A 540,795-nucleotide genomic window follows, 5' to 3' on the forward strand; every position below is an offset into this window, starting at 1 on the left:
TTTGTCTCACTCCCCTTCTCTCTGGCTTTCTTTTTACCTGGCTTGTCAGTAGGATTCAAGAAATTTTGTGCTTTTCTGTGTTATGAGGCAGGCCTGAATCCCATGGGAAGACCTGAGTTTGTCCAGTTCTGCCTATGACAAGGTGATGTATTCAGTTGTGGGTCACAGTGAGGAGACCAATAGCAAACCCATTTGCCAAACCAAACCTCTTTCTCTAATTGACTTTATCCAAGCTAATTTTTAGAAATTGCACTTATTATGAAAATTTCAAACATGACCAAAAGGAGAGAGAATAATATAATGAGTGAGAATATATTCAACAATTAAACAAACATCCAATTAAACAAACGTCTGGATTTTTTTATTCAAGTCAATATTTTAATTTTCTTCTGTCTGACTGCTGAATCTTATTTCCCATTTGTTTCCATACTTGGAATGGGAATAAAATAGTAGTGCCATTTTAAAGATTAAAAAAAAATCAAGAAGCTTTACATAAAATTTGGATTTGTGACTGCCCCTAGGGACAAGAAAAAAAGAAAACCTGGCAACAGTGGACAACATAGCAACAACCAGCTGGCTCTGAGAAGCAGGTACCTCTTTTAGACTGAGTATGAGCTCCCCCATAAGTCATAATCTCTACCCCTCCCCACACAGAGGCCAACTGTCAGTTTGTCATTCACCATAAGGCCTAAATTCTTGCTTTTATTACACTGAGTTTCCCCCCTTCCCTCTACTTACCTATGTTATCTGTCTGGCTCCTGTAGGCATTTGAATTATTGGCCCTTGCTCTAAAGACAGGCTTTTTATAGTCTACCTAACGACCAACTTCAGTGAAACATAATCACAGTGTCTGAGCATCCAGCAGCTTTACTATAAGACAAACAAACAAACAAAAAAGTACAAAATATCCACCAGCAGGTAAATGGATAAATTGTAATATAATCATACAATACAATACCTACAGCAGCACTAAAAAGAAATGAATGATTGATGTATACATCAGCATGGTCGAATCTCAATTATGCTGAGTAAAGAAATAAGACCAAAAAAAGTACATATGGTATTATTCCATTTATATAAAAGTCTAGGAAATGCAATTAACCTATAGTGACCAGTAGTCAGAAAGCAGAGCTGTGGCTGCCTGGGGATGGGATGAATAAGTGAGGCAGGGGGAGATGAATTACAACTTTTGGAGTTGATGAGTATATTTATTATCCTGACTGTGGTGATGGTTCTATAGGTTTATATATATGTCACAGCTCATTACATCACATACTTTGAACATGCACAGTTTACTATATGTCAATCACACCTTAATAAAGCTCTAACCAAACAAAAAACTCGAAACAAAAACAAAAACCACACACACCAAGTATCTGCCATTTATACTCGTAGGTGCTTAATAAATTTCTACATAGATGTTACTGACAGAAGATATTTATACTCTTGTTGATTCAGAGACAAAAATCTGCATTTCTGATCTTGATTGCTTACTATTAAATTTTTATCCCTAGGAATGTTATAACACTCAGATTAAAGAGATAGTCTAAAACCTTCTGGAAATGGATAATAGTGGCTGCCTCTGGAAAGGAAAACTAAGATGTCAAGGGAAAAGGAAAGGCAAGTAACTTCCACTTTTTTAATTAGTTTGCATGCATATGATATTTATATTAAAAAGTTCTTTTTTAGAAATAACTTGATTACAAAAAACATGCACCAAAAGATTATAGGAAGTGATTTGAATAGGTTTTCATAAAATATTTTATTTTATTGAGAGAGAGAGCAGGGGAGCGGCAAAGGGAGGGAGGGAAAGGAAGGGAGAGAGAGAGAGAGAGAGAGAGAGAGAGAGAGAGAGAGAGAGAGAGAATCTCAAGCAGGCTCCACACCCAGCGTGGAGCCCAACACAGGGCTCAGTCCTATGACCCTGGGATCATGATCTGAGCCAAAATCATGAGTCGGACACTCAACTGACTGAGCCACCCAGGTGTCCTCATAAAATAATTTAACCCAGAGATGATTTATAGCAAATAAAGTAAATTAAAAATGTATAAGCTTCTGGTGGTGATGAGCAAATTAAGAAACTAGTCATTTATTAAGAATAAGACCACATTTCCATCCAATTTATCGGTATCACTGAATACTGGAAGACAGCAGATAATGCCTTTAGAGTTCTGAGGGAAAGTAAATCAGATCTACTGACCCAGCAGAATGAAAATGTTTGCAAATATTAAAAAACCGAAAGTTTCTTTCCCATTCTTTCATAAGTAGTTAGCAAGGATGTTCTCTAAAAAACCAAGAAGATAAACCAAAAAAGTAGACACGGATTCTAGAAAAGAGTGGCTCCAACCTTGGAGCAGATTAAAGGAGGTTCTCAGGTGGGTAGCAGGGTTAAAGAACAATTAGATTAAGTGGACAGAAAGCCAAAGTTTCGTTAGGTGATTAGGGGCAATTACCAGGGGGCCAAAGAAAGAGAATATCTCTGTAAAAGAGTAGGGAAAATGAAAAAAACTTGATATGACAAATTAGGTAAAATACACAGTGGGGGGAAAAAGGCAATTTGAAACTCTAGGAAAAACAAAGGCATATAAGAGTTTGTGGCCCAAATATGAAGCATAAATACTTATGCAATTGATAGTAAGGGAAGAGAATCCATTTGATGTTGATGTTCTGCACATTTTCCTTTGAGTGACTTTCTAGTGGTTCTGACAGAAGTCTTGTGGAGCAGAAAATGCAATCTTGGCATTCTCCTTAGCCTTGAAGTTGGCTGTTAACTTTGATGAGTCAACCTATGGACAGAATACAAAAGACTTATTGACTATATTCAAGGGAAGTGAGTGAAAGGTGAGAAGGAAGAATGGCAATATTAAAATTGGAGTGTGGAAATAGTATCTACCTCAGGTTGAAATATTATTTAGAGTTTTATAGTATATCATTAAAAGTTACAAAGATAACCAATAAAAAAAGGTAAAATTAATGTAACCGTTAAATGTTGGAGAAGTGGATGTTAGCATAATTCTTACCTTTTATGCCAGGAAGTCATTAGATATTCTATAGCTGATATGAGCATATTTAGAAATACTTAAGTAATCACAAACGAAAACATGTAAAAGAGGTTGGCCCCAGAGATTGATTCTAGAAGTAGAAAGTGTTATGATGTTTGTTGCTTTTCATCATAAATTCTTTTGTGTTATTTGATCCATTACAATTTAATTTGTTTCCTTCTATTTGTTGCCATGTGTGCATTTCCTTGACTAGAAAAAAAAATAGATGCTGGTTTTTTTGTTTGTTTGTTTATATGGAAACAATATATTTTTTAAAGTTTTATTTATTTAGGTAATCTCTATATCCAATGTGGGGCTCAAACTCACAAGATCAAAAGTCACACATTCTTCTGGTTAAGCCACCCAGGTGCCCATGGAAACAGTATTTTAGACATCTATCCTATCAAGGATGACTCCCTAAAGTGGGTCAAGCTTCATTCCAGATCTTTAAAAATAAGCAATAAGGTGGAAATTCCAAGGACACACAGAAACTTGGAGTAAGCAAGTGGTTGTTCTACTAATATTTTATTACCTACCCTAAGGAATATATAAGAACCCTTAGCTTCTATCCACACTAGTTTTAGCCATCTGCTTATGAGATTTCTTTCTGAGAAGTTCTGGTCCTCCATTTTTGGGGGATAGGGTTTTGCCTGCAACCAGGTTACTGATTCTGAAAAAGGAAGTATTTTCATCCTTCTTATTACCAACCTTGGTAATTGATTGTTCATGTTTAGAAGGAATAGTGTTTCTAGTATTAAAAAAGGAATGGAAAAACCATGGGTTATTCTGATAGTTAGGCATGACACATTATTACCAACAGTTGGCAGCACACCTTATTTGCAAGAGTAGGAAAGAAAGGGAAACTGTTTCTGATTTTTGCAAAGGTCTAGCAATACAAGCAGTAACAATTGTCCTATAACCAAGCAAAAATGCAAAGGAAGAATACTTTATTTTGGGAGAGTAAAATGAGACAGTGGTCATAATCCCTAAAATACTATGTTACAGATATTTGCAGGCTTTGTAGAAGTAATGAAAGTGAAGAGTGAGAAAGCATAATCAGGAGACCTCTCTTTGGTCTAAATATCTAGTAGCTGCACCTAGAACTCTGTAAAGGGGGCAGGGAAGGGAAAAATCATGAGTAAAATGTTACTTTGAAAAGTCTTTCTTATAAGATCTATATGAGGAAAACTACAAAACTCTGATGAATGCAATCAGAGAAGAACTACATAAATGGAGAGATAGTCCATGTTAATGGATAGGAAAAACCAATATCAAGATATCAGTTCTTCCCAACTTGACCTATAGATCGATGCAATTCAATTAAAATCTCAGAAAGTTATTTTATGGATATCAACAAACTATTCTAAATTTTATATGGAGAAGCAGGGTGGGGGAAGGGTGAAATAGGTAAAGGGCATCGAGTACACTTATCTTGATAAGCACTGAGTAATGTATAGAATTGTTGAGTCATTGTATTGTACACCTGAAAGTAATATAACACTGTATGTTTTATACTTCAATAAAAAAAAGAATAAAGTTTACATGGAGAAACAAAAGATGCAGAAGAGGCAGCACAATATTAAAGGAGGAGAACAAAGCTGAAGGACTGCAGCTATCTGACTTCAAGACTTACTATTAAGCTACAGTAGTCAAGACAGTGTGATATTGGCAAAAGAATAGATCAATGGAAATAGATCAATGGAACAGAATAGAAATTCCAGAAATAAACCCCCTAAATATAGTCAACTGGTCTTTGACAAGGGAACAGAGGTGGCAAAATAGAGAAAAGGTAGTTTTTTCAATAAATGATGCTGGAAGAAATGGACATCCACAGGCAATAAATAAATAAAAATCTAGGCATAGATCTTACATCCTTCACAAAAAATTAACTTAAAATGGATCACAGACCTAAATGTAAAATGAAAAATTATAAAACTCCTGGATGATAACATAGGAGAAAATCTAGATGAACTTGGGTATGGTGATGTCTTTTTAGATACAACACCAAAAATATAATCCATGAAAAAAATTATCAATAAGTTGGACTTCATTAAGATTACAAACTTCTGGGGCGCCTGGGTGGCACAGTCGGTTAAGCGTCCGACTTCAGCCAGGTCACGATCTCGCGGTCCGGGAGTTTGAGCCCCGCGTCGGGCTCTGGGCTGATGGCTCGGAGCCTGGAGCCTGTTTCCGATTCTGTGTCTCCCTCTCTCTGCCCCTCGCCCGTTCATGCTCTATCTCTCTCTGTCCCAAAAATAAAATAAACGTTGGAAAAAAAAATTAAAAAAAAAAAAGATTACAAACTTCTGCTCTGCAAAAGACAATGTAAAAAGATTTCGAAGACAAGCCACAGACTGTGAAAAAATATTTGCAAAAGACATATCCAATAAAGAACTGTTATCCAAAATATACAAAAAAATCTTTTAAAAAAAAATTTAAAGTTTATTTATTTTGAGAGAGAGAGAGAGAGAGAGAGAGAGAGCAAGTGGCATGGGGCAGAGGGAGAGACGGAGAGGGAATCCCAAGCAGACTCTACACTGTCAGTGTGGAGCCTGACATGGGGCTCAAACTCAGGAACCATTAGATCATGACCTGAGCTGAAATCAAGAGCCAAACTGACAGCCACTCAGGTGCTCCTACAAAGAATTCTTAAAATACAACAGTAAGAAAACAAACAACCCAAATTAAAAAATGGGCCAAAGATCTTCACAGATATCTCATCAAAGAAGATATACGGTGGCAAATAAGCATATGAAAAGAAGCTCTACTACATGTCATCAGGGAAAAGCAAATTGAAACAACAGAAAGATCCCACTACACACCCATTGGAATGGCCAACATCTGGAACACTGACAACACCAAATGCTGACAAGGATGTGGAGCAACAGGAACTCTTTTACAATGCTGTTGGGAATGTAAAATGGTTTAGCCACTTTGGAAGACAATTTGGCAGTTTCTTACAAAACAAAATATACTCTTACCATATGATCCAGCAATCACACTCCTTGGTACTTATCCAAATGAGTTGAAAACATGTTCACAAAAAACCTGCATAGGAATGCTTATAGCAGCTTTATTCATAATTTCCAAAATTTAGAGTCAACCAAGATGTCCCTCAGTACATGAATGAATGAACTGTAGTATATCAAGACAATGGATTATTATTCACCACTAAAAAACATGAACTATCAAGCCATGAAAAGGCATAGAAGAAGCTTAAATGCATATTACCAAGTGAAAGAAGCAAATCTGAAAGGCTGCATACTGTGATTACAATTACATGACATTCTGGGAGAACCGCAACTATGGGAACAATAAAAATATTAGTAGTTGTCAGGGGTAAGGGAGAAGGAGGGATGAATATAGAGAGAATTATACAGAATATTATACAGAATATTTCTGGATAATGAAAATACTAGTATGTTATTATAATGATGGATATATATCATTATACATTTGTCCAAACCCACAGAATATACAACATCAAGAGTGAACCCTAAAGTAAATTATGGACTTTGGGTGATTATGATGTGTCAATATAGGTTCATCTTTGGTAACAAATGTATCATTCTGGTGAGTAATGTTGATAATAGGGAAGGAGGCAATGCCTGTGTGGGCAGGGGTATATGGGAAATCTCCATATCTTCCTCTAGATTTTGTTGTGCCTAAAACTGATCTAAAAACACAAAGTGATTAAAATAAAAAAAGGTTTCTGTGAAAGGAATACCATCCTTATCGTTATGAAAACAAGTTGGCTGAACATCTCTCACTTTAAGCAGAACTCTAAGGTCAATGGAATAATTTCAAATCTTCCTCATGCTAAAATTATTCAGAGAGGGAAAAACAGATAATTTTAAAGTTACTCTGCCATCTAAATAGTCACAAACTGACTCTTTGTGTTATAAGGGAAAGTTCATGTTACTTGTTAATAAACGTTAACCATTTATTCTGCAATGCATTTATATTATATTTACATTACACTTATAATACATTGATGTATAACTCTATAAATGCAATTTTCAAATATATAATATTAGATATCTTTTTTTTAGGTGAAAAAAAATTTTTAAGTTTATTCATTTATTTTGAGAGAGACAGAGACAGCATGAGTGGGGGAGGGGCATAAAGCAAGGGAGACAGAGAATCCCAAGCAGGTTTCACACTATCAGCATGGAGCCCTACACAGGGCTTGAACCCATGAAACTGTGAGATCATGACCTGAGCTGAAACCAAGAGCTGGACACTTAACCAACTGAACCACCCAGGTGTCCCTTAAATGTCTATTTTTGTACCAGGAAGACCAAGAAATTGATTTGAAATAAAAGTGTAATGGGTGCAAAAGGGCACCTGGGTGGCTCAGTAGGTTGAACATTCACTCTTGATTTTGGTTCAGGTCATGATGTCACAGTTGGTGACAGATCAAGCCCCAAATTGGGCTCTGTGCTGACAGTGAGGAGCCTGCTTGGAATTCTTTCTCTCTCCCTCTCTCTCTTTCTCTCTTTCCCTCTCTCTCTGCCCCTCCCCGACATACCTGTGTGGGCTCTCTCTCTCTCAAAAGAAATAAACATGAAAAAAAAAGTGTAATGGGTATGTGTGTTCTTCTCTAGACATCTAACCTATAAAGGTGAATCTTCAAAGTGGTCAGGGCTCATCTCAGATCAGTGGAAATGAGCAATGAGGTAGATTTCCAAGAAATGTGGACTAAGCAAATGGTTGTTGTACTGATACTTTATTTCCTACTCTAAACAATATTTAAGAATCCTTAGCTTCTGGGAAACCTGGGTGGCTCAGTTGTTTAAGCATCTGACTCTGGATTTCGGCCCAGGTCATGATCCCAGGGTGGTGGGATGGAGCCCCATGTAAGGCTCAGCCTTGGGTGTGGAGCCTGCTTAAGATTCTCTCTCTTCCTCTCTCTCTACTCCTGGCTCTCTGTCTCTCTCACACACACATAAAGATATAGATAAGAATCCTTAGTTCCTCCTCACACTAGTGTCAGATATCCTTTTTTGATATTTTGTTCATACAAAATGGTTTGAAGCTGTTCATGAAAATTGTGGTATTTGAAAATCTTTGCCAAGAACTTTGGAATCTTGATTAAGAATTTCACAAAAGCAAAGGCTCATGGGAAATGTGTGATTCTGTAACAAAGTCAACTCATTATGATCCCTATTACTTTATTTTACCAAATAGCTAAACTTTAAATGTATCTACCCTTTGTTTACATTTATGATTTTTCAGAATAAATCAACTAATTTGAAGAATTTATAAGAAAATAGAATCTGGAAAAGGATCAAGGCATTTCTTGAATATCATTAAGTACTTTCAATTATATTTTATAAACCAGGAATCATAGAAAACTTTTGCCCATTTTTTTAAAGGGTGATGAATGAAAGACATCGACTGTTTAGAAGGCTATCATGATTCTTATGTGTAAGACAATGGGAGTTTGTGAGGAGGGCCAGCCTTGAATAAGGATAAAAGCAGTGGGAGAAAAAGCCAGGAATCTGAATAACAATATCATGGGAGTTTGGCTATTTTGAAGGAAAAGAGTCAAGACTAGCTCTACAATTCAGAACATAGGAAACTAGGTAATTATTTACAAACACCAGCTTAACTATTGAGTTAAGTGAGAGGGCAAAATAAAGAAAATTTTAGATTTCTCTAAACTCAGAAAGTTGATTACCCATGCTCTTGGATATTAAAAAAGAATTGCTAAAAAGTTCTTAGCAAGATAAAAACAACACTGCAACAATACCAATGGCATTTCTATAAATGTTAATTTGTTTAATACTCATAGCAAATCTGTAAGATAGGTACTACTGTTATTTCCAACAATCAGGGAAACTAAGCCACAAAGAGATTTGTCCAGGATCACACAGCTTTCCAGAGCAGTATGGTTCCCGAGTCCTGAGATTACAATGCTATTATTGAATAAGAAAAGGGCATTATTTAAAAAAATTTAAAAATGTTTATTTTTGAGACAGAATGAGAGAGAGAGAGAGAGAGAGAGAGAGAGAGAGAGAGAGAGAGAGAAAGAGAGAGAGAGAGCAGGGGAAGGGCAGAGAAATAGGAGAAATAGGGAGACACAGACTCTGGAGCAGGCTCCAGGCTCTGAGCTGTCAGCACAAAGCTTGATGTGGGCCTCAAACCCACAAACTGTGAGATTATGACCTGAGCCAAAGTTGGACGTCCAACCCACTGAGCCACCCAGGTGCCCCCCAAATGCTTTATTTTAAATGTTTAAATTTTGAGCTGGAGCTTCCTGGCAAGTAAGCTGAACACGAGGAATCTTAGTTAAGGAAAAATCAGAAACAGTAATTTTGGGAGACTTAAAATTTTTTTTTAAAGATTATTTATTTTGAGAGAGAGAGAACAGGGGAGGGGCAGAGAGAGGGAGAGAGAATCCCAAGCAGGCCCTGTGCCATCAGTGCAGAGCCTGCCCCTATGTGGGGCTCAAACCCACAAACCGTGAGATCATGACCTGAGCTGAAGTCAAGAGTGGGCCTCTTAACCTACAGAGCCATCTAGGCACCGCTATTTTGGGAGACTTCCTAAGTGAAAGAATATAGTGGAGAAGAACAGAGAGCTAGGAGTTGAATTATTGGATGGAAGAAAGAGGAGGAGCTAGCAAAGGAATAAGACCAGTAAACCAGGTGGGTTGTAGATAATAGGAATTGTCTTACAATAAAGGGAAATAGGGCTTTAAAGAGAGGATAGGGATTGGTATGCCAAGAAAATGAGGAATGAAAGAATGGCTGGAAATTAGAACTCTGTTGACCTTAAAGTGTAATTTCATTTTGCTGTTATAAAGTCTGATTAATACACGCTAAGGAATAAAGTGTAAATGGAGGTAGTGATTACACCCTGTCAGAAATGTGACAGTGAAAGGAAGGTTGATAGTATCGTTACTCAAGAGAATAGTAGCACTGAAATTTTAAAAAGACAATGGAAACTGTGTGTTGAAAAGCAGAAAAGAAACTGACAGATAAGGACATGAAGATACAAGACCTTAAGAAAGTAGTGGTGGAAGGAAGTGGGAAGGGATGACATTCATAGTCCAGGGAGGACTGGCTTTGGAGAGAAGGGGAGAACAGGCTAATTTGATGAGAATTTTTGAGATCATGAACAGAATGTGACTACAGATATTTTAAGATGGAGAGAATATCAAACCAGAATTGGGAATTCCAGAGCTTAGATTCCAGGAAACTAAATGAAGTTACCTATTAGTATGGATTGGGACTGGAACCTTTAATAAGGAAAGCTGTAAAGCCTTTGAGGAAAATATGAGAAGTCAACCAGAGATTAGTTAAAAAAAAAAAATTATAGATGGGAGGCCAGTCACGAATTCATACCCGACTAGGTCGACTGTGACTTCCTCCAGTGAAACAGCCACACACTTTGTGACCTTTGGGAAAGAAACAGGTAATAGCGGTAATTTATTGGAAATTGGGTCTGAAGACTAAAGGATTTAAGGGATTCTAAGGCAATATTAAAACAGAGCTGGCTCTAGCAATAAAGAATTTTCATGAATGGGACTGCTGACCAGGTAGATTAAGGATTCACTTTTGTATTGAAAAGTTGTGAGCAGGTGAAATGTAGGAGCCACTGCCACAGAAAGGCGGGTAGAAGAGGCGACGTTCAAGGACATATTTTGGTTACATTTCACGTTAGTCATTACGTTCATTTCAGAGCCACTGAGAGTTGTCCTACGCTGTGGGAAGAGAACTCTCAAAGCTGAGGCTGTATTTTCCCAGTGCAGCTACATTCCTTTTTCACTAACTAGCCAATGCTGCCGCCTTATGCAAAGCCGGCACTACGGAGAGGATCTGCTTTACAGAGGCAGGGACGACGCCAATCGGCCTGGGGCAGGCACTGTAGCGTCTAGGTCGGCAAGGGAGGGCCTAAACAGTTCTCGAAACCTTTTCACCCTCGCTCGCAAAACCGTCTTCCCAACAGTCAACAAAAGGTAGCTAATACAATGCTAAGCTCAGAGGCCCTCGTTAGACCCAGGAGAGTTGGATGAAGAGCTTGGCACCTTCACTCCCTCCTATTTCCGCAGAGCGCTTCCCGGACGTGGGGTGGAGGCAGCACAAGTCAGACGAGGCTGCAGGGAAGCGCCAGTCTCGCGACCTGGGGAGGGGCTTCAGTGAACCGGCCGGGGGCGGGCCTCCCTCCCAGGTCTCGGAAAAGCTCCGAAAATGGCGGGCGGCAACTCGGCTAGCAGGGCGCGCAGGCGCCACCGTGGCCGTCTTTCTGCCAGCCTCAGGCGGCCCAAGAACCGTCCACAGCGCCCTCACCAAGAGGTATCCGCCGGTTGCGATTGGCTGAGCTAGGCTACGGCTCCGTGTGGGGGCGGGGTCTCCACGCAGCGGCCACGTTTCCCGCCCCGCTGGTGCGCGTGCGCGCAATCCCCACAGGAAAGCGTTTGCGCGCGTCCCCGCTGCGGTCCCCAGCTCGCGCCTCAGCTCCCTCCCCTTTCCGGGCAGGCCCGTCCCGTCAGCTAGGCAGTAAGCGCCGCGGCCAGCAGAGGGCGGTCCGGACCCAAGTCTGCAGCGGCGCCATTGGCGTGTGGAAAATGCCACCAGATGGCGGGTTAGGATTGCAGCTCCGTTGAAGGCGCGGCCCCCGCTCCCGAACCCCCGGCGACCACCCCGTAACAACCCCCCCACATCGGGAATAACACACCGGAGACTTTTGGGGGGAAACTAGGTCGACGGCCGGCGGCGCCCGGATGGGCAGCTGAGGTGAGTGCGGGCGGCGGCGACGGCGGCGGGGGGCGGGAAAGGGGGAATGCGGCGGCAGCGGCGCGGGGGCTGGAAGCGCGGATCCAAGATGGAGGCCGGGCGAGAGCGAGAGAGCGAGAGAGCGCGAGCGAGGAGCGGGCGGGCGGGCCGGGCGCGGGCCCCGCGCGGGGGAGGGAGGCCGCGTGGGCCTGTGCGGGGCGCGGCGGTCGCTGGCCGTCCGGGCGCCCAGGGGGCGGCTGTGGGCGCGGCGGGCACCCCAGAGCCCTCGTCCCTCCCCACCCCTCCCGCGGGCCTGAAAATCGTGCCCCCGCCCGCTCGGGCACTACAGCGACGGGCGCGGGAGCCTTTGTGGCGCGCTCGGGCCCGCCGCCAAGCCCGCCCTCCGCCCTCCGCCCCCCCCCGCCCGGACTCTCGGGACTCGCCCGCGCCCGGCGGGGCCGGGCCGAGGCGGGCTGGTGCGAATGCCTTTCGCCGCCCGCCGCCCTGCGTTTCTGCGGTGTTTTAGCGGCGGCGTCGTCACATGACAACAAGCTCGCCTCAGCGGAGGGGCCTGGGGGTCGCTCGGCGTGGAGGCCGGCCGGGGCCTCTTCTTGGTGGGGTGGGGCAGGGGGCTTGCGATTGGGGGAGAGGGGGCTTCGAAGCCAGGCTTTCCCGCTATCTGCCCTCCCCGCCCCCGACGGAGGCCTCACTGTAAAACGTGTCCAGACCGGAGCACTGCCCCGCTAGTTTGCCAATTCCCCGGGAGAAGAGGCCAATAAAAGTTGTTTTCCCTCCTTTCTCGGGGTGGGGGCGGGGTGAAGAGCTGGGAAACTGGAGTGCCTGGAGTTGGACCTGGGCCTCGATTGGAGTGTCTGAACTGGATGCTTCTTGTGTGCCCTAGGGACTTAAAAAATTTTCAGGTCTTAGGATTGTCACCTCACCCTTTCTACCCACATTTGAAATGTTATCGATTCTCTTCACATTGCAGAGAATCGTGCCCGGGGCGTATAAATCATGGGATGGTTTTGGAAGCTTATAGACTCAAAACAATGCTGTTTGTATGTGACGGTAGCGAATTATTTGCTGTTAAAGTTCTTGTTAAGGTGATGAATATAGTTTATTCCTTCGCGTGGTCGTGACTAGAAAGGACTATATTTTTCATCTTCCTAGGAAATACAGTGTTTGTGAAAGTATTTGAATTAGTATAAAGAAAGTTGTGTGATTTGTAACTTGTGGGATTCGAATACGACTCTACCTTTTAGTTTTCCATGTGTGTTTTAAGAAAATTGCAAATTTTTATGGTGAAATATACGCAACAGTGAACATAAAAGGACTTATTTATTGTACGAAATATTGTGCCATGTTCTCATATTTTCAGTGATGATTTCAGATTAAAAAAATTGCACAAGGGGAGAAATACTGAAAGATATGGAAAGGGTGTCTACTTGCTTTTGATTTTTGTGAACACGTAACACTGATTGTTTGCTTTCTAAATAAAGTTCTGGGAAACCTACAGGTGTTTTGCTAATTTTTTTTCTTCACATTTATAATAAATGTATTTTAAATTTATTCAAGCAGTTTACCGATGGTCATTTTTACAGCCAGACTACTTTTGAGTGGAAATTTCTCAGTATCCACTTTAGTTTTGATGTTCTGACAAAGCTGAGTTACTGAAATAGATGTGAAAGGTGGGAAATTATGTTACTAGGATTGTTTCCTTTGAAGACAGTAATAAAATTAACTGTTGATTTCAATGGCGTTTTTAAAGCTTTAAGGGGGGTGTGGTGTAGGGGAAAGAGCTCTGGAAGTTACTTTAAACATTCCCCAGGTTTATTGTCTTTGGGATATCACTCTCTGAGCCTTACTTTTCTCATCACTGAAATGGAAGATTATAAAGTATAGGGTAGTTTAACAAAGCTTAAACATTTTATACAATTTTAGCTTTTCCCTTTGATTCTGGATCTGTGTATCTTCATAATCAGTGCAGTTGCATATAGTGTACTGGGGAAAAAGATACATCTTTTTTGCAGCATGGGTGCATGGGTACAAGAGCACCTGGCTCCAGGCATCAGTCACGATGGGTCTTACTGGCTCAGTGCAGTCTTTATTGCTTGTGGGTGTACTTTTGGTCCCATCAGGGGATGCTTTGCCTTTTGGGTGTTTTGCCTGATTTAAGAGAGGAGCTGGAAAGAGGAGTTTAATCAGTTAGAAAGTACAGACTGATGTAAAAATGGAGGTAGTTGGAAGTTCTCTTCTTCGATTTTTCCCCTTTTCTCTTTGCTGCTTAATCCTATAGTAAAGGAGTATGTTCATTTTCATCCTTTCTTTCTTTTCTTTTTTTTTTAGTTTTTAACATTTGTTCATTTTTGACAGCGCGAGCGGGGAGGTTCAGAGGGCAGAGAGAGAGGGAGACACAGAATCTGAAGCAGGCTCCAGGCTCTGAACTGTCAGCACAGATCCCGACACGGAGCTCAAACCCATGAACAGTGAGATCATGACCTGAGTGGAAGTTGGGCACTCAACCAACTGAGCCACCCAGGCGCCCCGGAGTATGTTCATTTTCTTTTGACCTTTAGACTCCCCTTTAATACCCCTTTTTAAAGCTCATCTCCTTAGGCCAGACCCACCCAAGATAATTTCCTTTTTGGCACACTCAACTGATTAGGGACCTTAAATACATATGCAAAATGTTTGCCATGTAACCACCAACTGGAATGATACCCCATTATGTTTACAGGTCCCCTACACTCAAAGGGAAGGTAATTTATAGGATGTGGGTCATTGAGGGTTCTTAGAATTTTGCCTGCCATTGGGAAAGGGGTATCTGTACGTTTGTGTCTTTAGAATCCAGACATATAAGGAGAGCACAGAGGGAGAGCAGTAACCCACTTGATAAATTTACTCATACTTACTTGTCTTTAAACCTTTTACTTTCCCATTATTTCCTCGTACCTCATTTTAAGTGCCTCCCTCTATAAAAATATTTTATTGCATTTAAAAGAAATTAAAAACTAGAATTAAAAAACTTCAGGTAATAAGGCAATAGGAAATTAATTATCATTATTCCTTCATACCTATTGTTTTACCCATTTTAGAGATAAGATTGAATCTAATAAGGTAAGAGATTTTTAATGCTTAAGCCATTAAGTGACAGGTAGATTCACATACTGATTGCAGCAGGCAATTGCTGTGGCTTGATTGGTCTGCAGATTGTAAAGAAGTTGTTCTTACGAAAATAGTTATTTGTAAGGGTCAGAGATATTGTTGGTGGAACAAAGAAGGTAGCAGAAGGTGGTATGTGGGATGGTTTGAGTCCAAGAAGCAAAATATTTTCAAGAGTCAATTAGGAGAGTTATAGTTAAGGATATCAAGCTTTAAAGAATATATAAAGAATTTAAAGAATATAGCTCTTCAATATAAAGAGTTAAAATTGTTAGGGGGATACAATTTGATTTCTTAATAGAGAGGTGATATAATAGGGGCTTGGTAAATCTTTGTTAGATGAATAAGCATATAAATTTTTAGAATTAAGGTATTTCTACCTAAAGCAGGAAGTAGAGACCTAAAAGAATATTCTTACTTAAGCCCCAGGATGAGATGAATCTTGAGATGGGAATTAGGGGAATGCCTGCAGAGAAGGAGGGGTTAGCTTTCTGTCATTTCAGTAGTTAAGAGGATAGGATCCTAGCTTCCTACCTTAGTGCTGAGAGAAACCCTGTTTTATTGAGAAATGTGATTCTTTTAAAGTGAGCTTTAAGTAGGTCATAGACCAGTTGGTTTTATAGAATCTTTTCTCCATATAATTCATCCCTTATTGCTTCCCTTAGGTTTTTCCTCCTCCTCTTTTAATTCTGTTTTTGCCAGTTTGTGCTTGAAGGACATCTTAAATCCTACTTTTTTTTTATAAAATACATTCCTTTGTGCTATGGGCAGAAAGGGTGCACTATTAAGTTGCCCAAATATCTCATAGAGTTTTGCTATAATTAAACAGCTACAGTAATAGCTTTTAACTTGCTAGAAGCTCACAGGTAACAAAAAAATTTTACGTTGTGACCCAATACAAACACACACACACACACACACACACACACACACACACACGAAATAAAAGTTTCATGAAATAGTATTTAGCCTTTATGTTGTGCTCTCAGATATTTTCAGATTTTGTTTTTTTTTTTTATTTTTATTTATTTATTTATTTATTTATTTTTAAAATTTTTTTTCAACGTTTATTTATTTTTGGGACAGAGAGAGACAGAGCGTGAACAGGGGAGGGGCAGAGAGAGAGGGAGACACAGAATTGGAAACAGGCTCCAGGCTCTGAGCCATCAGCCCAGAGCCCGACGCGGGGCTCGAACTCCCGGACCGCGAGATCGTGACCTGGCTGAAGTCGGACGCTTAATGGACTGCACCACCCAGGCGCCCCCAGATTTTGTTTTTTAAATAAAGAATGTTGGTTGCATCTCACCTAAGTGATACCGTGACTTCGAACTGGAGAGCAGTGAATTATACCTTGGTAATCAGGAGGGTGCCAAGTAAAACCATAAGAGGAAACCATTTTGCTTCTGTCAAATTGGCAAACATTAAACATTCTGATAATATCAAGTGTTGGTGAGAATGTGAAGAAATTATACTCCTGCTTTTGGCAGTGGTATAAATTGACACAGTTATTTTGCAGAAGAATTTGTTTTATCCTTGATTTCTAGGATAATTTTCACTTGGAGTATTTCATGTTTCATATTTAATGTTTTGTTTAGGGGTTTGGAGATATTCATAAGGGATATTGCTTTGTAGTTTTCTTTGGTGGTAATGTCTTTGTCAGGTTTCAGTATATGGTTATGATGGCCTCATAAAATAGGTCTGTTTACTGAAATAATTTGTCTAGCATTGATATTCATTCTGAATTGAGTGTTTACTAGAATTCACCAATGGTACCGCCTAGATATGGATTTTTTGTGTGTGGGGGGGAAGGTTTTTGATAACATTCAAATTTAGTTTTGTTAGTAGACATGGCTGTTTAGATTTTTTTTCATCATGTCAGTTTTGATAAATTGTATTTAAACGACATTTGTTCATCTCATTTGATTTATTGATATAAATTGTTTACAAGATTCCCTTGTTATCTTTCTAATGTCTGTAGGATCTGTAGTGGTATCTTCTCTTTAATTTCTGGTGGTGTATGTTCTTTCTTTTTTTCTTGACCAGTTTTCATTCTTGATTTACCAGTATTTCTGTCTTTTCAGGTAATAACATTGCTACTTTTCTCCATTCATCTTCTCTATCTCATTTTTTTCTTTTCCTTATAATTTTTTTCTTCTACATATTTTCTCTTTTTTCTCTAGTTTCTTTTTAAAATATTTATTTTGAGAGAGAGAGAGAGAGAGAGAGAGAGAGAGGGAAAAGATGGGTGAGGGGTTAAGAGAGGGAGAGAGAGAATCCCAAGCAGGCTCCATGTTCAGTGCAGAGCCTGATGAGAGGCTCAGTCCCACGAACTGTGAGATCATGACCTGAGCTGAAATCGAGAGTCAGCTGCTCAACAGACTGCTCCACCCAAGTGCCCCATCTCTTTTTTCTAGCTTCTTAAAGTGGAACCTTAGGTCATAAATTTTGGACATTTCTTGTTTTCTTTCCTTCCTCCCTTCCTCCCTTCCTTCCTTCCTTCCTTTTTCTTTTTAATGTTTATTTTGAGGAAGAAAGAGAGTGTGAGTGGGGGGAGGGAAGAGAGAGAGGCAGGCACAGAATCTGAAGCAGGCTGTAGGCTCTGAGCTGTCTGCACAGAGCTTTATGCTTGAACTCATGAACTGTGAGACCATGACCTGAGCTGAAGTCTGACACTTAACTGATTGAACCACCCAGGTGCTCCATAGACATTTCTTGTTTTCTAATATGAACATTGAAAACTATCGATTTTTCTATAAACACTGCTGTATTCTGCAGATTTTGATATGTTGTATTTTTGTTACTCAGCTTGAAATAGTTTATTTGCTTTGTAATTTCTTTGATATGTGGATTACTTAAAAATGTGTTCAATTTTCAAACATTTGGGATGATTTTAGAGATCTTGTTATTGATTTCTAACTTAATTTCATTTTGAGGTCAGAGAATATACTGTATGATTTTAATTCCTTTAAATTTATTGAACCTTGTTTCATGGTCTGTCTTGGTAAATGTATCTTTCACACTTGAAAACAATGCGTATTCTGCAGTTGTTGAGTGTAGTATTCTGTAAATATCAATTAGATTAAGGTGTAGCATTTTCAAGTCATTTGTGTATTTGCTGTTATTTTTGTTTGTTTTTTAATTTTAGAGAGAGGTCTAGTTCTTTTAGTTGCTGAGAGGGAGGTTAAAATATACAACTATGACTTTAGTCATAATTGCCTATTTCTTACAGTTATCTATTTCTCCTTTAATTTTGTCAATTTTTGTTTTATGTATTTTGAAACTCTGTTTTTAGGCACATTCAGTTTATAATATGTCTTCCTGATGAATTGATCTTTTTACCATTAAGAAATATTTTTATTTATTCGTGGTAATACTTTTCAGGTCTACTTTATGTGATATTAATATAGCCACTTTAGCTTTCTCGAGCTTACTCTTTTCATTATATATCTTTTTTACTGATTTACTTAAAAAACTTTTTTTCTTTGTATTTTACATATACCTCTTGAAGGCAGCATGTAGTTGTTTTGCTTTTTTCTTCTTTCTGATAATATGGAAGTGGAATCTTTCACTTACAATAGACATTGATTATGTGGTAATGTCATGAATGGTGAAAGGCCTGAGATTTTACCCTACTTGAGGGCTAACAAGTTAACCTGCCACAGTTTAATGGATGCTGGTAGGAGCCATGGGGCTCCTTGATCAGAGGTAAAGAACAATGCATTACAGCAATACCATTAGTGGTAAGTGGCAGTGTTTATAAAGCACAGTATCCTGGGTAGTGTTGTATACTAATTTTTCCAAGTCCATACTGCTAGTTAATGACAGAATCAGCATTTGCATCAGATCTCTGAGCCCCAGTTTTTATGCACTATGGTAGTGTTAAGATCTGTATATGCAGTGGGGAAACTTGAACTTATGATAAATGGTAAGCATGCTTCCCATTTTCTTTGAAGGAGATGCTGTTTGTCTTTCCAAGATTGTTCACTATACTAATATTCTTGAAAAGATTGGGACATGGGCATTCAGTGCCTCTGTTTTGAAGATATGCAGAAAAGTGAGAGACCCATGGAGGATTGTCTCCGAAAACTTCCCAGTGAATTTTCTTAGTTTTCCCTATGTTATTTGTGATTTAGTTTTCCTTATATTTCTCATATGGCTACAACCTAGCCTTTCAGCTCTATCTCTGTACTATGCTTCTCTTTGAGTTTTTGCTTTCCGCAAATTGGATTAACATACCTGTATCCTAGCCTGTCTTCCCATCTTTGTTCTGTTTTATATGTGTATTGAGCATTTACTATGTATCAATAAATGTTTTGCAGTAAGCTGATGAGGTAGTTATTGTTATATTATCCTTTTTATAGGTTAGATTAAATTTAGTATTAATTAGATTAAACTTCCCAAGTTTGTGATGGGAGAGGGGCACAATGTAAAGAAATCTTTGGAGTATTGTTTGTTGACCTTAGTAGGGGGTATATGGGGTGTTTGCTTATAAAGCAAACAGTTCTTTAAACTGTTATTGAGATTTTGTGTATTGTGCTGCATAATTGATACAGCTCACAAAGAAAAAAATAAAAAGTAAATACTGAGTTGTAGTATCTGTCTGTGTAAAATCTTTCCTGATAACTTCACCAGCACTTATCATCCTCTATATATTTTCATTTGTTCCAATTGTTTTATTGCATTTATTGTTGACATCACAAGGTCTGATAGTGGTAGTCTTCGTGAGGCACAGTATCCGGTGTAGTATTGTACATTGATTGTCCCAAGGCTGTACAGCTAATAAATGATACAGCCAGTATTTCAGCCAGCCCAGGCTTACTTTCTGAATCCAGACTCTAAATCTCTTAAAAGGTCATTTTTCTCTCAGCTTCATTTCTGCATGTTGAAATCCTTTGCATTTTGAAGTTTATTTTATAGAGATTTAGTTTTCTTCCCTGTTCCACCATATAATGGTTGTGTGCTCTTGGGTGGAACATTTAATTTCTGGAGGTCTTCGTTGTCTTATCTCTATGATGGGAATCCAATTAAGATTTTTTTCAATAAATATTTTTGAGGGTCGACTCCATGATGAGTAGTGAGTATATAAAATTCATAAATACATAGGTTTTGCTCTTAAGTTTCTGTTCTATTAGGAGAGATTAAAAACTAAAACAAAAACCCCAAAGCAGTAAAAGAAACTAACAGAAATAATACATGAAATGTTGTGGAGGGGGTTAGGTTCAAGATACTTTGGAAGCATAAAATGCAGAATTATGGGGAGCTGGCTCCCCCCCCCCCCGAAATAGTAAATGGAAGCCACAAACAAGAGTCAAAAGAGTTTTTCAGCAGAGTCCCTTTCTTTTCTATTCATGGTGACATTAATAATTAAATATTACTGGTACTGTTTTTAGGCTCTCTGACAAAATTTCTCTTCTGGTTGTTGAATTGGTTTAAAGGTCCAGGTAGAGATTTGAGAGATCATTGCCTATCTTCTCAATCTTAGAGAGGCAGACAAAATGGGCTTTATACATAGTCAAGCATGAACATGACCTGGTTGTCTCTTTTGAGGTACCTGATTCCCTCTTACTCTCAAAGCTCTGTTGACCCTGATTATATCAGGTTATTATTTTTTCTGTCTCACGTATAGCACTGAGAGGTAGGTGTCCTCTATTCTCTAGTAGAGATAGTATAAAGTAGCAAATGTGCAGAAATTTTTATGACATAATGCAGGATATAAAAGCTAAAAATATCTTAAGTTGTGTTTTACTTTATTATTAGAGCTTAAATTCCATTTTGGGAGGAAAATGCATTTCTGTGTGTCTTACATTGTTAGGGATAGTCAAAAAGTTTGTATGTTTACAGGTGAAGGAAGCAGTATCCCATGATAAATGGCCAAGAAAGCCATTGTCTAAGAGAATTGCTAGCACCTGAGTCACACTGCCTGTATTAAAATCTTTGTTTTTTTTTAATGCTTAATTATTTATTTTGAGAGAGAGAGAGCATGTGCACAAGCAGGGGACAGGCAGAGAGGGAGAGAGAGAATCCCAAGCAGGCTACACACTGTCCATGCAAAGCCCAGCAAGGGGCTTGATTTCACAAACTGCTAAGTCATGACCTGAGCTGAAATCAGGAGTCTGACAGAACCACCCAGGCACCCCACCTCTGTTAAATTGTAATGCAGCCCTTTCCTAGGTATGTAAACTTGGTGAGTTCTTTAACTTCTCTAACCCTCAGTTTTCTCATCTCTAAAACAGGAATAAAAGCATACCTCTGGAGGCACCTGGGTGGCTCAGTGGGTGAAGTTGTGCGACTTCACCTCAGTCATGAGCTCACAGCTAGTGACTTCCAGCCCTGTGTCAGGCTCTGTGCTGACAGCTCAGAGCCTGGAGCCTTCTATGAATTCTGTGTCTCTGTCTCTCTCTGTCCCTTTCCTGCTCGTGCTCTGTGTCTCTCTCAAAAATAAGTATTTTAAAAAAAACAAAAACCCAAACATACCTCTGTCATAGGTTGCTGTAGAAGTTAAAAAGTTAGCTTTTAACTGTTAGACTGTATTGCATTGCACATAAATTCAAAGGACATTAATTTTGCATTTAAAAGGTGAATAAAATTATAGATAAATGATGAGGTTACTTTCCAGAAGCAAAGAATTTTAATTAATTTTGTCTTATCAGCACATAGAACTAGTATTAGATTAAAACTATTAAGTATTAGATAAAACTATTAAGAGTGGTTAGAGGATGAGATTCTGGTTAACTAAGATGAGGTTTATAGCCAGAATTTTCTGCTTATTAAACATATTTCAAAAATTAGGCTCTTTTTTTTCTTTTTTTTTTCCAATATATGAAATTTATTGTCAAGTTGGTTTCCATACAACACCCAGTGCTCATCCCAAAAGGTGCCCTCCTTGATACCCATCACCCACCGTCCCCTATCTTTTTTCTTTCTTTCTTTTTTTTTTTTTTTTCAACGTTTATTTATTTTTGGGACAGAGAGAGACAGAGCATGAACAGGGGAGGGGCAGAGAGAGGGAGACACAGAATCGGAAACAGGCTCCAGGCTCTGAGCCATCAGCCCAGAGCCCGACGCAGGGCTCGAACTCACGGGCCGCGAGATCGTGACCTGGCTGAAGTCGGACGCTTAACCGACTGTGCCACCCAGGCGCCCCTCTTTTTTCTTTCTTAAGAATGTACTGCTTTCTGTAAAGGTATTGTAATCCTTTCTTGGTAATTGAGAAATTTTGATAGTTGTAGTACCAGGATTATTATTTACAAATAATAGTTTTGCATGTATAATTTTGCATACAAAAAGATTAGGAATGGATTTTACCGAGAGCAGAATTTATGTTCAAAGTTACATCTTTGAGAAAATTCTTAGACAAAATAAGATGGTGAGTGACTGCTTTGTCCTTTCATAAAAATGGGATACAAGGAACAAAACCCTCAAGTTTTTAAGTTATGAATATTTAGTATTTTATTTTATAAATGTAAAGACAGCATGGTATTAGAAAACTAGCGAAGGGGTAGAGACCTGAGTTTTAAATACAGCTCTACCACTAATTAGTATGTGTCTTTGAATCATTACTTTTCTGGGTCTCAGTTTCTTCATTGTGAAATTAGTGTCTTGGACCTAGTTTCCAAGATTCCTGTACATTTTTTAGTGTCTACTGAAAAATACTCAGGAAATCAACTCTGAATCAGGTAATGCATAGGTTTTGATTTGAAAGTCTTTAATTTTGAAATACCTAAGTGTATTTTCTGCAGGCTCCTTATGCCTTCTGATCTCCCATCTGGTTATTAGAAAAATTTGTGCTTTCTTCTAGCTGATAAGTGTACAGACCAAAACATTATTATTTAGATAGTTATTTATAGCTTTTGGTGCCAGCTATGGGTGTGTGTTTGCTTCTTTATTTGGTGAGAAAGAGCTATATTAGCAACTGTTTTCATACAATTTTATTCATTGTAAGTCATTCATGCATTTATTGAAATTTACAGTGAGCCATACACTGTGGGTATAAAGACATTAAAACAGTTCTTGTTGTTCTATGTACAGAGAAAATGACTCATGACTTAGTACTTAACTGATACCTTCTCCATCCTTTCCTGATAGCCTTATTGCTCCTTCTCTCCCTCCTTTCCTCATATCCGGGGTTGGTCTAGGTGTACTTCCTTTGTGTTTTAGTAGTAATGCTATGCCAGGGCTGTCATGACTGATTGTAGAATTGGTGCTCTGCATAAAGGTGTCTGGCCAAGGGAGTAGGTGGGGGCTGAAATCCAGATTTCATTCTGTTTGACAGACTGTCCATTTGCCTTTTTCACCTTTTTAAAATTTATCCAAAGGAGGCCTCTTTACCTAACTTTTGTAGTTGCATATGCTAGCATTAGTGTACCATTAAGAACATTCTATAGTGGTTTTTTTTCCTAGTCAAGTTTTATAGTATGTGATAAGTGTCTTGAGGTGATTTGATGAAATGAGCAATTGCTTCCTGAAAGTGAATTCTTAAGTAAGTTTTGAAAGAAAAGTGATAGCCAGTCAAGAGTGGGATGGTGGAGATAGGAATGCCATTTTAGGTGAATATAAAGGGACAGGGTTGTGATCTAGGGTTGCCTGGTGGTTCTCAAAGTGTGGTCCATGCAGCAGCAGTGTCAATATTATCTGGGAGCTTGTTAAGAAATACATCTTCTTGGGGCGCCTGGGTGGCGCAGTCGGTTAAGCGTCGACTTCAGCCAGGTCACGATCTCGCGGTCCGTGAGTTCAAGCCCCGCGTCAGGCTCTGGGCTGATGGCTCAGAGCCTGGAGCCTGTTTCCGATTCTGTGTCTCCCTCTCTCTCTGCCCCTCCCCCGTTCATGCTGTGTCTCTCTCTGTCCCAAAAATAAATAAACGTTGAAAAAAAAAATTAAAAAAAAAAAGAAATACATCTTCTTGGACTTTTCCCAAGTCCACCTAAGTTAGAAATTTTGCAGAGAGACATCAACAATTTTTAACAGGTCTTTCTGATGTCTCTGATACATGCTGAAGTTTGAGAGGTACTACTATAGTCCACTTGTTGAGGAAGTGTTAGTTCAGTGTGTGTTCAGAGTATTGGTTACCTGTGGAGGAGTGATTAAAATATAGAGCTGTAAGTAGTGATAAGAATTCTTAGTGTGCCAAACTAAAGAGTTTGAACTTTGTCTTTAGGCCAGTGGCTGCACATTAGAATCATGTAGGAGCTTTAAAAATATACCAGTGATTGGGATCTACCTCAGATCAACTTCCACAAATCTAGTTTCTGATGCACAGTGAGGGTTATGAACTATATAATTGTTAGACCTTGGTTACTGATTGTAATAGTATATATGTTTTTTGAAGGTGTGTTAAATACTGTATTTAGTAGCATAATAGTAATGAAATGCCACAGCAATCTTTTTTTTTTTTTTTTTTTTTTTTTTTAAAGAGAGCACAAGGTGGGGAAAGGACGAGGGAGAAAGAGAGAGACTTAAGATCCCTCAACTCTGGGAACATGACCTGAGCCAAAATCAAGAGTAGGATGCTCAACCAACTGAGACACCCCCAGGTGCCCCTAGATAGCACAGAAGTCTTATGTTGGTATTATTCCCATTTCACAGGTTAGGTAGAGAGGTTAAGTACCTTTTCCCAGTATTACCTAGCTAGGAAGTGGTGAGTTTGAATACAGGGTTTTGTGACTCTAATCTCTGAAAGCAACCCTTTTTTTTTTTTTGTAATGTTTGTTTATTTTTGAGAGAGACAGTACCAGTGGGGGAGTAGCAGAGAGACAGAGGGAGATGCAGAATCCGAAGCAGGCTCCAGGCCCTGAGCTGTCAGTTTAGAGCCTGATGTGGGCCTTGGATTCACGATCATGACCTGAGCCGAAGTCAGATGCCTAACCAACTGAGCCACCCAGGCGCCCCTTAAAGCAATCTTTTTAAACCAGGGCTCATGAACTTTGATTAGAACATAATCACGTGTTTATCTTCATTAACCTATAGGCAAGATTTGGCATTTTCTTTGATTTCGAATGTGGGCAGCAAATCACAGATGCACTAGCAATACTTGTGGTTTTGTTACCAATAGAAATCAAGTATTTTTAAGTTGCAGATACTGCAGTTGTCCTAAAAACCATTTATCATAATGTGTACTTTAAAAATCAGGCTGGGGCGCCTGGGTGGCGCAGTCGGTTAAGCGTCCGACTTCAGCCAGGTCACGATCTCGCGGTCCGTGAGTTCGAGCCCCGCGTCGGGCTCTGGGCTGATGGCTCAGAGCCTGGAGCCTGTTTCCGATTCTGTGTCTCCCTCTCTCTCTGCCCCTCCCCCGTTCATGCTGTGTCTCTCTCTGTCCCAAAAATAAATAAACGTTGAAAAAAAAAAATTAAAAAAAAAATCAGGCTAATTGTTAGATGCAACTTTAGATCTTTTATTTACTGTGTCAGAGAAGCTTATATTACTACATCACAGATTTGCTTTTTTAGTTTGTTAACAATTATATTTGAATATAATAGGTAATTCCTTAACTAAGCATGGTACCATTTGCTGAGTTTAGTGGATAGCTTGATGTATAGGGTGGACAGGGAATGAAAAAGTCCATTTATTTGGTTATCTCTCAGAAAAGAGATCCTTAGAGATAGTCTCTTTTCTTCCCCACTCTTCTTTGACTTGTTAAATAGGACTGAAACCCAAATTCTTTGTTACTTGTGAAAGTTAGTAGATTAAAAAAAATGCTTTGGGTTTAGAGTGCTTTTTTTTCTAAGCTCTTCCTAAAAAACTTAGAGAAGAAAAAGATACGCATTATCTCACCAGGCATTATAACTACCCTGTGGTCTGATACAGTGTTGTTCAATAGAACTTACTGCAATGATGCACATGTTTAAGAAACAAAATTATATCATAGTAGTTAACAGCAATATAATAATATCGTATAATATTGCTAATAGGATTTCTTGTACATCAAACACTGTTCTGAACATTTTAATATGTTATGTAATTCTTACAACTCTGTGAGGTGGGTACTATGGTTAAGTCTCAGTTTCTAGATGAGGAAACTGAGACCCAGTGAAGTTAAGTGATTTTCCAAAGGTCACATAACTAGTAATTAGCAGGACGAGGATTCAGACTGGCTATTTGGCTTCCTTTATGTTCCCTTTGTAATACCACTTTCCTCAAACCCCCAAATGCATTACAGAATGCTGTTAGAAATAGTATATTAAAGGTAATTTAAGAGAAATAATTTTGTTCTAATTAACTAAATATTATGTAGTACTTTATAGTATTTTGCCCTTTGTTGTTATTTGAGTCTAATCATGAACTCAGTTTACTATTTTATTTCCTATAAGTAGACTTGTATTAGATGTAGTAGGTATTTTTAGTAACCAACACTGGTATTATTAAACAGCAATTTTGATCCCCCCTCCCCACCCAAGGTTAATTTAAAGCTGGGTCCAAAAACTGAATATTTAATATGATTATTTTGTTTACTGACATTAATTGCAATGTACTTCTGAGCTCATTTTGTGATAAATTGGTTTTGGTTAATAGATATTTGGCTTTCCCTAGTCAGTGTATATGAATAAACTAATCTACGTTACACCCAGTATGTTCGTGGAGGTGCAGAAAGGGAAATATCTTTTGGGGACGGAGTTCTATTCTTAACCATATTCAGAGCAAGCTTGTGGTAGAGTGAGATTAAAAGGGGCAAGAGATGGGGGGCGCCTGGGTGGCTCAGTCGGTTGAGCGTCCGACTTCGGCTCAGGTCATGATCTCACGGTTTCTGGGTTTGAGCTCGCGTTGGGCTCTGTGCTGACAGCTTGGAGCCTGGAGCCTGCTTTGTATTCTGTGTCTCCCTCTCTCTCTGTTCCTCCCCCGCTCGTGCTCTCTTTATGTCTCTCAAAAATAAATAAAAATGTTAAAAAAAATTAAAAAATAAAAAGGGGCAAGAGAGGTGGCATTTTTCAGGGCGCCTGGCTGGTTCAGAGTATGTGACTCTTGATCTCAGGGTTGTGAGTTCAAGCCATACATTGGGCATGGAGCCTACTTTAAAACAAAAAAAAGAGAAAGTGGTGTTTTTCATTTATCTGCTATTGGTATTGTGCTTAGTGCTTTACATACATAGCCATCATTTATTGAATACAGGCTCTTTATCACACCTTTCCAGTGCTTTAGGTTCATTACATATGGCATTCTACACAGCCCTTCAGAGAATATGATGTTGGCAAAGGTATTTTACAAACGAGCATTGTTGGCTCTTCCTCTTTCTTGCATTTTCCTCCCCTCCACTTCAAGGGGGAATGATGGTAAATACAGGTGGGGAATGCAGTGGGGGTTGTGCTGAGGTTATCATTGATGCCAGTTCATCTAGTACTTAAGATTCTCCAGTTATAAGTTTGTTCATTTCATTTTGGCTACTTGCTAGAAATAAGACAGACGAGATATGTCCTCATGTGAGAGACAGTCAAGAATCAGGTAAACATAATAATTGTGTAGTGATTACGCTATATTGATGCATGTACTGATGAATGCTATAAAGGGAATAAATTAGTTACTGTAATGGGTAATAATGAGATATATACATATATACAGTCAGGAAAGGCATTTTCCAGGACATGAAATTTAAGCTGGGACATGCACAGAACCTGGGCGAGAATCAAGCACAAGGAAGAGCAAAAGCAAAATTTCTATACCAGAAATGGCTGTGGTATTTTAGGAAGTGAGAGAAGGTCATAGTGACTATAGAGGGAGCATAATGCAGGAAGAGTGTTAGTGGTATTACATGAGGTTAGAGAGGTAGGCCAGAGTTGGGATTATGTAGGGTATATGTAGGTTAGTAAGGGCTCTAATGAGTGTGCATTTTATTATTTAAAAACATCCCTCTAATTCAGTGGTTCTCAACAAGTTACTTTGCTTCTTCCCAGGGGGCATTTGGCAGTGTCTGCAGACAGTTTTGGTCGATACAACTGGGGCTGATGGTATATGCTACTGGCATCAGTGAGTAGAGGCCAGGGATGCTGCTAAACATTCACTGCACAGGATGGCCCCCTACAACAAGGAGTTATTACCCCAAAATGTTGATAGTGCCAAGGTGGAGAACTTACACTTCACCTGCTGTGTGAATATTTTCAGTGGGGGTGGAATGGAGGAGGGGAGGGTTAGGTTGTATTAGTGTGATAGTTCCTTGGGAATAAGGGTAATAATGGTACTAGTGTTCACAGTAGGAATGGTTTTGTGTTATGGAAGCTTACCTTTTAAGGAAATCAGTGGGAGGTGAAAATTTGCATTTGCAATGAGCTGTTTACCTAGTGTTAGAATTTGTTGAATGGGTAAAGAGGCAACAAGTTAAGAAATAGTTCTTAGGCAATATTATATAAGCTAAGTGATGAAATAAAAGTGATGAAATTGTGTACATGTGTGTTTTGAGGGTGTATGCCAGTACTAGCAGCACAGTTAGTACAGAGTAAAGTTGTAGGCAAATATATCTTAATTTTGGCCAGACAACCTAACTGCCATTTTTTTCACATTACACTGTAAGTTCTAGTTTAATTTACATAGCTTTGAAAAACCAGTTTGCTAATAGTTTTGCTGTGTTATGTTAAAAGGATGGTAACTGTCACCTAAAACAGATATACTGAAAATTTATTAACCAAAGCAGAGTTCCTGTATGTATAAATGGCGCATATATGCATGTGTATGTGAATATAATTTCTTCGATGTACAAAACCCAAATCTCTTACTACCACCACTTTTCAGCAGGAACACAGCTGTGACTGTTTAGTTCAAGCCATAGGCAGACATCACAGAAACATCAGATACTCCTCTCAGGTCTGATAGTGACACTTTTTCTAATTAATTTTGCCCAAATCATAGTCTTTTTTTTTTTTTTTTTTTTTTGAGATTACCTTTTCAGAGAAAAATAATTCATTGGTTAGGTTGCAAATACTCTACTATGACATTGTTTTACTTGTTTGGCACTTAAGTATGGTTTGTATTGTGAGAAACTGATAATTCATGTGTGGTTTTCCTTTCTGTACTATTACGTGTCTTTACGGAAGAGATGTGCTTTTGTGTGCTCCATAGCACACATACATAGCAGAGTGCTGGGTAAAGTAATAGGTATTCAATAAATAGTACTTATGTTCAACCAAATTGAGCAATTTGATTTCTACCATAGACTATGCTTGGTTGGTCTACTTTAGGCCTTTTAATTAGTGATTGTTACGTTATATATGCTGATAATATTCTTTCGTCAGATTCTGTTATTGTGCTATTTGTTTCTAAATCTTTTTAGCCACCTTTTCCTGCTTATTTTATTCATTCATTTATTACACGCTATTACTGGCCAGTTTCATTCTAAGGTCCAGCTAGACAGAACTTGGAAATAGGAAGTAATTCTTTTGACATTTGACCTCATTTTAAGCGGATACAAACACGCACAAATTCTTGTCTATTGAAAGGTATCGTATTGATGTGTTGGGTGACTAGCTTGATTACAATTAATATTGTTGGTAAAGGTTCACTGATGCACCAAGATATTTGGAAGGTTCCTTTGTTGATTGAAAGTATCACTGGATTTACATAGAAACGTTGAGGAACAAATAGATTTGCAATTAGAATACTTTAAACATTTGGATGTTTGCATTTGGAACCTTTCTAGTTCTCTTAAAAAAGGAAAGTAGAATTGCGAGGAGCGTTCCAGTTTCTAAAATAATAAATAGTACTTTGCTATAAAAGACCTATTCATTAATTTTTGTATGTTGTTGAACTTTTTTATTTTATTTTTTTATATAGCAATAGTTTGTTTTCAGTCTTAAAGAGTCTTTTAGTCCTTTGATAGCTTTTCTCTCCCTCTGCCTTAATTTTCTTAGCTAGCCTGGCACCTTATTTAACTTTTGAGATATGTTGAGCTGTGGTGTACTTTTGTCTCTTTATTGTATTTGTCCAACACTCAACCATAGATCAGTTAATCTTTTTATTTCTATATGCCTGGCTACTAAGTACATCTAGAGAAAATCACAACTTTGCAGACTGGAGCCGCTAAATATCCAGCTCTCCGATCTTAATTGGACCCTCATCATTACCCAGTAATCCTTTTTTTTCCTAGTTAGTTCTTTCTCATTTCTTATAGAAGTTATTTAAAAATTTCTACTCTTATATAGCACCCTTCATCTCTCTCAGTAGATGATCTCATCTATTCATTGAGAAACTTAGATTTAATTATTTTAGTTCTGGAAGATGCTGAAATGATTGAAACGAGGCTGGATAGAGATTACCCTGACATTTGCTGTGCCCATCCTGTGGAGGCATGCAATAAACTAAGATATTTTAATTTAATTTAATTTATTTTTTGGCAACCTTGATAGGACGCTAAGATACACATTTTAGAACAGAATTTGAAATATGTATCTTCGGGGTAATTTTGGTTAACTCTACTGTGAACTAATTTTAGTATAAAATCACTTTTTTCTCAATTACAGTTATATTCTCAGAGTAGTTTTGTGTTTTGAAATTGAAGATTAAAGGAAGTTCTTCTATATTATATAAAAGGTTCCAAATAAATGTCTTATGCCAATTTTTTAAAATTGCAGTATAACATATTAGTACATAAAGTACACTGTTTATAAGCTTGATGAATTTTTACCTATGCAATCTCCTACATCAGTTTATAAAACATTTCTGGCATTCCAGAAAGTTTTCTCTATCTTTTCTCAGTTCTCACTCTCCCATTCCCACGTGTGTTCCAACTTTTGTAGCCACCAGTTAAATTTGTACTTTGTCTGGCTTCTTTTACTTATTAACATGATTTTTGTGAGATTCATCCATATAATGGCATGTATCAGCAATTCTTTTTATTGCTATGGTAGTGTGAATTTTTGTGCATGAACATTTGGGCTGTTTTCATTTTTTGGGTATTGTGATAAAGCTGTTGTGAACATTCTTATACAAGTTTCGTGGTGAACATGAACTCTCGTTTCTTTTGGGTGATTATATCTACAGTGGAATGCTGGATCATAGTATACTTTTTTTTTTTTTTTTTTAAGTTTATTTTAAGAGACAGAGAGTAGGAGGGGCAGAGAGAGAGGGAGAGAGAGAATCCCAGGCAGACTCTGCGCTCTCAGCGCCGAGCCCCATGTGGGGCTCAAACTCATGAACTGTGAGATCATGATCTGAGCCAAAACCAAGAGTCTGATACTCCTGAGGCACCCAGGAGGCCTGGATCACAGTATACTTCTTAATACCACTTTTATAATGCAAACAAACATTAACTTCACCCTTACTTATCTATAAGCAGTGTCATTCCTTTTGATAAAGGATAAAAAAATACAAAGAGAGCATTAACTAGATTTTGTAGCAAGAGTCTAAAAGAAGGCACTTTTTTGTTTTCATTTACATGTGAAATTAGAATTCTTCATTTAATCCAAATTAAACTACTTGTTTCTGTTAGTACTTCCTTCAGTATTGTTTATAAATATTTTATTTTATTCCTTTATTCACATTTGAACATTTTCCTCTGTTGTAGTCTGTTCTGATCCCAGTAAGATTATCTTCTTTATTAGAGAATTTCTCTGATTGCTCATAAGACTGCAGAAAATAATCATTGGTTTTCCTGGCAGAAACATAGGCCGCCTTGGTTTTATTGGGTTGGCCTTTTAGAGACTGCAGTAAATAAAGTAGAAGTAGTACTGGATTCAGAGACTAAAGACCTGGATTTTAATCCAGGTCAGTGTGTTTATTAGCAGCATGCCCTTTTGTAAATTATTTTTACCTTACTCCCTCACTTGTATTGGAAATAAACATGTAATCCTGGTCATTTCAGAGGGTGTTGGCTAGTAAATGAGCTAACGTAACAGTGCTCTGTAAACTATGAAACATGAATATAAGCAGTTGCCTTTTTTGGGTGACCTTTTGTACGTTTGCAGATTTGTAAGCAGCCTTCATCCAGTTTGTAAAACAAAATACAAGTTGCAGTTTTCAGAATCATGCAGCAGGGCAGTAGCGTGTCTCTAGGGAAGGCTGACTGCCTGATGAGTCAGTTCTTAAGCGTGACAGGTACCAATGAACTATGTATCAGACTCTGGTCTCAGAATTGATATGTTTAGAAGTTCACTTTATTTACATCTTGGAGTGATACAGGTTTCAGGTGTTTTCAAGTCTGGAGTATCACATTATTGATATACATTGAGAAATGTAACTTCAAATGAAATAGACTGTGCTCACCAACAGTACCTTCTCTTGTAGGAAGACCTGTATCAGACACAGATTATAATCTGAAGATTGACCAGGAAACCTGGAATGAATCCAAAGCGAGTTGGATCATTTTAGTTGTCAGTGTTACTAAGCTGTGATAGCCTGACAAATCTGTCTGCACTGTAGCAGATCTGGGTCAGTACACTCTATCCAGGGACAGTGTTGGAGACAAACTGCCAAATTTAATTTGTTTGAACACTCCTCACTATTCAGTTTATTTGGTTTCAGCTTTCATCTAGTCTTGGGCAAGATTTGGCTTCTGCTTTCTGTGCCACCTTGTTTGGATTTTGTGTATTTACTTCATTCTACAGATGATTTATCTTATGTTTGATTCTTCCTAATTTGATTCTCAAAGTTTTGTTGGTTTATTTATTTTTCCCCAGTATTTTATTTTATTTTATTTTATTTTATTTTATTTTATTTTATTTTATTTTATTTTATTTTATTTTATTTTATTTTATTTTATTTTATTTTATTATTTTTTTGGTGAGAGACAGAGAGGGGTAGGGGCAGAGGGCGAGACAGAATCTTAAGCAGGATCCATGCTCAGTGCGGAGCCTGATGCGGGACTCGCTCCTACAACCCTGGGATCATGACGTGGGCTGAAATCAAGAGTTGGATGCTCAACCAACTGAACCACCCAGGTGCCCCTTATTTACTTATTTATTGAAAGAGAGAGAGAGAGAGAGAGAGAGAGAGAGAGAGAGAATCCACAGCAGGCTCCACACTGATGCAGGGCTTGAACTCATGAACTGTGAGATCATGACCTGAGCTGAAACCAGGAGTCAAACGCTTAACCAGTCGAGCCACCAAGTTAACTTCTTTAAGATCCATGTATCTACTTATCTTTTATCCCAGAGGCACTATAATCCTCCTCCTCCTCCTTTCCACTTCCCCTTCTCCATCACACTTATGTAATTTACAACATGAAATACTCTCATTTTTAAGTATATAATTCAGGGATTTTTAGTTAATTTGCAAAACTATGCAGTCATCAGCACAATCTAATTTTATAATATTTCCATCACCCCGAAGGGAAACTACACCATTTGCAGTCACTTTCCTACTAAACAATTTTTTGTATGTATAAGTTTGCCTTCTTGGGACATTTCATATAAATGGCATCACGCAACATGTGATATTTTGTTGTTGTGCTTCTTTCATTTAGCAATGTGGGTTTTTTTTTTTAATTTTTTAAAAGTTATTCTTCAGTTTTACTTTATTTTTCTTTAGTTTTAGAGAGAGAAAGGGGGAGAACAATTGAGCATGTGTGTGCATGTGAGCAGTGGAGGGGCAGAAAGGGAGGGGGGGGAGAGAGAGAGAGAGAGAGAGAGAGAGGGAGAGAGAAAGAGAGGAAGAGGAAGAGAGAGAGAGAATCCCAGACAGGCTCCTCACCATGGAGCCTGACGCGGGGTTCAGTCTCAAAACAGTGAGGTTGTGACCTGAGCTGAAATCAAGAGTCAGAGGCTTAACCGACTGAACCACCCAGGTGCCCCAAATTTCACAATGTTTTTGAGGATGATACATGTTATAGCATGTTTCAGTACTTTGCTTTTTATTGCTGAAGAGTATTCCATTTGTTTATCCATTTATCAATTGGCTGTTGTAAGTAATACTGCTATGACCATTTGTGTAAAAATCTTGGTGTGGACATACTTCATTTTTCTTCTGGTGATACCTAGGAGTGGAAGGAATTGATGGATCATCTAGTAAATTTATGTTTAGCCTTTAAGAAATTGCCAAACTCTTTTTAAAATCGTTGTACCACTTTATGTTTCTGCTTACCAGTGTATGAGAGTTTCAGCTTGCCTGCCTTTTTTTTATCAGAATATTTAGGATGTGTATTTGATTAGATTACAATATCACATGACATTAACTGCTGTCAGCAAACAAAAATCCTAGCAACTCATGATTTTACTACTCCAGCTGGGAAAAAAATACTAAAATTCCACTTAAATGCAAAAATATAATGCTGAATATTTAAAAACCCAGATTTTCTGCTAGGTGAATGTGATTATTTGAAAAATTTCAGTACAAAAAGAAAAATTTCAATACAGTAAGTCAAAGGACTCCATAGAACAGTGGTCAAAATTTATCACTGTTAAAAACAACTTTTTTTTTTTAACTCTTAATTTTAGATAACTTAAAATCTGCAGATGAAGATAGAAAAGTTTAGTGAATCCTTGCATACTCATCACCCAGCTTCAAATTTGTTGTCATGCCCAGTCTTGTTTCGTCTATACCCATATAGCAACCCTCTCCCCCATATTATTTTGAAGCAAATTCTAGACATCTTAAAGATAAACATTGCCATTGTCCTACCTACAGCTGATCATAGTAATTCTTTACTACTAATAATTTGTTACTTTTGAAGAATGAGATGCAGAAAGAAAAGTTGAAGTATGTCTATCTTTATTTAAAAATGTAAATACTGAAAACAGATCTCTAATCTGAGGAATTGGAATGCTTTAAAAAAAATTTTTTTTTTAACGTTTATTTATTTTTGAGACAGAGACAAAGCATGAACGGGGGAAGGTCAGAGAGAGGGAGACACAGAATCTGAAACAGGCTCCAGGCTCTGAGCTGGGGACTCGAACTCACGGACCGCGAGATCATGACCTGAGCCGAAGTTGGCCGCTTAACCGACTGAGCCACTGGAGCCCCTGGAATGCTTTTATATAAACATATGAGTTTGTTTTTGTTTGTTAAGAAATCTCTTCCTTTTTTAGAATTTTTAGATTGTATTTTCCTCTCCACCTCCAGGGGAAAAAAATCTTGAAGTTTTGAGGGAGGCTGGGTTGTATTACCATTTGGTCCATTTACATGAGAATAAGTATGTTTGGAACACGGAGTGAGGTTAGAAGGAGTTTGCCACTTTTTTTTTTTTTCTAACGTATGCTCCATGCGCAGCGCGGAGCTTGAACTCACTACCGACCCTGAGATCGAGTCACATGCTTTACCCACTGAGCCAGCCAGGTCCCCTGGAATCTGCCAATTCTAGTTGGAATTTATTACTGTTTTAGGAAAATGACTTTTATCATTTACATTCAGAATTCACTTGTTAAAAATTAAAGTTTTAAGTGTTACTTTCCATAATGTGATTCCTGATTTGGATTATAGAGTCCGTGGATACTCTGAGACCTCAGATCCATGGTCTGTTTTGTTTGTTTTCTGCAAATGATAGGTTTTCTTTTCCTGATATGTAGGACTATATTTAGTCTATTAGGACTAAAATACCTATAACATCAAAATCAATGGTACCTATTTATGGTAAATGTAGGGCTTTCATTTTAGTTCTACTGACCTATATGGGTACTCTGCTTTTTTTGAGCCTCAGTTGACTTGTGACGTGGAGATATTATAATATCTGTTCTTAGTTCACTCATGATTGCCCAGAGGACAAAATGAAGAAGTTAAATAAGTGCATGTGGATTATTTTTTGGGTATAGGTGTTGGGACAAGGTTACCAATACTGTGTGGCTTTATGCTCTATGCATTTATAAAGAAGAGCAAAGACCAGACGAGAGACAGAGTGCAACTATGTATTAAGTGCCTGTTAAGTACAATTGTGATGAGCCATTTAAATAAATTCCAACTTAATCCATAGGACAATGCTGGAAGGGATGTATTGTTATCTTCTTTCCAAACCAAGGTTCAGAAATGTGAAATAATTTGCAGAAGGGATATATTGTTTCCTCACTATAATATATGAGAAAACTAAGGCTTGGAGAAGTGTAATAATTTGGAGAAAGTCAGCTTACAACTAGTTACTGTCAGCATTGGAGCCCAGGACAGCTTTAATTTAAAAGTTTATGCTTCTTTCTACTATGGACCGTTGTATACGAGGGAGAGAATTAACAGATGTTTTTACTCCACCCCCCCCCCCCCCCCCCCCCAAGCACTGAAATGTTAAAAGCTGCTTTGGCCAGTTAGCTAATTAGAAGGTAGTTGTAATATAGCCATATTTTTGAGTTTAGTCAGTAATTTATTTTGTTTTTACAGAAGAGAACTTGTTTGAGTCATGTTTTCTTGTCTACATGGCTAAATTGGGTTTGTAGGATAAGCATCATAGAAGCACATGGTCAAAGTTATGGATCATAGTAGTATTTGCAGAACTTCAGTTATTCAGGTACAAATGTCATCAGTTTTGCAATAGGTATTTACTACCATTGCTGTTACTTACTTAGTTTGTTTTTAAAATTGTTTTTCTCTGAATTCATTTCAAAAGGAAACGAATATATATTTATTATAGTGAGTGGGAAATTAATGTCACTTGCCATAAATAAAAAATAACTTAAAATCAGTAAACAAGTATAACTTTAAAAACTTGGTTAGCATAGCACCCAAAACTACTTAGATACTAGTGGTTTGCATTACCGCTCATTGGAAAACTCTTATTTGGAAGATTTAACCCTAAGGATTTTATCTTTTTCCAAGATAAAACAAGCTGGTAAAGATTGATCGAAGGAAAGTGCAGGCATTTGTATTGGAGTAGGGTTGTGAAGCGCGATGGTCAAGAATTCTTGAGACGTTGTATGGTGCAATTTAGTAAGTTTATTTAAGAAGGATGGAGACAGGACTCATGGGCAGAAAGGACTGCCCTTTGTGCTGTATGAGGCTGGTGGTTATATGCTTAGTGCTCAAGGGAGAGGGGATGTGCAGGGAGTATTAGATCATAAATGTTTCTTTGATTTTCTACTCATAAAACTACTTTAGCATTATTTCTCTGGTGCTTATCATTCAGTTTGATATTAACTATTGGTGAGATATGCAGGCAGTCATGAGACCCTTTAAGGATGTAGTAACCAGCACGTATTTGATTCTTATCGAAACTTGCATGCCGTAGGTCAGCCTTACAGGCTAAAGGTAAACATTTTTCTGCTTCTATACTTCATCATTACTAAGCAAGAGCAAGGCCAGAGCAGAAACCATTTGTAATCAGACCAAAAGTGATGTCTTTATCTAAGTGATGGGAACCATTATAAGTTATTCATGTCAATATATTTATATATATACACACACACACACACCTTTGATATATATCTTTTTTAGCTACAGTAATTGTCTGAAATGTCTAGTAGACTTTTCACATTAATAAGCCTTTTGAGAACTGTTAATTGTGAAATAAAGCACATAAAGTGCATCAAACATAAATGTACTATTTAAATAATTATAAAGTAAACATTATGAAATTCTTACTTGGTCAAGGACTAGAACATTGTCAGCACTGAAGAAACTCCTCCATTGGCATGCCTATTTGCATTAAAGCTCTACCTCTTTCCCCTAAATGAACCATTAGCCTGACTTTTATGTTTATAATTTTCTTGTTTAAAAAAAACGCTTCTACCTAAGTCTGTATCTCTAAATGCTATATAGTTCGGCTTTGTCTGGTTTTGGATCTCATGTAGACATAATCACGCTGTATGTTTTGAGTATTGTTTCATTCACTCAGTAGCACATTTTTGAGATTTATCCATGTTGTGTGGATCTGTAGTTCATTTTTATTACTTTAGTATTCAATTGTGTGATTATACCACAGTTTATCCATTTTACTCTTTTTTTTTTTAATTTTTTTTTTCACGTTTATTTATTTTTGAGACAGAGAGAGACAGAGCATGAACGGGGGAGGGTCAGAGAGAGAGGGAGACACAGAATCAGAAGCAGGCTCCAGGCTCTGAGCCATCAGCCCAGAGCCCGACGCGGGGCTCGAACTCCCGGACAGCGAGATCGTGACCTGAGCTGAAGTTGGACGCTTAACCGACTGCGCCACCCAGGCGCCCCTATCCATTTTACTCTTGATGTGCATGAGATAATTTTCAGTTTGGGGCCATTACAAATAATGCTTCTTAAAACACTGCTTTGTATCTTTTTAATGCACATGTGTAGCCATTTCTTTTGGATCCATGTCTAGGAATAAAATCTCTTGGTCCTAAGGTAGACCAGGTTAGAAAATGACAGGTTGCTTCCAAGGTGGTTCTACCAGACTTTAAATTTGCCAGCAGTATATTAGAATTGCCTTTCCTTAATTTTCTCCTGAGCACTTGTTGCCAGCCTTTTAAAGTTTTAGCCATTTTTGAGCATTTTTATTTGTATTTTTACTGGCTATTATTGATGTTGAGCACCTCAACTTTGGCCTTTTTGATACGCTGTTTTGTAAAGTGATTATTGTCACTTGTCCATTTTTCTTTTGGATTGTCTGTATTTTGATTCATAGGGGCTCTTTATATAATCTGAATAGGAGCATTTTGTCAGTTTCAATAGATTACTGATATCTTCTATTCTGTAGTTGGGTGAGGTGCTTAAATGCTAACTTTTGGTGCAGAGAAGTTCTTATATATTTACATTTTTCAGTCTTTTCCTTTATGCTTAGTGCTTTTTTGCCCTGTGTAAAAATTGTTTTCCCTAATTGGAAATTATGAAGTTATTCTCCTATATCACCAAGAAATATTTACCTTTCCCATTTAGGGATGTACTTCATCTGGAAATGATTTTTGTGTATGTATAGTGTTAGGTCAGGTTTTAACTTTTTTTTTTTTTCTTCATATAGATGGATATCCAGTTGTTCCAGCACCATTTATAAATAATGAGACACAGTGTCACAAAGCTGTCCCATTGCTCTGCAGTGTCATCTTTTTGTAATACATATCCATATATGCGTGGTCTGTCTCTGATCCTCCATCCTGTTAAATTAGTCTGTTTATCCTTGCCTTATTAATTGAGCTTAATGATAAGCCACACATGGGTGGCTTAGTCAGTTAACCCTCAGAGTCTTAATTCTGGCTCAGGTCATGATCTCAGGGTCATGAGTAAGTAAGGGTAAAGTTAATGTTTGTTTCCATTATTAAAGTGGTATTAAGAAGTAAACTATGATCCAGGGCGCCTGGGTACCTCAGTCGATTAAGCATCAGACTCTTGGTTTTGGCTCAGGTCATAATCTCACGGTTTGTGAGTTCAAGCCCCGCATCAGGCTCTATGCTCAGGAGGCAGAACCTGCTTGGGATTCTCTCTCTGCCCCTCCCCTGCTCTTGCACATGTTTTCTCTTTCAAAAGTAAATAAACATTAAAAGTAAGTGATTATAAAAATGCAGCATATGTGTACCCTGCGACATTACTGAATTCATTTATTCTAACAGTTTTTAGGTAGTCTTTTTTTTTTTAAGTTTATTTATTTTAGAGAGAGAGAGAGAGCGTGCGCGCGTGAAAATTTGAGTGGGGGGAGGGGTTACGGAGAGAGAGAGAGAATCTGCTGACAGTGTGGAGCCAACACAGGGCTCGAACCCATAAACTGAGATCATGACCTGAGCCGAGATCAGGAGTCACACACTTAACCAGTTGAGCCACCCAGGTGCCCCTATTTGTGATTTTTCTAATTTTTTTTCTTGCAGTTGATTTCTAGTTTCTGATCATTGAGATAGGAAAAGATGCTTGATACATTTCAGTCTTCTTAAATTTATCGAGACTTGTTTTTGTGGTCTAATATATGACTTATCCTGGAGAATACTCCATGTGCACTTGAGAAAAACTGTATTCTGCTGTTGTATGGAATTTTCTGTATGTTTGTTAAGTTTTTATGGAACTGATGTGTTAAGGCTGTTGTTTCCTTTTTTTTTTTTTAACTAGATAATTACATTGACTCTTCAACTTTGACTACACAGATTTTTGACAGGATGGTTACATTGATGTGAGTGGTGGGGTATTAAATCCCCCTAGTATTATTGCATTGCTATCAATTACTCCATTCAGATATGCTAATATTTGCTCTATACATTAAGGTGTTCCTGTGTTGTGTTTATGAATATTTAGAACTGTTGTATCTTGTTACTGGGGATTGACCCTGTTGTCATTATGTAATGCCCATCTTTGTCTTATTACAGTCTGTTTTAAAGTTTATTTTGTCTGGCAAAAGCAATAAGTACCCCATCTTTCTTTTGGTTTCCATTTGCATGAAACCTCCATTTCTTTACTTTCAGCCTGTATCCTTTTCCATTTCTTCACTTTCTTTATATATATATAGTATGTATATATACTATATATGCATGTATACATGCATATATACATGTATACAGTATATATATATACTATATATATATACTATATATATATGTTTCCATTTCCATTTCTTATATGTATATAAGAGTGATAGCTTGAGCAGGGGAAGGGCAGAGGGGAAGGGAGAGAGACAGAATCTTAAGCAGGTTCCATGCCCGGTGTGGAGCCTAGATGCTTAACTAACTGAGCCACCCAGGAGCCCCTTTTTGTTGTTGTTTTTTATTTATTTTGAGATAGAGAGTAGAGAGTGCACATATGAGTAGGGGAGGGGCAGAGAGAGAGAGAGAGCGAGAATCCCGAGCAAGCTCTGCGCTACTAGTGCAGAGCTGGATGTGGGGCTTCATCTCATGAACTCTGAGATCATGACCTGAGCCAAGATCAAGAATTGGTTGCTTAGCTGACTGAGTCACCCAGGTGCCCCTTGTTTTAAATCTATTCAGGCATTTTGTGTCTTTTAAAATATTTACTTCCATTACATTTAAACTAATTAGTAGGTATGTACTCAGTGTCATTTTGTTCATTGTTTTCTGTTTTGTAGTTCATCTCTATACCTTTCTTCTTCTCTTGCTTTTTCCCTTTTGGTTTGATGACTTTCTGTTTAAGGATAGCAGGTTAACTTCCTACTTTCAATGATAGTTAAGTTTGAATGCATTCTGAAACTGTGTTTTTACTGCCTCCCCTTTTAATGTTTTTAATGTGACATTTTACTTTTTAAAATTTTGTACATATCTTAATGATTGTAATTGGTTATTTTTACCACTTCTACCTTTTAACCTACATATTAGCTTTATAAGTGATGAACCTACTAGTTTATCCTATATGTACCTTTACCAGTGAGATTTTTACTTTCGTGTGTGTGTGTTTTCCCTTATAATTAATGTCTTTTCAGCTTGAAGAACAACCTTTAACATTTCTTGTAGGGCTGATTTAGTTGCAATGGACTCAGCCTTTTTTTTGTTTTTGTCTGAACAGACTGTTCTCTCTCCTTCAGTTCTGAATGATAGCTTTGCTGGGAGAATATTCTTGTTGGAAGTTTTTTCCCTTCAGCACTTTCAGTATATTTTGTATCTTCCTTTTTGTATGCAAAGATTTTTCAGAGAAATGTGCTAATAGCTTTATACAGGTTCTCTTATATATAAGAAGTTGTTGTCTTTGCTGCTTTTAAGATTCTTTGTTTCACTTTTGGCATTTTAATTATAATGTGTCTTGATGTGGGTCTCTTTGGGTTTATCTTGTTTGGAACTCTTCTGGGCTTCCTGGATTTGGGTGTCTGTTTCTTTCCAGAGGTTAGGGAAGTTTTTAGCCATTTCTTAAAATTAAGTTTTCTGTCCCTTTCTTTTCTTTCTGGAACCCTTATAATGTGAATGTTACTCTGCTTAATGTTCTGTAGGTTCCTTAAGCTTGATTTGCTTTTTCAAAAAAATAATAATAATAATAATAATAATAATCACTATTATCACTAATAATAGTGATGATGATGATGATGATGATTTTTATATTTATTTTCTGTTTTGTTGAGTTCCACTGCCATGTCTTCCACATCGCTGATTGTTTCTTCTGCTTCATCTAGCGTATTGTTGAACCCCTCTACTATAGTTTTCAGTTTAGTTATTGTATTTTTCCGATTTGGGAATTCTCTTTGGTACTTCCTTATATTTTCTGTCTCTTGCTGAAGTTCTTGCTGTGTTCATTGATTTCTTTTCCTGAGTTCAGTGAGCATCTTTATGACCATTACTTTGGACTCTTAATCAGGTAAATTTACTTAACTCCATTTCATTAATGTTTTTCTCCAGGGTTTTATCTTGTTTTGGTTGGAGCGTTTTCCTGTGTCCCTTTTGTTGCCCGACTCTCCATGTTTTTGTCTGGGTATTAAGCAAAACAGCTATCTCTCCCAGTCCTAAAGGAGTGGCCTTGTGTAGGAGATAAACCTTATCCTTTAAACAAACTTACCCTAGCTCTTGGCTTTCTCTTTAGGCTTTGTAATTGTCTAAGCAGCCTAATTTATTCTTTATAAGTCCAATTGTTGAGGAAGTGCCAAGATCTGTGAGTATTCCAGAGGGAGGGATCTCAGTCCACCTCTGGTTTCAGGCTAATTAGAAGCTAGACCTGTGGGGAGAGGCTTTTAATTTCTCAGAGATATACACAGTCCAGTGGGATGGCAGTCATAAATCATGCTGGACTCCAGACCAGGCAATCTAGAGGTGTCCTCCTGGTGACAGTTGCAAAAATTGGGGCTCTTGGAGAGTATGATATCTTGTGTTAGATAACGGCAAGCTGTAGCAAGGCCAAGGGAGAACACAAAGATGGTGTCCACTGACCTACATTCCCCAAGAGCACATTTGTAGCCTCTTTGTGAGTGGCAATTCCGAATTATGCTCTTTAGGCTGAAGCTTCAGTACAAGTAAATAGACCTTTGCACAGAAAGACTGGGATGTGTTTCAGTCTGCTGTCTCTGCAGTGCCCTGGGAGTGGTAGACTGCCAAGAACTGTCTCTCTGGTTCGGATCCATGGACCCCAGAAGCACAATCTTCTCTGGACATCAGGGCTAGGCATTAAAGGGTGTACCCTGCCTACACACAGCCTCTGGCTTTGGCAGGATAGTGGAGGTCATATGGGAGCAGAGCACACTTGGAAGTGTTAGCAGGTTAGAGGGAGAGTACAGATACGGCTCCTGCCAGCACTGGTGCTGGCAAGGTAGGAAGAGTATGCAAATATGGTATCTGTCAATGCCTCTGTCCCTGGAGGGAGTTCTAATAGTCTCCTGTACCTCAGGCTAATGCTTTTTTTTTTTTTTTTTTTTTGGTAACAGATATGAAGTTAGTTTTATTATATTTATTTTTTTACTTTCTATATTCATTTTTTATAATTTACATCCAAGTTAGTACATGGTGCAAGAATGATTTCAGGAGTAGATTCCTTAAGCCCCTTACCCACTTAGCCCATCCCCCCTCCCACAACCCCTCCAGCAACCCTCTGCTCTCTATATTTAAGAGTCTCTTATGTTTTGTCCCCCTCCCTGTTTTTATGTTATTTTTGCTTCCCTTGCATTATGTTCATCTGTTTTGTATCTTAAAGTCCTCATATGAGTGAGGTCATATGATACTTGTCTTTCTCTGACTAATTTTGCTTAGCATAATATCCTCTTGTTCCATGCATGTAGTTGCAAATGGCCAGATATTATTCTTTTTGATTGCTGCATAATACTCCATTGTGTGTGTGTGTGTGTGTGTGTGTGTGCGCGCGCGCGCGCGCGTGTATATATATATATGTATATATATATGTGTGTGTGTGTGTGTGTGTGTGTATACACACACACCACATCTTCTTTATCCATTCATCCATCGATGGACATTTGGGGTCTTTCCATACTTTGGCTATTGTTTTTTTTTTTTTTTTATTTAAAAAAAAATTTTTTTTTTTAACGTTTTATTTATTTTTGAGACAGAGAGAGACAGAGCATGAACGGGGGAGGGGCAGAGAGAGAGGGAGACACAGAATCGGAAGCAGGCTCCAGGCTCTGAGCCATCAGCCCAGAGCCCGATGCGGGGCTCGAACTACCGGACCGCGAGATCGTGACCTGGCTGAAGTCGGACGCTTAACCGACTGCGCCACCCAGGCGCCCCATACTTTGGCTGTTGTTGATAAACATTGGGGTGCATGTGTCCCTTCAAAACAGCATACCTGTATCCCTTGGATAAATACCTAGTAGTGCAATTGCTGGGTCATAAGGTAGTTCTGTTTTTAATTTTTTGAGGAACCTCCATACTGTTTTCCAGAGTGGCTGCACCAGTTTGGATTCCCACCAGCAGTGCAAAAGAGATCCTCTTTCTCCATATCCTCACCAACATCTGTTGTTGCCTGAGTTGTTAATGTTAGCAATTCTGACAGGTGTGAGGTGGTATCTCAGTGTGGTTTTGATTTGTATTTCCCAGATGATGAGTGATGTTGAGCATTTTTTCATGTGTCAGTTGGCCATCTGGATGTTTTCTTTGGAGAAGTGTCTATTCATGTCTTTTGCCCATTTCTTCACTGGATTATTTGTTTTTTTGGGGTTGAGTTTGGTAAGTTCTCTGTAGATTTTGGATACTAACCCTTTATCTGATAATGTCATTTGCAAATGTCTTCTCCTGTTCTGTTGGTTGCCTTTTAGTTTTGCTGATTGTTTCCTTTGCTGTGCAGAAGCCTTTTGTTTTGATGAGGTCCCAGTAGTTCATTTTTTCTTTTGTTTCCTTTGCCTCTGGAGATGTGTTGAGTAAGAAGTTGCTGCTGCCGAGGTCAAAGAGGTTTTTGCTTGCTTTCTCCTCAAGTATTTTGATGGCTTCCTGTCTTAACATTTAGGTCTTTCATCCATTTTGAGTTTATTTTTGTGTATGGTATAAGAAAGTGGTCCAGGTTCATTCTTCTGCATGTTGCTCTCCAGTTTTCCCAGAACCACTTGCTGAAGAGACTGTCTTTATTCCATTGGATATTCTTTCCTGTTTTGTCAGAGATTAGTTGGCCATACGTTTGTGGGTTCATTTCTGGGTTCTTTATTCTGTTCCATTGATCTGAGTGTCTGTTTTTGTGCCAGTATGGTTGATGCTTTTAATATTAGCAAATGAATCTTCTTCAGTGATGGTCAAGGAGCTTTTCGAACTATCCCTTTTGTGCTGGCCCCCAGGGCAGTTGAGTTTTTATGTGAGCCCTTTAATAGTGAAATCTCTGTTCCCTATAATCCTCTAGTCCTATGGTCCTCTGCAACCATAAGCCTCATTGGTTTTCAAAGATTGACATTTTGGGGGCTTATCTCTCTGGCGAAGGTCCCAAGGGTTGAGGTGTCTGGTGTGGAGCACACCCCTTTGCTTCTCAGAGAGAAACTCTGTAGTTGTGAGATCCTTCCTGATTGTGGGTTGTAATGCTGGGGTGAAGGGGGGTGGGAGTTGGATTGTTGAGGGTGAAGGAGGGTGAGAGAGGATTGTTGAGGAGACTCTCCCTATCTTTTATGTCTTAATGTAGCACTTTTATCCTTTGTTTTGGAGGAGCTGTTCAGCTAGTTTTCATATCTTTTTCAGAGGTAATTTTATATGTAGCTGTAGGTTTTTTGTGTCTGTGGGAGGTGGTGAGTTCACGATCTTCCCACATTGCCATCTTGAACCACCTCCAATGTTCTTTTTAAAATGTTTGGTAGAGTTCACCAGTGAAGCCATCTAGACTTGTGCTTTTCTTGGGAGTTTTTGAGTATTCACTTTCCTGTTACAGGCATGTTGAGGTTTTTTTTTCTCTTTGAGATAGTTTTGGTAATTTCCATGTTTTTACAGATTTGTCCTTTTCATTTAGATTATCTAATTTATAAGTGTGTAATTGTTCATAGTGGTCTCTTAGAGTCCTTTTATATTCTGTGAAATTAAGTAGTCCTTTGTTCCTTCTTATCCAGGGGGATACATTCCCAGACCCCCAGTGACTGCATGAAATTACATGTAGTACCCCACCCTATATATAGTGTTTTTCCTTATACAAACACAGCTATGATATATTTAGTTTATAAATTAGGCAAGAGAGTAAGAGATTACTCTTACTCAAAAGCTCCTTGACCATCACTGAAGAAAGAAAGAGATTAATAATAACTAAAAGTACAATAGAATAAGAGCCAGTTTACTGTAATAAAAGGTATGAGAATGTTTTCTCAAAATATATTATTGTACTGTGCTTACCCTTTTGCTTGTGATGATGTGAGATGATAAAATGCCTACATGATGAGATGATAAAATGCTTCTGTGATGAGAGAAGTGAGGTGAATGACATAGGTATTGTGACGTAGCATTAGGCTACTATTTATCTTCTGATAAGTCAGAAGGAGGATCGCCTGCTTTTGGACCATGACTGACCACAGGTAATTGAAATAGCAGAAAGCAATAAGGGTGTAGGGGCTGCGGGGTACTATTACAATGTCCTTTCATTTCTGGTATTATTTATTTGTATTTTGTCTATTTTATTCATAGTCTAGTTAAGGATTTGTCAATTATGTTGATCTTTTAAAAAGCCTAATTTTTAGTTTCATTGATTCTCCATTGTTTTCCTGTTCTCTGTTAATCTTTGCTTTAGTTTTTATTGTTTCCTTCTTTACGCTGGCTTTGGGCTTAGTTTGCTATTTTTCTAGTTTCTTAAGGTATAAATTTAGGTTGATTTGAGATAGTTCTTCATTTTCAATGTAGACCTTTAAAGCTGTAAGTTACTTTCTGAATACTGCTTTTGTTGTATCCTAATGTTTGGGTAACATTTCTATTTTCATTTCTATTAACCTCAAGTTATTTTCTAATTTTCCTTGTGATTTATTCTTTGAAGTATTTAAGAGTGGATTCATATTGCTAATTTTCCAGTTTTTTTTTCTGTTATTGATTTCTAGTTTCATTCCATTGTGGTTGGAGAAAATACTTTGTAGGTTTCAGTGAATTTAAATTTATGAGGATTGTTTTGTTGCCTAACATAGAGTCCTGGAGAATGTTCCATGTAGACTTAAGAATATGTGTTCTGCTCCTGTTGGGCAGGGGGATGTTGAGTACATGTCTGTAGTATCTAGTTGATTTATAATATTGTTCAGGTCCTTGGTTTCTTTATTGATCTTCTGTCTAGATGTTTCAGCTGTTTCTGAGAGTGGGCCTTTTGAATCTCCCAAGTATTACTTATTCAACTACCTGTTTCTCCTTTCAGTTCTTATTGTTTTGGGGCTTTTCCCTTGCTTATAATTGTTATTTTCTTGTCAAATTAATCCTTTTATCAATATGTAATATTTTTCTTTGTCGTTGGTAACAATTTTTGGCTTACAATCTGTTTTGTTTGCTATTAATATTGATATACCAGTTCTCTTTTGGTTACTATTTGCATGAAAGATCTTTTTTCATTTTTTTTACTTTCAAACTATTTGTGTCTTTGGGTCTATAGTGAGTCTCTTATAAGGAGTATGTTGTGGGATCATAGCTTTAAATACGTTTTGCCAATCTATGTCTTTTTTTTTTTTTTTTTTGAGAGAGAGAGAGAGAGAGAGAGAGAGAGAGAGAGAGAGAGAACACAAGGGAGGGGGGAAGAGGCAGAGGGAAAGAGAGTGAGAGAATTTTAAGCAGACTCCATGCCTAGTCTGGAGCTGATGCAGGACCTGACCAATACCAAGAGTCAGATGCTTAACTTACTGAGCCACCCATGCACCCCACTGATCTCTGTCTTTTAATTGATGCGTTTAAGCCTTTTACATTTATAGTATTTACTGGTAAGAACTACCACCACTTTGCTATTTATATGTGGTCATTGAAGTCTCTGTTTTATTATCTTCATGGTCAGGCAGTGACCTGATAGTTCCTTGAGCTTTGATCTGGTAATGAAAAGGGGGGAAAAAAGTCTTACATTTCTTTGATAAATGCTGTCCAGGAAGCCACTTTAGCCCCATGGAATTGAAATAATGGCCAGCCTCTGTGCTAGTCTTACAGTTACCTGGCAGGCAGATCAAAACACATAACCCCATTTTTTGGAGAGAGTAAGTCCTTACTGCCCACCCTAGCACAGTAAGCTTCAGCAGGAACCTAAGCTGCCATACGTACAAGGTGTTTGCTTCCATGCTGGTAGATGAGGGGATGGTGGCTGCTACACAAAATGCAGAAATTAACCAAGGTTTACCAGTCTCTTTCTTCTTAAGAACTCTTGCTTTATTGCAATCATTTGACTAGAGTCCAGAGTTCCAAAATAATTCATTCTTTTAAGATTTTTTTTAAAGTTTATTTATTTTTGAGAGAGAGACAAAATGAACAGTGGAGGGGCAGAGAGAAAGGGGGGACAGAGGATCTGAAGCAGGCTCTTGCTGACAGCAGAGAGCCCTATGCAGGGTTCAAACTTCCTAACCATGAGATCGTGACCTGAGCCAAAGTTGGAAGCTTAACAGACTGAACCACCCAGACGCCTGTGTAATAGTTGATTCTCATAGTTCTTGCCAGCTCAATATTGTTTCAGTGCTGGTTCTGATTCTTGGAGATTCTTTCTCTACCATCTTCTGTGATGTCACCTTAGCCTTTACTTTTGTATGCAGTTGGCCCTTGAGCAGTATGAGTTTAAATTGTGTGGTGCACTTATACGTGGACTTTCTTGGATAAACACAGTACAGTACTATAAAGTATTTACTTTGATTTTTAAAATATGATTCTCTTAACATTTCCTTTTTTCTAGCTTTTATTGTAAGAATATGGTATGTAATACAAGATGCAAAATATGAATTAGTTGACTATTATATTATTGGTAAGGCTTCTGGTCAATAGTAGGCTGTTGTTAGTAGTTAAGGTTTGGGGAGTCAAAATTATATGTGGATTTTTCTGACTGCACAGGTCATTGCCCCAACCCCCTTGTTGTTCAAGGGTCAACCTTGTTGATATTTTATCTAAACAATTTGCTGGCCTAAAATCTGTGAATGAACCTGGATAATTGAAGTGAATTTTAAGTTTAATTATAAGCAAACATGTAACAGTTTATAAAGTCATATTCGCTGATTTAATTTAATCACTCAATTTAATATTGACCAATATTGATTGGTTGGTCATTTTAGCTATTAGTGATTTTCAAAAAAAATTTTTTTAATGTTTTATTTATTTTTGAGAGAGAGAGGCAGAGCATGAACAGGGAGAGGCAGAGAGAGAGAGAGAGAGAGAGAGAGAGAGAGAGAGACAGACAGAATCTGAAGGAGCTCCAGCTCTGAACTGTCAGCACAGAGCCTGACGCGGGTCTTGATCTCATGAACCGCAAGATCATGACCTGAGCTAAAGTCAGATGACGCTTAACCGACTGAGCCACCAAGGCGCCACCTGTTAGTCATTTTTATTTTAAAAAATAAATGTAAAACAATAGCCATATTAGGTTTGAATCAATCAAAATTTAACTTATATAGTAAAATTATGAGGGCAAAGAAATATTTCTTCATATCTTATATTAATTGGTGGACTTCATTTGAAGTTTCAATGGGTAAAAAGAATGGATTTGTAAAATGATTTTAGCTAGCTTTTATTGAGTGACTACTATATTCTCAGGACACCAAAAGATGTATTAGATCTGTTTTTATCCTCATATCATCCCTACAAGATAGTCATTTTATCTTTCCAGTTGATGCTCAGGCAGGTAAGTGTATTTATTTGGTTGCAGAGAGGGAGGGAGCAGCATACCAGGTGTTCAGTCACAGAGGTAGGAAACAAGTTCAAGTTTTGTAGCTGTTTGTACTTTTTTGAGCTGCTTTAGATAATGTCATGAAATGACTTAGAACTTATCTGAAAGGGTAGAATGAGAACTACTTATTCTGTAGGACAATTTTCCTATAATGAGATAATGGGTACTGATGTTTTCACTGAAGTAAAGATTCTTTTTTAAAAAGATTTTTCACTAGTTGACCTTTGAACAACATAGGTTGGAACTATGTAGGCTCACTTGTATATACTGACTTTTTTCCAATAAAGATAGTGGAAGATTTTTTAGAGATTTGTGACAGTTTAAAAAAACTTGCTCACAAACCACGTAGTTTATAATTATTTAAAAAAAAAATTTTTTTAACGGTTATTTATTTTTGAGACAGAGAGAGAGAGCATGAACAGGGGAGGGTCAGAGAAAGAGGGAGACACAGAATCTGAAACAGGCTCCAGGCTCTGAGCTGTCAGCACAGAGCCCGACGCGGGGCTTGAACTTGTGGACCGCGAGATCATGACCTGAGCTGAAGTTGGCTGCTTAACCTACTGAGCCACCCAGGCGCCCCTATAATTATTGAAAAAGTTAGGAAAATGTTAGGGATGTCACGAATGCGTAAAATATCCTTAAGTAGTTGTTTATTTTATCATTTGCTACCATAAGATGTGTAGAATTCTATTATAAAAAGTTAAAATTTGTCAAAACTTAGGCACACAAATACTTATAGATCATACATGGTACCATTTGGAGTCAAAAGAAATGTAGATAAATATAAAAATGCAGCATTAAGTCGTAACTGCATAAAATTAACTGTGGTACCTACGGTACTATTGTGATAATTTCATAATGACCTCATATTGCTGTTCTGGTGAACTCAAGTGTTGGAAGTATCTACTTAAAACACCAGGTGATGTTAATCATCTCTGCATGAACAGTTCATCTTTCCAGTAAATTGCATATCACAGTAAAAAGTGATCTCTTGTGGTTCTTGTGTTATTTTTCATCATGTTTAGCACAATGCCATAAACTTTGAATAACACCATGGGACCCATATGAAGTGCCACCAGTGATGTTGGAAGTGCTTCCAAGAAACAGAGAAGAGTCATTATTTTATAAAAAATATTTGAATTGCTTGATATGTACTGTAGATTGAGGTCTGTAGCTGGGTTGCCTACCGTTTCAATATAAATGATTCTAGTGTAAGGACCATTGTTAAGAAAAAGAAAATTCATGAAGTTGTTGCTGCAGTTACGCCAGTAGGCATGAAAACCTTGCACTTTTTGCACAAATACCTTATTTTTTATTGAAAATGCAGCTTTTATGAGGATGCGTGATTTCTGTAAGAAAGGTGTACCTATATAGACTCTAATATGACTTGAGAAAAAGGGAAGTCGTTATATGACATCCTTAAACAAAAGGAAGGTTAAGGACCTGAAATTAGAGAATTTAGTGCCAGCAAAGGTTGGTTTGACAATTTTAGAAAGTGGTTTGCCTTAAAAAATGTCAAAGAGAACAGGATAAGCTGCTTCTGTTGACCAAGGACAGAAGACAAGTTCCCAGTTGGAATTAAGAAAATCATTGAAGGGATATCTGCCTGAACAGGTTTTTAATACAGACAGAAAATCCTTATTCTAGAGGGAGGGGGTGAAACCACAAAGGACATTTATTAGTAAGGAAAGCAGCGAGCACCAGGATTTAAGGCTGGGATGGATAGGCTAACTTAACTGATCAGGACTATCCTTATCTGTAAAGCCACAAACACCCAAACCTTGAAGGAAAAGGACAGCCAACAGCTGCCAGTATTTTGGTTGTATAGCAAGAAGGCCTGGACGGTGAGAACCCTTTTTTGGATTGGTTTCATTGGTGCTTTGTCCCTGAAGTCAGGAAGTACCTTTGCCAGAAGGGATTGCCTTTTAAATAAAGTTCTTTTGATATCAGACAATGCTTGTGGCCACTCATAACACCATGAGTTGAACACCAGTGGCGTTGGAGTGGTCTGTTCGTCCCCAAACACATTTCTAATTCATCCTGTAAATCTGGGGGTCAAAAGGACCTTTAAAGCTTATTTTACATGGTACGTGATGGAAAGGATCATTAACATTGTGGAAGAAAACCCCGAAAGAGAGAACATGAAAGTCTGGAAAGATTACACCATTGAAAATGGATGGCAAGAGGGGTGCCTGAGTGGCTTAGTCGGTTAAGCATCCGACTTTGGGCTCAGGTCATGATCTTGTGGTTCGTGAGTTTGAGCCCCGCGTTGGGCTCTGTGCTGACAGCTCAGAGCCTGAGCCTACTTTGGATTTTGTGTTTCCCTCTGTCTCTGCCCCTCCCCTGCTTGCACTCTGTCTCTCTCTCAAGAATAAACAAACATTAAAAAAATTTAAAAAAATGGATGGCAGGAATTGTATGAGATGCTTTTGTGTCATCATCATTGTCGCCTAAGTATTCATTATGTAGGACATTGTGTGCAAGACTTGTATGGAAATGGATAGCCTGTCCTTACATAGGAATCAATAAGGTGAGTGATATTTAATATCATATTAATAATGTTTTAGTTTCCCCACTGTATTAAAATTTTGCTTTCAGAGAATTACATTACTGTACAATATGTCTCTCTCTCACAATTGGAGAAACTGTGTATCAGCCTGTCATCACAGGAAAGTATTTTTTTTTTTTTTAAGTAGCAATGTTTCTTTAAAAATAATTTTTTTAAGTGTTAATTATTTTTAAGAGAGATAGAGCACGAGTGGGAGAGGGGCAGAGAGAGAGAGAGAGGGAGGGAGAGGGAGAGGGAGAGGGAGAGGGAGACACAGAAACAGAAGCACACTCCAGGCTCTGAGCTGTCAGCACAGAGTCTGACCCTGGGCTCGAACCCAGAAACAGTGAGATCATGACCTGAGCTGAAGTTGGACGCTTAACCAACTGAGGCACGCAGGTGTCCCCACCCCCTGAAAGTAGCAATGTTTTTAATGCTGTGTTATGAACATGACTCCAATATTGTATGTCATAACAGATTTATAATGACTCGTTCTTTAGTGTCTAGGCTAGGCTACCATGAAGCAGTTGCACTGATTATGCTAGGCTACCATAAAGAAATCATATTATTTCTTTGCTATCAATGATGAATTGTTATATTTGTAAATAACTATGAATTTCTGTTTTGTATTATCTTTTCATTTTTGATATCTAGTGTTAATATATATAACATCTACAGTGTTTTGTATCATATAAGACAGTACGGATTTAGGTACTGACAGACGATTCATCTTAAAAATGGACGAGGTAAACTTACAGTATTGATGAATACAGCAAAGTATTTCTTAATAAAAGTTTTCTTAATAACATTTTCTTTTTTCTAGCTTTATTATAAGAATACAGTATGTAATATATACCTCATAGAAAATATGTGTTAATCAACCCTTCATGTCATCAGTAAAACTTGACTTCACCAGTTCAGTAGGGTATGTATGGATTTTTTACTGTGTGAGAGGGATTCAGGGTGTGCTTCCTTTAACTCCTGCATTGTTCAAGGGTCAACTGTGTGTGTATACACACATAGACAGTTGAGGATAGACTACTGGTGGTGTTATGTCAACTAGGGGTTAGGATTTAATCAGGAATCAAACAGTTAAAAGATAAAAATCCATTTTTATAAAAAGTTCAATATATTTTCCAGATAAATTGGGTATTTTAAAAATAGAATATACTTAAACATTTTTAAAGATGTAGCCACTCAAGATAAGGGTTATGTTTACTTAAAATATTTGAGATAGCACATTTATTATTTTTTTAAATGGTTCTTGAGGGACCTTGTTTCCAATTTCTTGCTAGTAATCCCATTATAAATAACAGAATAATTGGTTCATATATTCTAGAGCTGGAAGAGACTTTTGAGATAATGTAGGTCTATATACCCATTTAATGGAGGAGAAAACTGAGTTTGAGTTACTGAGGTTAGAAACCCACTCTCTAGTGATCCTTTTTCTTAAGTCTTCTAAATTGCCCAAGATTAGGAATGGAGGCTAGTGTGAGTATCCAGAAATTGTTTTCTTTAACAATTCTAGTCGAAGCTTTCTAGACAGAGGAAAAAAAAAAAAAACCAGTTTGGGAAGTATGCCAAAAACGAGAGGACCTAGAAGGACATTGTCATATTATAGACATATAGAAGAACATAGCATATCAGAGAAAGGGAAGAAGAAATTATTCCTTTTCAACAACAGTGCAGTTTTGAATATTATAAATTTATAGGCATTAGCAGGTAAGAAAGAGGAAGACTGGAAAAGGATGTAACATGGTAACAAGCATAGAATTTTGAAGGTGGTTATAGGTAGACATGCCATCGCTACTTATTTCTTAGGATTAATCAAACCTGTTTGCTGTTAACTTCTTGGTTCCTCTGAAAATATTTTTCATTTAGAAAAGCCTGGATGTAGAGACTTACAGATTATGAATCACAAGCTGTAGTTGTCATTTTGTATATTTTAATTCAGTGGCCATCAATCTAGTGATTGTAGTACATTAAAATGGTCTAGGGAGGGTTTTTGAAAGCCATATACCCATTTATGTCTTCTTCTGATAAATCAGAATATGTAAATGTGTAGAGTCAGAGTAGAGAGGAAGATGCTACTTGTATTTTGGAAAAAAACTACCCAGGGGACTTGCTCTGCATCAGTTCATTACCTGCTTACCAAAAAAGGAGTTAAAAAAGAAAATGAATAAATCAAACTAAAATCTTATGTTAAAAAAGCAAACAGACAAACAAAAAGCTGAAACAGGTCTATAAATACAGAGAACAAACTGATAGTTGCCAGATGGGAAGGAAGTGGGGAGATGGGCAAAATGGGTGAAGGGAAGTCGAAATACATGCTTCCAGTAATGGAATGAATAAGTCATGTTATATATAGCATGAATAAGTCAAAGATGTAGCTTAAGGAATATAGTCAATGGTATTATAATAGCATTGAATGGTGACAGATAGTGACTACACTTTTAGTGAGCATAGCATAATGTATAGAGTTGTCAAATCACTCTGTTGTATTCCTGAAATTAATGTAACATTGTGTGTCAAGTATAATTCATTCAAAAATTAAGTTACTTGATATACTCACTTCATTCATTAAAGTATTTAATATAAAAATATCTGTCAAATAGAGAAAAGTAATTTGGCTGGAGTCTGAGCAAGAGAGCTTTAAAATAACGATGAAGGATAGGAACTTTAAAATATGTTTACTTAAGACGGAAACAGATTGTTGTTTTGGAGAGGAGATGTGACACAGAATGATGTATTGGGGAGGAGGATTTGTCCAATTATGTTTAAGAAAAAAAAAATAGAAGTAGTGAATTTTACAGGTACACAGAAGTGAAATTTGAGTAGCAAATGAACTACAAATGATAGAATGAGAAATGGCCTTTATATTTAAAAAATTGTTTTAATTAAAAAATAATTCAAATATGTTTACTAGGTGACAGGCTCTATTGTAGGTAAATCTGTGAACAAAGAAGGCAAAGATACCTGTCCTAATGGAAGTTAAATTTCAGTTTGGGGAGGAGGGCACAGTATAAACAATAGGTAAGCGTAACTAAACTGAGAATTGATACTCTTGTAAAAGAAAAGGTAGAACAAGGTAAGGGAATTGAGAGTGTTGCTGGGTGGTAAAAAGTTGCAAATTTTATTACAGCGGTAAGAATAAACTTACTGAACCAAAGACCCAAAGGAGTAAATATCTGATGTAGATATATGTTGGTGGAGAAAGAGCTTTTCAGATTATCTGGTGGTGATGTTAGTGTAGGAGGTTGCATAATACAAATCAAGAGTTTTAAGAAAGATTTCTAGGTTAGAGATATAAAATTGAGATAATCCGTTTAGATGATATTGAAAACTATAAGACCAGATGGGGTTATCTGTAGGCAGTGAGTATAGATGGTTTTTATTTGGTGCTGGGATATGTACTCCAATCTTAAGTGTTTGGGGAGGAGAGAGGAAGATCCAGTAAAGTTGCTACCAGCAAAGGAGCACAGTTAGAAGACATGGAAGCCAACAGATATTTTCATTTTTGACTGTACTGCTGATAGGTCAAGTTAAAATGAGGACTGAATATTGACCATTGGGTTTAGCAACAAGAAGTTAATGGTGATCTCAGCTAGGTTTATAGTAGTGGGATTAGGTGGTAATGAGACAACAGATGTTGGAAATAGCAAGTATAAACAGTGGACTCCAGAGAAGGTTTTTAAAAGAAATTGAAAATGTGTTTCTATGCTGAGGTTAATTATTGAGTAGTGAGTGAAAAACTGATGTAAGAAAAAGGTTGAGAAATTGTGGGGACACATCTTTCCAAGGTAACTGGAAGTGGGGGCAAAGGATCTAAGTGTAGCTGCTTGTGTGTGGGTAGATACAGGGTTTTTAATTTGTGGAACTTTTATAATGCTTTCAGTTTTCTCTGTGAAGTAGGGAGCTAAGCAAAGATGGGAGAACATTTATTGTAGGATTGAAGGGAGATTTAATGTGGGTGAAATGGTTGTCCAGGACAATGGGAAAGTAGATGTTCATTATTTTTTCAGAGGTATATAAAATAGAATATGAGATCCACTTTATTCACTTTATTATCTACTTACCTTCTGAAGAGGTAACTACTATTGATGGTTTTGTCTGTGTCCTTACATCCTGTTTTTTGTACCTACTTATGAATATGTGCTTGTATATTCATACAATTAAAAATAAAATATAACTAGGCTCTGTAGGGTTGAATATGTTCAAGCCCTAACTACTGGAACCTGTGAATGTGCCTTTTGGAGGAGGAGTCTTTGCAAATATAATTTTAAGGCTCTCAGGATAAGGTTATCTTGGATTAGGGTGGCACCGAATCTTCCTTAGAAGAGAAGACACAGAGAAGCAGACCATGTGATGATAGTGAACATGGGAAGAAGGTGATATGAAGATGAAAGCAGAGATTGAAATCAAGCAAGCCACAAGTAAAAGGAACACTTGGAACCAACAGAAGCTGGAAGAGGCAAGGAAGAATTTTCTTCTAGAGCCTTTGGAGGTAGCAGGGCCCTGCCTACTCCTTGTTTTTGTACTTCTGGTCTCCAGAACTGTGAAGAGTGATTTTAAACCACCAAATTTGTGATTATTTGTTATAGCAGTCCTACAGAACTAATACAGGCTTGTACTATACACTTCTTTCTACAACTTTTAATTTTTTATCTTGAGTACTTTTCATGTTACTGTGTAGGATAAGTTTTGTTCTTTTATAATAATTACATTGTATATTGGTAGGATGGATCTATTATGTATGACATGCCCATGCATTGTGCAGCATGGACATTTGGTTTATTTCTAATTTCTGATCCTTCAATAAAGAATTTTGGTTTTAGATCTTTGTTGCTCAAGTATATTTGTCTAATTCCTAGATCTGCGAAATATGCCCTCATAAAAGACTTTTAATTTATATTCCCACCTTTAGTTTGAGTGTTGTCAACGCTGAATATTAGAATCTTTAATTTATCTGATGGATAAAAAATAGTATATTACTGTTTTCTTTAGCTTTTCTCTAATTGCTAATGAAATTAAATATTTTGTCACGCTTTTGACTGTAAAGGTTCCTAAAAATGAAGCTGATTGTTTAAAAGAAAGTGTCAATTATTTAATAGATTTTAAGTGTAGTTTTTAAATGTTTATTTATTTTGAGAGAGAGGGAGTGAGAGGATCCTAAGCAGCTCTGTGCTGTGGGTGCAGAGCCTGACACAGGGCTCAATCTCACAAATCGTGAGATCATGACCTGAGCTGAAATCAAGAATTGGATGCTTAACTGACTGAGTCACCCAGGTGCCCAGACTTTAAGTGTATTTTTAAGAGACATGCATAACCTTCTTTTCTTTGCAGTTAACAGTTAATCTTCCTTTATCAGTTTAATCAAATGACAGAATAAGCCTACCCTAATATAAAATGCTTTTTTTTTTTTTTTTAACGTTTATTTATTTTTGGGACAGAGAGAGACAGAGCATGAACGGGGGAGGGGCAGAGAGAAAGGGAGACACAGAATCGGAAACAGGCTCCAGGCTCTGAGCCTTCAGCCCAGAGCCTGACGCGGGGCTCGAACTCACGGACCGCGAGATCGTGACCTGGCTGAAGTCGGACGCTTAACCGACCGCGCCACCCAGGCGCCCCTAAAATGCTTTTTTAAAAAAAAAAGGGCTTTGTAATCTTTGAGGTCAAAAGTAGAACTTGTGAATGTGGTTTGACTTACCGAACTCAAAATATCAAGTAGTCTTGCAGTGATAAAACAGTTTAACTCACAGAAAACTGGTACTTTGTGACCATTAGAAAACCACTTTTGGTATGAAATGCAGCTCTTACCGCTTAAAACTTTGAGTTCTAGAAATGACTTGTCACACCACTCTTTGAACCCTCTGTCTAGATTTCTAATTTTCTTACTCCCCCCTCCTTTTTTTTTTTTAATTTAAAACTCCACTCTTTTATGTGTGTGTAGATTTAATGCCTGAAAGATACCTTTTATCTTTTTCTCACAATGTTGGGAAATCATCTTTTATGTTTTCTTTAGGAAAATTATGGCTTAGTTTATCAGTGAAAGTATGGATGTAAACCATGACAGCGACCTTTCATAATAAAAATCCTGTATTTTGTGAAAGTAAAAGAAATCATCATGATGGTCTGAGTTAACAATATATTCAAGGGCATCTTGGATGTTTTTAGATGAAGATAATTGAGGAAGAAAGGCTTATTGCTTTTGTCTATAGTAATAGATTTAACAGAAAATAGGCATATTGAATTGAATTGCCACTTGGTATCCACTTTGAAATTAAGTAATGAATTAGGTAAGAAACTCCTGTATAAGCTGTTCCTTCCAATACTGAGGATTTGATTCATTCCATGGCTTTTTAAAAATTTATTTATTTTTAAATTTTTATTTAATTTATTTTTTAATTTACATCCAAGTTAGCATATAGTGCAACAATGATTTCAGGAGTAGATTCCTTAGTGCCCCTTGCCCATTTAGCCCATTCTCCTTCTCACAGTCCCTTCAGTAACCCTCTGTTTGTTCTCCATATTTAAGACTCTTATGTTTTTGTCCCCCTCCCTGTTTTTATATTATTTCGGTTTACCTTCCATTATATTCATCTGTTTTGTATCTTAAAGTCCTCATATGAGTGAAGACATGATATTTGTCTTTCTCTAACTTCACTTAGCATAATACCCTTTAGTTCCATCCACATAGTTGCAAATGGCAAGATTTTATTCTTTTTGATTGCCGCATAATACTCCATTGTGTGTGTGTGCGTGTGTGTGTGTGTGTGTGTGTGTGTGTGTGTGTGTTGTATATTGTATACGCACACATGACATCTTCTTTATCCATTCATTCATTGATGGACATTTGGGCTCTTTCCATACTTTGGCTATTGTTGATAGTGCTGCTGTATACATTGGGGTGCATGTGCCCCTACAAAACAGCATACCCATATCCCTTGCATTAAACCCTGGTAGTGCAATTGCTGGGTCATAGGGTAATTTTATTTTTAACTTTTTGAGGAACGTGCATACTGTTTCCCGGAGTGTTAAATCTTTAAAGTTCATTTATAATGAAAAAATCCCAAATATTATAGATAGTAACTTAAAAAGATTCTCCATAGATGTTAAAGAAAACAGATGTTATCTCTCTTTCTCTGTCAGGGTTATTGAGGTAAATTACAGTAAAATTTACTCTTTCATGAGTTTTGACCAATGGATTAGTTGTGCAACCATCAGCAGAATCAAAATGTAGGAGTTCTAACAATCTGTCATGTCCCTGTGTGGTCAGCTGTTGCTCCAACCTCACTTTCTGGCAGTGTCTGGTTTCTTTTCTCACCTCACAGCTCTTCCTCTTCCAGAATGTCCTATAAACAGAATTATCTAGTGTATAACCTTTTCACTCTAGTTTCTTACATTTCACTAAGTGTAATTCATTTAAGATTCATTCATGTTGCTGTGTTTATCAGTCCATCCTCCCTCTTTCCCTTCATTTCTCTTTCCTTTTCCTTCCTCCCTTCCTTCCTTCCCCAGCAATTTAGGTTCACAGCAAAATTGAGGTGAAAGTGCAGACTTTACACAGAGCCCCTACCTTCATACATACACACCCTTCTCACTAGCAACAGTGGCTTATTGTTTCTAATCAGCCTGACATGTCATTTTCACCCAGAGTTAGTGGTTTACATTAGGATGAATCCTAGTTCATTCTTGCTATTGAACATTCTGTGAGGGTTTTTTTTTTTTTTAATGTTTATTTATTTTTGAAGGAGAGAGAGACAGAGTGTGAGTTAGGGGGTGGGGGCAGAGAGAGAGGGAGACACAGAATCTGAAGCAGGCTCTAGGCTCTGAACTGTCAGCACAGAGCCTGACGCGGGGCTTGAACCCACAAACCGTGAGATCATGACCTGAGCCGAAGTTGGATGCTCAACCGACGGAGCCACCCAGGTGCCCCTATGAGTTTTGATAAAAGTATAATGGCATGAATCCACCATTACAGTATCATTTATAATAATTTCACTATCCTAAAAATCTGTGCTTTTCCTGTGCATCCCTTCCACTCCTTCAATCTTTGGCAACCACTTATCTTTTAATGTCCTCCATAGATTTGCCTTTATCAGGATGTCATATAGTTGGAATCATACAGATTGGCTTTTTTTCTCTTAGTAATATTCATTTAAGCTTCTTATCTTTTCATGACTCGGTAACTCATTTTTTAAAATTGTTGAATAATACCTCAGTTTATTCACCTGCTGAAGGACATCTTGGTTACTTACAAATTTTAGCAGTTATGAATAAAGCTGCTATATACATCCATGTGAAGGGTTTTGTGTGAATATGAGTTTTCATTTCATTTTAATAACTTTCAGTTGTTGGATTGTATGGTGAGAGTATGTTTAGTTTTGTAAGAAACTGCCAAATTGTCTTCCAGGTGGCTGTCCTGCCAGCCAGTGTAAGAGAGTTCTTGTTGATCTGCATTCTTGTCAGCGTTTGATATTTTCAGTGTTACAGATTTTTTTTTTTCAGTTTTATATTTTTACTTGGCAATCAGTGATTAGTCCACATTTAACTATAGATTTTTTAACTTGGTGACAGGTACATAGGCTCCCTGTGTATAGAGCTTATTTGGTGAATCTTCATCCTTTATCCTGGACAACTGCACCCAGATATGGTGTCGAACCTTCCTTTTTCCTTTGGCCCAGACAGCTTTGTTGAGCCTGGTGTCAGTGTACACATCTGGAGTTCCCATCCTTTTCATGGCCAATTTCTGGATCTCTTTGAGTGCCCTGAGGTTGCATGCTTCTTCAAATCTACTCCACGGATGCACTTGTAAATGTTGATGGTGTATTCTCAGGTCACTACCTTGTTGATGGCAGAAAGACCCTTCTTCTCCTTGCCACTTTCCTTGTGGGAGCTATTCTGACAGGCCCTGGTTGGAAAGAAAGTGTGAAGTACTGTGGGAGAGTGAAAGCAGCCAGATTTTGGCTCTTCTAATAAATGTGTTAGTGGTATCTTGTTTTATTGATGTTTAGTGTCTTTTCATATGCTTATATGCCACCTGTGTATCTTTTACGAGGTATCTAATCAAATCTTCTCCACATTTTTTAATTGGATTGTTCATTTTTCTTACTGTTGATTTTTAGGAAGTCTTTGTATATTTTAGATACAGTCCTATGTCAGATATATTGTTTGTAAATATTTTCTCCCAGTCTGTGGCTTTGCTTATTATTCCCTTGACAGTGTCTTATGCAAAGTGGAAGTGTTTAACTGAACAAAGTCCCACTTTATCATTGTTTCTTTCCTCAATTGTGCCTTTGGTGTTGTATTTAAAATGTTGTCTCCAAACCCAAAGTCACCTGCATTTTCTCCTGTGTTATCTTCTGAGAATTTTATTTAGGTTTGTGATCAATTTTGAGTTAATTTGCACAAAGGCTATAAGATGTGTGTCTAGATTCTTTGTATGCATGTGTGTGTGTTAATTTGTATCAGTACCATTTGTTGAAAAGATTCATGTTTTCTCCATTGTATCATCTGTACTCCTTTGTCAAAGATGGCTTGACTATATTTGTGGGTCTATTTCTGGGTTCTGTATAATGTTTTATTGATCTAGTTGACTGCTTTTTTGCCAGTGTCATACTGTCTTGGTTATTGTAGATTTATATTAAATTTTAGTGATAGTGTCATTCTTCTGAGTTCGTTCTTTTTTTAATATTAGCTATTCAGGGTATTTTGCTTCCCCATTCAAGATTTAGAACCAGTTTGTGGTATACTTGCTGAATTGCTTGCTGGGATATTGATTGGGATTGTGTTGAATCTACAGATCATTTGGGAAGTACTGACAACATGAAAATATTGAGATTTCCTTTCCATGTACATGGAATAGCTCTTCATTTATTTGGTTCTGGAATTTCTTTCTTCAGAGCTTTGTGGTTTTCCTCCTATAAATCTTGTCTGTAATTTTTAAGATTTATATCTAAGTATTTTTGTTGTTGTTTTGTTTTGGTAGTAGTATAAGTGGTATTGTGTTTTTGATTTCACATTCCACTTGTTCATTGCCGGCATATGGGAAAGTGATTGGCTTTTGAGTATTAACCTTGTATCCTGCAACCTTGCTATAATAGCTTATTAATGTGGGAGTTTTTCTATTTTTTCAGTTTTCTTTTTTTTTTTTTTAATTTTTTTTTTTTCAACGTTTATTTATTTTTGGGACAGAGAGAGACAGAGCATGAACGGGGAGGGGCAGAGAGAGAGGGAGACACAGAATCGGAAACAGGCTCCAGGCTCTGAGCCATCAGCCCAGAGCCTGACGCGGGGCTCGAACTCACGGAGTGTGAGATCGTGACCTGGCTGAAGTCGGACGCTTAACCGACTGTGCCACCCAGGCGCCCCATATTTTTTTCAGTTTTCTACATAGACAATCATGACATCTGCTGATAAAAGCATTTGTTTGTTTATTTTGCCATTCTGTAGATCTTTAATTTCCTTGTTTTTCTTACTGCATTAGCCAGGATTTCTACTACAGTGTTGAAAAAGAGGGATGAGAAGGGATATCCTTGCCTTGTCCTTATTTTAGCAGAATTTCTGGTTTATCACCATTAAGTATGAGTTTAGCTGTAGGTTTTTTTTTTAATTGTGTTAAAATATATATAACAAAAAATTTATCATCTGAATTTTTAAGTGTATGTTGCAGTAGTGTTTAGTATTTTTCACATTGTTGTACAACCAATCTTAGAATTCTTTTCAAGTTGAAAAATTGAAACCATACCCATTAAACAACTCCCTGTTTTCTCCTCCCCATAGACCTTGGCAGCCATCCTCCTATCTGCCTCTATGAATTTGACTAGTCCAGGAACTTTATATGAGGGGAATCATAGAATAGTTATCTTTTTGAGATTGATTTATTTCACCTAGTACAGCCCTTAAAGTTCGTCTATGATGTAGCAACTGTATTTCATTCCTTTTTAAGGTTGAATAATACCCCACCAAACATGTGTGTACACATACCACACACACACACACACACACACACCACCAACACCAACACCAACACCAACATTAACATTATTATCGATTCATCCATCTATTTGGTTTGCTTCCAAATTTTGCTGTTGTGAATAATGCCCCTCTGAATGTGGGGTTACAGATACCTCTTTCTTACCCTGCTTTCAGTTCTTTGAGTATATACTCAAAAGTGGAATTGCTGGATAATTTATGCCCTCTTTAATTTCTTTCAGCAGCATTTTGTAGTTTTTGGTGTATAAGGCTTTTGCCTCCATTACATTTATTCTTAAGTATTTTATTCTTTTGATATTATAAATGAAATTGTTTTCCTAGTTTAATTTCAAGTGACTCACATATGGTGTATGGAAACAGGTGATATTTCTGCATCGATTTTGTATCATACAGCTTTACTAATTCTTTTTATTAATGCTAAAAAGTTTTTTGTGTGGAATCTTTAGGATTCTCTACATATAATATGTTATCTACAAAGACCGTTTTAATTCTTTTCCAATTTGGATGCCATTTATTTCTTTTTCTTGCCTACTAGCTGTGGCTTCTACTTCTACCACTGTTTTGAATAGAAGTGGTGAAAGTAGGCATCCATAACCCCTTCTAGATTTTAGAGAAAAACTTGCAGCTTTTCGCTACTGAGTGTGATGTTACCTATGGGTTTTTCATACATGGTCTTTATTATGTTAATGTATTTCCTTCTATTCCTCATTTGTTGAATGTTTTAAATCTTGAAAGGGTGTTGATTTTTTAATAAAATGTTTATTTATTTTGAGAGAGAGAGTGTGAGCACCGGAGGGGGTGGGGGAGAGAGAGAGAGAGAGAGTGCAAGAAGGAGAGGGAGAGGGAGGGAGGGGGGGGATAGAGAATGAATCCCAAGCAGGGTCCACACTATGCAGAACCTGATGTAGGTCTCAAACTCCCAAACCGTGAGATCATGAGCTGCGCTGAAATCAAGAGTTGAACACTTAACTGACTGAGCTACCTAGGTGCCCCATGGTGTTGAATTTTTTATTTTTATTAAAAGACATTAATTTTTTATATTTATTTTTGAGAGAGAGTGAGAGACAGAGCACCAATGGGGGAGGGGCAGAGAGAGAGGGAGACACAGAATATGAAGTAAGCTCCAGGCTCTGAGCTGTCTGCATAGAGCCTAACGTGGGGCTTGAACTCATGACTCATGAAATCATGACATGAGTCCAAGTCAGACACTCAATAGACTGAGCCACCCAGGTACCCCTGGTGTTGAATTTTTTAAAATGCTTTAACTGCATCAGTTGATATGGTCATGTAATATTTTTCTTTCATTTTGTTATTGTAGAGTGGCACCTGGCTGGCTTAGTTGGTAGAGTATGTGAGTCTTGATCCCTGGATGGTGAGCTTGAGCCCCACATTGAGTGTAGAGATTATATTCAGTTAGTGTGGTGCCTTACATTGATTTTCATGTGTTGAACTATCTTTACTTTCCAAGAATAAATCTCATTTCGTTATGGTATACAGTCCTTCTAATATGCTCTTGAGTTTGTTAGTGTTCAGTTGAGTCTTGAAACATTAAAAAAAAGTTATTTTTGTTTATATACTCTAGTCTTAGTAAATGCCAAGGGCTGTGTTCATTTTTTTTTTTTAATTTTTTTTTTCAACGTTTATTTATTTTTGGGACAGAGAGAGACAGAGCATGAACGGGGGAGGGGCAGAGAGAGAGGGAGACACAGAATCGGAAGCAGGCTCCAGGCTCTGAGCCATCAGCCCAGAGCCTGACGCGGGGCTCGAACTCACGGACCGCGAGATTGTGACCTGGCTGAAGTCAGACGCTTAACCGACTGCGCCACCCAGGCGCCCCCTATGTTCATTTTTTTAAATGAGTTTGTATTGCCTGGTATTTCTTAATTTTGACCTCATGCCAATATACTGCCTTATTTGGATTATATGCCTTGTAGGCAGATCCATAATATAATTGAATAGCTTAATTTCACATGAACAGCAGGGATTAATTTCACATATGCTCACTTAAATCATAATGAAATGTTGCTGAGTTTGATACAGTTTTCAGTTCTAGTATGAAAGATGCATATTCTGCAAGTAGTACATAAGTAAGTTGTCATTTATAACATTCTGAATTATAATTCTTAGATTAATATAATTTTAGTCTAATATATTACAATTTTAAATGATTTATTTTCCTCAGTATAATTGGTTGATACTTCATTTTTCGTATTTATGTATTCTTAACACTAAAGTTTTTGTGTGTATGCTGCAACAACCAATGTTTAGTGTTTTTTTTTTTTTTAATTAGATGTAAGTGTATTTCTTTCACCTTTATATTTGGCAAAATTTATATCTTGACATATCTGCTTAAGACGAAAAAGTATTAGTTTATCATTTTACATAAAGACATAAATAAGAATTTATCCCCTGTGCCATTCTTTTGGCTTGGCTCTCAACTTTTGCTTCCTATTGTGTCAAATCTACACTCACCTCAGACTAAATCTGTATAAATAGCATAGTATTCTATATTGCCCCATGTATTTATCTCTGTGTTCATATAATCTTAGGCAGATTTTATATTCCCAATTGTTGTCATGATGAATTTAAAAAAATGGGATCAAGGAGCTCTTGAATTGCTCAGTTGGTGAGTGTCCAACTCTTGATTTTGGCTCAGATCATGATCCCAAGGTCGTGGGATTGAGACCTCTGTCAGGCTCTGCATTGACTGTGGTGCCTGCATGAAATTCTTTCCCTCTGCCCCTTTTACCGGCTTGCACTCTTAAATAAGTAAGTAAGTAAGTAAGTAAATAAATAAATAAGTGGATCATTATATATAGTTGTCTACACCTTTCTGTTTTCACTGATGTCTCAGAGAAATCCCACATCTAAGGTATAATTCTACTGTCCATCTAATGCATAACTCTGATTCATTATTTTTGACGCCATAATGAAGGCTTTATGGTGTGTTGTGTAAAATTTATTTAACCATTCCCACATTTATGAGAATATTCTGTTTCCTGCTTTTCGGTATATTAATCAAGGTTGCCTCTTTGAATATATGTCCTTACTTCCAGATGCTTATAATTCTGTGGGATAGATTTATAGAAGTACAATTGCTGGGTTGAAGGCAGGTTTTACCAAATAGCTTTCCACAAATTTTGCTAGTAGAAATGTGTGAGAATCCTTTTTTCTGTATGTCTCTGCCAGAAATTGGGCTATAGATTTTAGGTGTAATGTTATACTTATATAGGTCTAATAGGGTGATGTTACACTTTTAATATGAATTTTCTTGAGTGTTAATGACTTTGAGCATCTTGTGTTTGTGAACATTTGCTTACATTCTTTAGTGAATCATTCTTTTCATATCCTTTGCCCAAATTCTGTTGTCTGTTTTTTAAAAATTATAGTAGCTCACCGTATGTTAAAACATTTATACCCTGTTACCTGTGTTGCAAATGCTTTTATTTTCCCCATTTACAAAAACTTTTAATTTTTATATAAATCCCTTATACTTTTTAGTTTCGAGTTGTGAATATGATGTTGCCCAGACTCTTTTCCCACAGATTTTATTGTCTTTTCTTCACAATTCACGTTCATCTTGAGTTTATTTTTGTAAGTCTTACAACGTTAGGGCACTCCATTTTTTCCTGGAAGCTTACTAGCACTTTAAAAAAAAATTAGGTCATTCATTTTCTACTGACAAGTGATTGCCCTTATTGATAATAGTTGGTTTGTATATCAATACTGTATTGAGTTGTTTTCTTTGATGATCTGTTTTGATACTTAAATCAGGTTCAACTTCTTTTTCATCTTTGGCTGGTCTGCAGCATTAGTTCTTATATATAAATGTGATAATTTCTTCCTTATAAAAACAAAATAAAACGCTTTATTTGGATTCTAATTTGAGTTACATGGAATTTACAAATACAGGGGACAACTGACATTTCTTTGATAGTGCTTTCCAAATATAGTGTTGATGCATTTAAATAAGAGTGTATCATTTCTGTGTATTAGTGCCAAATTATTTTATTATTCACAAGTATTATACAGGTCTTGTTGCTGTTGTAGTGAGAATATTTTAATGTCACTTCAATTTCTATGATTGTTGTTTCTCCAGTATAAAAGCAATTGATTTTGTGTATTGCTCTTTTCTCCAGCCTTCAACTGGTGAATGGATAAACAGGATGTGGTATATTCATGTGATGAAATATAATTTACTCATAAAAAGGAATGAATTCTGTTTCTTGCTGTAACATGGATGAACCTTGAAACCTTTATGCCTAGTGAAAGAAGCCAAACCCAAGAGTTCATGTAGTATATAATTCCATTTATATAGATGTTGAGAGTAAGTAAATGCAGAGAGATGAAAAGTAGATTAGTGATTGAAAGATTAGTAGATTAGTGATTTGGTATGATGAAAATATTCTGGAATTGGTGATGATTATACAACCTTGTGAATAAACTAAAAACTGAATTGTATGCTTTAAAAGGACTTTATGGTATGTGAATTATATCTCAGTTTTTAGAAAGTAGCAGCGAATGTAATTGTATCTTAGGGTTTAATTTGGTATTAGATAACAGAAAACCAGACTTCATTGGCTTGATAAAATAGATTTTATCTTTCTTACATACTTGTTACTGTTGATTCATTATTACAATGATATTATAATAGATGTTTCCATGATTAATTCTTGGCCTCTCTTTCATGTTTGCATATAGCTGTTATGGCTTCAGGGACTGGATTATAGAGGAGAAGAAGCAACAATGACTGTACCAGGAACTCCAAAGGAGTCTTCATGTCTCCGTGTCTGGACCATGTTAAATGGCCACTTGTGGCTGGAAGTTGTTTGGGGAAAAGATAGTGGGGAATGAGATTTAGATCTGAAACTTCCTGACCCTGAGCTTTCCTGTCTAGATCCTTATTTTGACTGAAGTTATTTAATGTTTCACAGTTGAAAAGGACATTTGTTGTTGGTTTCATAGTCTCATTTATATTTAAGAAGTTTTCCTAGTTCACTCAGTTTTTTTCTTTTTTCAAAGTCCCTTTTAAAGGGAAAGAAGGAACTAATTACTCAAGACTCCATTTAGCTTTATGTTTTTAAAGAGCTTTTTTGAATTAGAATTGACATACAATAAAGTGTACATATTTACAGTGTACAATTTATTAGGTGTTGACATAAGTGTACACCTATGGAAATATCAGCCACCTCAATCAAGATGCTTTTTAAAATATTAGTGTCCTCTTTTTTTAAAACTAAAAAAATTTAAAAAAAAAATGTTTATTCGTTTTTGAGAGACAGAGACAGAACATGGGTGGTGGAGGGGCAGAGAGAGAGAGAGGAAGACACAGAATCCAAAGCAGGTTCCAGGCTCTGAGCTGTCAGCACAGAGCCCAACACAGGGCTCGAACTCACGGGTCGCGAGATTGTGACCTGAGTCAAAGTTGGACACTTAGCTGAGTGAGCCACCCAGGCATCCCTGGATTATTTTTTTGATAACTTCTTACAGTCAGCTTTACTGGGGAAATAGTGTTTATACAATGTGTGATTTTTTTAAGTGTATTTTTTTTTAAGTATATTTGACACACAATGTTACATTAGTTTCAGGTGTACAGGTAGTAGTTTCACTTTTGGCAGACGTATACATGTTTGTAACCACCACCGCTAGGTAAAATGAAAAATATTTCTAGCACTCTAGAAAGTTTTCTTATGCCCTTTCCCAGTCCTTTACCCCATTACTACTCTTCTCTTAAGCATCCACAGGTTTACATTCTTTCATTATGTGGGACAGATTTTTTTTTTTTTAATGTTTACTTATTTTTGAGAAAGAGAGAGTGGAGGAGGGGCAGAGAGAGAGAGAGGGAGACACAGAATCTGAAGTAGGCTCCAGGTTTAAATGGAATTCCATGTAGGTATATAGAATCATATTGTGTACATTACTGGTTTTCTTTTGGCTTCTTTTGGTGAGGCAGTGTCTTTTAAGAATTATGCATATTGCATTTTTCAGTAGTTCATTCTTTTTTTATTAGTACACAGCATTCCATTGTGTTTATTCATTTACCTGTTGGACATTTAGGTTGTTATAAGTTTGGGGAAATTATGAATAAATCTCTTCTTGAACAATTGTGTTCAAGTCTGTGTGGTTGTAAGTTGTCATTTCCCTAAATAACATCAGTCTACATTACTGATATGTCTGTATGACTATGTTACCATTATTACTCTAAGGAACATCACCGTAATGTTTTACTATAATAATTTACTCTGTATTCATATTTACTCAGTTGATTCTGGAAGTCTTTCATAGTGCCCTTCCCCCTTTGTGTGTGTGGTTAATGGACTGTGTCAAGGCCCTTGGTTGTTGTGTCTTTGTTTTCTTTTAATGTACAATAAATTACTCTCTCCTTCTAAGATACTGACGTTTTAAATAGACAAGGCTGCTTATTTTTTAAATGTCCTAACTTGTTTTTAATTTTTTTCTCTAAATGTTTTAGAGGTGTTCTTTAGCTTGTTACTTTATCTCTGTATTTCTTGTGAACTGAAAATTCAGCCTCTAAGCCCTTGATTAATTTATGGTCAAACTTTTTTTGTTGTTACTGTTGCAGAGGTAGTTTATGGATGATGTTGTGTAACTTATATTTCATCACTTCAGGGGAACATAATGTCAGTATTTTCCCACTGTGATAATGAATCTGCTCATTTATTTAATATGATGGTAATATTTGCCAGATCTTTCCCTTTGCAATTTGTAAAGTGATATCACTACTGACAATATCTTTCATGTAATGGTGTCAGATCTATGGATGATCTTTAGTTGAATCAGTTATTACATTAGGGAATGTAAAATGGTAATTTTCTAATTTTTCTGTTTCATCTACATTTATTTGCTGGCATTTTTTATTAAAAATAATTTCCCCTCTACAACCAGGGATGAATGATAGCTCTGTCTAAAAATGCAGGGAAAATGGTTATTTCTTTACCTTTAATTAATAGTTTATTCAGAATAAGGAGTTTTTCTTATGTACATTCTTATTGTAGCAATTCAGTTTCTCTGTCTTTTTTGAGTACCTTTGTGGATTTATGTTTTTTTTATATTTTCTGTAATCAAATTTTATAGTTACTACTTTCAGTGTTAACATTGTTCGAAATTTAGCCAGTGGGTTTCTTTTTTATGCACGGAGACAACAAAATTGGAGACCAAGAAGCAGTGTCATTCAATGAATAGGCTTTCAAATGAAAACTTTTTTCTCTTCTTAGATATTGGTTATGATAAAAGATTGAAATATTAAGGTAGTGACATTATAGCATATACATACAGCATACTATAGGTCTTTGGGTCCAATTATATTACTTTTTTTTTTAGAGAGAGAGCGAGAGCATGAGTGTGAGTGGGGGAGAGGGACAGAGGGAAAGAGCAGGCTCCATGCTCAGTGTGGAGCCTGATGTGGGGCTCGATCCCACGACCTTGGGATCATGACCTGAGCTGAAATCAAGAGTGGAACACTCAACTGACTGAGCCACCCAGGTACCCACACAGTTTTCTAAACTTATATCAAGCAGTCATTTCTGATGACCTAAAATTCATCTTGGTATAGCCTTCAATTTTTTTTTTAGATCTTAACCACTCATATGTCCTACTTGTATTAAAATTAGTACCCCTTTTTCCTCTTCAAAATAAACTAAGAAAGGAAATATGTATTCCTCCTGGGCTCAGTGCATACTCAGCTTTATCACACGGTAAAGAGATTTTAAGGTAAAAACTAGTTATAACTAAGAATCTCCAGTAAACACAGTCATTTAGTATGTTTGAAAGCTAGTACTAGCTTTGTTATATCTTACGTTTCTGCATTTATGTTTTTTTATGTTTTGTTTATTTACTTATTTTTATTTTTTTATTTTTTTGAGAGAGAGAGCATGCGTGCTTGAGCAGGGGAAGGGCAGAGAGAGGGACAGATGATTCGAAGTGGGTTCATCGCTGACAGCAGTGAGCCTGATAGCAGGGCTTGAACTCACAAACTGTGATTATGACCTGAGCTGAAGTCGGCAGCTCAACTGACAGAGCCACCCAGGTGCCCCTCGTTTTGCATTTATTGCAGTTAATTACAAAAACACATAGATACATACATAAATGCAGTGTATTTATTGGAATTGTTGCATTTATCTGTTTATTTCTAACCTTTTGATACTCTTGAGATTTTCCCCCCCATATCTGACAACCCAGTTATGCAGCTTTAATTGGTTTACATCTAATTTTGCTGTTCCTAGAAATTTAAGAGTAAACTGGTTCACCCTCTGTAGGGTTGCTCTGTATTTTGTTATCTTCCTTATTTCACTTTCCAATTTGGTGGAAAGTAGCTATCTCCATCGGATGTACAATCTATTAGGATCATGCTAAAAGTGTAATGACAGTGGTAAAGCCACTATAGGAGTAGCTAACATCACACTTTGGTTTTGGGAATCAGGTGTTCTTCCATCTTCCTTCTGGGCTAATGAGCTTGAATACTCCATGTTGGTATGCTCATGTTGAATTACCAGTTTAGGTCTCCTCTTTACTGTGGCCTTTGTCTAACAATACACTTGTATTTCAAAATCTGAAGTTTATTTGCTGTACTAATTTCTTTGTATCTTCCTGTGACTAACTTGTGGGTGCATGTATGCGCACATGGCCTGTGCGTTTGCGTGTGTGTATGTGTGTGTTGGGGTTGGAATGGAGGGGTTGGTACATTTGCTAAATGCTTACTTTGTTCCAGGTTCTCTAGTTTTTGATTTTTACATCATGAGGACAACATGTTAATTTCTGTGTTTCATTGTAAACTTTCAGTGGATATGTGTGGATGTCAAAAATACAAAATAGCAAGATTTTGTTATAGTCTTTTTCTCTGAATTGCATTGTTTAAAAAAACATTCAATATATACATATATACCTGTTTAGGCATATAGTAAGTCTGGAAAGATACAAATTGGTCACAGTGAGTCCAGTTACCTCTGGGGTCATGGATTGTAAAAGTCTTACTTTATATTGTGTATCCTTATTTACCTTCTCACCTCCATTCCCCCAATTTAAGATTTTTTTGTCATGTCAAAACACGCATATCTGTGTGTGCACACACACCCATTTAAAATGAGGTTTCTGGAGTGCCTGGGTGCTTCAATCTGTTGAGCCCCTGACTCTTTGGCTCAGGTCATCATCCCAGGATTATGGGATTGAGCCCTGCATAGGGCTCCATGCTGAGCATGGGTCCTGTTTAAGATTCATTCTCACTCTCACTCTCACTCTCATTCATATTCATTCTCTCTCTCTCTCTCTCTCTCTTTCTCTTCCTCTGCCCCTCTCCCCTGCTGGTGCACTCTCTAAAAAACAATAATAATGTATTTAAAAAATATATAAAATGCTGTTTCCACCTTAACTGATGCATTATAGCAGGAGCAGAAATTTTCATTTCGTAGGTTTTACTTTTGTGAGCTAGTCTGAATTCTCATGACATTTCTGTTATTCTAGTTGGGCACATATGTGTTGTTTACAAATGCCAGTTGCAGGTCAAGGAAATTCTTGCTTTGGTAAGGAGTTTAACAACAACAAAAAAGTAGAGAAGTGTTTCTGAATATTCATTTGAGTGAAACTCTAGAAAAGTGTTTTATTGGTGAGTGGGTTATGTGAGTCAGCTCATGTTTCAGCATCTCAACTTATTAGCACCTTGGAAGTCACTCAAGTGAGAACGTTAATTTATTCCTTTATTTCTTTGGTTCTTAAATCAGTGAGTTCATTTATATATGTTCATTTATATCTGCTCATCATTTCAGTATATTACTTTCTCATTAAAATCCTTCTTAAAAGCCCTTGGTTTTTTTTTTTTGAGACTTTCCATTTTATCTTTACATTTTTCTTAATCCTTTCAAAGGAGTTATCTAGAGATACATTGGGTCCAGATACTGACTTTGAGCCTTTATTTTATATCTCTCTGCATTTGTGAAGATAGTAGGTGGTATTGAGAAACAAATAGAGTACTAGTGCTTGTCATAGATTTATAAAGCATCTAGAAGAGAAAAGATAGGAAATATATGATATATATATATATATATATATATACACATTATTTTGCAGTTTATTTTAAAGATAAAATCTCATTTAAAAATTAAGAGCTTATTTTTGTGTGGTTCTGGCACAGTTTTTGTAGATGTAAAACAAAAACTTACAAAATCCACCAAGAAGAGGAAAATCCATCCATTATTAACCCCTCACTATGGGTCAATTAACATACATGGCAACATGTGTTAGGATACATGATTCTTATTGAAAATACAGGTTGATTGGGGCGCCTGGGTGGCGCAGTCGGTTAAGCGTCGGACTTCAGCCAGGTCACCATCTCGCGGCCCGTGAGTTCGAGCCCCGCGTCGGGCTCTGGGCTGATGGCTCAGAGCCTGGAGCCTGTTTCCGATTCTGTGTCTCCCTCTCTCTCTGCCCCTCTCCCGTTCATGCTCTGTGTCTCTCTGTCCCAAAAATAAATAAATGTTGAAAAAAAAAATTAAAAAAAAAAAGAAAATACAGGTTGATTAAAAAAACAGGTTTTTTTTTTTTAAGCTCTTCAAATTGAATATATTTTTGTTGTGGTGAATTAGGATCTTGGTAGAATGTGTGAATACTGGAGTGCAGTCTAAAAATCACTTAATTATGAATCAGTGTTTTTCCCTGGCTTTGCCACTTATTTGCTTGGTGACCTTGACCTCATACATCAAATTGTGCATTTATTAAATGGTAGTACTAGGGGTTTTCTTGGCTACAGGGTTCAGAAAACCAAGAGATAATGTGTAATTATGTGCTTTTAGCCACAGATGTTGCTGGTTATTTTGAATGATTCTATAAAATTGAAGTGATTACCGAATAACTTGACTGTAAATTATTGCTGACGTTTATATAGAGAGATCATTGAAAGTTTCCTGAAAATTATATATGTTTTAGTTACTTTTGTGCTAAGTGCCATAATTCCACTAGTCAAATGTAAAGATGTTATCTGGAATAATTAAAGGCATATATTATGTTTTTTTTTTTTTTTTTTTTTTTAAATTTTTTTTTTTCAACGTTTATTTATTTTTGGGACAGAGAGAGACAGAGCATGAACAGGGGAGGGGCAGAGAGAGAGGGAGACACAGAATCGGAAACAGGCTCCAGGCTCTGAGCCATCAGCCCAGAGCCCGACGCGGGGCTCGAACTCCCGGACCGTGAGATCGTGACCTGGCTGAAGTCGGACGCCTAACCGACTGCGCCACCCAGGCGCCCCGCATATATTATGTTTTAACAGAGAGAGTGTTATTTGTCGCGGATGTTAGAATTTAAATGATTTTTTTCTTGTTAATAAGAAACTAAATTTTATGTAGTAATATGGCTCTGAAGTTTTGAGAAGAATCAGTTTGTTAGTTCAGGACCTTTTTATTAATATAAAATTTTGAAAGAATTTATTTTTCCTACTTACCAAAATCTCATAATATGAATTGTAAACAGTCTAGAAAATATAAGTAGCAAAAAGAAAAAAAGTTATACTCTTACCAACCACTGTTAAAACATTTTGATGTTTATCCTTCCAATCTTTATATGTGTTGCAGGATCAGGCTTATACACAAACACAAAAGTTAATTCTAAATATGTTTATTACTTTTTTCATTTAAAAGTTACTTTTTGTGACAGATGATTTTTGGATTCCTTTTAGCATTGCCGTTCTTAGTTCAAACACATCTTAGGGAGAAATATGGTAAATAAAACAGATAAATGTGGAGTTGCTCTGGTTGAAGGTAGGATGGAAATTCAAAGCTTCAGTGTTTGGCTTTCGTTACTAGCCCAGACAGTCTGTCTTAGAGGTACCTTTGAAGAACTCTATGCCTTCGTATAGGATGCATAGTTGAAAATCTCTAATAAATATTTTTTTAAGTTTATTTATTTATTTAGAGAGAGTGCATGTACAATGCACACATGCACGCAAATGAGGGAGGGGCAGAGAGAGAGGGGGAGAGGGAAAGAATCCCAATCAGACTCCACGATGTCCACGCGAGTCCGACGGATTCAAACTCAGGAACTGTAAGATCATGACCTCAGCCGAAATCAAGTGTTGGTCGCTTAACCAACTGAGCCGAGCCACCCATGTGCGCCTTGCTAAATATTTTTAATGGCTGCAGAGTATTTCATTATATGGCATCTGTGATGGTCTTGTAGGTGTTCTGCTTAGCTGTGTTCTTGAAAGAAACCTGCCTGGAGTAATGTTGTTAGCTGACAGACTCCAGCTACAGAGACTTTTGGGATTTGTTGCGGCAGTGAGCCATGGCCACATTCTACCTGGGCAGCTCCTTGCCAGTAACTGAGCATAACAAACTGAGGGTGTAGCCATTTCATCTGAACTTGGGACTTTATGGTCAGTCTTTGCATCTTAGTTGCTTATTGGGCTGGCAGAGGAGCTGCAGGGATCTGAGACTGAACATAGTCATCAGACCTGCATCACGGCCAGAAGGCTTTCTCTGCTTGCTCAACTTTTCCTTCTCCCTTTCATTCTTCGTAGGCATTTCTACCAATGAATTTCTTAATTTCTAACTCCATCTTGGTTCTTCTCACCAGACAACTTAATATGACATGCATTCAGGTGTATGTGTGTTTTTTTTTTTTAATAAATATACATATATATGTACAGGTATACATATATTTGAGAGAGAGGGTGCAAGTGAGCAAAAGGCAGAAGGAGAGAGGGAGAGAGAGAGAGAATCCCATATGGGGCAGAGACAGAGAGAGAGAAGCAGGGTTCATGCTTACCCAATGTGGGACTCCCAGGTGCCCCTTAAATAAGTATTTTTAAGAGTTGTAGATAATAGTGTTCATGGTTTTAAAAAAGCAGAGAAGTATTCCAAATTAAAATTAAAATACCCTCCCTCCTCCCAACCCTCATTAAAAAAATTTTTTTTCTGTTTATTTATTTTTGGGAGGTGGCAGGAGGGGCAGAGAGAGAGGGAGACAGACTCCAAAACAGGCTCCAGGGTCTGAGCTGTCAGCACAGCTGGCTTGAACTCCAGAACCGTGAGATCATGACCTGAGCCAAAGTCTGATGCTTAACTGACTGAGCCACCCAGGCGCCTCCCCCTGCAATCCTTATTTTTATACCTATGTCATATTCTCACTAATATAATGATTTCCTGATTTATCAACTTTAGGTACTATCTATTATCTTACTCTTGTGAAATATAAGGGAATTAGTGTATTTAAAATTTCTTTCACTTTCCTCCCCATCTTTTAATTTTTAACTAGTGATGTTGTTATTTTTACCTTGTCAAGGCTTTGTTTTCACTTAACTGTATCTATAATTTGGACTTTGCTTTGACTATAAATTGATCTTAAAGATTGAAGATCAGTAATAGCATTTACCATATTATAATTAGTTAAATATAATTTAGTCCTGAACCAGCTGATTTGATTGAAATATAAGGGAGGAATGTAATTCCATTAGCTCTGCCAAGGAAAATCTTCAAATTTTATTCTAGATGATCAACTATGTCTGTTCCTTTTGTTCATGTTGTCCTCTTTAATGGTTAAGAACATAAGCCATACTACTTGGGGTTGAATCCCAGCTTCAGCAGTTATTGGTTATGTGATCTTGAGCAAGTTAAGCTCTCTGAATTGCAAAATTGGCATAACAGTTCTTATATTAGTTTTCTATTGCCATTGTAACAAATTACAACAATGTAACAACTTATAGTATTCATATTTGAGAAATTCAGTGGGTCAGGTTGAGTATCTGTAAAGTCTTACACAAGGGCCAAATCTGTTGGTAGGACTGGTTCCTTTTTGGAATCTTTTGGAGAGAAACTGTTTCTTGATCATTTAGATTGTTGGCAGAATTGATGTCTAAGAAGTTGTAGGGCTGAACTCCAGTTTCTTTTTTGACTGTTGACATGAGAATGACTGTTGTCATTCTCAGCTTCTAGAGTTCACTCACATTCCTTGGTTTATGGTCCCCTTCAGCTGAGAAACAACAATGCAGGGTTGAGTTCCTCTTGAGCTTCAAATTTCTCCTGCTGCTTCTGCTGATCTTTGATCTTCTGCCTTCCTCTTTTACTTTTAAAAAAGGACTCACGTTAGTACATTTAGGTTTACTTGTGTAATCTCTGATAATCTCCCTATTTTTAAGTTCCTAACTCTTTTGCTGTGTAGTGAGACATACACACGAGTAACAGCAGAGAGTAAAGATAACGGTGGGGCCAGAATGTTGCCTAACCGTGATGCTCCTTTAGGCCTCTGTGATCCATATCCATCTCATAAAAAACATATTCACCTCATCTCACGGTCTCCAAGGGTCTCATCCTATTACAGTATCAATTCAAAGTTTAAAATCTCAGCTAAATCTCATCAGCTCCTAAGTCCCAAGTCTTGCATCTAAATCAGATATGAAGGAAACTTTCTATCTGTGGACCTACCTGTGAAACTAAAGAAACAAATAATTTCATCCAAAAATACAATGGTGGTACAGCTTTAGGATGACAGTTATAGACAGTTTAGTTCAAAAAGGGAGAAAATAGAAAATAGGAGTCAAGTCTTTAGTAATTTCAAAAGCCAGCTAGGAAACACCACTAGATTTCAAGGCCTGGGAATAAATCTTTGTATTTTGCAGCTTTACCTTCTGGGCTTACCCTCTCTGGTTACTTTTGTAGGTTTTCCATCTTTTCTTCCTCAGATTTGCTAAATCTTGGTTGTCTGTGCATACTCATGAAAGAAAGGTTAAGTTGGTCGGTTTAGTGTAACTGGAGCAAGTTTCTCTGCTGCAGGTTTTTTCATTCATGTGTTTGTCTCTAGACTGTGGCATGTAGTAGGGTTCTTTATTTATTCTAAGACATGCATTCTCAAAGGGATATCATATCAATTGGGAGAGTAAATTTTTTATGGATAAGCCACAGATACACATACAATATACAAACATGCAGTACATCTGTGGTACTAAAATTTCTTGGAGGGTATGGTTGGGGGTAAATATCTAAAAAAAAAAAAAACTCCTTGAAGGTCAATAATGGAAAGAAATGTGGAAAAATAGTACTTACATGATTGAGGAGGAGGCAGACTGTTATGTACCTACAATTGTCAAACTAATCATAGCTTATTTGGGAGAATGGAGTGCTTTAGTGGCTCAAGTGCTGCTCTGCTTTTCTTTCAGGCCTCAACATCCACCCTAGGAGCCCTCCACTGAAGTGCACACTGTATTTAAAGAATTAGTTTTCTTTTTTTGTGATCCATAGTATAAAATGTTTTATACTGTAACTTAGTATACACATGTATTTACAAATCTATAAATACATAACTGAGCAAAAGTTTTATGAAACTGTACATACCTCACATTGTATTTTCTGTATTTTCTCACATTTAAAACACTTTTTTTTTTTTAATGTTTATCTTTTTGAGAGAGAGAGAGAGAAAGCGCGTGCGTGTGCAGGAGGGGCAGAGAAGGAGGGAGACACAGAATCCTAAGCAGGCTCCAGGCTCTGAACTGGAACCTCTAGATCATGACCTGAGCTGAGGCTGGCTGCCCAACCGACTAAGCCACCCCGGGCACGCCTGTATTTTCTGTTCTATTTTAGATCATTAAAAATTGCTACTTGTAACCCACCAAAATTATTTCGCACCTGTAGTTTGAAGAACTCTTTACTTGGACTTAATCCTGAGGCTGATAGCTGTTGCTCTCAGCTCTTTCTCTTTAAGCAGGGAGAGCAGAAGCCAAGTTGACTAAATCATTTGGAATGCAGTTCTTTAATTACTGATTTACTTAGTTATATCCTTGATGAAATCCCACCCCTACCTCTTGCTGGTTATATTTTAACCTCTCCTTTCCTCTCCCCGCCCCTCCCCACCGTCCCCTCCTTTTCTTCCACTCTTCCACTCTTTCTTTCTCTTTCTGAGAGAGAGTGCTAGCGGGGGAGGGGGGGGGGCAGAGAGAGAGTCCCAAGCAGGCTTGGCACTGTCAGCATAGAACCCTATGTGGGGCTCCAATTCGTAAACCCTGAGATCATGACCTGAGCCAAAATCAAGAGTGGGATGCTTGACTGACTGAGCCACCCAGGTGCCCTGCTCACTTTTTCTTAATCTGATCTCATTTGTTCTGTATTTTCAAGGTGTTACCCAGAATTTTTGACCTGTTGACAGAATGCTTTTTCTCCCATACATTTATAATTTGATTTATTTTCTTTGAGTTTGTTTAAAAATAGAACAAAACAGGGGCGCCTGGGTGGCGCAGTCGGTTAAGCGTCCGACTTCAGCCAGGTCACGATCTTGCGGTCCGTGAGTTCGAGCCCCGCGTCAGGCTCTGGGCTGATGGCTCAGAGCCTGGAGCCTGTTTCCGATTCTGTGTCTCCCTCTCTCTCTGCCCCTCCCCCATTCATGCTCTGTCTCTCTCTGTCCCAAAAATAAATAAACGTTGAAAAAAAAAAAAATAGAACAAAACAACTTCCTGTCTACCTGAAAACCAGGAGTGGGAGAAAAGACACATTTTTTGTGCTCAGCTCAGTCTGCCATCTTGAATTGGAAGTCCTGTAGTTTATTTAACAGTTTGCATGTGTTATATATTTTGGTGTTATCCAGTTTTTCTAAAAGATCATTATTGCTAAACTGCATGCATAGCCATGATTATTTTTAGGAATGATTTTAATATGTTGACTACCCATGTGACATATATACTTGTGTGACCTGTAAAATCTTTAATTCCCCTTTTCATTAGTACTAATTTGTTGGGTCATGGTTAAGTGAGGCTGTTTCTGGTGAAGTGTCAGAGGTTTTTGAATTCCAGTTTTGCCACTTATTAGCTCTTTGCCTTTAGGCAAATTACCTAATTTGCTGTACCTGTTTTCTTACTCTAAAGCAAGGATAACAGTATCTACTTCATAGGATTGTTGTGATAATTAAATGTTAAGGCATGTGAACAAAGCTCTTAGGACAGACAGTGCCTGTCATGTAGTAAGAATTTAATGTTATTTGTTTATATCATCATCATAACCATACTCATCCACACATATATATTTTCTTTCTTAAAAAGAAAATAACGTATATTTTATCTTCTTGAATGCCTTTTATCTAGGCTTCATAGTTGAGCCAGTTGTTCCTTTGTTTTCAGCCTACTTCATTTTCATTAAAAAAAGCCTAATTCATTTTTGTTTTGCTGGAATTTTTAGGTGGGATATTGGCATAACTAAGAATGAGCTGAATCAAGGAGAGAAAGGTGAAATGTGACTAGAGAAACATCAGTTTGTTAGGATGAAGGGTTGGAGATTCCCAACCATATTCACTTACATGGGCTACATGGATAATAAAGGTAAGGGATATAGAAACAGAGTGGGTTAGAATATTGATCCTGCAACATACTGGCTATATGTCCTTGGGTAAGTTACTTAAGTTTTCTGTGCCTCAGTTTGGCTATCTGTAAAGTGGAGATAATAAGGGATATTGTGAATATCCCATGAATTAACACATACAAAATTGCTTAGATGTACTTAGTTGTTAGTAGTGTTAATATTTTCCTAGGATTTTGAATTTAGGGTTTGGTCTCTTGTTCAGAGTTTGTGTAAGCATTAGGAATGCAGGGTTGAAATAAAGGGTGAGATTTTTACATTGAAAAGAGAAATGTACTGTTTCCATTCTTTAAAGATGGAATAGCATTTAGGACAAAGGAATTATCTAGGTTAGTAAATACTACATTAAAACAGCAGTACTTCAGTCATTGGGCCTAAGGTTGTTCCTGGAGGGTCTTAGGAGCCACACCTAGTCATTGCTAAGGTAACTTGTTGCTATTTCTTTCAACAGCTAGCCAGTTAGTACTGAGTTTTTAAAATCCTTCCTTTGAAATTGTACAAAATTTAAAGTTTAAAATATGTAAGAAACAGAACCTTATATCATTTTATGGTTTATAGTTTCTTTGTAGAGTTTATTACTCAGAATATTTCCTCTCCAGTTTTTGAGTATTAGAGTGAAGTTATTAGACATTCCGGTATGTTTTTATCTAATAATCCTATTCGTAGCAATTTTTTCCTAATTACATAACACTTTGAGTAATACTTTTTATTATTCTGTTTACTTACATAAATTAGATGTTTGAGTATAGTTTTGGAAATAGATTTCTCAATGAATCTAAGTTTTGTTTACTATTTTTCCCTTTAATTATGGACGTTCATATAGTATCAATTTTGAAGTTACTTTGCAGAGACAAGTTTTTTTGGAAGGTTTTTTTTATTACAGAATTGCACACTGTTTACATGACTTTGCTGGTTAACTCTGGCTAACTGTGCCATCTCTTTATGAGAGGGAATTTCCCCGGGATACTCTGAAGAAGATTGCTAAAAGAATGATTTTTCTGGAAAACGGTAGATATTTCTTTTGCATCTAATACATGCATGTGACATACATGCATGCACACACACGCCATATGGATGTTGAAAAACGTTTTGGTCTACCACATTTAAGGCCAACACTTTCATTAGTAAAATTGCATGAAAATTTGGCAGTTTATTAGAGCACATGTTCGTTCATTCGTTACTCTTGATGATCCATTGCTGAATGTAGTTCTGATCATTCTTTATCAGCTTTGTACATTACTAAGCATGGTATTCATTCGTTCTGTGTTATTAATTATAGGCTTGATTTTGAAATTTATAACTACAGTAGCATTTGGTTCAAGAATATCAAGTATCTCTTTTGCAGTGAAGTAGTTGCTCTGTTAAGGTAGTTGAGTTTTTTGTTTCATTTGGGTAATATGCTATGTTGAGCTTTAGTTGTTAATTGATAGATGTGGTATCCTCTCTGCGAGAGCTTTTAAAATGCATAACACGTATTTCGGAAAGCAGCTGTTGCTATGGCAACTCTCGGGTCACTTGCAGCTCAGCTTACATGATTGGCTGTTAATGGAGTCTAATATGCTTGAGAAGAGAATTGAGCAAATGAAAGAGGGTTTTGAAGGAATCCTCTTAAACCTCTTGAAGTTTAACTGAACAGCGCATGAAAATTTAACACTTGTATTACTGTTATATAATTGTACTGGAAGTAGTTTTATGAATAACGAAGGTGAGACAGGACGAATTTTTGGAAAAAAAACAATTTTCCAAACCCTTTGAAGAATGTTGAAAGCTTCTCCTGTCACCTTTTTTCATTTTACTATTGTTTAAAGAAACACTCTTCACAGCTATCAGTTACATTTTGTATTCTACCCTTTGTAGCACCTACCTCAGAGGTGTTAATTAGCTTGAGTCATGAGAAGGTTGTTAATTGTGCTGGGTCAGAAAGAATGGTAGTATCAGGAATCATGTCTAAATTTACTCTGGTCATATGAGTTAGAGTCTGATCTGACTTGAATTCTTAAGGTAGTCCTGTGAACCTGCCTCTCTTAGGGGTATGTGAATGGTGTGAAAAGGGAAGTGGTGGTATGTACTTTGGGGGTTTGAGGCCTATAAAGTAAGTAGAAAGAAGTCTAATTGAGAACTGCCATAGTAAAATTAATAGAGTCATGCAAATGACACAGTAATACCTGTCTTGTTAAATGATGGAGTTTTCATCAGCATCTACCTACCACCCACCTCCTTTGTAACTGTGGTGCTAGAATGAAGACAGTTTTACCAATTTTGGCAGTTACATAATATCAAGTGTAATTAAACTACATTGTGTAATTTAAAATTTAGATTAAATGCATTAAAATACTAAGTTAACATCATTTTAGAGTACTTTTACTTTGTAAAACCCATGTCAACTGGCTAGTTCAGCAAGTATAGGAAATAGGACTAGGACATGTAGCTTATTTTAAGTATCTGCTGTTTCTATTTTATATTAGGGTTTTTAAAAATTGATTATGGTGGTAGTGTTGACATTGATACATTAAATAAATTATAATTGTTGGTATGGATTAGATTTTCTAATTTTGCTTGCAAAAAAACCTGGTGATTAAAAAATTAATCAGCACTTATTCAGACCCTAAATTACGTTTAGTTTATTATTTCCTTTATTAAGGAAATACTTTGGGATATTAAAGAAACACTTTTCATAATAGACTACATATAAGTATAGAGTTTTGATAAAACACTTTAGAGGTTCAGTAAACACTTAGACTCCAAAATCTGTAAGTTCATCATCACTATGACCTCTGGAAATATTTTAAAAAATAATTAAAAAAAATTTTTTTAACATTTATTTATTTTTGAGAGAGAGAGACAGAGCATGAGTGGGGGAGGGGCAGAGAGAGAGGGAGATACAGAATCCGAAGCAGGTTCCAGGGTCTAAATTGTGAGCCCAGAGCCTGATGCGGCACTCGAACTCATGAACCCTGAGATTATAACCTGAGCCGAAGTCAGATGCTTAACCGACTGAGCCACCCAGGCACCCAGAAATCATTTTGTTTTTAAATGCCTGGTGACTATAGGTCCAGGTCTGCCTTGGCACTTCTGGTAGTAGTGGATTATGCTGTTACCTAATATAATTATTGATAGTGCTCCCATTTTATCAGGAAATATAAGGAAAAGTAAATGAAGTCACGTATAAATCTGTAACTCATAGGTAGCCACTGTCAACATTTTAGTGCATTTCCTTTTCAGTCTTTCGGTGCACAAATGTATATAAAACATATAGTGGAGACCATCCTTTGTGTATTTTCCTTCCGTAATATATCATAAACACTTCATGTTTAATTTTCTAGAAATATTTTTAATGATACATAAAAATATTTCACAAGTAAATGCTCTCCATTTGTAGCGCTTAGGTTCTTTCAGGTGTTTTGTTTTGTTTTGCTAGTTCAGAACAGATAAACAGCTTTTCTCCAAGTAAATATGTTTACTTTTCTTTTTATTTTAGCATAGAATGATAGAATAGGAATCACAGAATAAAAGATTATTGAATTACAAACGTTTCAATATGTATTAGTTGCTTTTTAGAAGAACTTATAATATTTTTGATTTGGAAATTGAAAAAATGTACTTGGTGGACCTCAATTGCAGAGGGTTGAATCAATTTTGTTCTCTGTTCATAACACATGGTAATTCTTGGCTAGTTCAAGGGGTTGATTTCATTTTATTTCCTTTTATCTGCATTATCCGCTCTTTTTCTTCTCCTCTCACAGGCATTCATTTAATATGCTTGAGGTGTGTGTGTGTGTATGTATGTATGTATATATATATATATATGTATATAATATACATATATATGTGTGTTCTGTATGCATATATACACACGTACATACATACATACATGCGTTTATTGGTATGCATTCTTAAAAAACATGTTGTGTGGGTTTTTTCAATTTCAAACATAGAGTAGAATTGGCATCCTTTTATTTACTCTCCCCCCACCCCACGCAGCATTATGTTTTAAAGTACTATTCATGTTGCACTTTGCCTGTCTTGTTTCATTGAATCTAATGGCTTCCATAGTGTGCATTAGTATTCCATAGTGTGCATCTGCCATGTTTCCATTACCCCAGTGTGGTGATGAACACTGTGATTCCTCCAGCTCTCTGCAATTGCAGACATTTCTGAAAAAGAGCATCTTTATACATAATCCCCTTATGGATATGTATTATTCAACTGGATTAGATGTATACATACCCAGTTTCACTAAATACTGCCAGATTTCTCCTCTGAGTAATTGTACCAGTCTTTACTTGCAGTAGGGGTATATGAGGATTCCTATATTTCTACTATAGATAAATCCCAATACCAGTGTGGTGAGTCCTATCAAAATTAGTAGGAAAGGTAGGCATAATTTTTTTAATCTAGCTACTTACCTTCAGGTTGCAGAAGTGTAATTGTTTTCTAGTAACTTCTCTTCAGTCTTTCCAGGTTGGTATCATTGCAGTGTTTTTGCCAAGTAGAATAGTGAAGTGGTTAAGAGCATATACTCTGGATCCAGTCAGTTTGGAGTTGAATCCTGGCTCTGTTGTTTAGTAATTGGGTGACCCTGCACTTTGTATAGGGTTGCTTCAGTTTTGTGATTTGTAAAATGAACTTAGGAGAAGTTTTCTGCCTTTGTGAATACATGTATAATGTTAGAATAGTGGCTGGGCACACAGTAAATGCTACCAAAGTTTAAAAAATCCAGCTGAGATTTAGAATGGAATTGCATTGAATTGATACATTTGAGGGAGAAATCACATCATAATTTGTCCTATCCAAGTGCATGGAATAGCTTTCCAGTGATCAAAACTTTCTATGTATTTTAATGAGATTAGATTGTCTTTTGTTTCTTCATGATACTTCTTCTTTTTTTTTTTTTTTTAAGTTTTAATTTATTTTGAGAGAGCTAGTATGCACGTGGCACATGGTAGGGACACAAAGGGAGGGAGACAGAGAATCCCAAGGAGGCTCTGTGCTGATGCCGGGCTTGATCCTATCAACCGTGAGATCATGAACTGAGCCAAAAATCAAGAATCAGATGCTTAACTGACTGAGCCATCCATATGCCCCCATGGTACTTATTGTTCTTGATCACTAGCTCTTAATTTTGTTTGTGGGGGCACAAAATTTGATATTTTAGATTTTGTATTATCTGGAGATATTTTTGGTTGTCACAGCTTGGGAGATGCTACTGCATCTATTGGGTAGAAGCCAGGGATACTGCTAAACATCCTATAGAGCACAGGCTAGACCCCAGTTATCAGCTCAGTATGTAATAATGCTGAGGTTAAGAACTCTGTTTAGATATGATGTTGTGAATGGTGTTTATTTTTATTCTCTAATTGGTTATTGCTTTTTGAGGGAAATGTTACAGATTTTTCTGTTACCTTGTATCTGGCAATCCAGCTGAATTTTTTCTCATCTGTAGATTCTGATAAGTTTTCTTTGTAGATGCTCTGCTCTCCTTCTAATTTCTCTTTTTTCTTTCCTTTCTCTCCTTCATCTTTTTGTTTTAATGTTTATTTTTCTTTTTCATTATGTATTATATTTCAATATTTTATTCCATATTATTACATTATATGTATTCACTATATTTAATATAATGTATTTAGTTTAATATAGTTAATATAACATTGTTAATATAATTTACTTAATATATGCAATAGAATATATATTTTAAAATACACTAATAAAAAGATGAAATTTAGTTTCTAACAAATGTTTCTGCTTTTCATTCTTTAGATTTTTTTTAATTTTTTTTTTTTTAATTTACATCCAAATTAGCATATAGTGCAGCAATGATTTCAGGAGTAGATTCCTTAATGCCCCTTACCTGTTTAGCCCATCCTCCCCCTCCTACAACCCCTCCAGTAACCCTCTGTTTGTTCTCCATATTTAAGAGTCTCTTATGTTTTGTCCCCCTCCCTGTTTTTATATTATTTTTGCTTCCCTTCCCTTGTGTTCCTGTGTTCTGTGTCTTAAAGTCCTCATATGAGTGAAGTCATATGATATTTATCTTTCTCCGACTGACTGATTTCACTTAGCATAATACCCTCTAGTTCCATCCATGTAGTTGGGAATGGTAAGATTTCATTCTTTTTGATTGCCGAGTAATACTCCATTATATATATATATATATATATATATATATATATATATATATATATATATACACACACACACACACACACACACACACACACACACACAAGTACCATATCTTCTTTATCCATTCATCCGTCGATGGACATTTGGGGTCTTTCCATACTTTGGCTATTGTCGATAGTGCTGCTATAAACATTGGGGTGCATGTGTCCCTTTGAAACAGCATACCTGTATCCCTTGCATAAATGCCTAGTAGTGCAGTTGCTGGGTTGTAAGGTAGTTCTATTTTTAGTTTTTTGAGGAACCTCCATACTGTTTTCCAGAGTGGCTGCACCAGCTTGCATTCCCACCAGCAGTGCAAAAGAGATCCCCTTTCTCCACATCCTTGCCAACATCTGTTGTTGCCTGAGTTGTTAATGTTAGCCATTCTGACAGGTGTGAGGTGGTATCTCATTGTGGTTTTGATTTGTATTTCCCTGATGATGAGTGATGTTGAGCATTTTTTCATGTGTTGGTTGGCCATCTGGATGTCTTCTTTGGAGAAGTGTCTATTCATGTCTTTTGCCCATTTCTTCACTGGATTATTTGTTTTTTGGGTTGTTGAGTTTGATAAGTTCTTTATAGATTTTGGATCTGATATGTCATTTGCAAATGTCTTCTCCCATTCTGTTGGTTGCCTTTTAGTTTTGCTGATTGTTTCCTTTGCTGTGCAGAAGGTTTTTATTTTGATGAGGTCCCAATAGTTAATTTTTGCTTTTGTTTCCCTTGCCTCTGGAGACGTGTTGAGTAAGAAGTTGCTGTGGCCAAGATCAAAGAGGTTTTTGCCTGCTTTCTCCTTGAGGATTTTGATGGCTTCCTGTCTTAACATTTAGGTCTTTCATCCATTTTGAGTTTATTTTTGTGTATGGTGTCAAAAAAATGGTCCAGGTTCATTCTTCTGCATGTCAGTGTCCAGTTTTCCCAGCATCATTTGCTGAAGAGACTGTCTTTATTCCATTGGATATTCTTTCCTGCTTTGTCAAAGATTAGTTGGCCATATGTTTGTGGGTCCATTTCTGGGTTCTCTCTTCTGTTCCATTGATCTGAGTGTCTGTTTTTGTGCCATAATGTTTATTTAATTTTGAGAGAGGGAGCGTGAACAGGGGAGGGGCAGAGAGAGAGGGAGACACAGAATCTGAAGCCAACTCTAGGCTCAGAATCTGAAGCCAACTCAAGCTGTCAGCACAGAACCGAGTGTGGGGCTCAAACTCACGAACCGTGAAACTATGACCTGAGCTGCAGTCAGACTCTTAACCAACTGAGCCACCCAGGTGCCCCATCGCCTTTTTTTTTTTTTAAATCTTTATTTTGAGAGAGTGAGCACACACGTGAGTGGAGGAGGGGCAGAGAGAGGGGGAGAGAGAGCAGTTTGGCACAGTCTGTGCAGAGTCCGTCTCGGGGCTTGATCCCATGAGCCTTGAGATCATGACTTCTGCCAAAGTCAAGAGTGGGACGCATAACTGACTGAGCTACCTAGGCGTCCCCTCCATCTCTCTTTCTCTTATAGTACTGTCAAAGACCTTTGCTATTAAATGGTAGCAGTGATAGTGGGTATACTTGTTGTGTTCCCAGCTTTGTGGAAAGAGTTTAAAATTTCTTAACATCAAGTAACACCAAAAATGTAAGGGTATCAATCTCATTTTACCTTGCCATTATTATTACCACTAAAGATGTGTTCTTGAGGAAAGAATGCTTAACTTCACTATTGAACAAAGATACAACAATAAAGCAATAATGAAATGATATTTTGTATTGCACTAGTGATATTAAGAATATTTCTACAAGTGCTTTGGTCATGTTTCCTCTGTATTTTTGTCTTTAACCAGTTTTTTAGTTTGTTTCTGTGTTTTTATAAATTAAGACTTACTGAAATGTTAACACATTGGCTGTTTTTTGTGGTTGGTTGTTTCCTTAACTTGCTTATTTGTTTTGATGTGCAGAAATATAATTTTTAATGAAGTCTAATCTTATCCTTGGTAAGATCTTTTATTGCTTTTAGGCACAAGAAGATTCTTAATTTCTTAAAACTTTCTTCTGTCAGTAACATTTTCCTGGTTAAACAAGGCTATGCTTACCAATTTTTTTCCCTTTGTTCTAAATCACCCACCTCACTTCAGGTTTTACTTTTTTTCCTGAAGTGGTAGATTGATAATATAACCTTGTTTATCCACTTTGTTCCCTTGCCCTCTGCCCATTGGTTTACAGAGAGCTCAGGATTTTATGGAGGTACCTTAGGGGCCATTGGTGATATGGCACTGAAGTTCAGGCTTGATAAGTGTACAGGGATCTAGACTTCCAACCCAGATTATTTTTGTTTTTACATTTCTGACTGAATGATCCACTATTAACTTTCACTTCTAAAACTGAGCCTATTACCTTTACTGTTTCTCCTGGGAGAGTGCTTCCTTCCTCAATTCTTTATTCAGCTTCCTTTTTTTGTCTTTTGTGTTCATCCACCATTCTCTAATGTGTAAAATTAGAAATGAATTGCTTTCAGTGGCACTTTTTGATCCATCTCATCCAGTTTACTGCTAAGAGTTACCAGTTTGGCCTTCATATGGTTTCTTGAACTTCTCTCTCTGTCTGCTGCTAGCACCATGGTTGAGTTTCTTCACATCTCCTGCCAGTACTATAATTACCTTATAATTGGTTTTCTTGTATCTAGGCTTTAATCCCTCTGGTCTTTCCAATATCCTGCGTGAAATTAGTATTTATAAAATATAGCTTCATTGGACAAAAGTCTTAAGTTTCCTGAACTGCCATTGAAGGCCTTTCACAATTTGGCTAGGCTCTGGGAGGTGTGTATATGTAAGCGTATGTATACGTAATATAGTAATGTATTCCTAACAAGTTACGTTCAGGTTTTGATAGAATTTTTTAAAAAATCTTACATTTTATTCTTATTACATGTAATATTTATTTACAGTAAGTACAGAGAAGCAAAAGCAAGGAATAAATGTCCAATTTTACTATTCAGAGATAATCATTAGTCACGTCTTTTTTTTTTTTTTAAGGTTATTTTTTTGAGAGAGAATGAGAGTGTGAGCAGGGAAGAGGTGGAGAGAGAGGGAGACACAGAATCCAAAGCAGGCTCCAGGCTCTGAGCTGTCAGCACAGAGCCCAATGTGGGGCTCGAGCCCACAAACTGTGAGATCATAACCCGAACTGAAGTCAGATGCTTAACCAGGTGCCCTATTAGTAAGGTCTTTTAAAAATGAACTACAGGGGCGCCTGGGTGGCGCAGTCGGTTAAGCGTCCGACTTCAGCCAGGTCACGATCTCTCGGTCCGTGAGTTCGAGCCCCGCGTCGGGCTCTGGGCTGATGGCTCAGAGCCTGGAGCCTGTTTCCGATTCTGTGTCTCCCTCTCTCTCTGCCCCTCCCCCGTTCATGCTCTGTCTCTCTCTGTCCCAAAAATAAATAAACGTTGAAAAAAAAAAAATTAAAAATGAACTACAAAAGAGCTGACTTTTTTTTTCATATTTATCCTATGTGTGTTTTGTTTAGTTTGTACATAACTTTTAAGTTTTGTGTTGTTATGAACTTTGGAATCTTTATTTTCTATTATTTTTATTTTCTTTCTATAGACATTTATGCATTTTTCTATATTTTATTAGCTCTCTTACTGAAGTCCTTATTAATTCTAACTGGAATCTTTCAATTTAACAAACAATGTTGAATAGAATGTTTCAGGTACAAAATAATATGAGCAAAGGCATGAAGGTGTGAAACAGGTGCTTACAGTGAACTACAAGTAGTTGGGTATTACCGGAGACATAAATTAAAATGTTAATTTGAAATGTTGGAATTAAGGCTAGGAAGAGCCAGATTCTTAAGATTTTTGCTTGCTGTGTTTAGGAACTTGAATTTTATTCTACAAATGATATATATTTGGAATATTTTTAAACAGGAATCTGGTATGATTAAATTAATATTTCAAATAATCCAGTCTGGGTATAGGATGGAGGATTGAATTGTGGGAAACAAGAAGAGTTAGGAGACTATTGAAATATTCATGGGGACACTGGGAGCCTTTATTAACGCAGTGTGAATAGGATTAGAGATGAAGGGATAGATTTAAGATACATTTTACTGGTAAAATGGGCAAGATTCAAGGGAGTTCACCCTGATCTCAGGGTTTCTGAATTTTTAGCTTGTGTGACAAGATGATGAGATGAATAATTATAAGGAAAAATACAATTTATTTTATTTTTTTAAAGTTTGTTTATTTTGAGAGGGTGCACATGTGTGCATGTGGCCAGGAAGGGCAGAGAGAGAATTCCATGCAGCCTCCATACTGTCAGCGTGGAGCCCCATGTGGGACTCAAATCCATGAACTGTGAGATCATGACCTGAGCCAAAATCAGGAGTCTGACGCTTAACCGAGTGAGCCACCCAGGCACCCAGGGAAAACATAATTTTAAATTTAATTTATTAAATTATTATTTTTTTGAAAGGGAGGTGGTGTATTCTTGAGAAGAAAAGCTCAATTTATGGCATGGCATGTTAAAAGTCTTAATTTTGCGGCTAACAAAATGTGTATATGAGGCAATGGTAAAATCAGATCTGAAATATTTTGTGGTCATTTAGATACTTTTAAAAATTAGCATTAACATCCCCCCCCCCTTTTTTTTAAAGTAATATCTACATCCAGTGTGGGGCTCAAACTCATTACCCCAAGAATAAGAGTGGTATGCTCCACCAACTGAGCCAGCCAGGCCCCCTGCATTTACAGCCTTTTTAACTGCCTAACATACTTAAAGGATTCATCATGTCCATATCCCATAGGTTAAACAGTTTAATGTTGGCAGGGCAAGAGTTGGGGAATGTTTTGGGAGGTTGGAAGAGGGGCATGCTCTCCCAACCTAGGTGACTTAGTGACTTTAGTGGTGGTTGAAAACCATGGTCTATGAACAAACAGACTCTTAAATATAGAGAACTTATGGTTGCTAGAAGGGAGGTGGGTGGGGAAATGAGTGAAATAGGTAAAGGGGATTAAGAGGCATAAAATTCCAGTTATAAAATATATGAGTTATGGAGATAAAAAGTCAATATTGTAATAACATTTTATGGTGACTGCACTTATTGTAGTGAGCATTGAATAATGTATAAAATTGGTGAGTCAATATGCTGCACACTTGAAACTAATATAACATTGTATATCAATCATAATTCAATAAAAATATCTTACAAGTTAAAAAAAAACAAACCATGGTCTAGTTGAAAGGGATACTATGATGTGGGTATTTTTTTTTTTATTATGAGCTTTTTATTAAGGGTAATTTCAAGCATTTGCAAAAGTAGATGAATTGTATAGTGAATCACTTTGTAGCTATTACCCAGCTTCAACATTAATAAACTCAGTATTGTTTCATGTGTAAACTTTTGATTCTTTATTCATTTGAGGCAAATCCTTGACATTGTATCATTTCATCTGTAAATAATTTAGTTGGTGTCTATTAAAGATAGTAACTTCAAGAAACATTAAAAGCATCAGTAATCATTTTATAACATCATCAAATATTTCCTAGTGATTTGAAAACAGTTTCAGCAGAGAATTAGAAGTAAAATAAAAATTTTAAACAAGGGGAGGGAATGAGAAAATCAAAGCTGCTTTTCTAGGAAGGAAAACAAGGAGTATGGTACTTAAGAAGGATAGGGAGTTATAGTCTTTGTTTTAAGTGATGGGGACACTTGAGTGGTTTGTAGGCTTGGGGGAAGAGTGGTGAATGCAATATTGACATGGGGGGATGGAACAGGAGCAGGAGGAAGGATATCTTATTTACTGTGATAACATTTCAAGGACAGAGAATAAGTGAGGAAGAGGCAAAAAGTTGAGCAGATAGTTCATACTAATTGACCTCTTTTTTTTTTTTTTTTTTTTTTTAAATGAACTTCAGGGAGGGTGGAGGTTGACTATAGGAAAGGATCTTAAGAGTGAGAATTTGGAATAGTTGTTGAAGAGAATGGGAGAGGGAATCCATCATAGACAAATAAAAAGATTGCTTTAGTGGGATTAAGATTCCACCTGAAATTAGAAACCAAAATTTAGAGTAGTACAAACTTTCATGTCTCTGTGATCCTTTTCCCAACACCACAGAATTGCTTGGTTGTTTAAGAGAAGATAGTGTGTGGGATTATTTTAGGTTTAGACTTTTATATTACAAGTCCTATGGAAGAACCCAGGGACAAAATGTGTTTGTGAGGAAGTGGTTTAGAGGAATATTCATGTATATGCTTACTCAGGAAAGGACATGACAAAGGGACAAGTAAACTGTAAGGAGTAAGTGCTAGGCTGTGTGTATGAAATTGAGCTGACACAAAGAAGCTGTAAATACTGAAAGATGGAGTCAGATTGGTAAAGTGTATGGCTGTGAAAGTTGATAAATGAAGTCCAAAGGCTGTGTGAAGGTCTTTGGAATTGATAAGGTTCAGGAATCTCAAGACTTGAGCTCTAGATAAATGTTGCCCATGGTGGTAGGACATACGGTAGGACAGAAATCTGACCAACATGCGAACATCTTCAACAAACGTGAAGAGTGGTGCTAGGTGGTCAGGAAGTGAGTAGATGATAGTGGTGAATAAGATTAGAAGGTGGTATCCCTGTGGAGGGTGGGAATGATAATGATTTAAGAGAGACAGTGGGTAACCAAGAGAATTCAGAGTGTGGGATAATATTTGTTCTAGTTTTCATCTGTGTTCCAGATAACTAAGATGTTTCTACATGAAAACGTCTGAGATCTTGTTTGTTCCCATAAAGCTGAACATAGTCATGTATAAGTATAAAACAGGGCAATTTTGTAAATAGGTCCCCTGAATGCCATGGTCTGTAAAATTCTAGGAATCTTGGCGATTTATCACTTGATTCTGCTAATGTAACATTTGAAATGTTCAAGAGATACAGAAATATGGAAGAAGAGGGAAATGTGGTGGTGGTATAGTTGATATGGAGGCGGGGAATGGCATGAGCACAGGCAATTGGGGCGGAAGACCACAAAACTTAACATTTTACATATTATTGAGCATGTGGGTAGGGGGTCGTTGGAGAAGAAAGGTAGTAAGTTTTAGCACCAAAAAAAATTACCTTATGTTTAGGCTTTTTGCTACATTTTCCTAAGTAAAACCTTGCTTTTCCCATAAAAGAATATCGCTTATAAACCCTTTTGGTGATGGGGAGATACAGCATTGTAGCTCTGAGAAGTGAAATCAAGGGAGAGTTTAGTATATAATTTGGTTTGCCATTCAATATGCGTAAGTGTTTTGGGACTTAATGTAAAACATCAGTTTTCCTAGACATTTACAACATGGAATCATTTACAATCTACAGACTCTGGTTAGTAGAGGTTTTGCTGTAGTCTCTGGAATACCTAATGGTTAATATAAGCACATGACTGAAATATTTCATGTGTGTAGGAACTGATACAGATGATTGTAGTAGACTGGTAATTAAATGTATCAGCCTGCATTAACTTGATCATCGTGTTAAACTATATTAAGCTACAACAATGACAGTATCCTAGAATTTTGTACTTAGTACAATAGTTTTTGTATCTTCACTAACTCCCTGAATCACTATCATTGATGGTAGTAAGCTTGGCAGTGGGGAATGCTAGAGAAATAAAGGAATCTGACCAGAGTCGTCCCTGGAGTATATTTAATCAAGATGATTGCCTGGGGCAGCTGGCAGGCACGGTGCTCCTGTGAGTAGTGATCAAAGCGTATGGTTATGATTGTTCTGAGATTTTGATACATACACTTCACCTAACTTTCTTCTGCACCCTCAATTTTATAGTCCCTGGGATTCTGAGAAGCTTTCTATTGGAATACCTCTTCTTAAAAGTTTTTTTTTTCTCCTCAAATTAATTTTCTCCTAGTTGTGAGCATACTATTTACTTATCAGTAAATATTACAATTTATAATCTACAGTCTAATATCATAACAATACATTATTTTGACTTAGCTTGCAGTGACTAAATTAGTGTCCTTTGGAACTCATGGTTTGTGATCAGCCAAATCTCATGGTGTGATCATGGGCTATAAAAATGTTAATTATCCATAATGAAATAGCATAATATAAAAATTAAGTGTCTAATATTTTGGTGTGCAAAATCTGAGAAGATTCTCTTAAAGTAAAAAAGAGTTAAGAATCACGTAGTTTAGGGGCGCCTGGGTGGCTCAGTCGGTAGAGCGTCCGACTTCAGCTCAGGTCATGATCTCACAGCTTGTGAGTTTGAGCCCCATGTCGGGCTCTGGCTGACAGCTCGGAGCCTGGAGCCTGCTTCGGATTCTGTGTCTCCCTCTCTCTCTCTCTGTCCCTCGTGTGCGTGCTCTCTCTCAAAAATAAATAAAACATAAAAAGTTTAAATAAAAAAAAAAGAATCACGTAGTTCAAAGTTAGGCCTATTAAATTGTCCGCTGTCTCTACCATTGCCACATGGCCATACTATTTAAGTAAACAAATACCTCCATTGTCAAGAAAAATGCCCCAGCCTTTTACCTTGGGCATTACACTTGTACATTCTTTAAGTTGTAGCTCCAGTATTACTCCCTTAGGAAGTCTTTTTTTCCAAGATTTTATTTATTTTTATTTTTTTTTAATGTTTGAGAGAGAGAGAGCGAGAGACAATGCACGGGAGGGAGAGAGGCAGAGGGAGACTGAGACAGAATCTGAAGCAGGCTGGAATGAGGGGCTTGAACTCAGAAGCCTTGAGATCTTTACTGAGCTAGAGGCGGATGCTTAACCTACTGAGCCACCCAGGTGCCCCCTTCCAAGATTTTGTTTAAATTCAAGTTAGTTTACATATAGTGTAATACTAGTTTCAGGTGTAGAATTTAGTGATTCATCACTTACATATAACACTCAGCGCCTGTTACAAGTGCCCTTCCTTTTAAAAAAAAAACATTTTTTTTTACATTTACTTATTTTTGAGAGAGAGAGAGAGCGCGCGTGAGTGAGAGGGGGAGGGGCAGAGAAAGAGGGAAACACAGAATCCAAAGCAGGCTCCAGGCTCTAACCCACAAACTATGAGATCATGACCTGAGCCAAAGTTGGACGCTCAACAAACTGAGCCACCCGGGTGCCCCACAAGTACCCTTTCTTTATGTCCATCACCCATTTAGCCCATCTCTACACCCACCTCCCTCCAGCAGCCCTCAGTTTGTTCTCTACAGTTAAGAGTCTCTTATGGTTTGCCTCCCCCTCTGTTTTTATTTTACTTTTGTTTTTCCTTCCCTTCCCCTATGTTCATCTGTTTTGTTTCATAAATTTTACATATGAGTGAAATCATACAGCATTTGTCTTTCCTGACCGACTTACTTCATTTAGCATAATACACTCTAGCTCCATCCACGTTGTTGCAAATGGAAGAATTCATTCTTTTTGATGGTGGAGTAATATTCCATTGTGTATATATACGACTTGTTTATCCATTCATCATTTGATGGACATTTGGGCTCTTTCCATACTTTGGCTATTGTTGATAGTGCTGCTATAAATATTGGGGTGCATGTGCCCCTTCTAATCAGCATTTTTGTATCCTTTGGATAAATACCTAGTAGGGCAGTTGCTGGGTTGGAGGGTAGTTCTATTTTTAATTTTTTGAGGAACCTCCATACTGTTTTCCAGAGTGGCTGCACCACTTTGCATTCCTAGTAACAGGGCAAAAGTGTTTCTCTTTCTCCACATCCTTGCCAACATTTGTTGTTTCCTGAGTTGTTAATTTTTAACCATTCTGACATGTTTGAGGTTGTATCTCACTGTGGTTTTCATTTGTATTTCATTGATTATAGGTTGAACAGTTATTCATGTATCTGTTAGCCATTTGTATGTTTTCTTTTAAGAAATGTGTGTTCATGTCTTCTGCCTGTTTTTTTGATTGGATTATTTATTTTTTGGGTGTTGAGTTTGATAAGTTCTTTATAGATTTTGGATACCAGTCCTTAATCAGATATGTCATTTGCAGATATCTTCTCCTGTTCTGTTGGTTGCCTTTTAGTTTTGTTGATTTCACTGTGCAGAAGCATTTTATCTTGATAAAATCCTAATAGTTCATTGTTACTTTTGTTTCCCTTGCCTTCAGTGACATGTCTAGTAAGAACTTGCTGCAGCCGAGGCTGAAGAGATTGCTGCCTATTTTCTCCTCTAGGATTTTGATGGTTTCTTATCTCATATTTAGGTCTTTAATCCATTTTGAATTTATTTTTGTGTATCGTGTAAGAAAGTGGTCCAGTTTCATCCTTCTGCATGTTGCTGTCCAGTTTTCCCTACACCATTTGTTGAAGAGACTTTTTTCCATTGGATATTCTTTCCTGCTTTGTCAACGATTAGTTGACTATATAGTTGTGGGTCCATTTCTGGGTTCTCTATTCTGTTCCCATTCATCTGTGTGTCTGTTTTTGTGCCAGTACCATACTGTCTTGATTACAACTTTGTAACATAGTTTGAAGTCCAGAATTGTGACGCCTCCCGCACTGTTTTTCTTTTCTTTTTTTTTTTTTTTTTAATTTTTTTTTCAACGTTTATTAATTTTTGGGACAGAGAGAGACAGAGCATGAACAGGGGAGGGGCAGAGAGAGAGGGAGACACAGAATCGGAAACAGGCTCCAGGCTCTGAGCCATCAGCCCAGAGCCTGACGCGGGGCTCGAACTCCCGGACCGCGAGATCGTGACCTGGCTGAAGTCGGACGCTTAACCGACTGCGCCACCCAGGCGCCCCTACTTTTCTTTTTTTTAACGTTTGTTTCTCTTTTTGAGAGAGTGTGCGTGTGAGCAGGGGAGGGGCAGAGAGAGAGAGAGAGAGAGAGAGAGAGAGAGAGAGAGAATGAGTCCTAAGCAGCTCTCCTCTGCTCTGTCTCATGAAATGTGACATCACGACCTGAGCTGAAATCAAGAGTTGGATGCTTAACTGACTGAGCCATCCAGGCACCCCTGCTTTTCTTTTTCAGCATTACTTTGGCTATTCGGGCCTTTTGTGGTTCCATACAAATTTTAGAATTGTTTGTTCTAGCTCTGTGAAAAAATGGGTGTTATTTTGTTAGGGATTGCTTTAGAAAGTCTAAGATTCTCCTTTTAAAGTACTTCTCACAATCTGAAATTGTCACGTTTATCCTTTTATTTATTGTCTGATTCTATGAACTAGAAATACCATCTTTTTTTTTTTTTAATGTTATTGTTGAGAAAAGTCATGTGAGCAGGGTATAGGGGCAGAGAGAAAGGGAGACAGAGGATCCAAAACAGGCTTTGTACTGAAAGCACAGAGCTTGATGCGGGGCTTGAACCCACAAGCCATGAGATCATGACCTGAGCTGAAGTTGGATGCTTAACTGACTGAGCCACCCAGGCGCCCCTGGGTTTGAACATTTTTGATATTTTGAGGCATGTAAAAGTATCATTGGTTTTAATAGATAGTTTTTTTTTTTAAACCTCTGCAAGGATTTATTGAAATTTCATTTGTTCCACGTTAACAGTCTCATAGAACTCTATGGGATAGGAAAACAGTTTTGTTTAAGTGCAATTTGATTATACTTAGTTAAAATAGTTATCATAGTCTCAATCTTCAGGAGATAGAGACCATATTGAGTAAGGGAGGGGAAGGGGAACGTACATAGCACAGATGCCCATTACTAAGAATACTTAGTAAAATTACTAAGTATAAACACATGTTTTGAACCTGGGAGAAAGTGGGAATATCAATTTGGTACAATATGTTACCTGGTTTTCTTTATGTTCTGGGATGTTTTCACGTGTTGTATTGTACGTTAGTGTACAGTTGGGCAGTTTGGATTCTCCTTCCCTCCAGAAATAATTTTAGTCTTTAAGTTGCAAAAAAAAGTTTCTGTACCCTTCACATGGCTTCTCCACCTGCCACTGTCTTCCATAACCACAACATAATCATCAAAACCAGAAAGTTAACTGATACCATACTGTTAACTAACATGCAGACCTTATTCATATTTTATCAGTTGTCCAATTGATGTACATTTTCTGATTCAGAATCCAAACTGGGGTCACAAATTGCATTTAGTTGTCATGTTTCTTCTCTAACATAGCACGGTTCTAAGTCTTTCATGACCTTGACACTTGAGGAGAGTACTGGCTCATTATTTTGTAGTATGTCCCTCAGTTTGGGTTATCCTGTGATTACATTCAAGTTTTTCCTTTTTGGCAAGAAGACCGTGGAACTGAAGGTTCCCTTCTTTGTTCATTGTATTGGTGGGAGGCCCCTGCTGATATATCTCAATGTTCGTGGTGTTAACTATGATCCCTTGGTTAAGGAGGGGGTTGCCAGGTTTCTCCACTGTAATATTACTATTTTCTTCTTTCTAATAATTAATCTCTTGTAGGGAGATACTTTGGGATAGTGTGTAAGTTTCTTACTACTTTTTGCCTACCAGTTTTAGTATCTAATGATTGTTGTCTGAAAGAAATTATGTTTATCAAATGGTGGTTTTTCTATTTCTATCATGCCTTCTACATTTACTTTTGCTACCGTAAAAAAAAAAAACTTTCTCTTTTTCCCCCCGTTTAATTTTTCATATAATTTTTTATTTACATCATTATGGAATCTTAGATAATGGTCCTATTCTGTGGTTCTATTCCATTATTGGTCAGGTTTTTCTAATACCCGTGTACAAAGATGTTTCAGAATTTAACATAAAATGTTACCTGATGGTGGATCAATAGATTTTTTTTTTAACATTTTATTTTTATTTTAGAGAGAGAGACAGAGTGCAAGTGGAGGAGGGTCAGAAAGAGAGGAGACACAGAATCCAAAGCAGGTTCCAGGCTCCAAGCTGTCAACACAGAGCCCGACAAGGGGCTCAAACTGAGGAACTGTGAGATCATGACCTGAGCCGAAGTCAGAAGTCCAACTGACTGAGCCACCCAGGCGCCCTGGATCAATAGATGTGAAGAGAACTTACACATAGCTCTCCCTAGATTTAAAGTAACAACACACAATTATATACTTTAATTCAATCACCAGCATTTGGTTATTGTATTTCCAATTGTAAAAGAGGTTTCCAAACCAAGCCACAAAGTAATGAACCACTAAAATGTTATATTTTTTATATGGTTTGGACCTCACTTTTTAAAGTTCGTTTAGTTTAATAATTAATTAAGAACCTATTTCTTCCTAATCATGTTCCCACAGAATTTGTTTTTCTGCTGCTTCATCAAACTTAATAAGCATATATTCTTTCTCCAAGAAATTTAGAATCTACCTGTCATGGTCTCTTTGTATTTTTTCTGTCTTTCTGAATTTTAAGTTCTTAAGAGCAGGTGCCATAATTTAGACATTTTTAAGTTTGTGGGTGTTTTTTCCCATTGAAACTAAGCATATAGAAAACTATTGGAGAATGTCTCCTGAAGACTACATGTTCATATTTAGCCCAGAAAACAGAAATGTGCTTGTTGCAGTGGGAAAGGTTTATTATGTTGTTTTTGTTTCAAAATTAGAATTAGTGACATAGAGCCAGTTTTGCAAATTAATGCTGTACAAACTGAGTTAATAAAAGATGGAGATAGTGATTATATGGAAACAGTGGATTATATAAGGTATTGACTTGATCTATAAATTATGGTTCAAATTTTAATTAAAAAATTTTTTAAATATTTGTTTTTGAGAAGAGACACAGAGTGCAAGTGGGGGAGGGGCAGAGAGAGAGGGAGACACAGAATCTGAAGCAGGCTCCTGGCTCTGAGCTGTCATAACAGAGCCCTACTCGGGGCTTGAATTTATGAACCATGAGATCATGAACTGAGCCGAAGTCGAATGCTTAATGGCCTGAGCCACCCAGGTGCCCCATTCAAATTTTAATTTTTAGCTTTTGTTTATGCAAAGTTTTATTTATGGATTAATATACTCACACATATTTTGAGGGTAACTGGAAAAAAAAAAGGTTTGCCTTTAGTGATGTTTTCTTCACCAGATTAAAAATAATTACCATTTGTGTTTATTTAAAAATTTTATACTTTTTTCCTTAGGATTGTAGTCAGGTGATGGTTGTTTCCACACTTGAAATAATTTTTATATGAAAATCATGGGGCTATACAGCTTATTTTGATGTTTTTTTTTTTTTTTACAAAGTCATTTTCCCATAAGTATTTTTATTTTTGCAGAAATTCTTTTAACAGTAGATATTTGTTTTAGAGAACATATTTGGAATATTTTTATTGTTCCCCATCTGTAGTCACTAAATTGGTGATATATACTGTTTTTCATAATGAAGTTGTTAGTTGTCAGACAACTCTTATTTGTATGAGTCAGTATTTCCATTAGGAAAATATTTATGAATGTAAATTTTAGGTGAGGAAAATTTAAATGGTGGTGGTATTTTAATTTTGGTCAAGCTGTAATTTTAAAGGATCATAATGCAGTTTTCATATAAAGCACAGGGAAATATAAACATGAGTTCCAATTTTGACAAACGTCTGTCAATTTTCTGTTTGCACGCATTTTTTTCTTACATATTGTAGTACAGTGTGATTTCATGTAAGGCAACTTTTTTTTCTTGGTGTTTCTTTTTCTTGCTAGCTGATGGATTTTTTTTTTTTTTAAGTTTTTGTTTTAATCACACGGTGCTTATCACTACAGGTGCACTTTTTAATCCCCATCGTCTATTTAACCCCCTCCCTGCCTACCTCCCCTCTGGTAACCATTAGTTTGTTCCCTGTAGTTAAGAGTCTGTTTCTTGGTTTGTCTCTCTCACTTTCTGTTTTTTGTATTTTGTTTTTTTGTGTTGTTGTTTTTTTTGGCTCATTGGTTTTGTTTCTTAAATTCCACATGAGTGAAATCATATGGTATTTATCTTAGTCTGACTGATTTATTTTACTTAGCATTATACTTTATAGCTCCATCTTGCACATGGCAAGATTTCATTCTTTTTTATGACTGAATAATATTTAGTCAATATTGTGTATATATAATGCATACTCTTTATTCATTTATTAATTCATGGATATTTGGGCTGCTTCCATATCTTGGCTGTTGTAAATAATGCTGCTATAAACTGTTATGTATCCCTTTGAATTAGTGTTCTTGTATTCTTTGGGTAAATACCCAGTAATACCATCAGTGGATTTTAGGGTTCTATTTTTATCTTTTTAAGGAACTTTTATACAGTTTTCCACAATGACTGTACCAGTTTGAATTCCCAATAGTGCATGAGGGTTCTTTGTCTCCATATCCTTGCCAACACCTGTTGTTTCTTGTGTTTTTGACTTTAGCTGTTCTGACCGGTATGAGATGATATCTCGTAGTTTTGATTGGCATTTCTCTGATGATGAGTGATGTTGAGCATTTTTTCTTGTGTCAGTTGGCCATCTGGATGTCATCTTTGGAGAAATGTCTGTTCAATGGGCTTCTGCCCATTTTTAATTGGATTATTCGTTTTTGGGTGTTGAGTTGTATAATTCTTTATAGATTTTGGATACTGATCCTTTGTCGGTTATGTTATTTGCAAATATCCTGTCCCATTTTGTAGGTTTTAGTTTTGTTGATTGTTCACTTCTCTGTGCAGAAGGTTTTTATTTTGATGTAGTCCCAATAGTTTATTTTTCCTTATGTTTCTCTTGCCTGAGCGGACCTCTAGAAAGAAGTTGCTACAGCTGATGTCAGAAAAATTACTGCTTGTGCTCTCTTCTAGGAGTTTTATGCTTTCAGGTCTCACATTTAAGCCTTTAATCCATTTTAGATTTTTTTTTTTTTTTGTATATGGTATAAGAAAGTGGTCCCGTTTCATTCTTCTACATGTTGCTGTACAGTTTTCCCAACACCATTTGTTGAAGAGACTCTTTTTCTTACTGGATATTCATTCCTGTTTTGTCAAAGATTAATTGACCATATAATTGTGGGTTTATTTCTAGATTTTCTGTTCTGTTCTATTGAAACATGTGTCTGTTTTTGTGCCAGTACCATCCTGTTTTGATCACTACAGCTTTGTAATATAATTTGATGTCTGGAATTGTGAAGCCTCCAGCTTTGATTTTCTTTTTCAAGATTGCTTTGGCTATTCAGCTTCTTTTGTGGTTCCATACAAATTTTAGGATTGTTCTAGTTCTGTGAGAAGTGCAGATGGTATTTTGATAGGGATTGCATTGAATATGTAGATTGCTTTGAGTAGTAAAGACATTTTAATAATATTTGTTCTTCCAATTCATGAGAATGGAATGTCTTTCAATTTCTTTGTGTCATCTTCAGTTATTTTCACTAGTGTTTTATAGTTTTCAGAGTACAGATCTTTCTTTGGTTAGGTTTATTCCTAGCTTTCTTACTATATTTGGTGCAGTAGTAAATGAAATTGTTTTCTTAGTTACTCTTTCTGCTGCTTCATTATTGTTGTATATAAATGAAACATTTCTATAGATTGATTTTATATCCTGTGGCTTTACTGAATTTGTTTATGAATTCTAGCAGTTTTTTGGTGGAGTCTTTCAGATTTTTTATTTTAGTATCATGTCATCTGCAAGTAGTGAAAGTTTTACTTACCTACTGATTTAGATGCCTTTTACTTTTTTTTATTTTTGTTGTCTGACTGCTGTGGCTGGGACTTTATGTTGAATGAAAATGGTGAGAGTGGACATCCTGGTCTTATACCTGACCTTAGGGGAAAGACTCTGTTTTTCCCTACTAATGTTAGCTGTGGATTTTTTTCTTTTTTCTTTTTTTCTTATTAAATATAATTTACTGTCAAATTGGTTTCCATACAACGCCCAGTGCTCATCCCAGCAGGTGCCTCCTCAATGCCATCACCCACTTTTTCCTCTCCCCTCCCCCAGCATCAACCCTCAGTTTTGTTCTCAGTATTTAAGAGTCTCTTATGGTTTGCTTCTTTCCCTTTCTGTAACTACCCTTCCCCCCCCCCCCCCCCCCCCCCCCCCCCCCGGTCTTCTGTTAAGTTTCTCAGGATCCACATAAGAGTGAAAACATATGGTATCAGTCTTTCTCTGCCTGGCTTATTTCACTTAGCATAATACCCTCCAGTTCCATCCACATTGCTACAAATGGCCAAATTTCATACTTTCTCATTGCCAAGTAGTATTCCATTGTATATATAAACCATATCTTTATCCATTCATCAGTTGATGGACATTTAGGCTCTTTCCATAATTTGGCTATTGTTGAAAGTGCTGCTATAAACATTGGGGTACAAGTGCCTCTATGCATCAGCATTCCTGTATCCCTTGGGTAAATTCCTAGCAGTGCTACTGCTGGATCATAGGGTAGATCTATTTTGAATTTTTTGAAGAACCTCCACACTGATTTCCAGAGTGGCTGTACCAGTTTGCATTCCCACCAACAGTGCAAGACGGTTCCCGTTTCTCCACATCCTTGCCAGCATCTATAGTCTCCTGATTTGTTCATTTTAGCCACTCTGACTGGTGTGAGGTGGTATCTCAGTGTGGTTTTGATTTGTATTTCCCTGATGAGGAGTGACATTGAGCATCTTTTCACATGCCTGTTGGCCATCTGGATATCTTCTTTAGAGAAGTGTCTATTCATGTCTTCTGCCCATTTCTTCACTGGATTATTTGTTTTTCAAGTGTGGAGTTCGGTGAGTTCTTTATAGATTTTGGATACTAGCCCTTTATTAGGTATGTCATTTACAAATATCTTTTTCCATTCTGTTGGTTGCCTTTTAGTTTTGTTGATTGTTTCCTTTGCAGTGCATAAGTTATTTATCTTGATGAGGTCCCAATAGTTCATTTTTGCTTTTGTTTCCCTTGCCTCTGGAGATACGTTGAGTAAGAAGTTGCTATGCCTAAAATCAAAGATGTTTTTGCCTGTTTTCTCCTCTAGGATTTTGATGGCTTCCTGTCTTATGTTTAGGTCTTTCATCCATGTTGAGTTTTGTTTGTTTTACAGAAATAATTAATTTTATTGCTTTTTTTGTTTCCTACCTCCATACTGTCATTTTTGGTCTTTCCTTTCCACTCAAAAGAGTCCCTTGTAATGTTTCTTTCAGGGCTGGTTTAATGTTCATGAACCCCCTTTAGTTATTACCTATCTGGGAAACTCTTTATTACTCCTTCTATTCTGAATCATAGCTTGTTGGATAGAGTATTCTTGTTGGTTTTTCCCATTCTGCACTTTGAATTTTTCATGGTACTGTTTTCCGACTTAGAAAGATCATGCTAAAAAATCTGCTGATTTCCTTCTGCTGGTTTCCTTCATAGGTAACTGTCTTTTTTTTTTTACTCTTTTTTTTAGTGCTTTTAATATTTTTTCTTTGTATATTTCCACCCACCCCCTTTTTTTCAGGTAGGCTTCATGTGCAGCGTAGAGCCTAATGTGGGGCTTGAACTCATGACTCTTGAGATCAAGAGTTGGATGTTTAACCAACTGAGCCACCCAGGCTCCCCAATATATTCTTCTTAGTAATTTGCAGTATGTCTTGGTGTAGATTTGCTTTTGTTGATTTTGTTGGCAGATCTCTGTGCCTACTTGGTCTGGATATCTTTTTCCTTCCCCAGATTAAGGATTTTTTCAGCTATTATTTGTTCAAATAAAATTTCTGTCCCCTTTCCTCTCTCTCTTCTGGGACTCCTGTAATACAAATGTTATTAGGTTTGATGGAGTCACTGAGTTCCCTAAGTTTATTCTCCTATTGCATAATTCTTTTTTTCTCTTTTTTGTTCAGCTTGATTACTTTCCATTACTCTGTCTTCTAGGTTATTAATTCATTCCTCTGCTTCTTCTAGCTTGTTGTTCATTATATCAAGTGTGTTTCTCATTTTGTTTTTGAGCCCTTTATCTCTGCTATGTTATTTCTTATCTCTGTGTTAATGGTTTCACTGATGTCATCTTCTCTATTCTCAAGCCCAGTGAGTATTATGGTTATTGCTTTAAATTCTCCATTAGGTATGTTACTTACATCTGTTTTGCTTAGATCTCTGGACATGGCCTTGTCTTGTTCTTTCATTTGGGAGAAGTTCCTCTGTCTTCTCATTTTGTCTAAGTCTCTGTTCCTGTTTCTGTGTGTTAGGAAAGTCTCCTGTGTCTGCTCTTCTTGAGCATAATGGCTTTATGAAAAAGCAGTCCTGTAGTGCCCTGCAGTATAGTGTCTGCTGTTCTCCAGGACCTGGCGCTTCCAGGAGTATCTCCATTGTGTGCTTTGTGCACTCTACTCTTGTGTTCTGGCCATTTTATCCTTGAGGCTAGTCGTCTCCAGAGGTTCTCTTTGCCTGTTGTTGGCAGTGTTTGGTTCTTGGCCTAAATGTGGTTTGTTTTAAGTAGGTGTACTCTGGTCTGTTTGTGAAATGAGACCTTTTGCTGCCACCAAAATGGTGGCTTGACAGAAATGGATGGGGAGACCTGGTGGTGGCAGGGGTTTAGACCAGTCTTCCTGTGGAGGGGACTTTGGGACTGAGGCAGGTGTGCCTGGGAATAGCAATTCTCCTGGAGTGCTGTGGGGTGGGGCTTGTTGTAAGCCAGTTAGGTATCACGTGTTCATGTTGCTTTGGTTCCTGCTCATGGCTCTGTATTTATGCTGAGGGGCAGGGGGAGGGAAATGGCCCTTGCCAGTTCTTTTTTTCCTGGAGGATTCTCCCTGTAAACGCTTCTCAGGGACACACTTTGAGATGAACAGCTAGCCTCCTCACTGTGTGCCTGAGGCACTCTTCATAATGCTGTTTCTATGCTGTAAGTCCACAGACTGTTTACCCCTGCCTTTTCTCCAGGTGTCGTGCACTGCCCTTGGAAGTCTTGGAGAGCCAAACCTAGTGACCTTTACTACTCCAGTCCTTAAGCCCCACTGGCTGTAGAAACTCACGATTTTTGGGCCCTCTCACCTTCCAAGCCAGTTGCTATGGGGATTCGTTTTCCCCCATGTGCTCCCCTGTGTGCTAGTTTGTCTCTCTTCCTTCTTCACAACCGTGGCTCCCTGCAGCAGCCATAGTCCATTTCTCTCCCAAGCTGTGTGTCTTCACTTCTACCTTTGGTGTAGCCTCTTCTCTACCTTTAGTTGTGGTGTTTCTTCTGCCATTCTTCAGATTGATTCCTGGGGTATTTAGGATGATTTGATAGTTATTTAATTGTATTCGTTGGACTAGTGACTGTAGAGTTCTCTTACTCTGCCATCATCCTCCCTTCTCTTTAAAGAAAAAGGCTGATGGCATTTTTAATGTTCTTTTAAATTTAGAGCAACCAATCAATAACATGTCTATTTGTGATGAATTATTTTTATCCTTTACATGACGTAGGTAACTTTGGAAACCTTAGTATTTACATACATTTATTTAAGTTAAAAATTTTCTTTTAAAGATGCTAATGATCATGTATTTACAGTGGTTTCTTAAATTTTGATTGAGTTGTATTAATACTAGAGATATGAGTGAATGTCTGCCACATACCTATCTTTTAAGCTCCTGTAGTCTTTGAACTTTGTTTCCAACGTGCTCTGGTGTTTGGTACAGTATTTTATATTTGATTCTTTTCTCTTGCTTCCTCTTTGTTTTTATAATTTGACTCCTGTTTGTTAGATTTGTTATTTTGTAACTTCTTATCCTTCATCAAAACTCGAGTTTGGATCTATCCAATTGGTGCTCTTAGGTTTTTCTGCCTTTTCACTTATTATACTTGCCTTAGTTGTATTCCTGAAACCCAACTCATTACTTTGGCCTGGATGCGTTATTCCATAGAGAGGAACCAGATATGGAGCTTGCCATGATCTGACTTCCTTTTGTGGCCCCAGTGTTCAATAGATGTCCAGAAATCAGAAATACAGTTAAATTAAAAGGTAAATTATATAATAGCTATGTAAGCAGTTAGAAATCATAATGAAAAAAGACCTGATGCATAATAGAATTAAGAACAAGCTTACTTAATTAGTTGTTTATTTACCACTTTATTATTACATCCTAATGGCATGGTACATCTTTATGTTTTGCAGTTGCTAATTAATAAGCCCCTTTTCTGGGTGCCAGGTACTATACAATTCTTTAGAAGCAGAAAGAGAGGACAGTTCTTTCTAAAAGATCATAAATCTCCTGAAGAGCTAGAAATGCCAATTAAATATGTGGCAAATTGCTGTGAACTTAAACTACTCCAAAAAATATAAAGTTTGTTAATTAAAAAAAGACTAACATGGAGTAATAAAAGTAAGGAACTGAATGAAATTTGTAACACTCCTAATTACAAAATAATACATTTACACACAGACAGAATGTGTGGCAAAAAGTGCCTCAGTCGTATGTACAATGTGGCGTGAAAGCTTTTAATTGTGAGACCTAACTCTGCCTAGGTTTCAAGATTAGAGCTTCCCAGTTTGCTTCAGGAAGAATAGGTTATGTAGCATGAGGTAGTATGTGCACATACGCAGAAGCAAAAGAAGTGGTATTGTAAGAGAAATAATAAGCACTTTGGAATTAAGACTAGAGTAATGGGAGAGGAGCACTGAAGTTGAGATTGTAGGAGAGTGTTAAGGTTCTTGGTGCAATTACATGGTGTTGGAATGTAAGAAGATAATGTTGGGGGAATATTCAAAGTAAAAGAAAAACATATGAGTAGATAAAGAGAAGATGTGGAGGCAGGATTTTGGGAATGAAATTTAATATGTTTATCATGGAATTTTCAGAGCTTAATGTGTAAAGCTTTTGGGAGCGACTAGTCAATACAGAAAAAATTAAAAGCTTGGCATTTTCCATTAGTTCATCTGAGTTGTGTATATTTGTATGTGTATAAGATTATTTGTGGGGACTTTATCACACTTAATTGTCTTCCATTCTGATGTACCCTACTCTTTGGTCTCATCCTCTAGCCCCTGCTTGGCTTCCATCTTCCCACTTCACCAGCTTTAGGTGTCACTGCTAAATGAGTTAACTGAGAATTCAAATCTTACCTCTTTTTGTTTTTTTTATTTAAAGAAAAAGCTCCTATCTTTGGTTAGTTTGTTAACTCTGGGGCTCTCCTCATGTTCAATTTTTCATTCTCTGCTTTAAAAAAAATATATGTATATGCATGCATGCAAATCTTGTTTATTTGACAAAAATTTACTAAGCTTTAGGGTTTAAGAATATGGCAGTGAATGAAAAAGAAAAAAAAAATAGTTGCCCTCCTAGAGCTGACATTCCTTTACATTTTTGTCTGCTCCTTCCTCCTTTAGCTAGGAGTTAATACTTATGGGCACTCTTAGAAATACTCTCAATAACCATTTGAAGTTTGCTTCTTTTATTATTCCTCTTTGAGAGATGAGAATACTGAGGCATAGTAAGTTCAGTGAGAAAGCATATCTGTTTTAAGAGCCTGGATAAACTCTGAAACCACTCTGCTGTATTTCTTTTGATATTTAAGGTTATGTTACTCAGAAATGCTAAGAAGGATACCTTTTTGTAATACGTAATTAGAAGAGAAAGCACTCTAACAAATCAACTTGGTATTACTGATGAACCTTTTATCTCTGTCCTGTTGAGCACATAATTCAGTTTTGTTGTAAATTATCCTTCTGTCTAATATTTGAGATTTTTTAGATTAATATTTTCAAAAGTTTACTACCCCCCGTTTCTTGTATCTTAATGTTGACTATTTCCTATTTGGGCCATCTTGTAATATGAATTGCTAAGTACCTTGGAGGATCCGTTCTATTTTGGCATTCTTTTTATTCAGTAAAAGAGCTAGAAAATTTTCGCATTTATAATTGACCTTTGAACAACATGGGAGTTAGGGAGTTAGCAATCCCTCTTGTAGTTGAAATTCTCCATATAAGTTTTGACTGCCCTGAAACATAACTACTAATAGCCTACTGTTTATCATAAGCCTTACCGGTAACATAGGCAGTCTGTTAACACATATTTTGTATGTTACATGTTTTCTGTACTGTGTTCTTACAGTAAAGTAAGCTAGAGAAAAGAAAATGTTATTAGGAAAATCATAAGGAAGAGAAGATACACTTATAGTACTGTGCTGTGTTTATTGAAAAAAAATCCATGTGTAAGTGGACCTGTGCAATTCATACCTGTGTTCAAGGGTCAACTGTATGGGCTAAATTTTACTGGGAAGAGAGATTCAGATTTTATTTTCTTGATTAAATTGTAGTTAAGTTCTTTATAATATGAAGTATATATTCAAGGGTGTTGTACTGGACAAAAATTTTTGTTAACATCTTTAATTTGATATCATAAACAGGTAACAGAATCCTAATTCTAGTAAAAGTAGTAAGTGAACAACATATTCCTTCTTTGTTGGCACAGTGTAGTACTTACTCAAATTGTTGAAAAGCAGTTTTAGAAATAATAATACCAGTTTAATCATTGCCTTATAAATCATGTGGTACCCCCCCACTACCTGGGTGTGTGTGTGTGTGTGTGTGTGTGTGTGTGTCTGTGTGTGCATCTATCTGTGTATGCATGTACATACAGATTTGCTGCTAAGACATTCTTTAAGACAACTTAGGTTAAAAAATTAGGAATGATAAAAGAGGGGTCTGAATTAGATTGTATTCTGTGTCTTTGCCTACAGAGTGAATTCCTCTGATTAATGAATAGGATCTTGTACAGGTGAAAATGCATCTAATTAGAAATAAACTATACTTCAGATATTGCTGATATTGCTCTTTAAACTTTGTTCTTAATTCAGGTAATAAGAATTTATAAAACAGTTTTATACTCGGAAATGAACAGACTAGGAATTATATTCTGCATCTTTCTTCTCTCCTCATTTGTGGCAGTGAGTTCATGACAAACGGAGATACTGAATGTTTAAGTAGAAAGGGCATTGTGCCTCTGTATCTGAATACACATGTACTCTTGCATACATGTGCTTTATTTATTTAAGAAAATTGTTTTAATGTTTATTCATTTTTTGAGAGAGTGAGAGACACACAGCATGAGTGGGGGAGGGGCAGGGAGAAAGACAGAATATGAAGCAGGCTCCAGGATCTGAGCTGTCCACACAGAGCTTGATGGAGGGCTTGAACCCATGAACCACGAGATCACACAACCTGAGCTGAAGTTGGATGCTTAACTGAGCCACTCAGGTGCCCTATGGATGTGTACTTTTTTAAGTCCACATAAAATATGAGCTTGTCCAGGGAAAAGTAATGTTAAGGTATAAAAACAAATTAGCATCTGTTGAAAACATTAAGCTACTAATAAGTTAATTAATTAATTCTTTTTAAAAGAGACTTTATTTTTAAGAGCATTTATAGGATCACAGCAAAATTGAGCAGAAGATTCAGGGGCTTCCTATATACCACTTGCCCCCACATAAATACAGCCTTCCCCACTCTCAATATCTTACAGCAGAATGGTACAACTGTTCAGTCAGTGTACCTATGTTGGCACATCATTATCCCCCTAAGTTCATAGTTTAAATTAGGGTTCACTGCTGGTGTTATATATTCTTTGGGTTTTGGTGAATGTATAACGACACTTCCATCTTTATAATACCATATAGTGAAATTTCATTGACCTAAAATTCCTCTGTGCCCTGCCTGTTAATTCCTCCTGCCCCCTAACTGCTGGCAAACACTAATCTTTTTACTGTTTTCTTAGTCTTGCCTTTTCCAGAATGCTGTGTAGTTGAAATCGTATAGTATGTAGCAGTTTCACATTGGGTTCTTTCAGTTACTGACATACATTGGCTATTCCTCCATGGCTTTTCACGACTTGATAGCCCATTTCTTTTTAGGACTGAGTAATATTCCATTGTGTACATCTACCACAGTTTATTTATTCACCTCCTGAAGGACAGCTTGGTTGCTTCCATGCTTTGGCAGTTATTAATAAAGCTGCTGAAAGCATCTGTGTGCAGGTTTTTGTATAGAGATGTTTTCACTTCCTTTGGATGAATAAACTACCTTAGGAGTCTGATTACTGGATCATATTTTAAGAGTATATTTAATTTTTATTTTTTTAATGTTTTTATTTTTGAGAGAGAGAGAAAGAAAGTGAGTAGGGGAGAGGCATAGAGAGAGGAGGACAGAGGATCTGAAGTGGGCCCCACACTGACAGCAGAGAGCCTGATGCGGGGCACAAACTCACAAACTGACCTGATCATGACCTGATCAAAAGTTGGACGCACAACTGACTGAGACATGCAGGTGCCCCAGTTTTGTTTTTTTTTTTAAGTTTATTTATTTTGAGAGAGAGAAAGGGAGAAAACAGGTGAGTGGGGAAGGAATAGAGAGTGAGGGAGAGAGAGAATCCTATGCAGGCTCCTATGCAGGGCTCAAACCCGGGACCCTGGGATCCTGGCCTGAGCTGAAATCAAGAGTTGGATGCATAATTGACTGAGCCACCCAGGTGCTCCAAGAGTGTAATTTGAAAGAAACTGCCAAGCTCTCTTCCAAAGTTGCTGTATCACTTTACATTTCTTTTGCTTCTCATCTTTGTCAGCCTTTGATTTTGTCATAATTCTGGATTTTTGTCATTCTAGTAGGTGTTTAGGGGTATCTCACTGTTTTTTGTGGTTTTTTTGTTTGTTTGTTTGTTTTTAATTTGCAGTTCCTTAGTGACATGTTTGAGTATCTTTTCATATGTTTAACTGCCATCTGTGTATCTTCTTCATTGAGGTCTTGGTTCATATATTATGCCCATATTTTAAATAGGTTGTTTTCTTGTGGAGGTTTAAGAACTCTTTGTATATTTTGAATGACACTTCAGAAATTTAAAGAACAAAAATGTTTTTGCAGTAGTATTTACCAGTTTGGGAGTTGTCTTCTCATGTTCATGACAGTGTCTTTTGCAGAGCAAAAATTTTAAATTCTGTTGAAGTCCACTTTATCAGAAAATTTTTTCATAGCTTTGCCTTTGGTGTTGTATCTAAAAAGTCATCATCATACTCAAGGGATCTAGATTTTCTCCTATGTTATCTTCTAAGGGTTTTATACTCTTGAATTTGCATTTAGGTCTTTGACCCATTTTGAGTTAACTTTGTGCAGAATGTATGATCTGTGTTTAAGGCTTTTGTTTTTGTTTGTATGTTGATATCTAGTTCCATATGTTGAAAAGACTGTCTTTTATCCATTTTATCACCTTTGCTCCTTTGTCAAAGATCAGCTTACTGTGTTTGTGTGAATCTATTTCTGGGTCCTTTCTTCTGTTGATCTGCTTGTTTGGTTTTTTTGGTAATGTCACACAGTTGTGTTTACTATAGTTTTATAGTAAGTTGGGTAGTGTTACTCTTCTAACTTTGTTCTTCTCCCTTTATATTGTGTTGACTATTCTGGGTCTTTTTGCCTGTATCAGTTTGTGGTATACACAAAATAATATGCTGGGATTTTGATTGGAATTGTGTTGAATCTATAGATCAAGTTGGGAAGGATTGATGTCTTGACAATATTGAGTCTTCCTATCTGGGATGAAATAGCTCTCAATTTACTTAGTACTTGGATTTTGTTCATCAGAGTTTTATAGTTTTCCTTATATAGGTCTTATCCATACTTTGTTGGATTTATACCTGTTTTCTCTTGTTTTTTGGTGCTAACGTAAATGGTATTGTGTTTTTAATTTCAAATTTCAATTATTCATTGTTTGCTTATATGAAAGTTATTGACTTTTATACATAAGCCTTATGTCCTGCAGCCCTACTGTAATTGCTATTAGTTCCAGGAGGGTTTTTTATTTATTTATTCTTTCAGATTTTCTACACAGACTCCCATAGAGAAGAAAGCTTGATTTCTTCCTTCCCACTCTGTATACCTTTTATTTCCTTTTCTTGTTTAGATGCATCTGGTTAGACCTTTGGTAAAAAGGAATGGTAAGAGGAGTTATCCTTGTTTTATTCCTATTCTCAGCGGGAAAGTTTCTAGTTTTTCACTATTATGTAGGTTGTCAGCTGTAGGATTTTTGTAGATGTTCTTTATAAAGTTGAGGAAGATTTCTGTTTTACTTGCTGAGAGGTTTTGTTTGTTTTTAAAATCACGGATAGCTATTGGATTTTGTCAGAATGCTTTTCATTCACCTATTGATATCACCATGTGATTTTTTTTTCTTTTATTATTGATGTGTGATAGGTTACGTTATTTGATTTTCAAAGTTAACTAGTCTTGTTTACCTGGGGTAAATCTCACTTAGTTGTAGTGAATAATTCTTTTAATACATTTAAAATTCTTAATTTGCTAATATTTTGTTGAGGATTTTTACATCTGTGTTCAGGAGAGATATTGCTCTATAGTTTTTTTGTAATGACTTTGTCTGGTTTTGGTATTAGGGTAATGTTCTCATAGAATGACTTAGAAAGTATTTCCTCTATATCTCTAAAAGACATTGTATAGAATTGGGGTAATTTCTTCCATAAATGTTTGGTAGAATTTACTGATGAACCTGGTGAACCTAGTGAATGTGGTATTTTTTGTGTTGCAAGGTTATTAATTATTGATTCAGTTTTTTTAATAGAATAGGCCTATTCATATTTTTTGCAGGTAGTGTCTTTCAAGGAATTGGTTTATTTCATCTAAGTTATCAAATTTGTGGGAATAGTTCACGGTTTTCCTTTATTATCCTTTTACTGTCATGGGATTTTGTACTGATAGTTCTTTCCTCTTTCATTTTGGCTTTTAGTAATTTGTGTCTCTATCTCTTTTTTTCTTAACTAGGCTGGTTAGAGGTTATTGATTTTATTGATCTCAGAAACAGCTTTGGTTTTAGTTATTTTCATTGTTCATTCACTGTTTTCAACTTCTTTGATTTTTCTGCCCTAATTTTTGTTATTTTTCCTCTGCTTGCTTTTGCTCTCCTTCTAGTTTCCTAAGATGAAAGCTTAAATAATTGAGTCTAGATGATTTTTTTGTAATGTATGTATTCAGTGCTATAAATTTCTCTTAAGCACTGTGTTTGGCTGCACCTATAAATTTTTCGAGTTGTATTTTCATACTCATTTAGGTCAAAATATTTTATTTTTTTTTAAGTTTTTAAATTTATTTTGAGAAAGAGTGTGTGTGTGCATGCATGCATGTGGGGGAGGGGCGCAGAGAGAGAGAGAGAGAGAGAGAGAGAGAGAATCCCAGAGCAAAAAGCAGGTCTAGATATCCCGAACCATGAGATATCATGACCTGAGCCCAAATCAAGAGTCAGACACTTAACTGACTGAGCCACCCAAATGCCCCTAGCTCAAAGTATTTTAAAATTTCCATTGAGGGGCGCCTGGGTGGCGCAGTCGGTTAAGCGTCTGACTTCAGCCAGGTCATGATCTCGCAGTCCGGGAGTTCGAGCCCTGCGTCAGGCTCTGGGCTGATGGCTCAGAGCCTGGAGCCTGTTTCCGATTCTGTGTCTCCCTCTCTCTCTGCCCCTCCCCCGTTCATGCTCTGTCTCTCTCTGTCCCAAAAATAAATAAACGTTGAAAAAAAAATTTTCCATTGAGATTTCTTTGACTAGTGTTAAGTGTGTTGTTTAATCTCCAAGTGTGTTGGGATTTTTCAGCTATCTTTCTGGTAGTGATTTCTAATTTAATTTCATTATAGTGTGAAGTGTACACTGTATGGTTTTTATTCTTTCAAGTTTCTTAATGTGTATTTAATGGCTTATAATGTGGTCCGTCTGATGACTGTTCTAAGTGAGGTTGAGAAGAATGTGAATTAATGGATGAAGTAGTCCATAGACGTTAGTTATATCCAGTTGATTGGTGAAGTTACTGAGTTTACCTGTGTCCTTAGTGATTTTCTACCTGCTGTTTCCTATTGTTGACATTTCTTAGAAATTTGACAGAATGAGGGAAACAACTCTTTTGCACTTTATTTTGAGGGTGAGAACTGACTGGAGAAACAGAAGGGTCATGATGAACCTTTTGAAGTGGTAATCAGGTCAGCCTAGAGGACAATATTCCTCTTTTTTTAAAAATTTATATCCAAGTTAGCATGTAGTGCCACAATGATTTCAGGAGTAGATTTCTTAATGCCTCTTACCTCTTTAGCACCCCCCCCCCCCACCCAGGAACCCTCTGTTTGTTCTCCATATTTAAGAGTCTCTTATGTTTTGTCCCCCTCCTGTTTTTATATTATTTTTGCTTCCCTTCCCTTGTGTTCATCTGTTCTGTGTCTTAAAGTCCTCATATGAGTGAAATCATATGATATTTGTCTTTCTCTTACTAATTTTGCTTAGCGTAATACTCTCTAGTTCCATCCATGTAGTTGGGAATGGCAAGATTCCATTCTTTTTGATTGCCAAGTAATACTCCATTGTGTGTATGTGTGTGTGTGTGTGTGTGTGTGAGATCCTCTTTCTCCACATCCTCACCAACATCAATTGTTGCCTGAGTTGTTAATGTTAGCCATTCTGACAGGTGTGAGATGGTTATCTCATTGTGTATTTGATTTGTATTTCCCAGATGATGAGTGACGTTGAGCATTTTTTCATGTGTCGGTTGGCCATCTGGATGGAGGACAACATTCCTGATGATGAGAAATGTACTTTAGATATTAGAAAAACTTCCAGAGAGAGATGGGAGTGAGGAGAGGGAGGAAGAGACTTTTTTTTTTTATGTAGAGTATCTTCAAAACCAAGCTAACTGTGAAAAAAAATGAGGAATTTTCTTTTTTTTTTTTTTTTTTTTTCAACGTTTATTTATTTTTGGGACAGAGAGAGATAGAGCACGAACGGGGGAGGGGCAGAGAGAGAGAGGGAAACACAGAATCGGAAACAGGCTCCAGGCTCTGAGCCATCAGCCCAGAGCCTGACGCGGGGCTCGAACTCACGGACCGCGAGATCGTGACCTGGCTGAAGTCGGCCGCTTAACCGACTGCGCCACCCAGGCGCCCCAAAAATGAGGAATTTTCATATTTGAAAATCAAAATTAACACAGTGCCTAGCATGTGGGCAGTACTCAGTAGATACTTATTTAATGAATATTGGGTGTTCGCAATATTAAGGAATAAAAGGAAATCCAAATGGTTACAGAGCAATACCAGTTTAAGGAAGACAACTAATAAAATGGAATGGATTTGTATGTGATTAAGGATGATTTATAAAATTGATAGAACTATAGCAGTAATGTTAGGATGACTTATGAAAAATATACTCAATACAAACAAGGCTTTTAAAGCTATGATTAGAACAAAATAATTAAGTAAGTGTTGGCATAATGAAAGTGAAAGACTGGAATTTATCATGTATTTACATCTTCTCCACTAAGGAAATATTTTTAAAGCCGTGCAGAGTACATGAGTCAAAATATATAGATTTCTAAGATAATGTTGGGTGTGCTCAATAAAATGAGACACTCAATGAAAAGAGTGAGTAGGGAATAAGAATGCACCAGATTATTTTTCTTAAGTAAAATATCCATTAATTGAGATTTTTGAAATCTTGCAAATGTCCTGAAATCATCATTAGACATCTTGGTGTATGATCTAAAAGCCTGGTTGATGTATGATCTAAAAGCCTGGTGTGCACTTTATTTTCAAAGCAAGGTGATTACAGGCTAGAGCAGGAAAGGTGAACTGATGTGTGCTACCTTCTAAAGGTATATTGGTGTAAAACTGAAACCATACTAGTTTAAGTAAGCTTAAATATATAGGGAGTATACTTTTATATTTAACTAATTCAACGTATACTGGTAAAATGAGTGTATATTGGTACGGTATTTTTAGAGAGAAATTTGGCAGTAAAAAATTGTATGAATTTTTATACATGTTCAACACAAGGAATATGTCCTATGAATATGTTTGTGCAATTGAGGAAGGATAGATGACAGCATTGTTTACAGTAGTAAAAAATTAGAGTCATGCTAAATTTTCACTAAGGAATGTTTTCAATTTTTTAAGAGACCATTTTAAAGTGTATAAGTATTAACAAAGAAAACAAATGAGGTAGAATGTCCACAATGCTTTTCTGAGTGTAAAATGCAAATTGCATAGAAATATGTAAAACATTCAATTTTATATAAAGTTGTATAAGCGTGTATGTTTATAGGAATCAGGTAATAGGAATCTTCTGACTTTGTTCTTTTTCCAGATTGTTTTGGTTCTTGTAGTTCCTTTTTCTTTTCCTATTTATTTGGGAATAATCTCAATAATTTCTACAAAAAATCCTAGTTGGATTGAAAAGAAAAGTTAATTTGCATGCAACATTTACCCTTTGTTTCTATTATGCGGTCTCTTTTTAGTCCGTCCTCTTGTCTCCCAGCCTCTAACAACCACTGATCTGTTCTTTGTTTCTGTAGTTTCCCACAATATCTTATAAATGGAAGTAAATAGTATGTATATAGTCTCTGCACTTGTGATTCATTAATATTGTGGCATGTATTAATCAGTAGTCTTTTCCTTTTAATTGTTGAATAATATTTCACCTTATGAATGTACCTTATATATCCAATCATTTGTTTCAGGACATCTTGGGGGATGTTTTCAGTTTTTGGCAATTGGGAATAAAGCTGCTATAAACATATGAATATATGTTTGTGTATGAATGTAGGCTTTTTTTTCACTTGGATAAATACCTAGCAGAGGCATTCTTTAGTCATATGGTTAATGTGTATATAGTTTTTTAAGGAGCTGCCAACCTTCTTTTCAAAGGGTTTATACTATTTTTTATTATCTTTAGCCATATGTGAAAGTTTCCATTGTTCTGTCTCCTTACGAATGTTTGAAATGCTCTTTTTAATTTTAGTCATTGTAATAAATGTTTGTAGTATTATTTCATCGTAGTTCGGATATCCATTTCCCTAATGGTAAATAAATAGCATCCATCTTAATATTTGTCATCCATATATCTTCTTTGGTGAAATGTCTGTTTAAATCTTATACTCATTTGGGGCGCCTTGGTGACGCAGTCGGTTAAGCGTCCGACTTCAGCCAGGTCACGATCTTGCGGTCCGTGAGTTCGAGCCCCGCGTCGGGCTCTGGGCTGATGGCTCAGAGCCTGGAGCCTGCTTCCGATTCTGTGTCTCCCTCTCTCTCTGCCCCTTCCCCGTTCATGCTCTGTCTCTCTCTGTCCCCAAAATAAATAAACGTTGAAAAAAAATTTTTTTTAAATCTTATACTCATTAAAATATGTTGGGAATTTTTTTTAAATTTTTGACTTTGAGAGGTCTTTATATATTTTTATAAGCTGTTTGTCAGATACATGATTTGCAGGTGTGTTCTCCCAGTCTATGACTTGTCTTTGCATTCTCTTAACAGTTAAAGTGTCTTTTGCAGAGAGAAAAGATGAAGTCCAAGTCATATGTATATGTTTTTTGATGGATGGTTTTCGGTGTCATATATAAGAACTCTTTACCTAACCAAAGATGACAAAGCTATTATCATACTTTTTTATCTTCCAGTTTTGTGATTATAGCCACCCCGATAGGTGCCAAATGGTATTACATTGTGGTTTTGATGTGTATTTCTCTAGGGACTAAGGATGTTGAGCCTCTTTTAATGTGCTTGTTGGCCAGTTATATATTTTCTTTGGAGAAGTGTCTACTTACATCCTTTGATCATTTTTTATTGGATTTTTTTCCTTGGTAGGTTGTAAGAATATGTATTTTGGATACTAGATTCTTATCAGATACATGATTTGCACATATTTTTCCCCCATTCCTTGGCTCTCCTTTTCAGTCTGTTGATAGTGTCCTTTGATACACAGAAATTTCTGATTTTGATGAAGTCCAGCTCGTCCACTTTTTGTCTTGCTGCCTGTGCTTTTGGTGTCATACGTAAGAAATTAATGCCAAATACAGTGTCATGAAACTTTTGCCCTATGTTTTCTGAAAAAAGAGTTTTATAGTTTTAGCTCTTACATTTAGATTTTGATCCATTTTGAGTTAATTTTTATATATGGTGTATGGTCAGGGTACACCTTCATTCTTTTGTATGGGAGTATCGAAGGTGCCATTTATTGAAAAGATTGTCCTTTGCGTATTGCATGGTCTTGACCCCCTTATAAAAATTCATTTGACGGTTTATGTGAGGGTTTATTTCTGGGCTCTCTATTCCATTGTTGTTTGTCTTTATCCCAGAAACACAGTCTTGAATATTGTCACTTTGTAGTAGGCTTTGAAATCACGAAGTGTGAGACCTCCAACTTTGGTCCTCTTTTTCAATATTGTTTTGGCTTTTAAGAGTCTCTCCTTTGAGATTCCACTCGAATTTTGGATGGAATTTCTATTTCTTCAGAAAAGTAATTGGTATATGGATATCAGTGCATCAAATCTGTAGATTGTTTGGGCACTGTTGACCTCTTAACAATATTAAGTTTTTCCATTCATGAACAGAGTATCTTTTCATTTATTGGTATATTCTTTCATTTCTTTCAGCAGTGTTTTGTAGTTTTCAGTGTACACGTCTTTCACCTTGGTTGTTTATTTTTAATTATTTTATTCTTTCTGATGCTGTAGTAAATGGAATTTTTTCCTATATTTCCTTCTTGACTTGTTCGTTGTTAGTGTACAAAAACAAAACCTATTTTTGCATATTAATATTTGTATCATGTAACAGTGATAAATTTGTTAGTTAATAAACAATTTTTGTGTTATTTGCACTCTGCAGTTTTAATTTACTAGTATTTTGTTTTTGGTTCTTTGGGATTTTCTGTGTATAAAATATTATGGCATCTTTGAATGGAGATAATTTAATTCTGTTTCTGTTTGGATTCAGTTATGTCTCTTTCTTGCCTAATTGTCTCTAGTCTCTTTTTTGCTAGGACATATAGTGGTACATTTTTAAAGCTTTGGTGAAAATGGACATTACTGTTTTCTTCCTGATTTTAGGGGGAAAGCTTTTATTTTAGTCTTTCACCTTTGAATATGAAGCCACCTATATATTTTTCTCTTTAAAAAAATTTTTTTAATGTTTTTATTTATTTTTGAAAGAGAGAGAGAGCATGAGTGGGGGAGGAGCAGAGAGAGAGGGAGACACGGAATCCAAAGCAGGCTCCAGGTTCTGAGCTGCCAGCACAGAGCTCGATGCGGGGCTCAGACTCACAAACTCTGAGATCATGACCTGAGCGGAAGTCAGACGCTCAACCGACTCAGCCACCCAGGCACCCCCCTATATATTTTTCATAAGTGCCCTTTATCATATTAAGAAAGTTCCCTTTTTAGTTTTTAAAATACTTTTATCATGGAAGAGTGTTTTGGCTTTTTGGTTTCCCTTGGGATTTTGCCAGATACTTTCTGTCATAATTTGAGATGATCATATAGTTCATTTTTCTTTCTTTCTATTGATGTGTTAAATCCACCGATTTTTCTAAGTTGAACCACTCTTGCATTCCTGGAATAAATCACACTTGCCCATGATATATTTTACATTTAATTTGTAGTTGTATTCTGTTTGCTTGTCTCCCCACCCCCACCCTGCCCCAGAATTTTTACATCAGTATAATCTGTTCAGATTTTCTATTTTTTGTTGATCCAGTTTTGGCAGTTTGTGTGTTTCTAGGAATTTGTCCATTTAATAATAGGTTGTGTAATTTGTTGGTATAAAACTGTCCATTCTAGTAATTTTTTTTATTTCTATAAGGTTGATAGCAATATTCCTACCTTCATTTGTGATTATAGTTATTTACATCTTGTCTTTGGTATTTAAAGTCTTTCAGATTTGTTGATCATTTCAAAGAACCAGTTTTATCTCATTAATTATCTCTTATTTTTCTAGTCTCAATTTTGTTTATTTGTTTTAAATTTTATTATTTCTTTTTCTAGCCTTTAGGTTTAGCTTGCTCTTCTTTTCCTCATTTCTTCAACTGAGTTAGGTTACTGAATTGAAATTTTTTTTAAAAATGCACATGGTTACACCTAATATTTCCCTCAGAGCACTGCTTTTGCATCTCCTATTTTGACATTGAGACTTTCTGTGGCCTGATTAGCTATCCTGGAGAATGTTTATTTGTACTTGAGAAAAGTATGTATTCTCTTTTGGGGTTGAGTGTTATATATATATTTTGTTAGGTCCGGTGGGTTAATGGTGCTGTTCAAGTTCTCTGTTTCCTCATTGATCTAATTCTGTGTTTTATTAAAAGTAGTGTATTGAAATCACCATTATTATAGTACTATTTCTCCCTCCAGTTCTGTGTTTCTTATATTTTGGAACTGTGCTGTTTGGTGTAAATGTATGTTCATGATTGTAATATCTTTCTGATGAATTCTGCCCATTTATGTTGTTCTTTGTCTCTCATAAAAAGTTTGGACTTAAAATTTATTTTGTCTCATATTGGCACAACCACTCCAGCTTTTCTTTTGTTTAGTCTTTGAATAGAACATTAAAAAAACTTTGTTTTAATATTTATTTTTAAGAGCCTGAGACAGAGCACCAGCTGGGAAGGGGCAGAGAGAGAGAGAGGGAGACACAGAATCTGAAGCAGGCTCCAGGCTCTTGAGCTGTCAGCACAGGGCCCGAGGCGGGGCTCTAACCCACAAACTATGAGATCATGACCTGAGCCCAAATCAGATGCTTAACCAACTGAGCCACCCAGGCGCCCCTAGAATATATATTTTTTGCATGTTCTTATTTTCAATTTCTTTGTGTATCCAAGTCTAAAATGAATCTGTTGTAGACAGCATGTAATTGGATCAATTTTTAAAAATCCATATTATGCTGTTCTGTCTCTTAATGCTGATGAGTTTGATATGTTAACCTTAAAAGTAAAACTGTCAGTTATTTTACCAGCAAAAGTTAGAGGTTTATTTGGGAATAACAGAGAATTGCAATCTGAGACAAGATGTTATGGCAAAACTATATGGAAGTTGAGAAAACAAAGGAAAGGAGTTGGAGATAGTGGGAGGGCTGTTAAAAACTCCACTGGTGTAAACTCAGAGTTCTAAGTATAATGGCTTCTTATTGGCTGAGTTGTGAATGTCTCTGATTGGCTAGTCTGTTGCAGGTGGAGGAAGAAACTTTCCATTCTGCTAAGATAGTAAAGTAGTAATGCGATGTCCATCTCTTCTTGCTGGATCTGCAATTAATGTTGGGTACTGGTTGTGAGAGTGTTCTTTTTTGCTGGGCTCCCAAAACCATTCTAAATGATATTTCCTTTTTAAAAACTTTTTAAATGTTTATTTTTGACAAAGAGCACAAGTTGGGGAGGGGCAGAGTGCTAGGGGGACAAAGGATCTGAAGCCAGCTCTATGCGGACAGCAGAGACCTCTATTTGGGACTTGAACTCAGGAACTGTGAGATAATCACCTGAGCGGAAGTCGGACCATTAACCGACTGAGCCACCCAGGTGCCCCTCCAGTGTTGTTTCCTTTTATTAATTTCACAAATATATTTAAAGTGATCACTGGTAAGAAAGGATTTTTGCTGTTTTACTGTTTGTATTCTATGTCTTACATCTTCTTTGTTGCTCAGTTTATACAAAACCTTTGTCTTTTGTGTTAGATCTTTTCCTAGTATACCATTTTCATTTTCTCTATATTTTAAAAGTATTTTTTTAGTAATTATCCTGGTAATCATAATTAACATTCCAAATTTATACACCAGTAGTTTGAATTGAAAGTAGCTTAGCTTTAATAGCTTGTAAATTTCTGATACTATCTCTATCCCTTTTCCTTATGTTATTTTTATAAATTATATCTTAAAATTTTTTTGAATTCACATATCATTAACATACTGTGTATATTAGTTTCAAGTGTACGATATAGTAATTCAGTATTCTCTACATTTTTAGTGCTCATCGTGATAAGGATACATTTAATCCCCTTCACCTATTTTATACACCCCAACTCACCTTCCCTTTGGTAACCATTACTTCTCTAGTTTAGAGTGTACATTTTTGGTTTGTTGCTTTTTTTTCTTTGCTTGTTTGTTTTGTTTCTTAAATTTCCACATATGAGTGGAATCATACAGTATTTGTCTTTCTCTGAGTGACTTATGTCACTTAGCATTATATTCTCTAGGTCTATTCATGTTGTAGCAAATGGCAAGATTTCATTCCTTTTTATGGCTCAGTACTTGATTATGCATATCACCTATACTTCATGCATTTATTTACTGGTGGATACTTGGGCTACTCCATAATTCAGCTATTGTAAATAATGCCACAATAAATGTAGAAGTGCACATATCCTTTTGAAATAGCGTTCCCATATTCTTTGGATACATATGCATTAGTGGAATTTCTGGATCATGTGGTAGTTTCATTTTTTATTTTTTATTTTTTATTTATTTATTTTTTTTTTCTGAGATTTATTGACAAATTGGTTTCCATACAACACCCAGTGCTCATCCCAAAAGGTGCCCTCCTCAATACCCATCACCCACCCTCTCCTCCCTCCCACCCCCCATCAACCCTCAGTTTGTTCTCAGTTTTTAACAGTCTCTTATGCTTTGGCTCTCTCCCATTCTAACCTCTTTTTTTTTTTTTTTTCCTTCCCCTCCCCCATGGGTTCCTGTTAAGTTTCTCAGGATCCACATAAGAGTGAAACCATATGGTATCTGTCTTTCTCTGTATGGCTTATTTCACTTAGCATCACACTCTCCAGTTCCATCCACGTTGCTACAAAAGGCCATATTTCATTTTTTCTCATTGCCACGTAATATTCCATTGTGTATATAAACCACAATTTCTTTATCCATTCATCAGTTGATGGACATTTAGGCTCTTTCCATAATTTGGCTATTGTTGAGAGTGCTGCTATGAACATTGGGGTACAAGTGGCCCTATGCATCAGTGCTCCTATATCCCTTGGATAAATTCCTAGCAGTGCTATTGCTGGGTCATAGGGTAGGTCTATTTTTAATTTTCTGAGGAGCCTCCACACTGCTTTCCAGAGCGGCTGCACCAATTTGCATTCCCACCAACAGTGCAAGAGGGTTCCCGTTTCTCCACATCCTCTCCAGCATCTATAGTCTCCTGATTTGTTCATTTTGGCCACTCTGACTGGCGTGAGGTGATACCTGAGTGTGGTTTTGATTTGTATTTCCCTGATAAGGAGTGACGCTGAACATCTTTTCATGTGCCTGTTGGCCATCCGGATGTCTTCTTTAGAGAAGTGTCTATTCATGTTTTCTGCCCATTTCTTCACTGGGTTATTTGTTTTTCGGGTGTGGAGTTTGGTGAGCTCTTTATAGATTTTGGATACTAGCCCTTTGTCCGATATGTCATTTGCGAATATCTTTTCCCATTCCGTTGGTTGCCTTTTAGTTTTGTTGGTTGTTTCCTTTGCTGTGCAGAAGCTTTTTATCTTCATAAGGTCCCAGTAATTCACTTTTGCTTTTAATTCCCTTGCCTTTGGGGATGTGTCGAGTAAGAGATTGCTACGGCTGAGGTCAGAGAGGTCTTTTCCTGCTTTCTCCTCTAGGGTTTTGATGGTTTCCTGTCTCACATTCAGGTCCTTTATCCATTTTGAGTTTATTTTTGTGAATGGTGTGAGAAAGTGGTCTAGTTTCAACCTTCTGCATGTTGCTGTCCAGTTCTCCCAGCACCATTTGTTAAAGAGGCTGTCTTTTTTCCATTGGATGTTCTTTCCTGCTTTGTCAAAGATGAGTTGGCCATACGTTTGTGGGTCTAGTTCTGGGGTTTCTATTCTATTCCATTGGTCTATGTGTCTGTTTTGGTGCCAATACCATGCTGTCTTGATGATGACAGCTTTGTAGTAGAGGCTAAAGTCTGGGATTGTGATGCCTCCTGCTTTGGTCTTCTTCTTCAAAATTCCTTTGGCTATTCGGGGCCTTTTGTGGTTCCATATGAATTTTAGGATTGCTTGTTCTAGTTTCGAGAAGAATGCTGGTGCAGTTTTGATTGGGATTGCATTGAATGTGTAGATAGCTTTGGGTAGTATTGACATTTTGACAATATTTATTTTTCCAATCCATGAGCAGGGAATGTCTTTCCATTTCTTTAAATCTTCTTCAATTTCCTTCATAAGCTTTCTATAGTTTTCAGCATACAGATCCTTTACATCTTTGGTTAGATTTATTCCTAGGTATTTTATGCTTCTTGGTGCAGTTGTGAATGGGATCAGTTTCTTTATTTGTCTTTCTGTTGCTTCATTGTTAGTGTATAAGAATGCAACTGATTTCTGTACATTGATTTTGTATCCTGCAACTTTGCTGAATTCCTGTATCAGTTCTAGCAGACTTTTGGTGGAGTCTATCGGATTTTCCATGTATAATATCATGTCATCTGCAAAAAGCGAAAGCTTGACTTCATCTTTGCCAATTTTGATGCCTTTGATTTCCTTTTGTTGTCTGATTGCTGATGCTAGAACTTCCAGCACTATGTTAAACAGCAGCGGTGAGAGTGGGCATCCTTGTCGTGTTCCTGATCTCAGGGAAAAAGCTTTCAGTTTTTCCCCGTTGAGGATGATGTTAGCTGTGGGCTTTTCATAAATGGCTTTTATGATCTTTAAGTATGTTCCTTCTATCCCGACTTTCTCAAGGGTTTTTATTAAGAAAGGGTGCTGGATTTTGTCGAAGGCCTTTTCTGCATCAATTGACAGGATCATATGGTTCTTCTCTCTTTTTTTGTTAATGTGATGTATCACGTTGATTGATTTGCGAATGTTGAACCAGCCCTGCATCCCAGGAATGAATCCCACTTGATCATGGTGAATAATTCTTTTTATATGCCGTTGAATTCGATTTGCTAGTATCTTATTGAGAATTTTTGCATCCATATTCATCAGGGATATTGGCCTGTAGTTCTCTTTTTTTACTGGGTCTCTGTCTGGTTTAGGAATCAAAGTAATACTGGCTTCATAGAATGAGTCTGGAAGTTTTCCTTCCCTTTCTATTTCTTGGAATAGCTTGAGAAGGATAGGTATGATCTCTGCTTTAAACGTCTGGTCGAACTCCCCTGGGAAGCCATCTGGTCCTGGACTCTTATTTGTTGGGAGATTTTTGATAACCGATTCAATTTCTTCGCTGGTTATGGGTCTGTTCAAGCTTTCTATTTCCTCCTGATTGAGTTTTGGAAGCGTGTGGGTGTTCAGGAATTTGTCCATTTCTTCCAGGTTGTCCAATTTGTTGGCATATAATTTTTCATAGTATTCCCTGATAATTGTTTGTATCTCTGAGGGATTGGTTGTAATAATTCCATTTTCATTCATGATTTTATCTATTTGGGTCATCTCCCTTTTCTTTTTGAGAAGCCTGGCTAGAGGTTTGTCAATTTTGTTTATTTTTTCAAAAAACCAACTCTTGGTTTCGTTGATCTGCTCTACAGTTTTTTTAGTTTCTATATTGTTTATTTCTGCTCTGATCTTTATTATTTCTCTTCTTCTGCTGGGCTTAGGCTGCCTTTGCTGTTCTGCTTCTAGTTCCTTTAGGTGTGCTGTTAGATTTTGTATTTGGGATTTTTCTTGTTTCTTGAGATAGGCCTGGATTGCAATGTATTTTCCTCTCAGGACTGCCTTTGCTGCGTCCCAAAGCGTTTGGATTGTTGTGTTTTCATTTTCGTTTGTTTCCATATATTTTTTAATTTCTTCTCTAATTGCCTGGTTGACCCACTCATTCGTTAGTAGGGTGTTCTTTAACCTCCATGCTTTTGGAGGTTTTCCAGACTTTTTTCTGTGGTTGATTTCAAGCTTCATAGCATTGTGGTCTGAAAGTAAGCATGGTATAATTTCAATTCTTGTAAACGTATGAAGGGCTGTTTTGTGACCCAGTATATGATCTATCTTGGAGAATGTTCCATGTGCACTCGAGAAGAAAGTATATTCTGTTGCTTTGGGATGCAGAGTTCTAAATATATCTGTCAAGTCCATCTGATCCAATGTCTCATTCAGGGCCCTTGTTTCTTTATTGACTGTGTGTCTAGATGATCTATCCATTTCTGTAAGTGGTGTATTAAAGTCCCCTGCAATTACCACATTCTTATCAATAAGGTTGCTTATGTTTATGAGTAATTGTTTTATATATTTGAGGACTCTGGTATTCGGTGCCTAGACATTTATAATTGTTAGCTCTTCCTGATGGATAGACCCTGTAACTATTATATAATGTCCTTCTTCATCTCTTGTTACAGCCTTTAATTTAAAGTCTAGTTTGTCTGATATAAGTATGGCTACTCCAGCTTTCTTTTGGCTTCCAGTCGCATGATAAATAGTTCTCCATCCCCTCACTCTCAATCTAAAGGTGTCCTCAGGTCTAAAATGAGTCTCTTGTAGACAGCAAATAGATGGGTCTTGTTTTTTTATCCATTCTGATACCCTATGTCTTTTGGTTGGCGCATTTAATCCATTTACATTCAGTGTTATTATAGAAAGATACGGGTTTAGAGTCATTGTGATGTCTGTATGTTTTATGCTTATAGTGATGTCTCTGGGACTTTGTCTCACAGGGTCCCCCTTAGGATCTCTTGTAGGGCTGGTTTAGTGGTGACAAATTCCTTCAGTTTTTGTTTGTTTGGGAAGACCTTTATCTCTCCTTCTATTCTAAATGACAGACTTGCTGGATAAAGGATTCTTGGCTGCATATTTTTTCTGTCTAGCACCCTGAAAATCTCGTGCCAATTCTTTCTGGCCTGCCAAGTTTCAAAAGAGAGATCAGTCACGAGTCTTATAGGTTTCCCTTTATATGTGAGGGCACGTTTCCCCCTTGCTGCTTTCAGAATTTTCTCTTTATCCTTGTATTTTGCCAGTTTCACTATGATATGTCGTGCAGAAGATCGATTCAAGTTAGGTCTGAAGGGAGTTCTCTGTGCCTCTTGGATTTCAATGCCTTTTTCCTTCCCCAGTTCAGGGAAGTTCTCAGCTATTATTTCTTCAAGTACCCCTTCAGCACCTTTCCCTCTCTCTTCCTCCTCTGGGATACCAATTATGCATATATTATTTCTTTTTAGTGTATCACTTAGTTCTCTAATTTTCCCCTCATACTCCTGGATTTTTTTATCTCTCTTTTTCTCAGCTTCCTCTTTTTCCATAACTTTATCTTCTAGTTCACCTATTCTCTCCTCTGCCTCTTCAAGCCGAGCTGTGGTGGTTTCCATTTTGTTATGCATTTCGTTTAAAGCGTTTTTCAGCTCCTCGTGACTGTTCCTTAGTCCCTTGATCTCTGTAGCAAGAGATTCTCTGCTGTCCTGTATACTGTTTTCAAGCCCAGCGATTAATTTTATGACTATTATTCTAAATTCACTTTCTGTTATATTATTTAAATCCTTTTTGATCAGCTCATTAGCTGTTGTTATTTCCTGGAGATTCTTCTGAGGGGAGTTCTTCCGCTTGGTCATTTTGGATAGTCCCTGCCGTGGTGAGGACCTGCAGGGCACTTCCCCTGTGCTGTGGTGTATACCTGGAGTTGGTGGGCGGGGCCGCAGTCAGACCTGATGTCTGCCCCCAGCCCACCGCTGGGGCCACAGTCAGACTGGTGTGTGCCTTCTCTTCCCCTCTCCTAGGGGTGGGATTCACTGTGGGGTGGTGTGGCTCGTCTGGGCTACTTGCACCCTGCCAGGCTTGTGATGCTGGGGATCTGGCGTATTAGCTGGGGTGGGTAGGCAAGGTGCTCGGGGGCAGGAGGGGCAGGCTTAGATCGCTTCTCCTTAGGTGATCCACTTCAGGAGGGGTCCTGTGGCAGCGGGAGGGAGTCAGATCCGCTGCCGGAGGTTTGGCTCCGCCGAAGCAGAGTTGGGTGTTTGCGCGGAGCGAGCAGGTTCCCTGGCAGGAACCGGTTCCCTTTGGGATTTCGGCTGGGGGATGGGCGGGGGAGATGGCGCTGGTGAGCGCCTTTGTTCCCCACCAAACTGAGCTCTGTTGTCAGGGGGCTCAGCAGCTCTCCCTCCCTTTGTCCTCCAGCCTTCCCGCTTTCCGAGCAGAGCTGTTAACTTATGACCTCCCAGAAGCTAAGTCGCGCTTGCTGTCGGAACACAGTCCGCCCGGCCCCTCCGCTTTTGCAAGCCAGACTCGGGGGCTCTGCTTGGCCGGCGAGCCGCCCCTCCGCCCCGGCTCCCTCCCGCCAGTCCGTGGAGCGCGCACCGCCTCGCCGCCCTTCCTACCCTCTTCCGTGGGCCTCTCGTCTGCGTTTGGCTCCGGCGACTCCGTTCTGCTAATCCTCTGGCGGTTTTCTGGGTTATTTAGGCAGGTGTAGATGGAATCTAAGTGATCAGCAGGACGTGCGGTGAGCCCAGCGTCCTCCTAAGCCGCCATCTTGCCGCAACCCAGCTGTAAAAAATTCATTTTTTATTTTTTGTGGAACCTCCATACTGTTTTCTATAGTAGCTGCACCAGTTTGCATTCCCACCAACAGTGTATGAGGGTTTCTTTTTCTTCACATCTTCATCAACACTTGTTTCTTTGTGTTTTTGAGTTTAACCATTTTAGGAGGTGTGAAGTGATATCTCATTGTGGTTTTGAAATGCATTTCTCTGACAGTGATGTTGAGCCATCATTTCATGTGTCTTTTGGCCCTCCTCATGTCTTCTTTGGAGAAATGTTTGTTCATCTATTCTGTCCATTTTTAATTGGATTATTTGGGACTTGGGGCGTTGAGTTGTCTAAGTTCTTTATATATCTTGGGTGCTAACCCTTTAACAGATATGTCACTTGAAAATATCCTCTCACATTCAATAAGAGGTCTTTTAGTCTGTCACTGTGCAGAAGCTTTTTATTTCAATATAGTCCCAATAAGTTTATTTTTGCTTTTATTTCCCTTGCCTCAGGTGACATATCTAGGAAAATGTTGTTACAGCTGGTATCAGAGAAATTACTGCCTATCTTTCTCTTCTAGGATATTTTTAAATTTCAGGCCTCACATTTGGGTCCTTAATCTTTGAGTTTATTTTTGTGTATGGTATAAGAAAGTGGTCAAGTTTCATTCTTTTGCATGTAGCTGTCCAGTTTTCCCAAAAGTATAAACGATATCTTTATACATGTGTGTCCAACAACATAGTAGTTATATAGTTATTGTCTTAAAAGTTTGTCTTTTAAATCCTACAGGAAACAAAAATATAAGTTACAGGCAAAAAATATTTTCTTCTGTAAATATTTTTTTCTGCATTTTCTTCTGTAGTTACTTTTGCCAGTATTCTTTTTAAAAAAAAAATTTTTTTTTTAACGTTTATTTATTTTTGGGACAGAGAGAGACAGAGCATGAACGGGGGAGGGGCAGAGAGAGAGGGAGACACAGAATCGGAAGCAGGATCCAGGCTCTGAGCCATCAGCCCAGAGCCCGACGCGAGGCTCGAACTCGCAAACTGCGAGATCATGACCTGAGCCGAAGTCGGACGCTCAACCGACTGAGCCACCCAGGCACCCCATTAGTATTCTTTAATCTTTGTATGGCTTCAAGTTATTGTGAGTTTATTGTCTGTTAAGGACTTCTTTACCATTTCTTGTATGGTAGGTGAGTTCTAGCAACAAGTCTCCTCCATTTTTGTTTTTCTAGGAATGTCTTAAGTTTTTCCATTTTTGTGTGATAGTTTGTTGGATATAGAATTTTTGTTTGTGGGGCATCTGGGTGGCGCAGTTGGTTGAGCATCTGACTTTGGCTCACGTCACAATCTCGTGGTTTGTAAGTTCGAGCTCCACATCGGGCTTGCTGCTGTCAGTGAAGAGCCTGCTTTGGATCCTCTGTCCCCCTCTCTGCCCCTCATCAGCTGCTACTCCCTCAAAAATAAATAAACATTAAAACAAATTTTTTTTTGTATGGCAGTTTTTTCCCGACAATTTAGATATGCCATCCTACTGCCTTCTACCTTGCATAGTTTTTGATGAGAAGTTGGCTGTTATTCTTAATGAGGATTAGTTAGTTGTATGTTATGGGTCATTTCTGTTTTACTTCTTTCAGTGTTTTCTCATTGTCTTTGGCTTTCATTATTTGATTGTAATTTGTATCTGTGAATCTCTTTTGAGTTTGTCGTATCTAGAGTTGTTTGACCTTCTTGAATTTGTAGATTTCTGTTTGTATAAAAATTGGAAAGTTTTTCATCAGCACGTTTTCAGATAGTCTATATTCTTCTGATAGTTTGTCCTCTGAAAGTCTAAGCCTAAGTTTTGTTTTACTCAAAGATGATTTCTGTCAACCTCTTTTCCTATTAATGGGCCGTATTTTTTTTTTCTTTGTATGCCTTTTGATTGTTGATGTTAAAAACTGGACATTTTCAGGGTCCCTGGGTGGCGCAGTTGGTTAAGTATCTGACTCTTGACCTCAGCTCAGGTCATGATTTCCTGTGTTCATGAGTTTGAGCCCCTTGTCAGGCTGTGCACTGATGGTGCGGAGCCTGCTTGGGATTCTGTGTCTCCTTCTCTTTGCCCCTTCCCTGCTTGTGCATGGTCTTTCTTTCTCTCAAAAAAAAAAATTTTTTTTTTCAGTATCGTAATATGATAACTCCAGACACTAGATTCTCTCCTTTCCCCTGAGGTTTATTGCCTCTTGAGGGCTACGGTCATGTGTGTAGTGACTTTTCTAAAGTATTGTTTTCAATTGCCGTACTCATTGTCATGTATGGTTAATGAAATTTTATAATACCCGTAGGCAGCAGTTAACTTACAGGTATTTTGAGCCAATGGGAATCAAAAGGAAGAAAAGCAATCTTTTGGTCTTGGCTATTTATCTGTAGCTGAGGTATTCCTTCAAAGGTTAGCCAGGTTGCTTACTGCTCTGCCTTAGTCTTCACTTTGTGCTTGCACAGAACCCAAAGATTAGCTAGAGTTGCAAGCCTGTGTCCTCTCATGTCTTCTGCAAATATGCTTCTGGCCCTGGGCATGTATGTAGCACTTTGGGTTTCTTGGTATATGTGATTAACTCTTTAAAGCCCTTGATCCCCAGAATGTCTTCTTCCTTAGTAGCCTCCTTATTCTGAAGCTTTTCAGATTGTCTGCTCTTTGTCACATCCACTGTCTCTTGCCTCACCTGTTTGTAGTGTATGATTTCAGCTTCCTTGGAAAGATGGTAGTCCAGAATCCCTTCAAAACACACAACCACAGTTTTTGAGAACAAGATCCATGTTCTTATTTTTGCTACCAGAAAGATGCACCAGGAAATTGGTCTGTCATCCCTATGGATACTGTTGATTGTGGGGGAGGGGAGTTGGTAGAAAAACAAAATTCTACAGTGCTTTCTTTAAAAAAAAACAAAAACGGTTTTGAGAGAGAAAGCACACATGCATGAATGCTCAAGCAGGGGAGGGGCATAGAAAGAGGGAGAGAGAGAGAATTCCAAGCAGGCTTTCTGCTGTTAGCACAGATCCCGATGCAGGGCTTGGTCTAACGAACCATGAGATATGATCTGAGCTGATATCAAGAGTCAGACGCTTAGCTGACTGAGCCACTCAGATGCCCGCACAGTGCTTTTCCTTACCACATTTTAGCAGGCTCTTTGTTAGGTCCTCTTTTCTCTGTTATAATTTGTTTTAAATTTCAGATGTCTGTAAAATTTGATTTTGTCAGTTTCACAAACCTAAGACTTGCTTTACTGGAAGGGCTGGTTCATGGAGCTTTCTACTCCTTCATTTTCCATGAGATGAGTCTGTCCTTTCGATTTGCAAAGACTATCACCGAGTATATAAATCAAATGTTTATTTTTTTCTCTCAGCACTTCAAAGATGTCCTTCCACTGACTTTCAGCTTATATAGTTTTCAACAAAAAGTCTGATAAAATTCTTATCTTTGTGTTTCAGTGTGTGAGAAAACCTATTTCTTTGCTTCCTTTTTTCCTAAAGTTTATGTTTATTAGAGAGAGAGATAGGGAGTATGCAGGGGAGGGGCAGAGAGAGAGGGAGAAAGAATCTCAAGCATGCTCTGCTCTGTAAGTGCAGAGCCTGACATGAGGCTTGAACTCACAAATCGTGAGATCATGACCTGAGCTGAAGTCGAGTCAGACGCTTAACTGAGTAAATCACCCAGGTGTCCCTTTAACTTCCTTTTTGTTTCCTTAACCTTTGGTTTTTAGCAGTATATATATTTTATAGTATTTATTCTAATTGGGAATTCCCTGATTCTGTATTTGTGTTTCAGTATCTTACATTATTTTGAGAAAGTTCTCTTCTATTATTTCTTTTACCCTGTACTTTCTTTCTCTTGGAGTTCCAATTTTATATACTTATGTGATTCCCTTGATACTGTGTCATGGTCTGTCTTGAATGCTCTGTTTTCTCCCACTTTCCCTGCCCTTTTTTTTTTCCCCCTTAATAGACTTTATTTTTTAGAGAAGTTTTATGTTAACAGCAGAATTGAACAGATGGTAGAGAGATTTCTCTTATACCCTAGTTCTCACATGGATCAAGCCTCTCTGACTTTCAGGTTTTCACACCAGACTGGTACATCTGTTACAATCAATGAACCTATATTGACGTGTCATTATCATCCAAAGTTCATAGCTTACATTAGGTGCACTTTGGGTGTTATATATTCTATGGGTTTTGATAAACGTATAAAAATTACATGCAGCCACCTTAATGGTGTCATACAAAATAGTTTCACTGCCCTAGAAGTCCTTTGTATCTGCCTATTTATTCCCTATGTACTTTTTACTTCTGGCAACCACTCATCATTTTATCATTTCCACAGTTTTGTCTTTTCCAGAATGCCATGTTGTTGGAATTATGCAGTATGTAAATCTTTCATATTGGCTTCTTTCACTTAGTAATAAGCATTTGAACGTTCTCCATGTCTTTTCAAGGCTTGCTAGCTCATTTCTTTTTAGTGCCAAATAATATTCCATTTTCTAACTGTACCACAGTTTGTTTATCCATTCACCTTCTGATGAACATCTTGGTTGCTTCCATGTTTGGACAACTTTAAATAAAGCTGCTATAAATATCTTTGTGTAAGCTTTTGTGTGGACATAAGTTTTTAATTTATTTGATAAATATCAATGACTGTGTTTGACAGTACTGATTGATATAGTCTAAATATTCTAGCATATTCATTTCACTTTAAAATAATTTTCTTTTTCAAAGGATTTAAATATATTTTTTCCCTAAGAGGAAATACGGATAACCAGTGGGTACATGAAAAGGTGCTGAATATCACTAATCATCAGAGTAATGCAAATCAAAACTGCAATGAAATATCACCTCACAGCTGTTAGGATATCTCTTATCAAAAAGACAGGAGGTTAATAGTGGTGAGGTGGAGGAAAGGGAACCTTTTATACTGCTAATGAGAATGTAAACTAACACAGTTTCTATGGGAAACAGTGTGGAGGTTCTGTGAATAATTAAAACTACCATATGATCTAACAGTCTTACTTCTGAGTGTATTTCTTTTTTTTTTTTTTTTTTTTTTGGGACAGAGAGAGACAGAGCATGAACGGGGGAGGGGCAGAGAGAGAGGGAGACACAGAATCGGAAACAGGCTCCAGGCTCTGAGCCATCAGCCCAGAGCCCGACGCGGGGCTCGAACTCACAGACGGCGAGATCGGGACCTGGCTGAAGTCGGACGCTCAACCGACTGCGCCACCCAGGCGCCCCGCTTCTGAGTGTATTTCTAAAGGAAATGGAATTATTATCCTGACGTATCTGTACTCAAATGTTCATAGCAACATTACAGTAGCCACTGTATGGAAAACCTGTTTGTTGATGAATGAATAAAGAAAACCTGGTACATTATTTGTGTATAGGAACAGTATTCAGTCTTAAAGGAAATCCTGTCATTTGTGACAACATGGATGGACTTAGAGGCATTATGCTAAGTGAAAGAAGTGAGAGAAAGACAAATGTCACATGGCGTCACATATACAAGTTGATTTCATAGAAACAGAGAGTAGAAATGTCATTGCCAGGGGTTAGGGGGTGGGGGAGGTAGTAAGAGGTTGGTGAAGGGGTACAGCTTTCAGTTATAGATGAATATGGTCTGAAGTCTAATGTGTAACATTACCTTGTGTAATATGGTAATATATAGTTGATAACACTGAAGTGTATAATCAAAATTTGCTAAGAGAGTAGAATTTAAATGTTTTTACACATAAAAGGTCAGTATGTGAGGTGATAGATACGTTGATTAACTTGATGGGGGGGGGGGAGAAGACCTTCACAGTGTGTACGTATATCAAATCATCACATGTGGGTTAAATATCATACAATTTTATTTGTCAATTATGCCTCAGTAAAATTGGAAATAAAATAATAGTCTTATTTTTTTTTTAATTAACAGGATTGACTTTGAAGTTATTTAAAAAGTTTGAGTTGTACAGCACTTGATTCTTTTGCTACATTGTGGAAAGACGTCTTCAGCAATGATTACTTCAGAGTTACCAGTATTACAGTAAGTATTATACTTTTCCTCTATTTAAAAAAAATACATGACACTTTGTACATGAAATACTTCTGTCATCACATCAAATAGGTTCTCTCATAGTTGAGCAATATGTCTGAAGTCAAACAGCAGTTAGACTGTACAATTACCATATCCATCCAGGGCTCTTACTATTGTTATAGGAGTATTTTTGTGGTATTGAGCAAAGAAGAGGTTACTCTTCTTCTCAGGGGTCAGCACACTATGATCCATGGACCAAATCTGGCATGCTGCCTATTTTTATAAATAAAGTGTTACTGGTACAGAACCATGCTCATTCCTTTACACATTGTTTGACAGCTTTAGTGCTACAAGTTGTGATAGAGAATGAATTGCCTACAAAGTGTAAATATTTTGTTGGACCATTTACAATAGTTTATAAACTCCTATCCTATATCCTACGGTTTCTCCAACACATACCCTCCCACCTCTCCCCACCTTATTTTCCCTGAGATTCAGATCATTGGACCATTCTGGCTGCCAGAAGTAATATTAAGGATATACCAAGTTGGCATTTCTGATGGCATCTCATTAGATTTGTTGGAGTTGTAGGACAGATCTAGAATTGGGTCTTATTTTGTTTTCTTTGGGAAATATGCTCAATGTTGTAGCAGATACTTTTCCTTTTAGAGGTTTCATCAAGATACAAATTAGGAGTCTGCATACTGTGATCCTGTATGAGAACAGTGGTTTAGATACAATGAAAGTGATCAACAGTTTGTTTATTTATAATTTTTAATGCCCCTGTTCATTTATATACCTCTTTCCCCAAGAGATTGTAGGCATCTTTTAATTGGTTTCCTGGCCTTGTGTTTTTCCTCCAGGTATCTAAGACAAAAAAGGCTATCTAGATTTCTTTACTGCTTGGAAAGCCATCAATACCTATCCTCCTTCTTTCTCCCAAATATAGGAGATTAAATTTAAGCCCTTTCTAATTACTTAACTCCTGTGTCTTTATTACTCCCTAACTTAAATGTATTACCAAGTTTGGAGGTCCTCACATAGTATTTTCTTTCTTCTTTAAAATCTTTGTCCTGCCTGCAGTGCGTACTCACCTGTGCTCTTACCTGGCCAACCCACTAATCCTGTAAGTCTTAGCTGATGTATTATGCCACCAGAAAAGCTTTTTTTCCCCCTCAGAGTTGGGGTAGGTTTCCTTTTGTGCTCCTGTAATGTTCTTTGCTTTTTCTTCCAGCACCATACTTAACCTAATGTTTTATAACTCTTGTTGTTTCTGCCTGAACTGCACCTTTTCATTTTGTTAATTTTTTTTTTTTTTTTTGAGAGAGAGAGAGAGAGAGAGAGAGAGAGAGAGAGAGAGAGTGCGTGGGTGGGGAAGGGGCAGAGCGAGAGGGAGAAAGAGAATCCTAGGCAGGTTTCATGCCTAGCACAGAGCCCAGTGTGGAGCTTAATCTCAAGACCATGAGATCATGACCTGAGCCAGAATCAAGAGTCAAAACACTTAAATGACTGAGCCACCCAGGTGCCCCCACTTTTTTATCTCATACTATTGTATATTAGGCAGGCCCTTAGTAAGTATCTCTGATTAAATATGGCACAGAGATTGTATTTCAATAACTGTTGTATTTAAAGAGAAATTGTATTGACACAGTGGTATTTAACATTGTTTTTTGTGTGTAACTGATTTTTTTTTCGTAGAAATGAAAACCTGTATTATGATTATGGGTAGTGGATAGTGGTGATCTGTGAGGTGGGTGAATGAACTTTGCTTTCAGTCCGTCAGTGGGAGATAGTACTCTTGGTCGAGTTGAGATCTGAGAAACATTTATTGAGGCCATAAAGTTTTCTGAGGATTTTGACATATTTTAGCAACATATATAATCTTGTTTAATCCATCCGACCAGCAGTGTCATGTTTGCTTTGTAAGTGAAAGGAAATATGTCTCTTAGTGTTTGTAAACTTGAGTTTCTATCATTTGTAAAGTGAAGACAGTTCATTAGAAACTGATCTCCTCAAAAACAAACAAAAATATTTTGATCTGGCAATTCTTAATGTTTATTTCAAGAATGATTTTTCTGGGGCATCTAGGTGGCTCAGTCAGTTAAGCGTCTGACTCTTGACTTCAGCTTGGGTCATGATCTCACAGTTTGTGAGATTGAGCCCCAAATTGGGCTCCATACTCACAGCATGGAGCCTACTTGACATCCTCTCTCTCCCTCTCTGTCTCTGCCCCTCCCCTGCTCATGCTCTCTTTCTCTCAGAATAAATAACATTTAGAATGATTTTTAATGTAGACATGAGAAAGGTAATTCCAGTGAATGACCTTGTTATTTCTTGTTTCACTTAGATATTATTATCACTGATAAATTTGTGACCTTAGTGCTATTTACTATTAAGCATTGTCAAATATTATCAGTTACCATATATTTTTATATTCTACTACATAATACAGTTCTTGGAAGTATGTTAAGTTCTGGAGGAGAAAGCATATAGTAGAGATTCAGTCCATACTGTCATGAAGCTTGTATAATAAATATATGTTAATGAAATAATCGCAGATATATAGAGCTGCTATTATGGGTGCTGGGAAGTTAAATTAGAGAATTTTGTGAGAATTTTACCACATGCCTTCATTTAGTGTTCTTTTCTCTGGAAAAGACAGTTGAGCTTAACTCTGAACTGAAGGAACACTGTGGGGGAAGAAGAAGGAATAATGGTGTTAATTCCAGACTGAAGGAATATGGTATGTACAGAGACCTTGAGTTAGGAGGAATCATGGTATATTTGATAAAGTGAAATAAAACTGTACTTTTTCTTTTTTCAGGGTTGGTGATAGAGAGTGGCATGAGATTAAGGCTTAGGAGCAGAGTGGGGCTGTATCGTACAGGGACTTGCTTAAATGATGGCAAGAATTTTGAGTTTTTCTTCTTAGGAGCAGTAGGAAGTCACTGTCGGATTTTAAGCATGCGAAGAGATGCATGGGAGAGATTCAGAAAATCACCCTTCATGCAGTATAGTGATTATTTGGGAGGGGCAAGAATAGAAGCAAGGACACCTATTAGGAGGATATTGTAGTATGCAGGCCAGATATGTTGATAACTTGAACTGAAGTGATTACAGTGCAAATAGAGATAGACAGAATTTAGAGAGTTTTAGGGGATAAAAATTCATTCTTAGAAGATTTCATCTGATTTTTTCTTTCTTTTAGTTTATGTCTATAAATGCGAACATTAGAGATTGGCAGGGTTTTTGTAGGCATAAAAGCCTACAAAAGTTAGTAGTTTTGTAGGCATAAAAGACTACAAAAGTTAGTCAAAGTTTGAGTTTGCCTACCCTTGATCAAGTATTCTTTGTCTATCCTAGAGAGAAATTTGTTGCTGTGTATTAAGAGGTAGTGTACAAAGACAGTTGTTTTAGTTCTGTAATACTGTAAAGCTAGAGACAATCTAAGTGCTCATTGACAGGGAAGTAATTAAATAAATTTCACATATATTATGGGATACTATTCAGAAATTCTATGTATTTGTATGAAGATTCCTGTTAATTAAAAAATTTAAGGGGCACCTGGGTGGCTCAGTCAGTTGAGTGTTGGATTGCTGATTACAGCTCAGGTCATGATCCTGGAGTCTTGGGATTGAGCCCCGTGTCAGACTCCACAAACATAGAGCCTGCTTAAGATTCCCTCTCTCTCTCTCTCTCTCTCTCTCTCTCTCGCTCGCTCTCTCGCTCTTACTGTCTCTCTCTTTCTCCCTGTGCCCTCTTCTCCACTGTGCATGCATGTTCTCTCTCAAATATAAAAAAAAAAAAAAATTAGGTCTCGATCTAAACCATCAGTAATGTTAGTCTGCACATTGAGATTCAGAGTTAGGGTGTGGTGATGTGAAACTCTTATATTCTCTCTATTGCTTGAAATTAAAAAATATGTATCATATATTCTAATAAACATGCATACACATGTGTATACTAATTGGAATGTAGTAGTTATCTGTTGGTAATAGTCATCACCTTTTAAACTCACTGCAGTTGTCAGAATTAGAAAATAAGTTGTACCTTACTCTTCTATGAGTAACGTGTAGTGCTCAAGGATAAATTATTTTCACTAATGAGTCACATATTCTATGGTGGAACAAACCTGTTCCGGTAGTTGCTTAGTGATTGCAAGCATCAAAAGCACTAGTAGATTCTATCCACACAAGATAAATAGAAAACATAATATTTGCATTCTAGTGTCCTGACATGGAGATAGAAAATTCAGGTTTACCTTGAGATCTAAGTGGACTGTGGTGATTACTAGGTGTATGACTATGGACAAGATTATCATGTTTTCAGATCTTTCATTTATTTTTGTAATCGATACAGTTGTGTTTTCTTACAAGGTTTTTGTGCATGTTTATTCTTGATCATGTATAGAAACAAGCACACAGTACATATATGTAAACATAAACTATTTGGTGCATATTGAGGAAAAAGCAATATGACTTATTGTTGTTTTTTTTTTTTAATTTATTTATTTTGAGAGAGAGAGAGAGAGAGAGCCAGAACCTGTGCACATGTGACTGGGGGAGGGACAGAGATAAAGGGACAGAGACAGAATCTCAAGCAGGATCTATGCTATCATCGCAGACCAATATGGGGCTCGATCCCATGAATCAGGACATTTTGACCTGAGCCTAAAGCAAGAGTTGGATGCTCAACTCATTGAACCACCCAAGTATCCCTGATTAATTACTCTTTAGTAGAGATGAGTAAGATCAGCTAGATCAGGAATCAACTACTGCTAATTGTGCAGACACCTGCCTTTATGAATACTAAAGATACTATTTTCAGAAAGAGAGAGAGCGTGAGCAGGGGAGAGGGGTGGTGGGGGTGGAGAGAGAGGGAGAGAGAGAGAGAGAGAGAGAGAGAGGAGAGAGAGAGAAAGAGAAAGAGAATGAGAAAGAGAATGTATCTTAAGTAGGTTCCATTCTCAGCACAGAGCCTGATGTGGGACTCAATCTCACAACCCTGGGGTCATGACCTGAGCTGAAATCAAGAGTCGGATGCTTAACTGACTGAGTCACCCAGGTGCCCCTATTTATAATTTTATGTTTATTTTTAAAAAGTTTTTCAAAAACTTCGAGTATAATTAACATACATTGTTATATTAGTTTCAGGTGTAAAATATAATATTCACTGCTTTTGTGAATCCTTTGACTGACTTTTATAGACCTTATTTTTACTGCTTCCTACATTTCTTACTCTTGCTTACTCTTGCTTTAGGGTATTTCCTTTCCATTCAGAGAGTTTCTGGAAAACTCTTTAGTTCTCCTTTTATTTTGAATGATGGCCTTCCTGGATAGAATAATTCTTGGTTGCAGGTTTTTTTTTTTCTTTAGGCGTTCTTAATATATTTTGCCACTCCCTTCGGTCTTGCAAAGTTTCTACTGAAAAATCAGCAGATAGCCTTATGGGGTTTTCCTTTTATGTAACTGTTTTCTTTTGCTGCTTTTATAATTTTCTCTTCATCACTAGTTTTTACCATTTTAATTACTAGGTGTCTTGGTATGCACCTCTTTGGGTTTGTTTTGTTGGAGGCTCTCTGTGCCTCTTGGATGTGGATTTCTGTTTCCTTCCCCAGATTCAGGAAATTTTCAGGTATTATTTCTTCAAATAAATGTTATGCCCCCTTTTTTCTCTCTTCTTTTTCTGAGATCCCTAATGCAAATGTTATTATGCTCAATGGTGTCACTAAGTTCAAGTCTCTTTTCATGTATTATTACTATTATTATTTTTTGTCCTGTTCAGCTTCATTCCTTTTCATTACTCTGTCCTCCAGGTCGCTGATCCGTTCTTCTCCTTCTTCTAGTCTATTTATTCCCTTAGTATAGTCTTAATTCCAGTTATTGAGTTCTTCGTTTCTGATTGGTTCTTTTTCATATTTTCTATCTCCTTGTTAAAGCTCTCTCTGAGGTCTGCTAGTCTTTTCTAAAGTCCAGTGAGTATCTTTATGACTAGTACTTTAAATTCTTTCTCAGGCATATTTTTTCTGTTTGTTTAGATCTCTTGCTGTGATTTTGTCTTTTTTTTTTTTTTTTTTTGAGACACATTCCTCTTTTCTCTCACCTTTTCTAATGGTTCATGTCTGTTTCTGTGTTTTAGGAAAGGCAGCTACATCTCCTGTTGAAAGTAGTGGCCTTATGAAGAAGAGGTCCTGTAGTGCCGTACAGTGCCGTGTTCCCTGTTCACCTGAACCTTTCATTTCAGTGGTGTCTCGTTTGTGTGTTGTATTGCCTTACTTTTGTGGCTGAGCTGTATTTGCCTGCAGTTTGGTCATCTGTAGTGGCTCTCCTTGTCTTTTTATGTGCAGGTTTTGGTTTCTCTGTCATTAGTGGGCCTGTCTGGGGTGGCCTTGGGATTGAGTTGGGTCAGACTGGGCATTTGCCAGAGCTGCAGTGACAACGAACTGCAGGGCACTCTACCTTTGCTGTTCCCTGAGAAGCTTTCATCAGTGGGCAAGGCCTGCAGTCAGACCAGCTGTCTACCCCCTGCTCACTGCCAGGGTCTGAGTCATACTGGTGTGGGTCATTTTCTTCCCCTTTGCCCAGGGCAGGAGTCACTTTGAGGTGTTTCTGTCCCTATTGGGGTTGCTTGCACACTGCTATGCTTGTGATACTGCTTTGGATAGACTCCTGTGGAGGCTGGGTTGGAGGGGGTGGGTCCACAAGAGATCTTAGACTTGAAGGTGCTGTTAGTAAGCTAGAAGGAGAGTGTGTTTGCACTGGTTATGCAAGTGTCTATGTATCTAGGCTGAGTGATGGTGAGGGAAATGGTGTCTGCCAGCAGTTTTGTTCTTGGAGAAATCTCCCAAAGATCCATACCTCTCCAACAAATGCTTTGAGATTAGTAAACAAATCTCCCTCTCATACACCCAAGTCATTTTTCAACCTACTGTTTCTGTGTTATATGTCCACACGGCTGTTTGATGCTTTTTTTTTTTTTTTAAAGGGTGGGGACCTAGTATCTTATTGCCCTCTAGCCTTCCCAGTGCCAGCCTGATGATTTTTAAAGTTCCTGGTATTAATCCCTGGTGATTGTAACAACTTACAAAGTTGAGCCTCTCGGATTTTCAAAGCCAAACGTTATGTTGATTAGTCTTGCTAATGCAGGTCCCCTGTTCTGGGTGCCTGGTGTGCCTAGTGTGGTGTCCAATATCCTCTCTGTGCCTATAGCATCCCTTCCTTCCATGGACATTCCTGTGGGTCCATTTGGCTCCCAGTTAGTTCTTTGCCCTTCTTACCTTTTTGGATAAGGCCTCGTCTCTACATTTACCTATAGAGAGTCTGTTTTGACAGTCTTCAGGTAGTTTTCTGGGTTATATATGCTGATGTGGGTATTATTTGCATGTATCTAGAGGTTGAGGTGAGCTCTTCCTACTCCTCCATCTTTCCCAGAAGTCTCAGTTCTTTTTTCTGTGCACAGTTTTAAATACCAGGTCATCTTTGAAGATTTGCAAGTAGGGAGGTATCACGATACAAGAATGTTACTGGCATTATGTGTAGAATGTCCTGGACGAGGGAGATAGAAATAGATAAGTTGAGATTAACTCAGGGAGTGGTGATTATGGTAATAATCATGGAAAGAATTTGGAGAATTATTATATGGAAGGTAACATGATTGCCCTTGTTAGCTGATGGCACAAGAGGAAGATTGATACGATTCTAAGAATATAAGACAGGATAGTAGTGACCATAATAAATTTGCATACAACTTAAAGTACACTCCTGCATTAATTAAATCAGTTTGTTAATTATATTGCCATGAGCAGAGAGCTAGAGATAAGTTAGTGTTGGACTTAATTTTGTATGTGGTATTTGGTGAATTTGATAGGCATTCAAAGAAGCTGTTAACATGTGAAGTTAAAAATTTTCAATTGTAGATGATCAGGCCCATTGATAATATATTGAAGTTATTTGCATAGAAGCTATACATCAAGTGGATGAGATCTTCCAGAGAACGTGGTATGAAGGGAGGAGTGGTAGACATTACAGACTTGAGCTTTAACGAATCAATACAAAAAGGAAATGGAACTGAGAGCATTTGTTGAAGCAGATGAAGAAATAATAGGTTGTGTGTTGGACTCACTATTTGCTGTGTTCCCTTCATTGTGTTTGCAGTTTTTATACTGTTTGCAGTTTTTATACTGTTAGTAGTATAAATTCTAGCAAAGAAGTTGTTAATACTATTGCATTGGTATGCTGGAGCCATCTTGTATTGTCCTGGAGAGCTGAAAAGTAAATTTCCAGGAATTTTGTGACCCTACTAAAATAACAATGTCTTTATAAAAAGTTAAATTATATAAACTTAAAACTAAATAAATCATATTAAAAATAAAAATAAAGTAATAAATCCTCAAAACTCATCACTTCCTGATTATTTTATGTTACTGTTTTCTACGCTCTGGAAGTTTTTATTTACACCTATTGTATGTATGTGTGTATTTGTATACACCTATTTTATTTAGTGTGTACTACTGCTGTTTATTCTCAACTCTGTTGATATCACTTTGGCAGTTTGAAATTGGCTGTGGTAATATTTACATTATGAAAATCAGCAAACACTACACATCAGGGCTCAATTTATTGTTCTTTCATTTGTCTATAAACTTTATTAAGTTATGGAGATACTGTTAATAATGCAGATTAAATGGAAAGGTGTATCAGTTTATATCCATTACAATATGATAGAAAAAATAATTGAGGAAGTATCCTTCCACTATTTGAGAACTGTTACCTGATTCAGTAAAGACATTGTCCACAACACTGACCAGTGAGTGAAGTTCTAACAAATGTCTTTGTCATATCACCTGTATCCTATTCATTAAGTGAACAAAGATATCCGTGATTGTTCATATCGGGATCCTGTTTGTTCATCAGTTACAATCAAAGGTTAGCTATAGATACATCTGTGACAAAATTATTGTTTTATGTGAATCAATTAGTTGTATGGGATTTATAATATTATGTGGGTGCTTGGGTGTCTCAGTTGGTTGGGCATCCGATTCTTGATCTTGCTCAGGTCATGATGTCACAGTTTGTGAGTTCGAGCCACATGTTGAGCTTTGTGCTGACAGTGCGGAGCTTGCTTAGAATTCTGTCTCCTCTCTCTGCCCCTACCCCATTGGAGCTCTCTCTCCCTCTCTCTCAAAATAAATAAATAAACTTAAAAAAAACAAAAGAATATTGTGTATTTATTGTCAGTAAATTCTTTTTATAGAACCATTATTTCAGTAAAATTTCTAATCGTTTACGTGCATAATTTTTTTGAGGAGCCATTTGTTAAACTTTTACTAGCACGCTACTAACTATTCATGATTTTATAAAATAAAATTCCTCCCAAGACTTCTTTTTTCTATTGAATAATTCATCTTTCATAACTGAATTTTCATTTATATTTTGTATAGCAGCTGCCATTTCCACAATGATTTCCTCCTCTTTGTTTCCCTATCGATATGGGGATTCATGTCACTCAATATTATGTGATATTGGCAGGAAGGGTAATATTTTCCTTTTCCTAAAGATTTTTTCTGCAAACGGAAGAAAAACCCTTCTTATCAGCTGTATACCAGGAAGTAAGGAAAGTAGTGGAATAGAACTGCATTGTATATATGAATTAATTTTGTTCACTAAAATAATATATCACATTTTCTAGGGATTCAACTAATGAAACTACTGCCCATTCTGATGCTGGCAGCGAACTTGAAGAAACTGAGATCAAAGGAAAAAGAAAAAGGGGTCGTCCTGGTCGGCCTCCAGTATGTATTATGCTTGCCTTTGTTCTTGTAACGGTTACTGAGTAAAGGAGCTTGATATAAGCTTTCTGTTAATTCTAGTTCTGTTAATACATCTTTTAAAATTTCAGCAGCATATTAGAGATTCTTGAAAACTTTGCTTCATGAATTGGATTGACAATGATCTGAAAAAGGAATTTGATTTTAGTATCATTTCTGCTCTCCATGCTTCCCTTGTAAATAAATTGTGATCCATGTGAAGACGTGGAGAAGATGATTAGATTAACATGAAATGAGATGTAGTTAGTTATGACTTTCCTGCTTTTTAGATGCAACTCTGATTTGTTGTGAGCTCCTAAGTGTGCATTTTGGTAGTATTAGTTTGGGATTTGGACCCAGTCTCAGAATATATTCTTACTGATAAATGACTGAGAAGTTTAGAAGAACTCTGGGTGTCCTTACTTTGTGGGGGTATCTTTATGTATTGTGAGTACACTGGTTATTATTTAATTTAAGGTAACATAAGGTCTCAGAGATCGTAGTATCATTCACTGTGTCAGGGGTTAAGGTTTGTACTATTTCGCACTCAATTTTACAATCTGATTTGGTCTTCACAATTTTTTTTCTATTCATGAAAGTTTTTGTTATGGAAAATTTCACTCTCCTTTTGTGAGAGGCATACTACAATGAACTCTCCATATAACTATTACCCAGCTACAACAGCTATCAAGTCATGGCTAATCATGTTTTATCTCTCCATCCCTTATTTCCTTCCCATGTTATTTTCAAGGTCATGCAGACCTCATTGCATCTGTGAATATTTCAGAATATATCTCTAAAAGATAGGAGCTTCCTTTTTCTTTAAAAATTTTTTTATTGAAGTATAGTTGACATAGAATGTTTTTGGGTTTCTGGTGTACCACATAGTGATTTGACAATTCTATACATGATTCAGTGCTTACTACAGTAAATGTAATTACTACCTATCACTATACAGTGTACCTACAGCATTATTGACTGTATTCCCTATGCTGTATTTTCTATTATTGTGATTAGTTTATAACTGGAAGTTTGTACCTCTTAATCCCCTTTACCTATTTTGCTCACACACACCCCTTCCCCACCCTGCCAATCTTTCCCCTCTGGCAACCATTACTTTTATTCTCTGTATTTATGAGTCTCTTTCTGTCTTCTTTGTTTTGTTTTTTAGATTCCACATGTATGTGAAATCATAGGGTATTTGTCTTTCTCCATCTGATTTATTTTAGTTAGCATACTACCTTGTAGATCAGTCCATGTGGGATGGATGTTTATTCATTTGCTATACAGATAGAAAGATTTCAGTTTTTGTTATGGCTGAGTAATATTCCTGTGTGTGTGTGTGTCTCACCTTTATTCATCTTTCCATGGGCAATTGAGTTTTTTTTTCTAAATCTTAGCTATTAAAAAAAAATTTTTTTAATGTTTATTTTTGAGACAGAGACAGACAGAGCATGAACGGGGGAGGGTCAGAGAGAGAGGGAGACACAGAATCTGAAACAGGCTCCAGGCTCTGAGCTGTCAGCACAGAGCCCGATGAGGGGCTTGAACTCACGGACCGCGAGATTATGACCTGAGCCGAAGTCGGACGCTTAACCGACTGAGCCACCCAGGCTCCCCTAAATCTTAGCTATTATAAATAATGCTGCAATAAACATTGGGATGCATATATCTTTTTGAATTAGTGTTTTCATTTTCTTAGGGTAACTACCCAGTAGTGGAATTACCAGTAGTGGAATGTCATTTCGCATTTCTATTTTTGTTTAATTTTTTTTATGTTTATTCATTTTTGAAAGACAGAGGGAGACAGAGCACAAGTGAGGGGTGGGGGGCGGAGAGAGAGGGGGGACACAACCTGAAGCAGGCTCCAGGCTTTGAGCTGTCAGCACAGAGCCCAACGCAGGGCTCGAACTCATAAACTGCGAGATCATGACCTGAGCCTAAGTCGGAAGCTCAACTGACTAAGCCACCCAGGCGCCCCGGCATTGCTATTCTTAATTTTTTTTTTTAATAAATTTGTTTTAATGTGTATTTATTTTTGAGAGAGAGAGAAAGAGTGCAAGCAGGGGAGGGGTAGAGAGAGAGGGAGACACAGAATCTAAAGCAGCCTCCAGGCTCTGAGCTGTCAGCACAGAGCCTGATGCAGGGCTCGAACTTAAACTGTGAGATCATGACCTGAGCTGAAGTCGGACACTTAACCAACTGAGCCACCCAAGTGCCCCTATTTTTAATTTTTTTGAGGAACTTCCATACTGGTTTTCATAGTGGCTGTACCAAAAACATTCCCACTAACAGTGCATGAAAATTCCCTTTTTCCACATCCTTACTAGCACTTATTATTTCTTGGTTTTTCTTTTTGTTTTGTTCTGTTTGTTTGTTTTTAATATTAGATATACTGACTGGTGTGATGTGATACCTTATTGTGGTTTTGATTTGCATTGTCTTAACAATTATTAATGTTCAGCATCTTTTTTTTTTTTAAGTGTTTATTTATATTTGAGAGAGAGACAGAATGCGAGTTGGGGAGGAGCAGAGAGAGAGGGAAACTCAGAAACCGAAACAGGCTCCAGGCTCTGAACTGTCAGTACAGAGCCTGACACGGGGCTCAAACCCATGGACCCAGGAGATCATGACCAGAGTGAAATTGGATGCTTAACCGACTGACCCACCCAGGCGCGCCTATGTTTAGCATCTTTTCGTGTGTCTGTTGGTCATCTGTATGTCTTCTTAGGAAAAATGTTTATTTAGGTCTCTGCCCGGGGCATGATTAATTTTTTTTTTATTAAATGATAAGTATCATTATCATATCTCAAGATAACAATATTATATTAGCAGTACCAAATAATCAGTTTAAAGTTTATAATCATTTCATAAATATTATCATTTTTACTTATTTTTTTCTTTTTTAATGTTTATTTATTTTTGAAAGAGAGAACAGGAGACAGGCAGAGAGAAGAAGAGAGAGAGTATCTCAAGCAGGCTTCACAGTCAGCACAGAGCCCCATGCAGGGCTCAAACTCACAGAATGCGAGGTCTTGACCTGAGCCAAAACCAAGAGTCAGATGCTTAGCTGACTGAGCCACCCCGGCACCCCAATTTTTAAAGTACAGTTTGTTGGTTTGAATCATGATGCAGATAAGATCCACTTGTTGCAATTGATGATTATGTCAACCAATTATTGTATATATGTCCTTGTGACTTAAGACTTTTTTTTTTATGTTATTGCTGTTCTGTCCGTGTTTGCCTTAGTTTTTAATTTGCTTCAGTGAAACTCCATAACCTTTAATTTTTGAGCAAAGTCTTAAAAGAAAGGATGAAGGGATAACTTCTACCATTTTTCTCTATACTTGCTTTTGTCCTCCACTTTTATTTAGAGGGAAAAAATTGTGGAGGAAAAGACATACATTAAAATCACTCTTTATAATACTTCTTAATTCTGTTAGAATATTTGGTAGAATATTCCTTACAAAAGCATTTTGGGAAAAATGAAAGTTTTACACTTAGAAGCTGGAGACTATTCTAGTTCCCCTTACTACCAGTATATGATTTTTCTGAGGCTGTGGCAAGTTACATTGTTTTCACTAGGATTTCTGGGTTATAGGTGCAAATGGGAAATAAGACTAAATGTGATTGAAGGTAGGAGAATAAACTGTCTATATGGTTGCTTACTTGAATTTGTTCTCCTCCAATTGAAATTCTTTACTTCATAAGATTGTGCTTTAGTGCTGCCTTCTTCAAGAAAACCTTTTTTTTTTCTAAAAGAATTTCTCACCCCTTCAGCAGGCTATTGTGTTATTCTTTAGAACCTCTCTAATTTTGATATGTCAGTAACTGCATTCCTGTAATATTTTTGCTTTCCTTGTTGAAAAGGAGTATGCATATCCTAATTTAGCTGTTTTATGGGTAGAAGTATGATTTTTTACTAAAATTACTACCCCATAATCTAATAGGTAAATAGTATACGTTCATCCCATATTTATAAAATTGAAAAGGATTTTACCAGGGTAGGATGGTACATTCTAGAGACTTGTGTTAGTTAGACTTTCGTCCATATTTTCACACTTATTAATTCACATGGGCATCTATACTCCCACCTACCTCAACCCCATTTCTTTTTTTTTTTTTTTTTTTCATTTTTTTTTTTTCAACGTTTATTTATTTTTGGGACAGAGAGAGACAGAGCATGAACGGGGGAGGGGCAGAGAGAGAGGGAGACACAGAATCGGAAACAGGCTCCAGGCTCTGAGCCATCAGCCCAGAGCCTGATGCGGGGCTCGAACTCACGGACCGCGAGATCGTGACCTGGCTGAAGTCGGACGCTTAACCGACTGCGCCACCCAGGCGCCCCTCAACCCCATTTCTTAATGTTTGAAACAACGCAGCTTGCTGGATTTCTACTCTGGCTTTGCACTAAGCTGATGCTGTTTGTGTCATTTAACTGTAACATCAGTACTATGAAACTGTGTTATAAGTGATCTACAATGTAGAAAACAAAAATAGGAAGTGGTAGTTTGCCCAGGGTCACACATAGCATATAAATGGCAAAGCTAAGTTTTGAACTCACATCTTAAACTTCTGAAAGTCCTTATCTCAAGAATGCCAGGGGCACCTGGGTGACTTAGTTGAGTGTTGAACTCTTGATTTCAGCTTAGGTCTTAATCACAGTTTGTGAGATCAAGCCCAGTGTTGGGCTCTATGCTGACAGCATGGAGCCTGCTTGGGATTACCCCCCCCCCCCCCCCCCCCCCCCCCCCCCCCCCGCCAGCTTGTTTGTGTGCGCGCTTTCCCTCCCTCTCCCTCTCTCTCCCTCCCTTTTTCCCTCTCCCCCTCCAATAAACATTTTTTAAAAAAGAATGCTGAACTACCAAGCTGTTAATTTATATTGAGAGATCTGATTGTCAGTATGATCAGATTTGACACATTTGCTCCAGTACCTGTTACGAAGATTGCTTAAACATTTTCAGTCAGCTGGCTCCACTTTTGACAATTCAGAGTTTCAGTTGATACATGCTTTGTTTAGCCGTTTTAATACTGTTTATATTTGAGAAGACTTCATGATCTCTGGTTTTGTTTACTCAGCCATATGAAAACAAATAGTATAAGGACTTTCTGTTATAGGTAGTATTGTTTTCATTTCCAAATTCTTAGGGGGCATCTCATTATTGGTATTTCTTTTTGGTATACTATTATTTCAGAGACTTTTGTTTATTATTAAACAACTACTCTTATTTTGTAGTTGTCCTGATTGATGTTTGTTATTGTAGCTCTCTACCCAAATGATTAACAATCTCTAGCAAACATTGTGTCATGTTTATACTAACCCTATGATTGTATTAACAAATGCTAGACATTATTTGGTCTACACACACTACTCCCTTGGTGATCACATCCAATCTCATGACTTTAAGTACCATGTCTAAGTTTATGTCTCTCAGATTTATGTCTCCAGGCTGGACTTAGACTCCAAAGTTATCCACATGTTTGTTGATCATCTTCATTTAGATATTTAATGGGGCTCATCTCTTCTGTGAAACTTCCTCTGGTTATTTATCTGTTACTAGAAATTATCTGTCTCTTAATAGAACCCTTCTATCACTTAAACCACATTTTTGTGAAAAATATTTTTTTACATACTATATTTTACTATATTATATTACAGTTATTTGTGTTTCTGGTTTTCTTTTAATTATATGTCATTATCTTCCCTCTTATTTTTATTAGGGGCAATCTTTCTGAACTTCTTTATATTATTATCTAGGTTTGTCATGGGAAAATCACTCTGGGGATAATGAGGATAAAATAGATAGACCTTGGATAAGATCAAATGGATTTTTTATGTTCTTACTCCCTACCTCCTTTATAACCAATGGTAAAGGTTTCCTGGTGTGAGAATTGTGGTTTATTTCCCGTATTTATGGAGCTTAGTTCATACTACTTATATACTATATATGTATAATAATGTACATGTGTGTAACTCACACAAACATTTCTACACATATACAAGCTTACTTGTAATAGAATGTTATTTGTAATTGTAAAAGATCCAGAAGAAAGAAATGTTGATTGTCAGTGGGTTAATGGCTAAAAAAAATTTATGTACATCTGTGCAATGGAACACTGCAGCTTTTGAAAAGGAATTAAGATATTCTCTAGGACAGGAGCACCTAGGTGGCTCAGTCGATTAAGTGTCTGACTCTTGATTTCAGCTCAGGTCATGATCTCATGGTTTGTGGGATTAAGCGCCACATGAGGCTCTGTACTGACAGCATGGAGCCTGCTTGGGATTCCTTCCCTCCCTCCTTCCCTCCTTCCCTCCCTCCCTCCCTCCCTCCCTCCCTCCCTCTCTCCCTCTCTCTCTGCCCTTCATCCCCTCCCCCAAAATGAAAAACTTATGAAAAAAATATTTTCTAGGACATACTGTAGATTAAAAATTGTGAAAATAGAATGATGCAGAGCTGTGCATAAATAACTTAAAATATAATAGGTCTTTGGAAATACATATATGCATTTGGGTTTTTTCCAATTTTTTTTTTCTGGTGAAATACACCAGAAATGCCAATTTAACCATTTTAACATGTACCCTCAGTTGTATTAAATACGTTCATAATATTATACAGTCATCACCACCACCTCCAGAACTTTCTTCATTTTTTAAAACTGTAACTCTAATAAAATAAATAAGACATAGGGATGCAATGTATAGCATAGGAAATAGTAGTATTGTAAGAACTTTGTATAGTGACAGGTGATAGCTAGATTTATTGTAATGATTACTTTAAAAAAAATTTTGTTAAATGTTTATTTTTGAGAGAGGGAGAGACAGCACGTGAGCAGGGGAGGGGCAGAGAGAGAGGGAGACACAGAATCTTAAGCAGGCTCCAGGCTCTGATCTGTCAGCACAGAGCCTGACATGGGGCTCGAACTCACAAACTGCTAGATCATGACCTGAGCCAAAGTCGGATGCTTAACTGACTGAGCCACCCAGATGCCCCTTACTTTTTTTTTTTTTTTAAAGGTTTATTTATTTTTGAGAAAGAGACAGAGTCAGCTGGGGAGGGGCAGAGAGGGAGGGAGACACAAAATCCAAAGCAGGTTCCAGGTTCTGAGCTGTCAGCACAGAGCCTGATGTCGGGCTTGAACCCAGGATTGATGAGCTCATGACCTCAGCTGAAGTTGGACATTCAACCAACTAAGCCACCCAGGCGCCCAGATCACTTTGTATTATATATAAATATTGACTCACTTTGTAGTACACCTGAAACTAATATAATATTGCTACACTTCGGTGAAAACAAAAATGTAAATCTCTTTACCCATTAAACAGTAACTCCCTATTCCTGCTTTCCTTAGCCCCCCAGCAGTCACCATTTTACTTTTTGTTTCTGTGATTTTTTTACTAAATACGTCATATAAGTAGAATCATACAAATATTTGGCTTTTATGACTCGCTTCTTTCGTTTAGCATAATGTCCTTCAGGTTTATCCATGTTATAGATTATGCCAGAATTCCCTTCTTTTTTAAGGCTGAAAAATATTTCATTGTGTGTATATACCACATTTGCTTATCCATTCATGGCATCAAATGGACACTTGGGTTGTTTCCAAGCTTGAACTACTGTGAATGATGTTGCTTTGACAATGAGTGTACTAATAACTTTTTGAGTCCCCGCCTTCAGTTCTTTTTGGTATATATTTATTTGAGTTATTGGTCGATTATATGGTGATTCTATTTTTAATTTTTTGAGGAATTGATGTACTGTTTCCCACAATGGCCATACCATTTTACATTCCCATTAACAGTGCAAGAGTTCTAATTTCTCCACATCCCCTCTAAGAAGTTTTTTCTCTTTTTATCACTAGGTGTGAGGTTCCATTTCATTGTAGTTTTGATTTGCATTTCTCTAATGATTAGTGATATTGAGCATTTTTTCTTGTGTTTAATGGGCTTTGGATATCCTCTTTGGAGAAATGTCTATTAAAATTCTTTGCCAATTTTCAAATCAGGTTCCTTGTCTTGTTGAGTTTTAGTAGTTCTTTATATATTCTGGATATTAATCCATTATCAGATATATGATTTGCAAATATTTTCTCCCATTCTGTGGGTTGCCTTCTGCTCTTTACCCACTGGATGGTTTTGGCACCCTTGTCGAAAATTATTAAAACATATATGTGAGGGTTTGTTTCACATATATAGGCTATTCTATTCCACTGGTTTGTATGTTTGCTTTTATGCCAGCACCACACTGTTTTGATAGTGTAGCTTTGTAGTAAATTTTGAAATCAGGAAGTATGTATCTTCCAGTGTTTGTTTCTTTTTCAGAATTGGTCATTTGAGATCCTTTGAGATACTCTTTGAATTATAGAATGGGTTTTTCTGTTTCTGCAAAAAAGGTCATTAGGATTTTGGTAGAGATTGCATTAAATCTGTATGTTGGTTGCTTTAGGGAATATTGACATCTTAATATTAACTCTATAGAATGGGTTTCCATTTATTTATTCTTTAGTTTCACATGCAGTTTGTTCAGATGATGTCTAAGAAATGAATAGTATTGTTTGCCTCTTAGGAAAGTAGATGGTGGCTTGAGGGCAGGAGTGGGCATGTTTTCATTGTAAAAGTTTAATCACCTTTTAAATTTTGGGCCATGTGAATGTATTATTTAATGAGGAAAAATAACATTTCCCCCTTGCTCTCATCACACACACACACATGTGCCTACACATACGTGCACACACACACTTGTGTGCATACACAATACTGGGAAAATCCTATCACTCTAAAGAGTGAGCACAGAAACAAGACTTATTAGGAGGAGCCAAAATCTAGAGTCCAGGTAAAAAGAATGAATGTGTGAAATAATGCTGGATTTAGGCAACTTAAAATTTATCATTCTGTAAAGAGGGAGCTGATATGGTAGATGACTGAACAAGTAGTAAATGATAACTTTATTTGCCATGCTGAGGAGTTTGGGTTTTTTATTGATTGCTGGTTATGAGGGTGACTAAAGAGCAGAGAAATAAACAGGGAAGTGATGGGATTAGGTTTGTATTACAAGAATTAATGTGTTTATAGTATTAGAATACTGTGGAATTATTCAGCAGAAATAGAATATGAGCTGCATCTGCAACTTAACATTTTCTAGTGAGTTAGAAAAAAATGGGTAATGCAATTAATTTAATCAGTATAATATGTTATTTCATCATGTAATCAATATAGCATTATAAATGAGATTTCATATGTGATTTTTCATAAATCTTTACAATCTTGAGGATATTTTATACTTACTGCACATTTCATTTTTGACTAGTTATATTTCAAGTGCTCAATTTGCTACATGAGAGTAGTGGTTACCATGTTAGAGAGTACAAGTATACAGAATCAGAGTGTAGTTAGAAGACAGTATCTGTTCCAGTAATTGGAACAGAAAAATTTAATGTCAAGAATGATTAATTATTAAAAAGTCCTTAATCATTTGTCATTCTGGAGTTGCAAATTAAGACAACAATGAGACAACAACTTTATACCTATTATAATGGCTGAAATCCAAAAACCTGACAAAGGTACAAAGCTGTCAAGGTTACAAAGCATCAAGAACTCTCATTCGTTGCTGGTGGCAATGCAGAATGTTACAGCTACTTTGGAAAACAGTTTGGCAGTTTTTTACAGAGCTAAACGTGGTTTTATCATATGATTCAATAATCATGCTTCTAGATGCTTACATAACTCATTTGAAAATTATGTCTGCACAAAATCCTGCATGTGAATACATATAGCAGCTTTATTCCTAATTGTCAAGAAATGGTGACCAGGATGTCCATCATTGAGTAAATGGGTGACAGAATGTGTACATTCAGACAATGGAATATTATTTAGGAATTAAAAATTTAGCTATTTAGCCACTAAAAAACATTCATAAATGTTAAATGCATATTGTTAAAGGGAAAGATACCAGTCTGAAGAGGCTACATAATATATGATTTAATTATATGACTTTCTATAAAAGCCAAACCTATAGTTAGGTAAAAGAATTCATTGTTTGCCAAAGAGAAGTGGGAGAATTGAATGGGAGAAGCACAGGGATTTTTTAAGGTGGTGAAACGCTTCCCTGCGATACCATATTGTACATACATGGCACTATGCATTTGTTAAAACTCATTGAACTTTACAGAAAAAGTGAATTTTATGAATACAGATTTTAAAAAGTCACTTAGGAGTTTAAGTGGCTACCAGGATGGAATGTAGAATATGATAAAGCATTTTAATGCTGTTTGAAGTATTTGAAACAATGTCACTGAGGGAAGTTGGGCAGGAAGTTGCTGACTTAAGTAACTTTTGAAATGAATCTGTAAGACTAAAATCAAAGAAACTATATTGTATATATAAGCAATGTAATCTAGTTAATAAAATTGTTTCTGTTGGGGTATGATTTAACAGCTCTAATACTATTACATTTGTATACCAGTGGGCACCAGGTTTCTCACTGTTGAGGCAGGACCATATTGATTAGTAATGCAGAAGATGCGTACATATGGTAATGGATTAGAGGTGGACATACCAATATGAATTTATATTTAGCTTAACATAGATAATATATCATTACATACAGAGATATTTATAGTTATGTGTATGTCTGTGGAACATGTATTTCTTTGTCTGCTTAAGAGCCTAGAAGAAGGACACAGTATCAAGGAGCAAAACCTAGCCCAGATCTTCATCTCTAATGTCATTCTCCAGTAAAAGGAACCAGAGCTCCTTGGAATATTGGTTGGTTCTAAAATTGAGGAAGGGGATATACAAGATGAGCCTGCAGAATATTGTGCTGCCGGAAGGTAAACAGTAAGACACACATAGATGAGAATATGTGAAATGAATGCAGGAGCCATGAAAGATTTCCCAGTGGTCAGAGCTGAAACAGGCTGAGCAACAGAATAAAAGTGTTGAAGTATAAAGTATAAAATAAATTTTGATGAGTCCATTACTTTAAATAATTGAATAAATGAGTGAGAACAAAAATCCCATACTAAAAATTCCTAAGTAATTTGTGTAAATACTACCCTCCCCCCCCCCCAGAAGGTGGAGTATAACTCCCTGCCCCTTAAATGTGGGATGCACATACTGTCTTTCTTCCAAAGGTACATTGGAAAGAGGAGGGAAAGTAACTTTACAGTGGGGAAATCTAACAAATATCGCCTCAGTCAAATGATTAAGGTCAACATTTACAGTAAGAAATCATTATGGTAGTATATACCTTTGATATGAGGTCATAAAAATAACACTTTATCTCTTACATCTTCCTCTTAAAACCCTTAAGCCCAGTGTAGTGATGAGAAAAACATCAGACAAAACCTAGTTGAGGAACGTTGTTTAAACACCTGACCAGTAATCCTCAAAACTGTCAAAGTCACCATAAAACCAGGGAAAGCCTGTCAAAGCCAACAGGAGCTTAGGGAGACATGACATAAATGTAATACGGTATCCTGGATGCAATTCTGGAACATAAAAAGGTCATAAGGCAAAAACCTAAGAAAATCTGAACTAAGGACTTTTGTTAATCTATCAGTATTTGTTCACTGTCTGTATCAGATGTACCATACAAGTGGTAAGGAGGTAATAATAAGGGTAAGTGGATATGATGTATTTGTAAATGTTCTGTACTGTCTTCAGTTTTTTTTGTAAATCTAAAACTGTTCTAAAGTGATATACTTAAAAATAAATAGTAAATTTATTGTGTATTAATCCACACACAAAAATGGCTGTAAGACTGTTAACTAAGAGAAGTTAAAAGAGTACTATGAAGAATACAAGAATAGAAAGTGAAGGGAGCACATACTTTAAGTAGGGAGGGAAGTCTCTACATGCCATACTTTGTAGTGTTCCTCCAATGCCCTCTAGTTACAAAGCCAAACACTGCAGCAGATAAGAAAAATGTTTACAGGGTCCAGCTCCAGGATCACAATGTGGGACAAATAAGGGTAGATTTGGAGATGAGGGATAAATTGATAATTTGATAACTGAAACAGGCTATTGTGAGAATGAATTAAATCCCTCAAAAATGAGTATAAAGATTGAGAAAAAAGGTGTTAAATAGAGACCCAAGGTAACCCTAACAGGTAAGACAGATAGGGGGGGAAAAGATATCTGAAAGGAGAGGATGAAATCATGTGGCTTGTTGAAAGAGTTTCAAGACATGTCTGTTACATTTAGCAACACTATTTTCATTGGTAAGTTTGGTGAAGCAGCAACTGTGATGAGTTTATATATGAATGAAATTTATGGGAATGATATTAGTGACTGTGGCCAGTTATCTCAAATTACCCTTGGCTGAAAGGTGAGACATAGATAAGGTGGGTATAGCTGATGTTGACTTTTTTTTGAGAAATTGGGGGATGGGAGCATGGGATGGGGTGTGATGTTAATTGAAGAGTAAATTCTGTCAGGCAGGAATATTTGTTTAATTTATTGTTGAATTTCTAGTACCTAGAATAGTTATAAGTATGTTCACTATATATTTGTTACATGACTAGATAAGAAATATTTGAGGACCTCTGTAGAGAGAGAAGTTGAATATACAGTATTTCCAAGCAATGTTTTATTGAATAAAGTTTCTGAAGAAATAGGAAAGAATTGAAAGTATAAAGAGGGAGATGTCAAAAGAGGGCATGATTAAAATCTTCAGCATTGGCATTATTGTTGTGTAAAACACTAAATCTTTATAAATTTTCCTGTCTTATATAGCTTAAACTACCATTTGCACTTTAATTTACAGAAAACAAATTGTAAAGCTTCCTTTGGTCAGGAATTAAGTTTCTTATGTGTAGTAGTTCTTAGTACCTTTCACCGGTACTTTGCATAAAAGCAAAGTGTACCTGTATTTAATTGAATTTTTTCCTCATCTTTTATTCAGTCTACAAACAAGAAACCTCGAAAATCTCCAGGAGAGAAGAGTAGAATTGAAGCTACTGTTAGAGGAACAGGCCGTGGAAGAGCTAATGGGCACCCTCAACAGAATGGTGAAGGGGAGCCTGTCACACTATTTGAAGTGGTGAAATTGGGGAAAAGTGCAATGCAGGTAAATTTTAAGTATTTTTGTTTTATTTACAAAGCAATACAGTCAGTAATCTTTGTGGAACCTGTTAAGTGATGTTTTATATATTCCTGCTGATGGTATAATTAAGAAGTTTAAGTTTCTCTTTGTTTTACTTGTTTTGTAAACACTGTCAGAAAGGCATTTTGTTTAATGGTAAGACGCACTTTCGATTACAGTGTACTGAGTAAAATGACTTGCATATGATAGCTGCCTAAGAGAAGATTTATTGCTGTAGTCTATTTTTAGAATTTCACTTAATATAAGTAACATATGTGTATTGAACAATATTTAAAAGAAAAAAGGCTATAAAATAGAATTCCTATGTAGTGAACTAGGAATAACCACAATTAATAGTTCATGATTATTTTATGTGTGTATGTGATTTTATAACCTTCTTACTCTCTCCTCTCTCATTAACAAATATTAAGTATTCTGCAAAAGCTCTTATTTATTGACTTCTAACTAATTCATTATAAGGATAAACCTTATTTTACTATTCTTTTAGTACATCCTTACATTTTTTTTTACTGTTACAGAATTTATTCATTGTTCGTGTTTATGTCTTCAGATCTTTTTTCATTTTATTTATTTACTTAAAAAAATATTTTTAAGGTTTATTTTTGAGAGAGAGAGAGAGAGAGAGAGAGAGAGAGAGAGAGAGACAGAGTGCAAGCCAGGGGAGGGGCAGAGAGAGAGGGAGACACAGAATCTGAAGCAGGCTCCAGGCTCTGAGCTGTGAGCACAAAGCCCAATGTGGGACTCGAACTCATAAACTGAGACATCATGACCTGAGCCGAAGTCAGACGTTTACCCAGCTGAGCCACCCAGGAGCCCCTCTTTTTTTCATTTTAAAACACTAGAGGTAAAGTAATTTGGTGAAAGGGTGTTTCTTAACTGTGTGATAAATATCATATTACTCCCCCCAAAATTTTACTGGTGTATCTTTCACCAGAAGTGTGCCTAGCAACACTTAAATTTAGGAATTATTTGATAACATACGTGAAAATTGTAATCCAGAATAATTTGCATTTCTTTGATCACCAGTGATTGATAAAAGTTATATATTTTTATTCACTATTTGCTCATTTTTGATACTTCATTTTTAATTTCTTTAAAATTAGGTAATTTATGGGGGTGCCCGAGTGACTCAGTCGGTTTAGTGTCTGACTTTGGCTCAGGTCATAATCTCACGGTTCATGAGTTCGAGCCCTGTGTTGGGCTCTGTGCTCACAGCTCAGAGCCTGGAGCCTGCTTCAGATTCTGTGTCTCCCTCTCTCTCTGTTCCTCCCTAGCTCACACTCTCTCTCAAAAATAAACATTAAAATTTCTTTTTAAATTAGGTAATTTATGAAACAGATTTACTCTTACAACTTTTTATTTAGTATACTTTTTATTTTCTCCCTGTATATCCTTTTGCGTTAAGGGAGTTTAGTCTTTACTGCTTTTTATGTATGTTACCAGATTGATATGATCAGGAGTCTTGGAATTTGTGTGGGAAGGGAGGGAGGTGGAATAGTGTGATGATGCTAATGGTAAAAGAAACACTGAACTTCCAGTTATCTGAAGGAATGAACAAACTATAAGTTACATAAATAAGATTTAAAAATAATAGATGTTTTATTTTTGAGATCTGCCTTATGGCTTTCCACCTTTAGGTGGAAACACAAGTAGAAAAATGAAGGAAGTTTATTTTTATGTGTAAATTTAAACATTGCATTTCTGTACTTTGCTTTCATTTTTTTCACATAAAACTTTATTTTGCAAGATATTTGTATATATAAAGATACTTTTAATGTATATAGTATTAAAGGTCAATACCAGCTTTTTAAAAATATGAAAACATCTTTAATATTTAAATGTTTGTTTATTTTTGAGAGACAACGAGCACAAGCAGGGGGAGGGGCAGACAGAGAGAAGGAGACACAAAATCTGAAGCAGGTTCCAGGCTCTGAGCTGTCAGCACAGAGTGCAGTGCAGTACTGGAACCCACAGACCGTGAGATTATGACCTGAGCCGAAGTTGGATGCTTAACCGACTGAGCCAACCATGCGCCCCAAAATCCTTGAAATTTAATGTCAATAAAATCTGGCCTAGTATTTGAAACAAAACAGGAACTAAAACAAATTTTACATTTTTGTCCAGAGTTCTATATTTTTTATTCTTATTACTCTTCCCTAATGCTACTTCATACTAACAATCTTTGCTTAAATTCTTTTGAACCCACATTTTGTGAAAGGTAAAGATAAGTAGTTCAGACACTAATGCTTTCCATAATTTGGTTTTAACCCACCTTTTCAACTTTTTGTCTCTATTCTTCCTTGACCTCTGCCTCAAACATTTTTTACTTTGGTATAATTTTTTATTATTCATATTATATTTTTGTTTCCTAGCTATGTTCAAATTAATCTACAAACTTCTGTGATTTTTTATTTTTCATTCAGCATTCTATTGTGGGATTTTTTTTCCTCTGTGAATTTACTTTGTAATTTTTAATGTTTGTATGCTGTTTCTTAACATGGCTTGGCCATGATTTATTTAAACAGTTTTTATTTGGGTTGCTTTATTCTTAAAAAAGAAGTAAGGTATAAACTACACTACTAAAACTAATTTACTATCCATATAAACTAGAATAGTTTTATTCTATTAAAAATAGTACTTCTTTGAATCCTCCTATATCCTCCTGAAATCTACATGTGGGAGTGTTTTTGTAACAAATTCCTGAAAGTAGTTGCTGAATAAAGGGAATACATGTTTAAAAAATTGATAAGATTCTTTTGTTGAAAGTAGCACACTAATCTTGCTGTTTATTACCTCATTTCAAACAGAAAGTAATGATAGATAAAATTTTAAAAAAAGAATGCAGACATTAATGAGTTTAGAAACTAAATGTTTCTGTGCTTAAAGTAGAAGATAACATATAATGATAAATAGTATTGGGTTTAGTGTAGAGAAGCAGGTACTTGTAGCCAAGAGTTTGGTTCTTGTGTGTTAAAAGGAATAAAAATGTTTCATGAAACATAGAGGAATAGAGTCAGGCTAATTACATGAAGCCAGGGCCTAACATGAGTCTCTACACTTGCAAAGGAGTCTGAAGAAAGCCACTGATAACTGCCACATAAGCTAAAGCTTCTGTTTAGGGTGATCATATATCTCAGGATACCTTTCAAACCCCTAGTTTATGCTTATTGTCTATGTAGTTATTAATAGTAGAGACCTTTTTAATACTCAGGAGGGTCTTCATTTGGATAATAACTTGCTCTAAAACCTCATTAATGGGAAATCAAGGGCTAAAGAAAGGGAGAAGGCAGACAGTTCTTAAAACCAGGACCTGGATTGAAATGTCTGCTTCACTTACGGTGACTGGGTCTTTAAAAATTCACAATATTACCCTAGAGCAGGAAGTTCTAAGCCCACATTATATGATCTAGTTCTGCAGTGGAATGACCACAATGAGCAGAGGTGATCACAAAAACTTTAGATGGAGAGGGATGAATAGTAAAAGAAATAAATAAGTATATTTAAGATACTGGAGAGATGAAAGAAGAAATTGTATGTAACACAAAAAGGGGGTAAATTTAGTAAATTAGTTTTGCTGAAGGAAATGGATGCCATCAAATGTAGAATTCAGGAATTGACCTTCATTAGGCATTCATTTATAATGTAGCCCAGAGAAGTAAATAGGAAACAGCAGCTGTGAAGGGTTCCAGAATATGCCAGAGGAGGAAGTCAAAGGGAATAGAAAAGACATTGTTTTTTGAAGAGATAATTTTGGAAAAATTTCTTTGACATATTTCCTCAGATCTAGAGTTTGTTCTCAGAAGTGAGCAAGGTAAGTGAAAATAATTACATAGCTCTTAATAGTATAGTAAAACCGCAGAACAGGGAGGATTAAAAGAAAATCTTGAAATACTTCATCAAGGAATACTTGATCCTATTGTCTGACTCCAGTACATGTAATATTGAAATACAAAAAATAAATTCCCCTTCTAAATTATACTTACAAATGTAAAAAGGTACTTTTAAGTAATTCATGTGATAAAGAGGAAATATACAGAGTTGAGTGAATGTTAGTGAAAGTACTGCTAGTAAAAATAGTGGGACCAGCTAAAGTACTACTTAAATAAATATACTGTCTTAAATGTATTAATAATTAGCAAAAGCAGTAGAAACTAGAAGAAACAGCAAATCTAAAAGTACTTAGGAAGAAAGATAATTAAAGTAGAAATGGAAATTAAATAGAAAAAGTAGTAGAAAATTAAATAAAAATATTAACAATTTGAGGTCAATACATTTTTTTTTTTTTTAATTTTTTTTTTCAACGTTTATTTATTTTTGGGACAGAGAGAGACAGAGCATGAACGGGGGAGGGGCAGAGAGAGAGGGAGACACAGAATCGGAAACAGGCTCCAGGCTCTGAGCCGTCAGCCCAGAGCCTGACGCGGGGCTCGAACTCACGGACCGCGAGATCGTGACCTGGCTGAAGTCGGACGCTTAACCGACTGCGCCACCCAGGCGCCCCGAGGTCAATACATTTTTAAGACCTAGAGGTTTTATCTTACAAATGCAAGGATAGTTTAGTATTAGCAAATCTTTTACTATAATATACCAAATGGAAGTGGGAACCAAGCCTTATCTGAACTGATGCGAAATGTTTAGAAAAAGCATTTGATAAAATTTAGGTGATGCTTGTGATGAACAATAACTCTTGGTGAATTGGGAACAAGAGAGAAGTTCCTTATGTAGGTAAGGGAGATACAATATTATTTATATTCACAGAATACATAATTGTCTTTGTAGAAATTTTGGGATAAATGGTCTTTGTAGACCATTAGAACTAATGAAAGTGTTCATTGGGCACAATTCCTAGAGAGAAAATAAACATTAAAAAAAAATCAGCCTTCTGTATAGCAGTAATAATCAATTAGAACATGTGATAGGAAATAAGAGCCCATTCAAATAAAGTACTGAGGATGAGAGAATAAAATTTTGGCTGTAACAGTGTAAAACACTGTGTCACACTCATCAGATTGAGTAACATTAAAAGGATGGAAGATGCTAAGAGTCAGTAAGGCACTAGAGTGCCAACTGTTCTGAGTATAAATATGAAATAACCCCTTTGGAGAAAAATTTGGCAGTATTAAGAAAAGTTGAATGACCTATTCATTTTGCATTCATTTGGTAAATATATAAGGAGTACCTACACTGTGGAAGCCACTTTTTTTTCTTTCTTTTTTTTTTGAAGAAAAAAAATTACTTTGAAGAAAACCAATTCAATTCCTAGATGTAACCTCTAGAGAAATTTTGGTATATATAAAGGAGGCAAATGCAGAATTTTTATTGCTGTTTTGTTTGTAACAGCAAAAAATTTTAAAAAACACTAAATGTTTATGAAAAGGACAATTGATAAATAAAATGTGGTATATTGGAACACTTAAATTCTCTATAGTGATTGAACTAGAGTTCTAGGCACCATATGGATATATTTCAGAAATGCATTTTCTTTTTTTTTCTTTTTATTTTTTTAATACGAAATTTATTATCAAATTGGTTTCCATACAACACTCAGTGCTCATCCCAACAGGTGCCTTCCTCAATGCCCATCACCCATTTTCTCCTCCCTCCCTCCCACCCCCCATCAACCCTCAGTTTATATTATGGTTTGCCTCCTTCCCTCTCTGTAACTTTTTTTCCCCCCATCTCCTCCCCCATGGTCTTCTGTTAAGTTTCTCAGGATGCACATAAGAGTGAAAACATATGGTATCTCTCTTTCTCTGTATGACTTAGCATAACACTCTCCAGTTGCATCCATGTTGCTACAAAAGGCCATATTCCATTCTTTCTCATTGCCAAGTAGTATTCCCTTGTATATATAAACCACAACTTCTTTATCCATTCATCAGTTGATGGACATTTAGGCTCTTTCCATAATTTGGCTATTGTTGAAAGTGCTGCTATAAACATTGGGGTACAAGTGCTTCTATGCATCAGCACTCCTGTATCCCTTAGGTAAATTCCTAGCAGTGTTATTGCTGGGTCATAGGGTAGATCTATTTTGAATTTTTTGAGGAACCTCCACACTGTTTTCCAGAGCGGCTGCACCAGTTTGCATTCCCACCAACAGTGCAAGAGGGTTCCCGTTTCTCCACATCCTCTCCAGCATCTATAGTCTCCTGATTTGTTCATTTTAGCCACTCTGACTGGATGAGGTGGTATCTCAGTGTGGTTTTGATTTGTATTTCCCTGATGAGGAGTGACGTTGAGCATCTTTTCATGTGCCTGTTGGCCATCCGGATGTCTTCTTTAGAGAAGTGTCTATTCATGTGTTCTGCCCATTTCTTCACTGGATTATTTGTTTTTCAAGTGTGGAGTTCGGTGAGTTCTTTATAGATTTTGGATACTAGCCCTTTATCCGGTATGTCATTTACAGATATCTTTTCCCATTCCGTCAGTTGCCTTTTAGTTTTGTTGATTGTTTCCTTTGCAGTGTAGAAGCTTTTTATCTTGATGAGGTCCCAATACTTCATTTTTGCTTTTAATTCTCTTACCTTTGGAGTGTGTTTTTAAAGGAGAAAGCAAGCTACAGAATGATACATAATACATTGTTCCACTTATGTAAAATGAGATTATTTAAAATCAAGTTGTTGATACTGGTTACTTACTGAGAAGATAAGATAAAGAGAATGGGGTTAGAGAGTTGTATGTGGGGTGCTACAACTGAGACTGAAAGAGAAACAAAAAGAAACAAGTGTGGTTGTAAAATGTTAAGTGTTTTTGAACCTGAGTGCTCTTTACCTTCCTTTCTTGTTTATTATCTGAACTAAAAATAGGTGTTTTTGAAATGCTTCCCCAAAGGAGGACTTCTGTATTCAGTGTGTTTGGAAAAGGACCATATCCCTTCCCCTTTGGAGAGGTACAAAATGTGAAGGCTTTGATAAAATTTGTATTAAAGGACCTGATTTCTTTTGTTTATTCAGCATCCTTGATTCCTACAACTATTTATGACTTTACTGTCGTCTTATCTTTTCTCCCGATCAGAATTGTAAAGAATCCATTTCACTAGCTAAATAGAAACTTGTGTACCTCCTGTAATCCAAGGCTTTATATTCAGAGCTAAAACCACAGTTTCATCCTCATGGAATATATTCTCATGGGAAAAAGATATAATAGAATGCTTTAGTGAAAGGGATATAGAGGGTGGGTTGAAAACACTAAAAGTTCACTTAGGCCTGTCTAGAAACAGGGTCATGGAAGGCCTTGCCTGAATAGATAAAACTTGAACTGAGACTTGACAGAGGAGTAGGAATTAGCTATGCAGTGGCAGAGAGTATTTCTTACAGTAGAAACAGGACAAGATGAGATCTATACCTCTTACCACAGATGGCATAAGATATTCTAGTAAAAATAGAGCTGAGAGAGGTTAGATTATGAACATTGAGTGTTTTGACTTTTTATGAAATTGATGGCATTTTACAACGAAAAAGACTTCATTGTATTAGCATTTTTAGAAATACTTTTCTGGATGCAGATTAGATAATGATTTGGAGGGTGTAGGGCTTGAATCAGACTTTTTTTCTTACTAATCTAGTTTTTTTTACTGATCCGATTGGAAAGAAATGCAAGTGCAAATTTATAGAGTATCAGTGAGGATGAAGAGGAACTGACAGATTCTATAAATATTAAGGCTTTGGAATGATTCCGAAAGATGAGAAAAAGGAAGGAATCTAAGATAATTTCTAGTTGTTTGACTTGGTGGTGTTCACTGAAAGAAAATTTGCATGAGGAGAGGTGTTGGAGGATAGGTATGGGAATAATTTGGTTTGGGCATTTTGACTTTGAAACACATGTTGAATTTTGGAGCATTCATGCTACTTAATGTAATGGATATTTGTCATTGTAGTAGTTATGAGCTTAGTCAGCATTTAAATGAGTGTCTATAATCCATTGGCATTTGAATTTTGTACCTTCAGATGTCAACTAAAAACGTTGGATTTACATTTTATTCATTCAACAAAAATTCACCAAAAGCCGATTATTTTCAGGCATTGGGTTAGGTGCTAGAGATATAAATGAACTAAACTTGCCCGATCCTTGCCTTCATAGATTTTCTAATCATACAAGGGAAAGGAAATCCATCCTACTAATCAAATGATCTGGTAATATGTCATGAGAAACTATAGATTAATAGTAATCATCTTAGTGTACTAATAATAACTTCTATAAATAAGAAATTGGAGTCAGACTGTAAATCAAATGTACATAATGACACAGTTTAGTCTTCTCTTTGCTTTTTTTAAAAATATAATTTATTGTCAAATTGGTTTCCATACAACACTCAGTGCTCATCCCAACAAGTGCCCTCCTTAATGCCCATCACCCACTCCCCCCCCCCAATCAACCCTCAGTTTGTTCTCATTATTCAAGAGTCTCTTATTGTTTACCTCTTTCTCTCTGTAACTTTTTCCCCCTTCCCCTCCCCCATGGTCTTCTGTTAAGACCATGGTCTTCTCAAGATCCACATATGAGTGAAAACGTATGGTATCTTTCTCTGACTCTGAAAGGAAAACTGGTTTTATCCATTTAAATATGATTGCCATGTGTCTGGGTGGCTCACTTGGTTGAATAGCCGACTCTTGATTTTGGCTTAGGTCATGATCTCATGGTTTGTGGGATTGAGCCCTGTGTGATGAGCACGGAGCCTGCTTGGGATTCTTTTGTCCCTCTACCACTCACTTCCTCTCTTAAAATAAATAAATAAATAAATAACTTAAAAAGAAATATAATTGGAAAGAGATATGGGTGTCTTAGAGAATAGTCTGTCAAAGAGGGAGCTTTGTTCTGATGTAAAGAAAACTTGGACTTTTAAAGGACATTGATTTTTTTCCTAGTCTCTAATTTACAAATGGAGTTGTTGCCAAATCTCAACATACAAAATGCAGAGGAATTCTTCCCCAAGATTTAGCTGAGTGCATTTTACTCTGTGACTACACCAAAGAATGCGAAAAAGCACCTTTGAGTTTATTTATTAAATCTTACCTGTTAACTTGTGTTCGAATTGCTAAGTTATGTAATGATTTCATGGAAATTGCATGCACCACTGAGTAATTACTAAAATGGATAAAAGTGTTAATATAATAACGTTTGAGTTTCTAAATGTTCATTGCAAAGCTTGAAAGTTTCAGTAAGTGTTAAGATCCTTGATGAGATGGACATTGCTAGCTCTGCCTATTTTGAGAAGAGGGTCAGGGATGAATTACTCTCCCAATAGAAAGCAGTCTCAATATATACTTCCATGGATGTCCCCTGCTCGTAATTTCTACAAGGATAAGAACTGGTCAGGATATTTCACAATTTAGAGCCTTAAAATTCTTAGGTTGTTTGAGAAGAAGAGTAAGGAAGTTCTAAACATAAACTTTGTCTCCAGTTTTTGTGTGTATTTTGTTACATAGTATTTTAATTAGTTTTTTCAATGCACTTTAGTCTTGATTTCCCCTACTTTCTTAGAATGAAAAGTAATATATACAGAATGTTTTAGGGCAGTAAATGTAAACTGCTTATTTTATTTCATAACCATTTGAAAATCCTCAAATGATAGGTTGATATTCACTTAAAAGTAGGGTTTTTACTTAAAAGTAGGGTTTTGGGTTTTTTTTTTTTTTTTTTACACATAATTAGAATGTCTCTCTGAAATTAACTTTGTGGTATTTTAACCTGTTCTTAACAATTTAGCAGCTATATAAGAGTAATTCTACATGCTATAAAAGTTAAAATTCAAATGCATGATACACATAATTTCTCATTCTCTAACCATTCTGTACCAGAATTAGTGGTAGACATCTGTCTTTCATATAGTGATTCAGGGATCATGCTCCTTCCATTTTTTGGTCCCTCTTTCCTCTAGAGCTGCAATGTTGTTTGCATTCAGTGGGTGGAAGGATAGAGAGAATGGAGTAGTACCTACTTCTTAGAAGCTTTTGGCTATGAAGGGGATGGTGATCTGGGTAATGTAATTCATGGCTAGGTACTTGCTTTCCCATTTTTGTACACACTCTGGAAAGGAGAACACAAATCTGCATGCCACAGTTACTTTTAGATAATTAGAGTGAAAGATACGCAGTAAATATTTTATTTTTTTCAGAAGACAGTACATTGTAAAAGCTGGTTAGTGCTAGGATAAGAGCATTAATTGTGTATGAGTTATTTAGAACTTAAGTCCTAAAAGCTAGGAACTCTAAGAATTTTCATAGCCTCTATTCAGTTACATCCAAAGGTACCTACCAGTTTTCACATGTTTAGCTTTGGTAAATACATTGCTGTATTGTTCCAGTACTTATGTCAAGCTGTGCCTTAAACCTGGGTGTTCCAGGTATTATTAATTCTCTTCATGATATCCCCTAATCTTCCAAAGGCATCATCCACATTTATGTCATCTTTTATGCAGATGTTCAAAGGCTGGACAAGTAAGTAAAGATATGACTGTTACTATCTGTATCTATATATATTTATATCAATATAATGGTTTTATTTTATGAAGTCATTTTTAGGAAAAACGCCTTTATGTACATTCTTACAAGTATTTGTATTATTATTAATATAAGAAATATGTTAATATAAGAAATAATACATGAAATGTGGTAATTTCTACTAGTTTTGTTATCAAAGAGGGGGACCTAACTTATTTTAATGCTTCTGGCTAAAATACCTTACTTATACTTTCAGTAATAATTGAGTGTGCTTGTACCATTTATTATGCTGTGTACTAACTTTAATCATATATAGTGCAGATCTCTTTCCCCTACCCACCAAAACACTTTACAAATTCTTTTTAAACTGAAGAAAATTATATATTATATATATGTTGAGGTAATTCCTTACTGTATATTTGCTAGGCTTTGCATTCCATCATATCCATCCGTATTTCTTAGATTTATCTGCTATATCACTTCCTCATCATTCAGAACTAGGCATTTCACACCTTCACCCCATACTATATACAACAGCAGGTTATTCTTCAGTTATTAAACACTGGCAGGATATCTTTTTTTAAGATGTTATTTTAAAAATCCTTTTAGATCTGTTTGTTTTTCTGGTGTTTAGTCTCTTCATAAATTCCAGAAGGATTCCAGAAGGAATCCCAGATTAAGATGGAAGAGAAAAAATATAGCTAGGTTAACTTAAACTCCAGGTTTTCGGCTACTGGAGCAGACGTTCCAGGATAACGTTGTATTGGTGGTTGAAGCTAGCCTGAACACAAAGCAGTTGGAAGTAATTTAAGAGATTGAAAAGACATATTGTAGGATTTAGGATAGGCTTTTTGTAGCATAATTATTAATAGCACCATCCTTCATCTTTTAGTAAGCGTCCTGTTTGTGTGACAGATTATATTATGAAATTTAGAGCTTGCTTTTCAGTGGCTTAATGTGGTTCTGATTCTGAAGGTATTTTATATTGAAGATATTTTATAAATAAAAATAGATATTTTATTGAGTTCTAGAATATGTTATGTTAAAATTTAGGTTAAGGCTGGGGAAGAGATACAAGGAGAAGGATTCTGAGAAGTCATGCTTTGATCCAGGAAAGGCCTTGCCAAGCATATGTAATGTCCCTTACCCCAAATTAATCACGTTCTTTTAATACATGTATTTGAAAACTTACCTAAGAAAGTGCTGCTTAGAATAAGATGCTTAGTTTAATAAAAATAACTCATTTGGACATTTTTAGTTGATTTCTTTTGATACCATTATCTTTTATATTAAAGAAGGGATGTGACTGTATAAAGAAGCATAGCAAATTGAGAATGGTTCCACAAATTCTTTGATACTAATTCAAACAAAAGAGAAAAATATAGGCATGTAATAATGAGTGTCTCTTCCTCCTTTTTCCCCTTTTTTCTTACTATTAAATTGTTAGCATCCCATTCTGATCTCTCAAATTATATTTTGAGATTTGCTCGTTCATGAAATATTAACATCTTGAATTATTAAATTATAGAATCCAAACTTAAAGTCTAATATCATACCATTAGCAAGTAGCAGAGAACATTTGCTTTTATTTTTCATTAACAGCTCCTGCTGATGGCATACTGAGAAATAGGGGGTAAAAGTTAACTATTATTTGAGAAGCCTCTTATTCAATATGAGGCAAACTCCCTTAGCTTTGCTCAAAGCGTGGGGGGCCTTCTCCAGTCTAGTTTAATGCGTGAACTTCTCTTATACCAGACACTAGGTACATACTTTGGATGCCTCCTTACTCCCCCTAGATTGTTTTTGATTATCAGGAAATATTGTAATCACTCTTTGCATTCATTATATCACCTTCCATAGTAAAATGTATATAGGCAGCACCTAGTAAATTGTTGACAGAGTTTTTTTGATGTGTAATTTTAAAATATTACTGCTTTTCTTATTTATCGTGCATTAAACTCTTATCAAAAAGCTAGGAAAAAATTTTAGAGGAATAAAAGTACTACACCCATAATCCTAATTTTTGATATTTTGGTATAGGTGCTTCTGACTGGTTCAGTCAGAAGAACACATGACTATTGATCTTAGGGTTGTGAGTTCGAGCTCCACATTGGATGTAGAGATTACTTAAAAATAAAATCTTTAGGGGCACCTGGGTGGCTCAGTCAGTAAGCCTCTGACTCCTGATTTCACATGGGTTATGATCCTGGTGTCGTGGGATTGAGCCCTGTGTCGGACTCTGTGCTGAGCATGGAACCTGCTTAAGATTCTCCTTGTCTCCCTTTGCCCCTTCCCCCTGCTCACGCTTGCTTTCTAAAAATAAATAAATAAAATCTTAAAAAATAATATTTTGGTGTATTTCTATGTGTTTGTTCTAGACTTATATTAAAATTATACTTGTTGTATCAAAGTTGAATGATTCTTTCCCTATTGGTATTTTAGTTTATTTTGGTATTTTTTGAATACAGGGCTTTTCACCACACAGTGTTTCATAATTTGTGTTTCTATTTTGATTGTTTTGTAACTCTCATTAAAAAAAAATTTTTTTTTTTTAGCGTTTATTTATTTTTGAGACAGAGAGAGACAAAGCATGAACGGGGGAGGGTCAGAGAGAGAGGGAGACACAGAATCTGAAACAGACTCCAGGCTCTGAACTGTCAGCACAGAGCCCGACGCGGGGCTCAAATTCATGGACCGCGAGATCATGACCTGGGCCGAAGTCGGCCGCCTAACCAACTGAGCCACCCAGGCGCCCCTGTAACTTTCATTTTAAATAAAATTAGACATTTAGAAATCTTGATGCCCATATCATTTTCTTTATGAGTGATTCATATAACTAGTACTACTGGATCAAAATACATCATTTTAAAGGTTTTGCAGAAATATTTCCAAATAGCCCCTTAATCCTATCAGCATTGAAAATATCTATCTTGGGGGCACCTGGGTGGCCAGTAGGTTAGGATCTGACCTTTGATTCTGGCTCAGGTCATTATCTCATGGTTTGTGGGACTGAGTCCTGCATTGGGCTCTGCTGCTGACAGTGTGGAGTCTGCTTGAGATTCTCTCTTCCCTCTCTCTCTCTCTGCCCCTCCCTTGCTCTCATGTACTCTCTCTCTCTCAAATAAACATTTAGAAAAAAAAATACATAATTTGCAATGCCAACAAATTGGACAACCTAGAAAAAAAGAAGAAATTCCTATAAACATAAAAACCTGAAAACTGACTCAGGAAGAAATAAAATGTGAACAGACTGATTACTAGCAATACAATTGAATCAGTAATTAAAAAAAAGAAAAACAACTCGCAACAACAAAAAAAAGTCCTGAACCAGATGGTTTCTCAGGTGAATTCTACCAAACATTTAAAGAGTTAATAACTATACTTCTCAAACTATTCCAAAAAATACGAGGAAGGAAAGCTTCCAAATTCATTCAATGAGGCTAGCTTTACCCTGATTCCCAAATCAGGTAAATATACTACTACAAAATAATTAACAAGCTGAATCCAACAATACATTATAAAAATCATTCACCATCAACAAGTGGGATTTATTCCAGGGATGCAAAGAGTGGGTCAGTATTCACAAATCAGTGAGTGATACATTACATTTATAATAAGAGGAGGATAAAAAACATATCTCAGCAGATGCAGAAAAAAGCATTTGAGAAAGTACAACATCCCTTCATGATAAAAACCCTCAGCAAAGTAGGTTTAGAGGGAACATACCTGAACATAATAAAGCCTATATATGAAAAACCCACAGCAAACATTATACTCAATGGTGAAAACTGAGCCCCTTGCTTTTAAGATCAGAGATAAGAATGTCCACTCTTACCATATTTATTCAACATAGTATTGGAAGTCCTACCCAAAGCAGCCAATGGAGAAAAAGAAATAAAAGTCATCCAAACTGGTAAAGAAGTAAAACTGAGTATTTGCAGGTGACCTGATACTATATATAGAGAGAACTTTATAAAGATTCCAACCAAAAACTACCAGAAGTGATAAGTGAATTCAGTAAAGTCATAGAATAAAAAATTTACATACAGGAATCTGTTGCATATCTATACACTAATAATGGAGTAGCAGAAATAGAAATTAAGAAAACAATCCCATTTACAATTGCAACAAAAAGAATAAAATACTTAAGAATAACTTTAACCAGGAGGTGAAAGACTTGTATCCTGATCTGAAATCTACTTAATATTGATGAAAGAAATTGAACGTGACACAAACCCATGGAAAGATACTCTATGCTGATGGATTGGAAGAACCAATATTGTTAAAATATCTGTACTACCCAAAGCAATCTACAGATGTAATGCAGTTCCTATCAAAATACCAACATTTATACTTGTCAGGATGACTAAAATTAAAAATACAAGAAATAACAAGTGTTGACAAGGATGTGGAGAAAAAGGAACCCCTATCCACTATTGGTGGGAATGTAAATTGGTGTAACCACTATGGAAAACAGTATTAAAAATAGAACTACCATATGATCTAGTAATTCCACTTGTGAGCATTTGCCCAAAGGAAATGAAAACACTAATTTGAAAAGGTACGTATGTCCCCTATGTTTATTGCAGCATTGTTTATAATAGCCAAGTTATGGAAACAACCCAAGTGTCCATAGATAGATGAATGGATGAAGAAGATGTGGTACACGCATACACATACACACAATTTTACACAGGCATTTAAAAAAAGTGAGATCTTTTTTCATCTCATCCAGGGGCGCCTGGGTGGCACAGTCGGTTAAGCGTCCGACTTCAGCCAGGTCACGATCTCGCGGTCCGTGAGTTCGAGCCCCACGTCAGGCTCTGGGCTGATGGCTCCGAGCCTGGAGCCTGTTTCAGATTCTGTGTCTCCCTCTCTCTCTGCCCCTCCCCCGTTCATGCTCTGTCTCTCTCTGTCCCAAAAATAAATAAACGTTGAAAAAAAAAATTAAAAAAAAATAAAAAAAGTGAGATCTTGCCATTTGCAACAACATGGATGGACCTAGGGTATAACGCTACATGAAATACAGGGAAAAACAAATACTGTATGATCTCATAAAGTATTTAAGAAACAAAACAAGTAAACAAAGAATGGCTAAAAAATAAAACAGACTCGTTTCCGATTCTGTGTCTCCCTCTCTCTCTGCCCCTCCCCCGTTCATGCTCTGTCTCTCTCTGTCCCAAAAATAAAAATAAACGTTGAAAAAAATAAAATAAAATAAAATAAAACAGACTCTTAAACACAGGGAAAAAATTGGTGGTTGCCAGAGGGGAGTCGGTTTGGGTCAAGGGTGTGAAATAGATAAAAGGGATTAAGTGTACACTTATTTTGATGAACATTGAAAAATGTATAGAATTGTTGAATCATTGTTGTACGCCTCAAGCAAATATGACACTGAATATTAATTGTACTTGAATTAAAAATTCATTTTCCAAAACCTTGGTAACACTAAGACTCATCATTTTAACATAGTATTTGTCATTTTGAGAGAAAAATGGTGGCAGTTCAGATTATCAGAAATTTGTTTCTTTGATTAAAAGAAATATTTTCTGAAATATATATTGTCCAGTTATGTTTCCTTTAAAAGTTTTAAAAAATTTATATAATGCAGAACCAATAAAAACTTTAGGGATTATTTTTGGATTGAGACTTATAAGTTAAAGTTAATTAGCCAAAAAATTCTGAAAATGACTAATGAGGAGTTCACTCTGCTAATTAGTAGACTGTATCATAAAACTACAAAAAATATTAGTGTTAAGTCATTGGTTCAACAACTGGCTGATGAATCAGTTGAACACAAGCAGACCTAAGTATATATAATAATTAAAAATTGTGTTCCATCTGTTCCTTTCTCTTTGTAGTTGACAACTGATTAACAACTTGAAAAAAATAGATTTGTTACATCATACCATACACCAAAGCCTAGATGTAGTAAAGAAATATAAAGAGTAATATAATGAGGCAATTTTAAATGCTCTCTCTGCGACGAATGCCTTGCTGGAGGATGTGTACATGCTGCATTGTGCCTGGGGGGGGTGCAATGGCTCCCTCCCCTACAACTCCGGGAGGCAGCAGCCTTGGCCTTCTGCTCTGTCTTTGCACTGCTTCCTGCATGTCCCTGGTCTTTGCAGGCTGGTCCACAGTGCCACGGTGTTGAGTGGATTGTGTGAGATGGAGTGGCAGATGGTGGCCCTGACAGAACATGGGGGTGATGATGAACTCAAGTGTTTCAAGATGTCCATCATGTTACCTCTGCATAAAGTATGGTTATTCTGAAGCCTAGGTGGGGCAGTACGTTTGCACAGGTTAGGCAGTAATCTGGTGACTGAAGGGCTGAAATTGGGGATTTACCCTCTTGGAGAAGTGCTGTTGAGATGTCTGGGATGCCTACATAATGGCTCCTGCCACTTTAATCTACAGGCTGTGATGAGAAGTGAAGAGCCACATCCTTTCTCTGTGGCTACTCTGCATTTTGCTAACACAGAGGATGTCTCCTATCTGGTGTTTGGCCAATTCTAGGAACTTCATCTAGCTTTACTGCATTAGCCTGTGAGCAGCTGTCACCTTACTGGAGGGGAAAAACTGCCTAGAAATTTTGAGACTGTTACATATCATTTAGACCACTTTGACTTCTTTATCATAAATGAATACTTGGTTTTGTCAAAAGGATTCCAATAACATACTTCAGAGCAAAAAATTTTTAAAAATTTAGAAAAAAATTTAGATGAAAAACTGGAATTAAGGCTTATAAGGCTACAAAAGCAAACGAAGTAAATATTTTACTTATTTAAATACCTTCAATACTTAGCTTCTTACCATTATATAATACTTATTTTTGTTTAGTGCTTCTAATCTTTAATGTCAGTTTGGTGTTAATTTTGCCATTTCAGCCTTTCTGTTTCTATTTATTTTTTATCTATATTTTTATTTTCTTTTTATAAACCGAACTTTATTATTAAGCAATACATGTACGTGATTTAAAAGAAAAGTCAAATGGCACAGTGACCCACATAGCAATCCTCTCTCTTTTCCTGCCCACCCCCAGTCATGCTCCTCAAAGTTTTCATTTCTTTTCATTTTTTTTCTGGTATTTATTCCACATAATTTTAATTTTGACAACCTTGTATTAAGTGAATAGGATGATCAGGAAGTAGCAAATACATTTAAGGCCTTAGTAAGACATATGTAAAATAGAGGTTGGGAGATAACCCCCTAAATAATGTAGAGGCCAGTGGCTATCTCAGTGAAGTATCTTGCCATTCCATGGTTGGGGATATGTCATAAAAGTAGTGAAGTAGCATGATAATTTTGTGTAATGTAAGGGTGATGAAGGTATCTGTAGACTGTTGTGGTGGACAGACTCAACTGTGACCCTCATGACTCCTTTCTCTTGGTATTATTCATGCTCTTTACCCCTTCCTTTGCGTTGAGACCTGTGGCTTGCTTCTAACCATCAATTCTAGCAAAGATAAGGGGAGGGCGATTCTGATTACGTTATGTTATATAAGATGCTGTCTTGCCAGCACACTTGCTCTAGGGATTTTCCTTCTTGGTTTGACAAACTGATTATGTTGGGGAAGCCCATGTACAAGGAACTATGGGTATCTTCTTGGCTTGGAGAGTTGTGTCCAGTCACCAGCAGAAGGTCAGGTACAAGGAAATAAATTTTTTCAACAATGTAAACAAGCTTAGAAATGGATTCTTCCCCATTTGAGCCTCCAAATAAGAATATAGAATAGTAAACACCTTGATTGCAGCAATGTGAGACCCTAACCAGAAGATTTGGGTGAGTTGGGTCTAGACTCTGAATCACAGATATTGTGAGACAATAGATGGCCAAGACAACTACACGGAGAGCAGGAAAATTAACATAGCACAGAAGCAACACTGGGAAGGTATCCTTTCATCTATTCTAGGCATTACGTAATGACTTACTTTGGTCCTTTTTAATTGGAGAAAAAGGCATTAGCTTGGTTATAGTAGCTGCATATCAAATGCTAGGGATTGCAGTTACAGTGAAAGTCACCACCTGATTAAGTTTATGATAATCCATAGTTGTTCTCTATGATCTGTCTGACTCTTATGTATGCCTAACTGGTGAGTTTAACAGGGATGTGATAGTTTTCACCACCTTTGTTTCTCTGAAGTCTTCGATGAAACCTTGCACTCACTCCAGGGATATAGTATTGCTTCTGTTTTATTGTTTTGGTAATAGAGGGAAGTTCTGTCAACTTCAGACATTCCTACCATTATACCCCTTACCTAATGGGTAAAGTCCATGTTGGGGTTCTTCCAATTGCCAAGTATGTCTGTTCCAAGTAAATATTTAGAAACCAAGGAAATAACCATAGGATGGGTCATTGGACAATTTATGCTATCACCCAGACTTGATTTACATCCCCATGTATCACCTGACCACCATAAGCCCCTAATTTAACTAGTAGACCACGGTTGCATTTTGAATCCCCAGGAATTTAAGGTCATTTGAGAGACTTTATTTATACATGAAATGTGTAGATGTTTCCTTTTAACAATGCTTAGTACCTTTAATTAATGGCTGCAAGTCTCTGGGGAAGGATTGGAGGATGTGTGGTGTGTGCGTGTAATAGTTATGCAAGATTTTTCTTCAAGGGACCTGGTCTCCATCTCATTTAGTGCATTCTGGATCTGTGAGCTAACCCATAATTGACAAGTGGTGAGAAAGTTATAATTCTCCACTGTGTTGGTTAATACAAATTGGACTTCTGGCTACTGGATCTAGAATTTTTTCTGTTGTATGTGTCAAATAGTATTATGGAGGCCTTTGGCCTGTTTTGTTCATAGTTTTGTTCCTAGGTGTACTCCAGTCATTATCTGTTGCCAAAGATCTCTGTAGATCAGGACATTCTGATTACCACTATGTTCCTGCTGCTCTTAACAGCATTGCATTCCTACCTTATCTTTAATGATTAAGTGTGGCCACTTGGGCTGTGTTACCTTGGATCCCATCATCTACACTGAAACCTGAGAGGTTTTCTTAATGGCTGCATCCCCTATACTTATACCTGGCTTACATAGGAGACTAACCACAGACCTTTAAAAGGGTATAGATCCACCTTTTACTAATGTGGTTCTCACTGCCATCTGGGCTCTCTTGTGGAGCACAGTTGAGGAAGAGTAGGGGTATGAAATCCTTACATAATTCCAGTCCCATATTCCTAAATCCCTAAATCATTGGATTGTTTACTCCTTCCATATCAGTGCCAGGGAAGCTCTGTCCCTCAACCTTTAAAGGCTACTTTTAGCTCACCAACCAGTCATTTCTAGCTACGTGAACTAACACATTAAATTTGGAGTCTCCAGTAAGTGCACCCATATCCATTAGTTTGGCCTGATGTAGCATTATATTCCATCCTCCTTGGTCAAATGCTTCTAGAATCCACTCCCACATGTGGCCCTTGAGTTTCTGTTGAGTATGTAAGCTGTTTCCTGCTATGTCATTGTGTGTACATGTATTCCTGGAGCATACTGAGATTTGACCCTAGTTATGTATATAGTGGTAATGGGGCTGGTTGTGGGTCTTAAAGAATGAGCATCCCCCTTCAAGGCATCTGCTTATGTGAAATAATCAGATTTTTCAAGCTAAGGAAAGCTAGTGTTCTCAGACACTGGGAAAGCAAACTACTTTTACTGGTATTGGAGGCTTCCAATTATAAGTGCAGTTTAGGGGAATTGGGAATGAGGACAGATTCAAAATTGTTAAGTTTCATCTAGGAAAACCAGATATCTCTGTTCTCAGTTTCAGAATCTCATTTATTCCTGATCCAGGTCCTAATTTTCAAATGAGAAACTTGATGAGACTGAAATTTAACTGTTGTTGTAACTCAGCAACCTACACAAATAAATTTTTGCCTTGATTTTCAGCATTATCAGTCCCATACCTACAAGAAAGAAGATAATTCTTTCAGGGGAATCTTAGAAGCTCTCTGGCTCTCTCATTGTCACTTAAGCGTGAGAGTTAGTGGACTTGAACCTGTCATTTTCTAAGTTCTCAGGTATACACAGAAGGATAGATTTGTTACATCATACCATACACCAAAGTCTAGATGTAGTAAAGAATTAAATATAAAGAGTAATGTAATGAAACAGTTTTAACTTGTAAAGTTGTTTAACAATTGTGAAACAGTTTTAACTTTAACAACTTGTACTCCTGTCCATAGTCATCATTACTGCCATAATGGCAAATATAGTGGCCACTTAAGCTTTCAAAGAATGTGCTTGAGTTGGTGCTTCATCACAGTGTACCATAGGTGATAGCTTGATTGGTTTTCTGAAACTACTGCATGCCATAGATTATGATCATCCCATTTCCTTGGCAAAGAGCTCAGCCCTATGCTTAATCCTAAACACATGACCAAACCAGTCCCCAAATCTAATCTTTACTGGCTTATATTCTAGAACCACTCCTGGTTCTTAACCTTTCTGGATTGAATCAGGAGTCAGAAACCACACAGTTTCTTGAATTGGTATAATTATATATAATTAGTAAACTATGATAAAGGAATAAGTATAAAGATGTAAGGATAACTCTAATTTTTTAAAAATGTTTTATTTTTGAGAGAGAGAGATTCACAGAGTGTGAGCAGGGCAGGGGCAGAGAGAGAGGGGGAGACACAGAATTCAAAGCAGGCCCCAGGCTTTGAGCTGTCAGCACAGAGCCCGACGCGGGGCTGGAACCCACAAACCGCGAGATCATGACCTGAGCTGAAGTTGGACGCTCAACCAGCTGAGCCACCCAGGCACCCCTAAAGATGTAAGGATAACTCTGAATGAGACCCTAGGGCTTAAAGAAATTTCTCAAGGAGAGAAAAACTTGGATTTGTGGGGGTCCCCTTCCTCAGGCTTGGGTTTGGACCTTGTTGGAGAAGGTGGGTTTGCAGCCTATTGACTGACAGAGTTCACTGGTTTGCCTTATGCCTTAGTCAGCGCTGGTTTACATTTGCTAGGCAGCAGGAAACAACATTCTGAGATACAGTTGTGTTGGTTGTGGTGGACAGTACTACAATGGAAGTTGAGGTACTGCTGTCAGATGAAACTTTGAGCAGGCCATTGTCAGTGTTAGGAGGGCTGCATCAAGAGGATAATCACCCAATCCTAATCTGGGGCACAAAAATTCCAAAGAACTGCACACTCTTAGCATGAAGAAGAGACAGACCACCACCGTTGGACTTTGCAGAAAGAATAAAAACACAAAACTCTTAACATTTTGAAACCAGGAAAAGAAGTCCCCCTTCCTCCTGGACTGTCCTTCCAGAGCTCTGTGCTACTAAAGCTTAACATAGTGCTTACTGTGAAGCAGAAGTGCTTGTAAAGTCTAGTCCATTATTACAGAGCAGATACTGCTGGGGTAATTTTGGTGCTGAGGCACAATAAATTGGTTTTCCTCAAGTGTCTGGTGGTAGCAGCTATTTGCATATCTTTTTTATTTTTTAACGTTTATTTATTTTTGAGACAGAGACAGAACATGAATGGGGGAGGGTCAGAGAGAGAGGGAAACACAGAATCCGAAACAGGCTCCAGGCTCTGAGCTGTCAGCACAGAGCCCGACGTGGGGCCTGAACCCACAAACCGCAAGATCATGACCTGAGCCGAAGTCGGAAGCCCAACCGACTGAGCCACCCAGGCGCCCCTATTTGCATATCTTAAAAGAGAGGCATTGAATGTAGATGGATGCTCTATGTGGAGGTAGAATTTGTATATGTTGTGTTTAATTATTGGTGCTGATATTTGTAAGATTTTATCTTTTTCCTTGGAATTCATAAATTTACCTATGCTTATACGTGTCATTTTCCCATTAATTCTGACAGAAACTAGATAAGCCATGTTAATGTTCAGATTTAAATCTTTTATTGATAAGGTAGATTTTCCTCTTAAAATGATCAGCTTAATTGTGTTTCTTCCTTGTCTTTCCTTCTTAAACACTTATATATGTTAGATCTCCTATATACGTTTGCCAAGTATTTTACTCCTTTCCTTGCGAATTCCTTTTGTATATTTTTCTTTTATGTTGAGACTTTTCCCCCCACTGAACTTCTAGGACACTAAATTCATTTTTCATTAAATTCATTTTTCCTTTTCTTCTTTTTTTTTTCTTTTTTAAGTAGGCTCCATGCCCAATGTGGGGCTTGAAACTCACAACCCTGAGACTAAGAGTCACATGCTCTACTGATTTGAGCCAGCCAGGTTCCTCCAGTTCTTTCATTCAGCTAATGAGTATTTAAATTTGATTTTTTTTTTAAACTTTTAGAACGTTCTTTCTGCTCTTTAACGTTTCCATCTGTTTCAAATATACCTAGTATAATGTTTTTTTCTCCTTCATGTTTGGTAAGTCTTTTAGGCATATTATTTTGCTTTGACTTCTATTTTTTTTTAAATATTTAGTTTGGGAGAGAGAGAGACAGAGACACAGAGAGCACCAGTAGAGAGAATATTTCACAGAGAGAATCCCAAGCAGGCTCCAAGCTCAGCATGAAGCCAGTCCCACAGGGGGCTCAACCCCATAACCTCAGCTGCTATCAAGAGTCTGGCAGTCAACTGACTGATCCACCCAGGTGCCCTTTGCTTTGACTTCTTAAGGCTTTTTCAGTTTGGGTGGTTACGTCAAATTATTAGGATCCCTCCTTTGGCACAAATTCACATATAAATACTGTCATAGTCTTCATTCCTATGAGTATCACATTAAACAACAGTTCTGCTAATTGGATAGTACTTTCCCAGCCTTAAGACTAGAAGGTAACTCATCTTATTATAGTGATCCCTTGCGGTTCTTCTGAGGCCAATAATTTATTTTTTTTAATGTTTATTTATTTATTTAAAGACAGAGAGTGAGCAGGGAGAGGGGCAGAGAGAGAGGAGAGAATCCCAAACAGGCTCTGCGCTGACAGTGCAGAGCCTGACACAGGCCTTGATCCCACAAACTGTGAGATCATGACCTGAGCCGAAGCCAAGAGTGGTTTCAGTGGACTCAGTGGACTGAGTCATCTAGGTGCCCCTGAGGCCAAGAGTTTATAGCAGGCCCTCCTAGGACCATATACCACAGGGTTTCTACTGTCCCAAGGAAGATTAAGTAATCTCTAAAGCCTCCAATTTTTGAAGGAACAAGAAGTTGCAATCTTTCTAGGTTTTTTTTTTCCTGAAACCCTTTGGGCCGGTATCTACTGATCTCATGTTTAGCTCAAAAAGTAACTTAATTTTGTGCTGTTACTTTTCTCTGACAACCCCTAAAAGAATCCATAGACTTGCTTGCACCCTGAAGGCTTTGCTACCTTGCTTGCCCTAGCAGTTCTGTCCTGAATGGAAGTGTGATAGGGAGAGTGCATCAACTTATATTCAGGCCCTTATTTGCCAAAATTTCTCAGATGAGAGCTTCTGCAAGATAAATATCACAAATGTAAAGACATGTTATGAACTGGAGAGATATTATAAAATCTTGACATTAAGAGCAATGATACTTAATGTGTTATTTTAATTTTTATGTACCATTCCTGTACCATTTTATTTAGATACACTATTACAGTACTCAGGCTTAAACCTAGGTAGGTTACCAAATTAAAGTGAAAAGTATACTTGTTGATAATGTCTTTCTGTTTCAAATCAGATAATATAAAACAAAAGACAAAAGTAGTATCAAGTGGAAGTATGAAATTTGCTCTGTATGGGACATTATGTTTATTTGTCTGAAAAATGGTATTGAAATGCTGTTGTAACCTATGATTCCCTTCCTAACTATGGAATAAAATCTGTCCTGCCACTTCAAGGATCACAGCATTTACCTGAGCTTAAAATCAAATTTTTCTTAATTTATGCAATAATAGAAAGACAGTGATGGGATCACATTGGCCAGAAACTGCAGTTAGTTAATATGGGAGGAAAGGAGTGGGAATGAAATAAATAGCGTTACATGTGGAGGATCAATCCGTTTTTCCCTTGAAGTGTTAACTTAAAAAACCAAAACAACAACAACAAAAAACCAAAACAAAAAAGAGTCAACAACAGGAAAAAAACAGTCCTTGGAGAGCTCTGAAAACCAGAACATTTTAGCTTATACCTGAGGGTAAAATAACAGTCTAGTCTCCTGGAGTATTAACTGTAGTCTGCCTGTGCAGTATTTACATTTACATTTATGGAAAGCATGTACTCCGTATTGCTAAAAGCTACATGGAAAAAAATCATTGAAATAGTAATTATTATACAGTTATTTATTTAAGATTTCTAGTTAGGGCCTTTAGTTTACAATGTAGCACGTTATCTGTGCCATCTGCTTTTGTTTCTCCAAAGCAAATGAATTTACTCTTAAGCAAGAGTATAGAATACTAATTCTTTGTGTCCTTGTCTGCTTAACCAAGGTCTTATCAAATAGCCTGTTGAAAGAACTACATTTATCTACTAGAGTTTGAAGAATATGCACTCACTGTACTGTGTAGAGATCCAGATTGAATTGATGGAGCTTTCCTTTAGGTTTAGCTTATTAAAACCTTAGAAGAAAATTTAAAACTCATTTTTAACTACAACATTGACTTATTCTGTGCCACATATTTGTATTTTCTCTTTGAAACCCTGATTTGTTTTTGTTGTTTTCTCTTTAGTTCTTTCCCAGTTTTTAGAATGTTATTTTTCTAACTGCCTAAAATTATTTATTATACTCTCCTCTAATAGAATATGAGAAAACTGTTACAGCAAATGTAATTATTTTTCTCATTTTACTGTAATCTGTGATTCAAATGCTGCTTATGGTTTTCTTGAGACTATGTGGCTAAGTTCTTAGAGATTTTCTTTATAGTAAAGTCTCAGACTTGAATGTTTTGGAATGAAGTGAGGGCAAGCCTATCAGTGTCACAGTTTGAATTTTTTCATACCTTTTTCCATGTTACTTTATATGTATGTGTATGTGATGTTATTTTAAATGTAGAATCATATATATTTCTTTTTTCACTTAGTATGTCATAAACAATCTTTTATGGAATTAGTGCTAACATAGGTATAGCTCATTTGTATTAATAGTTATATTTCATTTTACTGTATGTATATATCATAATTTAGTGAAACATTCCTTTGTAGATAGATTGCTAAGCTGTTTTGCTCCAGTAAATAGTACTACAGTATTCATGCAAGTATTTTTTCTGTGAAGGAAGAAGCCTGCATATGAATATTTGTAGCCAGAGGGGCAGCTTTTGGCAGACGTTACTGTCCACTTACCAAAGTTTTATTTTTCCCTTTTCATAGTGGAATAAGTTCAAGGAGGGTATTGGCAGATGGAGACTCAGTGTCTCCACTCCCCTTCCTTTGCAATGTGGCTAGTTAACAAGTTCTTGCCAATGAGGTATTACCCAATGTGATATGTATGACTTCTAAGCCTGAATTATAAACATTTGCCATGCTTTTCTGTGTTTTTGTTTTCCATCAGCTAGATACTGATTTCTCAGGGTCAACCTTGGAAGCCTCTTAATAGAGAATAACAGAGCATCTGTCAGCTTGGGTGCTGGAATGATTGTGTAGCTATAACTAGTAATACAGATATTCTGTCTAGATCTTCTCTTTGAGAGACTGTAGGTATATTATCATTGTGGGGTGTCTGGCTGACTCAGCTGGTAGAGCATGTGACTCCTTTTTAAAAAATTTTTTTTCAGAGGAGGGACATGGGGAATGGGGAGCATAGGACTCTTGATCTCAGGGTTGTAAGTTCAGCTCCATGTTGGGTCTACGTAGAGATTATTTAGAAAAAAAGAAAATGAAGTATTCTTCCTGAGAATCTTGAAATTATACTGCTTATCTTTCCCTACTCCCTAAATGAGGACAACTTATATAAGAAAATGTAATAGTTTCTTAAGGTGGAAGCTTAAATCATTGAATTAGACCTCTCTTTTGTAAGTATTTGATGCTGTATATTTCCCACTAAGCATTGTTTGAGCTGCATTCTACAAATTTTGATAATGTGTTTCATTATCATTCAGCTCAAAACATTTTTTAATTACCAAACATTTGAGGATATTTTAGATGTGTTCTTACTGTGACATCAGTAAGACTGATGTCTTACTTAAATCCATTATGGTCAAAGTATGTGCTCTGTATTTTTTTAGTCCTTAAAAACTCATAGAGACTTGCTCTTTGGTCTTTTGGTAAGTGTTCAAAAATGTATTTAAAGACAATATGTATTCTACAATTGTTCGTGTTGTGTTTTATAGATATATTATTAGTGCTATTCAAATCTTCTATGTATTTTCTATTTTTATGTTCATTCTAACAGTTACTGAGAGATACATTTAAAATATGAAACATGATTATGAATTTGCATATTTCTTTTAAGTTCAGTTTTTGTTTTATGTTTTTTAAGAATCTTTTTATTTGGTGTATAAAACTTCAGAGCTGTTATATCATCATGATGAATTTACCACTTTATTATTATAAAATCTGTCTTTTAATACTTCTGCTCCTTGTCTTGGTTTCTACTTTGATATAAAAATGGTTGTAACAGCTTTTTTATAGTTAAAGTTTGCAGGATATATATTTTTTCATTCTTTCAGTATAACCTGTCTGTGTTTCTATATTTAAAGTGTGTCTTGTAGATATATGTGATTAGGTCATTTTATACAGTCTGGGTGGTCTCTGTTTTTTAGAGGGAATGTTCAGTCCATTTGCTTGGTTTTTAGTTTTGTTAGTCTGAGAAGGTTTTATTTTGCTTTTATTTGAAAGATATTTTTTGCTAGGTAAAAAATTCTGCATTTTTTCCTTTTTTCCTTACTTTATTGAGATACAGTTGACGTACATTGTGACTTGATATATTTGTATATTACAAAAGATTACTACTATAGTTTAGCTAACACCCCCATTCCCTTGTATTATTTCCAGTTATTTTTTTGTGGTGAGAACATTTAAGATTATAGAATACAGTATTACTAGCTATAATCACCATTCTCTATGTTGCCTCCGAACTTGTTAATCTTCTAATTGGAAGTTTGTACCCTTTGACTGATTCCTTCCCATTTTCTCTATTTCCCAGTCCTTTGTAACCACCACTCTATGTCTGTTTTTCTGTTTGGCTTTTTTTTAGATTCCTATGGAATAAGTGGTATCAGACAGTGTATATTTTTCTCTCTGTGACTTATTTCACTTAGCATTATGACTTGAAGGTTCATCTGGGTTGTCACAAGTGACAGGATTTCCTTCTTTGTCTTGGCTGAAAAGTATTCCAGTGTATAGATAACCACATTTTCCATTTTTGTTTTTTGTTTGTTTTAGTTTATTGTTGTTTAGATACCACATTTTCCTTATTCATTCATCTGTTGATGGGCACTTAGGTTGTTTACATATTTTGGCCACTGTGAAAAATGGTGCGGTGTACATTAGAGTGCAGATATCTCTACAAGATCCCTCTGTTTTATGTTTGTTTTTGATGTCACATTTGCATTTTTATGTGTATTCATTAAATTTAAAACTATAGCTATTTTTAATATTTTTGTCCTTTAATCTTTATACTAAAATAGTCAACACTCTATCCTATTACAATATTGGGTTTGAATCTAACTATCTCCTTACCTTTATAGTGTGTTATATATTGCCACATGTTTTCATGTTACTAATTGGTGTCCTTTTGTTTCAGCTCGGAGATCTCTTGTCAGCATTTCTTGTAATATAGGTTTAGTGGTGATGAATTCTTTCAACTTTTGTTTAGGAAAGGGCTTTATTTCACCATCAGTTTTGAAGGACAGTTTTGTTAGGTAAAGTATTCTTGGTTGACAGTTTCTTGTTAGCACTTTGAATATATCATTATAGTTTCTCCTGGCCTGTAAGATATCTGCTGAGAAATCAGCTGATAGCCTTATTGGGGTTTTGTTTTATGAGAGAATTACTTTTTTCTCTTGCTATTTTAAACTTCTCTCTCTACAGTTTTAGACACTTTTATTATTATGTGACTTGGGGAAGACTTTTCAGTTGAAATTTTGAGATGAATTTTTAGCTTCATGAACTTGGATGTCCAGATCTCTACCATGTTTGAGAAGTTCTTTGCCATTATTTTTTTTTTTTTTTCAACGTTTATTTTATTTTTGGGACAGAGAGAGACAGAGCATGAACGGGGGAGGGGCAGAGAGAGAGGGAGACACAGAATCGGAAACAGGCTCCAGGCTATGAGCCATCAGCCCAGAGCCTGACGTGGGGCTCGAACTCACGGACCGCGAGATCGTGACCTGGCTGAAGTCGGACGCTTAACCGACTGCGCCACCCAGGCGCCCCAGCCATTATTTTTTTATACATATTTTATTTTTGATGTAATTATAAATGGGATTATTTTCTTAATTTCTTTTTCTGATTGTTCATTATTAGTGTATAAAACCAACAGATTTTTGCATATTGATTTTATATACTACAACCTTACTGAGTTTATTAGTTTTAACAATTTTCTGATGCAGTCTTTAAGGTTTTCTGTATATATTATCTGCAAATAGTGAAAGTTTTACTTCTTTCTTCCTTACTGATTTGTATGCCTTTTAATTCTTTTTCTTACCTAATTGGTCTGGCTGGGACCTCCCATACTGTATTGAATAAAAGTGATGATAGTGGGCATCCTTGTCTTGTTCATGATCTTAGAGGAAAAGCTTTCATCTTTTTACCAGTTAGTATGTTATTAGCTGTGGGCTTGTCATATATGGCTTTTATTATGTTGAGGTACATTTCCTTTGTCCTGCTTTGTTGATAGTTTTTATTATAAATGGATGTTGAATTTTTTCAAATGCTTTTTCTGCATCTGTTGAGAAAATCATAGGATTTCCATTCTTCATTTTGTTCATATGGTATACCACATTGACAATTTGTGAATATTCAACCATCTTTGCATCCCTGAAATAAACTCGACTTAATCATTGTGTATGATATTTTTGATATATTGTTAAATTCAGTTTGCTCATATTTTCTTAGTTTGCATCTATGTTCATGAGGGATTGAGGGATATTGGCCTGTAATTTTATTTTCTTTTGGCATTATTGTCATGTTTTGGTATCAGGGTAATGTTCACCTTATAAGTAAGTTTGGAAAAGTTCCCTCCTCTTCTATTAGAAATGATTTATATTAATTCTTCTTTGAATGTTTGCTAGAATTCACCAGTGAAGCTGACTGGTCCTGGACCAGTTTTTTAGGATGCTTTTGATTACTTATTCAGTCTCCTTTACTAGTAAGTGGTCTGTTCAGATTATCTGTTAGATCATGGTTCTATCTGGGAGGTTTCTTTCCTAAGAATTTATCCATTTCTTCCAGGTTGTTCAATTTGTTAGCATATAATTGTTCATAGTAATATCTTACAATCCTTTTATTTCTATGGTGTCAGTTATAACATCTCCTTTTATTTCTGATTTTGAGTCATCTTTCTTTTCTTCTAGATGAGTAACTAAAGGTTTGTCAATTTTGTTTATCTTTTCAGAGAAGCAGCTCTTAGTTTCATTGATCTTTTGTGTTATCTTTTTAGTCTTTATTTCAGCTCTAATCTTTGTTATTTCCTTTCTTCTAACTTTGGGCTTTATTTGTTCTTTTTTTTTTTTTTTTTTCTAGTTCCTTTAGGTATAAAGTTAGTTTGCTTATTTGAGGTTTTTCTTGTTTCTTGGTGTAAGTATTTATCACTGAGAACTTCCCTCTTAGAACTGCTTTTGTTGCATCGCATACATTTTGGTGTTACCTTTCCATTTTCCTGTGTCTCAAGGGAAGAAGAAAGGAATAGAGAAGAACTACAAAGATAGCTAGAAAACCACTAACAAAATGCAATTAACCCATACTTGTCAGTAATTACTTTAAATGTGAATGATAAATTTGCCAATCAAAAGACAAGGAGTGGCTGAATGGATTTAAAAAAAAAAAAAAAGACCCATCTACTTGTTGCTGTAAGAGACTTACTTACCTTAGATACAAGGACACACAGGGCCACAAATCAAAGGGATGGAAAAAGGTATCCCATGCTAGTGGAAACTAAAAGAAAGGTGGATTAGCTATAACTATCCCTGTCAAAATGGATTTTATAATAAAGATTATAATAAGAGACATTGAGTCATGTTACATAATGATGAAGGAGTTAATCCAGTAAGAAGATATAGCATTTGTAAATATTTGTGCCCCCAACATAGAAACACCTAAAGATGTAAAGAAAATATTAAGAAACCTAAAGGGAAAAATGTTCAGCAATACAGTATTAGTGGGGGCTTTAATACTCCACTTATATCAATTCACAAATCATTTATGCAGAAAATCAATAAGGAAACCTTAAATGACAGGTTAGACCAAATGGTCCTAACAGATTTGCAGGACATTATGTCTGAAAGAACAGAATACACATTCTTTTCAAGTCACATAGAACTATTTTCCAAGATCATATGTTAGTCCAGAAAACAAGTCTTAATAAGAATCAAAATTATACCAAGTTATATATTTTATGTCCACAGTAGTGTGAATTACTAGAAATTAGTTACACGAAGAAAACTGGAAAATTCATAAATATGTGGAGATTAAACAACATGCTATTGAACAATCAGATGTGTCAAAAAGAAATCAAAAGAGAACTTAAAAAATAATTTGACCCATTATTTTTTAAAACCAGCTTTCTACATTTTCCTTCTCTCATTTCTCTTTGGGACTCCAGTGATGCATATGTTATTTCTTTTGTCAGTATGCCATAATTCCCATAAGCTTCCTTCATTCTTTTCACTGTTCTCTTTGCTCCTGCATTTAGATAATTCTACTTGATCTGTGTTGTAGCTTACTGATTTTCCCTTTAGCTTCTTCAAGCTCACTGTTGAAACTGTCTATTGAATTCTTCATTATAGTCATTGTATTCTTCAGGTCTAGAATTTCTGTCCTGTGCTTTCTTAGGTTTTCTTTCTTTGTTGAACTTCTCATTTTGTTATTATATATTTTTTTCTGATATTATTAATTGCTTATCTGTGTTCTCTTGTAGCTTTCTGACTAGTTATAGAATTTTTTTTTAATGTGGAACGTGTTATGAGTTTTCATGTCATCCTTGCACAAGGGCCATGCTAATCTTTTCTGTATCTTTCCAGTTTTAGTGTATGTGCTGCAGCAGTGAGCATGAGAAACTGTTTTGAGTTCTTTATTCAGCATTTTCTGGATATGCATTTTTTTTGGGCCAGTTACTAGAGGTATACGGTATTCCTTTGGTGGAGACATATTTCCCTGATTCTTCATAATCATGAAGAATCATGTTTTCATGTCTATGTATTTGAAGAAGCAGTTACCTCTTCCAGACGAAAGAGGGATTTCCATATGGGGAACCTTTCACCTTTGTGTGAAGGCACACTTAATCATGCACTGACCCTGGGTCTAGTGTTGTAGGGTGAGAAATGTGGCGTATGGTGGCACTGGGTTCAGGAAGGCATGATGTCTTTCATGCTCAGGCCACCAGGTTCCTCTGCATTGAACCGATTGATCTTTGGTGAGCACTGTGAAAGATCTGCAGTGCCTGTGAGAGCTGTTGGGGTCCTAAGCAACACTTCCAGGTTTGGTAGCTAGGGACCAAAGCAAGCAGTGGTGGTAGCCAGAGCCAGTGGTGTGCACACACTGAGCTGTGGTGGGCAGCTTCAGGTATCTATATGGTGGAGGAGACCTGTCTCAGACACAGTTTTAGTGGTGAGTATCAGTGCAGGTAGCAAGGCCTAAAGCCAGTTATGGGCTCCCTGGCAACTGTGGAGGCCCTGGTTGACAGTGCCCCTCCTGTGGTTGCACACTCTCCCTCCAGGCATGCACTCTGCAGTGGAGACCATGGAAGGGAGCTTGAGTGAGGGATTATAGATATGCAGCCTGGAGGAGCTAGGTACAGGTGGGCAAGGTGGTACTGGACAGTGACAGAAGGCAGGACCTGATATGAGCTGCTTCATGGCTTTCTGTATATTCACCAGTGGCTGTATGTTTCCCCCACCTTGTGCGTGCATGCTGCAGTGCAGGTCAGTGATGGGTGTTAGGACAGTGGTGCACAGCTAGAGGGGCTAGCTCTGAGCATGGGCAACAGTGTTCAGAGATGGGGGGTGCACTAGGCTGGTGTCTTATACTCATCCAGCTGTAGAAGCTCAAGTTGGCTGCATGTGCAGCCCCTTGGCTCCTGTGTGGCTGAGGAAGGACTTAGGTGACTGGCTTCTTATACTTATGCAGCCATAGAAATCCTGCATGGCTGTGTTACAGATCTGGTGGTGGCAGGGGAAGGTTTTAGAAAAGGACTCATGCAGCTGGTTTCAGCTAACAAAACTACCCAAGAGTGGGAAGCTGGCAATATCTGTGGGAGTCCACAGTGGCTGTGCTAGCCTTTGGCTTTGTCACTTGTGAAATATACTGAGTTTGTCTGCAGAGCAGGTCTCTGTGAACCATGATGGCTCCTGGTGCTTGTCTGCTATTAATAGCTTCTGCTTTTATTCATTGTTCCTAGCTGGCTCAGTACATCTATGAGAGAGTGAGGCAAGAATCTGAAGCAGGCTCCAGGCTCTGAGCTGTCAGCACAGAATCTGATGTGAGGCTTGAACTCATGAGCCATGAGATCATGATCTAAGCTGAAGTTGGACGCTTAACCGATTGAGCCACTCAGGTGGCTGGGAAATTTCTTCTGAGCATTGTGAACTGTGTTAGGTTGGGGGATGGGATTGTGCAGGCAAGATGAAGTTGCCTTCCTTCTCTTCTGTGATTATTTTAACTTATTGTTAAAACATTCTGTGTGGACTCTAGTGGTCTCCTGGGACTGTTTGTGTATTGCTGTCCAGTTGTTGATCTTTGTGGGATCATAGGGAAGGAAGCTAGGTTTTTTTGCCAACTGATGGGCAGTTTTTTTTTTTCAGCACTTTAAATATGTCTTTCCTTAATCCCCTGGTTTTCATTCTTTTTGATGAGATGTGTACCATATTCTTATCCTTTGGTCCCCTTATCCTTACCCTATGGCTACTTAAAAATTTTTCTCTGTTGAAGATTCCCGTAATTTAATTTTGATGTGCCTTATATAAGTTTTCTGTTTTATCCTGTCTCACAGCCCAAGACCTTATATATTACGAAATACTGTATAATCCACTCACCTATGCCCATACTTGGCAGTGCCTCTAACAATCACCAGTGTCTGCCAATACAAGAAGGATTTATCTCTCTGGAGTTCAGTTCTTTAGATTCTTTTGCCTCCACCCCACTCTTTTAAAAGGCATAATTTTTGTCCTTTAAGATGAATAACCAATTACACAAGAATCATTTATTAAATTTACCACCTTTTCCCTCAAAAACTTAAGTATCCCCTTTGTCACAGCTTAAGTTCTATATATAATATACCTGGATTTATTTCTGCACTCTATTTTCTTACATTACTTTTCTAGTTCTGTGTTATTTTCAGTCTATATTGTTTTCAGTGTCTTTGTGTTAAATTTTGATATTTATGCAATTCCCTGTTCACTAGTTTTATTCAGAATGTTTCTGGGCTCCTCACATATAACTGGTGGGATTATAAATTAACACTTTCACTTTGGGAATTGAAGAAAATGTACTCACCATCTTCAGAGTGTTTTCACAATGCTGGGCCCCATGTAGAAGTGGAGAAATGGTTCCTCTTTAGCTTTGTGCCATACTTCCTTACTTTGTTCAGAAAGCATTTTTGCTTGGGTCATCAGTTTAAAAATCACTTGACCTGCTTTATCCATTCTTTGTCTTCACCACCATTCTTAGTCAATCATGTCCTTGACACATTATTCTGCCGAGCTTAACTTTCAACAGATACTATGATATCCTTTCTTTTTTGTTTGTTTTTTTTTTAACCCTCTTCTACAACCATGTATTCTTTCTAATTTTCTGTTTACTTTTAAAGTAAATCCTCCCAGACATCAATGTGAAGAAATAGAGATACATAGTGTTCATGAGCAGTTTTAAAAAGTTCTCTCTTTTCACATGGAAGAAGGGAATGTGGTTGCTCTTCACTAGAAGAGGTTGTTAAAGAAGGTATGTGCTCAATCAGAATGGTTAAATTAATAGGACTGATAATACATAGTATTGATGAGGATGTGGAACACCCAGTCTCATACATTGGTAGGTCTCATAGATTGTTGGTGGATGTATAATTTAATACACCTGTTTGAGAACATTGGCATTGTCTATTAACTATCTACATACATGTGTTCCATGTGTTAATAGTTTGGCTACTGGGTATATATACAACAGAAACAAGGGTTGATGTCCATCAAAATATGTGTACAGTCATATTTACAGCAATTTTATTCATGATAGCTTTAAAATGGAAAGAGCAGTCATGTCCTTTACCACCAGTTCAATGGGTAATAAATTGTGGTATGTTAAATAATCAGATGCTATCTGGAAATTCAAAAAAAGGAAGTAGTGGTACACATAACAGCTGATACAACTTTGATTGAAAGAAGTCAGACATAAAAGATAATACTATTTATATGAGTTTCAAAAACATGTCCACTGTTAAGGAATAGTGGTTAAACCCTCTGGGCTTGGAATGGTTACTGATTAGAAGAGAGCATTAGGGAGCCATTTCAGTTTTGGAAAGGTTTTATATTTTCATACTGGTTATGATTACACAGATGTGTATATATTTGTAAAATTTCATCAAGGTGTAACTTAAGTTTCCTATATCTTACTGTGTATAACTGTACTTACATACAAAAGTAAAAATTGATTTTAAAAGTATTTAAAAATTATTTTCATACGTTTTCTGTAATATCCTTCCTCCACCCAAACAAACCTCAAACAATGTAGCCTACAAGTAGGCTGCATGGAATCACATTAAATTGGCTAACAGTCTGGAAAGACTTTATTGATAGAACTCGAAGCGTTTTTTTAATTTTAACTCAATACATAAAACTTATTTAGGTGATTTTCTATATCCTCTAGTTTTTATAATTTTCCTCATCAACATACCTTTCTTGAATTTATAATTAGGTGTGAACAGATTGCTCATCCATTTATATTTCTTATATGTTTGCAATATCTAAAAGTTATTTTGCACATTTATCTTTTGTCATCTGTCTTAATCAATTTTTTTCTGGTATGAATCTTTTGAGTCCCTTTACTAGAGACTATTAGGTATTTTTTTCAACTTTTGGAAAGGGAGAATTCTCTTTATCATTTAACTAATTTTTGGTTTTACTAAAAACTTAAAACCTGTGTCAAATAATTAAGGATACATCCTTGCCTTCTTCCATTCTGAGTTGAAATGTCTTGAGCATTTCAACAATAAATATATTTTAGTCTTTGTATCTTGTTTGTATATATTTCATCTAACTTTACTTTTTCTGGAAGTTGTTTATTAAGCTTGGCTGTACTTATTTGTCAGATACCATTTTGAGATCTAGTAATTTCATTTAATTTTTTCTCCTTTATAATTGAATTATTTGATTTCCTAATATTAACTCATTTTTTCATTCCTGACAAAAATGCATTTTATATAAGGTGTGTATTCTTTTTATGCACTACTAATGAAATAGGTTTTTTGATATATGAACAGTTTCTATGTGTAAGTGTATTTAGTTTAGCTTTTGTATTTTCACAATGTGGTTTGAATATTGGTATCTATAGTTGCTTAATAATTATTGAACTAGTCAGTTTTGTATTGTGTTCCAGTTTAAACAAGTTTTTGAAACCTAGTAACTCATCTTTTAATTTTCTTGAAAAATAAAGGAATCTTTACTTTTATTTGGCTACAGAGAAATGATTTCGGGTAAGTATTTTAAATAGACCACACACAGATAAAATCACAAACTTTAAAAAATTTATTGGTTGTAATACAAATTTTTTTGAGTTTTCATTTTTATGTATTTTTTTCCTACAGTCTGTGGTGGATGACTGGATTGAATCATATAAACAAGACAGGGACATCGCACTTCTGGATTTGATCAACTTTTTTATCCAGTGTTCAGGATGTCGAGGTACATAATGATGGAGTAAATAATGTACATTGAGTCTGTCAGTCCAGCAGTGTCAAATTATTTCACCTTTCATTCATTATATATAATCCATCCTAGTACAATGTGCTGATCTTTTTCTCATAAAGAAAATTATGGTTATTTAAAGCTGTTTCATTTTTTTTGGTTCAGTTTTGCTACGAAAGAACAGATCTATAAAATTTTATGACATTTTCAAGGAAATCTAAAATTCATTTGAAGAATTTGAATTGACTTTTTATATCATAAATTTTTATAATTAATATTTACTGATTGATAGTATTTCTGTTTGTGCTTCATATTAGGAATTTTGGTAGTTCCTAGTATTCATTATTTTTTTTCTTGTCAGTATGTATATTGGTCCTCATTGCATAGATTAAATATGTGGACCTTAAATAATTTGCTTAAGGTAACATAAGCACCAGAATCTGGTTTCTTAAGTTTATCATCTGTTTGATATCTATAGATAGTTTTTTAAAATAAAATATAATTTTATTTTTATCGTATTAATAGATAACTGATATTTTTCTTCTCAAGAATAGATAAATCCTAACAGATTATGCTGTGTTACATGAGAGGGGGGATTGGGAATCAGCATTCTTTGCTTTCCAGTCCAGAAAGTACAGTGATCTTTTATTGAGATCACTGATTCAGTTGATTTCTTGAAGACTTTCTTATTTTTGTTTGTCACTCACAGTATTGACACAAGTTGTTTATCAAATATTTACAGAACACCTCTATCTTGTACTAAGCACTGTTCCAGAATATACCTAATGTTATGAAGATAGTCTCTTCCCCAGTCAGTATTAGAGTATGTGTAGTTTTCAAAGGAGGCTTTATTATAAGGAGCAAAGAGGGAAATTATTCCAGTAGTTAGTATAAAGTGCTCAGTGCCACCTAAAGAGTAATAACACTGGTTACTATTTAATGACAATTTAATGTGTCATGCTCTGTGCTTTACATACATTAACTCATTTAACATATTGGTTAACAGTTCTATCAGGCAGATATGATTTTATAGAAATTTTTGGACATCATACAGTTAGTTTAAGTGCCAAACTCAAGTTTCGGAGTCAGGCTTGTCTCAATCTGGAGTCTGTGTCCCTAAGGACAGGATACTGTGGGAATACCAAGGAAGGCTTCTGATCTAGCCTAGGCTTTGTATCTCTATGTATGTGTGAATGTGGGAGTATTTGTAAGAAAAGTGCATCTTAGAGGAAAATCTCTGCGGTGAGACTGAGACTGTGTAAAAGAAAGTTAAGAGGGCCAAGAAAGGCCAAAGTTAACAGATTGGGTATAAATGCCTCAAGACAAGAAAGCAGGGTACTCTCTTGGACATAGAGTTTGAACCTGAATCTTAGAGCACTGAAGTTGATGAAGAGTGGCAGGAGATTATGCTGTTGGGAGGGAAAAGACTGTTAATTTTGCAGTCTTAAAATTGGTAAGTCAAAGCACGAGTGACATACTTTAAGTGAACTATCTAATCTCTGTAAGTGTTCTGTTGGATTGTGTTTTGATTTAAAAATTTATTTATTTTGAGAGATCAAGAGAGCATGGGTGGGGGAGGGGCAGAGAGAGAGGAAGAGAGAGAATCCCAAGCAGGCTCCATGCTCAGCACAGAGCCAGATGTGGGGCTGAGTCCCACCATGCAAGATCATGACCTGAGCTGAAATGAAGAAGTGGTTGATTAACTGACTGAGCCACCCAGGCACGCTGGTTTCGGTTTTGGTTTTAAAACAGTTGGTAGTCTCTGAATTTTTTCCTTTTGTAATTCCCAGGAATCAAAAAAACCAAAAAGCTTTAAAAGATATGAAGCAAAAAGTCTTTACCATTTCCTGCCTTCCCATCTACTCCAGAGTTAACTGCTTTTAACTATTTTGTTGTATATCATCTGTCTGCCTGTCTGTCTGCATTATTTATCAAATTTCCATACATGTAAGTAGGAATATATATTCTTTCCTTCCCCACTACTCTTACACAAAGGATAGTGGTATATTGGGAGCTTTTTCAATCCAGGATCATAGCACTCCTTTTATGTATGATAATTTAGTTTAACTGGTCTTCTATTAACAGGCCCTTTCATTATTTGTAGTCTTCTTCTATTACAAACAGTACTGTAATGAGTTATGTTGTGTATACCTTATTTGCTCTTTGTGGAAGGATGTCTGTGGAAAAATATATTTGTAAATTTTGTTCAATATTGCCAAACCCCTGCTCTAGGATTGTACCCATTTTTATTCCCATTAGTAATACATGAGAATGTTTGTTTCTTTTCAGTTTTTTCAACAAAGGGTTCTTATCAAATTTTGGAGTTGGTCTTATAAATGATTGAAAAATGATGTACCAGTGTGATTTTTTTAATTAAGTTGAAATTCACTTAATATACAATCAACCATTTTGTTGATCTATCTAGTTTTATTTTTATTCTTATAATTAACCATTTAATGAAAAAAAAATTTTTAAGCTTATTTACTTATTTTGAGAGAGAGAGGCAGAGAAAGAAGGAGAGAGAGAGAGAATCCCAAGCAGGCTCTGCAATCAGCACAGAGCCTGATGCAGGGGTAGAACTCCTCAACTGTGGGATCATGACCTGAGCCAAAACCAAGAGTCAGACGCTTAACCAACTGAGACACCTGGGGGCACCACAATTAACCATTTTAAATTGTACAGTTCAGTAGCTTTTAGCATGTTTACAATGTTGAACTACTTCTCTCTAGTATTGCAACTTTTTCATCACTTCTCTCTAGTATTACAACTTTTTCATCACTCTCTAGTATTGCAGGAGGATACTTCATATTCATTAAGTAATCATTCCCCATTCGTCTGTCCTCCCTCCTTTAATGCTTGGCAAATACTAATCTGCTTTCTGTTCCTGTAGATTTGACTGTTTGGGTCATTTTATATTAAAGTAGTTGTCCAATATATGACCTTTTGTGTCTGATTTCTTTCACTTAGCCATAATGCCTTCGAGGTTTATCGAGGTAGTCGCATGTATCTATAATTCATTCCTTTTTATGGCTGAATAACTTGGTAGTGTAGATCACAGTTTTTTAATTTATCTGTTAGTGGACATTTGGGTTATTTCTACCATTTGGCTATTATGAATACTACTCCTATAAAGATTTATGAACAAATTCTGTTTGAGTACTTGGGGGTTGCCAGATCATATGGTGATTCTGCTTTTTCTTTTTAGGGAACCATCAAATTATTTTCTACAGCATCTACAACATTTTATATTCCTCAAAAAAATGTATGAAAACTCTTATTTCTTCACATCCTCTCCATACTGTTTTCCTTAGTGGCTGCGCTAGTTTACATTCCCACCAGGAGTGTACTAGGATTCCCTTTTCTCTACTTCTTCCCCAACTCTTGGTATTTTCTAATTTTTAAAAAAAAAATTTTTTTTTTAATGTTTATTTATTTTTGAGACAGAGAGAGACAGAGCATGAATGGGGGAGGGTCAGAGAGAGAGGGAGACACAGAATTGGAAGCAGGCTCCAGGCTCCGAGCCATCAGCCCAGAGCCTGACGCAGGGCTCGAACTCACGAACGTGAGATCGTGACCTGAGCTGAAGTCGGACGCTCAACCGACTGAGCCACCCAGGCGCCCTGGTATTTTCTAATTTTTTAAATTTTAACTGTCCTAGTGGGTGTGACGTGGTATCTCATTGGTATCTCATCAGTGATCTTGAACATATTTTCATGTGCTTTTTGGCCATTATATGTCTTCTTTAAAGAAATGTGTTTTCAAGCCCTGTGTTCATTTCTAACTTAGATGGTTTCTTTTTTGTTGTGCATTGTAAGAGTTCTGTATATATTCTGAATACTAAACCCTTATCGGATATATAACTTGAAACAATTTCCTTCCCATTCTGTAGCTTGTCTTTTCACTTTCTGAAGGCTGTCCTTTCATACTTAAAACATTTAAATTTTAATTTAGTTCATTTTATCTATTATTTATTTTTACTCATGCTTGTAATGTCAAATCTAAGAGTCCATTGCTAAATAAAAGGGCGTGAAGATTTATCCCTATATATTTTTCAACGTTTATTTATTTTTGGGACAGAGAGAGACAGAGCATGAACGGGGGAGGGGCAGAGAGAGAGGGAGACACAGAATCGGAAGCAGGCTCCAGGCTCTGAGCCATCAGCCCAGAGCCTGACGCGGGGCTCGAACTCACGGACCGCGAGATCGTGACCTGGCTGAAGTCGGACGCTTAACCGACTGCGCCACCCAGGCGCCCCTCCTATATATTTTTCAAATACAGACAGTCCCCAACTTATTATGGTTCAACTTACGATTTTTTAACTTTATGATGGTGTAAAATAATATGTATTTAATAGAAACTGTATTTTTAATTTTTAATTTTGACCTTTTTCTTGCCTTAGAGATACATGATAGGATACTCTCTCCTGATCCTGGGCAGAAACAGTGACGCACACCTCCCAGTTAGCCCCACAATAATGAGGGTAAACAACCAATACAGTTACAGCCATTCTTTACCTCTACAATCATTCTGCTTTTCACTTTCTGTACAGTATTCAATAAATTACATGGGAAATTCAACACTTTAAAATAAAACACTATAAAATAGGCTTTGTCTTAGGTGATTTTGCCCGTCTGTAGGCTAATGAAGTGTTCTGAGCACATTTAAGGTAGGCTGTGATATTTGGTGGTTTGGATATAGTAAGTACATTATTGACTTAACAGTAGTTTCAACTTACATATGATGAGTTTATCAGGATGTAACCCCATAATAAGTGAAGGAAGATCTGTGGTTTTATAATTTGAGCCTTTTAATTAGGTTGTTGATCTTGGCTAATTTTTTATATGGATGGTTTTAACTTGTATTTCTCATCTGAGTGAGGCTTGAGAGCTATTTCTGTTACTTTTTCTTTGAATTTTCTGTTTTGTCCTTTGCCAATTTTCTTTTCTGGTGTCCTCTTAGTTTCTGAAGAGGCATCTTAAAAAATGGATTTTAAAATATTTTGGTATGAGTCACAGAACAATCTTTTCTCATTTCTAAATGTTTATTTTTTAACCTTTTTTAGTTTATTTTGAGAGAGAGAGAGCTTGCACGCGTGTGAGCAGGAAATGGACAGAGAGAGAGAGGGAGAGAGAATCCCAAGCAGGCTCTGCAGTGTCAGCATGGAGCCTGACACAGGGCTTGAACTCACAAAATGTGAGATCTTGACCTGAGCCTAAACTAAGAGTCAGATGCTTAACCGACTAAGCCACCCAGGTGCTTCCTTAAATGTTTATTTTTGAGAAAGAGTGAGAGCATGTGTGTGTACACTTGCACGAGCAAGGGAGAGGCAGAGACAGGGGAAAGAGAATCTCAAGCAGGCTCTGCTCTGTCAGTGCAGAGCCTAGTGTGGGGCTCAATCCCTCAAACTGTGAGATATGACCTAAACCTAAATCGAGTCAGATATGTAACTGACTGGGCCACCCAGGTGCTCCTAGGAAGATCTTTTCTTGTTGTGATTAACAAAGAAAGCACACTGTTTTCGCATTAGTGGAATATAATAAAAATCCAGAAATATACCCAAGTACTAATGAAATTTTAGTAAGTATATCTGAAAACATATGAAAGAAGAGAATGGCAAATTACATCTACACTGAGATGTTATTTTTCACCACTCAGGTTGGTAACTTTAAAAATTACAATGACATTTTGGTTAGGCTGTTAGAAAACAGTCACCGTTATACTGCTTCCTGGAATAAAAATTGATACATCTCTGATAGAAAGAGATTTGGCAATATCTATCAAAACTACATTTGTTTTTTATCCAGCCACCCTACTAATGTAAATTTGCCATGAAGATATAACTCTAGAATTAAGAAAATAAATGCACAGGGTTACTCAATACATTATTATTTGTCCTTTCAAAATATTGGAAACAACCTAAATGCTCATATATAGGAGAGTGACTAAGTAAATTGTCAAAAAGAATGACGAAGATCTCTGGACTGATGCAGGGAGACTCTCAGGATACATTTTTAAGGATGAAATACAAAGTGCCAAAGAGTGTCTAAAGAATGCAACTTTCTTGGGAAGGGAAAAATGGAATATAAACGTGTATCTTTTCTTTTGAGCAAAAAGAAACAGAGGAAAGGCAAAAAAGAATATTGACTGGCTACCTGCAGGGTGTGTGTATATATATAGATGAAGTGGAAAGCCTAGAGGGAACTGGGGTGAAAGGATGATACTTAAATTTGAAATCCCTTCTTTTAAATTGAAGTGTAGTTGACATATAATATTGTACTAGTTTCAGGTATAACAACATAATGGCTTCACATTTACATACATTATGCACTGTTCACCTCAATAAGTATAGTTCCCATCTCTCACCTACACAAAGTTATTACAATATTATTGACTGTATTTTCTATGCTGTACTTTACATTCCTGTGGCTTATTTTATAACTGGAAATTTTTATCTGTTAATCCCCTTCACCTATTTCACCCATTCCCCCACTTCCTTCCTCCACCCCTCTGGCAACCATCAGTTCTCTGTATTTGTGAGGCTATTTCTATTTTCTTTGTTCATTTGATTAGTTTTTTAGGGTCCATGTATATGTGAAAATGTGGTATCTCTCCTTGTCTGACTTGTTTCATATAACATTATACCCTCTAGGTCTATCCCTGTCATAATGGATTTCCATCCATTTACCATACTGATGGCAAAATTTCATTCTTTTTTATGGCTGAGTAATATTCTATTGCACGTGTGTACATACACACATTTTTTTCTTTATCCATTCATCTATCGATGGACATTTAGGTTGCTTCTGTGTCTTGGCTATTGTAAACAATGCTGCAGTAAACATAGGCAGCACATACCTTTTCAAATTAGTATTTTCATTTTCTTCAGGTAAATACCCGGAAGTAGAATTATTGGATAATAAGATATTTCTATCATTAATCTTTTGAGGAACCTCCACATTGTTTTCCTTAGTGGCTCACCAATTTGTATTTTCAATAACAATGCAAAGGGGTTCCCTTTTCTCCACATTTTTGCCAGCAGTTTTTATTTCTGGTCTTTTTAATACTCGCCCTTCTGACTGGTGTGATGTAATATCTCATTGTGGTTCTGATTTGCATTTCCCTGGTGATTTGTGATGTTGATCCTCTTTTTATGTGTCTTTTGGTCATCTTTATGTATTATTAGGAAAAATTCTATTTAGGTTCTCTGCCCATTTTTAAAATATTGATTGACTGATTATTTTGAGAGAGAGAGAGTGCAAGCAGGGGAGAGGGGCAGAGGAGAAGAGAGAGAATCTCAGGCAGGCTCCCCATTCAGCATGGAGCTGATGTTTGGCTCATTCCCACGACCCTGGGATCACGACCTGAGCTGAAATCAAGAATTGGACACTCAACCAAGAGTTGGACACTCAACCAACTGAGCCACCTGGCCCCCCGTCTCCCCATTTTAAAATCTGATTATTTGTTCATTGGGGGTTGAATTTTATGAGTTCTTTATGTATTTTGGACATTAATCCAAAGGACCATGATTGCAAATATTTTCTCCTATTTGGTGGGTTACCTTTTTGTTTTATTGATGGTTTGCTTCACTGGGCAAATGAATTTTAGTTTGATATAGTCCCAGTTGTTTATTATGACCTTTGTTGCCCTTTCTTGAGGAGGTAGAACCCAAAAAATACTGATAAGACTGTTCAGAGGTTTACTGCCTATGTTTTCTTTTAGGAGTTTTATGTTTTCAGGTATTACATTTAGGTCCTTACTCCATTTTGAGTTTATTTTTGTATATGGTATAAGAAAATGGTCCAGTTCTATTCTTTTATGTGTAGCTGCCCAGTTTTCCCTGCATCATTTATTGAAGACTGTCTTTTCACTGTTGTATATTCTTCCTTCCTTTGTCAGAGATTAATTGACCATATATATATGAGTTTATAATGGACTCTATTATATTGGTCTATGTGTCTGTTTTTGTGCCATTACAATACTGTTTTGATTATTATAGCTTTGTAATATAGTTTGAAATCTGGAAGTGTGTTACCTCCAGCTTTGTTCCTCTTTCTTAAGTTTCTTTGACTATTTGGGGTCATTTGTGTTTCCATTTGAATTTGAGATTATTTCTTCTAGTTCTGTAAAAAAATGCTGTTTGTATTTTGGTAGGGATTGTGTAGGATCTGTGTATTGCTTTGGGTAGTATAGACATTTTAACAGTATTAACTTCTTTCAGTCATTGAGCATGGCATAACTTTTCATTTATTTGTGTTGTCTTCAGTTTCCTTTATTAATATCTTAATAGTTTCAGAGTATAGGTCTTTCACCTCTTTAGTTAAATTTATTCCTAGGTATTTTGTCCTTTTTGATGCAGTTACAAATTTTTCTTTTTGCTAGTTACTTATTAGTATATACAAACATAACAGATTTCTTCGTATTAATTTTTTATCCTGCTATTTTACTGAATTTGTTTATTAGGTCTAATAGTTTCTTGGTGGAGTCTTTAGGATCTTTTATATATAGTGTCATGTCATCTGCAGATACTGACAGTTTAACTCCATCCTTACCAATTTGGATGAATTTTCTTTCTTTTTCTTGCCTGATTGCTGTGACTTGGACTTCTAGTCTATAATGAATAAAGATGGTGAGCATGGATATCTTTGTTTATTTCCTGATCTTGAAGAAAAAGCTTTTAGCTGTTTGACCATTGTGATGTTAACCTGTTTGTTGTATATCGCCTTTAGTATGTTGAAATGTGTTTCTTCTATATCCTGTTCAGAGTTTTTATCATGAATGCATGTTGAATTTTGCCAGATGCTATTTCTGCATCTCTTGAGATGATCATAGGATTTTTATCCTTTATTTTTTATTTTTATTTATTTTTTTTAGAGAGGGCGAGCCAGGGAGAGGAGAAGAGGGAGAGAGAGAGAATCTTAATTAAGCAGGCTCTGTGCTTGATCCCATGACCCTGGGATCATGACCTGCGTTGAAATCAAGAGTTGGATGCTCAACCAACTAAGCCACCTAGGCACGCTGTTTTATGTTTATGTTTTATTTTGTTAATGTGGTCTATTACATGGGTTGATTGATTGCAGATTGCAGATATTGAGCCATGCTTGCATCCATGAAATAAATTCCACTTGATTATAGTTAATGGGCCTTTAATATATTGTTTTATTCAGTTTGCTAATGTTTTGTTTAGGATTTTTGCATATATTTCCATCAAGGATATTGGCCTGCCATTTTCTTTAGTGTCTTTGTCTGCTTTTGGTGTATTTGTAATCCTGGTCTTGGAGAATGAATTTAGAAACATTTTTTCCATTTGAATATTTTGGAATAGTTTCTGAAAGATAGGTATTAAGTGTTTAAAATTTTTTTAATGTTTATTTATTTGTGAGAGAGAAGGAGAGAGAGAAGGAGCAGGGGAGGGGGCAGAGAGAGAGGGAGACACAGAATCTGAAGCAAACTCCAGGCTCTGAGATGTCAGCCCAGAGCCCAATGTGGGAATCAACCCATCAACTGTGAGATATCATGACCTGAGCTGAAATCAGGGATACTTAACCAACTGAGCTACCCAGGTGCCTCAGATATTAACTCTTTTTAAGAGGTTTGGTGGAGTTCACCTCTGAAGCCATCTGATTCTGGATTTTGGTTTGTTAGGAGTTTTTGGCTACTCATTTGGTTTCATTACAGGTAATCTGTCCAGATTTTCTTTTTTCTTCCTGAGTCATTCTTGAAAGATTGTTTCTAGGAATTTATCCATTGCTTCTAGGTTGTCCAGTTTGTTGGTGTTTAATTTTTTGTGGGAGTCTCTTATCCTTTGTATTTCTAAGGTGTTGGTTGTAATTTGTCTTTCATCTCTGATTTTTTTTAAGTCCTTTCTCTTTCTTTTATTGTGTGACTTAAAATTTATCAATTTACTTGATTCTTTGAAAAGAATCAGATCTTAGTTTGATCTTTTCTTTACTCAGTAATTTTTTCCACTCTCTTGTCATTATTTCCTTCTTTTTACTGACTTTGTGCTTTGTTTTTCTTTTTGTGTTTCCTTTACGTGTGAAGTTACATTTGTTTATTTGAGCTTTTATTTTGTTTCTTGAGGTAGGTTTGTATCACTATAAACTTCCTTTTACAACTGACTTTGTTGTGTCCCAAATATTTTGAACTGCTGTGTTTCCATTTTCATTTGACTCGGGTATTTTCTGATGTATTGTTTGATCTTTATTGATGCATTGGTTGTTTAGTACAATGTTCTTTAGCCTCCATGTATTTGTGGGTTTTTTCAAGTTTTTGGTTTATAATTGATCATTAGTTTCATAGTGTTGTGGTTGGAAAAGATGCTTGATATGATCTCAGTCTTCTTATATTTACTGAGGGTTTTTTTGTGACCTAACAAGTGATCTATCCTGGACAGTGTTCTAAATACCCTTGAAAACTGTATTCTCATGAGTTTTGATGGAATGTTCTGTATATATCTGTTAAGCCTGTCTCATCTATTGTGTTGTTCAGAGCCATTGTTTCTACTAGCTGTTGAGTTTCTGGCTGAATGGTTCATCCAGTGGTGTAAGTGAGCTGGTAAAGACTTCTGCTGTAACTGTACTAATGTCAGTTTCTCCTTTTATGTCTCTAAATACTTAATATATGTAGGTGTTCCTATGTTTGCTACATAGATAATTAAAATAGTTACATTTTCTTGCTAGATACGTTGCTTTATCATTAGGTATTGCCTTTCTGTGTTGTTTCAGTCTTTGTTTTGAAGTCTATTTTGTTTGATCTAAATAATTGCTGCCACAGCTTTTTAAATTTTTTTTTTTCTATTTGCATAGAATATCTTTGTCTCTTTATTTACTTTCAGTCTGTAGGTGTTCTGAAATCTGAAGTGAATCTCTTGTAGTCAATATATAGATGGATCTTTTTTATTTTTTTATTTTTTTTAAGTTTATTTATTTTGGGGGGGTGGGGTAGAGAGAGAATCCCAAGCAGGCTCTATGCTATCAGCACAGAGCCTGACACAGGGCTCATTCCCACGAACTGTGAGATCATGACCTGAGCCATAATCAAGAGTCAGATGTTTAATGGACTGAGTCACCCCGGCATCCCCAGATGGGTCTTTTTTATATACACAGTTGCCCTGTCTCTTGATTACATCATTTTATTCCGTTTACATTTGAAGGGGTTAATTATAGGTATGTAGTTAATGCTGTTTTGTTAACTATTTTTTGGTAATTTTTGTAGTTCTACCCTGTTCCTATCTTTTACTCTCTTCCCTTTGATTTGATGACTTTTAGTATATGCTTTTTTCTTTCTCTTTAATTTTTTTATGTCTGTTGTAGGTTTGGTTTGTGGTTATCATGAAGTTCATATATAACATTTTATGTGTAACTATTTTAAGGTGATGGTTGCTTAAGTATAAACACATTCTAAAAGATTACCTTTTATTTCCCCTTCCATGTTTTATGTAAATGATATCATATTTTACATCTTTGTATTTTGTGTATTCCTTACTGAATTATTGTAGGTAAAATGGATTTTAGTGTTTTTGTCTTTTAACCTTTATACTAGCTTTATAAGTGATCTACTTCATTTACTGTATGTTTACTTTTACCAGTGAGATCTTTTATTTTCATAATTTTTGTGCTTTTAGTAATGATTCTTTCTTTTCATTTAATGAAGTCCCTTTAGAATTTTAAGTGATGATGAACTCCTTTAACTTTTGCCTGGGGAACTTTTTATCTTTCCTTTAATTCTGAATGATATCCTTGCCAGGTAGAGTATTCTTGGATGTAGGTTTTTTCCTTTCAGCGCTTTGAATGTATCATGCAACTTCTTTTGGCTTGAAAAGTTTTTCTTGAAAACTCAGTTTATGGTCTTATGCTGGTGTTCTTGTATGTAGCTAATTGGTTTTCTCTTATTCCTTTTAGGAGTTTTCTTTTTGTCTTTATATATTTTTTTAAAATATAATTTATTGTCAATTTAGCTAACATACAGTGTATACAATGTGCTCTTGGTTTTGGAGGTTGATTCCCATGATTCATCACTTACATACAACACCCAGGGCTCATCTCAACAAGTGCCCTCCTCAATGCCCATCCCTGTTTTCCCCTTTCCTCCACTCCTCCCCCATCATCCCTCAGTTTATCTCTGTATTTAAGAGTCTCTTATGGTTTGTCTCCCTCACTGGTTGAAACTTTTTTCCCCCCTTCTCTTCCAACATGGTCTTCTGTTAAGTTTCTCAGGTTCCACGTATAAGTGAAAACATGATATCTGTCTTTTCTCTGACAGACTTATTTCACTTAGCATAATACCCTCCAGTTCCATCCATGTTGTTGCACATGGCAAGATTTCATTCTTTCTCATTACCAAGTAGTATTCCATTGTATATATATATAAACCATATCTTTTTTATCCATTCATCAGTTGATGGACAGTTGCACTCTTTCTATAATTTGGCTATTGTTGAAAGTGCTGCTGTAAACATTGGGGTCCATGTGTCCCTATGAATCAGTACTCCTGTATCCTTTGAATAAATTTTTAGTAGCGCTGTTGCTGGGTCATAGGGTAGTTGTATTTTTAATTTTTTGAGGAACCTCCACATTGTTTTCCAGAGTGGCTGCACCAGTTTGCATTCCCACCAACAGTGCAAGAGGGTTCCTGTTTCTCTACATCCTCGCCTACATTTGTTGTTTCCTGAATTGTTCATTTTAACCACTCTGACCAGTGTGAGGTGGTATCTCAGTGGTTTTGATTTGTATTTCCCTGATGATGAGTGACATTGAGCATCTTCTCATGTGTCTGTTGGCCATCTGGATGTCTTTTTTAGAAAAGTGTCTATTCATGTCTTCTGCCTATTTCTTCACTGGATTATTTGTTTCTCGGATGTGGAGTTTGGTAAGTTCTTTATAGATTTTGGATACTAATCCTTTATCCAATATGTCATTTGTAAATATCTTGTCCCATTCTGTCAGTTACCTTTTAGTTTCGTTGATTGTTTCCTTTGCAGTGCAGAAGCTTTTTTATCTTGATGAGGTCCCAATTAGTCCTTTTGCTTTTATTTCCCTTGCCTTTGGAGAGGTGTCAAGCAAGAAATTGCAGCTGAAGTCAAAGAGGTTGATGCCTGTTTTCTCCTCTAGGGTTTTGATGGTTTCCTGTCTTACATTTAGGTCTTCCATCCATCTTGAGTTTATTTTTGTGTATGGTGTAAGAAAGTGGTCCATTCTTCTGCATGTTGCTGTCCAGTTTTCCCAGCACCATTTGCTAAAGAGATTGTCTTTTTTCCATTGAATAGTCTTTCCTGCTTTGTCAAAGATTAGTTGGCCATACATTTGTGGGTCCAATTCTGGGTTCTCTATTCTATTCCATAGGTCTGTGTGTCGGTTTTTGTGCCAATGCCATGCTGTCTTGATGATTACAGCTTTGTAGTAGAGGCTAAAGTCCGGGATTGTGATCCCTCTGCTTTGATTTTCTTTTGCACCATTACTTTGGCTATTCAGGGTCTTTTATGGTTCCATACAAATTTTAGGATTTTTTGTTCTAGCTTTGAGAAGAATGCCGGTGCAATTTTGATTGGGATTGCATTGAATGTGTAGATTGCTTTGGGTAGTGTCAACATTTTAACAGTATTTGTTCTTCTAATCCATGAGCATGGGATGTTTTTCCATTTTTTCATGTCTTCTTCAGTTTCCTTCATAAGCTTTCTATAGTTTTCAGCATACAGATCTTTAACATTTTTGGTTAGGTTTATTCCTAGGTATTTTATGGTTCTTGGTGTGATTGTAAATGGGAACGGTTTCTTGATTTCTCTTTCTGTTACTTCATTATTGGTGTATAGAAATGTAACTGATTTCTGTACATTGATTTTGTATCCTGCAACTTTGCTGAATTCATGTATTAGTTCTAGCAGCTTTTTGATGGTCTTTTGGGTTTTCCATGTAGAATATCATGTCATCTGCAAAAAGTGAAAGTTTGACTTCTTCTTTGCCAATTTGTCATTTATTTCGTTTTGTTGTCTCAATGCTGAGGCTAGAACTTCCAATACTATGTTAAACAACAGTGGTGAAAGTGGACACCCTTGTCTTGTTCCTGATCTCAGGGAGAAAGCACTCAGTTTTTCTCCATTGAGGATGATATTAGTTGTGGGATTTTCATATTTGGCTTTTATGATGTTAAGGTATGTTCCTTTTATCCTGTCTTTCTTGAGGGTTTTTATGAAGAAAGGATGCTGTATTTTGTTAAATGCTTTTTCTACATCCATTGACAGGATCATATAGTTCTTATCCCTTCTTCTATTAATGTGATGTGTCACATTGATTGATTTGTCAATATTGAACCAATCCTGCAGTCCAGGAATGAATTCCACTTGATCATGATGAATAATTCTTTTAATATACTATTGAATTTGATTTGCTGCTAGTATCTTGTTGAGAATTTTTCATCTGTGTTCATGAGGGATATGGGCCTATAATTCTCCTTTTTTGTGGGGCCTCTGTTTTGGGAGTCAAGGTAATACTTGATTCATAGAATGAGTCCGAAGCTTTCCTTCTGTTACTGTTTTCTTAGAATGGCTTGAGAAGGATAGGTATTAACTGTGCTTTAAATGTATGGTAGAATTCCCCTGGGAAGCGATCTGGCCAAGGACTCTTATTTGTTGGGAGATTTTTGATAACTGATTCAATTTCTTCAGTGGTTATAGGTCTGTTCAGATTTTGTATTTCTTCTTGTTTGAGTTTTGGTAATGTGTGGGAATCTAGGAGTTTTTCCATTTCTTCCAGGTTGTCCAGTTTGCTGACATATAATTTTTCATAGTATTCTCTGATAATTTTTTTTATTTCTCTGGTGTTGGTTATGATCTGTCCTTTTTAATTCATGATTTTATCTATTTGTGTCCTCTCTCTTTTCTTTTTGAGAAGTCTGGCTAGGGGCTTATCAATTTTATTTTTTTCCAATAACCAACTCTTAGATTCATTGATTTTTTTTCTACCGATTTCGTTTTGTTTTGTTGTTTTTGGATTCCATATTGTTTATTTCTGCTGTAATCTTTATTTTCTCTTCTTCTGATAGCCTTAGAGTTTCTTTGCTCTTTTCTGCTTCTAGTTCCTTTAAGTGTGCTGTTAGATTTTGTATTTGGGATTTTTCTTGTTTCTTGAGATAGGCCGGGATTGCAATGTATTTTCTTCTTAGGACTGCCTTTGCTGAATCCCAAAGGGTTTGGACTGTTGTGTTTTCATTTGCATTTGCTTCCATATATTTTTCAATTTCTTCTTTAATTGCCTGGTTGACCCATTCATTCTTTAGTAGGATGTTCTTTAACCTCCATGCATTTGGAGGCTTTCCAGATTTTTTCTTGTTGATTTCAAGATTCATAGCATTGTGATCTAAAAATATGCATGGCATGTTCTCAACTCTTTTGTATTTTTGAGGGCTATTTTGTGACCCAGTATGTGATCTATTTTGGAGACTGTTCCATGTGCACTGGAGAAGAATGTGTATTCTGCTGCTTCTGGATAGAAAGTTCTGAATATATCTGTCAAGTCCATCTGGTCCAGTGTATCATTGAGGGCTATTGTTTCTTTATTGATTTTCTGCCTAGATAATCTGTCCATTGTTGTAAGTGGGGTATAATGTCATCTGCAGTTACCGTATTCTTATTAATAAGATTGCTTATGTTTGTGATTAATTGATTTATATATTTGGGTGCTGTCAAGTTGGGAGCATAAACATGTATAATTGTTAGCTCTTTTTTTTTTTTTTAATTTTTTTTTCAACGTTTATTTATTTTTGGGACAGAGAGAGACAGAGCATGAACGGGGGAGGGGCAGAGAGAGAGGGAGACACAGAATCGGAAACAGGCTCCAGGCTCTGAGCCACCAGCCCAGAGCCCGACGCGGGGCTCGAACTCACGGACCGCGAGATCGTGACCTGGCTGAAGTCGGATGCTTAACCGACTGCGCCACCCAGGCGCCCCAATTGTTAGCTCTTCTTGATGGTTAGACCCTATACTTATGATATAATGCCCTTCTTCATCTCTTGTTACAGCCTTTAGTTTAAAATCTAGTTTGTCTGATAGAAGTATGGTTACTCGAGCTTTCTTTTTACTTCCAGTAGCATGATAGATAGTTCTCCATCCCCTCGCTTTGAATCTGAAGGTGTCCTCAGGTCTAAAATGGATCTCTTGTAGATAGCATATAGGTGGATCTTGTTTTTTTATCCATTCTGATATCCTATGTGTTTTGATTGGAGCATTAAGTCCCTATACATTCAGCATTATTATTGAAAGATACAGATTTAGTGTCATTGTGTTATTTGTAGGTTTCATGCTTGTGGTTATGTCTGATCCTTTGTAGTCCTTGCAGCATTCCACTCACAGAGTCCCCTTTAGGATCTCTTGCAGGGCTGGTTTCATGGTCGTGAATTCCTTCAGTTTTTGTCTGGGAAAGCCTTGATCTCTGCTTCTGTTCTTAATAACAGCCTTGCTGGATAAAGGATTCTTGGCTACATATTTTTCCTATTCAGCACATTGAATATTTCCTGTCACTCTCTTCTGGCCTGCCAAGTTTCAGTGGACAGGTCTGCTGCTACCCTTATGTGTCTTCCCTTGTAGGTTAAGTCCCATTTGTCCCTCGCTGCTTTCAGAATTCTCTCTTTATCTTTGTATTTTGCCAGTTTCATAATGATATGTTGTTGAGAAGACCTGTTCTTGGTAAATCTGAAGGGATTTCTCTGTGCCTCCTGGATTTGGATGTCTGCTTCCTTCCCCAGATTATAGCTCAATTTGTTCAAGTAAACAAATTGTCTCTCTCTTCTTCTGGAACTCTTATGATACGGATATTATTACATTTCATTGAATCACTTAGTTCTCTAATTCTCCCCTCATGGTCTAGTATTTTCTTTTTCTTTTTTTTTTTTTTAATTTTTTTTTTAATGTTTATTATTTTTGAGAGAGAGAGAGAGAGAGAGAGAGAGAGAGCAAGCAGGGAAGGGGCAGAGAGAGGGAGACACAGAATCAGAAGCAGCCTTCAGGCTCTGAGCACTCAGCACAGAGCCTGATGCGGGGCTCGAACTCAAAGACCACAAGATCATGACCTGAGCCGCAGTCGGCCGCCCAACCGACTGAGCCACCCAGGTGCCCCTAGTATTTTCTTATATACCTTTTCCTCTCTTTCATCATTTTCCATAATTTTATCTTCTTTTTCACTTATGTTCCTGTCTCCTTCTTCCATCCTTGCTGTCACTGCACCTAGTTTATTTTGCACCTCATTTACATTTCTTAATTTGTTGTGACTATTTTTTAGTTCCTTGATCTCTGCAACAATAGATTATCTTTTGTCTTCTATGCTTTTTCAAGCCCAGTGATTAATATTATGACTAGTATTCTAAATTCTTGATCATATACATTGTTTATATCTTTTTTTAGCAATTGTCTGTCATTTCTTCCTGGAATTTCTTTTGAGGAGAGTTCTTCCGTTTTGTTATTTTGGCTAGTTTTCTGTTCCTTAGGTGTTGTAATAGCTTGTTATGTGTCCTGCACCTGCGAGCACTAGTGTATTAAAAAGTGGTCATAAACTATCCCGGGACTGGCTGTTCAGGAGGTGTTTTTGGAATGTATTATGTGCTCTGTATTGTTGCAACTCTGGTTGCTTTATCTCCCTACTTATAGGCATGGTTTGGACCTTTCACCAGGTGTGCTTTGATATGTTCATTGAAGTAACCCTGGAAAAAAATTTTTTTACGAAGGGAGGGAATGGTGGAAGAAGTCTTGTTCCATACAAAAAGAGAAGTGACAGAGGCAGAGAAAAAGAAAAGATTAACAAGGCAGAGAAACTATATGGCTTAATCCAGAGAGAGAGAGAGAGGAAAATAAAAAGGAGATACAGTACAAGTATAAAAAGAATAGATTAAGTATGTCTGCTTAAACAAACCAACAACCAGAATAACCAGACTAGAGAAGGGAAGAAATAAGAGGAAGAAAAGGAAGGAGAAAAAAACAACAACATATATATATATATATATATACACACACACACATATATATATACACACACACACACATATATGTATATAAAATAAATATAAATATATAAAGTATATAATAATATAAAATAATATAAAATAATAAATACATAACAAAATATATATATAAAATAAGAATTCACCAAGAATTAAATCAGAAAATGCAGAACCACTGGTGCCTTCGAACCAGTGGTTGCGCTGGTCTGGAGGAGGGGCTGTCTGGTGTGGTCAGTGTCAATCTTGCTCCAGTAGATACACAGTTAACAGGCGCCGAGAGTCATGGTTTGGTGTAGGCTGGTGCACCTGCACTGTGGGTCCCTTGTGCATTGTCTGAAGCCCCACCTTGTCGGTGATGGGGAGAAGAATGGCGACACCCCAGTCTCTCTTCCCCAGACCAGGTGTCCCTAACTGCTCTGTTCAAGTTGTTTTCACAGTGCTGTGCCAGGCGCCAGCGGGCTGGTTTCTTCCGCTCCACCATCTTCAGTGCCTCCCAGACACTCGACTGGGTTTCAGACCCCCATATCTTAAAGGATACTGCCCCGCACAGTTCTGGGGTAGTGCCACTGTGCCCAGCCAGCCAACAAAGGACCTCTGGCTGACAGGCACAAGCAGGGTCTTTTGTCCTTGGAACAGCTCTTTGCCTTCTTCCCACAGCACTCACTGGAGGGGATTGCTTTCTCTGACTGCAGACTGCACTTTTGAGCTAGTTACCCAGCCTGTGGCTAGCTCCCCTCCTCCCCAGGCTCTCCAACAGGGCAGTCTGGAGAAAGCGCCACTTAGAAATTGGTTCTTTCTCCATTTTTCTGTTCCCCATCCGTGTTTTTTTCTCTTGTCCAAATACAATCCTCTACTTCCACAGACTGTCTTTCTCTTCCTTTTGCTTCTCTGCAGAAGGTGATCTCTCCCCTCCATTCTTATGCTGCCCGTTTTATCTCTCCCAGTTAACAATTATGCACCTATGGCCCGCCAAGTTGTCCTGTGGGCTCCTGGAGATGTCTCTGTCACTCTGCAGCCCAGACTTGGAATTCCAAGTCCTCTGGCCTCAACACTGCTGTGTTTGAGGACCGAAGGAACTCTGGGTCCCCCTACTTCTTCACCCTGTTTACCGCCTAAAACTCCTCTTTTTATCTTTAAATTTTGCATTTTAGTTATTTGTCTTCCTGTGGGTCTCCTTGGGGTGCATCTTGTTTGGGACTCTTCTGTCTGTACCTGGATGTTGGTTTCCTTGCCTAGCTTTGAGAAATTTTCAGCTATTTTTTTCAAATTAGTTTTTTATCCTTTTCTATCTTCTTTTTTGGGATCTTTACAATGTAAATACTGATACTCTTGATGTTTAAGCAGAGTTCCCTTAACTTCTTCTCATTTTTTAAATTCTTTTTTTCTTTTTTCGTTTCAGCCTGGATGTCTTCCAGATCACTGATCCATTCTGCATCTTCTAATCTGCTGCTGATTCCCTCTGTTGTCTGTTGCATATCAGTTACTCTTCAGCTTTGATTAGTTCTTTTTTATATTTTCTATCCTTTGTTCTCAGTTTATCCACTTTTGTCTCGTTTCTGGTGAGCATCTTCATGACCATTATTTTGAATTATTTATCAGGTAGATTGTTTATCACTATTTCATTTAGTTCTTTTTCTAAGATGTCTTGTTTTTTCATTTTTCTGTCTCTTCGTTATGTGTTAGTCTCTGTGTATATTTCTGTATATCAGGTAGTCAAGTACATCTCCTGGTCTTGAAAGTAGTGGCCTTATGTAGAAAGCATTCTGTGGGGCTTCTTAACTCAATCTCCCGAGGTCACCAAAACTAGGCACTTCAGGGGTTTCCCCTTTGTGGGCTGCATGTGCCTTCTCTTGTGACTGTGCTGTGTCTGCTGTGGTTGTGCTTTGTGGTGTGGCTGGCCTCTAGCCCAGCCAGCTGTAATTAGTTTATTATCTACTGTAAGCACACTAGTGGAGAGGAACATCTCCTGAACTGGCTCACTGTTCTGTCTGCAGCTTCTGCCGTTGTTCTTTTGGGTGTGATTAGCCCCCAGCCACAGCTGGCTGAGAGGCCTAGCTGCAGCTGTCTTAATGCTGGTGGTGAGGGTTTTTTCCCCCTTACCAGGGCAGGAGTTGGTTTGCAAGGATCCCAGTCCTGACCAGGGCTACTTGCCAGTGTGACAGGGCAATAGTCACTTTGTGGGGACACTGGTTTCAACTGAGGTTACCTTCTGGGTATGACTGAGCAAGAGCCGCTTTGGTGTGTGCCAGATGGTGCTTGTCCCCATGGAATCACCAGGGCATGACAAGGGGTGCCAACAAGATGGAGAGTGTTAGAACTGGCACTTGTCATCTCATTGGTACACGTACGCTGAAGGAGAGCAGGAAAAATGGTGCCTGCCAGCACTTTTGCTCCTGGAGGAAGTTCCTACAGATCCCTGCTGTTCTGGCACCTGCTCTAAAATTAGTCAATAAATCTTTGCAGTGCAGGTGCTTTGCACACTGCTATCTCAATGCTGGATCTCAGAATGAATGACAGTGTGTACTAGCCCATTAAGAATATTCTCAGTTTCCTATCGTCGTCTTGCTCTTCCAAAGTTAAGCTCTACTGATTTTCAAAGACAGACTTTATGGGGCTCATCTTCGTGATACAGATCGACAGGGTGTCGGTATTGACTGATGTGGGATTTGACCCTCTTATTTCTCTGTGTGTGTGTGATAACCCTTTTGCTTGTTGGGCTGTTGCACTGTTTTTTGCTTTTTGTGGATTTGTTTTGGTGGTTGCTATCATTTGTTTCTGATTGGGTCCTGCCCTTCCTACCCTTCTCCAGGTGGCTTTTTCTTTATATTGTTAGCTGTGAAAGAGCTGTTCAGGCTTCAGGTCATTTTCAGAGTGAGTTGTAGTATATATACAGTTGTAGCCTTGGTGTGTCTGTGGGAGGAAGTGAACTCAGGATCCTCATACTTTGGGATCCTCCCAAACTCCTCGAACATTCTGTTGGATACTCCTGACTTTTGGAGTTATCTTAATGTTTCACATATTCAAAACAAACAAACAAAAAACAAACCAACCAAAGATGTAAGGAAAGTCCTAAGTTGTATGCAAATGAAAAGAGAAACCATATACCTTGCCATACCATAAATAACAGCCACACTTTATAGTGTAAAAAGTACTAAGGTAAAGTAACTTTAGAATTCGGTTTTTAGGCTTTCAAACTCGTAGGATAATGTTTAAGGAAAACAGACTAGTTTGCCTAGTCTCAAAATGTCTTCTTGCAAGATACCTATTATTTACAATGGGTAAAATAATAATCTTATAGTGTATAAGCAATAGATACCACCATAACCAAATGATGAAAGTAGATATTTCCAGTTATTTAACTAGTCGATAGCATGTGCTTCCTAGAATGCATTAGGAGAACTCAACTTTGGGGCATCCAGGTGGCTTAGTCAGTTAAGCATCTGACTTCGGCTCAGGCCATCATCTCCTGGTTCATGAGTTTGAGCCCTGAGTCTGGGTCTGTGCTGACAGCTCAGAGCCTAGAGCCTACTTAGGAATCTCACTCCCTCTCACTCCGTCTCTCCCCCACTCACGCTCTGTCTCTCAAAAAATAAATGTCAAAAAAAAAAAATTTTTTTTTTTTAAAAGATGAACTCAACCTTGCTCCTGTAGTTTTCTTGCCCAAAGTGCAAAGCCTGAATCTACTCATGAGGAAACATCAGGCAAGCTCAAATTGAGGTATTGTTAAAAATAAATACTCTATACTCCTCAAAAATTCACGTTGTGAAATACAACTTAATTACTCAGAACTATTCCAGGTTAAAGACTAAAGAAACATGACAAATCAATGCAGTGTATAATAGTAGATTTTTTCTTTTGACATAAAGGACATTATTGAGACAAATACCTATACTGCAATTTGAATTAGTTCTGTGCATTAGAACATAATACATACTGTGTCATCAATTTCATGGTTCAGGTGATTATGCTGTGGTTGTAAAATAGATTGTTTTGGTTGGGGTAAATATACTACTGAAGTATTAAAGAATAAAGTGATATGTGAAGAGTGAAAGAGGGATAAAACAAATGTAAAGTATTTACTTCTGGGTATTTGGTGATGAGTATTGAGAAATTCTTTGGACCTTTCTTACAACTTTTTTGTAATGTCTGAAAGTCAAAGTTAAAAAGAAGAAAGGAAAAAAATTTTAAATCATAAAGCTAACATCATGCTCAAGGGAAACTAGTAGAGTCATTTTCACAGTCAGACAAGCAAGGACACCCACTCTCACAACTCTTTAGCATTACATTGGTGATACAAGTCAACACATTTCAATAAAATGAAGTAAGTATGATACCTAATTCAAAATACTGTTGAATATTTAGAAAGTTTAACAGAATTTGCAGTATTAATACAATGAGTAAAATAATTCAGTAAATTATTGGGCTTGTAGAGTCAATATAGATCAATTAAAATGTTTTGTTTATATAAGAATAGCCAGTTAGAAGAGATAATGGAATTAAATAGAAATCCCTCCCCCTCCCTTTTTAGGTTTTTATTAAAATTCCAGTTAGTTAGCATACAGTGTAATGTTAGTTTTTAGTGTACAGTATAGTGATTCAGCACTTTGATATAACACCTGGTGCTTATCACAAGTGCACTCCTTAATCCCCATAACGTATTTCACCCATCTCCACTACCCACCACCTCTCTGGTAACCATCACTTTGTTCTCTAAAGTGTCTGTTTCTTGGTTTGTCTGTCTCTCTCTTTCTTTCTCTCTGCTCACTTGTTTTGTTTCTTAAAGTGCACATATGAGTGAAATTATATGGTATTTGTCTTTGTCTGACTTATTTTGCTTATTACTCTCTAACTCCATCCATGTTGTTGCATATGGCAAGATTTCATTCTTTTTTATTGCTGAATAATATTCCATTATATATATGTACCACATCTTCTTTATTCATCATTTGATGGACACTTAGGCTGTTTCCATATTTTGGCCATTATAGATAATGGTGCTATAAACATAGGAGTGCATATATACCTTTGAATTCATATTTTTGTATTTTTTTTAACTTTAATGTTTATTTTTGAGAGAGAGATGGTGACAGAGTGCAAGTGGAGCAGGGACAGAGAGAGGGAGACAGAATTAGAAGCAGGTTCCAAGCTCAGAGCTATCAACTCAGAGCCCAACATGGGGCTCAAACCCAGGGACTGCGAGATCATGACCTGAGCCAAAGTCAGATGCCCAACCAACTGAGCCACACAGGTGCCCCTTATATTCTTTGAATAAATACCTAGTAATGCAATTACTGGATCATACAGTAGTTCTATTTTTAACTTTTTGAAGAACCTCCATACTGTTTTCCAGAGTAGCTGCACCAGTTTGTATTCCCATCAGCAGTGCAAGAGTGTTCTTTCTCCACATCCTCACCAACACCTATTGTTTCTTGTGTTGTTGATTTTAACCATTCTGATGGTGTGAAGTGATAATCTCATTGTAGTTTTGATGTGTATTTCTCTGATTTTGAGTGATGTTGTGCATATTTTTATGTGTCTCTTGGCCATCTGTATGTCTTATTTGGGAAAATGTCTATTCATGTGTTCTGCCCATTTTTAATTGGATTATTTGTTTGGGGGGGTGTTGAGTTTTATATGTTCTAGATAGATTTTGGATACTAACCCTTTATCAGATATGTCATTAGCAAATATTTTCTCCCATTCTGTAGGTTGCCAGATTAGCTTTATTAATTGTTCCCTTCACTGTGCACCTTGTTATTTTGATGAAGGTTATTTTTGCTTTTGTTTTCTTAACCTCAGGAAACTATCTAGAAAGAAGTTGCTCTAGCAGATGTCAAAGAGCTTATTGCCTGTGTTCTCCCCTAGGATTTGATGGTTTTCTGTCCCACATTTAGATCTTTCATCATTTTGAATTTGTTTTTATGCATGTTGTAAGAAAATGGTCAGTTTCATTCTTTTGCATGTGGCTGTCTGGTTTCCCCAACAGCATTTTTTTTAAGAGACTGTTTTTTTTTTCCATTGCATATTCTTTCCTGCTTTGTTGAAGATTAATTGACTGTACATTTGTGGGCTCATTTCTGGGTTTTCTCTTCTGTTGATCTGTGCGTCTGTTTTAGTGCCAGCACTCTACTGTCTTGATTAATCCAGGTTTGTGATATAGGTTAAAGTCTGGAATTGTGATGCCTCCAGCTTTGTTTTTCTGTTTCAAGATTGCTTTGGCTGGGGACGCCTGGGTGGCTCAGTCTGTTGAGCGTCCAACTTTTGATTTTGGCTCAGGTTATGAACTCTGGTTCATGAGTTGGAGCCCCACATTTGGCTTTGTGCTGATAGCGTGGAGCCTTCTTGGGATTCTCTCTCCCTCCCCCATCGCTCTCTCTCTTTCTCTCAAGGTAAATAAAAATAAACTTAAAAAAAAAATAGGTTCCTTTGGATATTTGTGGTCTTTTGTGGCTCCATACAGATTGTAGGTTTGTCTGTTTTAGTTCTGTGAAAAATGCTGATGATATTTTGATAGAGATTGCATTAAATGTGTAGATTGCTTTGGGTAGTATAGACATTTTTAAACATACTTTTTTAAATGTTTATTTATTTTTGAGAGAGACAGAATGCCATCAGGGGCAGGGCACAGAGGCAGGGAGACACAGAATCTGAAGCAGGTTCCAGGCTCTGAGCTGTCAGCACAGAACTCATGAACTCATGAACCGTGAGATCATGACCTGAGCCGAAGTCAGACGCTTAACCAACTGAGCCACCCAGGCACCCCTGGTAGTATAGACATTTTAAATAATATTTTTACTTTTATTCTATGGGCTTGGAATGTCTTTACATTTGTTTATGTCATCTTGAGTTTTGTTTCATCAGTGTTTAATTTTTTCAGCATATAGGTAAAAGACTCCCTTTTTAAGGGGCGCCTGGGTGGCGCAGTCGGTTAAGTGTCCGACATCAGCCAGGTCACGATCTCGCGGTCCGTGAGTTCGAGCCCCGCGTCAGGCTCTGGGCTGATGGCTCGGAGCCTGGAGCCTGTTTCCGATTCTGTGTCTCCCTCTCTCTCTGCCCCTCCCCCGTTCATGCTCTGTCTCTCTCTGTCCCAAAAATAAATAAACGTTGAAAAAAAAATTAAAAAAAAAAAAAGACTCCCTTTTTAAGATAAAAATAAGGAAGGGGCACCTGAGTGGCTCAGTTAGTTAAGCATCTGACTCTTGATTTTTGGCTCAGGTCATGATCTCACAGTTTGTGAGATGGAGCCCTATGCCTGGCTCCATGGCGACAGCGCAGAGCCTGCATGGGATTCTCTCTCTCCATTTCTCTCCACTCTGGGCAGCCCTTCTTCTTTGTGGCTCTAGTTTCACCACTTTCTCATCTTTACCCTGGAGTCTAGTGGATATTATTGGTTTCCTACTTTAGCTATCTTAAGTTGCATCATCACCCCTGTTTGTTTCCTTAAGTCTGCCCACACATCTGTAGTGTCCTCATTAAAACCTCTTCATTTGAATCATTTGGAGTGAATTGCATTTATTGCTAGGAATTCTTAGAGTATAGTGACTGATTAAATGTGTAATAATAGAATGTATCTAATATCAGTGGAGTAGGAAGGATGGGAAAGGAAATGTTGATTTGACTTATAATTGCACTTTAAAGCTATAGAACTTGATAGAAGTTCATAGGAACAAATTTTTAGGAAGCAACGAAGACAACATAGATTGATGGGATATATTTATGATACTATGCATACCAAAATAAAGATAGGTTTTACCTGTATTTAAATATTATTATTGCTTAATACACCCATGATATAGGCATATGTATTTGGGTATATGCTAATACCAGTATATAATACATTTCAGAAATATATATTAGGAGTATTGATAAAGAGTTTTCATTGACAAATGTGCTGGTTTTTACTTAATAAAGGGTGTGTTTATGAAACTTGTGATTTGTAGGTTATAAGTAACTTGTTTCTTAATTGGTTATAACAAGTAATGGTTCTGTTATGCAGTGTTTGTGCCTAACATTGGACTTCTAGATTCATGAGGGTCTTCTAGAAGTGCAGGTTTGCTAGAGAATTATTAGGGATCTCCTTCTAAGGAACACTTACTTAACTCCTAACGTGTCCTGAACTTTCCCATTTTGTAAGCCAGTTAGTGTTTCAGTAATATTTTCATGGTGTTTGTAGCCACTTCCTTTTTGAGGTAGTTAGTTCCAGCGTATTTGTTTGTGTCCTAACAACTTAGGAGTTTTTTGGGAAAATAAACACAATTGAAATGAAAATAAAAATTGTATGCTATTCTTAGTAACCATAATTAGTTACTAATGGATATATGTACCCATTGGGTACTGTACAACTTATTAAACTTTAGAAACACTCTCCTTTCCTGTTCTGTATTGGTTTTCCAGCGGTATTTATGAGAACTCAATGATAGAATATAATCAAAACGAATAGAGTATGATCTGATTTTGAAACTGGAAATTACCTCATGCTAATAGCTCCTGTTGTGCTTGACAAATGTTTGATTTTCCTGTGTTTCTCTTTGAAAATTTAAAATACCTCACAATTGCCGTATGAGTTTGCTCCGGTAGCCAAGGGCATCTCAGTTCACAGTTTAACCAGTGATTGACAATACCCCAATTCCTCTGCCCTTCAGGTGAGATAACTGTGAAGTCCATGACCTACCAGATTTTCAGTTTCCCAAGGAGTTTAATTAGGCTCCAGTTATCCATGGCAGTGATTGGCTAGATAATGCACTTGTTATTGTCTGCCTTTCTCAACTTGTTTCATTTCCCGAATCCATTCCCAGTACTATATGGGATCTTCCCCCAAATAAATTACTTTTACTGGTATCTTAATAGTCTCAGTCTCTTTGGGAGATAGAAGCAGGTGTTTGTTATGGTTTATTACATATCAATCCGTATGCTGTTTCAAAGTCTACTTTAATGAATTCTTTGCATGCACAGTATATATAGATCAATATTATTTTTCTTAAATCCTTTTTAATTGTGTCATCCTATTTACACAGAAGACTAAATAAACTATAGATATACTTCTTACAGAGTATTTATTTTCTGAATTCCAGTGTAATCAGTACTCCACTCAAGGAAAATAACATTGTCAGGACTTCAGAAGACTCCTTCTCTTATGTCTTGTGTGCTCCTCCTTTATCAAACCACCTCCATTTTCCATAGAGATAAATACTACTTTTATTTTGTGATAATTATTTCCTTGCTTTTCTTTATAGTTTTACCATGAGTGGATTTATCCTTAAAACAGTTTAGTTTTGCCTTTCTTTCTTCTTTAGTTAATTAACTGTATGTTCTCTTTTGTACATAATTAACTGTACCTACTCTTTGTCTTTTCCCACTCATATATTTGTTCTATTTATGAGATTCATTTATGTTTCCTGTACCATATTTCACTTATTTTCATTGATATAAAGCAAACAATTCTTTGGTCTGGTGGGCTTTTCTCTGTATTGTAGAATGTTTAGGAGCATCTCTGGCCTCTACCCATTAGATGCTAGTTACACATTCCTGTCTCTCCTTCCACAGCCCTTTCTCCTCTTGACAATCAAAAATGTCTGCAGACAATGTTAAAAGTCCCCTGAGGGGTAAAATTGCCATAATATGAGAACTGCCCTAAAGTGTTTAGTATATGAATATACTACTTTATTTAAATTTCCCATGCTTGAAGGTAATTGGGTTGTTCCCAGCTTTTGGATAGGATCTACAGTGCTACTATAAACTAGCTGTCTTTGGTACATATTAATGCAGTGTCCATATATATAAGATGCTATAGTTTGTATACTGAGAAGTGAAATTACTGGGATATAAGAGATGTGGCTTTTCCAGGTAATGCCAGACTGTTCTCTGAAGTGATTGTAGAAATACCTTGTCTTTTTGTATTTTCACATGTATTACTTTTAGAATTAGATTGTCAAATTCCATAAAAAAAACTGTTGAGTTTTGAATAAAATTATATTTAATTTGTACAGTATAACAAACTTCTCAATCTCCATAATTGTTGACATTTGGGGCTGCCTAATTATTTGTTATGGGGAGCTTTCCTGCATTGTAGAATATTTAGCAGCATCTCTGACCTCTACTTCTAAATGTCAGTAGCACCCTACCCCAACCTTCAGTTGTTCCTATCTGTGGGGAGTGAGAAGCAAAGGTTGAGAACTACTGCTGTATAAATAAGGAGGGGTGAATTTACAACTTTATAAAATGAAGTTTTCAAATTCATGATCTTTGCGTATATTTCTCCATTTACATCTTTATGTTTTCAGTCTTTTAGAGGGTATTTTTGCGTATGAGTGAAAAGGTTTCATACATCTGTTACTAAAATCTGTATTTTTGGATTTAAACATTTAAAAAATTATTATAAATAGTGTCTTTTTTTAAAGTAGACTTTATTTCTTAGATGAGTTTTAGATTTACAAAAAAAATAACCCCAAATTACGGAAAATTCCCGCTTCCTCTCCTTTCCTCTCTAACCTTCAAGTTTCTCCTATTATTAACATGTTTGCATTAGTTTGGTACGTTTGTTACAATTGATAAACCAGTGGTACATTATTAACTACAGTTCATAGTTTACATTAGGGTTCTCTCTTTGTGCTTCAAAGTTCTGTGGATTTGTACAAATGTATAATGTTATATATCCATTATTCTAGTATCAAAGTCAATAGTTTCAGTTGCTCTAAAAAGCTCCACTGTTTTCTTCTGGATATCTCTTTCCACTCACTGTTCCCCGCCCCTCATTCCTGAGTATCCCCCCCCTTTTTTTTTTCTTAATGTTTAGTGATTTTTGAGAGTGCAAGTGAGGGAGGGCAGAGAGAGAGGTAGACAGAGGATCCAAAGCAGGCTCTGCATCAAGAGCACAGAGCCTGACACAGGGCTTGAACTCACAAACAGGGAGGTCATGACCTGAGCTGAAACCAAGAGATGCTTAACTGACTGAGCGATGAGTACCACATTATTTCATAATGCTATGTCTAACTGCCTTTCTAAAATGAATTCACCTTAATCATGATGTGTTATATCTTTTAAATTATTGCTTGGTTTGGTTTGCTAATGTCTTGTTTAGGGATTTTTATATTTGTATTCATTGATGAGATTGGCCTGCAGTTTTCCTTTTTCATTCTTTCCATCTCAGATTTTATTATCAAGGCTTTGCTAACTTTATGAAGTGAGTTGTGGAGAATATCATCTTTTTTTTGTTTGTTTTCTGGAAGAGTATTTGAGATTGGAATTGTTTCCAGAACATTTGGTAGAATTTGCTATTGAAACCATATGGGTCTGAATTTTTTTGTTTTTGTTGGAAGATTTTAAATTACTGATTCAATTTTTTAAACTGATTTAGCAATATTCAGATTTGTTTGTTTTTGACAAGCTATATTTTCTAGGAAATTATCCATTCTTTTTGAATTTGCAAATTTATTTAATATTGTTATTTGTAATAGGTGTAATAGCCCCTTCTCTTTTTATAGTGCGTATAACTTCTTGTGATATTCCTTTTCATTAGTTCAATGCAAAATGTTTTCTAATTGTTTTTTTCTTTGATTCATGGATTATTTTAAAAGCATATTCCTTAACTTCCAAACATGGAATTTTCTAGTTAACTTTTGTTACTGATTTCTTCCTAGCTTAATTGAATTTGAGGCCAGAGAAAATGATCTGTGTGGTTTTCATCCTTTTTAGTTTGTGTAGACTTGTTTTAAGGTCCTCTGGTCAGTTTTTGCAAATGTTTCACATGTGTTTGAAATCTGTCTGTATTATGCATTAAAAAAAATTTTTTTTTAACTTTTATTTACTTTTGAGAGACAGTGCACACAAACGGGGGAGGGACTGAGAGAGAAGGAGACACAGAATCCGAAGCAGGCTCCAGGCTCTGAGCTGTCAGCACAGAGCCCTATGTGGGGCTCGAACCCACGAACCTTGAAATCACGACCTGAGCTGAAGTTGATGCTCAACTGACTGAGCCATCCAGGCATCCCTCATGCATATTTTAAGTGCAGTTGTGTCCATTAGGTTAAGATTGTTCAATAATTGTGTTGACATATTTCATATCCTTTTAATCTATTATTTACTCTTCTAGCAGTTACTCAGGGACGTATTTTAGAATCATGATTGTAGGTTTATATATTTCTTCTTGATTTCTCCTTGAAGGGCTTCCCCTTCCATCATTCTCTTTTTCATGTCCTCTCCCATCACCTGCTTTGTTATTAGGTGCCTAGAAATACTCTAATATTTTCTATAACTCAAATGTTTTACATTTATTTAATGATACTCTTTATCTCTGGTAGTGCTTTTTTCTCGTATTTCATTTATTTGAATATTAATAAAGCATACCTCCTTTTATGGCTTTTTTCTGGCCCAACCTTTTCTGGTTTTTTCCTTTCATTGTTCTTCTATCCTTACTGTTTAGATGCATTTTGTAAACAGCAAATAGACGGATGGTATTTTTTTATTCAGTCAGAAAACTATTTTTCTTTTAACTGTATCACTTAATCCTTTTTACATTTAATGTAAACAGTGGATGTTTGGATTTATATCAAAACAGTGTTTGTTCTCTGTCCTGGCCGCTCTATGTATTTTTTTATTTTGCTTTTTCTTTCTTGCCTTTAGATTCTTTGAATTCAAAAGAATTCATTTCCCCCCCACCCCCCTCTACTTTTTTGGACACTTTGTACTCTTTGCATGCATTTAATGGTTACCCTAGAGATTATAAAAATCATAATTAATGTAACAAAATCTAAAATGTAATTACCACTTTTACCCTTTCCTAGAAAGTACAAGGACCTAAAGCAATAATTCTATTTACTTCCTTCCTTGTGTTGTAATTTAAATCTATTTAGTTTTCCCTTTAGTCATTATTATTTAAAGAAATAAGGTAGTTAATTTTTTTTTTTAGTTTTACCATTATACATACCATTGTATTTGTTCTTTTTTTAATGTCATATATTAAATGCACTTCTGCCTAAAATGCATCGTTTAGAACTTCCATTGATCTTCTATCAGGGATTGTATAGGCTCTGTTGGACTTTTTTTAAAGATTTATTTAACTTGTCTTTATTTATGAAAGTATATTTTGATAAATAGATCATATAACATTGGCCGTCTTCATATTGAAGACATTTTACTGTTTTCTGGCTTAGATTGTTGTTGAGAACTAGGAATAATAATTTTCCTTTCTTTCAATACTTGTTTTTCCCAAAGCTTAACGTTTCTCTTTGTATTCTGGTATTCTGCAGTCTGACTATTATGTTCTAGGTATAGAACATATTTCTTTAGATTGGTGTCTTTCCTCAGTTATCTTTTAAAATATTGCTGCTTCTCATTTTATTTCTCTTCTCCCTCAGTAACTTTGTTTAAACTTTGCCTATTGTTTTCTTTGTACCTTTTTGCATTTTTGAATTCCTATATTCCTTTCTGTGTAATATTTCCTCTGTCTTCCAGTTCACTTACTTTTTTTTCATCCATGCCAGTCTGTTTCAGTTACTGTATTGGTCATTTCTAGAAGTTAGAGTTACGTGACTCTCTTTTATAGGAAAAGAAGTCCATGGAATTGTTCCCTGTGGCTATTCATTTGGTTTTGTATTTTCCTTTTTTAATATGGTGAATTTTTTACAGTCTGTATCTGATAATTCTAATACTTGAAGTCTTTGTGAGTCTGTTTATACAGTCATTTTTGCTTATTCCTTTGCATATCCTTTGCATTCCTTTCTTCTTGGAGTGTTTAGATACTTTTTATTCCAAGCTCCACATTTTCTTTCCAACTTATTAGAAACCTAAGTAAGGTACATTCCTCTAGAGAAGATTTAGCATTTGCTTGACAGGTATCCAAGGGTACTACAAATCGACGACTATTTACACCTAAGTCAAGTTTGCAGTTTTCTGGATCAGATTAAGTGAATTTAGGATATTTGTGAGAGCACCAGTGTTTGACTTCTATCTCCCAGGTATCTGTATTATAAAAAGGTTTTTTGGGGCACCTGGGTGGGTCATTTGGGTAAGTCTGTTAATTTCAGGGCAGGTCATGATCTCATGGTTTGTGGGATTGAGCCATGTGTCAGGCTTGTACTGACAATGCGGAGCCTGCTTGGAATTCTCTCTCCTTTCTCCCTCTCTCTGCCCCTCTCCTGCTCTTGTGTGCTCGCTCTCTCTCTCTCTCTCTCTCTGTCAAAATAAATACATAAACTTTTTTTTTTAAAGCTTTCTTTATGGATCCCAAAGTATGAGGTATTAGATTTACTGCTGGTTTAACTTTATCTTACAAATGAAATCCTTTGAGCCCCACTTCATAAAAAAGTTGTTTCTTTTAGACCCTTCACCTGAGAAGTCCCAGCTTGTGCATTATAGGCTCAATAAATATTATCAGAGAAAAAGTGATTTTAGCGCTCTTTCTGTACCTTGCTTTCTGCTTTTAGTTTGTCTTTATCCTCAAGGTTTTAGATGTTTTTCAAAATGTTTTTCATGTTTTTATTAGCATTTCAGGAAAACTGTTTATATAAATAATATTGTATATAGTACTACCATAATCAAAACTTTTACATACCAACTTAACATATTTGTTCCCTTGGATAATTGTGTATGTGTAAATGTAGGCCATAATTTTGAACTTTCCACGCTTTGGACATATTTCATATATTTATCTTTTATATTGTTGCAATTTCTACTTTCATGGACTCTAGTCTCTTGGCACTTTTTAAAGTCTCAATTTCTCATTCTTATGTTTTTGGAAGAACTTTCAAATGTAGACATATTCAGATATTGTTTTAGGAATTGTGCAATGAAAACCACAGATAATCCTGATGAGTTTATTATTTAGGAAAAGCTGTTGGTTATACAGAGTACAGAATAAGAATTATTAAAATAGGAGAATGGAACGAGAAATATTTTGGTATATTTTAGCCTCATTTTTCTAGGCCCCATGGGTTTCTAAAGGGTTGTATATATATCAAATTTTTGTGCCCTAAATTATTCTTTAAAAATATTATAAGAATCACACAAATATAGTCAACTGATTTTTTTATTTGAAGATATAAAGGCAATTAAAATGGAGAAATAACCATCTTTTCAACAAATGGTACATGAACTATTGGATATCCATGGGGAGAAAATGAACTTAAAGATCTTACCCCTTTCTTAAGTGAAATGTAAAACTCAAAATTTCTAAAATAAAACGTAAGAGAAAGACTACATGACCTTAGGTTTAGTGATGAGGTTTTGAGGTTTTTAGCTGTAACAACCAAGAGTACATGGAAGCCCATGGAAGAAACAATTGACAAGTTGGACCTTATTAAAATTTTTCTGCTCTGCAAAAGACATTATTGAGAAAATTAAGTCACAGACTGAGAGAACATATTTGCAAGACACATATATGGTAAAGGACTTGTAATTAAAATATACAAGGAGCTCTAAAAATTCAGTGATAAGAAAATAAACAGCCCAATAAAAAGTGGGCAAACACCTGAATAGACATTTCACTGAATAAGACATTTCACAGATGGCAATTAAACATGCGAAAAGATGCTCAACATCATTTGTCATAAGGGCAATGCGAATTGAAACAACAAAAAGATATCACTACACAGCTATTGGAATGGCTAAAGTCCAAAAAACTGGCAGTATTGATCACTGTCAAGATGTGAAGGCACAGGAAATCATTGTTGATGGGAATGCAAAATGGTGTAGCCATATTGGAAGACAGTGTAACAGTTTCTTACAAAACTAAACATAACCTTACTGTAAAATCTAGTAATTGTGCTCTTAGGTGTTTACCCAACTCATCTGAAACATGCCCACACAAAAACCTGCATGTGTTTAATGTAATTATATTCATTAATTACCAAAAATCGGAAGCAATCAAGGTGTCCTTTAGTAGATGAAAGGGATAAACAGTGGTACATTCATGAAATGGAATATTATTCGGTTATAGGAAGGAATGTTCTCAAACCATGCAAAAAGCATAGATGAGTCTTCAGTAGGTATTGTGGAGTGAAAGAAGCCAGTCTAAAAAGGCTACATACTATGATTCCAGTTTCTGTTACATTCTGGAAAAGGGAAAACTATAGAGATGGTAAATAGATCCATGTTTGCCAGGGCTTTGGGGAGGAAGAAGGGTTGAATAGGTGAATCATAAGGGGTTAGGGTGGTGAAACTATTCTGTATCATGCTGTAACGGTAGATACATGATCAGTGCATTTCTCAAAACCCATAGAACTGCTAGAACAAAAAGTAAACATTGATGTATGCAAATTAAAAAAAAACCACTTAACGAGGTCATCCCAGTTGAAGTCAGACTAACAAAAGAATCAAACTGTATTACAAACACATGAAATAACCTCACTGCAGGGGTTTGGGATAAAAGTACTGTCCTAAATACTTAAGAGTAGAGATTATAAGACTAAAGGCAAAAGGAACTGTATGTAAGGATGGTACTCTGGTTGGCAGTTATTTTCCATTGTGGTATGGAAGTCACTATACATGTGTATACAATTTTGAAATCACTATACATATGTATAACTGGAATTAAAAAATTAAGTAAGTAGATAGTTGATGGTGGGAACCAGAGTTTTCACTGTTTGAGATTTCACTGTAGGAAATTATAGATAAAAGCAAGGGGAGAACTCTGGAATATTCCGTGTGGTGTGTGTGGTCATGGAGTTGAAGATATTAGTATAACTCATATATAGCTTAATATAGATACATATGGCTACATACAGAAGTAGTTACATACATATATATTTCCTTGCTCTTTAAGCCGAGAGGGCCTAAAAGAAATGACATTACACTAACAATGAGCCGGTAGCAAGGAACACACTTAGCATATAAATCTTGGCTTCTTATTCCATTCTCCAGTTGAGGAAGTCAGGGATCCTTACAGCAATATTAGATTCTAAGACTGGGACAGGGAATATACAAGGTGAACCTGAAGCATTTCATAGTTTCTGAAAGTAAATAAGTGCTCAGTGAAAACAAAACAACAGTGAGGGTTTGTCAAAAGGACATAGGAACCAACTGAAAAGAACCCTACTCAGTAGCCAAAAGTGGAACAATTTGAGCAACAAAATACTGTAGAATTGGCTTATAATGTAAACTATAAAATATTCATGAGTCCATGTTATAAATAAATGATTGAAAATGGAACAAATGGGTAATAGACAAATCTTTCATGTAGAAGAATTCAATGTAATTTATATAGATACATATATAAACTTAAGGAAGCATAATTTCTTACACGTTTAGGTGTGGGCTGTACATAGTGACTTCTTTCCAAAGAATATAGTATGGAAAAAGGGGAAAAATATAACGTACCTTGGAGAAACTTGACAAATTCTACCTCAGTTTAGATGATCATGATTAATAAGCACATGATTAACAAATACTTTTGTTTTGATACAATTACAATGGCACTTTTTCTTTGATCTTTCTCTCAAAAACCAAAAACCATATTTAACCATAAGAAAACCATCACACAAACCCAAATTGACAGACATTCTGTAAACTGCCTGACTGCTCCGTAACACCATTATGATGATCAAAAATAAGTTAGAAACTGTCACAGTATAGAGTACCCTAAGGAGACACGACAACTACCACCTTTTGTGGTATTCTGGTTGAGATCCTGGAACAGAAAAAGGATATTAGGTTAAAAGTAAGAACATCTGAATATGACTTTTAGTTAATATTATCAGGTTGAGGGGAGAAGGAATTTGAGAAAGACGATCAAAAGGTACAAACTTCTAGTTACTAGATAAATAAGTACTAGGGATGTAGTGTAAGTGAATGACTACTGTTAATACTGCTGTATGATACATAGGAAAGTTGTTAAGAGAGCTGATCCTCAGAATTCTCTACACAAGGAAAAATTACTTTTCTAATTATATCTATAAGAAATGATGGATATTAACTAAACCTGTTGTGATAATCATTTCCAATATATGTAAATCAAACCATGATGCGGTGCACCTTAAACTTGTAGTGATGTATGTCAATTATTTCTCAGTGAAGCTAGGGGAAGAACAAAAATGTTATTAATATCTGCTCATTAGCTGTGACAAATATACAATATTAATATGAGATATTAATAAGAGAAACTGGTTTTGGTGTTTATGGAAACATTTTGCACTGTGTAATTTTTATGTTAGTCTAAAACTACTCTAAAATAAAAAGTATGTATTTTTTAAAACATTGTGGAATTCAGTTTAAGGAAAATTCTTTGAGACTCTTATTAAGCCCAACCACCTAGTTTTTTTTTCCCCTTTTTAATCATATACATAAAAGTTCAATGAAATAGAAAAGAGTGGTGGTGCTCTAGAGAAAGATGAGAAAGTCTTAGTGGCAAATAAATTGTGAGAGAGTCTTTGCAAAAGTATACTTGAGATTATTTGGGACCTTGTAGTGACACACCTTTGAAGTACAGCTTAAAGAGTATGACTTGATCATTTATATGCACTTTGATAGGAAAATACAAAGTAATCCTAAATTATCTCACACATTTAAATCCTAAATTATCTTATATATATTATGTAACTGAAGTCAGATATGTAGTGTTGGATCTAAACAAGGTACTTATAAATAAAAATGTTCACTCTTTAATTTATGGATTCTTACAACGTTATGGGGAAGTTCTCTTGTGCTCTTTTTCCTTTGCTACTTGGAGATGAAACCTGGTTCTACTTAGATGATAACCATTGCACTCATGGTCTAATTTATGAGAAAGAAACATAATTCAGCATTTTTTTCCCCTGCATCTCTCAGTCCCTAGTTTTTGCTTTTCCATACCATGCTATGAAGAGTAATTCTTCTTTAGAGCTATTCTTTACTGCCACAATTTAATTTTTGTCTTCAGTTCCCTAAGACTAAAAATCTTTGGCTGATATTTTTCTTCTAATGTGCTATTGTTACCTTTTTGAGTTCTCCAATTCCTTTAATAATAACCTGAAAATTTGGGTTTTTCTCCACAAAAGTTGCATAGACCTAAATTTTCATACAAAAGGTCCATAGATATTTAGGAATCCATGTGCCATAGATTAAGAAGTCCTGCTTCTCTTGAATCATGTTAATATTAGTAGTAATGCCTGAGGTAGCAGATGGACATTTTAAAAAGTATGTTTATTTTTTTCATTGCCGTGTCCTTTAATTCTTATGTGGACTGAAGATGAAGATATTAAAAAAAATTATCTTTAATGTTTATTTATTTTATTTTTGAGAGAGAGAGAGAGAGACAGAACACAAGCAGGGGAGGGGTAAAGAGAGAAAGGAGGCAGAGAATCTGAAGCAGGCTCCAGGCTCTGAGCCGTCAGCACAGAGCCCGACGTGAGCACAGACCATGAGGTCATGACCCAAGCCGAAGTCAGGCGCTTAACCATCCAGGCGCCCCTTGAGGATATTTTAATAGTTGTTGGAAGATTTGGTGAAAGTAGTTTGAAACATCACTGTTATAAGACAATGCTTGCTTTTGTTCCTGGGCTATACTAACATGGCTAAACCAAGCTCCAGTATTAAGCTTGACATGATCATTAAAAAGCAACCAAAGTATCTGTCTCTTTATCTTTCCCCATTCCCTTTCCTCAACAGTCACTGCAATCTTAGGTAACTGTTAAATTCTATATTCTGGTATGCAGTGTTTCTTTAGTAAATACTTCTCAGTTTTAGTAGCCTCAGCATTTCTTCTCCTTTTTGACTTAGATTTTGTCTTGTAATTTATCCATACTTTTTTCAGTCTTTCTCCACTTTATTTTGATGTATAATGTACTGTTACTTACAGTAAAAATGAAGCAGAAGATGAGACTATCAAAAATTTTCCTGTTATATGTATGAATTATCTCTGGTCCATCACCAGATTAGGTTTTTAAATTAATACTTTATAATCCAGTCTTTACAATAAAAGCTTTAAAATAGAAAGCTGTTTCATACATGGTACAATTAGTAAGAAAGCTCTTAGGAAGGCTCTCTGTTAAACACTCTTAGGCAGTGTTAGTATATATAACACCAGTAATTGGTTTGGTTTAGTAATTTAAGGGAGCCAGGTTCAGTAATTTGAGGGAACCAGAATGTTAGTGTCATAAAAGGTATAAACCCAGAAGGGCCTTTTGTTGTATTTGGGTAAGTTGATTTGCTGCTCAAAAAGTTCTGTATGTGGGGTGCCTGGGTGGCTCAGTCGGTTGAGCGTCCAACTTCGGCTCAGGTCACGATCTCGCAGTCTGTGAGTTTGAGCCCGGTATCAGTCTCTGTGCTGACAGCTCAGAGCCTGGAGCTGCTTCAGATTCTGTGTCTCCCTCTCTCTCTGCCCCTCCCCCGCTCATACTCTGTCCCTCTGTCTCTCTGTCAAAAATAAATAAACATTAAAAAATATTTTTAAAGAAAGTTCTCTCTGCTTTCAGTCTTCTCTTCTGTCTGCTTCTGTACCTAGTTGGAAGGATACAAACAAGGCTAGAGTTCTGGCTTTGGATCTCATCATAGAATAGAGTAAGGGTAAAATTCAAAATGAAGAGGATGAGATGAGACCGTGTTCTAAACCATGGGGTTTGTGTAAATGGGGATAAGAATTTGTGGGTTCCTGCTTTTTCGGCATTGACTTCTTTATCACCTTAACTCATCGTTATGGTGGATTCTAGACATTTTGGAAAGAGATGGTTAGTGTCTGGAAGTAAAAGCTTTGGTCTGGGTGCTTAGAAAACTGCTGACTTTGCTTAGTTCTGGAATAAAAGAGATGACTAGTCTCATTCTTCAAGTGGCAATAATCTGACAACATGCACAATTAGGGATCTGGCTTTCAGTAGAGCCCCAAAACTCGAGCTTTTACCTTTCCTCTAAATGGGCAGGATAATCTTTCAAAAAAGGAATGCTCAAAGTAGGTGAGCATCTTACATGCATCTTGCATCTTACGTGCTATAAGCACAATACTAAATTCTTTATACTTGTTTTCTTATTTTGTTCTCATATCATCCTTAGTCATTTGTTCCACATTTTTTTTCAGTGCTGTTTATGTACTAGGAATTACAGCATTGAACAAAAAAAAATCCCTGCATTGGTATTCTCACCACTTTAAAGATTAGAAATCTGAGTTTTATAGAAAACAATTGATTTTTTCAGTCTCCTATAGCTTAGTAACTGGGGGAGCTGAGACTTAAACCCTACTGTGTCTAATGCCAAAGATTTTAAATGACCCTACGATGACTTCTTGGGGGTTCTGCTAAATGTTGTGGTTGCTATAACCACAGTTAAAGTTACTTTTCATTGTTGTCCATGTCACTAATTTTGCCAAGGATATGTTCTCCAGCCTCATTTTCATACTGCTTTTCAATTTCATTTTTTGTGTTCTATAATAGCCTGGTAAGTAAAACATAAAATTTCACATTTCTGGCAAACTTAAATGGAGCATTCTTAGCCTACCCTCTAATGAGTGCATATTGGTAGTGACTACACAAATGCTTGACAGGAAAAGATTAATAGCAGTCTGTCCTTCAGTTTAGTTTTTTAACATTTTATTTTTTATTTGAAATGTATTCATTCCTTATTTTGAGTAATACATTTATATAGTTCAAATTTCAGGAAATGCAAAGGGTTTGCAATATAATACCTCCATTATATCCCTAAACCTCAACCACATAGTTCTCTTTCCCTGAGGCAACCACTTGTGCCGGATATTTGTGTATCTTTATAGAAATATTTTAAATCATGTTATCAAATGCATAAATATTCCTTTTTCATTTATGAATATATCCTACAGATCTTTCCATATCAAGCATAGACCACTTTATTGTTTTTGACAGCTGCATGGATTCCATTGATTTTAGTCATTTAAAAGTAGTGGTTAGTCATGGACCCTGTAGCCAGACTGTCTGCGTATAGACCACAAATCTGCTACTGGGAAACCCTGTTTGCAAGTTGCTAAATCTCTAGGTGCCTCAATTTTCTCTTCTATAAAATGAGAGAAAAGTAGTACATTCTTCTATTGTTGTGAAAAGTAAATGTTTTAACATATTTAATAGGGCATATTTATTAGAACAACGCCTGGCAGATAGTGAGCACCCAAGTGTTAGCTGCCACCACCATCGTCATTATCATCAACACTTGCAGTTATTAATCAGAATCTTATTTATGGGTATATGCATTTTTCCTTTTGCTATCACAAACAGTGTTTCAGGGAATAACCTTGTACTTTCATTATTTCATATGTGTGTGAGTTTATGGATTTTTCGCAACAAGTACAATATCCAGGCCAAGGAGTATGTAAATTTGTTATTTCGGTAATATTTGCCAAATTGCATACCATAGAGATTGTATCAAGTTATGTTCTCTCCAGCAGTTTGATAAAATTTAAGTGATCAGTAACTTGATGGTAGTTGTTTGATGTTATTCTATTTCTGGAATTATTGATAGTTAAAAATGACACTTTTGGGGCGCCTGGGTGGCACAGTCGGTTAAGCGTCCGACTTCAGCCAGGTCACGATCTCGCGGTCCTGGAGTTCAAGCCCCACGTCAGGCTCTGGGCTGATGGCTCAGAGCCTGGAGCCTGTTTCCGATTCTGTGTCTCCCTCTCTCTCTGCCCCTCCCGCGTTCATGCTCTGTCTCTCTCTGTCCCAAAAATAAATAAACGTTGAAAAAAAAAAATAAAAAAAAAATGACACTTTTGAAAGTTCTTCCTTTATCTTCATTAGAGGTATAATCCTGTCAGTAGGGCTTGATCAAACAATCTTTTATTTTTTAATGTAAGATACGTATGTTGGTAGATTATTTGAAGATTCTCGCAGATAGTGTTTTAGAGAGTGGAAGATAATCTATTTTTTTTTCATTCCTTATTTTCAAATATTTCTGTTTCTCTGAATCTGAATTATTTCAGATCTTTAATTTACTTTTTTTTTTTAATTTTTTTTTTTAACGTTTATTTATTTTTGAGACAGAGACAGAGCTTAACCGGGGAGGGTCAGAGAGAGGGAGACACAGAATCTGAAACAGGCTCCAGGCTCTGAGCTGTCAGCACAGAGCCCGACGCGGGGATCGGAACTCACGGACCGTGAGATCATGACCTGAGCCGAATTCGGCTGCTTAACTGACTGAGCCACCCAGGCGTCCCTTTAATTTACTTTTAATAGCTATCCATTGTCAAAGCTTAAAATAGTAGAGAGAAGACTTAAGATGTTAGGCATATTTCAAGGAACTATAGAGAATACAAAGATTAATAAGTAGTATTCTGCCATACTTTTCTCTGGTGTGTAAGCTAGATGTGGGCCATTTCCAGGTTAGAAAATGTAGAAAAGGACAAAAACAATGTGTAGGACAGAACTTTGGAAATAACCTGTATTCAGGTAAGTAAAAGTGAAAGAAATGAAAGTAAGCCATTAGAGAATACAGTACAAGGATATAGTGTTAATAGAAACCAATATAATGGGCAAATGTTTTCAATGGAATATGTAGGGTATTACTAAAGAAAGACTGCTTGATGTAACAATTAGCAGATAATAGGTGTGAGGAAGCAGTTTCAGTAGAGTTGTTGGACCTAATGGAAGAAGAATGAACAGGTAGAACATAGTAAGTAAATAGCCCTATGTATCAAAAGTCATTGTGACAGCAGCAGGATTTTCTTCTTTAAAAAATTTTCAGTGACAGGCTCTGTTCATTTTCAAAATTACAGCTTTAAACATCTGATTTTACTTTATTAGTAATTGTTACTTATATATGGTAGTCAATTTTTTTAGAAGTTTATTTATTTATTTTGAGAGAGAGAGAGAGTGAGTAGAGAAGGGGCAGAGGGAGAAAGAAAGAGAAAATCCCAAGCAGGGATTGAGCCCATGACCCATGAGATCATGACCTGAGTTGAAATTAAGAGTTACATGCTTAACCGACAGAGCCACCAGGCGCCCCTAAATATGGTAGTCGTTTTTAAAGATATTAAGCATGAGACTGGTTTTCATGTTGTTTCTAATGCTAGTTGTTGTTTTGTTGCCTTTCACTTTACAATATTAAATTAATGCAGCAAAATATTCCTCCCTTTATGAACTAACTTGGTAGTCCATTGTAATTATAGTTAAGACTCCACTGTATATGAAAACTGCCATATCAGTCATGGAAATAAAATAGAACATTGTTTAATAATTAACAATAACGTGTCACTTTTTAGTGAACTGGTATGATTAGTGTTGTCCTTTTTCTTGAGTTCTTTAAAAAATCAGTATTATCTGGGAATGCAAACTGGTACAGCCACTCTGAAAAACAGTATGGAGGTTCCTGAAAAAATTAAAAATAGAGCTACCCTACAACCCAGCAATTCCACTACTAGGTATTTATCTAAGGGATACAGGTATGCTGTTTCGAACAGACACATGCACCCCAATGTTAAATAGCAGCACTATCAACAATAGCCAAAGTATGGAAAGAACCCAAATGTCCATCAACGGATGAATGGATAAAGAAGATGTGGTGTATATATATAATGGAGTATTACTTGGCAATCAAAAAGAATGAAATCTTGCCATTTGCAACTATGTGGATGGAACTAGAGGGTATTATGCTAAGCGAAAATAGTCGGAGAAAGATAAGTATCATATGACTTCACTCATATGAGGACTTTAAGACACAGAACAGATGAACATAAGGGAAGGGAAGCAAAAATAATATAAAAACAAGGAGTGGGACAAAACATAAGAGACTCTTAAATATGGAGAACGAATGGAGGGTTACTGGAGGGGTTGTGGGAGGGGGGATGGGCTAAATGGGTAAGGGGCATTAAGGAATCTACTCCTGAAATCATTGTTGCACTGTATGCTAACTAACTTGGATGTAAATTTTAAAAAATTAAAAAATTAAAAAAAATCAGTGTTACCAAGTTATAATTTCCATACATTAAAAGTTGCACATTTTAAGTGTACAGATAGATGACTTTGAGAAATGCATATAGCTATTTAATGACACTCCAAAACATAAAATATTTCCATCTCTCCAAGAACAACTAATTCTTCTCATGTTTAATAACTTAAAAATCTCATTTTATTTCTTTTGCTTGCTTAGTACTTTATGAGAGTAGATTTACTTGTCATCTCTACAGCTTGGTGTAGGGATTCCTGTTGGTAGTACTTAATTCATTATACTGAAAATGAACAAAAGAGCTATATATCAAGTAACTAAAACATGGTTAGAAATGGTTGTAATTAAAATGATGAGAAAGATCTCGTTTTTTTCATTTTACAGATTAATAAAAAGTCAAATTAAGTTTGATATGCGAAATGTGCCACTGTAGTCTTTTATTGGGACTCTAAATGAAGAGCACACTTTGATGACTTTCAGTGGCTGTCAGTTGTTCCATGCTCTTTCTTGTAAAAGTACAGTACACTTTAGAGACTTTTCCTTCTTACATTCTTAAATGTGATTTGAATTGGAGCTGCTAATCATTGGCAAGGAATCTGTCAGAGGGTATAAAGTATTTTCTTATTGATTCATTGAGTCTTATTCCTGTGATTTTTATCTTGAATATTGACATGTATAGAGTTGAAACTGAACCTTATGTAATTATTAGTTCAATATTCTCTGTACTCAAGGTAGATTTTGAACCTTATTTTATTTTATTTAAATTATGTTAATTTTTAACACAAGTCTTTGATATAAACCACTCTTACTATTTTAAGAGTGGTAATATTTATATAGCCATACTTGAGGTAAAAATTATATAGCTAACGTAAAAGTAATACTAAAGAATGAGAGAGAAAGGGGTTAACTTTGTTTTTTGTTGGTTTGATACTTAGGTTGAAGTTACTGAGCTATTTTTCATGTTAACAGAAAACAGATTTAGCTGACATGTATTAATTAGATTAAGGAACACTTAGTTTTAATTTATAGAAGAATATTCTGATGATAAAGAATATCAGCTATATGTCTGGATAGCACCAGTCAATCCTTATATAAATATATTGTTTTTTTGTCTTTTCCTGCCCCAACACTCCTCTCAGTTTTTTCCCCCCTCATACTTATTTGCAGAATATTCAGGGATTTTTAAAAATGTCTAAAGAACTTTGAAGCTCTTAAACAAGGGATTCCTTTAGGTAGGAGTTTGGGGGAGGAGAAAACCCCAAAAACTTTCAAATAAAAATTTTCAAACATTGGTCAGATTAAATTTAATGTTTAGCATGGGATAGAGAAGGATTAACTGTAAAATCTGTTGTTCCACAGGTACTGTGAGAATAGAGATGTTTCGAAATATGCAGAATGCAGAAATCATCAGAAAAATGACTGAAGAATTTGATGAGGTATAGCATTTCAATATTTATACAAATTGCCAACTTACACTTTTAAAATGGTGAATATATTTTAAGTTTTATTTTGATTCGGTGTTTAAGAGAAGATACTCTGTTCTCATTTATGTAATAATCCGTGCTACTAATTCCATAGTTAACGATCTTTGGGGATTTCATTGCATTGTATGGAGGTATCACTTAATGACTGGTAACTGATAAGGATAATAAAATTAGTGGTGTGAAGTAGAAGTTGGTTCTGGACATTCATTCTTGAAGACCATCTAAAATTCCTAAATTTATAAATACATCTCCAATAGTTTTATGTTCTGTGGAATTAGTCATATTAAATGCTTTAAAGAAAAAAGGATTTAGAGGTCAAATAAGTGTTAATAGCCTGCATGTTATACCTGTTTAGAGATTGTCAAAGCACATTATTTAAGGTTCTTAGAAATCCTGATGGAAAAATAGCCTGCTTAACTTCATGTAATCCAGAATTCCTAAAATGATGTGCATCTCTCCTTACTTCCCCACCCCTCACTCCCTTTTTCTGTGTTCCTGTAAAACTTAAGTTTCTGTTTGGGGCAGTCTACTTTAAAATATTCTGATTTCCACTTAGAATACGTATTTTCTGGGGCGCCTGGGTGGCGCAGTCGGTTAAGCGTCCGACTTCAGCCAGGTCACGATCTCGCGGTCCGTGAGTTCAAGCCCCGCGTCAGGCTCTGGGCTGATGGCTCAGAGCCTGGAGCCTGTTTCTGATTCTGTGTCTCCCTCTCTCTCTGCCCCTCCCCCGTTCAGGCTCTGTCTCTCTCTGTCCCAAAAATAAATAAACGTTGAAAAAAAAATTTTTTTTTAAAAAAAGAATACGTATTTTCTTAAAAGAAAAAAATGTATGTGTTTTCTTTGCTAGTCTTCACAGATTAATCAGCTTTACACTAATGAAATGTGTAAACACTTTCACAATTTTGTTTGTGGTGAACTCATTTCATGTCATGCTCTATGCCACCATTAATTCTAGTTTTAACATTCTGCCTTTTGATTTAAATAAGATTTCTATTTTTTGTAGGTGTTCCCTTTTCTTAACTTTAAAACTGTTAATAACAAAGATTTTTTTTTTCCAGATCCACTCTGTCAGTGAGGTGGGCTCAGGCTTTTTATTTTTTTTTTTCTTTTAGTAGGAATATTTATATTTAATTGACAAAAGTATTACACATGCATGGTAAAACAAACACATGTCACACAATACATATCTTTCTCATCAGGTGTTCACCTTTATTCTAGTGATACACACCAAAACATTGTCGTGTGCATCTTTACAGAAACATTCTGTCAGTGACTTTCATGCTGTTTAGTCACATTCTCTGGGAGGGAGGGGAGACCTTTGTGACCTATGTCTATATGTCCATAATCACTTGTCTTCATTTCTGCAATCCAAAACGTTCTGAAATTCCAAAGGACTTTCTTCTGCAATTTAATGGTGGCAAAACCTAGCCCCAACTTACCTGAGGCTATTCATTACAATTTTTATTACCTCAGTCAGCGTGAATATTTATATTTATTCCTGGTGAAATATTAAGGTTCTCGATTACAGGGGGCTGCCCCAAATTCTCTTGGGTTGTGATGGAATTAAAATAGATGCATTATGTTAACTTCTCAAATTCAAAAATTTCTGGATTCTGAAGTAATTCTTGAAATTACTTTTCATTTAAAACTAAGGTTTTTATTGTAACTTTGTGAGTTTATATGTGGCAAATAGAAGATAACCAAGCCAGATTAAGGTGCAAGTAGTAGGTTTACTCACCAACTACTGTACTAACTACCATGCCAGGCTTGCAACACAAGTGATTGAGGTCACAGATTAAATAGTATGCATATTGGACCTTCAGGGCACTATATAAGAGTTTAAGACAGTAGTTCCCAAAGTTTGCTGCATATTAATAACACCTGGGTATATTTGGAAACTGACCTGACTCTCTCCCTTATCCCCAGACCTTCTTATTTAAATTTTAAGGCATGCATCCAGGGCATAGGGATTTTTAAAAGGTCACCAGCTGACTCCAATGCACAGCAAAGTTCGGGAGAGATTTTGAGAAAAAACTGAGATTTAAGTTATAAAAACACTTCATATAGGAAAATAGTATGAGAGAAAATACACTGAAAATTCAAAACAAGATTATCATTGCTTTGTATTAAGATATTGAGATAAGTAGGGGAAGATCAGGAATTCAGCAAAATGAAGATCATGATGTACCCAAGAAAATAATCCTGTGAATATTGTCAAATACTCAGGTATTGGAAGAATAGTAAACTGTTATCAAAACTGATAGTTAAATGCAGCAAATGAAATTACTCACAAAGTGTTCATATGGTTAAATATTTTTCTCCCAATATTTGAGAATAGTGACTAAATCAAAAAAGAATTTTTTAAAAACCACCATTTTATGAATAATTCATGAGGTTAAAGGGATACAGACAGCATAGGGAATATAGTGAATGATACTGTAATAGGGTTGTATGGTGACAGTGGTAGCTACACGTGTGGTGAGCATAGCATAACATATGAAGTTGTTTTATCACTATATTGTACACCTGAAACTAAGGTAACACTGTATGTCAACTATACTTCAATAAAAATATATAAATAAATGAATGAAAATAGGAAAGATTCTTTAAAAAAATTATTTTTTGTCCTGTTTGACAGTACAGCTAACATAGTTTTATTAGAATATATTCATTTAAAGAAGAATTATATATTAATTATTTTCTAAGGCTATTCATTTTATCACTAAGCATTTTAGCAAGGAACTGCGTTTAAATGCTTACATATTGTTAAATATACAGTATTTTATTGTTTTTGTTTCTTCAGAATACTGTATAGGTCATTTAGTCCCCTGGGAGTGGAAGGAGGTTAGTTTTGGTGAAGTGTATTTTTTTTTTAATGGTTATTTTATTTTTTAATTTTTTTTTATATTTATTTATTTTTGAGAGACAGAGACACAGCACAAGTGGGGGATGGGCAGAGAGAGAATGGAACACAGAATCCAAAGCAGGCTCTAGGCTCTGAGTTGAGCCCAGTGCGGGATTTGAACTCACAAACTGTGAGATCATGACCTGAGCCGAAGTGAAGTCGGACACTTAACCGACTGAGCCACCCAGGCGGCCCAGTGTTTATTTTTGAGAGATAGAAAGTGAGAGTGAGTGTGTGGGGAGGGGCAGAGAGAGAGGGAGACAGAAGATCTGAAGCAGGCTCCGTGCTGACAGCAGAGAGTCCAAGATAGGGCGCTCAAACTCATGAACTGTGAGATCATAACCTGAGCTGAATTCAGCGGGACACTCAACTGACTGAGCCACCAGGTACCCTGGTAATTTGTATTTTTTAGTAAAATTCAGAAAGATCTGATAATAAGATCCACTGGATCCTGAGAGCTTAGAGCAATGTCTGCTTCATAGGGAGTAGCCATTGAAATTTTGTTGCATAAATCTATATATTATATTATAGCAAAATAAAGATTAGATAAATTAGAAGTAGTTTCAGTTGAAGGTGTTTATATTTGGATAAGGTGGTCCAAGAGTATGTTACTGCCTGAGAAAGTATAGTGTAGCTACTATTCCTTATTACAAACTGATTCTATTCTAGTGTTCATTACTTTTTTTTAAGGCTTACAAACCTGCACATAGCCAAAATGCTTTGTAATTGTAATGGCAACCTAATTTAGAAATATATTAATTCCTGGAGCAGTCTGTAGCTCTTGAGAGTTGGTAGATACATTTAGTTCCTGTTGGAGCCCAACACATAAAGCAAAATGTAATAGTATTACTGCTATTATTATTAGATTATTAGAGTCACATCTGCAAATGTAAACTCTTAAGTTATGTGTTCCAAAGGCCAATTTGCATAGTTTTCATATATGGAAGTGTGGCATCTATGTGTAGGGAAACTTTGCAACACAATTTATTACTTACTTAGTGCCTTAAATTATTGTCTGTGTTATTTTGTGTTATATTGCTCACAGAGTTTTATATATTGTGCCCTTGTGTAATGAGTCCAACTTATCCAGAGTCTTGTTTTTTCTCCTCTTGTTTCTAATCTTGTGTGCTTCTATGGATTTGTTTATTTAAACTTAAGTATAGAACTCTTCATTTGTTTATCCATTTGAGCACTTACTAATCAAAGGATTAAAAATTTTAAGAAATGTAAAAATGGTTAAATATTATACAAACTGAGAAAATAAAAAGGAAATGCCAAAGATATTATCTCCAGTCCCAAATTAAAGTCTAATTTTTTATTTTATACTCCATCAATAAAATATTTTTTAGTCTGTTGTCTTAATAGTGAATACCTATGATAAAACTAAATTATTAGTCTCCCCTCTTCTCCCTCTACTCCATGCTTCTTCTCAAAAGGGTAGAGTTCTTATTTTGTAGGGAGAGTACTTAAGAAGTAACTACCTGATATAAACCTAAATCTTGCTTGTAGGAGTTATTTATATCAACAGCATTCCAATGTATTAATTAGAAGTAACTTTCTAAAATAGCTCTTATATACCAGAATGTATGAGTATGTGATTTCATAGTCAGCATATCTCCTGTGTTCAACCCATTCAGAAAGTCAATACAGAAATAGAATGCTAGTTTAGTAATTTAGAAAGATAGATTACATTGAAAATAGTTGTAAAGAGTATAAATGGTCAATCCTAACTCATATCTATAAGGAAATCCAAATCATGATAGAAAGAGGAAATGGATCAGTAAAAAATTTTTAAAAGATGAAATTGAATATCTAATAAAATTATGTTGGTTAACTCACCCTAAAATGGATATTGTCTGTTATTCTTAAGTCTTTCTGTTGCAAATTAAAAGTCTCAATCTAGCTTTATAAAACAGACGTAACTACTTGGTAACTACCTTAGTTCTGAACTAAACCTTATTTTCTAAATATCTGATAAAAATAGACAAAGGTTTTTTTCCTTCTATCTTTGGTAATCAGAAGACTGAGTATATAGACCTCATTTCTTATATTACAGTGTGGTTTGCAGCATATGTTTGTTTATAGAATTAAATGCATACATTGCTAGATCAGTTTCTTATCAGATGTTATTAGATCATCGTGGCTTTAACTTTAATAGTGGTGTAAGATGAGCTTATAAAAGCAATGTTAGTGCCTTCATATTTTTTGTAATTCACTTGCTATTACGTACTCAGATTTTTCTTTTTGTTTCTGTTTTTTCCCGAAATCTGTTTCCATTTTCTGAAGAGTTAAAGTAAATATTTTAAAATATATTTATATCCATTGCATTGGTCATATGCAACATACAAAATGAATAAACCAGGAAAGAGCGTCATAATACTAACGTAAGTGTTATAATACTAACCCCCTTGAGCATTAAACTCTTCTTATTCTTTTCTCTTGGGCTACCTCAGATACCTTTGTGACACAAACCAGTTTAAAATATGGACCTAGTGAGGGCATACAAAGCTTATTCTATATATTAAATATTAGTAGTAATTGATTTCTTAATTAAAACTAAAGAGCAGTTTTAATATTTTCTTGCAGTACACCACTCAGTTTGTGTTGTACATATCACTTTGGAGTCTGTTTCACATTGAGGAAGGTAAACAGAATATTAAAGAAAGGAAGCAAAGTTGGAGGTGAGAAGTGCCCAGAAAAGGAATAATCACATAGAAAAACTCATGAAGATCCAAGAAATTGCAATCTTTTGTATGGTGAAAAGGTACAAAATAGGTTGGAGACCAGAGGAAACATGTTGAATGAAAGTAATAGTAAATACTTATGCTTACTCTGTGCCAGGCATTGTTGTATATTCTTTACATATATTAATAATACACATTTTATGAGATAGGTCTTGTATATCATTACTATCTCCATTTTACAGATGAGAAAACTGAGGCAAAAGGGGTTAAGAAACTTGGCCTGAGGTCCCACCACTTAGTAAATGAATTAAACTCAAACCATCTAGCTCCTGAATTCATACTTATAACCACTACCCTATTCTGCCTAGTATACAACTGCAAGTATGTAACCTGAAGTAGCTGGAGAAAGGGTCACTCAAGTAACAAATTTTGCTCTCTCCACTTAGACACCTTCAGTCATATAATAAATTTCCAGCTGTTTTTATTACCAGATGTCTTATGACTGACCAAATAAGTTATGGAATTAAATTAGTATCTTTTTGAAAGGACCAGTTATATTCTACTGATATATGTTAAATCTTGTTGGAGTTACGCCATTCCATTATATTGTTTGAAACATCAACTCTCATTATGAGAAATGCTTAAATGAAGTAATCATAAGCCAACAATAACATTTGTGTCAGTGGGTACTGGCTTAAATCCACATCTGATTGTGATTAGTCATGATGAACTATGTATTGAGATTGTAATTACACCCTGGACATTTCAAGATTTTTATTTTTCAGTTTTAAAATATATCTAGAGGGGTGCCTGGATGGCTCAGTTGGTTGAGCATCTGACTCTTGATTTTGCCTCAGGTCATGATCCCAGGGCCGTGGGATCCAACCCTGCGTCTGACTCTGTGCTGAGCATGAAGCCTTCTTAGGATTCACACTTTCTCTCCCTCTGGCTCTCTCCCCTGCTCACTGTTTCTCTTAAAATAAATAAATAAATAAATAAATAAATAAATAAGTCTATAAAACATGATTTTACAGCGATATAAAGGAACCACATTTATATTTGCTAATCATTATGGATACCTTTTAAATTATCTAGTTAAAGCTAGGTATTAAAAATTCTATTTCTTGGGACACCTGGGTGGTGCAGTTGGTTAAGCATCCGACTCTTGATTTAGGCTCAGGTCATGATTTCATGGTTGTGAGATCAAGCCCCAAGTTGGGCTCCGTGCTGAGCATGGAACCTGCTTGGGATTTTATCTCCCTCTTTCTCTGCCCCTCCCCCTCTCAAGTGCACGCTCTCAAAATAAATAAACATTTTGTAAAAGCTCTATATCTTTTATTGATTTTGTATAACTTTTTATTTTAACAGCTGCTAAATGAACTATTTAGTCTTTCAGACTTATTTATACAGGATTTATTTTTTAATATTCACTTTATTCACTTCAGTAAACATCCATTGAACATAACATTTGTCTTAGGAACTGTATATTTAGAGATTAACAAGGTTATAGCTCTAGAAAATGAGTTCATGTTTAAATGGGGGGAAAGCATTGTAAACTAATAGCAGTAATACCTTGACACATTCAGTAGTTGAGAAATATAACACCCCGTGAGAACCCATAGGGTGAATTAAATTTTCTGAGATGTGGGAGCATCACAAGTTACTTAGTCCTAAAACTAGGTTTGAAAGATCAATAGAAGTTCACCAGAAAAACCAGGAAGGAGCTTATCAGAAAGACATAGTTTGGATGTGTAGGAGGAAACAGATACGAAACTGGAAAATATAGATTATGGTAACTGTAAATTTTTTTAAGATTTTACTTGATTTTTTAAAGTAATCTCATGCCCATTGTTGGGCTTGAACCTACAACTGCAAGATTCAGAGTCTCACATTCCACCGAGTGAGCCAGCCAGGTGCCCCTATTGTATTTAATACTTACAAATAAGCCATCCCCAAAACATTTTTGTGCTCCTGAGCACACTAGACAATGTCTTAGATAAATGCTGGACTTACAGAGATAAGATAGAGGTTTGAAAATTACAACAAAATTTTTATAGCATTGACTTGTAGAATTTTTCTTTCCAAATGTATTTTTGCATTATTTCTTTAATTGGTGTATATATACCAGTTGAATTTCTTGATACTTTAAGGCTGAGGTTTGCCAGAATTGGAAGAGTTATCTTAGGTTTAATTAGCAGAGGTCTGATAGTAAAGAGCATTTTCTCTTTAATTGCATTATGGCAGTCAGCCAAAATAATCTGTCTAAATAATTAATCTTTATGGCTATTTAACTTAAAAACAAAAGCTCAAACAATATATTTAATAACCAATTTTATTTAGGCCACTCAGAATTTTGTTTTATAAAAATCCACTGGATCTTTCCAAGGATAAGTAATATGTCTTTTTTTTTGTTCCCTTGATACACAGTTTTTATGCATTCTAACTTTTTGAGGGAAAGCAAAAGTGAAAAACTCCTCCAGTCACTGTGATATATAAATTCACAGGTGATTTTGCATCTTAAATACTGACTGTAACATTGTGATAATTTAGATAATGGTACTCCAGAATTTGGAATTTCTCCTAGTAATTTCAGGAAATGGTATTCTCAAGGATGTTAATGTGGATAGTTTCAAACACGTTTTAATGTACTCATTTAAAGAAATCATGTGTCATTTGATATACCCAAAAGAATATATGTAATATATATATATATATGTATATAAATCTGCCACCCCCAACCTAACTGAAATACTGCTAATACTACCCAAATATCTTTGTGCTCCTCCATTCTCCCATTCCAGTGCTTCTGGAGGTAATCAAAATCTTGAATTTTATAAAGTTTTCTTTTTCTTTTTGATAGATCATTTATTACCTTTAACAAAATGTTTGTGAAGATCTATGGATGAGTAGAGAATCAGCCAGTGAATAAAATACATCGGCAAAATATTATAGTATGACAAATGATAGTAAATGCTATGCAGAAAAATAAAGCAGAGAAGGGCGAAGAGATTGGGAGTGAAGAATGAATTTAAATAGGATAGTCAGGAAAACCTAAGAATGTGACCTTAAGTAAAGACTTGAAGGAGATAATCGAGCAACCATGGGTATGTCTAGGGGAAGAGAAAATTTCAAATGCACAAATGGCCCTGAGGCAGAAATATATATATACCTAGGGTATTAGAGACAACAAAGAAGCCAGTGCGGCTAGAGTGCACTGTTTTATATGTTGCATTTGATTGCTTTGTTGTCAGTACTTTTCCAAGATATAAAACAGTTCCTTCACATTTTTTTTCTTTGCATGGCATTAACTTTTAATTGACCACAATGTATTTGTTTTGTAAAGTATCCCACATTTTTGTTCCTCTAATTTTTTCCTCATGGTTTCATTTAACTTGTTCCTAAATCTCTTGTATTTTATAATTGAAAGTTAGGTCTAATGACTTCATTAGATTTTTTTGCAAGGAAATTTCATAGATGATGCTGTGTTCTGCATGTTAGGTCACTGTAGATAGTATATGCAATATCAGGTTGTTCAGGTAGGTTGCTACAATTGGTCACTTATTTACTGTGATCACCATTGAATCTTTTTGTAAAAATGCTTTACATTTGCAACTGTCAAATATTGGTACTCTGTTACGTTTATGCCACTCAGCTTGCCACTCAGTGGTTTTAATATCCATCGATCTGTTTCTGAAATTTTTTATTTATTTTGAATGTAGAAACCAGTGTGTCCTAAAGTCTGGAAATAGGATATTCTGTATCAGTTGTTTATTAAAGGGTATTGGTCTCTTATGGGACTTAGTAATTAGGCATCCCTAAACAAAAGAGTTATTCTTCCTGCAGGGAGTCAGGGGCAAACAATTCATTTTTGTTTCCAGTTGTGAATAAACCCAACAGTTAATCAAACCAGAAATAAGTCATTTTTGTCCAATAGTCATTTACTTCAGTAGATTTTATTTTATTAGTATTTGAGTATATAGCACATCTCTCCTATTTGGTCCATCGTCATCATTACTACCTTAGTTAGGCGCTCTGAGTCCCGCCTCCTTCGTTTTTGGATCTCTTGGCAGCAGTCTCCTTGCTCCATTTCCTTCACCTTTACTTCCAGTTACTCTCCACAGTGGAACCAGAAATATTTTTTAAAGCTCACATCTGTTCATGATAGTTATTTGCCCAAAATTTTTCAGTGGCCACCTATTATCTCCAGAATAAAGCTTGGCTTTATTTTAATGAAGACTTTATAGGAGGAAGGGGCTCCCTGTGACTTGGCCCCATCTTTTCTCTTGGTTACCACCACAAAATCTGGCTTAGGTTGCCAAACTTAAAGTAGTTCTGTAATCTCATTGTCATAGCTTAGCTTTGTTTTATAGGCACTTGCTAATGTTATTGCTTAGAATGCTGTTGACCCTGTTTCCCCTGCCCAGTTGCCTCTGCAGAGAATTGACATTCCTTCCTAAGTAGTACTGTGTACCCTTATAACGTTCCTATCATTGTACTTAATTTACTTGTTTATTTTTTATGTGTCCTTCTTTTCAACTAAAGTAGAAGTTCTTTGGAGTATGGGGGGAAATGGGAAGAAGTTAGCCAAGAGTATAATCTTCCAGGTGTATAAGTTGAATAAGTTCTGAGGATCTAATATACAGCATGGTGATTATAGTTAATAGTACTATGTTATATACATGAAAGTTGTTAAGAAATCTTAAATGATCTCACCAAAAAATAAGAAGTGAGTAATGTAATGTGATAGGATGTGTTATGCTAATGCTATGGTGTTAATCATTTTGCAGTGTATAAATGTATCAAATCAGCTTCTTTTATACCTTAAACTTAACAGTGTTATATATCAATTAAATCTCAGTAAGGCTGGAAAAAAATAAAGTAGAAGTTCTTAGGAGAAGATCCTTGTTGCGTTCATCTTTGTATGTTAAGAACTTGGCATAGGGCCTGGAGCATATTTATCGCTCAGTAAATACCTGAGTAGATGGACAGTTGGGTGGATAGATACTTTCTCCAAGTAAGTGTTTACACATCACCATTTTAAGCAGTCATAGTAATATGTCTTTGGGTAAGTATGTTGAAATTATGTAACCAAAAGCCAGTTTCACCAAAAACCGGTGATTTTGTGTGTGTGTGTGTGTGTGTGTGTGTGTGTGTGTGTGTGAGAGAGAGAGAGAGAGAGAGAGAGAGACCTTGTCCATCAGCTGAGTTAAACAATTCTTTTTGTTTTTGTTTGGCTTATTTTTATTTTTTTAATGTTTATTTCTGAGAGAGAGATTGAGCAGGGGAGGGGCAGAGAGATCCGAAGTGTAGGCTCTGTGCTGACAGAGAGCCCAGTGTGGGGCCTCAAACTCCTGAACCATGAGATCATGGTATGATCCAGTGTCAGATGTTTAGCTCACTGAGCCACCCAGCTGCTCTTCTCTTGGATTTACTCTTAAAAGAGTATTTTATCTCTTCAGCTATCTATAGTTTGTGACCAGATTGGGTTCCCAAATATCAAATGTTTAGGGATTAGGTAGTTAACCTTCCAACTCTGTCAGCTGAATGAGCTCTACCTTGCAGTGGACCTCTCTTAAGATTGTTGCTCTCATCTCAGGGGCTCTAAATTTTGTACTTTTTGTTGCTGGCTCTTACCTCTGAGGGTTGGTATCCTTTTACTTCTTTCCCCCATCATTGTCCCCAAAACTTCCAAAATAAACTTTTCCATTAGTTGCTTGTGTGTCCATTTGTTAGCAGAACTCTAATGTTCTTCCTTGGAAGAGCAATTACTAGATAATCCTTATGTCCTCCAAGGTTCCTATAGTAAACTAGATGAAGCTCCATTGTAGAGTTAAGAATACGTGGACTTCACAGTCCCAGAACTAGAACCCTGTATGTCTGTTACCTAGGACAACTTCTTAAGATCTTATTTCTCTTATCTTTATATATACCAGTGTTTACCACAGTATACTGATAATACAAAATTACAGATGTGAAAAGTGCATACAATATAAATCCTAGCTATGTTATGTTTTGTACATGGAAATTTCTCCCCTTATAGTCATCTAAATGTATTTGGAGAAACTGCTTTCTTACTGGACCTTTTTGGTTTGCTCTCTATTACCCTTCTTGCAGATTTCTGCCTGATACTCTTGCACCATGAGCATCTTTCTTCCTTTCTGTACTTGTCTCGTATTTGATATTGCTTACTTTTCATTAGTTTATTCAATAATTTCCTTGTGCAGAGCATCATAGTAAAACTGCACTCAAAGAATTTAAATAGTACTTGTGGATAAGGTATTTAGGCTACTTGATTATTATCTTTATTTTGCTATTATTATTTTGTTTTCTTAGCTTTGCTAAAAAAAGAAATTATTGCCTTGTGAAGGAAGTTAGTTTTCAGTATACCTCTGCCCTTCAATTCTAGACAGTTTTTTTTTTTTTAGTTTATTTATTTATTTTGAGAGACAGCATTTGTGTGTGCATGGGTGTGCATTTGTTGGGGAGGGCAGAGAGAGGGAGAGAGAGAATCCCAAGTAGGCTCTGTGCTGACAACGTGGAGCCCAGTGCAGGGCTTGACCCCACAAACCATGAGACCACGATCTGAGGCAAAATCAAGTTGTGTCTGATGCAAAAATGAGTGAGCCACCGTGGTGCCCCTAGACAATTATTTTTACATGGCATGTATAAATGTGTGTAACAAAGAGAAATTTATAACTGGTATTAGAGTAAAGCAAGAAACTGTCTTTTGAAGTAGATACAGATTTTTCTTTCTTTTTTAAAAATGTTTTTCATTTTAATAACTTTTTGCACGATACAACAATTTAAAAAGGATATAATAGTATACATTGTCAGTTTAGTTAGGAATTGAGCTAGTTTTGTGTTCTGCCATTGATACCGTCTTTAGTGTGCCATAATCTTCATATTTCTCTGTTTTTCAGATTTTAACAGTAACTGCTGTTGCCTTGTTCATAGGATACCCAAAGGGGGTTTTCTCAGTATTCATGCTCTACCCTCAGCTTTCAGCTCTCTTGTTCTCTTGTGGCACAGAGCACTCCTATCCCACACTCTTGCCCCTCCATCTAGTGGTAGACTGGTGTTGCTTTATTGCCTTCTATTATAATGAGGGCATGGGGACTCTTTATTGTCCTAGTGCTAAGTCTTTTTTTTTTTTTTAATGTTTATTTATTTTTGAGAGAGCATGGGTGGGGGAGGAGCAGAGAGAGAGGGAGATACAGAATCTGAAGCAGGCTCCAGGCTCCAAGCTGTCAGCACACAGCCTGATGCAGGGAGGGCTCGAACTCACAAACCATGAGGTCATGACCTGAACCAAAGTTGGACGCTTAACTGAGTCACCCAGGTGCCCCTAGTGCTGAGTCTTAATCATGCCTTTTGTGCCTGGAGCCCTTGAGGGACCCTCTCAGCTTTCCTGGCCATTATTTCTGTGACAGGCCTCACTCAGGTGGTTTCCTGTCCCCTTCCCAATGCTACCAAACCTCTGGTTTGATATTGGTATTAGGATTCAGGGTCCAGGCCAGTGTTTTGTCTTATTCTCTCCCCCAGATGGGAGATTTCTTCTTTTACCTTCTCCTAGCTGCAGTGATTCTTTGCCTGGCTATGGTGGTGATTCAGTTTGCGGACTCACCTCCATCACATTGTCTTTTAGTTTGCAGGGGACGAAAAGCCTGGAGATGTGAGCTAGGCTTCTTACCTTTCCCCCAGCAATTGAAGATCATCACCTGCAAGTCTGAACCAAGAGAGGTGCTCTCTGTTCTGCTCTGTCTCAGAATTTGTTTTTAAGTACCCACTTGAGACCTATGGAAAAGAGCTTTTGAGTGAGTGTAAACTCCTTGTACCACTGTGACAAACTAGCTCACACTTCATCTTTGATAGTTCCTTAAAATTTTAGGCTCATATCTTCTTACTCATTTTTGTGGAGACCACCTTTTCTTCTTAGGCTGTGCCATACATGATAGAGCTTGTTTGTTTGATCTCTTCTTGGAGGGGCTTATCTTTGGAATGATAATTACTTCAGTTCAAGATGGGCTCAAGAAAACTTTTGTTGTTGTTGTTGATTCAGCTTATTCTCATTGTTGGTAGATTTCCACATTCTAAGTGAAAGCCAAACCCTATTGTTATGCTTTTGGATTTGCTTTTAATGGTTTTTTTTAAATACAAAAATTAATGTTATGTGGTTGAACCTATTGGTCTTTTATGACTTCTAAATTTTGTATTGTGTTTAGTAAAAGACTTCCTCACCCTGAGAATATTCTCCCATGTTGTCTGCCATTTATTTTTCTTTTCTTTTTTCCTTTTTTTTCTTTTTTACTGGTTTTAGGTGTTTTGATTCATTTAGGAATTAATTTTGGTGTAAGGTGCAATATCTGTCTTATTTTCTTTGTAATGAAAAGCCAAATGCACCAAAATCACTCACTGAAAAATTCATCTTTCCCCACTATTTATAATTCTACCATATCAGTAGGATTGATGCCTGTAAGTAGTAGAAAATGTGACCAACAATGGCTTGAATTCACAGGAGTATATTTGTCTTATGCAAAATAAATCTGGGAGTAGGTAAAACATTATTGTACTGCATCTCAGCAGTGCAGAGACCTAGAGTTTTTCCGTCTCCTTCTGTCATTTTTATCTCCATACTTGTCCCCTTGATGGTTGCAAAATCACTGTTGAACATCCAGCATTACACATGAGTTTTAGATCACTGAGAGGGGAAGGGACAAAGGACTGAAGATGTCATACTTACCTAGTCTGGTCATGTTAAAGGCTTTTCCAGAAGCCCCACCTAACCAAATACATGTTTTTTCCTCAGATATTTCTTGCACATTATTTTCCAGACCACTAACAAATCTCCTATCATTAGTAGGACTATTCTTTCCTTCGATTCATTAGCTGAATTGTTTAATTAAGGTAGAAAATATTAGAGGTCTCTGGGTGGCTCAGTCCGTTGAGCATCTGACTCTTGATTTCAGCTCAGGTCATGATCTCATGGTTGGTGAGTTTGAGCCCTATGTCAGGCTCTGTGCAGCAGCAGGGAGCCTGCTTGGGATTCTCCCTCCCTCCCTCCCTCCCTCCCTCTCTCTACCCCTTCCTCATTCACGCTATCTCTGTCCCTCTCAAAATAAGTAAATAAACTTAAAAAAAGTATTTGGAGCACCTGGATGGTTCAGTCAGTTGAGTGACTCTTGATTTTAACTCAGGTCATGATCTCACAATTCATAGGTTTGAGCCCTGTGTTGGGCTCTGTGCTTGCTGACAGTATGGAGCCTGCTTATGATTCTCTCTCCCCTCTCTGCCCCTCTCCTGCTCATGCTCTGTCTGTCTCTCTCTCTCAAAATAAACATGAAAAAAACTTTCTAAAGAAGTATTTAAATTAAAAAAAGAAAATATTAAATATATGCAGCTAATAACTTCACTCATAACTAATTTTCTAGCAGAGTTTGGCCTAGAAAAAACCAAATAGCTATAAAATGAGAATATTCAGGCACCATGTTCACAGAATTTCTCATTCTTTGCCTTGTGAATTTACATTTCTCTACCAAAATGTTTTAGGCTAGAGTAGGAAACCTCTAATTGGGTTCATTGTCAATTTCATGTTTTAAACAAGATGACACAATCTGGTAATATCAAGAGCCCATATTAGATTTTTATTCTTTGAAAAGTTGATAAATCTGCTCTGTAAAATAGAGTTATAGAACCCGTATATTGTAAAACTGGAAGAGATAAGGTTGCAGTTTCGGATGTGAAAAATTAGGTTTGGACTTCTTAATGAAATGCTTATACTTTTGAATCTCTCAATTCTTAAAAATTCTATTTAAAATAACTGAAAGATGCTATATGCTACAGGAATCATGATCAGTTTGACCTGAATTCAGTAGCAGATATCCTTTCTAGTCTAAACTTTTTTAATATTTTTGTTTCCTACTTCAAATTATCTCAACTAGGATACAAATTGGAATCACTTTTTTTTTTAATGTTGGCTTAGAATAATGAATTAAATTCTGGTTCTCAGTAACAATTTTGAATACTTTATGAATTATTTAGTTGTGGGAGATCAAAACAAACAATAAATACAAAGTCTTCAGTGTACCTTCAATTTCTGTCCACATCTACTTTTGAGAAAAAAATGTTGGTTTATACATAGGAAAAAAACTTTGATCAAATTGATATCATATGTCAAATTTAATAATGTCCTTTTTATCCTTTTTAGGACAGTGGTGATTATCCCCTTACCATGCCTGGACCTCAGTGGAAAAAATTTCGTTCAAACTTTTGTGAATTTATTGGAGTCCTGATTCGACAATGTCAGTATAGCATAATTTATGATGAGTATATGATGGACACAGTAATTTCCCTTTTGACTGGTTTGTCAGACTCCCAGGTCAGAGCTTTTAGGCATACAAGTACCCTTGCTGGTAAGTAACCAACATTTTATTTCTTCTTCAATTAGATTTGTTAAATGTTCTATTCCAGTTAAAATTTATTTAGATTAAGTATTTAAATTAATTGCTGTGCTCCTGAAAAATACCGTCTCTCCCCTCCCCCAAATTCATCTGAATGGCTTCTGTTATCTGTTTAGGTAAGATATATGCCGATTTTGATAACTGGCATCTGATTACCTTGAGAATGAAAATGGGAAATTTCTGGCAAATTTCAGCAAATTTGTCTCTCAACATTTAATTACTTTCATATATCATTATTTCATAATTCAGGATATTTTAGGAGTTCATTAGGCCATATTCTTTGATAAACCCCAAAATTAGTAGTTGAAGTTTGAGATTCAGTCTTTTTTTTTACTTAATTACATTGCTTTATTGCTCATTATTATACCTAAGTGTATAAATTTTTATTTGTTTTTATATTTGAAACAATTCCATCTAATTGCAATCACTGCACAGCCAGCATTCTTCTCCTGCTGTAATAACTTGATTGTATCTAACTGTAATGTCTCTGCAGTCAGTTCATTTAGGTCAGCTATAGATAATCTGAGGAATTGACAGATTAGTTTTCACTTTTATTTTCATTTTAGAATTATCTAGAGAGTTCTCAGCTAAGTATATTCATTTTTCCTTGTTTCTTTCCATAACAAGGCAGTTTTATTAATTTAGCAATTGTTCTATTTTCCCTCAACTACTTTAACTCTGCTTACCTAAAATGACTGTTCTTTTTTGATCTGTGATGTCGAGTATACACACGTGTGTGTGTACATGCACCTATGTGTAAATACTCCCAGATTACATCCTTTTTAGTAGCAGTGACTTTATATTCATCTTACACATTATCATAAGAAACGCCAAATTTAATTTTGTTAATTACATTTCATCTTGCATTTACATTATATTTCTCATTTATCAAATATGTTTGAAACATTGGTTCTCAAACTTTTGCATGCATCAGAATCATCTGTGGAGCTTATTAAAACAGATTGCATGGACTTACCCCCAGAGTTTAACTTTAGGTTATACTGATGCTAATACTTTGGGGAATACACATTGCAAACCCCTGGTTTAAAATTTTGTCATATTCTGGCGTAATCAGTTGCCTAAAGCTGTATTATTACCTTGGGTCATCCATATTTTTGTCCATTTCTCTTTTTTCATTTCTCTTTTTTTTCTTATTTTAATGTGATTAATCCATATTCGTGTCCATTATTCTTTTAGTTACATGTCTGTATGAAACATGAAACAGTTTAGTAAAACCTTGGATTGCAAGTAACTTGTTTGTGAGTGTTCCCTGAGACAAGCAAACATTTCTAATACATTTTAACTTGATAAATGAACGGTGTCTTGCAATACAGTGTCTTGCAATACGGCATCAGTATGTGACCCCGAATGTCACATGATCACGACTGAGCCAGTGGTTCTTGAAATTTGCTTTGATATACAAGTGCTTTGGATTACAAGCATGTTTCTGGAATGAATTATGCTTGCAAACCAAGGTTTTACTATATTTGCTTTTGAAAGTAGTATTTTTCTTATTATTAGGAAAAGAGGAATGTCTACCCAATTTTTTTTAAAAAGGTAAAATAAAAATACAGTTATATTGCTGAAAAAAATTTCTGTACAGGACACACATCAGATACCTTAAATTCTGTGTTTTGAGAGTATTCCTCATTATTAGGAAGAAAAAGAGATCTTATACCAAAGATCCTTTAAAGATCCTGTAAATACACTATTATTTTTAAATTATCTGATGTTGTACATTTTCGTTTCTAATTTCATGACTTTTGCTATCTTCTGCATTTTAGTTTGCTCTTTTTTTCTTTATATGTTCTATTTAGTTTTCATCTTACTTCCTCCTATGCAGTAATGCCCATTTAGCTGGTTGTCAGATGCATGGTAAATGCAGCAGTTTGAAATAAATGGAACTAAACATAAAATAGAAATTGCTTCTAAATAGTCCAAGTTGCTCTCATAAAAAGTTTATATTTTCATCTCATAAGACCAGGAGAGAAAGGAGAACCAACAATGGAGGAATGAAGCAATGCCCAATGGAGGGCAAATGTTAAATACTGTCCTGCTGATAGAACTATGAAGTAATAATTTATACTAAAAAGAAAACAAAAGATTTTGCTTACAGATATTGAGAGAGAGAATAACCTGGAGCTTTTCTGTAGGGGCAAGGTACTTCTCTTTAATCCAGAAACCTGTGTGTATTCTGTATAAAAGATTAAATATATGCCACATACTGTATTTAAGAACATAAGAGAATAATATAGAATATTTTGACTTTTAAAATGTCTCAGTTTCCTGAAAAATGCACTTAATTTTCATTTGCATTTGTTCTCCACTACAGTGTAAACAAAGTATTATATTCTTTTACTGACTTTATAATGGTCCATTCCACCTCCTTTCCATTGGCCTGTTTTTAGTGACTTTTATTATCGTTTTCCCTATTTTTATCCTTTTCGTGACCTATATATGTGTTAATTTTAAATATTCTTAAATATATTTTAATTATGGCTCTTCTGTTCCTTTTGAGTTGAGTAGCTTCCTCCTCCTTCCAGTACCTTTCTGTCTTTCTTTTCCCACAGTTTACCCGTGATCATGATAGCTTTTGAAAATGCTTGATAAATGCCATTTTGTTTTTACCTAAGCTCTTTGTATATCATGATCTAGCCTATTTCAATTTGAAATTATTTTTAAAAATATGATAAGAAAAATGGAAGGAGATCAACATTATATTTCTACTGATTTTTCAAAAGTAGAAACTTAATTTTCAAGTCATTTTCAAATTTACTTCAAAATATTACTATATGACGGGGCGCCTGGGTGGCGCAGTCGGTTAAGCGTCCGACTTCAGCCAGGTCACGATCTCGCGGTCCGTGAGTTCGAGCCCCGCGTCGGGCTCTGGGCTGATGGCTCAGAGCCTGGAGCCTGTTTCCAATTCTGTGTCTCCCTCTCTCTCTGCCCCTCCCCCGTTCATGCTCTGTCTCTCTCTGTCCCAAAAGTAAATAAATGTTGAAAAAAAAAATATATTACTATATGACTAATTAATGATCGTATCTCCCAAGGCCCAGTTTCATAAAATGTGGGACATATCAATCACCCACCCTTCAACAAAGCACAGAGATCTTACTGAGGACTTAATTCCAGACTAGATAATAATTATCCATATTTTCAAGAATTTTTTTTTTCTCATCTTTGCCCTCCTCTCTCTCTCTCTCTCTCTCTCTTTTTAAGGTATGTATGCAAGGGGCAGATTAAAAGATAATCATTTTTATTCACTTTGCAGGACGAGTCTTGGGGACTAGATAAAATGGGCAGGAACATTTAATCCTCTGCTTCAAAGACTATGTGCATGGACAGTTACAAGGCAGTTATGGCCAGATATGATTATCGGCTTTGGAATAAAATGCTCCTTGACATTGCTTATATCTTAGCTGAGAAGAGAGACAATCAGGTTAGTTGTTCTGTAGGGTACAGATGTGATGAGTTGCAGAGCTTGATAAGTCATCAGAGTGATCTTATCAGTAGCACTTTTAATTGGTTTTCCAGATAACTCATTTTCTTATTCAGTTAAATAATGTGTCCCGTATTGTCAGTGTTTATGCATTGCATTTAATTGTATACTTTTTACCATATTTTTATTGAAAATTTTCATCATTCTGTAGTTCTTTAGGTCTGTTTATTCTACAGTTACAGTAGTCTCGTTTTTCCATTGGAGGTAAACTATGTTTCCTCTTTATTGAAATTCTTTTTGCTGTTAAATTTGAACAGACTGTTAGCTATTACATTTTCTATTTTTCTTATTATTTTTTCTGTTCTCTTAATTGGAATTTTAAAACATGCTCTCCAATTTGTTTGAGGTAGTACTTCAGGTTGCAGTACAGTTTTCATTAACTATTAATCTTTAGAATTAAGTGCCCTTATTTCTGTTCTAAATAGCTTCCTCAGTTGCGCATATTGGAACATAGTTTGTGGATGTAATTTAAATAACATTTTGTCCTTATTTTGGTGGATTTAGAATCTGAGACTGGGCACATTTATTTATTCCTCAATTTGATGAACTTTTCATGAGGTAATAATCTTTTTTCCTCGAAGGTCAAAAAAAAAATAGCTTTGTCGTTTGGTGTTATGAAGATAATTCTACTCTCAAAGAATCTTTTTCAGATCTATAGTTACATTATTTTTAGACATTTGCTTTAAAAATGTATGCCAATACTTCATAAAGTGTTTATTTCTAATTTTTGTTAGGTGGTAATTTGTAGGATAAGTAATGTTGATGTAACGTTATTTTTTTTCCTGTTTTCTCACCTATATGATTTTCTATTATATTGCAAATAGATTAATATTGGCTACCACTCACTACTAAGGTGAAAATGCTATTTTGGACAAAGAGGATTAAGAACACAAAATTATATTAATAATAGCATGGTGATTTATTCTACTTTTTTCTGAGATGAATTCTGGGAAAATTAGAAAATGTGGTTAAGAGGGGCGCCTGGGTGGCGCAGTCGGTTGGGCGTCCAACTTCAGCCAGGTCACGATCTCGCGGTCCGTGAGTTCGAGCCCCGTGTCAGGCTCTGGGCTGATGGCTCAGAGCCTGGAGCCTGTTTCCGATTCTGTGTCTCCCTTTCTCTCTGCCCCTCCCCCGTTCATGCTCTGTCTGTCTCTGTCCCAAAAATAAATAAACGTTGAAAAAAAAAATTTTTTTAAAAAAAGGAAAAAAAAAAAAGAAAAAAAGAAAATGTGGTTAAGATCATCATATGAGAGTCAAGTGGTCTCAGTATGCTGGGTAGCCAGACTTGACCACTGGTGAAGTTAATCGGTCACTCTCAGACCCTTGGGGGAAAAAAACATTTCTTTATACCTTATTGTTTAACATTATTATGTTTACATATAGTTAATTTTATATTGACGTATGATTCATTGCTGATTATCATTTCTTACGAAGTCACAGTCTCTGGACTTCTACTCTGAAGAAATATACAATATATGAAATTGCTTTGCTCTCCAGTCATAGACTGAAAATCACTTTGCATCAGTAAATTGGCATCTTTTCTTTCACTTTCAGTTGCTGAAACCATATAAATACAGTGGTTCACACCAGACTGTCTGGATCCACATCCCTCACTGCCTTTTACTGGTTTGGTAACTTGGACAAATCTTTAACTTTCCTGGCCTCACTTTCTTCACGTGCAAAGTGAGGAATATCATAATAGTGATCTCATTAAGAGAAATTAGGAGAGTCGGGGGCCTAGGTGACTTAGTTGGTTAAGCATCTGACTCTTTTCTGCTCAGGTCATGATCTCATGGTTTGTGGAATTGAGCCCCTGTCATGCTCTATGCTGAGCATCAAGCCGTTTGGGATTCTCTCTGCCCCTCTCCTGCTCAGGCACACTTGCTCTCTCTCAAAATAAATAAAAAAGATTAAAAGAAAGAAATTAGGAGAGCACAGACCAGTGCCTGACATTTAATAAGCTGTTCCTATTATTCTGTAATGACAAGAAGAGCTAATAGTGTTGGCAGTGTTTCACTTCATTCATGTTTTTATTCAGAATATATTGAACACCTACTCTTAGTAATAAAAGACATTGCCAATGAAGAAATCAGAAACAAATTAGATCTTTCAAAAACTCCTGTTAATAAAAAAATAATTAAAAAAATAATAAAAACAAAACTAATAGCATGCATTTTTATTTTTTGTCTCGTCTTTTATTTTATTTTATCTTTTATTTTAATTTTGTCACAAATTCTCTTTATTACATTCAGTTAAGTGTTTTGGAATTCTTAACTAGACAGAATATTTTTGGTTTCTATGGTTAGGGCTTGAAAATTTTAGGTCTGACATCATCAAAAAGCAGACTATAGAGTATAAATAATCTCTTCATTTTTTCTTATGTTCATTTTTTTATTCTTCTAAAGTCTTACTTTCTCATTGCTTTGTACTTTTACCGTTGTATTTTTTGTTTTGTTTTTTTACTTCATAACCTTTGTTTGTTTTTATTAACCTCTCCCCTAAAGATAACAGTTCCCAGTTTTCCAGAGTTTGTGAATAGACCTTAAGTGTTCTCAATAATTGACAAAATTTGTGAATGCCACTATATCTCTAGCTGTATCTGTAAAATACAGTAAACTTTAAAAATGCAGTGATATAAATATTTACTTCAAATATGTAAATATAGGTATCTATAGTAATGTGTTAAGTTTTCTAGTTAACTATCATTTTCTTAGGTTTATCTTTTTCATCAGATATGAAAATTAGCTTTCTTTTGGGGGCCAGCTTTTATAAAGAAATCATGGTTTTAAAATCACTTTACAAACATTGCTTATCATTATCTATTAGCTTGGTGACCTTAGACAAATCACTTCTGTGCCTCACTTTCCTCATCTGTATACTGTTAATACTAATAGTCCCATCTCGTAGGAATGAAAGGCTTAAATGAATTCGTGTTAAATGTTTAACATATAAAAGTCACCCAGTAAAATTGATACTATAACTACAACAGAATGACAGAGCTTACTTGGCTTAGTTCTAAAGAGGGCAGAGAAATTGAGAAAATTTTTTGTATATATTTCATTAACATTTCCATATTGTACATTTAAATGTTTTCTGTGCATATAAAATTACTATAGTGATATATTCAGAAAAGGAAAAAAGTACAAAAATAAAAATTACCCATAGTTCTACTTATCATTGTGCCCAGAATATGTTTGTAGTTCCTTTAGTTTTTTTCCTCATAAGCATAGTTTTGAGGGTTTTTTGTTTCATTTTTAAGCAAATAATAGTATCAATTTTATAGCATGTATTTTCTGTGCTTTTAATTTTTATAATCATGTATGATAAGGCAGGCTCATTTTCTAAAATCTTGATGTCCTTTAAGTTTCTTAACTTTTCTGCTATTATTTGAATCCTTCATCTTTTTTTTGGAAAAGATGGTGACCTATTTTTGGAAAAGAGAGTGACCTGTTAACTTCACCAGCGGTCAAGACTGGCTACCCAGCATACTGAGACCACTTTTCCATCTTTCCCTATCATCTTTTGCTTTCTTTCTTAATTTATTCTCTTCTTTTTGGTTAGCTTATTTTTTGATAGCTTTGAAAAGAGGTATTGGAGAAGTATATATTTGAGATTTTACATGCCTGAAAAGTATATTATATACTCATGTTTAATTCTCTGACCCAATATAGAATTCATTATTGAAAATTATCTTCAGAATTTTTCCTCTAGCTTCCATTGTTGCTGATTATCATTTCTTAACAAGTCAGAAGTCCAGTGCTGTTTCAGCTTCTGATTCTGATCCTGTTTCTTTGGAAGCTTTTAGATTTTTCTCTTTATTCCTGGTGTTCTGAGATAGCATGGTGATACACTCTGATGTGTATTTATTTTTTCCCTTTCATTATTCTTGGTACTCTTTTTTGAATACCTATTGCTTAGATATTAATCTCTTTAATCAATCCTCAGTGTCTTATTATTTCTCTTCCATTTTCCATTTCTTAGTGTTTTTTTTACATTTTTCTTATACTTCCTCAAATTTATTGAACTTAATTTTGACCATCATATAAGTTTCCTAAGAGTTCTTTCTCCAGGTTTTTTTTTTAAGTATTAGTTCATGGATGTAATATCTTCTCTTATATCTTTGATACTGTTCATTATTATTACTCTGAAGTTTTTTCTGCTCCCTACTCTTTTTTTCTGATTCTCTGCTCCAATCACTCTCTTTCATGTTGGAACCTTTCCTCAAATAGCTATTTCTTGGTATTCTGTTGCTTAGAATATGGCACTACAAAGGCAGTTAACAGAGGGGCTGTGTGTGTCTCTGTCAATGTGTTGTATTTGACAGGGTAAGGCAGTGGCTTTGTCTTCTTTGGTGAGCATCACTGTAGGACGGTTGTGTGGTCACCTGGCATTTTCATTGTAGACCCTAAACTGTTGATAATTATTTTCCCTGGGAAAGTTCAGCTTCTTTGCAGGAGGATCTTTCAATCTACTTAAGTTTAGTTGCTGTGTACCATTTGGGAGTTTGGCAGGGTGAAGCAGCATCCAGGGCAATCTGGATTTCACTTATATCCCTCTGATTTGTTTGATGATTCCAAATCTCTCGCTAATTTTGTTGAGAGAATAAACTTTCTGGACTTTCAAGATGGGTGTGTGGGGGAAAAATTGCTTGACTGCCCTAGGTTGTTGGAGTAGAGCCTTAGGGATTTAATTACTTATTTTATAAACTTTGATTTTAGACCTTACTTCCCTCCTTCTTCTATGGAACCTGGTATTTCTAATTCCTGAATGCTTCTGGGTTCTGCAGAATGAAATGTTTGTTTGTGTGTTTTTTTCTTTTTTATCTTCTTTTAGATATACCTAGTTATATTTCATTTTTTGACCACTTGGTGTGATTTGTATGCTCTCTGCTTACTTTCCTGCTTTCCATGTACACATACATACATATATTATGGTTTGGGTTTACTAGTATTTTTCTTAATTTATTGAAGGTGAAATTTGTTTTCTCCTTATTATTTTGGTTGGGTTTTAAGAGATAAAGGGAATGGTTAAATCTCTATCTTATGGGGGTGCCTGGCTGGTTTAGTCAGTAGAGCATGCAACTCTTAATCTCAGGGTCATGAGTTTGAGGCCCATGTTTGGCATAGAGTTTGCTTAAAAATAAAATTAAATGAAAAATTAAAAACAAACTTATTTGTAAAGTGGAAGCTTTTTGTAAGCTTTTTTGTTTGTTAAAATAAGCTTTTTAAAACTAAAGGAATATAATCATCCCTCTTTTAAAAATATAGTTTGTCAAACATATTTCAAACATATTTCTTTGGTATACAGTATTAGTTTTCAAAAGTGTATTTCAGGGGCATCTGGGTGGCTCAGTTGGTTAAACGGCCGACTTTGGCTCAGGTCATAATCTTGTGGTCCATGAGTTCGAGCCCTGCGTCAGGCTCTGTCCTGACAGCTCAGAGCCTGGAGCCTGTTTCAGATTCTGTGTCTCCCTCTCTCTGACCCTCTCCTGTTCATGCTCTGTCTCTCCCTGTCTCAAAAATAAATAAACATTAAAAAAAATTTTTTTAAGTGTATTTCAGAAATAGATCATTAAATATAAATGCAGTTTTTTAGATTTTGTTTTTATGTTTAGGAACACATAAATATAAATTGTTGGATATTGATTGAAAGAGTCGATGTCTACAATCTTAATTTCAACCATCCCATTTGCCAATAACCACTTCTTTTTGTTTCAGTGTTTTTCCTCTGTGTTCCCAATTCCAGTATTGTTTTTCTTTCATTGGGACTTCAGATCCTTTGATGCCATATTTTTAGTGTTCTTCACACCATTTCCTCATTTCCTCAGTTTTCCTAGCATAGATCATTTTCAACTAGATTTATTATAATCCTGTGTGTCTTCATATCCTCAACATCCTTGCCTCTGTTTCCATCATGCCTCCTTTGAAAACCCTATATTACCACCTGCTCCGTACCTGTACCAGAACGCTTGAAAGTGGCTGAAGAAAAACATATACTTGTAATGGCTAGGCCTTAGATTTTTCTCACAAGTAGACCTTTAATGTTGCCTAGAAATCCCATTACAGCATTCTACTCCATATTATTCCTACTTTCTTACAGGATTATTTCATACCTTCTCCTCAGACCTATAATATCTCCTATTACCTTTTTTTCACACTTAGCTGATTATTTTAATTGCTTAATAGAGTCAACAGAGAATTCTTCAAGGATTAAACCTACTAATCTAGGTGCAGCTATACCCATATTCTCTACTTTTTCTCTTACTACAGTTACTTCTAAGGTCAGTCCTTGCCTTTGTTCAGTAGATCTGAGCCCTGTTCTCTCCCTCAAGAACTTTGCTCTTTTCTCTCTACTGGCTTCAGTTCCCCCCTTTTATTAGATAATTCTTATCATTATACTAATATGCCGTAGTTGCTCTTATCTTTTAGAAACATTCTCTGTTAGTTAAGGCTCTCTAGAGACACGGAACCAAGAGAAGATGTACTTACTGATACATACATAAATACATACCCGCACACGCATATATATTGAGGAGGGGGAGGGGTTTTTTAAGTTTATTTTTAATTATTTTTTTTCTCAGAAGACAAATGTTTTAATAATGAAATTCTTTTTTTCCAAAATTTTATGGTGTAGTATTGGTTTCAAGAATAGAATTTAGTGATTTCATCACTTACATATGACTCCCACTGCTCATCATACCTCCTTAATACCCGTCACTGGGTTTTAGCCCATCTACCACCAACATCTTTCCTTCAACCCTCAGTTTGTTCTCTGTTGTTAAGAGTCTTTTATGATTTGCTTCCCTCTCTTTTTTTTTTCTTTCCCTTCTCATATGTTTGTCTGTTTGGTTCCCTAAATTCCACATATGAGTGAAATCATGTGTTATTTGCCTTTCTTTGACTGATTTATTTCTCTTGGCACTATTTCTCTTATACAGTATAGCTCCATCCACATCATTGCAAATGGCAAGATTTCATTCTTTTTAATGGCTACTATTCCATTGGATATGGATGGATGTGTGTGCGTGTACGTGTACACATTCATCAGTCAATGGACACTTGGGCTATTTCCATAGTTTGGCTGTTGTTGATATTGCTGCTGTAAACATCGGGGTGCATGTATCCTTTCAGATCTGTATTTTTGTATCCTTTAGATAAATACCTGGTTAGTGCAATGGCTGGATCATAGGGTAGTTCTTTTTTTAATTTTTTGAGGAACCTCCATATGGTTCTCCTTAGAGGCTGCACCAGTTTGCATTCCCACCAACAATAGAAGGGGGTTCCCCTTTCTCCACATCCTCACCAACATCTGTTGTTTCCTGTGTTGTTAATTTTATCCATTCTGACAGGTGTGAGGTGGTATCTCATTGTGGTTTTGATTTGTATTTCCCTGTTGGTGAGTGATACTGAGCATCTTTTTATGTGTTTGTTAGCTGTCTGGCTGGGTGTCTTCTTTAGAGAAATGTTTATTCATGTCTTCTGCCCATTTCTTCACTGGATTATTTATTTTTGGGGTGTTGAGTTTGATAAGTTCTTCATAGATTTTGGATACTAACCCTTTATCAGATACGTCATTTGTAGATATCTTTTCCCATTCAATAGGCCACCTTTTAGTTTTATTATTTCCTTTGCTGTGCAGAAGCTTTTTATCTTGATGAAGTCCCAATAGTTCATGTTTGCTTATGTTTCCCTTGCTTCCAGAGATGTGTCTATTAAGAAGTTGCTCCAATGAAGTCAAAGAGGTTGCTGCCTGTGGTCTCCTCTGGGATTTTGATGGTTTCCTATCTCACATTTAGGTCTTTTATCCATCTTGAAGTTATTTTTGTGTTTGGTGTAAGAAAGCGGTCCTGGTTCATTCTTCTGCATGTTGCTGTCCAGTTTTCCCAACATCATTTGTTGGAGAGACTCTTTTTTTTTCCATTGGATATTCTTTCTTGCTTTGTTGAAAATTAGTTGACTCTGTAGTTATGGGTCCACTTCTGGGTTCTGTATTCTGTTCCATTGATCTATATGTGTCTGTTTTTGTGCCAGTACTTTATTGTCTTGATGACTACAGCTTTGTAATACACTTGGAGTCTAGAATCATGATGCTTCCAGCTTTGCTTTTCTTTTTCAGGATTGCATTGGCTAATCAGGGTCTTTTGTGGTTCCATACAAATTTTAGGATTGTTTGTTTTAGTTCTGTGAAGAATGCTCATGGTATTTTGATGGGGATTGCATTAAATGTGAAGGTTGCTTTGGTTAGTATAGACATTTTAACAATGTTTGTTCTTCCAATCCATGAGCATGGAATGTTATTCCATTTAGTTGAGTCGTCTTCAGTTTCTTTCATAGGTGCTTATAGTTTTCACAGTATAGATTTTTGACCTTTACTTCTTACCTCTTTGGCCAGGTTTATATCCTACAGGTTTTGGTGTAGTTGCAAATGGGATAGATTCCTTGATTTCTCTTTCTGCTTCTTCATTATTGGTCTTTAGAAATGCAACTTATTTATGTATGTTGATTTTATATCCTGCAACTTTACTGAATTCATGTATCACTTCCAGCAATTTCTTGGTTGAATCTTTTGGGCTTTCTACATACAGTACCATCTCATCTGTGAAATAGTGAAAGTTTGACTTCTTCCTTGCCAATTTGTATGCTTTTTACTTCTTTCTATTGTCTGATTGCTGTGGCTCATACTTCCAATACTGTGTTAAATAGCAATGGTGAGAATGGACATCCCCGACTTGTTCCTGACCATAGAAGAAAAGCTCTCAATTTTTAATTGAGGATGATATTAGCTGTGGGTCTTTTATATATGGTCTTTATGATGTTAAACTATGTTCTCTCTATCCCCGCTTGATTGAAGGTTTTTATCAGGAATGGATGCTATACTTTGTCAAATGTTTTTTCTGCATCTATTGAGAGGATCATATGGTTCTTACCCTTTTTGTAATGTGGTGTATCATGATGATTGATTTGTGAATAGTGTACCACCCCTGCAGCTCAAGAATAAATCCCACTTGATCATAGTGAATAATTCTTTTAACGTACTGTAGATTTCATTTGTGAGAATTTGGTTCACAATTTCTGCGTCCATGTTCATCAAGGATACTGGCTGTAATTCTCTGTTTTAGTGGGATCTTTGTCTGGTTTTGACATCAAGGGAATGCTAGCTTTGTAGAATGAGTTTTCAGTTTTTCCTTATTTTTCTATTTTTTGGAACATTTTGAGAAGAATAGGTATTAACTCTTTAAAACATTGGTAGAATTCCCCTAGGAAGTCATCTGGCCCTGGACTCTTATTTGTTGAGAGTTTTTTGATTACTGACTCAATTTTTTTGCTGGTTATGGGTCTGTTCAAATTTTCTATTTCTTCCTGTTTCAGGTTTGGTAGTTTGTATGTTTCTAGGAATTTGCTCATATCTTCCAGATTGCCTAGTTTTTTTTGCATATAATTATTAATAATGTTCTCTTATAAATGTTTGTATTTTTATGATATTGGTTATGATCTTTCCCCTTTCATTTGTGATTTCATTTATATGGGTTCTTTTTTTTTTCTTTTTGATAAGTCTAGTCTACTGGTTTATCACTTCAAGGAAACAGTTCTTATTTTCATTGATATGATTTTTTTGTTTCTATATTTATTTATGCTCTGATTTTATCATTTCCCTTCTTCTGCTGGCTTTAGGCTTCATTTCCTGTTCCCTTTTTTTTAAGGTTATTTAGTCTGAGAGAGAGAGAGAGAGCGAGAGAGCGTGCATGTACACGTGCAAGAGGAGGAGGGGCAGACACAGAGAGAGAAAGAGAATCAATCTTAACCAGGCTCCACACTGCCAGTGCAGAGCCCAAGGCAGGGCTTATATTCACAAAACTGTGAGATTATGACCTGAGCCAAAGTCAGATGCTTAACCAACTGAGCCACCCAGGTACCCCTTGCTTTTCCTTTTCTAGATCCTTTAAGATATAAGGTTAGGTTGTGTATTTGAGACTTTTCTTGCTTCTTCAGTTAGGCCTATATTACAATATACTTCCCTTTAAGACTGACTTTGCTGCAACCCAAAGGTTTTGCACTTTTGTGTTTTCATTTTCATTTGCTTCCATGTATTTTTTAATTTCTTCTTCAATTTCATGGTTAACTCATTTATTCTTTAGTAGGATGGTCTTTAATCTCCATGTACTCGTGGTCTTCCCAAATTTTTTTTGTGATTGACTTCAAGTTTCAAAGCTTTATGTTCTGAAGATATGCATGGTTTGATCTCAGTCTTTTTACTTGTTGAGGGCTGATTTGTGACCCAGTATGTGATCTGCTCTGTAGAATGTTCCATGTGCACTCGAAAAGAATGTGCATTTGCTGCTGTAGGATGAAATGTTCTGAATATATCTGTTAAGTCCATCTGGTGCAGTGTGTCATTCAGAGCTGTTGTTTCCTTGTTGATTTATGTTTTGATGATCTGTCCATTGTTGTAGGTGGTGTGTTAAAGTCCCCTAATATTATTGTATTATTACCATTGAGTTACTTTGTATTTGTTAATAATTGATTTATGTATTTGAGTGCTTTCATGTTGAGGGCATAAATATTTATAATTGTTAAATCTCTTTGATGGATAGACTCCTTAATTATGGTATAATACTCTTCTTCATCTGCTATATTCTTTGGTTTAAAATCTTGTTTGTCTCATATAGGTATGGCTGCTCAGGCTTTCTTTTGGCATTCATTAGCATTATATATGGTTTTTCATCTCATCACTTTCAATCTGCAGATGTCTTTAGGTCTAAAATGAGTCTCTTATAGGCAGCATATAGAAGGGTCTTCTTTTTTTATCCATTTTAATACTCTTTGTGTTTTGATTGGAGCATTTTGTCCATTTACATTCAGAGTAATCATTGAAAGGTATGAATTTAGTGCCATTATGCTACCTATAAGGTTGGTGTTTCTGATGATGTTCTCTGTTCCTTTCTAGTCTTTGTTGCTTTTTTGGTCTTCTTTTCCCCCGACTCAAGGAGTTCCCTTTAATATTTCTTGAAGGTCTGTTTACTGGTCATGAATTCCTTCATTTTTTGTCTGGGAAACTCTCCTTTTACTCTGATTGCCTTGCTGGATAAAGTATTCTTGGCTGCGTACTTTTCCCATTTAGCATGTTGACTATATCATACTACTCCCTTCTGGCCTGTCAGTTTTCTGTGGACAGATCTGCTGCGAACCTGATCTGTCTTCCCTTGTATGTTAACAACTTTTTTTTTTCCCTTTCCTCATTCAGGATTCTTTCCTTGACTGTATATTTTTGAACTTCACTGTGATATGTCTTAGTGATGGCAGCTTTTGTTGAATTTAATGGGAGGTCTCTATGCTTCTTGTTTTTTGATGTCTGTTTCCTTCCCCAGATTAGTGAGATTTTCAGCTATAATTTGCTTAAATAAACCTTCTGGTCCTTTTTTTTCTCTTCATTTTCTGGGACTCCTGTGATACAAACATTATAATGCTTTAAGGAGTCACTGAGTTCCCTGAGTCTACATTTGTGATCCAATACCTTTCTTTCCTTCTTTTTCAGCTTGATTATTTTCCATAGTTTTTATCTTTTGTATCACTGATTTGCTATTCTGCTTCATCCATCTTCATTAGCATTGCATTCATTTGGCTTTGCATCTTGGTTATAGCATTTTTTTATTTCTTCCTGACTAGTTTTTAGTTGTTTTATCTCTACAGTAAAGGATTCTGTAGTGTCTTCTGTGCTTATCTCAAACCCAGCTAGTTTCCTCATGATTACTGTTTTAAATTGTGGTTCAGACATCTTACTTTTATCTGCATTGATTAAATCCTTGTGACTTCTCTGTTCTTTCTTTTGGGGTTAATTCCCCTGTCTTCTTATTTTGTCTGGGTTACTTTCTGCATTTGATTGTTAGGAAAGACCGTTGCACTCTTCCAAGTAATGGCTATATTAAGACGAGGTTCCCCCCCACCAGCCCCCAGAAAAGGAAGCTAGATTCTAGGTGTGTTTTGGTTTGTTTGTTAAAAGAAGCTAGATCCAAGGGTGAAAAAAGAATGAAGATAGATCCTGTTTCCCCTCAAACTGAAGCTTTCCAACACTCTGTGATCAGTAGACTTGGTGCGTGCAAGGGGTCTGTGCCAGGGAGATGTATTTCAGTAAGTTGGCTGACATAATTGTGGGAACTGGCAAATTTGAAATCTGTGTAGGACAGCAAGCTAGAGGGAGGTTGGAGTTGTACAGCCCTGATGCAGAATTTCCTTCTCCAGGAAACCTTAGTTTTTTCTTCTTAAGGTATTCAACTGACTACATGAAACCCACCACCTTTTTGAGGATATCTCCTCTACTTAAAACTGGCTGATGTCGCTGTTAACTATATCTATGAAATACCTTCACAATAACACCTGGATTAGTATTTGATTCAATAACTAGATACTGTAGCCTAGCCAGGTTGATACATAAGACTGACCATTACATTCTCCCTTGTTTCCTCATGCCTTTCTTCCTACAGTCCTAATACTCTCCTTTTCTTCGCAGCAAATCTCAATTATTTATGTTCACTCCTTTTTGTCTTCTTAATTCTCTTTAAATACACTCCAGTCAGATATCTGTTTCTGCCACTTCAGTGTTTCTGTTCTTAGTCAGCAGTTACCTCTTTATTGTCCAAATCACAGGGAAGCTCCCAGGTATTATGTTTCTCTCTCAGTAGACATAGCTCCTTCTTCCTTCTTAAGTCACTGTCTGAACTTGTTCTCTGGAATACACACTGTCATAATGGATCTTAAAAAGCTAAACTGTAAATACTGAATTATCTCAGAACTCAGTCTTCAGACCTTTTTGTCTTTCCTGTCTTTATTCACTCTTTGGTGAATAAAGTGAAAACCAATTCCATAATTTTATTATTTTTGTTAGAAAATAATGATGGTGGAAGAGGTAATATAGTCACATGATTTATATATATGGTAAAATGTCATTCACCCATGGCTCTGAGCTATCAAATTATCTTCTTGAAGGCAACCAAATTTGGCAGTCTCATAAATTTTTTTCCAAAGATTATGAATATAATAGCACATACATATTGATTGAGAGGCAGTATGTGATACAGTGCTTAAGAACTTGGACTGTGGAGCATAACTCCCTGTAATGAAATTCTGTCTCTGCCCCGTTGCTGGCTGTGTAACTTTCAAGTCTCTTAGCTGATCTTGGTCTCAGTTTTCTCCTATGTACAAAAAGAATAGTTTTAATATACTTACTTGTTTGAGTTATGAGGTATAAATGACTAAGTATGTGTAAAGAGCTTACAAGAGTGGCACATAAAAATAAATAACATTCCTTTTTTTCATAAATGATAGCATTGTATACATACTCACAAGCTTCTTGCTTTTTTTTCCCCCATCAACAAATGTCTTGATAAGCTTTTCTTTTCAGCACATAAATCATGCCTCATTTTTCATTGGATGATGTGTTGTTTTATTTGCTCTAAATAATGTCTTTGATGATGACTTCAAATATATATCTACTGGATATTTCCACTTAGATACCTAATAAAATCAAAGCTTTCTAATTACCCTTGTCTTTTCTTTTGATCTTATTTTCCTACATTATAATCTATAATTTTTTTTTTTTTAGCTAAATCTTCAGAACCTCTCTACCTATTGGTTAACACTTTACTTCACGCCAGCATTGTTGTACTGAGTTGCTGAAAGCCAACAACTTGAGAATCATTATTCCAAACTTTTGGCAAAATATTTTCAGCTCCTAGTGTTCTCCTATTTAGTCTTCCTTCTTCCACTTTTACTCTTCTATAATCTGTTTGCACAGCGGTTTTAAATGCAAATCAAACTATTTCTCACCCAGACCATATTTTCTGGTGGGTCTTATCTGCTTTAGATTTAATTCCTGAGTTCTGACTAGATTCTAGTAGAACTCTTGTAAACTGGTCTCTTGATTTCTCTCTTACTCTCATCTCCTGCCTCTGTTTCTGTGCTTCAGCCACATTAAATACCTTGCTCTTTTATGAGTGCCCTCTTCATAACAATTTATCTTATAACCTTTGGACTCCTTTTCCCTGGAACAATGTTCTGTCATATAATCATATACTCATCCCTTCACTTAATGGTCAAATATGAACTCTGCAGAGAGGACTTCTTGCCTGTGACTACCCTTTTTACCATACTTTTTTAAAAAATTCTGTATTTTTCATTATAGATTTTCTATTAACTGGCATACTTTTTTCGTTTGTATATTCTGTATTAGTTTATTATGTTCACTAACTTAGAATGTAATAACCATGAAGATAGATACTCTAATTCACTTCTGTACTTCTAGTTTGTAGTAGAATAGTGGTTACGTACATACTGGATTGATAGGTGAATGAGGAAGCACTAAATAAGTTTTTATTAAACTCTATGGTATTAAGGCTAGTTTTTTAATTACCAGTCTTTTACAAGCTAATACTTTTGTAAAATGCAAGCAAATGAATTATATGTTTCTTAGTGTCATATTATTAGTCAGTAGACATACAATCATTGTCAGATTGTTAAGAAAATTTCTAAAAACTTACTTTCGAATTGTACTGATAATCAACTGTGAATAAACCATTTGTGGTCAGCACCTATTTGCAGACCATACTATGAGTAGCACAGCATTAAAACAGGTTTGCCCTTCTATACCCAGTAGTTAAAATTTGAAGGCTAAATGAAGTATTCTTCTCTTCGGTAAACAAGGAGAAACTACTTCATAGCCAGTGTCACAGGACCAGGCTGAATTCCTGTAGGATTATTAATTTATAAAATAATTCCTTTAGTAATACCAGTGAAATTTAATTAGTGCTCACTCTATGTAGGAATGAGTGTTTTTCACTGGACTCAGACATCACAGTCCCCATGTTATGTATGTGTCATTAAATTAGCAGTCTCTCAGTAGCCATTTATTTGCTAATTGTTGGTAAATGAAATGAAAATTTCAGTTGAAATTTGTTTTACAGATCAATAAGCATTTTATCTCAGTAAATACTGTTATATCCTGTCTTTTTGTGAAAACATATTGACCATTTTGCATTATGTTTATATGTCTAGGATGGGAAGAGGGTCATTACACAGTGACAGTTGGCGTGTGGGATCTGGGCTCATAAGGAGATATGTAGCTAAAAGCAAAAATCATTAAATTGAAGAAAATTTGTGTCTCAGCTTCCACTAAGGAATTCCATCCAGGGTTGGTGTTAATTTTAAAGCTTTTCAACTCGACATATAAGTCATTTTGTTTTGGGGACCTGGAGGTATATCCTGAACTAAAACTCCAAAGGGTATGATTTTGTATGCTCAGGACAAACTCTTATTACACTTTTATCCATGACTTTGGGCAGTGTGAATGCCCCAGATCCCCCTTTTCTTTGAGCTATTCTCCTTTTTTATACAGATTAATTTAAAAAGTACTTTTAGGGGTGCCTGGGTGGCTTAGTCGGTTAAGCATCCAACTTCGGCTCAGGTCATAATCTTGCACTTCATGAGTTAGAGCCCCACCTCTGGCTCTGTGCTGACAGCTAGGAGCCTGCAGCCTGCTTTGGATTCTGTCTCCCTCTCTCTCTTCCCCTCCCCGCTTATGCTCTGTCTCTCTTTCTCTCTTTTAAAAATAAATAAACTTTAAAAAAAAAAAAAGTACTTTTAACTTTCACAGTATCATCAGATACCCTGACAGTGTGTAAAATATTGTAAAATCACTAGCCTGTATTTTGAAACACGAGAATATTTCTCAACTTACTATTGTGAGACACTGTATCTTAGGAAAAAGTATTTTAATTAAATGTATTTCTAAGTAGTCACTAACTTAAATATATTTGTTTACATCTTGTCTTATATTTTAGCTTAAAGGCAGCAATCACTATTAACATGGAATTGCCAAAAAGCAGAGTTTCGGGTTAACATTATATATATATATATATATATATATATATATATATATATATATAGTGTGTGTGTGTGCACGCGCACGTGCGTATAGATAATAGATGGGTTTAATTAAAGGGAAATCATAAGTTTTAAGAGACATGCATGCTCCTATATAGTTATGGATGTTTGCCGATAAGTGGATCAGTATTCCAAAACATTGATCAGTTCATTTTTTAAAACTGCACATTCATTCATACTTGCAGATGAATAAATAACCTAGAAAGAAAAAAAAGGAAGTTTTTTTTACCAGCACAAATTCTTAGTCCTTTGTCAGTATTTTTCTACACTATCAATAATGAAAATAAATATGAGTAGAGAAAAGTTTAAGGTTTGTGTTATACCTGTTTTTCAGATGACTTGAAACACAAGTTTGAAAATATTTAAAGATTTGCAAATCCAAGTGAACATTTAAAAGTACATTAACACTGTGAGGAAAATAGGTCAATCAGAAGTTCATGGGGTACATTTTTGATTAATGAGTTTGGTAGGATCTGTATTTCAGGGTTTGGGAGCTAGGCTATTCACTGAGAACAAACCATCTTTTTGGGTAAGGGCCGTGAATTGGTTGTAAATATCTAAGCCATCTTTGAAGTGTCTAAAGGTATTAAAGATGCAATTGTATACACAGAACTCATGGGCAGGAGAAAAACCTAACATGCATGTTTGAAGGTCGGGAAGAGGAGGTGTTAAATTCTTCCTGCTGCTAATTAGGATGGAGCTGATTTTAAGGAGGAAAATGTTGTGAACTAAGCTATAGAGACACTAAGGCACAGAAAATTATGTTGCAGCCTAAGATCGTGACTTTATTTCTATAAAGTTAAGTTTTCTTTTTTTAATTTGTTATGCCAGAGTTGTAAAAACATAGAAACTGACTAGTTTGTTTCCTTCACCCATTTCCATTATAAATTTGTTATCTTACGGATGAAAATCTGATTAATAGGTGAAAACCGTAATCTTCCTTTATTTCATAGCCATGAAGCTCATGACTGCGTTGGTGAATGTTGCCTTAAACCTCAGTATTCATCAGGATAACACACAAAGACAATATGAAGCTGAGAGAAATAAAATGATTGGGAAGAGAGCCAATGAAAGGTTGGAGTTACTTCTTCAGAAACGCAAAGAGGTAAGTTTCATACTATCTTAAGGTATGTGTGATTTTGTTTTTTGTTTGTTTGTTTTTGATGGGGCTGCGTGTGGCTGTGTGTGTGAGAGAGAGACAGAGGGACAGAGGGAGGGAGCAAGTGTGTTGTATGTATTTTAAAATATTTAAGTCAGATGTGTGATCTCAAGGTTTCAAATTAAACTGGAATGTTTAGCCATTGATTATCTGAGTGCTGTCTGATGGCTGAAGAGAATCATAAAACAATCCTATGTTTGAAAGAAGGTAGTCTAGGGGTCAAGTAACTCAGAAAGATTATCAGGCTGTGAATTCAGAAAGCATAATAAATAGTATGGTCAGAGCTGGGTGCTAGCAAAGCTGCCCTTCTAGAAGGAAGCCAAAGACTACTTATTAGCTGATGAATAAGGCATTCCTATAAATAAGATTGGTCTCAGTTTTACACTGCAATTTTCATGTATGTGTATACATATATATATATATATATATATATATATATATATATATATCTTGAAAGTGTTTTAAACTGGGTTTTTAGTAGGTAATATTTTTATTTGCCCAATAGGAAATCAGACTTTAAATATACAGTATTTTAACTTGAAAATAGAATAATATCACATTGCTACAAATAAATTACTGATGAATAATGGGTTATAACAGGCAACACGAAACGCAAACTAATTTTAAATTATTACCCATGCTGTATTAGGGTGCTAGCTGGGGCTGCTATAACAGATACCAACACAGACTAAGTGGCTTCAAGTTGAAGATGACTCCAGTTTCTCCATGACTTATGTGTGTGTGTTTGTCTCTAAATTTCTGCTTTCTATAAAGACACCAGTAATAATGGATTCAGGGCCCACCTTACTCTAGAATGACCCCATCTTAACTAATTACATCTGACACAATCCTATTTCCAAATAAGGTTTGAGGTACTGGGGCATTAGGACTTCAGCATATGAATTTCTGAGGAACACAGTTACAATCATATATAATACTTGAAATTTTGTGAAAGTAAATTTTGGAACTGTGCGTCAGTAAGTACTATTAACCAAACTGTATGCCTCTTAGAAATTAAATTTTTATATAATAAAACATAAAATAAAAAAATTATTTCAGTAAAACTGAAATAAAGCATACAGCAAAAGAGTAAGTCTGAAGGAATTTTATTCTCACACTCTTATATGTAATAAAAGCAAATTATTTCACTGAGTATTACTACACAAGAGATTATAATAAGAAATATCACTTGGATTGTAATTTTGTATAAGTGCTTTTGTTCCTCTTGAGCAGTAAATAAGCTCAAACTGTAACTGTGATCAGTAGTATTTCCTGAATTTTATATCATTACTAGACTATTTTATTTTGTTGCCGCATTCTATGACTAATGGCGAGGATTACTTCTATCTTCAATTATGCCTTCTGTATTGGGAACTTGGCCTAGTCTCAGTTATGGGCTAAACAGATGCAGAGTAATATTTGGATACTTTAGGTCGAATAGTAAGTTTCTTTTACAGTGGCAAATATGATCAAGGATGGCCTGTTACCAAGAGAGGCAAAACAAGCCAGGGGCCTGACTTGGTTGGAAGAGGTATAGAAATTGAGATTTCTTAAAAAGAAAGAAAGAAAGAAAGAAAGAAAGAAAGAAAGAAAGAAAGGAAGGAAGGAAGGAAGGAAGGAAGGAAGGAAGGAAGGAAGGAAGGAAGGAAGGAAGGAAGGAAGGAAGGAAGGAAGGAAGGAAGGAAGGAAGGAAGGAAGGAAGGAAGGAAGGAAGGAAGGAAGGAAGGAAGGAAGGAAGGAAGGAAGGAAGGAAGGAAGGAAGGAAGGAAGGAAGGAAGGAAGGAAGGAAGGAAGGAAGGAAGGAAGGAAGGAAGGAAGGAAGGAAGGAAGGAAGGAAGGAAGGAAGGAAGGAAGGAAGGAAGGAAGGAAGGAAGGAAGGAAGGAAGGAAGGAAGGAAGGAAGGAAGGAAGGAAGGAAGGAAGGAAGGAAGGAAGGAAGGAAGGAAGGAAGGAAGGAAGGAAGGAAGGAAGGAAGGAAGGAAGGAAGGAAGGAAGGAAGGAAGGAAGGAAGGAAGGAAGGAAGGAAGGAAAAGAAATTGAGGCTTCTTCTCAGCAGGTAGTATTTTGGATATTGGAATCTGGCCACATTTAGCCACATCACACTTTTGTTAGTTACTGTGTATATGTATGTGTAAAGAGAGACAAAGAGGTTCTGAAGTCAGTTTAGTAAAGTTTTTGAAGTAATGCAGTAGTACTGGTAATTTCAAACAAGTGATGCACAATAAGTGAAAAAAAGGATTGATTATTATTCAGAATGGGAATAACTGGGAATTAAAAATAACTGGAACTGTTTATTTCAAATAAGATGATCAGGATTTAACTTTTTTTGTTTTTTCATTTCAGCTACAGGAAAACCAGGATGAAATTGAAAATATGATGAATTCTATTTTTAAGGGTATATTTGTTCATAGATACCGGTAAGGAATTTTAAAAATCATTTAGATTTTTAACTTAAATAATTTATTGCTTTTTTTGTAGTCCTAGGTAATTATAAAAATAGGAAACTCTCTGTTTGTTTTGTTCTTTGGGAAACAGCTTTGGCTCTAAAAGCTAAATAAATGTCATACTACTGTTGTGGAAGAAATTGTTTTTTGTTTTTAAGTTTATTAGAAAAAGAGCACAAGTGGGGAAGGGGCAGAGAGAGAGTGAATCTAAAGCAGGCTCTGCACTGTCAGCATGGAGCCTAATGTGCGGCTCAAACCCACAAACCATGAGATCATGACTTGAGTCGTAACCAAGAGTCAGATGCTGCACCAACTGAGCCACCCAGGCACCCCTATTGTGGAAGAAATTGTAACACTGCCATACTCTTTTAAGTTCAGATCATATATTGTTAGAAGCATTCAGTATATTTGGATTTATACTGATGGAGTATTTAGTAATAGGATATCATTAAATTAATGTGGCCTTAATAAGATGTGATTGTCTTGATATTTGAAAAAATTCAATGCCCTGTTTCCTGTCCTGTGATACTCATCTTGTTTCACGGTCAAAGTAACCAGGAGTGTTTTAAAAATACATCTTTGAAGATGGGAGAAAAGTTGACAAAAAAAGGGCACCTCTGTAAATAATCAACAACTCTTCTTTACCTTCATCTATACACATGAAAATAGAACCAAAGTATTTTTGTCATGCTTCATTGCAAGCCAGTTTAGTCTTTCTGTGAAGTTTTTAATTGTTGACTACATTATTAAGCAGCATATTTCACAGAGAATTAATGAATCATCTACATTAATTTGCTACGTTCTTTTAGTTAGGCATGATGTATGTTTAGGTAGATAGACACAGATAATAGAAGCACTGTTTTTAGATACATTTGAGACTTTTAATTGGCCAGTTAATTTAAAAAGTTAGTTAAAACAGGGAAATCCATTAAAAAAAAAAGAAATGTAGTTTGATATTTTAACTTAAACGTCTTGTTTTAATTCAGAGTATGAAAAAGACGTTTGATCTTCTTGGTAATTTTTTTAATGTTTATTTATTTTGAGAGAGAACACGCCACGTGAGTGGGAGAGGGGCAGAGAGAGGGAAAGAGAGAAACCCATGCATAGCATGGAGCCTGATGTGAGGCTTAATCCCACAAACCATGAGATCATGACCTAAGCTGAAATCCAGGGTTGGTCGCTCAATGGACTGAGCCACCCACACACCCCCTACCTTTTTTTTAAATCTTCTCGATATTTATACAAAGAAAAAGAAAACACTAACTTGAAAATATATGCACTCCCATGTTAATTACAGCATTATTTATAATAACCAAGATATGAAAACAACCTATAGGTTGATGAATGGATAAAGAAATTTTATATATACAATGGAATATTTTCAGCCATTAAAAAATAATGAAATCTTGTAATTTGCAACAACATGGATGGACCTCAAGAACATTATGCTGAGTGAAATAAGCAGAGAAGGACAAATACTGTGGATTATATGTGGAATCTAAAAACAACGACAAACTCATAGATACAGAAAACAGATTGGTGGTTGCCAATGGGTGGATGGGGAAAATGGGGGTCAAAAAGTAAAAAGCATAAAAAAAGATGAACTACTGAACAGCACCAGAAGTTAGCTTGCTGTTATCTGGTAATTTGTGACTATCTGCTGTAGTATTAGGAAATTTAGGCAAGTTTACTAAATTCGCACCTAACTTCTTGAATGAATAATAGAACTTTTAGAAGAAACCTGGAAGATTACAATGCACTGGGAAGGGGTATCTGGGGTGCTCAGTCAGTTAAGTGTCTGACTTGATTTCTGCTCAAGTCATGATCTCATGATTCATGAGATCGAGCCTTGTGTCAGGCTCTGTGCTTATGATAGCACAGAGCCCGCTTGGGATTCTCTCTCTCCCTCTCTCTCTGCCTCTTCTCTGCTCATGCTGTCTCAAAATAAATAAACCTTTTTTTTTTTTTCTTTAACGCACTGGGAAAATGTGTTTAATAGCTGATTAAGAAAAGATACTGAGAGAGACTGTATAGCCTAATAGGGACACACATCCTGAAGTTGGAGATGTTTGGGATTTGGGGAACTAAACCAATCGATTAAAAAAAAAAAAAAAGGAAAAAAGCCACCTGTCTTTTAAATAAACTTAAGAATAAGAAAACAAAATTATTTATATTTACTCACAAATTTACCATTTCCAGCTCTCCTCATTCCTGAGTTTCTCTGTTATTGCTTTACTTCTGCCTGTTTTATTTTTTTATATGAAAAACTCTTTATTTCACCAAAAAAAAAAAATAGGACCAAGGCCTTTAATTTCAGTATGGAATATTTGATTATAATTTCATATTCTCTTTTGTTCATAAACTACACATGTAGTAAGTTATGGAAAAGTTAATTTTTTAAAAAGCCAGAATTTCCAGGGGCGCCTGGATGGCTCAGTCCATTATGTGTCTGATTTAGGCTCAGGTCATGATCTCACAATTCGTAGGTTCAAGCCCCGCATTGAGCTCTGAACTGACAGCTTAGAGCCTGGAGCCTGCTTCAAATTCTGTCTCCTTCTTTCTCTGCCCCTCTTCCACTCATGCTCTGTCACTCTTTCTCTCAAAAATAAACATTAAAAAATTTTTAAAGAACAAGAATTTCCACATATTTTCCATGTAGTCTTTTTCTGTTATAACTTTATAAAGGTATAATTAATGTAAAACATATTACATGTTATATAATTTTTTATAAGACCTATATATTTGGTCCTTTGGAACTTTTAGTCATACCTGCCAACCACTGGAGGGCTGGGGGACTGAAGGTTGAATCAGCTGATGGCAGTGGCTTAGTCAATCATGAATATTCAGTGAAACCTCCATAAAAATCCAAAGGACTGGTTCAGAGAGCTTGGTGAACACAAACAAAGTAACACACCTAGAATGGGCATGAAAGCTATGTGCCCTTTCTCCATACCTTGCCCCATGTATATCTTCATCTGGCTATTGATTCAAATCCTTTATCATATCCTTTAGTTAATTGGTTAACGTAATTGTTCCCCTGAGTTTTATGAGCTGCTCTTGCATATTAAAAGAATATAAAGAGGATGTGGTTGGAACCTCCAGTCTAATAGCCTATGGGTCACAAGCACAGGTAACAAAAAGCCTAGGGCTTATGATTGGCATTTGAAGTGGAGGATAGAGGACAATCTTGAAGGACTGAGCTCTTAACCTGTAGAGTCTGATGCTGTGTTCAGGTAGATAGTGTCAGAATTGAGCTGAATTCTCAGAAACCAGTAGGTATTGTTGGTGTGTGTGTGCGTGCAGGCAAAAACCCATGCCCCAAATTCAAATTGGGTCCAGGAACCCAAAAAGAGTTGGTGTCAGACACAGTTAAGTGCCTAAGTTTTGACATATATACACCTGTACAACTACCACAAGCAAGATAATGGAATATATCCATCATCCTCAAAAATTTTCTCTTGCCACTTTGTAATTCCTTCCTACCTCCCTTTCTTCCAGTCTTCCCCTGTTCCCCAGAATCAATCAATTATCAGTTTGCTAACTGTTTACATTTTTTAGGATTTCATAGGAATGGAATTACACAGTATGTATTCCTGATTTTTGTTGTTGTTTTCATCTGACTTTTTTCACTAAGCCTAATTAGTGTTCATAAGTTTCATGAGTTTTAATAAATTTTTCACATATGCCTTTTATCAGATTGAGGAAATATCCCTTCTGTTCCTAGTTTTCTGAGACTTTTTATTAGAAATGAATCTTGGATTTTGTCAAATACTTTTCTATATCTGTGGAGGTTGGTATATATGGTTTTTCTTTTTTAAGACTGTTAATGTGAACTAAATTGGTTGATTTTATAATCTTAGCCTTAAATTCTTTGGCTAAAACCCACAGTCATGATAAATTTTTCTTTCTAAATAAATTTGCTAAAATTTTCTTAAGAATTATAGTTCTGTGTTCAAGAGAGATCTATATAGATCTTTTTTTAAAATTTTTTTTCTTTTTAAATTTGAGAGAGAGAAGAGAGCATGTGCATCAACAAGGGGGAGGGGCATAGGGGCAGAAGGAGAGAGAGAATACCAAGTAGGCTCCACGCTCAGCACGGAGCCTGACACAGCGCTTGATCCCACAACCCTGGGATCATGATCTGAGCCAAAATCAAAAGTCAGACACTCAACCGACTAAGCCACCCAGGCTCCCCAAGAGAGATGTGTATCTCTTAACTTTTAATTTTATTGAATGTCTCTGACTGCTTTTGGTACTGTGGAAATGCTGGCTTTGTTGAATGAGTTGCAATGTGTTATCTCCTTTTTAATCATCTGGAAGAGTTTAATAATATATATTTTTTTCACATAGGCATTATACCATTGGGACTGAGTGTTTTCTTTGTAGGGATGTCTTTAATTGCAAATTAAATTTCTTTAATAGATAGATATAAGTCTTTTCAGTATCAAGAAAATGATACGTTGATCTGTGTTGTTGAATTGTATTCAACAATTATCAGCTTAAAGTTGTTCATAAAATATCATTGGTTTCACCTCTCTCATACCGATTGTATTTATTTTTCTTAAAAAATAAGATTTTGGTTACCTTGAACTCTATTATTTTTCTATTTTCTATCACATTGATTTCTGCAATTTTATTTATTTCCTTTTTCTGCTTACTTTGGGTTTCATTTACTCTGCTTTTTAGCTTCACAAGGTGGAAAGTGGGATAATTGATTTGAAGCCTGTTTTCTAACAGTAGAGTTTACTGCTATAAATCTCTCTTAGTATTGCTTTAGCTGTATCCCCTAAATTTGGATATGTTGTGTTTCCATTTTCATTCAGCTCAAATACTTTATAATTTCCTTTTTGACTTGTTTCCTTGACAAGAAGAAAGTATTTAGTTTACAAACATCTGAGAACTTTCTGTTATTGATTTCTAATTTAATTCCATTGTAGTCAGAGAACATACTTTGTGTAATTTGAATGCTTTCAAATTTATTGAGTTGTGTTTTATGATCCACAATATGGTCTATCTTAAGAAATGTTCTATTTACTCAGGAAAAATTACATACTGTGCTTTTGTTTTTAGGTCAAAATCTGTTAGTGTTGTTCAAGTAATTTCTATCCTTACTGATTTTCTGTCGGTTTATTCTAACCAATATTGAGAGGGTTTTTGTAGAAGTACTTTTGTATTCTTGATTCAAGTCCCTTATCACATAAATGGTTTGCAATTTTTTTTCTTGCCTGTGGCTTTGTTTTCATTTTCTTAATGATACCTTACCTCTTGAAGAGCAAAAGTATTCCATTTGAATGAAGTAATTTACTCACTTTTCTTCTGTGTACATGCTTTTGATATCTGTGAACATTTTTCCTAACCCCAAATTTTTTTCTGTGTTTTATTCTAGAAATTCAGTAACTTAATCTTATAAGTTAAAATATATATACAGTTAACTATTATGTATTTTTTGGATATAAGGGTATAAGTCCACTTTTTACGTATAGATATTCATTTGTCCAAGCACCATTTGGTGAAATACTACCCTCCTCCAATTGAATTGCCTTGGAGCTTTTTTTCTTTTTTTAAGTAATCTGTACAACCAATGTGGGGCTCCAACTCATGACCCCCCAGATTAGGTTAAGAGTCCCACACTCTACTGACTAAACCAGCCAGGTACCCCTCCTTGGAGCTTTTCTTGAAAACTAAATGAACATGAATGCAAAGATTAATTTATGGATTTTTCTAATCTGTCCTTATACCCATACCATCTGTATTGATTAAAGCTTTGAGACATTGATGTAGGACCTGTAAGTTTAAGTTGTACAATGTGATGATTTGATTCACATATATGATGCGAAGTGATTACCACAGTAAGGTTACTTAACACCTCAGTTGTCTCACGTAAGCACCTTCTTTGTGTGGTAGTGATTACATTTAAGATTTACTCTCTTAGCAACTTCCAAGTATGTAATAAATACAGCTTTTTTAACTATAGTCACAATGCTGTACATTAGATCTCTAGAACTTACTCATCTTATAACTGGAAGTTTGTACTCTTTGACCAACATATCTCCATTTCTGTCATTCCCCAGCCTCCAGCAACCACCATTCTACTCTATTTCTTTGAGTTTGGCTTATTTAGATTCCATGTATAAGTAGAACATGCTTACTTGTCTTTTTTTAGAGTACCTTTAAAAAATTAGGTTGTGTTAAATCCTCCTACTTTGTTCTTTTTCAAAATTGTTGTGACAATTATAGATTTTTGTATTTCTATGTAAATTTTAGAGTCAACATGTCAATTTTTAAAAAATTTGTATTTCTTCATTTTGAGAGAGAGAAAAAGACAGTGCAAGCAGGGGTGTGACAAAAAGAGAGCAAGAGAGAGAATCCAAGCAGCCTCTACGCTGTCAGCACAGATCCCAACACGGGGCTTGATCTCATGAACTGTGAGATCATGACCTGAGCCAAAACCAAGAGTCAGATGCTTAACCAACTGAGCCAGCTAGGTGCCCCCAGCTTGTCAATTTTTACATAAAAGCCTGCTGGAATTCTGATGGAGAATATGACTCTATAGACCAATGCAGAGAGAATTGCATTTTTCACATTTTGAATCTTCCAATCTATGAATATAGATTGTTATCTCCACTTGTTTAGATATTCTTTAATTTCTCTTGGCTGTTTTTCATGATTTTTCAAGTACAAATCTTACACTACTACTTTCATTAAATTTAGTTTAAGTATTTTCATTTTTTATTCTATTGTAAATTGTTCTCTTAATTTCTATTCTAGATTCTTCCTTACTAATGTATAAAAAATACAGGTGATTTTTTTTTTATTCCTTCAGAATTACAAGATACTTTCATTGTTCTATAGTCTTGAGATTTTGTTTGTTTTTGTAGATTATTTAGGATTTTCTACATAACATGTCATGTCATATGTGAATAAAGACCGTTTTAATTCCTACTTTCTATCTAAGTCTAAACACTTTCTATTTCTGTGTCTTTAATTTTTTTTTTTTAACTTTATTGCACTGGCTATAGAACTTCACTACAAAACTGGGTAAAAGTGGTAAGAGAGGACAGCTTTCCTTTTTTCCTAATCTTAAGGGGAAAACAGCCTTTAATGTCAGTAGCTATTAAGTTTTATATTGATACCCTTTAGTCAGATGAGGAAATTCCCTTGTAACTTTATTTCATATGTTGTTTTTATCATGATTGACTGATTTTATTTTTTTTCTGTTTCAGTTAAGATGAAAATACAGACTTTTTCCTTTATTCTGTTAAGATAGTGCATTATATTAATTATATGAATTGATTTCCAGGTATTAGACCAATTTTGCATTCTGGTAAAAATTCTACATCATCCTGATACATAATCCTTTTACATGCTGCTGGATTCAGTTTGCTAATATTTTGTTAAGGATTTTTGTGTCTCCTCTCATAGGGGGGCATTAATCTGCTAACTGGCCTCATAGAATATCTGGGAAGTCTTCCCTTCTGCTCTGTTTTCTGAAAGAGTTTATGAAAGATTAGTATTATTTCTTTTTTATTAATTTGATAGAATTCACCAGTGAAGCCCTTTAAGCCTAGCTGGTATTTTTGGATGATGATTTTCATTTACTGATTAAATATCTTGTTACACATTTTTCCTGTTTGTTTGTTTTTTTTTAACATTATTCATTTTTGAGAGAGTGTGAGTGGGGGAGGGCAGAGAAAGAGGGAGACACAGAATCCAAAGCAGGCTCCGGGCTCTAAGCTGTCATCACAGAGCCCGATGCGGGGCTCAAACTTACAAACTATGAGATCATGACCTAAGCCAAAGTCAGAGGCTCAGCCGACTGAACCACCCAGGTGCCTCTGGTTTTTCTGTTTATTGATTCATTATAGTAATTTTTGTCTTTCAGACAATATGTCCATTTCATGTATATTGCAGATTTGATGGCATAGTGTGGCTTTTGATAGATATTTCCTTGGAATCCTTTTTATTTCTGTAGGATTGGCAGTGATGCCTATTTGATTTTTGTTTGTTTTTGTATCTTCTTTCCTTTTTGTCTTAGTCTAGCTAAAGGTTTATCCATTTTACTGATCTTTTCAAAGATTGAACTTTTGGTTTCATTGACATTATTTATGTATTTTTTATTTCACTGATTTTTGCTTTATTCCTTATTTCCTTTCTGTCTGATTGCTTTCATTTTAATTTATTCATCTCTTTCTAGTTTCTTAAGGTAGAAACTGAGGTTACTGATCTTATATCCCTCTTCCTTTCTTATCTAGCCTTTTAAGCTATAAATTTCCCACAAAGCACTGCTTTAGTGACATAGCAGGATTTTTGATAATGATATATTTTAATTTTTATTCCATACAAATCATTTCCTTATTTCTGTATTGAGATTTCTTCTTTGACTCATGGGTTATTAAGTCTTTTGTTTAATTTTTAAATATTTGGAGATCTTCCATTAATTTCTATTATTAATTTCTAATTTAACTTTGTTGTGGTTATTAAACATACTTTAAGGGATTTCAATCATTTTACATTTAATGGGACTTGTTTTTTCCCTGTCCTTTTGAATTATTGAAAAAGAAAAATAGTTCCATGCCAAAATGCCATAGGTTTCTGCTGTTTTAACCCAAAGGTTGACAACTTTTTTGAATAAATGCTTCTCAGTTCTTTTGGTTGATTTCCAGGAAGCTGAAATGATTGTTTTTGTCTTCATAGTTCTTTTTTGGGAGAAAACATTTCCCAACCACTTCACTCTCCTATTGCCTCACATTCATTTTTAAAAGATATTCTCTCTTGTTATGGAATTCTAGGTTGACATTTTGGGATTTTTTTAGCACTTGAAAGGAATTGATCCACTCTCTTTGGTTTCCCTTGTTTCCAACTAGAAAGAAATCTGTCATTCTTTTCTTACATATTTTATAGTTTATTTTTTTGCTGTGATTGCGTTTAAAAGTTTTATCGCTACAACTAGCAGAGATAACCAATGCTGTTAACCTATTCTGTTACACTGTTCTTTGCTGCCATTTTCTTAATGTTTCTTTCATCTCTTCCATGCTCTCCTCAAACATACATACTTGTTATAACAACTGTTTGAACGTTTTTATAAATATTCATCTACTTTTTTCTTAGACATGATTATGTGTAACCCTTATTTTTAAGGTTTGTTATATGGACCAGAGCAGTATTTTGTCTAAGACTAATTTCCTCCCAATACTAAGATAATAGCATTTTCTGAACTGAACTCTACTCTGAACTCTAGCCCTGTGAATTACAAGGTTTTTCTGCTCTGGCTCATTGGGACACAAAATACTCCCAGCTCTGCATGTGCTATGTCCTCTCCCCATTCTTTCCCCAGCTTTAGGTGGTTCGTTCGTGTGTGTGTGTGCTTTTTAGTATTCAGCTGATGAGGTGAAACAGTCTTTGTGCAGATCTTCAGGGGTTACTGTCTATGTACATCTCTCCCCTCTGATACTATGCCTTGTAAAAATCTAGCCACTTTGTACTCTAGAGTCCCAACTCTTTCTCCTCAACTCAGGGATATACCCAGGCTCTGTCTTGGTTCCTCTGCCAATACTGCTACCTGGCAGGCACCAATCTGGTGCATTCTGAATTACCTTATTTGTTACCCTCTCTCAAAGATTACTGTCCTGCTCTGCCTAATAGCCAACATCTAAAAGTCATTATTTTATATATCTTACTCAGGTTTTTAGTTTTTTCAAGTGGGTATATAAATCCTGTCCATCGTGACTCAGCCATGCAATCTTAGTACGGAGTCCATATTATTTTTCATTATTTTACCTTAGTCTTCAATGCTAACATTACGTAATTTTTATTTTAGAGTTTCACCCTTATTGAATCTTGCCAAAGCTTCAACCAGTCATTCTCCTAAAAACAACAATTCTTTAATTTTCTGTTACCTTATTGATTTTTATTTAATGAGGCCTTAAATAAACTAGTATTCATCTGTCACAGCTTACTTTTGATACATTAAAATTTTAACTGTGTGAACCAGAATTACAAACAGTTGAGAATGTGACCTGCCTTCCAAAGTTATCAGTTAGAGGTACCAATCATTGATTTTTCCAGAAGTATTACTTACTCTGTAAAGGGGTGATGTTACTGCATGTACGTACTAGAAATAGAAGGTGCTGTGCAGTGATGGCACTTTAATGCCTTGAGTCTCACATGCTACTTTAATGTCAGACAAATATTGAATATTGGAGTGGTTCAGTCGGTTAAATGTCTGACTTTGGCTCAGGTCATGATCTCGCAGTCTGTGAGTTCGAGTCTCGCATCAGGCTCTGTGCTGACAGCTCAGAGCCTGGGGCCTGCTTCAGATCTGTGTCTCCCTCTCTCTCTCTGCCCCTCCCCTGCTCACACGCTCTGTCTCTGTCTCTCAAAAATAAATAAATGTTAAAAAAATTATAAAATAAAAATATTGAATATTAATCTATATGCTGGTAGATCTAACTACTAATTTATAGGAGATAATGGAAAATAGAAGAGGCTTTTGTATGACTCCGTCTTCATGGTATCATTTTAGCCCAGAATGTAATGAATTATACAGACCAAATTGACCCATTTCCTTCAACAAATAAATGGCATATAATAAGAACAAGTAGGTATAAAAACACAATACAAAATATTGGATATGAAAAATATATTTATTATATAGATATTTAGTGAACAAAATACACTCTAGACTGTTGAAGGGACACTTAGTGAATTAGAGTATAATACTGAGGATTTAACCCCAGCAGAGTAGATATGGAATAACATTTCTAATACATGCGGGATTGTTTGAGAGGCTTCATAAGTCCTTTACATAGGATTCCAAAAGAAGAGAAAGGTATTGGAAAGAAGTAGTATTAATGAGAAAGCTGAAATTTTATAAAATCGGTTAAAATAGAATTGTCAGATTGGAAAGACTTAATGAGTATTGAGTAGGTTAAGAAAATATTTCACTTTTAATCATGCCATAGTAAAAGTGCGTAACATGAAACATTATGAGAAAATCTTAAAAGCAACCAAAAAAAAGACTGTTATTTCAGTGGTGGAACACACCATAAGAACAAACAATGGAAGAGGAGGAAAGATTGCAATAATTTGAGAGGACAAAAAATGGATGTCTTTTGTTCTCTTTTACTTTTTTATACTATAGTGAAACATTTTGTAATAATGTTTTCAGAGTTATTCTTATACAATACTGTGTTATGATTTATTCTGAGCAAATTGCCATCTTTTTAAAATTTTAGTCATCTTCCTAATATTTTTTAAAATTTCTTTCTAACATTTATTTTTGAGAGGGAGAGAGACAGAGCACGAGTGGGGGAGAGGCAGAGAGAGGGGAGATGCACAATTGAAAGCTGGCTCCAGGCTTTAAGCTGTCAGCACAGGGCCCCATGCAGGACTCAGACCCATGAACCGCAAGATCATGACCTGAGCTGAAGTCCGATGCTTAACCAACTGAGCCACCCATGACCCCTAATATTTTTCATTTTTTACTTAACCTGTGTGTCAGGTTGATAGTTCAAATGTGAATATAAATTAAAGATAATGTTCTTTAAAAGTTAATGTATTCTTCACATTGAACTTTTAATCTTATGCCTTAAACTTTTGTTAGTAGTAAAATAGTAATGCAGGATAGCAGATAGCCATGTCACCTGCTCTGTATGAAACTCTCAGTGATGTAGTGCCTTTCATTTTGTCACTATTTTCACTAAAGGATAATGGAATAAAAATGAGGTGAAAAATATTTGCAATTTATTAAACTATTGTATTTCTAATGCATTTTAACCATCCTGGATAATCCAGGTTGATCGTTATTTGATTATCCTGAAATAATTAAATGAAAAATCTGGCTTTAACTAACAGAAAGGAGAGTTGCAGCTCTTCAGGTCTGCTTTTAAACATTACTGCTTCACAGTATCCTTCCTTGACCCCATCTTCACCCCTCTAACATTTTTCTATGCCTCTGTGTTCCCTGTACTGCCCTTTACTAACATTTATCATTTGCTTAGATAATTTATTTTAAGCATCTTTCTGTAAGTTAAGGTCTTTATTAAGTTCTTGTTCTCAGTCTAATAAAGGATACAATATGGATTTTCAGTAATTCTTTAGCTGTTCCTTTCACTTTTGGGCTATTTTTTTTTTTAATTCTTTAAGTTCTAGTTTAGAAAATGTAATTTTTTTAGCCAAATATTAGTGACAAAATTGGTTGAGACATGAATTCATTTTGTGCTACAATTTAGATAGCAGCTTTCTTGGCACTTGTAATTATTTCTCACTCTAGAGCTCTCGTGAGATTCCTTGTACATGAGAGATAATTGTAAGTGTCAAAATGCCCATATTAGCCAAGAGTTATTCTCTAAAATTTGTATTGCAGTCATTTTAATTTAGTCTACTTCCTTACTGGGAAAGCATCTGTAAGAGTAGTACAAGAAACATTTCATTAAAATACACTGGAGTTAAAATTTATTTTGTTGTAAGCAGAAAATAATTTGAATTCCATCTGCCAAGAAAGCAATTCAAAATGAAAACTTTAAAGTCTATATATTAAAGAGCCACATCTTGGGGCGCCTGGGTGGCGCAGTCGGTTAAGCGTCCGACTTCAGACAGGTCACGATCTCGCGGTCCGGGAGTTCGAGCCCTGCGTCAGGCTCTGGGCTGATGGCTCAGAGCCTGGAGCCTGTTTCTGATTCTGTGTCTCCCTCTCTCTCTGCCCCTCCCCCGTTCATGCTCTGTCTCTCTCTGTCCCAAAAATAAAATAAATAAACGTTGAAAAATAAATAAATAAATAAATAAATAGCCACATCTCCCATAAAGGCACACTAACTGTGAAGGTCAGTCAATTAGATAAGTTTTTCATAGAAATTAACATAATTTTTTTGTGCTGTGACATAGAGTTACAACAAAGGATTGATCACCACAGAATTATTATTTTCTAGGTTTTTTTTTTCTTTTTGAGTTCAAAAGTAAAGTGAACCTGACTTCAGTTTTAGTTGTTCATTTCAAGGCTGAAATACCACAATTATGAAAATTAGTTAATCTTATGATTGCCTTTACACCTTCCCCTGTTGTACTAACTTTTTTACCCCCTTTAATCTTTGCTTTGGAAATTCCCAAATATCACGTAAACATTTCTTTTTTTTTTTTTATTTTTTTAATGTTTATTTTTGAGAGGGAGACAGAGCACAAATGGGGAAAGGGAGACACAGAATCTGAAGCAGGCTCCAGGCTCTGAGCTGTCAGCACAAAGCCCAGTGTGGGCCTGGAGCTCATGAGCCATGAGATCATGACCTTAGCTGAAGTCAAATGCCTGACCAACTAAGGCAGCTGGGCACCCCTAAACATTACTTTTCCAAATGGACTGAGGGTGTTGGAAATAGATATTAAGGTGTTAAAAAGAAATTTAATATGAAAATCAAGGGTTAGTGGAATATTTCAAAAACATACTGCATTTTTATTGTACACTTTGCTCAAAATGTTCATAGAGGGCAAGAAAGCTATATCTGGTAATAAGAGGATATGACAGAACTAACATCACAGGAGCTTGAAAGAACAATCAGTGTTGTTATTTAGAGTAAAATGAAGGCATTGTAAGCATAGAGATGACCACAGACATGTAGATACTGATGCACTTAAGCTATTTGGACTAAGGAAGAACTCACTCATGGACCAGACTAGAAGATTGGTTATTGGTATGGGTCTTCGATAATAGTAGAAAGTAATGATATATTTTTGTCATGTAACAAACCACTCCATGTGGTTGATTCTAATATGGCTTACTTAGGTGGCTGGTGGCAGAAAGACCCCAGTTACTCACCATGTGGAGTTCTCTGTAGGGCAGCTAGAATGTCCTCAGGACATGACTCAGAGAGAGTGATCCAAGAAAGTGAAGTCACAAAGCAGAAGTCACGATCTCTTTTATGACCTAACCTCGAGTCAAAATCCATCATTTCTACCACACTGTATTTGTTAGAAACAAATTATTAAGTATACCCACATTTAAAAAAATAAGAATGTATCTCTACAAAAAACAATTAACAAGGAATTTGTGGACATATTTTAAAACTACCACAAAGGAGTTCTAATTTTATGTATAATCTGTGATTACATAATATAATTACCTATAGAGAGTGATTAGTCTAACAGGATGGTATCAGCAGGAAAAGTGGATTGGAATTTCAAAACCTGAACAGGAAACAAATTGCCTCGGGACTTTTAATAGTAGCAGAATGTGCTGTCTGACCACACATAGTCAAATTGTAAGTCTAGAAAGGATATTAAGAAAAATTTTTTTAATGTTTATTCATTTTTGAGACACAGAGACAGCGCACGAGCAGGGGAGGAGCAGAGAGAGAGAGCACACGGAATCTGAAGCAGGCTCCTGGCTCTGAGCTATCAGCGCAGAGCCCAACACACGCTCAGACTCGTAAACCATGAGATCATGACCTGAGCCGAAGTCAGATGCTCAACCAACTGAGCCACCCAGGAGCCCTGGATATTAAAAATTCTTTAGTTAAGGGGGGGAGGGGTCAGACTGGCATCTGAAATAGACAAGGATTGGGATTCCAAGAAGACGAGTTGTATCAAAATGTTGGCAGTGCATGCAGAGAGGATCTATTTCCAAGAACATAAGCTTTTAGGAGAATGGTAAGACTAATAATCATTAGAAATTAGACTTAGACATAAAGATGGTTATAAAAAGATTTTGAACAAGATTTCTCTCCTAAAAGCTATAAGCCTTTGTCATTTCTAGATCTTAATACCAATACACTCATGATGTTAATACCAATAGTAATGGTATTCGTATTGGTAATACCAGTGGCAATGAATGGAAGAATGTTTGAACTGTGTATATGTGCAGTTACCATACTTAGTAGTCTTTGTAAGTTTTGTTTTTTCTTTTTAGTTTATTTATTTTGAGAGGGAGAGGGAGGGGCATAGAGCCAGAGAGAGAGAATACCAGGCAGGCTCCACATAGCTCTGTGCAGAGCCATACTAAGGGAGTGTGAAGCACTGACAATGAGACCATGACCTGGACTGATATTTAGAGTTGGACTATTAAGGGGTGCCTGGGTGGCTCGGTCAGTTGGACATCAGACTTCGGCTCAGGTCACGATCTCCCAGTTCACGAGTTTGGGCCCTTCATTGTGCTCTGTGATGACAGCTCAGAGCCTGGAGCCTGCTTCAGATTCTGTTTCCCTCTCTCTGCCTGCTTGCTCGCTCGCTGTCTCTCAAAAATGAATAAATGTTAAAAAAAATTTTAAGAAAAAAAGAAGAGTTGGACTATCAAAAGTCTGATGCTCAACCAACTGAGCTACCCAGGAGCCCACAGTCTTTGTAATTTTTCATCAACATACTATACCCATTCATTTTGTCTTCAGGCTGCTTTCATAGTATTGTGTAATAAAAAAACAAACAAAAACTTAGCCTGTTTTTTAACTTTCTGGATTTTGGGTGGTTTTTGTTTTGTTTTTGTTTTGTTTTTGTTTGTTTTTTAGGATTGATTTTTACAAGGGTAATACAGTAGAGAATAAGTGTAACATACCTTTGGGAGAGTAAAGTGATAAGATTTGGGTGTTTTGTGATTGTTTTAATTATGCTGTTATTGTTTTCATTTGGTCAACCCAGTGGAAGACAAAATACATGAAATTGTAGTTCACAGAGATGGAAATATATATTAAATAGTAGAATAATACCAAGTTGGGTAAGGATATGAAACGCTAATTTATGGAAAAGATCGTTAATATCTAATAATGCAGAAGATGTATATTACTCCTTTTCCAGAAATTTCACTTCTAGGTATAAAAAGTGTGTTACAGACTCAGTTGACCATATCCTAACATCAGATACACAATAGTTCAAAAAAAATATTCACTTGGCTTACCTCATGTGACACTTTTTCATATTTTCTATCCTAAATCCTTTGTTTTTCACTAAATAAATGTATTTCATAATGTGCTGATAGGTAGTCATATACTTTTTGAAAACACTACCCTACGTAAACTTTCAGATGTGTGCACAAGAAGGCATATACAAGAATGTTTATGGCATTCATTGTTAATAAAAGCAAAAACTTGCAAGCAGCCTAAATGTCTGCCAATGAGAAAATGTATAAATAATTTATAATAATTTCTGTATATGCAGAAAGGAGAACTGAACATCATTTTTGGAGAGGATACCTACAAGATACTATTTATGTAAAGCTTTAAAATCTGTAAAGCTATGTATATGAACTTAAAGCATAAAGATACAGAAGGGAGCATTTATGGAAGGTTTAGTAGGTGCCAAGTGTGTTCATTCTCACAGTAACTCTGAGCCCTAAGCTAGGTACAGTTATTATAACTATTTTACAATTGAGAAAATCTAAGAGGGAAGTAACTTGCCTAAAGCTACATAGCTAGTAAATAGTGGAGTTAGGATTTGAACTTAGTATGTCATGCTCCAGAGTCTGTACCATTAGCCTATGCAATAGGATCTTTCCATAAGAAAAAGGCATTAAAAATATGTAGGAAAACTAAAGATTGTAATTTAGTAGAATGGCTTTGAAAGAGAAAATATCAGGGCTCCTGGGTGCCTTAGTCGGTTGAGTGTCCGACTTTGGCTGAGGTCATGATCTTGCAGTTTGGGAATTCGAGCCCTGCATCAGGCTCTGTGCTAACAGCTCAGAGCCTGGAGCCTGCTTCAGATTCTGCATCTCCTCCTCTCTCTGTCCCTCACATGCTCATGCTCTGTCTCTCAATAATAAATAAACGTTAAAAATTTTTTAAAAAGAAAGAAAATTTCTCATATTTTTATTCTTGAACAAGAGGACTTAGAAGGAATTGAGATTTATTAAAACAGAGAATCAAATACCAGAATTCTGTATTCTGAATTCTCTTTTGTCCTAAAAGAGAAACTAAGAAAAGCTCCCGAATTAACAGTAAAATTCTAGCTGAATTATTGCCAGATTAGCAATTAATTAACAGACAATTGATTTTTTTAAATTGGAGAATTAAAATTACCTAAAATTTTAACTTACCTATATATGGTAAATCAGAAACCTCGAAGATTGAGCTACAAAAGAAAGTTAAGATTTATCTTATGATCTTTAATATGATTTTTTAAAGCTATAACTAATAACCTGTTAAAAGATAAAGTAAAAATATTAAAATTGTATTTGTTCGTGGTTCACAAATCTTACAGTATGAAAATCATCCCAGGAGTGTTATATTAGATGCTTAAAGTGAGATGAAAAGCCATCTGGGCACGGTGCCAGAAACCTGACTTTTGGTACACTTCACAGTGTAGTCACCAGGATTGTTCCCATTTTGACTGTGAATTATTAGGGCAGTTACTTCAAGGTTTTGGTTTTTAAACTATTGTACATTTTCAAATAATATATGCTTCCATCATTTTCCCTTAAAGATACTAGTTTGTGTTTTGGTCATGTTTATTTTCTCTTAATTCAGTAGATGTGTGCTAGCTTAAAAGATTCATAATTATTTAGAGAAACAATTTTTGAGTTCCATATTATTCTGTGTTTAGATGATGGTATGCTGGTTTCCTCAGACTTAACATGTTTCTTGACTCCATAATAGTTGTGAGGCTTTCAGAAAGCTCCCAGGTTTCCTAGTCCAATGAAAGTAAAATCAAAATTAGATGATTTCCAGAAGCATATTTTTTTTCAGTTTGGTACTGGTAATTTTTATTTTATAGAAGACATCTAAAAAACAGAATATACTAAAACTGGAGGATTTTTTAGATGCAGATATAAATACAGTATTAGGAAAAATGTTAATATTTGCTTGCTGTAAATGAGTATGAAGTACATTCTAGCTTTGGATGTTAATCTGAGGTTTGTCTGGTTTTCTTCTCTAGTGATGCTATTGCTGAGATTAGAGCCATTTGTATTGAAGAAATTGGAGTATGGATGAAAATGTATAGTGATGCCTTCCTAAATGACAGTTACCTAAAATATGTTGGCTGGACTCTTCATGATAGGGTAAGTTACTGTTTCAGACTTTGATAGAAGATATGCTTGTCTCAATACTAGAATGCTAGGAATTATGATGGCATTAGTTGAGTTTTTGTTTTTAAGAGTTGTAATAATATGAAAATTTAAGATGATACACCTAAATAAATTGTTCATTTGATGGCCATGACAAAACTTGAGACATTGGCCTGTGTGGAAATTCTGTCTTAACTTACTGTAATACCATCTTAAACCAAGTTGACAACCTAGTACATCTAAGGTTTTAAGAGAATATACCATCCCAAGAAGCTAATTATCTTTTTTTAGCTTGGAATCAAAAGAGATTCCTTGTTTCTCTTAATATACAACAACAACAACAAAACCTTCTTGTTTTGAATTTGTTAAAGCCATATGACAGTAGAGTATTTTATAAGAGTTGAGTAGATTTGTTGGATTTTAGAATATTTGATCTAAAAATCCATTTTTATTTCTGTGCCCCTAGAAAAGGCGCTCATTTTGAAAGGAATTCCACATTATCAAATGCTGAATAAGTAATCCTCAAAATAACCAAGGGGAGGAGTGAGAAATTATTGGAATTTTTATATTGAATGACCTGATATTCTATAACTTAAATTGCCAGATATTCACGAATAGAGAAACCTTACAATTTATCTTAAATTTTTAAATGCAATTATATTATTAGACTTTTAAGACAATTTTGGTAATACTCTAAGACTTATTTTTTATGTATTACCATTATCAGCCTGTAGGGCATTTACTTTTTAAATAAAAGCATGCTAAATATTACCAAAGATAATTTGAAAACCATAAAATTTCATATATTATAATAAAACAGCCCAGGGGATTTTACAGACCACTTTTGCTATAAGAAATAGTTCAGAGTATAGGGAGATCATCACCCGTTGGTTGCTCAACCCCACAATTACTAATGTTTAATTGATGATTATAAGGGGTTCTTATCCCCTACCTTATTTGAAGGAATATCCAGTTAGTACACAGTGAATTTTTTCCTGAATATTTATCTTTGCTGCAATTCAGAATCCTTTTCTCTACACTAATAAATCCCAAGCTTGATCCTATGTTTTCTTTCTTCTAATCCTCGTGTGGAATTCAGGACTTTCACAGCTAAGCCTCATCTCAGGTTTATCCAATTAAATTTTATGCATTTTGAGAGAAAGAATTATACAGTGTGTCCTCACAAGCATACACGCATGGCTAAATCCAACAAGACAAACTTTTTAGTAGGAATAAATTTAAAGTCTTGTATTTTTATTGCTCACCACTACCATACCAGTTTTCCTTCTTCTCCTCCATCCTCCTATCTCCCTAATAGAGTATCCTACTAAATTTAAGTAACAGTAAAATTGCCAGTTTTAACAGAATTTATGTAGGGCTGCAAATTCTGGGGAAGACATATTTGTTGGGACTTACCAAATACAAACCACCATTACTTTAAAATAAATCCCAAAACCATGTTTATAGAAGTTTTCTGTCCAGATAAAGGAAGAGGGAGGGAGGTTTTGTACATTGTTGATAAAAGGATATGAGAATACTATTTTCAGTAGAACATTTTTATAAACCTCTTTTACAATTACTTTATTTAGAAAAGAGTGTCAGTAGTAAGTAATCCCTTCTAAGCTTTCCTTTTTGTCACTCTAATATCACTGAAATGTTGCACTTTTTTCCATATGAGGACTGTAGTCATTTGCTTTCTCTCCTTTTTAAAAAAATTTGTTTTAATGTGTTTATTTGTTTTGAGAGAGCTCATGTGCACAAGCAGGGGAGGGGCAGAGAGAGAGGAAGAGAGCGAAAACCCCAAGTAGGCTTCACACTGTCAGCACAGAGTCTGACACAGGGCTGTCACTCACGAACTACAAGATCATGACCTGAACTGAAATCAAGAGTCCAACACTTAGCCAACTGAGTCACCCAGGCGCCCTTCTTTATCTCCTTTTAATCATCTCTTTGAAAGTGCTTATTCTATAGGCTGTGGCCTCTGCCTTCCAACCTGTCCTGTGCCTTTTCAAATGAGCTGATAAAATTCCTGTCTTTTTTTAAGATTACATTTTAAATTGCATTTTTTGTTTTATTGAGATACAATTGACATAACATTGTATTAGTTTAAGGTGTACAACATAAAGATTTGATATTCCTATGTCTTGATTTCAGAATATCAGTCCACATTCCTCAATAAGACAAACTTTTTTCTTAATACTGCAAGTTCATTTAAATTTTGTTGTATAAGTTTTGGTCAATAGAAAGACAAGCAGTCTCTAACTAAAGGAGTTATTTATTAGAGATTCAGTTCGTCTTTCTATTGACCAAAACTTATTTCTAATTTCTCTACTCGTTGGTTTTTTTAGTTCTTTCATTGATGGTGACACAAAATAGGTCTAATTTAAATTCAGCTGTGGTAATCTCTGTGTTCTAGACTAAATATCCTAGTCTCTTTACATTTATGCTCATGACACTAGACTACCTTTCACTTTCCTTTACGGTTTGTCAGTATTGCTCTTTATTGTTTTTGCTTTTAGCGCTCTGTAAAATTCTTCTTTCTTGCCTATGCTTGATACCTCATATCAGAATCTCTGTAGTGCCTGGGTGGAACCTATTTTCTGTTGTTCCACCCCATTTCTTCTTCTCTGTGTTGACTCATCCCATATCCTCTTTAAGTTCATCTAAAGCCTTTTTAGCTCTTTATATGTCAAACAAAATGATACTTGACGCCTATCACCAGGGTAGAAGTTCAAACACTTATGCCCACTGCATCTTGAAACCAGGTTTGCCAAGGAAAAGACAACACAGTCAAGCACTGGATGGAGCAATGTTTTACTCACATAAGAGGGGACAGAACAATATCGACTTCACTAGTGGGCCTTGGTCCTCCATGGCCAGCAGGTTCCAACCAGCAATCAGCATGGGGCAGTTGCCCTGCATGTACCTCTCTTATGCCACAAAACTAAGGACCCTGTCCTCTCCCCTGAAGAGATAGTTTTAGTAGTGAGTTTGGCCAGGTGCCTTGTGACTCACATGGTTAAGAAGACCATGGGGACCTACAATGAGTCTGAAATAGGAACGATATTTCCACAAAAGGCAGTTATCCCAGCACAGGTTGCAAAGACTCATCCCTTGATAAGGAAGTGTTCCAGACCCACGGCCCATTCTTATGCAGCCAAGTAGGGGTCAAAAGAATGCATGCAGAAGACTACCTTTCCCAGCAGTCCACACCTCACTCCTGCTTGGTCATCAAAGTGGCAGATAAAGCAAATCATATCCTGTAGGACCATTGCCCGCTCCAAACCCGAAGACAGAATTAGGTCCGATAGGGTCCTTGAACAACCTATATGGATGTGGATTGCTCATACAGCTTCCCTGTCATTTGGAAATGGCACTTACCAGGGTGCTTAAGAGAGCCAGACCCAGGAGAATGATCAGGCTTCCCTGGAGAATGGTGCTCAACTAGAAACCCCAAGTGCCTAGATTAAGCCAACTAAAGAGGTTAAAAACTAAGTCTGAGGGCCTGTGAATATACAGCTAATAACCATCCTATCTGAATGTGGATATTCACCAGCTCAGTTTTTAACTTGAATTATTGACATATGTACACACATGCCACACTTTTCTACACCAGATGATCGAGGGCTGTCACCACACTGGCTAGTGAGTTAATTGAGTCTTGTTGATCTTGAATGGCTTACACAGTAGCATTAAGTATTTCTGCCATGGTTAAGGACAGGTTGTATACCATTTTTTCTAGGGCTACATACCTATACCCAGTATTAGAATTTGGATAACTGAATGAAACCAGTGGTTAATTTGTCTTCCCAGGAGGGAACTGTGCACCACTCTGTGGTGTGTCAGCAAAGCATGTCCTTTCCAGCCCTCTCTGCAGTTCCTGACATGGACAGTGAGGAAATAAAATCTTTCCCTTGGAGGCATACATTCTGTTGTCCATTGGAGTCCACAGAGAAATACATAAGACAAGAGTGTGGGTGACATCCACCAGGGATTTGTTCTCAAAATGCTGACTCGTCTCAGCCTGCTTTTGCCATGTGGTTACCAAGAAAGAAAAGTTACATATTGGGTGTCCACATCCAGAATTTAAATAAAGATTAGTAATAACCATTCTAGTACAGGGGTCTTTTTTCTGTCACATCATAGATGATATTAAAGCAGGAGACTCCAGGGGCGCCTGGGTGGCTCAGTCTGTTAAGCGTCCGACTTCAGCCCAGGTCACTATCTTGTGGTCCGTGAGTTCGAGCCCCGCGTCTGGGCTGATGGCTCAGAGCCTGGAGCCTGCTTCCAATTCTGTGTGTCCCTCTCTCTCTGCCCCTCCCCCATTCATGCTCTGTCTCTCTCTGTCTCAAAAATAAATAAATGTTAAAAAAAATTAAAAACAAAAATAAAAAAAATAAAGCAGGAGACTCCAGAGTATGCTTGCATCTGGACTGTATTGAAGGACTCACCCAGTGATTTGACCCACTGATAACTAAGGAAGGTCTGAATAGTTGTAATTGGCCAGGACATTATAGTGGGAATGCAGGGCAAGACGGACTTTATTCCAGAATGACAAATCCAGCATTGGTTGAGTTTCCCTTCTCTTACTGTGGCTGTACAGATTTTTATCAAGTTGTTGTTTTACCAGGCATTCTGTAGCAGAGGATTCTGTAGGAATGAGAAGAAAGAGTAATGTTCCTCCCTGTCTTCTACTCCATGAACTTCCTAAGGCCAAAGATGCTCCAGTCTACTACTTGTGGTGTTAATTACTTAGGTGTTGCAACCCAGGCTATCTGCCCCAGTCCTGATGCTACTATCTTTTTGAGCACCCAGTGTCATTGTTGCTTGATCCATACTTTTTGGCCTTAATTGGCCAATCCAGAAAGGGAGGTCATGTGCTGCACATACTTGACATTCCAGTAACATCACCCACCTGATCTGAAGGACACTAGCACTGTGGTACTTCTTGGTTTTGTCTCCTACCCTTATGGTTTCCCATAGAAGGGAGGTGCCCAACGGAAGCATCACATCCAGAGTAGGGTCAGGGGGCCACGTCCGGTGTGCTGTGGCAGCCAGAACTGCAAACCAGTACACCAAGGGGAAAAAAGAATGACTGCTATACTGAGATTGGTATTTTGCAGGCATAGCCTAAACACATGGCTGCCTACTCCCTGCCCTCCACCGCATCTAACCTCAGTATTTCCCAGCATGCATCATAGTGCCATTTTCCCCTTGTACTGCCGTGCACTGTTTAGTAGCCATACAGCCCTAGTCAGATGGGGGTACCAATTCATTAGCAGGCTGTCTTGGTATTCTTTCTTTAGTTGCTGTGTAAGTCACCCATTCATTCATTTAGTGGCTCCATTGGCATGAAAGTGATAATATGCATAAAAAGTTCATATTCCATGAGAATATATACCCATTGTTGTCTTGCTTGGGCAGTGAAGGATATTCCTTGGTCAGAGTGAAATCTTTTAGGGCATCCAAAAATATGACATAAGGTTTGTTCAAGGACAGCGATGATAGTTTCAGTCAGCATCCAAATGTCAGACTGGAATAGGAATACCATAGTCTGAGTAGGTGTTAATGGCAGTGAGGCAGCATCTGGGCTCATGGCTATGGGTTGGGGATACAGTGTGATCAAACTACTAGACCCAGGTGGGTCCCAGTCCTTGGTTAATGTGTCCCACTTCTCTCTAGATGATTTGAGTGTATTGAGAAGAATCATAAGATTGCACTGCATCCTTAGTCTTGGTGTCTTCCAGGGTTATCCCTTGGGCTTTGCCGCATTTTTCACATATGCAGTGGACTCCCATGTCCAGTTCATAGATATACCCAGTGAGAGATTGTTGCAGCCTGCAAGGCACAGGGTGGATTGGCATAAGAGTGCTACTTATGCTTTTATTTTAAAAGGTCTTTTGTCTTGACTATCCACATGAGTGACATATTTTTTTCTTTATAGACAGTAAGCTGCTGCCTTGGTTCTTTTTCCCATATGGGACATCCCTTAACAGTCTAGTCTTTTAGTTGCCATTCTCCTGACCATTGACGAGAGCCTGTGAGTTGGTAAAAATGTATCATTGTCTTCTGGGATACAGGGGTGGCCTGTACAGCTATCACCAAAGCACAGAGCTTGGCCCATTGGATAGAACATCCACATCTTGTCTCAGTCGAAAGATGGCCATCTCTTGGCCAGGTGGCAACTGCAACCCAGCAGACCCTATCTGCTTTAAGTTCCACAGGGCAGTCAGTAAACCATGGCTTACAGTCACCAGGCACATTTTAAAATCTTGTGCCCTAGGTAGCCTTAGGAGAGGCCAGAGCATCCCCTATAGGTTCTTTGTGCCTTTCTGGTAAGCTGGCTATTTGCTTATGGAGCCTGCTAGTCCCTTGGGATTCTGTCCAGGCCTTATATTGGGTGTTCCATTTCCATTTTATGATTGAACTTTGGTATGAACCTTTCTAATTTTATTGGTAGGCTTTGTAATTACCCAAGTGAAAATAGACAGTTCAAGTTGTAGTGTTTGTGTATAGCACTCTGGATGTAAGATGCTCCATCTCTATTAGTGCCCAATAGCAAGCAAGGAAATGTCATTCAAAAGGGGTGTATTGGATGGTAGCTTCTGGAATTTTGCAGATCCAGAGTCCAAGAAGCCAGGGCACCACAGTGGCAATTTCCTGCTGCCACAGACCAATCAGTATGTTAGGGGTGTGTGGAAACCTGCAGTTCCATCAGTCTAGCAAGTTTCAAAGGTCCCCAAAGCTGTGTCTGGGCCATGGCTTGTTGAATAGCTTCCAAGGCCTGCTGCAGCAAAAGACTTCATTTAAAATTGGTGCTTTAAGGGGTACCTGGGTGACTCAGTGGGTTGCGTCTGACTCTTGATTTCAGGTCAGGTCATGATCTCACAGTCAAGACATTGAGCCCTGTATCAGACTCTGTACTGGATGGTGGAGCCTGCTTGAGATTCTCCCTCTCCCTTTTGCCCCTCCCCCATTTGTGTGTGTGTGTGTGCATGCGCGCGGTCTGTTTTTCTCTCAAAATAAATAAAATTGGCTGCTTTGTGGTTCATCTCAATTAAAGGAGCCAAGAAAGCACCCTGGTGGGACACATGCTCTTTAATTACTCAAAGAGGCCCACTGCTGTTGGGATTCCTTTTTATTAATGGGTGCTGCCGAGGCCTATATTTTTGTTTGATTGTCTCTGGGATACTTCTTTAGTTTCCCACCCAAGTGCCCCCTAATAATTGCACCTGATACGCCAGGCCCTGGACTTCATCTAGTTTTATAGTCACATTGGCAGTAATCATTTCATCAGTGACTTAAGTATAGCACTGCAGCCACATGTTTTTCAGTTAGCCCTACTGTCAGAATGTTATTAATGTAATGGATGACTAAAATGTCAGTGAGGACTTGGGCTTATTGAAGATCAAGCCCTAGTCAATAATGACATATTACAAGAAGTAGAGTAAAAGTGTATGCAGGCTGTTTTGTGTGAATGCTAATTGGTCCTAATCCTCTTCATGCAAAGAGACTGAGTAAAAGTCATTAGCCAGATCAGTAACAGTGTACAAGTTTTCCGTATGGGTTGCCACCATTGTGTACTGATGACAGTATCAGGGGCCAAAGCTGGAACTTCTCCATATAACCTGTGAAAATCTATCAACCTCCATGCTCTGAGGCTTTCCTAACTAGCCAGACAGGGCTATTATATTATGGCAGGATGGCTATCAGCTCCTCTGCTTATCTTGTCTTGAATTAACAGAATAGTGTCCTTTTCCCCATCATGGATTCAGTATTTTTGTTGAACAGTATGCAGTGGTTTGGGCAACTCTGTAGTTTGCAAGGAATGTACCTGGCCCATTATGCTGGAGTCTGTCCTTGTTGTGGTGCATACCCCTTGAGGTGGCTATGGCATTCAATACTACACATAGTCAGAATGTTAATAACCTAATTATATACTTAGTGGTGGGGACTATAATCATCAGCACACAAAATGGTCCAGAGGACCCTATCCACAAACACACGTGGACTTATCCATCATGTGTAACTACACCATCCTCAACCACCAAAAGCTACTCCTACAAGGACCTAAAATTATTGCCATTGGAGTACCAGTACCCAAGGGCTCCCATAAAAGTCTGTATTCCACCTCCACCTTTCATTCTGTCCTGACAGGGGCATAGGGCCTCTAGTTTCAGGTAGGGACTCAGAGAACTTGGCCCCATCCCTAAATGTGCTGTAGACATTTGAGTCTACTATGCCCCATCATCAAACGTGCACCAGCCAGGGTGCATGAGGCTCCCCTGGGTCCATCCACATCTGTCCTCCACTTACAGAGAAGGACTTCATTTCAACAGTTTTGTTTTCAACAATGCCATCAGTGGTTTCACACTAAGTGAAAACTCATCTTATTTGATGTGTGTAGAAAGCCAGGATCAGGAGACATTTCCTACATGGGACCCCTTTACTTCTCTCAGAGATCAATTGTGACCCCTAAGACACCATGTGAGTTGGGAGTTGGCATGAGAGCAGGAAGGCAGTCAAAAGCCAGAATATAGTTTCCATACTCTTTTGAGAACCCACCTCACATTTCCACCCTCATCCATTGCACCAGCTCATCCTTGTTGTTAGATAATCCACATCCCATTTGTCATCATATGTCCAGAGGGAGAGACCAGTAGTTCAGTCAGTCCATCACTACTACCCCATCTACAGAACTGGCAAGTCTTTTCAGTGGGGCTAGCCCTTTTGTGTCCACCATTTCATGGTGTTTTATTAGCAGCTCTGGATCTCTTGGTAAGGAAGTGTTCCAGGCCCAAGGCCCATTCTTATGCAGCTAAGTTGGGGGTCTTTACCAAGTTGAGGGTCTAAAGACGGCATGCATAAGACTGCCTTACCCAAGGGTACATAACAAGTCCCTTTCAATATTACTTCCTCTCTTCTTACCAAATTAAAAAGAAAAAGGAAAAAAATGCATACAAGGAAACTTTTGGAAGTGATGGATATGTTATTGCCTTGATTGTAATATCATGCATGTACACATATGTCCAGATTCATCAAACAAACATGAATTTTTTCCTTGTGTATCTGTTATGTCTCACTAAAATTCTTAAAAATAAAAAAAACTTCCTTCTCTCTACTCTCTTCCACTTGCTGCATACAAACACATCTTCTTTTTTTATACAATTTACGTATTTTTTTATAATTTACATCCAAGTTAGCACATGGTGGAACAATTTCATAAGTAGATTCCTTAAGCCCCTTTCCCATTTAGCCCATCCCCCTCCACAACCCCTCCAGCAACCCTCTGTTTGTTCTCTATATTTAAGAGTCTCTTATGTTTTGTCCCCCTTCGTGTTTTTATATTATTTTTGCTTCCCTTCCCTATGTTCATGTTTTGTATCTTAAAGTCCTCATATGAGTGAAGTCGTATGATTTTTGTCTTTCTCTGACTAATTTTGCTTAGCATAATACCCTCTTATTCCATCCACGTAGTTGCAAATGGCAAGATTTTATTCTTTTTGATTGCCGCATAATACTCCATTGTATATAAATACACCACATCTTTTTTTTTTTTAATTTTTTTTTCAACGTTTATTTATTTTTGGGACAGAGAGAGACAGAGCATGAACGGGGGAGGGGCAGAGAGAGAGGGAGACACAGAATCGGAAACAGGCTCCAGGCTCCGAGCCATAAGCCCAGAGCCTGATGCGGGGCTCGAACTCACGGACCGCGAGATCGTGACCTGGCTGAAGTCGGACGCTTAACCGACTGCGCCACCCAGGCGCCCCTACACCACATCTTTTTGATCCATTCATTCATCCATCAGTGGACATTTCAACTCTTTGGCTGTTGTTGACAGTGCTGCTATAAACATTCGGGTGCATGTGTCCATTAGAAACAGCGTACCTGTATCCCTTGAATAAATACCTAGTAGTTCAATAGCTGGGTTGTAGGGTAGTTCTATTTTTAATTTTTTGAGGAATCTCCATACTGTTTTCCAGAGTGGCTGCACCAGTTTGGATTCCCACCAGCAGTGCAAAAGAGATCCTCTTTTTTTTTTAAACACTTATTCATTTTTGAGAGAGCACAAAGGGGGGAGGGCTAGAGAGAGAGAGGGAGACACAGAACCTGAAGCAGGCTCCAGGTTCTGAGCTGTCAGCACAGAGCCTGATGTGGGGCTCGAACTCACAGACCAGGAGATTATGACCTGAGCCGAAGTCGGCCGCTTAACCGACTGAGCCACCCAGGCACCCCCAAAACAGATCCTTTTTCTCCACATCCTCAACAACATCTGTTGTTGCCTGAGTTGTTAATGTTAGCCATTCTGACGGTGTGTGGTAGTATCTCAGTGTGGTTTTGATTTGTATTTCCCTGATGATTAGTGATGTTGAGCATTTTTTCATGTGTCGGTTGGCCATCTGGATGTCTTCTTTGGAGAAGTGTCTATTCCTGTCGTTTGCCCATTTCTTTACAGGATTATTTGTTTTTTGGCTGTTGAGTTTGATAAGTTCTCTATAGATTTTGGATACCAACCCTTTATCTGGTATGTCATTTGCAAATATCTTCTTCCATTCTGCCAGTTGCCTTCTAGTTTTGCTGATTGTTTCCTTCCCTGTGCAGAAGCTTTTTATTTTGATGAGGTCTCAGCAATTGTTTTGCTTTTGTTTCCCTTGCCTCCAGAGACGTGTTGAGTAAGAAGTTGCTGCAGCCAAGGTCAAAGAGGTTTTTGCCTGCTTTCTCCTCGAGGATTTTGATGGCTTCCTGTTCTATGTTTAGGTCTTTCATCCATTTTGAGTTTATTTTTGTGTATGGTGTAAGAAAGTGGTCCGGGTTCATTCTTCTGTGTGTCGCTGTCCAGTTTTCCCAGCACCATTTGCTGAAGAGACTGTCTTTATTCCATTGGATATTGTTTTCTGCTTTGTCAAAGATTAGTTGACCATAAGTTTGTGGGTCCATTTCTGGGTTCTCTATTCTGTTCCATTGATCTGAGTGTCTGTTCTTGTGCCAGTACCATACTGTCCAGATGATTACAGCTTTGTAATATAGGTTGAAGTCCGGGATTGTGATGCCTCCTGCTTTGGTTTTCTTTTTCAAGGTTGCTTTGGCTATTTGGGATCTTTTCTGGTTCCATACAAATCTTAGGATTGTTTTTTCTAGCTCTGTGAAGAATGATGGTGTTATTTGGTAGGTATTGCATTGAGTATGTAGATTGCTTTGGGTAATATTGACATTTTAACAATATTCTTCCTATCTAGGAGCATGGAATCTTTTCCCAGTTTTTTGTGTCTTAGTTCAATTTCTTTCATAAGCTTTCTATAGTTTTCAGTATATATAGATTTTTCACCTCTTTGGTTAGATTTATTCCTAGGTATTTTATGGGTTTTGGTGTAATTGTAAATGGGACCAATTCCTTGATTTCTCTTTCTGTTGCTTCATTCTTGGTGTATAGGAATGCAACTGATTTCTATGCATTGATTTTATATCCTGTGACTGCTGAATTCATTGATCAGTTCTAGCAGTTTTTTGATGGAATCTTTGGGGTTTTCCATGTAGAGTATCATGTCATCTGTGAAGAGTGAAAGTTTGAACTCCTCCTGCCTGATTTGGATGCTTTTTACTTCTTTGTGTTGTCTGATTGCTGAAGCTAAAACTTCCAATACTAGGTTAAAAAACAGTGGCGAGAGTGGACATCCCTGTCTTGTTCCTGATCTTAGCAGGGAAAGCTCTCAGTTTTTCCCCATTGAGGATGATATTAATGTTGGATCTTTCATATATGGCTTTATTATCTCAGGCTATGATCCTTCTATCCCTACTTTCTTGAGGGTTTTTATCAAGAAAGAATGCTGTATTTTGTCAAATGCTTTCTCTGCATCTTTTGAGAAGATCATGTGGCTCTTGTCCTTTCTTCTATTGATGTGATGAATCACATTTATTGTTTTGTGGATATTGAACCAGCCCTGCATCCCAGGTATAAATCCTACTTGGTGATGGTGAATAATTTTTTTAATGTATTGTTGGATCCAGTTGGCTAATATCTTGTTGAGGATTTTTGCATCCATGTTCATCAGGGAAATTGGTCTATAGTTCTCCTTTTTAGTGGGGTCTTTGTGTGGTTTTGGATCAAGGTAATGCTGGCTTCATAGAGTTTGGAAGTTTTCCTTTCATTTCTATTTTTTGGAACAGTTTCAAGACAACAGGTGTCAACTCCTCCTTATATGTTTGGTAGAATTCCCCTGGAAAGCCATCTGGCCCTGGACTCTTGTTTTTTGGAAGATTTTTTTATTATTTATTTGATTTTTTTACTGGTTATGGGTCTGTTCAAATTTTCTCTTTCTTCCTGTTTCAGTTTTGGTAGTGTATATGTTTCTAGCAATTTACCCATTCCTTCCAGATTGCCCATTTTATTGGCATATAATTGCTCATAATGTCTTATTATTGTTTGTATTTCTGCTGCAAACACATCCTCTTCTTGACAGGCCACCTGCATTTGGTTCATTTTAACTCTTTCACTGTATTCCTATTGGGAGTATTCATATAACACAAATGCATTTTAGTAAAAATTAGCATTTCTTCTAGAAGCATGAATTATTGTCCCTTAAAAACACAACTCATTATGATATCATGCTACACAATAATTTTTACAGCTCTTAACATTTTCTTTCAAAAGGAATTTTGCAAAAATGTTGATTAGTTAGAGCGTCTGACAAATATGCCCAGCCTCTTCGTTCAGCAAATCCTTTCATCTGTGTTTCTTTTCTGTTTTCATATATTTGTATATTTATTCATTCACAATTATTTATTGAGAAGCAACTATGTATTAGGCACTGTGTTAAACAGTATTCACATTTGAATAGAATTTTGTGTAATGGAAGACAACAATGCTTTTAGATAGTATAATAGAAATAAGCTTCAGAGTATAGTAGAAACCCAAAATAGATCCATTACCAAAAAGGCAACTGGAGTTTTCATCTGAGTTATTTTATAGTTTCTAAAGTGCTGTCATGGGTACCATCTTATTTAATTAAGTTCCTGCATTGTGGGCAGGGCATGTTATAGGTAAAGAACCAAGACTTAGGAAGAGAGGCAGTCAGTTGAGAGGCATGACTGGATAAAGTGAAGTACGATTCAGTTACTGTCTTTGCTCTACCTATATTTGGCTGCGGAACTTGGATAGTCATTTCATCTTTGATGGCTTTCTTTTCTTTTTTTTTTCTTTTATTTTTTTAATGTTTATTTTTGAGAGAGACAGAGCGCGAGCTGGGATGGGGCAGAGAGGGAGACATAGAATCTGAAGCAGGTTCCAGGCTCCAAGCTGACAGCACAGAACCTGATGCAAGGCTTGAATCCATGAGCCACAAGATCATGACCTCAGCCTAAGTCAAATGCTTAACCTGCTGATGCCCTGATGGCCTATTTTCAAATCTATAATTGGAAAGAAGTGAGGAAACTACCTATATGCTATCTTAGATCTGGGGTTGTGATTTTATGCTGGGACAGCTCTCCTTAGTCTTTGGCTCATCCATTGTTGATTTCTTGGGAGTAAATATATCACATAATACTTTTTTTGGGTTTCTCCCTATCTTGCCTCCAGGAAGACCATCTCCTTTGAGCCATCTCCGTGAATCTCTGGACTGCCCTTTGACTTTGCTGCTCATTAACATATTTATGCCTCCCTTGCGTCTAATGGTTACGTAATTCTACCTTGTCTCTGCTATTCTGTGCTCTTATCTCCATCGCTACCAGAAGCTAAATTTTGAGTGTCTCCTGTCAGCCCTAGTCTACAGAACACTATCACTCTGGATCTTCTCAGTAATGTCTGTGCACCCATCACCAGTATTTTCCTTATTGCCTTGGTAAACAGAGTATTCTCTGGGCCCTTATGAGGAACATATTCAACTGGTAGGTCTTCTGAGCTTATATAATAGATCCTATCCGGCATGCTTTTCTTTGTCTTTAAATTTCTTCCTTTCTCATTGTGCCACAGTGATTCTGGCATCTCTGTTTCATTTAATATTCACCATTGCTTTTTCCTAGAGCTATCCAGCAATGTGTTAGGCCATTTCCAAAGGCCCTTACAGGGCCTTACATCCTCTTTCAAAGGAGACTGCCCTTTATCCAAAAACTCTCCCACATTCTGTTTTCTGTTCCCACACCCTCAGCAACCACCAACATATTCTCCTGGTTCTTGCTGGTTCAAGTTGCCCCATTCCTATAGCACTCCGTAGCATATATTGAGTTACTAATTTCATATTAAAGGGTCATCTTAGAGGTCGTCCTGCTCTGGAGCAAGGAGATTGGGCTGTTTTATCCTGTATCATTCCCCACTGGCTGTAGGCCTTATCATGGAGGAGGGAAAGGGTTTAGACAGGAGGACACCGTGGAGCATAACCTCCCAGGAATCTTTGTGCCAGGTGATTCCTTTCAAGCATGGTCATTTCTCCAGAGAGAGGTGCAGCTATGAACCATTAGCAGTCAACACAGGAACAAGTAGGAAGATTAGCCTTGTATATTAGGATATGGGGATCTGGGTGGGGCATCAACAGCATCTACTACAGGTGTCTCAAGTTCCTCCTATGTGGTCGAGACTTTACCAACAAACATCATCTCATTCAGTGATATGCTAGAGATAACTTGAATCAGGTTACAAGACATTATGCACATCCCCTTGCAAATACGAGTTCCATAACATCTGTTGTTGGTAGCTTGAAACTGGCTGTAGATGGAGTATTTACATCACAGAAATCTGCAAATGCAACAGTTCAGGGCCCCATCCCCCAGAACTGGTTGTTCAAACTTTGACCAGCATACACCTGTATTTAATCCTTGCTACAACCTTATGAAGTTGGTTTCACCATTTAATAAATAAGAAAACTGAGGATCAGAGTGATTAATATACTTGCCATCTCTCATGTTGCTAATAAGCTATAGAATTCGAAATTAAATCTAGTTTTGTTTGATTCTAGAATGTGGACTTCTGTTATAGCACATTGCTTTCTTTTTTGAATCCTTTGAGAGAGTTGGCTAAATTTCTAGGTGATCGTCAAAATACTTTGATCACAAACATTTTCTATTCCAAGTTAATGGCTTTATTGAAGATACTCCTCTAGTAAATAGCACCCTCAGGACATTTGACTTTATCAGTTTGTTTTGTTTTAAGCATTCTTCTCTTTACCTGTTTTCTTTCCTAACTCCTCTTTGTGGAATGTAAAATGCACCCAGAAAATATTTGTTAAATGAAAAAATGATGACCCTATAATATGAAATTAGTTTTTTCTACGGGATTATTTAATAGTTACATAAAGGGCAAATTAGCATACCCTGCTCTAATTAAAATCATAGGTTAAACATTTTCCCAAAATGCCACAGTACCGTGTGAGAAATACTCTATGTTGAATCAGAGTTGATAAATGTTTGAAAAAGGTGTAGCTTACTCTCAAGCAACTAAGGGATTTTCAGTGCATTTTTAATTAAATAGAAGTGCAACACAGACTATACAATTGTTCAGTTCTACCCTATGTTGAGTTACATTATTATGTAAATTGAATAGTTAAGCTGAAAATTACTTTAGTCTTCACATAGACTTAAATCTTTTCAACTTTTGTGGTGTGGAATTGACTTCTTCTGTTGTGTTTTTATTTGTATTTCTGAAGCAAGGAGAAGTCAGACTGAAATGTTTGAAAGCTCTACAAAGTCTATATACCAATAGAGAATTATTCCCCAAATTGGAGTTATTCACTAACCGATTCAAGGTAAGCATCAAAAATGCTTAGCTTATTTTGTTTTTTACTTTTAACATGCTAGTTCTAGCTAGTTTAGCAAATAACCTTACCATAACAAGTGTTTAGCTCATATTCTTTTCTACATATTTTTTAAATAAGCCTGTATTAAATAGATTAATGAATCTCTGCTTTACAAAAGATATTACCAACATGAGTTCTTATGTATTGCCTTCAGTAGAAGGCTCTCCTGCTTTAAAATAATATTTTCTTTATATACAGCTTTTTATAATTATATTAATTTTGTACATGAAGTGTTACTACTCTCGGTGTTAGGGAATGCCAGTTGATGAGAAAGATTTTAGATTATGAACATTTATACTAACCACCTCCTTTATATGTGTAAGACTGTGATAATATGGTTTTAAGAGTAAAGCTTTCTATTTAATCTACCATTAATCTTGCATATACTTCCCAAAGATATTCTCTTGGGTCAGTCCCAATTTATTTTCTGCTCATGTTTCATTTGATTTTTAACTTTTTTTTCAGGATCGCATTGTATCAATGACACTTGATAAGGAATATGATGTTGCTGTGGAAGCTATTCGATTGGTTACTCTGATACTTCAGTAAGTATATTTGTTAATAATTTAATCTTGATATTTTAATGTCTTTTTCCCAGCTTTATTGACGTACTTCACATACATAACCCTAATATATATTGTTATCACATTAGATTCTACTTTTACATTTTAAGGAAATGTTTTCTGTTTTTCTCTTTTTGTTATTTATTTTGACTTTGTTTGTTTCTTCAATGTAAAAGTTTTCTTTTGCAGTCCAGAGGAAATATCAGCAAAGTAAATACCTTTCTATTTTTAAAAAGAGAGCAAGAAAGAGAAGGTATCCAAAGGGATAGGTTTTTCAAATAGGCTTCTTTGGAATGGTATAGAAGTAGGGGAAGGGAAATAAGCCATTTAAATTGTGTCATTCGTATGATAGAGATTTTTTTAATAGCAGTAGTTTTTATCTATAGAGCTTTGACTAAAAACTGGGAAGAATGCATGTGAGAGAATGCATGTCTTAGCAAAATCATTACAAATCCTTCTCCCAGTTTGTTACATTGTTTCTATCATACACCATGTACCATCTGTACCATGTCTACTGTTTTGATCTTTTTTACCCCTTTATGCTCTAGTACCATATTCTTTATCATTGTAGCTTTATGATATATGTTATAAGCAAGACCTCCCCTTTTTGGTCGATTCCTTTTTCTTTGCCTTTCTTTTTAAAACCACTAGCTACCTGTGGATTATTTTTCTTCTGTATGATTTTTTTAAGTACATTTGTCTAATTCCTCAAAAACTTCGGCATTTTAAATATTAGAGTTGTATTTGGGGTGCCTGGGTGGCTCAGTTGATTAAGTATCTGACTTCGGCTCAGTTCATGACAATCTTGCGGTCCATGGGTTCGAGCCCCACGTTAGGCTCTGTGCTGATAGCTCAGAGCCTGGAACCTGCTTCAGGTTTTGTGTCTCCCTCTCTCTGCCCCTGCCCCACTCACACTCTGTCTCAAAAATGAATAAATGTTAAAAATTTTTTTTTTTTTTAATATTAGAACTGCATTTGTTACCGAACAATCTTTCATTCCTAACTGCTAACTCGGGAAGCCAAATGAGTAAACCTTAGTGTTCTGCTGCAGCCATACTCCTTCCCGAGGAATAATGAAGCAACTGGACAAATCGAAAGCATAGCTCCTGTCTAGATTTGCCAACACTGTTGCCAAACGAACTCAGAGAAACTCATTGTAAGAGAAGCCAGTACTCAAGAGATGAGGGCTTGGAAAAGAGAAAGGGAGAAGTTTATTCGGGGTGCTGGCAGCCGAGGGACGTGGCAAGCTCAGGTCTTACCAACTGACTTCTCCATCAGCAAAACTTCTCCTAGAGTTTTATAGGGAGAGGCTCTGGGGGAGTATGTACAAGAGAGCAGGCAAATAGCGCATCATCATGGATGAGGATCAGTATGTGTTCAGCCCACCATCATGGACAGGGAAGGGATGTGTGGGGTGTGGTCTTCCCAGGCATTCTGTTACTATCAGGGCTTTTCTGGTCTGGCAGTAAGGATGTTCCAGTCATTGCAAAACACCTTTAGCAGTGGTGCCTCAAGAAGCTGTGATAGGAAATCATCACAATGGGTTTGGTTAGAACATGTTTGGTTTTAACTATTGAGGTCTGTGGTTGAGGAAAAGGGCTGGCTAACACATTGAATTTTATGATAGATTTAGGAGAGAATTCAGTTTTTTACAATTTTGTGTCATTTATGCATTAAAATGATGCATTTCTCTATTCAAATCTCATTAGATATTCTATATAAGGTTTAATTTTTTCATGAAAGTATTTCTTAGGTCAATTCTGAAATATTTTATGGTTTTGTTGTTATATGATTAGTATTTAGTGTTAATGATATTTTCTACCTGATTATTGCTGAGACACAGAAATGTTTAATTTTTATGCTAGTCTTATATGTGCAACCTGTTAGAACTCTCATGTGTTCTGATGAATTGTCGATTCTTTAGAGTTACTATGTAGATGATTATATATCACCTGCAAACAATTTCAGTTTTGTCTCATTTCCTCCCCTTAAAACTTTGGCTTCATTCTCGTGCTAATTGCATTAGGCAGGACTTTGAGCACTGTAATGTATCACTGAGAGTGAATCTTTTTGTTCTTGTTCTAGGATGGCATCTAAAGTTCTTGTTGCTGTGATTTCTAAGATAGGTTTTTGATATATGATAGAAATCCCTTTGTATTATAAGTTTTCTGGGAGGTTCCTTTCATGTATTGGTGAGACTGAATGAAATTAATAATTTGGTGGTAAATCACCCTGGCATTTCTAGAATAAATCATATTTGAACAGAATATATTTGGTTTTATTGTGCTTTGCTTGAATACAGTGTCATATTTAATATCTTGGGATTTTCACATCTGTGTTTATGTCTAAATTTGACAGAATTTTTTTGTCCTTTATCCAATTTTGAAATCTAGGTTTTATCCTCTTTGTAAAATTATCTTCAGTAATTTCTTGCCTTCCCTTTCTGAAACAAATGTTCTGTGACAAATTAATACTTCCTTGAAATTTTGAGAGTATACTCTTATCAAAGCCATGTTACTTTTGAATTTGAGGAAAAAAAGTCTTTGATTCCCATTTTTACTTCTTCATTGGTTATCTGTCTAAATTAACTTTTATTTCTTATTGTACTAATTTTGGCTTTTAGAAACATTTTTTATATATCAGTTTCATCACAGTTTTTAAATTTTACAGTTGATATTTTTATTACTCTATAAAACTGTGCTGTTTCTCTTTTTCATCTATTTTATTTGTATCCTCTTTTTGTTGATCAGTCATGTCTGTCTTACTATTTTTGTTTTTGAGAGACAGAGAACTTGAGCAGGGGAGGGGCAGAAGGAGAGAGAATCTTAAGCAGGTTCCATGCTCAGTACAGAGCCTAACGCAGAGCTCAATATCATGACCATTGGATCATGACCTTAGCCAAAATCAAGAGTCAGATGCTTAACTGCCTGAGTTCCCAGGCACCCCTATCTTACCTTCTTTTTAATGAACTAGCTTCTTTAAGTCATTTGTTTCATGTTTTCTAATAATTATACTTAAAGTAATAAATACGCTTTTAAGTACTCTTTTACTACTTTTCAAAAAAATTGGACATAAAGTGTTTGTATATACATTTAGTGAAAAATATTTTGATTATTTTTATGATTACTGATTTAATTATGGATTATTCAGTGGTAGGTTTCTGTTCCTTCCAAATCAGATTGTCTTAAGTTGTCCTTTTTAATTTTATTGTATTATCTGAGAATGTGTTCTGAGTGGTTTGGTCATTTTTCTGTATTTTCTAAATATGTTTTAAAAACAACTAACTGCGTGTACAGTTATGTATTTATATTCATTACTTTGAATTTATTTAAATTACCTATATCTTTGAAGTTTTTTCCTTTTCAAGTCTATTTTAAAATATTTGACACCCAGGGGCGCCTGGGTGGCGCAGTCGGTTAGGCGTCCGACGTCAGCCAGGTCACGATCTCGCGGTCTGTGAGTTCGAGCCCCGCGTCAGGCTCAGAGCCTGGAGCCTGTTTCCGATTCTGTGTCTCCCTCTCTCTCTGCCCCTCCCCCGTTCATGCTCTGTCTCTCTCTGTCCCACAAATAAATAAAGGTTGAAAAAAAAATTTTTTTTTAAAAATATTTGACACCCTAGTTATTGTTTCCTTGTAAATTTCACAAACTTACCAGTATCTTTCCCTCAAATAAAAAAATACTTGACATTCACCTATCTGTTTTGTTGGAATTATCTGGAGTTTAAGATATGTATTGTTAAGGGGGTGTGTGTGTGTGTGTGTGTGTCCATCCATCCTTGTGTGTCCTTTATCTAATTTCAATACTTGCTCATTTAGACAAGAGTAAACTTCTCTTTGATATTTCTTCATCCTTTGTTTCTGTGGAAGAGTAATTATTTCGTAGACTTCTCCAAGATTATTTCTCCTGCTGGTTTATTTCTTGAAGAATGTTTCAAATCATCTGAGACCTTGTTGGCTAAAAAATCCTACTTTCTTCACACTTCAGAAAATGGTTTGGCTGGTTTCAAACGTCTAGTTTTAAGGTTCTTTTCTCCATTTTCATTGGAGGAGATTTGGGTACAACCTTCTTTAAAAGGTACAGTTATGGCCCTCCAGCTCTATCAGATATCCTGATTCATTAGGTACACATTGGTCCTTTTAGGGATACCTCAGAGATCTCTCCCCACTCTAGGTATTTGTGACTTCAATTTCCCGAGTAGATGGTACCTCCTCTGGCTATTTACTTTTGAGTCTCAGCCCCTGACTTTCATATTTCCTCTGTTGGAGTTGCTTGCCCTATAGGTAGTCTTGTTGGGCAAAGTCTTTTAAAACTATTCAGACTGGCTCCCTTTAAGTATTCCGTATCCAGCCTACAGGTAACATAGCCATTTATGAATGGTCCCCTTGTACCCCTTCTCATCTTAATTTACTACCATGTGTTGCTCCAGTCAGCTTTTCACATTTACACTTTTTTAAGTTCTACACCTGGTACCATTTCCTTAAACCTCCTCACAATTGTAAAGGATGTTTATAAAATTTTTATAGTGATTCTCTGAAACTTTGGCTCTAATTTCTCTGGGGGAGGTTTCAGAGTTACACAATACTCTGACATTTTCTCTTGAAAGAAATACTCTCTATCCATTGTATTGCTCAATCCCCTGATTTCTATTTGTATATTATTTTTGTGAGTAATGAGCTGAGGATCACAAAACCAGCTTTCTAGTCTTTGACAGCGTTTGTATGAAATGATCTGGCCTTATTTCTCTTGGCTTATGGGATCTCTATCAAAATAACATGTCAAGTCACATGTAATCCTGTTATATCTCCTTTAAATTCTTTTTCTATCTGTTAATTTTCCTTCTTTGGGTATAGATTATTTTCTTTTCCCTTATAAATTTGGGTTCCTGAGTTATCTCATTAAATTTTGTTTCCTGTGAGTTTAACTTTCTCGTAAAGATATCAGCTAATTTAGCTGATGTCATCATGTAATTGGGGGAAGGAATAAAACTTAGGCCTTAGCCTTGTACCTCTCCTCATAATTTAGGGGTATGAGTTGGACATGGGCAAAACATTTCTGCTTCAAGACAGAAAACCTCTGGTTATAATTTGTAACTTCTCCTTGACAGTGTTAAAACTGTCTCCTTCAGTGGTAATCTCATGACTCTCAGAGTATGGAAGGGAAATACAGGGACATTTAGGTCATGGGCTAGCCAGTCTGCCTAAACATACTGTTAATTTTTCAGTGCCTCTTGGTTCCAACACAACCCTATTGTAACCCTCTCATGCTATATTTGGCTCCTGTTTTTGCTTCACAGTGGAATTAGAACAGGCATTGATGAGAGGGGGAAAAATATACTTTAAAAAAAAAATGCTCTAACCTGTTTGCCATCCTTGATACCCAGCCCTTTTTCATTCAGAACTACAGCCTCTTATACTGTGATGCAACTACCTTCTTTTGCTGCAAAGGTTACTCTGATTTTCTGGTTATTTGACAGTTCCTTCAACTTCCTCTTCTGAGGCATATCTAGGATTGAATTCTGAGGAATGAACTTATACCCCTACATCTTGTCAAGTACCTGTACAGCCTGAGAATTCTGTACTTTATTCATTGTTCATCTTTAATTGTATCAGACCTTTTTAAACATGTTAATAGTCAGGAAATGGATGTTCCTTTTTTGGAAAAAAAAATTAAAAACACATTGCTGAAATGGCTCCTACTTTAAGAATACATGAATAGAAAGATGAGGAATTTGTGTAAGTGAAGGAATGGTTTTGACTACTGAATCCACTTTATATAGAAAGAAGACAAAGTGGTATTGTAAATATAGTGATAAAATATAATTTAAAATGGACGTTTTTCTGGGACACCTGGCTGGTTCAGTCAGTTGGATCATGTAACTCTTGATCTTGAGTTCGTTAGTTCAGGCCCCATATTGAACGTAGAGCTTATTATTTAAAAAGAAAGAGAGAGGGAGCAAGGAAGTAAGAAAAGAAAGAAAGACAGTTCTGGAAAGAAGAGTTACCTACTATAATAATAATTTAACTGTGAAATGGACAGATATATTCCTAGTGCCTGTCAACAAAAATGTTAGGCACATTTAAAGAAATTTAGCTAATTTGGGCTGCTATATCCCAAGGTGTATGTACCATGAGTGTCTATGTGTGGAAAGAAACGTGGACATTTTATTTTCTTATTTTATCTGTATTTTCTGAATTTTACATAATGATGATTAGGTATATTTTATAATGAAAGAGAAATATACTTTCAAAGTAAGATTAAAAGAGACAAAAATAAAGTCAGTATGCCTTTAGCTTTTATGAACTTTACAAAATTTAAATAGAGATACAACTGAAAGTAAACATTTATTTTGGCTCAGATGTTGCTTTCTGAATTTTTCAGTGGAAGTGAAGAAGCTCTTTCCAATGAAGACTGTGAAAATGTTTACCACTTGGTGTACTCAGCACATCGCCCTGTTGCTGTGGCAGCTGGAGAATTCCTTCACAAAAAGTGAGTTAATGATCTTTGAAAACAGTTTCTAATTTTGCATTTTGTTTTGTTGTTGTTTTAGAGTTAGTGGAAGAAAGTAATAGTGACTAAAAACAGTGCTACAAGTGGCCACTTCAAATTCTGGGGACTATAATTTTCTTACAACCTTATGTGCATATCACGAATCAGATCCGCATAAGAATGATGTCCCTTGTGACATACTCCTTTTCCCTGAAATCTAAAAGTATGGTTCTCAGCTAGAGGTGTGAGTGGAGATTGGGGAAGTGCATGAAGTTTATAAAAGCTCCACATGAAGTTTATAATTTATATTTCATTTCACGAGGGTTTTTTTTCCCCTCTCTTAAAATTCTTAGTTCTCATCACCTTCTCAACATTTGTAATCTATAATCACCTTCAAAATGCCTTCTAACTTTTCATGTTTTTTTTTTTCACTCTTTCTATGGGGGTGAAGATTATTTTGACCAGTAATTTATAGTGATTCTGAAAGCTATACAGTTGTGGTTTAATTAAAAAGCAAAACTTTTATCTTATTACTGAAAAGGCTTGAGCTAATGAGATTTTATGAGTATAATTGTTCTTATGCAGTACATTTTGATGGTAGCCTACTGTATGTTCTTTAATTTATTAGTAAATCATTCTTAAAGTATAAACATATTTGGGAGGGGGCTGTGTTTTACTTTGTTTTTGTTTTTTCGTTTATAGATTTAACTTAGTGACTTTGATCATTGGCAGGTGAACCCCAAAAGTCTACTACATGTAGTAATTTGTGACTATGCTAAGCACAGATATAAATCATGCACCAGGCATCTGTTGTGCATGGGTGATTAACTTTCATAATGAGCAGGCCTAGCCCTCCATTCAGCATCTGCATCTCAGTGCTGCAGCAACAAACTGTTGTGTACTCACTGGTACCTCTCAAAGTGGGAAAAGTTATTTCTATGTGAAAAATCTTTCTTTAAGACAGAAGTTGGCTACTAGTACATGCTGGTAATGAAAGTAAGGAAGAATGTCCAGATTTTTCAAGCATGACTTTTTTTAAAGTAATATATTGAATTTGCCACTGACTGTGACATCTATGGCTAATAGAACCGTTCTCTTTCCATATTTATCTTGAGGTGTTGTCTGTCACAAATATCAAGGGTGTACTATAGTCTTAACTTTTCTTCCTTTTCCAGAACTGTTATATTCTCATTAGCATCTGTTCTCTACTTTTCAAAAAGCTTTGTGTTTTTAGAATTTATTGCTATTATAGTTTCTGTGAAAAAATAGATTATAGAGGTTGGTTGGTTCTCTACAGAATAGAGGCCATAAACTGGCAGCACTTGTGTCAGAAAGACCCTTTGATATATCTTATTTTATCTACATTGTATTTTGCTAAGTTTGAAATACTTGCTAAAAAGTTTAAAGTTGGGGGCGCCTGGGTGGCGCAGTCGGTTAAGCGCCCGACTTCAGCCAGGTCACGATCTCGCGGTCCGTGAGTTCGAGCCCCGCGTCGGGCTCTGGGCTGATGGCTCAGAGCCTGGAGCCTGTTTCCGATTCTGTGTCTCCCTCTCTCTCTGCCCCTCCCCCGTTCATGCTCTGTCTCTCTCTGTCCCAAAAATAAATAAACGTTGAAAAAAAAAAATTTTTAAAGTTTAAAGTTGGAATGTTCTACATTAAAAGCCACAAGTGTAATAAGCCTTTGTTATTTCTTATTTCTTTGTGAAAATGAAGCCAATTCCTATTCAAATGGAAGGTTCACTCAATAAGCTTGTTCTATGCCCTTGCCCTGGAGATACAGTTTGAGAACTTTTGATTCTTAATGATGTCTTTGAGCATTCTCCCATCATTTAATATTGTGATCTTTAAAATCTTAACAAGTAAGCTGTAGAATAGCCCCAGGAGTTCTATGATTAAGTTTAGAAGAAAATATGCATGCATGCACATACACATTTAGTCTGTTTAGCAGCTTAGTTTATAAGCTTATACACAAGGTTAACCATACATCCATAAATTAGTAAAACATATCTGAAATGAGTACTTTAATGTCATCAAAAGTCTATAATTTAGTTTTAGAAAAATTAGGTTAATTCCTCAGTACCTGATATAATTATCTAATTTTGTACATTTTAGTTATAAAGGACCCTCATTTTTTTCCCATTTATTCTTTCCTCTGAAAGCCACCCAAGCAAACAGAACTTGCTCTTAAACCAGTCTGATAGCTATGCTGATGTAGCTTCAAAGTAATGCTCTAATCTTTTCCCCCTGCCATATAGCTTCCCCTTCCCTTCTCCCCCAAAACTCAATTTCTCTGTACTCATTTTCTGCTTGAGGTTGGTTTATTTTTATGTTATTCTGTACTCATTTTCTGCTTGAGATTGGTTTATTTTTATGTTATATGAAATTATTCTCTTTATTCAGTTATTTAGCCTCTCATCTGAAAGGCCCACTGTAATTTCCATAATTAAACCATCATATACTATATCACTATTTCTACTGTTTTGTTTTTCCTTATAACACCTGAGATAGCATATATTTACCTACTATTTATTTCTATCCATTAGAGTGAGAGCTCAGTGAGAATAGGAAGTTTGTCTTTGTTCACTGTTAATCCCATTTAGCTAGAGCAATGCCTGGGAATAAGGCACCTATAGCAGTCCTTAAGGTTTTTTTTAGAATAAATCTTATTAGCCAATGAAAAATTTCAAGTCATATCTTCATCATATTTTAGAAGTTTTGTCACTAAGTGATATTTTTTAAAATTTCCAGTTTATGTCATTTTATTCTGTAGTTAGTACTGTTTTTAGGTAATGAGCTGAAAAGAATGCTAGAAACAATTGTTACAAGTGTGAATTTTTATAATTGTTGATAGAACATTTGGTTAAATTCTTTAATAACTTGACTCTGAAATTAATATTTAAGAAAATAGGACTATTTAAAATTACATATTCTAGTATCATATAGGATAAAACAGTTTATATTTTTCATAAATACTTGAATACTGGTAAGTTAAAAAGCTTCCTTTTACAGTGTATATATGATTGAATTGTACAAAATTCTTTAGATCTAACCATTTTTTAGCCTATAAAAATATCAGTTACATGGTTTGAAATAAATCAGTAACCTGATCTCTGATAGTTTGTTTTTTTAACACTGAAATAATTTGCACAGTGAAGGAAAAGACTAAAATGCATATCTATGCAGGTTTGTAACACTCTTGTTTTGTTACTTATTCCTAGGCTGTTTAGCAGACATGATCCGCAAGCAGAAGAAGCATTAGCAAAGAGGAGGGGAAGGAATAGTCCAAATGGGAACCTCATTAGAATGCTGGTTCTTTTCTTTCTTGAAAGTGAGGTAAATTTTAACATAGCTCTTTGTTTTATTTTTGTGTTAGATTAAATTTTAAATAAAATTGTCATTTAATTCATTGCAATTAATTGCTATTTTTCAATCCTATGAAAATAAGCCTGTTTCTTACAGAATTGCTTGCATGGATTTCCTGATTATAGAATCTCTATTCTGCCTTTTGTAGGAGTACATATGTAGGTGTGGGTCAACACTGAATAGAGGCTAACAGTTTTTAAACTTTTATAATATAGTACTGCATACCTGTTTGTTGTTCCTCTTTGTTTTTCTTGAATTTCTGCCTGTAGCTTTTAAATTATATAAAGAGCCTGTGAAAATTGTCAGGTTGTAAATTAGTTCTAACTTGTTTGAAAATTACATTTTTTAAAGACAAATAAAAATATGAATTTAAATGTTTTAATTGAAAGATTATAATCTCCATTAGCAGTATTTCCATGTGACATTTTGATGTCAGTTATCCTTAAATAATTTTGTAATTAACATTCATAATGTAGTGTCAATCAGAATCTGCTTCCACAAGTGAACTTTGGTTTGCCCACTAAAATGCTCTTTGGTATTAGAACTATATTTCCTACTGCTAGTATGACACTGAGTGAATGGTAAACTAAACCTAAAGAGAGTCCCTGAATGAATAAACTACTTGTCTTAGAAATGAGTGGGAACAGAATTAAAATGGAGAAAATCTAGAAATCTTGGATCCTGAATTTTACTTGGAAAAATATTTTTGGTTTGTGTTGAATGTCCAGGAAGGTAAGATACTTCAAAGATTCTTATTCAAATTTGAAAGTACTGAGGAAACTGTAGGAATGAGAAATAGACAAACAGGCAGCTTATATGAAAATTGAGATCAGAGAGAATTAGAAACTGTGTCAATGGAATGAGTGGAGTTAGGGCAAAACAGGGCAGAAGAGTTACTGATATTTTTTAAGCAAATTGGAATGAACAGAAAATGAATAAAGAAACAAAACGTCTGGAGAGTTACATTCGAGTAGAGGATGTTTTTGGAATAGTGTTTTAAATACATATAGAAATTACATGGGGATCTTGTTAAATAGCATACCAGTTCTATTCAGTAGCTTTGGGATGTGGTGTAGCATATTCTAAATATTTTTAGATGCATATTTATGTTGTTTATGCCTCTGGTCCAGAGACTGACTACACTTTATGTTGTAAGGGTTTAAAACATTTTCTTAACAAAGCAAGTGTGGGGGCGCCTGGGTGGCGCAGTCGGTTAAGCGTCCGACTTCAGCCAGGTCACGATCTCACGGTCCGTGAGTTCGAGCCCCGCGTCAGGCTCTGGGCTGATGGCTCGGAGCCTGGAGCCTGTTTCCGATTCTGTGTCTCCCTCTCTCTCTGCCCCTCCCCCGTTCATGCTCTGTCTCTCTCTGTCCCAAAAATAAATAAAAATGTTAATAAAAAAAAAAAATTAAAAAAAATAAAAATAAAAAAATAAAAAAAAAAGCAAGTGTAGATATAGAATGGTGTAAAATACAAAATACTTGTAAGGTTTAAGATAAAACACTAAATATTCAGTAAATATCACCCTTGTGATAGGCCATTTCAAGTTATACCTTTAGCCATATAGGTTTTAAAGGAGCATGATTAAAAGTATTACAGAAAATCAGGTTCTGTATGAAAATTTGACTTTAATAACAACAATAGTTTCAAAAATTGATAGGGATGAGATATGCAAATGATTTTTTTTTTTAATGTTTATTTATTTATAGGTTGGGGGAGAGAGAGAATCTCAAGCAAGCTCTGCATTGTCAATGCAGAGACCGACTCAGGGCTCAGTCTCAGGAACCATGAGATCATGACCTGAGCCAAAATCAGGAGTTGAACGCTTAACCAACTGAGCCACACAGGCACCCCTATGCAAATACTATTTAAACTATTTGTTGAAAAGTTTAAGGAATATATGATAATTTGGACTAACTGATCTTGATTATTAATTGAAGGAAAAATTTTCAAATCTCTGAAAGCTCAAGGACTTTTTGATATTTTAAAAGGTATAAATACTTAGTTTTATAGTTTTATAGTTTCATTTTTTTAATTACAGCAGTAATTTATAATGTATATTACTGTTCTGTTTTCAGGTGGCATTACTGTATTCCTATGTTTGCCGCTGTTTACTGAAATGTTATAAGAAGATTAAAATAAATTTCCCACTCTTGTATGGCATTCTTTTCAGTTGCAGAACGACTGCAAATCATATTTATTTTTTAGTTGGTTCATAATCATAGTATGCTCTTTATGCCCTCCTCTGTTTCATAAGAAACATTGTTTGTTAAAATCTTCCTTCTTGCCCTATAAAACTAGTGTACACCTGGAGCCGGATGCTTGTTAAAGCCATACTCTTAGGGTGGGATTCTGATGGTGTCCTACTCTGAATTATTCTTTGTTTTACTACAACACATTAATTAGTAATATTTTAGCAATAGACTTATATAAAGTGGAGTTGCAAGAGACCCTAGAAGTCATAACATAGAATGAATCCAACTTAGGGGCACCTGGGTGGCTCAGTCAGTTAGCGTCCAACTTTGTTTCAGGTCATGATCTCACAGTTCAGTTCATGAGTTCAAGCCCCGCATTGGGCGCTCTGCTGTCAGTGCAGAGCCTGCTTCAGATCCTTTGTCCCTCTCTCTCTCTGCCCTTCGACCCCCACTTAAAAATAAATAAACATTTAAAAAATTTTAAAAAAGAATGAGTCTAACTTATAGGTGAGTTAACTAGTCAATTAACTAGGATTAACTGGAAGGATTATCCTATTGCTTTCCTTTTTTTTTTTTTTTTAACTGGATGACAAGACTGACATTTTAGTAATAGAATTCTAAAATACTGAATTAAAAGAAGTTTATAGTCCATGGAGTAGCTTCCATGAATTACAGGTGAAATAATGGAGATTAAGAGATAGGTCTAAACTAGTAGTTAATTTTATTTTCTTTTTGTATCAGAAAGTAACATTTTAAAGCCAGTACAACCTTTATAGCATTCAGTGATTTCAATGATAAAATACCTTGTGTATTTTAGATGTATGACAATCAGTACTTGAATGTGGTAAGTCCAGGTTCCTAATGTGACCATAGAACTTACTATAGAAACTGAGGCTTTTCAGAGTGACAAAAATGTTATTAATAATTATTCCACAGCAACTAGCATAGCCTAAGACATTGCTAGATAATATACAGGAGTATGGTCACCCTCCTTCTAAGCATATGAAATGATGAAGTTAATTATATCAGTCATTTAAGACAGAAAATTAACAGATTTATTGACATATCCAAGAAATCTCTACAGAGTGATCATGAATGATAGTATATGAATGATAACTTTTTTTTTATGTATTCAAGATACAACAATAACTGGCTCTATTTCAGCAGAGAATAAAACCCCATATAAGAGTATTTAGAATTTTAAGCTAAGTAACTTGGGATAATTATTTGCACTGTGAATGATTTTTCATAAAAAGAATCAAAATAAGGTTCCATTATACAGTGAACTCCTTATTGTATTTAACTACTTGGCAGAAAAGTCAGCAGGCAGAGAAAATTTCAGTTAAAATATTATGAGTAATTTTGAAGCCAATTAGGGATGAATCAGAATGTACCCAGAAAATTGTAATTACTCACCAGGGAAATGAGATTAATTTGCCTTACATATAGGTTTAAAGGAGAACCTATGAAATAAATTACACTCAGATAAAGAAGAGTAAAATCCACCTTGATATAGACATAATTTTATATATAATCTTAATTTATATGTTACATATAGTTTATAAATAAGTTTAAATGTAATTTTAATTATTTTGATACACAATGACTCTTTATAGAGTTACTGTTTTTTAAATCTAATTCCTGAAGAATGCTTCCTGAAGTATGCTTCCAGATACTTGATTTTCATGCTGTTTTTATAAAATTATGATACCAGAAACTATTTTTAGAAAATTTATTTTTGTTTCATTGTTAGTGCTCCACATGCTTTTTATTCCCAGGATTTTTTATAGCCACTGAGAACGCTTCAAGGCCTTCCTTTCGATAGCTTTATCTTTCACTACCAATAGATCCTTGGTATAAAGTGTCTGAAAGATGATTACAAGCTTTTACTGGCCATGTTAGAATTTTTTTTTATCAGACATGGACTTACGTGGTATTCTTGAGGAGATTTGAAACTAGCAAGTTATGTGGTCTTCACAGATGCCCCAAGATAGAGAGACTGTATCATAAACATTATGTCAAACTAATTCCTGACTGATCATGTTATGCTAATTATTGTTGCTAATATTGGTGAATTTGAAACTCATAATCAGAAAATGGGCCAACACATTGTCATGTCCTTCTAGTATACACATTCAGTTTGCAAGAAGTGGTTACTGGTGTTAACAGAAGGGTTCTACTAAGCCACCATCTTAACTAATCAAAAAGATAAGGAAATTGTCAAAGAAGTTAGCAACTACATTGAGAGTATTGGCTATCACATACAAAAAAATCTCTGGAACAATGACAACATACATACCTGAGCTAAGTTTTAATATGCTGTGGTTCAAGGCATAGAGAAATCATTTTTTAAAATGCCAATGGTAATAGAATTATACTATTTAAAGCCTTGAATTGTGCCAACAACTCATTCACCTGAAAACTTCATGCTGCATATCTCAAGATGAAAGAACTGTGAGGAATTTGTGGAAGCTATAAAGTACGTTATTGTGAATTCTATTAGAGTTAAATAACCCGGAGTCCCATACAAGGCACAAAAATAGAGGGAAATTTTTAGAGATTTCCTGGTAGATATCTGAAATAAAGCAAAGGTCAGAGCAGCAGAACAGGCTAGTAAAAGGATTAAGCTATAGGTAGTAATTAAGTGGCTGCCTTTAGTTGAGCTTATTCTTCACTTTACAAGTATATTTGGGATGTGGACCTTGGTCTGAGAACAAAGGAGCTGATGTATGCCCCAGATAATTTATAGCCACCAGGAGGAACAGGGAACTTTGGCATTCAAAAGACATTGCGTACCTACAGGTTAGAGGGAAAAGGCTGCCCGATTATAGATTCTAGATTCTCTCTTTTCACTTCCCCTGTACAACCAAGGAACCCAGGACCTTGCAATCAGACTTAAGAAAGGGATTCTAGCTACCAGTATTCTTGAATCTGGAGTATTAACATTACATGAACTAGCAACCAAGAATCACTGAAACTTGAGCAAGCATAAAACCCAACATATTGATGAAAATTTTTGATTAATTCCCCTGAATGTAAGAGGTTGTTATGAAAGAGGAGGGGAGTTCATAGAACTTAAAAACATGATTTCCAAAATTTAGAGGTGAAGCAGCTCATTAAATGGCCCACATGAACCTAGTCAAAGATTGACTATAGATTAAACCATGGGATTTTTCCAGAAGATGGAACAAAAGAATTGTGAGAAGGAAATTAAAAGACAGGTAGTACAGATTAAGTTTTATCATCTAGTTAGGAGTTCTATGGAGAGAATAGAGAAGAGGAACTAATCTAAGGACAGGCAGTTAAAATGTTTACTACCCATGTACCCTATATACAGAGTATTACTTGAGGATGTTTTCTAGAAAAATAAAAAACAAATACACTAAAAGGAAAATAAGAAATGTCAGTAACATTGGTGAGCAAATAAATCTGAAAAAAACTAAAACTAAACCTAAATATATGATAGTGAAACTTAAGGCAAATACCTAAAATTATTCTTAAAATGTGGGAGTGTAATATAAACTTAAATGAAGAGAAGTAAATAAATGTGTTAGCGACCTTAGTGATGGAAAATAGATGTTAGAAAATAAACTGAAAAAAGCACAGATAAGACAAGAAAATGTCATCAGTAGAGCACAGGGAATCAGTTGCCAGGAGAATTTCCAATATCAGTTATCTCAGTAAATGTATAATTGGATTAACATGCTTTATAAAAGGCAGATTGTCATTTAGGGTGAAATAAAATGAAAAGTATTGTTTTTAAAACATTAATCAACACAGGAAGTAAACAAGCTGAATAAAGGCTAGATATAATTGACAAATGCTTAAAGAAGGCTGGGGAGACAGTATCATGTAAGCTAAGCCAGAATTGAGAACCAAATATATTAAGAGAAAGGAGGTTTTAAATGTATTGAAGGTCTAATCCACCAAAAATATAATTGTGAATCTTTTTTACACCTGTTTTACAGACATATGTAACGTGCACATAGGCATAAAAGCAAGTTTATTGAACATGGGGGAGGAGTTAATTGTGATGAAGTAGACAATAAAATCTATTATTTTAACTATTTTGAAGTGTATAGTTCATTGGCATTAAGTACAGTTACATGAGTGTGCAACTATCAATGCAATCCATCTCTAGAACTTTTTAAAAATCTTCCTGAACTGAAACTCTGTACCCTTAAATAATAACTCCATTCCAGCATAGGTTTTAATAGCTACAACTTGAAAATGATTGATTTTTCTGTTTTCTGCTGCTAATTTTCATTTTTGAAACCAGGTTGTACACCACTTGTACCTGTCATTGTTGGAATGATGTTACTGATGGCGTAGGAATAGTTTTCTAAGATATGTAAATTTGGAAAGTTTGAATGTATCTTCCTGTAAACCTTTGCCTGTGTTCTTTCTAAGCAGAGATGGTAATAAGTATTATCTACTCTGGAGAAAATCATTGGAAAACTGTGTGTGCATATGCATGTGCATATGTATGTGTGGCTTTCCTGAAGCATTTGAGGAATGGAAGATTTGAAATACGATGGAAATGAAGTATAGAATTAAGGAGTGCAAATGAAGCAGAACTTTAAATATACCATCAAAATGCACATAGAGGAATTAATGATAGAATTAGGAGTGAGGATGAAAACCAGCTCACTTCTCTGTTATGCCAGTATATCAGCAAACAACCAGTACATCTAGAAAGGACACTTTCATACATTTTGGGACCAGTATTCGTGATGTGAAAACTATTGTCTCTCACTAGTATAAGCACATAAAACCGAAGTAAGAATTGTATGAAATAGTACTTAAACTTAAATGTGCTATATACTCTTTTCTATTTTTTTTTTTTTTTAATATTGGTCTCAATGTATTAAATTAGTTTTAACAAGAAACTAGTTTGGGCTTCGCTGGATGTCATGAGCCTCAAGGGTGGAAGAACTTTTTTACAATAAGGGTGGAGAAGTTAGTTGTAGTAGCAGAAATCAGAACAACACCAACATCTCTACTTACCTTCTCTGAGGAGCTTTTTGAGTAATATTCTTCATGGTGTAATAACTAACAAGTGGTAGAGAGTATACTGTGAAGTGTTTGATGAGGAACATGAGAGTGTTTGTTACTGTGGAAACATAGATTCCAAAGAAGATTGTCAAGAGTAACGAGCAGCAAAAAATTGGTTTGGGGTGAGATGGGAATGCATTGAGTTAAATGGAAATTACAATACGAAAGAAAAGAAATACAGTAGCTTAACATAACATTTTGACCTTGACCAAGATGAGAGATGTAAAGTAAGTAATTCTGACACCAAATTTTCAAATGGAATTCTGGGAGAAAGGAATATATGTCCTTTTTTAAAAAAAGCTAGTTCTAGAAACAAATCAAGAATAATGAAAAGTGACCTTGATCTAATTTATAATTTCAGGAATTCTGTTAACTAGTTATACTTTCAGTTTCCTCATCTATAAATGATGCTGTTGGACTAGGAGATAGATCCTTAACCTTACTACTGGAAAAAACAAAAAATTATCAAGTCTTCATACTGCATCCCCATTATTTACAATGACATACAAATATGTTTATTGTTTTCTAAGTGGCTCTTGGAAATATTGTGACCAAGCCATTTCAATTATGAAGAAAATGGTTTATCAAATTGAAATATTATTAGTGGTTTCTTCATTAAATGTTCTTCAGTCACAGTTGATTTGTTATTTTTAGTTACATGAACATGCAGCCTACTTGGTGGACAGTTTGTGGGAGAGCTCTCAAGAACTATTGAAAGACTGGGAATGTATGACAGAGTTGCTATTAGAAGAACCTGTTCAAGGAGAGGAAGGTATAGTATTTTGACAAGTTGATTTACATGGTGTTTGGGTTTTCATGAATAATCATACCATCCTATATAGGTCACTTCTTAAAATTAAATATATGTAAGCACACTGTGTGTCTTTTTGCAAAGAGAACAATTTGTTTCCTGTAACAAGTAAGAATGTCTCTATAGTTTATAGAGTTTATAACATCTCTATAGTTTTTAGAGTTTATAACATCGTTCTAGATTAAGACTGCTACCATGCTGCACAGTTTTTAAAAATCCATGTGTTGTGTAATACTCAAAAAAGTTTTCTTTATGCTGATTTAAGACACAAAATACTGATGTACTTCATTTAAAAAAAAAAATGTGCCCCTAGAATTTTACAGTATTTATGTGTGAATTTGGAAAAGGCTTTGACACATAAGGATTTAATTAGACCAGAGCCATCCCCTTTTGTTATATTTTCTTAAATATTAAAACCAGGAAATAAAAAGTCATTTACCTAGTTTCAAGAAATAGAAATCATTGTTATATGAAAATTTCTGAAGTATGTATCTTACTACATGTTACATAATTAATATGAACAGCAAAATGGATATGTATATTTAATAAAGTATTTATATTCTAATTCTAAAAGCTTATATGAATATGAGCTTCTTAAAACTAGAAATGCTTTTTCCTACAAATGGTTTGTTTTTCAAACTAACCCATGATAATACTTTAAAGAACTGCTGTTTTACTTAATCCATACAACAGACCTGGAATATGGACACTTTGATATAAGTGACACTTGGGGTGAACCAAACATGGACTTCAGAATCAAAAGAAATACATTCAGATTTTTAACTCTTATCTTTTGTCACTAGAATTCTCATTTTTTTCTGATTGTTAGCTTCTTTTTCTTCATAATACAGAGGTTATTTTCTTTACATATCTTATATGGGTTTTGTGAGGATTAAATAAGATAGTATACTTTTGATTTCCTCTTCTGTTTCCCCTATTTTTTTTTTTCTGTGTGGTTCAGCCCTCTGGGATATAAGAATAAAATGAGCCATCTCCTGCAATAGACTACCTGAACAGGTCACTAGGAAAGTGATCATCCCCTAGTGTTCTTTCTAAGCAGTGATGCTAATTGGCATTATCTACTCTGACTTTAACAAATTCAGTGAGAGAAACAACAGGTATGCATCATATACAAATACACTCCAGTAAAGTGGCTCACATTGCCTCGTTTAAACAAATATTTGCCTCACAACCTCATTCTTAATCTGTAACAAAAATCCTTCCCCAAATTTTCCCAGACCTTCTTTTAAGGTGCAGGTAATTATAGTATATTTGACCCTACTTTATAATTTACTTTATTCTCATGTGTTTTTCTCCCTGGATATCCTTGTTAAGAAGATGGCCCTATTTCAAAATTGATGGTCCAACTAGTTTCACTAGGTCAAACGCTCAACATTACTCCAAAATTTTCTCTTTATTTTACTTACACGGGTTCCTGCTACATTCACTGACTTTATGCATTCTGTTTCTAGTGAATCTTACCATTTTCTCTAATAAAATACAGTCCAGTCAACACTTGAGCAAAGTGCCTGCCATAGTATATAGTAGTACGTTCCATTCATTTTTTTACCCTTGACTGTTTCCATAGAATCAGTGTATTATCAGAGTGGGTTAGAACTTGTTTTTTTTTCTTTTTGTCATCCCATGCTCTATAAGGTTATTTCCAAGGAGAAGAAGGGAGGCAGGGGAATATAAATTACAGAAAGAATAGACAAAGTGCTATGCTTTGGTACTTATAACCTTTTACTCATTTAAATAAGATATGTCAGTCAGTAAATAGTAATTACTATGTCAGTTGTCAAGGTGTTTTGCATGGACTTATCTTGTTGAAATAACTACGTACTCTTAGATGTTTTGTGATTTTAAGTTTAGTTAAGACATTGGGTTTAACTTCAGTCAAGAAGTTAGTTTGGTTTGGCGTGACATAGGTTTGTTTAGTTTGATTTTAGCTAGAAAAGTGAGTTATAAAATGGGAAAAAAGTTTTTAAGTGAACCAAAGTTTTAGGATATGAAGGCAAGGCTGAAGAGATTATGAATAACAAGCACAAAACTGTATCTATATCATGACCCCACTTTTTTCACACATTTGTTCACATGCATGCTGTACCACATACTAGCTCAGGCATGAAATGGCATCCAAAGCAATCTTCTTTGCTAGTATTTAGCTGTATTTTCTGGTAACAAAATACCACTAGTAACCTTTATTTTTGAGAGTGATTAGAAATTAAGTTATGTTTTAGGTAGGTGGAGTATGACAGTGGATGAAAGTTCAGTTAACAGTTGGAGACAGAGGACTGAAATTTGGGGAAACAGACACATTGTTAAAGATTTACAATAGCAGTTTAAATCATCATATCCTAAAGAATGCCTCATGGTGTTTTTAAGGGTCAAGTTGTGGTGGTGATGGTGGTGGTGGTGGTTTGTTGATGTATGTGTGTGTGTGTGTGTGTGTGTGTGTGTGCGCGCGCCTTAGCAGAATCAAATTACTGGATAAATTTTTAGTATAATATGAGGGCCTGGGTAACAGGTAGCCAGGTAACAAAACCATAACTAAGTCATTTGACTTATGTGGTTTTCTGCTTCTTCATCTGTTAAAAAGAAAATCCCAAAAAATCTAGTGTAGATAATCTTCTGTGGTCATTTCTGCTAGTAGAATTCTAGTATCTAGGTACTGGATAAAGTATATATGGGCAAATGGAATTCTTCAAAGCAGGAATCATTAATTTATTTACAATTTTAAAATATTTATTAACCACCTTCTGTATTCTAACTGTAACACTAAGCACTCAGGGTGAATTCCTGAGCGAGGTCAGCTCACTGCCCATAAGAAGTTTACATTCTCTTAACGAAGGCAGATCAAAACCAAGTAAAAGAATAATTCAGGAGTTAATAAGTGTGATGGATGATAATATTATGAGGGGTCCATCTTTAGATTGAATCCCTAAAGGAAGAATTCGCTGAGGAGGCCACCTGTGAGTCAAGAAACTGAAGGATGAGGGGGCGCCTGGGTGGCTCAGTCAGTCAGGCACCTGACTTTCGCTTAGGTCATGATCCTGCAGTTCATGGGTTCAAGCCACACATCGGGCTCTGTGCTGACAGCTCGGAGCCTGGAGCCTGCTTTGAATTGATTCTGTGTCTCCCTTTCTCTCTGCCCCTCCCCTGCTCATGTTTTCTCTCTCTCTCTCTCTCTCTCTCTCTCTCTCTCTCTCTCTCTCACACACACACACACACACACACACACACACAAATAAACATTTAAAAAAAAAAAATCTGAAGGATGAGGAGGCTAGCCATGGGAAGTGTCAAAAGAGAGCCTCCTAGGTAGGGTAGATAGCAATTATAGAGGATCTGAAGCATGAATGATATTATGTTGCAGGAGCTGCAATAGCTAGAGTGTAGTGAACCAGTGGCACAAGATGAGATACAGGCAGAAGCCAGATAATGTAGAACATTTTAGCTTGTAAGGAGATTTATTTAGTTCATTCTAAGTAATAGGCATGCAAATATTTTGAACATGGGAGTGATATGATCCAATTCATATTTTAAGAAAAGTGATATTTGCAAACATCATTTGGAATAGGCAGAAGACCAGTTCGGAAACTGCCGTGATGGTCTGTATGGGAAATGATAATAAAAATATAGAAGAGGAAGATGAATTATAAAGAAAAAAAAGAAAGAGCCCATGGCTGAGTTTTAAAGATTGTGGCTAGGGGACAAAAGCTGGAAGGGCAAGAGAGACTAAGAGCCTCTAGCAAGCTATATAAAAAAGGTAGTAAGAAATTATTATACCTTATAGAGGCTCAGTAAAGAGGATGTTCAAGAGACCTGGGGTTAATAACATATATTACAGAGAAGAAGAAAAACTGCAAAGATTATCAGTTTTAGTGGTGATTTAGGTTGTTGGTGACTTTTAAGCATTTCTTTTCAATCGTAGTCAGGGAAAGAAGCCACAGTTCAAGGTGATGTGAATAAAACATTAGTGAGGAAATGGAGATAATGTACAAAGAGGTTTCCGAAGCTTTAGAAAGTTGTATAGTTACCTGCTAATTCATAGTGCAAACAGCTACCCATTTCTTACCCTCACTGTGGCTGTTTGGCTCTTGTCTGTGACTTATGGCTTGTTATGCTTTCAAATTTTATTATTTGGCTTGGCTGTCATATCTCAAAGGGAATTTCAATTAAATTTTAACTGTTTTGAGTTTACCATGTCTAAATAGATGATTCAAAATTATAAACTAACAAAATTAATGTCATTGGACACTGTAAGGTTGGGTTATTCTTCAACACTAAGGATTTTTATACAGAGTAGGGGAATGTTTCTGTACTTGATAAGTTCTCTCTCCTCATTTTCTACACAACTAAATTTTCTTCATAAGTAAAAGAAAATACATTTAGTTCATAGACAAACTTGTCATTCCTTTTATCAAATGTGGAAAAGTATAAAATTCTAGAATCATAAAAATTGAAACTTAGTTGTTTTATTAAGTGGGAAGCTTTTTTCCTTTTATTTGGATCAAGGAGTATAAATGGAAGAGCTGAAGCTATTTCATGTGGCTTTCCTAAGACAGGCTGAACTTCATGTGTTTTTCCTAAGACAATTAAAATGTTAAAACCAAAAAATGATTGCATTAAGATATCCATACATCATATTATACAGGATGATTTTAGTACAGAATAAAAAGGACAGGATTTTATTATGTCTTTTCCTTCTCATTGATATTGCCCATTTTTTAAATAATCAATATAACTTCTAAAGCTTAATCTCTCTTAATTTATACCTAAGTCTGTCTCTATAATCCCCGTATCTTTTAGCCTTTAACATAAATAAGTATACAGAGAAAGGGGGAGAGAGGCAGACAGATAGAATTAAGCTATTCAAATCAGTGTCAAATTTCTATCTTTAAAAATATATAGGAATGAATTCGATAAGAAAAGTACCAAATCAGTGTGAAGAAAACCATAACATTTTGTTAATTTGACATCAGATAAGATCTCAAAAATAAAGAGCTATGCTATGTACCTGACTGAAAATATTACAAAAATGTCCATTCTTTCCGTGTAGTATATAATTTTTTTTTTTTCAATACCAATGCAAGAAGTGCCTGAGTGGCTCAGTCAATTGAGCACTCAACTCTGGATTCTGCCTCTGGTCATGACCCTGGGGTCATGGGGTCAAACCACGCGTCAGGCTCCACACTGAGCATGGAGCATACTTGGGATTCTCTCTCCCTCTGCCCCACTCATGCTCTCTCGCGCTCTCTCTCTCTCTCTCTCTCTGTCTCTCAAATAAGAAAATAAAACAAAATACCAGTTTGAATTCCGTTGGGTTTCTGCAAGTTCTTCAAGATGAGATGAGAGGAGGAACTAACCAAAATGATTTCATATAAAATGTTTTCTTTTGTTTAAAAGGATAGTGCTTAAGAGCACCGACCCAGGAATCAGACTACCTGAGTCCATGTTTTGACTCCACTACTACCTGAGTACTTTGAAAGTTACTTAACTCTGTGGCTCATTTTCCCTATCTGTAAAGTGTGAAGATATTAGTTCTATCTCTTGGAATTGTGTTGAAGATAAAACAAGTTAACCTACAAATCACTTACAACAGTGCCTTACTCATAATAAGTGCTTAATTAGTAGTGTGTGGGTGGCTCAGTCAGTTAAGTGTCCAACTTCAGCTCAGGTCATGATCTCGTGCTTCACAGTTAGAGCACTGCTTCAGGCTCTCTGCTCATAGCTCAGAGCCTGGAGCCTGCTTCGGATTCTGTGTCTCCCTCCCTCTCTTTGCCCCTCCCCCACTCATGCTCTTGTCTTTCTCTCTAAAAAATAAACATTAAAAAAATTTTTTTCAGTGCTTAATTAATTGTTTGCTGTTAACATTATAGAAATTAGAAAATATTTAGAAAAAGGCCTGGGTAAGGGAATCTTGTTCAACTAAATGTTCAGATTAGTTGAATTAAGTTATATATTAAGGTGTAACACATTATAAAGCAGCTATCATCAAAATAGGATGGCGTTGTAATAGAAATAGACAAATAGATTAGTGAACCTAAAGAATCCAGAAATCATCTAACCATATATGAGAACCTAAAACATTTTTTAAATGTTTAAGTGGGACATTTAAATGCAGGGAAAGCTGGTTTACTTAACAATGGTGGAGGCATAATTGGCTGTTCATCTGGTGTAGGAATAAATAGGCCATATTCATGCAACCAGCAGAAATAAATTTCAGACAGAATAAATTTATAAAAGCTAGAGAGAGAGAAGAAAATGAATTAGAAAATATATTTTTAGGGACGCCTGGATGGCTCACTCGGTTGAGCATCTGACCTCAACTCAGGTCACGATCTTGCAGGTCACGCATTCAAGCCCCACTTCAGGTTCTGTGCTAATCTCTCGGAGCCTGGAGCCTGCTTTGGATTCTGTGTCCCCCTCTCTGTCCATCCCTCTCCCCACCCCCCCCCGCCTTGCTTGCTCTCTCTTTCCCTCAAAAATAAACTTTTTTTTAATTAAAGAAAATATATTCCAATAATCTCTAGGACAAGGAGATCTTTGAAAGCAATGCAAGAAACCCAGGAGCCTTTTTGTATCTGTATGAGATAATAGATGTTCGTTAACTTTGTGATAATTTCACAATATATGTAAGTCAGATCATTATGCTGTACAACTTGTACAGTGTTATATGTCAATTATATCTCATTAAAACTAGAAAGATAAAAAAAAAGCCAGAAGCCATGAAACAGTACAGATGTAACTTTGTAAAAATTAACAATTTCTGTAAAAAAAAAAAAAGTCTAACAAAAGATACCCTGAAGATTCTGGCATCAAAAGGACAAACTAGGAGAAAATATTTGCCTCATTCAAAAGACAAAGTTACTACTCCTTATACGCAGGAATTCAAGAAAGGTGAATAGCAGTAGAAAAATGGGCAAAGAATAAATATAAAAATCTCAGAAAAAAGTTCTAAGCCAATAAAACAAGAAAATACATTTCACTGATTAGTACAAAGGAAGAAGCAAAATAACGAAATAACCATTTTTCAAATTGGCAGAAATTAAAGGGATTTGTGACATTTAGTGCTGGCTAGGGATATGAGGAACCAAACATCATTGCAGTTGGAGGTTTGAATTTCCATAAATAACCTTATATTTATTTTACCCTTTGACCCATTACCCTGTCTCAGAATTTATTCTACAGAAACATAAGTATCAGTTACATAAATATATGTGTGTTAATGATATTTGTTACTGCATTGTTTATAGTGACAAAAATTTGGAAACAATTTGAGTAAAAGAAGAAGGTTGACTAAATTGTGGAACACTTATTATGTAATAACTTATAATTATTTAAGAAATTATTCATAATGTGTACATAGTGACTTGAAAGATATTCAAAATCTATTGTTATTTTTTAAAAATACGTAGAGCTCACTTTTTTTAGAAAAAGATATCTTATTGTATGAGCTTTAAATGATGAGAAGGAAATATGGTAAAATTTTGGTATTGCCTAATTCAGAAATATGGTCTTAGACTGGGTATTAGAAGAAACCAGTGTCCTCTTTTTCTTTACTTTCTAATTCTCTTTCATGTTTGACTTAGGATAAGCGAGCTTAACTTCAGTCTTTAAAATAACCAGTAATAGAATATGTTTGCAGTTTTTTATAACTGTGTGTTCTCTTTAATACATGGTTATTATAAAACTGTCTACTCATACTAATGCATTTTGTTTCACTTTAGCAATGTCTGACCGTCAAGAGAGTGCTCTTATAGAGCTAATGGTTTGTACAATTCGTCAAGCTGCTGAGGCACATCCTCCAGTGGGAAGGGGTACTGGCAAGAGAGTAAGTTAAATTAGTGAGAAATCTACCAAAAGACTTTTAATGTAATTAACTGTCTTAAATATTTGAAAATTTTGATGGTATATGTATGCATAAAAACATGAAATTTCTGTAAAGGATACATGCTGTGGTGCTTTGTCATTATATACTGTCTACTGCACTTAGGTTTCAAAAATAGATTCTTTTCTTCCATGTTCCCAAAGCACCTGTACCTGCTTCTGTTCTAGTACTTTAATAATTTTCACATTCATATCTGTTAAAAATGCAGGAAGGCTCTGAAAGCAAACTGCCTAACTTTACTCTTCCATTTAGCAACTATTTAATCTTAAGATAGTTGATTATTTTCTTTGTGTGTTAATTCTCTTATTTGTAATATGGGGCTAATAATGCAAGTTTTATTGGTTATAAAGATGAATTGAGATAGTCATTGATGGAAAGACCAGCTCTGGTGGTGTGCAGAGGTAGGTAATTTCTCTCTACAAAAAAAGAAAAAATGAAACTGCAAAATTTGTTAAAAAAAACTTATCGAAGAGCTCTGGAAGTTCACCAGAGATAAAAAAACAAATTGAAGGATTTGTTTTTGAAAAGCTGCTAAAGCTTCAGGTAAAAGCAACAGGAGTCTGCTGCCTTCTTGCCTGGGATTATGATGCACACACACCCATCCACAAAGTTGATGTCGTGTTACCAGAGTGGTACTGTCTGCAAAAAACAGCAGCTTTGCTCGCAGAGGGGGCAGACTCAATATGGTACAAATGGCAAAAGTCCAGAGTTTTGTGAACTAAAAATGGCAAACATGGTAGAAACAAACAAGGAAAACCCACAGCTGTGATATTCAGAGGTTGTGGTCCCAGGTGGGAAGAACAGTGGACCAGCCAAGAATCTAAAAAATCCTGGAAATGAAAAAGCCATAAAAGGATGAGATGAGCTCTCCATACATCACTGGCTGACTGAGAAACCTGAGAAAAGCCAATGGAAAATAAAAGTCAAAGCAAACTTAGGTATTAGCTGGACTTTTTTTTTTTATTAAGTTTTTTATTTTAATTCCAGTACAGTTAAAATACAGTGTTATATTAGTTTCATATGTACAATATAGTGATTCAGGAATTCTGTACATTACTCAGTGCTCATGATGATAAGTGTACTCTTTAATCCCCAAATGCCCCACCCACCTCCCCTCCGGTAACCATCAGTTCCTTCTCTATAGTTAAGAGTTTGTTTCTTGGTTTGTGTGTGTCTCTTTTTATTTTCCTTTGCTCGTTTGTTTTGTTTCTTAAATTCTACCTATGAGTACGATCATATGCTATTTATCTTTGTCTTGACTTATTTCACTTAGCATTATACTCTCTGGCTCCATGCATGTCATTGCAAATGGCAAGATTTCATTCCTTTTTATGGCTGCATAATATTCCATTGTGTATGTATACAGTATCTTCTTTATCAATTCATCTACCAGTGGACATTGGGCTGCTTCCATAATTTGACTATTTTAATAATGCTCCAATAAACATAAAGTTGCATGTATCCCTTTCAGTTTGTGTTTTTTGCATTTTACCCAGTATTGCAATTACTAGATTGTGGAACAGTTCTATTTTTAACTTTTTGAGGAATGTCCATACTGTTTGCCACAGTGGCTGCACCAGTTTGCATTCCTACCAACAGTGCATGAGTGTTCCTTTTTCTCCACATCCTCTCCAACACTTGTTGTTTCTTGAAGAAGTGGCTGATCTTTGAATATACTTTCTAACCCAGGTCTCAGAGGGGAGAAGCCTTATATGTTGGAAGTATTTAAGCACCAACTCTGCCCAAATCATTGATTGACCAGGAATCTATTGAAATACTGAAAACTCTTAGGAAACAGGCTTTAAAACAAAAATAATGAAAATTCTAAGCAGAGGCTACATACATCATGGGAGAGACAGATTATATATATATTTCAGGTTTAAGATTACTTTTTTAAGTAATGAAACTCAGAAAAATCCGTTAAAAATCCATAATTGCTTCACCATATTACCTAAAAATGTTGACTCTTCCAGAAAAATTACAGCCATGCAAAGAAACAGTAAAATGTGACCATACTCTGGGTGAAAAAAGCAGATGATAGAAATGGCTTTTCAATAGGCCTAATTATTGGATTTAGCAAATACTTCAGAAAATATGTTGAAAGAATTAAAGGAAAATATGTTCAAAGAATTACAGGAAAATATAACAAATAAGGAATCTTAATAATGAAAAAACTTAATGGAAATTCTAGAGTTGAAAAGTACAGTGACATTTCAAATTCATTATTTGGGTTTAACAGCACATTTGAGATGACAAGAAACATCCTACATGAACCTAGATTAATAAAAATCATTCTGAAGAACAGAGAGTAAAGAAGACTGAAGAAAAATGAACAGAGCCTGAGAAATATGTGAAACAATAATAAGTGCATCAAATTTGTATAATGAGAGTTCCAGAAGGAAAGGAGAGAAAGAGGAAAGAAAAACACTTGAAGGAATAATTGCCAAAAACTTCCCAAATTTGGTGAAAAACATAATCCACAGATAAAGAAGCTTCACAAAACTCAAGTAGTGTAAACACAAAAGATTCATCTCTGGACAGGATAGTCACTGTTGAAAGCCAAAGACGAAAACATCTTGAAAGCAGCAAGAGGAAAAACATGTCATGTAGAGGGCAATTGTAATAAGATTACTAATTAATTTTTTATAAAACAGTAGAGGCCAGAAGACTGACAGAATGAAATATTCACTGAAAGAAAAGAAATTGCCAACCAAGAATTCTAAATCCAGTAAAATTACCTTTCAAATATGAAGGTGAATTAAAAACATCCCCAGATAAACGAGAATTTAGAGATATGTTGCTGGAAGACCTGCCTCAGAAGAAATAGTGAAAGAAGTCCTTTAAGCTATAAAGAGTAATACTGGATGTTAATTCTAATTCATAGGAAAGAATGAAGAGCACCAGAAATAGTAACTATGTGGGTGGCTATAAAAGGCCATGTATATTAATATATCTCTTTTTCCTCTTCTTTAAAGGGACATAAAATTAATAAAAGCAATAATTATAGCACTAAAGCATTAAGATTATAAGATATGCAGATATATGTTACAGCAATAACACATATATAATAACACACATAATAAAATAAGGGTAAAGGAAATGGAATTGTATCGGAGCAAAATTGTTGTATTTTGCTGTAACTCAATATTAATCTAAAGTTGATTATAGTAAACTAAAGAAGTATATTATAATCCCTAGAGCAACTACTGATACCTAAAGAAAATGAAAGCAAAATCAACAAATAAATTATAATAGTATACTAAAAAATGTTTAACTCCAAAAAACATAGTAAAGAAGAAATGCACAAAAAAAGATGAGATGTATAGATAACAAAATGGCTGACATAAATGCAACCGTATCAAAGCTTACATTAAATATGAATGTACAGAAATCCAAAAAATAAAAATAGAAAAAACTATGGACTGGCTATGGAAAGATAGTAAGGAGTTATTGTTTAATTTTGTTGGAGATGGCAAGTTTTATCCTTAAGTCTTCATCTGTTAAAAACATACAGTGAAATATTTATGGGTGAAATGATATACCAAGAATTTGCCTTAAAATGCTACAGGAAATTAAAGTCTTTAGGAAATTAATGAAGTAATAGTGACAGAATGAGTACTTTTTAAATTTTTCCAAAATAAAAGTTTTAAAAACTTTATGTGTTGTTCCAACTTTAACTGAGCCCTTTCAGGCTAAACATTCCTTACCCTTTTGACTTGTGTTAATCATTTTTTAAGCACCTTCTTGCTTTCTCAACAAGTTCACTTTCTACCTTTACTGTTTATATTAGTTTTCTATTGCTATGTAAAGAAATTACTTTAAAACTTAGAGACTTAAAACAATAAGGCTTTATAGTCTCATACAGTTTCTGTGGGTCAGAAACTTGGGAGTGCCTTAGCTGTTCTTTTGGCTTAAGGTTTCTTATAGGTTTGCATTTAAGATGTTAGTCAGGGCTTTAGCCTCTGAAGATTTTATTGTTATTTTACTGCTTCTATAAATGGCTTAACTTACATGACTGGCGAGTTAGTGTTGATTGTTAGTGGGAGGCTTTAGATCCTCACTATGTGGACATCTCAGTAGGACTGTTTGAGTGCTTTCAGGACATGGTTGCTACCCCCTCCCCCTGCTCCCAGAGTGAATGATCAAAGTGAGAATAAAGCAGAATGAATGAACCAAAGGAAAGTAAGGTAGACTTCTGTGTCTTTTATGATCTATTTCTCAAAAGTCACACAACATCATTTCCACAACCTCCTTTTGATTACACATGTCAGCCTTAGTCACTGTGGGAAGAGACTACAAGGGCATGAATACCAGGAAGGAGTTACTGGGTGTCACTTGGCGGCTGATTCTTACATTACCCTAACATAGGAATCTCCAAGAAACCCTGGTTCCTTTTAATAGAGTAGTATTTAAAGTTAAAATCTTGTACCTAAGAGTACTCACTGTCAATTGATTATTATTTCTGATAGGCATTTTGAGTATACAGAGCTAAAAATATATATGTATATATTTCTCTGTATATATCCATATATACTAAATTACACAGTTATGTTGATATTTATGACTTAAATTTAGCATGACAAGGTTTTTCCCTCTTTGATTTTGTATGTTTTTTCTTTTATTTTTTGGAAATATGTAAAACATTTATGTAGTTAAAAGGTGAAAAACGTAAAAATATACATTCGGAGGAGTATTACTCGGCAATCAGAAAGAATGAAATCTTGCCATTTGCAACAACATGGATGGAACTATAGGGTATTATGCTAAGTGAAATTAGAGAAAGACAAATATCATATGACTTCACTCATACATGGAATTTAAGATACAAAACAGATGAACATAAGGGAAGGGAAGCAAAAATAATATAAAAACAGAGAGGGGACAAAACATAAGAGACTCTTAACTATAGAGAACAAACCGAGGGTTGCTGGTGGGGTTGTGGGTGGGGGAATGGGCTGGCTAAATGGGTAAGAAGCATTAAGGAAGACACTTGTTGGGATGAGCACTGGGTGTTATACATAGGGGATGAATCACTGGAATCTACTCCTGAAAACTTTATTGCACTATATGCTAACTAACTTGGATATAAATTTAAAAATTTTTTAAATAAAAAAACATTCAGAGAAGTCTTTGATACACGTTTCTCCCTCCTACCAGTAACCATTTTTATTTGTTTTCAGATTATCCTTTCAGTGTTTCATTTTACAAGTATAGGTAAATGCATGTACTCCATCCTCCTTTCTCTCACCCTCAAAAGATAGAATATTTTGTACAGTGTCTGTACCTTACATTTTTTATTTAACAGTATATCCTAGATATCACTCCATAACTGTATTTGGAGATCTTTATTTTTTTATGGCTGCATAATATCCATTATGTGGGTACACTACTGAGAGTCTTTTGGGTTGTTGCCAGTCTTTTACTATTAGAAATAATGTGTAGTGAATAATCTTGTGTCATTTCATACTTGTACCATGTGTGTTGGTGGGGTAGATTGCTTCAAAGTGAGATCATTAGATCAGAGGAAAGATATGTATACAGTTTTGTTAGATACTGGCAAAGTCTCCCTTCATACGTGGTATTCCATTTTTACCATCCCATCAGAGATACTGTGAGGATTAACTGAGTTCGTGCATGTAGACTGCCTAACATGATCACTCAATCAAAGACAGCTTTTTCCCTAAAATCAATATTCTTAGACCTTTCATACATTATCAAGTGAATTTCAAGACTTCTCAATACCCTGAATACATTCCTAGATGTGTATTCCACTTTATATGTAGTCCTTTTTATTACTTTGTGCAGAACTGAATACAATACTTGGTAAATCATTCCAGAGTGATTATTTTGTATTTTAAGAGGTAGAAAAACAATATTAAGTTCCTGGAAGAAGAATCAGATAGGAGGCCCTATTGTTTCACATTCTCAAACATCTGTGAGAATGAAGACCATTCTCAGCAAACTATCAACATTCCAAAAAATGTTGACATCGCTCTGAAGGGATGCACTACTATTGTGAAGGATGCCAGACAAACCCTGCAAAGAGACTCAGTCTCCTTGGAAAGAAAAAGAAGAGGCTCCAAGTTGACAAATGGTGGGCAAATAGAAAAGAAATGGCTCTGGTTCGCATTATCTGTAGTCATGTACAGAACATGATCAAGGGCGTTACACTGGGCTTCCATTACAAGGGAGGGTCTTTGTATGCTCACTTCCCCAACAACATTGTTATTCGAGATAGTGGTTCTCTTGTTGAAGTCTGAAATTTCTTGAGTGAAAAATACATCTGCAAGCTTCGGATGAGGCCAAGGTGTTGCTTGTTGAGTATCTCAGGCCCAGAAAGATGAGTTAATTCGTTAAGGAAATGACAGTGAACTTGTGTCAGATTCAGCTGCTTTGATTCAGAAAGCCACAACAGTTAAAAACAAGAATATCAGAAAATGTTGGGATGGTATCTGTGAAAAAAAAAAACAAAAAACAAAAAAAAACAGTTCAGCAGCCTGATGAATAAGATCTAAGTTTTCCAGGGTGATTGTGGAATCACCTAAGTGCCTGGGTGATTCAGTCGGTTAAAAGTCAGCTTTTTTTTTTTTCCTAGTTTATTTTGAGAGAGAGTGTGAGCACACCAGTGTGAGCAGAGGAGGGGCAGAGAGAGGGAAAGAGATAATCCCAGTGTCAGTGTAGAGCCTGATGCAGGGCTTGATCTCAAGAACCATGAGATCATGACTTGAGCCTGAATGCTTAAGTACAGTTACTTTACTGATCCACCTAGGCATTCCAGGCATCTAACTTAATGCTTAAGATTCTCTCTCTCCTTCTCCCTCTACACCTCCCCGCACTCTCTCACTCTCAGACAATAGAAAAGATGTCCCAGCTACAGAAACAACAAGGTGCCAAATGATTTCTCAGACTTATTTGTGGTGTTTTAAAGATACAATAAAAGCTGTATTGATTTTTTTTTAAATGAGGGTTTACATTTATAAAGTGGTAATTTATATTGGAATGTTTCTGTTTTGTAATACCATTCAACATTATGATCCTAAGTTCCTTCAAGATAAATACAAAATGCAGAATATTTTGGGGAAATGATTATCTTGAGTGCAGAGATATTGTTAGTATATGCGTCAAAAAATAAGTGAAAATTTATTAGCTGCTGATAATATAAAAGCATTACTTTCTAAAGTATTTTCAGAAAAGTGTATTTAACATAGGGGAGATTACTGTTAACATATTGAGGTTAAAACTCTGGAAAAATTGTTTCACCATTAGTTCTAATATTTTTATGTTGATAATTGGTTTTATAGAAGTGTTTGTTTTTGTTTTATTTAACCTAAACAAGTAGTAATTTATCTAAATTTGGGTGATTCTTAAATAAGTAGTTATTTCATAAAATAATACTGCATATTAACTAGAAATAAGCATAAAACTAGAGATATTTGTTTTAGTAATTAGTTTGTTAAGCTCCTCTGAAAATTCTCGGGTACGTTATCTGCCAGTGCTTCATTGTTCTGTGTAACATTCTAGATTTATAAATTAGTATGTGACATTATGTTCTTTGCCCATTTAAATTTATTTCTAGGTGCTAACTGCCAAAGAGAGAAAAACTCAAATTGATGATAGAAACAAATTGACTGAGCATTTTATTATCACACTTCCTATGTTGCTATCAAAGGTATAGTTTCATTTACATTTCTGTGCTAATATGCCACTGAGTTTGCTTATTACACTGAACTATTAAAGTAGTCACTTCTTTTTTCTTTGCTTCTCTTCCTTCTAGTATTCTGCAGATGCAGAGAAGGTAGCAAACTTGCTACAAATCCCACAGTATTTTGATCTAGAAATTTATAGCACAGGTAGAATGGAAAAGGTAAGACACTGTGAAATTGAAATTCTATTATAGTCAGTTTAACTAGATTATTTCATTTCATGTAATCTATAGGTTTATAATTTGACAGATGCTTATTTTTATTAATCTAAATATCATAGTTTTTTTTTTTTTTCCTCAGCATCTGGATGCTTTATTAAAACAGATTAAATTTGTTGTGGAGAAACATGTAGAATCAGATGTTCTAGAAGCCTGCAGTAAAACCTATAGCATATTATGCAGTGAAGAGTATACCATCCAGAACAGAGTTGACATAGCTCGAAGTCAGCTAATTGACGAGTTTGTAGATCGATTCAATCATTCTGTGGAAGATCTACTGCAAGAGGTCTGTTTTAAAGTTAATGTGTATATATGTGATAATTTTGGCTAGTAGTTATTCAGAGTTGTTGAATGTGTAAATTGTTTCCATTTTAAAGTAAAATCTAGTAGAATTCCCTACCTCTTTCAGATCTTAGCATTATTGCAGCTGTTCATCCTGTAAAGATTAGCCTTGGTTATACTTTATTTTAAACACCTATTTCATAAAAGCTAAATCTTTTCTCTTTTAAGAAATACCTTTTTAAGGTCTGGCTTTTCTTAATTCATTTTTTCATTTTTTATTCCTGGAACCTAAATTACATTTTAATATTATTCAACTCCTATAATGTGCTAATGAATACAACATAAAAATTAAGTGTACTTATAAGGAACAGCCACTCACCAATGGTGTGCCCAGGATAGCAGCAGACCTCTCCCAACTGTTTTTTTTTTTAATGTTTATTTTATTTTTGAAGGAGAGAGAGTGAGCATGACCAGAGGAGGGGGAGAGAGAAAGAGGGAGACAGGAGATCTGAAGCCCCGACATGGGGCTCGAACCCACAAACTGTGAGATCATGACCTGTGTTAAAATCAAGAGTCACACACTTATTCAACTGAGCCACCCAGGCACTTCTCCAGCTGGTTATTTTTATAATTATTTTTGTGATTCCCATTTCTTGCCCTCTTCCTCCAATCATTGTAAGGCAATTTGGAACCCCCACAGATTTCTGTGCTCTGATGGCCAGACTGATAGGATTTTCTTTTTAATCTATGTAACCAATTTTTCCAACTTCTAATTTTTAATTTTAACTTCTGAGTTTTATCAACCATTTTTTATTTTTCATTGTGATTTTGAGCTACCAAAGGAACTGACAGTAAAATCTTTGAAGTAACCATTAAAATCTTTAAAGCACGTACCTTTTCACTCAGCAGTTTCAGTGAATTTATGCTAAAGTATTAATCAAAAAAATGTACAAAGTTAACATTTATGACATTGTTTAAAATGCAAAAATGGTTATCTCTGGGTATTACAATTATGACTGTTATTTTTATTTTTTTGCTTATTTATACCTTGTTTCTTACCAACAGTGAATATGTACTCTTTATATAATAAAAAAGAATTCTTTTAGGCAGTAAGCATTAACAGACTTTCGTGTGAATTTGAGGGTAAGTAAAGTTATGGTAATGAAGTGATGTCTTTTTTTTATTTATAGGGAGAAGAAGCTGATGATGATGATATTTACAATGTTCTTTCTACATTAAAGCGGTTAACCTCTTTTCATAAGTACGTCATTTTATTTAGATTTGGTTAATAACATATATTAGCCAACGTAAAATAGACTGTTTTGATAATATTTGACGTCTGTATAACAATGGAAAATTTTAGACAAATATAGAGATGTTATGATTTTTTTACTATTCAGATTTTCTCTCTATAAATTATTGGTTTTTATTATTTGATTATTTAAGGAGTAAGATTTATCATTCAAGTGTAACAAATGTACACTGTACACTGTAAAAGTTTGTTAATCAATATTATTATTATTTTTTTTAATGTTTATTTATTTTTGGGACAGAGAGAAACAGAGCATGAACGGGGGAGGGGCAGAGAGAGAGGGAGACACAGAATCGGAAACAGGCTCCAGGCTCTGAGCCATCAGCCCAGAGCCCGACGTGGGGCTCGAACTCACGGACTGCGAGATCGTGACCTGGCTGAAGTCGGACGCTTAACTGACTGCGCCACCCAGGCGCCCCATCAATATTATTAACACATTAGATGGGCTTACTCTATAAGCTAGAGTTGTTTTTTTTTTTTTAATTTTTTAATATTCATTTTTGAAAGACAGAGACAGAGCATGAGTGAGGGAGGGGCAGAGAGAGAGACAGAGACACAGAATCTGAAGCAGGCTCCAGACTTGAGCTGTCAGCCCAGAGCCCAATATGGAGCTCAAACTCATAAACCTTGAGATTATGACCTGAGCCAAAGTCGGACACTTAACCAACTGAGCCACCCAGGCGCCCCATAAACTAGATAGAGTTTTATAGGTATAATTTTCAATTGATAGCTTTTAGAAATCTTAATAAAAAAATTTGGGAGGAAGCCATGAAAGTTCATCTAAGTGTCATTTTCAAATTGTAATTTACATGTCCCTTGTTAATGAAGTGTGTTTGCTCCATAAAGAAAGGAAAATAAAGATCTTTGCTGTCTAAAGAATGTTTAAGTGTAGCCCTTACATTAATGAACACTTCAGATTTCAAAGCAATGTCTAAAATCTAAGACTTAGATTTTCTTTTTACACAAGTACATTTTTTAGACTTCTTTGGAGAAATAAACTCTTAGTTTTAAAAATATTTTGACATTTCAAAATAATAATTGACAACTAATGTCAAAACTCCTATTTTAAAAAATATTTTGACATTTCAAAATGAAAGTTAACATTCACTGATCTATTTTTAGTAGTAGAACTCATGAGAAAATAAAATGTCAGCATTATTTCAATTAAGAAGCCTATAGCCACACTAAATTTCGAGCTTTGCCATATTTCCTTTCCCCTATTTCTGTCTTTCTTTATCTCTATTTTATAAATACAAATTTCTTTTAAAAATACATGTGGGGGCGCCTGGGTGGCTCAGTCGGTTAAGCGACCCACTTCGGCTCAGGTCATGATCTCACGGTCAGTGAGTTCAAGCCCCGTGTTGGGCTCTGTGCTGACAGCTCAGAGCCTGGAGCCTGTTTCAGATTCTGTGTCTCCCTCTCTCTGACCATCCCCCGTTCATGCTCTGTCTCTCTCTGTCTCAAAAATAAAAAAATTAAAAAAAAAATACATATGTATTTTTATGTTTTGAAATTATGAATGGATTTGTTAAAATGTGTTTTAAAATATACTAGGAAGAATGAAATGGAATACAAACTTAGGTTGACTATGTAGTAGTAACCTTCATTAAAAGGAGCGAATTTTTATTGTTAATTAGTTTCTTTTAATTAATTCCTAATATCAGCTTATATATTTTGTCTCCTCTCCCCCTTCATCGTCCTTGTCCCTCTTTCCCTTTTCCCTTTTTCTTCCTTTTTCTTTCCTTCCTTCCTTTTTTCTCTACTTCCATCCTCTTTACTTCTTCCTTTCTTTCTGAGTACTTGAACATTTTTATCCATCTTTTTTGATTCTATAAGAAAATGAAGTTAGTTTATACTTCTACCTACTCAAACTGAGTTCAAATTTCAATTTTCTTCTACTCTAAAATAAAGTTAATGCATTTTTGTTTATTTTAGTGCTCATGATCTCACAAAATGGGATCTATTTGGTAATTGCTACAGATTATTGAAGACTGGAATTGAACATGGAGCTATGCCAGAACAGGTAGGAGTTTGTTGATATTCCTTCTTTGTCCATTTTAGAAGACAAAGCTTCTGTGAGATCACACAGGATTATTAAAAGCCTTACATAGAAAGTATAATCCTTAAATGCAGATGCCTCTTTTGAGAATTATTGCTATAGTAATTGAATATTACTGGTAGGTGTTCATGATTGGATGTTACTGGTAGGTGTAATATATCTTCAGGTTTGAACAGGAAAAAGTAGAGAAACTTTTTTATAATGTATTTTAAAAATTTAATACTAAAGTAAACATTATTGTTCTTTTAGGAAAAATCCCATTAATTTCCATAGTGGTAACTTCAAAACTTGATTCAGTTTGATGAAAATTCCTAATTATGGCTATATTGTAGGTACTGTTCTAGATATTGATAATGGTAAGCCTGAGGTACGGCTTACTTTTTATAGTAGAACCATAGCTAAGTAAACTTGGAGCCTCAATTTAGATTTTAGACCTTTTTGCCTTCATATGTAAGTTGGAATGGAAAGGGCAGGAATTCACCAAATTTCTCTAGTCTGGAAGACACTTAAAATAGTCAATTCTATATGAGAATTAAGTTGTTAATTGTTAATTAACAGTTACAGTTATTACAGTTGTTAATGGTTACATGTAATGTAGTTAATTTTAATTGACAATTACATATAGTTATTGTTACTTAGCAATAACAATCTGTTGTAAGAATTAAGAGTTGTTTTGTATACTGCATATACTCATTCATTAGACCAAAATATCAACCAATAGTGAAGTATAGGTGGTGTTTAGGGGTGGTCTCGTGTATTTCCATTTGGTAAGGAATGCTTAAATACTAAAGCAGTAAGAATTTCAGCAGGTGTAACAATTATGATTTCATATTAAAAGTTAATCACAGAAGTATACTTTCTCATTGCTCTGTTTATATTCTCAAGCTGTTCTTTAAAGTTGAAAGGGATAGAGTTGAGGTATTCCTTGTTTTGGTTTCCTCATTTTCCTCAAGAAGATAATGAGAATAGCACAACTCTGTTTCATCTGGGGATTATAATTATGTCAAAATTTATTTTTAATTCACTATACCATCATTTATTGTTGTAGAACTGACTTGTGACTTCTTTGGTTGTCGTCTTTGATTATCTTGGTTTTCTCTTACTTATTTTCTTATTTCTTCCATTTTTAATTTATTAGAGTAAGAGAACACATTCATGTGACATTTGCTTATACTTTGTTAATCTTAACACATACTTTCTTTTTTAAATTCAAGTATAGTTAACAGAGTGTTATATTAGTTTCAGGTGTACAATATAGTGATTTGATAGTTCTGTACATTACTCAATGCTCATCAAAAGTGTACTCTTAATCCCCTTCACCTCCTTCACCCATCCCCCCACTCACCTCCCCTCTGGGAACCATCAGTTTGTTCTCTAAGGTGAAGAGTCTGTTTTTTTATTTGTCTCTTTTTTTGTTTTGTGTTTCTGTGTTTTGTTTCTTAAATTCCACTTATGAGTGAAATCATATAGTATTTGTCTTTTTCTAACTGACTTATTTCTCTTAGTATTACATCCTCTCGCTCCATCAATGCTGTTGCAAATGTCAAGATTTCATTCTTTTTTATGAACCATAATATTCCACTGGTGTGTGTGTGTGTGTGTGTGTGTGTGTAAACACACATGCATATACATGCATACATACATACCACATCTTCTTTATCCATTTATTTAGTTGATGGATGCTTGGGCTGCTTCCATAATTTGACTATTGTAAATAATGCTGCAGTAAACATAGGGGTGCAAATGTTTCAAATTAGTATTTTTGTATTCTTTGGGTAAATACCCAGTAGGAGAATTACTGGATCATTTTTATTTTTTTGAGGAATGCTGTACCAGTTTGCATTCCCACCAGCAGTGCACAGATGTTTCTTTTTCTCTACATCCATGTTTGCACTTGTTGTTTCCTGTTTGATTTTAACCATTCTAACAAGTGTGAGGTGATATTTCATTGAAGTTTTGATTTGCATTTCCCTAGTGATAAGTGATGATGAAAATCTTTTCATGTGTCTGTTGGTCATCTGTGTGTTTCCTTTGGAGAAATGTCTGTTTCTGTCTTCTTCCCATTTTTTAATTGTATTATTTGTTTTTGTGGTGTTGAGTTGTGTAAGTTCTTCATACATTTTGGATACTAACCCTTTCTTTATCAGATATGTCATTTGCAAATATCTTCTCCCATTCCGTAGGTTGTCTTTTAGTTTTCTTGATTGTTTCCTTCGCTGTGTAGAAGCTTTTTATTTTGATACAGTCTCAATAGTTTATTTTTGCTTTTCTTTCCCTTGCCTCAGGAAACCTGTCTAAAAAAAATGTTGCTGTGGCTGACGTCAGCAAAATTACTGCCTGTTCTCTCTTCTAGGATTTTTATGGTTTCAGGTCTCACATTTGGATCTTTAATCCATTTGAGTTTATTTTTGGGTATGGTGAAAGAAAATGGTCCCAGCCTCTTTCTTTTGCATGTTGTCCAGTTTCCCCAGCACCATTTGTTGAAGAGACTTTTTCCCATTGCATATTCTTGCCTCCTTTGTAAAGATTAATTGACCATATAATCATGGGTTTATTTTGGTGCTCTCCCTTCTGTTCCACTAATCTATATGTCTGTTTTTGTGCCAGGACCCTACTGCTTTGATTACTACAACTTTGTAGTTTATGTCAAAATCTGGGATTGTGATCCCTTCAGTTTTGTTCTTTTTTTTTTTTTCAAGATTGTTTTGGCTGTTCAGGATCTTCTGTCACAATTTTAGGATTGTTTTTTCTAGATCTGTGAAAAATGCTGTCGGTATTTTGATAAGGATTGCATTGAATCTGTAGTTTGCTTTGGGTAGTATGGACATTTTAACAATATTGGTTCTTCCAATCCACAATCATGGAATATATTTCTATTTGTGTCGTTAGACATGTCCTTAAAACTTTAATCATGTATATGAAGTTTTAGTGCATCACTACTAGATTGTGCTCTTGTTTGTTTTAGCAATAGAAACTATTTAGCAGTCAGCAGCTCTTAGAAACATGTCTTTAGATACCTACAATTGAAAATCTGAAAAGTATACAGAATTCAACCAGTTCTTCATGAGACCATACAGGCTCACTTTTGTAGATTGCTACTCTGTACTTTAAAATTCAGAGAAAATACCCTTTTTGAGTAAAGATAACAAATAACTACCAGAATGTTTGTGATTGCTTACCTTTAGTTATGCTTAATATTCTGAAGATAATTTAAAATTAATCGTCTAGCAGTTTTGGGTAATTGTATTGTCCATATGCTTGACTGTTTGTTTTCCATGGTAACCGTTTTAACTAGAAGTTTCCTAGTCTTCTGAGTTATTTTTTTTTTTCTTTCCTCTTCCACTGATCTCTTTTCTCATGCCAATACTGTTTTAACTATTACAGGTTTAGAATATGTGAGACTGAAGTTTAGAAGAATTTACCTGTGTATAATAATCTTTTAACTCAAATTATAGAAGAGTTATATAGAAAAATAAACTCTTATTTCCTTCATCTGATTCATCTATTGTCACAAGTTTTCCACAGTTGCATACTCGCAAGCTTTCTCACTTTCTCTCTCTATATATATTTTTTTTATTTTCATATAAATATGCATATGTAAAACAGTAATATTCTTTTTTAATGTTTTATTTTATTTTTGAGAGAGAGAGAGACAGTGCACAAGCAGGGTAGGGGGAGAGAGAGAGGGAGACACAGAATCTGAAGTAGGCTCCAGGCTCTGAGTTATCAGCACAGAGCCCAACGCGGAGCTTGAACTCACAAGCTGTGAGACCATGACCTAAGCCAAACTCAGAAGCCCAACCGATGAGCCTCCAGACACCCCTAATGATATTCTTCATAGCAGTTTTCCCCTAGCCCAGAATTCAAGCAATAATAATACATTGCATCCAGTTTTTAATGTCTTTTTTTTTTTTTTTTTTTTTTTGGTCTTTTAATCTGGAATGCTTTCTTGTTCTTTGTGTTTCATGACATTGACACTTTGAAGATACAGGCTAATTATTTTATAGAATGTACTCAACTGGGGTGCCTGGGTGGCTCAGTTGGTTGAGCGTCTGACTCTTGGTTTTTGGCTCAGGTTGTGATCTCAGGGTCGTGAGATCAAACCCCACTTTGGGGCTTAAGAGTCTCTCTCTTCCTCTGTCCTTCTCCCTGGCTTACACACACTCTCCCTGTCTCAAATTAATAAATATTTAAAAAAATAATAAAAGAATCTCCTCAACTTAGTTTTGTCTAATCTACATGTTTAGATTCATTCATATAATGCATTTTCGGTAGAATGCTACAATAAATGATATTCTGCCCTCAGTGCATCACATCAGGAGGCACATGATGTCATTTTGTTTCCTATTGTGATATTAACTTTGATCACTTTAATAAGGTGGGCTCTGCCAAGTCTATCCTGTGTAGAGTTTCCATTTTCTTTTTTAATGTGGAAAGATTCCTTAAGAATATTCCTGTTTCTTATCAAATTTTGATATAATGTTAGCATCCATTTATGATTCTTGCCTCAGTCATTTATTTCTCTCATGATCACAAATGAAGTAAATAGTGACTTTCCATCATTTATTTATGTCATTTATTTGTTGGCCCTCTGCTATAAAGAAGAACTTGCCCTTCTTCATTCATTTATTCATTTTTTAAAATTCATATAGACTCGTGGATTACTACTTTATTCCTATTCTGTCCAGCTGGTTAAAATTGAATTCTATTGTTAATTTATTTTGGTGTTCAAATTGTTGTAGAATTAGACAGAGGGAGTTGCTTTGATACCTCCTCCTCCTGTGTGCTTTTAAATATTTTTTTGAACACTTCGGAGCAAGAATATGGCATCTGGCATCTGTTTGTGTCCTCCCCTATTCTAATGAGTTTTTAACCTACAAAAAGTATTAAAAATTATTACAGTTCTATAACACAGTAAACAATCCACATTTCAGAATTTATTGTAGTATTTCTTTTCTTTTTTTTTTTTAAGTTTATTTATTTTGAGAGAGAGAACACCAGCAGGGAAAGGGCAGAGAGAAGAGAGGGAAAGAGAATCCCAAGCAGGCTCTACTGACCGCGCAGAACCTGACGCAGGGCTCAATCCCATGAGGAGTGAGATCATGACCTGAGTCGAAGTCAGTAGTTGGACACTTAACTGACTGAGCTACCCAGGTGGCCCAATTTGTAGTATTTCTTCATGTAATTTTTTGTAAAATAAAGGCAAGAAATATTTAAATTCTCCCTATTTTGTTTTGTGATTTTATGCCTATTGCCTGTTGGTGTCCTTGTAAGTTTATACCTTGTTTTAGATAACATCTATCAAAAATAAAATATTAAACTTCTGCTTTAATATATAGTTGCCAGAATTGTCTGAATTGATCCTACAAATTGAAAGCCAATAAAGAACATTTGTGAATTGTTTTGGTAAATATTTGCTATATAACAAGATAGTGAGAGTAAACCCATAATGAGGAAGGGAATATAATCACAGGTCACTAACTCTGGGCTTCTCAAGGCATCAATAATAGAAAATTTTTTTGTACTTTTCACATATAGTAATATTTTAAGTCTTTACATGTATACATTTGTTTAAGCCTTATGACAACCCTATGGGATATGTATGCTTATACTATTTTTATTGATGATGAAACTGAAACATCGAGATATTAAATAACTTGCCTAATGTTACATAGCTGTTGCATATCCACTCAAACCAAGCTTTTAAATTCTTTTCAGTGTCTCTTCACATTTCTTGCTACTAATTTGCTACTGCTGTTTGCTGTCGCATCCCTTCTGATGTTTGCCCCATGTCAAACTCTTTTTTTTTTTAATCTTTTTATTTTGTCTAAACATCTTTTGTATTTTTTCAGTGGGAATTGTGGGGAGAGATTAAATGCTTGTACTTTACCATCATGAACTCGTAATCAACACATTTCTTTAGAATGAACATAGGTTGAGTTTAACTTCAGTAACATTATTGCTGTTGGATAGATTATGACTTTCTGTGTAAATAATGCAGTCATACTGTCTTTAGAAGAATGCTGATATGTTCCTTAGAAGACTACACACTTTTTTCCTTGACTGAACTTAGAAATGATTTCAGTTACTTCTGACTATTCCTTGGGCGTGTTATATCAAAATTTGGCTACCACCCCCACATACATCCAGATTACCACCTACCTTTTTATTATTGATCAAAAATGTGTTTGAGGGGCGCCTGGGTGGCGCAGTCGGTTAAGCGTCCGACTTCAGCCAGGTCACGATCTCGCGGTCCGGGAGTTCGAGCCCCACGTCAGGCTCTGGGCTGATGGCTCGGAGCCTGGAGCCAGTTTCTGATTCTGTGTCTCCCTCTCTCTCTGCCACTCCCCCATTCATGCTCTGTCTCTCTCTGTCCCAAAAATAAATAAACGTTGAAAAAAAAAAATTAAAAAAAAAATGTGTTTGAGTGTCAGATCCTAAGGGAGGGAATATTAGAAGCATCCTTAATCTCAAGAGATTTTTATCTTTTAAAAAATTCTACCTCCTCAATATCTCTTTTGCCACCATTCTTTTAGCCCTACTATCATTTTCTTAGTTTAATCCTTCATATTTTCTCTTGTGAATCACAGTAGTAGTTACCTATTTTGTCTTAGTAACCTTAGTTTTAACCTTTTTCTAATCTAGGCTCTGTTCTAGTAATTCTCAACTGTATGTATGTATCAGAAAACCTTATGGAGTTGTTGGATGTTTTATTTTTTGTTTTTAAATACTCATACTTTCAAATACCATTGTAGACTAAATTGGTGTAATCACTTTAGAAAGTTACTTGTCAAATTCTTATCAAAATTAAAAGCAGATATACCCTTGATTGACATTTATATTTTAGGAATTTAGACTACAGATATATACTTGGAGATGTGTAAAAAGATGTAGGTACAAAGACGTTCATCGTAGCATTACTTATAAAAAATTACAACTTGAAATAATCTAAATTTTGATCAGGAGAGAACCAGTTAGCTTTGGTAGGATAGTTTTGATTCTATGCAGTGCTATGTCACTGTAAATTTTAAAGTGTTAATATTATTTATGTTAAATATTCTATGTGAGAAAATTTAATGCAAAAGGCAAGGAGTAGAATGGTTATATAAATTTAAAGAGGTGATAAGATTTCAATATACAGACACCTGTTAATTGACAGATTGTATCTGGGATGATACATAAGGAACTGTTGAACAATGGTTTTCTTAATGGAAAACTAGAGATCTGTAGTGTTCAAGAAACTTAGTTTGAATTGTACACCATTATACTGTTGGATATTTCACTATGTACATCAATTGCTTTTTAAATTTAAAAATTTGTTGTTGAGTAACGAATAACTCAAAATTGACATTTGAAAACTGTATACGGTTTAGGGGCGCCTGGGTGGCTCAGTCGGCTGAGCGTCCAACTTAGGCTCAGGTCATGATCTCGCAGTCTGTGAGTTCGAGCCCTGTGTCGGGCTCTGTGCTAACAGCTCAGAGTCTAGAGCCTGCTTCAGATTCTGTCTCCCTCTCTCTGCCCCTCCCCCGCTCATGCTCTGTCTCTCTCTGTCAAAAATAAATAAACATTAAAAAAAGATTAAAAACTATATATGGTTTATAATAGCACCAAAAAACATGAAATAACTTTGGCATAAATCAACAAAATGTGTGCAAGATCTGTATGCTGAAAACTACAAAACACTAATGAAAGAAATCAAAGATTTTAATAAATGAAGATTATATCATGTTCATGAATTAGAAGACTTAATATTGTTAAGATGTCACTTTTCCCCAAACTGATCTTAGGTTGACTAACACAATTCCACTTAAAATCTCTACAGGATTTTTTGTAGAAACTGACAACTTGATTCATACAATTTATATTGAAGGGCAGGGGTGCCTGGGTGGCTCAGTTGGTTAAGCGACCAACTTCAGCTCAGGTCATGATCTCACAGTTTGTGAGTTGGAGCCCCGCGTTGGGCTCTGTGCTGAAGGCTCAGAGCCCGGAGCCTACTTCGGATTCTATGTCTCCCCTCTCTTTACCTGTCCCCTGCTCACACTCTGTGTCTCTCTGTCTCTCATTAATAAATAAATGTAAAAAAAAATTATATTGAAGGGCAAAATAATTTTTAAAAAGAACAAAGGTAGAATATTCACATTACCTTAAAGACTAAACAGTAACTTTGACAGTGTGGTACTGAAGAAAGGCTAGACATAGATCAAAGGAGCAGTATAGAGAATCCAGAAATACATTCACATATATGTGGTAAGTTGATTTTTGACAGAGGTGCTAGGGCATTTCTTTGGAGAAGGGATAACCTTTTTAATAAATGGTTCTAAAATGAATATATATATATGGGGAGAAAAAAGAATCTCAGTTCACACTTCATACCATCTACAAAATTAACTCAAAATAGACCTTTAGACCATAAAACTAAATGCACCACCTGCAAGTATAAAACATCTGAAAGTACACACAGGAGAAAATCTTTGTGACCTTTAAGTTAATCAAAGATTTCTTACATACAACATCAGAAGCATGATCCATAATTTAAAAATTTCAAAAATACACATTCAGCAAAATTAAGCACTTCTGCTCTTGAAAGATCGTGTTAAGAGAATTGAAAATATAAGCATATAAGACCAAAAGATATTTACAAATCACATATCTGATAACAGACTTGTACTCAAAATAATAAAGATCTCTCAAAATTCAGTGGTAAAAACAACAGATAATTCACCATAGAAGATAGATGAAAAACACATGAAAAGCAGCTTATCTCATTAGTCATTAGAGAAATGCAGATTAAAAGCATGATGAGATTTAGAAAGCAGTGGAACTTGTATGTTGCTGGAAGGAATGCACAATGGTACATTCACTTCAGAAAGCAATTTGGCAATTTCTTATAAAGTTAAATACACACTTACCATCTGGCCCAGCAGTCCATCTCCTGAGTATTTATCCAAGAGAAATGAAAACTTAAGTTTTCACATAAAAACTTTTTTTTGACATAAAAACCTATACTGGAATGTGTATAGCAGCTATATTCATAATTGCCCCAAACTGCCAACAACTCAAATGTCCATCAAGTGGTGAAGGTATAAAAACAAATTATATTATCATCCATACAGTAGAATACTTCTCAGCAATAAAATGGAAGGTACCACTGAACCACTGTCATGCAACAACATGGATGAGTCTCAGTAACATACAGAGTCAAAGAAACCAGATGCACAAAGCTATGTGCTGTACAATTTTATTATACATTTTGGAAGAAGCAAAACTTACAGAGTCAGAAAACAGAAATCCAGAATGGTGCAGAGAGCTGACTACAGAAGGGTATGGGGGAATTTGAAGGATGATGAACTGTTCTATTTCTTGATTGTTTTGATGACTACCTGATGATACATTTGTCAAAACTGCAGAACTGTATGTTGAAAACAGTAAATTTTTCTTTGTATATAAATTATATCTTAATTTTTTTAATGTACAAGGACAAAAATAAGAGTAATTATTGCTCATACTTAATGAAGTCCATTTCAAAGCCTGACCAATGTATGTTTTGAACCATAAGAACAAAAGAAAACATTTATCACATGGTGGAAATTTCAGAACCAAGAGCCTTAGGTAGAAAAGTTTGATATAACCTTCATTCTTATTTTTCAGCTCTCTAGCAAAGTTATATATAATGGCTGCCGATATTATTTAAATTAAAGTTAGTTGTTTAAAGCGATTATTGGACTGTTTTTGTTGACTCTAAATCTTCAGGGGTGCAACATGAAAATTTCTATTTTTTAATCTTCATAGATCCTTCAGAAGCATGGCTAGAGTGAAGTACATCTGCTCTCTTAGAAGACAACATATAGTGTTATACCATGTTTTAAAAGTTGAAAAACTAGAAAAATCAAACAGTGTATTTTCCAATGATATGTATATGTGATAAAACTATTTTTTTAAGAGCCAGGACATGATATATATGAAATTTAGTAGAATGGTTTGCCAGTCTTAAGGAATAGGGGAAGAGATCATAGATGGATACCAAATTATTGATATCATAGTAGTTCTTAAATTTGGTAGTCTGTTCATAGGTTAATTTTATTATTATGCTTTATAATACAACTATTTTGAAGTATCAAATATTACATTAAAATATCTTAACAAAGAACAAATGGAAGCACTTTTCTTTGTTCTTGCTAGTGGGATATTTTTGAAACACCTGATCATGTTACTCTTCTGTTCAGATATGAACATGTTACTATCTGTACATTACCTAGCATTCTTAGGATAACACCCAGATTTTTTTGTCATACTGAGGTGACCATGTTGTTGTCCAAACAAGTGTACTTTTGAAAGTGAAAAGGAGTACTGTTAATAATTATTCCAAGACATAGGTATAAACCAGGATATATAGTCACTCTTTTATAAGGCCCTCTGTGATTTGGTTTTTGCTGATCTAGCCTCAGTATATGCTTATACTTACTCTGTATCAGACTGTTCACAGTTTATTGGTGAGGCTTTTTTTTGAAATTGCTTTTTCTTCAACTTACATTGTCCCTTTGTTGCCAGGTTAAATCTTACATCTTTCTTTAAAGATTTAGTATACATTTTTGCTTCTCTAGAAAGTTTTTCCTAACCATATTACTCTTCCTGGCTAAGACAGGAGTCCTTCTTCTTGCCCCTTAACACCTGACCCTGCATGTGTACACTTAGTCACACCAGTTACTAAATTGTTACAGTTGAAACTTATTTTCCATCTAGATTATTCTCTAAGATCAGGTAATATATTTGTTTTAAGCTCCTAGTCTAGCAGAAGACTTGGATACTGAGTAAAACATCTGTTAGAAAAACAGAGCTCTTATTTTTCAGATTACAGTTTTAAATTGCCGTACAATTATATCTCTGATTAGTTTTTATATGCCTCTCTAAAATAACCTTTCTTTATGTTTCCCCATCTTTTTGTTGTGTTAATTTTATTTTTTTTTTGTTTTTATAGTAAAAAACACATAACATGAAGTCTACTCTCAACAAATTTTTAAGTCTCTAGTACAGTATTGTTAACTATAGGCACAATGTTGTATGGCAGATCTTCAGTTTCATTTTACTTTTTAAGTTCTTTATATTAATGTTCTTAAGCTTATGTCATTTGTTGCAGTAATTTACCAATGGGAATTTTTAATTTTATTATATCTTGTTGTCTGGTATATAAATATTCTTTATATAATCAGAATTATCAGTTTTTTGTTTGATGTCTTACTTGGAAAGCCTTCCCACACATTTCTAAGTCATTTAAATATTCACTTCTTTTTTTCTTGTGTTTTAATAGTGTTCTTTTTTATAATGTTTAGGGGGGCACCTGTGTGGCTCATTCGGTTAAGCATCTGACTCTTGGTTTCAGCTCAGATCATGATCTCACGGTTTGTGAGATCAAATCCCACGAAAAGAGAGATTCTGTCTCTCTTTCTCTCTGCCCCCACCCCACTTGCATTTTCTCTTTCTCTCAATATAAATAAACTTAAAAAAATGTTTGGAATCTATTTGCATAAATTATTCATTTTACTTTGAATAGGTCTTTAAGTGACTATTCTTCTCTTGGAATTATGAATGTTCCCTACTTTCACCATTTTATGTGGACCAAAATTCTGTCTCCACTAAGTATTATGTTATGGTTTCTTAATGATTTAGGAATGGTTGAGATGTTGTATATGTTGTTTGGACAATTGTTTGCTTGTATTACTAGAGAATTTCAAGGTCAGCAGCAGAAATTGCTCATTGGATCTTTCAAGCTGATCAATAACATGAAAAGTGGCAAGATCTTTTTTGATGTTAAAGCCTACATTGTTTGGGAAGAAAAGGCTAGTACACATGAACTGTTTAAGAGTAGGCCTAAGGTTGTATGATGTGAATGCCTGGCCAGTGTCCTTTTCACTATATGCCAAACCCTCTTTTGGAGATCACTATGAAGAAATCTCACTAAAAGAGATTATAATATTCCACACTGGACCTTATCATTGACATATCACATTTTTCTTCATACTCTTCCTTGTTTTAAAAAAAATTTTTTTAACTTTTATTTATTTTTGAGACAGAGAGAGTCAGAGCATGAACGGGGGAGGGTCAGAGAGAGACACAGAATCTGAAACAGGCTCCAGGCTCTGAGCCGTCAGCACAGAGCCCGATGCGGGGCTCGAACTCACGGACTGCGAGATCATGACCTGAGCCGAAGTCGGACACTTAACCGACCGAGCCACGCAGGCGCCCCACTCTTCCTTGTTTTAAATACTACTTGGAACTTACGAGAAAGCTTGACAGCAGAGTTCCAGGGTCCAAAACTGTCAAGGATTGATATGCATTAGCCTGCTGTGTAATCCATTCCTGGAGAAGTCTTTTAATTTCTTAGTTGCGGAAGTTAATCTTTTACTATTTGTATTTTTTTTTTTAATTTTTTTTTTTCCAACGTTTATTTATTTTTGGGACAGAGAGAGACAGAGCATGAACGGGGGAGGGGCAGAGAGAGAGGGAGACACAGAATCGGAAACAGGCTCCAGGCTCTGAGCCATCAGCTCAGAGCCCGACGCGGGGCTCGAACTCACGGACCGCGAGATCGTGACCTGGCTGAAATCGGACGCTTAACCGACTGCGCCACCCAGGCGCCCCTACTATTTGTATTTTTAACTCTGTTTTTTACCCTTACGATGATTTTTTTTTTTTTAATGTATAGTATACTACGGCCACTGGTAATATAATGCATGGAATGATTCTTCATTCTCAAAGCACATGTAGAACTTAGGAATCTTTCTTCTCTATTAAAGAATTATTTGTTACTTATCACTATGACTTGCCTTAATGTTTTTGCTTTTGTTAGCATTTTCTCAAGAAAATTATTACTGCAAACTCTTTGCCATATTGACTATTATTTTTAATTATTTTATGGTAAAACTGACCTTTTTTTCTTTTATGTAAAGTTATGAATTTTAACATGTGCATAGATTGATATAATCACCATCACAAGGGATATCACATATCTACTTTTTTCTTCATTCGATCCCTTTATAATTAGATGCTTGCCCTACCTACAACTCCTGCAAACCACTGTTCTGTTTTCCATCACTATGGATTTGTCTTTTTAAGGTTTCCAAATAAATGAAATCATAAAGTGTTGTAACCCTTTAGAACATAAAATCTTTCAGTGAGCATAATGTCTTCACTGACCATAATGCCTTTGAGATTAATCCAAATTGTTTGAATCAGTAGTTGGTTCATTTTTTAATTAATCGTTGGTTCAATTCTACTCCATTGTGTAGCCGTGTTTTATTCATTCACCTGTTGAAAGGCATTTGGGTTGTTTCCATCTTTTCGCTGTCACAACTAAAGTGAACATATGTGTACAGCTTTTTATATGAACATAAGTTTTCACTTCTCTAAAGTAAATGCCCAAGAGCATAGTTGCAGGTATTAGGGTATCAGTGTGTGTTTGACTTTATTAGAAACTGCCACACCATTTTCCAGACTGTCTGCACCATTCTGCATTCCTTCCAGCAACGCGAAAGTCCCATTTGTTCCGCATCCTTAGCAGCGCTTGATTAGTTTTTACTTTAGCCCTCCTTGTAGGTATGTAGTGGTATCTCATTGTGCTTTTAATTAATGTACATTTCCTTAATGCTAATGATGTTAAACATCTTTTCATGTGCTTATTTGCCAGCCTTACATTCTTCTTGGTAAAGCCATGTTGATTATCAATTTGCATCTAAAGACTTTTTTTTAAGGGGATATTGTCGCGCACATTAACCTACTCTGAATATGATAGAAAAACCAGTATTGGATATGAAAAGCAGACTAGTATGAGGTTGAATTTACTCTCTTGTCATCCATGTAGCCACTAAAAAAAATTGATCCTCCAACCCCTTAAAGTCTCTTGCAAACAGAAAAGTGAAACAACCCCAGTTTATCCCACAGTCATTATGTGGATTTTCAGTATTTTAAACATGCCCTATGCATGTAGTTAATATATATCTACACATGTATATATTACGTATGCATAATCATTTTTCTTATTATTCTATAGTCATATTGTATTTTCCATAAAAATTCAGTTTTTCAAAACATAAACATTCTAGGAGCTTGTCATTTAGTCTTCATTTTTTAATTATTTTTTAAAATAATTTACTTAGAGAAAGCAGGGAAGGGGCAGAGAAGGAAAGAGGGAATCCCAAGCAGGCTCTGCACTGTCAGCACAGAATCTGACATGGGGCTCAAACCCACAAACCATGAGATCATGACCTGAGCAAAAACCAAGAGTTGGACACTTAACTAGCTGAGTCACACAGGCACCTCCCCACCACCTTTCTTTATTTACATATAATCCTACAGTTCATCTTTAGGATATGTGATATCATTAGCCAGAAGTTGATTGACTCTCATTAATTCAATCTGTTAGTCAAAGATAAAGAGCTGTGGTTCCTTTAAATAGGTAAAAGTAATTATTAAGGAAAAGGGCTAATAAATAATTTTATGTTGATTATGGTAATGCTAACTGCTATAATAGATTAATCTCAATATCTCAGTGGCTTAACACAATAGAAATTTATTCTCACTCTTATAAAGTGCAATTAAGGGAAGTGGGGTGTCACTGCACCACCCAGTCATTCAAGGACCCAAGGTCTCCTGGGTCATTGGTATCCTGCTGGCAGATAGGAGAGTAGAAGATAGAATAGGCACTCCTGCTTCTTAACTACTTTTGCCCAGAAGTGTGCAGTATACATTACTGTGTTCTCCCAGGAACAGTGTTAGCTCTTGGAAACAGGAGGACAGAGGGGTAGGTTTGGAAGAAATTCTTTGTCATCAGCCCTATACTTGATATATTATTGGAAGACCCTCTCCAGGGAGTCAAGGAAAGGGAGAAGGACTGTGGTCCTCACCAGTTAAAACAATCTCTTTTGGCTTTTTCTGTTTTTTGTTGTTTGTCCTTCTTGTTTCATCTGTCTGTACTACAGAAAAATTAAGTTGCTGAATAAATGATGTCTGGACAAGTTAGTATAACATCACTAGTATGGAGGATAATGACGTAAAGCCAGGAAGAAAGCATTCTAAATTTTCTTTTGAAATGGGATCAGGTATATTGTTATATAATTATACCTGTGAGAAGACAGAATGCTTCCTAGTCAGTGAAAGTGAGCTTTTTATTTTAAAATAATGCAATAGAGCCTTTTTGAAGTAAACTCATGATGAATACTGACCTATGAAACAATAAAATGGGGATGCTGTATTTGAAATAGATAATTGGAGTGGACAAGTGTCTGCTTCCCTCATAACCATTTCTAAGATACTTCTGCAAAACTTTGGAACATTTTGCATAACTTCCTAGTATATAGGTCAATAGAAATGTAGAAGGAAAGGAAATTATATTTGTGATGATTAGGAGAAATGGTAAAAGTAAGCTATTCTTCAACATTACTTTTTTCTATATCTTAATTTCCTACTGATAATGTTATTTGTATATTACTTTTCCAGTAGTTTAACAATTCAGGTTGTTTCAAATAAGAATTTTTTTAATATTCTCTTTTCCTTCCACACAAATCACATTACCAGTGTACCTGTATTCTAAATTAGAGGTTATCACAGTATGTCTCAACCAGTACATGTACGCATATTGAGCATTTCCTGAGTATAATGAGGTGATTTCTTTAGCATTAATGTTCATAACTTGACAGTGTTTCAGTAGTCTTGTTTCTGACATGAGTCAGTCATTTAATTATTACTATGTTTGATAAGATCCTGACATCATCTTACTGATGTTACATCAAAGGCAGCACTACTTATCCCTCTAATTCTGATGAGTTATTTTCAGTGGTGAATAGGTGTATTGGAGATATGTTTTGCTTATGTGATCTGGATCCTAAAATTTTTGAAGTTCAAACCAGCTAAAATTTTAACCACTTTCTTCACATTCTACTTACTGATTTCTATTTTGATTTATTATCTACATATATGTCTTCTTATAATTTTTAGTTTATCAAGTGGGGAAGATAATAGAGATACTATAATGATGGAATATATTATTAGATAATGCTTTATTGCAATAAAAATATATCATGTATTCAAACAAAAATGTAGTAAAAGCCCTATCCAAAATGAAATTATTCTATAGTTATGATTCTTAACCAGTTTTATCTTCCTGAATTCTGTTATTTGTCTCTGAAAATAGGGACACATATTTCATAGAACAAGAATTCAGTGCCAATAGAAAATGAAAATGTGCCTATGTCCATTAGTATTTAGAGAAATGTAAGTTAATACTACATTAAGATAGTACTCTTGGTACTATCTACCATAAAGTTAAACATGCACACACTATATAATCCAGCAATCCTATTCGTACAACAGTGGCCCTCAAAGTGTAGTTTGGAGAGCCCTGTTAGTTTCCAGGACAGGTCTTTCAGAGCAAACTATTTTTATGATAAGAGGAAGATATTATTTGCTTTTATTATCTCACAAATGTACATTGAAGTATTGGTGTCATGTCAAAGAATATCCACATTTATCTATAAAGACTACTAAAATGTAATTCTTTTTCCAGCAATCTGTGACACTGGAATTTCTTCACATACTTCAATCAAAACAGCATATTTTAATAAAATGCAGAAGCAGATTTGAAACCCTGTTTTCTATTAAGCTGGACATTAAAGAGATTTGCAAAACTGTGAAACAGTGCCATTCTTCCCACTAAATGATTTTCATTTTAGAAAATTTAGTGCTTTTTCAGAAATATGTATTCTTTATTATATAATTTGCTCATTTTAATTTTTTTAAGTTTACTTATTTATTTTGAGAGCAAGAGAGACAGAGAGCACATAAGTGGGGGAGGGGCAGAGGGAAGGAGAGACCAAATGCCAAGCAGACTGCATGCCATCAGTGCAGAGCCCAACATGGACTTGAACTCACAGAGTGTGAGATCATGACCTGAGCCAGTAACAAGAGTCAGACATAACAAACTGGGACACCCAAGCACCTCTATTAATTTTTAAATGAATTAATATGTATTTGAAACATTACTTATAATTTCTAATATGATAAATGTGTTATATAATTCACATAAACAAAAGCAATTTAGGTTTCTTTGAAAGGAATTTTTTAGTAATTTTTAAGAGTGTAGAAAGGTCCTGAGAACTAAAAACTTCAAGAACCTCTTAGCTAGACAAATGCATGTATGGGTACCAGGAGACATAGAATAAGAATGTTCATAGCAGCATTATTCATGATGGCCTCAAACTATAAGCACTGTAAAAGCTCAGCAACAATGGAATGAATGAATAAATAGGAGGATATTCTAAATATAGTATAAAGAAATAATGAACTATAGCTATATGCAGCAATGTGTATGAATCCTAACTATAAATGTTAAAATGAAAGAAATCAGAATCAAAGTAATACATATTACATGATTCCATTTATATAATATTCACAACTAGACATAATAAACTCAGTATTTAGAGATGGAGACTTAGGTAGATAAAATGTACTGACTGCCTGATAAGTCAAAATGACTATTACCCTTCCTTAGAGGGAAGAAAAATATTGGGAGAAATTGCTGGCAATGTTCTGTTTCTTGATCTGGGTGGTGGTTACATAGATAACTTTCTTTATATTATTAAATGTTTTATGTACATTTCTGTATAAGTGTTCTATTTCATAGTAAAAATGCTTTAAAACAAAAGTAATCATTATAAAATTTGGATAAAACTTATTTCTTCAGTCTCCCTTTAAAAATCTGTGCAAACTATTCATAACAGTAGATTTTTGTTTAAAACATAGTGTTATTTGGGTCCATATTTATCAAGGCATGTTATATCTTTATCCTCTAGATTGATATGTTGGTTTGTCTTTTTTTTAACCAAATATTATTTTACACATTCCATTAATTCTACAAAAATTTGGACTTGAAACCTTATTATAAGAAAAAAACTATGATAAACATTGTTAATACTGTACAAACATAAATTATGTCTCATTTGTTTGAATTTTTTTATTTGATACAGATAGTCGTACAGGCACTGCAGTGTTCCCATTACTCGATTCTTTGGCAGTTGGTGAAAATTACTGATGGTTCTCCTTCCAAAGTAAGTAAGAGTTTCTGAAGGCAGAAGGGTTATTACTAAAACAAAATAACCTTGTTTAAATCATTATTTAATAATTTATTGTTACCAGTTACTATAATAAATTATAATTTTTAATAAAATATATAATAATTATTGTTATCAATTTTGCTTTATCCTATGAGTAAGTATATTTTACCTCTTTGGAAGATAACCAGTTCTTCAACAGATGCAGAGTTGTATAGATACACCAAGTTAAAAGTCTTATAAGGAATAATTGTAGTGGAAACCACAAGAGCTCTGATAAATGGCATGCTCTTTAAAAGAAAAATATTGAAGGTAATACTGTGTAGCTCTTAGTTATTGAATTATGGCACCTTGGGGCCCAAACTAAACAACATTCTTGTTGAAAACAAATTGTTAGATAAATTTTTTAAAATTTTAATCTATGCATGGCCATTCAAAATAAAGGAAATACAAATCAGAGATTAAAATGAAACTAGGATCTAAGAGAATCAAATCAGAGCCTAAAGCCTAGTTAACCTTGAGGATATTGTCTAATCTAGACAAATCCCAAGGCCCTTCCAAGGTGGAATATCTAATGGGTAGCACATCTCCCTGATAAACTTGGGATCCTAAAGAGCTACTTCCCACACAAGGGTAAATTAGAAATAAGACCACACCAGCTCCATTCATGGGGGGATGTAAGGAAAATAGCCTGTTTTAAAATTTGTCATTGATTAAATGGGAGAAAATACATCTTTCATGAAAGTTGATAGCCATGAGTGAGTTTTCATATAGGTTCTCACCCTAAATTCATACTACTTCAGTGCTCCATTAAAAAAATTTTTTTAAAGCAAATTAAGATTTTGATGTAAAATATTTGTGGTAGTGATATCTTCAAGCACCTAATAGAATCAAATGTAATTCCTTTTTGAAGGAATTTGCCTCTAAGAGGCAAAGAAAATTTAAAGAAAAATGAGCTTATAGTAAAGACTACTCAACTAAAAAGAAAATGAGAAACGATGAACAGAACCATGAAGAGAATCAGACCAAAAAAATACTATTTATATATTAGAACTGTCTGATACAAATATAAATATATTTCAGTTGTCTCATGACATGAGAAAGGCTTGAACATAGGAGTAAAAACAAATACTTGATAAAGAACCAAATAAAAATATTATGTTTACATATCCTCCTCTTAATAAAACAGGTGCTATTCAACCAGTAAAGAATACATCATAGAACCAACAACTTGATATGGAGCATTCTTTTCTTTCCTGTTAATAATTTGAGGATTTTTCTGCCTTTAGAAAATACTTGGGGTTTTATTTATTTTCAGTTAGAACAACAGTAATATATTGGTTAGCTGCCTCATTTTCCTATTTTATTGACAATGTTAGTCTTAAAAAGCAAAAATCAGAGTTAACCGTTTGTTAGTAACAAAAGTCATTTAAAGGTGTATTACATTTTCATGTCTTTGAAATGTTCTTTAATATGGCAAAATTAAAGGAGCTTGAATATATGTAAGTTAAAATTTGATAGCAAGAGTGTGTATATTACACACAATTACTTAATTTTTACTTTGATTTTTCCATCTGATTTTGGCATTCATTTTTTTTCCACTTAGATTATTTAGGTTATCTGAGCTCTTTATAATTTGGCTGGATATTGATACTTGTATTTAAGTAAATTGGAATATATACTTGTTAAAAATTTAACATAATGGTTAATTCCTCTATTAAGTTTAATTTTAGTTTTGTTCTTTTATAACTATATTCCATAATTGGAGTGAGACTTATTCTTGAACCCACTTCTTTGAATGTTTTCTGTTTTTTTAAATCCTGTTACAGTAGAATTATTTTGAGATTCCTTACCTTTCTGTTTAATTTCTCACACATTCTTCTAATAAAAGATATCTTCCTTTTTTGTCATTAGTCATAATACAGATTTTGTAGTTGTCATTGCCACAGTGGCAATGCAGCTTTTGTGGTCAACACTGATTTTCTTTATGCTAGAAAGAATGCTGCAGGATCTTTTAGGTGCTTTATTATTCAGTTGATTTCTGTTTATAGTCTTGTGTGCATTCATATCATATATGAAATTCTCCTTACTTTACTGTCTCTCTCACATTATTTCTTCTCATTTTGAAGTTGTTGGGGTTTTTTTTAACCAAATGTATTCAGTAATTAATCATTGTGTGTTGTTTATATCTATAATTTAAAAGTAATTCTCTAAGTGATAATCTTGAAAAGCGTGAATCTTCAAAACACAGGCAAACTTTAAAAGTCTCTCATTGCTAAGATTTCTCCTTATAAAACTTGTATTGATTTTTATGCATAGTAATAACTAGTTCATGAATTGCCAAACTTTCTAATCCGCTGTATGATGTAGAATATCTTTGAAACTTTAAGATCTTTGAAACTTTAAAAACGTGAGCTTTGTATGCATTTAATATATATTATTACTATCCCATTTGTTATCAGCTTCCTAACTGTAGTTCCAGCCACATCATTAGCTTGTTGTGTAAATAACCTTGAGGCAAATCACTTGGATAATTTTAAAACCAGTAATTTATGTCATAGCATTTTATCTATTGTGAATTGCGTTCCAGATATTAATAACAACTAAAATAATCACTTACGTGTGTCAGGTTGCTTATTTATAAAATTGAAAGTTATATTGGGCCAATTTTTTCTAGCTCTAAAATTCTTCAATCTGCTAAGGTTAATAACTTCCTTAACTGCAGATGTCTGGTAGATATATAAGAATCTCAACAGTGATTGGCTCTAGGAAATAGAAATTCTTTGGGGGCAGGCATAAGGAGATAAATTTACTTTTTGCTTTATACCTTTTGATACTGTTGGAGGGATTGTTTTTATTGATGATATCTAACAGTGATAATTTTATCACAACAACTTTCAAAAACTACTAGTACAAAAACATCTTGATTCTCCATCCGAATCTTACGTTTTGACTTATCATATATAACTCACAGAGTTGTTAAACTTGGATGAATAGTAGCAAAATGCCTAATGTGTCCTGTATCTTATTTGTTGTAGCAACATTATTCTATTGTTTATAAATGTGATATTAAAGCTATAAGGAAGTTTGGAAGTGATTTGATGGAACCTGTTGTAGATAAGGCCTAGAAGAGGACATTGCTGTTAATATTTGTTGATGTTTTACATCAAGTGATTTTGTAAATCACTTGAATTAAATGCTTTAATTAAGTCTTCCTAATGATTCTAAAGTGGATGTTATGATAACCCCATTGTACTGATAAGGAACCTGATACTTAGAAACATTGGGACTTGACTAAGATCGGAAACTTAGAGCACAATTCTTTTGAATCTCAATCGAATAGTTCTTCTGTTAGCACTTTTTAAATTCTTCCATTATTAAGATTTTAATACAACTAGCTCTAGAGAGTTTTGTTGTTGTCGTTGTTGTTGTTAAACAAATTTTCTAAGGACACATTGGTTGACTACTTGCTGAACACAAGCTAACAATGTGTGTTAATCAGTTGGATACTGAAGTTATGTTATATAGCCACTTTTCATCATTCTGTATCCCTGAAGAGGATACATTTAAATGAGAAGTGACTGTGATTTTAAATGCCTCAGTTTGTAATGCCCAGTGGGTTACAGTTTAAGTATATAGTTATGAGGTCAACTTATGTTTTTGATTAATAAATTGTTTATTAGTGTTTGGTGTATAATATAAAGCAGAAAGGTTTTCATAAATTTGGCCTCCATTATTGGAGTACTTGTTCATTGTAAAAAATATATAAATAAAATTTCTGAATCTTACCACCTATGGATAACCACTGTTGATATTTTGGTGTATTTTCCTTCAATACTTTTTCTAACATATTTCAGTCTTATTGAAATCATAATGTTTGCAGTTTCCAAAATTTTGTGTCTCCTCTACAATCAACATTTCCTTCAGTTATTAAGTGTTTATAGATAATATACTTAATGTATGCATGATAGTCCATTGTATAGCTCTACCATAATTTATTTTACCACTCTTATCTCTTGGATATTTAGGTTGTTTAAGCATGTTAAGAAATAAAATTAATGCCATGATGGACATTCTGGTACAAAAGTTTGTTCTGTGTTTTACATTGTTTCATCCTGTATTATATTCTTAGAAATGGAACTGCTGGGTCAAAGATGGTACATACTTTTAAGGCTTGATTTATATTGCCAAATTGCCTTTCAGAGAGTACTTTCTAAAATTTATTTTTCTTTTCTGTTGTCATGAACATGGTCATTCAGAAATTTATGAATGGTAGTTATATTTGAAATTTAAATTCAACACAACAGTGAACACTTTTATAAAATAAAGTATGTGAGAAGACTATATCAAGAACAGGATTAGATCTTTATTTGAACTGGAAGTGCATTGGGTTTCACCAATGGGTATTTCCTCTGTTCCCCTAATTTCCAGAGTTGAAGCTCTTTGGCAGTCACACAGGTCATGCTCAGTATACTTTGCTCCGGTGCCCCCTAGTGCTGGTCCTGTAGAAGCAGCCTTCAGTTTCTCTTCTCTAACAGAAAACATCCTTCTTCCTTCAGCTCCTTCTGGACATATACAAAGACATTTAAAGAGCCAGGTAAATAAGAGTTAGGGCTAATATAATGCCCCTATTGCCTTTTTTGGCCTGGGGATCTAGAATTTACCCTAAGTATTTTTTTCCCTCCTGGGAGGAGCTGTCCTACTCTCTCTAATCTTAAATTTGTAGCTCTCTCCCTTACCCTGCATGTTCCTAAGACAGTGGTAGACAGGGCCTGGGGCAGACATCCCTGCCTTTTGGACCCTGGCCCTATTCCCTAATCTTTTAAGTTAAAGAAAATCAGCATCCCTCAGGTAACTGTAAGTCACATTATTATTGAGGTATTTAGCTGCAAAATTTATTCCTCCATTACCTTCTTCACTTGAGAGTCTCCTCTGCAGCGTCCAACTTGTTTACCTCCAAACAGACTGAGGAAGGGAAGAGTTAGGGTGAAGGTGGGACCTGAGGATGGCCAAGCTCAGTGAGGAGACATGTTTAACCTTGCTATTCTTTATACAAACATACATTTTTAGAAATGTACTAGAAATAGTCTTAAAATGTGTAAAAATCTACAGGCGGCTTTCTACACCTTTTTCTTTTCCCTTCCTAGTCCTTCAAAATAACAAAAATAAGAGAGCTCACTTGGGACCTTGCTCCAGATTCCTAGAATCATAAAATACCTCTCCATCTGCAGAGTTAACTGCTTTGTATGGGGAAGGAATGGGGCCAAGAATGGGAAGTAATAGTTGTCTCTCTAGGAACAAATTTTTAGTAGCATATAACCATTTTACTTCATTCTTTTCTTCTTAAATCTTTAACCCTTACCTTTTATTTCATGAGAATTCCATCCTCAGTAAGTATCTAGTTAATTTAAAGCCTTTACTTTTGATTGTTCCAAGACTTCATAGTCATTCTTTGATAGTTATGTTTCTATTAATATTAAGTCCTATCTCAGGTGCCTCATGGCTGGTCTAGGAAAGTTAGGGGAAAAGGATCCAGATCTTGTTTAATACCCTTTTCTTGTTCAGCTCTCAGAATGTTCTTTGAAGGAAAAATAAAAAGTCTGGAATACTGAAGTAGATGACTGTTTATACCAGATTCCAAACTTCTCCAAAATTTTATATAACATTCTAAAAATCTCTGAAATCAGAAGTAAATATGTTCAACTTAGAAAAGAACTTACAAGCCATGATTCTAACATTCCGTTAAGAATTACATGCTGTTTGCAACCCTATTCCTCCTGGGCCTCCAGTTTTGAACATTGCTGTCTGGTGGGGAAAGACCATGTAAGTCTTCCTCAAGCTTTACTAGCTTGTCCAGTCAGGTGCTGTTTCTACTTACACGGGGACAGTGGTCTTTAAAGCACCTAATTTATAAACACTGAAACTCCTTAACATATATAATGCCTTTCATATAAGTAGTAAGCCAGGACTGAGAAGATCTGTTCTAAGTAACAGTTATTATAATGTAAAAGTATGTTTTAACAGAGCTTATCTGAGGTCTAAAGCTGTTTTAAGAATGTTTAAATAAAACATAACATTTCCCACTTTCTTGTACAGAGATTGGAGATTTGCCTCACCAGAATAAGTGATAAAAGAAGTTTGTTTTCCTCTGTCCATTTAGAATAGAAAGGAAATGTGTGTTTTATATTCTACTTAATATCCTCTGATATCATAATGCCTTTTCCTTCCTACAATAGGTTTTTTGTTTTTAAAATTTTTTTCCAGCAGCCATTCTAAAATTTCTAGGTATTTGTTATATGATTTCTTGTCACATACCCAATTCATATATATATAAGAAGCTCCTACTTTGTAAATAAGGTATATTTCCAGAATTTTTTGTGTCGGAGCATTATCTTTGGAGTTAAATGTAAGTTTGAATTTTGGTGCCATTTTTTACCTCCTGTGGCAAAGATAAGCAAGTTACTTCACCTTTGAACCTGAGTTTCCTAATGGGTATGTGATCAATCACTGTTGGATATGGTTGTTGGGAAGATTGAATTGAAAAAAGTGTTTCAGCAAACAATAACTTTGTTTTGATGGCATTAAACTGAGTCCTTGTCTATGCTTTCCTAGTCTCCCCTTTCACAACCAAGAATGGGTGCTAAATGAACTATTATCTTAGGCTGTGGAAGTGGGTAAACATGCCCAGTAGCTAGTGTAGAGAAAACATGGTAGGTGTTTGTTCTCCGTCTGTATCTTGGAATGATTTGGGGATTCAGGTCTCTCACTTTGGTCCTAACAGTGGCTACTTTTCCCCTGCCCCTCTGATTCCTCCTTTAGCTTCCTTCATCTTGATACACTATAGGAAGGAAGTCAGAAGATGTTTTGGAACTACAGTAGGCAGTTTAAGGGTACCTGGATCATAAATGGATTAATCTGAGGCAATGGCAAGAGTCAGCAGGTGGGGATTCAAATTACCAAGAACAGCAACAACACTGAAAACTAGGTATTACATTTGGGGGTTAAATATTCAGTAGTTAATTTACTGTGTATTCACAGAAGGGGCGCACCCTGTCCCCATCCCCCAAAAGAGAAGCTAGTAGCAGCTATTCATACAAGAAAGCAGTTTTAAAGGGTTTTTAAATATGGGGTTGAAACATATGAAAGCAGTTTTAAACATAGTGTGTACCCCACTACAGTGGTGACACTTTTTACTATGTCTCTTGCTCACTGGTATATCCCAAGTGAATGAATATAGTTTCATTTGTTTTTATCATATTTAATGTGAATAATCACTTATTGGGCTGAAAAATAATGAGCCTCACTATGTGTTAGTAAGGGTGCTAAATACAGGTAAACATAACACAGTTTATACTTCAAAGAGCTTTATAGCCCAGTACAGACAGGACATACTACAGGCCATGGGCCAAATGTGGCCTGTCCCCTGTTTTTATAATAAAGTTTTAATGGAACACAGCCATGCTCAATAATTTATGTGCTATATAGGGCTGCTTTTATATTAAGTGTCAGAGTTAAGTGGTTGGGACAGACACTGCATGGCTGATGGAGCCTAAAATATTACTATCTGACCCTTTACACAAAAAGTTTGCCAATCCCTGGCTTCGTAAGGTAACCCCATGGTCTTGTTTGTCAATAACCCTATTTGTCTTTTCTGGGTAACTAGTCTTGTGCCCCTTTTTTGTCATGAACACTGATCACCAAATTCTTTACAGGCTTTATTTTCATATCCTGACATCTCTGACCTGGTCTTGGTCCTTACTTTACAACTTTTCTATTTATGCCCATTCTTTTTTTTTTTTTAAATTTTTTTTCAACTTTTTTTTATTTATTTTTTGGGACAGAGAGAGACAGAGCATGAACGGGGGAGGGGCAGAGAGAGAGGGAGACACAGAATCAGAAACAGGCTCCAGGCTCTGAGCCATCAGCCCAGAGCTCGACGCGGGGCTCGAACACACGGACCGCGAGATCGTGACCTGGCTGAAGTCGGACGCTTAACCGACTGCGCCACCCAGGCGCCCCTATTTATGCCCATTCTAAAAATGTGTATTTGGCAGGGAATACTGAATGAGTTTTATGGATGTACTACTAGTTTTTCTGTGGCTTCAATTTCTGGCTGTGGTTATCTTAAGGGTATTTCATAGCTGTAGATAAAAGGACAACTAAATTTAGTCTTTCTCTCGACATGTAAAGTTGTGATACGTAATAAAAAGGAATCACAAAAATGAAGAAAGCTAAAGGAGAAGTCAGAGTTATAGGGGCAAAATAGTGACTCTTAGGACCAAAGGGACAAACTTAACTTCCAACATTATTCCAAAATGCAGATGAAGGACAAAATCTACCATGCTGCATGTCAGATCTACAGTAGCTACATATTCGTGTGTGTAGGAACTAAACTCTGACCTTTCTCCACTGACTATAATCATGTTGAGATACTTGGTTCTTAAGGCACAGTCTACATTTAAGATCTGTTTTTCTTCTCAAGATGTTAGAGTAAGTCAACTTTGAGCCTTTGTGCCTTTGAGAAAACTTCTTTCTAATATGGCTTAAATGATAAATTCACCATCTTAATTATGCCAGCCTTGTTGAAAATTTTTCATTGTTGAGATTTTGCCAACCAGGGTGTAAAACATCTTAATTCCTTGAAATTTTGGTTTCAGTACTACCAGGAAGAAAAAACCAAAAAATGAAAAACTTCAGCCAGGCTAGTTAAGCAGCTTGCAAAATGGATATGAAAGAATCTAGCCCCAAGATATAACTTAAGTCTCAGTATAATCTTATCACCTGACCCATTTGAATTCCTTTCCATAGCTACTTTAGGGAAAAGTGTTCATGATGCCAAGCTGCTTTCTGAAAATAAGAGACAATACTGTTTCATTTAGGAAAAAGTGTTTGAAAAGTACCATATACTTAGTTTATATATAGCTTATCCTGGACTAAGTGGCAGATTACTCTTCTGTTCACTGTGTTTAGTTCTCACCTCTGTAATTCAGGTACTCTGGCTTGTAAGGGAATTTATAAGTAAAGTACCATCCTATTAAAAGTTGTAGAGGTACTCCCTAAATATTCTAGTTTCTTAAAATTGCAGTCTGGATAATCAGCATATCTTGTTCTTGGGTTATTGTTTTTCAGAGTCCATCAGGTTGACTGGCTGTTTTGTTTATATGTAAATATACTTGAGTAATTTGAGTTTCAAATATCTTACCTCCATAATGCCTGTTTCCTCAACATAGTAATTTTCTCAATTTATAGAGAAAATTCATTATAGCAAAATGGTTAAGAGCACAGACTAGAGGCACACTGGTTTGGTCTTTGGGCCTGCATTTAACATCTTTGTGCCTGTTTCTTCATATATAAAATGGGAGTGATAATAATATCAGTACCCATCACAGTTATGAGGATTAGTTGAATTTAATTCATGAAAAGCTAAGATTAGTGCCTGGTACACAGTAAGTGCCAGTAAATGTTAACTTTATTACTATTGAATTCTAGCCCAGAAAAATACCGCATACAAAATGCTCTTGTTTATTCAGTGTAAGTTGAACATACTTAATTTTTTTCACAATGACTTTGCAACTATTACAACAGGAGAGAAAGTATTTCATTCCAGAATATGTGGAATGTAATAAGTTTTCTCAAATTTTAAAATAGCCAGTGGCTTATATTTAAAATTTTTAAGTTTATTTCTTTATTTTGAGAGAGAGAGAGTGCACCAGGGAGGGGCAGAAAGTGGGGGAGGGAGGGCTTGTGGGTAAGAGCATCCCAAGCAGCTTCTGCACTGTCAGCAAGAGCCCAGCATGGGGCTCGAATTCACGAACTGTAAGATCATGGCCTGAGCTGAAACCAAGAGTCGGATACTGAAACCAGCTGAGCCACCCAGGTGCCCCTCAGTGGTTTATATTTTAAAGGAGTTCAAGTAAATTACTAATTTTTGTGCTTTTAAAACTAAGCTCTTATTATTGGCCCTATTTAGAGTCTTTTTATGTTTTTATTTTTTCTTATCCTTATTCTTGTTTTTTAAGAGACATTAAGAATAAAGCCCATTCTGTGAAACTTACCTTAATACTTGAGCTTTAAGCTGGCAAACCCTGAACCTCTTTTAAAGTTTTGATTGAACATCCTGAAAATTTCTCAAGATATTTATTACCACATATCCCAGAAGTGGTTGCCTGCCTTAACTTAGCACAATCACAGCCTTGGGAATCATCATTCCAACTATTTTAATCAAATGAAATATTGTAAAGTGAATAAAAGCACTGTATTCTGAAATCTACAAGAACCTGTCTCTTCCCGGCTGTTTAAAGGGCTTTACCATATAAGATTTAGTTAAAATATATAGTATCTCTGCCCATTTACCTAAAACTATTAGTTTTATATTTCTCTTAATGGAATCGAACTGACTATAATTAAATTAATTTTCTTGAGCACTCAGATAATATTTAAGTTGCATCCAAATCTAGTGCAAACTTTACTGCTAAAGGCCTTTAGCTTCTATTTTCTTGGTTGCTTCCCATTTCCAGTTTCTTCTTAAAATACTTCTACTGATTAGTCATTGGTAGGCTGCTTACTTAGTTGCGATGTTAAATTTATAATTCTTCAAAAGAATTGGCAAGTTACCATTTTACATAAGACACATCTGCTTTATGATCGACCTTTAAAGGAATATTTGGCTTCAACTCCAAAGATAGCTGATTCCCTAGACTGCTTCTTTGCACGCTGAGAAATTTAAGGAAATAAAGGGGCATTAATACCTCCTAGCACCATTTTTTCAAAATCTGTTTAGAGTTTGATAAAATGAAGATATTACACATTGACCCTAGGATTGTGATATTATCTGTATTACGTATACTTGCATTTCATTCAGTAAGTATTTATTAAACACCTGCCGTGTGCCAAGCACTATTCTAGGTACTAGCAATGGAACAGTGAACATTCATTCTTTGAATAGTGGGAGGTTTATTATCACTTAGCACCTGTCTTGTTCTCGTTTGAGTGCCTATGAGTGAATTCAGCAGAATCACAGAGTACCATAGAATCTCATAGTTCAGCTGTCTTGTTTATAGATTTTTAAACTCTGTAATTCTGAAACATAAAATAATTGACTAAGATCATAGAGCTAGTCAGTAGCATGGCTTCCTTTTTTTCTTTCAGTTACTTATTCAGCAAAGAATTGCCTTCTTTTTCTTCCATTCAAGAAAATGGAAGATTTCCACTGCAGTCTGACTTCAGCCCTTTTAATTCCATTAAAAGTTTTCTCCCCAAGATCACTCACAACCTCATCATTGTTTTATGGGATACTTTCTATTCCTTAGCTTGTCTTTTCTGTTATGGCATTTGTCACTATTAAATTACTATCTCCATTTTTTAATGTTTTTTTTTTCCTTAAAAACATTTTCTGGGGCACCTGGATGGCTCAGTTGGTTAAGCATCCAACTGTTGATTTCAGCTCAGGACATGAGCTGATGGTTTGTGAGATTGAGCCCCACATCTAGCTCTGTGCTGACAGCATGGAGCCTGCTTGGATTATCTCTCTACCTCTCTCTCTCCGCCTCTCTCATCCACTCACATGTGTGCATACCCTTTCTCTCAAAATAAACATTTAGGTGCAGCTGAGGGGCTCAGTTGGTTAAGCCTCTGTTGATTTTGGTTCAGGTCATGATCTCATGATTTGTGAATTCGATCCTTGGAGTCAAGTTGAGATTCTCTCTCTCTGCTCCTCCCCTGCTCTTGGTTTCTCTCTTAATAAGTAAACTTTAATAAGTAAATAAACATTTTTTAGAAAACCATTTTTTAATGTTTTCTTTCCAGAATATGCCATATTCTTCTGGTTTTTATTCCTACTCATACCATTTCTTAGATTTCTTCATATGCTGTTCTTTCTTATCCATCTGTTAAATGTTGGTGTTCCCCAAGATACTTTTGTCCACCTTCTCTACATATTCTCATTGAGTGATCTCATCTTCTTCCGTCATGTCTGTTGCCGTTTAAATGCCGAGGACTGCCAAATCTTTATTCTTGCTTAAATTCTTTCCCATGGCCTTTGAACTCTTATATTCAATGGCCTACTAAACATCAGTAGGATATTTTTCAGGAATCTCAGATCATCATCTCTAAAATTGAACTATTATGTTAGCATTTTTGTGAACTATTACATTAACTATTTCAGTGATAAACACCATAATCCACCTAATAGGTGACTACCTGGAAATTTAGGACTCATCAACAGCCCCATTCTGATTAGTTCCTAAATTCTGTGCTGCTGCTTTATAATTTCTCTTCAGTCTATTCACATCTTCACTACCAACATTTTATTTTCAGACCCTCATTCTAAATTATTCCTATGGCCTTTGTTAATATGTAAGGGAACCAGAGAATAATGATTAAGAGCATGGACTACTTTAGAGTCACAAGAGTAAGATAATCCTACATTTGGATTCTTACCCTATCACTTAGAATCCATGGGTGTTCTGAAGTTGTTTCCTCATGGGTATAAAAGGAATATTAACACTTACTTCATATGGTGATTGTGAGATTTAAATTTATGGCCCGTAGAACACAGTACTTAGTACATAATTAGCACTCCGCAGAAGATTGTATTTCTTATTAACTAGCCTCCCTATTCCATATCATTCTCCATTCTGCTTATAATATTATTCTTTAAAACAAAATTGTAGCACTCTCATAATAAAGATTCTTCTACAGTAGTTCGTTATTGCTAGTAGGATAATAACCAGATGATTTAACACGGAATTTTAAGTGATCTCCTGTTTAAATGGAAATAAATCCTGTTTTCCTCTTCAGCTTTCTCTCTTGCCACTCACCTCCGCATTTGTGTCCCAGCCACAATAAATTAACAGCCTCTCACAAGCATGTTCAGGCTTTTGAACATTTTGTGCCCTCTGGGATACCTTTTTCTATATAGCTGGATAATTTTTAGTTGCTCAGAGCTCAGCTTACATGTTACCTTCTTTGGGAGCCCTTCTGTGACTACTTTTGACTCTGGATTAGGTTTTCCAACATAGTATTTCTTACATTCTGTTGCAGCTGACTGTTCTCTTGTCTGTTTCCCCTAATGTATAATGAATCTTTGAAATTAGAGAAGGTCAAAGAATGTTGAGTTTTGGTTATTGGGTGTTCATCTGCAGGAACATGAAAAGTTTTTAAGACAGCATTTTTTTTTTTTTTTTTTTACTATTCTGCACAAAATGAGCTTATTCCTTCTTCCAAATACTACACTCATGATAGCAAAAGGAAATTTGTATAATTTTTTAAGTATCTTTATTTGGGATGTGAAGATCCCCAAAAGGAATTAGTACTGTCATCTGCACAAAGAGTAGCTTTAAGAACTTTAGTAACAGAATACTTTTTAGAAGTGATTTCTACATCAGCCTAATTTAATTACTCTTCATTACTATTTTAAATATCGATGTAATACTGAATTATCTCATGTGTCTTCCTCATTAGTGAGAATATGAGCTCTGATATCAGACAATCCTGGCTTCAAACTCTTGCTAATAATGACTACTACTAATCAATATAAATGTTAGATTATGTAACACTAAGCCCTCAAACCAGTGTCTGACACATTTAGGTGCTTGATAAATTTAAATTTCCTTTTATACTTTTTAAATGTTTCACATTGAATATTATATGGCCATCTAATTAAATCCTGTTCACTCATTCAGTTTTAAATTAAAGCCCATCCTTTTATAAAAGTCCCTGCAGCTCAGCTGTCTCTGCTACAGTTAGAGGTAGTACAAAAAAAAAAAAAAAAAATTGAACATTTAATTACTCTGTGATTAGCCTAATTCCCTGCTAGGATGTTAACCCCTTGAGGGCAAGGACACTGTTTTAAAATTATTTTTTCTCAAAAAACATTTAGTTTTCTTCCCTTGACATTTTGCAGAGTGCTGAGAATACGGGGGAAATTAAGTGCACATTTGTTGCTTAATGATTTTTTTTCAGTGTGCTGCTCTGCCCCCTCACCTTACTACCAACTAGTATGTATTTTGGAATGTCTAACAACTTTAATATTAACCCAAGTAAACCATATTTATAAAGGAAAACATGTTGGAGGAAATCATACTGAGCATTCCATAGCTAAATAGAATTGAGTGTTTGGGATTATGCCCCTTCCGTTAGGATAACTAGGAAATAACTATATGATTTGGTTCCCAACAATAAATTTGGTTTTATGAATTTCCTTAACAGTAAGTCAATTGGCTATTTCCATTTATTATTTCTTACGGATCAGGTTTATAGGATATTGTAATTCATGTTTGCAAATTTGAATGTGTCTTACAGGAGGATTTGTTGGTATTGAGGAAAACCGTGAAATCCTTTTTGGCTGTTTGCCAACAGTGCCTATCTAATGTTAATACTCCAGTGAAGGAACAGGTAAGAAATTATCAGTTAAGAGCTCTCAATAAAAATAACTAAATTCATTGAAGAACAGTAAGAAGATGTAAATTTTTTATGACAGTTCTTAACATACAGATCTATCCCTAACATTTATGGAACCTGGGACAAAAGTATGGATGTCTGAATATTTAACTTAACAAAGCAAGCTAACAGATTTGTTTTATGTCTTTTTATCTAGACAAATACACTATCATAATGACCTGGTTCCATAATTCCTGATTCCTGGGACTTCTATCCCAAAACTGGGAGGGTTGAAGCTGGCCTGTGGTCCACCCTCCTCTGACCTTACCCTCTTCTCATCACACCAGGAAGAACTTCTCACACATATATGTAAACACTTCAGCCCATAAATCCAAACTGTCAACATTATCCCCTCAAACAGCCACCCTGAGACCTGGAGTACACACACAAATGATACAGTCTCCCCAGAGAAGAGGGCTGTGCAGGCTTTGATAACAGAATCAGGTCTCTTAGGGCAAGGAATCCCTGAGTCCCTGTACTTGGATAGTAGGAGTGCAGGTGGATATATCCCACTGGTTTAGCAGACTCCTCAATCCTTGGGAAGGGCAGCACAGCCCAAAGAGGGTCAAAGCAGAGCCCGAGGCAGTACTGTTTCCATGAAGCGATTTTTTAAAACTGTAGAATTATACTATTCCTCTGGTAAGTACTTTTATATACTGTTTTATATAAAAACTTCTATATACCGTTTTATATAAAAGAATACTTTTTTCCATATTGTTCTTTTCATCGTAATGTTGGACTAGAAAATGTCTAGTTAATTAGAATACTGTAGTACTCACATTTTGCTATCCCTTCTAAGTAAGTTATCACATCTATTAGTTATCTATTAAGTTATCAGCATCTAACTTAAATGGGAACAGAGATGGTCTTCTCTAAACCTTACTCTCTAAACCTGCTGAACCCCATCAGTGAGTGCTGTCTAAAACTACCTACCTACCAAAAATTCATTGTTTGTGCATCATCACTGGTGATGTCCAAAACTGTGGCCTGCCTCTCCCTCTGCCTCTCCCTCTGCCTCTGCCCCTGCCCTCTGCCCTCTGCCTTGCCCTCACCCTCTCCCTCCCCCTCTCCCTCCCCCTGGATTCTCCCTCTCCCTCTCTCTTTCTCTCTCTATATATATCCATCCCCCTGGATTCTCTTCATGCTCCCCTTTTCAAGTGGCTCTTTCTGAATATCTTTAGACATTTAGTAGTTCATGGTGGTGTAGTCAGAGCATGAACTGCCATGATTCTTGCTGGAGGTAGACAGCCAAGTATGCACTCATCTCCAAATACATACCAAAATTGTGTTTTCCCATAGAAATCAATATTTAGAACAGGGTAAGTGAATTGTTTTGAGTTACCAGAGCCCTCAATTATCCTACAACAAAATCATTCAGTTACAGTAAACTGATAACACAGACTCATTTCATACCATCCATTAAATAGGGCAAATTTGACAACATTATCATACTGTTTCTTTAGGAAATGTATTGAAAATTCCCTTATGTGATTAAACTTGTGGCAAGCTTTCATATAGTGATTTTTATGTGAATGGTCTTAAATTCAATTTTAAACCTACTGAAAGATTTTTCTTTTTAAGTTTATTTTTGAGAGAGAGAGAAAGAGCACAAGCTGAGGAGGGGCAGAGAGAGAGGGAGACACAGAATGTGAAGCAGGCTCCAGGCTCTGAGCTGTCAGCAGAGCCTGATGCAGGGCTCAGACCCATGAACCATGAGATCATGACCTGAGCTGAAGTCAGACACTTAACCAACTGAGCCACCTAGGCGCCCCCACCTTAGATTTTTTTTAAAGCAGAATCCTTAAATAGTAGCTTTAAGATTTAGAGTACTGCATTGTAATTTGTTGAATAATACAGTTTGTCTTAAGATTTATGCTTATTATTTGATTAAGAAGTGTATGATTGATTTCTGTCCTCTGTCATAATTTATTCTGTTCATTTTGTATTTCCACAATTAGCTTTAAGTCATTTTTCTTAACTTCAAGTCAAAATCTCTTAACTGTTTTGAATTAATACAGCCATGTAAAAGAAATAGATTATGTTTAGGGAGGAAAAGTCTTAAATGGGACTAGTATTTAATGAGAAAAAGTATACTCAATAAGTTTGGAAATTAAAACTACTTAGTTTCTGTTATGGTATTGTTAATGAAGTGCATTTAATTTAGTATGTTTTCATTAACATTGATCTCTAGTTATAGTTATATTTATATATTATATTACTGATGAATTAATTCCCTTTGCATTCTAGGCATTCATGTTACTCTGTGATCTTCTGATGATATTTAGCCACCAATTAATGACAGGTGGCAGGGAAGGCCTCCAGCCTTTGGTGTTTAATCCAGATACTGGACTCCAGTCTGAACTCCTCAGTTTTGTGATGGATCATGTTTTCATTGACCAAGACGAAGAGAACCAGAGCATGGGTATTTGTAGTTATTATCTCATCAATATAATACTGATTTTTTTTTTTTTTTTTTTTTTTACCGATCACAAAAGATACTAGGAAAAAATTCAAATTCAGTCCTAAAAAGTACTAGCATTTCTCTCTTTTAAAAAAGATTTAATGCATTCATGTGGTTCAGGAACCAACAAGAATAAAAATGTACACAGTGAAAGTCTCCCTTCTTTAGAATAGTACCCCAGAGGTCTTTCCCTGTCACTACATACAGAGCTTCTTTATTCTTTTTCCAACAGCTATAGCATAATTATTCGTTATAGCATAATTTATGTCATCTGTCTCCTATTGATTGATGTTAGGCTACTTTCCAACCTTTTTTTTCTAATGTTTATTCATTTTTTGAGAGGGAAAGAGTGTGCATGAGCGTGTGAGTGGAGGAGGGGCAGAGAGAGGGAGACAGAATCTGAAGCAGGCTCCAGGCTCTGAACTGTCAGCACAGAGCCCAACATGGGGCTCAAAGTCACTAACTGCGAGATCATGACCTGAGCTAAAGTTGGACACTTAACAGACTGAGCCACCCAGGCACCCCTAGTTTTCAATCTTCTGCTTATTATAAATTATACTACAGTAAATGTGTACATTTGTCATTTCCCACATGTGCAAAATGTATATATAGGATAGATATGTTCCTAATTGAACTATGTCCAGGTTCACAATTTCTCTAAAGGAAAGCATCCAAGTTCCTTTCTATTCCTGAGAATCACCATATATTTCTTAACAAAATGTAACTGTAAGGTATTAAGTGCTAAAAGACTGTTATCAAACCTTACCAGTCAAAATTATGCTAAACCTGCATAATGATAACATAGCATAATTAGGCTGACTATAAATAAATGTTATATAGGATATTTGTGAAATAGATTATTTCAGCTGTTTAAGATCTGTATATCTAATCTGCAGATCTGTCTGGTGCTATTAGAGTATTCTTTACTTAACAGAACATTTTAGAAAATACTCAATTGTGAAACAAAATCTCTAGAGTCCATTTTAATCACAGGAGATAAAATTTACCTATACTTGTTTTAAGCAAAAAGATTTCCAACTTCTTGAAGCCTTGGTGCTTCACAGCAGGAGTAATTAATGGAAAGGGAAGAGAAAAGTTGAGTAAGTTCTTTTCTGAATATATATATGTGAAGAAGGAAAGAAAGAACACTCTCCAAGTATGGGCAGGCCAAGACATGGGAGCATCAGTACAGAGCCTAAAACAAACATTAACATGTGAACATCTGGAGCCTTATGAAGAAATTTTTTCAGGGATCAAAGATAGACAAGCCAGTGGGACCTGAGAATTAAAAAACTGAGGAAGAAACACTTCTCATTTGGAAAGTATTTGATAGTAAGCTTTGTTTTAAAAAATGTATATATGCATAAATGTTTTGCAAAATGTATAATGTAACCATGTTTCGGACAAGCACTGAAAACTAACACCTCCATATATTTCCATTACTCCCCGCATGTTTCTTTCTAAAAGAAAACTTTTTCTCTATGTCTTAAACATTTCCAGAAATTTCTTCTCTGTTAAAACATAGCTAATAGCATGTAATTGAAATTAGAAGAGATAGCATCTTCAAGATTGACAGACAACAGTATTATTAGGATAAAAATATCAGAAAAAGAATTTATATATGATTTGCTTATCTTACGCAGTCTTTGCTGTGACAGTCTCTTGGAAGTAGGAACCTTGGTACCTACTAAATGTATAATCAGTGCAACTAAATATACCACCCTAAAATAATCACAATTTTTATCTTATCTAAAACTGAATGGTACTACTTATAAAGTTATAAGCCAGTGTTTGATTATACAGATTGTCTATTTTGTTTTACCTTGTATAAAGGGCCAAAGTTCATAACGAATTTATTTTCTGTGGTTAGAGGGTGATGAAGAAGATGAAGCTAATAAAATTGAGGCCTTACATAAAAGAAGGAATCTACTTGCTGCCTTCAGCAAACTTATCATTTATGATATTGTTGACATGCATGCAGCTGCAGACATCTTTAAACACTACATGAAGGTATAGTTTCATATCCTTATTTTTCTCCTTCCATCTCAGTGGCAGAGAAATTTGCAATTAAAATGAAAAGATGAGAACAGAAGCTAAGATTCACAGCTTTTACCTATGTATTGTTGATGATTTTCTGATATATTTAAAGTTTCTCTCTTTTATAGAAGTATAAGCTTTTTGTCAATCTGTTCCATTATATCAACCCCATAATGTGGGAGATCTTCACATTTATTGGAAAAACACCTTTTTGTTTCCATGAAGCTTTATTGACTCTCTTGATAACATGGAAGAACCCTAATCTCTCTTCCTTATGACATCTCTTCAAGACATTTTTATAAGTATGCCTACTATATACCATGCTGCCTGCCAGGCACTGAAGTTATAAAGATTTTCTTTAATTCCATTCTAAAGTAGTCTAAAGGCAAAAAGACTGTCAACAATTAGACAAATGCATTATATAGTATAACCAAGGTATGTATAGGGGTTCCTGGAAATATATAAAACAGACAATATATGTTTCTTTATATATTCTAAAGAAATATAAGGGTTAATGGAAATTGCTTAGAGGTGACTTCGGAACTAAGTCTAAGACACTAAGCATAAATTAGTAAGCAAAGAAGTAGTGGGAGGACTTGTGGGCAGATTGAACTTCATGCACAGACAAAGGAATGTGAATTCTTTGTGGGAAGTGCAAGTAATTTGATGTGACAACATAGATTGCTTATGAAAGTGGAGCAAGAGATAAGATTTAAAGAAGGTGTCATTAGTGACTATATGCTGTGTGAGAAGCTTGAATTTTTTTCCTCAGGGTGGTAAGGAAACGCTGAAGGGTTTTAAACCATTCTTCATATGATAGGATTTTGGTAGGTACTCACCTTCCTGGCTGTTTGCTTTCCTTAAGCTCCATTTTGTTCCTGACCCTCTAAAAAAGCATTGCTCAGAAATCTTTATGACAGGCAGACTTCTCAGTTTATGTGTTTTTACCTTGTTCTCCTGACACAGATAGTGTTTTGTTTTGCGCATGTTCAGAATATTGTGTGTGCCATTGATCCACTTGCATCTTTATCCATGTTTAGTTATGTATGGTCCAGTTCTAGGTAGGATAAATAGTAATTAATTCATCATATTTTGCTGAACAACTGCAGTGTGACCAACACTGTGTTGGTAGCCAGAGATTTAAATAAAACATGATTTCTGCACTAAGGAGCTTACAGGTTAATAGGGAAACTGAAATACAAGCATAATATAATGTAACATGGTAATAATGAGTGGCTGCCTTTGTTCTGTGCAATTTATATATGAGATACTGTTCTGAGGCTCTTTCATAATGTTTGTTGTTTACAGTAATCTTGTCATTTACAGATAAGGAATTTGAGCTGAAGGCTCAAAGAGGTTAAGTAACTTTCCATGGTCACATAACTATTATAAATAGCAAAAACTGGAATTTGATTCTAGGTTTGTCCAGCTTCCAAGCTTAGCTCTTCCCACTAGACCATAAAACCTCAGCACAATTATTGTAGTGGTAGATGTACAAATTACAAAGCAAACACAGGATATAGAGAGAGACCTAAGTGAAAGGAGTCTGAGATGGCTTCCTAGCATAATATCTAAACATTATGTTTGGATGGATAAATATGAGTATACCATGGTTTTTCCTTTTCATCCCTTTATAATACTGTATTGATTTCAAGAAATGAGCCTTATCCAAAATTTATTATCATCCTTAGCAATTGTTGTGCTTCTCATTAAAAGCTGTAATCTTTTTGAGAGTATTCTGATAGTTATTTGCTAGTCTTTGTTATATACCCTTAGGTATGTATATATAGCTTTTTGCCCCAGTTCTCTGTATGACCATTACAAATCTAAATTTATTAGAGATCTCCCTGTTTAACCACTTTAGTATATTATTGTATCTTTCTCTTTTTTTGCACCTTATATCATGGACGCATAGCCATCTTTTTTGTAAATTATAAAAATCCAATTACTAAGCTAATATATTACTTTTTTACATAAGTTGTAGGTTTTTAAGCTTTCACTTGGAAATAACATCCAGATTTAATGGCTTTAAATAAGGGTTTTTTTAATTATTTACTCACAAGGAAAATTTTTTAAATCCTATATCAAAAAACTGAATTATAAAGAAATTAGTTAAATTTTTCTCAGTCACTATCGAACAAATCATTGTTTTTATTTTTTATAATAGTAACATACACACATGTGGTGGTGACAGGGAATGAGATACAACACAAAAGTATTTAAAGTTAAGTCTGTGACCCTAATCTGCCCTTCCCACTTATTTAGGCTCACTCCCCAGAGGTAAGCAGTTTTAATTGTTCTGGTTTAGTTCTTTGCTAAGTTTCTACCAAAGTTCTGTTTGTTGATTTGTTACCTTTTAAGTGATGTCTGTTGAATCCATATTACAGAGAATAAGGAATTTTGTTTACCTATCTTCCTCTTCTACAATTCCCGGTTTTCAGTTTTATCGTTAACTTTCACTGTTTCTTAATCTTAAATATCAAATGTGTATTCCTTTAACTTTAGACAATATCTTTTGTCTCTCATTATGTTTAAGATGAAGAAATTAAACACCTCTGAACTCCCCCTTCCATTTTTTTCACCAATCTACTTTGTCTCATGAAATTTCAATAATTGTAAAGCTGTATTTTCTTTCTTTTTCTCATAGTATTACAATGACTATGGTGATATTATTAAGGAAACACTGAGTAAAACCAGACAGATTGATAAAATTCAGTGTGCCAAGACCCTCATTCTCAGTTTACAGCAGGTAAGAAATCTAAAGGAAAGAGGTAAAGGTTAGAACTAATGTTACTGAGCACTTTTATGTGCTTAGTATGTACTAGGTATATTTTACCTCACTTAAACTAGGTCATTGTTTAAGTAATAATAAGTAGTAATCAATACATTACTATGGATACTTTCTGGTACAAAAACATATGTTATCTGTCTTTTCTTTTGGAACATAGTCTTATAGTACACATTTCAAATAATGAAATCCTAAAGTGATCTACTCTTGGACCAGATGAAATGCAAATGGATATTTTAAAAAGTACTCATCTAAAAAGAAAAATACATAAATATTTTTTTAACATATTTAATGAAGAAAGGGCAAGAATAGTATTCAAATAATGAAATAGGTCACATATATAAATCAGAGTCCCTAATAAATGCCTCATGAATTAATACAGAGATTTCAGGGGTAGGTGGGGCCTTAGGTTTGTGTATGTAAACTTAAATACATTTATATGTCAACCAGCCCTATGAACAAAGTTAAAAAACAAATGACAGGTTGGGGGAAATATTTTCAATCATACATAATAAATCCTACAAATCAATAACAAAAACACATTCCTTAGAAAAGTGAGCAAGGGATATGAAAAGTTACATTTCAGAAGAGAAATCTTATAAAACAATAACCCTATGAAAAGAGGCATAACTTCATTAATAATTAATAAAGGGATGCCTGGGTGGCTCAGTTGGTTAAGTGTCTGACTTTGGCTCAGGTCATGATCTCGCGTTCTGTGGGTTTGAGCCCCGTGATGGGCTCTGTGCTGACAGCCCAGGGCCTGGAGCCTGCTTCAGATTCTGTGTCTCCCCCACATTCACGCTTTGTCTCTGTCTCTCAAAAATAAATAAAACATTAAAAAAATTTTTTTTAAATAATTGATGAAATACGAATTGAAACAAAGAGATATTTATCACTGATGAACAGATTAGCATGAATTTAAATCATTGTTAATACCAACAGTTGATAAAGATGTAGAGAAAAAGGGTCTTTTGTGAAAGAAATTGCTATTGCCAGGGCACCTGGGTGGCTCAGTTGTCAGTTAAGTGTCCGACTCTTGATTTCAGTCCAGGTCATGATTTCACAATTCATGAGTTTGAGCCCCACATGACTGTCAGCATAGAGCCCGCTTGGGATTCTCTCTCTCTGTCCCTCCCGTGCTCTCTCTCTGTCTCTCTCTAAAAATAAATGAAGTAAACTTAAAAAAAAAATTTTTTTTTAAGAAAATTCTGTTGCCTTCTTGAAATACAATTTTGCAGAATATATCAAACTTGAAGATAAATACTCCTTTTAAAAGTCACTTTTTGCCGCTAGGTATCTATAGAGGTACATGCAGGTACACACAAAGGTATGTATGTAAAATATGTTTTATTGTAGCAGTCTATAATATTGAAAGATTGGAGATTCAGCAGAAGAATGGTTAAAGTGTGAAACTCTGAAGTAGCTAAAAGTTTTAAGACAAAATATTAAGTGAAAAATAGCAAGTTTTGGAGAAAGGGGAAGCTTCATGCACTGTTGGTGGAAATCCAAACTGGTACAGCCACTCTGGAAAACAGTATGGAGGTTCCTCAAAAAGTTAAAAATAAAACTGTCCAATACCCAGCAATTGCACTACTAGGTATTTACCCAAAGAATACAAAAATACTAATTGAAAGAGACACGCACATTCAAAGAGGTACACACACACACAAAAATATACAATGGAATATTCGTTAGCCATAAAAAAGAGTGAAATCTTGTCATTTGCAGCAGTGTGGATGGAGCTAGAGACCATCATGCTAAGCAAAACAAGTCAGAGAGACACCCCATATGATTTCTCTCATGTGGAATTTAAGAAACAAAACAGAGGGTTGATGGAGGGGAGGTAGGTGGGGGGATGGCTTAAATGGGTGATGGGTAATAAGGAGGGCACTCGTTGTGATGGACACTGGGTGTTGTATGTAAGTGATGAATCCCTAAATTCTACACCTAAAATTAATATTACACCCTCTGTTAGCTAACTGGAATTTAAATAAAAACTTGAAAAAGCAGGAAAAAACGGAGCAAGTTTCAGGACAAAATATATAGAATAGTACCATTTATATTAGAAGTTTTGTGTATGTGATATATTGGTGTGTCTAAACTAGTCTAGAAAACCTTGAAACTTTAACATAAATTACCTTTGGAGAGAAGAATGATATTTAATGGGACAGAGGAAGGAGAACTTTTATTTTTATATTACTTGAATTTTGCACAAAGAGATATATTTTTTGTATTCATTTTAAGTATACATTTTAAAATTTAAGGCTATTGTGTACAACCATTTCTGAAAACATTTTGAAGTTTAAAAATTTATAAGTAATTATCTGTAAATAAATTTGAAAATCTTTTGAAGACCTGCTGTTTCTAGTCATGGCACTCTGTTGGTAAAGAAAATGAGAAGGTGGACAACATAATTACTAGAAGAGCCATTTCAATGGAATGGTATGATTAGAGTGAACTGAGAGATTGGGAGTGAGGAAGTGAAGAAAAACAATGTAAACAATCCTTTTTAGGATCTTTGCCATAAAGAGAATCAAAATGATGCGTTACTAGCTGACATAGGAGATAGAGTTAAGTTATGGTGTTTTTTTTTTTTTTTTTTATGTTGGTTTCTTTTTAAGATGCATGCAGGTAGTAGAGAGGGAATAGTTAAGGATGCAGGACAGAGCAGTAAGCATGAGAGCAAAATTGCTAAATAGGTAAAATGGAGTGAGATCTAGTAAATAAGTAGGGAGTGGCTTTAGATGAAAGCCTGGACTATTCATATCTTGTAGGGAAGACAGATATGTATAGATAAATTTAAGTGTCTGACCTTGGTGGTAGAACAATGATAGCTTTTATATTCTTTAGTACTCCAGATTTATTTCGTTGTTGTTATTTTGATACAATATGTGCAATCTATGTGTAATTTATAAAATCCCTCCACCCAGCTTAAGAACCTTTTTGTATATTTTGTTGGTGGGTAGGAAAAATCACCCCATATTCCAAATGTCTTTTTTTACATAGTGTTCTTGTCTAAAGATATAATCAGTGAAAAAAACCAACGTTCTGAACCCTATCTATCGTATATTGCCATCCTTATGAAACAACAAAAGAACACGTAAATGTTTACGAATATAAAGTATATTTCTATAAACATATTTCTTTTCCCCCAGCCTAAAATATATTATTTTTTTGTTAAAAAGAAATAAATTCCTAGGGCACCTGGGTGGCTCAGTCGGTTAAGTGTCAACTCTTGCTTTTGGCTCAGGTCATGACCTCCCAGTTTCATGAGTTCAAGCCTCACGTCAAGCTCTGCTCTGGCAGCATGGGCTGTATGAGCCTGTGTGGGTTTCTCTGTCTCTGCCCCTTCCCCACACGTGCTGTCTCTGTCTCTTGCAAAATAAATAAATAAACTTAAAAAAAAAAAAAAAGAAATTCCTGTTCACATTTAATCACACAAGTAGCATGAAAATGAGCTCAAGAAATTAGTAATGGTAGATGACTTGGAGAAGGGGAACAGTGTGACTACGGTTAAATATAAGGAGGGAAATTTTACCATGCGCCTTTTAAATATTTTTAAATTATATTACCTATTCTAATAATAAATGAAATAAATATTTCTTAGCTGTAGATTTTTTCCTCTTTTTTTCTTTCAATCAGTTGTTTAATGAACTTGTCCAAGAGCAAGGTCCCAATCTAGATAGGACATCTGCCCATGTCAGTGGCATTAAAGAACTGGCACGTCGTTTTGCCCTTACGTTCGGACTGGATCAGATCAAGACACGAGAAGCAGTTGCCACACTTCACAAGTGAGTGAGCTGAATAAACCCTTTATGTTATAAAGATTTTAGTTTTACTGGAATTTAACTGAAATAAATGTTATTTGACCCATTTTTAAAGTGACAAATGATAGAATTTTTAAGTTACAGTAACTTCAGAGGTTGTGTCATCTAGTTATTCTCAACTAGGAGGGCCTTTTGAATTTGAAAAATACTTCAACTGTCTATTTTTTTTTTATAAAGAATAGAAAGTAAAATTTAACAAAATATCTGGTCAGTCAGTGAGAAAATGTTATAGGAGACATGGGTTTAAAAACACTGTACTAATTTGGTCAGCCTTATTTCATAACTAAAAACTGAATGACAGAAAATGTTAAATACCTTACGTTTAAATACCTCATATAGCTGCTTGGTCCCGTGACCCAACTCTGAGAACGAAAGTTTCTGACAGTCTAATGCCCTTTCCAGGGTATTGTGTTACCCCTATAAGATACATACAGGAATTTAGCTTTGTGGTTATTCAGCTATTTTTTATATTATTTGCTACAACTCATACTTTTCTACTGTAAATAATAGAATACTAATAGGTATATATGTCATACAAGTTAACATTGTTTTGCCCTTCAAATTTATCGGATTTTACTTCCTTCAGTGATTTTCCTGCCTTTTCAACTACTTTGAAATTCTAACCCATTGAGAGAACTACACTACTTATCTGGAAAAATAAGAAGTTATTTTCTTTTACTTCAGGGATGGCATAGAGTTTGCCTTTAAATACCAAAATCAGAAAGGACAAGAATATCCCCCTCCTAATCTGGCTTTCCTGGAAGTATTAAGTGAATTTTCTTCTAAACTTCTTCGACAGGACAAAAAGACTGTGTAAGTTACTTTCATCATGATACCCTTGTAATTTTAAATGTTTTATTTTTTGGAAAAATGTTAGTCATCTAGATATAATTACTGTTGATAACATATGCTCTGATTGTTTTAAGGAACCATAGTTTTCTTTCAAGCATCTATATAATTGTTCTTTCACTGTTCACCTTTAGTACTCTAGAATTTGCAAGATTAAATTGAGTAAGTGGGCAATGATTTCTTTTCTTATTCCACAATTCAAAGAAGTAGGAACATTGGCTTAGCCATTGTGTAACCCTTTCTTTTTTCCCTCTTACATTAATTATATTTTAGTTTTACAGTTGACTCTTGAACAACATGGGTTAGGGGTGCAGACCTCCTCACAATCAAAAATCGTGTTTTAACTTTTTTTTAATGTAAAATAAAAGGGTATTTATTAAATTTTAAATTTCACACTTTTTTAATGTTATTTTTTATTACTTAAGTATAGTCGACATATGATATTATGTTAGTTTCAGGTATATAATATATAGTGACTCAGGAATTCTATACATAACACAGTGCTCACCATGGTAAATTTAGTAACTGTCATCATACAACATTATTACAGTATTATTGACTATACCCTCTATGCTGTACTGTGTAACTTTTGACTTCCCAAAAACTTAACTATTTGTAGCCTATTAATGACTAGAAGCCTTACCGATAATAGTTAACATCTTTCATATGTTATATATATTTTATGCTTTCTTATAATAAAGTAAGCTAGAGAAAAGAAAATGTTAAAGTCATAAGAGAAAATATATTTATGGTATGTAGTGTATTTATTGAAAAAAAATCCACATTTAAGTGGACGTGCACAATTCAAATCCATGTTCAAAGGTAAACTGAATTTTTTATTTGACTTGGTCCAAGAAGATTGATTTCTTTTTCTATTTTTTATTTTTGATAACTGATAATAGTTTAAAGAAGTAATATATGCAGTTTTCATAAAAAATATTGATGGGATACTGAATTTTATGAATTTGGTAGAAAGGTATATCAGTTGTAATAATGTTAAATGAACAGAAATTTGGAGAGACAGTTAAAAATCATATGAATATGAGTGATAATTCTAAGGAGAGATGCCGACTTCATTTGGTCAAAAAAGATTTATTAAACAATATGGTCAGGTACTGTTGTATAACTGTTATTCTAGTATGGCCAGGCAGCGAACAATACAAAGTTTCTAATGTAAGGGGGACACAACATAACATAGGAACAAGAGTCTCAGGCACTGAAATAGAATAATATGATAGAGAATGAGTGATGTTGGGTATTTGTGGGGGTGGGGGGCAGGGGGGTGGTTAGTTTGAAAACTTATTTATTCTAGGCATTTACAGATACACATTTTCCTCTGAGCATTACTTTAGTTGCATCTTACAGATTCTGATATGTTGCATTTATGTTTTCATTCATCTCCGTGACTTTCTCATTTTCTTTGTGATGTATTCTTTTATCTTAGTTATTAAGGAGTATTTTATTTAATTTCCACATATTTGTGAATTTCCAAATTTTCCTTCCATTATTGATTTCTCATTTCATTACATTGTGGTTAGAGAATATGCATTTTTTAATTAATTTTTTTAATGTTTTATTCATTTTTTTGAGAGAAAGAGACACAGTGTGCAGGGGAGGGGCAGAGAGAGAGGGAGACACAGATTCTGAAACAGGCTCCAGGCTCTGAGCTGCCGGCACGAACTGTAAGATCATGACCTGAGCCGAAGTTGGACGCTTAACCAACTGAGCCACCCACATGCCCCGAGAACATGCTTTGTATAATTTAATCCTTTCAAATTTATTCAGGCTTGTTTTATAGACCAATATATGGTCTATTCTAGAGAATGTTCCATATGTACTTCAGGAGAATATGTATTCTTCTGCTGGTGTTCAGTGGTGTTGCGGTATCTGTTAGGTCAGGTGGCATATGGTTGGTTTTGTTTTTTTTTTAATAGCTTTGTTCAAGTCTTCTATTTCTTTGTTAATATTTTGTCTAGTTCTATCCATTATTGAGGGTGGGGTATTGAAGTCTCCTCAACTATTACTGAATTGTTATTTTTCCTTTCAAATTTGTCGATTTTTTGCTTCATGCCTTTTGAGGCTAGCTCTTTTGTTAGTTGTATTTATGTGTATACTTGTGCCTTCCTGATGGATTGACTCTTAAATAGCATTATAAAATGTCATTCCCTGGCTCTAGTAACTTTTGTCTTAAAATTCTATTTTGTCTGATACTAATATAACCACTCCAGTTGTATTTTATTTACTGTTTGCATGGTATACTTTTTTTCCATCCTTTCACTTTCTGGCTTTTTGTCTTTGAATGTAAACTCTGCTTCTTATAGATAGCGTGAGTTTGATCATGTTTTGGGTTGTTTTTTGTTTTTTGTTTTTTTTTTCTCTAAGTAGGCTTCACACCCAGCACAGAGCCCACTGTGGGGATTGAACAAGACCTGAGCTGAGATCAAGAGTCAGACACTTCACTTTCTGCCATTATACTGTTTGCTTCTATAGATCTATTTTTGCTATTTCCTCCCTTATTGCCTTTTTTATATATTTTTTAAATTATTTTTTAATTTACATCCAAGTTAGCATATAGTGCAACAATGATTTCAAGAGTAGATTCCTTAATGCGCTTACCCATTTAGCCCATCCCCCCTCCCACAATCCCTCCAGCAACCCTGTTTGTTCTCTATATTTAAGAGTCTCTTATGTTTTGTCCCCCTCCCTGTTTTTATATTAGTTTTGCTTCCCTTCCCTTATGTTCATCTGTTTTGTATCTTAAAGTCCTCGTGTGAGTGAAGTCATATGATATTTGTCCTTCTCTAATTTCACATAGGGTAATACCCTCTTGTTCCATCCACGTTGTTGCAAATGACAAGATTTCATTATTTTTGATTGCTAAGTAATACTCCATTGTATATATATACCACATCTTTTTTATCCATTCATCCGTCGATGGACATTTGGGCTCTTCCCATACTTTGGCTATTGTTGATAGTGCTGCTGTAAACACTGGGGTGCATGTGCCCCTTCGAAACAGCACACCTGTATACTTTGGGTAAATACCTAGTAGTGCAATTTCTGGACCATAGGGTAGTTCTATTTTTAATTTTTTGAGGAGCCTCCATACTGTTTTCCACAGTGGCTGCACCAGTTTGCATTCCCACCAGCAATGCAAAAGAGATCCTCTTCCTCTGCATCCTTGCCAACATCGGTGGTTGCCTGAGTTGTTAATGTTAACTGTTCTGACAGATGTGAGGTGGTATCTCATTGTGGTTTTGATTTGTATTTCCCTGATGATGAGTGATGTTGAGCATTTTTCCATGTGTTGGTTGGCCATCTGGATGTCTTCCTTGGAGAAGTGTCTATTCATGTCTTTTGCCCATTTTTTCACTGGATTATCTTTTTTTTGGATACTACCCTTTATCTGATATGTCATTTGCAAATATCTTCTCCCATTCTGTCAGTTTCCTTTTAGTTTTGCTCGTTGTTTTCTTGGCTGTGCAGAAGCTTTTTATTTTGATGAGGTCCCAGTCATTCATTTTTGCTTTTGTTTCCCTTGCCTCCAGAGACGTGTTGAGTAAGAAGTTGCTGCGGCCAAGGTCAAAGAGGTTTTTGCCTGCTTTCTCCTCTAGGATTTTGATGGCTTCCTATCTTACATTTAGGTCTTTCACCCATTTTGAGTTTAGTTTTGTGTATGGTGTAAGAAAGTGGTCCAGGTTCATTCTTCTGCATGTCGCTGTCCAGGTTTCCCAGCACCACTTGTTGAAGAGACTGTCTTTATTCCACTGGATATTCTTTCCTGCTTTGTCAAAGATTAGTTGGCCATGACTTCTTTTATATTAAGTGGATATTTTCTAGTGTAACATTTTACTTCAAAATTATTTAAAATTTTTTTCTTTTTAATGTTTATCTATATTTGAGAGAGAGAGTGAGTGCGTGTGAGCAGGGGAGGGGCAGAGAGAGATGGAGGAGACAGAATCTGAAGCAGACTCTGAGCTGTCAGCACAGAGCCCAATGCAGGGCTTGAACTCACAAGCCATGAAATCATGTTGGACACCCAACTGACTGAGACACCCAGGTGTCCCTTACTTCAAAATTACTTAATTGTACTTTTTTAGTTATGTCCTTAGTGGGTTTTTGTAGGCCTTAAAATATACATCTTATCAAAATTTCTTCAAATTTATTCTAGGGAAATATAAAAACTTTACTTCTATATACCTTTTCTTTTCTTTTTTTAATGTTTATTTATTTTTTTGAAAGAGAGAGAGACAGAGCATGAGTAGGGTAGGGACAGAGAGAGAGACACAGAATCCGAAGCAGGCTCCAGGCTCTTCTGAGCTGTCAGCACAGAGCCCAACGCGTGGCTCGAACCATGAACCGTGAGATCGTGACCTGAGCTGAAGTCGAATGTTTAACTGACTGAGCTACCCAGGCGCCCCTGTATAGCTCCATTTCTATTCTTTTTTGTGTCATTATTGTTACACATACTGCATCCTAATATGTTACACACCCAACAATACATCATTATAATTATATTTGATATAATTGTATGTCTTTTAAATACACTGAGAGAAGAAATGGAGCCAAGTATACATTTACTATAGAGTTTGTTATAGTAACCTTTTTTTTTTAATGTTTATTTTTGAGAGAGAGTGTGAGTCGGGGCAGGGCAGAGACAGAGTGGGACAGAGGATCCGAGGTGGGCTCTGCTCTGACAGCAGAGCCCGGTGTGGGCTCAAACTCACAAACCATGAGATTGTGACCTGACTTGAAGTTGGACACTTAACTGACTGAGCCACCCAGGGGCCTGTTATATTATTAATCTCATTTGCCCTTTCTGGTTCTCCTCATTTCTTTCTGTGGATTTGATATACCATCTGGCATCATTTCCTTACACTAATATATCTTTGCTCCCACCTATTTCTTTTGTATTTATTACCAAATATATTACATTTCTATGTTATTGGCTCAACAATACAGTGATACATATTATTTTATACAATTCTTGTTTAAATTAGTGAAAAGAATAAATATGCAATTATATTGGCCTTCATAACTACTTAATAATTACCTTTTAGCTCTCTTTGTTTTTTCATGTGTATTCTCTGGCATCATTTGCTTTCAGCCTAAAGAACATCTTTTATTGTTTCTTTTAAGTCAGGTCAGCCAGCAACAAATTCTCTATTTTTTTTTTCAACGTTTTTATTTATTTTGGGGACAGAGAGAGACAGAGCACGAACGGGGGAGGGGCAGAGAGAGAGGGAGACACAGAATCGGAAACAGGCTCCAGGCTCTGAGCCATCAGCCCAGAGCCCGACGCGGGGCTCGAACTCACGGACTGCGAGATCGTGACCTGGCTGAAGTCGGACGCTTAACCAACTGCACCACCCAGGCGCCCCACAAATTCTCTATTTTTATTCCATCTGGGAGTGTCTTTATTTTATCTTTAGCTTTAAAATATAGTTTTGCTAGATAAAATATTCTGATTTGATAGTGTGTTACTTTCAGTACATTGATGATACTATCCCACTGACTTCTGGCCTCCATTGCATCTGATGAGAAATCATGAGTTACTTGCTCTTCGTTCAAGAGTTTTCCTTTAGTGTTAGCTTTTAGCATTTTGCCTATGATGCATCGGGGTGTGGGTCTTTTTGAATTTATCTTGCTTGGACTTTGTTGAGCTTTGATAATGTGTAGATTAATGTTTTTCACCAAATTTGGAAGTATTAACTATTATATCTTTTTTTTTTTCCTATTATATCTTTAAATGCATTTCTACTCCTTTCTTCTCCTGGTATTTCCACTACACCTATCAGTGCACTTAATGGTATCGCACATTTCTGAGGCTCTGTTCATTTTTCTTTATTCTTTCTGCTCTTCAGAATACATAATTTCTACTGATGTATATTTAAGATTACCAACTATTTATTCTGCCAGTTCAAATCTGTTGAGCTCCTATAGAGAATTCTTTGTTATTGTAATTTGCAACTGCAAAATTTCCATTTGTTCTCTTTTTATCATTTCTTTTTATTCTTCTTATTCTCTATTTAATGAGATAGTGACATATTTTTCATTCCTTATGTATATATTTTTTTAGTTCTTTGAACATATTTAAAATATTGCTTTGCAATCTTTATGGGCCACTGTTTTTATTGCTCACTTTTTTACTGCTACATGTAGGTCATATTTCCCTATAACTTTGCATGTCTCATAATTTTTTGTTTAAAACTGAACAATTTAGATAATATGTTGCATACATGATACGTTGTGAAATAATTTAGGTACACTTCATACCAATTCACTGCACCCCTAGAGATTGATGTTGTTTGCTTGGTCATTTGTTTAGAGATTTGGATGAACAAACTATGAAGTCTGTTTCTCTTACAGTGTGCAGCCTCTGCTATCCCACTCAGATTTTTCCCCTTGTTTTTTGTTTTTTTTGTTTTTTGTTTTTTGTTTTTTGTTTTTTGTTTTTATCATTTGGCTTGAATTCCTAGGAGTCAAGCCTATGTCAGCATTAGACTCATTAATCAAAGGTTGTGCTTAAACCTCCTTGGCCATTTAGATTTTTACTTTTTTTTTTTTTTTATGAAATTTATTGACAAATTGGTTTCCATACAACACCCAGTGCTCATCCCAAAAGGTGCCCTCCTCAATACCCATCACCCACCCTCTCCTCCCTCCCACCCCCCATCAACCCTCAGTTTGTTCTCAGTTTTTAACAGTCTCTTATGCTTTGGCTCTCTCCCATTCTAACCTCTTTTTTTTTTTTTTCCTTCCCCTCCCCCATGGGTTCCTGTTAAGTTTCTCAGGATCCACATAAGAGTGAAACCATATGGTATCTGTCTTTCTCTGTATGGCTTATTTCACTTAGCATCACACTCTCCAGTTCCATCCACGTTGCTACAAAAGGCCATATTTCATTTTTTCTCATTGCCACGTAATATTCCATTGTGTATATAAACCACAATTTCTTTATCCATTCATCAGTTGATGGACATTTAGGCTCTTTCCATAATTTGGCTATTGTTGAGAGTGCTGCTATGAACATTGGGGTACAAGTGGCCCTATGCATCAGTGCTCCTATATCCCTTGGATAAATTCCTAGCAGTGCTATTGCTGGGTCATAGGGTAGGTCTATTTTTAATTTTCTGAGGAACCTCCACACTGCTTTCCAGAGCGGCTGCACCAATTTGCATTCCCACCAACAGTGCAAGAGGGTTCCCGTTTCTCCACATCCTCTCCAGCATCTATAGTCTCCTGATTTGTTCATTTTGGCCACTCTGACTGGCGTGAGGTGATACCTGAGTGTGGTTTTGATTTGTATTTCCCTGATAAGGAGCGACGCTGAACATCTTTTCATGTGCCTGTTGGCCATCTGGATGTCTTCTTTAGAGAAGTGTCTATTCATGTTTTCTGCCCATTTCTTCACTGGGTTATTTGTTTTTTGGGTGTGGAGTTTGGTGAGCTCTTTATAGATTTTGGATACTAGCCCTTTGTCCGATATGTCATTTGCGAATATCTTTTCCCATTCCGTTGGTTGCCTTTTAGTTTTGTTGGTTGTTTCCTTTGCTGTGCAGAAGCTTTTTATCTTCATAAGGTCCCAGTAATTCACTTTTGCTTTTAATTCCCTTGCCTTTGGGGATGTGTCGAGGAAGAGATTACTACGGCTGAGGTCAGAGAGGTCTTTTCCTGCTTTCTCCTCTAGGGTTTTGATGGTTTCCTGTCTCACATTCAGGTCCTTTATCCATTTTGAGTTTATTTTTGTGAATGGTGTGAGAAAGTGGTCTAGTTTCAACCTTCTGCATGTTGCTGTCCAGTTCTCCCAGCACCATTTGTTAAAGAGGCTGTCTTTTTTCCATTGGATGTTCTTTCCTGCTTTGTCAAAGATGAGTTGGCCATACGTTTGTGGGTCTAGTTCTGGGGTTTCTATTCTATTCCATTGGTCTATGTGTCTGTTTTGGTGCCAATACCATGCTGTCTTGATGATGACAGCTTTGTAGTAGAGCCTAGATTTTTACTTTTTACTCTTCGTTGTGTGTGTCGCTTGAAGACTGCTGTCACAATTCAGGGGTGTTATTTTGCTCCACAGTCAGCCAGAAGACTAGCAGCTTGGAAGTTCCCTCTCTCATTGCTTCTGAGAAGGGGCAGCCTTGGGTATGTGCAGTCTTCCAAACTAACAGAGAACTATTTGATTTGATTTGATTTGATTTAGCTTAATTTTTAGAGAAGTTTTAGGTTCACAGCAAAATTGAGGGGAAGGTAAGGAGAATTCCCATGTATCACTCTGCCCTTACACATGCATAGTCTCCCCATTATCAGCATCTACCACCAAGATGATACACTTGTTATAATTGATAAACCTACCTTGACATATCATAATCACCAAAGTTCATGATTGGTTACATTATAGTTCATTCTTGATGTACATTCTGTGGGTTTAGACAAATGTATAATGACATGCATCCGTCATTATGGAATCATACAGAGTATTTTATTCACTTCCCTAAAAATCCTCTGTGCTGTGCTTGTTCATCTTTCCTCTCATCCCCCAAACCCTAGCAACCACTGATGATTTTACTGTTTCCATAGTTTTGCCTTTTCCAGAATGTTATATGGTTGGAATCACAAAGTATGTAGCCTTTTCACATAAGCTTCTTTCACTTAGTGTAATATGCATGTAAAGTTCCTCCATGTCCTTTCATGGCTTGATAAGCTCATTTCTTTTTCATGTTGAGAATTATACCATTGTCTAGAAATACCACAATTGATTTAGCCATTTACCTACTGAAGGACATCTTGGTTGCTTCCAAATTTTTGCAATTATGAATGAAGCTGATATAAACATCCCTGTGTAGGTAATTGTAAGGACTTAAATTTTTAAGTCTTTTGGGTAAATACTAAGGCTTGTAATTGCTGGATCACATGGTAAGAGTGTGTTTAGTTTTATAAGAAACTGCAAAACTATCTTCCAAAGTTGCTGTACCATTTTCTATTCCTATCAGCAATGTATGAGAGTTTCTTTTGTTCCACATCCTCACCAGGATTCGGTGTTGTCATTGTTTCAGATTTTGGCCATTCTAATAGGTGTCTTATTTTTAAAAAAAATTTTTTTTAATGTTTATTTTTGAGAGAGACAGAGCGTGAGTGGTGGAGGGGCAGAGAGAGAGGGAGACGCAGAATCAGAAGCTGGCTCCAGGCCCCAAGCAGTCAGCACAGAGCCCGTCACGGGGCTTGACCTCACAAACTGAGATCATGACCTAAGCTGAAGTCAGACGCTTGACCCACTGAACCACCCAGGTGCCCCTAGTTGTGTCTTATTTTAATTTTGCATTTCCTTGATGACATATGATGTAGAGCAACTTTTAATGTGCTTAATTTGGCATCTGTATATTTTCTTTGGTGAGGTATCTGTTCAGATGTGTAGCCCATTTTTAAATTAGGTTGTTTGTTTTCTTATTGTTGAGTTTTAAGAGTTGTTTCTATACGTTAGATAGCAATTCCTTTATCAGATATGTATTTTGCAAATATTTTCTCCCAGTCTGTGGTTGTCTTCTCTTTCTCTAGACAGTGTCTTTTGCAGAACAGAAGTTTTTAATTTTAATTAACTCTGCCTTATCAATTATTATTCCAGAGACCCTGCCTTTGGTGTTGTAAAAAGTCATTGCCATACCCTGGGTTATCTAGGTTTTCTCCTATATTATTTTGTAGGAGTTTTATAGTCTTACATTTTACATTTATAAATTTTACATTTACAAAATGGTTTATAATCCATTTTGAGTTGGTTTTTGTGAACAACGTAAGCTCTGTGTCTCAACTCATTTATTTGCTTTGCACACACATCCAGTTGTTCATTTATTGAAGAGACTGCTTTTACTCCATTTTATTACCTTTGCTCCTTTGTCACAAAGATCAGTTGATTATATTTATGTGGTCCTGTTTCTGGGTTCTCTTTTCTGTTCCTTTGATCTATATGTCTATTCATTGGCCAGTACCACACTATCTTAGTTACTATAGATTTTTTTTTTCATTTTTCCAGCCTTATTGAGATAAATTTGACATATAGCATTGTATAAGTTTAAGGTATACAGTGTGATGATGGTATACTTATATTTTGCAAAATGATTTTACTGTAGCTTTATAGTAAGTTTTACAATTGTATCGTGTCAGTCTTCGAACTTAGTTGTTCTCCATCAGTACTGGCTATCCTGGGTCTTTTGCCTCTCGATATAAAACTTAGAATCCACTTGTCAATATCCACAAAATAACTTGCTGAGATTTTGGTTGGAACTGCATGGACTATATAGATCAAGTTAGAAAGAACTTAGTACTTTGTCTTTGTAGGCATGAACATGGAACGTGTCTCCATATATTTAGTTCTTTCATTTCATCAGTTTTGTAGTTTTCCTCATATAGGTATTGTATATTTTTTGTTAGATTTATATCTTAATTCATTTTCAGGGGTGCAGATGTAAATGGCATTATGTTTTTAATTTCAAATTCCACTTGTAACTTTGTATCCTGCAACCTTGCTGCAATTGCATATTAGTTCCAGGAGGGATTTTCTGTCAGTTCTTTAGGATTTTGTACATAGACAATCGTGTCATCTGCAAATAATAACTGATTTCTTCCTTTCTACTCTGTATACTTTATATTTCCTTTTTTGTCTTATTGAATTAACTAGAATTTCCAGTACAGTGTTGAAAAAGATTGGTGAGCAGGGACATTCTTGTCTTATACCTGATTTACTGGGAAATCTTCAAGTTTTTCACCATTAAGCATGTTAGCTATACGGTTTTTTGTAGATTGTATTTATCAAATTGAGAAAATCCCCTTTTATTCCTGATTTAGTGAGAGTTTTTATCAAGGATTGCTGTTGGGTTTTGTCAAATTCTTTTTCTATATTTATTGATAAGATACTGATTTTTCTTCTTTAGCCTGTTGATGTGATGGAATATATTAATTGATTTTCAAGTGTTGAACCAACTTTGCATACCTGGGTTACATCCCACTTGATCATAGTGTATATATTTATTTTTCAGTACAGTGTTGGATTCAGTTTACTCATATTTTGATGAGGATTTTTGCTTTATATTCATGAAGATATTAGTCTGTAGTTTCCTTGTAATATCTTTGTCTGATTTTGGTATTAGGATAGTGCTGGCCTCGTAGAATGAGGTAGAAAGTACTGCTTCTGCTTTTGTCATTTGAAAGAGACTGTAGAGAATTGGTAGGTTTATTCCTTAAATGTTTGGTAGAATCATCAGTTAACTCATTTGAGCTTGGTGCTTCCTGCTTTGGAAAGTTATTAGTTATTGAATCAATTTATTTAATAGATACAGGCCTTTTCAGATTGTCCATTTCTTCTTGTGTGAAATTGGCAAGTTGTGTGTTTCAAGGAATTGGTCTGTTTCATCTGGATTATCAAATATGCAGGCACAGATTTGTTTATAGTATTCCTTTATTCTCCTGTTAATGTCCATAGGATCTGTAATGATGTTTTCTCTTTAATTTCTGGTATTAATAATTTGTAGCTTCTCTTCCCCCCAACTCTTTTTGGCTGACTAATCAATTTTATCGATCTTTTCAAAGAACCAGCTTTTGATTTTGCTGATATTATATATTGCTTTATGTTTTTAATTTCATTGATTTCTACTCTAACTTTTAGTGTTTCTTTTCTTTCACTTTGGATTCAATTTGGCCATCTTTTTCTAGTTTTCTAGGGTAGAAGCTTCTAGATTATTGATTTTGGATTTTTCTTTTCTGATATGTGCATTCAGTGCTGTAATTTCCCTCTAACCATTGCTTTCACTGCATTACACAAATTTTGAAGTGCTATTATTTTCATTTCATTTCATTTTCATTTAAAATTTCCCTTGGGATTTCTTCTTTGTATCATGTGTTAAAGTATATTCTTTAATCTCCATGTATCTTTCTGATACTGATTTCTAGTTTAATTCCATTGTGATCTAAGAGCAGACATTGTATGATTTCTGTTCTTTTAAATTTGTTAAGATGTGTTTTGTGACTGGGGTGCCTTGGTGGCTCAGTTTGTTGAGCGTCCAACTCTTGATTTCGGCTCAAGTCATGATATAACAGTTCCTGAGATCAAAACCCCGCATTGGGTTCTGCACTGACAGACACCTCAGAGCCTTCTCGGGGTTCTCTCTCTGCCCCTCCCCTGCTTGAGTGCATGGGCTCGCTTTCTCTCCCTCCTTCCCTCGCTTGCAAAATAAATAAATAAAAACATTTAAAAAAAAAAACAAACAAAAGATGTGTTTCATGACCTAAAATGTGATCTCTTGGGGCGCCTGGGTGGCGCAGTCGGTTAAGCGTCCGACTTCAGCCAGGTCACCATCTCACGGTCCGTGAGTTCGAGCCCCGCGTCAGGCTCTGGGCTGACGGCTCAGAGCCTGGAGCCTGTTTCCGATTCTGTGTCTCCCTCTCTCTCTGCCCCTCCCCCGTTCATGCTCTGTCTCTCTCTGTCCCAAAAATAAATAAACGTTGAAAAAAAAATTTTTTTTTAAATAAAATGTGATCTCTTGGTGAATGTTACAGGTGATTTGAAAAAAATACGTATTCTGCTTTTGGATGGGATTAGTCTGTAGATGTTAATTATATCCACTTGACTGATGGTGTATTTGATTTCTACTATGTCCTTACTGATTTTTCTGGCTACTGAATCTGTCTATTTCTGATAGAGGATTAAGTCTCCAACTGTGATAGTGGATTCATGTATTTCTAATTGCAGTTTCTCTTTACAATTAGTTTTGTCTCACATAGTTTGATGCTCTGTTTTAAGGCACATACATAGTAAGAATTATTACCTTTTTTGAAGAACTGACTCCTTTATCATTATGTAATACCCTTCTTTATCCCTGATAACTTTCTGTACTTTGAAGTCTGCTCTGAAATTAATATAACTACTCTTGGTTTCTTTTGATTAGTGTTTGCATGGTATAACTTTTTCCATCCATTTACTTACTTTTATTTTATATGTCTTTACATTTAAAGTGGATTTCTTGTAGACAGCCTATACTTAGGTCATGTTTTTTGATCCACTCTGGCAATCTTTTACTTGGTGCACTTTTATACCATTGATGTTCAGATTGATTATTAATACAGTTGGATTAATACCTACCATATTCCTTACTATTTCTGTTTGTTGCTCTTATTTTTTGTCTTCCACTCTTTTTCTGCTGTTTGTAAAAAGTTTCAATTAAGCATTTTATGATACCATTTGTTCTACTTTCTTAGCATATTGATACTTTTTTTTAAGTGGTTGCCCTAAAATTTGCAATGTGCATTTACAATTAATCCAAATCCACTTTTAAATAGTACTGTATCACTTCATGAGTAGTATGAGTACCTTATAATAACAAAATAGTCCTAATTTCTCCCTCCTCTCCCTTGTATCATTGCTGTCATTCTTTTCATTTAATATATAAGCATATGTAATCATATATATCTATGCATATACGTGATATATACATAAGCATACATAATCAAATACATTGTTGGTGTTATTTTGAACAAAAATTTCCTTTGTTAGATCAGTTAAGAAAAATAAAAGTTTTTATTTTAGGGGTGCCTGGGTGGCTCAGTTAAGCCTCAGACTTCGGCTCAGGTCACAATCTCATGGGTCATGAATTTAACCCCCGTGCCGGGCTATGTGCTGACAGCTCAAAGCCTGGAGCCTTTTTTCAGATTCTGTGTCTCCCTCTCTCTCTGTCCCTCCCTGCATGCTCGCTCCCTCTCTCTCTCTCTCTGTCACAAAAATAAATAAATATTTTTTAAATTTTTAAGTTTTTATTTTACCTTCACTTATTCCTTCTTCATTGTTCTTCCTTACTTTATATAGATTCATGTCTGTGACCTATATTACTTTCTTTCACTCTAATGCTCTTATTTTAACAAATTTTGGAAAGCAGGTCTACTGGCAACAAATTCTCTCAATTTTTATTTGCCTGAGAAAGTCTTAATTTTTCCTTCACTTTGAAGGAGAGTTTTGTAGGGCACAGAATTTTAGTTTGGTGGGGTTTTTCTCTTAACACTTTACTCCACTCTTTTCTTGCTTGCATGGTTTCTGAGAAGTTAGGTATAATTCATATCATTATTCCCTTGTGTATGAAGCATTTTTTTTCCTCTGGCTTCTTTCAGGATTTTTCCTTTGCCTTGGATTTTCTGTAGTTTGAAAACAGTATGCTTAGATATAGTTCTTCTGTCATTTTATCCTGCTTGGTATTCTCTGAGTTTCCTGGATCTGTGGCTTGGTATCTGACATTAATTTGGGAAAATTCTCTGCCATTTCGGGGTTTGTTTGTTTTTTTAATTTTTGTCTAATGTTTATTTTTGAAGGAGAGAGCATGAACGGGGGAGAGGCAGAGAGAGAAGGAGACATAGAATCCAAAGCAGACTCCAGGTTCTGAGCTGTCAGTAAGGAGCCCAACGCAGGGCTCGAACTCATAAACTATGAGATCATGACCTGAGCCGAAGCTGGATGACTTAACAGACTGAGCCACCCAGGCACCCCTGCCATTTCTGTTTTCAATTATTGTTGCTGTTGTTCTTTTCTTGCTTCCCCTTGACATTCTCAATATGTTAACACCTTTTGTAGTTGTATTATAGTTGGATATTCTATTTTCCTCCATCATCATTCTCTTTGCTTTCAGTTTTCAAAGATTATGTTGTTGTGTCCCCTAGAGCAGAGGCTTTTCCCTCAGCTGTGTCCAGTCTACTGATAAACCGATCAGAGGCATTCTTTGTTTCTTTTACAGTTTTTATCTCTAGCATTTCTTTTGGTTCTTAGGATTTCCATCTGTCTGCTTTTGTTGCTCATCTGTTCTTGCATGCTGTCTACTTTTCCCATTAGAGCCCTTAGCATATTGATCATAGTTGTTTTAAATTGCCAGTCTGATAATTCTCATATTTCTACCATGTCTGATTCTGATGTTTGCTCTGTCCTTTGAATCGTAATTTTGCCTTTTGGTATGCCTTATAATTTTTTCTTGATTAGCAGACGTGATGTACTGGGTAGAAGGAACTGCTATAAATATACCTTTAGTAATATGGTAATGAGGTATGGGAGGAGGGGAAGCAATCTATAATCTCAGATTATAGGCTTGTGTCTTAGTTCACTGGACTGTGAACTCCTCAAGTATTTCTCACTTTTTTCTTAACCCATAGTTGGGACATAATGGGTGGAGTGGGCTGGAGTTGGTATTTCCCTTCCCCCAGATTGGTTAACATCCACTAATATCCCAGTAAGTTGTGCTCTGCTTTACCAGTTTCCCCTGAGGAGAGGTTTTGTTAAAAACCATATACTCTGGGGCGCCTGGGTGGCTTAGTCGGTTGAGCGGCCGACTTCTGCTCAGGTCACGATCTCGTGGTCCGTGAGTTCGAGCCCCGCGTCGGGCTCTGTGATGACAGTTCAGAGCCTGGAGCCTGTTTCGGATTCTGTGTCTCCCTCTCTCTGACCCTCCCCCATTCATGCTCTGTCTCTCTCTGTCTCAAAAATAAATAAACGTTAAAAATTTTTTAAAAAAGCAAAAAAACAATATACTCTGGCAGATTTCAAAATGATATCCTTTTCCTCTCCCCTTGCTGGAAGCACAGAGGAGTTTGCTCTAATGTTTACTGTGGAAACCTGGTTGAACTTCTGGAGGTAAATCTCATATTATGGGGAGGTCCCCCTGGACTGGACCGTGGACTGGGTCCTCCTGGAATTTTGAACTCTCAGACTTGTCCACAGTGAACCTCCAACAATTTGTGAATTAAAAATTTTTAATGTTTGTTTATTTTTGAAGAAGAGACAGAACATGAATGGGGGAGGGGCAGAGAGAGAGGGAGACACAGAATCTGAAGCAGGCTCCAGGCCCTGAGCTATCAAGCACAGAGCCTGATGGGGCACTCAAACTCAGAGCAGTGATATCATGACCTGAGCCGAAGTTAGATGCCTAAGGGACTGAGCCACCCAGGCACCCCCAGTTTGTGAATTACAGCTCAGGTTTTCCTACTCCAGCACTGGTTCTCAAGTTAGTTTCCACTAGTGAGTTTGTTCCAATAAGCTGTTGCCTCCTGTATTCACATATATCTCCCAGTCTTGGGGACAGCTATTTTCCTCTCTTATGGATCCAGGAAGTTGCTGATTTTTTAGTCTGTTGAGCTTTTTACTTGTTAGGATGCAGTGACAACTTTGAAACTCCTTATATGCAGAACTGGAAAATAGTCTACTATGATTTTATCTTTAAGTCTGGCTTTCTGAGAGTTGCTCTTGGGTCAGAGCAGCTTATTGTTCAACTAGTATTTGGTTAGCAGTTGTGCTTAAGCCCCTGGTGCCAGTGAGACTTCTTCCCTGTGTTGATAGGTCAGTGTGGGGCCTGGGGAATGATTTCAACACTGCCCTCATTCCCTGTTCTTTTTGCCCATGAGTAGGTGCAGCTTAAGCATATGTGCAGAGCCTTCCCAACTTCCAAGATTGTCTGTGATTCCAGGAGGGCTCTTCTTGGCTAGCTTTTCTCTCGTTTTCTCTGTTAAATTTCTGGCTTATCTACTCTCTTTGGTTGCTGGGCAGAACTTTTATGCCATTGAACAGGAACTGGGGGTGGGACAGCATCCCTCTCCTCCCAGAATAACACCTCTATTCTGTGAGCAGGGGACCAGGGGTAACCCCTCATTGTCAACTTGTCCCTCCAGGTGGTCTCTGCCTGCTGTGCCTAAGAGAGAGTCACTACTTGACAAGTAGAGGATGGGGAAGAAGGAAGCCTCCTTCCTCCCAGCTGCTGTCCAGAATAGTGTTTCTTCCAGGGCAGCTCCGGATGAGAAGTGAAAGAAAGAGGGAAACCCTGTCTTCTTATCCATGTCTACCCAGAGTAGAGCTCCTGGAGTAATGCCTTCATAGCACAGGACAGTGGTGGAGAAGAGGGGACAAAGGAGGGGAACAGGTTATGATGCAAATGCAACAAACTCTGTTTTTACTGAGATTTAGGAATTTTCTTGAATAAATGTTTCTCCATTTGCTATGTGCCCTTAGGACAGTTTCTAAAGACTTTAAATGATTGTCTTTTATCATTTTCACCAGTTAAAAAATTGTTTTGCTGGGAAGAGGATATGCCTAGTTCCTCTCTCCACCATTATAGAAATCCTGCCCTGGTTTAAACAATTAAAAAAAAAAAAATCAATAGCCTATTGAGCTAAACTTCTGATTTTTTTTTTTTTTTGAACATTGGCCTAGGAAGGACTCTACACACACACACACACACAGCCTTAGTAATACATTCACCTATTTAAAAGCATTCCAGTGCTCACTTCAGCACATGTACTAAAATTGGAACAATAAAAGCATTCCAGGAATATGTGCAGCAAAACCTTACATTCTCATCCCTCTTTTCCAAAGGTAACCACTGTTAACAATGTAATATGTACCCTTAGGGATTCTTCAGAACTTTCAGAGAGACAGCCTCAGTCTATGAAAAAATTAAATAAGTGATACATGAAGTGCTTCTATGAAAATCACTGTTTCCTTTGTTGTGTTTCTAGTCATTCATACCTAGAAAAATTCCTTACGGAGCAGATGATGGAAAGAAGAGAAGATGTGTGGCTTCCACTTATCTCCTATAGAAATTCATTAGTCACTGGAGGTGAAGATGATAGGATGTCTGTTAACAGTGGAAGTAGCAGCAGCAAAACCTCCTCAGTAAGGAATAAGAAAGGACGACCCCCACTTCACAAAAAACGAGTAGAAGGTAAGTCTACCTTTAACCTATGAGACAAGTAGTTTGCTTACTATTGCAAAGGTAAATAAAGTGACAGATCTGTTGAAGCAAGGTAATACTGTTAAGCATATTATTTCCTTGTATATTTGACACATACTCAAAGGTTAGAACAAAGTGGAACAGAAAAGGGTCAAGGAGAAAGAAGTTAGAAGAGCATAGGTACAGAGAAAGATAGGTACAGAGAAAAAGAAAACAGTTACAAAGGTTTATAAAATTGATCTCCATATCATAGACCCTCTAATACATTAAAATTTAAAATAAGGTGTAGTCATAACATTAATTATCAAAATTCATCCTAATATAGAAGAGATTCTGATAAGCTAAGGGTAGACCTGTGCAGCAAATTGAACATGACCAAAACAACTTTCGATTTCTACCCCAGGAATATAATTTATTCTTGTGCATTAAAATAATGATAGCTGACTCTGGTTTTATAACCCTCATGGACTGTGGGAAACAAGGAGTTGAATTGTCATGAAAATGTGAAAATGCATAATTATTCATATATTCAAAAAGACTAAAAATTGCTTTATTAGAGCATTACTCTTAAACTAAGAAAACTCAGAGCACCTGGTGGCTCAGTCACTTAAACATTTGACTTTGACTCCAGTCATGATCTCATGGTTCATGAGTTCAAGCCCCGTGTTGGGCTCTGTGCTGACAGCTCAGAGTCTGGAGCCTGCTTCGGATTCTGTGTCTCCCTCTCTCTCTCTGCCCCCTTCTCTCTCTGCTTCCCCTGCCCACACTCTGTCTATCAAAAATAAACATTAAAAAAAATAGAACTACCCTACAGCCCAGCAATTACACTACTAAGTATTTATACAAAGGATATAGGTGTGCTATTTCAAAGGGGCATATGCACCCCAATGTTTATAGCAGCGCTGTCGACAATAGACCAAGTATAGAAAGAGTCCAAATGTCCATCAACTGATGAATGGATAAAGATGATGTGGTATGTGTGTATATATATACACATATACATACACACACATACACACACACACACACAATGGACTATTACTTGGCAATCAAAAAGAATGAAATCTTGCCATTTGCAACAACATGGATAGAACAAGAGGGTATTATGCTAAGCAAAATTAGAGGAAGACAAATATCGTATGACTTCACTCACATGTGGAATTTAAGATACAAACAGATGAACATAGGGAAAGGGAAGCAAAAATAATACAAAAACAGGGAGGGGGGAAACATAAGAGAGTCTTAAATACAGGGAACAAACTTAGGGTTGCTGGAGGGGTGGTGGGTGGGGGATCGGCTAAATGGGTGATGGGCATTAAGGAGGACACTTGTTGTGATGAGCACTGGGTGTTATACATAGGGGATGAATCACTGGATTCTACTCCTGAAATCATTATTGCACTATATGCTAACTAATTTGGATATAAATTAAAAAAGAAAAAAATATTTACAGAATTAATGTTAAAGATTTTGTGTCAAGTTTTGTCTTTGGGATTTAAAATCTTTTGGTTCAGAGAATGAAAATAACTAAACCCTCTCTGTAGTGTAGAATCCTAAACTTCTCTCTAAATAATGACTGAAAAAAAGAAAACTTGCTGTATGTCAGTTTGAAATTTACCAAGCGACTAACGTAGGTCATGTGCCCAGAATCCTTAGGCAGCAGTTTCATCTGTTTGGAATAAAGATGAGAAAGCCTTGTAAGAAGTGTTTTCATTGAGGAACCCTTAGGGGTTAGCAGGATCTCCTCAAGAAGAGTGAGTTCTTCCTGAAGTTAGTCATTCATTCATCAAGTCTTTACCAAGCACCTTTCAAAGACCTGCAAAATGCTGGAGATTAAGTATTAATAAAAATGCTCAGGGGTGCATGGGCACCTCAGTCAAACATCTAACTGTTGATCTCAGGGTCATGAGTTCAAGCCCCATTTTGGGCTCTGTGCTAGGCATGAAACTTACTTTAAAAAATGCTCATAGTACAGATGGGAAGACAGAAGCAGGCAATTTTAATTCAGCAAGGGAAGTGCTCTGATGGGCCAAAAAGATTTTCTGGGTACATACAGGGACTAATCGAACTCTTAATGAATCAGGAAAGATTTTCTGTAAAATATGGTATGTAGTAGAGCTGAAACATGGGTTTACCAGGTTAAGAACCTAAGTGGTACCATTTTTACAAAATTTTAAGTGCAGCAAAAGATAAAAGTTAGGAATTAAATGTTGAAACAAAAGTAGTATGAATAAAAGAAGATGAAACCTCTTTTTGCTGATTAAAGAAAAGATGCAATAGTGAGTTTCAGATCACTGGAATGACATTAACAAGACAATAGGTAAGTATTTTCAGGAACTGAGAAGCTGATCCAGAACATATACATATGTCTGACAATTGTTGAAACACTGAGAGGTGGGATGCTTGATAGCAAATACAGAACCTAACATGCACACATCTCTGAGACTTAATGGAGGAAGAAAAACAGTAAGATTCATACTGTGTACTTTGTGATTGAAATTTTTTTTTAATTCTTCAGAAGGGAAAGCATAGCAGTAATACTTTTAAGTCTTCCCATATTAGGAAAATAACTTAGAATGTTTGTAGTAGAAACTTTATAATTATGTAACAGTATATCAGGCTATAGTTTACATATGCAAATAATGCTTTAATCTGTTCAGATCTTCATGAATGATCTTCAGAAAAAGGAAGAAACACTTCCTGGTCCCTTGACAAAATTTAATTTTAATTAAAGAGATAACCTATACAGTTGACAGATGACCTGCCAACACAGGCCAGTGTATAATTAAATCCTTAGTAAGTAGGAATGATTCTATTTCCTCTAGAAGTTAAAGGAGAATGGGAAGTGGGGGCTGGGTAGGATGAATGAGGAGGGCTTCCCTAAAGAGGTAGAACTTAGAAGCATGAAAACAGTGAGCCTCTTAACCCATCCCCATATTGAATTGCCTGGAAAAAAGTTATTTCTCCAATATCCCAGTTGTGCAGTGGGATTTGCTGATTTGTCAGTAAAGGCCCACCACACTTTAAGTGCTGCTACCTGGGGCCCCTCTAAGACCCAGCAAATAGGCCCTTTATTGTTTGAGTAAAGCAAGGTTAGAGGGATCTCTGGCTGACCCCATTCTTCCCTTCCTGTGGTTGAATTAATCCTTATAGATGGAGGGATTCAGAAGAGAGGATAATGTAAGAATATATAAGAAAACGGAGTTTTGGAAGTTTAGTAACTTACAGAAAGTTACACAGGCGAGTGGTATAACTGGAATTCAAACTAGACAGTTTAACCCAGAAGCCACGCTCTTCTAGTCTGTTCTAGAACTTCTACCAGAGTTCATTCCACTAATGATATGTTGTGACTCTAACTGGAATTTTACAGATGAAAGTCTGGATAATACATGGCTAAACAGGACTGACACCATGATTCAGACTCCTGGGCCCCTGCCAGCACCACAGCTCACTTCCACTGTACTGCGGGAGAATAGTAGGCCCGTGGGAGAACAGATTCAGGAACCTGAGTCTGAACATGGTTCTGAACCTGACTTTTTACACAAGTAAGTAGTAAAAATTTATTTTCTTGGTATAAAACCTTTAATTGTTAAAAAAAGAAAAACCTTCTTAAAGCATGTTATTGGTCAGTTCATGAGGAAAAACCACAAGCAGAGACTAATAATTTGTATTAGAAGATACATAAGCCTGCCAACAGTTGTGGATATCAGTTACTCAGAGCCCAAAGACCTTTAAAGCATGGTGCATCACTAAGTGCTGATTTCAGTTGGAGTTTACAGATTATCATTGGGCAGGTCTGTTTTTTCTCAGGGACATGCAAAGAAGACATGCAAGTTACTTCCTTGGAAAGAAAGCCTATAAGAGTCTCTGCTAAGGTTGTACTAGTCTGAACAAACAAATAGACTATTCCTTTTTCATTCATTAATAGCATTTTGTCTTGGTCAAGTTTATATTTTAAACTTAAACTGTTAGGGATTAAGGTATTTGTCAAGATATTTGATAAATTCTGAGAACAGTTGCCTTTTCTCTAAGAGAGAATCAAAGTCTTACCTTTTCCATGCTAGTAGTAATTAGTATGTTTTCTAGTACCATGGCCCCAAAAATTTTGGAAAAGGCAAGATAATGGTACGACTTTTGCTATAAAAGAACTTTTTCTTTGTTGTTTTCTATCCAGCTATGTAATTCTTCTAGTTTCTTGTGTTTCTATTCATTGGGGTAAAATGCTGTGATTTACTCTGATGGCAAAGAAAATTCTCAGTTAAAATCAACAAATTTAGCAGGTTGGAAATGGAAAGAGGAAATGTTAGAATTTTTCAGATCCTGGGTTTTCAGAAAGCCTCTTTGCTCAGAGGATCTGCCTTTCTTCAAAGCTAAAAGGATAATCATTGTCAGACAGCCACTGCATAACAGCATTCTTAGAGGGTAGTTTGCCTTATGACTAGCATTCTCACCCTGCTTCTTAGAGGGTGGATTCTTCCTTATTGGAGCAGCCTGTCTTACTTCCCTGACTTTACCACTTGTCAATTCCTCCCCTCTGTGGTCTACTTTCCTTTCCCTGCTGTAGGTTTGTTTATAGGTTTAATCAAGGTGGTAACACTATATGATATAAAGACAGCTGCTCGTGTGACAGATGTTATCTACTAAAAATCATTAAGGTTTACATCCTGTAAAATTCCCAGGAGGCATGTTTATGCAGGAGAACTTGCATAAACTGGTCCATGTACCAGTAAGTATAGAGGACAGGTGAAAATTTGACCCAGCATGCACCTGACTCCAAATTTTTTCAGAAGGACTGAGAAAAAAATGTGTTAATACCTTTCCTTGTTCAACCCTGAAGAGCTCTTCCCACAAGGCCAGCATCCTTTCTGTCCCTTAGGGGACTGGCTGTCCAAGCAGGAACACTTGTTCCAGGGCAGTAGCTGGATACAGAGGTCTCAGAAGCAGTCTCTTGTTTGCCAGAGATTTGGGGAACAAAGCTGATAAATTAAGCACCTGTAGGGGAAGGAAAGGTTTTATCCAATCCTCTTAGGATCCCTAACTGGGTCTGAAAATTAAATGGACAGATCAACAGAAAAGGATACACATTTTATTGAGTGTTTTACATGTCCAGGGGAGCTTTCAGCAGAGAATGAAGGCCTGAAGAATTGACAAGACAAAGGGTTTTGTACTAGGAATAGTTTAACTGAGCCTATGTAGTCTACATTTTCCTCAACTAGGAAGGTAAGGGTTAGTTTAACTAGTAGGAAGGCTTGTTTGCAGATTGCTCTGGTACCATCTCTGAGTTGATAAGAGTCTGTCTCCCATAAAACAAGAATTCTGCCTTTAAGCAGAAAAGGAGCTTTTTCTGTGTTTACCACTTCTTAATTGCCTTTAGCTCAAAATAACTTTTATCTCAGAAGCAGTATTTTGGGGTGACATACTTTGGTTTCCTTTACAGCTAACAACTGGCCACAGCCAGCTTCTCTTAGAGACTTAGGCATCCCTGAGCAACTAAATGCCATTTCTGCAAAGGTAGATCCTTCAGTAATGGTCTGTCTCACCCTTGACTCAAGTAAATCCAGCTAACTCCCCATACTCGGGGATTAGGCAAGCCAACGGTGGCTTTCTTAGCATGGGACTGATGAGCGAAATTCATCTTCTGCCATAAATGAATAATGTATTCCTATTCCCTTAGTCCTCAGATGCAGATCTCTTGGTTAGGCCAGCCGAAATTAGAAGACTTAAATCGGAAGGACAGAACAGGAATGAACTACATGAAAGTGAGAACTGGAGTAAGGCATGCCGTGTAAGTGTTACATCAAGTAGTGCAAAAACATAATGACTATGTGATGCTGGTCATTTTGTGGAATGACTGGTTTCCTTTGACATTTGGTCTTAGAAAAGGAGTTAAGATCATAATTCAGGATCTCCTGTGCAGTATAGAATAGGAATGGAGGGTGTGGGCTTCTGAAGCTTTCAGCATTTAAATCCTAGTGCTGCCACTTGCCAGCTATGTGGCATTGGGCAAAGTCTGAAACCTCTGTGCCTCAGATTCTCCATTTGTAAACATGGGATAATACTACCAATCACATAGTTTTGTGGGAATTGACACATAGCTAAATAAATGTTAACTTCTTTTGTTGTTATTGCATTTAAATTATACTTCCTTTTGATGAGTTGAGATGAAATCTTGAATGAAACGAATGATCCTTAATTATTTTAATAGTTCAGGATCATAGTTTGTGCAGCCCACGGATTTTACCTGGAAGATGTGCTTTTCATTGATTATAAGACCTAATATAAGAGCCAGGACTCCACATTCGATGAGTCTGAACAGTCTTCTGACGATGGTTTTTCCTTATCAGTCGGGGCCTAATGGAGGAAGATGCTGAGCCCATCTTTGAAGATGTGATGATGTCATCCCGGAGCCAGTTAGAAGATATGAATGAAGAATTTGAAGACACCATGGTTATTGATCTGGTAAAGAAACTCAATACATTTTCTTCTTTTAAAATATGTGAAGGCATCGGTGTAAGATGATGCTCTTGTTTGCAGAAGCCCGAGGAGAGAGGTGTGGAGGTGGTAACATAGAATAGCAGCAGGCAGGACCAATGTCACACTTATTAGGGCATTTGGATGAGCTGTGTTTCTCAAGCTTACTTTCTAAGCAGTCAGATTGTAAATTTCTGGCAGTAATGGAAACTGGTTCCTTACCTTCTTGAGAAGGGGCTCTCACTAGATCTGCCTTTCAGTATAGTGTACATCTGGTCTCTTTAACTTGGAGTCTGATGATATATAGAGTGTGTTCCAGCACAGCAACCAAACACAGAATATGGACCATATTTGTTCAGTGTGGAAAAAACATCTTTGAAGCAAGGAGACCTGAATATGGACTAGGTGTAGGTGATATTAAGAAATTATTGACTTTGTCAGGAATAGTAATGCATGGTGGTTATGTTTTTTTTTTAATTTCCATCAGAGATTCATATTGAAGGTAGTTATAGATGAAATGACATAGAAAAGAAAAAAAACCGTGAGGAGACTCAATGAAACAGATTGGTCAAAGATTTGACAGTTGATGAAGCTAGGTGATGAGTACATGGTAGTTTATCATACCACTTTATGTATTTAGGGCTGCTATAACAAATGCCATTGACTAGGTGGCTTAAACAATAGAAATTTTCTCACAGCTCTGAAGGCTAGAAGTCTGAGATCATGGTGTCAGCAAGATTTATTTCATTCTCAGGCTTCTTTCCTTGATTTGTAAATGGCCATCTTCTCCCTTTATCTTCATGTGATCTTTCCTCTGTCTCCTTATAAGGATGTGAATCAGATTAGAATTGGGGCGCCTGGGGGGTTCAGTTGGTTGAGCAACCGACTTTTGATTTCAGCTCAGGTCATGATGTCACAGTTTGTGTGTTTGAGCCCCCACATCTGGCTCCGTGCTGACAATGCAGAGCCTGAGTAGGATTCTCTCTCCCTCTCTCTGACTCCCTACCCATGATCTCTCTCAAAATAAGTAAAATAAACTTAAAAGTTAAAAATTTTTTGTTTTATTCATTTTTGAGAAAGAGAGGACAGAGTGTGAGCAGGGGAGGGGCAGAGAGAGACACAGAATCTGAAGCAGGCTCCAGACTCTGAGTGGTCAGCAGAGAGCCCAAAGCGGGGCTCGAATCCACGAACTGTGAACTCAGGACCTGAACCAAAATCAGATGCTTAACTGAGTGAACCACCCAAGTGCCCATAAATTTTTTTAAAAATTAGAATCCACCCATATGACCTCATTTTACCTTAATAGCCTCTCTATAGGTCCTCTGTCCAAATAATAGTCACATTCTGAGGTACTGGGGGTACCTCTTCAATATATGAATTTGCCAGGGGTGGGGGGGGACATAATTTAGCCTGTAACATTCTTTACAGGTTTTGAGTGTTCCATAATGAAAAATTTTTCTAAGAAATGTAAAGGAGATCATATGCCTCCAGTCTCTCCCCTCCCATCAGTAGCTTTCCATCTACCTGCTTTGGGGAATTTAGGGATCAATTTTTATAATCATTCTACGATTCAAAGGCATGTTGTATGTTTGTAGGCCCCCAAATTACATGCATTTACATGTTCAGCTTATTCATTGTAATTTGAAATCCTGTTTTTTTAATGTGGGCTCCATGTAAAAGCCACATTCTTTTCATTTCAAAATTTTATCTTTAGTAGCTCTATTCTGTGATACCATCAGAAATATTAGCTGCTTATTATCACAGTTCATTGTCTTACTCTATCTCAGGAAAACATTTTGGCTTCTTTTTCTAGCCCCCATCAAGAAATCGGCGAGAGAGAGCTGAGCTGAGGCCAGACTTCTTTGATTCTGCAGCTATCATAGAAGACGATTCAGTAAATGTTAAATTATTACTTTTATTTATGGTTTCTAGGTCTTGCATATGCATGAAATTAATTGTGTTTTTCATTTTTCTAGGGATTTGGAATGCCTATGTTCTGAAGTCTGAAGAAAATTTACAAATCTGGAACTCTATTATTTAGAGCTAGAGGCCTATATACTGTGATAGCTTGTATGGGGGAAAAAACACTTTTGATGTGATCTGATTTGTTTTTTAATCAAATGATTGAGGTCAATCCCTTTTTGCAGTGACAGAAGAGGAGCATGTAAATTACCCAAGGGAATGTTGGTGAATGTCACCTCAGAAAGACTGACCTGAAAAATCATTTGTGTCCTAATATTGGACTTATCCCAATACAGATGTGTGTGTTTTTCTGGAGGGAGGAAAAAATTTTAAATTTTTAAAACAACTGTCAAGATAAACACTGTTATACACCTGTTTTATGAAACTCAGCATTGAGTAAAAAAAAAATATTTTTAACTTTATTTTCCTGTTGTACAATTTAAAAACCGTTTTAACATTTTGCCTTTTTATGTTTTAAAAGCTAACCATTTTTATTAAACCTATGAGTAAGCAGCTCATCCTAATTGCCGAAGAGTGTTTTGGAGCTCACTGGATTTGGTTGACCTTGTGGAATACAGAAATGCGGAGGAGCAGAATATCGACAAGCTAAGATGAAATTCTGACAGTGCATCTCTGCCAAAAACCACACACCCTCTGTGGATATGGATTCCCAGATTTTATATACTCTTGAATAAAAAGGTTTATTTTTATTTATAAGGGGGCATAAAATAAGAAATGTCCACGCAGCCATTTTCCAACAGATGCTGTGCACCATTCATTTTATATAGAATAGGGAGATTCAAATACAGTACATTTTCTATTGGTATTTGTTCTGTGCATTTTTAGCAACTTCTACCAGCAAATAAAGTATTCTCAGAAAAACAAAAATGGTTCTCAAGTTATCAGTTTGCTGTTTTTACTACTTATTTCATGCCCTGCCAAATTCAAGTTACATAAACTTCCGTTTTCTTAAAAAGATAATCATGAAGAACTTCTTTGCCATTCAAAAGTAATTTTAAGTGTAACATAACTGTGTCTACTTCCCATGCACTTAAATACCTTATGCGCTAATTTTGTGAATTAAGTTTACCAATTATAGAAGTATGTGCTGCATAGAAGTCTGTGCTTAGAGGGTGAAGTTCCTAAGCTTACCTTGAAATACAGCTACATTTCAGTGTTAAATGTGCATATTAATTATTTTGGGGAAAGAAATTATGAATCTTCAGGACAGCCTTCAATGGTTTAGAGTTACATTCTGCTTAGACTTTTATGACTTGCTGCTATTGTTTTAAAAAGCCCACTTAGTTTCTTACTTTCTGATTTTTAAAAGTAAGCCTCAATTCCAAACCAATCCATCCACAGCTGTTTCTGGGCTGGTTTTTAAAGTAGCTGCAATGGAATCATGAGGCTTTCCCTTCTTACCAAAAATGAAAAGATTTTTTTTTTTTTTTACTAATCTGTGCACCCAATAATTGATTATCTTTTGTTGGGAAAGGAAATGGATTATTCTATTCATTCTTTTAGTAAACACAAAACAGATTTTTCTCAATATTTGTACAGTTCTGAAAAAAACCTGGTCACCAAAAATATTTTATCTGCTAATTTAGTAATTCCTGGGCTCCAGTTTGAGGGGTTGGGGTCTCACTTTCTTCCAGAAATGTGGACCTCACTGGACATGAAGGGGCAGGAATAACTGGACCGTCCACCAGCGTCACCCCTGCCTGTGGTTCTGGCCAGGGAGGAAGCTGGGAGGTGCCTTGGCACATGCACAGATTGATCCTTTGCTTGACAGTTTCATGTGGAAATCAGATGCTGACTTAGAATTGTAGACTACATGCAACAAAAAAAAGAAAAAAAAGAAAAAAAAAAGGCTTAATATCTACTCAAATGGGTTTGCAGTTCAGTTTGAAGTCAATCGAATTTTTGTATTTTCAGTGTCTCCTTGATTGGTTTTGCTAGTAATTCTGTAAATTGTACATTTGCAATATGAGGTTTTTTTTCCTTTTGTACAATTTGAAACTGATGCTTCACCTTTCCTTTAATAAACTATTCAAAATCAGGCTTGTCATCCTATTGTTCTTACTATGTAAAGCTTCAGAGATGATTTTATGTCCCAATGCTCTTGAGAGTTTGCTCACTCTAATCATTTAACTGTATCAGTTTTGTTTTGTTTTTAAAGGAAAGAAATTTAGGACTAGTTCGTTATCTTTCATTAATTGGATTTCCCTGGAGAAAGTGGGTAGGCCGAGTTGTCTATGATTCAAGAGGAGGTCTCTTGCAGGCTGAATTCTGAAGGAGGCATTCAGAGTTTGTAGACTGGATCCTGCCCTGGCCACATATCCAGCACCGAGGCTGATGCATGGTTCCCCCTAACAAACAAACAGTGGCCTTTTAAAGATTACTTGGATTCTATAGGGCCATGTGAGAGTTTCTTGATACTGGTGCCAGACATCACTCTTACAAAGGTCATGCCCTGGGGCACCTGGGTGACTTAGTTAAGCATTGGACTCTTAATTTCAGGTCAGGTCCTGATCTCCCCGTTTGTGAGACTGAGCCCCTGTGTCAGGCTCTGCACTAATAGTATGGAGCCTGCTTAGAATCCTCTCCCTCTCTCTCTCTGCCCCTCCCCCAGTTGCCATTCTCTTGATCTCTCAAAAATAAACTAAAAAAAAAAAAAAGTCATGCCCTACACTTCATGGGCCTGGCCATGTTCTTCGGGCTGTGTTTGTTAGATGGCCTAAAATGTCTGCAGGAAAAGCAGGGATATAAGGGCTAAATCAGCAGGTGAGCTCTCTGGGCACAGGAGGAAGATAATAAGGATGGGTCTCCAGCAGCTCTCATCTTTACAAGCTTATGAGACTAGACCAGGGCTTTACTCAGTGCAGCTCTACCTTGGGACAAACTTGGAAACCTCCCAGATGTGACTTAACTCACTCTTTTGGCCCTGCTTCCAGAAAAGAATCCATCAAACGAACGGTGTCTTCATGGAAAATAAAGGCTTAGTGCCTCCCCCTTAGGTTTTTCGTAGCAGACCAAGCTCCAGTAAGGTTCCAGCCCTGCCCTCCTAAGTGCCTTGCTCTATCGGGGTCTTTATTACACATCACTTTTTGAAGGACGGCTTTCTGCTCCCAAGGACATGTAAAGGAGGTTTTTTACCACCTAGGAGAGTGTGGACATGGTCAGAACTTCCCTACTAAGACTGCTACATCTACCCAAATGTTCTGGCTAGACTCCATAGGAGCCCCAAACTGAGGCTCTGCCCATTAAAGTGGCCATAGGTCCTGTGGTGGAGATCCCACACCCATAGAGGTGCAACAGCATGAGAACCAGTAGTTTCTAGCCACAGCTGTCTAGAAATCCTTTAGAACAAGAAAGACATAAAATATTCATATCTGTCAAACAGGTTAAGTCTAGGTTGCTTCAACTACATCAGAAGTGTTAACTCGGGCCCCTGGGTGACTCCATTGAACGTCCGATTCTTGATGCCGGCTCAGGTGATCCCAAGAGTTGTGGGATCCAGACCCACTTTGGGCTCCACACTAGGCATGGAGCCCTGCTTAAGCCCTGCTTAAGATTCTCTCCCACTCTCCCTGACTCTCTCCCCGTACTTGCTTGCTCTAAAGTGTTAATATATGGATGAGTGTCCTTCACGGTCTTCTCTAGGTAGACCGTATCTAAAACACCCCGAAGCAGCCAAAAGCATCAGTGAACCCACAGGCAGAGGACTCAGTAAGGAGACAAAACATGATCAGAAGAGAAGCTAGGAGAACTTTCTGCAAACACAAGCAACTGGAAGGCTGCATTGTGAATTTACTCCCTATTCAAGCAAGTCAAGTAAGGACTGACAGGCCATCATGCATAAGGTAGGAAAGCTTTCTAAATTTAATAGCTCTTCAGGGTGAGACAATTCCAGTGGAGTGAGCCACCACCTTTCTCACTCCCCTCTTAGGAGTTCATCCCACCTACTACATCAGTTGGAAAGCAGTGTTCTGACTGGTTATAGAGACATGTGGAGTTGAGACAAATCTGCCTGGGTTCAAATCGCAGCTTCACCACCCTAGCTTCGTGGCTCAGGATAAACTGGTTTACTTAAGGCAAGAGGAGCTGGGGCAGGTGCAACAGGACCCTCTGTACCTCTTAAACTCCATCTCCATTCTCACCATATTACCTGCTCTCAGTCTAAAGAGAGACACTTGCCACTGCTCTGCTCAGTAAACCCAAGTCCTCTGATTAAAGCCCACAGTTTTCTTTTTCCCCTTAAAGACCGAATACCACCTGGGAAAGGCATTCCTAAACAGCCACTGAAAATACTCTGCCACCATTCTCATGGCATTCTGTCATCCTCAGAGGCTGGTCTACTTGCAAGGTCTTGCAGCTTTTTGTTTCCTTGGCCACCAGCTTTGTTTATTGGTTATTAACCATCTCCATTCCAAGGCTTCCCAGAAGTCTCTTGCCCAAGTGTTTTATTAGGCTGGTTCCTCTATCTCTTAGGCCCAGGAACAAGCCCTTCTCAGCATCCAGATTTCACAACCTAGTAAAACACATCTTGGATCCCTTCCTCAAAAAGGAAAAACAAACCAAAAAAACCCCACAAACTTGTATGTATTATTTTCATATAGATGATAGCACAGTCATCCTCCAAGCCAGTCCAAATCCTAGGTTAGCTGACCCCAGCAATTGGATTCGCTAATCAATTTTAAGCAATTGAGCCACATGCTAACCAACCTGCATGGCTTCTTAGGAGACCTCTAAAAGCCCAAGAATCGGCCAACTCCTTTCCCACAGTTTATAACCTTTCTGCTGGTGCCAAAGAGGAACATAAAGAACTTGTGTCCAGTCTCTGCCCCCTTGAAACTCACCATCTACTTAGATAAAAATATACAGAGAAAAAAAATGCACACTCAGATGCTTTAAAAAAAAAAAAAAACCTGCAATAAGCAAAACCAGTTCTAGCTCACAGGTTGAGAGGAACTAAGGTCCTTGAGCATGAGCAAACTGGAGCTATTTAGCAAAAGGATGTCCCAAGAGGGAGGTGACAGGGCTGTGGGCTAATGACCAGAGTGAAAGGCCCTATGCACTGGAAGTGCTAGAGCAGAAGAATGCAACAAAATCCAGACCTGAAATTAGTGTATTAACTTGGAACAAGATTTCTAACTTGAAGGGTAGGCCACAGAGAAACACCAGTAAGGACACCTGCAAAAGTACTTAGTGTTTGAAAATTTGACAGGGTGGTAGCATGGTAAGAAAAAAAATTATTTCAGGAAAAAATGTTTAAAAAAAAAAAAAAGAATCCATGAGTCTAACAAATACTTAAACACAGAAAAGAAACCTCTTCTGGCACAGTAACAAACTAACAAATGCAACATTTTAGAATCAACAGATTCTACAGTATGGCTGATTGAGAGGCAAGAACCATCAATAGGTACTAAAAGTACAGGATGAAAATTTGTTGACGGGCTTAAAGAATGCCCCCAGATCAGTTATTAATTACAAAGAAAAAATGGTAACCTTTGCAGCCACCACCTTAACCAAGTGATGAGTCAATTTCATCAATAATGGAAAAAACTAGCATCATGTGCTTCTTATGTGATACATAGAAAGAACATTCTTACCTGGTCTGAACATCTGGAAACAATCAGACAAACCCAAATTGAGGGACATTCTACAAAATAACTGGCAACCATTCTTCCAAATCGTCAATGTAATGAAAGACTGTAAGGCAATGAGCCTTGTTTCCTAGGAAATAAATACATTTGGCAGGGTGGGGGACAAAGGGTCATGGTTCTACAACTTATGTGACAACACATTTCTGAAAAGCATTTAATATAGGGTACTATATCCCATATGACTGAGCATCTATTCTGCCAGATACAACTACAAACATCCTCAACGATTCCTAGAGGAATTGAGGGCATGTTATTAAATATTATTTATGGGCTGCCTGGGTGGCTCAGTCGGTTATGTGTCCAACTTTGGCTCAGGTCATGATCTCGCGGTCCCTGAGTTTGAGCCCCACATCGGGCCCCGTGCTGACAGCTCAGAGCCTGGAGCCTGCTTTGGGATTCTGTGTCTCCCTCTCTCTCTCTCTCTCCCTCTCTCTCTCTCTCTCTCTCTCTCTCTCTCTCTGCCCCTCCCCTGCTCACACTCACTCCCTCTCTCTCTCTCTCTCTCAAAAATAAGCAAACATTAAAAAAATAAAACAAAAATAAAAAATAAAAAATAAGGAAATAGGGGTGCCTGGGTGGCTCAGTCGGTTAAGGATCCAACTCTTGATTTCAGCTCTGGTCATGATCCCACGGTTCATGGGATTGAGCCCCACGTCAGGCTCTGCACTGATAGCAAGGAGCCTGCTTGGGATTCTCTCTCTGCCCCTCCCCCTGCCTGTTCTCTCTCTCTCTCTCTCTCTCAAATAAGCATTTTTAAAAAAAGGGGGGGTGCGGAATGAAGGCTAACCAGGTAAGTATGTTGCCCTAAAAGCTTATTATCTCACCTACAGAGAAAAACATCTCGGGGGAAAAGGAAAATACACAGAGGTATCAAATAAGGGTCAGCTCTAAGTGACAATACACTGTTTTCTAGATTTTTCAGATTTATACCGTAAAAAATGAAATTTGTGCTCAAAAAATACCAGTTAAACAAATTTTTAATAAAGCAATTAATTTTACAGTAAGGCACAAATGAAATCTTCCTAGGATTTAATAAACAGCCATTTCAAGTTATTACTGATATTTAGATTTCCAGGTTTCATGATTACAAAAGGCAGAGATGGGTGCAAATGGCCAGGCGGTAACTGGCTCTTGGTTTATTTTCCTTTGATTGGTTTACAATGGAATATTTGCATGTTTCCTCCAAGGGCGCTGTACCTTCTTGCTGGCTAAGACATCCAGGTCAGAGCAGATTCGGGCTCGTGTGGAGGAAGGCTGGATGATATCATCCACAAATCCTGGTGAAGCATAGAAAAGGAAGTAGATCATCTGCATCCCCAAATAAGGCCACCCCCCAATCTGTGCTCAGCCTGGGCACCATCTCTGGGGTGTGAGCAGGACCCAACTTGATATGAGAGGGCACGGGCCCTGTGAACCCTCCCCCACATCCCAAGAGCATCCCCGTTCCTCTGGCAGGGCCTCAACTTCTGGCCTAGGACTACTTGGCAAAAAAATGCAATCTGACCCCCTTGCTGCCAAGATGAAGTCAACAGGAAATAAAATTAAGAAAATATGTCTGTATTTTCAACAATCAGTACACCTTCCTCCTACCCCTGTAACACAAGTCCCTTTGTAATGTGATTTCATCACCCCTCACACCAAGAACTGGATTCAATTTTACTTGTCCTTGTGATTTGCTTTGGCCAACAGAATGTGGCAAAAATGACACTATGCAATTTCCAAATCTAGGTCTCAAGGTGCTCAGGACACCAGCAAGCATGGTGTGGCCAGGTTCAGAAAGACAAACCATGGGGCGCCTGGGTGGCTCAGTCAGTTAAGCATCTCACTTCGGCTCAGGTCATGACCTCATAGTTTGAGAGTTTGAGCCCCACCTCAGGTGAGCACCGCTTCTCTGTCTCTGTCCCTTGCTCACTTGTACCCTCTGTCTCAAAATAAAATAAAAATAAAAATAAAAATAAAAATAAAAATAAAAATAAATAAGCAACCTGTGCAGAAAATGCCTACTGCCATTACCAACCATGTAAGTGAAGCCATCTTGGACTATCCGGCCCCAAATTACCAACTGACTATCTGTGAATGACTGCCGACCCTCAGAAACATGAGCAAAAAAAAAAAAAAAAAAAAGTTGGCTGTGTCAGCCACTTTGTTTAGGAGTGGACTTTTACATAATATTAGGTAACTGAACACCACTAGCCATTTCAGCAATATTGTTTCAGTCCTTGGTGACCAAAGCAGTGTATACAATGTCCAGAGACAACCCCCAACCCTCACCAGTCTCCAGATTCCACAGTGAGGGCAAAGGGCAGTGATGTGAGAGCAAAAGGATAAGCAAGTGACCCAACAAATGCCCAACACCGCCCTCCCCACCACACTCCCTACCTCTCACTGCGGCAGGAAAGGGGTTGGCAAACTTCTCAATATACTCTGCCTGAGCTGCTTCCACATTCTCATGCCCTTTGAAGATGATCTCCACGGCCCCCTGTCATAGGAGAAGTTAATGAACTTAACTGGCAGTCCCAACCCAGGCGACCTCCCTCAAACCACTATCACAGTGTGTGGCTGTGAACTTAGAGGCCACAGTGCCCTGGCGAGAAATGCCGGCTCCAGGCACCAGGGCACAGAGGTGAGCACTGCTGGAGTCAACCAGCACGATCCCACGGGCTGTGATCCAATGTTCAGTGTTGCCCCAACAACAGGCAGCCCAGGCAAAGCCAGTCACTTGTCTCCCCAAATTCCATCCTATTCCATCCAATTGCATCTATCCTTCTTTCAGGCCAAGATGTTTTGCCCATTTTCCATAGTTATATCCATGGTCCCCTGAATCAGGTGAAGTAAAATGCTGCTTTCCTTCTTCCTTATCCTCAGTACACAATTCAGTGGCTCCGGGGCCCTCCCTGGGAGAGGAGATGGGAATGGGATCACAGGGAATGTCCAATCCTCCCAAAGGCTAGTTCAGTTGACTCAACCCTTTCTGCTTTACTGACAATCTCATAACCCACTCAGCATCCCCCCCTCCCCACCCCCACCCCCCGAGCATGAAGACACCAGCATGTGCCTAAAGTGACAGTGCAGGACAGGAGCCAGAGCTGACCCAGGGGTCAAGGTGGGGACTCGGCAAGGTCTAGGTGCCAACTCCCTGGAATCCTGGCCCATCCAAGGGGTCCGGGCCTCTCTCCACATTTCGTAACTACAAGCTCCTGCTGGGAAACGACCAGTACCTGGATCCAGGAAAAGGGAAAGCTAGAGGTCCTCACCTTTGCTCCCATGACTGCAATCTCCGCTGTAGGCCAGGCATAGTTGGTGTCACCACAAAGGTGCTTGGAGCTCATGACATCATAGGCACCACCATAGGCCTAAAACAAACCCAAATGCTGAATGTTAGAGCCTGAATCAGATCATATCCCTGAAAGACTCTAGGAAGCCAAGTGAAATGAGGACAAAAGGAAAAGCCCTCCTGAGCTACTGAAGGCCCAGTGTCTCTGAGGCTGGGAAGCCAGCGCAGAGAAAACACAGGCACAGTCCAGAGGCCTTTCACAACTAATGTTCACTGTCATTCCTGGCTCTTTCCCACTGATGCTCTCATTTCCCAGATGTGACCACCAACATATCTGCAGGGTGTGTCCACAGGGCTATAAATGTTGCCTGAGCTCCAAAGATCTTTTTAAGGGTCAGCAAGGTGTACTCCTCTTCCCAGCCCCCCTGAAACTCTTGGCCAGACCTCCAACCATGGCCATGCTGCTAGAAGTGTGTGGGCTCACAGCCTCTGATACCAGCTCTTCTCACCTTCCTGGTGATGACTGTGACTTTGGGCACAGTTGCTTCAGCAAATGCGTAGAGAAGCTTGGCTCCATGCCGGATGATGCCCCCGTATTCCTGTGCTGTGCCTATGTCATGAGGAAGAGTTACGAGTTACAGAAGTCCTTACAAGGTATGCCTGTCACTCTCAGCTATGAGGTCTTCCCCTGCTCCCCAGAGGGCCAGGAGAGAGCCACTCACCCCCCACAGCCCCATCTTCCAGACACCTAGAATATGGAGAAGTCACAAATCCTTAGAGAATTTTACAAAACCTCCAAATTAAGTGGGTGCCTTACTGGGCAAAACTACCTCTCCTCGCCCCCCTCCTATCAATGACTTACCAGGCAGAAAGCCAGGAACATCAACAAAAGTGATGAGTGGAATATTGAATGCATCACAGAATCGGACAAAACGAGCCCCTTTCACAGATGAATTAATATCCAAACATCCTAGAATGAGAGAGATTATCCATGCTGAGCTTCTGGGCAATTCCCAGCTCTACCCCCAACGGGAATGTGCCCTAAGCAACCATTCAGAGCTGATTTCCATGGAGGCACCAAAGTCTCCTCACCAGGGAATGTAAAGGGAAATGCTTACACTCCAGGAAAGACAGGAGAACCCACCGGGCAGTGGCCAAAGAGGGTCCAAGAGTGGACCCTCAGGCTCTCTTGCCGGGAGCACAGTCTATTGCAGGCAGCTAGACTCTGCCTCATTAACTGAGGTTTATGTACCCACCTGGGGTACAGCCTGACTTGTCCCCATGGAACCGGTAGTGAGAGGTATCATTCAAGAGCTGCTGTTAGAGACTCCCGATAGCCTGGAATCAGATTCACCAGTTTAGCTATGTGCCCTTGGGAAATGACTTTACCTTTCTGAGCCTGAGGTTCATCACCTGCAAAGTTGGGATGTTACTACCTCCTACCATGGTTTCAAGGATTTAAGGAGGTGGTATCTGTAATGTGTGCAGAGTAAGAGTTCAGTTACTAATATGTCTCCTCTCCTAGAATAGTTCCCAACATACTGTATGAGGCCAACATTCCCCTAATACCACAACAAGATTAGGACATTGTAAAAGAAGAATGCAGACCAAACAAAATCCCTCACGAACACAGATGCAAAAATCCCCAAGATATTATGAAATCAAACACCGATGCATTCTAAGTGGGGTTTATCCCAAGAAGTCAAGGCTGATCTAATATGTGAAAAAACCAACAAAATTACTAAATAGAGGAGAAAAACCATATAGGCTTTTCTTTCTCAACAGACAAAACACATCTGACAATTCAATACTCAATCATAATTCAAAACAAGCAGTAAACTAGGAATACAATGGAACTTTCATAATCTGACAGAGTATCTACAAAAAAGCTTATACACTCATTGATAAGAATAAATAAATTCCTAAATGATCTATACCAGTGCTGGCCAAAAGAATTTTCTATAATTATGGAAATGTTCTCTGGTTGTGTTATTTGACATGGTAGCCACTTAAAGCTATTAAGCACTTGAAAAACAGCTAGCACAAATGAGAAACTAAGTCTCTAATTGCATTCAATTTTAATTGTCTATACTATTTAATTATCTTGAAGTTTACTAAGCTATCATACTGAACAGATCTAGATTTTCAAGCAATTACTACCAAAATCATAGGCATTCTCTTACAGAAACTGATAGGCAGATTCTAAAATTCATATGGTAATACAAAGGAAACAGAATAAACAGTTTTGGTTTTTTTTTTAATTGAAAAACTTATACTAGTTGACTTCAAGACTTTCTTACAAAGCAGGATTTCTGAACCTCAGGGCCATCTGTATTTTGGGCTGGGTAATTCTTTGTTGTGGGGGGTTGTCTTGTGTGCAGAAGATGTTTAGCATCATCTCTGGCCTCCACCCACTAGATGCCAGTACCACTCACTCCCCTACAACCCACACCTGTGACAAACAAAACGGTTTCCAACATTGTCAAGTGTCCCCAGGATCCTGAAATTGCCCCAAGCTGATAACTATAAAGCTACAGTAATCAAGACAGTATGGCACAGGCATCAAGGTAGCCAAAATGGTAATGGATACATTGTGAAGAAATGGACCCACACAACTGATTTTAGACCAGGTATCAAACCAATTTGCTGTGGAAAGAAAGTCTTTTTAACAAATGGTGATGGAACACTTAACTGTCTATATGGGGGGGAGGGGGAACATGAAAGTAGACTATTTCACTCTATAAACTATATACAAAAATTAATTCAAAATAGATCATAGGTCTTAACATAAAAACCAGAACTACAAAGCTAGCCAATGATATCGGACTATCTTTGTTTGCAACATTGTCATAGGCAAAGATTGTTTGGAAAGGACACAAAAAGTTCTAATCATAAATAAAAAACACTGATAAATGGGACTTCATCACATGTTTAAAAATATGTGAGTCAAAAGACACAATTTATTGAAGAAGTCACAAATCAGGAAAAAAATATATTTGCAATATGCGTATCTGACAAGACTCCCATCCAAAATATATAAAGAATGCTAGAAACAAAAAGAACTCAAAAAGAAAAATTGGCAAAACTTCCCTCTTACTAAATGCATTTTTTGAGAGGACAGAAATGTTCCGTATCTTGTTTTGGATGGTGATAACAAGGTTGTATACTACTGTCAAATTATCAAAACCTATTAAAATGAGCATTTGAAACCTGTGCATTTTATTGTGTGTAAATTGTAACTCAATAAAAATGTTTTAAATCTCCCCTCTTTCCTCTCTCCTCAAAATCTATGTTAATGACCTGAAATAAAAAATCTGAGTGATAAGTCCCAGAATAAAAACAATTCTAAATTAAGAAACTGCAAAAAGTATCCAGAAGCTATACTTAAACTGAAAAACAAGATGGGCACCGACAACCAGAACATGATGGAATCACTGGGGAAATCAACAGAGGAATGGAAAACCTGCAGCCCGAGTGGCCATGGGACGGGCTCCAGGACCAGAGGCCAGGTCTTAGCATCTGAGGCCTCGTCCCAGAACTAGACTGAGCGCCTGGTACCCAGAGAGAACCCAGTGAGCACTGGCTAATTCCTGTAAGAAAAAATGAGACCTAGAACAGAAGCCCCCTATGTAAGCCTCTGAAGCTGTCTTTTAGTAACAGGGAATGATTAAGTCCATAAAATGCATGAAGCTTTTTTTCAAAAAAGCAGTAATCTACTGAACTTCCACAACTTGCTACTCCATAAACATAACAAAGAATTTCTAAGAAAAGGGGAAGTCAAGGAACCACCATGGAATCAAGCGTTCAGGCTCCAGCCAGGTTGGGCAGTGGGACGGACATCCTAGATATCTACAGATACACTTTCCAGGACAAGCCAAGCAGTTTCTTAAAAAGTGGGCTTGTCAAAGTCAACCTGCGCTGCAGGCCATCAGGACCCACAGAGGTAGTCATGGGATGAGAAAGATCTTGAAGCAGACACAAGAAATCATGTGAAGTCCATGCCAGTGACTGACACAGCTCAAAGGAGAAACTAAAAGGATGTATCAACAGTTAAGAATTTACTGGAGGAACAAAATGCATTTTCAGTGTGTGTGAATTCCTGACTTTTAAACACTTTTTCTCAACAACAAAATGGGGGGGAAGTCAGCTCCAAACTCCTACCCTCCAACAAAAACATCACAAAAGAATCAGAAACCCTGGAACAAGTGAAGGTTTACCAACCACCAAGAGAAAGTCAAATCAAGAAACAGGCAACTTAAAAATAGTAGGAAAGCTTTGTGACATTCTTAATTACACCTGCCCCACTCTCTCCCTAGTTCTAGAGGGAATAAAGAGTCAGTCACAAATTATCACATAGGTGTGTTCTAATTTGTCTATCTTGTCAGATACGCATATTGCAGGGATTTTCATCCCTGCTTTACCTAACATGGAGCTCACCAGGCCAGAAAGTGGCAGACATTGCTCAAAAACAACAAACAACCTGCAGATGCTTGAGACTGCCTAAGGCCTAGGAGGAAAGAACCAGGGAGAGAGATTCTTTAGAAAATTAGGGCATTCAAGAACACCTGTGTACACAGGGCATTTCAGAAAGACACAGATATGCCTAGGACCAGATGCATGCTCAGAAAAGACCCAGGAAAAGGGAATTAGAAAATATCTTGAGAGGAATGAAAATGAAAATACTTTACAAAACAAATAACCTAAGAAGACCTTAAGTTTTAACAGTGGGCCGACCCCTAAGTTCAGTTTAAGTCTGGCCAAGTGTTGAAGAGGAGCCCCAGCACAAGGCCAATTCTCAAAGACTAGATGAGGTACTTTCTTGTTTGCCTGTTTTAGTAGCTGGTATTCAAAGATATCTCTGTCAAAACACTAGCTGGACACAAGCTAAGGCAAAGAAACTTCCATGACCACCTACAGCAAGGAATATAGTTTGCAAAAATAATTGGAAAACGGCACTAGACAATGGCTATTACAGCATTCAGTGATCAACAACAAAACCTAGAAAAGGGAGAGAATATGATTTCCAGGATCAACACCTCATAATATTCAAATGTCCAGTTTTCAACAAAAAAATAACAAGGCTTACAAGGAAACAGGAAAAAAGCCACTCAAGTGAAGAAAATTAACTGACAGACTCTGTCCCTAAGGAAGCCTAGACACTGAACTTATTAGACAAAGACTTTAAAATAATGGTCTTGGGGGCAACTTGGTGCTTCAGTTGGTTAGGCGCCAACTTTGGCTCAGGTCATGATCTCATAGTCTGTGGGTTAGAGCCCTGAATCGGGCTGTGTGCTGACAGTTCAGAGCCTGGAGCCTGCTTTGGACTCTGTGTCTCCCTCTCTCTCTGCCTCCCCCCCTCAAAAATAAACATTATAAAGATTTTTATAGGGGTGCCTGGATGAATCAGTTGATTAAACATCCAACTCTTGATCTCGGCTCAGGTCATGATCTTATGGTTTGTGAGTTCAAGCCCCACGTCAGGCTCTGTGCTGACAGCTCAGCGCCTGGAGCCTGCTTCGGATTCTGTGTCTCCGTCTCTCTGCCTCTACCCCATTTGTGCTCTCTCTCTCTCAAAAATGAACATTAAAAAAGTTTTTTTAAATTTGTAAGTAAACAAATGAAAAAATACCCAAAGATTTGAAATGAACTTCTATGTACAGCCTGGTACACAGAAGTACCATCAGAGTCAAAGTGCACATGAGCTGGTAATAATAACTTCAGATATAAGGCCAATGTCCATTTTTTTAGAATAGAAGACTCACACTAGAGCTTCCCTAAACTATTCCTGACAGTGTAGTGTGCATTAAATCAAATAGCTTTGGGGCGCCTGGGTGGCTCAGTTGGTTGAGCATCTGACTTCGGCTCAGGTCATGATATCACGGTCCATGAGTTCGAGCTCCGCGTCGGGCTCTGTGCTGACAGCTCAGAGCCTGGAGCCTGCTTCAGATCCTATGTCTCCCTCTCTCTCTGCTCCTCCCCTGCTCACATGCTGTCTCTCTCTCAAAAAGAAATAAAGATTTAAAAAAATTTTTAAATCAAATAGCTTAACAGTTTTGTCTAAAAGCATCAATAATGTCAGTTATAAGCTAAGAAGTCACATCTCAAAGCCATCGTCATCCTCTGTGTTCCGAATTATTCTAATCGTTTATACATCAGGTCTGTTCCATCTTAAACCAACAGACAGATAAACAAAACCAATGAAAGGAACCAGTGATTGAGTCCAACAGCAAAACCATTTAACCTCAGTTTTCCCTCTAGCTTAGTCACCCACTGTCTCTTTGTTTAGAGTGAAATATCTGATAACAGTGCTCTCTAAAGTAAAATGTTAAGAATCAGAGAAAACTAGGTGTGGAGTGCATGGAAACTCTGTGCTATCTAGAAATTTTGTTATAAATCTAAAACAACTCTAAAACAAAAAGTTTATTTAAAAAAATTTTTAAATAACTATCTTAAAGATGGTCAAAGAAAAAAAGAAAAACATGAACAAAGAACTTTAAAAATCATGAAAACAATGTATGAACAAAATGAGAATACCAATAAAGAGAAAGAAATTATAAAAAGGAACCAAACAAATTCTGTGGCTGAAAACTACCATAAATGAAATAAAAAATTCACTACAGGGGTTCAAGAGTAGATTTGAGAAAATAGAAGACACGATTGGGAAACTTGAAGATAATTTATATTATTACCCAGTCTTAACAAAAAGAAAAGAAAAAAATGAAGTGAACAGAAACTATAGATCTACGAAATACCATCACTTGAACCAATATTTGCAGCAAGGCAATACCACGGGGAGGAGAAAAAGGGACAGAGATTATCTGAATACATCCAAAAACTTCCCAAATTTAAGACATGAAGCAACAAATCAAAGAAACTAAGTAGAATAAACACAAACAGACCCCCACTGAAACAGATTATCATCGAATTATTAAAAGATAAAGACAGAATCTGGGGGCACCTGGGTGGCCCAGTCAGTTAAGTGTCCAACTCTTGATTTCAGCTCAGGTCATGATCTCATGGTTCAGGTTTGAGCTCCACGTGGGCCTCCATACTGTCAGTGGGAAGCCTGTTGGAGATTCTCTCCCTCTGCCCCTCTTGCACTCATGCTCTTTCTCGCTCAAAATAAATAAACTTAAAAAAAAAAAAAAGGTAAAGACAGAATCTTGAAAGCAGCAAGAGAGAAGTGACTCACCATATACAAGAGATCCTCAATAAGATTATCAGTTGATTTCTGAGTAGAAAAACCACGGAGGCAGAAGACAATGGAATGATGTAAACCACTGAAAGAATAAAACTGTCAACCAAGGACTCTGTTTGGCAACCTGTCCTTGAAAAATGAGGGGCAAATTAAGACATTCCCAGATAAACAAAAGCTGCAGAGTTCATTACCACTAGGCTTACCCTACGAGAAATATTTTTTTTTTAATTTTTTTTTTTCAACGTTTATTTATTTTTGGGACAGAGAGAGACAGAGCATGAACGGGCAAGGGGCAGAGAGACAGGGAGACACAGAATCGGAAACAGGCTCCAGGCTCTGAGCCATCAGCCCAGAGCCCGACGCGGGGCTCGAACTCACGGACCGCGAGATCGTGACCTGGCTGAAGTCGGCCGCTTAACCGACTGCGCCACCCAGGCGCCCCACCCTACGAGAAATATTAAAGAGAATCCTTCAGGTTGAAATGGAAAAAAAAAAAAAAACTAGACAGTACCACACAAATTATGAAGAAATAAAGATTTCTAGTAAAGGTAACTACACAAGGAAACGTGAAACACAGGATATTTTTGATTTGTAAAACCATTTTTTATTTCTTATGTGGTTAAAAAAACAAATGCAGTCCAGAAAGTTTCACTGATGAATTCTACAAATTACAGCAATTCTCTACCATCTCTTTCAGAAAAACCAGAGGGAATACTTCCTAACTCATTCTATGAGGCCAGCATTATGCTATTACCAAAACCAGACAAACACATTACTAGAAAACTACAGACCAATGACTCTCATGAACACAGATGCAAGAATCCCTAACAAAATAAAAGCAAATCAAACCCAGCAACGTTACTACATCAACAGGCTAAAGAAGAAAAGTTACATGAACACATCAGTAGATACAGAAAAGGGATTCACAAAATCCAACACTCAGTCATGATTAAAAACCCTCTGCAAACTAGGAATACAGGGCTGCTTTCTCAACTTGATAAAGAACATCTAACAAAAAATCTACAGCTAACATCACACATAATGATGAAAAACTAGAAGCTTTCCCACTAAGATCAGGCATAAGACAAAAATGTCCCCTCTCACCACTTTTCAAAACTGTACTGGGAGTCATACCTAATCCAATAAAGCAAGAAAATATACAAAAGGTACACAGACTGGGAAGGAAGAAATCAAACTGTCTTTGTTCACAGATGACATAATAATCTATGTAGAAAATCCTAAAGAATTGACAAAAACACTGCTGAAACTAATACGCAATTATAGCAAGGTTGCAGAATACAAAGTTAATATACAAAAGTTAATAACTTTCCTATATACCAGCAGTGAATTTGAAACAAAGAACACAATACCATTTACATTAGCACCTGCCATTCAAAAAAAGAAATACACAGGCATAAAATAACAAAACACATTATAAAATCTATATGAGGAATGCTACACAACTCTGATGAACAAAATGGAAGAATTAAATAAATGGGGACATATTCCACGTTTATGGATAGGCAGACTCAATACTGTCAAGAGGGCAGGTATTTCCAACTTGATTTCTTAATTTAACACAATTCCAATCAAAATCCCAACAAGTTATTTTGTGGATGTTGACAAACTGATTCTAAAGTGTATATGGAGATGCAAAAAAACCCCTAAAAAACAAAAAAACAAAAACAAACCTAGAACAGCCAACACAGTATTGAAAGACAAAATAAAGTTGAAGGACTGACAACACCTAGCCACGAGACTTGCTATAAAGCTACAGTAATCAAGACATGTGGTACTGATGAAAAAAAACAAATAGACCAATGGAAGAGAACAGCGAACCCAGAAATAGACCCCAAGAAATATCAACTGATCTTTGACAAGAAAACAAAGGCAATACAATGGAAGAGAGATTGTCTTTTCAACAAGTAGTGCTGGAACAACTGGACATCCACAAGCAAAACAATTTAGACACAGACCTTACACATTTCATAAAACTAACTCAAAATGGATCCAGAGACCTAAATGTAAACCACAAAAGTGATAAACTTCTAGAAGATAACACAGGAGAAAACAAATAACCTTGGATTTGGTGGTAACTTTTTAGATACACTACCAAAGGTATGATCTATGAAAAAGAAATAATTGATAAGCTGACCTCATAATTAAAAACTTCTGTTCTGCAAAAGGCACTGTCTAGAGAAAGAGAAGACAACCATAGACTGGGAGAAAACATTTGCAAAATACACATCTGATAAAGGAACTGCTATCTAACATATACAAAAAACTCTTAAAACTCAACAATAAGAAAACAAACAGGAGCACCTGGGTGGCTCAGCTGGCTGAGTGTCCAACTTCAGCTCAAGTCATGATCTCACAGTTTGTGAGCTCAAGCCCCATGTCAGGCTGTCTGCTGTCAGCACGGAGCCCATTTCGGATCCTCTGTCCCCCAGTCTCTCTGCACCTCCCTCACTCACATTCTCTCTCTCTCTCTCTCTCTCTCTCTCTAACAATAAACATTATAAGAAAAAAAATGATTAAAAAATAGACTAAAAAGGGGGGGGGGCACTAAAGATCTGAGCAGACACCTCACCAAAGAAAACATACAGATGGCAAATAAACACATGGAAAGATACCCCATGTCATATGGCATCAGGGAAATGCAAATTAGAAGAAGATACCAGGTCTTTTGTCTGGACTGCTGACATGCCATCCAGACTGAGGAAGACCTGGAAGCTTGGGGGTCATGTAAGCCACGGCCACAGCAGTATCAGCAAGCACCGGAAGCACCCAGGAGGCTGGGGTAATGCTGGTGGCATGCATCATCACGGGATCAACTTTGACAAATATCATCCAGGTTACTTTGGAAAAGCGGGTATGAGGCATTACTACTTAAAAAGGAACCAGATATTCTACCCAACTGTCAACCTTGATTAAACTGTGGACCCTGGTCAGTCAGCAGACACGGGTAATGCTGCCAAAAACAAGACTGGACTTGTTCCTATCATTGATGTGGTGCGTTCATGCTACTACAAAGTTTTGGGAAAGGGAAAGCTCCCCAAACAGCCTGTCATCGTGAGGGCCAAATTCTTCAGTAGAATTGCTGAGGAGAAGGTTAAGGGGGGGGGGGGGGGGGGGGGGAGGGCACCTGTGTCCTGGTAGCTTGAAGCCACATGGAGGGAGATTCATTAAATACTTACAAGTGAAGTAAAAAAACAAACACACAAAAAAAAAGATCCCACTACACACCTATTAGAATGGCCAAAATCCAGAACACTGACAACACCAAATCCAGACAAGGATGTGGAGCAGCAGGAACTGTAACTCCTTGCTGGCAGGAATGCAAAATGGTACAGCAACTCTGGAAGACAGTTTGGCAGTTTCTTACAAACTACACATACTCATACTATGCAAGCCAGCAAGCATACTCCATGGCATTTACCCAAATGAGCTGAGTTTTTATGTCCACACAAAAACCTGCACACAGACATTTATAGCAGCTTTACTCATAATTGCCAAAACTTAGAAGCGACCACAATGTCCTTCAGGAGGTGAACAGATAAGTAAACTGTGTGGTATACCCAGGCAATGGAATATTACTCAACACTAAAAAGAAATGAGCTATCAAGCCATGAGAAAACATGTAGGAAGCTTAAATGCATATTACTAAGTGCAAGAAGTTGATCTGGAAGGGCTACATACTCTAACTCCAACTATATGATATTCTAGAAAAAGTAAAACTATGGGAGGGGTACAAGGATCAGTAGTTGCCAGGGGTTACTAGGTTATCAGGGTTGGGAGAAAGGAATGATGAAGAAGTGGAACGCTTAGGACTTTTAAGGCAGTGAAACCATTTTTTATGATGCTGCAATGGTGGGTTACATACTATACACTTATCATACCCAGAGAATATATAACACCAAGAGTGAACCCTAATGTGAATACAGACCTAAGGTAATTATGGTGTGTCCATGTACATTCATCAATTGTAACAAATATACTACTCTGGTTCAGGATATTGACAGTGAAGTAAGCTGTGTATGTGTGATAGAGTATTATGGGAACTCTGCAGTTTTCACTTAATTTTGCTCTGAAACTTAAAGAGCTCCAAAAAATAAAATTTATTTTACCAAAGGGATTATATACCATGACCAACTCAGATATACTCCAATAAAGCAAAAGTGGTTCAATGTAGAAAAAAATCAAACAATACACCACATTAATAGAATGAAGGACAAAAACTACATGATCATTTCAAATGTTGCAGGAAAGGTATACAAATCTATCAACCTTTCATAAAAAAAAAAGTACTCAGAAAACTAGGAATGGAAGGAAATTTTCTCACCATGATGAAGGCATTTACGAAAAACCCACAGCTAACATCATATTCAGTGGTCAAAGACAAAGTTCTTCCCCTAAGATCAGGAACAAAATAAGGATGCCTGCTTTCCCCAATGCTATTCAATAATGTGCTAGATGTTCTAGCCAAAGCAACTAGACAAGAAAAAAATAAAAAGTATCCAAATTGGAGATGAAGAAGTAAAAACTATTTGCAAAAAACATGATCCACAAGAAAGCTCATAAAGCTAATAAGCTCAGCAAAGTTGCAGGTTGCATGATCAACAAACAAAAATCAGTTGTGTTGTCATCTTTCCATATACTAATAATGAACATTCCAAAAAGAAAATTGAGAAAGCAATTCCATTTGCAATAGTATCTAAAATAATAAAATACATAAAAGTAAATGTAACCAAGAGGTGAAAGACTTACACACTAAAAACTATAAAACACTGCCAAAAGAATTAAAAGACCAAAATAAATGGAAAGATACCTAAAGTGATCTGCAGATTCTATGCAATCTCTATCAAAACCTCAACATCCTTTTTTGCAGAAATGGAAACACCAATCCTCAAATTCATTTGGAATTGCAAGGAGCCCCAAAGGTCAAAAGAATCTTTACAAGGAACATGAGAGGACACACATTTACCGATATTAAAACTTACTACACAAAGCTGCAGTAATCAAAACCAGCATGTGAATAAACATAAACAGACCACTTAAATAGTATTAAGAGTCCAGAAAAAAAACCCATACATCTACAGCCCCTTGATTTTTGAGAAGGACGCCAAGACTATTCAATAGGGAAAGAACAATCTATTCAACAAATGGTGTTGGGATAACTAGATTTCTACACGCAAAAGAATCAAGTTGAGCCCTTAATGCACACCATATATAAAAATTTACTCAAAATTGGTCAAACCTAAATGTAAAAGCTAAAAGCATAAAATTCCTAAAAGAAAACACAGGGAGGGGCTTCATGATGCTGGATTTGTCAACAGGTACTCCGCCAAACACAAACAAATTGTATATTGGACTTCATCAAATTTTAAAACTTCTGTGCATCAAATGACACTATCAAGAAAGTGAAAAGACAACCTACAGAATGGGAAAAAATACATGCAAATCACATAGATGATAAAGGCCTAATAAATATCCAGAATATAAAGCACTCATACAACTCAACAAAAAATAATTAAAAATGCACAAAGGAATTGAATAGATATTTCTCCAAAGAAGATATACAAATGGCCAATAAGCACATGACAAGATGCTCAACATCACTAATTATTAGGGAAATTTAAATGAAAACCATAATGAGAAAATATTCTACACCCCATTACGATAGCTATTATCAAAACATACCTGAAAATAACAAGTTCAAGTGACAGTGTAAAGTAAGTGGAACCCTCATGCATTGCTACTGAGAAAACAGTGCAGCCACTGTGAAAAACAGTATGATGTTTCTTAAAAAAAACAAACAAAAACAAAAACATAAAATTACCATTGACTCAACAATTCCACTGCTAGGTGTATACCCAAAAGAACTGAAAACGGGGATTCAAACAGATACTTGTATACCAATGTTTACTGCAGTATTATTCACAATAGCCAAAAGGTGGAAACAACCCAAGTGTCCATCACAGATGAATGAGTAAACAAAATGTGGTATATACATACAATGGAATATTACTTAGCCATGAAAAGTTAAAATAAAGTTCTGATACATGCTACAACATAGATGAACCTTGAAAACATATGCTAAGTAAAAGGAACCAGATACTAAAGGACAATTACTATATTATTCCACTTACATGGAATATCTATAATAGGTAAATTATTATTTTACCTACCTTAGATTACCAAGGACTCAGGGGTAGGGTGGAAAGGGAGTCATTTCTACTTGAAAAATTTTTGGAATATAGTGGTAATGGCAGCACACGGTATGAATGTAATTAATGCCACTACATTATACACTTAAAAATAGTTAAAATGACAAACTTTGTTATACACATGTTTTACCATGATAAAAAAAAATTTAAAAAAAAAAACAACTTTTTTTCTAAAGAAAAGGAAAAATTGCCATGACAAACATAAAAGATAAGGCTCGGTCAGTAAGGGAGTGCATATTTCTCCTATACAGTATTCAAAACACACCTACACAGGAAATAGGAGGAAAGCAGTGTCTATAGTCCCCATCCCACACCTCCAGCCACACCCAGGGCACAACCACAGAAGAGTGCCCCTGACCTGGCTGTAGCTCAGCTCTGGCCATGTCACTGGAAGACACAGGAAGATGCTGTACCTGATACCACTGAAGACAATGGATTTAAAACTACGAATAAGACACCAACACCCCCACCCTCACTGAACTCATAGTTTAGGGGCGAGACATGAATCTAACTAGGGGAGACAGAAAGCAGACCTCTGAAAATGTAAAAACCATCTTAAGCTGAAGAAAGTTGTCTATAAACCCTTAAAAAATAAAATTATGAGAGAAGCATTGTGAGTTATGAACAATTAAAAAAGAGCTTTTCTTTTTTTTTTTTTTTTTTTTTTTTTTTGAGAGAGAGAGAAGTGCTCACAAGAGTGCATGGGTAGGGGCAGAAAGAGAGGAAGAGAGAGGAGCTCAAAGCAGGGCTCAATCCCACAAACAGTTGAGATCATGACCTGAACAGAAATTAAGAGTCAGATGCTTAATCAACTGAGCCATCCAGGCGCCCCAAGAAGAGAGCTTTTACAACAACATTTCCCTGAGTTTTTTCTCTGGCCATGGAAGACTCATCTGAGGAAAAGGCAGAAGGCAGACACCACACCCCGCAGCCATGGCCCCCAACTGCCACCTGAGGTTTGTGAGAGCCTCTTGTACCTACCTGAAGCCACCTTAGGTTGGTTGCCAACAATTCCAACAGTCCTCCCGTTCATTCTTGCAAAACCAACAATGATGTTCTTGGCATAATTGGGCATGATCTCAAAAAATTCTCGCTCGTCGACAACCTGCAGGGATAAATTTACACCTGAGCTCAAAATGATAAAGAGCCAGATACAACATTACAGAATGACAGACACAGTACAGAACGACCGAGCTGGATAGCCCCGACCCCAGTTTCTCCAAGGACAAAGGACTGGGGGCAGTGGCAGCACCCATTCCCTGCTGGAGGGGAAACCCTCTTGCACACTGCTGGGGAAGATATACCAGCACAGCCTTTTCTAAGGGTTCTATTTGAATTTGGCATTATTTTACTCTTTCACCTTATTTAGAAATCATTTCAAACTTAACATAAAAATTTCCAGAATAGTAAAAAAATAAAATAAAAAGTATATATCCAGATTCTCCATTTCTTAACATTTTACCACATATAACATAGGGATGTCATTCCCTATCCCTCCCACCTACCTCCCCTTTCTCTATGTATTTATATATACACACCTCTCTCTACATATGTACATATATATGAATTTTCTCAACTATTTGACAATAAGTTATAGACATGATGCCTCTTTACCTCTAGATACCTCAGTATGCATCTCCCAAGAACAAGAACATTCTCATAACTACAATCAGATTGCCAAAATCAGGAAACTGGTAACACCACTACTATCTATCACAAAACCTTATTCAAATTTTGCCAGTTATTGCAATAATACCCTTTACAGCAACAACAGTCTGGTTCTAGAGCCTAACCTGAGAGCATGATGTGCTTGCAATGGTCTGTCTCTGTCTTCGGCCAGCATCATAATCCCAGGGCCGTGGGATCAAGCCCCGAGTGGGGCTCCATGCTGAGCCAGAAGGCTGCTTGGGATTCTCTTTCTCCCTCTGTCCCTCTTCCCCACTCCCTTCCTCCTTCCCTTCCCCTTCCCTCTCTCTCTCAAAACAAAAACAAGAAGCTGTCCCAGAGGACAGAGCTAGGAAATCCACAAATACACACACACACACACACACACACACACATTTCTAAAAGTAGTAAGAAAATGCTCGGTTCATACTAATGCCCGCAATTCTAGATTCCCCCTTACAGTAGACATCAGACTCCCATTATCTTCCAAATGGACTTATTGATTCCTCAAATATTGAGAAACTGGTGTCAGAACTGCTACCCCATATGACTGCCAAAAAAAAACACACTAAAATTCAGTACTTTACAACTATTTGTTACTGGACTAAAGATATATAGTCAAAATACCATGTTCAAAAGTTATTCATTTGAAATATGGGTTAATTTGTTTTTATCTTAAAGGTTTTCCCTCGGTCTTGATTTTAACATGTAAACATTAATATAATTTAATGCCACTCCCCATCCTTTCTACCCTAATTCCATCCATCCTGCCATTATTTTCTGATTTATCTCTCATGTGTGCAATATAGAAATGAGCAAATACATGTATTTGTTTCATTTTGTGTTTGTTTTGGAAAACAAATCATTTTAATTTCCAATTCTATCATAAATGGAAAGTGACCTACTACACACAGATACTGTTTAGCACTTCAGGTTTCCTCACTTAACAATATATCCCGAGAATCACTCCCTATCAGTTCACAGAGATCATGCTCACTTTTTCCTGCCTACTACTCGACTGTGTGGATGTACCATGTTTACTCAACCAATCTCCTTTGTGTTGTTCACAGCAACTTAAAAGTTAAATCCAGGATGCCTAGAATATTTTGCAATTGCAAATAACACAACAGTAGTAACCTTGTACATCTATAATTTTGGATGATGAGAATCAGTATATGTTCAGTGTAAACACCTGAAAGGGGAACTGCGGGGTTCACATGTAAATATGCCCATTTAGTCTTAGCAATTACATTCCCTTCCCAGTAATTTATGACAGGGTGCTTTGCCAGACTTACCAATGGAAAACGTTTTTAAAGTTTTTTATTTTTTGCCAATCTGACAGATGAGAGAAATGATGACTCAATGTAATTTTAGCTTTCATTTCAAACATAATGAGTCAAGTTGAAAATCTTTCCATATGTTTAAGGTCTATTTTATATACATTTTTGTGAGCTATCCATGTTTCTTGCCTTTTTTTTCTATCAATTTTGGTCTTTATTTCCTCAATTTTTAAGAGGTTTTTAAAAACATATTAGGGATATTATCTTTTATTTGTGATGTACACTGCAAATATTTCCTCCTACTTGGTTGTCTTTTAACTTTCTTTATAGATTTTTAAATTCTTTACACAGTCACACTTACCACTTTTTTTTAAACAAAACTGAAATTGGATTTTGAGTCATATTCAAAATCCTTTCGTTACCTTCCCCTGAAGTTAAGGAAATCCATCTACACATTCTTTTAATGCTTACATGAATTTCACTTATTATATTTAGTTCTCTGATCTATCTGTAGTTCATTTTTGTGTATGATATAAAGTACAAATCTAATTTTATATTTTTCTAACCAGCTAGCTACCTAGTTGTTCACCACCATTTATTAAAAAACTAATCTTTGGGGTTCCTGGGTGGCTCAGTTGGTTGAGTGTCCTACTCTTGATCTCTGCTCAGGTCATCATCTCCTGGTTTGTGACTTTGAGCCCCGCATTGGGCTCTGCTCTGATGGCATGGAGCCTGCCTGGGATTCTGTCTCTCCCTCTCTGCCCCTCCCTGGCTCTTTTTTTTTTTTTTTCCTCTTCCTCTAACTTAAAAAAAAAAAAAAAGTTTAAAAAGCTAATCTTTGCTCCTAGAATTTGAGATAATCTTACCGTATTACCTATATTCTATATGTACTTGGATCTACTTCTAGATTTTCTATTCTGTCCCACTGGTTTATGGAACAGTACCACACTGTTTTAATTACAGTATGCTTTAATATGGGATATGGCCATAGTCTTTCTTTTGTGGTATATTCCTAGTTATTCTTATTCATATGAACATCTTTTTCTTAAACTAAGGGAAAATTTAGGGTTTTTTTTTTTTTAATTAAAAAAATTTTTTTTAATATTTATTTTTGAGAGAGAGCATGCACGCAAGCACGAGCAGGTGAGGGAAGAAAGAGAGGAAAACAGAATCTGAAGCAGGATCCAGGCTCTGAGCTATCTGCACAGAGCCTGACAAGGGGCTCAAACCCATGAACTGCAAGATCATGACCTGAGCCTAAGTCAGATGCTCAACCAACTGAGCCACCCAGGCACCCTTTTAGTCTTCTTTTTAAATCAGTCTAATTTAAAAACAAGTTGAAGTGAATCCCTATGAACTTTTCTATGAACTTGTCTAGATGTATTTTAAAATTTTTGTTTCAGGGGCACCTGGGTGGCTCAGTCTGATTAAGCACCTGACTTCAGCTCGGGTCATGATTTCACGGTTCATGAGTTTCAAGGCCTGCATCGGGCTCTGTGCTGACAGCTGGGAGCCTGAAGCCCCTTCAGATTCTGGGTCTCTGTCTCTACCCCTTCCAATTGCACTCACATGCGTGCTCGCTCTCTCTCTCTCAAAAATAAACATTAAGAAAACTTTTTAAAGATTGCTTTAAATTTACAAACTACCTCAGGAAGAACTGTTTTTATGATGTTAACTCAACAACCAGAACAAGGAATGTCTCTTCATTTGTTCGTCTACTATTATATCTTTCAGAATTTTAAAAATTTCTCCCATAGGGTTACTACTAAATACTTAAACTTCTTTCTTTGTATGCTACCATAATTGGTTATTGTGTTGATGACAATATGTATATGTCAATTTTATATCTTTTTCCCTGGTTATTGTTTCCGTTTCATCATACATTCCGTAGCATTTTTTTAGTATACCAGATCAACTACAAATGTAGCTTAGCTTCTTTTCCAAGGCTTTTGCCTTTAGGTGATCCACTTCTTGTCTCATTGCATTGGCTAATATCTCTAGTAAAACGTTAATAGTGGAAATAGTAGGATTCCAACTTTGTAGACAGAAGGGAGCAGTATGTGCACTTGAAAAAAATGTGTATTCTGTTTTTGAATGAAATGTTCTATATATGTCTATTTTTTATATCATTTAAGGAAATATTCACATTTGCTTATTGATTTTCTGTCTAGATGATGTATTCCACTGGTGTAAGTGGGGTATTAAATTTCCTTGCTATTACCATAACTGTCAATTTCTTTATGTCTGTTAACATTTGCTTTTATGTATTTAGGTGCTCCAGGGTTGGGTGCATAGATATTTAAAATTGTTATATTTTCTTGTTGGATTGGTCTCTTTAACATTATGTAAGGGCCTTTTTGTCTCTTTTCTTTTTCTTTCATGACTCTGGCTAAGGTTTACCTATTTTGTCGATCTATTCAAAGAATCAGCTATTGTTTTCAGTGATCTTTTCTGTTTTAAGTCTCCAATTATTTCTATCTGATCTTTATCATTTTTTTCCTTCTACTAACTTTGGGCTTTGTTCGTTTTTTTGTTGGTTTTTTTTTTTTTTTTTTTTTTTAGCTCCTTTATGCCTAGGGTTATAGTGTTTGAGATTTTTCTGATTCCTGAGGTAGGACTATATCCCTATAAATTTCCCTCTTAGAACTGCTTTTGCTATGTCACAAAGACTTTGGACCATTGTATTTTCAGTTTTCCTAATGTATTTTTTTATTTTATCTTTGGTTTTCTTGTTGACTTACTGATTTTTTTAATAGCATGTTGTTTAGCCTCCATTTGTTTATAGTTTTTGTTCCTCCCACCTCACCCCAGTAATTGATTTCTGGTTTCATACTGTGGTGGTTGGAAAAGATGAATGACATTTCAGTCTTGTTAAATTTACTGAGATTTATTTGGTGACCTAACATATGATCTCTCCTTAAGAATGTTTCATGGGCACTTGAGGGGGCACCTGGGTGGCTCAGTCAGTTAAGCATCCGACTTTGGCTCAGGTCATGATCTCACAGTTTGTGAGATCGAACCCCACATCAGGCTCCATGCTGACAATGCAGAGCCTGCTTGGGACGCTCTCTCCCATCCCTCACTCGCGGTCTCTCTCAAAATAAACAAACGTAAAAAAAAAAAAAGAATTTAAGATAAGAATGTTTCATATGCACTTGAAAAGCATGTGTATTCTGTATTTGGATGAAATATACTATATATGTGTATTTTTATGTATCATTTAAGGCTACTGTTTCCTTATTGATTTTCTGTCTGATCTATTCCAGTAGTGTAAGTGAAAGAAAAAAATTATAAAAGATCGGACAGAAAGAAATGGAGACTTAAAAAAAAAATAGAAAAGATCACTGAAACCAAAAACTGGTTCTTTGAAAATATAAAAGAGGTTAACCTTAGCCAGAGTCATGAAGGAAAAAGAAAAAAAGAGGACCCAAAGAAATAAAATCAAAAATAAGTAACAACCCATGCCATGGAAATACAAAGTATTTTAAGAGACTACTAGGAAAAATTATACACCAACAAATTGGATAACGTAGAAAACATGGGTAAATTCCTAGAAACATACAACCTTTCAAAACTGGATCAGGAAGAAATTGAGAATCTGAACAGATTAATTACTAATATCAAAACAATTCATAATCAAAAAACCCCTAACACAAGCCCAGTACCAAATGGATTGACAATTGAATTCTACCAAACATTTAAAGAATTAATACTGGGGCACCTGGGTGGCTCAGTCAGTTAAGCATCTGACTTTAGCTCAGTTCATGATCTTGCAGTTCATGAGTTCAAGCCCTGCATCAGGCTCGCTGCTGTCAGCATGGAGCCTGCTTTGAATCTTCTGTCCCCCTTTTCTCTCTGCCCCTTCCCCATGTGCTCGCTCGCTCTCTCTCTCTCTCTCGCTCCAAAATAAAGATTAAAAAAAATTTGTTTTAATTAATACCTATTTTCCACAAAGTACAAAAAAAAAAAAAAGAGGAAAGCTTCCAAATGACATTTTATGCAGCCAGTATTAACATACTGATCCATACCATACCATACTGTCATACCAAAGCCAGACAAACACTTCACAAAAAAAGAAAACCACAGGCTAATACCCCTGATCAACATCAATGCAAAAATCCTCAACAAAATAATAGGAAACTTCATTAAACAATACATTATTTTAACTAGATCACTCACCACGATCAAGTGAGATTTATTCTGGGGAAACAAGAATGGTTCAATATTCACAAAATCAATAACATGATACAACATATTAACAAAATGAAGGACAAAATTATATGATCATCTCAATAGATGCAGAAAAACTATTTGACAAAATTAGACATCTGTTCATGATGAAAACTCAAAAACTAAAAGGCAGCCTATGGAATGGGAGAAGATATTTGCAAACAACATATCTGATAAAGCGTTAGTATCCAAAATCTATAAAGAACTTATCAAACTCAACACCGAAGAAAACAAATAACCCAGTTAAGAAATGGGCAAAAGACATGAATAGACACTTCTCCAAAGAAGACATCCAGATGGCTAATGGACACATGAAAAGATACTCAACATCATTCATAATCCAGGAAATACAAATCAAAACCATAATGAGATCAATCTCACACCTGTCAGAATGGTTAAAATTAACACAAGAAACAGGTGTTGGCAACGATGTGGAGAAACAAGAACCCTCTTGCACTGTTAATGGGAATGCAAACTGGTGCAGCCACTGTGGAAAACAGTATGGAAGTTCCTCAGAAAGTTAAAAATAGACCTACCCTAAGATCCAGCAGTTGTACTGCTAGGTATTTACCCAAAAGGTATAAAAATATGGATTCAAAGGAGTAATAACATGCACCCCAATGTTTATAGCTGCATTATCAACTGCCAAACTATGGAGAGAGCCCAAATGTCCACAGACTGATGAAGGATAAAGAAGATAAGGTATACATACACAATAGAATATTACTCAGCCATCACAAAGGGTGAAATCTTGCCATCTGCAACAACATGGATGGAGCTAGAGTATATTATGCTAAGCAAAATAAGTCAGAGAAAGATAAATACCATATGATTTCACTCATATGTGGAATTTAAGAAACCAAAGAGATGAACACATGGGAGTGGGGAGAAAAGAAAGAGGGGAAACAAACCAAAAAAGACTCTTAACAATAGAGACAAACCGAGGGTTGATGGAGGGAGGTGAATAGGGGATGGGCTAGATGGGTGATGGGTATTAAGGAGGGTACTTGTTATGATGAGCACTGGATGTTGTATATATTTGATGGATCACTGAATTCTACCCATGAAACCATATTGCACTGTATGTCAACTAACTAGAATTTAAACGTTTGAAAAAAATTTTTTAACTCCAGAAAATTAGTTTAAAAAAATTTTAACGTTTATTTATTTTTGAGAGAGGGGGCAAAGGAGGGAGGGAGGGCAAGCGAGCATGAGCCAAGCAGGGGCAGAAAGAGGGGGACAGAGAATCCAAAGCAGGCTTCACACTGTGAGCACAAAGCCCACTGAAGGGCTTGAACTCACGCCTGTGGTATCATGACCTGCGCCAAAATCAAAAGTCAGCCTCCCAACCAATTGAACCACCCAGGCACCCAAGAAAATGAGTTTAGAGGGAACATACCTCAACATAATAAAACCCATACAAGAAAAACCCACAGCTAACATCATACTCAATGGTGAAAAACTGAGAGTTTTTTAAGATTAGGTACAAGTTGGAAATCTACACTCTCATTTTTATTCAACATAGTATTGAAAGTACTAGCCACAGCAATCAGACAAGAAATAAAAGGCATCAAAATTATAAGGAAGAAGTGAAATGTCATTATTTGCAGCTGAAATGATATTACACATAGAATATCCTAAAGACTCCATTGAAATACTATTAGAATAAATGAATTCAGCAGTCACAGGATGCAAAATACAAAGAAATCTCTTGTATCTCCATATACTAGTAACAAAGTAGCAGAGAAATTAAAAAAATTCCATTTATAACTGCACCAAAAAGAATAAAATACACAAGAACCAACTTAGCAAGGAGGTGAAAGACCAGTACCCTGCAAACTAAAACACTGATAAAAGATGATGGGGCACCTGGGTGGCTCAGTCAGTTAAGCATCCAACTAGGTTCTGGTAATGTTCTCATGGCTTGTAGGTTTGACCCCCGCATCCAGCTCTGTGCTAACAACTCAAAGTCTGGAGCCTGCTTTGGATTCTATGTCGCCTTCTCTCACTCTCTCTGTCCCTCCCCCACCTGTGCTCTGTTCCCCAAAAATAAACAAACATTAAAAATAAACAAATAAATAAACCACGGATGAAAGAAACTAAAGATGACACAAACAAATAGAAATGTATTCTATGCTCATGGACTGGAAAAATTACTATCGTTACAATACCCACATTACCCAAAGCAATCTACAGTTTCAATTCAATCCCTATCAAAGATACCAATTGTATGTTTCACAATACTAGAATAAATTATCCTGAAATTCATATTAAACATAGCCAAAACAATCTTGAGAAAAAAAGAACAAAGTTGGGAGTAACACAATCCCAGATTTCAAACTGTATCACATAACTATAATAAGCAAAGCAGGATGGCACTGGCACAAAAACAGACACATAGATCAATGGAAGAAGAGAAAGTCCAGAAATAAACTCTCACTTATGCAATAAATGGGGAAAAGACAGTCTCTTCAATAAATGGCACTGGGAAAACTGAACGGTTACATCCAAAAGAATGAAACTCAACCACTTTTTTACATCATAGACAAAAATAAACTTAAATAAAGAACTAAATATGAGACCTGAAAATAAGGAACTACTAGAAGAAAACATAGCCAGTAATTTCTTTGACATCAGCCTTAGCAACATTTGTCTAGATGTGTCTCCTCAGGTAAGGAAAACAAAAATAAACTACTGGGACTATACCAAATAAAAAAGCTTTTGCACAGCAAGAGAAACCATCAACAAAAATAAAAGGCAACCTACTGAATGGGAAAAGACATTTGCAAATGATATATCCAACAAGGGGTTAATATCCAAACTGTAGAAAGAACTTCTTTGACTCCACACCAAGAAACCTATCAATCCAATTAAAAAAGAGATCTGAATAGACATTTTTCCAGGAAGACATACAGACTTAACAGACACATGAAAAGATGCTCAACTTCACTCATCAGGGAAATGTAAATCATTTCCACAATGAGATATCACTTCACATCTGTTAGAATGGATAGTAGCAAGAAGACAAGAAATAACAGGTGTTGGCAAGGATACAGAGAAAAAGGAACACTTTTGCACTGTTGATGAAAAAGTAAACTGGTGCAGCCACTGTGGAAAACTGTATAGAGGTTCCTCAAAAAATTAAAAATAGAAATACCATATGTTCCAGGGACACCTGGGTGACTCAGTCAGTTAAGCATCTGACTCTTGATTTCAGCTCAGGTCATGATCTCATGGTTCGTGAGACTGAGCCCCACATCAGACTCTGCACTGACAGCATAAAGCCTGCTTAAGATTCTCTCTCTCTCTCTCTCTCTCTCTCTCTCTCTCTCTCTCTTTCTGCCTCTCTTCTCCCCCACCCCCGTCTCTCTCTCTCTCTCTCAAAATATTAAAAAAAAGAATGAGAGATCTTGCTATTTGTGATAATATAGGTGGACCTAGAAAGTGACTTAAGTCAGACAAAGTCAAATACCATAGGATTTCATTTATATGTGGAATCTAAAAAGCAAAACAAACAAAAATCAGAAACAGACCTATAAATACAAAGAACTGGTAGTTGCCAGAGGGGAGGGGTGTAAGTAATGGGCCAAATGGGTGAAGGCAAATGGGAGGTATAGGTTTCCAGTTGTGGAATGAATAATTCATGAGGATGAAAGGTACAGCACAGGAAATACAGTCAAAGGTATTAGAACAGCATTCTATAGTGACAGATGGCAGCTACACATGTGGTTATTAGCACAGCATAGTGTACAGAGTTGTCAACTCATTATGTTCTACACCTGAGATTAATGTAACTTTGTGTTAACCATACCCCACTTAAAAAAAAAAAAAGCTAAAACAAGAAATATCAGAGAAAACCACTGTAATAGATTTCATTAAACTTGTGAGACTACAGTGCAAAACCCTATGCAGATAAAATGGAATACCTAGAAGAAATAATTTTTTTTTTTTTACAAATTTACCTCATCTGATCCCAAAAATAAAGTTTAAAGAGCCATTAACATTAAAGACTAGAGGAAGTTATCAAAAAGCCACTCCTCCCTTACACAAAAGACACTAGGTCCTGACAATTTCACGAGAGAACCTCTACCGTATCTTTTTTTTTTTTTTTTTTTTTTTTTTTTTTTTTTTAACGTTTATTTATTTTTGGGACAGAGAGAGACAGAGCATGAACGGGGGAGGGGCAGAGAGAGAGGGAGACACAGAATTGGAAACAGGCTCCAGGCTCTGAGCCATCAGCCCAGAGCCTGATGCGGGGCTCGAACTCACGGACCGCGAGATCGTGACCTGGCTGAAGTCGGACGCTTAACCGACTGCGCCACCCAGGCGCCCCACCTCTACCGTATCTTTTAAGAGCAGATAATCCCAATGCCATTTAAATTATTAGAACATAGAAAATCTGCAAATTCTTTTAGGACACTTAATGAACTTAATTGTGTTCTCACCATTCCAAATTCATAGGTTGAAGCCTAACCCCCAATGTGACTGTATTTGGTAAGAGAGCCTTTAAGGAGATAAAGTTATTTAAATGAGGTCATAAGGGTGGTGCCCTAATATGACAGAACTGGTGTCTTTATAAGAGAAAGAGACACCAGTTCTTTCCTCGCACACACAGAAGAAAGGCTACAACAGGAAACAGCATGAAGAAAGCCATCTACACCCCCAGGAAGACAAGCCTCGCCAGAAATTAAGCCTGTTGTTAATTTGGTCTTGGATTTCTAGCCTCCAGAAATATGAGAAAATTAATTTCTGTTGTTTAAGCAATCCAGTCTCTGGTATTTTGTTATGGCAGCGCTAACAGACTAATACATGAAATAAGCACACCATGGATACCAAAAAACCTAAGTTTAAAATACATCAAAAAACGGGGCGCCTGGGTGGCTCAGTCAGTTGAGCATCCGACTTTGGCTCAGGTCATGATCTCGCGGTTCGTGAGTTTGAGCCCCACGTCGGGCTCTGGTGCTGACAGCTCAGGGCCTGGAGCCTGCTTCAGATTCTGCATCCCCCTTTCTCTCCACCCCACCCCTGCTTGTGCTCTGTCTCTCTCTTTCAAAAATGAATAAACATAAAAAAATTTTTTAAATACCTCAAAAAAAAATCAGCAAATCAGCTCATATCACATGACATTGATGCAAATATCCAAAATAAGATATTAACAAAATATCAAATTCCTTTTACTCAGGAATGTAAGAAGAGTTTAATATTAGTAAATCTATTAAGATAAATTTATAAATAGATCTAGGGGGAAAAAAGATCATTTCCGTAAATGCTGAAAGCATTTAAAAGATAATCAATACTTCCGTGATTTAAGAAAAAACAGGTAAACAAGAACAAAAATTAAAATAGAAACCAGTCATAGCTTTGTTAACATGAAAAAAAGATAAAATCAGAAAACACTAATGGCAGTCTCTCTGAAGTTAGCAACAAGACAAATATGCCCACTATCACAACCATTACTCGTCACTGTGATAAAATCTGGAGCTACAGGGGCACTAGGTGGCTCAGTCAGTTAAGCGTCTGACTCTTGATTTCAGTTCAGGTCATGATCTCATGATTCATGAGTTTGAAACCATTGATGGGCTCTGTACGGACAGCGTGGAGCCTGCTTGGGATTCTCTCCCCCGCTCTGCCCCTCCCCTGCTCATGCTCTATCTCTCTCTCAGAATAAATAAACATGAAAAAAATTTTGGAGCTATAGACAACTCAAGTGGACAAGACAAAGAAAGGGCATGGGGGTGCACATCTGGCCTATTCACTAGAATGTGACTTGTGCTCTTGGTCTTGGGTTTGTGAGTTCAAGCCCTAAGATGGGCATGGAGCCTACATTAAAAAATAATCAAAAATTGAGGTGCCTGGGTGGCTCAGTCAGTTGAGCATCTGACACCAGCTCAGGTCATGATCTCACAGTTGGTGGGTTCAAGCCCCATGTCAGGCTCTGGGCTGACAGCTCAGAGCATGGAGCCTGCTTCAGATTCTGTGTCTCCATCTCTCTCCCTGCCCCTCCCTCACTCATGCTCTGTCTCGGAAAAATAAATAAAAATGTTAAGAAAAAAATTTCTTAATAAAAAATAAAGGGCAAAAATAATTGCCAAGGAAAAGATAGAACTATTTTCATGTAATTACCATTTGGAGAAGATGGCAAAGTAGAAGGACCCTAAGCTCACCTCGTCCCATACATATACAACACAGTAACATTCATACTAGCATAAATAATCCAGAAAACAACCTGAAGACTGGCCAAAACTCCACAACTAAAGGTAGAAAAGAAGACACATCAAAGAAGGTAGGAAGGGTAAAGACACTGTCAGAAGGGAAACGGACTGTGGCCATCCATGGTGGTGAGAAAGCCAGTGGCTGGACAAGGGTGAAAAACACTTTCACACTGAGGAGCCCACACAGGGAAGATGAATCCCCATAATATTTGGCTTTGTAAGTGAGAAGGGCTGGAGTCCACAGGTGAACACCCAACTCTTGATTTTGGCTCAGGTCATCATCTCAGGGTCATGGGACTGAGCCCCATGTCAGACTCTACACTGAGTATAAAGCATGCTTAAGATTCTCTTTCTCTCTACTCCTCTTCCCCTCTCCCATACTCCTGCTTTCTCTCTAAACTAAAACAAAATTTTTTAAATGAAAAGGGCTGAATTTTGTGAGTTCTTAAAACCAGTAAGACTTGAAGCATGGAATTCTTATTTTATTATTTTTTAATACTTATCTATTTTTGAGACAGAGAGAGAGAGAGAGAGAGAGAGAGCACACAAGCAAGCAGGGGAGGAGCAGAGAGAGAGGGAGAGACAGGATCTGAAGTAGGCTCCATGCTAACAGCAGAGAGCCCCATGCGGGACTCCAACTCATGAACCATGAGATCATGACCTGAGCCTAAGTCAGACACTTAACTGACTGAGCCACCCAGGTGCCCCAAAGCCTGGAATTTTTAAAATTGGAGGGCTGGGCTCTGGGAGAGCCAGGAGGGCTTAGGAATTAGATTTCCCCACCCTTAACAATACAGAACAACAGCCCTCAGATATACAGCCTGGAAAAAGCAGTTTGAAAACTGCTGGGGCAGACAGGAGGGAGAGTGATTTACTCATCTCAGAGCAAGGCCCAGAGACAGAGGGATCAAAGGGAGACCCCCCCCAAGAACAAAGGAACTTTTATGTGCCATTTCTCTCCCCCACACTCCCCAGCACAAACACAGGGCAACCTACGGGGATCACTGTAGTGAGGACACAAACTTACTTACACCAAGCCCCACCCTCTCTGTGCTTCAGTGGATCTGCCCATCCCAGTCAGTCTTGCTTCAGTCCCCCAGAAGACTGGCACAAACCACACCAACTCGTCTCCCAAATGGTACATTTTGCAGGACCTCAGTTCTGGCAGCAGTGGCAGGTCTCATTTTATAAGCAGACCAGCACACACCTGGTTATAAAATACATCCCAGCCCTGCTGGGGATGAAACAGTGCCCACAATAGGCAAAGACAGTCTCTGCAGACAACTAGACTGAAGGAAAAAGAGACCAAGACTCAATAGAAGAGCATACGCAACACAAACAGGAGACACCCCTAAAACACCAGGCTCTGGCGAACAGGGACACTACACTGCAGGGCACTACAGGATCTCTTCTTCATAGGGCTATTACCTTTAAGAACATGAGACATAGCTGATTCTCCTAACACACAGAAAAAGACAGAGTTAGATAAAATGAAGAGACAGAGGAATATGTCCCAAATGACAGAATAGGCCAAAACCATACCAAGAGACTTAAGTGAAATGGATATAACTAATATGCCTGATAGAGAATATAAAGTCATGATAAAGATACTCACTGAACTTGAGAAAAGAGTACAGGACATTAGTCAGACCCTTAACAAAGAGATAAGGACTAGGGGCATCTGGGTGGCTTAGTCAGTTAAGTGTCTGACTCTTGATTTTGGTCAGGTTATTAACTCATGGTTTGGGAGTCTGAGCCCCTCATTGGGCTCTAAGCTGACAGTGCAGAGCCTGCTTGGGATTTTCTCTCTCTCCCCATTGCTCTCTGCCCCTCCCCCACTCATGCTTGTGCTCTCTCAACATAAATTTTTTAAAAACTTTAAAAACACAAAGATATAAAGACTGAATCAGAGATTATGAACACAATAAGTGAAATTAAAAATAAATTTGATGGAATAAATAGACTGGATAAAGGAATGAATTAATGATGTGGAAGACAGAGTAATGGAAAGTAACCATGCTGAATAAATGAAAGGAAAAAAATTATGCAAATTGAAAACAGTCTGAGATCTCAGTGACTCAATCAAGCATAATCATATCTGCATTATAGATCCACAAGAAGAGACAAAGCAGGCAGAAAATTTATTTGAAGAAGTAATAGCTAAAAACATCACTAATCTTGGGAAAGAAACAGATATCCAGATGCAAAAGGTACAGAGAGCACCCCCTACCCCCAAAAATCAACACAAGGCAGTCCACACCAAGACACACAGTAATTAAAATGGCAAAAGCAGTGCAAAGAAAAACTTTTAAAAGCACCAAGAGGAAAAAAAAAATAGTTACATATAAGGGGAAACCCTGTAACATCAGTGGATTTTTAAGGAAAAACTGCAGACCAGAAGGAAGTGGCATGACATATTCAAAGTGCTGAAAGAGAAAAATCTGCAGCCAAGAATATGCTATCCAGCAAGGCCATCACTCAGAATAGAAGGAAAGATAAAGAGTTTCCCAGACAAACAAATACGAAAGGAGTTCATGACTACTAAAGCAGCCCTGCAAGAAATATAAGAGGACTCTTTGAGTGGGAAAGAGACCATAGGTCTCGAAAGTATAAAAAGTGAAATACTAGCAATCTGAATCCAACATTACATTAAAAAAATCAAACACCATGACGAAGTGGGATTTATTCCTGGGTTACAACAGTGGTTTAACATTTGTAAAACAATCAATAAAAGAAAGGATAAAAACCATATGAGCATTTCAATAGATGCAGAAAAAACATTTGACAAAGTACATGCATGATAAAAGCCCTTGACAAAGTAGTTTCAGAGGGAACATACCTCAACATTATAAAGGCCTCATATAAAAACCCACAGCTAACATCATACCCAATGGGAAAACATGGAGAGCTTTTCCCTTAAGGTCAGGAACAAACAGGGATGTCCACTCTCACCACTTTTATTCAACATAGTACTGGAAGTGCTAGCCACAGCAATTAGACATCTAAATAAGTAAGTAAGTAAGTAAATAAAATCCAAATTGGGAAGGAAGTAAACTTTCACTATTTGCAGATGACATGATACTATACATAGAAAACTCTGAAGACTCCACCAAAATCTACCACAATTGATAAACAATTTCAGTAAAGTCACAGGATTCAACATCAACATACAGAAATCTGATGCATTTCTACACAGTGATAATGACACAGCAGAAAGTGAAATTAAGAAATTAATCCCATTTACAACTACACCAAAACCAATAAAATATCTAGGAATAAACTTAACCAAAGAGGCAAAAGACCTGTACTCCGAAGGAATTTCAAGAGGACACAAAGAAATGGAAAGACATTCCATGCTCATAGATTATAAGAATATTGCTAAAATGTCTATACTACTCAAAGCAGTCTACAGATTTAATGCAATCCCTATCAAAATACCAACAGCATTTTCACCAAACTAGAACAATACTAAAATTTGTATGGAACCACAGAAGATATCCAAATAGCCAAAACAATCTTGAAAAAGAAAAAAACTGGAGATGATACCATTCCAGACTTGTCATTATATTACAAAGTTGTAGTAACACCAGTTGTCATATGGTATATAGAAATAGACATATAGGTCAATGGAACAGAATAGAAAACCCCGAAATAAACCCACAATATAGTCAATTAATCTTCGATAAAGGAGGAATGAATATATAATGGGAAAAAGACAGTCTCTTCAACAAATGGTATTGGGAAAACCAGACAGCTATATGCAAAAGAATGAAAGTGGACCACTTTCTTACACCATACGCAAAAATAAACTCAAAATGGATTAAAACCTAAATAGGAGACCAGAAACCTTAAAAATCCTAAGAGAGAACACAGGCAGTAGTGTCTCTGACATTGGCCATACCAACTAACATTTTTCTAGATAGATCTCCTGAGGCAAGGGAAACAAAAGCAAAAATAAACTATTGGGACTATATCAAAATGAAAAGCTTCTTCACAGTGAAGGAAACAATCAACAAAACCAAAAGGCAACCTGCTGAATAGAAGATATTTGCAAATGACATATCTGATAAAGCTAAAGTTTGCAGCCCAGCATACCAAACAGGCAAGAGCAACAGAGTTCCTGAGAGCTTCAGAGGATTCCTCTTGAATCTTTTCCCAGCTGTACTGAGATATAATTGACATATAATACTGTGTAAATTTAAGGTTGTACCCCCTTGAATCTTAATCTGACTGCTGATTAGCATACGCATGTGAACAAAGTATCCAAACTATGTAAAGAATTTATACAACTCAACACACCCGAACAAATAATCCAATTAAAAAGTAGGCAGAACACATGAATAGACATTTCACAAAGAAGATATCCAGATAGCCAACAGACACAAGAAAAGATGCTCAACATCATACATCATCAGGGAAATGCAAATCAAAACTATAATGAGATATCACCTCACACCTGTCAGAATGAAACAAGTGTTGGCAAGGATGTAAAGAAAAAGGAACCCTCGGGGAGCCTGGGTGGCTCAGTCGGTTAAGCATCCGACTTCAGCTCAGGTCATGATCTCACGGTCCGTGAGTTCGAGCCCTGCGTCGGGCTCTGTGCTGACAGCTCAGAGCCTGGAGCCTGTTTCAGATTCCATGTCTCCCTCTCTCTGACCCTCCCCCGTTCATGCTCTGTCTCCCTCTGTCTCAAAAATAAATAAAGGTTAAAAAAAAAATTTTTTTTTTTAAAAGAAAAAGGAACCCTCGTGTGCACTCGGTGGGAATACAAAGTGGTGCAGCCACTATGGAAAACGGTATGGAGGTTCCTCAAAAAGTTAAAAATAGAACTACCCTACAATCCAGCAATCGCACTATTGGGTATTTACCCAAAAAACATAAAATGCTAATTCAAAGGAATACATGTACCCTTATGTTTATAGCAGCAGTATTTACATTAGCCAAGATATGGAAGCAGCCCATCGATAGATGAATAAAGAAATGTGTGTGTGTACACACACACATGCATGTGCGCGCGCGCGCGCGCGCGCGCACACACACACACACACACACACACACACACACAGGAATATTATTCAGTCATGAAAAAGAATGAAACCTTGCCATTTGCAATGATATGCATGTAGCTAGAGAGGGAGACAACCAAAGGCCAAATTCCAGTGAGGAGGAAAAAAGAGACAAAAGAGGTTTAAATGAAAAGGAAGAAAAAGACTTGGACAGCAATTAAACACAGATATGGGTTAAGAGGGGGGTTTGCTAGCGGGACAAGTTAAAGGGAGAAGAAGTTAAGAGATTTATACAAATCAATCAAGCAAGCAAGCAAGACCCCAGATGGGGAAGGATGGTGTCAGAAGTTCAGGTAGAGGAACATCATTCTGTAAGTCTGGGGAGACATGGAAGGACAGTGGGATGCAGCAAAAGGAGAATCAGGGGACCTGATGACAGAGACCCTATTTTACCTTCTTTAAACTTAAAACTTTTCTTGGACTTAAAACTACCAATGCCATGTATACTTTTGCTCTCCATCTCTCTCAATCACACAGTGAAGTTCCGGAGGCAGGGATTTTACCCTTCATGGTGTCCTATAGTTACAGCACTGAGAACAGTGCCTGGTCATTAGTATCCAGCAGAATGGCAGAATCCAAGCTGGACCAAAAAGGCAGAGGCCAGGAGGACTAGGGGCTCCAGAGGAATGGTAAGAGTGGAACTGGAGAGTCAGGGAGCAGAGGCAGTGGGAGGGAGACAGGGGCAAGTATGCAGATATGGAGAGTCCTGAAGGCTGAGGTCAGAGAAGGGCATGCTCCTAGCGAGGTGTATTTTTCACAGCTCAAATGGTGCTCTACAGGCTGAAGAACTGAGCAATGAGGAGGAGCTGAATCTGGCCACTGCTGCTGGCTCATGCTGGTTCCCCAAAATACAGGAGAAGGGTAGCCCTAAGTCTGGGAAAGGTTGGAACACAGATGGCTCTTGGGCACATCAAGCAAGGACTGCTGAGAGCACAGCATGCACCTAAGAATGTGCAAGAGACAATGGCCGTGTCCCAGCTTGCCCCAACACTGTTTCACTTAATGATCCGGGAATCTGCCACACCGAGAAAAAGGTGGTACAAATGACTCTTATCATCCTGAGAACCACACATTCCCCCTCTAACTTGTCAAAGGATACCTTGTGTATCTCTAGAGAAACAAATGCCCTCTAGGCATAAGATTCCAAAGATACCTAACAAAAAGACTCCCTGGTTTCGACTCCAGACCTTGGGGTCATCGACTCTTCTCCCTGCACCTCACAGTGCTGTCTAAAGACCCCTGAAACCTCCTGACCCAAGTGGCTCCTCCTACCCCCAGCCCTCAGGTCCAGGAGAAGCAGTAGAAAGGCTACCGCCACTATTTCTTCCTAGAACACACTAACGACTGGCCCCTGTCCTGTGCCCAACCCATGCTCTGCCTCTGTTGCCCAATGTTAAAGCCTGTGGATTTGGCATTTCCTCCATATGCCAAAGCACAGGACCATGGATGTGGCTGAGCTAGCACAGACAAAACCAGCAGATGTGGCACTTACAGACTGTATGATGTCCACCATGTTGTAGGCTTTGGTCGATTCCAAGGGGACAATTGTGTCAAGCTCAGGAACCATACGGTCACTTTGGACAGAAAAAGAAGCAGATACAATCAAGACAGGAAGAGCCATTTGCCTTCTGTGGCTGGGGGATGGGAGAAACGTGGGAGCAGAGCTGATTCTGTCCCTGCTGGGCTTGCAAAGTAGTCCCAAAAGATGCATTCCTTTCTTACCACCATATCAAACTGAAAGGAGTTTGATATTAACCCAAAAGATCTTTGTTTTCATTCAGAGGGAAGAAACGAGCTTATTCTCCTCAATGTGGTTCCTTCATTTATCCCCTCTGAATACCTCCTACATTCCAGGTACAGTATGCGGCACTACAGGACACTGTAGTGAACAAGACACTGTTCTAGCAAGTCCTACTCTCACTTTCTGAGACACTGAAAATAAAAGAACAAGGACTTGGAAATGCAAAGGCAGAGTTCTGTTACTCAACATTGTGGGTTCATATTCCCTGTTGGAAAATAAACCTGCTAAAGCTCCTTTTTAAAAAACCAAAACTGGGGTGCCTGAGTGGCTCAGTCATTTAAGCATCTGACTCTTAATTTCAGCTAAGGTCATGAACTCATGAGATCCAAGTCCCATGTCAGGCTCTGCTCTGAGCACAGAGCCTGCTTAAGGTTCTCTCCCTCCCTCTCTTTCTGCCCTTCCTCTCTTGTGCTCATACTTTCTTTCTCTCAATAAAAAAATGAGATACAGTACATTTAATTTTTAAAAACTAAATATTAAAAAAGTAAAACTGCAGCCCCCCTGGTGGGGAGAATCACTGAGGACTAACTAGTCACCCAGGCTCATGGCGTTCTGCTTCCTCATGCACCTTTGTGGCTGAGCAGAGAGCCTGACAGGGCCCACACCCACACCACAGGAGGGCTCAGCAGCAATGTGTCACTCTCCCACATGCTCTCATCCCCTTCTGCTCATGCAGGCAGGCAGGGACTGTTCTGGCCCTGACATGTACAGCTGGGCTGAGGTTTGACTTTGGTAAAAGCCACATGCCTCAAGCCCAACTTCCCAGAGAACTCCACATAGGGGGATACTGGGTACAGCCCTACCAGATAAAGTCCTCCCTTATTTTTCATTTGCTACTTATACATACAGCTACTCTTGGATCAATGGAGAGGAGATATGACTGGAGCTAAGCAGGCTATTCAGTCATTCCTAAGCCCCTGGGCCCTAATACCTTCAAATGATGTCGTAAATTTTTCAAGAATCCCAAATAGCACAGTTGCTCAGAAAAGGACGCTGTGTCCATCGTTCTGGGCCTATGACCACCTTCCTTTTCAAGCCTACACATAATATACCACTGGTTAGGTCCCCTGAAGAGTGGGGCTGAGGCATGTGGAAGCTCAGGTCCATTCCACAGAACAGTGTCTAAAAATGGCTTCTTACTAGGAGACAGAATTCTAAATTTTTTCTGCAAAACAAAGTCCAGGCCAAGTGAGTTTGAAGTAGTTGGAGTCTGAAGTTTGAATCTCAGAATGGAAACAGAATGGAGAAGAAAACAGCCAGAGATCTGGAACAATAGTTCCCCAAATGAGCCTCTGGCTCACTTGATGATGTAACCCCATGAGGCAGTGGCCCCAATAATAAGGAGAAAGTGTTTACTAGGTGGCCAACAATACACCTTCCCCTGGACTGCCCGGGCCTCTGGCCACAAGCAGGTGGGCATAAGCACATTTTCAAAAGGGCATGCTGTCTACATCATTTCACATTTCATGGCAGAACAAAAAATATTTCCAATTCTGGACAAATCAAGACTTATAGAACTGGGGGTGGGGGCACTTTTTACTCCCAAGTTATTTTTCAGATATTACAGAGAGGAAAAAAAAAATGAATACAAATAAAATTTTTCTTTTCTTTGCTCCTGTACCCAGACATGCCACCACCATGCCAACACCTAGGAGCCTCGCTGGCTCCACTCCACAATCCACTCCAAGCTGCCCAATAGGGCAGAGCCTGGAGGTGCTGCCAGGGCAGAGGAGCCAGAAAAGGGTAAGTCAACCTGCACAACGAGAGCTGGTGCCCTGGCCTGTAACTCACCTGGGATCATGGCATTCACGGATGGGAGCTGGGTCCTGGTTGCTGAGGGGCAGATAGTTGAAGAACTCCCGGAGATTACACAAGGCATCAACATCATTTTCAAAAGCTCTGTGGGCAACACCTGAAAAAAACAGAGGGGCTATAATAGGCCTAGACACTTGTCAGCCCACAGATGCTGTTTCGTGTCCACCTGCCACTCCTAGGGCATGTTGGCAGGAGACCGTAGTAACACCTCTGTGAGGATGGGATACCACACATCTTCAGGCTGACCTCCAATTTATGCAATCTGTTCCCTCTGCTCTGTACCCACACCTCTGCAGGGTCACTCCTTTCTTTATTCCCTGCAGCCCTCATGTGTCTCCCCATCCTTGTGGGAGCTCTCTTCATACCCTTCCCTGCAGCACCGGTCTGTCCATTTCCTTGCTTCCTGCATGACATCTCCTCTAGAATATCAGCTCTAACAGGGTAGAGAACAGGCCCATCTTAAACCACTATAGTCCCACATCAAGAATTACACCTCACTACAGGTCACTTAGCTTTCAATACAGCTGAAAAACAAAAAAATAAAAGAATAATGGCTGGCACATAATGTCATGGTACTCAGCAACGGTGGAGGGGAAGGTGGGGAACCACCTGCCCTAGTGAGGAATGAAGCCATCATTCCTCAAGAATACTCTGAAATCACAGAACGGCCAAATAACGCCACAGATGTGACAAAGTAGGGCCAGAGACTCTCTCCCAGAATCCCTGCTTCCACCATTTCCCCTACCATCTCTTCTCACAGCAGCCAAACTGGGCTTTTTAAGGCAGATTATGTCATGTCTGCAAACACCCTCTTGCTGTTCACTCAACATGCCAGCCACTTCCCTTCCTCAGGGCCTTTGCATTGCCTATCCCCTCTGCCTGCAGCTTTTCTCCCTTTGGTGTTCATGCAGTTAACTCCTTCAGATCTGCTCAACTGTTACCCTCACAGTGCGGCCTGCTCTTACCACCCTATTTCAAACTACAGCAACCCCAGGCCCTGTTCTACTTTTCCAGACCACAGATTATCTTCTACCATACTATACAATGTCCTTATTTTAAGTTTATTTATGGTCTACATCCTGTACTAGAATATAACCCCATATGGGCAGGGATCTTTGTTTCTTTCACAAAGGTATTCCTAGCACATAGAATAATGCTTGACACACAGGCACTCAATGAATATATGCTGAATGAATGTTTCGTGTTCAACACAGAATTCTTTTATTCAAGAAATACTTATAAATTGGTGCAGCCACTTTGAAGAATAGCATGGTAGTTCCTCAAAAAGGGAGAGTTACCATTTGACCTAGAAACTCCACTCCAAGGGAAACAAAAACATGTCACACAAAACTTGTACATGAATGTTTACAGCAGCATGTTCACGACAGTCAAAATGTGGAAGCAATCCAAGTGTTTAAGTGATGAATGAATAAAATGTGGTATATTCCTACTCTGAAATATTATCCAGCAATAAGAATGAGGTACTGATCCATGCTGCAACATGGATTAACCTTAAAAATGTTATGCTAAATATAAGAAACCGCTCACAAAAGACCATTATCACATGACTCCTAGACAAAGGAATAGAAGGTAGATCAGTGACTGCCTAGAGGTAGACTATTTGGGGGAATATGGGGAGCATATGCTAATGGATGCAGGGCTTTGAGGGGCAATAAAAGGTTCTAAAGTTGTGGTGATAACTGAAAAACACTAAGCACATAAAATCATTGAATTATATACTTTAAATGAGTATGTCACAAATATAAAATGTAAACTGTACCTCAATAAAGCTGTTTTAAAAAGAAAAAATATATATATAGGTCTTGCTCTGGAGATATACAGGTGAATACCTCAGATGTCACCAATACTTAACATTATTTTAGATCCCAGTGAAAAAGAAAAACATCTGGGGTGCCTGGGTGGCTCAGTCAGTTCAGAGTCCGACTCTTGATTTCAGCTCAGGTCATGATCTCACAGTCGCGAGATCAAGCCCTGCATCAGACTCTGCACTGAGCATGGAGCCTGCTTAAGATTTTCTCTCTCTCTGCCCCTCTCCCCCGCTCACACGCTCTAAAAATAAATAAAAAATACTGCTGCCATTTAAGCCCTGAGACAAGAGTGAGAGGACCAGCTGTGGGAGAATCAGCAATGAGAAGGTTCTGATTCTAGCTGTGTGCTGGAGACTGCTAAACAGAGCTGACGGCTGAGGGAAAGGAATGAGTCAAAGTTGATGCCAACCTGAGGTGGGAGAGGAAATGTATAAATTGGTCACACCGGCTTCTCACTGCTTTGAAATCTTTCCAAGAGGCAATTTCTCCTGCCTTCAGTTATACTGCTTCTGGTGTCATAGACAATCCTTACACAACTTGGTGTCTTCTTCCAAGAAAATATGAAATTCCAAATATCACTCTAACAACAAATATCTTCATTAATGTCAGGTTCATTCCCTGCACCCAATTCTATGCCACTCTACATAAACAATACCCTTTGTTTCAACGCCCATGTACAGAATAATCTTTACACATTTTCAATTCAGCATGTGTAACACATAACCCCAAAGAGGTGAAAATGTGGGCCATGACCATCACATTATGACTGTACCTGACCAAAAGCAATTGGTAACACTGCCATCTCAGACATACCCAACTTTGGATTAAAAAAAGTCACACTAGGGGCGCCTGGGTGGCTCAGTTGGTTGATCGTCCGACTTCGGCTCAGGTCATGATCTCACGGTCTGAGTTCGAGCCTCGTGTCAGGCTCTGTGCTGACAGCTCAGAGCCTGGACCCTGCTTCGGATTCTGTGTCTCCCTCTCTCTCTGCCCCTCCCCTGCTCGTGCTCTCTCGCTCTCTCTCTCTCTCTCTCTGTGTCAAAAATAAATAAACATTAAAAAAAAAAATTTTTTTTAAGTCACACTATTTTTTTTAAAGGTCAAATGTTATAACCACCATTCCAGTTACTTTTAAAATTTTAAATAATATCAAAGCTTTAGTAGTAACTGTTTTTGTTTTAACAAATTTGAGGTACTAAATCTGTCTTTATTATTATATCTATAGTAAATATACCATACCACAGCCCTCTCAAATTCTCAATTAAGTGATATTTATAAAACATTATAACTATTCTCGTGGGCAGTGCCCGCTTCTCAGTATTTAAAAACAGTAAGGTGAGCCTCAAGGCCTCTAACCTGACATGGTGGTATGGGTCCTGGCACCACCGAGCTCCTCCTGAGTAACATCCTCATTGGTGACAGACTTCACAACATCTGGGCCAGTGATGAATAGGTAGGAGGTGTCCTAAAATCAGAATTCCAAAAGAATCAGTCTCAGAACACCAGAGCTACATGGAGCCTTAGAATTTACACAGCCAAGACAAATGCAGAGAAGTTAGTGATGTGGGGACAGAACCAGATTAGGAGGTCACTCAAAGATACCTATCCAAACTAAAGACTCAAAGTTTCCTTGTCTCACTACCAACAAAATTGTTTTTTTCCCCCAAATATTTTATTTTTCAGTAATCTCTACATCCAACATGGGGCTTGAACTCAGAACCTGGAGATCAAGAGTCGTATGCTCTACCAACTGAGCCAGCCACATACCACAACTAACAAAATCTTCACTGCACGGTTTTGTCTCAGCAAAATTATCAGCCATGTGGCTAACATTTCAGGGTCATTCATCTGTAAACACCTTAACGGGCGGCCTTATTCAGAGATCACTGGGCACCACCATTTTTCTAAAGCACTTCATGGGATTCTGTCCTTAAAGTCTAGGTACTATTATCACCCCCATTTATAAATGAGGAAACTGAGTCACTGTGACAGTATACAGTTTACCTAAAATTAACCAACCATCATAAGTGAAGCCATTTGAAGACCATGATAATCAATGCTTTGGTGTTTCAAGAGGGTGACAGACTTTTTAGGTTCTAATTTAAAGATGAAGGGAGGGGCGCCTGAGTGGCTCAGTTGGTTAAGCATCTGACTCTTGATTTCAGCTCAGGTCATGATCTCATAGCTTCAGGAGTTCAAGCCCCACAACAACTCTGCACTGACAGCGCAGAGCCTGCTTGAGACTCTCCCTCTTTGTCTGCTCCTCCCCTACTCGCACTCAGTCTTTCTCAAAAATAATCAATAAAAAACTTTTAAGATAAAGGTATAGTGTAAAAAACTTAAAAAGAATAGAAGAACAGTAGAATGTAAGTCTATATCCAAGCCCTTATTTCCAGGCCTCTAATTTCCCTCCCCAAAGGCAACTACTATCAGTTTCTCTCCTTACAAAACATCCATACATATGTGAAGAATAATATAGATAGATAGATAGATACATAGATAGATAGATAGATAATCTGTCCTTTTATTTTCTTTCCAGTGTTCTACACAGTTTTGAATCTTCTTGAAAACCATTCCCTATCAGTATAGTAGGATACATATAATAATTTGTCACCTACCAAGTCATTTAGAATATGTCCAGTATTTTGCTATAACAAGCATTTCTACAGTAAATATCTTATTAGAGTCATCTCTCTCAGCTCACTGTTCATTTTCTTTGCCCATTTTTCAATTGGAAATGTTTGTTTTTGTGTACTGGGGAATTAGTCCTTAGACTATTATGTGTGTTTTATCAGTCTATTTTATGGATCCTTGGTTTGAAATGCTACTAGAAAGGTCTTTCTTCCCTATTCCACACAGACTTATAAATAAATGTTCACAGAAGCATTATTTGTAACAGTCACAAACTGGAAAACAACCCAACGTCCATCAACAGGTGAATTTCAAAATAATTATCCCAAGTGAAAAGAGCCAGCATCCACCCATTCCACCCCCCCCAAAAAGGTATACAGTTTTTGTATTTTTTATACATGGAAAATGTCATTTTGTATGATTCTGTTTATGCAACATTCTAGAAAATGCAAATTGGTTTATTGTGATAGAAAGCAAATGAATGTTTACCTAAAGACAGGGCTGAGAGGTAGGAGAAATGGATTATAAAAATACAGGAGGAAACTTTAGGGGGTTGGTGGCTATGTTTATTATCTTGACCATGGTCATGGCTTCACAACTGTATACACGTGTCAAAACTCAAACTGCACAACTTAAATATGTGCAGTTCATGATACAATTATGCCTCCAAGTTGCAAAAAATGTGGGAATGCAAAGAGCCAAGAATATCCCATGCCACTTGAAGAAGAATAAGGAGGGACAACTTGCTGTGCCAGCATTTGTTATGCAGCCAGTGTAATGAAGACAGTGTGGTACTGGCACACGGACAAGCAAACAGAGCAAAAGAGCTCACTGAAACACTCTTGTATACAGACACTTGGTTCGTGATACACATGGTGCTGCGGAGTAGGAAAGGACTTTTTTTTTTTTTTTCAATAAAAGGCTCTAGGTAACCATGCTGAATAAAATGAAACTAGCCTCTATTTCATACTATGCGTAATTTTAATTCCAACTAGAATTAAACATAAATGTAAAAGGCAAAATAAGCTTTTAGAAAACATAAACAATCTTCATGACTTTGAGGTTGAAAAAAGTTCTTCAAGAACTAAAACACATTACCCATAAAGTATAAATTTTACTTTGGTTCTCATATCAAAAGGACACAGAAGCAAACCTAAATGGACTCCCACTAAGAGAAAGGCAATTTGAGCATGAAAACAAATAATGCTAACAATAAATTAGAAACCACTGAGTAAAATAGGAAATCCATGAACCCACAGTAATAATAAATCCATGAGGGGAACTTGGATGGCTCAGTTAAGAGTCCGACTCCTGATTTCCAGTCAGGTCATGATCTCATGATCATAAGATTTGAGCCCTGCATCAGGCTCTGCATTGGGTATGGAGCCTGCTTAAGATTCTCTCTCCCTCTGTCCCTTCCCTACTTATTCACACACTAAGAAAAAAATAATAATAAATCCATGAAATAAACAAATGCCCAAGAATATAGGGCTCTTCCTTAGAGATGGATGACAAATGGTACAGTTGATAAATATCAATTTTGTGAAAATTGGTTTGGACAAGTATCTTCAATAGATGCTAAATCAAGGAGGAAAGTATAATGTGGAATAGCATGCTTGGATGATGTCAAAGTATCTCCCAATGATTATTAATTAGTTACCAAAAAAAAAAACCCAAAAACAAACAGTAACTATACCACAAAGAAACCAAATAACACCTTCAATGAATAGTGATCAAATTAATATTGCCAGTGAGGGGAAGATAGACATCATTTGTCTCTAGATGTGGTCAACTGACCAAGATACATTGCTTATGTAGCAGACAGACTGGGTTACCCAACCTGAATCTAATCATAAGGAAACATCAGATAAACACAACTGAGGAACAACCTAATAATTTGTTTTTGTAGCCTTCAAAAATGTCAGCACCATGACAAAATCTGAAGAAACGCTCCAGATTAAGGGACATTAATAGGATAGGACAACTAAATGCAATATGTGATCTCCAAATGGATCCTGCACTGGAAAAAGAAAATGATATAAAGGACATCATTGGGACAACTGACCAAACCAGAATCTGAATGGTAGTAGACAAAAAGTATTACAAAGGTAGATTACATATTGGGCACACATAAAACAAGTCTTAATAAATTTAAAAAGATGGGGCGTCTGGGTGGCTCATTTGGTTAAGCTTCTAACTCTTGATTTCAGCTCAGGTCATGATCTTACAGTACATGACATCAGGCCCTCCATTGGGCTCAGCACAGACAGCGTAAAGCCTGCTTGGGATTCTAACTCTTCCTCTCTCTCTCTCCCCCTGCCCCCTCTCCAAATAAACAAACATTAAAAAAAAATGTTTTTAAGATGATAAAACAGTTTTTAGTATTGAAATCACAATGAATGAAACTAGAAAAAGAAGAAGAGTTGGAAAATTCAAGTATGTGAAAATTAAACATCACACTTTTTAAAAACCACTGTGTCTCCCTATCAAAATAACACCAGCATTCTTCACAGAGCTAGAACAAAGAATCCTAAAATTTGTATGGAACCAGAGAAGACCCCAAACAGCCAAAGCAATCCTGAAAAAGAAAACAAAAGCTGGAGGCATCACAATTCCAAACTTAAAGATCTATTACTAAGTTGTAATCAAGACAGTATGGTAGTGGCACAAAACCAGACACAGAGATCAATGGAAAAGAATAGAGAACCCAGAAATGTGCGCACAAACATATGGCCAACTAATCTTTCACAAAGCAGGAAAGAAGATCCAATGCAATAAAGACAGTCTCTTCAGCAAAATGGTGCTGGGAAAACTGGACAGCGACATGCAGAAAAATGAACCTGGATCACTTTCTTACACAATACACAAAAATAAACTCAAAATAGAGAAAGACCTAAACGAAAGACAGGAAGCCATCAAAATCCTAGCAAATACTTCTTTGACCTAAGAGGCAGCAACTTCCCACTCAACATGACTCCAGAGGCAAGGGAAACAAAAGCAATTAACTACTGGGACATCATCAAGTTAAAAAGCTTCTGCATGGCAAAGGAAACAATCAGCAAAACTAAAAGGTGATGGAATGGGAGAAGATATTTGCAAATGATATATCAAATAAAGGGTTAGTATCCCAAATCTATAAAGAACTTACCAAATTCAACACCCCCCCCAAAAAAAAACCCAGTGAAAAAATGGGCAAAAGACATGAATGGACACTTCTCCAAAGACACCAGATGGCTGACACATGAAAAGACGCTCAACATCACTCATCATTAGGGAAACAGAAATCAAAACCACAATGAGATACCACCTCACACCTGGCTAAATTGAACAAGTCAGGCAACAACAGATGTTGGCAAGGATGCAGAGAAAGAGGAACCCATTTGCACTGTTGGTAGGAACGCAAACTGGTGCAGCCACTCTGGAAAACAGTATGGAGGTTCCTCAAAAATGAGATATAGAACTAACCTATGACCCAACAATTGCACTACTAGGTATTTATCCAAAGGATATAGGAGTGCTGTTTTCAAGGGGCACATGCACCTCAATGTTTATAGCAGCACTATTGACAATAGCCAAAGTATGTAAAGTGCCCAAATGTCCATCAACTGATGAATGGATGAAGAAGATGTGGGGTGTGTGTGTGTGTATACATACACACATATACATACATACAATGGAATATTACTCAGCAATCAAAAAGAATGAAATCTTGCCATTTGCAACAATGTGGATGGAACTACAGTGTACTTTGCTAAGTGAAATTAGTCAGAGAAAGACAAATATTATATTACTTCACTCATATGTGGAATTTAAGATACTAAACAGATGAAATTAAGGGAAGGGAAGCAAAAATAATATAAACACAGGGAGGCAGACAACCTCAAAGTCATGAAGATTGTTTACATTTTCTAAGAGACTCCAATACACAGAACAAACTGAGGGTTGTTGGAGGGGTTTTGGTTTGGGGGGATGTGGCTAAATGGACAGGGGGCATTGAGGAGGGCACTTGTTGGAATGAGCACTGGGTGTTATATGTAAGTGATAAATCACTGGATTCTACTCCTGAAATCATTATTGCACTTTATGCTAACTAACTTGTATGTAAATTAAAAAAATAATAAAAGAAAATAAACTTTAAAAAAAGAGTGTCAAAGAGAAAAATCAAGTGAAACAGGAAAACAGCCTGAGACAAACTGAAGTGAAAACACAACAGGGAAGAAAAATCCCAAATAACATAACTTTATACCTTAAGGAAAAAAGAACCAACTAAATCCAAAGTTAGCAGAGATCAGCACAGAGATACATGAAAAATAGAAAAGCAAGATATAGATAGATATATACACACACTCCTCAAGGGAACCAAAAGTTGATTTTTCAAAAAGACTGGTAAAAATGACATATCTTTTGCTAGGTGGACTAAGAAAAAGGGACTCAAATTACTAAAATAAGAAATGAAAATGGGGATGTTACTACCAATTTTACAAGAAATAAAAATAAATACACACATACACACATACATACATAAGAGCCCTATGAACAATTCTACACCACATTCGATAACCTAGATGAAATGGACAATTCCTGGAAACAACTTACCAAGACTAAATCAATAACAAATGGCTTCACTAGTGAATTCTACCAAACATTTCAAGAAGGATTAAAACCAATCCCTCTCAAATACTTCCAAAATAATTAAAGTAAATGGAACACTTCTTAAGGCCCAGCATGACCTTAATACCAAAGCCAAAGACACTACAAAAACAAACTACAAATCAACATCCCATAGAAATATTGATGCAAAACTACTCAAAATAATGACAAACCTAACTCGACATTTTAAAAGAATTATACAAGACCAGAATTTTTTCCTGATATGCCACTGCGTAAAACAGCATGATTTTTCCTAAAAATATTAAAGAGAAATAACATTTGATCCAGTAATTCCACTCCTAGGTGTATGCCCCAAAAAACAAACACAGGGATTCAAAGAAATGTTTGTACACCAACATTTGTTGCAGTATTATGTGCAATAGTCAAAAGACGGAAACAGCTCAAGTATTCACTGACCAATGAATGGATATACAAATGTGGTGTATCATACAAAAGAACACTAATAAGCCTTAAAAAGGAAGGCTGATAAAAACTAAAAGGCAACCGACAGAATGGGAGAGGATATTTCCAAGCGACATATCAGATAAAGGGTTAGTATCCAAAATCTATAAAGAACTTAGCAAACTCAACACCCAAAAAACAAATAATCCAGTGAAGAAATGGGCAAAAGACATGAATAGACACTTCTCTAAAGAAGACATACAGATGGCCAACAGACATATGAAAGAATGCTCAACATCACTCATCATCAGGGAAATACAAATCAAAACCACATTGAGATACCACCTTACACCTGTCAGATGGTAAACATTAACAACTCAGGCAACAACAGATGTTGGAGAGGATGTGGAGAAAGAGGATCTCTTTTGCACTGCTGGTGGAAATGCAAACTGGTGTAGCCACTCTGGAAAACAGTATGGAGGTTCCTCAAAAAATTAAAAACATAATTACCCTACGACACAGCAATTGCACTACTAGGTATTTATCCAAGGGATACAGGTGTGCTGTTTCAAAGGGACACATGCACTCCAATGTTTATGGCAGCACTATCAACAATAGCCAAAGTATGGAAAGAGCCCAAATGTCCATTGATGGGTGAATGGATAAAAAAGATGTGGTATATATATACAATGAAGTATTACTTGGCAATCAAAAAGAATGAAATCTTGCCATGTGCAACTATGTGGATGGAACTAGAAGGTATTATGTTAAACAAAATTAATCAGAGAAAGACAAAAATCATATGACTTCACTCATATGAGGACTTTAGGAGACAAAACAGATGAACATAAGGGAAGGGAAACAAAAATAATATAAAAACAAGGAGGGGGACAAAACACAAGAGACTCTTAAATATGGAGAACAGAGGGTTACTGGAGGGATTGGGGGGGGGATGGGCTAAATGGGTAAAGAACATTAAGGAATCTACTCCTGAAATCATTGTTGCACTATATGCTAACTAATTTGGATGTAAATTAAAAAAAAATTTTTTTAAAAAGGAAGGCTGATAAATATTACAACATGGATGAACTCTGAAGACATTATACTAACTGAAATAAGCCAGTCACAAACAGACAAATGACATATGATTCCACAAATTCACAGAGACAGAATGGTACTAGGAGTAGCAGGTTAATGGTAAGCTAGTGTTTAGTAAGTACAAAGTTCCAGCTGGGATAGATGAAAAAATTCTGGAGATAGATGGTGGTGATGGTTGCACAAAAATGTGATTGCACCTAATGCAACCGAAATGTAACTGAAATTTACCACTGTAAACTTTTTTGTGTATTTTACCACAGTTCTTTTGAAGTACTGTGTCAGTGTTAAACTCCTTGAATAACTGGTTGGGTAAGAAAATATCCTAATTCTTAAGAATTATATACCAAAGCATTAAGCAGTAAAGAGACGTGATATGTACCACCCACTCACAAATGGTTAAGAATTCTAGGGTACCTGAGTGGCTCAGTCAGTTAAGCATCTGACTCTTGGATTTTGGCTCAGGTCATAATCTCACAGTCTTGAGATCAAGTCCCTCATCGGGTTTCGTGCTAGGCATGGAGCCTGCTTAATGAAGATTCTCTCTTACCCTCTTCCTCTGCCCTTCCCCCACTCACACTCTAAAACACACACACACACACACACACACACACACACACACACACACAAATGGTTAAGAATTCTGCAAGTATGGGGGCGCCTGGGTGGCGCAGTCGGTTAAGCATCCGACTTCAGCCAGGTCACGATCTCACGGTCCGTGAGTTCGAGCCCCGCGTCAGGCTCTGGGCTGATGGCTCAGAGCCTGGAGCCTGTTTCAGATTCTGTGTCTCCCTCTCTCTCTGCCCCTCCCCCGTTCATGCTCTGTCTCTCTCTGTCCCAAAAATAAATAAACGTTGAAAAAAAAATTAAAAAAAAAAAAAAAAGAATTCTGCAAGTATGAATTTTAAAATAAAGACTTTTCAAAAAATCTGTTCGAAAGCTAGCATTAAGAGGAGGAAAATTGCAAAATCACAGCATGGGAGAAGATAGGTACAACACAACTGATAAAGAACTTATATCCAGAACATACAAAGTACTCCTAAAAATAAGAAAAAAAAACGCACAAATTTTAAAATGGGCAAGATAGGGGTGCCTGGGTGGCTCAGTCAGTTAAGCATCCAACTTCGGCTCAGGTCATGATCTCACAGTTCGTGAGTTCAAGACCCGCATCAGACGCTCCACTGACGGCTCAGAGCCTGAAGCCTGCTTCAGATTCTTGTCTCCCTCTCTCTCTGCCCCTTACCTGCTTGTGTGCTCCCTCGCTCTCTCTCAAAAATAAACATTAAAAAAATTTAAATGGGCAAAATAGATGAACAGGCATGCCACAAAAGAAGAAACATGAGAAGGTGCTAAACCTCATTAGTCATGGAAATGCAATGAGAAATCACACCACATGCAAACTGGCATAATTATATTAATAAAGGTGCTGGCAAGGATGTGGAAGAAGTGAAATTCTCAAACATTACAAAGAGAAGTGTAAACTGCTGCAACCTCTTTACAGAAGAGTCAGGCATTACCTAAAAAAGCTGAAGGTATGTACATCCTATGACATAACTGTGCCCTTGAGAACCTAAAATCGAGATACAACTATAAGAATGCTTATATCAGCATCAATGGCAACGGCAGAAGTCTTTAAACACAAATGGTAGTAGAATGAATAAGTTAATATACTACGGAGCTATTAAAATGTACGAACTACATTTACGAAGAATATGGATAAATCTTAAAGCCAACGAGTCACAGCCATATACAAAAGAATGAACGAAAGAATGAATATCCTTTCACCTTACATGAAGGTCAAAATAAGCAAGACTAAACCATGATTTTTAACTGTAAATCAAAGCAAATAAAAAAATTACCATAAAAGTTGAGGTAATAACTCTGGACAGGATGAATGGAGGCAATAATGATTAGTAAAGGTAATGGGAGCAGGACTCTGGCGACCATTTCTTGATCTCAGTGTTATTTATGTGGACTTGTACTTTGAAATTGCTGAACTGTACATATTTCACATACCTCGCTAAGTATGAGACAATTAACAATGCTCAAAATTTTTTAAATTAAACAGGTGAGGAGGCAAAGAAGAATCAGGGAGACCAGTTAGAAGGATTCTGCAATAATCCAGATGGGATCCTTGAATCTAAACAGCAGCAGTGTAAATAGTAAGAAGTACACAACAATCTGATTTTAAATTACATCCTAAAGTAGAGAGACTATGATTTCGAACTGAACTTAGCTTGCGACAGAAAAGGCGGAGTTAAAATACTGCAATGTTGTTTTTTTTTTTTTTTTTTACCTGAGCCAGTGGAAGGCCATTTACTGAGATGAGGAAGGCTGTCAGAGAACACTTTGGAGGAGGCTTGTTAGAGACCAAAACCCATCAAGTTTGAGACACCACTAACGTCCAAATGGAAACACTGGTAAGCAACTGAGTATGTAATTCTAGAGTTCAGGAGTGTTTCATTCCTGAAGACACAGATAGGAGAGTTGTCAGCATAGAGATGGATATTTAAAGTCTTAAGATGGGGGGCGCCTGGGTGGCGCAGTCGGTTAAGCGTCCGACTTCAGCCAGGTCACGATCTCGCAGTCCATGAGTTCGAGCCCCGCATCGGGTTCTGGGCTGATGGCTCAGAGCCTGGAGCCTGTTTCGGATTCTGTGTCTCCCTCTCTCTGCCCCTCCCTCATTCATGCTCTGTCTCTCCCTGTCCCAAAAAAATAAATAAACGTTGAAAAAAAAAAAATAAAGTCTTAAGATGGGATAAGATCACCAAGAGAATGAGAGAAGAGACAGAGGAAGAAAACCAAAAGACCATGGTACTTCGATGTTTCAGAGGAAGGAGTGATTGGCTAGGTCAAACGCTAAAAAGTCAAGTAAGATGATGACTGAGAAATGTCAAATGGATTTAGTAATGCAGGAATCTCTGGGGTCTCTGATACAAAAAATTGACATCATGGGTGACCCTGAATAGAGTAATACCCATTTCATCATAAACTAGCTATCCAAGTATACTCAGATCTATTTCTCAAATCTGTTCCTCTGGTCTACTTACTTACAAGTTGATTAAACAGTTATTTTCACTCTATATTTTATTACCTGGCTGGGCTAGCCTTTCATTACACTTCTTTCATGGACTGTCTAGTCCTTTAAGAAAAAACAAAAAAAAAACCAATCCGTTAGCATTTTTACTGTAGTCGCATTAAATACATGACATACTTAACATATAGAATAGTTAAGACCAGATGATCAGTTATAGAGGACAAAAGAAGGCTGATGGCACCAATATGCAGACATTAAAGAAAGTTCTGCAAGTAGAGGATGGGAGTGCTTATGATAACAACACATAACTGAGAAAGCATACAAAAAAAATCCAGAAATCAGTATCATTTCTATACACTAATAAAATATCTGAAAAAGAAAGCTAGCACATCCACAACAGCATCAAACATAAAAAAATATTGGAAATAAATTTAACCAGGATGCTTGGGTGGCTCAGCTGGTTAAGCATCCAACTCCGGCTCAGGTCATGATCTCGCAGTTTATGGGTTCAAGCCGGTCGTTGGACTCTGTCTCACAGCTCAGAGCCTGGAGCCTGCTTCAGGTTATATGTCTCCCTCTGCCCCTCCCCCACTCACACTCCACCTCTCTCTCTCTCTCAAAAAATGAATAAATGTTTAAAAAAAAAAAAGAAAGAAAATTTAACCACAGAAGTGAAAGATCTAAACACTGAAAACTCTAAGACTTTGGTGAAAGACACAGAAGAGAACACAAATAAATGGAAGAGATCTCAGATTCATGGATAAGAATACTGTTAAAATGTCCATTCTACCCAAAGCCCTCTATAGATTCAATGCAATTCCTTTGAAAATTCCAGGGACATTTTTGACAAATAGAAAAAAAACCATCTAAAGTTTGCATGGAACCAAAGACCCAGAACAGCCAAAGCAATCCTGACAAAGAAGAATAAAGCTGGAGACACCACACTTTTTTTTTTGTTAATCTTTATTTTTGAAAGAGAGAGAGAGAGAGAGAGAGAGACAGATGCAAGTAGGGGAGGAACAGACAGAGAGGGAGACACAGAATCTGAAGCAGGCTCTAGGCTCTGAGCTGTGAGCACAGAGCCCGATGTGGGGCTGGAACCCACAAACCACAAGATCATGACTTGAGCTGAAGTTGGACACTTAACTGACTGAGCCACCCAGATGCCCCTGGAGGCACCATACTTTCTGATTCCAAACTATAATGCAAAGTTACAATAATAAAAACAGTATGGTAATAGCATAAAAACAGACATACAGACCAACAGAACAGAATCAAGAGCCCAAAAGTAAATCCTCATATATAATGCCAACTAATATTGACAAGGGAGCCAAGAATACTCAATGAGGAAAAGACATTTCTTCAATAAATGATTTTGGGGATACTGGGTAAGTACAGGCAGAAGAATGCAATCAGACCCATATATTCGACTGCTCACAAAAAATAACTCAAAATGGATTAAAGACTTAAAGACCTGAAACCATAAAACTCTTAGAAGAAAACATAGGGAAAATGCTCCTGGATACTGATCTTGGCAACAATTTTATGGATAGTACACCAAAAGCAGAAACAACAAAAGCAAAAATTAACAAGCAGAACATCAAACTAAAAAGTTTCTGCACAGCAAAAGAAAATCAACAAAATGAGGGGCGCCTGGGTGGCTCTGTCAGTTAAGCGTCCGACTTCGGCTCAGGTCACGATCTCACGGTCTATGAGTTCGAGCCCTGCGTCGGGCTCTGTGCTGACAGCTCAGAGCCTGGAGCCCATTTCAGATTCTGTGTCTCCCTCTCTCTCTGCCCCTCCCCTGTTCATGCTCTGTCTCTCTCTGTCTCAAAAATAAACATTAAAAAAATTAAAAAAAAAAAAAAAAGAAAATCAACAAAATGAAAAGGCCACCTACTGAATGGGAGAAAATATTTGCAAACCATATATGTGAAAAGGGGTTAATATCAAAAACAGTTAAAGAATACCTATAACTCAATAAAAACAACAAAAATCAAAAATGAAAACTATGTGAGGTGAAGAATGTGTTAACTAACCTTACTGTGATAAACACTTCACAACATATGCATGTATCAAGCTATCACATTGTACACTTTAAACTTACAGTGTTATATGACAACTGTATCAATAAAGCTAGAAAAAAAATTTTAATGAACAGAAGATCTCAACATTTGTGCAAAGAAGACATACAAAAGGTCAACAAGCATATGAAAAGATATCCAACATCACTAATCATCAGGGAAATGTAAATCAAAACCAAAAAGAGGTATTGCCTCAACCTGTTAGAATGGCTATTATGGAAAAGAAATAACTGTTGGCAAAAATGTGGAGAATAGGGAACACTTGTGCACTGCTGGCGGGAATGTAAATGGATACAGCCACTATGGAAAAACAGCAGGGAGGTCCCTAAAAAATTAAAAATACAATTATTATATGATCCAACATTTCCACTTTTGGGTATATATCCAAAGGAAACCATCAGCAAAACTACAAGACAACCTACAAAATGGAAAAAGATATTTGCAAACAACATATCTGATAAAGGGTTACTAAAGAACTGATAAAACTGAACACCCTAAGAACAATACAATCAAAAGATGGGCAGGAGACATGAACAGATAGTTCTCCAAAGACTACATCCAGAGGACCAACAGACACATGAAAAGATGCTCAACATCACTCATCATCAGGGGAATGCAAATCAAAATTACTACAATGAGACCCTACATTAAAGGATGTAGAGAAAAAGAAACCCTCGTGCATTGTTGGTGGGAATGCAAACTGGTGCAGCCACTGTGGAAAACAGTATAGAGGTTCCTCAAAAATTTTTTCAAAAAACTACCCCATGATCCAGTAATCATACTACCAAAGAATATGAAAACACTAATTCAAAGGGATACATAACCCCTGTGTTTATTGCAGTATAATTTACAATAGCCAAATTGTTGAAGCAACCCAAATGTCCACTGATTGATGAATGGATAAAGAAGATGCAGTGTGTGTGTGTGCATGCGTGCGTTCATCTGTGTGTATGTGTGTGTATATATATGTATGTGTGTGTATATGTATATATGTATATATATACTATGAAATATTATTCAGCCATCAAAAAGAATGAAATCTCACTATTTGCAAGAGCTAGAGAGTACAATGCTAAGAGAAATAAATCAGTCAGAGAAAGACAAACACCATATGATTTTACTCACAGGTGGAATTTAAGAAACAAAACGAACAAAGAAAAAAAAAGACAAACCAAAACACAGACTCTTAACTATAAAGAACAGATGGTTACCAGAGGAAGGTGGGTGGGGGGGATAGGTGAAATAGGTGAAGGGAATTAATAGTACACTCATCATGATGAACAATGAGTAATATAAGGAATTACTGAATCACTGTATTGTATACTCAAAACTAAGATAACACTGTATGTTGACTACAATGGAATTAAAATTTTATTTTATTATTTTGAAAGAGAGAGCGTGTGTGCCTGGGGTAGGGTCATGGGGTGGGGGGAAGGGGTGGGTAGGAGAATCCCAAGCAGGCTCCACACCCAGTGCAGAGCCCAACATGGAACTCAATCCCATGATGATCAGACAATGAGCTGAACAGAAATCAAGAGTTGGATGCTTAACCAACTGACCCACCCAGGTACCCCCGGAATTAAATTTTTTTTAAAAAAGGAAATGAAATAAGCACCTCAAAGAGATATTATTTGCACTCCAATGTTCACTGTAGCATTACTACAATAGCTAAGATACAGAAACAACCTAAGTGTCCAAAAACAGATAAATGAAGAAAATAAGAAACGCACATTATTCAGCCATGAGAAAAAAGGAAATCCTGCCAATCTGTGACATGGATGGACCTTGAGAGCATTTCACTCATGGCTTATTATTATTAGCCATGTATAAATGCATATGCTAAATGAAATAAAACCAGAAAGAGACAATGTATGATCTCACCTATGTGTGGAATCTAAAAAGCTGAACTCCTAGGGGTGCCTGGGTGACTCAGTTGGTTAAATGTCTGCCTCTTGATTTTGGCTCAGGTCATGATCTCACGGTTTGTGAGATCCCACACTGGACTCGGCACTGACAGCAAAGAGCCTGCTTGGGAATCTCTCTCTTTTTCCTCTCTCTGCCCCTCCCCTGCTCGCTCACCTGAGTGCCCTATCTCTAAATAAATAAATAAACAAACAAATATTCTTTAAAAAGAAGCAAAAAATCTGGATTCCTAGAAACAGAGTAGAATGGTAGTTACCAGCAGCTGGTGACTGGGGGAATGGGGAGGGAGGTGCTGGTGAAAGGTATAAACTTGCAGTTATAAGATGAGTACGTTCTGGAGATGTCACATACGCGCAGAGTGACTCTTACTGTTAATACTGTATTATACACTTGATAATTGCTAGGAGAGTAGATCTTAAATGTTCTCACCATAGAAAAGAAATGGTAATTATTTGAGGTGATGGAGGTGTTAGCTAAGTAACACTACAATGGTAATTATTTTTGCAAAATATAAGTTTATCAAATCAACACATCATACACCTTAAACTTATACAATGTTATACGTTAATCATCTCTCAATAAAGCTGGAAAATAACCACTAAGAAAGAGGGAGAAAGCCATGTAGAATGAAACCCAGCATATACAGTGAATGGAATAGCATGAGATGACAAGGGACACCAAGACAGCCAGAGAGGGAAGAGGAGAGGCCAGAGACAACAGAGTAGAAGCAAAGGGAAAGAATGTTGCTAACACATGGAGGGAAATGCATGCTAAAGATCACTTACAGTGACACAGAAATCACTGATGACCTTTAAAAAAACAGGTTTAGTGGAGTGAGGGGACAGAGCCAAATTGGAATGTGTTAAGGAGAGTGGGAAGACAGGAATAGGGCAATAGCCACAGGGAGATACAGACTAGGGGAGGACTTTTGTGTTAGTTTTTGAGATAAGAAATACCTGAACATGGGTTAGTTCTGATGGGAGGATCCAGTACAAAGGGAGAGGCTGAAAACAGTAGATGAAAGAGAACAAACAGAAGTCTGGCTACTGAAAAAGTGTGAGGAGTCTTATTACACAATGCGCATGAATGTAGGGAGAGCGGGAGAGAATGTCCTTACCCAAAAGAATTGACACCTCTGTTCCTGGCAGGGAGCAGAAGGCTGGGTTAGCTCAGATAGGTATTGTATATATTGACTGAGTGGGCAAAGTATAGGGAATTCTGCTTTGTTCAGGAAGAGAAGTGGTCATCTTCATTGTTAAAACCACCTCTGTTGAACATACAGATTGCTTTCAATCCATCACGAAAAACAGAATATCTGTATCAAAGTTTCAAAACTTGTCAATTCCTACTGCCAAACTACCCTTGAGAAAAAAAGTGTTCCTTATTTACATTCCCTCATTTACATTGTTCTCCTCATACTAGAAGACTAGCTTTTCTCCCCATCCTACTCCCAATCAGTCTTGGAATTTATTTGCTCATTACTGTTAAATGTATTTTATAAAGAAAAACTAATTTTTTAAAAATGTTATCAAGTTCAAGTATAATGCAAGTTCTTGTATAAATGCAAGTAGGCCTGATTTAAAATTAGAAATATCTTGATAAACCACTAGCCAGTTTGGTCAAAAAGAAAAAGGAAAGGACCCAAATAAATAAAATCAAGAGTGAAAGAGGAGAGATCACAACCAACAGAGCAGATATGCAAACAATACTATTGTGAATACTATGAGCAACTATATGCCAATAAAATGGGCAATCTGGAAGAAATGTACAAATTCCTAGAAACATATACACTACCAAAAGTGAAACAGGAATAAATAGAAAACTTGAACAGACCCATAACCAGTAAAGAAATTGAATTAGAAATCAAAAATCTCCCCAAAAACAAGAGTCCAGGCCCGATGGCTTTCCAGGGGAATTCTACGAAACATTTAAAGAAGAGTTAACATCTATTCTTAGGAAGCTGTTCCAAAAAATAGAAATGGAAGGAAAACTTCCAAATTCTTTCTATGAAGCCATCATTACCTTGATTCCAAAACCAGACAGAGACCCCACTAAAAAGAACTATAGACCAATTTCCCTGATGAACACGGATGCAAAAATCCTCAACAAGATATTAGCCAAATGGCTCCAACAATACATTAAAAAAATTATTCACCAGGACCAAGTGGGATTTATACCTGGAATGAAGGGCTGGTTCAATATCTGCAAAATAATTAACATGATTCATCACATCAATTAAAAAAGGACAAGAACCATATGACCCTCTCAATAGATGCAGAGAAAGCATTTGACAAAATACAGCATCCTTTCTTGATCAAAACCCACAAGAAAGTAGGGATAGAAGGATCATACCTCAAGATCATAAAAGCTATATATGAACGACCCAACATTAAATCATCCACAATGAGGAAAAACTGAGAGCTTTCCCCCTAAGGTCAGGAACAAGACAGGGATGTCTACTCTCGCCACTGTTATTCAACATAGTATTGGAAGTCTTAGCCTCTGCAATCAGACAACACAAAGAAATAAAAGGCATCCAAATCAGCCAGGAGGAGGTCAAACTTTCACTCTTCCCATTTGACACAATACTGTATATGGAAAACCCTAAAGATTCCACCAAACAACTGCTAGAACTGATTCATGAATTCAGCAAAGTTGCAGGATATAAAATCAATGCACAGAAATCGGTTTCATTCCTATTCACCAACAATGAAACAACAGAAAGAGAAATCAAGGAATCAATCCCATTTACAATTGCACCAAAACCCATAAAATACCTAGGAATAAATCTAACCAAAGAGGTGAAAAATCTACACACTGAAAACTATAGGAAGCTTATGAAAAAATTGAAGACGACACCAAAAAATGGAAAAATATTCCATGCTCCTGGATAGGAAGAACAAATATTGTTAAAATGTCGATACTACCCAAAGCAATCTACACATTCAATGCAATCCCTATCAAAATTAAACCAGCATTCTCCACAGAACTAGAACAAATAATCCTAAAATTTGTATGGAACCAGAAAAGACCCCGAATAGCCAAAGCAATCTTGAAAAAGAAAACCAAAGCAGGAGGCACCACAATCCCAGACTTCAAGCTATATTACAAAGCTGTAACTATTAAGACAGTATGGACCTGACACAAGAACAGACACTCAGATCAATGGAACAGAATAGAGAACCCAGAAATGGACCCACAAACGTATGGCCAACTAATCTTTGACAAAGCAGGAAAGAATATCCAATGGAATAAAGACAGTCTCTTCAGCAAGTGGTGCTGGGAAAACTGGACAGCGACATGCAGAAGAATGAACCTGGACCACTTTCTTACACCATACACAAAACTAAACTCAAAATGGATGAAAGACCTAAATGTAAGACAGGAAGCCATCAAAATCCTAGAGGAGAAAGCAGGCAAAAACCTCTTTGACCTTGGCCGCAGCAACTTCTTACTCAACACGTCTCTGGAGGCAAGGGAAACAAAAGCAAAAATGAATGACTGGGACCTCATCAAAATAAAAACCTTCTGCACAGCCAAGAAAGCAACCAGCAAACCTAAAAGGTAATTGACACAATGGGAGAAGATATTTGCAAATGACATATCAGATAAAGGGTTAGTATCCAAAATCTATAAAGAACTTATCAAACTCAACACCCAAAAAACAGATAATCCAGTGAAGAAATGGGCAAAAGACATGAATAGACACTTCTCCAAGGAAGACATTCAGATGGCCGACATATGAAAAAATGTTCAACATCACTCATCATCAGGGAAATACAAATCAAAATCACAATGAGATACCACCTCACACCTGACATAATGGCTAACATTAACAACTCAGGCAACAACAGATGTTGATGAGGATGAGGAGAAAGAGATCTCTTTTGCATTGTTGGTGGGAATGCAAGCTAGTGCAGCCACTCTGGAAAATGGTATGGAGGTTCCTCAAAAAACTAAAAATAGAACTACCCTACAACCCAGCAATTACACTACTAGGTATTTTCCAAGGGATACATGTGTGCTGTTTCAAAGGGACACAAGCACCCCCATGTTTATAGCAACAGTATCAACAATAGCCAAAGCATGGAAAGAGCTCATATGTCCATTGAAGGATGAATGGATAAAGAAGATGTGGTGCGTGTGTGTGTGTGTATATATATATGTGTGTGTGTGTGTGTGTGTATATATATATATATATACATACATACACACACACCACATATTTATATACATGTATACACACACACACACACACATACACACACACACACACACACACACAATGGATTATTACTCGGCAATCAAAAAGAATGAAATCTTGCCATTTTCAACTATGTGGATGGAACTCGAGGGCATTATGCTAAGCGAAATTAGTCCATCAGAGAAAGACAAATATCATATGACTTTACTCATATGAGGACTTTAAGAGACAAAAAAGATGAATATAATGGAAGGGAAACAAAAGTAATATAAAAACAGGGAGGGGGACAAAACAGAATAGACTTATAAATATGGGGAACAAACAGAGGGTTACCGGAGGGGTTGTGGGAGGGGGGATGGGCTAAATGGGTAAGGGGCATTAAGGAATCTACTCCTAAATCATTGTTGCACTATATGCTAACTAATTTGGATGTAATTTTAAGAAAATAAAATTTAAAAATTTTTTTCAAAAAAATAAGTAAAATAAAATTAAAAATATCATTCCATAAAAATTATGTACTAAAGATACGCACCTCTCAAAATGAAGTTAGAAATCAGATTTACCATTACCATTATAAACAGTATGTAATGAAATGGCAAAAAGCTGAAAAAATAAAGGTAGGACATAAGAAACAACTTCCCAATAGATTACAGGAAAGCCTACCGTGAGAAACTTCTTAAAAGGATTCAGTAAACAATCATCTGTCTGGGCAGATAGGATCCTTTGATTCCTTGGAAATCATTTGCATTTCAAATCAACAAGTAAAATCACCCACCAATGAAGTACACAAACACATTCTGCCACAGAAGCCCCATAAGCTACAGATTTCATGCCAAAACCTTCTCTCCACTAACATCTTATCATTACTATGCTGAAAGCCAATGACAATGCAGATAACCCAGATCTAGGTCAGGGATTCTTTTTACTGCAGGTGAGTTACTGAACAACTCTCAAAGGGCAGGAAAAACAGGCCCTTCCTTCTTACCTTTACCATGAACGTAAAGTCTGTTAGAGCTGGGGAATACACGGCCCCACCAGCACATGGGCCCATGATGAGAGAAATCTGAGGGATGACTCCAGATGCCATGACGTTCCTCTGCCAAAAGAGAAAGACAAGGCATCTTGTTACAGAGGTGTTCATTGCACTAACTGCAGAAAAATAAAGGCAATAATAAAATTAATTTGGCTTTTAGTCACAGAAATTCTATCATGGAAGCAAGAGACCTAATCAGTACAGTTTCTTCCAGAATTATATATGTGCAATTTCTCCACATAACAGGTGGGATTATTGGCATATTAATTTCTGGGGCAAATACCCTCTCTCCCCTCCCTGACAGTAGTTTCCCAAAAGCTCCATCAGGACATGAGCTCGGAGTGACTCCCATCAATTTCACCCCAGCCCCAAACACACCTCAAGCCCAGCACCCCTACCTTCACAGAGCTGACTGAAAAAATGAATGAAAGCCTTAGGCAGGATGTACAGAGCCAACACTTACCCTGGAGCCATGATCTCTAGTTGGAGTCCCTTCACACCAACCACAAAGGGTACCCAGCAGTTACAAGGCAAGGTTAAGAAGCAGGTGCAACTTTATTCTCTGTCTGCCCACCTCTAGACAGGGTATATGGGGAAAGGGAGGCAGCTGAAGCCAGAAAGTTTCAATGGGGGAAAAGGTATGTAAAGGGCCAAGCCTCAGGCCACCTCTGGGAAAGAAAGGAATGGGACTGAAAGACCCAAGCAAGATGATACTCCAATGACTCCTTGCCCAACTCCCAACTGTTTTCCTTCCCCTCGGCTCCATCAGCATAAGAGAAGCATGTCCACTTTTAGCCATGTCTAGGCTCTGAACCCAATTTTTATAAATCATTGGACATAGCTGAGAATAGCACAAAAAGCCATCTAATAGAGAGAATTATGGGAAGATGGCAGAGCAGAAAGCACCAGGAATCTGTCTTCACCTAGACAACACCTGGACTGACATAATCTATGTGAAAAAACTTTTTGAAACTCTGGAGTCTATAGAAGGCTTCCAACTCCCAGAGGAAACTTTGGGGAATAAACTGCAGTTAATTTCGGTCAATTTTAGCTCTTAACACAACAGCAGCTACTCATCCTCTGCCCCCTTAGCCACAAGGCCGGCAGCAGTAAACATATTCCTGGAGCAGCTTATACAAAGCTTTCAAAAAGAGCCCAGGTAGACAAAAAGCACTCTGTCCTCCAAATATCACGGATTGCCCACTGCTGAGATTCTGATTACACAAATGTAGTTAGAAAGGACGGTGGCCATTGTGGTTCTACCTCCCTACCTCATTGCTGCAAGCCCCTGTCATTCCAGCTCAACATCCCTAATCATTAGGGAAATACAAATCATAACTAGAATGAGGTATCACAGGGGCACCTGGGTGGTTCAGGCAGTTAAGTGCCCAACTTTGGCTCAGGTCATGATCTCACGGTTCGTGGGTTCGAGCACCGCATCGAGCTCTGTGCTGTAGTTTGGAGCCTGGAGCCTGCTTCAGATTCTGTGTCTCTCCCTCTCTTTGCCCCTGCCCCACCCAATCACTCACATGCACTCTCTCAAAAATAAACATTAAAAAGAAAAATTTTTTCAGAAGGTTGTGTTGTAGGTACCACAACAGAAACACTGGGATAGCTACTATCAAACAGAAAACAAGTAATGTTGGCAAGGATTTGGAGAAATTGGAACCTTTGCAAACTGCTGGTGGGAATGTAAAATGGTACAGCCACCATGGAAAACAGCACAGAGGTTCCTCAAAAATTTAAAAATTACCATGTGATCCAGAAATTCCACTTATAGCAATATACCAAAAAGAATGGAAACGAGGGTCTCAAAGGCATATTTGTGTTGTGGTTTTTTTTTTGTTTTGTTTTTAGAATTTATTCCATCACTTGAACCATTGTAAGAAGCAAATTTTATTTTGAGAGAGAGATATGTGCATGAGCAGGGGAGAGTGAGAGGGAGAGAGAGAGAGAGAGAGAGAGAGAGAGAATCTCAAACAAGCTCCACACCCAGCATGGAGATCGTCACCGGAAGGGAGAGAGATGCTTAACTGACTGAGTCACCCAGGCGCCCCTCAAAGAGATATTTGTACACCTATATTCATAGCAGCATTACTCACAATAACTGAAACACAGAAGCAACCCACTGCCCATCAATGGATGAATGAATAAACAAAATGTGATATGTACATACAACGGAGTATTATTTAGCCTTAAAAAGAAAAAACTTGCTACAACATGGATAAACATTGAGGACATTATACTAAATGAAATAAGCCATTCACAAAGACACAAATAAATACAATATTATTTCACTTATATAAGGTACTTAGTCAAAATCATACTGACAAAGTGGAAGACTGATTACCAGGGACCTGGGGGAGGGAATAATAGGGGAAACTGCTTAAAGGGTATAGAGTTCCAGTTTGGTTTTGTTTGTTTGTTTTTGTAATCTCTATTCCCAATGTGGGGCTCGAACTCACAACCCCAAGGATCAAGAATCACATGTTCTTCCAACTGAGCCAGCCAGGCACTCCTAGAGTTCCAGTTTTGCAAGATGCAAAGAGTTACCCAGATGAATACTGGTGATAGTTGCACAACATTATGGATGTATTTACTACCACTGAATGTACACTTAATAATGGTTAAATTGGTAAATTTCAAGTGTATTTTACAACAATAAAAAAAGTTGAAAAAGTTGTCTATACTATGCAAAAAATATCAAGGTACACAGGTGAACTTCCAGCTATGGCAGAGTGAATAGTTTAGAAAACTCTCCTCCAAAACAACAACTATAAAACTGGTAAGAATTATCAAAAACAAACATTTGAAGGCTTAGGAACCCAACCAAATATTAACAACTTGAGAAGTGTTTATTGATTTAAAGTAAAAAAAACCCTGCTAAACTTGAGCTAAGAGCAGTAGCATTCTTAACTCAGGCTGCTACCACTGCCCAAACCAGCTCAATGTCCTTCAGGGTAAAAGAAAATAATACCAGATGGTAATTAAAATCCACAAGAAGCAAGTAACATCATGTGATTAAATATATAATACTGTATAAATATAGCTCTGTCTTGATACTTTAAAAGATTATATAAAGCCATAATTTTAAATAACTTATAATAAAACCTAGCAGCAAAGTGTTAATAAGAAAACAAAGGGGGGTAAAATGGAGCTATATCAGATCAAAGATCCTAGATTTTACCAGAATTAAGTCAGTTTTCATTTGAAGTAGACTGTGATCAATTAAGATACATATTGTAACCCTTAGAGCAAACACCCATTAACTCAACATAATTTTGTTTTGTTTTTTTTAAGTCAGAGGAATTAGAAAGGTATACTAAAAATATGTGCGTAACATGGAAGAACTGGAGTGACATCATAGAAGGTGCTAGAACAAGAAGTTCTAAGAATCTATGCCTCTAACCCACTATTGAGCTAGCAGGAACTGTCTGAATCAACTATTTTGGAACCCTAGAGTGTAGTGGAACCATCCCTCCCCCATCCCTGCAACCCCTTGCCAGGGGATTTGCAGCCTATGTTCCTACTGCAGCTAGCTGGTGTCAGAGTAAGCAACAAGAACCCTGTCCTCCAAAACTCAGAGTTATGTGTACTGATTACTGATCATGGTTTTTGATCAATATGGGACCAACAGAGAGGCTGGCAACTGTTTGAACCCTGACAGATTCAAGTAGTTCTCTGGCTGAGATGGGATTTAAAGAGACAGTTTCTCTTCTGGGAGCCAGACTTTTCAGGAAATCTTTGTCAGCTCACTGACGGGCTGCCAGAATCTTCAGTGACCACACTAAACATGTAACATATTTTGCAAAAACAGCTCAGAAAGTCACAAATGGATAGATTCAGCCCCCAAGAAGCAAAACTCTATAGTCTCTAATGAGTGAATTAGATTTCCAACATTACCAGAAATACACATAATTTCCAGTACTCAACAAAGAAATTACCAAACACATAAACAGGCTACTATGGGCCATTCACAGGAAAAAAAAACAAAAACAAAAACAAAAACAAAAAAACATTGCTGAGGAAGCTAAAACATTGGAACTGTCAAAGATGTTACAGCAATGGTCTTAAATGGTCAATGTGCTAAAGGAAATCATGAGGGGGGGAAAAAAGGGAAATCAGCAAAACAATGACAAAATGAGTATGCCAGTAAAGAGACAGAAATAAAAAGAAACCAAACAGTAATTCTGAAGCTGAAAAGGACAAGACCTGAAATTAAAAGCTTACTAGAAGGGTTCAAAAGCAGACTTCAACAAGCAAAAGAAAAATTCAGAGAACTTGAAGACACTGAAACTATTCAGTCTAAGGAGCAGCTAGAAACAATGAAGAATAGTGAACAGCCTAAGGAATCTGTAAGGATGCATGACATGTACCAACATACACATTACAGTTATCTCAGAGGAAGAAGCAAAAGATTTCAAGAAATAATGGCTGAAAACTTCCCAGATTTGATGAAAGATGTGAATATACACATCCAAAAATCTCTGAATTTCCATGCAGATAGGATGAACTCAGATCCACACCAAACTCACATTACATTCAAACTGCTGAAACCTAAACACAAGGAGAGGAATTTGAGGGCAACTAGAGGAAGCAACTTGTCACATACAAGAAATCCTCAATAAAATTAACAGTTGACTTCTCACCAGAAATCAGAGTCCAGGGGTGCCTCAGTGGCTCAGTCACTAAGCATACAACTTTGATTTAGGCTCAGGTCATGATCTCACAGTTCATGAGTTCAAGCCCCTCATTGGGCTCTATGCTGACAGTGCAGAGCCTGCTTGGGATTCTCTCTCTCCCTTCTCTCTCTCTGCCCCTTCCCTACTTGTGCTCACTCGCTCTCTCTCAAAAATACATAAACTTAAAAAAAAAAAAATCATAAACTCCAGTGGGATATTATAGTCTCAAAAGGAAAAAGAAAACTGTCAAATATATCCAGCAAAACTATCCTTTAAGAATAAAGGAAAAATTAAGACATTTCCAGACAAAAGCTGAAGGTTGTTTACAGTAGACATACAAGAAATGCTACAGGTCCTTCAGCCTGAAATGAAAGGACCACAGTAAATACCCTGACATCATGAGAAAAAATAAACACTAGTAAATGTAATTTCCTAAGTAAACATAAAAGGCAGTGTTATTTTGGTACTTTGGTTTGATTTGTAACATCTTCCTTCTTCCTAAGGTATTTAAAAAGCAAATGCACAAAACAAATATAAATCTGTTTGGGTACACAACAAATAAAAATATAACTTATGGTAACAACATGGAGAAGGAATAGAGATGTATAAAAGCAGAACTTTCACACACTATTGAAGCTAAACTAGTATTATTCAAACAAAATTGCTGTAAATTTAAGGTGGTAATTGTAATTCCCTAGGTAATTACTAGGGGAAGAATGATGAAAATGAAAGAAGTGAATCCAAACGGAACACTTAAAAAAATGACACTAAAGATTAATAGAGGAACTGAGGAACAAAAGAACATAACACAGAGAATAGGTAAATAGCAGAAATAAACCTTTATTGGTAATCATATTAAATGTAAATGGATTAAGTTCCTCTACTAATATAGATTAGATTTAAATCTAGTTTTTAAAAAATAAATGCAAGTAAAATAAAAATCTAGTTTTTGATGGTAATATAGGAAAATCCTCAACTCACCCCCTCCCAACACCACAGTGAGTCTACAGCTACATATGGAACAATTTCCTCTAAGGAAAAAAAAAACACACACACACACATAAAGGCTAAATGAGTGACAACTACACAGAAGAAAACTACACATACGCAGATATGAGAGACTGAGGCACACTATCACCATAAACTCCACCCCACCTCTGGCACAGTGTCCCACAACCTAGGAAGGAACTCAAAACCTGGACATTCTCCCTCAGGAGCAAAGAGTTAGAACCCCAAATTGAGAATCCCAAACTTTTAGGATAAACACCTGAGAGATAAGCCCCCAAAACACCTAACTTTTAACTTACGAGGGCTCATGTCCTGAAACCCACAAGACTGAAGCTATCTGGAAAACCATTTTTAAAGGGCGGCTCACACCCTCAAACTCACCCCAAAGCACAACTCAAAGGCAGCAAATTGCACCCAGACTTACAGTGAAGGTGGCTCACATGCTTATATAAAAGCATCAGCCTGAGAGGCAAACGTACACACACACACACACACACACACACACACACACACACACACACACACACACACACACATATATATATACATCTAGGAGCCTGCCGGAACACTCAACAGGAATGGAGGCTGAGGGGACACCATCCTTGTGGTCTCTTTGCCATGCTCCAGAACACCAGCGTCTCCCAGAAGGCAGCTCTTGAATACACCTGGTGCCCCAATTTTTGCAGGGGCCATCTAGGGGACCGCTCTTGCTTACTTGGTTCTGGAGGCCAGAAGACCTTACATTCCTGGTCTCATGGGACTGTAATAATTGGTGTGACCCAGAAAGGAGCTCACACCATTGAGGATCCTAATTTCTGCGACTGTTTCTAGGGGACACCTCTACATCACCTGACTCTGATGGCCAGTAGGACTTAGACTCCTAGGATCTGCAGGACTGTGACCAAGGAGAAAAAGCTCTTAAGTAGCCATAACCTACAATGCACTACAAGGAGCAACAGGCCCAGGAACTGTCTGTGAAGGACTGTTAGTTCATCATCATGATTGCAGTCTGAGGGCAGACTTTTTTTTTTAATTAGGGATGTATCTTGGGGCCAACTGTAATCCTTTCCAGAGACCTCAAAGGGCAGGCAGTATCTTTGCACTCAACCTCTAACAGGCTCCAGTTTACCACTGTCCCCTGGAGGAGAGCTTTTACACGTTTACTAATCCTTCTCAAACTCCCCCAAAAAAACAGAAGAGAGGGGAATTCTTCCAGACTCATTTTACAAGATCAGAATTACCCTGATAGCAAAACCAAAGATGACAGAAAAAAAGAATTACAGACCAATACTCTTGATAAACACAGATGCAAAAACACTCAAAATATTAGCAAACCTGATTCAACAATACATTAAAAATATATACCATGATCAAGTGGGATTTATTCAAGGGATGCAAGCTTGGTTTAACATCTACAGTCAGTCACCAGCATATACCACATTAACAAAATGAAGAATAAAAATCATGATCATCGGAACAGAGGCAGAAAAATTCTGACATTTGATAAAATTCAACATCCATTTAAGATAAAATCTCTCAACAAAACAGGTATACAGAGAACATACCTCAACATAATAAAGGCCACGTATAACAAGCCAACAGCTAACATCATACTGAATGATGAAAAGATAAAATCAATTCCTCTTAGAGCAGCAACAAGAAAGATGCCCATTCTCACCATTTTTATGCAACATAGTACTAAAGTCCTAACCAGAGCAAGTAGTTATACACACATACACACACACACACACACACACACACACACACACACCATCCTAATTGGAAATAAAACTATTTGCAGATGACATATTTTATATAGATATAGATATATAGATATAGATATAAACACTGAACCCTCTAGTGGGTCAAGGTATCAGTGGGAGCAGCCGAGTGGTAGAAGGAGCCATTACAGAAGCTGAAGTTGCCTATTAAGCTGATCAAGATGACAACCTCCCAAAAGCACGGAGACTTTGTGACAGAGCCCATGGGGGAAAAGCCAGTGGGGAGCCAGCAGAGACTGGTGAAGTCTTGGGCAAGAAGCTGGAGAAAAGGGGCTTTGACAAGGCCTATGTGGTCCTTGGCCAGTTTCTCGTGCTAAAGAAAGATGAAGATCTCTTCCAGGAATGGCTAAAGGACACATGCAGTGCCAAGGCCAGACAGTCCCAGGACTGCTTAGGTGCCTTCAAGAGTGGTGTGACGCCTTATTGTGAGGCTCTATGGGGAGCCCCCAGCCCCAAGGCCCAGCATTGAGTCTCAGAGTTTGCAGCCATGTAGGGACTCCTCCCCTGTCCTGTACAAAGGAAGAGATTTCTGTTGTACTCAACCTCTGCTGTACTTCAAAATCTTTTGGAAGTTTTCTCCCCCTCCGGAAATTCTCCCTCTTGAATGAGTCTCCCTTTTCCTTCCCCTGCCAGTTTCATGTCAACAATTCTCAGCCTCTTCCAGTGGATTCCTGGCCCCTCCCAGACCTCCCACTCCCACCTCCATCTCTGGTCTGTTTTATGTTCTTTGGCTCCTTTCTTAGCAGAACAGTCACTGTCCTTATAAAGTTTTTTAAATCAATAAAATCAGTGGCCTTCAAAAAAATAAATAAATCCTAAAACTGAAAGGTTCTACCAAAAAACACTATTAGAATACATTCAGTAAAGTTGCAGGACACAAAAATATGCTGCATCTCTACACATTAATAAGTATTAGAAAAAATAACAATAATCCCATTTACAATTACATCAATAAAAAATAAAATACCTGGGCACCTGAGTGGCTCAGTCGGTTGAACACCTGACTTCAGTTCAGGTCATGATCTCGTGGCTCCTGAGTTCAAGCCCCATGTTGGACTCTGTGCTAAAAGCTCAGAGCCTGAGCCTGCTTTGTATTCTGTGTCTCCCTTTCTCTCTGCCCCTCTCTTACTCATGTGTGCATGCTCTCTCTCTCTCTCAAAAGTAAACATTAAAAAAACAATAAAATACCCAAGAATAAATTTAACCAAGGACCTATATACTGAAGCCTCAAAACATTAATAGAAGAAACTGATGAAAACACAAATGGAAAGATATTCTATAGTTATAGATGGAAAGAACAAATTGTCCATACTACCCAAAAGCAATATGTACATTCAGTGCAATCCCTTATCAAAATCACAATGGCACTTTTTTTAGAAACAAAAACAAAGAATCCTAAAATTTCTATGAAACTTTAAAAGATCCAAAATAGGGCACCAAAACCCATAAAATACCTAGGAATAAATCTAACCAAAGAGGTGAAAAATCTACACACTGAAAACTATAGGAAGCTTATGAAAAAATTGAAGACGACACCAAAAAATGGAAAAATATTCCATGCTCCTGGATAGGAAGAACAAATATTGTTAAAATGTCGATACTACCCAAAGCAATCTACACATTCAATGCAATCCCTATCAAAATTAAACCAGCATTCTCCACAGAACTAGAACAAATAATCCTAAAATTTGTATGGAACCAGAAAAGACCCCGAATAGCCAAAGCAATCTTGAAAAAGAAAACCAAAGCAGGAGGCATCACAATCCCAGACTTCAAGCTATACTACAAAGCTGTAACTATCAAGACAGTATGGACCTGACACAAGAACAGACACTCAGATCAATGGAACAGAATAGAGAACCCAGAAATGGACCCACAAACGTATGGCCAACTAATCTTTGACAAAGCAGGAAAGAATATCCAATGGAATAAAGACAGTCTCTTCAGCAAGTGGTGCTGGGAAAACTGGACAGCGACATGCAGAAGAATGAACCTGGACCACTTTCTTACACCATACACAAAACTAAACTCAAAATGGATGAAAGACCTAAATGTAAGACAGGAAGCCATCAAAATCCTAGAGGAGAAAGCAGGCAAAAACCTCTTTGACCTTGGCCGCAGCAACTTCTTACTCAACACGTCTCTGGAGGCAAGGGAAACAAAAGCAAAAATGAATGACTGGGACCTCATCAAAATAAAAACCTTCTGCACAGCCAAGAAAGCAACCAGCAAACCTAAAAGGTAATCGACACAATGGGAGAAGATATTTGCAAATGACATATCAGATAAAGGGTTAGTATCCAAAATCTGTAAAGAACTTATCAAACTCAACACCCAAAAAACAGATAATCCAGTGAAGAAATGGGCAAAAGACATGAATAGACACTTCTCCAAGGAAGACATCCAGATGGCCAACCGACAAATGAAAAAATGTTCAACATCACTCATCATCAGGGAAATACAAATCAAAACCACAATGAGATACCACTTCACACCTGTCAGAATGGCTAACATTAACAACTCAGGCAACAACAGTTGTTGGCGAGGATGTGGAGAAAGATGACCTCTTTTGCATTGTTGGTAGGAATGCAAGCTAGTGCAGCCACTCTGGAAAATGGTATGGAGGTTCCTCAAAAAACTAAAAATAGAACTACCCTACAACCCAGCAATTGCACTGCTAGGTATTTTCCAAGGGATACATGTGTGCTGTTTCAAAGGGACACATGCACCCCAATGTTTATAGCAGCACTATCAACAGCCAAAGCATGGAAAGAGCCCAACTGTCCATCGATGGATGAATGGATAAAGAAGATGTGAGATATATAGATATATATATAGATATAAATATATATGTGTGTGTATATATATACACACACACACAATGAAGTATATATATGTGTGTGTGTGTGTGTGTGTATGTATATATACATATATATCTGTATATATATGTGTATATATATGTACATATATATACGTATATATACATATACACACACACACAATGAAGTATATATATGTGTGTGTGTGTGTATGTGTGTGTATATATATATATATACACATACACACACACACACACACACACACACACACACAAAATGGAGTATTACTCGGCAATCAAAAAGAATGAAATCTTGCCATTTGCAACTACGTGGATGAACTCGAGGGTATTATGCTAAGTGAATTTAGTCAGTCAGAGAAAGATAAATATCATATGACTTCACTCATATGAGGGCTTCAGGAGACCAAACAGATGAACATAAGGGAAGGGAAACAAAAATAATATAAAAACAGGGAGGGGTAAAAAACAGAAGAGACTCATAAATATGGAGAACAAATAGAGGGTTACTGGAGGGGTTGTGGGAGGGGGGATGGGCTAAATGGTAAGGGGCACCAAGGAATCTACTCCTGAAATCATTGTTGCACTATTTGCTAATTTGGATGTAAATTTTAATAAATAAAAAATTAAATTTTAAAAAATGAATAAAAGATCCAAAACAGGGGCACCTGGGTGGCTCAGTTGGTTAAGTGTCTGACTTTGGCTCAGGTCATGATCTCATGGTTCCTGAGTTTGAGCCCCACATCAGACTCCATGCTGACAAAGTGGAGCCCGCTTGGGATTCTCTCTCTGCCTGTCCCCCACTAATGCTCGCTCTCTCTTTCTCTCAAAATAAATAAATAAAATCATAAAAAAAAACCTTAAAAAAAAAAAAGATCCAAAATAGGCAAAGCAATCTGGAGAAAGAAGTAACCTGGAGGTATTTCAAGCTATATTACAAAGCAATCATAATCTAAACAGTATAGGACTGAATTAAAGATAAGACACAAACCAACAGAAGAGAGCACCCAGAAATAAAACCACACATATATGGTCAATTAATTTAGGAGAGAGGAGCCAAGAGTATATAATGGGGAAAGGACAGCCTCTTAAGTAATTAGTGTTGCAAAAATTGGAAACCCACATGCAAAAGACTCAAACTAGACCACTGTCTTACACTATGCACAAAGATCAACTCAAAATGAATTGAAGACTTGAACATAAAACCAGAAACCAAAGCTCACAGAAGAAACCATAGGTAATAAGCTCCTTGACATAGGTCTTAGCAATAGTTTTTTTACTCTGACACCAAAAGTAAAAATAACAAAAGCAAAAATAAACAAGTGGGACTAAATCAAACTAAACGGCTTCTGCATAGCAAAGGAAACCTTCAACAAAATGAAAAGGCAATCTACTGAATGGGAGAAGAGATCTGCAAATCATATCTGGTAAGGGGCTAATATCCAAAATATATAAAGAACTCACCCAACTCAACAGAACGTGGGAATTAAATTACACATGGGAAATCAATTAAAATATGGGAAGCTCTGGGGCAAGTAGGTCGCTCAGTCAGTTGAGCGTCCAACTTCAGCTCAGGTCATGATCTCATGGTGTATGAGTTTGAGCCCCGCATCAGGCTTGCTGTTGTCAGTGTAGAGCCTGCTTTGGATCCTCTGTCTCCCTCTCTCTGCCCCTGCCCCACTTGCTCTCGCTCTCTCAAAAAAAAAATAAATAAATAAAATAAAAAATAAATAAAATAAAATAAAAATAAAATATATATATATGTGGGAAGATCTGATAAGACATTTTTCCAAAAAAGACATACAGATGGCCAACAGGTACAAAAGAAGATGCTCACCTTCACCGATCATCATAGAAACACGAAGCAAAACCACAATGAGAGGTCACTTTACTCCTACTAGAATGGGTATTATCAAAAAGACAAGAATTAACAAGTGTTGGTGAGGGTGTGTAAGAAAGGAACTCTTGTGTACTGTTGGTGGAAATGTAAATTGGTGCAACCACAATGGAAAACACTATGGAGGTTCCTCAAAAATTAAGACTAGAGCTACCCTAAGATCCAGTAATTCAACTACTGGGTATCTATCTGAAGAAAACCAAAACACTAATTTGAAAAGATATCTGCACCCCTAAGTTCACTGCAGCATTGTTTACAATAGCCAAGATATGGAAACAACCTAAGTGTCCATCAATGGATAAATGGATAAATTGTGGTACATAGGTACAATGGAATATTATTCTGCCATAAAATAGGAAATCTTGCCATTTGCAACAACATGGATGAACCTCGAGGGCATTATGCTAAGTGAAATGTCAAACAAAGACAGACAAATACTGAATAAGATATATGTGGAAACTAAATAAAATAAATGTATATATATATTTAAGAAGCTTACAGATACAGAGAACAGATGGGGGTGGGGAAGACAGGGAAACAGATTGGGAAGATGCTTTTCAAGTTTAAATAAATTGAATAAAAAATTAAAAATTAAATTAAATTAAAATATCTCCATATTTTTCCACAGGAACCTCACTTTAGAGATGAGGACACAGAATAAAAAAAAACATTCAGTGAGTGGAGAGGAGTTAAAAATGCCAGAACATCACGGGGACCCTAAGCTTGTCTCATCCCTGAAACACAGCTTTATTTGCATCAAACCATTTTGAACACCTAAGAAATTGATCTGAGGATTAATGGAACAATACGCATAATTGGAACCAGAGAACTTGGCAGGTACATGGTGTGGAGAGGTGAGAGAAAAGCCACAGAGCGACAGAGGGTAGAGAGCCATTTTTTTGCAGAGAGAGGTCAGAGAGAAAAAGAGAAGGTCGGGGGGAGTGCAGTGCATCAAAATCATGCATGAAAAGCACTCCTCTGACAGAGAAAGAGAAACATATCAACTACCAAAACTGAAATAGGAAGAAGTAAATTTGAACAGACCCATAATCAGTAAAGAAATTCAACTAGTAAATAAAATTCTCCCAACAAAAAAGTCCAAGGCCAGATGGCTTCCCTGGGAATTCTACCAAACATTTGAGGAAGAGTTAATACCTATTATTTAGAATTTGTTCCAAAAAATATAAAAGGAAAACTTCCAAAGTCATTCTATGAGGCCAGCACTACTTGTTTCCAAAACCAGACAAAGACCCCACTAAAAAGGAGAATTACACACCAATCTCACTGATGAAAATGGATGCAAAAATTCCCAAGAAAGCAAACTGAATCAAACAATACATTAAAAGAATTATTTGCCACGATCAAGTGAGATTTATTCCTGGGCTGCAGGGGTGATTCAATATCCACAAATCAATCAACATGGTATATCACATTAATAAAATAAAATATAAGAACCACATGACCCTCTCAATAGATGCAGAAAAAACATTCAACAAAATACAACAGCTTTTCTTGATTAAAAAATCTCAAGAAAGTAGGGATAGAAGGAACATACCTCAAGATCATAAAGGCCATATATGTAAGGTCCACAGCTACTATCCTACTCAATGGGGAAAAATGGAGAGCTTTCCCTCTAAGGTCAGGAACACAAAAGGGTTGTCCATTCTCACCACTACTGTTGAGCACAGTGTAGTAAGCCCTAGCCTCAGCAATCAGACAACAAAACGAAATAAAAGGCATCCTAATTGTCAAAAAAGTCAAACTCCCACCCTTCGCAGACAACATGATACTCTACATGGAAAGCCTGAAAGACTTCAAGAAAAAACGGCTAAAACAAATACATAAATTCAGCAAAGTCACAGGCTATAAAATCACCATACAGAAACCAGATGCACTTCTATACACCAATAATGAAGCAGAAAGAGAAATCAAGGAATCAATCCCATTTACAATTGCACCTAGGAATAAACCTAACCAAAAAGGTAAAAGATCTGTATGGTGAAAACTACAGAAAGCTTATGAAAGAAATTAAAGACACAAAGAAATGGAAAAACATCCCACGCTCACAGATTGGAAAAACAAACACTGTTAAAATGTCAATACTACCCAAAGCAATGTACACATTCAATGCAATCCCTATCAAAACACCAGCATTCTTCACAGAGCTATAACGAACAATTCTAAAATTTGTGTGGAACCACAAAAGACCCTGAAAGCCAAAGTAACATTAAAAAAGAAAACCATGGCACAAAAACAGACACACAGACCAATGGAATAGAATAGAAACCCCAGAACTAGACCCACAAACGTATGGCCAACTCATCTTGACAAAGCAGGAAAGAACATCCAATGGAAAAAAGACAGCCTCTTTAACAAATGGTGCTGGGAGAACTGGACAGCAACATGCAGAAGGTTGAAACTAGACCACTTTCTCACACCATTCACAAAAATAAACTCAAAATGGATAAAGGACCTGAATGTGAGACAGGAAACCATCAAAACCCTAGAGGAGAAAGCAGGAAAAGACCTCTCTGACCTCAGCCGTAGCAATCTCTTCCTCGACACATCCCCAAAGGCAAGGGAATTAAAAGCAAAAGTGAATTACTGGGACCTTATGAAGATAAAAAGCTTCTGCACAGCAAAGGAAACAACCAACAAAACTAAAAGGCAAACAACGGAATGGGAAAAGATATTCGCAAATGACATATCGGACAAAGGGCTAGTATCCCAAATCTATAAAGAGCTCACCAAACTCCACACCCGAAAAACAAATAACCCAGTGAAGAAATGGGCAGAAAACATGAATAGACACTTCTCTAAAGAAGACATCCGGATGGCCAACAGGCACATGACAAGATGTTCAACGTCGCTCCTCATCAGGGAAATACAAATCAAAACCACACTCAGATATCACCTCACGCCAGTCAGAGTGGCCAAAATGAACAAATCAGGAGACTATAGATGCTGGAGAGGATGTGGAGAAACGGGAACCCTCTTGCACTGTTGGTGGGAATGCAAATTGGTGCAGCCGCTCTGGAAAGCAGTGTGGAGATTCCTCAGAAAATTAAAAATAGACCTACCCTATGACCCAGCAATAGCACTGCTAGGAATTTATCCAAGGGATACAGGAGTACTGATGCATAGGGGCACTTGTACCGCAATGTTTACAGCAGCACTCTCAACAATATCCAAATTATGGAAAGAACCTAAATGTCCATCAACTGATGAATGGATAAAGAAATTGTGGTTTATATACACAATGGAATATTACGTGGCAATGAGAAAAAATGAAATATGGCCTTTTGTAGCAACGTGGATGGAACTGGAGAGTGTGATGCTAAGTGAAATAAGCCATACAGAGAAAGACAGATACCATATGGTTTCACTCTTATGTGGATCCTGAGAAACTTAACAGAAACCCATGGGGGAGGGGAAGGAAAAAAAAAAAAAGAGGTTAGAGTGGGAAAGAGCCAAAGCATAAGAGACTCTTAAAAACTGAGAACAAACTGAGGGTTGATGGGGGGTGGGAGGGAGGGGAGGGTGGGTGATGGGTATTGAGGAGGGCACCTTTTGGGATGAGCACTGGGTGTTGTATGGAAACCAATTTGACAATAAATTTCATATAGTAAAAAAAATAAAAAGAAATAAAAAGAAAAAGAAAAAAGAAAAAAGAAAACCAAAGCTGTAGGCATCATAATTCTGGACTTCAAGCTGTATTGCAAAGCTATAATCATCAAGACAGTATGATACCAGCACAAAAACAGACACTTAAATCAACAGAGAATCCAGAAATGGACCTACAAATGTATGGTCAACTAATCTTCGACAAAGCAGAAAAAAATATCCAATGGAAAAAACACAGTCTCTTCAGCAAATAGCACTGGAAAAACTGGACAGCGACACACAGAAGAATGAAACTGGACCACTTTCTTACACCACACACAAAAATAAACTCAAAATAGATTAAAGACATAAATGTAAGAATACCCAAAGTATAAAATTCTTGAAGAAAAACAAAGGCAGAAAACTCTTGGACATCAGTTGTAGCATTATCTTTTTCATCTTTCTCCCCAGGCAAGAGAAACAAATGCAAAAACAAACAACTAGGGCTAAATCAAACTAAAAAGCTTTTGCACAGCAAAGGAAACCATCAACAAAACAAAAAGACTACTGAATGGGTCAAGTTACCTGTAAGTCACATATCCATTAAATGGTTAATATCCAAAATATATCAAGAACTCCTTTAATTTAAAACCAAACCAAACCAAGCTCCAATTAAAAAATGGGCAGAGGGCCTCAATGGACTTTTCAAAAGAAAATATATAGATGACCAATAGACACAAAAGATACACTCAACATTTTTGATGCAAATCAAAACCACAATGAGGTATCACTTCGTACCTATCAAAATGGCTCAGATTGAAAAGACAAGAAATAACAAGTGCTGGTGAGGACATAGAGAAAAGAGAACGCTTGTGCCCTATTGATGGAATGTACATCAGGTCAGCCACTATAAAAAACAGTATGTAGGGTTCTCAAAAAGTTAAACATGGAATTACCATATGATCCAGCAATTTCATTTGAGTATTTACGGGAAGAAAATGAAAACACTAATTCAAAAAGATATACGCACCCCTATGTTCACTACTTTATTTACAATAGCCAAGATGTGGAAGCAACTTAAGTACCCTAAGCAACCTAAGGTAAAGGAATGCCTAAAGAGGTAATGTGTGTGTGTGTGTGTGTGTGTGTGTGTGTGTGTGTGTGTGTGCGCGCGCGCGCGCATAAAAAAAAAAAAAAGAAATCATGCCATTTGCAACAACACAGATGAACCCAGAGGGTGTTATGCTAAGGGAATTAAGTCAGAGAAAGACAAATACTATATAATTTCACTTACATATGGAATCTAAATTAACAAAACAGAAACAGATGCTAATATGCAAAACTAATGGTTGCTAGAGGGGGTGGGGGAACCAGATAGGTGAAAGGGATTCAGAAATACAAACCTCCAATTATAAAATAAACTCCTAAGGATGAAAAAATACAGCAAAACAAATACAGTCAATATTGTAACAATTTTGTATGCTGACAGACATTAATTATACTTACCATGGCAAGCATTTCATAATTTATGTAAATGTTAAATCAATATGCTATACACCTGAAACTATTATACATCAACTATACTTCAATTTAAAAAAAGGGGGGGGGGAGAGGTTGTTTTATAAAGATAAGCATATAGATCAATGGAAAAGAACGGAGTCCAGAAATTTTTACCTTTATGGCCAATTCATTTTGCACCAAAGTGCCAGGACAATTCAACGGAGACAGAATAGTCATGTCAATAAATGTGAGATAAAGATGAATTTTGACCCTGACCTCACACTGTAGACAAAAATTTTATATGTATCACAGACCTAACATAAAAGAGACTGGACAAAATATTCATAACTTTGTATTATTACACAGAGTTCTTACATAGGACAATAAAAGTATAATCTGCAAAGGAAACAAACTGAGTTTTTGGAATTCAACACTTAAAACATTTCTTTCTTAATGGTGACATTTGAAGTGAAAAAAGAAGAGCCGTAAGACTAGAAGAAAATACCTGCAAACTATGTATTTAATAAAGGACTCGTATTCAAAATATATAAAGAACTCTTACAACTCAAAACCCAATTATAAAACGAGCAAAAGATCTAAATAGACATTTCAGCAAAGAAGATACACATAGGAAGATGCTTGGGTGCTTCAGTTGGTAAAGCATCCGACCTTGACTCAGGTCATGATCTCATAGTTTGTGAGTCTGAGCCCCGTGTCAGGCTCTGTGCTGACAGCTCAGAGCCTGGAGTCTGCTTCTGATTCTGTGTCTCCCTCTCTCTCTGCTCCTCCCCCACTCATCCTCGTCTCTCAAAAATAAATATTAGAAAAAATGTTTTGTAAAAGACATACATATGAATAACATGTACATGAAAAGATGCTCAACATGATTTAGTCAGCATTGAAATACAAAAAACCACATTGAGTTACTACAACATACCATAAAAATGACCATAATGAAAAAAAATGAAATACTCAAGGCTTGACAAGGATGTGAAGAACATGAAACCCTGAATATATTGCTTGTGGTAATGTAAACTGGTAGTCATTTTGGAAAAAAATTTGGCAATTTCTTAAAAACTCATAAGCTTATCAGACCCAATAATTCCACTCTTATGAAAAACTTTGTTCACACAGAGAGTGATACACAAATGTTCACAGCATTATTTGACAGCCAAAAAGTTGAAACAACATAAACATCCATCAACTGATAGATGGATAAAATGTGGTATATCCATGTAACATTATTCAGCAATAAAAAAATGACAACTGACACAAAGTACAATATGAAATAACCTCAAAAAAAATTATCTTAAGTGAAAAATGATACAAAAACCATAGAGACAGAAACTCAGCAACACCATCAAGCAAAATAACATTCACATTATAGGGATCCCAGAAAGAGAAAGGGGGACCAAAATTTACTTGAATAACTGAAAACTTCTCAAATCTGGGGAAGAAAACAGAAATCCCGATCAAGGAGGCACAGAGAGTCCCCAACAAAATCAAGCAAAGGAGGTCCACACCAAAGCCTTGTAACTAAAATGGCAAAAAGCAGCAATAAACAGAGCATTTTAAAAGCATTTAAAAAGAACAGTTAGATACAAAGGAAACCCCTTAAGGCTATCAGCTGATTTTTCACCAGGAACTTCACAGGACAGACAGTAATGGCATGATATATTCAAAGTGCTAAAAGAGGGGCATCTAGTGGCTCAGTCTGTTGGGCATCTGACTTCGGCTGAGGTCAAGATCTCACAGTTCGTGAGTCTTAGCCCCATGTCAGCTCTGTGCTGACAGCTCAGAGCCTGGAGCCTACTTCAGATTCTGTGTCTCCCTCTCTCTGACCCTTCCTTGCTCTCTCTTTTTCTCCCTCTCAAAATTAAACAAACATGAAAAAAAATTTTTTTTAATAAAAAAGTGCTAAAAGAAGAACATCTGTGGAACGCCTGGGTGGCTCAGTCAGTTGAGCATCCAGCTTGGGCTCAGGTCATCAACTCATGGTTTCTGAGTTCGAGCCCCGCATCAGCCATGACTTGCTTGGGCTCAGGTCATGATCTTGCAGTTTGTGAGTTCGAGCCCCGTGTCAGGCTCTGTGCTGACAGCTAGAGCCTAGAGACTGCTCCAGATTCTGTCTCCCTCTCTCTCTGCCCCTCTCCCTCTCATGCTATCTCTGTCTCTCAAAAATAAATATTAAAAATTTTTTTTTAATAAAAAAATGAAAAAGGAGAAATAACACCACAGATATACACATAATTGTAACAGAATATTATGAAAAATTATATGCCAACCAACTGGACAACCTAGAAGTGGAAAATTCCTAGAAATTTAACCTCCCAAACTGAACAAGGAAAAAATAGAAGATTTGCACAGACCAATCACCAGCAATGCAATTAAATCAGTAATCAAAAAACTCAAGTCTCAACAAATTCAGAACAACTGAAGTCATATACATCTTTTCCAACCACAACACTATGAAATCAACCACAAGAAAAAAATCTGTCAATAACACAAAGCATGGAGGTTAAATAATATGCTACTAAACAATGAATGAGTCAACAAAGAAATCAAAAAAAAAAAAAAAAAAAAAAAAAACATGGAGGCAAATGAAAACAGTCCAAAATCTTGGGGATGCAGCAAAAGCTGTTCTAATAGTGAAATTTATAGCAATAGAGGCCTACCGCAAAAATAAAAATCTCCAATATGCAACCTAACCTTACACCTAAAGGAGCTATAAAAAGAACCAAACCCAAAACCGGCAGAAGGAATTAAAGAGTAGCGCAGAAATAAGTGAAATAGAAACTAAAAAAACCAATAGAACAGATCGATGAAACCAGGAACTAGTTCTTTGAAAAGATCAACAAAATTAATAAACCTTTAGCCAGACTCATCAAAACAAAAAGAGAGGACTCAAAAATCAGAGATGAAAAAGGAGAGGAGTGGTTGGGTGGCTCAGTCAGTTAAGTGACTTGCTTGGGCTCAGGTCATGATCTTGCAGTTTGTGAGTTCGAGCCCCGTGTCAGGCTCTGTGCTGACAGCTAGAGCCTAGAGACTGCTCCAGATTCTGTCTCCCTCTCTCTCTGCCCCTCTCCCTCTCATGCTATCTCTGTCTCTCAAAAATAAATATTAAAAAAAAATTTTTAATAAAAAAAATGAAAAAGGAGAAATAACACCACAGATATACACATAATTGTAACAGAATATTATGAAAAATTATATGCCAACCAACTGGACAACCTAGAAGTGGAAAATTCCTAGAAATTTAACCTCCCAAACTGAACAAGGAAAAAATAGAAGATTTGCACAGACCAATCACCAGCAATGCAATTAAATCAGTAATCAAAAAACTCCCAAGAAACAAAAGTCCAGCACCAGACTGCTTCATGGGTGAATTCTGCCAAACATTTAAAGAAGAGTTAATAACCATTCTTCTCAAACTATTGCAAAAAATAGAAGAAGAAGAAAAGCTTCCAAAAATCAGTCTATGAGGCGTTACCCTGATACCAAAACCAAGATGATACAACAAAAAGAACTACAGACTAATATTTCTGATGAATATAGATGCAAAAATCCTCAACAAAATAGTGGCAAACAAAGTCTAACAATACATTTAAAAAAATCATTCACCACCATCGATGGGATTTACTCCTGGATTGCAAGGGTAATTCAGTATTTGCAAAATCAACATGATACACATAAGGTCAGTAAGAGAAAGAATAAAAACCACATGATTTCAAAAGATGCAGAAATAAACATTTGACAAAGTAGAACATCCATCCATGATTAAAAACAACAAGGGGCACCTTGTTGGCTGGGTGGCTCAGTCGGTAAGTGTCCAACTTCAGCTCAGGTCATGATCTTGCAGTTTGTGAGTTCAAGCCCCACATCAGGCTCTGTGCTGACAGCTCAGAGCCTGGAGCCTGCTTCGGATTCTGTGCCTCCCTCTCTCTGCTCCTCCCCCATTCACACTCTGTCTCTCTCTCAAAAATAAACATTAAAAAAAAAATTTAAAAAAAAACACCTCTACAAATAGGGTCAGAGAGAACATACCTCAACATAATAAAGGACATATATGAAAACCCAGGAGTAACATTATACTCAATGATGAAAAATCGAGAGCTTTTTCCCTAAGGTCAGGAACAAGACAAGGATGTCCACTCTCACCCCTCTTATTCAATACAGCACACAAAACAGCCACAGCAATCAGACAACAAAAATGAGGCATCCAAATTGGTAAGGAAGAAGAAAAAATCACTACTTGCATATGACAGGATACTATATACAGAAAACCCTATAAAGACTCCACCAAAAAACTACTAGAACTGATAAATGATCTCAATAAGGTCACAGGATACAAAATCAGCATCAGAAACCCACTGCATTTTTCTATACACTTATAATGGAAGTAACAGAAAGAGAAATTAAGAAAATAATCACATTTACATTTGCACCAAAAAGAATAAAATAGCAATGAGGTGGAACACTTATACTGTGAAAACTATAAAATGCTGGTAAAAGAAAAGAAAAAAACTGAAAACAATACAAATGGAAATATATACTATGTTCATGGACTGAGAAAAATTGTTAAAATGGCCATACTACCCAAAGCAGTCTATAGATTTAATGTAATCCCTATCAAAATACCAACAGTAATTCAGAATTAGAATAATCCTAAATTGTATGGAACCACTCAAATCCTGAGTAACCAAAGCAATAAAAAAGGAAAACAAAACTGGAGGTATAACAATCCCAGATTTCAAGTTTTATTACAAAGCTGTAGTACACAAAACAATAGGATACTAAGATCAATGATCAAAAATACTTGGATCAATGAACACATTAGAAACTCCAGAAATCAACCCACAATTATATAGTCAATTAATCTTCAACAAAGGGGGCAAGAATATGCAATGGAAAAAAGACAGTCTCTTCAACAAACGGTATTGGGAAAACTGGACAGCTATATGCCAAAAAATGAAACTGGACCACTTTTACCACACACAAAAAATGAACTCAAAATGGATTAAAGACCTAAATGTAAGACCTGATACCATTAGGGGTGCCTGGGTGGCTCAGTCAGTTAAGTGTCTGAGTCTTGATTTTGGCTCAGATCATGATCTCACAGGTTCATGGGATCAAGCCCCACATCTGGCTCTACCCTCACAGGGCAGAGTCTGCTTAGGATTCTCTCTCACTCTCTCTCTCTCTCTGGCCCACCCTGATTATGCTCTCTCAAAATAAATAAAACATTAAAAAAAAAAAAAAAAGACCTAAAACCATTTAAGTCCTAGAAGAGGGGGCATCTGGGTGGCTCAGTCAGTTTAGTGTCCAACTTTGGCTCAGGTCATGATTTCACAGTTTGTGATTTCGAGCCCCATGTCAGGCCCTGTGCTTACAGCCAGAGTCTGGAGGGTTCTGTGTCTCCCTCTCTCTCTGCTCCTCCCTGCTCACCAATAAATAATGAATAAACATTAAGAAATATATAAAAAATAATAATAAAGTCCTAGAAGAGAGCACAGGCAGTAATTTCTCTTATAATGACCATAGCAACATTCTTCTAGATAGGTCTCCTAAGGGAAACAAAAGCAAAAATAAACTATTGGGACTTCATCAAAATAAAAAAGTTTCTGCAGAGTGAGAGAAACAAATCAATGGAACTATAAACAACCTACTGAATGAGAGAAAATATTTGCAAATAACGTATCTGATAAAGGGTTAGTGCCCAAAATATATAAAGAACTGATATAGCTCAACATTCCAAAAACAAATAATCCAATCAAAACCTGGGCAGAAGACATGAACAGATATTTCTCTAAAGAAGACATCTTTAGCCAACAGGCACATGAAAAGATGCTCAACATCACTTATCATCATGGAACTCCAAATCAAAACCATAATGATATACCACCTCACACCTGTGAGGTGGAAAAAATCAAAAACACAACAATAAGTGTTGGCAAGGACATGAAGAGAAAAGAACCTTCATGCACCACTGGTGGAAATGCAAACTTGTGCAGCCGCTGTGGAAGACAGTATGGAGGTTCCTCAAAAAAAAAATTAAAAACAAAATTACCCTATGATCCAGTAATCGCTCTGCTGGGTATTTTCCCAAAGAATACAAAACACTAATTCTAATTCCAAGGGATATATGCACCCCTATGTTTACTGGAGCATTATTTACAATAGCCATATTAGAGAAGCAATCCGTCCATTAATAGATGAACGGATAAAAGTGATACACACACACACACACACACACACACACACACACAGGAATATTACTCAGCCATAAAAAAAGAATAAAATCTTGCCATTTGCAACAACATGGATGGAACTAGAGTATAATGCTAAATGAAAGAAGTCAGAGAAAGACAACTACCATGTGATTTCAGTCATATGTGGAGCTTAAGAAACAAAACAAACGCAGGGTGCCTGGGTGACTCAGTCAGTTAAGTGTCTGACTTCAGCTCAGGTCATGATCTTGAGGTTCATGAGTTCAAGCCCCGTGTTGGGTTCTGTGCTGAGAGCTCAGAGCCTGTAGCCTGCTTCAGATCCTGTGTCTCCCTGTCTCTCTGTCCCTCCTCCACTCAGCTCTGTCTCTCTTTCTCTCTCAAAAATAAACAAACTTAAAAAAAAAAAAAATGGGGGCGCATGGGTGGCTCAGTCGGTTAAGCGTCCGACTTCGACTCAGGTCATGATTTCACGCTCTGTGAGTTCCAGCCCCGCATCAGGCTCTGTGCTGACAGCTCAGAGCCTGGAGCCTGCTTCAGATTCCGTGTCTCCCTCTCTCTCTGGCCCTCCCCCATTCATGCTCTGTTTCTCTCGGTCTCAAAAATAAATAAACGTTAAAAAAAAAAATTTTTTTAATAACTAACTAACTAAATAAATAAATAAAAATGAACAAAAGAAAAAGACAAAAAAGACTCTTAAGTATACAGAACTGATGGTTACCAGAAAGGAGCTGGGGGAGGCAGATGGGTGAAATAGGTAAAAGGGATTAAGAGTTCACTTATTGTGGGGTAGCTGGGTGGTTCAACTCAGTTAAGTGTCTGACTTTGGCTCAGGTCATGATCTCATGGTTCATGAGTTCGAGCCCCACATTGGGCTTTCTGCTGTCAAGGCAGAGCCCGCTTCAGATCCTCTGCCTCCCTGTCTCCACCCCCCCCCCACTTGCACTTTTACTCTCTCTCAGAATAAATAAACTTAAAAAAAAAAGTTCACTTATCAATAAGGAGCACTGAGTAATGTATGGCACTGTTAAATCACTACATTATACACCTGAAACTAATACTGTTGTTAATTTTACTGGAATCCAAAAAGTCACTGAATTACATGCTTACATTCTTCTCAGCCTTTTGGCTAAGATCAAGTGTAGTATCTGTTCTTTTCAGAGTTACATTCTTACAATGGATGGATTTTAGGGTTTGTAAATTATACCTCTTATAAGACTTCCAAAAAAATGTTAAGGTCATAGAGGAAAAAGAAAAACTGTCCCAAATTAAAATTTTTTTTTTTTAACGTTTATTTATTTTTGAGACAAGACAGAGCATGAACGGGGGAGGGTCAGAGAGAAAGAGGGAGACACAGAATCCGAAACAGGCTCCAGGCTCTGAGCAGTCAGCACAGAGCCTGACGCGGGGCTCAAACTCATGACCGTGAGATCATGACCTGAGCTGAAGTCGGACGCTTAACCAACTGAGCCACCCAGGCGCCCCTAAAACTGTCCCAAATTAAAGGAAATTAAATAGGTAAGACAACTAAAGACAGTACTTAATTCTGGACTGGATGGGGCACAGGGGTAGAGGAGAACAGCTACCAAAGGCTTTATTAGGATCACTTGATGAAATCTGAATTGCCATAGATAAAAATATTGATGAATTCATATTAAATTTCCTGATTTCTATTACTACACTCGTTTTATCACAGAATGTCCTTGTTCTCAGGAAACACACAATGAAGGATTTAAGGGCTAAAGGAGGTACAATCTCCAGTTTATTCTCAAATGTTTCAGAGAAATATAACCTGCAAATATATACTTATGGAGAGAAATGATAGAGCAAATGGGCAAAATGTAAACAAGTGGTGAATCTGGGTAAAGGGCATACAGGGAGTTCCTTGAACTGTTTTTGCAATTTTTATGTAAAATTTGAAATTTTATCAAAATTACAAAAAAAATTTTAAACAGTACAGTAGCAGGAAGTGGCTGGAGGTGTAGAAATGACAAGCAGCATTAGTAAATAATTTATTAAAGTCACTGAAGCCTATCTCCTGAAAAGAAAACACAACACAACCTGCAGCCTATACTCACAAAGATGGGTTAGACTAGGAGATATTCTAAAACCCTGATAACCTCTAAAATGTGGGGATTTACTGCCACTTCTCTTATGGCCATGCTTTCTTTCCTTCATTTCCAACACAGGCATGACTACCAGGTTAGGGGGCAAAGGAGATTTTCCAGGCCTAAACTGTTCTGACTATGCCACCCAAAGTGCTAATTCTCCCCAGTAGGTTATTCCTAGAGCTCAAGATTAAAGATTAAAAAGTAGGTTCACAAAGTGGCTTCTCAACGAACATGTGTATTCCCACAACCAGCAGAGCAGCTTACACAAATACACATTTTTCTGATGGATCACAAAGGGCAGTAGCCAGGGATAAAACATTCATAAGCCTGCAGGCCAGGGAGATGACAAGAACAGCTGGCCTGATTAGAAACAATGTCTGCCTGTCTCTTTCCTGCCTTCTCCCTATTTCCTCCCCTCCCCAGAAATACAGACCTCTCCCTTTCCTCAAGTTTCCATCTGGCAGTATCTCTCTCCCTTACCCCAACCTCCTTTACCTTCTTATAACATACTTCCTACTTCAAGTAATACATCTAATCTACTTTTGTGTTTTTCATTTCTTTCTTTGTAATTTTAGTTTGTAAGTAAGCAGAAAGATCTGATATACTGTTCATCAAATGTTTCCGAATAGTGGGATTTGGCTGATTTTTCTTCTTTGTACTACAACTTGAACTTCATATGATGATATTGTGTTTTAAACAAAATAAAATACTACATATTTTTTTAATTTCTAATTCTAGCAAATCAATTCATTTTAAACTTTCATAATATTCCATGTCCCTTGCTTTTGAGAAAAATAATTAGGTGATTTCCCCTATAAGTGATCTTTAATTTTGTTTTCCCCTAAGAGTTGCCCTCTGTGATAAAAAAAAGTAAACCCTCTCCACCTACTCTCTTGCTTTTTGTACACCTTCCATGCCTTCCCCAGTGACACAGGAAGAAGCCACAGAACAGACACAAGGTAGATAACAAGGAATAGGGATGGGAAAGCTCTAACCAGGGCACAGCTTAGAAATTAAGCCTTGTATTATTTTATTCTGTAAATGCTATTAACAGGTTTCTTACCAGAAAAATGTCTGCATAGCCAGCCAAAGACTCTACTCCCTCTTGGATCCGTGCTCCCCCAGAGTCATTCAGTCCAATCACTGGAGCCCCCACTGTCATGGCCTGGTCCATGATCTGAGACAGCAAAGCAATCTTTTATGAGACAACTGATCCTTTTATCAAAAACAATTTATAAAGTACCATGGTGTTTTCTGGAAAATGTTCCAAGTGCACTTTTCTTTTTAAATGCTCATTCTGAGAGAGAGAGAGAGAGAGAGAGAGAGAGAGAGGAGAGCACGCGCATGTGAATAGGGAGAGGGGCAGAGAGAGAGAAGACAGAGAATCCCAAGTAGGCTCCACAATGTCAGCACAGAGCACGATGCAGGACTCAGTCTCATGAGCCATGAGATCATGACCTGAGCCGCAATCAAGAGTTGGATGTTTAACCAAGTGAGCCATTTGGGCGCCCCTAATTACACTTCTCAAAACAGGAATTGTTAACACTGGCTTCATTCCCCATGATGACTAGGTACCTCCATGGAAAACAGAACCAAAATTTTAAGGGCTGATTAAAGCCCTTCAGGCATCCAAGAGCCAAAGCACTTCCCACCAGCAGGGGATAAGACTGCTCATAGCAACCATTTCTGAGCCACAGGCCCAGGCTATAATATTTTCCAGTATCCAGTTTTGTTCCCAACTTTTTTTTTTCAAGCAGGTTCCATGCCCAACGTAGGGCTTGGGCATGGCCTTGAGAACTCATGACCTTGAGATCTCATGACCTTGAGATCAAGAGTCACATGTTCTACTGGCTGAGCCAGTCAGGCGTCACCACCTACCCCCGCCCCCCCTTACTCTTTTGAAAGAACTGACACTAAACACAATAACAAAACAGTATTTTTATGAAAGTACATGTAGATCCATCTGTTAACCAGAGCCAGGCCCAAGCCTGATTTCACTTGTAATAAGGCATATTTTCCTCATGGGTCAGTAGTTGAGGGCTTAATAAGCAACATTCCTAAGAACCCTTTTCAGTTCACAAAGTACTTCCACTTCCATTATCTCATTCAACCTGATAACAGAGGCAGTGAAAAGAAAAATTACAGAGGATTAAAAGTTAAGTGATTGGCCCAAGGTTTCAGAAACAATACATGACAAGATCACATCTAGAATCCAGGTTTTCCATTACACAGGGAAGCACTGCTTGACTATTAACAGTCAACCGTACCTTTAATTCCACATTTCTCCAAGTGTGATCTATACTTTTATTCATCTCCAGAGCATCTCATCACTAGCAGTGGAGGTTTTTTAGGTTTATTTTTTTTTTTTTTTTTTACATTTATTTATTTTTGAGAAAGAGTGAGACAAAGCATGAGCAGGGGAGGGGCAGAGAGAGAAGGAGACACAGAATCTGAAGCAGGCTCCAGGCTCTGAGCAAGTGGTCAGCACAGAGCCTGATGCGGGGCCCAAACCCACAAACTGTGAGATCATGACCTGAGCCGAAGTTGGACACTCAACAGACTAGGAGCCACCTAGAAGCCCCAGCAGTGTTTTTTAAAATATCATCATGTAATCCTTGCACTGTTCTTTATCCTTTAGTACCTGGACTCTCCACCTAGATCATGGGCTCTTTACCTGGAGTCTTCAGAATCCCAAGGGGTCTGTAATAGATTTCATCCATGCATTGCTTGGATGGGAAAAAATTTAATCTTTACCTTTATTAACTCTAGCTGATCTTTACCATACCTTTTAATTATGAACACAGGAAACAAAATCATTATTTTATGAGAAATACCTGTGACTTTATATTAAAAGAAGCCATGGATATTTTTATGTCACACTAAAGTTGCAGGTATCTTGAAGTAGCATTTTCTTTTTTTTTTTTTTAATTTTAACGTTTATTTTTGAGACAGAGAGAGAGAGAGCATGAACGGGGGAGGGTCAGAGAGAGAGGGAGACACAGAATCTGAAACAGGCCCCAGGCTCTGAGCTGTCAGCACAGAACCCAATGCGGGGCTCGAACCCACAGACTGCGAGATCATGACCCAAGCCGAAGTCAGACGCTCAACCGACTGAGCCACCCAGGCGCCCCTTGAGGTAGCATTTTCACTCATGCCTACTTTGAAACTATAGAGGTTTAAATGCACAGCTAAATCTTGTTATTTGATAAATTTGAAAGCACACAGATTACAAATAGGAGTGCCTGGGTGGCTCAGTTGATTAAGCATCCAAGCCTTGATTTCAGCTCAGGTCATGATCTCACAGTTGGGGAGATCAAGCCCCATGTCAGGCTCTGTGCAGACAGTGCAGAGCCTGCTTGGGATTTTCTTTCTTTCTTTCTCTCTCTCTCTCTCTCTCTCTCTCTCTCTCTCTCTCTCTCTTTCCCTCCCTCCCTCCCTCCCTCCCTCTCAAAATAAACAAACATAAAAAGCATGAATATTACAATTGTAATTTTTTTTAATATTTTTTAATTCTTTGTAATCCTACATATCTTATGCATGTAAATCATTACCAGATTGCCAAAGGGATCCATGATACAAAAAATGTGAAGAATTCCTGCCTCGGACTAAAGGGATGTTTGGGTCTGCACCCACCCCACATACACAGCTCATTGTCTTGCACCCCAATATTTAATATGAACTATGTGACTGATGAAAGTACTGGGTTTTCAAGATTAAATACTTACTTTGCAGATCTTTTGGGCATGTGCCCCAGACAGACTACCTCCAAAAACTGTAAAATCCTAAAAAGAAAACAAATCAACAAAATATAGTCACTAGCCAGGAATGAAAAGCCAGGAGGAAGACGAAATGAAAAACTCTTAGTCAAAAGTTTTTGAAGGATTTTCAGGAGTTCAAAAAATTAGGAATGGTCTTTTATTCACTATTCTATGGAGTAATTTGTACCTTAGAGGGAATTCATGTATTGTCAACAGCAAAAGACTTAGTTTTGCTCTACAAAAATGAATCCTAGCTCTCTAAGGAAAACTTTTCATGCAGAATTAACCTGAAAAATCAGATTCTATAGATGTCAGGCAGGCATTTCTATTACTAGAAATATTTGCCATTCTGGGGTGCCTGGGTAGCTCAGTCAGTTGGGCGTCCGACTTCGGCTCAGGTCATGATCTCATGGTCCGTGAGTTTGAGCCCCACGTCGGGCTCTGTGCTGACAGCTCAGAGCCTGAAGCCTGTTTCAGATTCTGTGTCTCCCTCTCTCTGACCCTCCCCCATTCATGCTCTGTTTCCCTCTGTCTCAAAAATAAATAAACGTTAAAAAAAAAAAAAAAAGAAAAAGAAATATTTGCCATTTTGACGAGAGGTTAAAAAAAAAAAAAAAAAGACAATCAGAGCCCTCACGGCTTCCTCTTGCTTATGGAATTTCATTACCTTCTGATATAAAGGGCTTCTTGTGGGAAGGACCTCCTTTCTACGTTTATTTATTTTTGGGACAGAGAGAGACAGAGCATGAACCGGGGAGGGCCAGAGAGAGAGGGAGGCACAGAATCGGAAGCAGGCTCCAGGCTCTGAGCCATCAGCCCAGAGCCCGACGCGGGGCTCGAACTCACGGACCGCGAGATCATGACCTGGCTGAAGTCGGACGCTTAACCGACTGCGCCACCCAGGTGCCCCAGGACCTCCTTTCTAAAACCACCTCAAAAAGCGAGTAATTAAAAACAGAGTCAGCCCAGGAGGACAAAAAAGGAAGAGGAAACAATGGCAGAGGAGAGAGTGAACAACAAACTCAGGGGAACTGAAAGCACGAAAAGAATATCTGACTTGGAGCAAATGGAAGCCTATATACTGCAGGGGGAGTAACCACAAGGATGGAACAACCCAGGAACTATAGGAAGTGGGGGGAGGGGGGGGGGCGGGCAGGGGAACAGACTGATAAAAACTCTGGGTTAGGAGCAGTTGGACCCCACAGGGCCTCTCCTTCACCTTGAGAAGAGGAAACATTTATTCTCTAAAGCAATTTCACCAGAAGGACTCTGGATTCACAATCACCAGTGGCAAAAGAAAGCAAAGGTGAGGCTAAAAACATCTGAGATTAGGAACCTATACAAGAATAGATTGTCCTCCCCCAGAACATACCTATGAACAATTATCAGTCAAGAGACTAAGTCTGCTTCTACAGAAAAGCAGAAGATCCCCAGAAAAAACTGCAGATATTAACATTTTGGGGATCAGTACAAAAAACTGGCTCATCACTCCCTACCCTAAGTATCCTTCAGGGCTTATTTCAAATGCCCCATTTTCCCTAAAGCATTCCTCAAGGCTAAATGTGATCGTCCACTGTCCCGGGCCCACAGCACTTACCCAGAATCACTCTTGCCCTCATCTGTACAGAACTCCTGTTCTGCCCCAATTTATCTACAAAATGAGATTAGGTTCTTCAGGGCAGGAACTGTGGCACAGTCATCTCCCTCTCCTCGCCCCCAATCCTCATCCTACCCTACCCCATGGGCATAAGAAGTAATCAAAAGTATCAATTCAATGAATTTTGTATTTGCTCAAAAGTTAGAAGGTTGAGTCCAGAAAGTACAATAACTTACTTTGTTCTAGCTATCTTATTAATAATTCCTTCTGTACACGTTTTTGCATCTTTCTTTCTGTACAAGTTTTTGCCTAGCTCTCATAATTTCTTCTAGTTAAGTAGTTGGTAGACCCATTTATAACAGTTTTAAAACATGTCAAAGGTAATTCATTAAGTGAATGAGTACTAAGTACATTTAAAATTAACCAGTTATTTAATACTGAACCCATAATTTTAATATTTAACAAGCTTTATAATTTTAGATCTGTAAAAGGAACTAAGTATTTAGAATTATACGTATTCTTCCACGTCTTGAGGTGGAGAGGGGTGGTAATCAAACCCAAAATAATATAGTGTTAGTTTACTATTAGCTGCTATAACAATTACCACAAATTCAGTGGTTTAAAACAACACAAATTTATTCTCTTCACAGTTCTGTAATTTAGAAGTCTTACATGGGCCTCACTGAGCTACTCTCAAGGTTAGCATGATTAGATGTCTTTCTGGAGGCTCCAAGGGAGAATCTGTTTTCTTGCCTTTTCCCTGTTCTGGCGACCAAATGCATTCCTTTGCTCATGACCTCCTTCCTCCATCTTCTTAAACACCAATGGCAGGTGAAGCCCTTCTCAGCACATTCTTCAGACCTCCTCTTCTGCCTCTCCTTCTTTTAAGGACCCTTGTGATTATATGTGTCCACCTGGGTAACCCAGCCTACTTTATTTTAAGGCCAGCTAATCAGTGACACTAATTCCATCTGCAGCTTAATTCCCCTTTGCCATGTAAGGTAATATAGTCACAGGTTTTGAGAATTAGGAGTTGGACATCTTTGGGAGCTATTCTGCCTACTATATTTTCCTATGGTTTCAGTGTGAAGAAACTGTATCCGTCCTTATGAAGCCTAACAAAACTTGTTTGAATAGTTTCATGAAGCCCAAAACTGAGGGGTCTATGTTCCTGAGACTCAAGTCCCTTCCACCCAGGCTGCATTCACAGCACTCTCTTAGGCCCACACATTGCCCAGGACATGGATGCCCTCCAGGCACACACCCAACCCACCAAGAAACATCTCATTCACTTAGAATAAACTCCTGGTTCCTGGGACTTTTTACATGATTACTGCCCTGTGATTATCCCTAAAACAGACTCAGGATTCTGAGAAAAACACATACTATGGTAGAATATTCTGGACACATGCACTGAAAAACAAAGTATATCCCTCTTCTGCCCCCACTACAGGCAAGTTTTCATTCCTCAAGACTTTCTTCTCACATATTTGGTCCTGGCTCTGCCTTCCAGGAAAGCTCAGCCTATTCAAGTTATTAAATACCTGACTGAAGACATAAACCAATCTTCCATTGATTCGGCCCCGTCCAGTGACCACACTGTCTCCAGGAAACTACCAGAAAAACAGAAAAATAAAAGTTTAAAAAACCAAATACATCTTTTAATGAATTTGACAATTATGCCCGAATGAAAGACCAAAAAAATAAAATAACCCACCCTAAATTTCTTAAAATTCAATATGAATCAAGAACATGAAGGAATCTCCCCTTCCCCTTCTCAGCTCTGCAATAGCAAGCACTAGGCTACTGGTTCATCAACAGAAGTAACGGGCACTATAGTTAGGCTTCATCTTCCTTCTTAACAGTAAAATAATCAAGACTCCCCCTAGGGCCACTGCTACCAAATGCCACAGGAAGGAGAAGGGCATATAATGACACATGGCAACTCTAGAAAGCCACACACCCCACCTCCAAGCCTCAGGGAAAACCCATCATTTTGCTTGGAATCCTGGAATACTGTGTAGCCCATAATGACTCAAACGGAGCCAGCTGATGCGATGCCAAGTTCACAAATCTTTGGTGAATAACAGCATATATACAGACCTGAGGAAAACTGATCAAAAGTGAATACAGAGAACTCTGCATACCCATGGAGAACATCCAATTAAAAAAAGTGTCGGTGACTCTGACTTTAAAAACTCTATAAAGTCAAAGTGTCAAAAGAGGCAAGTGGTCCTGCTTTAGGGGTCTCTGGTGCCTAGATGGACCAGAACACAACCAAGACATTTTCGCCTTTCCTTCTAAGTTTGTCACTCCATACCTGCAAGAACTCTGAACCCACAACCAGAGACCTGGAAACTGGGCCATAGTCACACTGCACAAGGTATGAACAGTCCCATTCCATTCCTTCATCTGCAAAGGTAACTGGGGGAATCTGGAGGCCCAACAGTACTTCTTCAGAGGCACTCTTAACAGTTTCAGGCCTCTAACTTGAAAACTATTAAATGTACCTTGAGTTCCAGATGGCCTTCATTATTAGGCTAATGAGTAGGTCAGCAGGGCCACGGTTAGACAGTGCAACTTAGAGGCTCACACCACCATTGTAAAAAGATACCTTATTCTTATCAGCAGCCATTCCAAAATCTGCACATCTGTGTTCCACAAACATGTCGCTCTCAACAAAACTGCCAGGGTCCAGCAAGAGGCTGATCCGCTCTCTGGCAGTCAGCTTTCCCTAAAATACAACAAAAACCATTCAGTCATGTCATCATAGAGGTCAGTAAGCAAGGAGTGCTTGTGAGTGGGCCACGAAGACAGGTTTTGCCCCTTCACCTCACATGAAAGCCTCTATTCCATCAACCCACCCAAAACACTGGTGTTATCAGTAGATATCAGCCAGTAAGTAAATCAGGGCAGACAGGCTACTCCAGGAGCTACCAACTGTGGAGGGTAAATAAGGAAGTAGGAAGAGGAAAAGATGGAGAGAAGTGGGGGTAAGGAGAGCCTGACCCTGGAACAAGATAACTAGTTCCACAAACATTTACTGGAGACCTAAGGAGTAATAAAAAGAAGAATGGAAAAGTAGGAGGTGGAAAATTAAATCAGGCTTACTGAAGGGCCTAAGGCTACACCCCCACATTCACAAGTTTCTTCTAGGGAACCCCACACAAACTCACCTCACTAGTGTCCAACCCCAAAGACACTTTCAGGACTACTTCCTGGTTCTTCTGCCCCTTCCATGGCTTCTCCTATCCTACATTGGGGCTCGGCTTAGAAACCCCACACCTGACAGTGATACTATAATATGGCAACAACCCCAAAGCAGGTAGTGCCTGAGATGAAAAGGAGTTAGAGTGGTAAAGAGCTCATGTGAGAGGAGTGAAAAAATGCTTCTTGGAGATGAGGTTGGAACCTTCAACTTATCAAGAGCCTCTGTTGCTTGGACTCTCAAGCCCTTAGACTAAGCCAAACACCCAGGCCTACTGTCCTCTGCCCTCTCTCCACCCCAGGGAAAGTTTGGCTCTTTTTTTCCCCCATAATAAAGCAGCCAAAGCCAGTGAGGTCGTTTTAAAACAGACAAACATATACACTGTTGTGTGGAGTAAGTTTTCCAGAAAGCAATTTAGCAACATATATTAGAGTGTTCAAAATATTCCTATCTTTTGACCCAGTGATTCCATTTCTGGAAATCTACCCTATGGAAGTCATCCAAAAATTGTTGAAAAGGGGGTGGAGTGGGGGATTTAAATCAAGTCAGCCTCCTAAGTCAGCTCTGGCAAAAGAAAAATAGCTTCTGGAGCCTGCATCAAAACTCAGTAGGGTCCACCTAGCAAAGAGGTGGGGTGATGTTCCAGGGAGAATTCAGCAACGGGCCCCAATACAAAGCGTGCACAGGAGCACTGCCAGGCCTTTCCAAAGCATAATGTAAAAATTCCTTCGACCCAGACAGAGCCACCCCAGGGGAGGAAGGGAAAGCACTCCTGGCACCACACACAACCAAATTTACATCTTGCTCCCAAGAGTTAAGAATTATTACTATCTTCTGTTTAGAATAAACTGACTCCTCAGGATTAAGTAACTTGTCAAAAAGGAATGGTTACCTTCATGCTCTTGTCAAATGGGGATTTCCATCTAAATCAACACCTAGAATTCAATCAAGAACTAGTTCGAATTTCCTCACTGAAGACCCCCAGCCTTCCACCCCAGTCACCACCCCCAGGCTTGACATGTGCCTCGGTGCCCTTCACCGCTAAGAATTTCACTTCTGCATCTTCCCGGTTATTTAACTCACCCAGCACAAAGGTCCAGTTTCACACACATGTCAGTGACGCACCGCGTGAGCCTACTTCCAAGTCCCTGGTCACCCATCTGGGCCTCAGTTTCTCCTGCTGATAAATGGCCACCCAGCTTATCTCTGAAGGCCAGCTGTAATTCTCGCCTCAAAAACCTCCCTGCCTCCGTCGCGCATCGTGCCTTTCCTACCCAGCATGTCTATGCATGCTGAGATTCTAAAGGCGTTCAGCCAGCATTGAGGAGGCAGAAGTTCCCACAAGATCCGGGAGCTCAACCCACCCCAGATTAATGTGAGAGTTTGCCCAAGTTACTTCCCCCACCATATGCTTCGATTTTCCTGCTACCATGATGGAGCAAGAACCGTATACTACCTACCACTCTTCCTCCAGGCATGAGAAGAACACGCAGAATTTTTTTTGTTTTGTTTCGTTTTTTTATTAAGTGCCCGTCATCGCTTCTGTAGCTCTACCAATAAGATTGTGAGGGGGGAAATACTATTTTCTCCTTTCAATAAACTGACTCCTAGTGATTAACTGGTCCAAAAGTTTATAGAAGTTAAATGGTGAGTTGTCTGGGGCCGAGCAGCTGCGACTAAAAATCCAGAAGTAAAGCACAGGGCAGTGAGGCACAAAGGTACTTACTCTCGTTTTACCAGCTATTTGGTGAAAGGCTACAGGTTCTCAGGGTGAACCTTCTCGTCCCCGCCCCTCCTCGGCATCGCGCGGATTGGCTGAAAGGACTGGGGCGCCGCGAGCCGGAAACTCTGTAATAGGTTGCGAACGCCAGGGGGATGGTCGGGTCTCCCTAGGACTCACTCGTTTATGCTGCGCGTCGATGCGACGCTGGCCTCCTCCCAGCAACGCGGCGCTGCGCTTGTTTTCTATGCGCTCGTTAACCGAGACGGGCCGGCTACACAGGCTGCGGACCGCACCGCGGAGACCGCCCACCACAATGCTGAGTCTTGCTCCAGCCGCCACCACGCGCATTGCCGCTGCCATCTTTGCTCCGCGGCGAGCTCCCAGTCGGTGCGCCTGAGTACGTTTCTGCGTCAAGCGTGGGTATCGGGTTCTGCGCCTGCGCAGCATGGGTGGGACGTAGAGAGCCTATGGGCTGGACGTCGCAGCGCGCTTAGAAGAAAAGCCTGAGAGTTCGAGACTCCATACCGCTCTGGGACATCATCCTGAGAAGGATAGTACTGTCCTCAGATCTGGTGCCTTCCTTGCTGCACAGAAGATGGACTTAATCCTTGCTCTTCTCTGGCTACCTTGACCTCGAATTTGGTCGTCCCACCACCTCCAGAAAATGAGTAGGTAATAGGAGCTAACCAACATGTATTAAACACTGCCAGCCTCACGTGCATTAGCTTATTATCCTGATTTCACAGATGAGGCAAGTGAAGCACAGAGAGGTAGAGTGATTTGATCAAGAGCCAACACTAAAGATGTGGTGGAACCAGGATTCAGACACACAGACCAACTATGTGCCGCATATTGAGCACAGGTCACTTAACCTCTAGTGGGTAGTTCTCAAAATGTGAGCCCAGCAGTGGGAAAAAGTGGGAAATGCAGACTTTCAAATTCTCATACTCCGCCCCAGACCAACTGAATTAAATTCTGAGGGAGCAGCCAGCAATCTGTTTCACCAGACGACCTCTAGGTGATTTTGACGCTTGCTAGATTTTGAGAACTACTCCTCTAGGAATTTAGAACTGAACTCTTAGGAGCTTGTCCATCTGTTTCCCCAGCTAACAAGCAGCTCTTTAAGGCAAAGTGCAAGGTGTCTATTTTGCATTCTTAGCTACAGAAAACTACTAAAATTGATCATTAAACCCTCCAAGCTCCAGCTCACAGCTAGAGCCTTCATAAAGTCCAAATTCTGGGTTGGGACTTTGATGTTAATTCAATTCAGCAAATCTTTTTGAGCACCTACTATATGCCAAGAACCACCAGTGTTTTTCATATTTCCTGGAGTAGGAATTGTTCACCTAGCATGCAAGGAAGCTGAGGGTCCAAAGTCTGAGGTTGTGTGACTGGACAAAGCCTACCTGCATGTGCCTGACCCCATAGTAGATGTTGTTGGCCCGTCATCTGGGTCCCTGCTTTAAGAACCTCATCAACCTGGAGAGAGAGACAAAGGATCTGCCTGGTAGCACAGGGGAGAATTTGGGCAAGGCTGGATGTGTCAAGAAGAGTAGCTCTGAAATGTAACTGCATGTAGCATATTCAGATTCCCATATGGTTCTACCATCCACTTTTTGGGAATGGTGGTAAATGAGACTGCAAAGCAATAACAGAGTTAAAGTATGAAGAATTTTGCCATGTTCAGAAATTGGGAGTTCATTTGGGCTGGGGGCCATGAGACTCTTGTTCTAACGTGCTTTGCAGATCCCTCTCCAGTGGCACATCTCACACTGTGGTAAGATTGGTTAGCTCATTTCTCAGCTAGATTCCCAAGTCAGAGGGCATAAACTGTGGCTGGCTTGCTCACCACTGTAGCCCCTGCACCTAGAACAAGGCCTTGTACATAGGAAGCCTTCAGAATGTATTTGCAGAATTGAATTGAGCTAGCAGATAGGCAATTGCATGTGGCTCAAGAGGTTTTCTCCTACACCTATGCATCCTTCCAAGCTCTGCTCAGGTATCATCTCCTCAAGGCAGTACTCTGATCCCCCTTCTGCCTAGGTTAGGGAAAGTATCAGTCCCTCAGGAAAGCAAGGAAGTTTTTCTTATTTAACTTTGAATAACCAGTGCTTAGCAGAAAGCCCAGGAGGGATCCATAAATAACTGTTAGACTGAACCCAATTTTTCCCTCTCTCTCCACTTTCCCTTTCCCCTCCTCTCATTCTTCCTCCTCACTGTTTTAGTGCCCTACCATGGGTATTATATATACAGTCCTATAGATCTATACTGTTATTCTTTACCTCAGATGGAATTCCCAGCCTAGGATGGGTGGAGGTGGGGTAGAAGGAGGATTGAACTACCTGGTAATTACCCTCTGGAATCCTAGCATACTCCGGGCTGTTTTCCTGCCCCTAGTCCTCCTTGCTTGCATTATTTCTCCATTTTGAAACAGAAGTCACCCTGACCTAGCTGTTCTATCCTAGTCAGTGATCACTGTCAGTGAAGATGGGTGAAATGGAAGGAAGGAGTAAATTTGGAAAAGGTCACACATATTTGGGTGAGCGTGTTATCCAGATCTTCTGAGAAGCAGCTGCCAAGAAAGGAATTAAATGTGCAAGAAATCAATTAGGGGAACGACCTGGGAGAGAAAATGGGGCAGCAGCTGGGAGAGGCTGGGAGAACTATCAGATTGCAGTACAAGTCTGAACCCCAGCCAAGGAGAAAGGGAAGGAAAAAAGGTGATTAGGAGCTCCTTAGACTACTGTGCACGTTTAAGGAAAGTTCAGCAAGGCTGTCAAGGAGTCCTAAAGCCAAAATATTCCTGCCCGTGTTTGGCTGGTAGCAGCCCATGAGAGGTGTGGCCTCAGTACAAATGCAGCAATTAATTTCAGATCAGTCAATTACTCTTAATGCAACCCAGGTGTCTTGTCACTTTAGCAAGTTTGAGGTGGTTGAAAGTAAAAGGGTGTGAGAGGAAATTTTGGAGAGGAGCTGCCATCCGTATGAGAAGAGAGGATTTTTAAGATGTTTCTTATGCCTTATGAATGTACTTCTCTCCTTAGTGTTTTATTTTTTAATGGAAAAAAAATTGAAATGCTTTAGTTACTTTTTTTTTTTTCTAGACTGCGTGCCTTGGACTGCTAAGATTGCGTCATAAGAACCCTGTCTTTAAATTTCAGTTAAAATTGTATTATTGGGCGTTTGGGTGGCTCAGTTGTTTGGGCATCCGACTTTGGCTCAGGTCATGATCTCACGGCTCTGGGTTCGAGCCCCACGTCAGGCTCTGTGTTGACAGCTCAGAGCCTGGAGCCTGCTTCGGATTCTGTGGCTCCCTCTCTCTCTGCCCCTCCCCCTCTCATGCTCTGTCTCTCTCTCCTTCAAAAATAAATAAACATTTAAAATTTTTTTTTAAAGAAACTGTAATTATTAAGAACTGGAAACTGGTTTTCCCACACCACACACCAAAATCCTCATCTTTTCTGACTCCCTGAGCTCTGTGGGAAATGAGCAGAGCTCTTCTGTACCTTTTCCCAGAGGCACTTCCAGACCATTCTTCCACCATTGTTGAGCTGTTCTTTCTTTGAAGTTTTTGTCATCTGTTGGTGCCACCTTTCAGCATTTTCTGACCTCCATAACACACACCCCTCTCCCTTCTCCTGTGATTTCCACATAAGGCTCACTTTCCTCCTCTCTCCTGCTGTATTATTCAGGGGTCTCCAGAGAAAGAGAACCATTAAGATATATGTAGATATATATATGAATAGATTTATTGTAAGAATTGGCTCATGTTGTTATTGAGGCTAAGAAGTCATGCATTCTTCTATCTGAAAGATGGACCAGAGCAAGTAGGCAAGAAAAAAATAAATACGCAAGAGGCACCGAAATTGGAAAGAAAGAAAGAAAACTGTCACTATTTGCAGATGACATGAAATTATATAGAGAAACCCCTAAAGACTCTAATGAAAAACATTAGAACTAATAAACTCAGCAAAGTTGCAGGATAAAATCAATATGCAAACATCCACTGTGTTTCTTTTTTTAAAAAAAAATTTTTTTTTTCAACGTTTATTTATTTTTGGGACAGAGAGAGACAGAGCATGAACGGGGGAAGGGCAGAGAGAGAGGGAGACACAGAATCGGAAACAGGCTCCAGGCTCTGAGCCATCAGCCCAGAGCCCGACGCGGGGCTCGAACTCACGGACCGCAAGATCGTGACCTGGCTGAAGTCGGACGCTTAACCGACTGCACCACCCAGGCGCCCCATGTTTCTATACACTAACAATGAGCTATCAGAAACTAAGAAAACAATCCCATTTACAATTGCATCAAAAGAATAAAATATCTGAAAATAATTTTTACCAAGATAAAGGACCTGTGTACTTCAAACTGTAAGAGGTTAATGTAAGGTTGGAGAAGACATAATAAGTGGACAGAGATTCCAAGCTCATGGGTTGGAAGAATTAATACTGTTAACGTGTCCATACTACCCAAAGCAGTATGTAGATTCAATGCAACCTGTATCAAAATTCCAATGGCATTTTTCATAGAAATACAATTTAAAAATATGAAATTTGTATAGAACCACGAAAAAACCCAAGTAGCCAAAGCACTCTTGAGAAAGAAGAAAAAAGCTGGGGGCATCACACTCCTTGATTTCAAACTATATTACAAAGTTATAGTAATCAAAACGGTATGGTATTGGAAGAAACACAGGGTGCCTAGAAGTAAACCCACACACATATGATCAATTAATTTATGACAAAGGATCCAAGAATATACAATGGTAAAAGGACAATGTCTTCAATAAATGGTGTTGGGAAAATTATACAGCCACATGCAAAAGAATGAAACTGGGACGACTACCAAATAGCATACACAAAAATTTACTAAAAATGGATTAAATACTTGAATATAAGACCCAAAAATCATAAAACTCCTAGGAAAAAAACATAAGCAGTAAGCTTTTGGCATAGGCCTTGGCGATGATTTTTTGATTTGATGCCAAATGTAAAGGCAACTAAAGCAAAAGTAAGTGGAACTACATCAAACTAAAAGTCTTCTGTGTGGCAAAGGACATCAACAAAATGAAAAAGCAACCCACTAAGTGGGAGAAAATATTTGCAAATCATATATCTAATAAAAGGCTAATATTCAAAATATATCAAGAATTCATACAATTCAATAAAAAAAAATCAATTTTATTTAAAAATGGGCAGAACCAGGTCACCTGGGTGGCTCAGTCAGTTGAGCATCCAACTCTTGATTTCAGCTCAGATCATGGTCCCAGGGTCATGGGATGGGGTCCCATGTCCAGCTCCATGCTGGGATTTCATCTACCCCTTTTTCTCTCTCCCTCCCTCTCTCTCTCAAATAAATAATTTAAAAATTGCCAAAAACATAAAATAAAAATAAAAATGGGCAGAAGATTTGAACAGACATTTTTCCAAAGAAGACAAACAGATAACTAAAAGGTATAAGAAAAGATGCTCAACATCACTAATTATCAGGGAAATGCAAATCAAAATCATAATGAGGTATCATCTCACACCTGTTAAAATGGTTAATTTCAAAAATATAAGAGGTAACAAGTGTTGGTAAGGATGGGAAATACCCTTGTGTACTGATGGTGGGAGGGTAATTTGGTGCAGCCACTATGGAAAACAGTATGGATAATCCTCAAAAAAAATAAAAAAAAATGATCTACCATATGATCCAGCAATTCCATGTCTGGGTATTTATCCAAAGAAAATAAAAATACTAACTCAAGAAGTCATATGCACCCCCATGTTCATTGAAGCATTATTTATAATAGCCAAGACATGGAAACAACCTAAGTGTCCACTGACAGATGAATAGCTAAAGAAGTTATGAGATATAATATCAAAATATTATTCAGCCATGAGAAAGAATGAGATCTTGCCATTTGTGACAACATGGATGGATCTTTAGGGCATAAAGTGAAATAAATTAAGCAGAGAAAGACAAATACAGTGTGATTTAACTTATATGTGAAATCTAGAAAGAAAGAAAAGAAAGAAAGAAAGAAAGAAAGAAAGAAAGAAAGAAAAAGGAAAGAATAAAACCAAGCTCATAGATACAGAGAATGGATTGGTGGTTGCCAGAGGTGGGGGGTGGGGAGTCAGTGAAATTGGCAAAGAGGGTCAAAAGGTAAAAATTTCCAGTTATAAAATAAGTAACTCATGGGGATGAAATGTACAGCATGGTGACTGTGGTTAATAATACCACATTGCATTACTGAAACTTGCTAGGAGAGTAAAGCTTAAAAATCTCATCACAAGAAAAAAATGTAACTATGTATGGTGACCAGACTTGTTATAGTGATCATTTTGCAATATATACAAATATCAAATTATTATGTTGTACCCCTGAAATTAACATAGTATGTCAGTTATACCTCAATAAAAAGTGCTCTGTAATATTTATAGTTTATTGCATGTTTTTCATATATATCAATGAATATTAAAGATCAGATGGTTTTATTTTTTTTAAAAAGATGGAGAACCATGAAAGCCTGCGTTGCAATTTAGTCAGAGTTCAAAGGTCTGAGAAAGGGAGAGCAGGAGGGTTAATGGCGTAAGCCTGCATCTGAGTCTGAAAGTATTAGAACTAGAGCATGGACGTCCTAGGGCAGGAAAAGATGCATGTCCACCACCATTCTTAAAGAGTCCATTCAGCCATCATGCTGATATGCCCTGGCTCCCTGGCCTCAGAATTCTTCAGCTTTCTCAACATGAAATGCCTTCAACTCTGTTCCACTTCAGCCACCAACACACCGGACCTTGTAATCCCTAAAAATTGCTCCACTTCTAAGAGCTGGAACCAGGCACTTTTCTCAACCACCTCCATTCCTCCTACTGTTCCCAAACCCTTTCTTCACACTGCACCTGGTCCATGCCCTCAATATAACACTTTGGTTCCCTCTGTGTAAGTATTTAAACTCTGCCTACTCTAACACTCCTGTCTCTCAAACCCTTGAATTTCCATCATGATCATCATGTGAAGGCCCAACCCTTCTTTTAGATAACTCTGACTTTAGTCAGAGACACCCTCGGTTGCTGGCAGAAGTCACAGAAATCATACCAGTTATATTAATTTCCTAGAACTGCTGCAACAAATAACCACAAAATTGGTGCCTTAAAACAACCGAAGTTTGTTCTCACAGTTCTAGAAAGAGGCCAGGAATCCAACATCAAAGGTTGGCAGGGCCACTCTCCCTTCAAAGTCTCTAGAGGAGAATACTTTCTTGCCTTTTCCAGTTTCCAGAGGTTCCTGGTGTTCCTTAACATGGGGCTGAGGAACTCCAATCTCTCGTCCATCTTCACACACCCTTCTTCCGTTTGTCTCCATGTCTGTGATCTCCCTCTCCTTTTTTTTTTTTCTGGTTAGGACACAATTCATTGGATTTAGGGCCCACCCCAAATCCAGGATGACTTTATTTTGAGATCATTAACTTGATGACATGTGCAAAACTCTATGCTGTTAAGGTCACATTCACAGGCACCAGGGATTAGGGATTTAAATATGTCTTCTTGGGGTGGGGGGACACAATTCACTACACTGCCCCTTCTCTACTTCCCCCTCTCAGTCTCCCACCTTTTTCAGACCTGTGAAGCATAGTTCTGCCCCTTAGGCCACTCTCTCCTCCACCAGTTCAGTACTTCCTTGGAGGTCTTCTCCAACCTCTGTACCTGACCCACTAGATATCCTTCACTTTCTCCAAGAATACTCTTCACCTTCCTGGCTTTTCTTGAGGTATTAGTTCACTTCCTTCTGATACCCAACAGCTTTTAATCCCACAAAAGTTGTGCACTCTTCTCTTTTTCCCACAGTTTGTCCCTACTTCTATGAGTACTTGCTTAATATGTTGCATCAAAATTGCTTGTTCACGTTTTGCTGACCTCACCCTTCCCACTCATGTTATAGTTTATAGCTATACCTGAGGTTTGGATTTATGTGTTCAGAACAGTGAAACACTGGGTACACTAGCTGCAATGGTTAAAGATATGAAAAGGGATGGAGATTCAAAGAGTCTTTGAGCTCACAAGGACAGTTCCATTATTGCCTTTCGAATATAGTGATTCTACCACCCTTGAGGATGCCCTTTCTCTTCTCAACCAAAAGAGTCTTAGTGATTCTCTACATTTCTGGATACTGGATTTTGCATTCTAGATATTGTATATTGCATTTAAGCTAAAATGAAGCCATGATACAACAAGGACTCTTCCTTTTTCTCTCACCCTCCTCCTTCCTAGCCCTCTTCCAACTACTTAAAAAGTCTAAGAGTCATGATACTAGATTAATAAATGTTTCTTATAATGAGTGCCTTTGCCTCCTAACTTCTTTTTCTTTCATAATTCCTGCTACAATTCTAAAAGTCTCTATGGATTATACTAATTTCACAATCATTTCTATTACAATAGATGATTTTAAACACTTGGTATGAATTATGCTGTTCTAAAGCAATTACAATTAACATCTAGAACTGGAAAAATTAACTAGATATGACTCTACTGGATTATGAGCTTCTTTAGAGGAAGGATTTTAGGGGCGCCTGGGTGGCTCAGTCTGTTAAGCGTCCAACTTCAGCTCAGGTCACGATCTTGCCGTCCGTGAGTTCGAGCCCCGCATCAGGCTCTGGGCTGATGGCTCAGAGCCTGGAGCCTGCTTCCGATTCTGTGTCTCCCTCTCTCTCTGCCCCTCCCCCGTTCATTCTCTGTCTCAAAAATAAATAAACGTTAAAAAAAATTTTAGAGGAAGGATTTTATAATTTATATTTCTATGTTTCCACTGCCCAATGGGTCCTGATATATGAAAGATATTCGATCACGGAATGAATTGTGTTTCTCCCTACTCCAGTTTCTCTTGAAAAATGAAATGATCTGACCCTCACCTCCATCACTAGAGGCAGCTTCTTTCTCATGGGGCTTGGGGAACCTTGTTTTCTGAAGGTGTTGTTGACATTTGAGGCACGCTTACTGAGGAACATCAAAAGTAATGAGTATCATCAAGGTATAGTTCATACCATCCAATTCCCCCCAGATTTCAACCTTATAATTAATGCACCTAAAACCACTGTTGCCAGGCCTTGCTGCCACTGCCCCTGGATTCTCAAGGCCATACCACCACTGTGAATAGTTTCTATATTGTCATGTATTTTTGCATTACTCCCACATTCATAGTTTTGACTGGGAATGCATCAGATTGTCAGAGACTAAGTAACATGCCTACACCCCAGCCTGAGAAGGATCTAACCCGTTTGGCATCAAGAATCCCATAATGGGAGACTCCTTCTAAATAAAAGGGAGTTAAGATGGAAGTAGCCAAGGGGCACCTGGGTGGCTCAGTCAGTTAAGCATCTGACTTCAGCTCAGGTCACCGTCTCGAGGTCTATGGGTTCAAGTCCTGCATTGGGCTCTGCACTGACAGCTCAGAGCCTGGAGCCTGCTTTGAATTCTGTGTCTCCCTCTTTCTCTTCCCCTCCCCTGCTCATGCTCTGTGTCTCTCAAAAATAAATAAATGTTAAAGAAAAATTTAAAGATGGGAATAGCCAAAAGAAGGACAACGATATCTGTATTCTTTAGTATAATGCTAACGACTATAACAAAACCCCAAATTTCAGTGACCTAACGTAAATAAGAGAAGCTTACTGTTCACTCATGTAACATTCCAGTGTAGGCCAGTACTGTTCACTCGTGTAACATTCCAGTGGGCAGCTTTCCTCCATGTGGGAGTTCAGGGACACAGGCTTTTCTCATCTTGTGGCCTCACCATCCCTAGAGTCCTCTGTATTCAACTGGAGATCATGAAGGATATAGGTAGAGGAAGAGTTCTGCTTCTTTTTTTTTTTTAATGTTTATTTAAAATGTTTGTTTGTTTGTTTGTTTGTTTGTTTATTTAGAAAGAGAGCAAGAAGGGGAGGGACAGAGAATCCCAGGAAGGCTCTGCACTGTCAGCACAGAGCCCAGTGCAGGGCTTGAACTCACGAACCACAAGATCATGACCTAAGCCCAAATCAGGAGTGAAATGCTTAGTCAACTGAGCCACCCAGCACCCAGGAAGAGGTCTGCTTCTTAAACACCCTAGCTACCACTTGATATAGGGTCAAGCTTGGGAATGTAGTCCCTTGCTGGCCAGCCACTTTCCAGCAACAACTCCACACTATAGAAAGTTTGTGGCTGGCGGGGGGTGGGGGGGAGTGGGGATCCACTAACCTTTGGTTGGTGAATAGCTGTCTATGCCACAGCCTCTGCTGGGTCAATGCATATGGTAAAATATATAGGGAGTAGGGCAGGGAATTGAGGATTAAAGGACCCTGAGAAGACAAGGAACCATTTGAGTAGGTGATTTGGGGAGTGGGAAATGGGATAATACGCTGAGAAGTTGAAGTAGGTGGGGAACATTAATTCTAGGGTATAGGATTGTCTGAACAACTCAGCACCCTTAACAACTTCTTTCCCATGACAGTTGAATTGAAATCCTTCTATGTACAGGGCACTTGGTGAAGCACAGAGATTAGCAAAGGTGACATAATGGTAACCATCTCCAGAATGTTTCTAAACTAATTGGGAAGATACGTACATAGAAAGATAAGTTTTGTTTTCTGGGTAGCATTTGGGAAGTAGTGGGAAGTACTACACTTTAAGGGTTCAAAGTGGGAAGTTATCACTGACAGCTGGAAGCTTAGGGCATGTGTTTAGTCCAGGTCCTCCAAGAAGCTGATGCCAAGACAGGATTGAATGTGTAAGAAATTTATTAGGATAAGTGCTTGTGAGAGAAAACGGGGAGGGAGCCATGGGAGTCTGGGAGAGCTTTCAGACTGCAAACATAAGGCAAATCTGACCCTGAAGGAAGGAGAGAGGAATGAAGAGAAGTCAGGCTGGGTGGAAGCATTTTACACTGTAGAGCAGGTTAAGGAAAATGGAAAGAGACCATCAGGGAGGGGCAGTGAGGTGGCTCAGTCATTAAGTGTCCAACTTCAGCTCAGGTCATGATTTCATGGTTTGTGAGTTCCAGCCCTGCATCTGGCTCTGCACTGACAGTGTGGAGCCTGCTTGGGGTTCTCCCCCTCTGCCCCTTCCCCACTTGTGCACATGTGCTCTCTCTCAAAATAAATAAACTTGGGGAAAAAAAAGACTATCAAGGGAATCCTTGAGCAAAATCACCTGTCAGATGAGTCCCACATCTCTCAGGAAGGGCCTGCTTCAGTTTCCCTGCTACAGTCAAGCATTGCCTGGGTGCAGCCTGCAAGATATGTAGCCTCAGAGTGAACCAGCCATGAAAATTCAGAGGGCTGAAGCTGGGGCCCTTGGTCAATTACTCTCCTTGCAAGTGGAGTTCTGAGAGGTACATTCTCATGGCCATCGTAGCCTACTCTATGTTTCACACAGATCTACCTCTTTCCCACAGGTTTGGGAATCAGTTCCTCCATGCTTCCTGTGGTCCTTTCTTCCTGAAGGTACTTAGTGGAATTCTGTTGCTGCAGTTGACTTCAGGGTCATAACTGGTACTCATCCTCTTGGTCCTTCACTATCCATTCTCAAATCCCCACACCTTGGCAGGTATTGGTGACTTACCTGGTAGTGTGACCCAAAATTTCATTCTGTAAGGTTTTGAGGTGTTGGTAATCACACCTTTCTTAAGGCAGAGTTGCTTCCTATGTCCATTGATAGTTACAACAAAGCAAGAGAATACCAGGAGGCACCAAAGTGGAGTACCTGACTTCCATATGTGTTCCTCCTTGTCCCCATTGTATAAAAGCACTCCCCCAACCCCCGCTGCTGATCAGGGTCAATTACCCTTGCTGGATGATAATTCTTCTCTCCTGTTGGTTCCTGGACACATGGTGTTCAAAGTGTCTCGGCAGCAGCTGTGGTTTGTAATTCAATGGGATCTTTGCTATATCCCCTGGCAAAAGTATGCTGTCTTTGGGGACTAGGACCTCTAATCCTGCAGAGTTAAGAGTTGCGGGGACAGGAAGCACAAAAAAATCCCTCCATGGGGCATTTGGTGTGATAGTAAGTAGAGTCACTCCTGCTTCTATCTCTTGGTTCCCAGACCCACGTATTCTCACTATTGAAGACAGCACTATATAGAGGTCTGTGATTTAAAACATACACTGTGTCCAGGGCACCTGGGTGGCTCAGTCGGTTGAGCGTCCGACTTTGGCTCAGGTCATGATCTCACTATCCGTGAGTTCAAGCCCTGCGTTGGGCTCTGTGCTGACAGCTCGGAGCCTGGAGCCTGTTTCAGATTCTGTGTCTCCCCCTCTCTCTGCCCCTCCCCCACTCATGCGCGCTCTCTCTCTGTCAAAAATGAACACTGGAAAAAAAACATATACTGCGTCTTATAGGGCCCCACTCCTCAATCCAGACCGCTGCCTCTGTACTGTACTTCAGTGCTGTTAGGTCATTTTAGACCTGCTTTGGCTGAGCATTTTAATGTCTCTGGAGCTCTGCTGCTCTAACAATTAGGTCTTCATCCTGCCACTCAGCTGTGCATTCCCTTCCCCTGACAGAGATAAAGGTCTCTTTGTAAGCTCTCCCAAAGGCCCTATGGCTCTTTCACTTAACCAAAAACTGCTTATTAATGGCCCTCAGTCCCTCATGATTTCTCTGCAAGACGTCAATACAACTTACAGTGATCACCCAATTTTACTATCTTTGTAGGCATTGTCCCTCCCCCTGCCCCATGTTTTTCAAATGCCTGCATCATCACATCTGCCACAACATTCCTCTCCACTGGGACATTCTCCCAGGTCAACACTGGTGAAAACTTCAGCAGTTGACCTATCATTTGTGCCAGGAAGTACCTATGTCTCATTTACTAACCAGGGTGGCAACCTCTTTGCCTGATGGGCAGTAGGTGAGCGAGTCCAAATTCCTATCTTACCCCTTTTTTCTTGGACCACTCTCGGTACCACTTGTGTTTGTCTGGGTCCCTAAGAAATGGATGCCAGATAAGATTAACAATGCACTGGGCACTGAGCACCAAGTGTTATATGTAAGTGATGAATCACTGGGTTCTACTCCTGAAACCAATGCTACATCGTATGTTAACTAACTTGAATTTAAATAAACAAAATTTTTTTAAAAGATTAACAGTGCAAGAAATTTATTAGAGAAAATGCCTATAAGAGAAAATGGGGAGGCAAATAAAGGAGGCTTCGAAAGCCAACAGACTACAATGCAAGTCTGCTCCTGAGTGAAAGAAGGAAGGCAGGAAGAAAGGGAGGAGGGAAGGAAGGAAGTTTGGATGGAAGCATCTTACATCCCAGTGCAGTTCTAAAGCAAGTTAACAGGATCGTTTGGGATTTCTCAGTCACTTGTCAGAGGACTCTGGTATCTCCCAGGAATGGGCCTGTTTTAGTATATCTGCCATGCTCAGTCATTGACTGGGAGCAGCCCAAGGAAGAAGAACCATGGCACAAACACAGTGATAAATTTCAGAGGGTAGTAGCTGAGGCCTTCAGTCAATTATGCTCACTGCATTCAGAGATCTGAGAAGTATATCCTCATGGCCACCACATTAATCTTCACGGAGGAGGCAAAATAGGATCAGGGCCTAGGAAATAGGTAGGATTTAGTGAAGCGGTGATGGCCAGAAGATACATTCACTGACCATAGATAGGTAGGCAGAGTGTACTATTGTGTTCTAGATAAAATAAATAGGGCACCTTATCTGAAGGACACCTTATCTAAAAGCCTCATTTTAGCAGTGTCTTAGGAAAAAATGTTGGAGAGGTAGGTAAATATAGAATACCTTGATTACCAGGGTAAGAAATTTAGACTGCATCCTATGGGCGTTGGGAAGCCATGGACAGTAGATCTACATTTAACCTAACCTCTCAGTAGAACTAAAAACTAATGATCCTTCTGTCCTGTTTTACTTCCTCCTTCCAAAATAATCCTCTGGCTTCCTTGGTGTAACATACTGCTAGCTTTCCTCCTGTATCATTTGCCACTCATTCTCAGTCTCCTTTGTGCAGTCTCCCATGACTTGAAAGTGGGTGGTTTGCCCAAGTGAGAATATAAATGGAGTAGAGCAGAGGTCTACAGGTAGAACTAATTAGTTATTTCATGAATCAATCTATCCAGGCACATATTTCATGATAATGCTACTCTCAAACCTGAACTCTTTAATGGCTTCTCAATGTTCATATGATAAGACATTCTTTTTTTTTTTTTAATTTTTTTTAACGTTTATTTATTTTTGAGACAGAGAGAGACAGAGCATGAATAGGGGAGGGACAGAGAGAGAGGGAGACACAGAATCGGAAGCAGGCTCCAGGCTCCGAGCCATCAGCCCAGAGCCTGACACGGGGCTCAAACTCACGGACCGCGAGATCATGACCTGAGCTGAAGTCGGACGCTCAACTGACTGAGCCACCCAGGCGCCCCAAGACAAACATTCTTAATATGGCCTGTAAGACCCTGCACAACCTAGACCCTACTGATCGCGCTGACTCATCAAGTACCATCCCCCAATATCTGTTCCAGTCACACTGGTCTTCTGTCAACTCCTCAAAATCACCATCTTTCTCCTTCTGCAGGGTCTTTGCCTTCACTAGGTGGAAGGCTCACCTCATATTTCAGTATGACACTTGTTACAGAACCCTTCCCTACTTCTTTACCGAAATCAGATCTTCTGTATATGCCTCAGTACTGTGCTCTTTTTATTTGTAATTATCAAAGTTATCATTTTATATTTATTTGTGTGAATATCTGATTAATGTCAGTGGTGTTCGTCTCTCTAACTATGCTGTAAAGACACATGAGGGCAAGCACTGTGTCTATACTTTTATTCTTTTTTTATCACTTAGGACAACAACTAAAACATATTTAGCATAGTATCATAGATAATGAATTCATGAATGAATGATCAGTAGTTCTTGAGCAGAGGAGGGTGGTGATGTTTGTGCAAAATAGAGTTTCAGATAACTTAATAAGTAAATACTGGTTAAAACGAATTATAGGTTAGAGAGATTTAGATGACAGAGTCTGGTTAGAAGTCAATTATAAGGCAGAGGTAAAGACAGTGTATTAAGGTATAAGCTAAGTTTCTGTATAAAAGAACCCCTAAATACAATGGCTTCAATGAAATAAAAGTGTATTTCTCTCTCATGGATGTCTTCAAAATTTACCTGCAACAGGGACACCCAGCTGGCTCAGTCAGAAGAGGGAGTGACTCTTAACCTCAGGGTTGTGAGTTCAAGCCCCACGTTAGGTGCAGAGATGAAACAAATTACCTGCAACAATATTCACTAGAGTATTATTTAAATAGTGATAAATTAATAACCTCAATATCCAACAAAGCAGTATATTTAAGTAGATTGTGGCATTGTTATTCAATGGAATAGCCATCACCTCTTAAAAAGGCACATTTGTAGGAGTACCTGGGTGGCTCAGTCAGTTAAGAGTCAGACTTCAACTCAGGTCATGGTCTCCCAGTTGGTGGGTTCCAGCCCCATGTTGGGCTCTGTGCTGACAGATTAGAGCCTGGAGTCTGCTTTGTACTCTGTGTCTCCCTCTCTCTCTGCCCCTCCCCCACTTGCGCTTTGTCTCTCTCTCTCTCTCTCTCTCTCTCTCTCTCAAATAAATCAACTTAAAAAAAAAGTTATATTTGTAAAACAGAGGCTTTCACACTTCTGAGTGCATCAGAATTACCTAAAGGGTCTGTTTAAACACAGCCTACTGAGCTACTGCAGTTTCTGATTCAGCAGGTCTGGGGCAGTGAGCAAGAATTTGCATTGGAGTACCTGGGTGGCTCAGTTGTTAAGCATACAACTCTTGATTTCGGCTCAGGTCATGATCTCATGGTTTGTGGGATGGAGCCCCATGTCAGGATCTGCATTGACAGCAAAGAATTCTCTCTCTCTGCCCACCCCCACTTGTCCTCTCTTTGCTTGGATTTCTCTCTCTCTCTCCCTGCCCCTCCCCCACTTGTGTTCACAAGCCCTCTCTCTTAAAATAAATAAATATTAAAAAATGAATTTGTATTTACAAGTACTTAGATGATGCTGATTTTGCCAAGGACCACAATTTGAGAACCACTGTTGAAGAAGAAAATTTAACGACATGGAAAAATGCTTATAGCATATTGTCAATTGAAAAAAAGATTCCAAAATAAAATTATAGTCGTGATCTCATTTTGGTAGAAAAATATATGTATTTATGTACACATCAATAGAAGTCTCTTAAGACAAACAAATTGCTAACAGGTTTGTTTATAGGTCTCGTTTGTGTTTGTAAATTGTTTGTAGTTAACATTTATAATAGTTTGTTGTTTTCACTTTTTTTTATTGTGGTAAAACACACATAACATTATAGTTACCATCTTAACCATTTTTAAGTGTCCAGTTCAGTGGTATTAAGTACATTCACATTGTTGTGCAATCACCACCACCATCCATCCCCAGGACTCTTTTCATCTTGTAAAACTGACACTCTATACCTATTAGATAATAACTCTCTATTATCCCCTCTCCTCATCTCCTGACAACCACTATTATACTTTCAGTCTTTTAAATACCTCATATAAGTGGAATCATAATAATTGTAATAAAGTGATTTGCTGTTGCTTTTAAGAAAAGGAATTGATAAGACTTGTGGGGAGTGGTCAAAGTGGGAACTCCAAGGTTATACGCTTTAGAGAAAGAGAAAGTGAAAAAGACATAGAAAAGAGTAAAGTTCTGGATATTGGGAAAATGATCATGATTTGGGTTTGGATATATGCATTTTAAGGTGACTGCAGAATATCTAGGTGAAAATGGAAGCAAGAAGTTAGAGACATGAATTTGAAGCTCCGAAGAGATATCAAAGTAGAGATATTGATATAATAGTTATTTAAGAAGAAGGAATAGCTTACACCATTTAAGTGAATGAGTTGCCAGAGTGAGAGTATGAAATAAGAAGGGCTAATGACTGTGGCCTGAATTCATTCTTTCAACTACTCATTCATTCATTCAAAAATAAATGAACTAACATTTCAAGCTTTCAAAATACAGTCTAATAAGTGAGACAGAGATGTAAATAGCTGATTTCAATTTAGGGGTATCTTAAATATCAAACTGAAATGGGAGGAAATAATCTGCAAATGAGAAAGAGAAAGAGAATACACAGAAATAGGAAAACAGTGAAAAATCACAGAATAATGGAGAATGTTTTCAGAAGAGATG

General features: G+C 36.9%; 2 protein-coding genes, 1 long non-coding RNA gene, 1 other non-coding gene and 4 pseudogenes across 6 annotated transcripts; 6 read left to right on the forward strand and 2 right to left on the reverse strand.

The window, feature by feature from the left end:
- Window positions 1-11,601: 11,601 nt before the first annotated feature.
- On the forward strand, window positions 11,602-422,428 carry STAG1 (stromal antigen 1). 2 transcript variants are annotated; one of them, XM_043595334.1, is made up of 34 exons: window positions 11,602-11,785; window positions 135,265-135,375; window positions 145,054-145,156; window positions 158,074-158,238; window positions 194,554-194,650; window positions 238,799-238,875; window positions 254,717-254,921; window positions 275,354-275,505; window positions 277,902-277,975; window positions 295,847-295,970; window positions 311,612-311,710; window positions 312,227-312,306; window positions 318,703-318,810; window positions 322,029-322,143; window positions 330,078-330,195; window positions 337,968-338,071; window positions 345,705-345,797; window positions 345,903-345,992; window positions 346,132-346,335; window positions 347,522-347,592; window positions 349,579-349,666; window positions 367,717-367,797; window positions 382,102-382,194; window positions 384,487-384,661; window positions 386,571-386,710; window positions 389,385-389,486; window positions 393,168-393,316; window positions 394,037-394,165; window positions 411,722-411,927; window positions 415,307-415,481; window positions 417,611-417,721; window positions 418,281-418,395; window positions 420,221-420,301; window positions 420,384-422,428. In XM_043595334.1, exons 2-34 carry the CDS (start codon window positions 135,347-135,349, stop codon window positions 420,405-420,407), a joined length of 3,777 nt encoding a protein of 1,258 aa, XP_043451269.1. In that variant the 5' UTR covers window positions 11,602-11,785; window positions 135,265-135,346; the 3' UTR covers window positions 420,408-422,428. The 2 variants fall into 2 exon arrangements, with proteins under 2 accessions (XP_043451269.1, XP_043451270.1); XM_043595335.1 differs by lacking the exons at window positions 11,602-11,785; window positions 135,265-135,375; window positions 145,054-145,156 and adding an exon at window positions 155,724-155,933.
- On the forward strand, window positions 161,098-163,167 carry LOC122491960. Its single transcript, XR_006299493.1, has 2 exons — window positions 161,098-162,537; window positions 162,779-163,167. It is a non-coding gene; the product is annotated as an uncharacterized LOC122491960 (long non-coding RNA).
- LOC122492454 lies at window positions 189,711-189,817 on the reverse strand. Its single transcript, XR_006299641.1, has one exon. It is a non-coding gene; the product is annotated as a U6 spliceosomal RNA (small nuclear RNA).
- On the forward strand, window positions 338,742-344,639 carry LOC122492232 (annotated as a pseudogene).
- Window positions 422,429-426,994: 4,566 nt separating the features above from the next.
- On the reverse strand, window positions 426,995-524,048 carry PCCB (propionyl-CoA carboxylase subunit beta). Of its 2 annotated transcripts, XM_043595336.1 has the most exons (15): window positions 523,797-524,048; window positions 521,303-521,422; window positions 520,233-520,301; window positions 517,059-517,115; window positions 514,397-514,510; window positions 487,644-487,754; window positions 467,989-468,097; window positions 464,780-464,900; window positions 462,680-462,761; window positions 443,716-443,839; window positions 430,172-430,279; window positions 429,819-429,919; window positions 429,290-429,388; window positions 428,415-428,514; window positions 426,995-427,312 (listed from the first exon to the last, which is right to left on the reverse strand). In XM_043595336.1, the coding sequence occupies exons 1-15, from the start codon at window positions 523,977-523,979 to the stop codon at window positions 427,191-427,193; spliced, it is 1,620 nt and encodes a 539-aa protein (XP_043451271.1). In that variant the 5' UTR covers window positions 523,980-524,048; the 3' UTR covers window positions 426,995-427,190. The 2 variants fall into 2 exon arrangements, with proteins under 2 accessions (XP_043451271.1, XP_043451272.1); XM_043595337.1 differs by lacking the exon at window positions 514,397-514,510 and having other exon boundaries at window positions 523,797-524,021.
- On the forward strand, window positions 439,080-439,809 carry LOC122491958 (annotated as a pseudogene).
- LOC122491959 lies at window positions 495,244-495,771 on the forward strand (annotated as a pseudogene).
- Window positions 512,332-512,434, forward strand: LOC122492551 (annotated as a pseudogene).
- Window positions 524,049-540,795: the final 16,747 nt, after the last annotated feature.

This window comes from Prionailurus bengalensis, chromosome C2, assembly GCF_016509475.1.
Source record: "Prionailurus bengalensis isolate Pbe53 chromosome C2, Fcat_Pben_1.1_paternal_pri, whole genome shotgun sequence".
Taxonomy (NCBI): Eukaryota; Metazoa; Chordata; class Mammalia; order Carnivora; family Felidae; genus Prionailurus; species Prionailurus bengalensis.

Coding starts and splice junctions, on each gene's coding strand:
- STAG1 (XM_043595334.1), top strand. CDS start 135,347: ATGATTACTTCAGAGTTACCAGTATTACA. Junction 277,976..295,846: donor ATATTTGTTCATAGATACCG/GTAAGGAATTTT, acceptor TTTCTTCTCTAG/TGATGCTATTGCTGAGATTA. Junction 312,307..318,702: donor TTGGTTACTCTGATACTTCA/GTAAGTATATTT, acceptor TGAATTTTTCAG/TGGAAGTGAAGAAGCTCTTT.
- PCCB (XM_043595336.1), bottom strand. CDS start 523,979: ATGGCAGCGGCAATGCGCGTGGTGGCGGCTGGAGCAAGACTCAGCATT. Junction 464,901..467,988: donor GACCCATACCACCATGTCAG/GTTAGAGGCCTT, acceptor TGTTTTTTTCAG/GTGTTGCCCACAGAGCTTTT. Junction 430,280..443,715: donor CCAACCTAAGGTGGCTTCAG/GTAGGTACAAGA, acceptor CTCTCATTCTAG/GATGTTTGGATATTAATTCA.